The 533,918-nt window shown below is 44.7% G+C and overlaps 5 protein-coding genes, 5 long non-coding RNA genes and 3 other non-coding genes across 31 annotated transcripts; 11 read left to right on the top strand and 2 right to left on the bottom strand.

Annotated features, from left to right (window-relative positions):
• Positions 1-20,760: 20,760 nt before the first annotated feature.
• RPL17 (ribosomal protein L17) lies at positions 20,761-24,781 on the top strand. Its single transcript, XM_025429627.3, has 7 exons — positions 20,761-20,842; positions 21,383-21,435; positions 21,555-21,595; positions 22,478-22,612; positions 22,824-22,922; positions 23,770-23,961; positions 24,694-24,781. The coding sequence occupies exons 2-7, from the start codon at positions 21,396-21,398 to the stop codon at positions 24,739-24,741; spliced, it is 555 nt and encodes a 184-aa protein (XP_025285412.1). The 5' UTR covers positions 20,761-20,842; positions 21,383-21,395; the 3' UTR covers positions 24,742-24,781.
• Positions 21,238-21,303, top strand: LOC112648975 (small nucleolar RNA SNORD58). The gene has a single exon (XR_003129410.1). It is a non-coding gene; the product is annotated as a small nucleolar RNA SNORD58 (small nucleolar RNA).
• Positions 21,670-21,735, top strand: LOC112648974 (small nucleolar RNA SNORD58). The gene has a single exon (XR_003129409.1). It is a non-coding gene; the product is annotated as a small nucleolar RNA SNORD58 (small nucleolar RNA).
• LOC112648973 (small nucleolar RNA SNORD58) lies at positions 22,685-22,750 on the top strand. Its single transcript, XR_003129408.1, has one exon. It is a non-coding gene; the product is annotated as a small nucleolar RNA SNORD58 (small nucleolar RNA).
• A 1,009-nt stretch (positions 24,782-25,790) lies between the features above and the next one.
• C7H18orf32 (chromosome 7 C18orf32 homolog) lies at positions 25,791-30,846 on the top strand. Of its 5 annotated transcripts, none has more exons than XM_049112966.1 (4): positions 25,791-25,947; positions 28,992-29,179; positions 29,825-29,891; positions 30,648-30,846. In XM_049112966.1, the coding sequence occupies exons 2-3, from the start codon at positions 29,015-29,017 to the stop codon at positions 29,888-29,890; spliced, it is 231 nt and encodes a 76-aa protein (XP_048968923.1). In that variant the 5' UTR covers positions 25,791-25,947; positions 28,992-29,014; the 3' UTR covers position 29,891; positions 30,648-30,846. The 5 variants fall into 5 exon arrangements, with proteins under 5 accessions (XP_048968923.1, XP_025285413.1, XP_048968924.1 ...); XM_049112967.1 differs by lacking the exon at positions 30,648-30,846 and adding an exon at positions 27,590-27,743 and having other exon boundaries at positions 25,856-25,947; positions 29,825-30,518; XM_025429628.3 differs by lacking the exon at positions 30,648-30,846 and having other exon boundaries at positions 29,825-30,518.
• Positions 30,847-43,200: 12,354 nt separating this feature from the next.
• Positions 43,201-383,936, top strand: DYM (dymeclin). Of its 4 annotated transcripts, none has more exons than XM_025429635.3 (18): positions 43,201-43,508; positions 69,032-69,223; positions 95,378-95,430; positions 105,508-105,601; positions 106,577-106,710; positions 118,814-118,886; positions 148,500-148,625; positions 150,097-150,239; positions 181,546-181,728; positions 186,864-187,042; positions 189,015-189,140; positions 203,329-203,442; positions 204,414-204,508; positions 249,262-249,426; positions 285,823-285,925; positions 325,415-325,597; positions 337,736-337,849; positions 383,541-383,936. In XM_025429635.3, the coding sequence occupies exons 2-18, from the start codon at positions 69,084-69,086 to the stop codon at positions 383,688-383,690; spliced, it is 2,175 nt and encodes a 724-aa protein (XP_025285420.1). In that variant the 5' UTR covers positions 43,201-43,508; positions 69,032-69,083; the 3' UTR covers positions 383,691-383,936. The 4 variants fall into 4 exon arrangements, with proteins under 4 accessions (XP_025285420.1, XP_025285417.1, XP_048968922.1 ...); XM_049112964.1 differs by lacking the exon at positions 43,201-43,508 and adding an exon at positions 43,587-43,737; XM_025429632.3 differs by lacking the exon at positions 249,262-249,426.
• Positions 110,950-112,502, top strand: LOC112648130 (60S ribosomal protein L10a-like). The gene has a single exon (XM_035719263.1). It carries the CDS (start codon positions 111,026-111,028, stop codon positions 111,449-111,451), a length of 426 nt encoding a protein of 141 aa, XP_035575156.1. The 5' UTR covers positions 110,950-111,025; the 3' UTR covers positions 111,452-112,502.
• LOC112648132 (uncharacterized) lies at positions 208,791-248,347 on the bottom strand. Its single transcript, XR_003128788.3, has 6 exons — positions 248,289-248,347; positions 238,394-238,479; positions 229,887-229,974; positions 219,917-220,137; positions 215,475-215,546; positions 208,791-209,954 (listed from the first exon to the last, which is right to left on the bottom strand). It is a non-coding gene; the product is annotated as an uncharacterized LOC112648132 (long non-coding RNA).
• On the top strand, positions 262,247-264,956 carry LOC112648131 (uncharacterized). The gene is made up of 2 exons (XR_003128787.3): positions 262,247-263,392; positions 264,496-264,956. It is a non-coding gene; the product is annotated as an uncharacterized LOC112648131 (long non-coding RNA).
• Positions 383,937-386,162: 2,226 nt separating the features above from the next.
• On the top strand, positions 386,163-393,061 carry LOC125755490 (uncharacterized). The gene is made up of 2 exons (XR_007412205.1): positions 386,163-386,996; positions 392,516-393,061. It is a non-coding gene; the product is annotated as an uncharacterized LOC125755490 (long non-coding RNA).
• A 23,706-nt stretch (positions 393,062-416,767) lies between these two features.
• On the bottom strand, positions 416,768-423,023 carry LOC118355277 (uncharacterized). The gene is made up of 2 exons (XR_004817401.2): positions 422,875-423,023; positions 416,768-421,976 (listed from the first exon to the last, which is right to left on the bottom strand). It is a non-coding gene; the product is annotated as an uncharacterized LOC118355277 (long non-coding RNA).
• A 9,301-nt stretch (positions 423,024-432,324) lies between these two features.
• On the top strand, positions 432,325-444,296 carry LOC112648133 (uncharacterized). Of its 7 annotated transcripts, none has more exons than XR_004817674.2 (5): positions 432,325-432,567; positions 434,836-434,954; positions 437,811-437,928; positions 439,170-439,345; positions 441,637-442,441. It is a non-coding gene; the product is annotated as an uncharacterized LOC112648133 (long non-coding RNA). The 7 variants fall into 7 exon arrangements; XR_004817673.2 differs by lacking the exon at positions 441,637-442,441 and adding an exon at positions 439,505-439,851; XR_004817676.2 differs by lacking the exons at positions 439,170-439,345; positions 441,637-442,441 and adding an exon at positions 442,450-444,296 and having other exon boundaries at positions 432,330-432,567.
• An 18,352-nt stretch (positions 444,297-462,648) lies between these two features.
• On the top strand, positions 462,649-492,882 carry SMAD7 (SMAD family member 7). 6 transcript variants are annotated; one of them, XM_049112970.1, is made up of 6 exons: positions 462,649-464,434; positions 465,648-465,701; positions 471,515-471,589; positions 484,721-484,767; positions 490,855-490,894; positions 490,989-491,362. In XM_049112970.1, the coding sequence occupies exons 1-6, from the start codon at positions 463,807-463,809 to the stop codon at positions 491,219-491,221; spliced, it is 1,077 nt and encodes a 358-aa protein (XP_048968927.1). In that variant the 5' UTR covers positions 462,649-463,806; the 3' UTR covers positions 491,222-491,362. The 6 variants fall into 6 exon arrangements, with proteins under 6 accessions (XP_048968927.1, XP_048968926.1, XP_048968925.1 ...); XM_049112971.1 differs by having other exon boundaries at positions 463,377-464,434; positions 471,518-471,589; XM_049112969.1 differs by lacking the exon at positions 484,721-484,767 and adding an exon at positions 475,234-475,314 and having other exon boundaries at positions 462,654-464,434; positions 471,518-471,589; positions 490,855-492,882.
• Positions 492,883-533,918: the final 41,036 nt, after the last annotated feature.

Genomic DNA, 533,918 nt, shown 5'->3' on the forward strand with positions numbered 1-533,918 from the left:
GGCCCTTTCCTGCCTTGGGTCAGTTGGTCCCAGTTCTGTTGGATCGACCCTCAAGTGAACAGTGGGTGTCAGGTCTCAGTTTACAGTTCTCACGAGGGACAGAGTTTCCTGTCTCACGAGGGATGCGCGCCACCCGCTCATGTGAGGAGAATGAAGCTTACTTGGTAGCTACAGGAAGTATAAGCATGTCTACACTCACATTGGTATCTGGAAAACCCAGGCTCCTCTCAGAAAAGGTGGCTGGGGCAGCCCGGGTGGCTCAGTGGTTTAGTGCTGCCTTCAGCCCAGAGCGTGATCCTGGAGACCCGGGATTGAGTCCCACATCGGGTTCCCTGCATGGGGCCTGCTTCTCCCTCTGCCTCTGTGTGTGTGTGTCTCTCATGAATAAATAAATAAAATCTTTAAAAAAGAAAAGGTGGCTGGACTCATCCCTCACATTCCAACCAGCACCTTCCAGAAATGCACGGACTTAAAAAAAAAAAAAGATTGTATGTATTTATTTATGTGAGAGAGAGAAATCACAAGCCAAAGGTAGGGAAGAGGCAAGGGCAGGGGAAAAACAGAACCCCAGTGAGCAGGGGCCCAGTGTGAGGCTCATGTGGACCCCGAGATCACCACCTGAGCCAAAGGCAGACGCTTCACAGACGCCCCTGAAATGCAGTGATTTTAAAGTCAGTCCAGCCAAAATCAGGGATGCGGCGGGATGTTTTGGGCTGAGCATTCCTAGAGAAGGAAATCAAAACATCTGGCATTTGTTTGCCCAGCTTGCTGAGAAAGAAAGTTTCACAGGCATCATCCTAAGTGATCCTTAACCCAGAATACCTTCTTCCCGGCACCCAACCCAAACACGCAGTGTGTCCAATAGTGTGCGTCTTTGCATATGCTCTCAGAGCACAGGCCCCCTGGGGTGATGGGTGCCGCCCGGAGCTGGCTTTTCAGAGGCGGCTCCATGTCCTCATCTGTTACAAGCAGCGCTGGCGGCGTGATTTCTCCGAGTCTCTGGGCTCCTGCTGCCCCTCCGTGAGCACGCCATGCAGGCCCCGGGCTGCGGGAACTTATTTCAAGAGCCTGGAGGTAGCCCGACCTTCACCGCCTGCCGTGGCCCCCCACGACACCTGCCCGGAGCAACGAGGCCGTCTGCCTGCCTGGGGACAGGACGTGCGGCCGACAAAACCCTCTGCCAGGCAGCAGTATTGTGCAGCCCGTCCGGCTACAATTCATTCTCCTCCGTCACTTTGAAGCCAAGTGTCGGGAGAAATTTGAATCTGAATGCTCCTGCCTCTGAAACAAGCTTAGAAAAGTATGCAGGCTGTCTTCAGCAAAGAGCAGGCCCGGCGGAATCTGGAGAAGCCCGTTTGGGGGGAAGAAAGACACACAGGCGGACACCATCCGATTCAGTGGAGTCTCAGGAAACCGGAGGGAGATTAATTTCTTACTGGAGGGAGACGTGGAGCCTGGGAGAGAAACACTAGTTATGCAGAGAAAGGTTGAAAGAAGGCAATGGTGTGACTGTGAGGATTAGGGACTCTGTCAGAAAAACTTTATTGCAGTCACCTGAATGATGCATCGGGGACGTCAGGGGCCTTCGTAAGGAAAGGGCTGCTTCGGGACACCTGAGTGGCTCAGCGGTTGAGCGCCTGCCTTCCATCCAGGGCATGACGCAGAGGTCCCGGGATCGAGTCCCATGTCGGGCTCCCTGCGGGCAGCCTGCTTCTCCCTCTGCCTCTCTCTCTTTCTGTGTCTCTCATGAAAAAATAAATAAAATATTTTAAATAAATAAATATCTTTAAAAGGAAAAGAAAAGGGGCACCTGAGTGGCTCAGTGGGTTAAATGCCTACCTTCAGCAGGAGTCATGGTCATGATCCCCTGCCTGGGGCTCCCTACTCAGCAGAGGGACCTGCTTCTGTCTCTCCCCTCTCTGTCAAATAAATAAATGAAATCTTTTAAAAGGAAAAGAAAAGAAAATATACATAAATTAATAATTACAAAGGAAGGAGGTGGGGAGAAGCTCCTCCACCACTCCCTTCCCTCGAGACTTGGTTCTGCCTTCCCTTCCCAGATATGATGGTTAGTTTTACACGTCAATCTATCTGGGCCAAGGTACCCAGACACTTGGTCAAACAGTATTCCAGGTGTTTCTACGAAGGTATTTTTTTACGTGAGATTAACATTTTTTTAAAGTTTTATTATTTATTCATGAGAGACACAGAGAGAGAGGCAGAGACACAGGCAGAGGGAGAGGCAGACTCCCTGCGGGGACCCCGATGTGGAACTCGATCCCAGGACCCTGGTGTCAACGCCCTGAGTCAAAGGCAGACAGTCAACCCCTGAGCTGCCCTGGTGCCCTGAGATTAACATTTAAATTAGTCGACTGGGCAAAGCCGATTATCCTCTGTAATTTGGGTGGGCCTCATCTAATCAAGTGAAGGCTCTAAGAGAAAAAAGACTGAGATCCCTTGAGGAAGAGCCAATTCGGCCAGCAAACAGCCTTTGGACTCGAACTGCAATTCTTCCCTGGGTCCCCAGCCGGCCAACCTAACCTGCAGATTTTTGGACTCACCAGCTTCCACATTGTGGAAACCAATTCCTTAAAACAAAATGAATAGCTTGCTCTCTCACACACTATATGTGTACCAAGTCAAGAAATAATCAAGAATCAAGAAATAATCCTGCTTCAGCTTCTATCATTTAATCCCCACAGCTACCGTATGTAAGTGCTGTTGGTTCTGGTTCTCTGGAATCTCTGAGCCCAGGCTCTGGCAAAGGCAGAGTGAGGGACTTTGCTGCCTGCTGAGCTCCCCTGGGGGCCCATCCGCAGGGGGCAGCCTCCTGCAGTCGTCCCACAGACGACTCCCTGAGCATTAGCCCATAGGTCCTCTACGTGCTCCTGGCCCTTCCTCTCCATCCGTCTTTCCTTTCTCCTCCCTCAATGTTCCAAGTCTTTTCCCTCCTGCACCTTCTCTATGAACAAGGCTATACCGACAAGACAAAAATGAGAATGCGGCCAGTTGCTGTTCCCTCCCCGGTGGGACCCCACTGGCCTCGGTCCAGTTCCCTGTCACTGCCTCGGAGGCCAGCATATTCTGTGAAGGGAGAGGAGAGTCAATGAGCCAGCTACTTTGTCTCCAAGAACCAAGTAATAAGTTTGAACATTTACCCCCGGCTGTTATTGTTTGACCAAGTCAGCCCAGGCAATGCAAGTCAAGACGATTGAAAACAACACGTATAGATACCCTGCTTTTTTCTCCCTTCCCAACTCATGACACACTGAATTATTCATTCAGATTGTGTTATTCATTCTTCATTCCACCATGAAAGTGAGCATAAAGTGATCACAAACCTAAGGTCCTTACATTGGGTGATCCCTTCAAGATAAATCTCCCTTCATGGATCCAGCTCCAATTAAGCACTCAACCCACAAAGACTAAACCCGGTTATGATTAAGGCATCACACTAGGCATTGAAAGAATTCAAAGGTGCAGAAAAAGAGCTTATGTACAAGAGGATTAGATAAAGCACACACATAAATAGGTCATAAATTAGTAAAATGGTATAAGGCTAAATAAGTGACAACGCAGAGAGGAGCATTAGCTGTGGGCTGGAGTGTCCCTGAAGGCCCTGGCTTGGGCACCAGTGATGGACAGGAGTCAAGAATAATCCTGCGTTAACTTTTATTATATCATTAATCCCTACAACTACCCAGCCAGGTGGGTAGTTCAGGCAGGTCTTCCCATTGTCCGGGTTGGGGTGGGGGGCGGTGGGTGAGTCAACAAATACTTCCTGCCACACATCAGGAATGAATATTCAAAGAGGCCAGGTGCTTGGGCCAGTGTTTACCCTGCACATCCACGCCAGAATTGGGGCTGGGAACCGGATTCCCCAACACCTTCGTTGGTGCTCTGTTCATTAAATGAGAGAAATGGACCAGGCTTTCCAGGCGAGGGCATCAGCAGGCACAAGGGCCCAGAGGCATAAGGAGAGATTGAACAAACCAGTCCACCTAGTACAGTGGGAGAAAGAGAGGGCTTGCTCCCTGTCCCCACAGGACACACACGTATGTGTGCATACACTCACTCCTTGCCTTCCTCAAATTACACTCTGCCTGAGGGAATTTGATCAGCAAGCCAGGCTTTAATCATGTAGCAGCTGAATCAGGATCTGAAGGGACAACTTTGACCTATAGGCCCTTGGCCCCCCCATAGGAATCTGGCTCCAACGGATTAATATGATGATGCAACAGCTTTCACTTAGGGCTAACTTTATGTGAGAAACTCCTAGAGGAAGTAACAGTAATTCTATTCAGCAAAATAAATTAATTAATTAAAGAAGCTCTATTATTTATGCAAAGTGATGCACATTGTTCCAGAACTGGTAACATTTGGCACAATTGCAGCTACACACAAAGAATTATCAGCGAGACAAGGAATTTGTTCTAGGAGCAGTAAATAGTGAGGTGAGGTATTCACTTCAGCTCATTGGCCTGGGGCTTCCAACTGGACAGGATCCTGCCATGGGGTGACCAGCTCGGATACAGTGTAACCTGGAGCTGTTGCAACCCCAGCTGATGTGAGCAGGGAAGAATTGAGTGTGACCTGCCAAGAGATACTGGACGGTGGCCTCTGCTTTCTCTTCCTGGTTGGTCAATATCCTTATCTGCACAGTCAGAATAATAAAGTCTAAAAAAAGTGTCTCTGGAGGCCTCTGAGGGTACATCCAATGGGAACAACTGCTGTCATCATCTTGACCTTTACTCCTGGGCAGACATCAGTAGGGACAAGGAGAAGCATTCTGGGGGCCTCTTGGAGGGGTCCTGGGCAGATTCACAAGCAGAGGGTTGTTCAGCTTCACCTGGGACCTTCCCTCCACCTGGCTGCGGGGTTCTGCAATGTCCACTGTTAATGTCCTCAAGGAGCTACAGAGTCTCCACTGCTGAGCTCTCGATTCCTACCCCACAGATTCCCGTCCCATGATGGACTTCCCTCTGGTGTCCGGGACAGGGTTCATGCTGCCATTGGATGCCAGCTGAACTCAAGTCATGAAAGGAACAGGCCACTTCCTCTGCTGAGGTCATTGTAAGTGGTAGGAATCCTTTATGTGAGGTTAAATCTATTCCTGATAATTCCCAGTATTGATTTTAGTTCTGTCTGCACCCTCGTCCATGTGGTAGCCAAAGTTCCAGAAGACTGTCAGCATGAGAACCACCTCTGACCTGAGTCAAACACCCACAAGTCACCTTTGTAAGGTAGTAGCCATGAGCTTCAAGTCAGACAGGCCATGTTTGGAACCCCTCGTCTAGCACTTTCTGTCCAAGCACACTCAGGCATGTTACTTAATATGCTCATCTTCTTTTCCTGCACATGTATAGTGAGAATAGATTTAAATGCCCGATCCCAAGATGCTAGGGCATCCAGACCCTAAGATGTCACCTGTGACACCCCATCCCCCGGTCTCATGCCCTATACAATCTCCTCACCTTGAGTATGAAGCAGGACGTGTGACGTGCTTCCCAAGTATACAATACAGCAAAGGTGAAAGGGTATCACTCCCATAACTATGTTACATAAGGGTCTAATATCTGTCTTGCTAACTGACACTACCTTTGTTGGCTTTGATGAAGCAAAGCCACCATGTGGTTGAGGCCCATGAGGCAAAGGACTGAGGACAGCCTCTGGCCAACAACGAACTAGGAACTGTCAATGGCCTCCAGGGGACAGCCAGCAAGAAGCTGGGGCCCTCGGTGCGACAGCCAGCCAAGACCTGAATCTTGCCAACAACCAGGTGAACTTGGCAGATCCTCTCCCAGTCAGGCCTTTGGATGAGAACCTCGACCTTGGTCGCAGCATTAAAGACAATCCAAGCTTGCCTGGACTCCTGACACACGCAACCTGTGTGTGGTTTTAAACCACGAGGTTTGTGGTATTATTGTGCATCACCAGGAAGTGATACTCTGACACACTCTGGGATAACATAAGCAAAATTCTCAGTCAGTGCTTGACAGACGATAACTGTTATTGGTTGTTGTTTTTTCCCATTTTACTGCTTCCCATATAACATTCCACCAGCACCCAATCCCCGCCCAATGTTCTACCCTCCTCAGAGTTTTTCTAGTTTTTCTAGTTTTTCTAGTTTGTCACTAATCTTCAAAACATACTTGGGACCTAGAATCCTTCGTGTTAAACAAATGCCTCTCCAGGGCTCTGAAAATGCGCCTGTGTTACTAGCTGCGAGGGACCCTTCAGGGAAATCTCCCCGCCCACCCATCCCATGCCTGATGTCACCAACTGAGGTCTGGGCTCGAGTGTTACATGCGGGGACCACTTCTTTATCTTTGAATTTTCCCCATCCAGGCGTTACCCACGCATCCTAGGTGCCAACTAACCCGTGGCAAACTGCACCAAGGGCTGAAGAAGTCTCAGGAGATAGTCTTTGGGGAATGTTCATGGCAGAAGGGGAAAAAAGGGACAGCAAAGCATTGAGGGAAGAGAAAGAGGAACTGAGTATGTCTACAGGCAGAGTGGGGGCCCTGGGGGCTCAGTCGCTGAGCACCTGCCTTCGGCCCAGGGAGTGACCCTGGGGTCCCAGGATCGAGTCCTGCATCGGGCTCCTTGCGTGGAGCCTGCTTCTCCCTCTGCCTGTGTCTCTGCCTCTCTGTTGTCTCTCATGAATAAATAAATAAAATCTTAAAAAAAATAAAAAAGAAAAGCAGAATGGGAACCCAAAGGATGCTGAATGGAGGGGGGCGGGGCTGGAAGGAGCAAGCCCTGGGAAGGATGGGACAGGTCAAGAAGCTCTGAAGTGAGGAGGCTACACAGGCACAGGATCTCTTGCAGGGCTCATGAAGTGGGGGACAAAGCCCTCCTCCAGGAGTGAAGGGGGTGCCCCAGGATCTGGGACAGATAAGGAGCTCTGGACTAGAGGCAGTGACAACGGCTTCCACCGTTTCCAGGACAGGCGCACCATCCAGGCAGTTTTCTGGTACTTATCACACCTTAGGGCTCAACCTTTTCTTTCAAAAACATGGGCCACTACAGAAACCATCGCTGAGAGCAAGGGAAAATGGGAATTTGGCACCTGTGGGAAACAACAATGCAGAACAATTTCCTGAAAAAAAAATTTTTTTAATTTATATATATATATATATATTTATTTATTTCTGTATTTACATTTGGTTGTATTTGCCTACAGAACACTCAGGAAGTAGTAACAATGGTGGTTACCTATGGGTTGAGGAGCGGGGTGAAGGAGTCAGATGGGGAAAGAGATGACAGTGACTTTTTATTTGATGTTTTTTATATTGTTTTGATTCTTCAAACCAGATGAATGTGCTCCCTATTTTTAACATTTAAATCACAAATTTAAAGAAAAAAAAAACCTGAAAGTTTTGTCTAGAGAATGTCACATGGGCAAAAAGAAATCTCCTTCAAAAACAAAGAGAGAGGAGCAAAAGCTGCACACTTTATCTAGGCGCCTTACAAAAGGCCCCTGCCACCAGGAAGGCCACCAGGCAAGAGATGTTAGGACAGTGTTTTTTATTTGCCCAATTGGGTAAGTTGGGGATCACTTTCTGTTACATAGCAACAGAAGAAAGTTTGGGTAATGAGAGGGTTGGGCTGGAAGACCTCATTGGACCATTCCAGCTCTAACTGTCTCACCGTCTTGAGTGAGTTTTGCTTGTTTGGGTATCAGGTCAGTAGTTTCCCTATAGGCTGCTTTGTTGACTGTTTCCCTCTAGGCCCCTGGGTTCCCCTGGAGTGAGGCTTTATCATTCTGTCTCCTCGCTTTCCCACCCTCCTCTCCGCCCACTTAGAGCCTCAACTACGGGGGCGGTGGTGGGGGGGGTTAAAAAGTCAGCCCAGTCTGGAGGAAATACGGAGTTCATTAGATCAAAGTCACCTTGACACATCAAGGTAAACAGAACCAGCCACCCTCATGCTTTGCCCACAAAAAATGATGGAGAAGAGCTTTACTGGATGCCAAACTGGTGCCATCTAGTGGCCCGTGGTGTCACTCAGCCACCCCGCAGCAGAACGTACTCCGCACAAATTTTTATGAACAATATTAAGGGTTTTCCTTTCCAGTCTAGCCTTAGGTAAAATTGTGAAAACGAAGGCAAATTTCCCCATTTTTCTAGTTTCCCCTTTCTGGCATTCTCCTCCAGGACAGTCAGGTGTAATGGAGAGTGCATCCTGTGCCCCCTATTAGCCGCAGGATCCAAGGCAACTTGCAGAACTTCCCTGAGTCTTAAGTCCATCGTCCATGAAACGTGGGCAGTACAACCTCTCTTACAAAGCCATCGTGGGGAAGAGGTGTGATGAAGTGTGCATAGCATTCAGCATGCATTAGATGCAGCCTAAATATACATCTTTATTTTTGAAATGACAGTGAAAAAAGACAAATATTGAGCTCTAGAAGTATTCAAATAGCAAGTGGACACCCTCCATTTATATGCCAACAGGACATGATTACGTACGGAAAGTTCACTAGAAGAAGCTTTAAGAAACTCAAGAGATGTGGGCAAACTAACAAAGGACATGGAAACGCCCAGAAACCTCACAACAGAGAGATGTTTACACACCCAGGACTGATGGGACAAGGAAAGGAGACACTGTAATAGATCCCAGGGAAATCTGAGCCTGGCAGGAGGGGTACCTGGCAGGGAGCTGTGGCCTGGGAGGGATGGAGCCTCTCCGGAGCCGCAAGCCAAGGCAGCAGGGAGCTGGGGAGAAATAGCCTGACTTCTCTCCCCCTCACATCCAGACTCCTGCCCCTGCTCACCACTGGCCACAGCCAACCAGAAGTGAGCTGAGGAGGACTGGGTGGTTGTGGGGAGGCTCAGCTTCACGGGGCACAGAGCAGGTGCAGACACCAGAGGAGGGATCTGGAGGACACTCAGAAGATAACTACTGCAGAATGTCATAGAGGAAATCCCTGCTTTGGGAAAAGTTTCTGATCAGGTGACGTCCAAGAATAAATTGTAAGGAGAAAGACAGAATGAGCCAACATCAACCGAATATCTCGTTTGTGCTATTCACAATGTTTTTTTAACTTTCTCTTCTAATTTTCTTAGCAACCCAGTGCAATTGGCTTTGTTATCTTCCTTTTTACAGAGGAAGGAGCAAAGCTCAGCAAAGCTAAACAACTTGCCCTGAGACATCCAGCAGGGAAGTGCTGGGAATTCCATGCCCAGGTCCTAGATGCCAGTACCCCCGAGGTGATCCCCTCCACCCCATGTTAGCTCTGGGAGGTACAGGAGAGATAGACCAGGCGGACCAGGCAGCAGGGAGGAGGGGGCAGCAGCAGCCCACCATCCTGAGAGGCCAGGAAAAGGCCTCCAATCCCCTGAATGAGAGATTACATTTTCCTTATTGTCATGAAAAGAATTCCCCTTTCTTGACAAATAAAGCCCATTTCTAAGTGAAGCTCAAATGGCACCGTAGGAGGTTTAGACTGGAGGGAGCAGAGTAAATCTCTGCCAAAGGATTAAGACTCCCCTCCCTCGGCTCCCCTAGGGGCCCAGGAGCCCCCCCCTCCAAGAGTATTAGACAAAGGGCCAGGGAGACGGAAGATGATGCTAAACAACAGAACATGGAGTATTCACGCGTGTGAAAATCCCCCAAAGACATTCTTTTCTGAGAAGATGGTCAGACTAATCCATGTTGACCAATGGAATGACCAAGCGGACAGATTTTTCCCCCCCAGAGGTGGATGGCCTCAACTAGAAACAATTGTTTGGCCAAACTGTCAAACTCCCGCAGGGTCCACTTGATGTCTTGACTCGTCAGGTCAGAGGGGAGGATGGCCTCCACTGTGAAAGGCTGAGAGTTTGTTGTTTCCTGCTGCTTCCTGGAGATCGACATAGTAAATGAAGTTCCAGAGGTCACCATGACGGTGGGGAAGCCAGTAGGAGTGTCAGGGCAGTGTGTTTCCATCACGTTTGAGGAGCCCAAAGGCATCTGCTGTTGTTTTTTTTTTTTTTTAAATTTTTTTTTATTTATTTATGATAGTCACAGAGAGAGAGAGAGGCAGAGACACAGGCAGAGGGAGAAGCAGGCTCCATGCACCGGGAGCCCGACGTGGGACTCGACCCCGGGTCCCCAGGATCGCGCCCTGGGCCAAAGGAAGGCGCCAAACCGCTGCGCCACCCAGGGATCCCGCATTTGCTGTTTTACTTCCCCCTTCTTCACCTTTGCCAAACACATGACCTCACGTCTGAATATCTGCTCATTTTTCTGGGGGCCCTGCCACAATCCGGTCTGGGGTTCCCGGTCTTCCCAGTCTACCTGGCACCTCAGAGCCAAAATAATCCTCCTCAACTGCCTTTTTTTAGTTTCCTCCTGATGAATGCCGGCACCAGCAGACAGAGAAGGTGGGAGTGTGGGCCAGGCCCTGGGGAGCCTTGCAAAAGCTAGAAAGTGGCTTCACGCTAGTCATGAAGCGGACCGCCCTGAGGCAGGAGGGGGAAGTGAGGATAGCCACAGTGAGCCCAGGGTGCCCAGGAAATCTGGAGGTCACCGCAGAGCAGTCAGGAAGGCAGGACTGTGCAGAACGCCCTCCAAGCAGCAAGGAGGGCGACAAAGAACACAGGCTTTGAGGTAGATCCGGGTTCGAATCCCCATCACGCCCCGCTGAGCCTTGCTTTTCTTTTCTGTAAAATGAAACAATACTGCTCACTGTGGTGAACACTGAGATGGGCCTCCCTAGTCTCTCTTCAAGGATGAAAGACTTATTCTCCATCTGGCAGTCCTCTCTGAGGATTCGCTGAAGAAAACCGCCTCACCCAAGGTCACGTCTCTTTCCTGGGGAAGCCCACATCCAGAGATGGATCCATGGGCAGTATGAAGGTCCAGCTCCCACCCAGAATTGGGACAATTCTGAAGGAACATCTGTTCCAGAGGTCCCCCAGGGAGGGATTGGAGTGCTGGCTGAAGCTTTCACGGGGACCACATCACAGCCTAATGTTGTCCTCTGATCAGCCCTGTCTCCCTTCCATAGTAGTGTATCCATGAGCACGACTTAATCTCTGCCTCAGACTCGGCTTTCTGGGAAGAACAATCTAGGACACCCACCTCATCCATTCAGGAAGTTCCAGAAAGTAGCAAATGGAAAAAGTATATGGTCACAATCCCCAGTATCACAAATGCCAATCTCTTTCCCTTCTCCAAATTTTTTTTCAATTTTTTATTTAAATTCTAGTTAATTACCATACAGCGCAATATTGCTTTCAAGAGTAAGAACACTTCTCCCAATTTAACCCAGTTTGACCCAGTACATGGTGGGCCAAACCCTTAAAGGCTATTTATTGTCATATTAATTCAACCAGTATTGGCATGTTGTCCCTTCTGCCCTAAAACTTTCATTGTGCCCTAGGACACAGTCTGCAACACCACTTGAGATCTGCACAACCCTTTGGGGCGTGAATTCGGGTTGTTTTATAACCTGGTTTGCATTGTGTTTACTCCTTTACAGAATGTTTCCGTGTCTTGCTATCTTCCTACTTAAACAGTAGACCACTCTGGGGCATCTACGATACACAGTGCATGGCCCACCCTGTATGCACAGCAGCTTCTTGGTCAAATGGATTCAGGAGCAACAGAAAGAAAAATTGTTAACATTCTGTGCTTTAGGCCACTCAGTCGGTAGCACTTTGTTATGGCAGCCATAGAAGACTAATGCCCACAGTTATTTAAAGTATTAAAAGTTTAGGGATCCCTGGGTGGCGCAGCGGTTTGGCGCCTGCCTTTGGCCCAGGGCGCGATCCTCGAGACCCAGGATCAAATCCCACATCGGGCTCCCGGTGCATGGAGCTTGCTTCTCCCTCTGCCTGTGTCTCTGCCTCTCTCTCTCTCTGTATGACTATCATAAGTAAACAAAATAAAAAAAAAAAGAAAATTTTCATTAAAAAAATTAAAATAAAGTATTAAAAGTTTATATGAATGAAGACTGAAAAATCATGAATATATGAAAAAAGACACCTATCATATGTGTACAATTCTATCAGCTTTTATAAACTGGATTAGTATGCAGGCTAAGAAACTGTGTAACCAGCACCCAGATCAAGAAATAGAACTTCATCAGCACCCACCTTCAGAAGCCACCTTGTTCCTCCTTTGGTGCATCCTGCTCCCTCCAGAGGCAACCAGTATACTGATTTCTTACAGAAAAGATCAGTTGAAGGGCACCTGGGGAGCTGCAGTCTGCCTTCAGCCCAGAGCATGATCCCAGGGTCCTGGGATCGAGTCCCGCATCACAATCCCTGAAGGGAGCCTGATTCTCCCTCTGCCCATGTCTCTGCCTCTCTCTGTGTGTCTCTCATAAATAAATAAATAAAATCTAAAAAAAAAAGAAAAAGAAAATATCAGTTTATGTCTTTTATATCAATGAAGTCTTATGATATAAATACAATCAAAACTCTTTTTTTTTTAAGATTTTTTTTTACTTATTTGAGAGAAAGAGAGTGTGTGTGTGAGGTGGAGGGAGAAGCAGAGACAATATAAAGTCGACTCTGTGCAGAATGCAGAGCCCGATGTGGGGCTAGATCCCACCACCACAGGATCCACAAGATCATGACCTGAGCTGAAACAAAGAGGTAGCCACGTAACCAACTGAGCCACCCAGGTACCCTACAATGGTGCTCTTTTCTCTGTGACTGCTTTCCCTCAACACTGTGAGCACATACATGCTTTAGTGACCATTGTGATGTTCACTGCTATAACTTAGAAAGTATTTCCTATACCCTGAAACAATGCCCTCCAAGAAGATGGGGGTACAAAACTACCACTAAAAAGTATTCCAAAATATCCATAACTTTGCAGCATAACTTAAAAATGCTATGAAAAACCTTTTTTTAAAAAAAAAGAAATCCATAATGTCATGCTATTCATCTAAGAAATCCTTCTCTGACACACTAACTTTGCGTGTGATGACTCCTTATGCAGCACTTTCTATGTACCAGGCACTGTTCTAAGTGCTCCACAAATATTAACTTATTTAATCCTCATAACAACCCCACAGGGGAGGGTCTATTATCATCATTCCTATTGTACGCATAGGAAAAATAAAGGCAAGGAAACTGAGACACAGGAAACTTGAATAACTGTCTCCAGGTCAGACAGCTAGTGAACAGCAGCCCCTGACAAGGAGGAAGAAGAAACTAGGGAGTCTGGCTCCAGTGTCCATGCCATTAACCCCATGCTGTGAACTATTAGAGATAATGCTGGAAAAAAGGAAGGGGCATGTTATGGCAGTTGCATATTTAGGTCTATCGGGAATACGTTCCTTCTTATGTTCATCGCTATGAGAAATCAGTCTTGCACTTTGTGATGCCTTCAGATCCAACTGCTGCAAAAACATCTACAACCTTCTACTGCCAGATTCTTTTCATAGAGGATCTACTCACTTGCCCTCTTACCACCAGGGCCATATCTCTCCCGATTTTATTATCATCCACTTCTTAGGCTAATCCTAGACTCCTCAGAGTCTCTGACTCCAAAACCCACACTAAATGGGGCATATGCTCCCTGGAAGAGTCAGTAAGCAGCCCATCTCCCAAATCCCTCTATTGCTTTCAGAGAACATGAACTGTAAGGACACCTGCCTCATTGGGCCTTTGAGAAGACCCTTAACGTTTTCTCAGTGACAAAACCCACATGAAATGCTTGAAACCATGCCCGGCTTGGAGTAAGCACTGTCCCGCGTCAACCACCCATCTTCCTATTACCCTCCTACCACCAGACCCTACCACACTCCCTGCACCCAGGCCGCAGTCTGCAGGTCCTCTCCTGTTACGTCGGACAAAGGGTTTCCACCTCTCCCCCGGGTCGCTTGGGCCCCAGATCCACCCCTGCTCTCCTTTTCAAGAACTCGGCTCTAATTATTATACCTTCTTTTCTGCAGAGTCAGTTTCTCTCTCGGAATTGGAGGATGCACAGCTGTGCGACCATTCTTCCAGGTCTCCCAGCTTTTAAACTCTTCCCTTAAATTAACATATGATAAAGATAGCATTGCCAGTCTATAGGGAAAGCAAAGATTATTGAACGAAGAGAAAAAGCTATTTCAAGCTTTACCACAGATGGATATGAGATTCAAACGTGAGAAATAGAGCCGTAAAGTATCCCCCACAGACAAGAGAATTTCTTAAAATTATCGAGTAGAGAAGCCTTTTTTTTTTTTAAGATTTTATTTATTTATTAATGAGAGACACAGAGAGAGAAGCAGAGACACAGGCAGAGGGAGAAGCAGGCTTCCTGCCAGGAGCCCGATGTTGGACTTGATCCCAGGACCCCAGGATCACACCCTGGGCTAAAGGCAGGGCCTAAATCGCTGAGCCACCCAGGGATCAGGGATCCCCGAGAAGCCTTTTCTAATGCACAACCATAAATGAAAAAAGAGTGAGAGATTTAAAAACATAGAAATAAAACATTTTGGGCAAAGCAAAAAGTCAGAACACAAATTACAAACAGGGTTGGGATGGATGGATATTTGAAACTCTTTTTGTGGTTGTTATACACCTGTAATTTTATTTCTTCTTTGGGGTTAGGGCTGAAGGGAAACAGGTTTTGGCTGAGAAATTTTGTTGCTGAAATTGTATCCTGAAAGTTTTAAACAAGTAGCAGAAGGGGAAGATAGGTAACCCGGTAAAATGGGGCCTCCAGTCACTACCCCATTTCCATCTCTGCCTCTATAACTTCCTATCCCAAACCAACTTACAATAGGGAAGGGAACTATTCTACTCTGTATTTTGCTGGTTAATGGTCTAGACAGGAGATGGAGAATGGGTGCCACGCCAGGTTCCTAAGAACAACAGGGGAACACACAGTTTATTCTGCTGGCTCTGTCTGAGGTATAATCCTTAAGACCCCTATCGGAGGGCAGAAGGTCAATATTCGGCCTCTATTTGTTTCCGGACCTCTTCCACAGCATTAACGCTGTCACTGACAAGGCAAGACAGGACAGGCTACGACCAAGGCCACACCCATCGTGGCCCCTTGGAACTTCCAGAGTTAAGGGCTGAGCGCAGCTTTTTTTTTTTTTTTTTTTAAGATTGTATTTATTTAGTCGTGAGAGACACAGAGAGAGAGAGGCAGAGACACAGGCAGGTGGAGAAGCAGGCTCCATGCACCGGGAGCCCGACGTGGGATTCGATCCCGGGTCTCCAGGATCGCGCCCTGGGCCAAAGGCAGGCGCCAAACCGCTTCGCCACCCAGGGATCCCTGAGCACGGCTTTTGAATCCATTCCTCTTCGATGAGATGCATAGGGTTTTCTCCTCATGCCCCGTGGAAGCCCACTTGGGTGGGTTTTGCCTGGGAATTAGAACATGGAGCACCTTCTTCTGCCATTACAAAGCCCTCCCCCAGGCAGGAGGGCAAATCCGAGGTGCCCCCTGACCCCTTCTCAGCCCACACAGGAGCCTCTGCTCGGCAGAGGCAGAGTGGAGGCGAAAAGTGTGGAGAATCAGCAGAGGTGGCTGCCCTGAGGGAGGCCGGCCTGCCTGCACCTGCAGGCCTGGGGTGCCCCGTGTTGCGCCTGTTGGGACAGAGGGACCTGCTTGAGTGGCCTCATGACTCTCTTGGGCACTTACACTGCAGCACTCCGGGAGCCTCCAGGTTAGGGCAGAGGCTCTATTGAGACGTCCCCATGGCCTCGGGGAGAAAAGCCAACAAGCATTCATTGCTTTGGGTGATGAGCTCACTTCTTTGGGCCCTTGGGGGGCCTTCAGGAAAGGCCGTGGGGCATAGGGTCTAGCACCTCTAGCACCCCATCAGCCCTGGCCATACCTGTCTCGTGCATCCTGCCCCCCAATGTTGGAAACTCGAACAAATGGTTAATCCCCTAGTGCATAGAGTTTCCACAAATTAAGAAGAAAAAGATCAACAACATAATAGGAAGACAGACAAAGAGTATGAACAATTTGCAGAAAAGTAACACAAATGGCTTTTAAACACTTTTTATTTATTTTTACAGCTTTTTAATGGCTTTTCATTCACTTTTTAAAAAATTCTCAACCTCTCTTGTAAAAAAAATGTATTTTGAAACTTCAATGAAATGCTATTTTCCACAGATCAGATTGGCAAAGATAGGAGGGTTGACAATCCACTATGTTGTAAGGGTGTAGACAACATGTACTCTCATACATTGCTGTTTAGAATAAAATTTTTTCTAAATTCTACAAGTGCAATTTTTAATAGTTTTTTAAAATTTATTTATTCATGAGAGACACAGAGAGAGGGGCAGAGACACAGGCAGAGGGAGAAGCAGGCTCCATGTAGGGAGCCCAATGTGGGACTTGATCCTGGGTCTTGAGGATCACGCCCTGGGCTGAAGGCAGCGCTAAATCGCTGAGCCACCCGGGCTGCCCAACTCTATTTAAAAAAAAAAAAAAAAACCTTATATACACTGACGTGGAAGATTTTCCCAAAGTTTATCATTAAGATGAACAAAAAGCAAGATGCAGAAGATTGTATACAGTATACTATTCAGGGAGCAACTGTAATTCATAGAATTCTTCTAAAAGGTTATGATGCTGGTATCGGAACTGGAGAGAGAAGATGTATCGATGTGCCTGGTCTTCCATAACAAAGTACCACAAACTGGCAGGCTTGAACAGAAATTTATTTCCTTATAGTTCCTGAGACCAGAAGTCCAAGATCAAGTTGTCAGCAGGGTTGGTTTCTTCTGAGGCCTTTCTCCTTGACTTTGCAGATGTCTGCTCCTCTGTGTGTGTGGGGGATATTCTATTCTCTTCTTATAAGGACACTACTCATATTGGATTCGTAATCAGATTGGTCATCCATATAAACTCATTTTACTTTAATTACCTCTTTAACGGTCCTTTCCCCTAATAAATCACATTCGAAGGCCCCAGAGTTAGGACTTCAACATATAAATTCTGGGGGACACAGTTTATAGTCCATAACAGAAGAGAACTTCATTTTCTCATATAACCTTTTGATTCTTTTCAATTAATTACCATATGCATGTCTTACAAAATATTTTTAAAACACCCTTTTTTTAAAAAAGATTTTATTTATTTATTCATGAAAGACAGAGAGAGAGGCAGAGACACAGGCAGAGGGAGAAGCAGGCTCCTCACAGGGACCCCAATGTGGGACTAGATCCCAGGATCCCAAGATCATGACACCCTGAGCCCAAGGCAGGCTCTCAACTGCTGAACCACCCAGGTGTCCCAAAAGACCCTCTTATTCTTACATTTCCCTCCAGCTACTGCCACTTTTCTCTGTTCTCTTTCACAGTATAACTTCCCTTCTGTTTATTGTGTCCTCTGGCTCCAATCTGGCTTTCCATCGCACTGTTCCATAGAGAGTTCTCTTGTGAAGACCACCACTGACCTCCCCTTTACAGAACTTAATGGTCACTTTCTTGTCTTCATCCTACTTAACACTTCAGCACTGAAAAAAGCTTCTCATGGCCTCTGTGATACCAAACTTCTCTGGTTTCCTCTTCCCTCATTACTCTCTCTGAGTCCTTCCTTGCTGGTCTGTTCCCTTTCTCTGACACCTGGCAGAGCATGTGTTCTCAACTGTAGACCCTATATTCTTCTCTACTCACACTCTTGCCCTAGGGCAGAGGATCCTAAACTTTCTTGGTTCACAGCACCCTTGGCATCTCACTAACTTTTCAATATTTATAGGACAAAAGAAATACCCAACAGTTCCATTTCCTAAAAAGTTAGTTCCCAACAAGTTAAGAAATATTTATATCCTATTATAATATTGTGTATTATATTTGTTAACTTATAGATATTTATATCGCTAGTAGCCATTTGAAAAAATAATATGCATAAAACGAAAAAAAAAAGATTGTTATTTCTTAAACTTGCTTTATTCTTAAATAACAATTCATTTACTTCTTAAATAACACTGATGAGATACATGTATCTTCTGGGCATTGCGCAAGTTTGCAGACTTTGGGATCACATTGGACACCATCATCCTCATTTCCTGTTCCATGATGATTTTTACATGCTACTTTCTTTTCATCACGCTGTAACCATAGGAACCCTACTTTTGCAAAGATGTAATGGTATCAAAAGGAATGTAGCAAATAGCTAATGTTGAAATTATGAACTAAGTCTACCAAGTCATTTGTAAGATGACAGATTCATATCAAGTATTGTTGTTTCCCTCAAAAATTTATGGGGGATCCCGGGGTGGCCCAGTAATTTAGCGCTGCCTTCCACCTAGGGCATGATCCTGGAGTCCCGGGATCGAGTCCCACATCAGGTTCCCTGCATGGAGCCTGCTTCTCCCTCTGCCTGTGTCTCTACCTCTCTCTCTCTGTGTCTGTCATTAATAAATAAAATCTTTTTAAAAAAATTTAAAATATCCCACATATAGTAGAGTCTATGAAATGTGTAAAGAAGAAATAATACCAACCATTCACACACTCTTTCATGAAACAGAGGAGGAAAGATTTCCTGACTCATTCTATAAAACCAATGTTACCCTAATACCAAAGCCAAAGACATCACAAAAACTACAGTATCCCTGTGACCAGAATATTCAGTAAGACTGGAAAAGGTGGAAGACTGGAAAAAAAAGTATGCCATGGCCAAGCAGGGTTTATCCCAGGAATGCAAGGTTAGTTAACAATTAAAAATCAGTTAACATAATATACCACATTGATAGAATAAAGGACAACAACCACATGATCAACTCAACAGATGCAGAAAAAACACATGACAAAATTCAACGCCCACTCATAAAAAAAACTTCCACAGTCTGATAAAGGTCTATGAGAAAACTATTGCTAACATCACATTTACTGGTAAAAGGAGATTTTCTCCACAGGACTGGGAAAAAGAGAGTGATGCCCATTTTCATTACTTCTATTTATTATTGTGCAGGACATACTGGGCTCCTGTAAGAAGGCAAATAGAAAGGGGGACTAGGAAGGAAGGAACAAGAAAGGAAGGACTCCTCAGGAAGATGGCAAGGTGAAGGAAACAAGTTGAAAATGTAGAAATCAATTCTATTTCTACCTACTAGTGATGAAAAAATCCGAAAATGAAATTAAAAAATAATGTCACCTGGGACACCTGCGTAGCTCAATTGGTTAAGCATCTGACTATTGGTTTTGGTTCAGGTCATGATCTCAGGGTCAAGAGATGGAGCCCCCTCTCCCCACCACCCAAGCAGGCTCCATGCTCAGCAGGGACTCTACTCTCCCTCTGCCCATCTCTCCTCCCCCTCTTGCCTGCATGCTCTCTGCCTCAAATAAATACATAAATCTTAAAAAAATAATCTTGCTCAAAATACCATTAAAACACCAAAAACCTGAAGAACAAAATTTGGTCCCTGAAAACTACAAACCATTGGTAAGAGAAATAATAAAAGATTTAAACAGACTTTTTTTTTTATAAGACTTACTATTCTTCAAATGGCAATTCTCTTCAAAATGACCTGTAGATTCAATGCAAACCCTATCAAAATCCCAGCAGCATTTTTGTAGAAATTAATAAGCTGGTCCTAAAATTTATATGGAAATATAGAGGACCCAGAAGAGCCAAAACAATTTCAAAAAAAGAACAAAGTTGGATGGGATCCCTGGGTGGCGCAGCGGTTTGGCGCCTGCCTTTGGCCCAGGGTGCAATCCTGGAGACCAGGGATTGAATCCCACGTCGGGCTCCCGGTGCATGGAGCCTGCTTCTCCCTCTGCCTGTGTCTCTGCCTCTCTCTCTGTCTCGTGAATAAATACATAAAATCTTAAAAAAAAAAAAAAAAAAAAAGGAACCAAGAATGCTTAGAACGTCGTGCAGAGTTCTTTCACTTAGAGTTTGAATTTGCCTGGATGGTGGCGCCTTGAAGTGGAAGACCCAAAGCCAAGCGCTTAAGTAACACTACCAAGGGCTGCGAGGGAATAACCGGATAGAAGACTTGAGCGAGTAGACTGGGGAGATAGTGCCAGGGTTTTTTTTCTGCACCAGAAGACCTAGAAATGTCATTCTTCAACCACTGAACTACCATTGACTTGGTGATCGTCCCCCCCTGAGACTTTCCTGAGGATCATGATCACATCCCATCCTTTGCATCTTCTTAGTTGTCCATTTGCCGACCACTCTTAGGGGTACATGATCACATAATCCAATCTAACAAATGTTGAGAAATAAACGCCTCGTCTATATCTCATACATAATACGTGGTCCTGTCCTAGAGCTGTAACCCTGTTTTTAATTGATTGGTATTTCAATTTTTCTTTTTTTTTAATTTATGATAGTCACAGAGAGAGAGAGAGAGAGAGGCAGAGACGCAGGCAGAGGGAGAAGCAGGCTCCATGCACCGGGAGCCCGACGTGGGATTCGATCCCGGGTCTCCAGGATCGCGCCCTGGGCCAAAGGCAGGCGCCAAACCGCTGCGCCACCCAGGGATCCCCTTGATTGGTATTTCAAATCCATAACTGCGTTTCTGGATACGAAAAAAGGAGAATATTGAGATATTTTTTATTTTTTAAAAGATTTGACTTATTTATTCATGAGAGACATGAACACAAATTACTCATTTATTGACAGAGGGAGAAGCAGGCTCCACGCAGGGAGCCCGACGTGGGACTCGATCACGGGTCTCCAAGATCACACCCTGGGCCGAAGGCGGCGCTAACCGCTGAGCCACCCAGACTTCCACGTTTTTTTTTTTTTTTTTCGTTTTTTTCTTTCTAAAGGAGTGATGCTCTTACAGACCCTCTAAAACGTATTCCACATTCCCTTTCTCGCAGCGCCCCGCCTCCCGTCAGATCACGTTCTTTCGGGAGGAAATCTCGCGAGAGGCCGAGTTCTCATGAATTCTCCCAGGAGCCACCGCTCTTCCTCTTCCCCCGAGCGGCCTGAGGTGAGTGTCGCGGGGCGGTGCGTGTCCGGCTGCTGAATCCCCCGCCATCGCCGCCGCCCTGACTCCGGCGGCCTCGATGTCCAGCCCCCGGGAGGAAGGCTCCTGCGGCTACTGATTCCCGGCCGAAGGGGATGTCCCTCTTGGCGGGGGGACGTGTCGGAGCCGAAGGCCGCGATGGGCGAGAAGGGGGGTGGCGGGGGTCCCGGCGGCCTGTGGTCAGGGCCGCTTCCGAGTACCGGGCCCAGAAGTAGCGGGAAGACGGCCGCATCCTCCCTGGGGGGCGCCCTGCCGCGCCGAGGCCCCCGCTTCGGAGGGGGTCGGGGGCGCCGCTGAGGTCCCTGTCCCCACGCTGTCAGCCCCGCCGCAGTCCGGGGGACGCCAGGAGGAAGGCCCGGCCGCGATGATGGCATTTCTTAGGACACCTTTGGATTAACCGTGAGAACAGCTATCAGCTGAGCGGCCGTCGCTCGTAGTCGATGTAAACTGCATCGGCGACCGTGAGCTCAGGGTTGACGGCATCCCTTCCTGCTCCCTCCCCAGGTGACCTCCGGAGATGGTTCGCTACTCGCTGGACCCAGAAAACCCTACAAAATGTAAGTGAGCCACGAGTTCCTTATTTGGGGGGGGAGGTGGGTGAGAGGAACAGCGAGGCACCCCAAATTAACCAAGACTTACTGGTTTTTTGTTTTTTTGTTTTTTTGTTTTTTTTTAGCATGCAAGTCGAGAGGTTCAAATCTTCGTGTTCACTTTAAGGTATGGGAATCTTTAATGTTTTAAGAGTCGTGCACGTGTTCCTGCAAGGATTTGCTGCTGCTTTGAAAAGGTGGCTGCGGTGATGCGTCTCTTAGGACACCTTTGGATTTTACTATGAAAATGAAACTGTTCTGAGCGGTCACCTTTGGGATAGTGATTAAAATCATGAGCCCTGTAACAAGCACGTTAATTTTTTTTTTTTAATTTTTATTTATTTATGATAGTCACAGAGAGAGAGAGAGAGGCAGAGACACAGGCAGAGGGAGAAGCAGGCTCCATGCACCGGGAGCCCGATGTGGGATTCGATCCCGGGTCTCCAGGATCGCGCCCTGGGCCAAAGGCAGGCGCCAAACCGCTGCGCCACCCAGGGATCCCAACAAGCACGTTAATTAAGGATTATGGAATTGGGTAAAACTGCAAGAGAACTGCCTGAGAAACCAGCACAGAGATAAAGACAGAGGGACACAGAATTACAAGATCCTGGGATTAAAACTATACAGTCAGGAACACCTGGGTGGCTCGGTGGTTGGACGTCTGCCTTCCGCACAGGGCATGACCCCCCCCAGGGTCTTAGGATGAATTCCACATTGGGATCCCCGCAGGGAACCTGCTTCTCCCTCTGCCTGTGTCTCTCATGAATAAATAAAATCCTTTTTAAAAAAATCATAATACAGTTAATAGAGGTTTGGGATTTATTTTTCCCTAACTTCAATCCTCTATGGCTTTTAATCAGATTTTCTTTTTCTCTCATTTTACCTCACCCTTCAAGAATGGGAAACCTTTATGTGTTGACATTTGGAGAAGCAGAGAATTGAATGCTTGCCTGAAGAATTGTTAATCCCTGAGCATGGTTAACTCGCAATTTTTACTGTTTATGCTTAGAACACCCGTGAAACTGCCCAGGCCATCAAGGGTATGCATATTCGAAAAGCCACCAAGTATCTGAAAGATGTCACTTTGCAGAAGCAGTGTGTGCCATTCCGTCGCTACAATGGTGGAGTTGGTAGGTGTGCGCAGGTGAGAGTTCATAGTTGCTATCTGAAGTCTTTAGGTGGGGTAAGAACCCACCTTTAATCAGGTGCTTTCTGGTTGCTGTGATGACCATCTTAGGACACCTTTGGATTAACCATGAAAAGAAACTGTGTTCTGAGCAACCTTGATAGTCTTGCTTGTAACACTGATTTAAATTGGGGAAAATAACTGATTGCCTCTCTTGAATTTCTTTCAGGCCAAACAGTGGGGCTGGACACAGGGTCGGTGGCCCAAGAAGAGTGCTGAATTTTTACTGCACATGCTTAAAAATGCGGAGAGTAATGCTGAACTTAAGGTACCCAAACCATTAACATCTTGATATGTCACAGTTTGGATGATTGTTCAATTGTTGTTGATGTTATACAGATTTATGTCTTTTTCTTTCTCCGTAATTAAGTCCCCCCCCCCTTTTTTTTAATATGAATCTCTACCTCCAATTTCCAGAAGACCAAAATTTTGCCTGTGAAGGTCTTCAAAAGCATGGTCTTTTTCCCTTATAACCCCGGTGCAAGCAAAAGAAACATTTTTACTCAAGGGTCTATGACTTTTCTGGTACCATAGACCCTTTTGGTTGTATGACTTGTGAACTTCACAAAATACTTGTCAATACAAATAGAAATCATAGGATTACAAAGAACAAGTAAAGGTAACAGTGATTGCCTTAGTGGTTAATGTGGTTTGTTGCCGATGTTCATAACGCAGAGGCATTAAATTTCAGATTTTAAAACAATGCAGTCAACAAAGTGGGGTTTATCTATCTTGTGTATTATCCATTACCCTTTGCATTTGGGAATCTAGACCAGAGCTGGAGTTAAAATAGGTCTGGCTGTAACCCTTCTAGCTGTTAAGGTGTGCTGCCAAAATCCTGTTTTTCATCAAGGCTTAGAAATTGACACTATCACATCCACTCCCCTTAATGACTGTTAGTCCACTTACAAACTGCCTACAGCATTGGGTTTTGATGGTTCCTTAGATTTAAGAAAGGATGCTTAGAATAAAGGTGGAAGCAAATGACTAAACGGATAGGCTATTTTTAAAGTCTTAGGGATTGCCTTGTAAAGGTGGGGACTAGACTTTGCAGTGATTGGGTTTGTGGAGTTGAGATAAAGATGCTGATTTGATTTCATTCTCCCTCTTCCCAGGGTTTAGATGTAGATTCTCTGGTCATTGAGCACATCCAGGTGAATAAAGCCCCCAAGATGCGACGTAGAACCTACAGGGCTCATGGCCGGATTAATCCATACATGAGCTCTCCCTGCCACATTGAGATGATTCTTACTGAAAAAGAGCAGATTGTTCCTAAACCAGAAGAGGAGGTTGCACAGAAGAAAAAGGTAGATTACTTAGTTGTTGGTCAGTTTTATTTGTGTATGATATTGGCTTTTTTGTATTTTCATTATATCAGAACTATATAATTATTATCTGCTGATGGCCCTACCCACATGTCCATAGCCACTCGAAATGCAACATGTGTGAAAAATGGGCCCTTCCCTTCTTCCCCCCTCCAAATTAATAGCTTGTTTTCAGTAGATGATCTTACTCAGCTCTTCAAGCTGGGAATCTGGGAGTAAGTCTAGACCCCCTCCCTTCATGCCTAATGAACTTCTCTTGATTTTATTGCTTAAATATATCTCCCCACCCCCCTATATAAAGATTTAAGAGAGTGAGATGAGCAGAGGGAGAAAATCTCAAGCTGACTCTGCACTGAGCTCAGCCCTCCTCCAGGTTCAATCCTCCTGACCCTGAGTTCATGACATGAGCTGAAACCGAGAGTCAGACACTTGAAGTTTGCCATTCTTTTTTCTGAGCTACAACCTACTGTGCTGAGATCTGGGAGTTTAGGGCCCCTGATTGGCTCCATGTGTTAAGCTTTTGCTTTGGCTCAGGTCATGATTCCAGGGTTTTGGGATCAAGTCCCACATCAGGCTCTATTCAGTGGGAAGTCTTTCCCTCTACCCTGCTTGTGCATTCTCAAACTTTTTTTTTTTATTTTTTTAAAGATATGGTGCTAGTTTCTCTAGGAAACTTACTAACAGCTGACCTTTTATTCCCTCCTCCACCCCCAGATATCCCAGAAGAAACTGAAGAAACAAAAACTTATGGCCCGGGAGTAAATTCTGCATAGAATAAATGCAAATAAAAATAAAAACAGTGTTGGTTGTCTTTTATTATTAAACATACTTTGGGGTACGTGGGTGGCTCTGTGGCTCAGCATCTATCTGCCTTTGGCTCAGGGTGTGATCCTGGGAGTCTTGGGATCGAGTCCTGCATCAGGCTTCTCACAGGGAGCCTGCTTTTCTCTCTCTACCTGTGTCTGTCTTTCTCTGTCTCGTGGATCAAATGAGTTCTTAGGAATAAAATTGTCCCGTGGGATCCCTGGGTGGCGCAGCGGTTTGGCGCCTGCCTTTGGCCCAGGCCGCGATCCTGGAGACCCGGGATCGAATCCCACGTCGGGCTCCCGGTGCATGGAGCCTGCTTCTCCCTCTGCCTGTGTTTTTTTTTTTTTTTTTGCATCAAATGGAATTTGAGCATGGGGATATTTCTTAATTTTTTTCCAACCACGTTGAGATTTAACATTGTATGATGTACCCAACTACAATTAAATCAATAGCTTCTATTTGATTATGCATGTCGCCTGGTAAATTTTTGTACATTTTCGTTATCCCAGAGGAACCCTGGCAGTAGTTTGGGGTCACTCCTTACCAAACCCTATACAGCCCCGAGCAACCCTTAGGGAGGTTCACCTAGATTTGCCTTTACTTGGCGATTACATGTAAACCAGGTCACAATGTGTGTCCCTGTGGCCCTGTCTTTTTAACTTTGCGCGGTATCTTGAGGGCAGATCGGTCCTGCGTGTTCTCCTTTCTCTTGGGTCCATACTAAGCAGAACTGAGTAAAGCCGCCGCCGCCGCCAAACCCAGCAGTGCGCTCAGCCGCCCGGGGTGGACGAGCGCTTAGGACGATTCCCTGCCCTCGAACTTCCAACCAGCAGAGTGAGCAGCTGAGCACAGCGGCCCCTACGGCGGCGGCCCCTACGGCGGCGGGCCCCCTGCACCGGCGCTGTCCGTCCCTCCTCGTCCCGGGTTCGTGGTCCGCGCAGGACAGCCAAGCTCTGCCTCGCCGGCCGCGGGCTCTGAGCTCACGGCGGCCGCGCCGGAAGCCAGCCCGCGCCTCCGCCTGGGCGTCAGCGTTACGTCCCGCGCGCCCCCGGTGACGCAAGCGCGCCTTTGTCAGCATCTCTTGCGGTGCCCATTGGCTTGGCGGCAGCACGTCCCTCCTCCGAAAGCGCAGACGCTGCCGCTTGGACCCGGTGGTCGCGGGTGAGTGGGGCCTGGCGGGCGCTGGCTGGCGGCCGGGGGCTCGGGCGGCGGCGGGCGGCGGCGGGCGGCGGCGGGCGGGGGCCCGGCCTCCGCGGGGCCGCTTCGCAGGTTCCGGCCGGGCGGCGGCGAGCGAGCCGAGCCGAGCCCCTCGCGGTGGGCCTGCCCCCGCGGCCCGCCTGCGCCCCCGGCTCCCTGCGCCCGCCTCTCCCTTTGTGCTGCTTCTCCGCGGCCTGTGCCGTCGGCTCCCCGTCGCTGTCGCTGCCGCTGCCGCCGCCCGCCCCGCCCCGCCTCCCTGTGCGTCCGGTCGAGGACCCCGGCGCGGCCTGCCCGGCGAAGTGAGGTCCCGAGCCGGCTCCCCGGAGGGACCTGCCTGGTTTCTAAGACGGCCTCAGCCTCTCGCTGTGGCCGCCCTGTATTCGCCGAGATCTTGGACTGAGCCGAATGAAAGAAAATTCCTCTCCTCCCGCGCTTTACATCCATGGTTGCTCGCTTGGTCGTACTATCTATCTGAGAATCAGCTTGGCGAGAGCAAAGGAGTAATCATCCTCTCAGGCTCTCACAGCCACCTTCTAGCCCTTTCCACAGTTTGCACGGGTATGAGGTAGGCTCTCACCCCGAAGAGTCGCACAAGGACCGAGGAGGAGACGGAGCACAGCGGCTTCGCTGTGAAGAGAGCCAACACGTCCCATAGAAGCCCTGCTTATGACATAAGTGATTGGTAGCACTTGTTCCCCAGAGTTCATTTGAAACACAGTAACTAGTCGTAGGTGAACATGAACCTGTGATGGGCTGCCAGCTGTTAACGACCTAGTCCTGGGAACACCATCAGCTGGTTTCCAAGACGGGTCGGGGGCGAATAACGTAATCATTGTATTGTTGTTGGGGGAAAAGCCAGGAGCATTGAGCTAGGAACCCAGAATTGGGCACTCTGGTCTTAGCCGCCTCTAACTACTGCTGAGCTCACAGGTGGCACCTTAGGATCCGTTGTTGTTGCCGTGGTAACCCTTGCATGGAACCTCAGACATGCACGTGCTTTTCTGAGCTTGCATTTGTTATTAACATCTAATCCGCATCTACGACCCTATGAGACAGGCTGTTGTCTTCATTTTCCTCAGGAGGGCATCAAGGCACAGACTCCTTAAATGACTTCCTGAGAACACCATCTCCAGGTGGTAAAAGCAGGTCTCAAAATCGGCAGCTGCCAGCCAGTCTGCTCTGATTCTAAGACTCTGGTGCCTGTAAGCGCCGCAGACCTAAACCAGACCACCTCTTGAGTCTCTTCAGATCAAATTATAAATGTCTGTGGTCAGAAATAATGATTCCTTGAAAATTGCTGAAAAAGACTCACTACTCAGTTTGATTTATTTTAATCAGAAAATATGTCCTTTAAAATTTTGGAACAAAATATGTTGGTAAATTCTTAAATTGTTACTTTAGTTTGACCTGGGGACAATTTTTAAAGAATCCGGTTATGAATCCTTTATAAAATAGTTGATCGGTCCGTAATGTACATTCGTATGCTTGCTTGTCTATAGCCCTTGCGATTCATTTCAAACCTACATTCAGAACGGATTACCGTAACGCTGCTCACCTGTATTGTGAATAACTTATTTTTTAAAAGATTTTATTATTTATTTGACAGAGGGAGAGGGAGAGAGCACACAAGCAGGCAGAGGGAAAGGGAGAAGCAAGCTGCCTGCCGAGCAGGGAGCTGGACATGGGGCTTCAGTCGCAGAACCCTGGGATCATGACCTGAGCCGAAGGCAGACAACTGACTGAGCCACCCAGGCGCCCCTGTGAATAATTTTAAGTTGCCTTAATGTAGCCAGTGCTAATTCCTTTGCCAGCAAGTACTACTTAATTTATAATATTTTGAAAATAAGAAATTTTAACATCTTGAATTACTAGCTTCAGACACTATTCTGAAACATCTTAGTTTTTCAGGTCTACTCTAAGGGATTAAAAATTCTTGTAAATTTAAGAGGTCTTTGGTTCAATAGTAGGAAAGTAGTATTGGTTCTTTTTCAAGAAATTGCTGACTTGGGGAAATTCCAAGATAATTCAAAATCATCAAGGAAGAGGTGTTAACTTTAGCATGCACGTACCTGTATGGGGGAGGGCCAGAGAGAATCTCAAGCAGAGTCCCCGCTGACCACTGACACACCCCACACACACACACACAACTCGGAGCGTGATCCCAGGAGCTTGATCCCACAAGCTGAAACCAAGAGTCAGACTCTTCACTGACTGAGCTCCCCAAAGGGTGTTAATTTCTTGAAGTGGACAATGGTACTTATAACAGTAATACCAAGTAAAATGTTTTTATTACTCAGTTTACCTTAACTGCTATTTTTTGAAAAGATTTTATTTGACAGAGCACAAGCAGGGGGAGCTGCAGGCAGAGGGAGAGGGAGAAGCAGGCTCCCCACTGAGCATAGAGCCTGGCGTGGGGCTCCATCCCAGGACCCTGAGATCATGACCTGAGCCAAAGGCAGACATTTGACCCACTGAGCCCCCCAGATGCCCCCCCTTCTTGATTGCTATTAAAAAGGAGAAAAGTATATCAAAGGATTTTGGGGGGAAAGTCCAGCTGGTTTGTAGCCTGTAGGTCTTCCAAAGTGATACCTTAGTGAATTCCTTATTACAAGATGGACCCTTAGCCTTGGAGGTTTAGCCAATCAATACTGTCAGTCTCTGAAGATGAGTGGGCTGGAGGTTTTGAGGATTACATGAATTGATAATGCAAAGGGCCTAACTGCCTAGTACCCAGCAAAAGCTAGGGTCTTTTCCTTTATCCTTAAATTTATGGTTGGGAAGCAGTGATTGGAGGCGTTTGGAGGCAGGTACCTCACTTATTTCCATGTCTACCATGTCTTATTCCTTTACAGAAAGCAGCACTTTAATAGACTCGTGCTTTCAGCTAATGAATGATTTAGGTTTTTCCTTTAATGCAGAAGTAGTCCTTTCAAATATCTTAATCTAGATAAATTCCTTCAGTCATTAATCCATGATGAACTCATTTGTTTTTTCACGCATGTCTGCAGTTCAGGAACTCCAGCCTGGGAGGATGGTGTGCATTCCTTGCATCGTCATTCCAATTCTGCTCTGGGTCTACAAAAAATTCCTGGAGCCATACATATACCCTCTGATTTCCCCCTTTGTTAGCCGTATGTGGCCTAGAAAAGCTCTTCGAGAAACAAATGATAAAAACAAAGGGAAAGTAGACTGTAAGGTAAGAACATTAAAGTACCTTGAATAAGGGTAGGTTAGGAGGGTGGTACTTACAGTCAGGGTGAAATACTTGGGGCTCTATCCCACGGTCCCGAGACCATGGCCCAAATTGAAATCAAGAGTTGGACTGAGCTAACCAGGCACTAAGGCTTAATTTCTTTTTTTAAAATAAGGGGATGAGGATGTTTTCTAAGTAATTAACATTTGGTTTAAACTAAGGTTTTAAACTAGACTTCTGATTAGTGTGTTTGTTCCTTGTCTTATAGTCAAGATAATAACCAGTGTCTCTTGGCTGGTAAGAATAATAGTAAATAGCTAATGGATAAGAAGAGATGATACTTAAAATATGCCTGTTTCACTGATACCTTTGGTAAGAGAGTTAGTCGGAAGGATCGTAGAGATTTACAAAAAAAAAAAAAACAAAAAACGAAATGGAGTTATTTTTTAAAATGAGTATTTGGACAGCTCTGTTTTTAGCATTGGTTCTTATTAAGTTCAACTTCACCTGTGTTCTGTATTAATTTAGCCACTGTGTTCATTTCTAGAAGCAGAGTTCTTTCATTCTGAAATTTGTTGTCTGTTTTTTAAAGAGATTTCTTATAATGAGTTGTAATAATATCTAAAAATAGGTTTTCTTTAATTTTAGGGTACAGACATAAATGGATTACCAACGAAAGGATCAACGGAAATCTCCGATAAAAAGAAAGACTAAAGTAATTGTTCCAAAGGATTTCATTGTTTTAAAAATGGACCTGATAATATGAAGCACCTTGCTTGTAATTGTCTCTTACCTTTTTTCTCTGAGACCAGAAATCGAGATAGCTTAGATACTTACCTGATATTAATCAGGAAATACATAATTATATTTAAAATGTGTTGTTCTATTTAAAGATCTCATTCTGAGTTCCTATTTCATTAAAGTAGCTTTCATTTCTGTTACTGCAGTTATGAATAAATAGAAGGTTTATGCCAGTAGACACTGCTACTAAATCCGTACTAGAAGGTCCTTGGGCCTCTAGCTCTTGTTCAGGCTCCGTGAATTTGAGCAGAGTGTGATGTTACTGTGAAACTGTGGAATGAGACCGCGCTGTGAAAGGAAAGGGAGTTTGGGGAGATGATGAGGACTCGAAATATGAAGATGTAATTCCTGTCCAACACAACGGAGCAGCCTGCTTAGGCGCGTAGTAATTACTCTTACTGCTCTGAGGAGGGTAGACATGACAGGGAGATCAGGGAAACACCTTTGAATTTTTTACAGAATATACCTAATGTATATTATAAAATCCTAATCTTTGTTGCATTCCTTCTGTTCTTACAAATTAAATTAAATATTCAGTTTACTTGTTCTTTTTTCTTTCACAGTTTAAATATTTTAAATGGATAGTTTTTGCCACATCAGAAAGCAGAATTACAGTGTAATAACATCTGGATAGTTGTGAAGCAACAATCTTTTTTTTCTTTTTTTAAAGAATAGATTGGGGCAGCCGGAGTGGCTCAGCGGTTTAGCACCGCCTTCAGCCCAGGGCGTGATCCTAGAGTCCCAGGATTGAGTCCCACATTGGGCTCCCTGCGTGGAGCCTGCTTCTCCCTCTGCCTGTGTCTCTACCTCTCTGTCTCATGAATAAATAGATAAAATCTTTAAAAAATAAAAATAAAGAGCAGATCGTATCCAGTGTTGTTACATAACAAGACACTCCAGAATTATTGGTTTCTAACACAGGACTGGGGAGTTCTTTGCTACTTTGGGTCTTGACATGGTCTTTCATTCCTGGGCCTCTTACATTAGTGGAGGGATATATAAATATTCAAAGATGCTGAGCCTTATCTTTACATGGAATAAGGAATGTATTTATTCCTTATGGGGTTAGAAGGGACTCCTGCCCTTGAAGTCCTCGGTTCTAACTGAGGCTCTGGTAAGCTTTATGTATGGTCAAATCATTCATTCACCCTGGATTTCATTTACAAATCAGTAGCTTTTGGGGGATCCCTGGGTGGCTCAGCGGTTTAGTGCCTGCCTTCAGATGGGCGTGATCCTGGAGTCCCGGGATTGAGTCCCGCATCAGGCTCCCTGCATGGGGCCTGCTTCTCCCTATGCCTGTGTCTCTGCCTCTCTCTGTGTGTCTGTTGTGAATAAATAAAATCTTTAAAAAAAAAACAAAAACAAATCAGTAGCTTTCAGTTTTTCTGCTCCAATCCACCCGAAGAATAAGGTAAATCCCCTTTAGCGACTATACCTAGTTGATGGGGTGGTGGGTTTTTTTTTTTTTTTTTTGCACAGGACAGCCCCTGATTAGGTTTTGTTTGTTTGTTTGTTTAAGGTATAAAAGCTATATTATAAAAATTGCAGATGTTGAGGCACTTGGCTGGCTCAGTGGAGCTTGCAATTCTTGATCTCCAGGTTGTGGGTTCAAGCCCCACGTTGGGTGTAGAGATTAAATTCTTTTTTTAAAAAAAGCTGTTTATGGTAAAAATGCAAGAGCAAGTTAAATGAACAGTTGATGTTCTACCCTTATTCCAGCTCCACAGGTGTAACCACTGTTGGTTTTTGTGTAGCTTTTTTAAAAAATTTTTTTAAAGATTCTATTTATTTATTCATGAGAGAGAGGCAGAGGGAGAAGCAGGCTGCATACAGGGAGCCCGACGTGGGACTTGATCCTGGGACTCCAGGATCATGTCCTGGACCGAAGGTGGCGCTAAACTGCTGAGCCACTGGGTCTGCCCCAGCTTTTCTTTTTAGTAGGCTCCACACTGGGTGTGAGTTTGCAACCCTGAGGTTTAAGACCTGAGCTGAAATCAAGAATCCGACACTTGACCGACTGAGCCCCCCAGGCACCCCTCTAGCAACTTTCTTGTTTTTATTAAATACATTTTTCTTTTTTTTTTTTTTTTAAGATTTTATTTATTCATGAGAGAGGCAGAGACAGGCAGAGGGAGAAGCAGGCTCCGTGCAGGGAGCCTGATGTGGGACTTGATCCCAAGACCCCAGGATCACAACCTGAGCCAAAGACAGCTGGACCACCCAGGTGCCTCTAAATACATCATTTAAAGAAAATCATAATATTGCAAGGATTATAATGTCCCTACTCCCTTAGTCTCCAAAGGCATCACTCATTTGGCTGGTGCTGTATCTTGTTCTATCTCTGTATTTCTAAATAGTACAGATACACTGCTGTTTTTGGAGTTGTCAGCTCTTACTTGCTGTCATGTTCAGATGTAGCTGTCCTACACTGTTTAAGTCCCTCTACCACACATCCTCCCAATAGGTTTTTGTACTGTTGGGTTGTCCTTAGTATCTCGTTCCGAGTGCACCAGGTGCCTTCCATTTGCCCCTCCAGATCTATTGCCTCTATCCTTCCTTGCTGCCCGAGAAACCTCCAGGAACTACACCACAGACCTCCTCTGGCCTCTAGGTTCTGTTGGGTTTAGCCCGCGGGGATCTGTAGCAGGGGGAAGGGAAGGAAGGTGGGAGGTCAGGGTATATACTTCCCTTCGCCACGTCCCCTCAGGGCATCCTCAGTTCAATCAAGATCCTCAGCCAGACGTCCCTGCACCTCAGGTTGGCCACCTGCACATGACCCTTCAGTTTCCCCTGACCTCCCTTTCACCTTGTCCGTTGGACCGATCAGGGTGACAGCCTCTCTTGCTGTGGGCTCTACTTACCGCATCATCTCAAGGGTGCCATCCGCTTGCCAGGACACGGACAGCGTGGCCGGCCTGCAAGAGCTCCTTGCGGTGCAGCACGTGCGCACCTGGTCCCTGCCTTGTCTCCAGCTTCCGCGGTCCCTGCTCCGTGTCAACCTGGGCAAGAAACTGTAGGGAACCTGCAGGACCAGTGTGTGGTAGAGTAGTCACAAAATACACTACACACGGGGGGCCTGGGGGGCTCTGGGTGAAGCATCTGCCTTGGGCTCTGGTCAGGTCCCAGGGTCCTGGTATCCAGCCCCATGTTGGGTTCCCTGTTCGGCGGGGTGCCTGCTTCTCCCCCTCCCTCTGCTACTCGGGTACATCTAATCCAACATTCTCATGTCTGCTACGGTTAAGGCAGGTAGCGGAGATGCTGGCACAGGGCAAGAGTGGGGCATCCTGCAGGATTGCTATGTACAGATTGCAGAGGGCGCTGTTCACATGGACAGCAAGATCAGTGACGCCGCCCCTCCTCTGTATTGCACACCCACAGCCGTGGACAGAAGCCCTGCCCCTGACTTGGAATTCAGCAGGGGAGGCTTCATACTTCCGTGGCACGTTCCTACTGCGGCATAACAAATCACCACAAATTGAGTGGCTTCAAACAGCACAGATTCATCACCTCACGGTTTCTGCAGGGCCAGAAATAGATGTGGATATGGCTGGATTCTCTGCTCAGGGTTTCACCAGGCTCAAAACAGGATGTTAGCCATGTCTGCAGTTCTCATCGGGGCTTCCAGGTCCGTGGTTGTCAGCAGAATCCGTTTTCTCGCTGTTAGTTTGTAGGACTGAGGTCCTGCTCTTCCCCCTGGTCAGCTGGGGTCGGTCCTTAGCTCCTGGAGGCTGCTCGCAGCCTTGCCCTGTGGCCCCAGAGATGGCTTACAGCAAGGGCGGCCACAGCACGCCTCTCTGACTTCTAATCTTTTTGGGATTAAATTAGACCTGCCCAAATCATCTGATTTAAGGTCAACTAATTTGGGATCTTAATTACATCTGCAAAATCCCTTCAATGTCAGTACCTAGGTGGGTATTTGGTATTTGGGAGAAAGTGCGTGTCGCTCAGGGGTCAGGAATCCAGGGCACCATCTTAGCAGTCGGCCTGCTACACTCGTCCCCTTCCCTGACTAATGACTAGTCCTTCAGTTACTTGGGGATCCATTTTGGATCTGGATACCATGGGCTCCACCGATCAGCGCCCCTGGACTTCACTGGTTTTAACCTCTGAAGAGTTTATGATCCTGAAATTTAAGGAGCTACTCAGCCTTTTCTGACTCCAAATTGGATCGCTAGAAATAATTTCAGATGGGGGCAGGGGAGAAGAAGAAAGGAATTAATAGTGTATTTCATAGAAGGGCCATAAATATATAGAAACACATGTGTCAGCGGGAAATGCAAATTAAAACTACAATGAGAAACCACCAGAATGGTTAAAATTAAAGATCAAGTGTTGGGAGGATAAACAGAAGGGGTTCCTACACGCTGCTGGTGGGAGCATAAATTGGTACAAGGACTCTTGGAAAGGAGCCGGCATTATCTGGGAAAGCTGAACATGCATATACACTTATTTCTAGAGTCCATATTCCTACAGTCTAGAGTCCAGAGAAAACTGTGTACCTGTGTATCAGTAGGCATACAAGAACATTCTTAAAATCACTGATTATGGCAATAGCCCAAACAAAACAAAACAACCCACAAAAGTCTATTTAAAATAGGAAGGAGGGACTCCTGGGTGGCGCAGCGGTTTAGCGCCTCCCTTTGGCTCAGGGCGCGATCCTGGAGACCTGGGATCGAATCCCACGTCAGGCTCCCGGTGCATGGAGCCTGCCTCTCTCTCTCTGTGTGTGTGTGTGACTATCACTAAAATAGGAAGGAAAGGGGACACCTGGGTGGCTCAGTGGTTGAGCATCTGCCTTTGGCTCAGGGCATGACCCTGGGGTCCTGGGATCGAGTCCCACATCGGGCTCACCGCAGGGAATCTGCTTCTCCCTCTGCCTGTGTCTCTGCCTCTCTTTGTGTCTCTCATGATTAAATAAAATATATTTTTTTAATTTTATGTTAAAGATTATATCAATGTATTATTTGTAGAATAACATTAAATATAGGAAAGATGCACTAATAAGTGAAGAGTTTTGGAGAGCTGATCCATACTGCTGCTGTTGTTTTTTTTTTAATTTTTTTTTTAATTTTTATTTATTTATGATAGTCAGAGAGAGAGAGAGGCAGAGACACAGGCAGAGGGAGAAGCAGGCTCCATGCACCGGGAGCCTGATGTGGGATTCGATCCTGGGTCTCCAGGATCGCGCCCTGGGCCAAAGGCAGGCGCCAAACCGCTGCGCCACCCAGGGATCCCTGTTGTTTTTTTTTTTAATTGTGGAACGTGTGATACATAAAAAGAAATACATAACTGACAGCTTTTTTTTTTTTTAAGATTTTATTCCATATTGATAGTGTTTGCTAGAGGACTGTGTGCCATTTGGGGTCCATTGCCACCTGTTTGAGGCGGTGGAACCTGTGATGTGTTGCCTCCTGTGACAGTGTGATTTAAAATTAATATATGTGCAGTCTTCAAGTTCTGGCCCAGAGCTCCTAAAACTCTTGGAATTTCCTACGTGAACAGAGTGACAAAGGGGTCTTTTAATATGTTAATGAGTAATTTGAACCACACCGTAGGATGTGGGCTGGTTGCTGGGAGACCCTACCAACTCCACGGGAGTCCCAGGAGGGGAGGAGGGTGGAGTCAATCGCTAAAGACCAATGATTCCATCAATCCTGGCTATTTAATGAAACTCCATAAAAACCCCAAAAGACAGGGTTCACAGAGCTTTTGGATGGTGAACGTATGTGTGTGGAGGTGTGGAATATGACGCTCGTAGAGATCATGGGAGCTCCTCTCCCTTTCCCTATAGCTGGTCCTATGCATCTCTTCCATCTGGATGTTCCTGTATCCTTTTATAATAAACCAGCGATCACTTTACTAGTGAGTAAAACATTTCTCTGCGTTCTCTGAGCCACTCTAACAACTTAGACCCAAGGGGAGGTCATGGGAACATTGGCTTTATGGCCAGTCAGAAGCACAACCTAGACTTGGGATTGGCATCTGAAGGAGGATTGTGAGGGAGTCCTGTGGGACTGAGCCCTTGACCTGTGAGAACTGATGCTCTCTCCAGGTAGGTAGCATCAGATGGAGTTGAATTATAGGATGCCGGGCCAGTGCTGGAGAATTGCTTGGTGCTATGGGGAAACCTCCCACCCCAACCCTGGAAATTGGTACTAGAATCCTTTTAGTCCCATTTAAATACCACAACCTCTGGGAAGCCTTTCCGTCCCTTCCTTTCAGAGGGTCTCTTGTCCTTGTGCTCTGCAAGCTCCATACAGGGCTTCTCCTTCAGGGAACCTTGTGCCACAATGGATAGCTGGGCACCTGCTGAGTCTTGCACAGGATGGTGAGCTCCTTGCAGGTAGCCACCTCCCAGAAGACCCTGGGGAAGACATTTTCTAAATGTTGTGGAACTAAACAAGAAAAAACTAAGCACGGTTAGAAATTGCCATATGCTACACCAGCAAATTAACTTAGATTTCTCCTCCTGGTCTTTTTTCTTTTTTTAAGATTTTTTATTTATTCATGAGAGACACAGAGACACAGGCAGAGGGAGAAGCAGGTTCCATGCAGGGAACCTGACACAGGACTCGATCCTGGGTCCCTAGGATCACACCCTGGGCTGAAGGCAGTGCTAATCCGCTGAGCCACCTGGGGCCCCTCTACCCCTGGTCTTTAGTAGCACATGAAAGGGTCAAACAGTTTACCTGGTGACCCGTGGAGGGCTGGGAGGTTTGGGTCCCTGCTCTCCTGTGCTCTTCCTCTAGATTCCCCCACCCGCATTCTGCACCCCACGGCAGGATAGCGCAGGTGAGGCCCCAAGTCCAGGCTCCTGCTGCTGGCTTCTGGGGGGCTTTGCCTGGTGAGGCCGGCAGCCGCATCATGGTCCAACCACATCCTTCCACAAACAGAGCTGTGCCCGTATTAAAGCGTTTGACCTGATTTGGTTCATTGGCACTGATATGTCTATGTCCTCTGAGACCAGGTACATTTCTCCACATCTTTTTTGTATCGTTTGTACCCAGTGTTACGGAACAAATTGTGTCATGCACCCCTGCACACACTGCACACACACACACACACACACACACACACACTTTCTGTGTTGAAGTCCTGACTCCCGGCACCTCCCGGCACCTCCGAACCTCACCCTATTTGCAGGGAGGAGCACTGCAGGTGAGATTAGTTGAAATGAGGTCATAAGGATGGATCCTAATCCCACATGACTGGCACTCTTACCAAAAGGAAATCTGGCCCCAGAGACATGCGAGAAGGCAGGGATTGGTGACCCCTCTACCAGCCACGGAGCTGCAAAGGTCGCGGGGTGAAGCCCTGGCTGCAGCCCGGAGGCCCCGGACAGCTTCTCCGTTGCAGCCTCTGGGACAACCAACCTTACCGACCCCTTGATTTCGGGCTTCCGGCCTCCAGAGCTGTGAGACCACGCACGTGTGTTTAAATCGCTCAGCTTGTGGGGCTTTGTCACAGCAGCCCTGACGAGCACGCGCGGGAGCCGCAGTCCATTTTGCTTGGCAGGAGCAAGCGACTGCGAGGAGGTCGGTGTGAACCTCCGGCTCCGCCGGGCGCCGAGGGAGCCCTGAGGCGGCCTCTCCTGGGGTAAGCCTGGGCTCGGCGGCCCGACGGCTGCCTTTGGGCTCCAGGTGCCACTTGCTAGTCTCGTGACGTCGGGAAGCCTATTTAGCTTTGGACTGGAACATGGGGACGAGCACACACCTACCTTGGAGGGCGTGTGACCAGCAGGTCAGCACAGTCCACACTTCCCAACCGCGCCTGGCCCTGGCTGTTTTCTGGACGAATTCATGAACTAATATTAGTTTGTGACTCATGCCGATTTGTCCCCAGCAGGACAAAGACGGTGACACTTGCAGAGTGGGCTTCTCCTCCTCTAGCTGTTTGTGCGGCCACCAGGCTGGCCCGGGCCCCTGTCCCCAGGCTCCGCCTCGGAGCTCAGGACATGGGGAGACACGAGGAGACGCGGGACGGCAGGTGGGGGTCGCAGGGATTGGAGGTTCGCTGCGGCCTCTCGGTGGCCACGCCACGCCGTGGAGCCGGCTGTGGCCACGCCTGATGACCCCCAACAGCCCCCGTGAGCCCACAGGGCGCTCCCCTCTGTCACCAGCTTACTGGCTGCACGTCCCTGGCACTTGGCTCCTCATCTGTCCAGGGGAGGGACTTGGTCTGGTTGCCGACGTGCCCTCCCCGCCGTGATCCCCACGACCTGCCGGTGGGACCCAGCCTGAACACAAGTGGGGACGAGACTCTTCACGGCTCTTGCAGGCAGACCATTTCGCTTTCACTTGACTATTGTCAAGAGTTTCCCGGGTCGCCGGGGTTCTCAGCTCCCCTTTCTCACAGGGCTGTTTGGAGACTCAACTAAGAGCGCGGCGCATGGCTCGTCGCGAGCAGCCCACGATGCGGATCGTCATTTGTCAGCACTGACCTCCTCGTCAGTGAGTTCTCATACGGAGCTGAACCTTGTGGCCTATAGCTTCAAACCTTCAGTCCTAGTCTGCTTCTCTGGGGTGACAAGTCAGGCTGGTCATGCCTCCTGACAACGGTTCCTTATCGCAAGTCTTGGGCCAGTTGCTCGTGCTCAGCTCAGTCGGCCGTTCATCTGACAGGGCTTCCAGACCTCTCGCCAAGCTGACTGCCCTGCCCGGATGATCCCACCCTGGTTAACCTATATCCCTCTTCGGAGGACTGCCCAGGGACCGGCAGTGACAGCGTGTGACTTGACTACCTCTAGACTATGCAGGTGAAATAACATTTGTTAAAGAAAGGCATGTGGGGCTGCCTGGGGGGCTCAGTCATTTAAGCGTCCAGCTCCATTTCAGCTCAGGTCATGATCTCAGAGACGTGAGACCAAGCCCCATGCTTAGTGTGGAATCTACTTGGGATTCTCTCTCCTTCTCCTTCCTCCCCTCCCTCTGCTTGCACGCTCTCTCTCCCTCTCTCTCTGAAATAAAATCTTCAAAAAAAGGCATGCTGCATGCATCACTGAATTCTCATAGCAACTGTGAGATGTGAGTGGGGTATTACTGTCTCTTCTTTGTAGAGAAGAAAGCTGGGCTCAGAGAAGTCAGGTGGCTGTCCCGGACTGTGTCTTTGTGTTCCCCTAGAAGACATGTACGTAAACTCAACTTACATCGGGTGACAGTAGCAGGGGGGCCTTTTGGAGGTAATTAGGTTTAGATTGTGTCATAAGGGTGGAGACTCTATGATGAGATAAATATATTTTTTAAAGATTTTATTTGAGAGAGAGAGAGAACATGAGTAGGAGGACGGGCAGAAGGAGAGGGAGAAGCAGACCCCCCACTGAGTGTGGAGCCCAAAGCAGGGCTCCATCCCAGGACCCGAGATCATGACCTGAGCCGAAGGCAGACCCTTACCCGACTGAACCCCCCAGGTGCCCCGAGATAGGTGCTTTTATGAGAAGCAACTGGAGCTCTCTTTCTCCTCGTGTGAGGATACAATGAAAAGATGCTTACCTGTAAGCCAGGAGGAGGGCCCTCACCCAGCCATGGCTCTGCCAGCGTCCTAATCTGGGGCTTCCCGCCGCCAAAACTGTGAGAAACACACGTCTGTTGTTTAAGCTCCCCACTCAACAGTATTCTGTTAGAGCAGCCTCAACTGGTCAAGACGGTCGCTTTCCAAAGTCATTCAGCTCATAAATTATGGAACCAGAATGTAAACGGAGATCTGACTCCAAAATCTGCTCTTCTTTCTCAGGCATTGAAAATCTGAGCATTGTTCTTGGAACAGGTTTGAAACAATAATTTCTAGGCAGTCTTGGTCCTGCTTGGGGAGTGGCCTTCTGTTAGGCATTGCCCTTTTTTTTTTTTTTGCTTTCTCTTTATTTATTCATGAAAGACACAGAGAGAGGCAGAGACACAGGCAGAGGGAAAAGCAGGTTTTCGGGGAGCCCGATGTGGGACTCCATCCGGGGACACCGAGGTCACACCGTGAGCCCAAGGCAGATGCTCAACCACTGAGTCACCCAGGTGCTCCTAGACCTTAAACTTCTTGAGGTCAGGTTCAGGTCTGAAGCACAGTGCACCCAGAGTCACTAAGTAAATATGTGTTGAATGATTGAGCCAAATGAACATCCTCAGTCAGAAACACCAGTCTTCATTTTAAGTATCTCTCTGGGGGACACCTGGGTGGCTCAGTGGTTGAGTGTCTGCCTTTGGCCCAGGGGGTGATCCCTGGCTTCTGGGATAGTGTCCCGCATCGGGCTCCCTGCATGGAGCCTGCTTCTCCCTCTGCCTGTGTCTCTGCCTCTGTGTGTCCCTCATGAAGAAATTTAAAAAAAAAAAAAAAATCTTAAAAAAAAAAAGGTATCTCTCTGGAAAGTCCCTGAGTAACAAGGGGCATGCAGAGGTAATGCAGGGCTGCAATTTCAGACACCATAATCTTTCCAGTGCCTCACTTTTTATATTTCCCTGCCTGACTGGCTTTCCTGGGTAACAACATATTTCTAGATATAGTTGATTTTCATAATGGTCTAACCAAAATGTGCTGGGAATGTATAAGTCTGCTGCTGCAAAATATAAAAATTGAATGCCTTCTAAAGTGAAGTATCATTTTTTTTGTATGTTTTCTGTTTTATAGTTACTTTCTAAGTAGGGCAAATATTGCTACAGTCAGATTGAAAATGTGTTGGGAAGACAGGCAGCCATTTGGAGATTTTCTATCTTAATTAAACTATATTTTTGAATGTATTCATTTTTCTCTTCCTGCTGTAATAAGTCACCACAGATTTAAGGCTTAAAACAACACAAATTTATGATCTCATAGTTCTGTAGGTCACAGGTCTGACGCAATTCTCACTGCACTAAAACCAAGGTGTCGGCAAGACTGGGTTCCCTTCTGGAGGCTCTGGGGGATAATATTTCCTTTTCTCTTCCAGCTGCGAGAGGCCACTGAATACATTCCCAGTCTCTTGCCATCCTCAAAGCCAGCAATGTCTGGTCCTCACATTGCATCGCATGATCTTGCAGAGCCATATTTATTTATTTTAGAGAGAGTGAGAGACAGTGCATGGTGGGGGAGGGACAGATGGAGAGGGAGAGACAGATTCTCCAGCAGATTTCCTGCTGAGCACGGAGCCTGATGCAATCGCAAGCCATACTTCTGACTGCTTTGTCTTCCCCTCGCTTTTCACTTTCATGATTACATTGGGCCCACTCTGATAATCCTGGATAGTGTCCTCATCTGGAAGTCATCTGATTAACAACCTAATGCTGTCTGCACCCCTTTGCATGTAACCTAACATATTCATAGGTTGTGGGCATTAGGATGTGGGTATCTTCAGATTGTTGTTCTACCTGCCACATGAAATAATTTCAGATTCACAGAAGAGCTGCAAAGTACAGACAGTTCCTGTATATCCTTCACCCAGTTTCTTTTAATGTTAATATCTTATGTTACCATAACACCTTGTCAAAACTAGGGAATTAACGTTGGTACAATACCCTTAACTAAACTCCAGACTTCATTTGAATTTCACAACTTTTGCCTTGTTGGGTTCTAGGAACCAACCAGGATGCCCTGTTGCATTTAATGGGAGGGTTTTCACTACTTTCCTGCTCCTGTTTCTGTACCAACCAGACACTGATGTAAGCAGGTCAAAGTTCATCATGACAGTGGTTCTGGCAGTGTGGAGAGTGGGTGACCAAAGATAAGACTTAGCACATTACATGTACAATAAATAGTTTGTGAAGGATTGCGACTCCAACTCATGCTTCATATATTGGGAAAACCATTCCTAAACTAACACTCTGATTTATGATGTTTGCCTAGCAGCATCATGACATTTATCGAGGAATATTAGTAAGACTCTTTTTATTACAAGCCATCCAAAAAATATAAGAAAGGGGAGGACATTAAATTTTAATAACTGGTTCACCTCGAAGTAGAATGAGTTGTTTCTTGGTCTGTAAAGTTCGTTCCGAAGAGAGGCTCACATTTATTTCATCATTTTGGGGTTAGGTAGAGGGTGTAATTTTTGGTGCGGGCAAAAGTATAAAGTACTTTGAATTTGGTTTTGGTGCCTCTGTTTTTCCCTGAAATTTATTTATTTTTATTATTTTATTCTTTAAAGTTTTTTTTTTTTTTTTAAGATTTTATTTATTCGTGAGAGACACACAGAGAGAGAAAGAGGCAGAGACACCGGCAGAGGGAGAAGCAGGCCCCATGCAGGGAGCCTGATGTGGGACTTGATCCCAGGTCCCCAGGGTCATGCCCTGGGCTGAAGGCGGTGCTAAACCGCTGAGCCACCGGGGCTGCCCTATTTTTTAAAGTTTTAATTTGGGAGACAGTGAGTGTGTGTGAGAGAGAGAATGAGGGCGCAGAAGCAGGGGGAGGGGCAGAGGAAGGAGGCAGGAACAGACTCCTGGCTGAGCTGGGGAGCCAGAAGGCCGCCTGGATCCAAGGAGGCTGGGGTCACGATGGGAGCTGAAGGCAGATGTGTAACCGGACTGAACCACCCAGGTACCCCTCTTTTGCTAAAATTTTTTTTTTTTTAATTTTTTATTTATTTATGATAGTCACAGAGAGAGAGAGAGAGAGAGGCAGAGACATAGGCAGAGGGAGAAGCAGGCTCCATGCACCGGGAGCCCGACGTGGGACTCGATCCCGGGTCTCCAGGATCGCGCCCTGGGCCAAGGGCAGGCGCCAAACCGCTGCGCCACGCAGGGATCCCCCTCTTTTGCTAAAATTCTAAACTAAATATCATAAAACTACATATGATATTATGCGACTCATATTAATTGCAGAAAAAAATATGAAATGTGTGAATTTAGTCACAGATGATCTCATTTCCCGAAGTCACTAATTGTTAATAATCTTTCGGCCTTTTTCTCCCTGTGCGTGTACACACCTAGGAAACATAAACATTATTCGCAAAGATTGCATATTATACATACTGTTTCCGCTGGATGGATCATGAACATGTATCCCTAGTATTCTTCTCAACGGCTGCATCCTAATGCCCGCCTGTTCTTAGCGAGGCTCCCAGGTACCTTGTGTTTTAGTATGTTTTCATGAAATAATCCTGCAGGCTCAGGGGGTTCAGTGGCAACAGATGCTCGAAGTGTATCGAAGATCTGCTTAGTACTTTTCAGAGGCCACGTGGCCTCGCGGTTGCCCCGGACGCGACCCGAGGGTGGGGAGACGCCTAACGTCCGAAGGACTACATTTCCCAGAAGGCCGCGCGCCGCGCGCCGCGCGCCACGTGACCGCGGTGGGGCGCGCGCCCGGCCGTTCGGTCTCCAGCCGCGGTCCCGGCCGCTTTCCTCCCTTCTCCCCGCCTCCCGGCCTCCGCACGGACGCTGCCGGGGCGGGAGCCGAGCCGGAGCCGGAGCCGGAGCCGGAGCCGCAGCCGCAGCCGCGGAGACGTGGAAACATGGAGGCCTGAGCGGGCGTGCGCCACCCGGATTGCGGCGGCGGCGGCGACGGCGGCTTCTTCCGATCCCGCCCCCCGCTCGCGCGTCGGTGGAGCTGGAAGCGGATCTGCCCGCGGCTGAGACAGGTGGGCTGTGGCGCCGCCGCCCGCCGAGCGGCCCTGGGAGCCCCGCGCGGCCCCCAGCCCCGGCCCGAGCCGGTTTGCGGACACGCTCCCCCTCCCGCCGCCGGGACCGGGGGAGACGGGCCGGGCCACCCCGGAGGGGCCGTGCCTGGGCCCCGAGAGCTGCCCCCGGGGCGCAGCGGCCTCCGTCCAGCCCAGCGTTAGGAGTTGGGGGGACCCCGAGGAGCCGTAGGTAGGTGCGCCGCGAGGGGGGCCGTGTTGGCCCGACACAGGGGCGTGTCATGGGCAGCGTGAGCCACAGGGTCGGCCTTGCTGACATAGACGTCGTTCCGGAGAAGTAATTCACATCCCATGAAATTCACCGTTTAGAAGTCCCGTTAAAGTACAACTCGGTGGTTTTTGTGTTTTGTTTTTTTTGGGGGGGGGGGAGCATATTCACAGGCTGGTGCAACTATTCGAATGCCGGGACATTTGCATCACCCCAAAAAGAAACTCCCCTTACGCTCTGTATTTCCCCCTTTCCCGCTCCCTGACATCCAGCAATTGTGTTTCAACCGAAAGGGTGGGAAGTTAGCCCAGGTGGTTTGTGAGCTGGCGGCAGCAGTGGCGGTGATAAAGCTGATAGCAGAAAGTCCAGGGCTGGGGTACTGGAGGGATGGGTGGCTGCGATAGGGCCGGCCCTGGGGTACGCACAATGTGCACCAGGCGTGCAGACGGAGTGGGACCCCTGGAAGGAGAAAGGGGAGGCTGCGGGCAGAGGTGTGTGCAGAAGCTGTCGGGGAGGCCGTGGAGGGGAGTGTGATCCTACAGAGGAGCCCAGGCCTTTGGTCTGATGGGCTGAGGGTGCAAGAAAGGAGCTGGAGATGGAAGGGAAGGGATCTATAGGAAAAGGTGGATGGTTTCTGCTGATCACGAAATTTGTAAATATATAGGTATCTAGAATTATTTTTCCGCTTTGTAATTTTTTATCTTCCATGATTCTCTTGGCAGCTCAGAGTGGCCAAGTATAAATATTCTCACTCTGCAGATGAAGAACGGGGCTCTTAGAGGTTAAGTGATTTACTGAAACTCTTTTAAGGTTTTAAATAGGGTAAAAATAAGTTGGGGATTGACGAGGAATTGATTAGACTATAGATTGCAAGTGGTTTGAACGGAAGAGAATTTGGAGGGGGGGGGTTATGTCACAGGAAGGAGATTCAACTGTTAAATATATTGAGTCCGTGTTATTATGATGGAGTCCAAGGACTTTGTTTACATGACTTTTATTACTTTTTTATTTTTAAAGATTTTATTTATTTACTCACGAGAGAGGCAGAGGGAGAAGCAAGGCTCCATGCAGGGAGCCCGATGCGGGACTCGATCCTGGGACTCCAGGATCACGCCCTGGGCCCAAGGCAGGCACTAAACCGCTGAGCCACCCAGGGATCCCTGTTTTTGTAGCTTTTAAGTACGGAAAAGTTTAGACATTGAAATAATTTAATATAGCCCCATGCACTCGTTACCCAGCCTTAGCAGTTAATAACTCAGGCTAATTTACTTTGATCTATACTCCAATCCATGCCTATCCCACTCCCAACTATTTTAAAGCAAATCATAGGCCATTTCATTTGTAAATATTTGAGTGTATATCTGTAGAAGGTTGAGTCACTCTCTTTTTATATGCCTACGTTACCATTATCACATCTAAAAAAATTAATAGTAAGCTCTTAGTATTAGAAGGACTTATTTTTTTAAATGTGGCATCCATTTGATACAAAAGAATTACACAGTGCAAATGCTTTGATGTTTGACTCTCTATAAAAAAAGCATGGAATAATTGTTTCCTGATTTTTTCCAGTTGCTCCTGTTACCCTGTTTCATTTCCTCGGTTGCTGGTTCATCCTTCTATAGAAAGTTCAAAGAACTGTCACTTTGGCTGGCATTTTAATTGATGGAGTTTTCATGAGAGCAGGAGAAAAACAAGTGAAATACAATGCAAGCAAATTTTTAAAAAGTGAAATAGACATGCAGAAATAATTTATGTCTCATTGCTCTAAATATTTGAGCAATTTGATTACATTTTTGTATATACTTTCACATGTTGTTAGTTGTTTACTGTGTATTAGTTTTCTTTTTTTTTTTTTTTTAAGGATTTTATTTTAGAGAGGGAGAGCAGGAGGTGGGGGGAGGAACAGAAGAGGAGGGAGAGGGACAAGCTGACTTTGCACTGAGCGCAGAGTCCAAAGCGGGGCTCAAACCCAGGACCCTGAAATCATGAGCTGAAACCAAGAATCCGACGCATCACCAACTGAACCACTTGGGCACCTCATGTGTATTAGTTTTCTATGACTCCTGTAACAAGTTACCACAAATTTAGTGTCTTAAAACAACACAAATTATTTTAAAGTTCTGTATTTTAGAAGTCCAAAATAGGTCTTACCAGGCTGAAATCAGTGTGTCAGCAAGGCTGTGTTCTTTTCTGGAGGTTTCTAGGGGTGAACCTGTTTCCTTATCTCTTCCAGCTTTTAGAGGCCACCCCTATTCCTTGGCTTGCAGCTCTGTTGCTCCATCTTCGAGGTCAGCAATATTGTATCTTTCCATGCTGTATAGGTCTCCGATCACACCTGGGAAAGGTTAAGGACCTGTATGATTAGATCAGGCCCAGCTGGATAACTCAGGCGAATCTCCCCCTCCAGAGTCCTTAGCTTAATTATAGCTGCAGAGCCCCCTCTGCCAGGTGACAAGCACAAATTCCATAGATGAGGATATGGTTATCTTTGGGGGCTATTATTCTCCTGCCTTAGTGTGTTTTGGGACATTTTGCTGAGACTAGGTGAGGTGACTACCTTTGATGTTACAAATTCCACATGTCATCTTAAATGGGAATGGTTAATGACAGAGAGGACCACTCCATTTTCCTTTTTAACAAGCATATCGGAAGTACCTGTGTGCTTGCAGCATAGTTTTTAGTAAAATAAGACCTTTAAAAGTGATTAAGCATAAAAGCATTGCGGCAACATGTAAAGTCTTTCTGTATTTCATTTTGGTCTCTTTGTTTTCATGTTTTTAAAGTATTGTCTACTTGTAATCAGTGTATATAATGCTCAGCGGCTACTCTTGAAGTCATAGGATAGTCTGGGCAGTGATGGTTCCTGTCCCCCAAGTGAGAAGGCTCTCTGTCCCAGTGGGTGATTGAGGCGCCCCCAATTCAACAGGAAGACTCTTTTAAAAATTTTTTTTGGAGGGCACCTGGGTGGCTCAGTGGCAGGTTGTGATCCTGGGGTCCTGGGATCGGGTCTCACATCAGGCTCCCTGCAGGGAGCCTGCTTCTCCTCTGCCTGTATCTCTGCCTCTCTCATGAATAAATAAATTAATTTAAAATAAGAAAAATAATTTTTTTTTTTTTTTTTGGAGAGAGGGAGTTGGAGGGGAGGGGCAGTGGGACGGGGGGGGGGGGGTGGAGAGAGAGAGAAAATCTCATGCAGTCGGCACCCCCAGTGGGGAGCCTGACTTGGAGCTCAATCTCATGACTCTGAGATCACGACCTGAACAAAATCAAGAGTTGGATGCACTTAACCGACTGAACCCCCAGGCATCCCAGGAAAACTCTTAAAGTGGAAAAATGTGCAGGAAGAATGAACTGACAGACTTGGGCTTGAGGCCCCTTCTCAACTTTTCTTTCTGTGACCTGGATGGTTGGAAAGGGTTGTGAGTCTGAACAGGTGAGGCTGTGGCTGCTCTTCCTTTCCCGGGACCAGGAGAAGACGGAGTCTGGGAGATAGAACGTTAGAAGGCCTCTAGTTTGGTACCCTGCTTCCCAAGGGGGTTCCGCATTCCACCTTAGCTCTCAAGGTCTTGACTGTGTCCTGGTCTGAAGGTCCTGGCTCTGATGGTGCTGTGCTTCAGTGGAGGGCTTCTCAGTTAAGCATAAGGGGAGGTGAACACACTCTCTGGTCCCACATTTCAGCTTGTTTCCCCTCGGAAGGTTCTTAGTGGAGCTAATGCTCTGAATTTCTACTTAAAAAGTGCATGTACACAGTGTGTAAATTATCTACCTGTTACTTATTTCTTGTCAAAATAAACTAGTAGGGTTGAGAACAACTTTACAAATAGGTCTTATTTACTAAAAGTCTTTTTTTCATTCCTTTAAGGAAGTTTGGTTGGTACTTTTTGATCTTCTTTAATTTTTATCACATTCTTTAAATATGCAGGCACCAGGCTGGGGTTGCGGGTCAGGGTACGGCCAGGTGTATGGACAAAATAGGTAAAGTGGTCAAAAGGTACAGACTTTTAGTTATAAGTCACCATGGTGTAATGTGCCACATGGTGATTATAGTTAGTAATTATTGTATATTTGAAAGTTGCTAACAGTAGATCTTTTAAGTTCTCATAAGAAAAAAATTGTAATTATGTATGAGGATGGATGTTAACTAGCCTTTTTTTTTTTTTTTTTTAGAATTTATTTGAGAGAGTGAGGGAGTGTGCACTAGTAGGGGGAGGGACAGAGGGAGAAACAGACTCCTCACTGAGGAGGGAGCCCTGTGTGGGACTCGATCCCAGGACTCCAGGATCATCATCTAAGCTGAAGGAAGATGCTTGGATGGTAACTAGACTTAATTGCGGGGATCAGTTTGCAATATACACATAAGGACTGTTATGTCCTACACCAGAAACTAACTTAATGCTACATGTTGGTTATATCTCAACTTAAAAATAATGCAGGGTCATCTGGGTGGCTCAGTTAGTTGAGCACCTGGCTCTTGGTTTGGCTTAGGCCATGATTTCAGGGTTGTGAGATTGAACCCCACGTCAAGCTCTGGGCTCAGTGTGCGGTCTGCTTGGGATTCTTTCCCTCTTCTCTCCCTCTGCCCCTCCCCCAGTTGGCATGCACTGCATTCTCTCTAAAATAATGAAAAATAAAATAAAATAAAAATGCAGACACTAAAAGTGGCTGTTAATTCTCTAGTAAGGACACTGGAAGAATGAAACAATATAGATTTTGTATGTCCTGTGACTGATAATTTCTTTTTTAGGTTGAGTCACTGAATCTTAATTCCTTCAGGATATTTCTTGTAGCTCTTCACCCTAGAACACTTTTTTGTTGTTATTGTTGAAGATTTATTCATTTATTTTAGAGAGCATGTGAGTGAGAGCAGAGGGAGGGGCAAAGGGGGAGAGAGAATCTAAAGCAGACTCCCTGCTAAGTATGGAGTCTGACTCAGGGGCTCCATATCATGACCCTGAGATCATGTCCTGAGCTGATACCAAGAGTCGGATACTGAACTGACTGAGCCACCGGGGTGCCCCACCTTAAAATATTTTTAAATCCTCCTGCATCAGTTAAGATTAGGTTCTGCTGTGGCTAACAGACCTGATTGAATAATAGCTTAAACCTGTTTGTTCTCGTGTAAAAGTCCAGAGGCAGATGCTTCAGAGCTGGCATGGTGGCTGCATTGCCATTAGGGACCTGGTTTCTTACTCTGCCCTCCCTAGGGTGTGGTCCTTGATTTCTTTTCTTTTCTTTTCTTTTCTTTTCTTTTCTTTTCTTTTCTTTTCTTTTCTTTTCTTTTCTTTTCTTTTCTTTTCTTTTCTTTTCTTTTCTTTTCTTTTTCTTTTCTTTTCTTTTCTTTCCTTTTTCCTTTTTCCTTTTTCCTTTTTCCTTTTTCCAGATTTTATTTATTTATTCATGAGAGAGAGAGAGGCAGAGACACAAGCGGGCTCCATGCAGGGAGCTCGACGTGGGACTCCAGGTCTCCAGGATCATGCCCTGGGCCAAAGGCGGTGCTAAACCGCTGAGCCACCCGGGCTGCCCTGGTCCTTGATTTCTGGGTCCAGGTGGTGATGCATGGCATACAGTCAGGTAAATGGTCTGGCTCCCGCGAGAGTGTTCTGGACTGGACATAGATACTTTGAAATCATTAGCATATAGGGGAAGATTGCACGGATCTGCAAGCCTCAGGGCTGTGTGTGATCTGTGGTTGCAGTGGGTGGATAGAAGCCCGTTAGTAAGTCCATCAGCTTGCTTTCTGGCCTTTTTTGCTTCCACTCTGATTGCCTCCCTACTCCAGCCATGTCGAGCTTCTTTCAGTTCCTTGAATGGGCCCTTACCTGTTTTTGTCTTCACTCTAGGCCTTTATACATGGTGTTCTCTTTGCTTGGATAATTTTCTGAACCCCACAACCAAGTAGGCCAATCCTTTGTATCCTTTAGGTCTTAGATTTTGTGGTATGACTTCTGGAAAGCTTTCACTGAGTCTTAAATAGTTGCTGTACTATAGTTTCATGTTGATTTATCTGTGTCTCCTATTCGACTGTAAATTCCATTCACAGTTGCTGTCTTGGCACTTAGCATCATGCTGGCCACATACTGGGCACTCAGGAAGTAATGACGGACCCCCTGTGCTTACATAACTGTAATGTGATGGAGCTTGGGTATTGCCAGTTTGTGTTTTCACCAATGCACTATCTTTGGTATGGGCACATTGAGTTGTTTATATGAGTCAGTGATTGTGATAGTGAGTAGTGAAGCACATTCTATGAGTTAATTTTTCTACTTAAAGTAATGCTTGTGTTTTAGAAAAGATAAATGATATTAGAGGGTATATTATAACAAACGAGCCTTCCTTATCCTGTGTAGTGTGGTTCCCAGAGACAACTACCCCAACCATGTTTATGAATAATATGGCTAAATGGCTATTTTTTGATTTATCAATGTGGATGACACCTTTTGCCTCCTTGTGGTAAGTGAGGTGCTCTTCCTCCTCCTCCCCTCTCCCAGTCCTTCTAGTTGAGATGCATGAGAATTCTTGGCTAATTTAGTGTCCACTGTTTATATTGCTAGGAGTATATAAATATTTGCTCACTGCCGAGCTGGGTGATGTGCCTGGTTTCCCTGCTCCCTCCCCCATTTGCTTATTTTTTCATGAACATATTACTAATTTTTACAAAATGCTTTGAAAGGCCTGTGGGGATTGGGGCCCAGGAAACTGATGCAAGATGTTGCTGCGGCTACTGCTGTTGCTGTGGGCACTGAATTGTTTTGGTCTGTGCCCCAGAGGCTTCATGTCTTTGTTAGGGTGCATGTAAGATAGAATATCAGACACTCCACACCCAACTCCACAGTGTCTTGACTTAACACCTATCTGGTTTGGTCGTGTTTACTTACTGTTACTAATGTTTTAAGACCTATCTCAGTGGGTCTTCTAAGTTTCTATTTCCTGTTTTCCATCTGTTTGTCTTGTTCTTTATAATGGGAATTTCTTTGACCTTATCCTCTCTCTGCCCAGTTTTCTAAACAACTTTTCATTTCAAGTATCTTTTCTTGCTCTTTGACCATTTCCTTTTTTATGGCCTCTTGTTCTTGGTTCATGGAAGCAACGTGGTGTAGTGGTTTCTGCACACAGCCTGCCTCTCTGAAACCTGCCCTGCCACTTTCTAACTCCAGGGTCTTGAGCAAGTTACTTAATCTTTCTTTGCCTCAGTTTAATCTTCTAGGCCAAGAGTTGGCAGATATTTGTGTAAAGGGCCAGATTGTAAATATTTTAGGCTTTGTGGGCCAAGAGACAAAAAGAGGGATATTATACAGATACTTACGTAACAAGAGAGAAAAAATTTCCACAATTTTTTACTGATGAAATTCAAAATACAATACAACAATACGAATAATAGTTGAGGATAGGGTGGTTTTTTTTGTTTTGTTTTTTTTTTTTTTGTAATAAAGGTTTGCTTATGAGGATGAAATCTCTTTTTGGAGGAGAGGGGATAACGTTTTATCTAACATGGCATCCTAACATTAAACCTCAGTCATCAAAATTGATTACAAATGTTCGTATTTAACATTGGTTTGTAATGAGATTTTGGTATTGTTTCTTTGGAAGTATCTGTTTACATGATACCTCCAGATAATGATGTTAGTCCATGAACATATGGTTTTGGTGGAGCACATTTATTGCTTGGAAAGCATCTATAGAATTCTTAGATTCTTTTCTTAATAATTACCTTTTTAGCAAATCCTCACATTGCCCACTAATCACTTCTGATTGAGGGTTAGGTAGAAGCTTCTGTTGCACAATTAAATGGTCTTTGAAAGGTGGGACTTGTATTGAGGTCTGAAAAATGCTGAAACTGTATTTTGGAAAATATATTTATCGCATATTTGTGTGCCATTGGAGATCTCACATCTCGTTTTAATTTTTCACAGCATTGCAAGTGTGTAAAGCACTGAATGATTCAGTGTCAGTTGTCCTTGAAATAACTACCTCCGTGTAGGTTTTGCATGGAAGTGCTGTTGGCCTTCTAATTTTAGATTGAATTCATTGGGAAATATTAGCAAATCTGCAGCAAAAATGAATTTTCAAAGCCTTTCAGTGTTCAATAATAGTGGCTGAGGAAGGTTCTTCTTCAGAAAAATTCCATTCTCACCTCTGAGCTAGAGCAATTTCCATAAAATTATACCCCAGCTAAGCCATGGTATCGGGAGGTAGGACACATCAGGATATTCGGCTTCTCTTTCTGATAGAATTTTCATGGAACTGATGGATGGTTAAGTTGATGAAAGTAATGAAGTCAACTGTTGTAACTGGATCAATAGCATGTGATGGATTCAGATCTTTTATGCAGCCTACCTGCTAATTGATCATGCAGTGAAAAATGAGCAGGTTTTAAACACCTTGCATTTTCACAAGGTTTGTAAATTTGTCCACCAAAGTTTCTTCTGCCTCACATATATTTTTACCATCATCAGTTATTATGCATCTAAGCAGGTTCCACTTTAGGTTGGACCGAATTAGTATTTTCTCTACTTTTTTGGGAAAATATTCATAGCCATAATTATTCCATACAGACCATTCTCTGAACAACTATTTTCACTGAAAGATATTTCTTTTTTCTAGACATATTTCTTCAGCTACTGTAATCAAACACTATTTAGTTTAACTCATGATTGATCAGTGACTTTTCTTGTGGGTTTAACACATGAGCTATTTGGAACCTTGCTTTGGTTGCAGTCTCATTTTTATTCTTTGCTTTTGGGAAGATACTCTGCTGTGTTGAAATGTGTTTTAAATTTACTAACTTCCTTGCTTGTTGCTCTCATGAACTGGGAGTGCTCTTATGTTGGGGCCCGTCAGGCTGTTGTGATGAGTGCTTAGTTGGTAGTGTCTTCCTATAGGGTATTCTGGTACAAGTACGATGCTGTTACATAATAGACATAACCCTGTGACATCAGATTTTAAAAAATGATCTACACTCTACTAAAAGTGTGACATCAAAGTCTGCTTCTTTTCTTGTTTCTGCATGATAGATATCCACTGGTAATAAGTGTCGCAATGTGCAAGACACTTGAAATGTTGACTTCTGTCTACGTCATTGAGATTTGTAGTGTGAGCAGCGGCATCAAAGGATGAGAGCATCACATCTGGTCTCTGTAGGAACTACTCAGCTGTGCTATTATATCAAAAGCAGCAAAGGCAATATATGAACAATTGAGCAGAGCTGTGTTCCATTAAAACTTTAATTATGAACACTGACATTTTAATTTCATGTGATTTCCACATGTTACAACACATTCTTTTTTTTTTTTTTTTCAATTGTTTAAAAATGTAAAAATAGATTTGGCCCCTTGGGTCAAATTATGATTTGCTAACCCATGATCTACACAATGAAAAGATCTACTACCTCAGGTTGTGGTGAAGAATAGATGAATTAATATGTGTAAAGGATTGAATAGTGTCTGGGGAATAGTGGGTGCTAAATAAATGTTTGCATTTTTTTATTGTTACTGCTTTATCTCTTTGAGGTTGTCTTAGTTTTTAATTTTTTCTAAGAATCCTCGGTGGTACGATTCCTTCCTTAAGTTTATTTTGGTGTCTTTAGTTTGTGTTGGAGGCTTTCCTCACAAGTCTATTCACTTTTGATTGTTCTCTTATACTTAAGATTGGAAGTGGTTTGTGTGAGTGGATTGTGTTGAGTGGTGGGCATTGCTGAGGGTGGTAGGACAGCTTTTGAAATGAGGGATCCCACGTGTCTGTTAACTTTTCCCCCTTCAGTTTCTCTTGAGAAGAGTCCTCCAGTCCCCTGCCTTGGAGGTGGGGAAGCCCACCATTGTGTGCCTTCAGCACGCGCACTTCAATTTCATTCTCCTGTTTTCATCCTCCTCCTCCTCAACACCCTCAGCCTGGGCTTTGGAGTCCAGAGTGTCTCCAGGCACAATTCTCCAGAGAGCACACACATGGTCTCCATGGGGTGCGAGGTTGGTGAGGGGACCACTTACTTTAGCCCTGCACTGTGTTCCTGTAGTCTTGGTGCTCTTCTCCAGCTCTTTGGTCTTCCGGGGGTTCCATGGGTTGCTTCTTGGTCGGGTCCCTTTTAGCAGGCCCTTAAACTGGGCTTCCTCAGCTCTGCTGATTCAGTTACCACCCCCCTGTCACCTTTCTATCTTCCACACCTCTTCTGATCTTTGTGAGCTTAATCTCTTTTTTTCTCATTACTCCCATTTCTAGAGTGGAATGCTCCAGGGTACTTAATATAGCACTTGGAACGTAGTAACCATTTAGAGAATGTTCCATTACTTGGTGGACTGATGGTATCTGTGCGTTTAAATGTCCTTTGACTAGAGATGTTGCCTACTATTTCTGTAATCTCCCATTTCAACTGTGAGGTTTTGCCTTAAAGTCTCAAGTACGAACAAGGGGTGTGTTTATTTTTTTTCTCCTCTTTCTCAGGAAGCAGGTGATTCTGGAATATAGCTTATGATGAATGGATTCTCTGCCTAAGTTGGGACAGAGTACACAAGGGTGTCATTTGCATATTTTGAGAGGATTAGGACAGAATTTGATTATGGATATTTCAGATCCACTAATGTTTACCTTCCATTTAAAGGCACATTGAATCAGGAGACAGCACACAAAAAGGAGGAGATTTAATTTTTTTATATATCAAATATTTCATAAATATAAAATATTGAGCATATCATTTCCTGTTCAAAGTATTGTTTTTGTCCATGATGGTATAATTGACTCGGGGGAATAACTGATGGGAAAAGTTTTTTTTTTTTTTTTTTTTTTTTGGGAAAAGTTAAATAGCAGTCTGAGAGTCCCGACAACAAACCAGGTATTACTGGAAGGATCACACAAGTCCAAATGAGTGGTGAAGATAGAGTGCTGCTTTAGGATTACAGAGGAAAGCTCTTTCTGTGCTTAGTGAATGGGGCCGAGGGGGCTGCAGGTCAGGTGGGGATGGCAGGAGCAGAGGTGTGGATGAGCATGCTAGGTGTTGAGAAGACTGCTTGCTTCCTTATTTTTTTTTAAGATTTTATTTATTCATAGAGACACAGGCAGAGGGAGAAGCAGGCTCCATACAGGAAGCCTGACATGGGATTCGATCCCGGGTCTCCAGGATCACACCCCAGGCTGCATTAAACTGCTATGCCACCGGGGCTGCCCTGCTTCCTTTGTTATGACACTTATTTGCAAACTGAGGTTACAGACCACCTGTATCCAAATCAGTATGAATGCTTTTTAAGAAAATGCAGATGCCTGGGCCATACCCTGATATTCTGAATCTTTGGGGCCGAGGCATTCATTTTTTTTTTTTTTTTTTTTTTTTTAAGATGTATTTATTTGAGACAGAAGGTGCATGTGGGAGATGTGAGAGCATGAGAGTGTGGGTTGGGGCAGGGTGTAGTGAGAGGGAGAGAGAATCTTAAGCCAACTCTCTGCTGAGTGCAGCACCCAGACACGGGACTCAGTCCCACAACCCTGAGATCATGACCTGAGCTGAAATCAAGAGGCGGAGGCTCAACTGACTGAGCCACGCAGGGGCCCCCAGGTATTTACATTTTTTAACCAGGTGTTTTTATGTATGTTTAAGTTTGAGAACCACTGGTTTGGAGGGTAGTTGGATAGTACAGTAAGTACTGTTCTCCAGGTGGTGAGGAATCATTGAAGGTTTTTGAGCTGGTTAGTGAAGTAATGGATGTGGTGATTTTATTAACATTAAAGATCTATTATATTCGACCTTTATTTGTCTAGATGTACTCTGCTAGGCCCCTTCCTGATGCTTCTTTTGCTGTGCCTCATCCTGCTTCATCCTCAGAAAATCTTAGAAGTTTGTTTGTTTGTTTGTTTTTAAGATTTTATTTATTTATTCCTGAGAGACACAGAGAGAGGCAGAGACACAGGCAGAGGGAGAAGTAGGCTCCCCACTGAGCGGGAAGCCCGATGTGGGACTCAATCCCAGGCGTCCCTGGAGGCAGACTCGTCAGCTGGAGGTAGACACTCAACCACTGAGCCACCCAGGCGCCCCAAAATCTTAGATGTTTTAAGTGCTGTTTTTCCCATTGTACAGTAGGGTTTTTAAGTCGTGAAACAGAGATTCATCCTCACTCTACACAGACCTGTTGGGGTCTGTTTCACACTAAATCTTTGGCCTTTATCACAGTGTTGGACAGAATGTCCTGCTAAGGATTAATGCAGTAGCTGAGTGTGCAGAGTGAATCCAGGCGAGGAGGTGGGAGGCAAAGAAACCCGAATACTGTTGCACTGGGTCATATGGGATTACAGGATCCTGGCCTGGCATGGAGACACGGGAATCGGGAATCGAAAGGAAGAGGTGGATTTAAAAGATGATATGTAGAAATGTGCATGCTGTGGAAGAACCCACAGGACTTTTTAAAATTGTAATTTTGTATTGAAGTTATGGTTAACACACAATACATGAGTTTCCAGTGTACAGCATAGTAATTTGACAGTTATGTGTTATGAAATGCTCACCATGCTAAGTGTGGTCATCATCTGTTGCCATACAAAGTCCTTAAAATACTATGGATTGCACTGCTGTACTTTTCATCCCCCCATGGGATTTGATGTCAGGGTAAACACCGGAGGTTGGATTTGGAATAGGTGAATTCGATTTATGGGCACATTAGGGAATTAGATTACCTGGGTACGGATCCTAGCTTTGTCACTTGTTCTCTGGGATGTTGGGCAAGTTCTTTAACTTGTCTTTGCCTTCGTTCCCTCGTTTCATTCTTTTCCACAGCTACATAGTACTCCCTTGGATGCTTACCCCATCCTGTAGTCATGACCGTCACATAGGTTATTTCATGTCTTTGGTGTCCCAAACAATGAGATGATGAACATCTGTATGCATAGAACCCATCGGCTGGTACAGGTTCACCTGTGACATATATTTCTAAATATGAAGTCCTTGGCACAAAGAGGCAACACAATTAAAATTTTGATAGATCTTGTCAAATGTCTACACAGTAATGGGGTTGCTTGTTTCCTTATTGCCCTCATGCTGCTTTTAAGGTTTTTTTCTTCTAACCTTTGCTAATATGATGGGTAAAAATAATACCTTATTGTTTTAGTGTTATTTTATTCCTAATTTGTATTGAAGATGTCTTATATTTATCAACTGTGGGACCTTGCCTGTTTCAACAAGTTGGTTTTTGTTTTTGTTTTTGTTTTTGTTTTTTGAGTCCTTTCTCTTTAGCAGTGTTCTGGAAGTTAAAGTTAATTAGGGATAGGGAAGACATACAAAGTCTGATTCATGCCTCTCAGGAGTACTGTACTGCAGGAGGCAGGTCATGTAGGTAGTTTTTACATAGTGGGAACTTTAGGGCGGGTAGCCACATAGTGGCTAGTTGAGAGGGGAAAGTGGTTTTGGGAGGGAGGATGGTATCAGTATCAGTTTTTTATGTGTCAAGATTAAGTTCTTGACTACACCACATTAAAGATCGGTCCTTTGAAAGATTGACTACTGAAAGCATCAACGATGACACCTTTCTCATTTCTAGTGTAGACTTATATAAGCGCGTTGTTATCCACAGAATTACTGATTGTATATGTAATTACGTAATTATATATTCTCCTTGAGTTAAACAACAATCTTAAGTGTTTTAGGGATGTAGACAGAACTGGCATTCTGGTGGGAGGTTGGGACCAGGCCAGATTTGAAAGCCCCATCATGGGAGCCACTAGTGAAACCAGGAGACAGGCTCAGTTACAGATTGAGAGAGAAAGAAGAGCTGAAAGCCCGGTGCACAGCCAGGGCTCTCAGGCTCTCAACAGGTAAGGTGATTGGACAGTGGTTTTTTCAAGTTCCATTTTATTCTGGGTTTCATAGATGAATGTCTTGGGAGTTCCAAATAAATTGTGTTCAGGTGGAGAGAGAGAGAGAGTGTGTGTGTGTGTGTGTATATGTGGAATCCTTGAGATGAATCGATGCAGTGAAGATGCCATGAGGCCTCTGCTTTCTACTTTGCTTTCCGTGAGTGTAGGGAGCAGGTGGAACTTTCTGGCAACGGTACCTTGGGGGCTAGTTGCATGGCTACGCGTGTCCCTCTGGGGCATCCAGCTGCCGGAGGCCCTGCCATCACAGGTCTCAGCACATAGTGCTTCACTGTTCTGCTTGGGGACTGAGGGCTCAGGCCAGGGTGACAGGCAGGGTGTCCCCATCATACCTGTCCATGGCCCCTGGGCGCTGGCTTTTTCCAGCCCTCCACTTCTGGCCTGGAGTGGCTGTGTGTACTCTTGCTGCCCTGGGTGAAGGCTCCTGTGCCCGCCTTGGGATGCCCTTTCCCTTCTCAGGGAATTTTGTATTGAAGTTATGGTTAACACACAATAACCCAGTTTACAGGGTTCCCCTCAACTTCTGGTCTCCTGTGAATTTTTGAGCATGGCTGTGGAATTACTGGCAGTTAAGCACATGTGTTTGCATTATTTCTAGGGCTTGGTGAGGAAAAGCAGGGAGAGGCGCTGCACCTTGGGCTCAGTTGGCTGTCTTGGTTTATTCTGTTCTGTCTTTCCCCATGAGTTCACAGGCTTTCTTCATATTGTTGTTTTAGATGGGTTTCCTAGTGGTTCTGAATTGAACTTATTTTAATACTTTGTGGTCTATCCTAGCAGTTTTGAAAATCAGATTTATTTCCGCCCCCCCCCTCCCTTTTTAAAAGGTTTTATTTATTTATTCATGAGAGACAGAGGGGAAGAGGGAGAAGCAAGCTCCATGCAGGGAGCCTGATGTGGGACTCGATCCCGGGACCCCAGGATCACACCCTGGGCTGAAGGCAGGCACCAGACCGCTGAGCCACCCAGGGATCCCCTCAAATTTATTTCCAATAAATTAATAGAAAATAGGCAAAGGGTAATGGCTCTTTTACTCTGCAAGAAATGGAAACTAAAACTGTGCTGAAAAACTATTTTGTCTCATCAGTTAGCAGGGACCAGAAAGTTTGATGAAAGGGAGGTGGCTGTGGTGTGAAGAAACAGGCCTTGCTGCGAGGAGTACAGGCTGGCTGCCTCTAACGAGGGCAGCTAGGCGGTGTAGGGGTTGAAAAATAATCCCCCTCCACCCTTCTGAGTTTTTAGCTGAGACCCTTGTAAAAGAAGACAGATTAATAGGAGAAAACAAAGTTTATTTCCATATACCTCATGTGCACATGGGAGACACCCAGGGAGGTGGCATAGAATTCAGATTTATTTATTTATTTATTTTTTATTTTTTTTTAATTTTTATTTATTTATGATAGGCACACAGTGAGAGAGAGAGGCAGAGACACAGGCAGAGGGAGAAGCAGGCTCCATGCACCGGGAGCCCGACGTGGGATTCGATCCCGGGTCTCCAGGATCGCGCCCCGGGCCAAAGGCAGGCGCTAAACCGCTGCGCCACCCAGGGATCCCTAGAATTCAGATTTAACTACTATCCTCATGGGGATCCGGGAGGGGACATGTAGGCCTCCTAGGGATGAACACATGGTTTTTAGGAAAGAGGAATGAGCCCTTAGGAGAACAGATGGGAGTGTGATAGTTTGTGTGTCAGGGGTGTGGTGTCCACTTCTTGTCTTCCTTCCTGTGATGAGTCACCTGGTTGGTGAAACTCTCCAGGGAGGGGATCTACGATAATGAAGTTCCTTTTGGAGGAGCTCTCTTTAGGCAGCTAAAGGGAGTTCAGGGAAAGCCTCACCCTGTGTTTGTTGTTTTTCGAATGCCTATGGCTCAAAAGAATCAAAATGCCAAAGTGGCATATTTTGAGGTGACACATTGTGCTACCCTTCAGCACTATCTACCAAAATTGGAAATGCCCATACTCTTTCACCCAGCAATTCTCATTCCCTGGATTTATTATACCTTTAGTCTCATATATGTGTGAAATATCTTACATTCCAGGTACTTATTGGGGAATGATTTATAATTGCAAAAGACCATAAATGCACATCAGTGTAAGATTTATTAAAAAATAGGGTTTATTAAATTAAAAACTGGAATGTTATAGAATTGTAAAAATGAAGTCCTTTATACAGATATATACTGATTTCTAATATTCGGTAACTAGAAAAAGCAAAGAGGCATAACTTGTGTGTTGTAGTCTGTGTAAAAAGGGGAAAATAAATATGTGTTTGTATAGACACAGGATATCTGATACCCAAGAAACTGGTAACATTTTTTCTAAGTTGAGAAACTAGGTTGATTAGGAAATGAGATGGGAAACTTCTACTACATGCCCTGTGAATTCTTTGTTTATTGTACCATGTGTATTACTTTTTCAAAAAATAAAATACAAATAAAAAATAAAGTCTGACTTAAATTTTCATTGGTAGACTATAATAATAAGGTTTCTCGTTGTCTGACTTATCTAGGAGAAGTGGGATAGAATTTTGTTCTTTTGAAAATTCAGCATTCATATACCTAATTAAATTTACAAAGTGAATTATTTTAATTGATTGCTTTTAAGGTACCACAAGTAAAGTAAAATACTGGCCTGTTGAATTGAGAACATGAATTGTTGTGATTCTCTTTTTCCTTTTATTGGGTGTCATTTTTATCCTTTTAATTGTAATGAAGCCCAGAGAAGGGAAATTGAGTTCATAGCAGAGCCAAAGAACCCATAACTAAGTTGTTAATGCCAGTAAACCAATGGTTCCTTAGCTAACCCTTGTGATCCACACACTTGGGTATTTATACAGTAAACTATTAGGTTGACAGTGCTGTTAATTAGCATGAATTCCAAGATAAATAGGAAACTGTAAGTAAAATGTCAAGGTCTTTTTTGTTTTATAAAAAATATTTCATTGAGGGGTGTGGTGTAAGGAATTATTAGACAAAAACGATTGGAAAGTTTTGAGTGAAAGGAAATAGAGGTGCTTTTCTGTAGGTGGCTGAGGACAAAAATCTGTGTATTCCCTAGAGTTCTTTTTTTTTAAAGATTTATTATTATTTTTTAAAGATTTATTTATTTATGAGAGATACAGAGAGAGAGAGAGAGAGAGGCAGAGAGACACAGGCAGAGGGAGAAGCAGGCTCCATGCAGGGAGCCCGACGTGGGACTCGATCCTGGGTCTCCAGGACCAGGCCCTGTGCTGAAGGCAGCGCTAAACCGCTGAGCCCCCCCCCCCCCCCCCAGTTCTGAAGTTAATGGGGGAATCCCTGAAGAAGCCAAATACATGATTTCTCTTGCTTTTCTTGAAAAAGTTTGCTTTGAATGACTTGAAAGAACTTATTTGGGGAAAGTAGTCTAAGTAAAAGAGTGTTCCAAGCCAAGTAAAATAAATGTGAGATCCCTGTTTCTCATCATGTGATATATTATAGGTGATGAAGCATCTTAATGTATAAAAATAAACCTAGTGGTTGTGACAAAGTACCTGTTAGTATGATTTGTTGGCATCTTTCTTGCACATGTAGATCACACTTGAGGTTGGACTTTTTTAGCTGATTTTTGAAAACTTTTTATATTGCAATGATTTTAGACACAGAAATTACACACATCATACAGAGAAATCCCATGTACCTTCCCATCTTCCCCCAGTGTTACTATACGGATTGTACATTATCTACATCAGGAAGTTAATATTGATACAACAGAAAAGACTGCAGACCATACTTGGGTTTTTCCAGTTTTTATATGTATTCTTTTTCCCTTGTGTGTGTGGTAGCTCTCTGAAATTTTATCACGTGTAGAGAGATTCTTGCAAACACCACTACCACCACCACCACAGTCAAGACACAGAATTTTTCCATTCCCATAAATGGACTTCTTCAGGTTTCCTTTGTATGGTCACCTTTTGCCCCCTGGCCCTCTGTGCCCTGCCTGGCAGCCACAGATCTGTGCTTCACCACTAGTTTTGTCATCTTGAGTGTTATAGAAATGGACTCATAGTGTCTAAGCTTTTTTGTTTGCCAAAACTCTTTTTTAATAAAAAGTTTCAAATTTACAGAAAAGTAGAGAAAATGGTATAATGAACACCCATTCTGGGGCACCTGGGTGGCTCAGTGGTTGAGCATCTGCCTTTGGATCAGGGTATGATCCTGGAGTCCCGGCATCGAGTCCCACATCGGGCTTCCTGCATGGAGCCTCCTTCTTCCTCTGCCTGTGTCTCTCTCTTTCTGTGTCTCTCATGAATAAATAACATCTTAAAAAAAACAAAACAAAAACACCCATTCCCTCCATCCATATTTATATATATTAATAGTTTGCCAGTTTTGCTTTGTGTCTGTTTTGTTCTGAACCATTTGAAAGGAAGTTGCAGATATGATGACTCTCTACCCCAAGATATTTAAGCACACATCTGGTAAGAATTAGTGTTGTGCCCAACATTGCAAATCCGAGAAACCATCGAGGAGCCGACACCGATGCAAGCGCACGAGGGTTTATTAGCAAGCTCGAGCCTGGGTCCAAGTATACCCGACACAGCGGAGCAGGGACTTGGACCCTGAAGTGGGTTACAGCTGGGTTTTTTATAGGCTGGTCTAGGGGATTTTCAGAAGGGATGGAAGAATTTCTCAAGTTCTGTTTACAGTTTGATATGGGGCTTTCTTTTTTTTTTTTTTTTTTTTTTTTAAAGATTTTATTTATTTATTCATAGAGACACAGAGAGAGAGAGGCAGAGACACAGGCAGAGGGAGAAGCAGGCTCCATGCAGAGAACCTGATGTGGGACTCGATCCCGGGTCTCCAGGATCACGCCCGGGGCTGCAGGCGGCGCTAAACCGCTGCGCCACCGGGGCTGCCCTGATATGGGGCTTTCAAGGGCATTGAGCTCTGTTCTCTCTTTTTTTATTTTTTTATTTTTTTATTTTTTTGTTCTCATTCTAATATGGGACTTTCTACCACAGGTGTGGGCTCTGTTTTTCTGATACGGGATTCTCTGCCTAGGGCAATTCTGAGCTCGGTTGTCTTTCTGATATGGTATTACCTGCCGAGGACATTGAGGACATTCTGCAGTTTTTCCTATAAAGTTCAGCTCTTATTCACAGGGGCCTAAGATGGCTGTACTTGTGCTAATGCTAAACTTGAGGTGGAATGGCCTTGATTTTTCTCGGCCTCCACAATTAGATCATTTTCTACTCAGTTACACTATCATTAGCTCACTTATGTCCATTTAATATCTTCTATTCAGTCCATATCGGGTTTGGTCTCGAGATTGTCTTTTATAATGTTTTTTTTTTTTTTTTCCTCTTCTTCCAAACCTGAGTTCATTGAAGAGTCACATATACATTTGGCTGTTACAATATCCCTTTAGTCTCCTTCAGTGTAGAAAAGCCCCCCAACCCCACGCACACTTTATTTACTATGATACTGACTTTTTGGCAAACCCAGGATGGTGGTGCTTTACAATGTCCTGTATTCTGCATTTGTCAGAATATTTCCTCATGCAGTCATCTAAATAGTTTCTTGATTCTCTAGCTTATTGGTTTTGGGCACTCAAAGCATTTTATGATTTCTTTTTTTTTAAATTGGTTAGGATGTGTTTTACGGCCCACAATGTAGTCCTTTCTGGTGAATATTCAAGGTGAGCTGGAAGAGATTGTGTATTCTGCTGTTGTTGGACGAAGTCCACAGATGTCAGATCCAGTTTTGATTGATGGTGGTGTTGCGATCAGCTAGGTCCTTGCTGACTTTATACCTGCTGGATCTGACCATTTCCGAGAGAGGGGTCCTCAGGTCTTCTGCTATAATATAGTGCACTCATCTCTTCTTGCAGTTGTGTTAGTTTTAGCCTCATACGTTTTGACGCTGTTATGTTAGGTGGTACACATTAAGGATGAGGTCTTCTTGGAGCAGTTAACTCCTTTATCAGTATGGAATACCCCCCTCTTTTTTTTTTTTTTTAAGTCCCTGATAAGTTTCCTTGCTCTGACGTCAGCTGTGTCTAATATTAAAATAGCTATCTCCTACTTTCTTTTGATTACTGTTAGCATGGCATATCTCTCTCCATCTCTTTTAATCTGTGTATGTCTTTTATATTTAAAGTGGTTTTCTCGTAGACAGCATATAGTTGGGTCTTGTTTTTGGATCTACTTTGACAATCTCTTAATTGGTGTGTTTAGAGCATTGATGTTCAAATGATACATGATAAAGTTGGATTAATGGCTACCAATATATGTTACTGTTTTCTATTCGTTCCCCTTATTTTTGTTCCTATTTTTGTCTTCTCCTTTTTCTGTCTTTTGTGGTTCTAACGGAGCGCTGAAATGAATCCATTTTCTCTCCTTTCTTTAGCATATCGCTTACACTTTTAAAAGGTTTTTGCGGCACCTGGGTGGCACAGTCAGTTGAGTGTCTGACTTTTGGTTTCGGCTCAGGTCATGATCTCAGGGTCCTGGGATCGAGCCCTGAATCCCTTTTCATGGTCAGCACAGAATCCACTTGAGATTCTTTCTCCCTCTGCCTCTGCTCCTCCTGCTTATGCTGTCTCTCTCTCTTCCCCAAATAAATAAGTAAATCTTTTTAAGAAACTGAAATAAAGGGGATCCCTGGGTGGCTCAGCGGTTTGGCGCCTGCCTTTGGCCCAGGGCGCGATCCTGGAGTCCCGGGATCGAGTCCCGCGTCGGGCTCCCGGCATGGAGCCTGCTTCTCCTTCCTCCTGTGTCTCTGCCTCTCTCTTTATCTCTTTATATCTATCATGAATGAATTAATGAATGAATGAATAAATAAATAAATAAATAAATCCTAAAAAAAAGAAAGTTAAATAAAATAAAAATAGACGTTTTAGAGGTTGCCCTTGTGTTTGCAATATACATTTACAACTAATCCAAGTCCGCTTTCAATTAACACTCTACCACAGGTAGTTGAAGCACCTTGTAATAACAAAGTACATATTCCTGATTCCTCCCTTCTGTCCCTTTTATCATCTCTGTTGTACATTCACTTATATATAAACTATAATCATCAAACACAGTGTTGCTATTATTTTGAGTGTGTAACCTTTTGGGATTGGTTTTCTCACTCATCACAATGCCCTCAAGATCTATCCAAGTTACTGGGTATATCAAATAGTTTCTTCTTCTTATTCCATTGCGTGGATATACCTCGGTTTGCTTACTCATTCATGTGTTGAAAAAACATTTGGGTATAGTTTTTTTGTGTGAGTCTAAGTTTTCATTTCTCTGGGATCACAGTCTAAAAGTGCAGTCGCTAGGTTGAATGGTATGTATATGTTTAACTTTATAAGAAACTGCTGAACCGTTTTCCAGAGGAGCTGTTCTGTACATTTCCAATAGCAACATATAAGCCACTTTCAGTACTTCTTGGCAGCATTTGGTACCTTCAGGGTTTTTTTTTTATTTTAGCCATTCCAGTAGATGCGTAGCATACATGATCGTGGTCTTAATACGTGGTTCCTTAATGGTTAGTAATGATGGAATATCTTTTCATGTGTTTGTCATTTGTGTGTCTTCTTTGGTGTTGTGTTAAAATCTTTTGAATATTTTCTAATTAGAGTGTTTTCTTAGTTCTGAGTTCAGAGAGTTTCTTATATGATCTGGATACAAGTCCTTTGTTGGGTATGTGACTTACAAATATTTTCTCTAAGTCTGTAGCTTTTCTTTTCATCCTCTTCCACCACCAAAAAGTTTCAATTTTGGTGAGGTTTAACTTACCAACTGTTTCTTTTATGGGCTGTGCTTTTGTGTAATGCCCGAGCACTTTTAACCCCAGGTCACAAAGATTTTTCTCCTATGTTCTCTTTTGTAAAGGGTTTTAGAGTTTTATGTCTTATGCTTAGATCTATGATTATTTTGAGTTAACTTTTAAGATACAGTGTCTTTTTTTTTTTTTTTGCTATGGATGTTCAATTGTTACAGCACTGTTGAAATAACTGTCCTTCCTCCATTGAATTGCTTTTGCATTGTGGACAAAAATCAGCTGGTTGTACTGTAGTGAGTCTGTTTCTAGATTTTCTGTTTTGTTTTATTGATCTCTGTGTTTATCACTACTGTAGGTTTGAATTTAATTCCTCTTTTCTGGTCAAGTTATGACTATTGCTTGTCACTAAACACATAAATGGTGGAAATTTGAAATTTTGATTTTGGGATTTAACTCTGACACTAACATTGCACTATATCAGGCAAATAGATTTATTTTTAAATGGATATAACTCTTTTAAAGATTTTATTTATTCATGAGACACACACACACAGAGGCAGAGACACAGGCAGAATAAATAAATAAATAAATAAATAAATAAATAAATAAATTCTTTAAAAAATAATTCTACCTTCATACTTAACTAACTAACTAATTCTAACTTCATACTTAACTACTTCTATAGCTTGGGTAGCTATAGAAATCTAATTAAAATTATTTTTTATTACTATTTTAAAGTCGTTGTTTCACTGTTCTCCAGCTTCCAGTATTGCTGCTCAGAGATTGAGAAACCATTCTTTTTAAAAAAAAGTGTGTGTGTGTGTATATATATAAATGTGTGTGTGTGTGTATATATATATATATATTTATATATTTTTATTTATTTATTTCAGGAATAAAGGGTAATAAGCCAAAACCCATGTATGTACTGTCCATTTTCATTTTTAAAAATTTATTACTTTTTTTTTTTTTTTTAAGTAATCTCTACACCCACCATGGGGCTCAGACTCACGACCCTGAGATTCAGTGTCATGTGCTCTTCCAAGTGAACCAGCCAGGTGCCCACATATTGTTCATTTTTAGCAAATCTAAATATTTGTCACACGTGCTTCTTTCTTTCCTTCTATTCCTTTCCTGTTTTCTCTTTGAGAAAGTATTTATTGATAACACACTAAAGCTCCTCTGTTCCTTTGCTGATAACATTATGTAAAAGCATTCTTCTGAATTTCCTGTGTATGTTTTAATACTTGTAGTAGCTATGAATATATCCATAATATTTGCATGTTTTAGAAATCGTATAAATGAAATCATATCATGTCTATTATTCTGTAGCACTTTAGAAAATGATTTATTCATGAGAGACACAGAGAAAGGCAGAGACACAGGCAGAGGGAGAAGCAGGCTCCCTGTGGGGAGACTGATCTGGGACTCGATCCCAGGACCCCGGGATCACGACCTGAGCCAAAGGCAGTCAACTGCTGAGCCATCTAGGTGCCCTTCTGTAGCACTTTTTGAATGTATATTTTTAGATATGTCCATGTTGGTAATTGTAGCTCTAGTTAATTCACTTTCATTAGTTGTAAAGTACCCTGTTATAAGATTATATTAAAATGCTTAATTTTAAATGGCTTAAAAATGTATAAAATAGCTCTGGAATAAGTTATAACAAGTAAGACATTTATATATCTTAAGATATTTTTATAGCATTTTCTAATTGGACTTAGTAATTCCTTATTTAAGAAATTAAACCAAAATCAAGACTTATGGTTAGCTGGCTTGATATGGAGGATCAGTTGGAGCCAGCTGGTTTTGGGGGTCCCTGTTCCCTGAGAAGGGAGGAGGAAAGTAGTAGTGGTCTTGAGTTCAGGGCCAGGTGACAAGAAGCCAGATCAGTATTCTCCCTCATACTCAGAAGACCGGCTGTCCATGTGTACTGGGGAAACCTCATGTCTTTAGATAATTTAGCTTAAGCCAGTCCCAGAGTTCGAAAAAGAACATGGAAAGCATGTGTCCAGATTCTGATGTTGGCTTCAGTGTCTCTGTGGAGTGAGGAGGTACAGACATAAGAAAGTAAGTCACTAATAGGATGCCTGGGTGACTCAGGGGTTGAGTGTCTGCCTTTGGTCAGGGTGTGATCCCGGGGTCCTGGGATCGAGTCCCATATTGGGTTCCTCGCAGGGAGCCTGCTTCTCTCTCTGCCTATGTCTCTGCCTTTCTCTGTCTGCGTCTCTCGTGAATAAATAAATAAATAAATATTTATTTATTTATTTATTTTAAATAAATCTTAAAAAAAAAAAAAGAAAGTAAGTCACTACTAATAGAAGTTCTCCTCCAACCTGAGTTTCCTTTGGACATCATTTGCTTCAGTGAGATGGTAATTTTAGCATAGTGTAATTTATTATTCATCTCACTGCCATTTTATTATTGTCAATGAGAGACTTTTCCTGAACAAAATGAGATAGAACATGATCCAGAACTCGGTTAAGTGTGATTTGAGGAAGACAGTGATTCATATTTTAACTGAACTATAAGTTTTCTCCTTAGTGACCAACCAGAATATTGAAGATGCTAGGCACTTATTCACCTACTCTTTCCTTCAGCATACTATTTAGGGGATGCCTGTTACATGTTATGTAGACATTGGGGATAGAAGGATGAATAAGAGGGGCACCTGGGTGGCTCAGTCCATTAGTGTCCGGCTTTCGGTTTTGGTTCAGGTCATGATCTCAGGGTCATGAGATTGAGGCCCATTCCAGCTCTGCACTGGGTGTATAGCCTGCTTAAGATTCTCTTTCTCCCTCTCTTTCTGTCCTTCCCCCTCTCCATCTCCAGAAAAAAAAAGGTAGTTCTTATTGTTAGAAAAATGCAGATTCTTCATTGTTTAGAAGAAGAAGCATGCCAACAAATACTGATGTGCATGACAGCAGAAGAAGAAGAAGGATGCTAAGTAAGTGGGACTGCTTTGGAATGGGGAGCCCATTCTTGTGCAGCATGTAATTCAGTTTGGGCATCATTCTCCCTTGAGTGTAGGTAGCACATGGTCATCACTTCAGCTACTTGCCCGCCTCCTGAGCACCTTTAAGACATCTAGTCTTTTTTTTTTTGTTTGTTTAAGATTTTATTTATTTATTTAACAGAGCACATGTGAGAGTGAGCATGTGCACCAGTGGTGGGGGCGGCAAAGGGAGAGGAAGAAGCAGACTCCCTGCTGAGCAGAGAGTCTGATGCTGGACTTGATCCCAGGACCCCAGGATCACGAGGACCCCCTGAGCTGAAGGCAGATGCCTAACTGACTGAGCCACCCAGGTGCCCCGAGACATCTAGTCTTTATTTATCACCTTTGTTCATTGTAAGGGAGCCTCATTTTTCAGACAACTTGTAATAAGTTGTCATTGTTAGGAATTTGCTTTGAGATGTATTCTTAGGCAGAGATATGCTCATTCGACATTCTATAAGCATAGACTTGGATTTTTGTGTGTGTGTTGGCTAAGACAGATTTTAGCCCCATTTCCCTCCTCTGTAACTTTGTATCTGCTGTCTAATGTATTTAAAAATAAAGAGAAGTGTGATTTCCTTAAGTGAGTTTACAGGATTTTTGTGTTTTGCTTTTACATCTAGGCCAAGGACAGGAAAAATATAATGATGAATTTTGAACAAGTTTGAAATTTCTTTTCATTCTTTATAGGTTGTCTTGTGGAAATGAAGGCTTAAGGGCAAGTTATCTACCAGATTAGAAGATGGGATCGAACAGCAGCAGAATTGGTGATCTTCCTAAAAATGAGTACTTAAAAAAGTTATCGGGCACAGAATCTGTCTCTGAGAACGACCCGTTCTGGAATCAGCTTCTCTCATTTTCTTTCCCTGCACCAACCAGCAGGTAAAAGGTTACCTGGAGATTGAAAATTTGTGTAGATGGCCACATGAACTTGCGTGGTATGCTGATTAAGAAAAAAAAAAGTTTTTAATGTCCTGTCTGTCCATTGATTCATCCTCTGTTGTACATGTACCAGTAGAAAATACAAAAGGGAGATCTCTGGGTGGCGCAGCGGTTTGGCGCCTGCCTTTGGCCCAGGGTGCGATCCTGGAGACCCGGGATCGAGTCCCACATCGGGCTTCCGGTTCATGGAGCCTGCTTCTCCCTCTGCCTGTGTCTCTGCCTCTCTCTCTCTCTCTCTCTATCATAAATAAATAAAAATGAAAAAAATTAAAAAAAATACAAAAGGTATGAAAGTAGGAAATAATTTTTTCTCTCTTCTTTCTACCATCCAGCCACCTTCCTTCCCCCAGAGATGGTTCCTCATAGCAGTTTTTGAATCATCTAGAATAGTAAATGTTATTTAAGCATATATCTCATGTCATTTTACAGAATTGTTTGAACACAAGTGCTAGCATCCTACACATACCTTGGTTTTTGTTCTTTTTTTTTCTTCTGTTTCTTGCTTCCCTGCCCTCCCCAGTTAAATAAAATGTGTCTTGTATATATATGCTTATATGCAACTCTCTTATATTCTTTTTTTTTTTTTTTGTCTTATTTTAAATGGCTGCAGAGTATCTGTAGAATATACTTAATCAGTTTTCTGTTTGTGGATGTTCTTTTAAGGCTTTTGTTAACAACAAATAATGCTGCATACATCATTTCCCATGTGTACAAATACATCTCTAGTATAAAAACCCCAAAGTAGAATTGCTGGGTTCAGTCTGTGTGTTTATAATTTTAGTAGATATTGCTAAACTGCTCCATGGAAGTAATGCCAATTTATGCTCCTACAAGCGGGGTATAATAAGAAGGTCAGTTTCCCACATTTTTGTTAAGTTGCTGCATTTTTAGGCACTTTGACCTATGCCAATTTGATACATAAAAACCAGTATCTCATTTTTAACTTTCTTATAAAAACTGATATATAGTAGAGTGACTAGAGTATCAAATTCCCATTTTTTTTTTTAAGATTCATTTATTTATTCATGAGAGACAGAGAGGCAGAGACACAGGCAGAGGGAGAAACATGATGTGGGACTTGATCCTAGGACCCCGGGGATCACGCCCTGAGCCAAAGGTAGATGCTCAACCCTGAGCCACCCAGGTGCCCCGAGTTTTTATTTTTTTTTACAGGTTTAGTGTGATGGGCAGAATATGGCCCCCTAAAGATGTTCTAGTCCCTGAAATCTCTGAATCGGTTATGTTATAGCAGGTATCAGTACTTCATTCCTTTTTATTTCTGAAAGGTAGTCCATTGTATGAACATACGGTATTTTATTTATCCATTCATAATTAATAACCATTTGGATTATTGCCATATTTGCTTTATCTATTTTTCTTTCTTAAGTGTTTTATTTTTATTTTTATTTTTTTATTTTATTTTTTTAAAGATTTTATTTATTCATGAGAGAGAATGAGAGAGAGGCAGAGACACAGGCAGAGGGAGAAGCAGGCTCCATGCCGGGAGCCTGATGTGGGACTCGATCCTGGGTCTCCAGGATCACGCCCTGGGCTGAAGGCAGTGTTAAACCGCTGAGCCACCAGGGCTGCCCTTCTTAAGTGTTTTAAAGTAAAATAAGGACTTTTCTTCTGTAACCATAATATCATTGTCGACCTAACAAAATTAACAATAATTCCTCTTACCCAGTCCATATTGACATTTCCCCAGTTTTATAAGTTGCTAGAATAAGGAACGAAATAAGGTATATACATTGCATTTGGTAGTTATATTTCTTAAATATCTTTAGAAGAGAGGTTTTCTTTCACTCTCCAACCCCTTCCACAGTTTTTTTCCCCCCAAGCTATGAATTTTTTGAATAAATTGGCTCTGTTTTTCTGTGGAACGTTCCACCTTCCTGGATTGACCTGATTGCTTCTCATATTTCTCAACTTTTTAAATTCTTTGTGTTTTCTGTAAACTGGAAGTCAGATTTAAAGACTTAATAAAATTTAAACAGCTTTGGTAAGGGTATTGTGTAAGTGATGCTATATACTTCATGCTGTATTACATCAGGATACAGAAAATACATGGTTTTATAATCAGTTCTGCTAAGATTGCTCAGAGGTTTTAGTATATTTTAGCATCCATTGATGATTTTTGTCTCAATCAGCTATTTCATAAGAGATTACAAAATGATGCTATTTTTAATTTGGTCATTTCTTCTACACTTATTAACTGCAATTTTTTCTGTAAAGAAGAGCTTTTCTTCATCATTTAGGTTATATAAAATGCAGTTTTTAATATATTAAATAAGGATAAACACTTAAGTCTCTTCCCTTATCAGTTTTCAATAATGAAAATAGTATAATGGTGACAAGTATTTCCCTCCTACCTCAACCTCAGGCTTGGAAGGACTCTCTTTTGATGGTGAATTAAAAAAAAAAAAAATTCTATGTATGTGTGTGTGTTGTGTGGTCCTTATGGTTTCAATTTACCATTCTTTAATGATCAAGGTTATGTTTATTTTTATGTATATAAGGACCAAGGCTTATTGGTATTTCCTTTTTGTGAAGTATTTATATATTTTGGCAATAAAGATTAATTTCTAACTTCTGCATACAGTTGGATTGGACCTTGGAAGTTTCGCTTAGTTTGCAGTTCATGTGATAGCATGGATTTGTCGCACATTATATGAAGTGGCTACTTATTATTAGTACTGCTTCTGAGATCCTTGGAAAATTAAAGATGCTGTGGATTGGCAGGAGAGGGCAAACAGAGCCAGCTGTAGCATCAGCAAATTTTGAAACCACTTCCTTAATCCTTGAGGAGTTGTCACTGAGGACCACAGCTCCTGTGGAAATAATACTTTGAGAAGAAAGGGCATATAAGAGACTTAATTATTTGTTTCCAAAACAAATTCTCTTTTCACCTATGTACACTACAGTACAGTGTATTTCTCTGTCTTCTGAAAGACATTGAAGACGACTTAACTAAATAGAGAAACCATGTTTAAAGGATTAGGAGGACTATCATAAGAATGTCTATTCTTCCCGTTGACCTATAGAGAAGACAATCCCAGTTAAATTCCCAACAGCTTTTTTTGGGGGGGTCCGGGGGGGTGAGGTGGAGAGATCTTGATAAGCTCATTCTAAAACTTAAGTAGCAAAGGAGAAAATGTAATAGCCAAGTACTTTTTTTTTTTTAAGGTTTATTTATTTATTTATACATGAGAGGGAAGGAGAGAGAGAGACACTGGCAGAGGGAGAAGCAGGCTCCATGCAGGGAGCCTGACATGGGACTCGATCCCAGGTCTCTGGGATCATACCCCGGGCTGAAGGTGGCGCTAAACCGCCGAGCCACCGGGGCTGCCCTAGCCAAGTACTTTTGAAGAATTATGTGCATGTGCCTGTTTTCTTGATTTATGCTGAACTGGCACTCTGGAGCCCCGGGGGCAGAATGGGCGTCTTAAGAAACAGTGATGGGAATAATTTGTTAGCCATTTATGTCTATTTCTTACTCCTCTGGAGTTTGCCACACTCAGGGTTTGAATTACTGGTGGCTCTGTCGTTGGCTATGTCAATTACTCTTCGTCTTTGCTGCTCTCATGTATTTATTCTTTTGGATGGCCTTTTCCTTAATTTGCCCTAGTGAAATCTCAGGAAGTCTGAAAAGCTAAAAGTGTGAATAACATGCATCTTGTGGGTGTGTCGGGGAATAGTCTCAGAGGCTTTGCTTATGGTGGTGTACCTCTGTAGCCTTGTGTGAGAGATGCCCTGTCCCCCTCAGTGCTGGCGTTCCATGTATGACCTGTGGGATCTTGACGTTGAGCTAGCAGGTGCAGCTTCCAGGACATTGTCAGGGATGGGATTACCTAGTTTGTGAATTACTCAGAACTAAGATGAATCTGTGTAGGGGAGACTCTGAATCTAGACATTTTTCAGATTGCTCACTCCTGGAATTGCTTGGGTACATATGTGCTGTTTTCAAGTGCGGCCCATTATTGCAGCCAAAAGTTGGTGTCTGCCAATTTTTTTTTTTTTTTTTTGAAATTGTAAGGCCAAAAAAAAAGAAACAAAGAAATTGTAAGGCCTTTAGGACTAATGTCATCCTTCCTTAATATAAATTATTTTTGGCAGTAATCAGATTTTGTTAGAGTTTCCACGCGTGATTGCAACATCTTTTTAGATTCTTCAATAGTTTTTAATTTTTTACTTTATTAAAATTACTAGTCAAGCAAAAGTCTGAAATGAAATCCAGACTAATTTAAGAGTAAAGTTTAAGTAATATGCTGTTTCTTTTTCCTTCTTAAATTTCAATTCAATTAATTAACATAGTTTATTACCCATATCAGAGGTAGAGTTCAGTGATTCATCCAGTCTTATATAACACCCAGTGCTCATTACATCACATGATACCTCCTTAATATCTATCACCCACTTAACCCATCCCCTACCCCCTCCCGCTGTTTATTTTTCTTAATGAAATATTTTTAAATTACTTGCATGGTTGATTTTACACATTTCTAAATTAATAATAGCAGAAACAAGAAACAAAACTGTGCTTATTATTATTATTATTAATTATTATTATTATTTTTGGTTCGTGGGCATCTGGGTACCCCCACATGAGCATATGGTATGTATGAACACATTTATGATATGTGTCATGCTTGTCACTGAGAACGACTGAACCAAATGACTTTTAACTGTTTATAAACTATTATTTATTCACCTGCTTCTCAAAGATATAATGAACTAGACACTGTCTCTTTCCCTCAAAGGACTTATAATCCATCTGTAAACCAACACATGAGTACAGTGAAGTATGACAAAAGCTGTGATAGAAGTTACAGTAGCAGCATCTCAGTGTCTGAGTTAGAATGGGTCACAGATCTCCAGGAGGAAGTGGCATAGGTTTGTTTTTTCACTTCTGGTTCACATTCCAGAAGGTACCACAGGATATTTAATGAAAGTCTCCTTCCCTCCTCTGTAGCCCTCAGTCAGTACTCCTTTCTGGAGGCAGCTGAAGCAGGAGTGATGCTCGGAGTGCTGAGCCAGACATGGGGTGGGAGCAGCAGAGGACTGGTCGCAGTAGCTGAGTGGCAGAGGGAAAGCCCTGTGGTGAGAAAGAACATGTCACATGTGCACCACTGAAGAGGTGAGGGGTGGGGTCTGGCAGATTTGAGAGGCCTTGTTTAAAAAAAAAAAAAAAAAAAGCAGTTTTGATTTTGTCCTAGTATCAGTGGGAACCGCTGAAAGGTTTTCAGCAGAAAGGCCAAGATCAGGCTTTCATTTTATTTAGATACTCTAACTGCATCACCTGTGTCCTTCAGCAGAAATTATTATTGACCCTTGAACAACACAGACTTGAACTCTGCAGATTATATGTGAATTTTCCACTCTGCAGATTATATGTTAGAAGTACTAACCCCTGCATTGTTTAAGGTCCACTGTATTACCTCTTTGGTGTTTTTTATTTATTTTTTTGAAATCAGTTTTAGGATCAGTTATCTTGTTCTAAACAGAACGTTAGAAGGTACATGGATAGTCAGGATTTTAGGATCCTGGAAAGTATTTTTGAGGGGTTATGAATGATTGACCAAGAGAGGTGAATGGTTTAGAAAGGGAGAGAGCAGGAAAGAGAATTCAGCCACCTCTGAAAAGAGCATGGAGATAGGCACTGAGGCAAGACACAGTTCTGTGTGTGGGTATGGACCAGGAGGACACTCATTTGCCTGAGGGAAATGTCAATCACAGGGGCCTGATCAGAGGCTTGAGCCCTCCTTGGTATTGGCAGATGATGTGAAGAAATGGAAGAACAATGGTGTCTGTAGATGGAATTTTTATTTTATTTTATTATTTTATTTTATTTTATTGTCTTTATTTTCTAAAGATTCTATTTATTTATTCATGAGAGATACAGAGAGAGAGGCAGAGACACAGAGGGAGAAGCAGGCTCCATGCAGGGAGCCCGATGTGGGACTCGATCCTGGGGCTCCAAAATCATGCCCCGGGTGGAAGGCAGGCGCTAAACCTTTGAGCCACCCAGGGATCCCCAATGTAGATGGAATTTTAGCAATTATAATTTATTTTTGTCTGAAAAGTTAATACATTCTTTTTTAAAAGATTTATTTATTTATTTGAGGCAGGGAGGGGCAGAGGGAGAGCATCTCAAGCAGATTTCCCACTGAGCATGGAGCCTGACCCAGAGCTCCATCTCATGACACTAAGGTCATGACCTGAGCTGAAATCAAGAGTTAGTTGCTTAACCCACTGAGCCACCCGGGTGCACTGATGATACATTCTTGTGGTCCAAAATTAAAAAAACACAGGTTAAAAAGTGGCAAGTCTCTCTTCCTCTGTCTTCCCATATGTCTAGTTCTCTTCCCTAGAGGCAGGCAACCAAGGTTACCAGTCTTAGATGTACTTTCAAGGAATGTTTCATGTTGTCTTAGTCTGTTTAGGCCACTGTAACAAAATATAAGCGATTGGGTAGCTTATAAATAAATGGAGTTTATTGTTCACAGTTCTGGAGACTAGAGATCTGAGGTTATGGTACCAGCACAGTTGGGTAAGGGCCCTCCTCTTGCTGCATAGCCAGTACCTTCTCTGTTCCTCACATGGTGGAAGGAGTGAGCAAGCTCTCTGGGGGCCTTTCTTCTTTTTTTAAATTCAATTCAATTTATTTTTTATCTTTTTAATTTTAAAAATATTTTATTAAATCAATTTATTTGACAGAGAGAGAGTACGTGTGCATGCACAAGCAGGGGGAGCAGCAGAGGGAGAGGGAGAAGCAGGCTTCCTGCTGAGTAGGGAGGCCAAAATGGGGCTTGATCCCAGGACCTGAGCTAAAATCAGACACTTGACTGAGCCACCCAGGGGTCCCTGGGGCCTAATAATGGTACTAATCCCATACCCAAAAGGTTTCATCCTCATGACTTAATCACCCCCAAAGGCCCACCTCCTAATACGATCACCTTTGGGGGTTAGAATTTCAGCATACACATTGTGGGAGGGAGGACGCAAACACTTAGACCATAGTACGTGACTCTTGATCTTATCTCAGGTCTTGATCTCAGGGTTGTTGTGAGTTGAAGCCCTGCATTGGGCCCATGCTGGGTGTGGAATCTACTTAAAAAAGCAAAACAACACTGATTCTTGTGCTGTGAGTAAAGTATGATCAAATGACTTCCATTAATTCTTCTAGTTTGTGTTGGCAGGGATGAGAAACAAGTGTAATGGGCTGGGAACGGATTTTATGGATCACTGAAAGCACTTCCCAAAATGATTCATGGTGTTGCAGGATAAAGTGATAAGCTGCCTGGGTCTGGTGGCTGGAGAAGGGTGCTTACTTTTGGCAGCCTCATCTGTTAGAAAGCTGAGGATTAGAGTTGTAGATTCTTATTGAGTGGATTTGGTGAAAGTATTGTTTTAGGAACATTACTTTTTGGGTAGGCTGAATGATAGTTTGGAAGGAGCAGAAGAGTAGGGCAGGAGAACCAAATGTGAGGCTTATGTCCTTATGGTACCGACACAGCCAGCTAACAGAACAGCTTATAGCATAATATATTTTAAAAGTGGGCAGCCCCGGTGGCGCAGCGGTTTAGCACTGCCTGCAGCCCAGGGCGTGATCCTCGAGACCCTGGATCGAGTCCCACATCAGGCTCTCTGTATGATGCCTGCTTCTCCCTCTGCCTGTGTCTCTGCCTCTCTCTCTCTCTGTCTCTATGAGTAAATAAATAAAATCTTAAAAAAAATATTTTAAAAATTATTTTTATCTTAAATTGATGCTTGATTTGAACATACTTAATGAATTTACAGTTCTAGATTTGAGAGCAGTACTCAGCAATAGTGTGACAGTGTGTATACTTAATTTTTATTGAAGCATAGTTGACATACAATGTTACATTAGTTTTAGATGTACAACATAGTGATTCAGTAATTCTGTGCATTGCACAGTGCTCTCCACAATGTGTAGTCACCATCTGTCACCAAACGTCATTACAATATTCTTGATTATATTCTCTGCTGTACTTTTCATTCCATGACTTACTTATTTTATAACTAGAAGTTTAAACCTCTTAATCTCATTCGCTTATTTCATTCATCTCTATACCTCCCTCCCCTCTGACAACCGCCAGTTCTCTGTATTTATGATTGTTTTTGATCTGTTTGTTTTTTTTTGTTTGTTTTTGGTTTTTTGTTTTTTTTGGGTTTTGTTTTTTAGAGGCCTACATGCTTGTATACTTACTAAGAATGAGAATCATTTTTCCAAAAAATGTGTTGATTTTTTTGGGGTGACCTGTAAAGTATAGAGACAGTGAGGCGTGGTCGTGGGGGAGCATAGATTTTAGAGCCAGACCAACTTTGTCTTGCATCTCAGTCCCACTGCCTATCAGCTTTGTGAATCTAGGCAAGCTGCTTAATCTCACTGGGCCTATTGGTGCTTCTGTAAAATGGAAATTATACCTACTGTCTAGATTTTGGGGGAGGATAAAACAACATAAGACATGTACAGTGTCTGACTTTCCACTTCTTCAGGGAGTAAATATCCATTTGTTTGTTTATTTAAAAAGATTGTAATTTATTCATGAGAAACACAGAGAGAGGCAGAGACACAGGCAGAGGGAGAAGCTCCCCCATGGGGAACCTGATGCAGGACTCCATCCGAGGACCCTGGGATCATGACCTGAGCCAAAGGCAGACAGACGCTCAGCCACTGAGCCACTCAGGCATCCCAAATATCCATTAGTTGAGAAAAGAGCACAGGCTCGGTCTTGAGAGTCTAAAATACTTGAGGGATGAAAAACAGAAATTTTAACAGATTTTTCTGATGACTGCTTTATCCTAAAGATGGGAAATCCTCCGACTCTTTTGAATTAGTTGTTTTAGAAGTCAGGTCAGACATGGACTCTACTGTTGTCTCTGCTTACATAAGGTCCTCTTTGAAGCTTACGTGAGGACAGTGTACTGAGCACTAGATGGCGCTCAAACAAGGCAAGAAGGAGGCCCTTGGCACAGTCGTCCTTCCCTAAGCTCCCGGGGATTTTTTTTTTTTTTTAAAGATTTTATTTATTTATTCATGAGAGACACAGAGGGAGGGGCAGAGGGAAAAGCAGGCTCCATGCAGGGAGCCCGATGTGGGACTCGATCCCGGGACTCCAGGATCACGCCCTGAGCCAAAGGCAGACGCTCAACCACTGAGCCACCCAGTGTCCCATCCTGTTTTTGATACTACAGTAATGAGTGTTGGCTTTTGGTGTCTTTGCATACAGCAAAGTACAAAGAAGACAAAAAGGGTAAAAATCATAGCAATCAGATGTAACCTTTATTGGGGCACTTGGGTGGCTCAGTGGGTTCAGTGTCCTACCCTTGAGCCCAGCCCAGGTCTTGATCTCAGAGTCCTCAGAGCTGGGCATGGAGCCTACTTAAAAGAAGATAAAGGAAAGACAAAAGAAGTAACCATTATTAACATTCTGGTGTATATGCTGTGAATTCTCTCATTTAAAAATGTTTGCGTCATATTCTTCCACATGTTCTTTCTGTAACTTACATTTACCTCATGTCAGTGTTTCACTACAGCATAGCTTTTAGACAGCTGTACAATATTCTATCTTATGGAAATCAGTAATTTATTTAATGTTGGACAGTTTGGTTTATTTTTTGGGGTTTATTTTTATTTTTTTTTAAACATTTTATTTATTCATGAGAGACACAGGCAGAGGGAGAAGCAGGCTCCATGCAGGGATCCCCATGTGGGACTCAATCCCAGGACTCTGGGATCACTCCCTGAGCTGAAGGCAGACTCCTAACCCGTTGAGCCACTCAGGCGTCCCCTTTTTTGGGTTTATATGTAAAACTCGAACTTCCTTATAGCCAAGTCTTTATGCATATCTCTAATTACGTAAGTGGAGTGAGTTCTTAGCAGTGGCTTTGCCGGTAGATTCGTCTTTTTTTTAAATCATACAAATCTTTTATTGTAGAGAAGTTACAAAATATGAAAACAGGGGCAATTGGGTGGGTCAGTGGTTGAGCGACTCCCTTCGACCCAGGACATGATCTGGGGTCCTGGAATCGAGTCCCACATTGGGCTCCCTGCATGGAGCCTGCTTCTCCCTCTGCCTGTGTCTCTGCCTCTCTCTGTGTGTGTCTCATGAATACATAAATAAAATCTTTAAGAAAATAGTCTTTTTTTTTTTTTTAAGATTTTACTTTTTTAATTTATTTGACAAATGGGAGAGAAAGCATAAGTAGGCAGAGTGGCAGGGAGAGGGAGAAGCAGGTTCCCCACTGAGCAGGAGTCTGATGTGGGGCTCCATCCCAGGACCACAACGGGATCTGAAGGCGGATGCCCAACTGAGCCACCAAATGGAGGGAAAGAGTAGTCCAGGTAGAGGGAACAGCAAGTGTAAGTGTGGACTTGCAGCAGGAATAAGTCCTGCAGAACAGTGAGCAAGGAAACAAATTACATAGGGACTTTTGGCCATGGGTTGGTTTGTTTGTTTTTTTTTTTTCTATGTTGCATGATAGTCCAAAAATGAGCTTTTTTAAAAAAAGATTTTATTTATTTAATCATGAGAGCTTAAAGGTTCCATTTCCTAGTCTGATTTTTTTTTCAGAGATCCCTCTTACCTTATTAAAAAATATGTACATTCAGCCCAGAGACTTGGCTAACGGAAACATCATTGTGAATTGAGCGGTTGTTAATTGAGCATTTACTGTGTGGCCAGGTGCTGGGCTCCTTGCCCTCCGGGCCTGTCCTTGTTAGATCTCCCGACAGGCCTGCTGGCGGGGAAAACAGCCCCGGGGCAGGGGGTGGTGTCCAAGGTCACACAGCCCGTGGCCCACGTGGACCAGACTTAAACCCAGTTTCTGTAGCTCCAGAGGCGGGTCCGCGGGCTCTCGTGCTGCACAATCTCCACTTGGGAGCATTATCGGGCCTGAGCTTCAAATAACGGCTGCAGAGCTGCCACATCAAATTACGTGCCGACCTTTGAGTAAAGATTAGCCAGATTCCGTTCAGGTGTTCACTTGCAGGGCGCAGTGGGTCCCTGTCAGCAGTACTCGGTGTCCGAGAGCCGAGAGCCGAGAGCCGTGAGCCGTGGTTCACGCCGCCGAGGGAGCCAAGACGTTCTTCACGGCTGACGCGCCTGTGTCCGCGCTCGCCTCCAGTGGAGTGTGTCCTCTGTTCTCGGGCGCTGCCTGCGTGATCCTTTCCCGCGGGTTCTTGATCCGTTTCCTCAGCTGAGAACCAGGAGAAGGGGCTTCTGTGAAATTCGGTCACAAGTTTTTAATGGACAGAGACAAATCAGTGATCGTAAAATTATTGTTTTCTTTGAGTTCTTGATGCCCGTGCGCTCTGCGTGTTACCCCTTCGGCGTGCCCGCCGTGCGTGCTTGTTCTCGCTCCTCAGGGCGGCCTGGGCACCGCGCCCGCCCCAGCTCCGCTCCTGGCATCAGACGCCTGCTCCGCCGTCCTCACCATGGGAATAAAGGAATAAAGAATATCCGAGTTTCTTTTGAGCATCTTATTTTCTCCAAGTGAGGGACCAAAAGAAGTTCAGATTTTACATCTTGAGTCAGAACCTTTATTTCCCGTTCTTGCATTATACCTTTCTGTGCAGGATCCCTTTAGAATATGTGTGAGTTTTGGGGGGTTGACTACGCCCTCAAACTAACACTTTATTTTATTTTATTTTTTTTATTTTTATTTTTTTTAAACTAACACTTTAGATGGGGGCCATAGCCTTGCTTAAAACATTAAAGTTAAGGGGCAGGTGCATTTTATTGCAAGTACTCCCTTCTTTCCTTTTCTCGCCGTGTTGGTTGGAGTCTGGATTTTTAAGTCTTTTTTTTTTTTTTCTATTACTTTTCTTGAGAAAATAAAGACAATATTACATTGCATGGTGGCTGCTGAAACTTTGACACTTTAATAGTTACAGTTCTTTCATTTTGGCAGTTGAATGACAACATATAGGATTGTCTGTGAATCACATGAATATGAACACCTTTTTGGTTCTGCTTGGTGCATTAAAAATTGCTATAATAAATTTATACGCAGTTTTTCTCCTTTCTTTTTCCCATGAGTAGGCCCTTTTAAAACATTAGTATTCCCACAGTTTAACCACTGAATGGGCTGATTCTAGTTAGTTTTGTGAATGATTTCTCTAATTTTCTCTCTGCTAAGGGGGGAAAAAAAGGCCTTCAGAAATGCTTCCATACTTCACTGAATGGTTACTTGTTTGTTTACTCAGTTTGTGTGTTAAACTGATGAAATATCATATCTTTGTCAGAGTTTATGTGTTGTGGGCTGAACGTGACACTATTAACATAATGTCGACTTTGAAATCATTTTATGGCAAAACTTTCAGTGTTTCTTTTTTGAACCTCATAATTGTTAGGTTGTCAGCAAATCTGTATTCAGAAATCTGCATATAATTCATCCCCAACAGCTCTCTCCTCATTAGCTTTCCATTAAATAAGATTTAAACTGTCAATTATCGAGATCCCTGGGTGGCTAAGCGGTTTAGTGCCACCTTCAGCCCAGAACGTGATCCTGGAGACCCAGGATCAAGTCCTACGTCGGGCTCCCTGCATGGAGCCTGCTTCTCCCTCTGCCTGTGTCTCTGCCTCTTTCTGTCTCTCTCATGAATAAATAAATAAAATCTTAAAAAAAAAACAACTGAACTATCATCTGTCCTTATTGAGATTCACATATGAGACGCTTGTGCTTAAAGTAAGTACAATAAAACCAGTCTAAATTGCTGAAAGCTGTGAATTAGGGCATATATAATTAAAAAATTCAGCTTCCTGACCCAACTATAGTTTATGATTCCACAACAGTTACAAAAAAGTCCATCTATCCTCCTGCCACTTACTTATTAGGCTTAACATTTTCTCTTTCCTTTAATTCTTTATCATTCACATAAGCTTCACATGATTTTAATTATAACACAGATAAAATTTTTATTGTGGATTAATGCATGTATGACATAACTTCTTTTAGATATGTATAGAAATAGAGCATATAATTGTATGTATATAAATAGAGCATATAATTCCAAGTAGTAAAGAAAGAAAGAAAGAAAGAAATAAAAAGAAAGAAATTCCAAGTAGTAGTAGTGTTTTAGATTGATGTTATGTGGGTTTTCTTTAATAAAAAAAAGAAGCTAATGGGTGCCTGGGTGGCTCAGTTGGTGAAGCATCTGACTCTTGATTTTGGCTCAGGTCATGATCTCATGGTTGTGGGATGGAGCCCTGCCTTGGGCTCTGTGCTCTGCAGGGAGTCTGCTTCTCCCTCCCTCCCTCCGGCTCATAAACTCTTTTTTTTTCTGTCTCTCAAATAAATACATCAATCTTAATTTGTAGAAGGGAGCTAAATACTGTTCATATGGAAAGAGTATTAGATATTAGATGTGTTTATTCTTACATTGTGACCTTGGACAGGTTGCTTGGCTCTTCTCTGTCAGCTATAAAATGAGAATGCTCCTGTTTCCTCTGTCAGCTTCTCAGGGTTTTGGAAAGCAGTGAAGTGAAATAACCATGTTGAGAGCACTTTGAATAGTTTATAGGTCTAGATAAATTGCAAATTCTACCTAATCAAATGTATTTCCATATCAACAATTAATATGCCAAAGTCCTTAAACACATTTCTCTCGTGGAGTTCAACATGGGGCTGGAACTCATGACCCTGAGATCAAACCTGAGCTGAGATCATGATTCGGACACTCATTTGATGAGCCACCCAGGTTGCCCCTTTTTCACTTAAAAAAAAAAAATATATATATATATATATTTTTTTTTTTTTTAATAGAAAGTCCCCCCCCCCCCCCCCGTCCCCCGCCGGCTTTAAGCTGTATACCTAACATGGGGCTTGAACTCACAACTCCCCTGAGGTAAAGAGTAGCATGCTCTGCTGACTGAGCCAGCCAGGTGCCCCTTTAAACCCATTTTTTTGGTAGAAGTTAAATAACACTTTTCCTAAACCTTCTCCTCCCTTGTTGAAATACTTTTTAAAAAATATAACGTGAAAGTTTAAACTCCATTTTAGACAAACAGCTGAAATTCTAAACTAGTGGAGTTCAAATTAATGAAGTGTATACTTAGTCACATTTTTAGTTTTTAAAAATATTTTTCTCTGTAGCCTAAAAACTTTTTTTAAAAAAATCTGCTTTTATGTGGGAACCCACATACTTCTGTATTGAGAGTATGGTAAGACTGTTATTTAGGTTGCAGTGTTGTTTTACAACCAATTGGTAAGCCTCTTTTCTAAGATTATGTGTTATTCAACTTCTGTTTTCTTTCTCTAATCCCTGAGGGCCAGCCCCACGGCCTGGCAGTATCCATTGGTACCTCTTGTGTTACTCAAAAATCCAAAGTGAGGACAGATGAAGAATGAGACAGATGGGTTGGTAGAAAACAGAAGGAAGAGTTGGGGGTGGGGGGGAACCAGTGGTGGACTGTGGAAACTGCTAAAGGGCCACAAGCAGTCCTTCTGGTGGGTGTTGTTGGCTCGATGGTACCGGTCACGGGTCAGTTCAGTTATCAGCCTAACAGCAGTGGTGAGTGTTTGGCTTGGCAGCCGTAGCCTGGCTGACCTCTTACACCAGCTGACTAAAATACTGTAAATAACTCTTCCATATTTTCATGTGTGACAATTAACAGGAATAGGTATTTAGTTTATTAGATGACCCTTTTTATATATTTATTTTGGTTGCAGAAACCTGAATTCTTGAACTACAGGCTTCATGTGAAATTACCTTTTTTTTCCCTACCAACAAATGTTCTTTCTTGTTTATTGGTCAGTTTTGGAAACTGCTTGCCGTCTCACAGTGGTACTGTGTTGAAGAATGGAGGGGCGTGTGCTCCAAACAGAGCTCCGGTCTTTTCGTTCTTCCATTAACAAACTGATGTCTGGGTATCTGCGGTTGTGGAGAGCAGATCTAACTAGCAGGGATAAGGTTGTTCCTCTTCTGTTACTTTGTACATTGAGGCTGAAGACATTTGGAGACTTTTTCTGCATAAGTGGCTGATATAGCTGATCATCTATTTCTATAATGAAAAAGTATCCACAATTTTTTACTTAATATTTGCTAATTTTTTCCCTTTTCTATCAAAACTGAACATTTCTGTGTCTTCTTCACTTACCATTTTTTAAAATTTGAATTCAGTTAACATATAGATTGTTATTAGTTCAGCAATTCATCAGTTTTATATACACTCAGTGCTCATTACATCACATGCCCCCCTTACTGCCCATCGCCCAGTTATGCCACCCCCTACCCCAACGCCTCCAGCAACCCTCAGTTTGTTTTCTATGGTTAAGAGTCTCTTATGGTTTGTCTCCCTCTTTGATTACATCTTGTTTTATTTTTCCCTCCCTTCCTCTATGCTCCTCTGTTTTGTTTCTTAAATTACACATATGAGTGAAATCCTATAATTGTCTTTCTCTGATTAACTTATTTCTTTTTTTTTTTTTTAAGATTTTATTTATTTATTCAGAGAGAGCGAGAGAGAGAGAGGCAGAGACACAGGCAGAGGGAGAAGCAGGCTCCATGCAGGAAGCCCAATGTGGGACTCGATCCCGGGTCTCCAGGATCACACCCCGGGCTGCAGGCGGCGCTAAACCTCTGTGCCACCAGGGCTGCCTGATTAACTTATTTCACTTAGCATAATACCTTCTAGTTCCATCCATGTTGTTGCAGATGGCAAGATTTCATTTGTTTTGATGGCTGAGTAGTATTCCGTTCCATTCTTTGTAATTGTCATTCTGTTGATGGACATCTGGGCTCTTTTCATAAATTGTTGTGGACGTTGCTATAAACATTGGGGTGCAGGTGCCCCTTTGGATCACTACATTTGTATCTTTGGGGTATATACCTAGTAGGGCAATTGCTAGGTCATAGGGTAGCTCTATTTTCACTTTTTTTTTTTTTTTTTTTCCCCAGCCCGGCCCTATTTTCACTTTTTTAGGAACCTCCAGGGACACCTGGGTAGCTTCAGCTCAGGTTGTAATCCCGGGATCTGGGATCCAGTCCCACATCAGGCTCTCTGCATGGAGCCTGCTTCTTCCTCTGCCTGTGTCTCTGCTTCTCTCTCTTTCAGTCTGTGTCTCATGAATAAATAAATCTTTAAAAAAAATAAAAAGAAAGGAACTTCCATATACTTTTTCAGAGTGGCTGCGCCAGCTTGCAATCCCACTAGCAGTGCAAGAGGGTTCCCCTTTCTCTGCATCCTCTCCAACATTTGTTGTTTCCTGACTTGTTAATGGTATCATTTTTTAAGTTAAGGCCAGAGTTCTTGGTCAGAGGACTGTGACATGTAGTTTAAATCCAAAGGAGCTGTAACACTCTCTGTAATAGTTCTTGATGTGCCTCTATGTTATTTCATACAAAAATGGACTGCCTGGTGCGATGAAAGAGTTTAGGTGGTGTTAAATAGAATTTATTCTGAATTTACAGTGACATGATAATATGTCAGACATCACATCCTTTATGAATCCCTTTGAATAGGCCATTTCAAAGGGGAAAGAAATTCTGTGTCATATGGGTGCTTATGCTTGCTTTCTGTCAATATATGCTTATCTGAGTATTGAGATCACAGGATTTGGTGTCAAAAGACCTGGGCTCGTAATTTTGCAAATTTAGGAATATGTGTGGGCTTATAGGCCACAGTTATGCACTTTTGGTGGGAATGGTAATTGGTTAAATCTTTTTGCAATGTAATTTGCAATATTCATCAGAACAGAAGTGTTCATTGACCTAGCAGTTGCATTTCTGAAGTTTATGTTGAGATAATTGGACAAGTTCAGAAATATACGTAGAAAGATACATGAGTAATGGCATTCATAGCAATGTTTGTGAAGGAAGATTGCTATCAACCTAAATGTTCATGAGTAAGGAGACTGCTAAAAAAATTAAAATGATGCATCTGTACACTGTAACATTACACAGTCATAAAAATGATCATATGTTTATAGAAAGGGGGAAAGATCCACAGCATATTAAGGGGTTAAAGCCAGTTATAAAAACATTCATATAGTGTAATTTATTCAAGCAAAATTATGTATGTCTGTATTTTTAAAAATGTTATTTATTTATTTATTTATTTATTTATTTATTTATTTTTAAAATTTATTTACGGTAGTCACAGAGAGAGAGAGAAGAGGCAGGGACATAGGCAGAGGGAGAAGCAGGCTCAATGCACCGGGAGCCTGACGTGGGAGTTGATCCCGGGTCTCCAGGATCACGCCCTGAGCCAAAGGCAGGTGCCAAACGGCTGCGCCACCCAGGGATCCCAAAAATGTGTTTATTTATAGAATTCTTGTATAGGTTTGTGTTGCTTTATTTTTATGATTTACTTTTTAAAATTTGTTCAATATAATTACAGATTCACAGTAGGTTGCCAGAAAGGTACAGGGAGGTCCTGGCATCCTTCACTCATCTCCCCCAGTGATGACAACTGACATAACTATTGTTCAGTATCAAGGCCAGGAAACTGACATTGGTATAATCCACAAAGGTTACTGGGATTTCAGCAGGTAGTTACACATGGACACATTTGTGTGTATATGCATAAGTCTACACAGTTTTATCACATGTATAGACTCCTGTAGCCACTACCAAAATCAAGATACTTACCTGTTTTATCCCAACACGGCTCTCTTGTGCTTTCCCTATTATAGCCGCACACATCCCCCACCCCCTCATCTCCAATCCCTGGCAGCCATTGATCAATTTTTAATCTCTATCATTTTGTTATTTCAAGAAAGTTATATAAATGGAATAATACGGTATGTAAACATTTTGAGATTGGCTCTTTTCACTATGCACAGTGTCCTTGAGATCTATTCAAGTTGTATATATCAGTAGGTCATTCCTTTTTTCTTGCTGAGTAGTAGTCTGTTGTGTATGTACCATAGTTTAGACAGTGACCCATTGAAAGATGTTTGGATTGTTTCCAGTTTTTGACTATTACGAGTAAAGCTGCTATGAACGTTTGTGTACAGGTTTTCTGGTGAGCATAAGTTTTTTTTTTTCTTTGAGACAAATGGTCAACAGTGCAGTTTCTGGGTTGTATGGTCAGTGCAGGTTGAAGTTTCTCTTATTTTTTTCAATTTATTTTTAATTGAAGTATAGTTGACATGTTAGTTTCAGGTACACAGCCTAGTGAGATGATAATTATATAAATTAACAAAATTCTCACCATGAAAAGCATAGTTACCAAGTGCATGTTTGGTTTTATACAAAACTGCCAAACTGTTTTCCAACAGCTGTATCATTTATTATTCCCACCAGTAATATATGTGAGATCCAGTTTCTCTACCCCCTTGCCAGCATTTGATGTTGTCACCCTTTTTTTTTTTTTAAATTTAGCAGTTCTGATAGCTGTGTAGTATTACCTCATGCCTTTTGTATGGTTTGTTTTTACAATAATAAAAATAAAAACCATTTTTCAAAAGATTTCTTATTTATTTGAGAGAGAGCACGAGCAGCAGGGAGAAGCAGAGAGGAAAGGGAGAAGCAAACTCCTTGCCAATCAGGGAGCCTGACGTGGGGCTTGATCCCAGGACCCTGAGATCATGACCTGAGTTGAAGGCAGACACTTAACTGATGGAGCCTCCCAGGTGCTCCCCCCCAAATTGTCTTTTAAAAAAGAAAAATTACCAAATGTGAGTCTCTGTTCTGCCATTTATTAAAAGTTACTTAATATTGAGCAATTTCACTTGGTGAATAAGGACTTTTGATTACCTTGATAATCCACTAGGGTTGTTTTTCTATAGTAAAACATGAATATAAGTAAAACCCAAACATATCATTGTACAGTTGTTTGACACAAAACATGTAAAACTGCTTCAAAAATTACTGACTTTTGTTTTATCCTTCCCTGTGTCGTGGGGGTGGGGGGAAGACAAAGGAAGCTGGCAAATTACTTGTAAGGTGTGTTAAGGAATAAATATATGTAAATTTGATAGTTTATTACATATGGTTTTGTGTTATTGCCATGGTGGGTTGGGAACTCACGTTTATTGAGCTATGTGCTGAGCACTTTCCATACCTTGTCATATACTGCTTACCCCTGTCCTATAGAAGGTGGTATCCTTACCTCTGCTTCACAGATGAGAAACTGGGACTCTCAGACTAAGTAACTTGGCTTGGTTATACCATTAGGAAACGAAGAAGCTGGAACTTAAACACATGGCTTCAAAATATGTACTCTTTCCATTATGCCAGGGGTATACATCATTTTCGTTAACAGGCCACGTGACTGGAAATTCATGTGCCAGTTGCCTCAGTCTGTTAATTGATGGGAACTGTTGAGATACACTTGGAGTGGAAGTATGAAAGTGACTGGCTTCTGTGGTTGCAGAGATATTCTGTATTCTTGTGTTGATATTTCTTCCTAGTGTTCCAATTTGGTATATAATTTTAGTGGAATTCAACTAGAATTTTTAAACATTAAACATTTAAACTTGACTGTGTTCTGCTTTAATAATAGTTAAGTTAGTGGTTTATCTAAGTTTGCTGGCCCAACGTTTGGCTGCAGCAGTTAATTATAGTGTTGTTGTGAGTACATGGTTAGGCTTTATTATATGCATCACTAGAGGCATTAGTGCTATTCATTTCTTTTTTTCCTGAAAATCTTCAGATGGTTGTAGTCAGGATCAGACATTTAACTATTGTATACTTTAAATACCTTGCTGCTGCTTTGAGAGTTGTTTTCTTTGTGTTTTTGATTCTGTGCTCAGTGGCTTCCCCTTTGCAGCAGGATGAAATCCAAATTCAGTGTGACATTGAGGTTCTTCATTCTTTGGCTGTACTTTTTCATACCACTCTTCTCTGCTGCCTACACTTCCTGGTTATTTTACTTGGTTTTGCTATATGTTAGCACATTCAACGGAGGTGGCATGGATTTATTGATTATTTGAGACAACTCAGAAATCCTTGAGCTGTAGTACTGGTATTCCCTGGAGACTTTTCTTAGAGGCTCTCATAGAAGCATGTGGAGAGTGTGAGGGAGATTCTCTTCATAAAATCAAAGGAAGGAAGGGAACAGAAGTGGCAGTGGTAATGTTTAAGAATTTGCCTGTGGTTGTGCAAATTTTAGTAACTACTTCATTGCTGAATTATTTTAAGGGAAGTCCATGAAGGTTCTTAAAACTGAAAAATCCCTAGACCAGTTTCATGTTTTCTTGGATATGTATGTGAGACTCTGGGATTCTTGGGAAAATATCTCTAGTCGCATAGGTCTCCCTTTCATCTGGGTGTCACAGCAAAACTGTGACTCTTGTGACTTCATTTGACTTCTTGTTGCTGCCAGAATAGTGGCCAAACTGAGAAGGAGGAGCCTGATATACCTTATCACATGTAAGGATTGCTTCAGAAAGAGATACCTAGTCATTGGATCAGTATGGTGGTTTATCTAGAGTTTAGTTCTTTTTTATTTTTATTTATTTTTTTTTATAGGATTCAACAGTACTTTTTTAAAATTATTTATTTATTTATTTATGATAGTCACACAGGGAGAGAGAGAGAGAGACATAGGCAGAGGGAGAAGCAGGCTCCATACACTGGGAGCCCGACGTGGGATTCGACCCTGGTTCTCCAGGATCGCGCCCTGGGCCAAAGGCAGGCGCTAAACCGCTGCGCCACCCAGGGATCCCCGAGTTTAGTTCTTTTAGCAAAAGTTTGAGAGATGACTAGTTTTGCATAATTTATCCCTACTCTCCCGTTATCCACATTTAAAAAATTGACCTGGAGTTGTATGGTGTACATGTAACAATGAGTTTGAAGTACTCTGTGTGGTACTAATTTATTGAATCTGTATTGGTATAAATATTTGCTGCCCTTTTGCCCCCTTTTTGTATGTTCTCAGTGCCCCAAATCTGCCTTCAGAAACATTTGGTTTCTAATTGTAATTGTCTTGGAAACACTGGCATATTTGCAGCTCCATTTTACTTTTATTTACTGCATATGATGATTTGTTAGTTGCCTGCTGCCAGAACATCTGAGCTCATTTGTTTAAACTAAAACAGTACTGCGCATGGATGCCTATAATACGCAGCGACAGTTACCAACCATCCCAGTTGCTTACCACCTCATTTTAGCTCTAAATCAAGCAAACGAGAAAGAAGATTATTCTTAAAATGTTCCAGGAAGTTTAGAAAATTGGAGGATGGAGGGATGAGAGGAAGGGGAATTTTATTATAACGATCAGTGTGTTACTTTTGGCAGGGGTGGTGTGCCTCGCTGATTTCCTTTGTAGAAACAAGTAAGGCGTCAGGGTGTGAGAGTTCCAGTGGTACTGCCACAAACAGAGCTCTGTGAATCTTTGATTTAATAGGTCATTACCAAGTGTTTTTCTTTTGGCCGAGCCACTGTACTAGGCACAGTGGGGATGTCGGCGTTAACGAGATATTTTCCCTGGTCTCATGGTGCTTATAATCTGGGCACTGGGGATGCTTCTGACCCTAAGTGGTGGTTGTTGAGGAGGCGGTGGCAGTGATGCTGTTTCAGATCACAGCTGTGTGTAGGGGACCTGGGCCTGATGGGCCTAATCGCAGACTGGTAGGTGCTGGCTGGTGTACAAGAGGGAGCTTTCCAAGAGAGGTGTGGTAACTCCCGGTCTTTCCCTGTCTCTTCATCCTTGAGTGACAAAGAAATCAGACTGCTTCAGACAGAAATAGTATTTCATGTTTGGAATTAAATAAGTGTATTTAAAAATATTTTAATAAAAAATTAAACTTCAGGGCACACCTTGCCTTGAGGGCTGGAGAATATGAAGTCTTTCTTGAGGAACGGGGGAAATAGTTTTGTCCTCAAAGTGTCTGACAACGGCATTTATTCAGTCAGTACATTTTTGTCATGCACGTGCTTTGTCGCAGGCTGTGAATGCCAAGATGAGCGAGGAGCCCACGATCTCGAAGTTGAGGGAGTCAAGGACAAGAAGTTGGGCGGTGTTGCTACCAACTACTGTTTTATTTTTTATTTTTTTAAAGATTTTATTTATTTATTTATTCATAGAGACAGAGAGAGAGAGAGAGGCAGAGACACAGGCAGAGGGAGAAGCAGGCTCCATACAAGGAGCCTGATGTGGGACTTGATTCGGGATCTCTGGGATCATGCCCTGGAACTGAAGGTGGCGCTAAACCGCTGAGCCACCCAGGCTGCCCCAACTACTGTTTTTTTTTTTTTTTTTTTAAAAGATTTTATTTATTTATTCATGAGAGACACACAGATTGAGGCAGAGACACAGGCAGAGGGAGAAGCAGGCTCCATGCAGGGAGCCTGATGTGGGACTTGATCCCAGGACTCCAGGATCACACCCTGGGCCGAAGGCAGGTGCTAAACCGCTGAGCCACCCAGGGATTCCCCCCCCCCCGCCCCAACTACTGTTTTATAATTGGGTGTTTGGATGACCTGGTCTTAGATGATCAGAGAAGATTTCCTGGAGGAAGTGATGGCCATACCAGCCTCACTAAAGATGTTGGAATTAATTGTTTTTGTTTTTTGTTGTTTTTTTTTGTTTTGTTTTTGTTTTTTTGTTTTTTTTGGTAAATATTGTATGAAAAATAAATCTGAACCGTGTTCTGGGAACATCCAGTGGCTTTCTGTTGAGAACAAGTTGAGAGACTGAACTCCAGACTTGAGCTGTCTAGTATACTTTTCTAGTCTTCTAATCTGCTGTCCTCTGGTGTAGATTAACATTTCCAGAATGTGCTGGGCACTGTGATGCCGTGCTTTTTTGCGTGCGCTGTTACCATGTCTGGAAAGCCCTCCTCTTTTCCCTCCCCGTTGTTTGCCAGACTGACTTCTCTTGTGGTTATTTCCTCTGGGATGCCTGCCTTGACTGCTCCTAGGGTAGGTTGGGTACACCTCCCATGAGCTTACACAGGAGCTGGCCTTGATCTTGGTATTTCCCTTCCACCAGATAGTCTGTCTGCTTCTTTATTTCTCCATGTAACCTGGTGGCAGAGGCAGCATCTTTGGGAGAAACCAGCATGTCCTGAACATCCAGGCAGTGTTTGAGGGATGGACAGACTTAGAAGCTTCTGAAGGTTGTATCCATATGTGTATAATTGAAGCTCTTGGTTCCAGCCAAGTTCAAGAGAGTGTTATTGACCGAAGAAAGTAGAAGCACTAGTGGAACAGATTTTATGCATGTGGTCTACTTATTAACCTCATAAAGCTATTTACAATCCTTTGCATTTATACCTCTTTACTTTTATTTTTTGCCCGAGTAACCAATAAACTAATTCACAGTTTCTGCTTCTTGCCAACTACTAATATATATTATTAAATCTGACCACTGTGATTTATTAATTAGAAATCTTTTTGTTATTAACAGAAATCAATTTGATTTTGCATAGGCCAGAAAAAGGGGCATGTGTGATGAAGAGATGGGGATGTCTCAGGATCCTTGGATCCTGAATCCCAGCATCAAGAAGACAGGCTGTAGGAAGAACTGGCCCCAAGAATGGCAAGCACAACAAGAATTCTGAGGGTCCTTTCTGTTAGTCTCTGCTTCTCTCCTCAAAGCTTTTACTCATTTTTCTTACTAATCAGCTTTGTCTGCTTCTCTGTGGACAGAGGATGGTTTCCCTTGAGCCTCAGCTTTGCAGCCAAGTATGGAAAACCTGTCTTTTCTGTCTCCGTTCCAAATTCACCAAGACTGGCTTATCTTAGATTTCTATCCCTGATGGAGTCAGCAGTGGCCAGGGAGTGGGGTCATGCCGAACAAGCCTGTCTGGCTCCGCTCACCCTTGAGAAATAAGGTGGGAAGGTAAAAGAAAAGGATGGGGAGAGCAGCAGACTGACAAGACATTGTGCGGTGGGCAGACACCCAAAATGTTTTTGTAAAGAAAATAAAAATGCAGTGATAAAGACTAGAGACCCATACACGCTTTATTGTAGGATCATTTCTGGGTTATTTTGCCTAAAAAAAAAATCTTCCCTCTTGGGAGAAACTTACAGATTTAACTTTGAAAAGACATTTATCTTTTTGAATGTGAATATAACTTGAGATTCTTAAGGGAATGGCATGTTCACTGAAGTAATGAGTGGGTTTTAGCTTTGTGTGTATAACACTTAGACCTGATACTGTCTTCAGTTGTCAGGAGACAGTTTCTAGAGCAGCTATCATGCAAATTCAAGGGGAGGCACATGTAATTTAAGGTTTTCCAACAGCCACTTTAGAAAAGTGAAGCAGATGAAATTAATTTTAATAATACATTTCCTATGTATTTATGTGTAGATAAAAAGGGTTTATAACTGTTGTGTTTATTAGAAGAGATCGTCATGGGATTTAAATGTGCTAATAAATTTAAAAGTGCTGTGAAAAACATTTAAAGGATTATACAGGTGTAAAGCATTATTTTAATTAATTGGGGGCAAAGCCTACTACATTTTGGAATCAATACTAGCTCTCATTTCCTGAAGTTTTACTTTGTGCTGCACGTTGTTCTAAGCACTTCCTACATGTTATATAATTTAGTGATGACGATGCCTGTGGAATAGGCAGGCTCATTATCATCTCTGTTGTGTATATGAGGAAACTAAGACATAAAGAGTTAAGATACTAGCCCAAGGTCACATAGCTCATAACTTGAGCTGGAATTGGAATGTGCTTTTTTTTTTTATTGCGGCAAAATGTATACAACATAAAAGTGATCATTTTCACCATTTAAAAGAATATATATTTATTTATTAGAGGGAGAGGGAGAAGCAGATTCCTCCTTTATTTTTTAGTGACAGAGAGAGAGACAGAGACAGAGACACAGGCAGAGGGATAAGCAAGCTCCATGCAAGGAGCTTGAAGTGGGACTCAATCCTGGGACTCCAGGATCACACCCTGGGCAGGCGCTAAACCGCTGAGCCACCCAGGGATCCCCTGCATTCTCTTTCTTTCCCTTTTTTTTTAAATAGCCACTTTAATAGGTGTGAAAGTGGTATCTCATTGGGGTTTTGATTTACATTTTCCTAATGCCTAGTGTTGTTGCACATCTTTTCATATATACCTGTTAGCTTTTTGTATGTCTTCTTTGGAGAAATGTCTGTTTATTTTTATTTTTTATTTTTATTATTATTATTATTTTTTACAAACACATGAGGGTTTATTTACAAGCTCAAGCCTGGATGCAAGTGTACCCAACACAGCGGAGCAGGGACTTGGACCCCGAGACTAGGAGGTATAGCAGCTTTATAGGGGCCAGTGGGAAATGTCCGTTTAAATCCTTTGCTCATTTTTAAATTGTTTAAATTGGTTTGTTTTTGGTTGTTGAGTCAGATTTTTTTTTTGTTTTTTTTTTTGTGTGTATTCTGGATATCCGTCTCTTATCAGATACATGATTTGCAAATATTTTCTCCTGTTGGATTGACTTCTCACTCTGTGATAGTATCCTTTGATGTGCAAAAGCTTTTAATTTTGATAAAACCCAATTTAAATATTTTTTCTTTTAATGTCTTTGTTTTTGGTGTTACATCCAAGAAATCATTGCTGAATCCAGTGTCATAAGCTTTCACTTGTGTTTTTTTCCTGAGTTTTATGTCTGTCTCTGTCTGTACCTCTTGTCTTTGTATCTTTTTGTGTCTGTCTCTGTTTCTGTTTTTCTATATGGTTACAAATTATTGAAGCTTAATGTGTGTGTTCTCTCTCTTTTCTTGCCTTGTTCCTTTTTTTGTTGTTGATCTGTTTGAAGGTATTGCAGGTATCATGAGACTCCATGTATCTCCTAAAAATAATGGCATTTCCCCCAAATAACTATAACCCCATGATTGGTACAGCCGTTAGAATGGGGCAGATAGGGCCCCTGCTCTATGCTTGGTACTTTGGAGGGACTTTCTTGCATTTTTCTAAGTCTTTCCACTAATCTCTTCTCCCTGCCCCAATGCCTGAAAGGCAGGGCTTCTCGAGTGCTTTTCTTTTAGGAATCTCATATTGAGAATTGTAGTACATTTTCTAATTATGTTAAAAATAGAAGGTTTATTTTGTTGATTTTTATCATTTATCACTGTATACTATATTCTTCTAAGTTGTTTTTCTCTTTATATATTTCTTTAACTAAGGTTGTACATATGTAGTGTTGTAGTTATTAATTACCTTTCTTCTGTCTCTCCAGCACCGAGCTGAAGCTTTTGGAGGAAGCAACCATTTCAGTCTGCAGGTCTTTAGGTAAGGGGCAAAGTGAGCATGTGTGTATGTGTGTGTATGGCATGTATTTCAAAATTTCTGTTATACATTTCAGTAGTGTAATATGAATTGAACTGATGAAGTGACATGTTCCTGATGATAATATTTAATAATAATTACTTCTATTCATGGTGCTCAGTGATGCCACTGGAAGGGAACATTTAGTCAATAGCAATAAGACACCTGTTTAGCTTACTTGTAGGAGTGGTGGTGGACTCTGCTAAGCTGTACACTCTTTCAGCTTGTTCTTTTCTTTTAGTTGAAGAATAATTGACATACAATATTACATTAGGTTTAGGTGTGCAACAGTGATTTGATTTTGATTTGACATTTATATACATTATAGAATGTTCACCATAAGTCTAATTACTATCTGTCCTCATACACAGATATTACAATATTACTATATTTCCTGTGCTGTCCTTCACAATCCCTGTGACTTATTTTATAAATGGAAATTTATACCTCTTAATCCCCTCCGCCTGTATCACCCATTCCGCCCCCCGCTGCCCCCAGCAACTACCACTTTGTTTTCTATATGTATGAGTCTGTTTTTTTTTACTCTTTTCTTCTTTTTTCTTTTCTTTCTTTTCTTTTCTTTTCTTTCTTTTCTTTTCTTTTCTTTTCTCTTTTCTTTTTCTTTGTTTTCTTCCTTTATTTCTCTTCTTTCTTTTTCTTTCTTTTCTTTTCTTTATTTTCTTTCTTTTATTTTCTTCTTTTCTCTTTTCTTTTCTTTTCTTTTCTTTTTTCTTCTTTTTTCTTTTCCACATATAGGTGAAATCATCCAGTATTGGTTTTTCTCAGACTTTATTCACTTAGCACAGTACCCTCGAGGTCCATCCATGTTGGCATAAATGGCAAGTTTTCATTCTTATTTATGGCAGAGTAATATTCCATTGTGTATATACACCACATTCTCTTTATCCATTCATCTATCAGCAGACACATGGGCTGCTTCTGTATCTTGGCTACTGTAGATGCTGCAGTGAACCCAGGGGTACAGATATCTTTTGAAATTAGTATTTTCATTTTCTTCAGAAAATGAAAATTCCACTTCACCTGGAAGTGGAATTGCTGGGTCATATGTTCTATTTTTAATTTTTTGAGGAATCTTCATCCTGTTTTCCAAAGTAGCTACACTAGTTTACGTTTCCTACCAGTTTTGCACGAGGGTTCCCCTTTCTCCACTTCCCCTCCAGCACTTGCTATTTCTTGTCTTTTTTATTTGATTTGATTTGATTTTTTTTAAGGAATTTATTTTTTAAAGACTTTATTTATTAGAGACACAGAGAGAAAGAGAGGCAGAGACACAGGCAGAGGGAGAAGCAGGCTCCACACAGGGAGCCCAATGTGGGACTTGATCCTGGGTCTCCAGGATCAGGCCCTGGGCCAAAGGCAGTGCTAAACCGCTGAGCCACCTGGGCTGCCTGTCTTTTTGATTTTAGCCATGCTGATAGATGTGAAGTGATAACTCATTGTGATTTTGACTTACGTTTCCCTGATGACCAGTGATGTTGAGCATCTTTTCTTGTGTCTGTTGGCCATGAGTATGTCTTGTTTGGAAAAATATCTGTCAGGTCTTAAGCCTATTTTTTAAAAAATTTTATTTATTTATTCATGAAAGACACGGAGAGAGAGGCAGAGACACAGACAGAGGGAGAAGCAGGCTCCATGCAGGGAGCCCGAAGTGGGACTTGATCTGGGGTCTCCAGGATCAGGCCCTGGGCCTAAGGCAGGCGCCAAACTGCTGAGCCACCCAGGGATCCCCTTAAGCCTATTTTTTAATCAAGGTGTGTGTGTGTGTGTGTGTGTGTGTGTGTGTGTGTGTGTGTGTTGAGTTGTATGAGTTCTTTACAAATTTTGAATATTAACTTTTTAAAAAACTATTTTTAAGTAATCTCTACACTCAGCATGATGAGGCTGGAACTTACAATGCTGAGGCCAAGAGTCGCATGCTCCATTGACCGAGCCAGCCAGGTGCCCCTGGATATTAACTTCTTTTTTTTTTTTTTAAGATTTTATTTATTTATTCACGAAAGACCCAGAGAGACAGAGCGAGAGAGAGGCAGAGACATGGGCAGAGGGAGAAGCAGGCTCCTTGCAGGGAGCCCGATGTGGGACTCGATCCCGGGTCTCCAGAATCAGGCCCTGGGCTGAAGGCAGCACTAAACCGCTGAGCCACCCGGGCTGCCCTGGATATTAACTTCTTATTGGATTTATCATTTGCAAATATCTTCTGCCATTCACAAGATTGTCTTTTCATTTTGTTCATGGTTTCCTTCATTGTGCAGAAGCTTTTTAGTATTATGGAGTCCCACTTGTTTTTGTTGCTTTTGCCTGAGAAGACAGACCCCAAAAAATATTACTAAGACTGAACTACAAATTTACTGCCTGTGTGTTCATTTAGTAGTTTTATGGTTTCAGATCTTACATGTAGGTAGGTCTTTAATCCACTTCGAATTTATTTTTGTATATGGTGTAAGGAGGTACTTACCTGAGAGGGCCCTAAATTTTTTTTTTTTTTTTTTTTGGCTTCTTTTTTCATTAGACTTTTTCCTTTAATCATTACAATTAAGTGTTCCTCAATATACTTTTTTAAAATGATTTTTGCTTGTAATTTTGATGAATTTTGTTTTTTTTTGTGTTTGTTTTTTTTTTTTGGCTTCTTAAGGTCTTTTCAATTCTGGAGTTGCCTTTAGTTATGGTTTTGGTTTTACTTGTGTTTGAGTTTCTTCTCCCCCAACTTAGGATCACTCATTAACATTTAGGTTGGATCTCTGTTCTTTGCTTTCTGTATCTTCTTTTTCTTCGTCTTTCTTTTCTTGAATTTCCTCCTTTATGTCTTTGAATCAGTGTTTTATATATTACAATTCTGTCAAGATTCTAGTGCATCTTTTTTTTTTAAAGATTTTATTTATTTTTAATTTTTATTTATGATAGTCACAGAGAGAGAGAGAGAGAGAGAGAGAGAGAGAGGCAGAGACTAGGCAGAGGGAGAAGCAGACTCCATGCACCAGGAGCCCGATGTGGGATTCGATCCCGGGTCTTCAGGATCGCGCCCTGGGCCAAAGGCTGGCGCCAAACCGCTGCGCCACCTAGGCTCCCCCCCCCCTTTTTTTTTTTAAATCATTCTTTGTTTTTCCTGGATATCAGACTGCTCTCTTTTCATTATACTCATTTTTCCCAGTGGCTTTCTGTTGTTTTTTTAAATAGATGATTTTCTCATCTTCCACTGATGATGCTTGTGACTAAATTTGTTTGACAGTTCTAAAAAAATTATTTACTTTTTTCAATTTAGGGTCCACACCCAATGCGGGGCTTGAGCTCACGACCCCAAGATCAGGAGTCACATGCTGTGCTGATTCAGCCAGCCAGCCAGGCATACCCCCTACCCCCAATTTGACAGTTTTCATTCAGATCTTTGGCTAAAATTTTAGCATAGCCTATTCCTTATCCCAGTGTTACTATTACTGTTTTTATAAACCAGCATATATTTATTGAGCCACCTGCTGTATTATAGACTCTTTCCTATACCTATACCCTGTGCTATATATTCCATAATGTAGTCTATGTTCTGGCAAAGAAGACTCACCTAGATTCATGGATGTGTCTGAGTAGAGGAGTCAGATCATAAATAAATAAATACACCTACTTTCATGTGATACATCTCTTTGGAAAAATAAAGCAGGGTAAAGGCACAGGGAGTACCCACATAGGCACGTTGTTTGCTGTCATTTATTAACCTTGTCCCTCTTGTGGATCCGGTAGGTGCTTGTTGAATCTGCTGTTATTTTAGCCTGAAGGCAGCCAGTGGTGCTGCTTTCCAACCTAATTTCTGGAATCCAGGAAGGTTTTATTTTGTGTAGGTTTTGTTTGGTTTAAATGGGACCTTCCCTTGCCCTTACTCCTTGGCTTTGGAGTGTGAAGGGATTATAACATTCCTGGATTGAACATCTGGATCAACAATTTTTCTACCTGTGCCCTCTAGCATATGTTGCTCTGTGTCTGACATGTTTATTTCTTCCTAGTTGTTTTCTGGGGGTTGTAGCCTCAGTGTTGGTGTAGAAAGTGACTTGGTGGGATATAAGTTTTACTGACTGGAGTAGACAGTGAGGGGGAGATTTTCTCCTCAGAGGTACTTTCAAGCAGTTAGCCATGCTAACCACCCATTGATTACCGAATAAATACTTATATCAGTTCTTTAAACTCTGTAGTTGGTGAAAGTGTTCTCTGTTTTTTGGGGGAAGGACTATCTATCTGGAATTAGCATTTCTGTGAACTCGTATCTGTATGTTTTCATGAGTGATTTTTAAAAATTTCACACTTTTAGAATTGAGGGTCGAATAACATAATAAATGGCTGTAAGCTCATTTCCATCCTCACTCATTTTCACCTCATGGGTAGGTCTCATCTGTATCTTTCACCCATTACGTTCCCCTCATACATGGAAGTATGAAATATGTACAGAAGAGCTAACAAGGGGAAACGATACACGAAACAACAGAAAGCAGTATGTTCTCACATTTTAAATAAAAACCTCAGGAATCCTATCATTTCATCCATAAATATTTTAGGATATTTCATAAGAATTGTTTTAAAGGAAAGCAATACCATGATCTTACTAGAAGACTGTTTTTAGCATTATAAAATATCCACTGAGTGTTCAGATTTTTAATTGTCTTAGTTTCTGTGAATCAGGAACCAAATAAAGTCTATATGTTGTTATTGGTTGGTATGTCTTTATGATTTTTTAAAAAATATTTATTTATTAATTTGTTCATGATAGACACAGAGAGAGAGAGAGAGAGAGAGAGAGAGGCAGAGACACAGGAGGAGGGAGATGCAGGCTCTATGCCAAGAGCCCGACGCGGGACTTGATCCTGGAACTCCAGGATCGCGCCCTGGGCCAAAGGCAGGCGCTAAACCCCTGAGACACCCAGGGATCCCCTATGATTCTTTCCATAGCTAGTTTCTTCCTGCAATGGTTTCTCCTTTTTCTTCTCTCTACCTATGGAAGAAAATGGGTAGTAGAGTTTCCCACAATGTAAATGTTGTTGATTGCATCCTCTGTCCTCTGTATTTTCTGTGTATTTGGTATTGGATTTGGGGACGCATGGGCATATTAGTGAAATATTGTGAAAGGTCGTTTCAGGGCTGGAAGCAAGTCCACCCTCTCACCCAGATGGAAATTCTCTTTAAATACCCTTATCTGAGTGTTAGACTTTGCTTGAACTCCTGTAGAGATAAGGAAGCCCCTTTGTTACACAAAAGCTACTTAACAGATTGCTACAAGTTCAAGTTCTAGTGTCAAAAGAGTTAATTTTTAATTTAAGTACCATTTTTATTTGAATTTTACAGTTGAGGACACTGAGGCATGGAGAGGTCAAGTAAGTTGTTGGGTGTCACAGCTAGTCAGTGATGGAGCTGGGATTTGAACCTAGTCAGGTTCTGTAGTCTAGTTCCATTATGCTTCTCTGCCTTCCTGTCAGCTGTTCCATTCCTGATCTGTCTTTGGAAGCTTATTCAACTTCAACATAATATTTGATATTTCTTTTTTTTAAGATTTATGTATTTATTTCTTTATTTATTAGAGAGCACGCACACACGAGGGGATAGGGGCAGAGAGTGAGGGAGAGAATCCCAAGCAGATTCCCTGCCGAGCCCAGGGCTCCATGTGAGGCTTGAACTCATGATAATGACCTGAGCTGAAATCAAGACTTAGATGTTCAACAATTGGGCCACCCAGGTACCCCCATAAGATTTGATTTTTGCCAATTAACTTTGATCCTGTTAAATTCCATCCAGATGTTTTGGGATGTCGTGTGTCTACCTTTGGGTGGTGGTGTTTAAACATCAGGGAGTGTACTTTGTCTTAATAATTTATTTTCCCTTCTGCATCTTATGTAAGATACCTGTGAAAACTTAATTATGTTAGAATGTCAGCTCCATTAAGACCAGGTACTCTGGTACTCTCAGTATCCCCTTAGTACCCCGAACAGTGCTGGGTACATATAAATAGCTCAATGAACACATGCTGAATGAATGAACAAAAAAGATGTATGAAGCTTTAATTACATTAGTCTAGTAGCTGATTGCTCTTTCCAACAACATGGGGAATTTTTTTTTTAAAGCTAAACATTTATAAATTCAAACAGTTACTTATAGTCATTCAGTAATAAAGGAGCTGTTGAATGAACACAAGATTGTGAAGCTGGGATTCTGAATTATGTTTGTAGTCATATCATCCTCAGCTCATTGTTTCAATATTTTGTTTTGATTTACAGTAGCTCAATAATAATAATTTACACACTGGCAAACAATAACTTTTTTTAAAAAACCATTTATCCTGTAATATTAGGATATTCTTTCAGTAAACCCCAAAGCTTGAAAGAGAAGTAGGGAATACTTGTTTCAAAGTGAAACGGAGAAGAGTTAATATCTAATTATAAACCTATTCTTAATGATAAAAGCTGGACAAAACCTGCCCTAACTTAGAGCACATGATGCCCCTTGCTACTCGTAGGTACGGTTCTCTGTCCAGGAGTAAGAGGCATCGCCTGGGAGAGACTGTTGCAGAATCTCAGGTCACACTTGACACAAGCAAGATCAGAATTTAATAAGACTGCCTTGGGGCTGCTCAGTCAGTTAAGTGTCTGCTTTCCGCTCTGGGTCCTGGGACTGAACCCCATGTCAGGCTCTCTGCTCAGCAGGGAGCCTGCTTCTCCTTCTCCCCCTCCCCCTGCTTATGCTTGTATGCATTCTCTCTCTTTCTCTGTCAAATAAATAAACAAAATCTTTTTTTATTTTTAACTGCTTTGTGATTTAGAGGCACATTAAACTTTGAGAAGCATTGTTAACTTCAATAGGTTCAGGGTGGTGGAACTGGGGTTCTGCACATCTAGCAGGGTCCCAAGTAATGCTCTTGCCACTCATCCTTGAACCACAGTTGAATAACAAGGTGCTATAATGTTACATCACTGTGAGAAAGTTACATGGTAACTTGCATTGACTCAAGTTGTGACAAGCACACCTACTTAGCTGCTAGACCGGAGTTAATTTGACAGGTACCGAGCACAAAGCAGGTATTCTGTAATGGTGTACTTGTTCCCATGTATGATTTTTTAAAAGTATATATGCACGTTCCTGGGTTTTAAAATATTTAAAATATAATGAGGGGTTTGCACGTTTTTCCAAATCTCTGACACATTTTCAAGAAGTTCAGATATATGCATAGAGATAGCAAAAGCATAAACCTCAGGTCTGCATAAAAATGATTTTTTCTGGCAGCATAGGCCAATGTGTTTGAGTGTTTATATTTCCGTTTTTCAAAACAGTTAAAGAGATTTTAAAAAAGAAACAAATATTCAGAACTGGAATCTCAGTTTGAAAACCATTTGTAGGGATCCCTGGGTGGCGCAGCGGTTTAGCGCCTGCCTTTGGCCCAGGGCGCGATCCTGGAGTCCCGGGATTGAATCCCACGTGGGGCTCCCGGTGCATGGAGCCTGCTTCTCCCTCTGCCTGTGTCTCTGCCTCTCTCTCTCTCTCTGTGTAACTATCATAAATAAATTAAAACAAAATAAAATTTAATATTAAAAGAAAAAAAACCATTTGTAAAACAGAAAGACTTAGCATTTGTCACTAACATTGTTGATTTTGGGCTCAGTACTTAACCTTTCTGGGTCTCTTTTTCTTAGTAAAATGAAAGGTTCTGACTAATGGGTCTCTTCCTTCTGATGAGTTTTCTTTTTTAAGTTTTTATTTAAATTCCAGTTAGCTAACATACAGTGTAATATTAGTTTCAGGTGTACAGCATAGTGATCCAACACTTCCATACCACACCCAGTACTCATCACAAGTATGCTCCTTAATCTTCATCCCGTATTTCCTCCACCCCCCACCCATCTCCCCTCTGGTGACCATCAGTTTGTTCTCTATAGTTGAGAGTCTGTTTCTTGGTTTCTCTCTCTCTCTCTCTCTCTGTGTGTCACTGTCTCTTTTATTTCCTTTGCTCATTTGTTTACTTAAATTCCACATATGAGTGAAATCATATGGTCTTTCTCTCACTTATTTTGCTTAGCATAATAGTCTCTAGCTCTGATGGATTCTTAATTTTTGTGTTTCTGTGATGTGTCAGGGTTATCCAGAGACCTAGTAAAGCTAATGGTCTGCATTTCAGTCCAAGTCCAAAGACCTGGGAACATGAGAGCCAGTGTTGTAAGTCCCTGTCCAAGGGCAGAAGACCAGCATATTAGCTCAACAGGCAGAGATAAAGCGAAGAGGATTCAACTTTCCTCTGACTTTTGTTCTGTTCAGACCTTTCATGTGTTAGATGAGGCCCACCCACTTTGGAAAGGCCAATCTGCTTTGCTCAGTTGAAAATTAAAGTGCAGAAACACTTCACATGCACACCCAGAAATAATGTTTCACTAGATATCAGGGCGTCTTGTGGCCCAGTCAGCCTGCGCATAAAATTAACCATCACATACCTCGTTTGCTTTGCAGACAGGACTTTTATTGCCATTATGTCTGATTTGTTGGTAATAGGAGTTGGTATAGGACAGCATTTTGGAGCCAAGGATTGGAACCAGTAAACAAGGATGTATCCTTGAGCAGTAACAATTGTAGACAGGAGGATCTGTGAGATGGAGGTGATGTTGGTATTTATCCCAGAGTTGGTTTGAGGATTAAGTGAGATGATGTGTATAAAGCACTTATTGTATAAATTAGTCAGTGTCTGTTAACCTGTTGTTTCTTTTGATGAGAAAACTGACATTGGAGAAGAAAAGTAGGTTGGTCTGAGTTTTAATATTCTGTTAATTATAGACTTGGATCTAGAAATCAGATCTTCTCATTCTCTCTTTTTTTAAAGATGTATTTATTCATGAGAGACACACACAGAGAGAGGCAGAGACACAGGCAGAGGGAGAAACAGGCTCCCTGCAGGGGGAGCCTGATGTGGGACTCAATCCCAGAATTTAGGGATCACACCCTAAGCCAGAGGCAGACGTTCAACTGCTGAACCACCCAGGTGCTCCTGATCTTCTCATTCTCCTCACAGTACCTGTTCGGTTGTCTGGCTCGATTTGCTGAAATGGCCAAATGTAAACTTAAAATTTTTTTAAACAAATTCATGAAAATTTTATCTGATCAAATAGCTTCTCCTTGACCATATTGCTTTATATCTGTTTATTTTTCATTAGAATGATTTATGGTTATCTGAACAGAGTTTTACCATTGTAATTTATTGTATCTATATATTGGAGATCATTTTTAAAAAAATATTTCCTTCCCTTCCTCCTTCCCTTCCTTTTTTTAAAGTAGGTTCCACACTCAGTATGGAGGCCAACATGGGGCTTGAACTCTTGAGCCTGAGATCAAGACCTGAGTTGATTCTCCCTCTGCCTATGTCTCTGTCTCTCTCTGTATATTTCTCATGAATAAATATGTAAAATCTTTAAAAAATAAAAAATAAAAAGGGATGCCTGGGTGGCTCAGTGGTTGAGCGTCTGCCTTTGGCTCAGGGCATGATCCCAGAGTTCCAGGATTGAATCCCGCATTGGGCTTCCTGTATAGAGCCTGCTTCTCCCTCTGCCTGTGTCTCTGTGCCTCTCTCTCTCTCTCTCTCTGTCTCTCATGAATAAATAAAATCTTAAAAAAAAAAAAAAAAGACCCGAGTTGAGATCAAGAGTCAGACACTTAACCATTGAGATCAAGAGTCAGACACTTAACCAACTGAGCCACCTAGGCATCCCAACATTTGCTTTACTAAAGAGAAGTATATGTGTGTGTATTAATTGAATAAATATTAGCTATCTTTTTCTTTGTAGTTTTGAATTCTGAGTTGAATTGGCTATTTTCGCCTATTGTGTCTATATTTTCAGTTTGCAAATCATTTTTTGTTCAGAATTAAGACCAAGCAGCAATTTCTCTCATTATTTCCCTAATTAGATGTGAAATTGACAGTAAGGTTTGTCTGTGAAGGTTTTATAATGTTCTAATATGTTCACTTTGATTTCAGTTTTTAATTTTAACTTTTTAAAATTTTACCTTCTCTTGCAGTTATAAACAACCCTCGAACAGGAAACCTTGGTGCACTAATTAAAGTCTTCCTTTCTAGAACCAAAGAACTAAAACTTTCAGCAGAATGTCAGAAGTAAGTTGGATGATTAAATCATGTTCTCTTTATGTTTAGCAATATGAGTATTTTTCATTTTTTGGTAGAAATAGATTGTGGTCTTTTGAAAGCTAAAAAGGAATTCTCATTATTAAAAAGTTATAATTTACTGTCCAAGTCATTGTGGTGAGATTATGAATTCTGGAATCTGTTTGATTTCAGCATTTTAGACAATATTCAGAAATATATTCCTTAAGGTTCATAGTGATGTAATTATTATTAAAAAAAAAAAAAAGGTAGTTCCCTCCCCATTATCACTGTTGCTCATACCAAGTTTGAGTAGTAGTTCATTCCACATCTTTCTTTCTCCCTTTCCTAGTAGATGAATGAAAATTCAGATTAGATATATAATTTTATTTTATTTTTATTTTAATTCCGGTATAGCTAACATAGATATTATAATTTTATATTTGATACATTGGAAGGTTAATCTTTTATGCACTCAAGCATTTTTTAAAACCAGTTTTGGATGTCAGTCTCTTAAAAAATTATTCATTGCCCTGCTTCCAAACAAATTGTATTGAAGTCAGTTAAAATTTTTCTTGTTGAGTTTCATGGTTACTTAATACAAATTGTACTGGGCTGGTGGCAGTGCCCTGCTTAAAATTTTGGTTGTATGTTTGCATATATTCTCTTTATGTTACTATGCTTTTTAAAATTTTTTTTACTTTTCTTTGAACTGCCTGTGTGTGGGACATGTATGAAGTTAAGAACAAAGAGCAGTCATGCCTAAGGAAAACGTTTTTATTGGGTTAACTCATGAAGTAAAATACGCAGAATGAAATATGAAGTAGACTGGAATAGTGTAATAAATCACGAGACATGAAAAAATATGGACATTGTCTTTATATTATAAAACAGAATGGGCAAAATGCCTGAGAAATCATGAACTTGATAGTGCCTGTGCTCCAAATTAAATACCAATTCTGTGTAATTTTGGTATTTTCTTTCTAGCCACATCTTCATTTGGCAGACACACAATGCTTTGTTTATTATTTGCTGTTTGCTGAAAGTGTTCATCTGTGAGATGTCAGAGGAGGAACTGCAACTTCATTTTACTTATGAAGAAAAATCTCCTGGCAGTTACAGTAAGTGTTACATTTGAAGATGTTCTAGGGATAGCATGAGTGACATAGAAGGATAAAATTTGAGGAATAAAAGTATAATTTTGAAAATTCTGTTTTTCTTTTCATCATTTTCATTTTTGAAATGACCTGGCTCTGTCACTGTTTTTTCTCCTATATTAATTTCAGATGGCCAAGACTCTCAATTTCTTTTTTTTCTTTTTCTTTTTAAACAAGGAAGCCAGTAGGATTGAAGCTTTTATTTACTTTCAACTTCTGTGCATATGTAAAATAAAATTAAAAACCACAAATATACCTTTCAGAAAACAGAGATGTCAACTTCAGTATCTTTACCTGGGTGACATATTAAGGGAGACAACCAATCAGAATTACAGATTTTATAAATGTTAAAGATTACTTTCAAAGGACACAACAATCTCTGGATCTTTGGGACTACTTGATCAGAAATAACAGTTAAGGACAATTTTATGATACTGAAATATGTGGTCTTTTTCTAAAGACAAAGGGAAAGGTTACCATTATCTTCTGATATTGCCAAGGATTTGTTGTTGTTTTTTTTTTTTTTGCCGGTGGTTAGGAGGGTCTGTAGTTTTCAAGATGGTGTGTTTCATTTTGTAAAATTAAAACTTACAACCTAGAAAGTAGAAGGGCAGAATGAGATTCTTAATGAAATACGGGGAATATGGCTAACTTTGAGGGCAAAGACATTGTTGCTAAGGTTCCTGGGTTCATTTTTTAAAGCACATCTCTCTCATTAGGCTTTTTGTCTACCTAGAGCTTTATACATCGATTTTGAGTTTGACAAAATAAATGTCTTCAATTTACTATTGTGATAATCTATTTATTAAAAATATACTGATGTTTAAATGGAGCTTTTAATCAGAATTGTTTCTAGCATGTGTTAATTTTGTTAATGCTAGGCTTTGTTTTTTTGGTACCGAAAGTGCCAAAACAGCCCTCATCAGGGAGTTGAAAACCTTTCCACAGAAGGTCTAGTAACAAGAATGGAGCATGTTTACCTCATGGTGCCTGAAAGCTAAGCCAGCCAGGAACCTCCAAACCCAGCACTTTGTTTTGCTTTATGTCAAACTGTTATGCCTGTATTGTACTTTAAAATAAATGCAATAATACTGTGTTAACATAAAATTATTTGTCATTATGTACCATTGAGTGAGATAGACTGTATTTATTTTGAGGCCCAGAAGGACCCTCTTTGTACCTGCGCTCTCCACTCCTATCCAAGCTTGAGAGCACAGTTTTGTTATATATCCTATATAACTTAAAGTGAGGGCAGTGTAAAAATGACACTTTTCCAGCCATGGGCCACATGATCAAGATGGTTGTCTTACCAAAAGAGCCACCGATGAGGTCTAATATTGGTAATCTGTCCATGTACTGGCAGATTGTCCTTTTTTTTATATGGAGTTAGCAATTCAGAATTTTATATACAGTCTTTCATTTTATTCTTTCATTTACAGTTGAGTCTACTGTTGATCCACCAGTTTTAAGTAGTAAATATCCTTTTAAGGTTAAAGGCTTCCCATTTTTGGCATACATAATTTTCATTTTCATCTTTTAGTCTTACTTGTTGCTAGTTTGAGATTTCTACTTATCACTAGTGTGAGTTCTTTTTACATTTTATTTTAATGTCTTTTTACAATTTATAGAAGTAATAAAATGATTGCACAGATAGTTAAATGGTAAAAAACAAAAAAGAGTTCATTGCGCAATACCTAAAAACATCTGTTTGTCAGCTAGAATGTGGATCTCTGCATCAGGTGCAGGGATAGAGAATAGCAGTACAGGTTGTTTGGAGATTGAATTGAAAGCGGAGGACCGTCTTCAAACAGTTGAGCAAAGTCAGCTGAGGGATTTGAGGATTTTTTGTTTCTGATTCACTGTCATTCTGTGATGAGATGGTTGTTGCTGGCACTTTTGGTGAAGCCTGCTTTATGAGGGTCATATGACTCCCCCTACACTTCCCCGTTTGTAATAGAAATTTTGTGAACTTTTCTCCGCAGGCTATGTAGTAGTAGATTGCTTGCTAGAGGGAATTTGTATCATTTTGTAATTCTTCCCACTATTGCATGCCTCTGAGAGTGGTCAAAGGGGATAAAAGCTAGCCCTAGGCAAAACTCTCAAGTACTACAAACTTGTCTGTGTTTTCCCTTTGCCTTCAGAGTGAATAGGGTCCTCTATCTTGATGACATTGCTTGTTACCCCCAAGGTAATCACTGATACCTATTTTATATTTTTCTATCTCATAAATCCAGTATTTTAAGTCTGTAGAGGTATGAATTTGTAGTTCATTTCAGCAAGCACTTATGGTGGTTTGTTTATGTATTTGATAATGTTGATTGTGAGTTTTTGCTTGTTCAATCTTAATCTGATGCCCCAAATAAGGGAGGGATTTGCATTGGTTACTAGAGGGATCTAGACTGCACCACCCGAGGCCATTTAGCCTCCTTCAGAGGTTCTTGGCTTAATGTGACAGCTCAGGTTCAGCTTGTGAGTGGCAAGCTGGTGTCTAGGCTTTGTGGCTTGGAATTGGCATTCATCGGTAGGGTTACCCTACCCTTAGAGTTTGTTTACTGCTCAGTGTTTTACTCTAGATTCAAGCCACAGTTTGTTTGCCTATGGTTCTTTTTGGTTGTGGTGCAAGGGTCCCTGGAGATTTCCTTTACTTTCTGGAAGCTCATCAATGCACTAAAAAGTGTACTTTAGCCAAGAACTAGTTGTTTTCTACTAGAGGCCTCTTTGGAGTAACTACTCCACGAATAACTGTCGCCAGTGGAAGGCAATTATAGTTTCTTTACAAATATTTTTACTTTTTTTTTTTTTAATGATGGAAGAAGCCTTTGGAGATTGAGACTGATGACAGAAGCCAAAAAAAAAGGGGGGGGGGGGAGAGCTGGATGGAAAGCTCAGGGAAGTGGGGGGCGCTAGGATCCAGAGCACAGAGAAGGAGTGTCAATTTGCTTTGGAGGAGGCTCCCACCTGTGCCAGCAGTGGTATGTGTGGCACTGAGGCCTTGGAGGATCTGGGTCATCTGCCTAGAGCTGGGCACATGTAGCCAGTTATCACGGCTCTGTGGAGGGCAGAAAAGAGACTTGAGGCTTGTCATGCCCAGGTAAAATGGTTGTTTCACCATGTTTCCTCAGCATAAAATAATTTCATATAAATTGATTTGAAAAAATTGTTTATTTTGTGGGAATTGCTCTCATGCATGGTGGATTGAACCCACATGTTTATCTGTGCTTTCTTCTGAAACCCCAATAAAATATCAGTAAAGAGACTTACAAAGTCATCAATTTGTTACTAAGAGGAGGAAAGGGGAACACAATGTTAATAACATTTCGCAGATTGGAAAATTATCAGTGAAATGATGAACTTATCAGTGAAAGCTAAAGGCCAAGTGCCTTCAGGGTCACAGAACTCCAGGAAACAGCCAGTTCTTGCCATAGAACCCTCAAAAGGCTTAGGTTTGGAAGTACTAGGTGTCTCTGAAGGCAGACACCCAGGAGGAGTGATTGAAGGAAGCAGCTGAACGCTCAGCTCCTCTCCTTCACTGTGCGTGGTCAGAAAACCACCCCTTCCCTGGTTTAATACTAGAATGTCTTCTCACCGAGGCCGAACCAAGAGGGTCTTCCTGCGGGAACTCTGGGGCACAGTGGAGGGGTGGGGGTACTGAGAACAGGGCGAGGAGCAAAGTCTATGAACAGAGGAGTAAGGCATCTGGACTTGGCACTGGAGCTGTACCCACTATGTCCCCTTCCCTGCAGAAGGTTAATGTATACTGTTCTGGAGAAAATGAACCAAAACCAGGAAAAAGATGTAGAGATGCTAATGCTCAGGTGTCTCTCGATAAAACCGCTCTTACCTGCCCACTGGGAGCCATCACTTGGCAGGCTGCACCTGTGGGCGCACAGCTTCTATTAGCCTTGGCCTCCTTCTGGCAAGTAAATGGAGAACCAAGGATCCTGAACAGTTGAAAAAAACTTCCAACTTCTGAGAGATCCAAAGGAGAAAAAAAATGATAGAAGATGGGATATTTATGGAAATTAAAAAATAATCCAAAAAAATCCATAATCATACCTCTCTAATAACTACTTTCCTCTTCTTTGTCCTCTGGCTGAAACTCTTTGGAAGTACCTTCAAAATCTGTGATGTATTCATTTAACTAAATGCAGTAGAGATAAATCTCCCTCCTTTGAAACTAGTTTTGAATTTTTTCAGATGGCTGAGGTGCTGTGGCTCCCAAGGAGTCCATTCCCAGCCCCCAGTCTACATATGTGTTCTGGGGCATCAGCAACGCTTGATGAGGGCAAGGCTGTGGATCTTCCACATGGACATTGGGGCACTGAAGAAACTCAGTAAGAATGAAAAATTAGTCAATAAGCTGGCCAAGAAGTATGATGCCTTTTTGGCTTCAGAATCTGTGATCAAGCAGATGCCTCAAATCCTGGGCCCAGGCCCAAAGAAGACTGACAAATTCCCTTCCTTCCTGTCCCACAGTGAGAATGTGGTGGCCAAAGTGGATGAAGGGAAGTCCACAATCAAATTCCAGATGGAGAAGGTGCTGTGTCTGGTGGTGACTGTTGGCTACATGAAGATTATAGATGAGCTTCCATATAACATCCATTTAGCTGTTAGTTTTCTGTTGTCCTTGCTCAAGAAGAATTGGCAGAAAGTTTGGGCTTTATATATCATGAGCACGATGGGTGAGCCCCAACGCATGTACTGAAGCACAGCTTAATAAACCCTACTGCTAGCATAAATATATATACATATATAACTCCTACAACTCAGGGAAAAATAATCTGATTACAAATGGGCAGAAGATCTGAAATGATCTGAAATGATCTTTGGATCATTTCCAAAGAAGGCAGCTAGCCAAGAGGTATGTGAAAAGATGCTCAACATTACTAATTATCAGGGAAATGCGGATCAAAACCACAATGAGCTATCACTTCACACCTGTTGGAATTGCCTGTTACCAGAAAAGACTTGAAATAGCAAGTGTTGGCAAGGATGTGGAGCAGAGGTAACCCTTGTGCAACGTTGGTGGGGATGTAATGCACTGTTGGTACAGCTGCTACAGAAAACACTGTAGAGTTTCCTCAAAAAAAATTAAAAGTAGAACTACCATAATTATCCAGCAATTCCATTACTGGGTATTTGGAAAAAAAAGGAAAACACTAATTAAAAATATATATTACCCGCATGTTCATTTCAGTATTTTTACAATATCAAAGATATTGAAATAACGTACATGTCCATTGAATAAAGATGATGTGATATATATATATATACACTGGAATATTATTCGATCATAAAAAATGAAATCCTGCCATTTGCAACCATGTGATGAACCTCGAGAGCATTAGGCTAAGTGAAATAAGTCAGAGACAAATACCATATAATCTCTCTCATATGTGAAATCTAAAAACCTTTAAATATATAATCATATATCAAGCTCACAGATGCAGAGAAGAGGTTGAGGGGGTGTGAGAAGTGGGTAAATTTATTCTTTAGTTTACATAAATTGAATGTGAAAAATAATAAAACTGAAATTTAAGAGGAAAATAATTTGAATTGGCCTAGAATCTAAGTATGTATTATGCAGTGCAATACTCTGTTGCATATATATTCCATATGGTTAGTAGTTGCTCAGTAAAATCTATTTCCAACCTTTGTCCAACATACCATGAAATTGCTTTCTATCCCTTTCTGTTATCAACAGTTTTTATACTGTGCTCAACTTAGAAATAAAAATGGCATATTTTATAGTAAAACCTGGAAGACTGTATTGTCTAGACTGTGTTGTCCTTGAGTATAATTAGAAACATTTCCATTTGACTAATTAGAAACATTTCTTAATAGCAGACAGCCAGAATTACTGTGATTTTATTGGAATATGTGAGACACAGTCTTATATTGTAATGCATTAAAATGTAGATCAATTTTCATTTTAGGAAAGAGTCCATCTGCTTTTCCTTAATTTATGATTATTTTATAGATGCATATTCAGTTTTGCTCCTTAGAAGTTTAAATGATTTTTAATACTGTAGAATAATTCCAATACTAGTTTCACAATTGAACTGCTAATTACAGTCTCTACCATGGTTTCCGAATATAAATTTATAGTAAATACAATTGAGCCTATGTGTCTTCCATGTTAAGGAAGTCATTTTTTCTCTGAACTTTTTAGGCCCTAGGGGAACCTGTTTTTGGAATACAGCTCAGTCGTTACTTGATTATGTTTTTAGTACTTGTGTTTGGCATGGTGGAGCAGCATTTAGAAACCAACAGCTTGACTTTGTGCGTGAAAAGTAAACAATGAGCTCTCTGTGTTGTAATATTTCCATGTTACCTGATTTAAATGACCCATATGTTTCTTTTTTCTGGCTGCTTTGTTTTCCACCAATGCTATTTTTTCCCTCTTCCTTGAGTGAGTGCTTTTTTCATTATTCTTTTCTCCTTCTCTCCCCTTCCCTTCCTACTCTAGTGGAAGGTATTGGATGATAACAGTGTCTTGTTCTACTCTGGTTCCCTCCCTAGGGAGAATGTGGTGTTTTAGCGCATGGTGTCAATGGGTGCTGGACGGCTGTTTCATTGTGTAGATGACTGGAGTCGTAAGGGACCATGTATATCGTCTGGTCTTTCATCTGCTTCCCCTGGTGTTGCTCACAGGGACCAGAGAGGTGGGCTCAGGGCTTTAAAGCAGGGGAACCCCAGATAGAGGGGTGAGATTTCAGTGACCTCGTTGTACATAATACTCATAATAACAGTTTATATTTATTAATTGCTTCGAGGTTATTTCTAAATTGGATATTTAAATCCAAGACTTGCAGTATGTGTTGATGAATGCATAACATGTCACCTGGATGTGTAAACTAATACAGAGTATTTTGTATGTCTTCCCTCAGATGGTTTATAGTATTCATTTACCAGGGGCTCGTGTTTAGAGTCTTCAGTGAAACATGGGTTGACTGACTGGATTTTTTCAACTTTGTATAGAAATGAGTTTTTAAAAATAGTTTGAGGGTTTTTTTAAAAATATATTTTGGGGGGAGATTCATTTTTTTTTTTTAAGATTTTATTTATTTATTCCTGAGAGAGACAGAGAGAGAGGCAGAGACACAGGCAGAGGGAGAAGCAGGCTCCATGCAGGAAGCCCGATGTGTGACTCGATCCCTAGTCTCCAGGATCATGCCCTCGGCTGAAGGTGGCGCTAAACCGCTGAGCCACCTGGGATGCCTTGGTTTTTGTCTCTTTAATGAGTCTGGATTTGGATTCAGATCTAGTTTGTGCCACTTACTGTAAGTAAACTGACCTCTTTGAGCCTTGATTTCTTTATCTGTAATATGATGGTGATGATCATACCTACTCCTTAAGAGTTATTGTCAGGATTAATATGACATAAAGAGTGAAATGCTTGGCAACAGTGCCTCTCAAAGGGGAGAGTACTCAGTAAATGTTAGCTATGAATATTATCTCAGAGAAGCTAACATTGAAAATATAAGCATGTTTGGAGCTATAAGAGGCAATTTAAAACTCTTTGACTGGGACGTCTGGGTGGCTCAGTGTCTTGAGCATCTGCCTTGGGCTCAGGGCGTGATCTTGGAGTCCTGGGATCGAGTCCCGCATCGGGCTTCCCACAGGGAGCCTGCTTCTCCCTCTGTGTGTGTCTCTGCGTGTCTCTCTCTCTCTCTCTCTCTCTCTCGAATAAGTAAATAACACCTTAAAAAAAAAAAAAACTCTTTAAGAGAGAAAAACTCTGAGTTTAAAACTTCGTAATAAACATTCTGAATCTCTTCAAAGTCCTTTGCTCAAAGATCTTCAGTTTACTGTGTCACTGACCCAAAGATTGCAAGGACTTTTCAGATTCTCTTTCCTGTGAGAAATGCATGAGTGTTACTATAATTTTTGGCAGGTGAGTTTATGTTTACTTGTTTTTATTGGCACTAAAGAAGATATTTGGCCTCAAATGAAAGCTGAATGATACAAACATTGCTTGGAAAAGAATGCAGTATGAATGACTTGCTTAATGTCAGACCTGGTGAGCAATCAAATCTTGTCACTCTTCGATTGATACACACTACTTGCTTTTAGATTAGTCCCAGAAATAAGAATATGGTATTCTTATACTAAGGATGTTTTGTTTTAGTAAATAGAAGTTGTCTGAGATTTCAACTAGAAATTGCTTATTTTTGTCATTTGTTAGAATTTTGGCCTTGAGGGCAGCCCGGGTGGCTCAGTGGTTTGGCACTGCCTTCAGCCCAGGGCCTGATCCTGGAGACCCGGGATTGAGTCCCACATCAGGCTCCCTGCATGGAGCCTGCTTCTTCCTCTGCCTGCGTCTCTGCCTTTCTCTCTCTCTCTCTCTCTCTCTCTGTCTCTCATGAATAAATAAATAAAAATCTTTAAAAAAAATTTTTGGCCTTGAAATAGCACATTTCACTTCTATGAAATGTATTTATCATTTATTAAGTTGATAACAAAGTTGTGGACATACTCCTTGATTGACTTAAGCTGTAATCTTGGTGCAAGTCATGATTTAGATGTCACATGGAATAGAATCCAGAATCTTCTTCACTGCGCTAAGATTTGAGGGTGAGATGTGTTTACATCCCCTTAGAAAAATATCCAGCCATCTGTGGTTCCTTAGCATTTGTTCCCTCACTTAATTAAAAATCTTCTGATTTCTTGGCTGGACAGGGGTATACCTTAAAGTGGCTTGCTGATATGGTCTGGAATTTTCTTTAGGGAATCAAGGAATGTTTTTAAATGTCCTTACTTGGGTCTGGGTCACTGTGTTCTCTGGGATGAGCCAAGGGGTGACATTTCAGCAAGCTTGTATGAATTGTATATTATATGCCAACAGATCAGCTTGGAGTAGGTTATCGACTCACTTGGGTTATGTCGGATGGCTTTGGCAATGAGAAGGATTTTAGTTATATAGACTTTTTATTGTGCAGACTCAGAGACCAGTGTTACTTATTTCTAAATTTTACTTTCTTCATGGTTTGAGCTAAGCCTGGCATTTCTAGAGTGAGATTTAATATAGCTAATGAAGTTGGTTCTTGCCATGTTTTCTTTGTAGCATTGGTGGGCATTTTCAGTGTGATTCAGTATTCTCTTCAAGCACTGCACTCAACTCCCAGAGGGTTACTGTGCCAGTTCTGGCTATGGCAAGGCAGGAAGGAATTTTTCATAATTTCTGAATACCAGGTGATACTGTGGTGTAGGAAAAAAGAATTGCTAAACTTTGAAATTTCAAGTACTTTGATGCTTCGGAAATAACCACTAGATTCGTACTAGATCCTAGGTTTGGTTTGGCAAACCTGTTTTGAGTGTAGGTTATGTGTTAGTGTTAAGCTCTTTGTCAGTCATCATCCTCAAAGAGGACAGAGTTCAGGGGCACCTGGGTTAGCATCCGACTCTTTTTTTTTTTTTTAAAGTAAAGATTTTATTTATTCCTGAGAGAGAGAGAGAGAGAGAGAGAGAGAGGCAGAGACACAGGCAGAGGGAGAAGTAGGCTCCATGCAGGGAGCCCAATGTGGGACTCGATCCCGGGTCTCCAGGATCACGCCCTGAGCTGAAGGCGGCACTAAACTGCTGAGCCACCTGGGCTGCCCAGCATCCGACTCTTGATCTCAACTCAGGTCTTGATCTCAGGGTCATGAGTTCAAGCCCCGTGTTGGGCTCCACACTGGGCAAGCCTACTTTATTTTTATTATTTTTTTTTAATTTTTTAAAAAATTTTTTATTTATTTATGATAGTCACAGAGAGAGAGAGAGAGGCAGAGACATAGGCAGAGGGAGAAGCAGGCTCCATGCACTGGGAGCCCGATGTGGGATTTGATCCCGGGTCTCCAGGATCGCGCCCTGGGCCAAAGGCAGGTGCCAAACCGCTGCGCCACCCAGGGATCCCAAGCCTACTTTAAAAAAAGAAATATAGAGTCTCATAGAGGCCTGCCTACGTATAGACTGAAATTATGGTGTAATGTAACCAAGGTAACAGTGAAAGACATCTACAAGGCAAGATGTTTATAGATGATTATTTTTATTCAGAGTGAAGCAAGAGAGTTGGTTTTTTTTTTTTTAATTTTTATTTATTTATGATAGTCACAGAGAGAGAGAGAGAGAGAGAGAGAGAGAGAGGCAGAGACAGGCAGAGGGAGAAGCAGGCTCCATGCACCAGGAGCCCGACGTGGGATTCGATCCTGGGTCTCCAGGATCGTGCCCTGGGCCAAAGGCAGACGCTAAACCGCTGCGCCACCCAGGGATCCCGAGAGTTGGGTTTTATGGAGGAGAGGAATACTGAGGATAATTAGGTGGTTAAACATTAGCTTTTTAAAAAGTCAGGTTTTTGTTTTGGAGGGCATTCTCGGCAGAGGGAATGTCATTGAGGAGTCATGAGATGGCATGTAGCAGGTTGCCCGGGACTGTTGGAATAGAAATTGTGAGTGATGGGGGAGATTATGGTAGAACGGGGTATGGGGCCTGTGTTTTGGAGCGTCTAGCATGCTGAAATTTTTTTTTTTTTGGTACCTAGTTTTTTCTGATAACTAGTTTTCAGCTTAAAGTGGTTGCAGAGCTGTAAACCAGGAGAGGAAAGGAGGGAGTTTAGTTAGCTTCATTTGGCAGTGGTCTGGAGTTTGGGTTGGAGAGGAGTACGATTGGAGGTAGGAATACTAGTTAGGAAGGCTGAAAGAAGTTCAGGAGTGAGGAGTGAGTTATAATTTAGTAAGCTTAACTGAACTGACATGATGAAATAACAGAAGCCTGACGGGGAGTGTGGAAAAGTGGGAACATCAGAGAGGTAGGCTATGCAATCGAGTGGACCCAGGGCTTGGTTAAAAAAGCGTGGAAAGAGTAGTTGGGGCTTGGACCCTGGATTTTTTTTTTTTTAAAGATTTTATTTATTTTTTCATGAAAGACAGAGGGGGGGTGCGCAGAGACACAGGCAGAGGGAGAAGCAGGCTCCATGCAGGGATCCCGATGTGGGCCTTGATCCTGGGACTCCAGGCAGGCACTAAATCGCTGAGCCACCCAGGGATCCCCTGGGCCCTGGATTCTTGATGCAGTAAAGGAAGCAGAAAGAAGCAATAAGTGGCAAAGATGGGTTCTGTTTTGAACACGTGGAGTTTGTGGTGCTAGTGATGCATCTACATGGAGATGGCTAGTAGGCAATTGGATAGAAAGATAAGGAGTTCAGTGGAAAGGCCAAGAGGAAAACTGTCGCTGTAGGAATCACCAGTAGTGATTGATGAAGGACATAGGGAGTGGGAAGAGGAGAAAGGCAATGGTGGAATTCTAGGGAAAGCACCAACAGTTGAAAGCAATTCTGGGGAGGCAGATCCTGGGAATGAGCAGAACGAGTAGATTGGAGACAAGGTTTTGGAGAACCTGAGGGGAGAGTGAATTTTATGAAGGAATTGGTGTTAGTAGTGTTTAGAGCCATTAGTCACACAAGCTGTTGGTTGGCTTTGGAAATTAGACAGTCACTTAGAGCAGTTTGGGATAGGGGAGCATTTCCACTAGCATGGTAATTTTCATCCTGCCATTACCACTTAGTCTGTGATTTGGGAAAAGCCATTTTACCTTTGGCTCTTTATTTGCAAAGACGTGGAAACCCTCTTAGTGGGTTTCAGGCTGTGATCTGTAGGGCCCTACAAGTTCAGAAAAGGTGCTTTGAGGCTCATCAGGGAGACCCAGCATTTGATCGGGTATTTGCTGAGGGAAAGAGGTACAGGTGTTCTATTGATTCAAATAAAGAAGCAAGAACAACTTGATTTTTGGGGGTCTATTTTATATATTTCACTTCATTATAAAATTTCATTTGAAAAAACACAGTATAGAAGAGATTTGAAAACTTCTGGCCTACAAGAACCATAAAAGACTTTGACACATTAAAAGTTATGTAATAGCTAATGTTCAAAATTCCTTGGTTTGGATTTTATTTGAGGTCAACTTTAGTGTCTGAATTTGTGTAATAATAACTTGTTATTCTCATTAGGAATGAAGACTGAGCTTCTAATTCTAAAAAGCTCTATTCTATTTCATATTTTCTTAAAAAATTCTTAATGTGTCTTACCAGGTTCTGACTCTGAAGATCTTTTGGAAGAATTGCTCTGTTGTTTGATGCAGTTAATCACTGATATTCCGCTCCTGTAAGTTCTGGCCAAGCCAGGATTTATCTTCTTTGTATATTGAGTATGGTAATTGATCACATCGAAGGATTTGTGGCTCCTGGTGTAGTGTTTTTATGTGTATATTTCTGTGTCCATCCATGGAGTCATTCTGTATCTTTGGCCTAATAATATTTATACTCTATGTGTTATCAGAACAAGAATTTTATAAGGGGATATTAATCAAACTCTTTAGGAATATTGAACAAATGATAGCCACAGAATTAATCTCCATAGTGGTATCTTACAGATCTCTGTAAACAGGGTGCAAGAGAATCTAATCCTTTAATATGTGGTGGAGGCAACTCATTAACCACCCAGGATTCTCTCCTTCCTTCTTTCCTGATTTCCTTTTTTTTTTTTTTTTTTTTAAAGATTTTATTTATTCATGAGAGACTCAGAGAGAGAGAGAGAGGCAGAGATACAGGCAGAGGGAGAAGCAGGCTCCATGCAGGGAGCCTGATATGGGGCTTGATCCTGGGACTCTGGGTTGACGCCCTGGGCCAAAGGCAGCCGCTAAACCACTGAGCCACCCAGGCGTCCCATTCCTTCCTGATTTCTGACCACTTTTGGAGAGATGAGGTTTCCCTTTCTAGCCTTTTTTCAAGTTAGGTGTGGTTACCTGAGATGTAGGGGAACATCCTCCAGTAAAACTTGTGGGTAAACCTTCTCAAGAAAGGAGGTGTATCTTTCTGTTCTTGACAGCCTTCTTTCCTGCTGTCTGGAATGTGGACAAGATAGTGTCAGTTGTGTGTCTTTCTTGCACCATGAGCCCAGAGACCCACGGAAAATTCTGCTTTGATATCATTGAGCTGCTGGACCAAAGTCATTAACTGCCAGTGAGTGCCGCCTCGCCACTTTCACCCCACTTTCATTCGCCACCCCAGTGCCCCCTTGGCAGACTTCTCATGTAAGAAAAACATATCCTGTTTGTTTCCTGTAACTGGATTTCTGTCATTCCAGCTGAATGCAGTTCCTATATGGTATAAAATGTTCCTTTTAAAGATGTTACTCTTAACTTTTTTTTTTTAATTGTCTCTCTGGAGCCTTTTTAGACATGTTTGTAATTGCTTCTCCCCACTAATCAAATTTGAATGCCTCAGATAACACCTATGTCTCTTTGTGTACTTTGTGGCCCTTTGGAGGGACACAGAGCATTATAATATCTATGAAGGTTTTCGTCCCTGAAGAATCAATTTTCACTCTCTTGGGGGTGATATCACTCCAGTGAGAATGTATATTTTAAAGGACTTATTATTATTATTATTATTATTTTAAAAGATTGTATTTTTAAGTAACCTACACCCAACGTGGGGGTCACATTTAATAATCCCGAGATCGAGAGTCACATGCTCTACTGACCAAGCTAGTGAGGCACCTCTAAAGGAATTCTTTTTTGAATCAAGAAGAAAAGCTTAAGATTGATCCTTACAGAACCTCAGTTAACACAAGGATATCACTGCATGCGTGCTATTTGCCTGTGGCCCAAAAAGGAAGGACCAGGTATTCATGAGAAAACAGGCTCCTGGCCTCTGCTGTGCATAGCTGCAGCATCTGGGACTATAGTCTAGATTTAGAAACTCCCTCTGAGAAGGAGAAGCACTGAGCAGGGGACACCTCCCCCCCAACCCCCCAACATGTGGCTCGATCCCAGGACCCTTTGATCATGACCTGAGCTGAAGGCAGACGCTTAAACCAGCTGAGGCACTCAGGTGCTCCAACATCTCCAGTGTTGTCTGGGGACCAGTGTGTGCCCAGCTTAGTTTTCAGGCACCTCAGGAACTAGATGTGGCCCCACGACATGGTTTGGGCCAATGCAATGTAAGCAGAAGTCATGAGGTTGCAGAGTTTGTACCTTCGGTTTTTTTGCTTGTTGCCTTCTCTTCCTTCCTGGGATGTGGAGGCAGTGCTGGGGCCATCTTGAAACTATGATAATGAGTGCCACATGCAGGGAATAGTGTCCCAGGAGCAGGGACTATTAATGATACCGGGGAACCATTACCCAGCCCAAGATGGCGTATCTTTGGATTTCTTCTTAAGTGAAAAAAATAAACACTTATTTTGGTTAAGCCACCGTGGTCAGGTTTCTGTTACATGTGGCCAAATGTGGGAAGGGGAACACATAGATTGTTTACTATTTACTTGTCATTGTATGTGCAATACTTCATGTGTTCTTAATTTTAAAAATAGTTCCATCTCTATTATGTTTATGTTATTACTAAATACTAGCGATTTAGTGTATAGCCTTAGTGAGTACATTGCTTTTTTTCCACCTCCTTTGTTAATAAAATGTCTTGGTGAAGTTAAGGGGAATAGAAGTAGTGAATCTCGTTAGCTGGTAAATAAGGCTTGAATACAATGAATAGACCAGTCACTTAAACACTCTTGAGGAGCAAGCAGACAGTGTTGTAATATATCAAACATTTCAGTGTTTTAATGTGTTTATACTTTTTAAATGAACTGAAAATGCACAGACAACCAGATGTCTTGTATTATGTACACTCAGCTTTAACCAGCTGCTGAAACAATTTCTTATGATTTAATGTTCTTGGAACTCCATCCTACAAGAAGGTTTGTCTTGGTAACAGTTTCCATGTGAAACCAAACTACTACTTAAGTGTTTCATCTACTATAACCATAGTGCAGGTTTGTGGGTCAGCTTCTGACTTAAGGGGGAATATTAACTTGAAAAGTAGGGATGCTCTCATACCTCACCATCACCAGTCTCACTGTAGACTTGTCATATTTAACGTCGGCAGGTGTGCAGCGAGAGGAGTTTGGTGTTAGTGGCCATTGAGGGGTAGTCAAAACTCACTTAAACATTTCTTACGAGACTGTGAAATCATTCTATTAATATTGAAAGCAAGTGATTACCAAGAGCACAGATAGATATTTAGAGATCTATAAACTGTTTTTAAGTGATACTTTATTATTAAGAGAAAATGGTGAACTGCAGTAGTTTAGATAAACTCCCAGAAGTTGTAGGAATTCACTTGTAATAGAGCTTGACTTTTAAGTAGTTAGTTGATACTGCTTCTAAGACAGGTTGGGTGTTTTGATAAAATAATAATTCTGAGATACTTCAAAGTCTGATTAAAACGTACATCTTCCAGACATCCTTTCTTAACTCCATACCTCTCAGCATTTATATATTTGAAATAAAGATGAAGTCATTCACAGGCTCATGACGATGTTTTTCAGTGTATATTGGGCTGATCCCACTAGAACTGAAATAAGTCTGCCAAAAGTAAAAGCCTGTCTTTGTTATATACCTTGGCCTCAAGGAAGTGCATGGGAAGGAATAAAGTTTAAGATGAAGGTATTTTTCTCAAGACACTACTAGTGCAATATGAAGAACATGATTTGGCGTGCCAGAGTTCAAAATGCAACACTTAGAATTTGCAACAGTGGATCAGTTCTCACAGTGTTACGGTTGAATTGGATTTCTTGTCTTTTTATGTGTTTTTGGTGGTGTTTTTATGAAAGCTGTCACTCTTACCTTCATGTGATGATGCTTCTGTTAGCCTTAGATCCTAGCCCTTTCTCTGGTGCCACTGCTCCAGACAAGTCCTTGTGAGGTCTGCTCGGAGTGAGCCATTCCACTGGCCCCAGGCCAACATACAGTCTCTGAGATCCATTTATATGTTCTTCTTATCAACCTGTGAACTCAATCCTTTAGTTCTCAGCCTGGCCCTCATTTGCAGATTTTTTAGTTATAGTTTTTTTTGTTGTTGTTATAGTTTAATAAGAATGTTTTTCTTTATTTTTGGGGGGAGGGGAGAGAGAGAGAGAATATGAATGGGAGAGGGAGAGAAAATCTCAACCAGACTCTGCACTGAGCCTGACATGGGGCTTCATCTCATAACCCTGAGATCACCATTTGAGATGAAACCAAGAGTTGGATGCCCAACCACCTGAGCCACTTGGGTGCCTCAGAATGCTTATCTTTTTTTTTTTAATAAGTTATGTATTGATAAGGCTGAGATATTCTTAATTGATTGCCTTCACTGCCTTTTTCTGGATGTGTGTATTTGTGCAGTGTGACTTTGTCTACCTCTCTAGTACAGAGGACACAGGTGTCCCTGCTAATTTGGAACATACCAACCCACTCCTGTATCAAGGGCCTTTGCCCTCTCTTCTTCTTCTGCCTTGAATATCTCCCTTTAGATGTCTGCATGGCTCATGTCCTGACTTTCATGCTTCCTTCTGCTCAGAGGAGGTCTGCTTCTTAGAAGGTCCACCCTAACATAACACCCCTCTCATTCTCACACCTTTGTTTTTACATTTACCACTGCTTTCCGTATTATCTGTTATTTCTCTTGCTTGTGTTTCTCAAATAACATTAGAAGGCAAGCTCCATGAAAACAAGGACTGTTCTTGTGCCTGTGTTTGTTTTGCTCACTGCTGTCATCCGTAGTATTCGGGCTAGCCTGGCACATAGTAGACTCTCAACAAATATCTGTTGAGTGAGTAAGAGAATAGGGGCACAACTTGTTCAGTGTACTTAATGCATTTTGTCTGTCATCATCTGGTCTATATGACACATTCCATTGCAAATGTAGTGGCTCAAAGCCCTTTGCAGTCGTATATTGTATTATAAAATATTGTATTATAAAATATAGGTGTCTTATATATAGTCAAAGTAGAAAGGGGCTGTAGAAACAAACACTGAGAATGAACATCTGACAATATTTAAGGAATTGGTAGTTATAAATGCTGAGGGGTTTGGGACCATATAGTTTAGGGGCAGTCAGCTTTATATCTCATCAGTCCTCACATTATCCCTTCACAGTAAAGTAAATTCTCTTTCATTAGGTTCATTTTCAAAAATGAATATTGGGAATATACTATTGTCTCTAACATCCTAGGTCCTGGACAAAGAAAGGTGTGACTTCTGAAGAGCTTAGAGATGAACAGATACATAGAAAGATAGCCCAGGAGGAGGAACGGTTGCTAGGTGCTACAGTTGCTTGGAGCTAGGAGTGATTAGCAGTGGCTTGGTCATTGAAGAGCCAGAGAGGAGCCAGGTCTGGAACTTTTGGGTATAAATAACGTATCTGAAGAATCACAAGTGCATTGGTTTGATTAGAGTAGAGGGGTTGTGGGAGATTAGAGATAAGGGATGGACAAATTGTGTTGTTTGGTGGGGCAGAGATTTGAATTTTATTCTATTTATTTTTAAAGATTTTATTTATTCATGAGACACACGGAGAGAGGCAGAGTCACAGGCAGAGGGAGAAGCAGGCTGCATGTAGGGCGCCCCATGTGGGACTTAATCCCAGGACCCCGGGATCATGACCTGAGCTGAAGGCAGATGCTCAACCACTGAGCCACCCGGGCGTCCCAGAGATTTAAACTTTAGAAGGACTAACGGTTTATGTTTAGAGTTCTCTATTAAGCTGTAAAAGAAATATTTTTAGAACTTTTTTCTCTAAAAATCCATTCTAGAAGTATTTGGGTAGGAATGGAACCGATTAAGAATCTTATTTATGAGATATGCTTTGTCCATAGGGTTTCTGAAATGTAATAAAATGCTAGGAAATGCATATTTATTCAACCCATAAACTAATGATATTGGCTTCGATGTTATACTGTAGAATTTTTTTTTCTTTTTTTTTCTTTTTTTTTTTTACTGTAGAAAATTTGAACGTTGAAAACTTTTGGTGCTAACCGTGAGCAGGTGGCTGAAGAATGTGAAAAGCCCTGAGCAGTTGATGGAGGAGAGTGAGGGAATGGGAGGGACCCAGGTTGATAGTGAAGGGCTGAACTTTTGGGAAGGGGCCTTTCTGGAGCCCTGCGTTTGGAGACCTAAGCCCTCCTCTACACGCAGCTTCAGCAGTGTGGGCAGCCAAAGCAGGTCAGCACCTACGTAGGTGCTGTGATGGAAATATCTCTTGTAGGTTTCTTTTTTTTTTTTTTTAATTTATGATAGTCACAGAGAGAGAGAGAGAGGCAGAGACACAGGCAGAGGGAGAAGCAGGCTCCATGCACCGGGAGCCCGACGTGGGATTCGATCCAGGGTCTCCAGGATCGCGCCCTGGGCCAAAGGCAGGCGCCAAACCGCTGCACCACCCAGGGATCCCCTCTTGTAGGTTTCTGGTTGAATCAGTGTGCTATTTGAGGTGAATTAAAGGTAATAGTGTTTCCATATGCCAAGACTTAATAGAGAATAGATAGATCATTCTCTGTTAAGTTCACAGTAGCTTTTTAGTTTGAAAATTGATTCCTGGAAACTGGGGCAAGATGGCGGAAGAGTAGGGTCCCCAAATCACCTGTCCCCACCAAATTACCTAGATAACCTTCAAATCACCCTGAAAATCTATGAATTTGGCCTGAGATTTAAAGAGATTTAAAGAGAGAACAGCTGGAATGCTATAGTGAGAAGAGTTTATGCTTCTATCAAGGTAGGAAGACGGGGGGAAAAAGAAATAAAGAAACAAAAGGCCTCCAAGGAGTAGGGGACCCGTGAGGAGCCGGGCTGAGGCGGGGGCGAGTGTCCCCAGGACAGGACAGCCCCGTCCCGGAGGAGCAGGAGCTGCACCAACCTTCCCGGGCGGAAAGGGGCTCGCAGGGAGTTGGAGCAGGACCCAGGAGGGCGGGGATGCCCTCGGGCTCCCGGGGACACTAGCAGACACCTGCGCCCCGGGGAGAGCCCCACACCCCACGGCCGAGCTCCCTAAGGGCTGCGGTGCGCTCGGCGGGACCCGGAGCAGCTCGGAGGGGCTCGGGGGCGGCTCCACGGAGGGGGCTGTGGGGCGGGAGCGCGAATCCAACAGCGCAGGCCCTGGAGCACAGGGCGCCGGGGACACAGCCCAGGATCCGGCCTCCCCCGGGACAGGCAGAGGCCGGGAGGGCCCAGGACAAGGAGGACGCTCCTGCCCCGAGCTGAGCAGATCAGCGGCCCCGCCCCGGAGCCTCCAGGACCTGCAGACGGAGAGCTCCGGAGCTACTGCGGGAGCTGACTCCAGGGCTGCAGAGCTGGCCCCGCCACTGCGGTTGTTCCTCCTGCGGCCTCACGGGGTAAACAACCCCACTGAGCCCTACACCAGGCAGGGGGCAGAGCAGCTCCCCCAAGTGCTAACACCTGAAAATCAGCACGACAGGCCCCTCCCCCAGAAGACCAGCTAGACGGACAAGTTCCAGGGGAAGTCAAGGGACTTAAAGTATACAGAATCAGAAGATACTCCCCTGTGGTTTTTTGTGTTTTTTGTTTTGTTTTGTTTTGTTTTGTTTTGTTTTGTTTTGTTTTTTGCTTTTTGATTTCGGTTTGCTTCCCCGACCCTTTTTTTTCCTTTCTTTCTCTTTTTCTTCTCTGTTTTTCTTCCTTTTTTCTTTTTTCTTTTTCTCTTTTCTTTCCTTCTTTCTCTCCTCTTTTTTTCTCCTTTTCCCAATACAACTTGTTTTTGGCTACTCTGCACTGAGCAAAATGACTAGAAGGAAAACCTCACCTCAAAAGAAAGAATCAGAAACAGTCCTCTCTCCCACAGAGTTACAAAATCTGGATTACAATTCAATGTCAGAAAGCCAATTCAGAAGCACTATTATACAGCTACTGGTGGCTCTAGAAAAAAGCATAAAGGACTCGAGAGACTTCATGACTGCAGAATTTAGATCTAATCAGGCAGAAATTAAAAATCAATTGAATGAGATGCAATCCAAACTAGAAGTACTAACGACGAGGGTTAAGGAGGTGGAAGAACGAGTGAGTGACATAGAAGACAAGTTGTTGGCAAACAGGGAAACTGAGGAAAAAAGAGACAATTAAAAGGCCATGAAGATAGGTTAAGGGAAATAAACGACAGCCTGAGGAAGAAGAACTTACTTTTAATTGGGGTTCCCGAGGGCGCCGAAAGGGCCAGAATATGTATTTGAACAAATCCTAGCTGAAAACTTTCCTAATCTGGGAAGGGAAACAGGCATTCAGATCCAGGAAATAGATCCCCCCCTAAAATCAGTAAAAACCGTTCAACACCTCGACATCTAATAGTTAAGCTTGCAAATTCCAAAGATAAAGAAGATCCTTAAAGCAGCAAGAGATAAGAAATCCCTGACTTTTATGGGGAGGAGTATTAGGGTAACAGCAGACCTCTCCACAGAGACCTGGCAGGCCAGAAAGGGCTGGCAGGATATATTCAGGGTCCTAAATGAGAAGAACATGCAACCAAGAATACTTTATCCAGCAAGGCTCTCATTCAAAATGGAAGGAGAGATAAAGAGCTTCCAAGACAGGCAGGAACTGAAAGAATATGTGACCTCCAAACCAGCTCTGCAAGAAATTTTAAGGGGGACTCTTAAAATTCCCCTTTAAGAAGAAGTTCAGTGGAACAATCCACAAAAACAAGGACTGAATAGATATCATGATGACACTAAACTCATATCTCTCAATAGTAACTCTGAATGTGAACGGGCTTAATGACCCCATCAAAAGGCGCAGGGTTTCAGACTGGATAAAAAAGCAGGACCCATCTATTTGCTGTCTACAAGAGACTCATTTTAGACAGAAGGACACCTACAGCCTGAAAATAAAAGGTTGGAAAACCATTTACCATTCGAATGGTTCTCAAAAGAAGGCAGGGGTAGCCATCCTTATATCAGATAAACTAAAATTTACTCCGAAGACTGTAGTGAGAGATGAAGAGGGACACTATATCATACTTAAAGGACCTGTCCAACAAGAGGACTTAACAATCCTCACTATATATGCCCCGAATGTGGGAGCTGCCAAATATTTAAATCAATTATTAACCAAAGTGAAGAAATACTTAGATAATAGTATACTTATACTTGGTGACTTCAATCTAGCTCTTTCTATACTCAATAGATCTTCTAAGCACAACATCTCCAAAGAAACGAGAGCTTTAAATGATACACTGGACCAGATGGATTTCACAGATATCTACAGAACTTTACATCCAAACTCAACTGAATACACATTCTTCTCAAGTGCACATGGAGCTTTCTCCAGAATAGACCACATACTGGGTCACAAATCGGGTCTGAACCGATACCAAAAGATTGGGATCGTCCCCTGCGTATTCTCAGACCATAATGCCTTGAAATTAGAAATAAATCACAACAAGAAGTTTGGAAGGACTTCAAACACGTGGAGGTTAAGGACCATTCTGCGAAAAGATGAAACGGTCAACCAGGAAATTAAGGAAGAATTAAAAAGATTCATGGAAACTAATGAGAATGAAGATACAACTGTTCAAAATCTTTGGGATGCAGCAAAAGCAGTCCTAAGGGGGAAATACATCGCAATACAAGCATCCATTCAAAAACTGGAAAGAACTCAAATACAAAAGCTAACCTTATACATAAAGGAGCTAGAGAAAAAAACAGCAAATAGATCCTACACCCAGGAGAAGAAGAGAGTTAATAAAGATTCGAGCAGAACTCAACAAAATCAAGACCAGAAGAACTGTGGAACAGATCAACAAAACCAGGAGTTGGTTCTTTGAAAGAATTAATAAGATAGATAAACCATTAGCCAGCCTTATTAAAAAGAAGAAAGAGAAGACTCAAATTAATAAAATCATGAATGAGAAAGGAGAGATCACTACCAACACCAAGGAAATACAAACAATTTTAAAAACATATTATGAACATCTATACGCCAATAAATTAGGCAATCTAGAAGAAATGGACGCATTTCTGGAAAGCCACAAACTACCAGAACTGGAACAGGAAGAAATAGAAAACCTGAACAGGCCAATGACCAGGAAGGAAATTGAAGCAGTCATCAAAAACCTCCCAAGACACAAGAGTCCAGGGCCAGATGGCTTCCCAGGGGAATTCTATCAAACGTTTAAAGAAGAAACCATACCTCTTCTACTAAAGCTGTTTGGAAAGATAGAAAGAGATGGAGTACTTCCAAATTCGTTCTATGAGGCCAGCATCACCTTAATTCCAAAACCAGACAAAGACCCCACCAAAAAGGAGAATTACAGACCCATATCCCTGATGAACATGGATGCAAAAATTCTCAACAAGATACTAGCCAATAGGATCCAACAGTACATTAAGAAAATTATTCACCATGACCAGGCAGGATTTATTCCCGGGACACAAGGCTGGTTCAACACTCATAAAACAATCAATGTGATTCATCATATCAGCAAGAGAAAACCAAGAACCATATGATCCTCTCATTAGATGGAGAGAAAGCATTTGACAAAATACAGCATCCATTCCTGATCAAAACTCTTCAGAGTGTAGGGATAGAGGGAACATTCCTCGACATCTTAAAAGCCATCTATGAAAAGCCCACAGCAAATATCATTCTCAATGGGGAAGCACTGGGAGCCTTTCCCCTAAGATCAGGAACAAGACAGGGATGTCCACTCTCACCACTGCTATTCAACATAGTACTGGAAGTCCTAGCCTCAGCAATCAGACAACAAAAAGACATTAAAGGCATTCATATTGGCAAAGAAGAAGTTAAACTCTCCGTCTTCGCCGATGACATGATACTCTACATAGAAAACCCAAAAGCCTCCACCCCAAGATTGCTAGAACTCATACAGCCATTTGGTAGCGTGGCAGGATACAAAATCAGTGCCCAGAAATCAGTGGCATTTCTATACACTAACAATGAGACTGAAGAAAGAGAAATTAAGGAGTCAATCCCATTCATAATTGCACCCAAAAGCATAAGATACCTAGGAATAAACCTAACCAATGAGGTAAAGGATCTATACCCTAAAAACTATAGAATACTTCTGAAAGAAATTGAGGAAGACACAAAGAGATGGAAAAATATTCCATGCTCATGGATTGGCAGAATTAATATTGTGAAAATGTCAATGTTACCCAGGGCAACTTACATTTTCAATGAATTCCCTATCAAAATACCATGGACTTTCTTCAGAGAGTTAGAACAAATTATTTTAAGATTTGTGTGGAATCAGAAAAGATCCCGTATAGCCAGGGGGATTTTAAAAAAGAAAACCATAGCTGGGGGCATCACAATGCCAGATTTCAGGTTGTACTACAAAGCTGTGTCATCAAGACAGTGTGGTACTGGCACAAAAACAGACACATAGATCAATGGAACAGAATAGAGAACCCAGAAGTGGACCCTGAACTTTATGGTCAACTAATATTCGACAAAGGAGGAAAGACTATCCACTGGAAAAGAGACAGTCTCTTCAATAAATGGTGCTGGGAAAATTGGACATCCACATGCAGAAGAATGAAACTAGACCACTCTCTTGCACCAGACACAAAGATAAACTCAAAATGGATGAAAGATCTAAATGTGAGACAAGATTCCGTCAAAATCTAGAGGAGAACACAGGCAACACCCTTTTGAACTCAGCCACAGTAACTTCTTGCAAGATACATCCACGAAGGCAAAAGAAACAAAAGCAAAAATGAACTATTGGGACTTCATCAAGATAAGAAGCTTTTGCACAGCAAAGGATACAGTCAACAAAACTCAAAGACAACCTACAGAATGGGAGAAGATATTTGCAAATGACGTATCAGATAAAGGGCTAGTTTCCAAGATCTATAAAGAACTTATTAAACTCAACACCAAAAAAACAATCAATCCAATCATGAAATGGGCAAAAGACATGAACAGAAATCTCACAGAGGGAGACATAGACATGGCCAACATGCACATGAGAAAATGCTCTGCATCACTTGCCATCAGGGAAATACAAATCAAAACCACAATGAGATACCACCTCACACCAGTGAGAATGGGGAAAATTAACAAGGCAGGAAACCACAAATGTTGGAGAGGATGCGGAGAAATGGGAACCCTCTTACACTGTTGGTGGGAATGTGAACTGGTGCAGCCACTCTGGAAAACTGTGTGGAGGTTCCTCAAAGAGTTCAAAATAGATCTGCCCTACGACCCAGCAATTGCATTGTTGGGGATTTACCCCAAAGACTCAGATGCAATGAAACGCTGGGACACCTGCACCCCGATGTTTCTAGCAGCAATGTCCACAATAGCCACACTGTGGAAGGAGCCTCGGTGTCCATCGAAAGATGAATGGATAAAGAAGATGTGGTATATGTACACAATGGAATATTCCTCAGCCATTAGAAATGACAAATACCCACCATGTGCTTCGACGTGGATGGAACTGGAGGGTATTATTATAAGTGAAGTAAGTCAATCGGAGAAGGACAAACATTGTATGTTCTCATTCATTTGGGAAATATAAATAATAGTGAAAGGGAATATAAGGGAAGGGAGAAGAAGTGTGTGGGAAATATCAGAAAGGGAGACAGAACAAGAAGACTCCTAACTCTGGGAAACGAACTAGGGGTGGTGGAAGGGGAGGAGGTCGGGGGGTGGGGGTGAATGGGTGACGGGCACTGAGGGGGGCACTTGACGGGATGAGCCCTGGGTGTTATTCTGTATGTTGGTAAATTGAACACCAATAAAAAATAAATTTATTATAAAAAAAAATTCCAGAAGCTGAAGGAGAGGCAGAAGATAATATTTACTGTTGAATATGATACCTGGCTGTAAAATGGGAGTAATAAATAGGAATTACTTTTACAGAGTTTTGATAAAGATTAAATATAATTGTAAAGTGTTCACAAAAAAAAAAAAAATTGATTCCTGGTGTCGTGAAGAGGGGGCTCTTGGTTAAAATTTTTAAAATATATAAACCTTTACCATGTTTATTGAAGTCTGACCAAAATATATCCAGAAGCACAAGTAATGTTGATTTTATGTTACATGCTCTGATTGTTCATAATTGAGTAACTGATTATCGTTAAGAAATTAGAACATATCTGTAGAAGGACAAAAGCCCCTCTCTGGTTCTGAATCCAGAAGATAGAGCTTGGATCCTGGCTCTTCTACTAACTGGGAATGTCACTCACACCTCGGGTTTCCCATTTTAAAACTAGGGGTAATAGACCAGAAACCATTACTTGAAAAGGACATTTGAAATCATCTAGTTCAGCTGTTGAGTATTTTAGATGAGGAAATTCAAGTGCTTGAGTTTGGAGACCAACTCCTGTAGCAGTTAGGAACACCCAGGCCATACATCTTGTCCTGTGATGCAGTAGAGTGGCCAGCAGCGAGAGGGAGTACCTCATCCTGGGATGAGCCTGTCTGGTATTCTGTCTACTGTGTGGTTTAGCATTGTGTTGAGGACCAAAGCAATGCACTGGAACATGCTTTTGTAAATTGTAAAATGGTTTACGATTATAAAAGTGTATTGTCCTACACATATTAAGTACTCAAGAAAAATACTGAACAGATTTGTTTTGAGTTAATTTTCCTATTTTAAACTTATCAGTAAAAAGGAGATCACTAACAAGTATAGCAGGCATAGGATGTGGAATGTCTGCAATTCAAAAGAACAAGGCTGAATCATCTGGGAACTGAAGGAAGTTTCTGTAGCATCTGGCTGCCTAGGAGGACAGGTACTAGCCTGACGTTAGGTGTGCAAGATTGCAGCAGCAAAAGCAGAATCCTGAATCCTGGCTGTCATTTTACCTATGTTTGCGTATCTCCTTGCAAACTGTTTATGAGCTGTTTAGAGCCAGATGATCATTGGATTTTTAGAACTGGAATTCAGCTCTCCTTTATCCTAGCTCCATCATTTTATATATAATGTCACTGAAGTGGAGAAAAGGGAAGAGACTTTCCTGAGGTCAGTTTGCAGGATTCTTAGGTGGCCCTGAAAACACAGACTCTCTGCCTTCAAGGAATTTTTACTTTTATAAAACCACGACTGGTATAGAATACATTTGTTACTTTCTTTTGCTGTTATTAATACATGGATAGCAAAGTCTGCATGAGGTAAAAGTACACTAGTCGTTGCAAACTTTAATTCTACCAGCAAAGAGTTAATTTTTTCGTTTTAATATTTTGTCAGTTATATAAATTATGAGTAATTTCTTTTCACATATAATCCAGATTACATTACATATGGATAGTTAATACTAGCCTTTGATACTGATGCTGCAATTATTTTAAATGTTAATACATTTGTGTATTTGGTTTTGGAAAAAAGATCAGACAGAGGGCTTATGATGAGAACAAATACTCTTTGTCTTACCCTTTTTATCTCTTCCCTCCCCAGAAGCAGTCTTTTTTGATTCTTAGCTGTTTGGGAGCTTTATATAAATCTTTACCCTTATCCTACCTTTATGGATATTTTTCTAAACAATACAAATTTCTTTTTCTTTTAATTAGTAAGGTTTATATTTCAGAGCAGTTTTAGGTTCACAGCAAAATTGAGTGGAAGTGCAGGCAATTCCCATGTGACCCTGTTTGCACACTGGTATAGTACCCTCACCCCCCTTCAACACCCTGCCCCAGGGTGGTACGTTTGTTATAGTTGATGAACCCACACTGACACATCATTATGGCCCATAGTCATGTTTTACATTAGGGCTCACTCTTGTTGTGTTGTACATTGTATAGGTGTTAACAAACGAGTGATGATGTGTATCCACCATTGAAGTATCATACAAGTAGTTTCATTGCCCTAAAAGTCCTCTTTCCTCTGTTTTTCCCCTCCCCCCCACCCCAGTTACTATCTGTCCTCCTACTACCTCCTCAGCTCTGCCTTTTCTAAAATGTCATATAGTTGGAACCATACAGCATGTGGCCTTTTCAGATTGGCTTTGTTTAGTTAACAGTATACATTTAAGGTTCTTCTGTGTTTGTGGTTTTATAGCTCATTTCTTTGTAGCACTGAATAGTATTCCATTGTTGGGATAGACTACATATACATATTTAGATAATAACCATCATGTAAGTCTTAAGAATTGGTATTGAGTACCTTTTAAAATGAAAATATAAAGTTGATTAAAAAACAAAACCCTATCTCCTAAGAGATTACTATTATATTTTTCTTTCAAAATTTTATTTAAATTCAGGTTAGTTCACATATAGTGTCGTATTAGTTTCAGGGGTAGAATTTAGTGATTCATCAGTTGATGTTTATCCAGTGCTTGTTACATCAAGTACCGTCCTTAGTGCCCATCACCCAGTTACTTCCACACTTCCCCTCCAGCAGTCCTCAGTTTGTTCCTCATATTTAAGAGTCTCTTACGGTATGCTTCTCTCTCTCTGTCTTTATCTTATTTTATTTTTCCATCCCTTTCCCTGTGTTCATCTGTTTTGTTTCTTAAATTCTATATATGAGTGAAATCATATGATATTTCTCTTTCTCGGAGTGACTTATTTCACTCAGCATCCACATCATTGCAAATGTCAAGATTTCATTCTTTTTGATGAGTAATATTCCATTGTGTGTGTGTGTACTACATCTTTTTTATCCATCTGTTTTTTATTTTTTATTTTTTATTTATGATAGTCACAGAGAGAGAGAGAGGCAGAGACACAGGCAGAGGGAGAAGCAGGCTCCATGCGCCGGGAGCCCGACGTGGAATTCGATCCCGGGTCTGCAGGATCGCGCCCTGGGCCAAAGGCAGGCGCTAAACCGCTGCGCCACCCAGGGATCCCTCTTTTTTTTTTTTTTTTAAATTTTTTTATTTATCCATCTGTTTATGGACTTCTGGGCTCTTTCCATATTTTGGCTATTGTGAACATTGCTGCTAAAACATTGGGATGCATGTGCTCCTTCAAATCACTATTTTTGTATCCTTTAGATAAATACTTAGTAGTGGAATTGCTAAGTTCTATTTTTAACTTTTTAGGAACCCCCCACATACTGTTTTCCAGAGTGGCTACACCAGTTTGCATTTCCACCAACCCTAAAGACATTATACCAGTTATAGTCTCACCAAAATCCTTTAACAGAGCCTTGCCAGCATTGTATAATATTTTTTGTGAGTTAAATGGAAATCATAGTGTGATTCTTATGTGTATTTTCTCATTACAAATGAGATTGAACATCTCTTCATATATTCAAAAGCCATTTCTAACTTTTGATGAAGGTTTAATAAACATTCTTAATTCCTGAGAGCTCTTTTTCTCTGATTGTTTCTTGTTTTATGAATGCAACATTTTAAGCTAGCATGATTGCACAATGGATACTCATATAACCATTTTGGTAAATCTGTTTTATTATTATATCCATCTCTTTTTGAATATTATGTATCCATCTTATCAGCCCATCCTAATTTTTTATTTTTAAGAATTTATTTATTTTAATTTTTAATTAAAAAAGATTTTATTTATTCACGAGAGACACACACACAGAGGCAGAGACACAGGCAGAGGGAGAAGCAGGATCCATGCAGGGAGCCCGATATGGGGGACTAGATCCCAGGACTCCAGGATCATGACCTGGGCCAAAGGCTCAACCACTGAGCCACCCAGGTGTCCCAAGAATATTTTTTAAAACTTATTTTGTTTGTTGAACTTTATTTCAGGAAGATATATGGCTATATTTTATTCATGTGTTTGATGCATTGTTAGATATGGAGCACTAGTTCTTTGAGAAACCATGAGAGCATGGAGTGGATATTTGAGTTTACTTGATCCACCCCCTTGATTTTTACGTATGATGAAGTTGACAGATAAGGTAGCTGATGAAGGCAATGAGCGAAAGTTCTGAGACCAGAATCTAGATTTTTTGACTTCTAACCTCCAGATACTTTCTGTTCTGTTAATAAGACTTTAATAAATGAGAAGTATTCCCATGTCTTTGATTTTGTTACCTTTGAAAACTAGCCACCGCCACCATTGACAGTATCTGTAAATACACTCTACCACTTTTTAGTCTTTCCTTGTATTTTACTTTCACTCTCTGCAGTGGTTGACACTGATATTTCTAAATTTTGTTCTTAATCCTTTGAACTTGTCAGTTGTTTTTGTTAAACTTATGTTCCATTTACATACTGTCCAGTTTCTTATCCAATAGTAAGTCAGAGGAGGATGTTTTTTTTCCTCCATATTCGTTGACTTTGTACTTAGCCAACACTAACACCCATTTCATGAAGGCTTTTGTCTTTATCCAAGTGTTCCACTCTGCCCTAGCAGAGCAGTGCAAGGTCAAGACGCCGGTCTTTTTTTTTTTTTTCTTCACATGAAATTAATAACTTGCTCCAACAGTAGTTTGTTTTAGGACATTTCCAGCCCAGATGGTGGAAAGTTCTTGGGATAATATGGCAGCCAAAGCAACACTTTGGCTTTTTAAAGCTGACTTTGTTTTGGCGATTGTGTGATGAAAATCTTCTGAAGATCATACAAGGACATTAAAACAAGAAAGATCTGTTGGCTTGAAACATTTTTCATCTTTTAAAAACCACCACACTCAGCATGGTAGCATTTTGGTTTCTTTCAAGTATTGGCCTGTCTGTCTGGCTCTTTTCCCAGATAATTTGGAACTTAGGATAGGGATAGGCCAATTAATACATTTAAAATTTTGTTTTCACAGAAACCTAACATTGCCTTGAATTTCTTTTTTTTGAGCATTATAGAAAGTTACAGCAAGAAAGGTCATTAGAGATCATCTTTCCCAATGTACTTATTTGAAAGTAGGAAAACTGAGACTCAGAGGAGTTATTTGTTGAGATTAACAGGATGAGTTTAATGGAGAGTTGAGTAGCAGATTCTAGGTCCCCTAATTTTGGATCAGTGACTTCTATGGCACACCACAACATGATTTAATTTTGTTTGCTTTTATTTCAGTAGATCATCAGATTTGAATCAAGAAAAGTTTAATTTTAACATTGATGACAATCTTATATTTTTAGCTCTTGATTAATTTAATTTTAGAGCGTATTGTTTAAATATCCAAACACATAGGGATCCCTGGGTGGCGCAGCGGTTTGGCGCCTGCCTTTGGCCCAGGGCACGATCCTGGAGACCCGGGATCAAATTCCACGTCCGGCTCCCGGTGCATGGAGCCTGCTTCTCCCTCTGCCTGTGTCTCTGCTTCTCTCTCTCTCTCTCTGTGACTATCATAAATAAAAAAATAAAAAAAAAAATATCCAAACACATAAAAAAAAAGTACATGAATAGTCTCTTGCCTACTATGGTCCCTCATCTCTCCAAGCTGTCCCATTTGCTTCCATAAATAACCACTCTTCTTAGTCTCTGATATATCCTTCCTGAAAATGTTCATGCAATGTAGATGCAGTTATGAACACAGATTCTTATTTATCTCTTCATTCACACAAAAGGTGGGAGACCATAGACACTGTCTAGAACTTTCTTCTTTTCTCCATCGGCAGTCTATCCTGGCAGCCTCTGTACACAAGCATTTAAAGACCATTCTCATTTTTGTTATGAGGATATTCAAATATCCCAAAATTTACCCTTTCAAAGTGTATCATCAAGTGGTTTTTAGTATATTCACAAAAGTTGTGAAATTGTCATTCCAGTCGAATGCCAGAACTTCTTCACCCTGTGGGGAAGCCCTGTACCTATTAGCAGCCACTCTTCATTTCTTACTCTCCCCGGCCGGCCTGTAGTAACTGCTAATCTGTTTTCTGTCTCTCTGGGTTTATCCTTTTGGGGCATTTCATATGAATGGAATCTTAGGCTATGTGGTCTTTTAGGTCTGACTTCTTTCACTTAGCGTAATGAGTTTAAGGTTCACCTCATTTTAGCAAGTCCCCTACTTCATTCCTTTTCATGACAGAAGTATCCCGTCTTATGTGTACACCACATTTTGTTTATCCACTCAAAAGTTGATAAACATTTGGGTTGTTTCTGCTTTTTAGCCGTCATGAATAATGCTGCTCTGAGCATTCGTGTACAAGATTTTGGGTGGACATACGTTTGCAGTTCCCTTGGGCTTGTATCTTAAGAGTAAAATTGCTAGTCATATGATAATTGTGTGTTTAACTTTCCAAGTAACTGCCCATCTTTTCCTCGGCAGCTTCATCATTTTACATTTCTATGAGCCTTGTGTACGAGTTCTATCTGATTTTGTACATCCTTTCTCATTCTTCTAAAAAAGCCAAAAACTACATTATGATCTGTGATAGATCAGTATCAAATTATATGTAATCATTCCCCTCTTGTTGGACATTAGAGTTGTTAACATGTTTTTGCTCATATCCTTTCCTCATTTTCATATTGGAGCTTCTATTGTATCTGTTTCTAGGACCCATTTTGTATTAGATGAGCCCTTTGTGACGTGAATTTAAAGCATATATTTTTCCTAAATTTGCCTTTTTACTTATTTGCTTAGAATATGCTTTTGTTTTGCCATAAGAATTTTTAAACACTATTTTTAAGAATTTGTACTTACCTGTCATTTACAGCTTTTTAGGCCTTCTGGATGGACTTTTAGACTCATTGTTTATCTTTTTTGGCCTTTTCTCTCACTACTTGCCTCTGCACTTTTCATTCTAGCCCCACTGGCTTGTTTGGTGTTCCTTAAATATGTGAGGCATGTTCCTAGCTCAGGGCCTTTCGTGTGCTGATCCCTCTCCCTGGCAGACTCTTCAGTTGCCCGCTTACTTTTTTCAAGTCTTTGTTCAAATGTCAATTTTTTTTTTTTTAAAGATTTTATTTATTCATGAGAGACAGAGGGGGGCTGGGCGGCAGAGACACAGGCAGAGGGAGAAGCAGGCTCCATGCAGAGAGCACGACATAGGACTCGATCCTGGGTCTCCAGGATCACGCCCTGGGCTGAAGGCGGCGCTAAACCACTAAGCCACCTGGGCTGCCCTCAAATGTCAACTTTGTATTGAGTCTTCTTATTTAAAATTGTAACACACACACACACACACACACACAATTGTAACACAGGGGCACCTGGCTCAGTAGGTTAAGTCTGCCTTGGGCTCAGGTCATGATCCCTGGGTCCTGGGACTGAGTCCCGCATAGGACTTCCTGCTCAGTGGGGAGTGTGCTTCTCCGTCTCCTTCCCCGTGCTGTGCTCTCTCTCAAATAAGTAAAATCTTAAAAAAAAAATAAAATTGTAACACACCTATGATAGATTGTCAGTGGTCCCCCAAATTCATTTTCCTCCTCTTTATTAGAATTTAGCTAAGCAGAGACTGTTTAGGTAGAGATGATGTTTCTCAGATTTACTTGCCAGCTAGATCTAGATATGGGTGTACCAGAGGAAGTGATGTATACAACTTTTGTATTACTTAAAAAGAAATGACTTGCCTTCAAGTGATTTTCCTCCCTTCTCTCTGGTGGGAAATAGTAACTGGAACAAATTTGGAAACATGTGCAAAGGGTGACAGAGCTGCCTTTCCAGCATGGCCCTGCATGATCTTATTAAGTAGATCCTGCTTTATCTTATAGTTAGGTGGCAGAGAAATGAGCCTTGGTCTGGTTTGAAACATAATTTTGGGCTTCTTTCATAGCAGTGTAGCCTAACTACTCCTTACCCTAACACCTTAACTAGGTACTTCTTATCCAGCCTTTATGCATTGTTTTCTTCATAGCACTTAAAACCTTTAAAATTATTATACAGCATATTTATTTTTCTGCATCTCTAGAATATAAGCTCCAGGAGGCCTGGCATATAGTAGGTAAGTATTCAGTATTTGGAACAAATGGTTGGAAAGGCCTTTATGTCATGTTATAAGACAATTTTTCATCTTGTCTCATAGGATTTTTTTTTTCTTTAAGACTTAAACTTCTGATATATTTGGAATTTCTTTTAGTGTAAGGTGTGAGGTATAAATTAAAGTATTTTTTTTTCTTTGAGAAAGCTATACAGTTGTTCCAACAAGTGTGTATGAATATCACTATCTTTTTAGTATATTGATGAAGTCCATTTTTGTATAACAATGATTTACAAATAAGAAATGCCTGCTCATCTCCTCATAAGAGGAGATATTTCTCATAAGAGAGATCATATATTCTCAATCATTATCAAATCTCAGTGACTATAATAAACTGCTTTTTAGTCTGTGCTGACATAGAAAGATGCTAGATACTCTTCTTTTAGGCATTCTTTTTATTTCTCTAAGTCTTCTATTTTTATTCATATTAAATGGTATGTTGACATAGGGAATGGATATCTTGGTTTTTGCCTCATACTTATAAGCTATTTTGTAAATAAGAATAGCAAATACTGTGTGTGCCATGTCACTAAACTTTATATTGAGTAAAGAGTTTTTTACTGAAATGTGTATTTGCTTTTTATGGTTATTACAAATTAGAGGTGTCTGTGTTAGAATGCTGTTTATGTCTCATGTAGGAACATTTCTAGGTGTAAAATCTTTCAAATAGTGTTTAAATGCTTTTAATAACTAAATGCTTTTAATGAGATTGAATCTGTGAATTTGTGCACTCTGCCAATTTTCAAAAGTTTAACTTAACATCTTTGATTGGCAAATGTGATAGTTAATTTTGTGTGACAGCTTGACTGAGCTGAGGGGTGCCCAGAGGTCAAAATTATTTCATTATTTCTGGGTGTGTCCATGAGTGTGTTTCTGGAAGCAATTAGTATCTGAATTGGTAGACTTTGTCAATAAGATCATACCAGTGCTGGGATCATCCAATCTGTCGAGGGCATGAATAGAACACAAAGGTGGAGGAAGGGTGAATTTGCTCTCCTTCTTGACCTGAGACATCCACCTTCTTCTGTTTGTGTCCTTCCAAAATTCATATGTTGAAACCTAACCTCCAAGGTGATGACATTTGAGGGGATGGTTAGGTCATGAGGGCAAAGCTCTCATGAATGGAATTAGTGCCCTTGTAGGAGATACCCAAGAAAGGTCCTTTGCCCCTCTTCTACCATGTGATAACAGAAAAAAGATGCTATCTGTCTGTAAACCAGAAAGCCAGCTCTCATCAGGCACTGAATCTGCAGGAGCCTTAATCTTGGACTTTCTAGCCTTCAGAACTGTGAGAATAGATTTCTTTTGTTTATAAGCCATCCAGTCTCTGTTAGTTTGTTGTTGCAGTTCACAAGCACTGAGACTTTGTTAGATTGTTTTTCCCTAGTTGCAGTCTCTGTTACTTTGATTGTTCACAGTGATGTGAGAGAGAAGCAGCATTAAGAAGACTGTGGTCAAAATGTGGTTAGATATTATCCTCAGACTATCACTTATGATATTTTTTCCCCAGGAAATTTCCCAGTAGAGACAATCAGTTTGGAGCAAATGTTTCTCCCACTTATTTTCTTCATGCCCTTCCCATTTAAAAAATTTAAAGTAATAAAAATAGTCACCTGTAATCTCATCTCTCAGGATTGCTTTTTTGATTTTTTTTTTTGCCTGTTAGCGTCTGTATATTCATTCATATAGTACATAATGTTCCACTGTCTTTGTTCAGCATTGTGTTATGTACATTGTAATCAAATATGGCATACCTGAAGAATGTGATATGGTTAACACTTGGAAATCAATCATTTGGCATATTATAATCATTTGTAATATGCCACAGTGACAGAATAAATTAGAAAAGCCATATGAGTGTGTCAGTAAGTGTGGAAAAAGATTTTGACCAAATTCAATATCCATTCATGGGAAAAAGAAAAATTTCGAGAACTAGATAAAGAAGGGAACATCTTCAGTATGTATAAATACATGTAAAGTGATTGTACATCCCAGTGTTCTTTATTTAGGTTGCTATCACTGCCTTTGAGTTCTAAATCTAGAAACCTGTCTTTTTTCCATCAGTCTTAGTCTTTCTTCTCTCTCTCTCTCTCTTTGTAAGATTTTATTTATTTATTTGAGAAAGAATGAGAGAGAAAAAGCATCCAAGTAGGGGAAAGGGAAGAGGGAGAGGGAGAGGCAGACTACCTGCTAAGCAGGGAGCCAACACGGGGCTCAATCCCAGGACCCTGAAATCATGACCTGAGCTGAAAGCAGACTCTTGACTGAGCTACTCAGGCGCCCCAGTCTTAGTTTTTCTTGCCCACATTAAGCATCCAGTCTGTCCCTGAGTGCCATTAGTTTTATTTTGTTCCATGTTATTCAAGTCAGATTGCTGTTTTCCATTCCTGTTGTCATTGTTTTCATTGAGGTCCTCATAATGTTCTAGTGAGACAATTTATTGCATATACTTTGTTTCCTGGATTAGTCAAAGCATTTCCCCACTTCAGTACATCCTCCAGCTTCTGATGCCCCCCTTCATCCTACTGTCCCTGATTTTGAACACATCAAGCATAGGATCGAGTCGATCACATTCCTTAGTTCAAGGGTCATTATCATCACTGTTTCATGTAAGGCTCATTCTTCCCAGCATTTGGTGTTAATCCATTCACTTATCCCTATTTTCCCATTCCTTGGTCCCCTTCTTTCCCGTAAACAGTCATTTTAAGTGTGTTTATGCATTTAATTTAATGCTCAACTAAATGTTATATGAATATGCATTTAAAAAAAATTTTAAACAAGGTTCCCTCCCAGTTTGTTAGGATCAGGCATGCAGGTACAGCTGGCATGGTGCCTCTGACTTCAATATCTCTTAAGGTTGTAATTGAGCTTCTTGCTGGGGCTATGGTCTAATCCGCAGCCTCAGCTCGGAGGAGAGGACCTGCTTTCTAGATTTCTCACTTGCTATTGTCAGCATTCAGTTCCTCTAGGGATATTGGGACTGAAGCCCTCAGCTTTAGCTGTTGACTAGAGGCCTCCCTTAGTTCTTTGCCAGGTGGACTTCTCCATATGTCAGCTCACAACAAGGTAACTGGCTCCCCCAGAGAAAGCAAAAACAAAACAGAACAAAACAAACTAGAGAGGGGGTGCCTAACACAAGCCGTAGTCATTTTGTAAATTTACTTCCACTTGAGAGTGGCATCCTCTCACTTTTATTGTGTTAGAAGCGAGTTACTAGATTCAGCCTGCAGTTGAGGGGAGGCAGTATACAAAGCCATATGAGTAATATGAAGCCGGGATTATTGGGGGTCATTTTAGAGTTTGCCTACCACAGTCCTCAGACGGTTTCTGTGAATTTTTCTTTGGTATATATATATATGAATATATATATATATATATATATATATATATATATATATATATATATATATATTCATTCCTAGGGAGCTCTCTGAAGATGACTGCTGTGGTTAATAATCCCATCAGTAGTATGTAAGGGTTTATCTATCACCATATGCCTGGTAGTACTTTATATTTTCCAGGGCACAAAGGGTATCACAGTGTTTTAAACTCTTAATATATTTTGCTCTTTTTTTCTAGTGCAGTTCTTGCCTTTTTCTTGGCCATTTGTAGGAGTTGTTTGTAAAGTTCTAGATTAGAGTTTCTTGCTCTTCTAGTCTATCATCTGCCTGTTAATTTTGTCCAAGGCTTCATTTTTTGAGCAATAATTCTTAATTTTGATGTGATTAAGTGTATTTTTTGGCTTTATGGTTTGTACGCTTAGGCTTTTATTTAAGAAGTCCTTTCTTCTGCTTGGTTCCAAACTTATCAGAGTATGTTTTCTATGTTAACTTTAGTTTTACCATTCATATCCAGGTCTTTAACTCATCTGTAGTAGGTCTGTTGTGGGGCACCTGGATGGCTCAGTGGTTGAGCGTCTGCCTTTGGCTCGGGTTGTGGTCCCGGGGACTGAGTCGCACACAGGGAGCCCACTTCTACCTCTGCCTGTGTCTCTGCCTCTCTCTCTGTCTCATGAATAGATAAATAAATTCTTAAAAAAAAAAAAAAAGAATATGTTGTTAGATAGGGACCCATCACTATTTTCTTTGTAAAAGGAGCCAGTCCTAGCACCATCTTTGTACAGTCTCTTCTGTCCTCTTTGATTTGCAGATCCATCCATCTTTGTTGTATGTTGTTTGTCTACACCACAGGTGTTGGCCATACATTTGATTCTTAGGTGAGTTTCATTCATTTGCCTGTTTTCTGTGTGTGTGCAAATACCATGCTGTTTTTACTGTTAAAGCTGTATAGCATGGCTTGATACCTGGTAGTGAACATCCCTCTCTTCACTCTTTATTTTCAGGGTTGACTTGGCCATGTTTACTCTTCCATAAAAAGTGTAGACTGACTTTAGGACATTCCTGGAAAAGTTTCTGACTTGACTTTCAGAGTAATTTGTGTAGAATTATTATTTTCATGGTATTAAGTCATTCCATTCAGATCATGCTGTGTGTCCTTTGGTCATGTTTTACTGCTGATTGGATTTTGGTCAGTAAAATGAATAGAAGATGTCCTCTCAGTCAATTAGCAGCATTGTGGGTCCTTTATGAAATTCCCTTTATGCTTTTGTTGCAATGAGTATTATTTTATATTATGATCAGGTATTACATGACCTCAATACATCTCTTCCTTTTTTCTCCTCCAAGTTTACCTATGTTTTGTACACAATGCTGATGCAGGGAGCCCCAGGCAGTCAGTTCCAATAAAAATCAAAGATCCCTCTGTCTTGGGGCACCTGGGTGGCTGTCACTTAAGCATCCCACTCTTGATTTCAGCTCAGGTTATGATCTCAGGTTCATGAGATCAAGCCCTGTCTGGAGCTCCACACTCAGTGTGGAGTCTGCTTAAGATTCTCTCTCTCTCTTAAAAAAATAACTTACAAAAAAGAAAAGATCCCTCTACCTATCCATTTATCCATTGAGTTTCAGTGTCTGTTATGTACTTGAGTTGGGAATACAAATAACTAAAAAATGAAAGGATCCCTAGTTAGGATCTCATGTGTTCTAGTGAAAAAGAGATTCATCTTGGGACACATGAGTGGCTCAGTCAGTTAAGTGACTTTTGATTTTGGCTTGAGTCATGATTTCAGGTCAGATCATGATCTCATGGGTTGTAAGATTGAGCCCCGCTTGCATGCATGCATATACTCTCTGTCTCAAATAAACAAATCTTTAAAAAAAAAAAAAACTCACCTGCAAATAACTATTTGACAGTTATGCTTTAGGGCTTAACTTAATGTCACTTTTTTAGAAGAGCTTTACAATCAGAATCCCCTATAATCCTTTCATGGTATTAATTGCTCTTAATTGTTATTTTGGTGTAATTACTTCTTTTCTCTTTTCTCCACTAAATTGTAAGCTCCATAAAGGCAGGAGCCTTATCTGTTTGTTGATGGATGTGTCTCTGATATGGAGCATAATATCTGGCATATTATCACATGTCCTGGAGGTGGTCACCTATTTAGATAGGTTTTACCCTGCACCAAAATCTTTTGTTCTTCAGGATTTGGCTTTAAGCCCTGACCCAACTAAAAATCTAGCCAATTGATTATAGAATATAGATTCCTGAGACAGGCAAGGACTGTATGAATATATGTTAACTATGATGCAAAATCTTTCAGGTTCTAAGCAGCCAGATCATCATTAATGAATAATTAATGAATCATAACATGACATGTCAGGCTTGTCTTTCATTCAGTTCAAGGAATAAGAACAAATAGAAGAATTGCGTATTATGTGGTTAATATTTACAACACTAATTTTGGAAATTTTAGGAGAGAGAATTGTTCTGTAATACATTTAAAGGAGAGATTTCTGAGTAGAACTGAGATTTATTCATTACATAATAACATCAATTGCATGGACCTCTTGTGTTTTGTATACTTTGTTTTTTTATTTTTTTATTTTTTTTACTTTGTTTTTTTTATTTTTATTTTTAAATTTTTTAATTTTTTTTAATTGGGAGTTCAATTTGCCAACATATAGCATAACTCCCAGTGCTCATCCCACCAAGTGCCCCCCTCAGTGCCCATCACCCAGTCACCCCAATCCCCTGCCCACTTCCCCTTCCACTACCCCTTGTTCATTTCCCGGAGTTAGGGGTCTCTTATGTTTTGTCACCCTCGCTGATATTTTCACTCATTTTCTCTCCTTTCCCTTTATTCCCTTTCACTAATTTTTATATTCCCCAAATGAATGAGACCATATAATGTTTGTCCTTTTCCGATTGACTTATTTCACTCAGCATAATAGCCCTCCAGTTCCATCCACGTCGAAGCACATGATGGGTATTTGTTGTTTCTAATGGCTGAGTAATATTCCATTGTGTACATAGACCACATCTTCTTTATCCATTCATCTTTCGATGGACACCGAGGCTCCTTCCACAGTTTGGCTATTGTGGACATTGCTACTATAAACATCGGGGTGCAGGTGTCCCAACATTTCACTGCATCACTGCATTTGGGGTAAATCCCCAGCAGTGCAATTGCTGGGTCGTAGGGCAGGTCTATTTTGAACTCTTTGAGGAACCTCGACACAGTTTTCCAGAGTGGCAGCACCAGTTTACATTCCCACCAACAGTGCAAGAGGGTTCCCCTTTCTCCACATCTTCTCCAACATTTGTGGTTTCCTGCCTTGTTAATTTTCCTCATTCTCACTGGTGTGAGGTGGGATCTCATTGTGGTTTTGATTTGTATTTCCCTGATGGCAAGTGATGCGGAGCGTTTTCTCATGTGCTTGTTGTCCATGTCTGTGTCTTCTTTTTTTTTTTTTTTTTTTATTTATTTATGATAGTCACAGAGAGAGAGAGAGAGAGAGGCAGAGACACAGGCAGAGGGAGAAGCAGGCTCCATGCACCGGGAGCCTGATGTGGGATTCGATCCTGGGTCTCCAGGATCGCGCCCTGGGCCAAAGGCAGGCGCCAAACCGCTGCGCCACCCAGGGATCCCAATGTCTGTGTCTTCTTCCGTGAGATTTCTGTTCATGTCTTTTGCCCATTTCATGATTGGATTATTTGTTTCTTTGCTGTTGAGTTTAATAAGTTCTTTATAGATCTTGGATACTAGCCCTTTATCTGATCTGTCATTTGCAAATATCTTCTCCCATTCTGTAGGTTGTCTTTGAGTTTTGTTGACTGTATCCTTTGCTGTGCAAAAGCTTCTTATCTTGATGAAGTCCCAATAGTTCATTTTTGCTTTTGTTTCTCTTGCCTTCGTGGATGTATCTTGCAAGAAGTTACTGTGGCTGAGTTCAGAAAGGGTGTTGCCTGTGTTCTCCTCTAGGATTTTGATGGAATCTTGTCTCACATTTAGATCTTTCATCCATTTTGAGTTTCTCTTTGTGTCTGGTGCAAGAGAGTGGTCTAGTTTCATTCTTCTGCATGTGGATGTCCAATTTTCCCAGCACCATTTATTGAAGAAACTGTCTCTTTTCCAGTGGATAGTCTTTCCTGCTTTGTTGAATATTAGTTGACCATAATTGAGGGTCCACTTCTGGATCCTCTATTCTGTTCCATTAATCTACGTGTCTGTTTTTCTGCCAGAACCACACTGTCTTGATGACCACAGCTTTGTAGTACAACCTGAAATCTGGCATTGTGATGCCCCCAGCTATGGTGTTTTCAATATTTCCCTGGCTATTTGGGGCCTTTTCTGATTCCACACAAATCTTAAAATAATTTGTTCTAACTCTCTGAAGAAAGTCCATGGTATTTTGATAGGGATTGCATTAAATGTGTAAATTGCCCTGGGTAGCAGTGATATTTTCACAATATTAATTCTTCCAATCCATGAGCATGGAATATTTTTCCATCTCTTTGTGTCTTCCTCAATTTCTTCCAGAAGTGTTCTGTGGTTTTTAGGGTATAGATCCTTTACCTCTTTGGTTAGGTTTATTCCTAGGTATCTTATGCTTTTGGGTGCAATTGTAAATGGGATTGACTCCTTAATTTCTTTTTCTTCAGTCTCATTGTTAGTGTATAGAAATGCCACTGACTTCTGGGCATTGATTTTGTATCCTGCCACGCTACCAAATGGCTGTATGAGTTCTAGCAATCTTGGGGTGGAGACTTTTGGGTTTTCTAGGTACAGTATCATGTCATCGGCGAAGAGGGAGAGTTTGACTTCTTTGCCAATTTGACTGCCTTTTATTTCTTTTTGTTTGTATACTTTGTTTTTGAAAGAGATTCCTATCGGCAATAACTTCTTAAAATATCTGGTAGAATTTACGCTTGCCCAGTTCTAGAATCAAGTCATTTAATTTGTTTAATGAGCCTCATTTAAGTAGGTGTTAAGTGGTTTTTTTGTTTGTTTGTTTTGGCTTTCCATGACTATTTTGATTCTGTCAAAATATTTTGATATTCTCTTGGAATGGTTACTCTCTTTGCTGTGTTGCCGAGATTACCACTTTCGTGATCTGTTACTGTTTCCCGTGATAATAATTTTTAAACTTTTGTAGTAAACTGGAGATTTCTTCATGCGTTTATTCCTATTTGTGCTTTTGCTCAGCCAAAACTTTGTTTCCTTTTTATTTGATCTAAGATTTATTTCAGAAGGGGTTTAGAGACCTTTGGAGAAAAATGCTTATTAATAAAACAAGTATATGTATTCCCTGTCCATATTTTGCTGAACATGCAGACCTGGCCTAGAGGCAACAGACACTAGAGGTAGAGATGGAGGGTATACCATTGTCCTCGTTGTAAAGTGATTATCACCTTGGAAAGGCATTGTTTTCTCCCTTGCACTGGGACTTCAGTTTTGCAATCTGAATATTTGGTTCTGTGTTATAACTAAACAGGGATGAACATGGAGCTTTAGGGTGAATCTTCCAAAGCAGAACACTGCTGGTAACTATTTTCATTATACACTAACAGACTGGTCTTTCTGCAGGAGATGGGAACTGGAAAATAGGAAAGTAATGGGAAGCCTGACCCAAGTACAAGAACCAATGGCTGGGAAAGGGTTTCATATTTTTGCTCGATTTAATTTTTATGTTAAACACATTAGTATATGTAACCTAGAAACATGTTGAATATTTTGATTGAGTTTTTAAATGTACAGTTTATTTAGAAAACAATCCTGATTTTCAGAGGGATCATTATTCTGTTTATTTCCTGTTTCTCCAGAGATATTACATATGAAATCTCAGTTGAAGCTGTATCAACAATGGTGGTTTTTCTTTCTTGCCAACTCTTCCACAAGGAGGTTTTGCGACAGAGCATCAGTCACAAATATTTGATGCGAGGTCGATGGTATGTTCCTTTTTACATTTTTCTACTTACTTATTGTATAAATCTGTATTTCTTGTCTTGTCCCCTAACCTCACTGTTGTCCCAGCTGTCCTGCTAGATGTTTCCTTCTGTGACTCTGTCTGTACTCCAAACCCAATGCAGAAGGAGCCAAGTTCTGCTTTCCTCTTTAAACTGTCCCTCCTCTCTGCCCCTCTCATCCCCCTGGCTTTTTACCTTTTCCGGTGGTTTCTTTGTAGAACTGAAACTTTGAAGTCCTCCTCCTTCTTCTGCATCATTCTCTGCGTCTAAGCACTCATCCAGTCACGTCTGTCCACTGAACTTATTTTGACTCTTCCCCCTTCTTCCTGGTCCCGCTGAAACTACCACACCTCCACCCAGTTACCCTGCTTTTGGACGTGTCCAGCAGCCTCTTAGCTGACTGCTTCTGCTTTCATTTAGTCACAAATATGTATTGTGTGCTAGCATGTGCCAGGTGTGTGTGTGTGTGTGTGTGTGTGTGTGTGTGTGTATGGGGGCCTCTGCACTTGAGCAGAAGCTTACAGTCTCCTAACCGGGGGCTGTGAGTAGACACACACACACACACACACACACACACACTCTCTCTCTCTCTCTCTCTCTCTCTCTTCTGCTGACACACTCTTCACAGAACTTGAGAATATAAAACAAATACAAATAAAGTAGCTTTGATTAAAATTCTCCAGGACAGGGAGGAGCTTGTCTTCTTCACATCCTTCTTGCTGCCTTGGTTATCTGTGCTATGCCTTCCTGCCCCCTTGATGGTACCTGTGGCACAGTCACAGAATCCTGTAAGGCTGGTCGGCACATACTGGAAAATCACTGGTAATGGAGAAGGTGCCTGAGCTTTGGCTCAGGAGTCTATTTCAGAGTTTTCTCTAGATTGCAGGAACTGATTTATCACTTTACTTTGTGGATACATATCCCTTTCCAGCTGTATTCTCTCCCTTCTCTTCTCTCCATGGCTTAAAAGCAAAGAGCGTTAACATTAAAAAAAAATTATGTACATACATATATGTATACATATATATAGTATGCATGCATAAATTGAATAATTTCATATTTAAAATGTATAGTCCTTTATATTATTGCTTTTTAATTCTTGCTTTTCCCTACTGATTCTTTGTTACTATCTCCCCTTGAGTACCAAGTACTGTATAATAAACTGAATTTATAATATCTCACCTGTTATACAGATTATCAGTAAGGTAACCGGAGCTCAAGAGTTGAAGTGATTTGACCAACAACTATGGCATAGAAACAGGAAAGCCAGAATTAAGCCTCAAGTCTGATCTCAAAGCCCAGTCTCCACTCTTATGTGATAGTGCCACATTTCTTTGAATTGTGCTAATGCCTTTTAATATTGACAGATTATATAGTTGGTATTTATCATTATACAAAATCAGGGACTTCCAAAACTCTGGGTTTGATTTCCTTCTTTCTTCTTTTTATGTAGTCTTCCATACACCAGCAAACTGGTGAAAACCTTATTGTATAACTTTATCAGACAAGAAAAGCCACCCCCTCCAGGAGCACATGTACTCTCGCAGCAGTCGGATGGAGGAGGACTGCTCTATGGACTCGCATCGGGAGTAGCAAGTAAGTCTAATCAGATTTCGTCAGTTCTTTGATGTAGACAGAGCTTGTCTAATTAGTCATAAGAAATTCTGTCCACTTGGCCACCACTACTGGCTCTGTGCAACTGGCTAAATGTGAAATACTGGAAGCAGTTTAAAATATTTTTTCCATTTAGTGCAGTGATCGATGCTGTGAAATGTTTGCAAATAATAGTTTGTTTCCACATAAGACACCATTTTTCAAGAATAATGTTTGTAAATATGCATATTGCATGAATGTTAGCTGTACAGTATAAATACAGTTAAGCTCTTGGAAACTTTTTACTGCATGTGCTTTATGAGGAAATCATGCTATTTTAGAGGCTTTATTGATTAGGATTTTACGTGACTAATTAGGTCTAGTGTTCTTGTTACACTCAATGTTTCATTTGTTCAGCAACAAATTAGCACATCTTGAAGAGTTTTTTTTATTAAATTCTGAAGTGACACAAATGTACGTTTTATCAGATTGGAAGCAGATTTCATTAACTACACAAAATCCTTTCCCACCAGATAGTAAAGCCTCACTTCTTCCTCATGGTGTTGGACACGAAGACCCGAAGAGTGGTGAGGGTAGCTCTCACTTTCCCTGTGTCACATGACGTCATAGAAACTGGACTTTTGCTTTATTCTGAAAGAGAAGCAAAAACCAGAGTGGTGCTTTGGCAGTTAAGGTTTGCACAAGTCATCTCACTAGACTAGCAGTATATGCTGCACCATGTAGTGCAGTTGGGCTGGTTGCTACATGAAGCCAAGGCCCACAGCTAAATGAATGGTTGCGGCGTGCTTGCCACACTCATGGAGGAACATCAGTGTGACGTGAAAACGTAGTCCTGTTTGATAATGTACTAGGTAATGAGTCTTGGGAACATCTTTGGGTTAAGAGTCCTCTGTTGACTTTTGGAATTGATCTGTGGGCAAGGCTTTCTAGATTTGCCTTCCTCTGATTCTTTTAATATGATGGATTGAATTACATTTGTAATCCCCCATAGCTTTGTGTTTGGTGCTGAGCAGGTTCCCTAGAATGCCAGACCTGCATTCTGAAGAAATTTATTCTCTGATTTGCTCCTACCCACTGCCCTTGTTTCAGATGAGGAGGCTGTACCAGGCTTGCTCATTCATAGCCTCTGAAGGCAGCACAGCAATGGCTTCTTGTGTCTCATGGGAAGGCTTCATTAATTCATCAGCATTTTCTTTTTTTGATCATTAAACTGCTATAAGTATATAAAAGCTGAGTATTTTCCAATACTTTAGGATGGTTGAAGAGTTTTGGAAGGACATAGTATAAGTTCATTATTGCTTTCTTCAAAATAATGGCAATACTGTGCCCCCCCCCCTTTTTTTAAGGACATAGATTCGTATTTAGTGTTTAGTTTTTCTTGGAGTTACATGTCTTCAGAAGAATGTCCAAGTGTGGTAATGTGGTGTCATCAGTACCAGGTACCAAAGAACTTTTAAACTTTAGATCTGTCCTACTTGGTTAGCAATGTATCAGAAGGAAGTCCCTTAATTTTTGTAGCTTCTAGTTTTGTCTATTGAATGAGAAGGTCAGGATAGATAATTGGTGAGAATATTTCCATATAACTTTCAATGATCCTATGGCCTTTTCCCTTACCATTAAAAAATTTAATATTCAAAATCTGGGGGAGATGGCAGTGAAAAAAATTTAGTATTAGTTAAGGACATTAAAGTAGACTTATGGGGGCACCTGGGTGGCTCAGTTAAGCATTTGACTTTGGCTCAGGTCATCGTCTTCCACCAAAAGATCTTCAAAAGTGATCACATAACTGTGCTCTCTCTGTCTCTCTCTAAAATAAAAATCTTTAAAAATTGAAAAAAGTAAAATGGACTTACGATTTTGAGTGTACTGTAGTCGCAAGACATTTTACTTAGCTTCTTATATCTTCATAAAAATGATCACAGGTATGAATCATGATAGAGTGATTATTCATTATTTCACAGTATGCGACTGAAAGGATTATGAAAAATAGCAAAAGGATATTCTCTTCCTAAAAAGCATAGCTATGTATTATGAGGGGAAAAGGGAAAAGTGGTCGTGTAATTTTGAATTAAGTTATTTTCTGTGAAAGTTAATCAGGTTGATAAGGAAATTTGACTTCAGTTGTGTGATCACTTTTGAAGATCTTTTGGTTGGTAGTTAAGGAATTTTCTTGCTTCAATATTGGCTTAATAAAAATATGATTTGGAAACTCCTTACTGAAAAAAAATATTCCAAAGCCAAATGTAGATTATAAACTCTTGGACTATATTTGCTTTCATTGGGACTGATTTTTTTCCAGAAACTCAATAGAAAACATTTCTTTTGATAAGCAGTATACGTATGGTACATTTTGTTTGAATAATTTTCTTTGAAACAGAGTGCCTTATTTTGGAAAACTTTATAGTTTTGGATAGTGAAGTCTTATTGGCACTTGCAGGGGAAGAGGAGCTTCCTTGTTCTAGGCAAGGAGTGAATCACACATCTCAACCCTCCTAGGAGTTAGGCAAGGCCTTCTCCACTTCATTCTCATTTTTTCAGATATGTTTCTGGTTATTCTACTCGTTGTTTCCTAGACTATAGCAAAAGCTCTGTTACTCTTTACATACCTGATGCTCTCCCCCTTTCATGTCTTTCCTTGGATTTTCTCTTTTACTTAGAATCCTATTTCTTCCTCTCTGACTTTTTTCTGCCTGTTCGTCCGTTAAGGGCCATCTCAAATACCACCTTCTCCATGAAGACTTTCTTTTCTCTCCTAGCCAGATGTGTTTTTTTTTTTTTTTTCCTGTGGCATACTTAACTCTACTTTGCATTCTGATTAGTCTGTGCAAACATCATTCTCCATACCTGGGCTCTATATACAACACAACAAAAACTAATATGTATATAACGCTTGAGAGTTTAGAGAGCACTTTCTGTTTATTTCACTTTATTCTCGTGGCAACCTTGTGTCAGATACATGATTTTACCTTTTTTATAATATGATCAATGAAGATAAGTTCCTAGTTGTTATTTTCTGATACGCCTTATGAAAGAGGTGATGTTGGTTTTTAAGCTCAGCTCCTTTGACTCTTACCCTTTGTTGTTTTCAGTGTGTCAGCTTGTGCTTGACTTATGTGAGCATGTCTGCTGCAGTTTCCAGCAGAGCACCTTACATCTGTGGACTGTCAGTAAATGCCTGGTGTATGTACTTTAATACCAAATGCTAATTTGTCTACACTCAAGATCTCAGTTTATAATATGTCTGTCATTTATTGAATGCCTGCTGTTTTCCATTCACTTTAATAGCTAACTTACATGGTTTAACCTACTCTTTATTTTTTTTTAACATTTTATTGTGGAAAATTTCAAAGATGGATAAAGGTAGAGAGATTGGTAGAATGACCATCTATATATAACCTGTTCTTAAGAATTATCAGCATTTTGCTAATTTTTTCTCATTTATCCATTTCTTGATCTTTTAAAAAAACCTTACTTGGAAATAAGTTCATACATGTATGAAAGTTCCAAAAATAAAAGTATTACAAAAAATTACATACTTTTATCCAGATTGATTTATTATTAACATTTTATCTTATTAGTTATGTGTCTGTACTGTATTCCTTCCCTTCTCTTTCATTCTACACACACACACACACACACACACACACATACACACAATTTTTTTAACCATTTGAGGATAAGTTACACGCATCACTGTGCATCATGGCTCCTTATCTCTAAATACTCGATTGTGTATTTCCTGAAAGGGCACATCTCTTATACAACCACAATACACCAGCACACTTACCAACTTCACTAAATTTAATATTCAACTACCTTTACAAACAAATGTTTATTTCTTTGTCAGTAAAGAAATGGGGATTTCCTTGGTATTTTAAAAACTACTTTATAGCATCATTTGTGTTGCACCAACATTGACTTTTTACGATTAGATGTTCTTGCAACTATGCTGCTATCAGTTTATCTATCTTAGACCAGCTGCTCCACCATGCAACACATTTACTTCCCCTTTCTGCTTATCATTGGTCCTGCAGCATGCAGGAGTGCTCAAATGATGTTTGAATAGAAGGTAGTAAATGAATTATTTATATATTTTAATAACCACTAGTAAGGTTTTTTTTTTGGTTTTGGGTTTTTTTTTTTTTTTTTTACAGTTAATGAGAGAAAGGAAAATTACTTGTATGGATTTTGTTCTTTTTAAAAAAATATTGTTATCAGATGTGTCAGGTGTGATTTATGTCTTTCACTGGAAATGGTTAGAATAAATTATACATTAATATATTACTTTACTGGGAATATCTGTAATACATGCCAGCAAGCCTCTTCATAATTTTGCAGTACAAGAAAAAATGGTTTCCTTCCTCGTCATAGCTTTTTAGTTAGATATTTCTCTAAAATGCTGGCAAAATGGAAAAAAACCTTCATGGTTTAGGAAAAAGTGCTATAGTTTTAATTAATATGATACTTTTTAATGAATTGTAGAATACCAAGATCAGGAGAAACAAGGATAAAGGTCATGCAGTGCTTTCCAAACATTAGTGGTCTACCTGGCATATTTTTTTTTTAAAATGCATATGCATATACTTACACCTTGAATTTCTGAGTCATTACACCTGTGCTTTGGCCAGGTCATGTACATTTTCAGTAAGCATACTGGTTGATTTGAGTATAGCTGGTGCATTTGAGGACCACTCACTCAGTCCGGGTCCCTCTCCAGTGCTTGGATCTGGTTTGCTGTGGGCCCATCATTACAGACAGTTGAGCCAGTTCTCTTACATACTGAGGAGTATATTGTGAGGCAGCTTTGATGGTTTCAACTGACTTCCTCTTGCATTCTCTTGTTTTTCTTTTTGTTACTGTCTTTATTGATTTCTGTTGCTCTATCAGTTTACCCAGTCTATCCTGAAGTCTGGCCATCTCTAATAGCACTCCAGCACGTAATGGATGGGAGCCCTAAACTCCTTGATTCTGGATACTGCATTAAAAAAAATTAACCTACACTAAAACCTCACTGACTCTTTTGACAGATAACATTCAGTTATTAGTTTTTGTTAGCTTGATCGTCTTGGTCTTTCCTATGCCTGTGGTTTAAGCCCTGTCTTCCCCTTTCAGGTGTTAACATACAACATTCAGTGTATCTCAAATATAGTTTTGTTAGGTGTGGCATGGTCCATAATTTCAGCTAATGATAAGATTTGTGCTTATTTTCAGCCCTGGATCATCATCAAACAAATATTTGGGGGCTTCCTCCTCTTTTCAGGGTGATGTCCTTGTCACCATATATATTTTTTTAATATTTTATTTATTTATTCATGAGAGACACAGACAAAGAGAGAGAGGCAGAGACACAGGCAGAGGGAGAAGCAGGCTCCATGCAGGGAGCCCGATGCGGGACTTGATCCAGGGACTCCAGGATCACACCCTGGACCGAAGGCAGGCGCTAAACCGCTGAGCCACCCAGGGATCCCCTTCCTTGTCACCATATTGAGACCGGATGGACACTGGTAATTCCTTTGTGGAAGGCAGGGTGTCTCTGTAGGTGGCACATGTCAAATAACAAAATTAATGTATCTAGGGGTTTTGTGACTTTTCTGCATAGACTGGATTTCTTTTCCTGGAGTCCCAGTGACGATTAGTTGTGAGGAGCAGTAGCCTGTTTTTCTAGGCAGCAGGCTTGAGAGTTAATGAGGATTCCCACAGTTTCCCAGGACTTTTAGGGCTTACCCCCAAGGATCTTCATGAAGCTGGAGCTCGTAGTCACCCAGTGGGAGGAGGTGCTGGCTAGGCCTCTAGTGAGTTCACACCAGGGCCCTTGGATTACACCACAAAGGACCTCTCAGCTGCCTTTTCTCTCATTCGTGGAAGACCTTGTGGATAAGGGTAGATTTCCAGAGCTTGATACTGAGAATCAGATGATTTGGGATGGAGTCCCAGCTTAGCATGGATCTTAGACAAATTTGATTAACTCTTTGAATCTCATTATTCCTACTTTATAAAGCTGATGAATAAGACTTTTTTGGTACCAGGTTATTGTGAAGAATAAGATGTATATAAAATCACTTGTCAAATGATACATCTATCCTCATGTAAATAACTTTTTCTTTAATCTGCATTGAAGCCCTGCTGCTTCTTGTTAAAATCAAAATAATTTTTAAAAGAAAATAAATTTAATTAGATGAAGTGAGTGATCAGAGAATCTCTGATAAACTTACATAAGACAGTGTAAAAATTTAAGAGAATATCTTTTTGGTCTGTTTAAACTTTAAAATTTATGTAAAAAATGTTTTGAAACACCAGCCATGTTTTTGCTGTTTGTCCAATTGGCTTTTCGTTTTATGTGGTGCAAAATTTGGCCAATGACAGTCAGAAAGGAAAATTTGATTGTTAGATAGATACTGCCCACAAGGGATTTCTCCTTGCTTCCTAAATGAATTTGCCTTAACAATAATTGCTATGATAATATTTCTTTTTCACTAATTTAACTGAAAGGATTATACTTTTTTTTTTATAGTTTATGAAATTAGCCGAAGATTTTAGTACAAAAAGACTTGATGCTGACCTAACTTGAATTATTATAATAAATATTCCAAACGTTCAACTAATCAAAGATATCAGTAGTATTGGTAGTCTTAGTTACAGTTTGTAAAGCAATTGATACTTAATTCTTTAATCTGTGAGCATATCGCCTCCCCTGTTAAAGATGTTCTGCAAAGCAAATGACTGACCCTTACCTCTCTGATTGTGATGGGATGGAGCAGGGTGTCTAGTGGTGACAAATAGATCACCTTGCTGTAACAAAATACCGTAGCCTGGATGGCTTGGACAACAGATATTTATTTGTTTCAGCACCAGAGGCTTGAAAAATCTAAGAGCAAGGTGCTGGCATATTTAGTTCTTGGTGAGGGCCCTCTGTCAGGCTTGCAGATGGTCAAGTTGTATTTTCACGAGGTGGAGAGAGAAAGCTCTAATGTCTCTTCCTCTTCTTATTAGGGCATTAATCCTAACATGAGGGTTCCACCCTCATAACCTAATCAGACCTAATCTGGACCTAATCACCTCCCAAAGGCTTCACCTTCTGTTACCATCACACTGGGGGTTAGGGCCTTGATACATGAATTTTAGGATACCTTCAGTTCATAATAGGTATTAAGTAGGTCATGCTGCAATTTACCTCATTGAAATTCTGTGTGGGAGGCCACTGGTCTCTGGTAGGACGATAGCTAAGGAATCTTTCAGTGCTAGTCATTCGTTTTTTTAAACCACAATCCTGCTTATGGTGTGGCCAAAGTAGATCACTCACAGCCTATTCCTGCCTCACCAGTGTGTGTGTGTGTGTGAGAGAAAGGGCATTCCAGAATGTATAAGGAGCCCTTCCAAAAATAATTCCGTGATAGAAACATTATTTTTGGATGCCTGGCTAGCTCAGTCAGTAGAGCATGTGACTCTTGATCTTGGGATTATAAATTCAAGCTCCACATTGCAGGTAGAGATTACCTAAAAATAAAATTTTAACAACAACCACCACCACCCAGAAAGAGATTGTTTCCTTTTCTGATTGTGGAGGCTTCCATTTACATTGACCTTTGAGGGACTGGCTCTAGATTTTGATAATTGAAATTATGGAAGAGGAGCAAGTGTGAGACTGGTTCTTGGTATCAGGCAGCCCCAGAACAAATGGCAGCTCCGTAGTCTTTCAACTAGGTGTTCTTGGGCTGCTTAACCTCTTAGTGACTAGGATTGGTCATAGTAAAATGAGGATAATGCATGCCTTCCTTTGTAGGACTGTGAGGTGATCAAATGAGCAGAAGTGTAGGAGAGAGCCAGGCACCTAGCAGGTACACAAGAACAGTCACCGTTAGTAACAGATATTGCAAAGGAATATTTAAAAGATGACTTTTGTTTAAAAAATTGTTTTGAGAAAAGCCAATGATTTTATAGTGATTTAGAAGTTTACTCCGATTTCTAATGTAAATAAATTACGAAAATATCTGCTATTTGGTTTATAGCAGAGACTTCAGATAGTCACAAAGAATTATTGATTATGTTGAATAATATTATGAGAAAGAAAAGCATAACATTTATTTAGGTTTTTTTTTTTGATACTATCCTTCTTTGACCTTGTCTTTTCTTACATTTTCAAGCTTTTTAATTGCCCCTGATGTCTAAAAAAAGAGTGAAGCAAGGAAGGGTTGACCTTGAACTTTCTTGTGTTTTTTTTTTTTCTTTATAAGACAAAGCTGTAATGTGATTATAACTGAGTATTTAATGATTTTTAAAGAGCCAACCCTAATTAAATGTGTTCTGCCAAACTGCACTTTCCATCACAAGTACGAGGTTTTACACAATAACTTCTGATATATGGCTTTTCCATTTGAATGAGCCATCAAAAATGTTTTTTTTCCTTTGCTTGCGGTGGTGGGTGTCCCAGCCAAATTATAAGGCCAAAGTCGTGATTATTTGTTTAGGCAAATGCTTTAGTAGAGAAATTAATAAAGTAGAATTTGAAGATTAAAACTCCTATCTCTTACCAGTTACTTTTATTGATAAAGTTACTGAATTCATTATGAAAGGTATGCTGTGCGGTAGTTGTAATTTATTTTATGTGATGGTTATTTTTCTGTTCAGTTTTGACTTTTTCTGGGCTGACTCACTAAGAAAAACTGCAGTAAGAGAAAAAGTATGTGGCACTCAGAAACAGGCATAGATGTGAAAACATTTCTAATTAAAGCACTTTGAACTTTCAGAAAAAGAAAGTGCTTTATAAACAATAATTATATTCTCAGTTCATTTTTACTTGGAATGATTTGGTAGATTTATATACCAGGTGAAAGAATGGCTTTTTCCTCCTCCTTTATTTTCAGGGCTGAACTAATTTTGTGACTTATAAAATAGAGTTAATTTCAATTTGCTGGTTCCTTGGAGAGGTTCCTTGCAGGGATACATGGAGCATTTAGATTAGTATCAGCAACCTCAAATGCCCGTATTTAGTTGTAGAGTAGTAACACAAGCTATTTCACTTTTAATTGCTCCCTGAAAAAAGTATTATTTCAGATTTTAGACCTACCGAAAGGTGTTTACCAAATGATACTCATAAGAAGTAATATAGTGTCAAAATAACAGTTTTGACATCTCTTTTATCCTCATAATTTGCTGACAGCTCTTCCTCAGGCAGTTTCCAGAAATGGCTTTGAAAGTCAGTATGCCAGCCCTCTCCACTCATTTCCTTCTCAACAGATTGGAAGGGAAGATTGAGGCCTCTTTTATGCTACATATAGTTGGGAAACAAATTCATTCATATTCACCAGGAAGATTGTAGAATAAAGCAGTCAACTTCAGATGAACTCTTAGGAATACATTTCTAAGGCTTGCTATAAGTGTTGTTTATTTGGCACTGATTTAATCTGTTTTTGAGACTTTTATGACATAATTTATTGTATTGTGGAATTCTAAAGTATTAAAGATTTTTACAATAAAAATAAAATTGTGGAATTCCAGTTTTTTGAGAGGGTAAATCTTAATGTGAAAAGTGTAGCATTTAAAATGGTTTGCTTTAAAATGGTTAAATTTTATCACAGTCAAGTGAGCGTAACTTTTATGAAGCAACTGTTTTAATTTACATTAATTTCAAGATGAATGTTGGAATAAAATTAGAGGCTGATCTATTCAAGGTTACTTGCTGATAGAATTTGTGAATGGTATTATACCAATTATATTTGAGACCACCTTTTACATGAATAAATAATATTTTAAAGTTTAGCATATGCGTGATTTAGAAACTCCTTTTAAAATGTTTCTGCAGCTTCGAAATGCATTAATAAAATAAGCTACAGTGATGGGTGAATGAATATAGGGATGCATAGATGGATAGAGATGTTATCACAAATGTAGCAAATGTTCACATAATATCTAGGTGCTTAGTGTATGGATATTCATTATATAATTCTTGAATTTCCTGTATGTTTGACAGTTTTTATAATAAAATGTTGGGGAAAGAATAGAATCACTAGGAGGATGAATTAGTGTTGTACATTTCAGCTTGCACAGTAACAAACTGTCTCTTCGCTCCTGAGCCTTCTAGGATTGCTAGGTAAGATTCTGAGGAATCTGGGGTAGGCCAGAGACCTGTATTCAAACTCTTACTGTAAGTTAATTATCCCTATAACCTTGTGAAAGTTTTGTATCTCTCTGAGCCTTTCCCTGTTTATAAAAATGGAATGATGGTTCCTTGCAGAATTATGGTATCTCTTCCTTTTTCCTTCTCTTATACTTGTTTATAGTCTTTGTGAGCCAGACCCTGGTCCTAGAAGACTCACTGAATCCAGTCGGATGAATAGTGGGGAGCCAAGGGAAGATACCATTCATTGTGGTGCCTAGGAGTCTCCAGACTCACTTCTGTAAGCCATCGGGGTCCTGTGCTTGACAGAGGCCAGGCAAAAGAAAGAGACAGAGAAAAGCTAGGCATCTTCCTCTGTAGGATAGCGAGTTGGAAGCTTTTGGCATCAGGAAGATGGAAGCTGGAAACCGGGCCTTGCTTTCTACCAGTTGTGTCACTTTGATTAAGTTACTTAACTTCATTGAACCCTAATTTCCTCAGTTTAAGAATGGAACTTAGAATATCTTTACCCTGTGGGCTTTTGTTATATTTAAATAACATATATATGACAAATAGTGAATAAGTGTCCAGAACATGATAAATGCTGAACATACCATTTACCATTTATCTTTCTCATCTTTCCTCCCCTCTGACCTCTGTCAATTTCTTTAGTTTTCCTAACACCTTATGTATTTTTGTCTTACATGTTTCTTATTCCCCCAGCCTTTCTGCTTAAAAATTAAGATAATTTTCTCCCTTTGCCTAGATGATTGAAAAGAATGATAAACACATCTAGCAGCATCCTCCTTAACATCCTTAACCATCCTCAAATTGGAAGCCTAGCTAACCAGCAGTCCCATTTTTTGGGCAATTTGGTGCAAAAGCAAGGCAAGTTGAGATAATTTTGCAATTAAAAATTTTGTAAGTCGCTGGATCACCTATGGATTGAGGGTAGATGTTGGCACATTTTTAACTTGTCTTTTAAAAAGTCTTTCCAGGGGATCCCTGGGTGGCTCAGCAGTTGAGTGTCTGCCTTCAGCTCAGGGCATGATCCTTGGGGTCCTGGGATCGAGTCCTGCATCGGGCTTCCTGCAGGGAGCCTGCTTCTCCCTCTGCCTGTGTCTCTGCCTCTCTCTCTCTCAGTATCTTTCATGAACAAATAAATAAAATCTTAAAAAAAAAGTCTTTCCAATAATACTTCCTCTGCCTTTTTGATGTTAGTCAATTCTTAGCCCTCAGTTTGTTTATGTTAGAAAGTAGAGGGAGACTGACAGATACCAGCTTTAAGAAAGGAGGTCTTTTTTTTTTTTTTAAGATTTTATTTACTCATGAGAGACACAGAGAGAGAGGCAGAGACATAGGCAGAGAGAAAAGCAGGATCCATGCAGGGAGCCCGATGTGGGACTCCATCCCAGGACTCCAGGATCATGCCCTGGGCTAAGGGCAGGCACTCAACTGCTGAGCCACCCAGGTATCCCAAGAGAGGAGGTCTTTTCAGCAGTAATTATTATAAAGTATAAAGCTTTCCAGGAATATTTCTAAAAGTGAAAATAATTTTGCCTACGTACATATTTATATTGCTCACGGGATGGTGCTGTTTGAGTAAACAACAGTTTGTGGGGTTTAATCTATTGTTTACTTTTCGAGATGATTTCTAGACTGTCCCGGTGTGCTCTGCTACCACAGGAGCCTTCCTACCCAAGCAAGAAGCCATTGGAACCATGGTTGTATCTGCTAGCCAGCCATCCCACCAGAAGTAGAAAGAAAAATGGCTTTTCTCTTCTTTTCCCCTTCCCATCTCCTGCCAGTGTCTCCCACTGTCTGCTCTAATCTGAAGCCAGCAGGCAAAGGAGTTTGGAAAATAAGAGCTTGCAGACCTTGACCTCCTGCACTACAGATCATAGATGAGATGAGTGGAAATGAGAGCAAACAGATAGTAAGTGACTACCAGTGTGATCCTTATTTTACCGAGGTTATTTAATTTTCCTAAAGTCACACAGCCAGTAGTTGGTGAGACTGGGCTTCAAAACTATGTGTGGTTTCAGAGCCAATGATGTTTTCGTGATACCATCTATCTTTGTCCATATTGTGTGCCGTGTGTGTGTGAGATATATATGCCCGTGTGTGTTCATAAAAATCTTTAAGACATTACTGCACAGAGAGCATTAGAAGTAATGAATATTTAAACAGATAAGCAAAATTCTACTGTGTAACAAATCAACAGTTTCTGTTTTTTCTCATTCTTTATCAGTCCATATCCCTTTGTATGTATATATATTCTCATACAGAAAATTAAATGCTACAGTAGGAGATATCTAATATGTGCAAATAATACCAAATTTTATTTTGTCATTAGGGCACATTATGAAAATAAAATAGCATTTCTATATGCCTGAGAAGTTTGATTCCTTAAGGAGGAAAGGTACAATTTAAATCCAAGTGATGACTTTTGCTAATTTCATTCCTGACTTGGTCAGATCAGGAAGCAGGCAGATCCTTGCTCTACAACAGCCAAAGTTATTTACCTCCTCCTTTGCTGTATAATTAGTAAAACATGCTTTGAGGCATCCTGTTGCTTTTTTTTTTTTTTTTTTTTTTTAAAGGATGTCTAGGGTAAATAGCCTACTCTTAATTTCTGTTCAGGTCATGATCTCAGGGTCCTGGGATCAAGCCCTGCATTTGGCTCCACGTGAGAATCTGCTTGAGATTTTCTCTCCCTATTTCCCACTGCCTTGCCGCCATGTGTGTGCACGTTCTCTCTCTCTCTCTCTCAAATAAATTAATAAATCTTTATTTTTTTAAAGATTTTATTCATGAGAGACACAGAGAGAGAGGCAGAGACACAGGCAGAGGGAGAAGCAGGCTCCACGCAGGGAGCCTGATGCAGGACCTGATCCCGGGACCACGGGACCATGCTCTGAGCCGAAGGCAGACCCCCAACCACTGAGCCACCCAGGTGTCCCAGTAAATCTTTCAAAACAGCAAAAAAAAGGATGTCTTGGTGTCTTGGTAAGAGTACTGGTGTTTCTGCCAGTTCTTATGTTGTTTATAAAGCTCACTGGTTTTTCTGGACACAGTTGTATCCCCTGAGCTAAGTTATAGAAAGGGCTCAAAAAGGCAGGGTATGTCAGGCAAACTAGCTGTTCCCTCATCTCAAGTAGAAGGGGCATATTTAGGGGACATTGCAAAGGATTTATTCAAATACACTATGACACTGACTGCTAGTTGGTCTCCTTCCCTGTTGTAGCTGGCTACATGGATGCCAAAAGTAGATCACATTTCTCAGAACCTTTTGTTATCCATGTATGGTCTTTGTTTTGGCTAAGGTAATCAGAAGTGATATGGGCAGACTTGCAGGTAGAGTTCTTAAAGAGAATGCATGTACTTATCTCTGTCCTGGTGATTTGAATGAAAATGTGATGGCTGGAGCTGGTTTAGCCATGTTGGACCATGAGTAAACTTAGGAATGCAGACCATAGGTAGTGGGGCGACAAGAGAACATCATGGAGCCAAATGTAAGCTCTGCTGTACCTACTTTTATACTTTTATTGAAGCCAATTATTACATAGGTCTGTTACTTGTGACTTACCCTAATCCTAATTTACACTTGGGTGACAATGTACAGTGGATGAAGATAAGGCAGTAGTATCATAAACTAGCTTTCTGGGATGGGTTATTTGTAGGAGTTATCATCAAAACCCAACAGTAGGATCAACTAGAGCCATGTATTTCTCCCTCTCTGGATACCACTTTTTGTGCCCATTCCCCCAGAATTTTTGCTGTACCCTTCACAAACTATAGCATTTTTTTTTTTTTTTAGAAAGACTGAACTCTTTTTTTTTTTTTTTTTAAAGATTTTATTTATTTATTCATGATAGTCACAGAGAGAGAGAGAGAGGCTCAGAGACACAGGCAGAGGGAGAAGCAGGCTTCGTGCACCGGGAGCCCGATGTGGGATTCGATCCCGGGTCTCCAGGATCGCGCCCTGGGCCAAAGGCAGGCGCCAAACCGCTGCGCCACCCAGGGATCCCCAAACTATAGCATTTTTAAAAATATTTCTTCTCTTTTGAGAAGGGAGAGAGGCAGAAAGAGAGAAGGATAAAAGGAGAGGGAGAGAGAACTTTAAGCAGACTCTACACCCAGCATGGAGCTTAGCATGGAGCCTGAGATCACAACCTAGCCAAAATCAAGAGTTGGAGGCCTAACCGACAGAGCCACCCAGGTGCCCCACAGACCTAGCATTAAAGTTGAGAGTGTAAGAAAGAGCAAAACAAAAAGATTTTTGCTGTTAAACAGATTTGAATTCTGCCAATCATAGTAATTCATGCATTGTTGAGATACTAATAGGCTTTTAAGCCTAGTTATAATAGCTGAGGCAAATGAGTATATAACCTTAAGGATGTAGGAGTTTGTCAGAAGCCAGTTGGCACACACTCAGGTTTTATATTTTATCTTATAAATTAATGCATGTGTAAGTTATGCTTTAGTGAGCACATCCAGGTTTGTTTCATTTCTATAAGATGGAATTATATGCCAGTTCATTGACTTAACTTCCTTGAAATCTTTGTGTGAAATTAATAGTTCAGGAGAAAAAGAACACAACATGTCTATTTTCTGACTTTGCTTATTCCTAGCACATTGTGGACCATTCCAAGAGTTCATGCATCCCAGTTGGAAAAGTAGCAGATATGTGATTTGAGCCTCATGGCATTTCTTAGCACACTGGATTTTTCTTTCTGTCTGGAGTGGTGTGATATGTTGCAAAAGCCTGAAACCTGTATTTAACCCTGCTAGTTGTGTGACCTGGGAGTGTTTGTGGAGATCATTAAAACTTTGCTTTCTGGTAGCTTTTGTGATCAGCAGTTTTATCTTGTTGTGTTTATGTCTCTGCTGTTCTCTTTACTTCTGAAATTACTGTCACTCAGATACTAGACCTTCTCATTCTGTTCTTCGAATCTCTTTCTTTCCCTTAGAATGTTTCTTTGCATTCAGATAATTTCAGATTTATCTTTTAGTTCACTAATTTTCCTGTTTGATCTTCTGTGAGATCTGTTCATTGAAGCTTTCTAATGTTGGAATTATAATGTAGGTACAATGATGTGCAAAATTTTAAATGTTCAACTTCATGCAGATTTAAGTGCGAGATTGAATAAGGTGAGACCTGGTTAGTTGTTGTTTCAAGAATCATTTAGGTGGGGTGGTGTTTAGAAAGCTAATTACGGTGGGTTGAGGGGAACGTGAAAGTCAGAGCATAGGCAGATAAATAAGGCAGCGAAGGAGACATGGATTCTAGAGAGGATTTATTTATCTATTTATTTATGAATGAATGAAATGGCACAGTGTGTTTGCATACCATGATAGAAATTTTCATGGAGGTTACATTCTATCAGAGATGGAGAAATTGATACTCCCACAGATAAGAGAGGGGTTATTTCATTCCTTTTATAACAGGAGTGAAGGCAGAGTATGTCCATGTTGATGCAGATGGGTTTGTAGATCTTAAGGTGGAAACACAAGGGAATTCTCTGAATTAGTCTGTGGGAGCAAGCTGAGCTTGGAGATTGAGGATTGTTAGAGATGGCAAAGAGAGAGCTCTAAGGGAATGATTTCCCTTAGGGGACTGGAGTAATGTAGTAGGATTGCCGGGCAGAGCTTAGGGTTCACTGGAAATCTGTAGTAGTGAACTTAGAGCAATTGGAATGGTTGTGTGTTGGTCTTCAGCTATGTAGATCTGCTCGGGGACATGGAGTTGGTGGAAGGCTGGGTGGAAGTTGGTGTTTTGCTAGATGAATATGGTGGAGGAGGAGAGGAATGAGGGGGTTGGGAAGGAGAATGCAGGCGTGTAGGGGAGCGATCCTGGTGTTATCCTTGGAATCTTAGCTGGGCGAGGAGGGAAGCCAGGGCATGGGGGGTGGTGTTGGACATTGAAAAAGTGCTGGATGTGATAAAATCAAAAGTTGTTTGAGTCTCGTACTAGAGGAGATGAGATGACCTGGAAGGCTGGGAGGTGGTAGCCAGGGAGTGGAATGTCTGATTTCAGAGTTGTAGTAGTAGCACAATTAATGGTAAAGAGAACGCATGGCAGGAACGGCCATGGGAATGATGAGTTGAGGCGGGAGAGGGAAGTAACTCAGCAGATCAGGGCATTAGAACCGTATTATTGGGTGGCTTGACTGGGAGTAGGTTGAAGTTTTAAAAAATGAAAACTGGAGTAGTGCTGAGGGAGACACAGAGAGCCAGGTGCTCAGGTTGTTAGAGAATGAGCAGAAGTGACAGTGATGTCTGTAGATGACTGTGACAAGGACTGATGGGATGTTTGGAGGTCCCTGGAATGTCTGGAGAGATGTAGTTGGGAAGTAGGAATGATGAGTCGTCTCTGTGGTACCTGGGTTGTAGAGAGAGAAAAAGAAAAGCAAGTCACCACATGTTAAGTCTTCTGAGAAAGACCATCCTCAGCTTGTGACGCAGCTTTGCATCTCTTTGCTGATCCAGGTAACAGAGATGTAGGACATAGTAGTTAGTCCTGATTATCTTCTGGGAAATGTAAGTAGTCGGTTCTAATTATAGGTTTGGACACTTTGTCCTGGTGAGGCTTTTGGCCTCATGGCCCAGGAAGGAGGTGTCTCACCTGAGGAACCCAGAGCTCTGTGAGCCTCCCTTATATCCTACTGACTGGTTGTGTCCCAGCGGGGGAACAGTGTCTTGGTGGAGTGTGGTCTTACCAGTCATGCATCGCTGTGTTCTGGAGGGTTAACCAGTGAATCCACAACCCTCTTAATTGGCTGTTTTTGAAGCTAATTTAGCAAATTTATAACCTAAATCTAAAGTGCATCATTTCAGACCATGACCAATTCAGAACAAAAATAATGCAGGAATTCCAAACACCTGTTGTGCATGCATCTGTGTGCACACATATGTGCATACGGAGCTTTGTAGTAAAAAACAAGCATTGCTTAGCAGCCGGTCTTTGTTAGACTTCCTTAGGATTTCCTTAAGCTCTAGTAATTCTTTTTTCTGGTGTATGAAAACCAAATAATATCCTATTACTAATTGAGTACCTTAATAATAGGTCAGTATTAATCATAGGTAAACCTGAAAATGAATATTATATAATTAATGGTCATTCTTTTGTGTGACCATCAGAAAGGACTTTAATTCTTGGCCTGCTTGGAGCCCTTCAGAATTGGGCAGTGGAACGAGCATTCCTGGGGCAGCGCTGTCCTGCGGGCTCCTCACAGCCTGTCCTCTCTTTCCAGTCTTACCTCACTCCATGCCTCCAGCCAAAACTCTTAAGTACACAGAAGGGTCGTGCTTGACCAGCTTTGTGTGATGCCAGCCCATGTGCTGAAATGCCTTCCCCCTTTCCACCTGCAGATCTGTCATCACCTGCACCTGCCAGGTCACAGGCAGCAGTTGTGGGAAGTTCTCCTGGGAATGACCTAGCAGAGCTAGATCTTTTTTTTTTTCCCCACGAGACTGTGTAACGCTCTCCGTACATTGTGTTACAGCGACACTCCTGTCTCTCGTTTCCTAGGGTGGTGGGCCCCCTGAATGTAGTGCCAGCAGTATATTCGTTGGAGAATCTGAGCATGCTTGCCAAAGAGATGATTTAGTAAATGTTTATTCACTGTAAAAAAGGGGCAAATTGCCCGGGAGAGATGGTTCCTTAGGGGGAAGTCAAGAAAATGCAGATGCATTAACCGGATGAACAGAAGGTAGAAGAACCAAAAAAGCAATCCATGCAAAGATAACCCAAATATATAAGGTTTCGGTGGATGAGAAGTCTGGCACGATAATTTGGGGCTAGACTCATTTGTGAGCCACAGATTGCTACTCCTTGTAGCAAATGGATTGAATTTAGGCCTATTATATCCCAGGCGCTGAAGATCTGATCTGTGTTTAGGTTTAAGTTTGTAATTCACAGCCAAGGCTGGAGACTGCCTTCATTGTTTGGGAGGCAGAGAGGGCAATGGGTGAGAGTATTTGCCTTAGACTCAGAGCAACATGGGTACAGATCTGCTTAGCTCTATTACTGAGTAAGGGACTTAGCCTCTTCGAGTTTAATTTATCTGTAAAATTGGGTGAATTAATGATGATAATGCTTGGTGAGGTTGTAATGTGGTAATTAGTATAGATCATCATTAAAAGGCAGAAGCTGCTCTTTTTCTTCCTTCTTAGTTTCCTTCTCTTCTGTCCCCTCCGCCTCCCACAGTCCCTGGACTATGATGGTCTTTAAACATTATTGATCATCCATCCCATCAATAGAACCTTTTATAGCATCCCCCTGATATTAGTGAATTGATTTATAAATTATATAATGCATTGTTACATTACTGTATTATGTACATTATAAGACATCTAACATTGATGTTTTCTGAAGAATACAATTAAATAAAAGTTTTAAATTATTTAAAATTGGGCAGCCCCAGTGGCTCAGCGGTTTAGCGCCACCTTCAGCCCAGGGTGTGATCCTGGAGACCTAGGATCCAGTCCCACATCAGGTTCCGTGGAGTCTGCTTCTCCCTCTGCCTGTGTCTTTGCCTCTCTCTGTGTCTCTCATGAATAAATAAATAAATCTTAAAAAAAAAAAAGAATGGAAGAAAATAAGTTATTTAAAATTGTGTTTATTAACAATACAGAAAATCTTTTTGATATTACAGAAATTATTAATCATCTGGATGAATATTTAAAAGTCTTGCTAATCACAATGGTTTCGTAGTGTCATCATTTACTATCACAAGGAACAGTAGATATTTATAGTCATGCTCACTGTTAAGGGTGGATATAACTGTATTTCATAGTCTTGGTAGTGGATGAGGAGGCATTTTTCTTCAGAGATCTGATAAGTATTGTCTTTGTTTTTATCTTACAAAATGCCTCTCAGAGGGCCCACATAGGTAGAAGAGTTGGGTCTGCTGTCCTTTGTGGTATTGTTCATTTATAACTTGAATGTTTACTGTTTATTCTGTGTGATTTCTTTGCCAAAAGTCTAAAACGGTTTTATAACTCTCTTATTTTTAAAATAGATGATTATGAGAGTCAGTTTAGTTAAGCCTCGATAATTAATCATACTAAGTAAACCATGGAATGTGTCCTTATGCTGTAAGAACAGGAAGGAGTGAACCACCCCCACCTACGTTTTATGTTTGTTGGAAATGCCTCATCACCAGCATAAGGAAGGGGCCAGGGTGCTAAGGGGTTACAGATGAAGTATCATGGGCAGATGTTGAGGGGACAGAGTGTCTGGTTTGAAGAGGGGGGAGTACTATAGAGGTGTACCTGCCAGATGCTTAGAGATGTGATGTGTATTTCCGACTTCAACCACATTTATGCAACCACTGATTTTTGTGTTAGGTGAGTACAGCTTGAATTTTCATTTACTTAATTTCACTTTAAAATGATTCATTTTTTCAAAATCTTAAGCATATTTTTACTCCATCCTTATGCCAAATGGTAAAGTCTTTGAAAATTGAGATTGATATGCTAATTATTTATATTTATAACGTACATAACTGTTGAATATTTTTTTAATAAGTTTTATTTATTCATGAGAGACACATAGAGAGAGGCAGAGACATAGGCAGAGAGAGAAACAGGCTCCATGCAGGGAGCCAGATGTGGGACTCGATTCTGGGACTTCCAGGATCATGCCCTAGGCTGAAGGCAGACACTCAACCACTGAGCCACCAAGGCCTCCTGAAGATTTCTTTTTAAATGCCAGACTTAACCATCCCTCTGGTCATCAGTGCATTGTTTTGGGAAACACTGCTTTAGGGCAAACATTGGGACCAATGGAATGGAGTTACTGGGAACCACATAGGGACCTGTCGTGGAAGGAAGGGCTCTTGGCCCTTTGAGCTCACGGGGCCCCTTTCTTATTTCATGGATCACAATTAATTTGCCTAACGTCTTTGCATGAGATAGGATTTATCTCTGTGGAAACTAGATTTCATTTTATTTTTCTTTATGCTTAGTGCATTTTTAATATAGTGCCTGATGCATTGGTAGGATCCCATAAGTGTATATTTCAGGGATGTGTGATTGTGGAGTTTCACTAAGACACATCAATTCTATTACCTTTCATTTTTCCTTTTCAAAAACTGGTATCTTCATAAATATGGAATTATTTCAGTGGATTTTTTTATTATTTTAACAGTTCTATTTTCTTTTCTTTCTTTTTTTTTTTTTTAAAGATTTTATTTATTTATTCTTGAGAAACAGAGAGAGAGACAGAGACACAGGCAGAGGGAGAAGCAGGCTCCATGCAGGGAGCCCAACGTGGGACTCGATCCCGGGTCTCCAGGATCACGCCCTGGGCCTAAGGCGGCGCTAAACCGCTGAGCCATCTGGGCTGCCCCAGTTCTATTTTCTTAAAGGAATAAAAAATTTTAAAAGATTTTATTTATTTTAGAGAGAGAGAGAATTGTGGGGGGGCAAGGGGGAAGGAGAGAGAAAATCTCAAGCAGACTCTGTGCAGAATGAAGAGCCCAATGCAGGGCTCAGTCTCACAATCCTGAGATTATGACATGAGCCAAAATCAAGAGTCAGATACTCAACTGACTGGTCACCCAGGTGTCCCAGGAAAAAAAACTTTTTTTAAAAGTTCCATATGAAAAAAAAAGTTCCGGGATCCCTGGGTGGCGCAGCGGTTTGGCGCCTGCCTTTGGCCCAGGGCGCGATCCTGGAGACCCGGGATCGAATCCCACCTCGGGCTCCCGGTGCATGGAGCCTGCTTCTCCCTCTGCCTGTGTCTCTGCCTCTCTCTCTCTCTCCTCTGTGACTATCATGAATAAATAAATAAAATCTTTAAAAAAAAAAAAAAGTTCCATGTGGCTTATATTATGTATCAGAGATTCCAACAGATTTCAAACTACAAAGGTCAATAAGACGCTTTACTGACCTTTCAGTTTTTAAAACATTTTCCTCTGTTCCTTTATGGTATATTTATTTTCTTCTCTTTTTTGAAATGGTCAAAGCATTCCTCCTGGGAGACATGATGGAGTTAGTAATACCATGTTGTTTTGTGTTAAGAAAATTCAATTTGACTCAAAATTGTTTTAGGAACTAATAGTCATATTAAGAGGGCTTTGAATATAGACACATGTAAAAAACTGAAACTATTAGTGACCTTTCCCCCACCCCCAGTACTGTAGTATAACCAGCTGTAGTTCAAGATTGTATATCTTGCTGCTTTATGTTCATTTTAACATGAAATGAAATTGTTGCCAGAGATCACGTTTTCTTAACATAAAGTTGGTTACATAGAAAAAGAGTCACTGTTCCTCCCCCCACTTTTTAAAAAGAGAAGCGGGAGAGAGGAGGGAAAGGGCAGAGGGGAAAAGGAGAGCGAGAATCGTAAGCAGGCTCCATGCCCAACATGGAGCCCAGCATGGGGCTCAATCTTACAACACTGAAATCATGACCTGAACTGAAATCAAGAGTCAGATGCTTAATTGAGCCACCCAGGTGCCCGTGTCTGCATAGTTTTGATGCTTATGAGGTGCTTTGCTTAGGTTGTCCTTTATAAAGATTAAACCCATTTACAGTCCCACCACTAATGTCTTAAAAGTACCTCTCCTGGGGATCCCTGGGTGGGATCCTCCTGGGTGGCTCAGCCGTTTAGCGCCTGCCTTTGGCACAGGGCGCGATCCTGGAGTCCTGGGATCAAGTCCCACGTCAGGCTCCCGGCATGGAGCCTGCTTCTCTCTCCTCATGTGTCTCTGCCTCTCTCTCTATGTCTATCATAAATAAGTAAGTAAATCTTTAAAAAAAAAAAAAAAAAGTACCTCTCCTGTAGTACCATCATCAGCATTAATGTAACATAATTTAAAATATGAGATTAAAGTTGATTTTGACAGCGTTTAGACCTTTAAAAATAGTGAGCTTTTCCTTTAATAGCAAATATAAAATCTGTGTTTATAAACTTTTAAAAGACTCAAATATAAAAATCTGTGTTATTTATACACTTTTAAAATATCCTTTGGTAAGCAACTGAAGTAACAAAGTGAAAGGAAGTAAGTAAAGGAACAAAAGAAGTCAGAGCCTTGTAAGGAATATAAAATATGAAAACAAATCAGCCAGGGAGTCCACAGGAGGTGTTGCTTGTGGGTAACATAGTAGGTGCAGGGGGAGATGGGGAAAGATGTAACCATCTGTGAGAGTGGAGAGGACAGAAGAGTTTCATTCTGCTTTGTGTATTAGAGCAGACAGGTGTGCTTTGGACCTTGAAGGGTTTTCCAGGCTAGAAAGGAAGTAGAAGAAGAAATGAAAGAAAATTAAGAAATAGGAGAAAGTGGAATGGCATTTTTGGTTGAGTAGTAAATTCAGAAGGAGTCTATAAATCTATTATTGATAGATTGCTGGACTGTGTTTTTTCTTCAAGGATCAACCTTGACGTTTAGGTAGAATTCTTTTTGTCCCCCTACAAACTCATTACAGTTTATTTGCTTGTCTCTGTTTCTTTTCTTTTTTAAAAATTTATTTATTCATGAGAGACAGAGAGAGAGGCAGAGACATAGGCAGAGGGAGAAGCAGGCTCCCTGCAGGGAGCCTGATGTGGGACTCGATCCCAGGACCCCGGGATTGCACCCTGAGCCCAAGGCAGACGCTCCACTGCTGAGCCACCCGGGTGCACCATGCTGGTCTCTGTTTCACATTCGTTTCTCCTTTGGACCGTGAGTTCCATACATAGGGCATCAGTGTCATTGGGTTCATCATTGTCCAGTCCGGTTTCTTGCACTTTGCCCAGCCTGTAGCAGGCCCTACTAAGTGGTGACTTGAATGTATACAAGTGCATGGGCAGTTAGGACAGAGTTGGGCACAGCAATTAAGAATTATGTGCAAACAATTAAAAAAAAAACTACTGTTTGTTAAAAACAAAAATGTGTCTAACCAAGCAATGATATTCTGGAATGTTCTAACACATAATTATGTTAGGATATTGGTTTGACTTCAAATAGAGGTTAGATACCAATGGCTTGAACAAGACAGAAGGTGTACATTTCTGTCGCATAAAAGTCTAAGCTGGTCCAGGGGTGTAGGCAGCTTTGCTTCCTGAGGTCATCCAGGGTCCAGAGTTCCTTCTATCTATCTTGTTTTGCCAACCCTTTGGGTGGTGTTCTCATGGACAGAGTTGGATCTGTCTGTCTCCCATACGCTGTGGTTCCAGCCCAGGGGAAGGGTGAGGATGTGAAGAGTAAATAATTTCTTTTTGAGGATATGACCTAAAAACTGCATATGCTACTGCCAGTCATATCCCATGGGCTGAAATTTAGTCAAATGACCATAGTGTGCTGTAAGAAAGACCAGGAAATGTAGTCCTGCTCAGCCCAAGTCCAGGGCATTTTTTTAATAAAAAGGAGGAAAGGGAGCATGGTATTAGGATCAATTAGCTGACTTTGCCCCAGTGTTTGCCCTGGAATGTTTGTTCAATTTCTTTATGGGTAAATCATCTTTTCCTGCTATTTTACTACATATAACATAGGTAAAGCACAGATGTTTGAAGAGGTAGATATATTTATTAAACCACTATGGAAATTAAAAAATAAAATTGTATTGTAGTTGTTTGAGTGCTTGTCTACCCTTTTTGTTGTTGACTTCCTCAGAGGTCAAGTGGGATTTTTTTTTTATTCTTTGTACTTCTGGTACCTGGCACAGAGCCTCACCCTAATAGGTACTTGCTGAGTACTTATTGACTAATTATAGTCTTTTACCTGTGTTGATTGAAATGTTTCTAGCAGAACTTTCATACATATTTCTGATAGCTGACCTGCCTTCTCCTTAATTCTTAACTGATATCTGGTTTGTTATAATATTACAGGCCCAAATGTATGAATATGACCCTTTTAAGCATATTTTTATAACCACAGATGGTAGTATATAGTATCACTTTTTTATATAGTTCCAACTAAATAATTAATGTTATGTATTTGTTAGATATAAGAAATCAGTTTTACTTTGGTAAATAGTGTGTTTAGTAACATAAAAAACAGTAATTTACCTTAATTTCATTGTCTTAAAATAATAGTTAATCTTGAGTTTAACACTTTTTCAAATGAGAGATTCCCCCCGCCCCCGGATTATTTTGTTGATGTTTCAGTCTGTCATACTTTGTATTTTCCTCGCATTTTTATTGTTAAGGATAAATAATTTTGAGTCAGTACTTTTAAAAAATTGAATCAGCATATTTGTTCTTTTAGTTAATTTCAGTACTTTTTAGTTAGATCAATTTTAGAAGTTTATTTGGAAGACCTGAGGGATACAATTAAAGCACTTGGGAGACCATCCTTAATTTGCTTTTTTTTAGAACAGAAGGAAATATACTGTAACTTTCCCTTATTTTTCTGGTGGAGAGAAATTTTGTTTGCCAACAGGAAAATGCAATTCCACTAAGATTCTTGGGTCATAGATCAGAGGCTTGGATCAGCAAAAAGAAACGAACTTTTGGAAGAATTCTGGTCCAATGTTATGGGCCAGTTTAAACTACAATGTAGGCAATGGCAGGCTGCCTCCTTTCTCCCTATGAGGAAAGGCAACACTGCAGTAATATTTACCAGGGAAAGGGAGGAGGCTGTGTGTGCTGGGGGTGAGCTGGGCTGCGCAAGCTTCTTGGCAAAGAGTTTGTCTAGCATTATATGCAGCTTCTCAGTCTGCCTGGGGAGATCTGAGGTGTGTGTGGGAGGGGGGCAGGGGGACTGAAGTTGTGTTCTTAGAATTTTGTGAAATTTGTCTGGTAGTAGTCAGCTCTTAGTTCTAGTCCTGAAGATGCACAGCTGTGAAGAGACTCCAAAACACACAAAAAACCCCACTTATCTTTTACCTTGGAGAGCACTTAGTGATTATTATTTTTCTTGCAGATTGAACTTCCTAATTGTGTTTTTCTTTGCTTGCAATCCCGGAATGTACAAGTGGTGGATGTAGGGGTACACAGTCATGGGGCCTACTCTGAGTAGAAGGAAATTTTTTCTAATGTTAAGATAAACAACAAATCAGTCCCAAAGCAAATAATACTTGGCTGCTGGTGGTACTTTCTTAAATGATTGTGATTTTCTTATGAAATGTTTCAAGTCCCTCAACTGTATTGTGAACATTGTTTTGAATAATTTTAAATTTGTGATGTGTAGTGATCAGTTATTAGTTGATAATTTTTATTCAGATATCCAAGTTTTCCTAATGAAAAGCAGGGAGCACAGTGCTTAACAGAAATTTTTCTGTCGTTTTCAATCATTTTAAAAAGTTTTCTAAATTTTTTTTTTAATTTTTTTATTTATTTATGATAGTTACAGAGAGAGAGAGAGAGGCAGAGACACAGGCAGAGGGAGAAGCAGGCTCCATCAGGGAGCCTGATGTGGGATTCGATCCCGGGTCTCCAGGATCGCGCCCTGGGCCAAAGGCAGGCGCCAAACCGCTGCACCACCCAGGGATCCCTAAAAAGTTTTCTACATTAAAAAAAAAAAAAAAAATCCTTCAACTAACTTCTCCTCCGGGGCCTCTTTTGCTTGTACCAGTGCTCAAGGTGTATACCGGATGTGCTGTGCTTTTTGAGCTTCCCTGTATACTCCTTTAGGAAAAACTTGGGCAGGAAGGCCTGTTTACCTACCCCCCAATAACAGCTTCTTCAGAGTTAACAGTAAAGTCACTAGTAAATAGTGAGTCACAGAAATCCCAGCTCCTGCGATTTGCAGGACCACAATTATGTGAGAAATGATATAGTGATAGGTATCCATGGTGTGTTCAACAGAAAATGTAAAATATTAAAAATGAACAAATGTTCACATTGAATTGTTGGCAGTATAAAGAAGAAATGAAAAGTATCTGCTTATGTTAGTTGAGGAAAAATAACATTTCTTAGTTTTATTTTGCCATCTATTTAAAATTTCTTTACAAAAGCATTTAATTTCCTTAACAAAGGTGTTATTTACAAATGCCATCTGCCCAATGTAATAAGTAATAGAAACAACAATAACACTAGACGAGTACAAAGACTAGAATATTGTGCCCATTGCCACCATCAGAGGTCTGATCAGTATTAACGTGTTGTGTTTATCCCTCCAAAATTGTCAGGAGGTGCTTTTTTTTTTTTTTTTTAACAATAATGACCATATCCTAAGTGTGCACCACATCGCATTTTGTGGGGCTGATGACTGGGAATTTTCTTTCTTTTCCTCATTTCTTTTGTCAATGTTTTTAACTGAAAGTTGTGCTTGAATTTGTCCATGCTAGAAGAGTCAGAAGAATAAGGAACGAAGTAAGACTCCCTTCAGGCAACTTCACTGCTTTTGCCTATGATCAGAGCTGCCTGCCATCAAGAGCCAGGCACCTGTACCTGCATTTACCTGCAGAGGGATGTATATTTATGGTTTTTTAAAAACCAGTGTTTTTTAAAAAATTATTTTATTTTTACTTATTTATTATTTTTTAAATTATTTGTGTGTATATATTCTGTGATTTGCATTTTCACTTAATGATAGATTGATGAGGTTTTTCCATATTCTACATAATCACATACCTGTGGGATCTACCTTGTTCTATTTAGTTGTTATTTATTGGTTATTATTGGTTAAATTCTACTTACAGAAAATTTATACAAAGAAAGCAGAAATCTTTCTTGAATTCCATGCTGGAGGTGATTTCTGCAACCAGTACGGTGTATACTTTGTCCTTCCTGGGTTTTTTTAAGTTTTTAATTTTTATTCCAGCATGGTTAACATACAGTGTCTTATTAGTTTTAGGTGTGCAGTATAGTGATCCAGCCATTCTATACGTTGCTTAGTACCCATCTTGACAAGTGCACTCTTCAATCCCCATCTTCTGTTTCACCCATCCCCCCACACATCTCCCCTCTGGTGATCATCTGTTCTCTATAGTCAACAGTCTGTTTTGGGGAGTCCTTCCTGATTTCTGTTTTTGTTTTTAATATTTATAGACACACATGTGATTTAGGTGAGTAATTTTTAAGTTATTACCTCAGTTTTTCTGCAGCTTGCATTTTTTTTTAACTTAATAGTATATCTTAGAGATATTTCCTTGTTAATACACGGATATCTTAACTCCTATTGTATTCCATAGTATAGATAAACCATAACTACCGTAACCTCTTAGAGTTGGTGAGTACCTACATTGTTTCTGTTCTAACGTTTATAAACACTATTAAACATTACTGTACATGGTTCTTTATTTGCCTGCTCAAGTGGTCTCTGGTATAAGAAAAAAAAAACAACAATTCCTGGGTTGATGGGGGCATGAATGAGAACTGCCAAATATCCTACCAAAATCTGGTACCACTTGGGTTTCTTACTGTTGGTGATTTTCTATATACAATTATCAATATGCATGTTATAAATCTTTTAAAAATTTTGTTTTCTTGATGATGTTATTATCACATTAGTTTCTCTATATTGTTTTGAATTTTTAGTGCCCACTTTTATTTTGCATTGTTGGCTTTCTTTACTGGTTTACAGGAGGTCTTTTTTAAAAAAATAAATATCATCTGTTTTGTATGTTGCAGATATTTTCTCCTTCTCTCTTACTCATTTGGGATATACTTAATCACATCCAACTATTTAATATTTTAAGTAGTCCAATTATTATTCTTTGTAGCTTCTTGATTTTTGTTTCTTCTTTTTAATAATAAATTTTTTTTATTGGTGTTCAATTTGCGAACATACAGAATAACACCCAGTGCTCATCCCGTCAAGTGCCCCCCTCAGTGCCCGCCACCCAGTCAACCCCACCCCCCGCCCTCCTCCCCTTCCACCACCCCTAGTTCGTTTCCCAGAGTTAGGAGTCTTCCATGTTCTGTCTCCCTTTCTGATATTTCCTACCCATTTCTTCTCCCTTCCCCTATATTCCTTTTCACTATTATTTATATTCCCCAAACGAATGAGACCATATAATGTTTGTCCTTCTCCGATTGACTCTGCATCACTTGACATCAGGGAAATACAAATCAAAACCACAATGAGATACCACCTCACACCAGTGAGAATGGGGAAAATTAACAAGGCAGGAAACCACAAATGTTAGAGAGGATGTGGAGAAAAGGGAACCCTCTTGCACTGTTTGTGGGAATGTGAAATGGTGCAGCCACTCTGGAAAACTGTGTGGAGGTTCCTCAAAGAGTTGATTTTTGTTTCTTACATAAGAAAAAGGCTTTCTTACCCAAGGTTTATGCACATGCTTTTATAATTAAATACTGGGGAAATGGTTAAATTCTCTTGTCCCAAAGACATTTCCAGAATTTTGGTTTGTTTCTCACTGATTTGGAATACTACCTGTATCATAAGATTAATTCTTAAATATATGTAGTTCTTCTTTTTTTTTAAAGATGTTATTTATTTATTCATGAGACACAGACAGACAGACAGACAGACAGGCAGAGAGACACAGGCCAAGGGAGAAGCAGGCTCCAATACAGGGAGCCCGAAGTGGGACTCCATCCCAGGACCCCGGGGTCACGCCCTGGGCTGAAGGTGGTGCTAGACCGCTGAGCCACCCGGGCTGTGGTTCTTCTTCTGAACTTGAACTCATTTCTGGTCCATCAAACTAATTTGTCTACTGCCTCTCTCACTTTTAAATGATGTTAATTTTATAAAAATCTTGCTGTTTAATCAGGAACATTCCTCACCAGGTTACTCCTTCCTAAAAACTGTTTCTTACATGTTTTTACATCCAGCAACATTTTATTTGCTTTGTATTACAAAATATTACATAAATTCCTCTTGGCATTTTGATAGTGATTGTACTGAATTTTAGATTAACTTAGGGGAAGTTTTGCATTATTGCCTTTTGCTAAAGATTTATTTATTTATTTATTTATTTATTTATTTATTTATTTATTTGAGAGAGAAAGAGAGCAGGAGAGTGAGCCTGAGCAGGAGAGGCAGAGGGAGAGAGAAACTCAAGCAGACTCCACACTCAGCGTGGAGCCCAATATGGGACTCAGTCTTAAAACTCTGAACCCTGAGATCACAACCTGAGCTGAAACCGAGTCAGACGCTCAACCAACTGCACAACCCAGCACCCTTTGTGGTCTTGCCTTTTTGACCAGAGATACATTGTACCTCTATATTCAGATCTTAAATGGCCTTCAGTCTCAAGGTCTGTGGTTATCGGCCTCAACATTCTACACATTTCTTTTGTGTTGATCCTTGAAGATTTTATTAGACTGGTTGCTATAGTGATTGGATTTTGTAGTTATTTATTGCTCATGTGTAGGCAGGTTTTTTATTTTTTAGTCCTAGAACTGTACCAAAATCTATTAGTTCTAATAGTGTGTCAGTTGATTTTCTTGATGTCCTAGGAATCAAGATAGAAATGAGATAACTCTGTTTGATAGAAATGTGAGCCATAAATGCAAACCACACATGTAATTTAAAACTTCCTAGTAGTCATATTAAAAAAGTAAAAAGAAACAGTTGAAGTTTAACAGTACTCTTTAATGTAATATGTCCAAAGTGTTATAATTTCAACAAGTAATCAATATTTAAAAATTAGTGTGAAATTCTTACTTTTGTATTACGTCTTCAGAATTCAGTGTTTTATATTTACACACAATGCCTTTGGGATTAACCACATTTCAGGTGCTCAGTACCCACAGTGGCTAGTGGCTACTCTATTGGACAGTGCACAGATTGCTTGCAAATAATGAAATTTTTTTTCCGTTTTGGGGGGGGGGGGCGGGAGGGGAGGTATTTTTTTTTTTTTTCTCTTTGCCTTAAACACTTTTGCTTAGAGTACCAGTAGTACAGTAGTGATGTAGTGATGGTGGTGATATTGGTGGGAGTTCTTCCCGTGTGTGTAACCACTGTGGATTTTGGATTAGACTTTAGAATCTAAAGAGGTTACTTTTCTATCTTATAAGAATTCTTAATAGATCTTAAGTTTAATTTTAAAAATTGACCAGATTGTCTTTTCCTCCATCTTTTTAAACTGACTAGAAATACAGGCATACCTGTGCTTTGCAGATACTGCCTTTTTTTTTTTTTTTTTTTTTTTTAAGGTTTGTGACAACCCTGCATCTAGCAAGCCTGTTGATCTCATTTTTGTAACCACATTTGCTCACTTTGTGTCTCTGTGTCAGATTTTGGTAATTTTCACAATATTACAAATTTTTTCATTAATGTTATATTTGTCATGGTGGTCTGTGATTAGTTATTACAACTAGCAGAAAGTTCAGATGACGCTTAGCATTTTTTAGCAATAAAGTATTTTTTAAGTAAGGTATATACATTGGCTTTTTAGATATAATGCTATTGTACACTTAATACACTACACTATAGTATAAACATAACCTTCTGTGCAGTGGTAATAATTCATTTGACCCACTTTATCACAATGCTCTTTACTTTATTGCAGTGGTCTGGAACCAAACGTGCAGTATCTGAGGTATACCTGTAAATTAATAGATTTCTAAAATGATGAACAATTCTTGCATTTCAGAGACAAAACTTTCACGATCATCATGCATTTGTTCTTTTAACAAATTTTTCAATAGGATTTCATCTGCTTTTGTTTGAATCTATCTAAAAATCTGTTTTCATTTTTCCTTCTTGTTTTAAATGCAATCATTTTTCAGTTTCTGTATCAGGGAGATTTTTCAGGGCTTGTCAGATGAGTTGTGTAAATATACCTCTTGTATACTTCGGAGCTATTTATGTAATATGGGAATTGTCTGTCCTGGGAGGGCTTGGTAGACTAACTTATAAAACATCTGGATTCAATTTGATTTTTAGGGCTAGTTCTTTGACTCCATTTCCTACTCTTCGAAGGTTATTTGTCCATTTGGGTTTTTTGTCTTTGACCAGTTTTGTATCTTCTAGATATATTAGTATTCATTTATGTTTTCAGATATATTGGTATAAGCTTGTCCGTGAAATTTTCTTGTTGTTGTGAAATTTTATTATAATTATGTAGATGTTTTGATATGTAAAGCAAATCTAGAAAGATAGAGGAAACTTAATAGTGGTTGTTATCTATGGGAAGTGGAAGTGGAATTATGGGAGTAGGAAATGGTAGTCTTAAATTTTATATCCTTGGGCAGTTTGAGAATTTTCAAGTAACTTGTTTTACTTTAATAATTGAAAAAGTGTTCTTTCAAACTTTTAAATACTATAAAGTATATAGAATATCATACAGAAATAGGCATATCCATTTTACTGGTCCCAGCACGCCTTAACTGTTTGTTTTCTTCTCTAGCTGGCCTCTGGACTGTCTTCACACTGGGTGGCGTGGGCAGCAAAGCAGCTGCTACTCCAGAACTTTCTTCCCCTCTGGCCAACCAAAGCCTCCTGCTTCTGCTCGTGCTGGCCAACCTGACTGATGCTGCAGATGCACCAAACCCCTACAGACAAGCCATTATGTCCTTTAAAAATACGCAAGGTTTGTGGTACTTTGCTCCTTCCCTCTCTCCTTCCCTCCATCCCTTCGCCATGCTCATTGTGGAGCTTGACTCGGAGCTTGAACTCTCAACCCTGAGATCAAGACCTGAGCCGAAATCAAGAGTTGGATGCTCAACCGACTAAGCCACCCAGGTGCCCCTAAAAATTCTTTCTAATGAGGAAAGAGGATATTGCTTCCCCTGTTGTTTAATAGTTGTATATTTTCATATTGGTTAAAGATGAGAAAAACTTAGACTTTCCTGTCTGTATTCACAGGAAGGTCAAATGAATCTTAGATGAGCGCTCTGATTCTTTATATCCACTTAAGTTTACATTTTTATCCAGAGAAATCCAGGCCAGTGTTTGCCTTATTTAGATCTGCCTGTCCTATTAGGAGTAGGAATGAACCTGAAAACTCCAAGTGATAGGTTGTTTGAAGTTTTTCATTTAAAGCCTGTATTCCAATTAGAATTTTATAGTACTTAAAATTAGAACTCAGCAAGCGTTTTCTGCCAAAGGGCAGATGGCTTTGTGGGGTCATGTGTTATCTGTCACCACGTCTTAACTCTGCTGTCATAACACAAAAGCAGGCATAGATAATAAAGAAGTGAGCATCGCTGGTTTCCAGTAAAACTTTATTTCCAAAACAGATGATGGGCTTGCCCATGGACTGTAATTTGCCCTGAAGTAGCGCTTGAGTAGGTAGTTCCATGTTGAAAGAATAATCTCTAATCAAAAGATTATACTCCCTTTAAAAATAAAACAGGATTGTACTCTGTAGGCCAAATTAATATGGTAGCTAGATTTTCAAGATGTATCGAACACTAGTATAATTAAGATGCGTACGAAGTGAAGTTACTGGATAGGAACATTCTTAAGGCTTCTGAAGAATGTTGCCATGTTCCTTTCTAGAGTTCTAACATAATTAATAGACAGTGCATGATGTGCCAGTTGAATGTACCTTTGCCAACTCTGGTATTACTATTTGTAGAAGAAAACAATAATAGGGAGTCTCTAACAATTTGAGAAAAAAATGAAGACGCATGTATCTGATAGTACTTTCCTGTTCCCATTACTATTCCATTGTGGCTTACTGATTAAGAAAGCAAGTTTTAGAGTTGAGCAGACCTAAGCTTATGCCACACTTTAGTCACTTTGAAGCTGTGAGGCCTCCTACCGTTTGCTTAATGTCAAGCCTCCCTGGCTTTGTCTATAAAATGGGGATAACATCACCTAATAGGATTTATAGAAGTACCACACAAGGTAAGGTTTTAAAATGATTAACTCAGATTTTGCAACATAGCCAGATGTTCAGTATATGGTATTTATTGTTACTTTTGATGCTCAGGTAAGATGTTACTATTTAGGGTCGAACTCTTTTTGGATAGCCATCTTTTTTTTGGTGGATCATTTGGTGCAGTGATTCAGAACACTGACTTTAGGGTTAGACTGCCTTGGGCTCATATCCCAGTTTTTATTCTTTAAAGACCAGTGTCTTGATCTGTAAAGCAGGGGTTATAATCTCTTACCACACAGGGCTCTTATTAAATGAGTTTTTTATCATAGTACAGAGTCATTATATTATTGCTGTAATTATAAGAAGCAGTGTAATATAGTGATGACAACAGAGGCTGATCTGTATTTTATTTTGGGCTAATCGTGGAAAAGTTAATCTCTCCAAGCCTTTATTTCATCCTTTGTGAAACTGGTCAAAATAGTGACATGATCATTGTATGCATTAGATTTTTTTTAAAAAGATTTCATTTATTAAAAAAAAAAAGATTTTATTTATTCATTAGAGACAGAGAGGGAGAAGGAGAGAGAGAGAGGGAGGTGCAGAGACACCGGCAGAGGGAGAAGCAGGCTCCATGCAGGGAGCCTGACCTGGGACTCAATCCCAGGACTCTGGGGTTACACCCTGGACCGAAGACAGGTGCTAAACCGCTGAGGCACCCAGGGATCCCCTAAGATATTAGAGATATTAAAATATCAACTCATTGTGCTATCACGTTCCAGTGTTTTATCTGATAAGATTATACTTTTCTCCAACTCATTTGATCTATATTTCCTTTTTAACTTGCTAACTTTGCTGGCTTTAGTATCTAAGCGAGTCCAGTTAACGGTAGGAAAGGGGCTCTGTCAGTTTTGCAGTATCAGAAATTTTCCCAAGTGGGCTGTAATTTATGGTTTTCATCATTTAGTGACTCTATTTTAAAAAAGGTTTTTGGCAGGATGCAAAATCAATGCCCAGAAATCAGTGGCATTTCTATATACTGACAAGACTGAAGAAAGAGAAATTAAAGAGTCATTCCCATTTACAATTGCACCCAAAAGCATAAGGTACCTAGGAATAAACCTAACCAAAGTGGTGAAGGATCTATGCTCTAAAAACTATAAAACACTTCTGAAAAAAATTGAGGAAGACACAAAGAGATGGAAAAATATTCCATGCTCATGAATTGGAAGAATTAATATTGTGAAAATATCACTGCTACCCAGGGCAACTTACACGTTCAGTGCAATTCCTATCAAAATACCATGGACTTTCTTCATAGAGTTGGAACAAATCATCTTAAGATTTGTGTGGAACCAGAAAAAGACCCTGAATAGCCAGGGGAATATTGAAAAAGAAAACCAGAGCTGAGGGCATCACAGTGTTGGATTTCAAGTTGTACTACAAAGCTGTGATCGTCAATACAGTGTGGTACTGGCACAAAAAACAGACACATAGATCAATGGAACAGAATAGAGAACCCAGAAATGGGCCCTCAACTCTATGGTCAACTAATATTCGACAAAGCAGGAAAGACTATCCACTGGAAAAAGGACAGTCTCTTCAATAAATGGTGCTGGGAAAATTGGACATCCACATGCAGAAGAACGAAACTAGACCACTCTCTTACACCAGACACAGAGAAACTCAAAATGGGTGAAAGATCTAAATGTGAGACAAGAATCCATCAAAATCCTAGAGGAGAACACAGGCAACACCCTTTTTGAACTTGGCCACAGCAACTTCTTGCAAGATACAGCTATGAAGGCAAGGGAAACAAAAGCAAAAAGAACTATTGGGACTTAATCAAGATAAAAAGCTTCTGCACAGCAAAAGAAACAGTCAACAAAACTAAAAGACAACCTAGAGAATGGAAGAAGATATCTGCAAATGACCTCTCAGATAAAGGGCTGATATCCAAGACCTATAAAGAACTTCTTAAACTCAACAGCACAGAAACAATCATGAAACGGGCAGAAGACATGAACAGATATTTCACCAAAGAAGACATAGACACGGCCAACAAGTGCATGAGAAAATGCTCCGCATCACTGGCCGTTAGGGAAATACAAACCAAAACCACAATGAGATACCACCTCACACCAGTGAGAATGGGGAAAATTAAGACAGGAAACAACAAATGTGGGAGAGGATGTGGAGAAAGGGGAACCCTCCTGCACTGTTGGTGGGAATGTGAACTGGTGCAGCCACTCTGGAAAACTGTGTGGAGGTTCCTCAAAGAGTTAGAAATAGACCTGCCCTATGACCCAGCAATTGCACTGCTGGGGATTTACCCCAAAGATACAGATGCAATGAAACGCCGGGATACCTGCACCCCGATGTTTCTAGCAGCAATGGCCACTATAGCCAAACTGTGGAAGGAGCCTCGGTGTCCACCGAAAGATGAATGGTTAAAGAAGATGTGGTTTATGTATACAATGGAATATTCCTCAGCCATTAGAAATGACAAATACCCACCATTTGCTTCGACGTGGATGGAACTGCAGGGTATGATGCTGAGTGAAGTAAGTCAGTTGGAGAAGGACAAACATTTTATGGTTTCACTCATACAATATAAGAAAAAGTGAAAGGGATTAAAGGGGGAAAGGAGAGAAAATGAGTGGGAAGTATCAGAGAGGGAGACAGAACATGAGAGACTCCTAACTCTGGGAAGCGAACAAGGGGTAGTGGAAGAGGAGGTGGACGGGGGGATGGGGTGACTGGGTGATGGGTACTGAGGGGGGCACTTGATGGGATGATCACTGGGTGTTATACTATATGTTGGCAAATAGAACTCCAGTAAAAAATCCAAAAAATAAAAAAAATAAAAAAGGTTTTGCAAAAAATATTGTATACATTTTCCAGTAGTTTGAAATTTGGTGTATTTTACTATAGAAGCTAATGCTGAACATACTGATGCTGATAATACTTTAAAACTATTTAGGGGCGCCTGGCTGCTTCAATCAGTACAGTGTATGACTCTGAATCTCAGGATCGTGAGTTCAAGCCCCACGTTGGGGGTAGAGTTTACTTACTAAATATATGAGTAATAGGAATAAGAATTTTAAAAATAAAGCTAGCTAAATTATATGACGTTACCTAGTTATTTTCTTCATAACTAGATTCATGACATTGGTAGCTGAGCCATAATTATTCATTTGAAAAAAAAAATTGACTCAGCTTGAAGTCCTTTTTTCTTTTTAGCCCTTACAAGAGGATTTTTTGTTTTATGTAGAAACTTTTGTATTCTTTGTCTCAATATTTTTTATTTAGGGCTGGTGGTCATTTAGTTTTGGTAAATAGAACATCTCAGATGTCATGTTTGAATTGTATCTATTAGAGCAGCCTTTGGCCTGGGGTTGTAGCTGTTTATTTAACCTCATGTTCTTATAACCAGTTTAATTCAGCTATATTAATGCAAAAATAGTAATAAGCTCAAAGTATGTGACTTAGTTTAGTTGAATCTTTTTTATATTTGGCTTTTTTAAAGATAAAAAATCATTGTTATGTGGTATTTGCACATGTATTTATAATCATTGAAAGGCCTTGGTTTAGATAGTATAAAGAAATAAACTCCCAGATTTTTTTTTTTTTACATTGGCGAGAACATTTTAGTTTCACTATCTCCTCCAATTTCAGTTATACAGTAGTTTATCAACTATAGTCACCATGCTATACATTAGTTTAGTTCTCTAAGTAAAATTTAAAATTGAAATTGAAATTTTGAACCTAAAATGTAGTGACATATAAAATTAATGGGAATTGAATTGTACACGTTAATGGTGCTTTCATTATTTATATGAGGCACGGTCCTGAAAATACTGACATAATATTTTTAAAATTTTGTGGTTTCTGTGTTCCAGATAGCAGTCCTTTCCCCTCATCAATTCCACACGCTTTCCAGATTAACTTCAACAGTTTGTACACAGCTCTCTGTGAACAGCAGACATCTGACCAGGCAACTCTCCTCTTGTACACATTGCTCCATCAGAATAGTAATGTTAGAACGTACATGTTGGCTCGCACAGATATGGAAAATCTTGTAAGTATCACACTACACATTTCATGCTTTTTGTATTGTTTAATCTTTTGAAGAGCGGTTTCTTTTCCCAGGAGGGTAAGTATGTTTGCCTGGTTGCAAAGGTGAGGTTGAGAGATGGATGGGGAGCTGCCACCAGGCACAGGGGTACGTAGGACACAGCGCACATGGCAATGTTGTCACAGGGCAGGAGAACACAGCAGCATGACCAGCTTCCCTGTCCTTCAGGACTTTCTCTCCCCGTGATCCAGCCTGATTAAGTCCTTCAAGAAGCGCGGCCTGTTGTTCTCAGGATATTCATGTCGTCGTGGCTCTTTTCAGATGCTAAGTGTCCACCCACCAAGATCATATAGCTAGTCCCAGTTGCAGCAGGTTCCTGCTGAACATGGCTAAGAGGAAGGGTAATATTCCAGCTCAGTTTCCCACATGTCCGTCCCTTCAGCAGGCTTTGACTCGAGGCCTGCCCATGCCGGACAGCACTTACATGCTCTCACTATCCCTATTATGTGAGTGAAAAACTCCGATAGGGAATCTCAGATTTTTGTTTGTAACTAACATGTAAACAAAAATGTTTCTTTCTTTTTTTTTTTTTTTTTTTTTAAGAATTTATTTATTCATAAGAGACAGAGAGAGGCAGAGACACAGGCAGAGGGAAGCAGGCTCCATGCAGGGAGCCCAACGTGGGACTCAATCCCAGGTCCCCAGGATCAGGCCCTGGGCCAAAGGTGGCGCTAAACTGAGCTACCCAGGCTGCCCACAAAAGTGTTTCTGAGTGGAAAAGTAACCTTGTCTCACTAAGGTATTAATGTTATAATTTAAATATATGCTAGAGAGATACCTGTGGGCTGTGTATACCTGAATAGAATTGTAAACATCCCTGAAATAGCCAGCAGCTTGCTGGTGGCATTAGGAATGTTCCCCTGTACCAGTTTTTACAGATTGATAGCAGGATTCACCAGAGATTCGGTGGCCATTTTTTCAGTGTTAAAATATTGAGTTGACGTAGAATATTAGAATTCATCGAAAGACTATGTTCTATGTCAAGGCAACACAAAAGATAATATATATAAAGTGATGAATGAACCTGTCTGCACACCAGGTATATGTTGAAAACATTGGTTATTTTAAATAGTAAAATTGGATGTAATAGTGTAAAGCTCATATGAGCACAAACTTGGAGAGATGACTTTACTGATGGGAGAGTTGAGAATATGCAGAGGCAGTTCTGAGCATGTCGTATCCTAAGGGAAATGATGACAGTAAACAGATAGCCCATGACACTACTTGTTGTAGAAAGTTCCACCATGATAAGGACGTTGGTACACAGAATGTGCAGGAAACAGTCCTCTGTGTGTGATGACATACACCAGTAAAAGCTTAAAAGGTTTTCTTTTTGGGTTTTTTGGAGTAAGGGGTGGAGGGTTGTATATTTATTTTTGTTTTTAATTTCTGATATGATTATGTTGATAATGTCTCAGCTGATGTCCTTATCTATCTTTTTGCCTTTCTTCTGTAATATTTTTTAAGACTATGATTAGAAAATGGGATTTTGGTAGGATACTTACTAGGCTGATCTGATTTTATTAATAATTTTGTTCTATAATCTTTCCTATTAAGACACATTAGTGTTTGACACATTAGTGTTTGTAAGAATACCTGATGTGTAAGTTCCTGCTAGCCCGAGGCAGACCTGCCTCTCTTCAGTGTCCCATGTTGGCCTACGTGGTCTCTGCAGATCCTGTCTTTACGTGGTGGCAGACCGTCGTACGGGGTAATTGTTTCCTCTACTGGTATCAGAGCTACACACCGGAAAAGTACTTTCAGGCATAAGCTGGTCTGTGTGGTTTTCTTTTTCCTTTAAAGAAACTTATAACTATGAAATTAAAACAGAGTACATAATGAAAGCATAAAGGTTGAAAACATTGGTCTTATGATGAAGTAATTGAAATAGTAAATTAAAATTTCTATTTGATAGGTTTTACCAATTCTTGAGATTCTGTATCATGTCGAAGAAAGAAATTCACACCACGTGTATATGGCCCTTATAATATTATTGATCCTTACAGAAGACGATGGCTTTAATAGATCCATTCATGAAGTGGTAAGTTACCATTGCTTTGCTTAGAGTTTTAGAGTTTCTTAACAGGCAGGTCTTTCTGCCAAGCTTTACTGCAGCCTTAGCATTTCTTTCTTCTTTTCCTTCTTGTGGATGTTTCCGCAGGAACCTGGCTCAGGAATGGTGTGCCTTTCTTCAGATTTATGAAGTGCTTTTTTTCGAATATTAGCCACTGTTAAAAACTCAATCAAAACGGTTTCTTTAGTTATCAAGGCGAATGTTTTTGCTGCCACTGAGTTAATTTTTCTTCTCTGTTTTGTTTCCCCTTTTTAGTTTGAAAGAAACTGTCAAATAGGCTTGCCTCTTGTATACAGAGTAAGGGAAGCAATAGGGAACAGAGAGAAGGCAGCTGGGAAATGAATGGTCTTCTGTTTTTGGAAATCAGTAACATAATTTAACTCTTTCAATTTTAGTTCTGTGGGTGAGTTCCAACCCCAAACTGATTTTTATCTTCCTCTTTGTATTTTCTTTGTGTCAAAGTAACATATGTATATAGTTTTTTGGGGGAGGTTTTTAAAAAGATTTTATTTTTAAGTCATCTCTACCCTGGACGGTGGGGCTCAAAACTCACAACCCTGAGATTGAAGAGTCACACACTATTGACTGAGCCAGTCAGGGGCCCTAACACATGTACATAATTTTAGAACTTATACAGAAGTGTTGGGTTTTAATGCAACATGATACATCCTGTGTCTACCCTACACCTGATTCCCACACCCCAAAGATCGATGCTTTTGACTCTGGCCATGTTTCTAAATAACGTGCTTATCTTGTTATTTCATGATTTTTCAGATTTAGATATTCACTGTTCTCTTCCTAAAATGGAAAATAAGTCATTATTCACTCTCTTTCCTGCACATCATGCTTGTTCCCTCTGGGTTCCCAGCCCCCTCTCTGCACATAGACTTTTCCTCTCCTTCCATTTTATTATCATTTTTAGCTTGAGAACTCAGCATCTTCATGATTATAATTAACTAGTATTCTTAGTTCAGCTATGTAATGTATGATAATGGCATTTCCTTTCTTGTTCAAGTTTTGGTTTTTCCATAGCACACAATTACCCAGTTTTGTTTGTTTGTTTTAAAGATTTTATTTATTTATTCCTGAGAGACGCAGAGGGAGAAGCAGGCTCCCTGCGGGAAGCTGGATATGGGACTCGATCCCAGGACCCTGGGATCACGCCCTGAGCTGAAGGCAGATGGTTACCACTGAGCCACCCAGGCGTCCATTCAATTGCCCAGTTTTTTATTCACGAACCAATCACACTAAATCAGCTCCGGTACTTCAACAGAACTGAGGACTCCCTGTAAATGTATTAAAATGAGTTACATAGTTTCTTAGTTTCATTTTCTTCTTTGACTTCTGTCTTTAGCAGTGTTGGAGGCTTTACTCAAATGTTTGGTGACCAGTGTTTGTTTATATTTAGAAGTAAGGCACTGAAAAGTTGATTGTAAGTTTTGTTTGTGGGCAGGACTGACTTGCTTTAATTTACTCTAGGTGGTCTGTTTTTCTGGGCACTCTACTATCGACTTTTCTTTTGGAGGGATCAGTTTCTCTGGGGGCTCTTCCATTCATTCTGCTGTGGGGATCTAGTGGAAGAGGAGTTAGGGCTTTCACTCTTAATAGGGTACAAATACTCTTTTCTTTTCTTTTCTTTTCTTTTCTTTTCTTTTCTTTCTTTTCTTTTCTTTTTTCTTTTCTTTCTTTTTTCTTTTTTTTCCTTGTCTTCAGTAGGGTTTTTGTAGCATGTTTATTCTTCTCTGATGATGTTCCATTAAAACTTTTTTTTTTGTCTCTTACATGGTGTAACCATCGCTTCAATTAAGATTTAAGGAATCTTGACACTGTAAAAAGAGGATAAAACATAAAAATTTCTTGATTCTTGTGTTTAGTAAAATACCACCAGCAAGAAAGAATTTGTATGGGTTGTCTCATTTTTTATAGCATTTATCTTTAATAAGAAAAACCAATAAAATTTTTAAAAATATTTAAGTTGAAATATAAAATGTGCACAAATTTTGAAGGTACTTAGGAGTTTTACATATGTGTATACCTGTGTTGCTGCCACCCACATCAAGTTATTGAACACTTCTAGCATAACAGAAATGCCTTTTCCTGGCCAGTACCCCACAACCAATCAGTGAACTACTATTCTGACTTTCCTCCCAACAGATTAGTTTTTCTCTCTCCTTGAATTATGATGTGCTCTCTATTTTTTTGGCTTCTTTTACCCATCAGAGTGTTGCTGAGTTTTACCTGCGTTATTGCATCATTATTTGGTTCTTTTGTATTATTAGGTGCTATTCCAGTGTATGAATATGCCACAGTAAATTTATTCATTCTCTTGGTGGTAGATATTTTCTTTTTTTCCCACTTTAGGACTATTTTTGATAAAGTTGCTGTGTCCATTTTTGCATCTGTACATTGGCAGACATACACACTCATTCTCTTGAGTATACACCTAGGGTAGAATTGCTGAATCAAGGTCAGGTGTGTGTTTAGCTTGACAAGACAGTGATAAAACTGAAGTTGTGTCCAGCCCTGAGTTCACAGTTCCACTCCAGGGCTCTATAGGAAGGACATGCACAAAGAGGACATGCTTATTAATGGTCATCCAGCAACCTTGTTGATATTAAAAAATGTTTAGGGCATGCAGACTCTAACAGGGTGCTGGCTACATCTAGAGAGCAAGACGGGGGTGAAAATGGGGAAGGGTACACTGCGGCTTCACCTAGGTCTGTAGTGTTGTATTTGCTTCAACAGCATGGAAAGCAAAACAGGAAGTAACTACCAAAAAGAACTTTGAAGCAAATATGACATGTTAAGATTTGACAAAACTCAAAGATGGATACACTTTTTATTATATCATTTTCTATACTTCTTTGGTATCCTTATTATATTTATAATTAAAATTAGCAAAGGAGTTTGAATTAAAATTAAAATTTCTTGACTACCAAAACAGGGATGGTAAGATAAGGAAGGCAGTAAGTTCTATCCACATTCAGACTCAGTTTCTTTTTTTTTTTTTTTTTAATATTTTTTAAAATTTATTTATGATAGTCACAGAGAGAGAGAGAGAGAGAGAGAGAGGCAGAGACACAGGCAGAGGGAGAAGCAGGCTCCATGCACTGGGAGCCCGATGTGGGATTCGATCTTGAGTCTCCAGGATCGCACCCTGGGCCAAAGGCAGGCGCTAAACCGCTGCGCCACTCAGGGATCCCCCAGACTCAGTTTCATAAGGATTTCAGGGTATTCCAGATGACATTTCAAGTTCAGGTATTTAAACAGATTTTTTTTCCCTTCAGAATTTGGCTTTCTTGTTGATCTCTGCTTATTTTTATTTTTTTCCTTTGCATATGTAGTAGTAAAAATGAACAAGTAAATGTTTCTACCAAAGTTATCCACATGGAATTATTAGATGTGGATTTAATTGTCCACGAAATAGATTCTGATACTGATTTTTGGTTTGAATTAGCATTTCCTAATATCCAATGGTGATGAGCATTTTTCCATGTACTTTTCATATACTTATATATCTTTTGTGAAGTATCTTTCCAAATTTCTCCCATTTTTAAAAATTATACTTTAAAAAGTTAATTATAGTTTTAAGAAAAATAGAATTCATGTATCCTTCACCTGATTTCCCTTAATGGCAAGTGTAATTGCAAAACAGTAAGTAATACAGTATCACAACCAAGATATTGATATTGACATAGTCAAAATACAAGACATTTCCATGACCACAGGGATAGCCCTCTGTTACCTTCGATAGCCATACTTCCTTTTAAAAAATTGGGTTTTTGTCTTATTACTGAGTTATAAGGCTTCTTTATATATTCTAAATCACATGGATTTTTTTCCAGTCTGTCAGTATAGTGCATCATAATGAATAAGTTTTGAATATTCAGTCAATCTGACATTCCTGGGATAAGCTGCACTTGGCCATGATATATTCTCTTTTTATATATATTTGATTAAGTTTTGAGCTTTGATAGTTTTTTTGTCTATCGTGGAATTGGTACATTTCTTCTAGGGTCTTGAATTTATTCCTGTAAAGTTGTCCATAATTTTTTTTTACTTACTGTTTTTTCCCTGACCTTTTTTATATCTGTGCTAGCCATAGAGACATTATTGCTGTCATTCTTAACTTTGGAATATGTATTATTTCTGTCTTATTCTACCTCTGACTGACTAGGGGTCCATCCTTCCATCCTGTCTTCTTTCTTCCTTTTCTGTCCTGCGTCCTTTAAATCTTTTGAAAGGACCAAGTTTTAAAAAAGGTTATTTATTTTAGAGAGAAGGGAGTGCATGAGTGGGGGAGAGGCAGAGAGGGGGGTAAGCAGACTCCCTGCTGAGTGTGGAGCCTGATGTGGGGCTTAATCTCAGGATCCTGGGATCTTGACCTGAGCCAAAACCAAGAGATGACTGCTAACCGACTGAGCTACCCGGGGGCCCCTCAAAGGACCAACTTTTGATTGCATTGGCTTTTCTCTGTTTTCTTCTATTTCATTAATTTCTACTTTTAATTTACCTTCTTCTGCTTACTTGAAGCTTTAACTTGCTCTTTTTTTATAAGTAGAAACTTAGATCTTTGATTTTAAATCTTTCTACATTTTTACTATAAGTGAAATATATGAAAATTTCTAAGATATAAACCCCTAGAAAGATGACCAAGAAAAAGTTACACATGTCTATCACTGAGAATTTATAGGAAATCAGAACAGATCCCACAGATATTAAAAAAAGTTCAGAGGATACTATGAGTAATTTTATGCTATAAAATTTAAGTGTTAAATGGACAAATTTCCTCCACTCCCAGAAACAATTTAACCAAAGCTCATGAAAGGAAAAAGAAAAATCAAAATAGCCTGTTTAAAGGAACTGATTTTGTAATGTGAAGTCATTCTAAATAGAAGATTACTGTCCCAGCTGATTTTTACCTATGAATTCTTCTGAAAACTAAAGGAAGAAATAACACTGATTGTATATAAGCTCATCTAGAGAGTAGTAAAAAAGGGAAGTCTTTGCAATTCATTTTATGAGGCCAGTATACTCTTTATGCCAAAAATCCCGAAATTTGATAAAGGAAAATTACAGGTAGATTTTTAATTCAGAGGCAAAAATTTAGTAAGTGGCACAAATGTAATTATAAACCTTGTAAATCTAATATTGTAGAATGAAATAAAGCAAAGAGTAAAAAGAACATTTTTATGTAAATAACAATATTCCAGAAATGTGAGGATGGTTTAATATTAGAAAATATCTGGACGCCTGGGTGGCTCAGTGGTTGAGTGTCTGCCTTTGGCTCAAGTCATGATCTCAGAGTCCTGGAATTGAGTCCCATATCAGGCTCCCTGCAGGGAGCCTGCTTCTCCCTCTGCCTGTGTCTCTGCCTCTCTCTCTGTGTCTCTCGTGAATAAATAAAAACTTTTTTTTTTTAAAAGAAAGTTCCTTAAAACTATATTAGAAAATCTCTTAATGTGTAATTTATTAACTTAAGAGAGAAAAATCATACAGTCATCTCAATAGGTACAGAAAAAGGATTTGATAAAATTCAACACATATTCATGATAAACAAAATTCTCAACAAAATAAAGGTAGAAAAGAAACTCCTTGTCTTAACAATTTCTCCCAAAACCTACAGTTAAAAGCATTATACTTGATTGGAGAATTTTAGAACTATTTTCTTGAAAGCCAAAATGAAGAGGATGCTCTGTATTACTACTCCTCTTCAGCACTTTATCAGAAGTCTAAGCAGGTCATTTAAATTTGAAAAGAGAGGAAATCTAAATGTCCATATTTATAGATGTTTTGATTGACTACATAGGAAATTCAAAATAACTCTAATATTAGAACTCTTAGGAAAGTTGAACAAATCTTCTGAATCCAAGATCCATATACAAAACAAGTACAATTTCTACACACCAGTAACAAGACGTTTCAAAAATATGATCTAGAGGGATGCCTGGGTGGCTCAGTCAGTTAAGTGTCCTACTCTTTATTTTGGCTCAAGTTGTGATCTCAGGGTTGTGAGATCGAGCCCCTTGTCCAGGTCCATGCTAAGCAGGGAGTCTCCTTGAGATTCTCTCCCTGTGCGCTTCTTCCCTCCTGTCTCTCTCAAATAAATAAATAAATCTTCAAAAATGTGATCTAGAAATACTCTTTATAATGGCAGTAAAACTGCAATGAATTTGGGAATCAGTGTAAGAGAGGAAGTGTAAACATTTTATGACAAAAATTACTTAAGGATATTAAATGTGACTTAATAAATGGAAAGAGACACCATGTTCATGGATAGGAAGACTCTGTGACAGAGTTCTTAATTTTGCTTTCAAATTAATCACTATGTTCAGTGCATTCTTGATCAAAAATCTCAACAGTTTTCTTGTGAGAGTTGCAGTTGACCCTTGAGAAACATAGGTTTGAACTATGTGGGTTAACTGAAACATGGATGTTTTCAGTAAATACCAACTGTGATTGTATCTTCTCTTCCTTAGTGGGCTTATCATTAAGTATATTTTTCAGGAGTCAAAAGTTTGACTTTTGGATGGATTTTTGACTGTGTAGTGGGGGTGGGTACCCCTAACTTCCACATTGTTCAAGTCTCAACTGCAATCCCTGAAATCATACTGAATAAATATATAAACCATGACTTAAAATGTTAACAAATTTGACTACATTAAAATGAAAAATTTTCATGATTAATAAAGGTGGAAACAAGCCATAGGCAGGAAGATGAATTAGCAGAATCAGTTAGAAAAAGAAAGTATTCAAGAGAAAAATGCGCAAAGTAATAGAAAAAGAAAATACAAAACCTGAATGACCAGCAAGCATTTTTTTTTTAACATTTTATTTATTTATTCATGAGAGACACAGAGGCAGAGACACAGGCAGAGGGAGAAGCAGGCTCCCTGCAGGGAGCCCAATGTGGAACTCAATCACTGGACTCTAGGATCACACCCTGAGCTGGAGGCAGACACTCAACCACTGAGCCACCCAGGTGTACCACCAGCAAGCATTTTTAAAGGATGTTCAACCTGATGATTTGTCAGGTCATGCTAATTAAATTAACTGCAATATTTTGCACTCATCAGTTTGGCAGGAATTCTAAGCGCTGTAAAGAATTGGTAAGGATCCAGAGAAAGAGGGCTCTCGTATACTGTATAAATGAGCAGAACTACTTTTGAGGGGAATCTGGCCTTTTACATTCCTCAAATAACCTGCAGAAGTAAATATTCTGCCTCCCAGCAATTCCATTTCCTGCTTCGTATCCTAAGAACTTTTTCAAAGATTCACAAGAGCGTATTTGAAAGAATGTTCACTATAGCATTGTTGGTAGTATTAAAAATTGCAAATCGCTGATTCCATAAATGAACTACTGTAGAACAGCTAGAATGGATGAAAGAGCTGTGTGAATTGATAATGAATCTCAAAAATCTGCATGGTAATGAAGCATCAAATTCCGGCTGCCAGAGTTTAGAGAATAGGGTCAGCGAGGAGTGGCTAGAGGGCTTTAGGACTTCAGAAGCAAGATATTAACATTTGATAAAATGGTGATGGATACAGTGGTGTTCTTCATTCGAGGCTACTCAACTTCCATGAACTTCCTGTGATGACAGAGACCTCTGTGATAACTGTGCTGTCTGAGATGGTAGCACTTGTAATATAGCCAGTGTGACCGAGGAATTGAATTTATAATTTTATTAAAAATTAATTTTAACGTAAATACTGGCTTTGCGGCTTGTGCTACTGTGATGAACACTGTTGTTCTGTGCTTTTTAGTTTAATAGTGACCCAAACCTACACTTATTTTAAAAAAGAACTATTCAGTGACCTTGCAGTTTCGTTTTCTAGCAAACTCTTGGAGATTTGCTTATGACGTCATTAAGTATTAAAAACTGGATGGCTTTAGCAATCAGACAACAAAAAGAAATAAAAGGCACTCAAATTGGCAGAGAAGTCAAACTCTCCCTCTTTGCACATGACATGATACTGTACCTAGAAAACCCAAAAGACTCCTTCCCAAGATTGCTAGAACTCGTACAGCAATTCAGCAATGTGGCAGGATACAAAATCAGTGCCCAGAAATCAGTGGCATTTCTATACACTAACAAGGAGACTGAAGAAAGAGAAATTAAGGAGTCAATCCCATTTACAATTGCACCCAAAAGCATAAGATACCTAGGAATAAACCTATCCAAAGAGGTAAGGGATCTATACTGTAAAAGCTATAGCACACTTCTGAGAGAAATTGAGGAAGACACAGAGAGATGGAAAAATATTCCATGCTCATGAATTGGAAGAATTAATATTGTGAAAATATCACTGCTACCCAGGGCAACTTACACGTTCAGTGCAATTCCTATCAAAATACCATGGACTTTCTTCACAGAGTTGGAACAAATCATCTTAAGATTTGTGTGGAACCAGAAAAAGACCCTGAATAGCCAGGGGAATATTGAAAAAGAAAACCAGAGCTGAGGGCATCACAGTGTTGGATTTCAAGTTGTACTACAAAGCTGTGATCGTCAATACAGTGTGGTACTGGCACAAAAAACAGACACATAGATCAATGGAACAGAATAGAGAACCCAGAAATGGGCCCTCAACTCTATGGTCAACTAATATTCGACAAAGCAGGAAAGACTATCCACTGGAAAAAGGACAGTCTCTTCAATAAATGGTGCTGGGAAAATTGGACATCCACATGCAGAAGAACGAAACTAGACCACTCTCTTACACCAGACACAGAGAAACTCAAAATGGGTGAAAGATCTAAATGTGAGACAAGAATCCATCAAAATCCTAGAGGAGAACACAGGCAACACCCTTTTTGAACTTGGCCACAGCAACTTCTTGCAAGATACAGCTATGAAGGCAAGGGAAACAAAAGCAAAAAGAACTATTGGGACTTAATCAAGATAAAAAGCTTCTGCACAGCAAAAGAAACAGTCAACAAAACTAAAAGACAACCTAGAGAATGGAAGAAGATATCTGCAAATGACCTCTCAGATAAAGGGCTGATATCCAAGACCTATAAAGAACTTCTTAAACTCAACAGCACAGAAACAATCATGAAACGGGCAGAAGACATGAACAGATATTTCACCAAAGAAGACATAGACACGGCCAACAAGTGCATGAGAAAATGCTCCGCATCACTGGCCATTAGGGAAATACAAACCAAAACCACAATGAGATACCACCTCACACCAGTGAGAATGGGGAAAATTAAGACAGGAAACAACAAATGTGGGAGAGGATGTGGAGAAAGGGGAACCCTCCTGCACTGTTGGTGGGAATGTGAACTGGTGCAGCCGCTGCTGGGGATTTACCCCAAAGATACAGATGCAGTGAAAAGCCAAGACACCTGCACCCCAATGTTCATAGCAGCAATGTCCACAATAGCCAAACTGTGGAAGGAGCCGCGGTGTCCATCGAAAGATGAATGGATAAAGCAGATGTGGTCTATATGTATAATGGAACATTACTCAGCCATCAGAAAGGACGAATACCCACCATTTGCTTCGACATGGATAGAACTGGAGGGTACGGAGGACAAACATATGGTTTCACTCATACGGGGAATATAAGAAACAGTGAAAGGGATTAAAGGGAAAGGAGAGAAAATGAGAGGGAAATATCAGAGAGGGTGACAAAAGAAGAGAGACTCCTAACTCTGGGAAACGAACAAGGAGTAGTAGAAGGGGAGGTGGGTGGGCTGATGGGGTGACTGGGTGACCGGGCACTGAAGGGGGGCACTTGACGGAATGAGCACTGGGTATTATACTATATGTTAGCAATTAGAACTGCAATAAAAAATATACATATAAAAAAACTGGGTGGCTTAAAACGGATATTTTACAGATTATTTCTCTTTTTAAAATTTATATGATTTCCTTCCTGACTTTAGATAATTAATGTTCAGAGTATGAAAGTATGGAGAGTATGGAATCCCTGGTTTCTGAGTTTCATATAGTGAGATTTTGGGTAGTCAAGGTAAGAATCCATATTGTAACATTGTTCTTACTGGAGGAAAAACTGGAAATAATCCCAATTTCCGTTAGAAGAGTAGACCCAAGAAAACAGGCACTAGTTAGTGCTTAGATGGAATGAAGTAGAGGTGATATTCAGATATTTAACTAGTATAGTACCAAAATCAGCCAGTGAGAATGGGTATCAACCATGGTCCCTTTATTGTCTGCTGAACATTAATTGCTGAACCCCCAGGAGATTCTGGGGGAGTGGCTTGGGGCATCAGCTATTTATTAACTACCATAGAAGTATTCACTTTAGGAAATGATTAGTACTATCAGAATTTGGCAGATGTGATAAATATTAATTTTCTTATATGCGTCATCATAGTGGTGTTACAAGAATAAATTGAGTGGAAAAAAATAAGATGCAAATAAATACCTGTGGTGTACTAGTTTCTAGGGCTGCCGTAACTTTACTGCAAACTGGGTGGCTAAAAAACAGAAACTTATTATCACAGTTCTGGTGGTTAGAAGTTCAAAAGCAATGTATCAGTAGGGCCATTCTCTCTCTGAAAGACCTAGAGGATAGATCTCGCCTCTTCTTAGTTTCTGGTGGCCAGTCCTTGGGGTCCTTGGCTTGCAGCTTCTGTGTGTCTGTTGTGTCATGGTCTCTCATGTGAGTGCCTCTTTCTGTGTCCCTTCTCCTCCTCTTCTTGGGACACCAATCATTGGATTTAGGGTCCATCCTAACCCAGTATGATCTCATCTTGGTTATATTAAGACCCCGTTTTCAAATAAGAAACGCTCACAGGTTTTGGGTGACGTGAAGTTTGGGGGGATACTATTTAACCCCAGACACTATGGTACTCTTTATAAGTTAGCAAATACATAAAGGAATCCTGGGTTTTGAGGGAGTATGTATACATATAAAACATTTGAAAGAGACTGGAAAGATACATGCCAACCTCAAGATAGTGGTTGATTAGTGGTTGATATTATACTCTTTGGGGGAATAAAATAGTATTTATATGTTAAAATAAAATACTAACAGTTAATGTTAGTTGTAGGAGAATAGAGGTTAATTATTCATTGCCTTTCTATACATACTTGATTTTGTAAGGAATTGATTGCATGGTATCTTACTGTACTCTAGCATATAAACCTTTGTAAGAAATCTATTCAATAAAACCAAATCTATATAGTAGGAAAACGCTCAGGAAAAGACCTAGAACAAGTAATTCTCGTGTACTTTTTGAGAAGGAAGACATTTTTCAGATCCTTAAGGTATTTCCTTCTGCATATTATTTGAGTTAATTGACCATGAAATGATGAATATATGTATTGTATGATCAGGATACCAGTCTGTGACTGTTAAACTGTATGTCTGAATGTTGAATACAAGAGATGGGGAATTGTTTTTGTAAGAACCAGTTAAATAAGTCAACAGCTACAGCTATGTTACCAAGAAAATTTTTTGTATGTTGCCCATTATGCATTAATGGCCTATGGGAAGCTGTGTGCACTTTGTAACTAGTTATTTATAATTTTTCTTAAGTATACCCAGAATTTCTAAACAATGACACATTTTTCACAGGAGGAAAGTTTTATGTAAACACTAAATTGGATTTCTAATTTTTATAGTAACATTGTAAATTTACTCTGGATACTAAATATTTGTTGAATGTTAAATGAATAAGACTACTTTTATTCAAAATACTTCTTCCATCCAATTATATAATTGACACACAGAAGCAGACATTAAGAACTAATGACCTCTGTTTCAAATAAGGATGGCCTATGATAATTTATTTCTAAATAAAGGAACCGAGAGAGGAGAAATTGAACTATACTCAAATGTGTGACCTTTAAAAAGACAGACACCTCTCACTAGTAAAGTTACCTAATGACTATCCTGTGTCAGTGTTCACTTGGAGACTTAAGAGCATTAGTTCTAAAACTTTTTGGTCTTTTACACTAAAAATAATGAAGGACACCAGATAGCTTTTTTATATAGGTCATAATTCTATATATTTACCATATTAGAAATTAAAACTGAGATATTTGAAAAATAAATTTGGTCATTTGAAATAATAGTTACTATAATAAACCCAGTACATGTTAGCATCAGTAATATATATTTATGAAAAGTAACTTTTCCCAAACAAAAATTTAGCAAGAAGAATGGCATTTACAGTTTTTCAAATCTCTTTTAATTAATTGCCTTAACAGAAGACTGCTAGATTCTCGTGTCTGTATCTGTATTAAACTTGTTGCCCTATCAGCCATGTTATGTAGCACCTGACAAATGCAACTATATACTCAGGAGACAATGAGAGTGGAAAGTAATGTTTGGTATTATCGTGAAAATAGGTTTGACCATGAGAATTCTCCACAAGTGTGTCTGGGACCCCTAGAGGTCCTCAGGACCACATTTTGAGAACTGGTACCTTAGAGGGTAAGTCAGAGGGACTGAGCACTTTACTGTTCCTTTATAAAGGTTCAAGTGACAAAACTCATTTTTCGAAGTCTTTCAACTATTATTATACACATAGGTTATCTCTTCTACTTGATGATGGCCATCCTTAGTCATGATATAGGGGAATGCTCACACTTTGACATTTTTTACCTTACAAACAATATTCAGCTCCCATGTATTGGGCATTTGCAGTGTGCCAGCCTCCGAGTGCAGACTGCAGAATAGGTGAGGGTTGGGTGATTTGTAATGGGGGGTACTGGGTGACATGGTACTCTTGCCGGGGAGAGTTGAACTGAGTGAAAATCTGTTATGGGGGCACTCATCTGCACTTGCATGAAGTTGAACAAAGCATCCCTTTACTTTTTTATTCTTCTGGTCTGTTTCTGTACCCCCTTTCTCAATTCTATTATTTGGACTTTTTCCAGGGGCAGATTTACCAGAAAAATATTTATTTTAATGATTTTTGAGAAGAACTGCAGTACAACCATATTACTTAGACTTAATTTTATTTTTCTGATTTCATGGACTATAATTGCAGTTTGTTGTTGCTTTGGGGTTTTATTTGGTAGTCCTTATTGTCCTTCTCTTGAATTCCTTGAGCTGTCATTTTATGTCGTAATGGTGGAGAGGATGGGCAGCTAAGTACTAACGTGTGGTAGCTTGTTTTTTCTCTCAGAAATGGTGCATGAGTGGTTCATGTTAACTCTTTGGGTACTTAAAAGTCTCTGTTTGTATACTTAGGTGGTAGTTTCTCTAGGTATAGAATTCTAGAATCATAATCCATTCCTCAAAAATTTACAGATACTGTTCTGTTAAGCAGATGTGTAGTGTTTAAGATGAGAAATCTAATGTTTGCTTATCTTTCTTTTGGTGATAATCTGTTTCTTCTCTTTGGGAGGCAGTAAGATTTTATTGTATACTGTAAATTCAGAAGTCTTGCTAGAGTCAGTTTTACATTTTTTTCTATATTTCTCAGAATTTTGAAAGGTTTTCTTCTCAACAAAACTTTCTCCTGTTACTAATTTTTCTGTTTTTCTTCTAGTCTGTATCTTTTGAACCTTTTATTAAGTAGACATTAGGTCTCCACTTTGCTCTCAACTTTGTTTGGCTTTCACTGCTGTTGTCTGAGAGAACTTTTCAGTTTAGCCTTTCAAATCACAGATGTGCACTGCTCAGCTTCTCTCTTTGATGTCCCAGTTACCTGTCGACTGTGGAACTGCACCGCTTACGCTAGAAAACACTTCTTGCTTCCTGAGGCCTGGAGATGAGCGCCAAAGCTGCCTACAGTTAATAGCCATAGCAGAACGTGGCCCAGGTCTTCTGGATCTTGGCTTATTTGCATTCTAGGCTTTTCCTGAACACGAGTATGAAGGTTTTCTGTGGTTGTTGGGACAGCTCTACTTTTCAAGAAACTCCTCATTTTTTCTGTTTTCATATTTTCCTGTTTTTTCTCTTGCCTTTGTGCCATCTGTCTTTCCAAATATATCTCCTGTTTGTGTACTAATTTTCCAAATCTGTTTTCTTTTCTATTTAAGAAGGAAGAAGTGAACACCTCAGTACAGCTTTGCTCTCTTGAACTGAAAGTCTCACAATTCACTTTTATATAGTGTTTAACTCTCCTTCAGAGCAAAGCCATGGCTCATCAGAAATTATAGACGTGGATCATCCTTTTTTCCTATAAAGCAGTCATATTTACCTAAACTTTTCTTCCCCATTACAGATATTGAAAAATATTACTTGGTATTCAGAACGAGTTTTAACTGAAATTTCACTGGGGAGTCTTCTGATACTAGTTGTAATTAGAACCATTCAGTACAACATGACAAGGACAAGAGTAAGTATTCCATATAGCTATTTTTTTTTAATCTTAATGCATATAGTATAATTAGGCCTGTAGTTTAAAGCAATCTTGCTATTTAGAGTGCTAACATTTTTATGAAATATAATCCAAATATAACATTTCATAAAATCACTGAAATACATGATCCTAAAGTAATGTATAGAGTGTCTGTTTCTTAATATTTAGTAGATTGTATGGATTAGAAATATTTTATATGAGACAAAATGGATGGTGGGATGTTCTTTGATAAAAGATATCTGTCTTTGCTAGACCAATAAAACTGACTTACCCTTAAAATCAGTAACAACGAAGTATATGAAGAGATGAGCACAGGAAATATGAATTAAAATGGAAAAGAAAAGTAGAAAGAATACTTTAAAGGGTACAAGAAAAATTTCAGCTGGATTATGTTTGCAGTGTCTGGGAGCAAATTTCACTTCCACTGATAGAGAAAGCAATATAGAGAATTCATGGCTCAGGGAAATGGTCACGTTTACTACACTGTTTTTTAATTATTTCTCTCAGTGAGGCTAACATGGATACATTCCATAACCTTTTATCTGAAACTCTAGGAGTCAGATGTGTTTAAGAGTGGAGAATTTTTTTATTTTAGAAAGATAATTATAGTACACATGCTATATTCTCTGCAACCTTGAGGTTCTGGAGTAGCCTGCTGTAATTAAGCCATAATATTTCTGCAGTGAAATAGTTCAATATCCCCCAGGATGGGGATAATGAAGACCATAAAGAGCAGCAGAATCTTTTGTTATCAGATGTTGCTTTCAAATGTGTGGTGAAAAAACTGACCTTTCAATGCCTTGTGGATTTTAGAATTAGAAAAAAGGGCTTGTGGACCTGAACTTGCTAAAATCAGTGACTGTTGAGTTTACATTTGCTTCCTGTTAAGCCTGCTTCAGATGTAGAGAAGACTTGATGTCTGTTTTCAACCTTCTCTTTTCTTGCAGGACAAGTACCTTCACACCAACTGCCTGGCCGCTCTCGCAAACATGTCGGCACAGTTCCGTTCTCTCCACCAGTATGCCGCCCAGAGGATCATCAGGTAAATAGGAGCTTTAAGAGAAATCCTGCGTCCTGCCCTTTGGCTGACCCAGAGCAAGAGGCCCTGTGCTGGTCCCTTTATACTGTTAGCCGCAAAGGAATGTCAGATTTTCCTTCTTAATAGTTCTCCCCTTCTTGTTTAGTTGAAAATGCCTTGTCCTGCTTTGTTTTCCAACCCAACTTCTTGATCAGTGTTAATTGTATTCACTTTTCCGTCTTTTTATAACATTTAATTTCAAGCCTTGTGTGTTAGCTTCCTACAGAGAAGCAGATTTCTTAATGACACAAACTGAATTTTCACAGATTTGCAGAGCGTTTTGCAGAGCATCACATTACACTTTAAGGGAGGGTAGCAGTGCTTGTTTTAGAGAATTTTAATAGCAGTTTACTGTTAGTTATTTTCCGATTACTGTCGCGACAAACTACTCCAGATCAGTGGCTTAAAAGAATGCAGATTTATTGTACAATCTGTATATGAAAAGTTCAGCACGGGCTCCAGTCCAGACGCAGTGGGGCTGCATTCCTTTCCGGAGCCTCTAGAGGATCCTTTCCTTTCCTTTTCCAGTTGCTTGCAGCTGCAGCCTTTCTGGGCTCGTGGCCCCTTCCTTTCCCTGTCAGAGCCAGCTGTGGGAAGTTGTGGGTCGTCCTCACATCTCCGACCCCCTCTTCTGGTCCCTCTTCCACTTTGCGGGTCACTGTGATTGCCGTGACCCTCTCCAGGTAACCCAGGCTCATCTCCCCATCTCCAGGCTCACGGTCGAATCACAGCCGCAGAGTCCTTTTTTGCTGTGTAGGGCAAAACAGCCATGGGGTTGCGGGGTTGGGAGGTAGATCGCTTTGGGGGTAACCATTATTCTGCCTGCCAGAACATCACCAGAAGCTCCTTCCCATCTCTTCTCCACCGTTTGCCAAAGTACGCTCTTTAAGGGTAGGAAAGCTAATTAACAAATGTGAATGAATATCATTTGCAGATTGTTTTTTTTTTTTTTTTTTGTCTTTGTTCTAATACATGTGGATACTTTTGGGTCTTTAGATAGAATGCTCGAGATGATCACAGTGGTTCTCAAGCAGAACATCTGTTATGTAAGTCAGTGAAGTCAAATTGTTTCTTTTGGGTCTTGTTTTGGGGGCAGTGCAGTTCTGATATTCAGTCTTTTTTTAAATTTTTATTTATTTATGATAGTCACAGAGAGAGAGAGAGAGGCAGAGACACAGGCAGAGGGAGAAGCAGGCTCCATGCACCGGGAGCCCGATGTGGGATTCGATCCCGGGTCTCCAGGATCGTGCCCTGGGCCAAAGGCAGGCGCCAAACCGCTGCGCCACCCAGGGATCCCCTGATATTCGGTCTTATGTTGCAGTCATTGGTGGTGATTGCAAGTTCTCAGCACTTTAAAACTCTGATCTCACCTTCCATCCATTGGTTTTTGTTTTTGTTTTTAAGATTTATTTATTTACCCCTGAGAGACACAGAGACACAGGCAGAGGGAGAAGCAGGCTGCCTGCAGGGAGCCCGATGTGGGACTCTATCCCAGGACCTGTGATCACATCCTGAGCCGAAGGAAGGCAGATGCTCGCTCCACTGCTGAGCTACCTGGGCGTCCCCCCATCCATTGGTTAGAGATACTTATTGATCTGGCCTCATTTTTAACAGTCACCCGGCATTAAGTTATGTTCTTGGTCTCTATATTTATCCTCAGAATTTAATGGAGGATATTTCCAATGACTCACTGTTTAATTTAGGTCTGGTCTTAGTGCATTATGATGTATTATTTTTGAGAGTTGTACTTGAGTGATTGTCTGTTTGAATGACTGTACTAATACTAGCTTGGTGACTTAAAGCACACATAGCATCTCCTACCTCAGATTTTCCAGGTGTTCTAGTCTTTAGTTTCTGAAGATTAATTTTTGTTACTATGCTGCAGTTCAGAGATTTAGTGAGAGAGATTTAAGGGTACTGTGCTGCTCTGAGGTCTATCTTTGTGTGTATTGGAGCTTCATAATGGTTTGATGACGGTTGCAGCACAGGATTCATTTTCCTCAATGGATACACCAACACTTGGCCTGTTCAGTATGAAATGGCAAATGAACAGGTTTACAATTTAAGTTCTGATAACATGTGTCAAGCATGATGAAATAAACATTTTCTAGGTGTAAGAGTTGGAAAAGCAAATAAAGCAATTCCTAGTTTTCTATCTATGATGAGTAAAGCAGAAAATCAATTGTATTTGGAGAAATAAGAAACAGATTTTGGATTTTGGATTTGGGAATATTTAGATCAAGTTTATCATCAGGAATATTGCTTCACTTTATTTTAATGGAGTTTTATTTAGCATTGTATTAGTAAGGAAATGTGTGACACATGCAAGGTACATCCAAGTTGTAAAAATTCCTGCCCTCAAGTAGCTTCTGCTTCGGCAGCTGAGCTAAATAAGGGCAGACATGTATACAGCAGAATGTGGTATTAGAATGAGAGAAGAATTCCTTGGCTGAGGGTGGGTGGGTGGTTCAGAGAATTGATGAGATCACATCTTACTTGAGAAATCAGGCAAGGTGAGTAGAGAGAGATGGCTCTAGAGATTGGCTTCATGAGGAAAAGTACCAACCACAACAAAACAGAACAGGAGGTAGTGTGATAAAGGGCATTATATTTAGAAAACAACCAGTCCCATTCAACTGGCCTGTTGTGGACCCAAATATAAATTAGAGGAGAAAAGCCTGGAAGAATCAGCTGAGGAAGGAGATGGGGCCACCCTGTGGAATGTGCTTAACAATGAGATGCAGTTTAGAATAATGGAAAGAATTGAGAGAAAAGGTCTGATGTTCAGTAACATAAAAGAAACTATAAAGGGGTGCCTGAGTGGCTCAGCGGTTGGACGTCTACCTTTGGCTCAGAGAGTGACCCTGGGGTCCTGGGATTGAGTCCTGCATCGGGCTCCCTGTATGGAGCCTGCTTCTCCCTCTGCCTGTGTCTCTGCCTCTCTGTGTCTCTCAGGAATAAAGAAATAAAATCTTTTTTTTAAAAAAAGGAAAGAAACTGTATGAATGAGTTGTAAATGGATTTTATTTTTTAATTATGTATGTATGTATGTATGTATGTATTTAGTTATTTAGTTATTCATTCATTCATTCATCTTAACAAGATCCAAAGTCTCCATCTTAACAAGATCCCCAAATGATTTGTTTGCACGCTTAAAGTTTGGAAAGCATTTAAAGTTCAGACCTGGAAATCAAGATTTATTCCTGTAGAAAACACTTGCTTTGGGATCCCTGGGTGGCGCAGCGGTTTAGCGCCTGCCTTTGGCTCAGGGCGCGATCCTGGAGACCCGGGATCGAGTCCCACATCAGGCTCCCAGTGCATGGAGCCTGCTTCTCCCTCTGCCTATGTCTCTGCCTCTCTCTCTCTGTGTGTGTGTGTGTGTGACTATCGTAAATAAATTAAAAAAAAATTAAAAAAAAAAAGAAAAGAAAACACTTGCTTTGAATTGGAAATGGGGGCCAACTTTTTTTTTTTATCTTGAGGAAAGTCATTTTCCACTAAATGTTTGTGTTTAGGGTATAGAGTTGTAAAGTATGATAAGGAATGCCTAACAAAAACTGTTTAGATACACAGATTTATTATAGCAGTACAACTCAAGATTCACCAGATGCTCCAGTAACTGCTTCAAGTGAGAAGTAATCAGTTTCATGTACACATTTTCTAAATCCTGCTTTAGGAAGAGACCACACGGTTTTGTATCTGTCAGTTGCAAAACCTAGAAGAGCCAGTGATCTTCAACAAAATACAAAACAGAGTAACATGTTACACTGCTATGAAGTAGGGTGTGAATAAAGCTTCTAAAAGCCATTTTAGCTGGACATAAGTGTAAAGAGCGATTTCATATGGTGTCTGTGCTATTGTCTCGTATTTAATGACAGTGTATCTTCTGTAAACTCTTGGTATTCTAGAAGAATCTCCTAAGCATATATGATTTGAGTTTTGTTCATCTATAAAGTCTTCTGAATATTCTATGAGTATTTGAGATCATTATTTGGGATTATACTTAATTAACATTCACAAAAAGTAGATTACATGCAAGGAATTGTCCTGGTTACAAAGACATCATTACTCACTTCTGCCCTTATGACCTTCCCTCCTGCCTTTTCTGTCTCCCCAACTGGCTTCTTTCCCTGGCTTTGACTTCACCTTTGGCTTAATACATAACTTTTCTTCAGTATTTCATGCTATGTTGGTTTTTTTCTTCTCTTTTTGCTCATTTTCCCTAGTTCATATACATGCCTGTGACTTTACCTACTATGCACTTGTGAACAGAAAACCATCCAGATCTGCACTCACAGTCCTAATCTCTCTGCTTTCCCTGAGGCAGACAGTACAGCATAGTGGTTAAGAGCACAGACTCTGATCGGGGATCCTAGCTTCAAAACTTACCAACTCTGGGACCTTGGAGGAGTTACTGAACTTCTCCGTGCAGCAGCTTCCCTGTTGTAAGATGGGGTGATGGTGGGTGTTCTCTCCGTGGATGTGGTGACGGTTAAGTGAGTTAATATCTGTAAAGGGCCCGGCAGGTAGCATGGACCCTGTGTAAGCGTTGACTCACTCCACTCATGTCTCTACCTGGATATCCCCCACTTACCTCAGACTTTCATGAAGTTAAAAACAACTCATTTTCAAACCTGCTCTCCCTTTGAAGTTCCCTATCGTAGGTTGTAGTGTAATAGCCCTCACCCCAGCTCCCTAGACAGCCAGGCCAGAACCCTTCAAGTCATTCCCCATCCTTCCCCCCTGTCCTTTAAATGCCACATTCAGTCAGGCCCTGGAGTTCTGTCCAGCTGTGCTAGTGACACGCCCATTTGTTCGTCCCCCAACTCCCATCTCCACCACCGCAGCAGGTTCCCTTGCTCACCGGCTTCAGCCACGCAGTCATTAGCCTGCCAGACCCTTTGCCTCCCCACACGTCCTGCCGTGGTAGGCCCTGGCACTTGCTGCTGCTATTTGAGAGGCACGGCTGATATTATTCCCCCCTGTCCTTAAATATTAAGTATTACTCCCCTTGCCAGGAGGTTCCATTTCAGCCTACTGAGAGCAGTGGGCTGTCAACTGTGGGTGATTTTGTCCCTCGGGGACATTTGGCAATGTCTGGGATAGGGGTTTGTCTTTTTGTTGTTTTATGGGTTTTTTGGGTTTTTTTTGGGGGGGGGGGGTTGATTGCTCCTGACATCTAGTGGGTAGAGGCTATAATATGCAGAAGAACAAAGAATTACCCAGTGCCGAGACTGAGAAACCTTGCCTTATAGTGAGGAATCCAGGTCCTGCCACTTGTACTCAGGCTTCCATTACGACTTGTCATATGTTGGCAGGTGCCTGCTGCTCTCATCTCACTGAATCACTGCAGTGTGCTGCTCTTTCCCAGGTATTCTTATTCTGCGTCAGGATAAAATGTAGTCTGGACCTGGAAAAATAGTTGAGGAAATGTCTGGTGTCACCTCCTCCTCCTGTAAAGCTTCTTCCACCAGTTTCCCACCCCTCTGTTAGGTTTTACCTTAGACTGGTAATGGCCCACCTCCCACCGTGTCACACACGGCCCCCTCGTCCCCCATAGCTCCTGGGCCTTTTCACTTTAGACCTAGCTGCTGCTAACATTCACGTCATGTTTCCCTATTCACATTTCCAAAGAGGAAGAAGAACCTAGTTGGCCTGTTTACCGCTTCATAGAAGTCCTGGGCCACGGTCAGTTTTGGGGGCTAGGAGGGGGTTCAAGGGGCCAGGAAAGGAGAAAGCTACTTGTTGGAAGACGTGGCTTCTCCCAGAGGTGGATGTGGGAGAGAGCGGACTTAAGTGTCGTGACCTGACCAGTGTAGGTGTTTGTGGCACAGGTGCCTTGCCTGAGGTGGAAAGTCTTGTTGCTTGAGCAGAGTAGTTATTACTGGAAATAAAAGACTTGTGCTGTATTACTTTGCATTGCTCTATAGAGAGCATCTAGCATCTCTCAGTAAGCACACTGTGGACTCTTAAGTACTTAGTGACTGGTTCTTAGAAGGTGGGCTGGCAGCTGAGATTTTAAGCTTAGTTCTGACAGCCATTGTTCTGAGACTCCATGTAAGTTGATTCATGTCAGGCTGCATTTTGCACATACCTGCTGCTGCTTGGAGCTAGGGAAGTTGATGACAGTGCAGAGTGTCGAAGTTTTCTGGTCTTTCAGTCCTCTTGACAATAAAATAATTTAAAACATAGGTTGCATTTTTTTTTAAAGATTTTATTTATTTATTCATGAGACACACAGAGAGACACAGGCAGAGGGAGAAACAGGCACCATGCAGGGAGCCCGATGTGGGACTCGATCTCGGGGCCCCAGGATCAGGCCCTGGGCTGAAGGCAGGGCTAAACCACTGAGCTACCCGGGCTGCCCAGATTACATTTTTAATTAGGACTTTTTAATAGCAGTACAGAGGAATTTTTTCTTGTATAATTTGAGAATTTAAAAATTCTTTAACCCGTGATTTATGCTCCCCCCCCCCTTTTTTTTTTTACTATTTACAGCCAGCAGTAATGAATGTAGACTCTTGTAAATTCCCCTCCTTCTCTTCGTCTGACCAACCCCATGCTGTCAGGCTCTGTAAGCTTCCTTGTTCTGCTCTGCATCTGTAACAGTAGACATGGTAGTCACCCAGCATTTTTCTGAAGTCTGCAAAACGAGGTTGGTTATTTAACTCTGAATGGTTAGCTCTTCTATTTTGGACAAGTAAAGATCTTTCAGAATAGCCCATGGAATCAAAGATAAATAGACAATTTGTTTTTAATAATACTTGCTGGTATTACCTTACTGCATCAGGCCTCCTCATTTCTCTCCTCACTTCTGTCCCTCCTGAATTAAGTTTTCACGGGTTGATGTTTCCTTCTGAACCAAGTAATACATTGAACCAAAAACACACAAGAAAATATTAAGAAACAAAACAGTCGGGAATCCCTGGGTGGCTTAGCAGTTTGGCGCCTGCCGTCGGCCCAGGGCGTGATCCTGGAGTCCCGGGATCGAGTCTCACATCGGGCTCCCTGCATGGAGCCTGCTTCTCCCTCTGCCTGTGTCTCTGCCTCTCTCTGTGTCCTTCATGAATAAATAAATAAAATCTTTAAAAAAAAAAAAAAACACAGTCTATTGTTGGGATGAATTTTATATTACACAACATAAAATATTCAAATATATGGTAACATACTGTTATTTCTCTTGGTTATGAGATTTCGGGAATACTGTCTTACTTTTAAAATAAAGTCTATTTGGGGATCCCTGGGTGGCTCAGTGGTTTAGTGCTTGCCTTTGGCCCAGGGTGTAATCCTGGAGACCTGGGATCAAGTCCCCCATCAGGCTCCCTACATGGAGCCTGCTTCTCCCTCCCTCCCTCCCTCTCTCTCTCTCTCTTTCTCTGTGTGTGTGTGTGTGTGTGTGTGTGTGTGTCTCATGAATAAATAAATAAAATCTTAAAAAAAAAAAAAGAACTTTTAAAAATAAAATAAAGTCCTTTTGGGGACATCTGGGGGGCTCAGTCTTTTAAGCTTCTGCCTTCAGCTCAGGTCCTGATCCTGGGGTCCTGGGATTGAGCCACGAATTGGGCTCCCTGCTCAGTGGAGAGCCTGCTTCACCCTGTCCTTTTGCCCCTCCCCCTGCTCATGTTCTCTCTCTCTCTCTCTCTCTCTTGCTCACTCTCTTTCTCTCAATAAGATCTTAAAATAAGATCCATTTAATGATAAATTCATACCTATCACTTTCAGTATCTCACCATTTGTTTCTTTTTTTTGTTGTAATTAAGACTAGTAAAAGTCTGGAGGCTTATATGGTTTAGGGTATTGGTGCTACACAGCTGGTAAGTGTGTCCAGATCAGAGGCCAGTGTGCCTTCTACTGCACAGAGCAAGACCAGAGGAGCATTGCTTCTGAAGATAACTCACCTGCTGTGGGATCACGTATCCAAGCTACTGGGGATTTTCTTAGACAGGTGGTTCTCTGCCATCTAAGGTGACCAAGCCCTTGTTGATCATTCCATTTGCCACTTTCACCTTTCATTTCAACTTCCTTCCAGTAATACAGCTAAATAGAATTACAGGTACAATGACTGTAGGAGGTCTTTTTTCTTTTCTTTCCTTCTTAAATTAGCTAGTTGAGGAGGGTATGGCTCTGTTGACATACTGCGGTATATGGTGTGTGGATATTATCCAGGGAGATGAACATGGAAGAGAGGACAAGAACTGTATATCTTTCTGCTTGTAACTTTAATATTTTTCTTCCACCTAATCCTTGCCATTAGAATTTATTTTTAATTCAGTAAGTACTTACCAGGCCTTTGCTTTGTGTCTACCACTGCCAAAGTTCTCTGAGATATTTTATGTTTTAATTTCAGACTAATGCTGTTCTTTGAATATAGAAATTGTGTTAGTTACACTCATGTTGGTTTTATTTTTTTTAATTCTAATTCAGTTTCCATCCATATCATTATCTGATATCATTGTAGTTAGAAAATTATTTCTGTAGGGTAGGAATTGCATGATACTAGGGTTATAGGAAATAGTTTTGTTCTGAAATCCTGGTGAGTTCTGTTTTCCATCTCTAATGTATGTACGCTTTGTGTGAGTGTTGAGAGTTATCAGTGGCTTGCCACGTCTTTCAACAGCTCTCTTTTTTTCTATTGCAGTGTTAGAATATTCTTCGAAATCATTTTAACCTAAAAATAAATGTGGATAACATCTCTACAAAAACATTTCTTGCTCTCTGTTAATATTCCTGGATTCTGATTCTTTGCCCAAAGAATCATCACATCGCCTGTATTTCCCAAATATTTCACTAAACGAAAACTTCACTGAATATAGAGAGTTCTTAAGAATATGTTTTATTTTAGATTGGTAGGAGGTCTGAGCAATGGTTTTGTACTGTAAGTACTTCTATTAAACTTACATGATTTATTTTAAAAAGATAGAATTAACTAGTTCTTGCCTAATACCTAGGCAATAAAGAACTTCCAGCTTCTCCATTGCTTTAGACTTTTCCGATCCTTGTTTGATCTTGGCATGACAGTAGCCAAGAAAGGAAGGAAAAATGTTTTGCCTTGAAAATCTGGCTTCCTGCACTTCCTACAGTTAGTGGTACTTTGAAGGTAACTAATTTTTTGGGGAAAATCTGACATGGTTTGCTTTTTTAGTTTAGCCCTTTCTTAAGAAGTTACATTGAGAGCACTTGGCTCGCAGTTAAAAAGGTTTCCAATAGAAAATTTCTAACACTTCAGAGATTGCTAGTATTTTACAATAAGAGTGTCTCAGTAGACTTGATGGGACATGTGAAAACTTCATAATTGGTTTAATTTCAGTTTAGACTGCTGGCATATTCAAAATATCAGCCTTTAAAGTAGCAGACCATACCTTTATCTGATAAATTTTTATTATAAGTACATACTTTTATGAAAAGAATTGTCACATGGGAAATTAAATATTAAAATGCATAGAGTTTTATAGAATGCTGTGGCCATTTTGTAGAGGTAATAGGGAGGGTTCATACTTTGTCCTTTAGCCATGAATTGTTAAGCCCCTATTCCTATCAGCTATAAAAGATCTGAGATTTTTACCCAGTTTACAAGCTAACAAATTAGATTCCACAGTTTCATGGATCCTGGTAGAAACTCAGTATTCTTGGGTAAGAGATAGAGCACAGCCTACTAACCACAGCAGTAGGAGGAACCAGAATATCATTTTCTTCTGTGGCTCCCTAGGCCTACTGAGCAACCTGACAAAGGTCAGGTGACATCTACACATGAGTGTGTTGCATTACAGAGCAGGGACCCTGAGCTTGGGAAACCCCAATCTTTTATTATAGGCTTCAAGAAAACTTGCCCAGTGTTTGCATGGAGACATCTTTAATGTATTTGATAGCAAACAAACTGCCCTCTACTCTAGAGGCAGACACTTGCTCCACCTTCCATATCTGGTCATGCTGCAGACATCTGTGAAAAGATAGTCCAGAGCACAAGGCCATCAATGCCTCTGCTTTCAAGATGTGCAGAAACCTGAGAGACCCATGGGAAATTATGATCCTACAGTCTTTACCTAGTTATGCCTTTCTGTTACCAGTTGGAAAAACCACTGTGGCATTAAAGTAGCTAGTTGATACTACCTTGGGTCTCATGTGTCACTTGCTAATGCATTGGATTTATGTATCTTAGAAGAAGTACTAAAGGAGTGCCTGGCCTCACCCATCTCAACTTTGTCATGTGTCATAATGAATCCCTGGTCAGATGTCAGTGTTGTTAGCACAACCCTGAAAGCATTGTTTTCAAGTGGCTTTGACATCAGCAGGATATCTTGATATTAAACACAAATCACAAAATTTTAGGTTTGGAAAGATCTTTGAAGAACATCGAGACTAGTTTGCACATTTTACACATAGAAATACTGAATCCTAGGTTTCCTGTGTGAGGAGTCTAAGTGAACATTGTGGCAGAGGCGACTGTAGAAAGCATGTCTCCCAGCTCCTTGCCTGGTATTCTTCCCAGAACAAGAGAGAAAAGGCTTGCATGAAGGCTCACGTATTCTCTCTCCTTTTTTTTTTTTTTAATGATAGGCACACAGTGAGAGAGAGAGGCAGAGACACAGGCAGAGGGAGAAGCAGGCTCCATGCACCGGGAGCCCGACGTGGGACTCGATCCCAGGTCTCCATGATCGCGCCCTGGGCCAAAGGCAGGCGCTAAACCGCTGCGCCACCCAGGGATCCCTCTCCTTTTTTTTTTTTTAAGCCATAACTGTGATTGATACCTAATATGTTACAAAATGCTAAGGCCAGATAAGAGAGAGTGATTCAGAAAGAATTTTGCTTTTGATGAATTGCACAGGCTTCACCGACTTTTAGTAAAAAAAGAACCTTTTCCCAAAGAAATAAGGGTTGTGTTCAGAGGAGAAACAGGAGTAAACAAAAGTTTCAGAGATTGAGAATGACTCACATGTCCATTGGAAGTGCTTGCAGAATCCGATGGAACAGGGATGGGGCTGCATGAGGGAGGAGGGACTGCCTCCTGGAAGGGAGGAAAAGAGAGGTGAGCCAAGGTAGCCTCTGGGAAGGTAGAGAAATACTCCCTGTTGCCAACACTGACAAATACTTAGAGCAGTCACAGTTGTTCATTTGTTTGGTACACCTCGGTTTCCTCTTCTACAAGTGGGCATATCTTCCCAGAGCTGTCTGGAGGAATAAATGAATTATTGTATGTGAAGCACTTTATGAATAGCAGTCACCTCATGCTTCATCTTCCTGGTTAAAAGACAGCAGCAGATACTATTCCTGGTGGGGCTCAGTAGTAGGTATTTGATAAATTCTCATGCTTTAAAAATTGTATTAAAATGGTTAAAATCTCCTGGTGGTAAGTCAGGTAGAAACAGCATGCCATATGGACTACCACTTTTTGGTTTTTGTACAGTTGGTATCTGCCATATGGCACATACTGGGGCCTATACAGTGTTATTTTGCTATCTGATGGTATGGGTGTTGCTATTTCCATTTTACAGTGAAGAAACAATCTCAGAGAAGTAATTTATCTAAGATCACCTTACCGACAGTGACAATGTTGGGATTTAAACCTTCATGTGTCCTCCATCTATAATACTGTACTCCCTTCCACTGCCAAGTGCTGGTTATAAATGAAGTTTTAAACTAAAAGCATATGAATAATCTGTATACGAGACATTTATTATATCCTTCCTTGGGAGAGTTGCTTTCAACTTTTCTAAGCGTGTGATCTCCTTGTTGTTTTTAAGAAGCCATTGACAATCTTTTAGTAGCTGCTGAGAAGATTTGAGGGTGAACTGTGGGGTCTCAGACATCTCATGTCGTCTCGCAGGCTTCGTCATCTGGGGTTCTGTGAGAGTCTCCCTGTTGAGAGCTAGATAAGTGACAGTTTTCCCCAACGATGGCACATAGCCAAACCTATCTAAACACCTAGAGAGGAGTTAATTGATGAAAAATTATATTTTCTTAAGAACCCTGTTTGAAAGAGAGGTGACTGAGCTGGGTGGCTCAGCGGTTTAGCACTGCCTTCAGTCCAGGGCGTGATCCTGGAGACCCGGGATTGAGTCCCATGTCGGGCTCCCTGCATGGAGCCTGCTTCTCCCTCTGCCTGTGTCTCTGCCCTTCTCTCTCTCTCTCTCTCTTTCTCTCTCTCTCAAATAAAATTAAAATAAAATAAAATAAAATAAAATATTTTAAAAAAAGAAAGAAAGATCTGAGGGGTTTGAGGACCACAAAGTAGGACAAACATCTGTAGGAACCCGATATGACATTGCTGTTAGTGCAGTTTTTCCATCTAAAATGTGCCTATTTTCTTACCTCTATTAGTCAAACATGAAGATCATGTTGAAATATAAGAACATTGTACATTATTTACTTAACATAGTAATGGTACCTTAATATATCATTCCAAATTTCTCACTTAGAATCACTCAGTCACTGAGCTTTTAAACATACCCTGGTTCTGCACAGACTATTTTATAACACGATTATGATTGTTTTAATATAAGGGTGGGTATTTGGGGATCATTTAATCATTTATCAGATTTGTTCTATATGTCTGCCACGTGTCCAGTATTGCCGGTCACTGGCAACTCATGTGATGCACCACACTGTCCTGCCCAGTGTGATGGAGCTGAAATTGAAATCTACATATGACCTTAGCTCAGAAGTGTTCTATCATCTCTGTGGCAGACCTGGCATTGGCAAGTACTAGAAAGAAGAAACCGGTGTCAACCACATTAAACTCAGATTCTCTATTAAGAAAGAGTGCAGTGTCCACTGTGTAGAGCTTCCATCACCTTCTTTCTTGGATCACACCAATGCAGAGGTTCTCAAGGTGTGGTCCACAGACCACACAGGTTCCCTGGGGTCTAAGCTATTTCTACAATAAGGTGTCATTTGGCATTTCCACTGTGCTGACATTTTGAATGAGTATCGTCAAAGCAAAGTAGGGGTAAAACATAAGTCAGGACGATGGCACTGAATTGTTATCAGTACTCCTTGTATTTTCTACAACCACACACTTGTAGTGAAAAGGGGGAAAAGCCACTTTTACTGAATGTCCTTGATGACATAGTAAAAACGATTAGTTGTGATAAAGCTTGACCTTTGGATACAGGTCTTTGAGATATTTTGTGTGATAGATCTGGTTCAAATAAAGCACTTCTCCGAGATCGAATCCCACATCGGGCTCCTGGTGTGTGGAGCCTGCTTCTCCCTCTGCCTGTGTCTCTGCCTCTCTCTCTTTCTCTCTGTGTGACTATCATAAATAAATAAAAATTAAAAAAAAAAAAACAAATAAAGCACTTCTACATATTGAGCTGTAGTGATTGTCTTGGGAAAGCACACGTATGATTGTATTGTGAACTAAGCTAGTCACTTTTTTTTTTAAGATTTTATTTATTTATTCTTGGGAGAGGGAGAGGGAGTCAGAGACACAGGCAGAGGGAGAAGCAGGCTCCATGCAGGAAGCCCAACGTGGGACTCCATCCTGGGTCTCCAGGATCACGCCCTGGGCTGAAGGTGGCACTAAACCACTGAGCCACCTGGGCTGCCCAACTAGTCACTTCTTGGATGAGATTACCATTTTTATGTTAAAAGAATGAGTGACATCTGTGGTTATTTAGGGTTGGCAGACATTTTTGTAAAAATGAATAAAATGAGCCTGTCACTTCAGAGAAAACAACTGTTAGTGTTGGTTGCCAATGATAAAATTGGAACTTACAGGCAAAAATTAGAATTTTAAAAAACTCATATTGGCAACATAGGTTTGACAGCTTCCCAATTATTAAAGACTTTTTTTGATAAGATTGAAGATGATGATAAGTATGGGAATTTGGGTTGTTTTGTGATGAAATGTATCAACATTTGTAAGATCTGTATAACTCAGCAAATCAATATTTTTCAAATGACCAAAGCATGAAGTCGTAAAATGCAGCATGAGTGAAAAGATTCATTGAAAGTACAAAATAGACCAATGGATCTTGATGCAAAAGACTCAAAGTCATCTTTTACTGTTTATGCTCCTGTATTTTAACTAATCTTTGAGAAACTACCACTTGAATCCTATTGTTTCTAAGCAGAATATCTATAATTTTCTGGAAAGGACATTAAAATAGTCCTCCCTTTTCTAAGTACATGTATTATAAGGCTGCATTTTCTTAATATGCTTCAAATAAAACAAGATTGACTTAAGCAGGAATGAGGATCTGTTTTCTCTTAAGCCAGACAGAAAAAAAGATTTTGCAGAAGTAGAAAATAATGTTACTCTTCAGACATTTTGTTTTGTTTTCAAAAGGAGTTTTTTTTATTAAATTTTATGTTAACATGTAATAGGTTAATTACTAGATTTAAATTATTTTTTATATTTCTCATTTTTATTTTTACTGTGTTTATAGGTATAACCTTCACACAAAAAGTTTTTTTGGTCCTTGATAATTTTTTAGGAGTCTAAAGGGGCTCTGAGGTGTTGTGCCCAAGATCGCGAATCCGAGAAACCACCAAGGAGCCGACACCGATGCAAACACATGAGGGTTTATTTACAAGCTCGAGCTCGGGTCCAAGTGTCCCAAGCAGGGACTTGGACCCCAAGACTAAGAGGCTTAGCAACTTTATAGGGGCCAGTGGCCAATGGGATACGCAGAGAGTTGCACAGTCATGCTGGTCCGGACCCTCGCAGGTGGCCGATTGAGTTACATTTTACCCTAAAGTATCCATTTGAGCTGGCCTATCACTGAGCCGATTTTCGATTAGGGTGTGCCCTGGTCTTGACTAGGGTGGGGCAGTGCCCTAAGCAGGTCGGCACAAGGCGAGTACAGCACAAAATGGAGTCAGTCCTGCTCTGCTTGTCCAGGGGTAGGGGATTTTTGTTAAATTTCCTGGGTCTCACAGAGGTAAGGCTAATACCCTTTCAGAGGATGGGGCAGAGATAGTGAATATGAACACATCTGTATTACAGAGTTCATTGTATATACTTTTGAATATCTACTATTTCTGAATTAATTATACCCTTACTTCCTTCCATCAGTATAATCAATAGTTAGCTACATTTGTATTATTCATGCTTCCATTTAATAAATAATTATTGAGACCATAGTTATCAAGGGGTTAGAAGGGAAAGGGGATACACAGAATATATAAATCATGTTTATTCCCCGTAAGAGGGCAAGGTTTCTTTCTTTAAAAGTCATAACCTGGGAATGTTACTGTACTAAATTGTCCTAGAAGTTTGTTGCTCATCTTGTTTGGATGTGGCTATAAAATATGTTCTGGTTGTTTATGGCTGTGTAACAAACCCACCCCAAAACTTACTGCTTAAAACAATGATTTCTCATTATGTCTCACAGTGCTTGTGGATTGATTACTTAGCTGTGTGATACTCACTTGGAGTTTCTTACATGTTTGCAGTTAGCAGCTGGGTTGGATGTCCAGTGTAGCCCAGTCTCATGACTGGCAATTGATGCCAGCTGTTAGCTGGAAGGTCTATTGAGATGTTGACTAGAGCTTCTCATTCTTTTCCATGGGACCTGGCTGTGAAGCTTGGTCTTCTCACAAGTTTCCAAGAGGAAACATCCCATAGATATCAAATCACTGTTAACATATACCTAAAAGTAATAGAATATTTATGTCAACTATAATTAAATTAAAAAAAAAAAAAGAAAGAAAGAAAGGAAGGAAGGAAGGGTCCTAAGAATGACAAGAACCGACCTAGCTCACCTATCCCAGAAAATTACTTTGACTACATTTTGTCTGTCAAGAGCAGGTTGCAGGGCCAGCCCGGATTCAAAGGGAGGCGACCACCAAAGGACAGAAACACTGAGAGGCTTGGTTCTTTTGCAGCCAGCCGCTGTCTTTGGACACTGCCTGTCATGGGACTGTCATAAATTATTCCCCGGTGTAGCTGGGAAAATGAATGACTACTTTCATTCTTAAATTCTGGGCTTAAGATCAATGTCTGGATTTCTATTCATAATAGAAAATTTAGCTGAATGTATTCAGATGTTATCTTTGCATTTTTTGTTTGTTTGCTTAATCTACATTTGCCATAGAAGCTCTCTCCCTTGATTATTGCCTGTATTCAGTTTCTTTTGTTCAGACGGAAATGCCCACTTTCCAGTGACGGTGTCTTTACTTACAATGGGTGAACAGAGTTCCTGCCCTGTGAGCGCTGGAGTTGCTACACTTGTTGGTCACAGAGTGCTTGACACTGGCCTGATCTTGCCTTAGGGCTGAGGAAATGCAGAGCTGTGTTACCCTGTGGCAGTGTGACTGACTGCATGTTCACTCTGACAGTGGCAACCCCAGAAGTTCCAGAAAGGGAGGTTAAGGGGCAACGTTAAATCTGGGGGATGGAAATCAGAGGTTGTGTGGAAGTAGCATTTATACAGCAGTTATACCATCTGCAATTTGATTATGTGTTTGCTGTGGTCTGAGATCAGGCTGCAGGAAATTTCTTGGGGTCGGGGGGGATCCTTTAGCTAAAGCTCCCCTTGGTGGTGCTGTTGTGCTATAAACGTTGAAAGAATTTCTTTCTTTCTTTCTTTTTTTTTTTTTTGGTGCCCCCCCCCTTTTTTTTTCTTTTTTGGCAAATGTTTTATTGGACACCTGGGGTGCACCAGGCCTTGTGCTAGGCAGAGAGGAACTAAAAGGACACAGTTACTGTCCACATAGTCTAAACCTGGTTATTCACTTCCCTGACATTTTCTCAAAAGATGAAAAATACTACCTAATTGAATTTAAGCCAGGCCCATGGCTGCCTCTAGACTCCCTGTAGGTACTAATTAGTTTGCCTAATAAAGATCACATGCTCTCAAAACTTAGGGTTTTTAAAGTTATATGAAAGGGAGTCTGATGGTCCTTAAATATATTTTAAAATACTGTTTCACTCTAATAAGAAAACTGCAATTTAAAAGCTTCCCTGAGATGACACTTTCCACCTTTTGGTTTAGAAAAATCTGCCTGTGCAGTTATATCCAGACACTCTCCAACTGTGTCTGTACAACCATGTGGCAGTGTCTATCCAAATTCCAAATATGTTACTCCTTGACTCAACAGTCATAGCCTGTATTTGTGCAAAATGATAGCGTACAAGTTTATTTGGGCAGTATTTTTTTCATAATAGTGAGAGGTTAGAAGCAACTCAGGTATCCATCCATAGAGAATGTGACACAGTGGACAGTGTGCAGCTACAGAACAAAGTAAGGGGACCTATAGAAGGCTCTCTGAGACACGTGAAGAAAGTGTATGTGTAGTATGTGAATAGAAGTCAGGATAAATAATACATATTCTTATTTACATGGAAAACATCTGGAAGGATACACAAGAAACTGATTAAAATGTTATGGGGTGAGAGCAAAGCAAAACTTTTCACTGCCTGTGTTTCTCTTCTTTTACCACGTGAGTGCCAGTGGGACAGGAATCTTTGTCCTCACGAATGTATCTCAAGTACCTATTAACAATGCCTGGCACACAAGATGTGTAGAATAAAGGATTATGCAAAAATAATAAAGTTAAGAAACAAAAGCAGTACAGACTCAGGGAGCCTGGATGGCTGTGGCTAAGCCCTTTAAGTGTCCGACTCTTGACCTCAGCTGAGGTTTTGCTCTCAGAATCATGAGTTCAAGCCCCGTGTTGGGCATGGAGCCTCCCTCGCCTCTCCACTAAAAAAGGCAATACAGACTCATTACAAAAATACAGGCAAGCTTGAAGACAACCATGGTTTCTACTTCTGTGTAATCCTTAGACTAATGCCTTAGTCTAAAACACTCCAGATAATTTTCTATTCATACATATGTATATGTTTTAAAAAAACAGGCTATAGCGTGTATATATAGTTTTATAAGCATCTTTGTACTGTATCACCTGCGGTGGGAAAGAGTTTTATAACATGGCTTTGAACTATCATTGATTTATCCAACAAAATAAATAATGCCATGTATTTGGACATTTAAGTTTTGCACATACATACACAGACAGCTCTGGAAAGAAAATTCTTGTGCATGAGAGTATATGAAAGTGGGCAGTAGTATACACTAGAGTAAGACCCATCTCTGCCTCTTGCTAGCTGTGTGATCTTGGGCAAGTTAAATAAAATGTGCAAAATAATAGTTCCTATTTTGTAGCGTTATTATGAGTATTCAGTAAAAAGGAGGAAACCGTTAGAACAATGTTTAGCATATTTAAGTATTAGCGAACCCTCCTTTTCTCCAAACAGAGCTTGGGGAAAATGGTAGACTTGATTCTGAGTGAGCATTACCATTCCTTATTCCGGAGCCTCAGAAACCCCTCAGGAGCATTTGTTTGCAGTTTGTCCCTTTGGGTACTGCCCCCTGCAGTGATCCCTGGGCTCACAAGCAGAAGACTCTTTAGGGATAATTTGTGTGATGACATTTAGTAGGAGGATATCCTGAGTGAGCCCTGCAGGAGACTTCTCTGCAAGGAGGCAGATCTTGTGCTCCTGCTCTTGAATCTCAGGTGTGGCTTGTGTTTCATTAAGTAGCAGGGAAAATTGTTTGTGCTGCTTCTTAGGGAGAGCAAACAGGGTCAGACGGCTGACTGCTGATGCCTCCGTTCCCCCTTGCTATGTGATAAAACGAGGAGAAGACCTGATGGGACCCATCTGACACCACTGGGTGGGCGTGGTGGGTACAGCCGCTCATCCACTGTCTCAGAGGCCCGGCCTCTGTCCTTGTTTTTGGGGCAGTCAAGCCACCTTTTCCCACCTACTGACCCTATCATTTTTAAAAGGTTTTATTTTCACTTCTTATTCATTGTTAATTAGTTCTTAGAATCCATTTCTGTTTCCCTTCTTCAGTGTCACTATTTATAAAGCAATTTCATCCTTGCACATACTGGTTTTCTTAAAGTTGGGCATACTTGATCAAATTGAAGTAGTTCTAAAATACAACATGACTGAGAATGACTGTTTATTTCTTTTCATTTACGTATTAATAGATATTTCACAGGCACCTCCCCTCACAAAAAGGGAGAACTGAAGTCCTTTCTTATTTGATGTTAAAAGGCTTTAATTTTAAGGCTATCCAAAAGCAACACCTGAAATGTGAATAAAACATTTCCAGAACAAAACCAAAACTGTTTAAATTATCAAATACTTGACACAAGTGTTGCATTCCTTCTATGTCTAGAAATCAAATGTTTCATGTTAAAATGAAGATGGAATTAGCTTAAACAAATGTTATTTGCAGAAGTCTTTGCTTCCTTTGGAAGAAAAAAGGTGGTGTGAGGATTTTATAGTATTGTTTTTATATTGCAATCATGAAATGGAGTATTTTGTAATAATTGATAGATTTTAGGCATTTTTTAAGGCCTTACCAGTTTTTTTCTTTCACAGTGACATGTAGTGCTTGCTTGAAATTGTGCCTTTCATTCCTTCCAAACCATTTGCATCTATTTTGCTGATGTATACTGACCTTATTGTATCCAGTAAGTAATTACTAATCCTGACTGGTCTAGACACTGGTAGTGATGCAAACTTGTGCCATTTTTTTCAAGACTTTCTTAGAATTGGATCACATGCTAAGTGTTATGTAATACACAGTCTCCCTGTTGCAACTGAAAAAGTGAAAATGGTCTTTTAAAAAGCTGTTGTTATGACATATATATGTATATGAAGTATTCCCAGCTTGAAACAGCATTTCACTTTTGCCTCTGTTATTCTTCAGATGTGGGTAATGCTACTTCGCTATGTTAAAAGGGTTTCATCAAGTGTATCCGTCAAATTTAGGTTCAACTGTGAATCACTGAGAAAAACTGACAATACTAGTAGTTTAAAGAAAGCATTTTATTTTTCTCCCAGTAGAAGTCCAAGTTGATGGAGCCTCTGCTCCAGCAAGTACTGGTTTTCTTCAGCTGCTAAAACAAATCCTCACCAGCTAAACTACCTAAAGCAAAATACATGTATTATCCCGTAGTTCTGTAGGTCAGAAGTCTGATGTGGCTTAGCTCGTGTCTGCTGCAGGTTTCACAAGGCTGAAATCAAGTTGTTGGCCCTGCTGGGCTAGCATCAGAAGGCTCTGGGAAGAATCTCCTTCTAGATTCCAGGTTGTTGGCAGAATTCAGTTCCTTGTGATGGTAGAAAGCATCACAAGGTCCCCTTTACCTTTCTGGCACTCAGCTAGGGGCTTCTCTGAGCTTCTAGAAGCCGCTTTCTGGTCCTCACACACGGGTTCCTACATCAGTGGCACATCCAGTGATTCTCATGCTTGGAATCCCTCTGATTTATCCATTTGCCACCTCTGGCTCTGGCCAGAGAGAGTTCCTGTGCTGTAAAGGGTTCATATGATTAGATTGTCCACATATGGATAGTTCAAGATTATGTCTCTATTTTGAGATCTGTAGTCTTAATTACATCTGCCAATTCCCTTTTGCCTTGTATAGCTCCTTGTTTCCAGGGATTAGGGCATGGACATCTTTGGGGAAATCCCTTCCAATATGCCTCCACCATCCTTAGGGTCTGACCTTGGTTATTACTGTCCTGTTCAGCATCTGAGTTCAAGCCACAGGATAAGAGGAGGGGACAAAAAGTAAAAGAGCAAGACAAGGCACAAGCTGACTCTTCAGGAAGATGCCCAGAAGCTGCCATGAGAAATACTTATACCTGGTAAGCCCAAACTTCATCATGTGACCACAGTTAGCAGTGGAAGCTGAGAAATGTAGTTTTTTTTTTTTTTTTTTAAGATTTTATTTATTTATTCATGAGAGAGAGAGAGAAAGAGGCAGAGACACAGGCAGAGGGAGAAGCAGGCTCCATGCAGAGAGCCTGATGTGGGACTCGATCCCGGGTCTCCAGGATCACGACCTGGACTGAAGGTGGTGCTAAACCGCTGAGCCACCCGGGCTGCCCCGAAATGTAGTTTTTATTCATCCCAGCATGTGCTCGCTGAAAGTCTGTTAGTGGAGAAATGGATTATGGGAAGACAGACAGCAGCTCCTCCGCCACCATGTGCATTTTTTCTAGTCACTGGAAAACAAGAAAGTAGAGGGGATGACAGTAGTACAACCACCAGACTGCAGGGAGTGGGCCAGCATGGCTTTCTGGCAAGGTAGAAGACCCACAGGGGCAGGCTGCAGAGAAATCCCTGGAGATGCAGTATTGTTCAACCTGAAGAACATCTAGCCTTGGTTTATTTTTCTACTCTTGCATACCTGCACAGTGTTTTTACAGAGTGAATTTTAGTAAATATTTTTTGAATGAATAAAAACGTTGCTACTCATGTGACATTTGGAGTAGGATGAACAATTTTGTAAAGCTAAGTGTATTTTTTTTTTTTTAATCCAACCGTTTATGTTAAAGTCTGTTGTTGGGTGTTAAAGTTGAATTCCAGCTAGAAACACAATATATAACCAGTTCATCCATTTTTGCATTATACAGGTCCTTACTTCCTCCAACATCTAAGTATCTTTTCTACTGAAAGAAAAAGTGAAAATACAGTTTAGGAATAATTTCTGTTTTAATCCAGTAGAACTTCTGTGTGGCCAACTGTAGTATAAGGCAGAGAGTGAAGAGTTGTACAAAGTGCCGTAGGTACCTAGAAGGAAGGGGTAGTTCTAACCTAGGACAATTTTAATCAAGACCTTAAAGAATGAATAACATCTCAACAGGTAAAGGTGGGGGAAAGCAAAATCCCACATGTAACTAAATCATCTTTGGCTGGCAAGGGAGAAGAATTTGGGGAAGTATATGGAACTGCCTGTTACTAGAAAATTTTTTATTTTTTGTCAGTGAACGTTTGCTTCTGAAGTTTTCCGCTCTGCGCCCCCCATTACCTTTCCTGTTAGGATTCACATCAGGCACAGGTGCTGTCAGTTTCTGTTGCAGGCCACCCTCTTCAAGACGGACTTGTCAGTATTGCAGCCTGTAGACTTCGCATGAAGTTCTCTTGGTAACCTTTCAGTTCGTCCAGCTGTGTTAGGACAGTGTGGGGCATTTGAGCAGCTGCATGTGTCATTAGAATTGACTCGAGGAACCAGACATACTGGGTCTGCCCGCCCTGCTCGATGGTGCCAAGTGGGCATGCAACGCAGAGAACCAGAAGGGAGCGGTAGCTCACGTAGAACATGTAGCACTGGCCTGTGGTTTGGCTTCACTGGGGAGAGGGCTGAGATGGCCACGGCCAGTCAGCGCTGGCTACGCAGCCTTGGAGGTGTCAGAGGAGAGATGGATAGGAAATTAAGTAAGGTCCACCTACATCTATCATCATGCGGTGACAGTTTTGCACTTGGTGTTCCCTTGGTGGTAGCAACAGGAGCAGCCGGGGCTCCCAGGGCCCCTACTGCTCCCAGAGCACTTTCCTCTGCCAGGATCTCTTTTACATATTCCATTTTCACGTCCAATAGCATGTGAAGAAAGGGCGCCATTGCTTTAAACATGCGTGTACATCCTTATCAACATGCCTAAATACCTCGGGAAAATTAGAAGACACTTCTCTAAAAGTTGGAATAATGAGGTTGATCTTAAAGCTGTCAACTTCTCAAAAGGTGATGTATTATTCTTTTTTTTTTTTAAAGATTTATTTTATTTATTCATGAGAGACACAGAGAGAGAGAGGCAGAGAGACACAGGCAGAGGGAGAAGCAGGCTCCATGCAGTGAGACTGGGACTCGATCCCGGGTCTCCAGGATCACACCCTGGGCTGAAGGCAGCGCCAAACTGCTGAGCCACCCAGGCTGCCCTGATGTATTATTCTTAAGGTATTTTATCCAACTACAAGATGGACATTGTACAGGAGAATAATAGTATTCTAGTGTCATGAGTGAAGTCGTTTTTTTTTTTTTTTAAATCATAGTAGGTCCATTGGATTTCCTAAACACTGCATTTTCTTATAGATTTGTAATGTGGAAACATGTTACGTTTTATTGATTTTTACATATAGCTTGAGTTTTTTTTTAATTGGTTCTATTATTTATTCTCTCTTGTTCTCTGTCTTCTGTAGAGTTTTATCTGTTAACAGATAGAATGTAGATTCTTATAGAAAAAGTCTGTTTTATTAATTATAAGGCATATGTCTCAGGCTACCAACAAAGTATACTGAGTGTTTTGAATTAAATATTTAGTATTTCATTGACTATTTCCTCTGACTTCCATTAAGACCTCTAAAATAATTCTTCTCTAATAAGCCTTTTGTTTGTTTGGAGCCAATACACAGATTGATGTGGAGAGAACCATTGTTGTAGTGCATCGGGTATGGTAAGCTGTTCTCGATAACCTATCTAACTTGAGTGTAGTTCATTTTTGGTGAGATGTTAAGTTTCTTTTTTTTTTTTTTTTTTTAATTTTTTATTTATTTATGATAGTCACACAGAGAGGGAGAGAGGCAGAGACATAGGCAGAGGGAGAAGCAGGCTCCATGCACCGGGAGCCCGATGTGGGATTCGATCCCGGGTCTCCAGGATCACGCCCTGGGCCAAAGGCAGGCGCCAAACCGCTGCGCCACCCAGGGATCCCGAGATGTTAAGTTTCTGTCATTGCAGGAAACACTTGGTTTTGTTCCCAGATGTGTGATAGTGGTGCTGTTTTGAGACTAGAAAGAAACTTTTGATGATGACATGGAATAAGAAACTTTAAAAGTGTGCAGAGATAATAAAGGGCATGGTATTAAAGGTTTTTACTAAGACACATGGTCTGCTTGATCAGGGTGTATAGGGCTGAGCCTGGGAGATGTAATCTAATTTTCTTCTTCCCTTGAATGCAGTTGGTATGTTTGACTAGCACAGGCTAATGCTTCATCACAGGTGATCGTTGTTACTATTTCTTTAGGACAGTTAAATAATCTGTTCTGGACAGTTAAATCTGTTATGTCATACACAGTAAATTTCCCCTTGCGCACAGTTCTTTGAGTTGACAAATATCGTTGTGTATCTGCCGCCATGAGATGAAGAAAAGATTCTTCTCCCCAGAAACTCCCTGTGTAGTTGTGTGGTCACACTCTGCCAGCAACCTGAGCCCCATTCTGTTCCTGTAGTTCTTTCTTTTCCAGAGTGTCCTGTAAACGAAATCGTACAGAATGTAGTCTTTTGAGTGTAGAGGTTTATCCATGTTGTTGAATGGCTCCTTATTTATTTATTTTTTTTAAACTGAGGAGTAGTCCACTATAAGGATACCCCAGTTTATCTCTTTATCAGTTGAAAGATGTTTGGCCTGTTTTCTTTTTGAGACAGTTATGAGGAAGCTGCTATAAATATTTGTGTAGAAAATTTGGAGGAATATAAATTTTCATTTCTGTTGGATACATGCCTAGGAATAATGTTTTTGGGTGAATGGTACATGTATGGTTAAGTGTATAAGAAACTGCCAGTCTTTTCCAAAGTGACGGTGCTATTTTGTGTTCCTACTAGCAATGTGTGCAGGATCCAGTTACTTCACATCTTCACCAACAATTAGTATTATCTTTTTTTGTAAAAGCCATCCTAAAAGATATGTAATCATATCTCATTTGTTTGTTTGTTTGGTATCATTTAAATTTTTAATTTTAATTCCAGTATAGTTAACATACAGTGTCATACTAGTTTCAGGTTTGCAGTATAGTGATTGAACACTTCTATATGTCATCCAGTGCTCATCATGATAGGTACCCTCCTTGATCCCCATCACCTGTTGCCCCCTCCCCACACCGAGAATTCTTTATCTATTACAAGTCCTTTTACAAAAAAAAAAAAAAAAAGTCCTTTTACAGGTGTGTGTTTTGTAAAGCTGTGTCTATCATTCATGGCTTGTCTTGTCTTTTAACATCTTTCAAAGAGCAGGAATTTTTGATTTTGATAAAGTCCAAATATTCAGTTTTGTTTTGTTTTTTACAAATTATGCTTCTAGAATCTACTTAAGATCTCTTCTGCCTAACCAAGGGCCACAAAAGGTTTCTCCTTTGTTTTCTTCTAAGAAGTTTTATAGTTTCAGGTCTAAGCAATTAAGTCTGTAATTCACTTTGAGTTAATTTTTGTCTATGGTACACGGTATGAATCAATGTTCATATTTTTGCATTCAAATATATCATTAGTCCAGTAGCATTTATCAAAAAGACTGCCCTTTCTCCGTTGAATCTGGCAACGCACTAGCAGTTGATTTTCTTTTTTTAAGGAATTTATGGAGATGAATCTCACCAACAATGCCCTTCGTTTTTATTTTTTATTTTTATTTTTTTTAACAATACCCTTCTTATTTACCACCTGTAACAATTAATAACGGGTAAAAAGAGAAATTTAATTAAAAAATAATAAAATTATCAAACGTTTGAACTCTGTGCCCCCTTTTTTGAGAGGTTGACCTAATCATTATATGTACAGGGACGTCATGAAGCATTTCCCTCTTTTTGCACCTTTGAAGCTTCATTGTTCTAACCTGAAGGAGACATGAGCATCCTGTCCCTTCCCCTTGCCATTCTCCAGATTTCTGCTCTGGTGGTGGTCTGTCTTGAGATGATTACCATCTGAAACACAGAAGCCACAACTGCAAATTATTAGAGCCACATTTTTACCTTTATAAATCAATTTAATGTTGAAATGATAGATTATAAGCATCAAAGCATTTTTTAAGTGAAAAATTATGCTGAAAGCAGCCAGCATCACTCGGATTTAAAAGAAGTCAGCACCTATACACAGTTGACGTGTGAAGGAAAAATTGCTCTCCTTTCTGGAGGATGAAGTTTGTGCAGCAGATTTTGAACATACCTCATGTGTAATTCTGGCCACTTTTAGAAAAGATAAGGCCCTTTCTTCCTTTATTTATGTGGTTCTAAGTTACATTACATGTTCTTGGAATATATGGAAGGACTTTACAAAGACATCAACAAGACTTAGAATCTGTGGCTTGAATCTGAAGGTGAGAGTTTGAGAAATTTTTTTTTAAAGATTTTATTTATTTATTTATTCATGAAAGACAGAGAGAGAGAGAGGCAGAGACACAGGCAGAGAAACAGGCTCCATGCAGGGAGCCTGATGGTGGGACTTGATCCCGGGACTTCAGGGTCACGCCCCGGGCCGGAGGCAGGCACAAAACTGCTGAGCCACCGAGGGATCCCCTGGGAACCTTTTGTTGAAAAAACCTGCTTCCGTTTCTCCTCTGTTCTAATACTGATCCTCGTGAGTATCACCAGGTCAGAGATGATTTTGTTTCTTTGTCCTGTTCATCTCTCGGGTCTTAGCCTAGGTGTCATGTCCTCTGAGATCCTTTTTTTCCTAGCTCCCCACTGAGGTTTGGGTCTCCCATTCACCCCACCTGCTGCCATATCCCCGCGGCATCTAACACGATGTTGTGCTGTAATTAATGGACTCTCCTTCTCCTTCTCTGCTCTGTAGACTAGATGTTTATTGGGTTGCTGTGTAGGAACACAAATAATAGGCAGGTGAACAAACGCAGTAGGGGCTTTGAGATCAGTGAAAATGAAGACCGGATGGGTGAAGTGACAGTGGAGCCTCTTAAATTGGCAGGTCAGGAGGTCATCTTTAGGGTCTAAGGGAACTTGGAGTCAGTTTGTTTCTAATGATGAGGTCATTGTTTCTTTTGCAGTATAAATGAGAGTGGATTCAGAGTTAACCCTGAAACACCTGTTCAGTGCTCTCTCCTGCCCGTGTGCTTTCTGGAGTAGGGAGAAAGAAAGAGCCGGGAGGGCCTGCTCTTTGGAGGCCGAACGTAGGGGCGCTGCGAGGGGGTTGCAGCTCCTGGTATCCTGGTGGCAGGAAGTGCTTGGGAACTGCTGGATGACCTGTTCTTTTTCTTCCAAGACCTCCATTTTAAGCGATGATGACATTGAAGCGCTCACGCACGGAAGGCCTGCTGCTCCCACCTCCACTGCTAAGCCCGTGTCTCCTTGTCACCTAGTCCGCTCCCCTCGGCCCACAGGGAAGGGGTTGTGATGGCTGTACCTCGTTATCTCCATGTCATTTCCAACAGAATGGATATATCTTCCTCACTGTATTCGTTTCCTGGAGCTGCTGTAACAAATGGCTGCAAACCGGGAGCTCAAAATAACAGAAACTTATTGTCTCACAGTCCTGGGGGGTAGACGTCCCAAATCAGAATGTCAGCAGGACCATGCTTCCCCTGAGACCTCTAGGGATGAACACTTCCTTTCCTCACTAGCTTCCAGTGTTTGCTGGCAAACTTTGACATCCTTGGCATGCATTACTCAGTCTCTGCTTCCTTTGTCACATGGCCTTCTCCTTGCCTTGTGTTTCTGTTATTTCTAGTAAGGACGCCAGTCATATTGAATCAAGTGCCTACCCTGCTCCAGAATAACCTCTTAACTAAGTATGTCTAACAACCTCATCTCTAAATAAGGCGAGGCTCTGAGGTAGTGGGGGTTCGGACTCCCACATGTCTGTTGGCATGATACAGTTCAACCCATGATACCTACTTAACATTTTTATCCTCATACTTAATTCTTTAGAGTTCATTGTACTGTCTTCTGTTCCTGTTCTTCCACCTCTCATTGTTTGAGATTTATTATTTTGCCAATTAGTAAATATATGCAGTCGTGATGGGTCTTAGGTAGTTTCTTATCATTTAATTTTTATATGTTGACTATACAAAAATGTATGTATGAAGATATCTTGAATCTTCAGCTAGAGATAAACTGCCTGATGGGTGACACTGATTAATTTTCTTATAGATTACATATTAAGTAGAGATGAGAAGAGTCAAAGAACGAATTGTTAATTCAGATACTGGATAAACAACACTGATGTCCCTCCCACAATATACAGGTCTTCTTCGTACCCTCTCTTTTCCTTCTGTGAATAGTCACCAAAAAAGCACTTGGCCTGTTTTGTTTGTTCTACAATAAAATACCCCCCTTCTTTCTTGATTTCTTTTATCCCATCTTGCCCATTTCCTGTATCCAGCAGTTACAATTTCATCTTAAAAAAGATATGAAGCCTTTCTAAGGCATCTCATGCTCAAGGTTGGCAGATTTTTGCTAATTTTGATCCAAAATAATGTGATTCACATAATGAATAAAGTGATAGCTAATAAGGTCTTCAGAACTATTTCAGAATGGCTGTTCCAGTTCTCTGTTCCATGGAAAGAAAATAAGTTTCTGGTTGGTTAGGAGGTAGAGGTGATTAAGACAATTGGATCTTTTGCATTTCTGAAAAGTGGAAAAATCATTAATTTCTTTTAAGATTTAAAAACAAAAAATTAACATTGGCAGTTTAGAGAAACAGACCTTAGAGAAGCATTATTTTGTAAGTTCCTATTCCCAGTGATTTATAGGCCTTTATTCACTCCTAAGGAAGGATGTAATTTTACCTTTATGGTTATGACTCTCCTAGCCCAGCCTGAAGTGTGATTGTCAGTGTGACATAAATACATAAAAACTTCCCCAAACAAGGTAACTTGTGGACCATTGGATATGGAACATTAATTTTTGTCAGTTTTTCTCTAGTGAATTAATAAATACTGTGCTTTCTTAATACCAGCCACTGTGCTAGGTGCTAGGGAAAGAAAAATAAAAATCCAGATTTTCCCTCAAAGAGGTTATGGTTGAAAGGGGAGACAGATATAAAGACAGTTGTAAATGCATTTTGTTAAGCTGTATATTGGCAGTAAGTGCAAGGTACAATGGGAATCTAGGAGAGACAGCACTAGATGTGCCTGGGGCAATCCGGGAAAGCCTCAACAGGGTTGCACTTAAGAGAATGAAGGAGCAGGGGGTTGCTGGAAGGACAAAGAGATGGAGTGAGCATCTTCAGGTAGTGCAAAGACCTAGAGGCAAAAGAAGACATGACCTGTCCTCTGCCCCAGGAAGAGGTGTCCATCAGTAACTGTGGCAGTCAGGCTAGTACTGCTGTTGGGCTGACGAGCACTTGAGCTAGTGACACCAATACCAGGCTTTTCATCTCCACCCACGCACGCCAGTGAGCTTCAATTCCATGATTACCACATTCCTGTAACAGACGGCACCCGTAATCCTTGCTGCCAGCTCACAGATGTGGGTTTAGTGTGTGTCACCACACCCATGTGGGTGAAAGGGTGAGGAGTGTGGATATTTTAGTGTACATCTATGACCATAGCTGAAAAACAACTCTGAGATGGGCTCCTGATTTTGAGTTATTTAGTATAACTTCTATATAAGAAGACTTGTCCAGATTTTTAATGACCTTAATAGTTTTTCAACTCTTCTGATTGTAGAGCACTTTATCTTGTGTATATTTTTTTCTGCTCTGCTATAGAAAGGATGTGACATAAATATTTAATCAGTCTCAGCAGAATTGGGCTTTTTTTCATGGCTCCAGATATCTAACTCCACTGATCTAATACTTGCGGCATGTATACTGAAGAATCGAGACTCAGATTGTTCAGAATTTTACAAAGGCTATAAATCCTTTCCTGCCTTTTTGTCAAGAGGGAGTTTATAAAATATAATGACTTTAGAAGTGAGCAAGCTTTTTGATGGTCATAAAGCGTGCTAAATATGCAATTTTATAGCTATTTATTTGTGAACCCAGTCTTTCCATTACATTCTTAGTGTTTATACCCCAGATTATTCAGTGTAGACATGTGTGTGGACTGAGAAACACTTTTGAGTCTAGTACATAGTCATCATCAATATCCCCCAAAGTCCAGATTTTTAAAAACACGTCTCTTAATTTTTCCAAATGATGTATGAAGATAATTTTTAACTTTCAGGCTGAGTTCTGTGTCTCTTATAGCTAATTCTAAAATGAGCATGTGCTTCCCCCCACCTTCAATCAACTCCACCCCCAATGGAACCAGTTTGGCATCTGTGGGAGTCGTCATTTTAATGAGTGTCCTGTCAATCCCCGACTATCCTTGGCACAAGAAGGAGCATAATAACATACTGAAATGCTTCTTTTAAAATATAAACTGTAAACAAATCCAATTGAGAAATTCCTATCAGGTAAATTTTTCTTCCTTATAAAATGTCCATCCATGTTCCTCTCCTCCTAACTCTAAGGTCATGAAAAGAAGGTGTTACCAAGGAATGTAGAATGAATGTCTGTGTTTGTAGATTTTGAGACCTGCTTATTAAACCACAAGTAGAGCAGACAGCGGCATGCTATTAGCACAGTGAAATACAGTGTCAAGGCATGTAGGGTGAGCATTGCTGGGAACCCAGCCCGCTGTATGGTGGTGCCACATGGCCTTATTGGGTGTTTGCAGAGTACATGTCTGTAAGGGAGAGCCACACAGCATTCTTGTTAAATAGTTGCTTTGTCCAAAGTCAAAGACATTTTTTGTATGCCTATGCCATGTAGGCAGGAATGCTGGTAATGAGCTGATCCGTTCATCCCCACCTATAACTACAGGTTGTCACATCATCTTTAAAACAAGGGACAGTTGTATACTAATGAGTACCATGTAGCTGTCCATCTACTTAGTCTAACTAATATTTAAGATATCTGCCACGTAGGACCTGTTACTATTTACAAAACCTAAAATTTTCAAGTGCCTTGTTTCCTTTACTTTGGTAGTATATGAAGATCAATGCCTTTGATGCTGTTTCATTTTCTATAAAGACAAGAATGAGATTTTATTAAGTGAACTGTGATCAAGTCTTCAAAGACAAGTTGCAGTTTTCAAAAAACATTCTTGGAAATAAAGTTTGTCCCTAAAGGAAAATACGATTAATTCTGTGGATACTACCAAATTTATATCTGATTTTAACAAATATTTTAGAAACAGGAAACAAGTAATTTGACAAAAACTTGTGAAATTGCTATCTAAAGTATTTGGCTATCCTTCAAGCTCCTACACATGTTTACATTTTAGGTCTTTATTGATGCATGTATCGCAAGATAAGTAGCTAGTTTAGGATGAAAGATCTTACTGGAAGATTTTTATTTTTTTTATTTTTTTTTTTAAATTTTTTATTTATTTATGATAGTCACAGAGAGAGAGAGAGAGAGAGAGAGAGAGGCAGAGACACAGGCAGAGGGAGAAGCAGGCTCCATGCACCGGGAGCCCGACGTGGGATTCGATCCCGGGTCTCCAGGATCGCGCCCTGGGCCAAAGGCAGGCGCCAAACCGCTGCGCCACCCAGGGATCCCAAGATTTTTAAATCAGTAGAGAGTTTGATTAAATTTCAACTGTCAATAATAGTATATATACATTCTAATTGATTAAAATGTCACACAAATCTAGGAAATTTTCTTATTTTGATTTTTTTTTTTTTTTTTTTAGCAACTGAGATGATAAATCACGGAAAAGAAGTTTGTATTGCAAGGTTATATTGTTAAAGAGGTCCTTTATTATTATTATTATTACAATCTATTACTCTCTAGATCTGGCAGTGGGATATTAGGTCATTTCATCCCTTCTAAGCTAGCGCTAGATTGTTCCTTTCAATGTATTTTCCAGGGCTTGGGCCAGTCTATTAATCCTTCGTACTAGAGATTCCCAGGATCTTCATTGCTAGCAATAGATTTAGCTCCAGGAAAAATGGCTCTGCTGCCAAGGAGTTAAATGATTCAAGAGCTGTGCTTCCACCACTGTTGTGTACTTTCCTGACATTCGTCCCACATTTTCCTCTGCTTATTTTCTTGGATGTCGTTAGATAGCCACATCATATTGGAAGTCTTATACTGTGTAAAATTGTGTGTTAGTTTATAAATTTTTTGGTTTGCTAAAATCTCCCCTAGAAACTTAATGATATTTAATGCAAGTGCATGAGCTTATCAATGGGATCATAGATAAGTCTTAAACCCAAGATTGAGTTTTAACAAATGGTTTTCTTTGACGTTCCTAGCATCGGTCCCCATTGGTCATTAGTGACTGTATAGTGCTAAATCCAGTGGGCATTTTCTTTAAAGATTTATTATTTATTTATTTATTTATTTATTTATTTATTTATGAGAGAGAGAGAGAGAGAGAGAGGCAGAGACACAGGCAGAGGGAGAAGCAGGCTCCATGCCAGGAACCCAACGTGGGACTCGATCCCGGGACTCCAGGATTGCGCCCTGGGCCAAAGGCAGGCGCTAAACCGCTGAGCCACCCAGGGATCCCGCATTTTCTATCTTACTGGCCTTCTCGATTATGTTTGACACTGGTTAACTATTCTTGGCTGAGACAGTCTCTTCTTGGTTTCCTCTTTTTCTTTTCATTGTGTTTCTGTTTATTGTTTTTGTCACTCTTCAAAATTCTGTAAAGGTTCATTTTCCTCAATCTAGATTTTTATTTTTTATTTAAAGATTTTATTTACTTATTTGACAGAGAGAGAGAGAGAGGCAGGCAGAGAGAGAAGCAGGCTCCATGCAGGGAGCCTGACGTGGGACTCGATCCTGGGTCTCTGGGATCACGCCCCAGGCCAAAGGCAGGTGCTAAACCGCTGAGCCACCTGGGCTGCCCCTCAATCTAGATTTAAAGTGATTGTGTGACACCATCCATTAAATGTTGGCATTTCTCAAGGTCACTCCTGGACTCCTTGTCTTCTCTCTGCTCCTTACCTCGGTCATCTCAGCCACTCCTGCCTATACACAGATGGCTCCCAAACATGCATGTCCAGGCTAGACCTGTCCTTGGGCCACTGAGACCTTTTTGTTCACATACCTGATCACATCTTTCAAGTTTCTCAGAGTTACTGCAAACTTCAATGCGTTTATTTATTTATTTTTATTTATTTATGATAGTCATACACAGAGAGAGAGAGAGGCAGAGACACAGGCAGAGGGAGAAGCAGGCTCCATGCACCGGGAGCCTGACGTGGGATTCGATCCCAGGTCTCCAGGATCGCGCCCTGGGCCAAAGGCAGGCGCCAAACCACTGTGCTACCCAGGGATTCCCCCTTCAATGTGTTTAGAATGCAAATCTCACCCTGGGACGCCTGGGTAGCTCAGTGGTTGAGTGTCTCCCTTTGTCTCAGGTTGTGACTCTGGGGTCCTGGGATTGAGTCCCACATCAGGCTCCCTCCAGGGAGCCTGCTTCCCTCTGCCTGTGTCTCTGCCTCTCTCTGTGTGTCTCTCATGAATAATTTTTTTTTTTTTTAAATCTTAAAAGAAAGAAAAAGAAGTCTCGCCCTTTTCTTGCCCTTCCTGATCCTCTCTGCTGTTCCCTGTCTCAGTGAATGACATCACCTTTTATGTAAGCCAGAAGCCTACAAGCCAGTTCTTTCCCAGGTCTTGTGAATAACTTTGTCATATCTGCCCACTTTTCTCCTTCACCTCATTGCCTTAGTTCCCTCCTCTACTCCAGTAACTTTCGTGAGGTCTGTTCCACTTCTTAGCTCATCAGTCTGCAGCCAGACAGATCCTTCCAAAATGCAGTTCTTTTAAAGATTTTATTTATTTATTCATGAGAGACACACAGAGGCAGAGACACAGGCAGAAGGAGAAGCAGGCTCCATGCCGGGAGGCCAATTAGGGGCTCAATCCCAGGACCCTGGGATCATGACCTGAACCAAAGGCAGATGCTCAACCACTGAACCCCCCCCCCCCCCCCCCCCCCCCCGTGCCTCCCTATTTGTAGTTCTATGGAAAAAGAAGGCGCCCCTCAAAATGCAAATCTTATCCTGAAACTGCTCAATACCCTTCTGGTGCTTTCTCATTGTCCTTAGGATAAACACCAATTTTGCTGTAATCAGGCCCCTTTTACTCCCCCCTCCTCCACATCTACACAGATCTTTAGTCTGTGTCATTCCTTCTGCTTGTATTCTCTTCCTGCTTATCTTTATTCATCCTCTAAATCTTGGCTGAATCATTACTTTCATAGGGAAAACTTTCCTGACCTATCTGATCAGTTGAAGTTTCCCTATTTTTAGCACCTATTACCTATTTCCATCAGCACCTATTACCTATTTCCATTAGCTTGATTAGTTTGTCCACATAAAAAAATGAAGAGTTCCTTAATCTGATATCAAATCAATATTCATATTGTGCCTGATTTAAAAGTACCTGTTTATTTTGGTCATTTCAAATCCAGGTCCAGACAAGGTCTTCACACCACATTAAATAGTCATGTCACTTAGGATTATTTCAACCTAGAGCAGGATCAGGATTTTTAAAATAAAGTTTTATTAGAACACAGCAATGACTGTTTATTTGCATCTTGTCTATAGCTGCTTTTTTGCACTAATTACAGAGTTTAGTAGTTGTAAGAAAGACAGCATGGCCCACAAACCTAAAATGTTCACATCTGGCTCTTTAGAAAAGGCTACTAATCCCTGATCTAGAGGTGTATCTCCACTGTCCTTTTTCTTCTTCTTTTTTTTTTTTAACTCGAAACTTTGATTAGTTGATCAACAGCTGTTTTACAGAATATCACACATATCCCAGTTTATCTCTTTGCTTTTTCTTGTGTCCTTTAATTTGTTTTGGCTAACATTGATTTCTTCTGCAAACTGAAAGTTAACTCTGAGGAATAGATCATTGAGATTCAACTTCTTTGGCAAAAGTTCTTCATATAAGCGTTCCTGTATATTTCATATTGCAGAGTATTAGGAAACACATAATGTCTAATTATCCCAGAGATACTAAGATTAATCAGTAGGTTTAGTTGGTGATAGCCTAATCCTTTCCTTCTAAATTATATCATTGTTTTTTCATGTGTTGGTTTCATCCATTGATGATCTTTTACTGAATTAGTTGTTTCATTACAGGCTGCCAGAAGGAAAATTTATTTTTTTAAGATTTGATTTGTAAGTAATCTCTACACCCAGCATGAGGCTTGAACTCACGACCCTGAGATTGGGAGCATCATGCTCTTCTGACTGAGCCAGCCAGGCACCCCAGGAAATTTTTAAATATAATATCACATGCATATTTTTAGGTAGAATTCTTTGTTTCCAAGTAGGTTTGCTTGCAAAGACGGGATTTTTTTTTTTTTAATTAAGGTTTTGTTTTTTGTTTTGTTTTGTTTTGTTTTTTTAATTTATTTATGATAGTCACAGAGAGAGAGAGAGAGAGAGAGAGGCGCAGAGACACAGGCAGAGGGAGAAGCAGGCTCCATGCACCGGGAGCCCGATGTGGGATTCGATCCCGGGTCTCCAGGATCGCACCCTGGGCCAAAGGCAGGCGCCAAACCGCTGCGCCACCCAGGGATCCCCAAAGACGGGATTAATGGTTATTTCTTTTCCTTTAATATTTAATTTTCAGAAAGAGAAATTGATCTTGTTACCTTCAGTAGTAAACAAAACATTTTGTTTTTTGGTTTTTCAATTTTATTATGAACTCATTTTTTATATATGTACTATGTGTTTCAATCACTTGTAGATTAATCTTTTTGGTTTCTGAGCGTGCCATCTTTGGGCGATAGGAGACTCTTATGTTGTCTTTTGATAGGACGCTCTTCTTTGATAATTACTCTATTTCCCTGTTCCAAGGCCAATAGAATGTCTCAGGCTCATTTTGCACGCTTCCTGTCTCAGACCTAGAAACCATCATTCTTTCAAGGAGATCTGGCTTGTAGTGGGAATGATATTTAGAGACCACAATCTGGTGGTGGGTAATAGGGGTGCTATATGTACAAATAATTGTCTCAAAATAATAGTAATATTACTACTAAGTCTTAGTGAATGAAGTTTAGGATTTTTTAAAAATTAAAAAAAAATGTTTAAGATTTTATTTATTCATGAGTGACACAGAGAGAAAGACAGAGACACAGGCAGAGGGAGAAGCAGGCTCCCGGTAGGGACTTGATCCCAGGATTCTGGGGTCATGCCCAGAGCTGAAGTTAGACACTCAACCACCAAGCCACCCAGGTGCCCCTAGGATTTTTTTTATTCCTCTCTCCTTAGAATATATGCCACTAAACATATATAATCAATTCTATATTTTAAAATAATTTATTATAATTTTTAAATCTTTATGTAGTTTTATCACTCAATGTACAGTTAAATCAATTGTTTCAGTTTTCAATTTGAGGAAATTTTTTCCTTTTAAGTTTTTTTTTTTTTTTTAAGATTTTATTTGAGAAAGAGAGAGTGAGCTGTGGGGAGGAGGAACAAAGGGAGAAGGAGAAGCAGAGTCACCACTGAGCAGGGTGCCCATCGTGGGACTGATCCCAGGATCCTGAGATCATGACCTGAACCAAGGGCAGAGGCTTAATTGACTGAGCCTCCCAGGGACCCCCCCTTTTGATTTAACGTTTGAACATATATAATTTAAAGCTGTACTAATGGAATGTAAATTACTCATCACTGCCCAAAATACATCTAGAATAATATGTTCACTTATGTTGCCATATTTTAAGAATAATCAGTGGTAAACCAAGGGTGGGATGATACCAGTTTTTCTGCTAATGCATTGTCTTGTCTGTAAAGAATTTTTAAACTATAATAAACCAAGTTGGTCTGCTTCTTTATCATCACCATGTACCAGCAGTTCCAAATACTGTCAGTGAGACATTGCTTATTACATTGCTGAAAAGTTAATCAATGTGAATATCCAAAGGAGAGTAATAAGAGCGATGAAGAACCTAGAAATCATAGCCCATGGAAGAAAAGATGTGTAATGTCAATCAGAAAAGAGAAAATTAAGAGGTTTACTGTTTCTTCATGTATTTAAAGGCTGTCATGTAGACAGCCTTGTTTCTAATTCCAAATGTCATACGTGGGTAGAAATTTAACTTAACATGCCTGTGGGGATTTCAAGTCTGTGGAGGATCATGGCACACTATTTAATATTTTGTTTTCTTGTCCAGAAATAGACTGTTGTCTCTTCATTTAATCAAGGCTTCTTTTATCCCCAGTGGTAAGTTTTTGTAATTTTCTTCATGTAGGTTCTAAAGATGTATTATTAATTTAATTTAATTTCTTGGTATTTTATGTCTACTAACGAATTTATCAACAATTTTTTTCTAAAAAATATTTTTAAATAGACATTGGAAAAGGATACATGTAATAATCTAGATAGTGCATAAAGTTTAATCTCCTGGTGATCTCAATTTTTTTTGAAAGTTTGTTAAGCATATAAATAATTAATAAATTAATAAAAAGTTGCTATGAAAATATAATCTTATTGTCATAGGTACTGTAAAATACATTATTAGAAAGCCTGACTCAGAGATCTTTTTTTTTTTTTTTTTTTAAAGATCAGAGATCTTTTTAAAGCATCACACTTTCGCTTGTGGTTTTGGGGATCTTTTTCAGATTTAAGTGTTGTTCTAGGAGAGAACATTTTCATACTTTGGTGAAGCATAACCATGTCAAATAACATTTCAGTACTATACATTGCATAATCTTGGACATTTTCATATAAGAAGGCACTGCAGAGATTTCATTTTTTATGAAAATGCAACTCTTAAGTAACAGTGACTATTTTTTATGGGATAGCTCCAGACCACATTTGCTTACTTCCCACGCTCTAGTTTTTCTGATGTCCTAAGCTTTAAGTATAGAGGTCAGAATGACATTTTAGTGCTCTAGATTTGAATGTCATAATCTAAAAAATGGATATTATTCAATATATCAAAAAGACTAGTTCTGTTTTCTTTCTTATATTAAAAAGTAAATGACTTTTTATGTTTTAATACTGTATTCATTTTTAAAACTCTTTTATCTTTGGGGCACGTGGGTGCCTTAGTCAGCTAAGCATGCCTTCAGCTCAGGTCATGATTCCAGAATCCCAGAATCTCCCTACCCAGTGGAGAGCCTGCTTCTCCCTTTCCTTCTGCTCTTGCCCCAGGTCGTGCTTTCTCACTCACTCTCTCAAATAAATAAAATCTTAAAAAAAAAAAAAAAAAAAAGCCACCTTTTATCTTGAAATTGCAGATTTCAGAAAAACTAGTTTCCTCATTCACCTTTGATTTAGAGTCCTGAAATGGTAAAATTTTATCCCATTTGTATTGTCTCTCTTTTTTTTTTAAACATTTGAGAATTTATAGACATGATATACCTTTACTTTTATCACCAAATACTTCAGTGTCTGTTTCTTAAAAACATTTATCAAAACCAGGAAATTAATATTGTCTAATCTATAGACACTCAAATTTTGTTATTTACGTCACCAATTTCCTTTCTAGAGAAAAAAAAGATGCCTTATAACCCTCCCTCATCTGGGATCTAATCCCAGAATCACATTATATTTAGTTGCCCTCTTTTATTTCTTTAAGTGTGGAACAGCTCCCCTTGCCTTTCTTTGTCTTTCAAAATTTGAAGAATATGGAAACTTTTTTTTTTTTTTTTTTGGAAAATGCTCTTCAATTTAGATTCTTATGATTCCTCAGGATTAGATTTAAGCTCTTTTGTGATCCTATCAGGAGATATATGATGTCTCTTTACTGATAATATTAACTGTGATTGCTTGCTTAAAAATGTGAATCACCATCACCTTAACACAGTCCTTTCCAGGACTCAATAAAAATATCTAGTTATAAACCCACTTAAGAAAATTTCTTTAACTCTATTTTAGACATTATGAGGTTCTTGAGACTTTTGTTTGGGAGAAATGGGAGGTACAGACTTGCGGAGCTTCTAGAGAAGGCGGGTCCTGAGCTTGGATGTTGGTTTATCGAGTTACGAACCTCAGGCCCTGAGTATGACTCAATTGTTGGTGGATTCCACTGAGAGGAATTCTTCCGTGACTGATAGGATGGTCAGTGTGCCACTTACTGTCTTTATTCTGCAGTTTTATTATTTGTTAAATAAGGATTGTGATGCTTTTTAATTATCACAGTGGTTATATGGGGACAGAAAAATAAAGAGGTCAGAAATGTGAGAGTGTTTCTTTTTTCTGATTCCTCCTTCATATATTGATGAAAAACAGATCAAAAAGCTGTTGCCTGGTGTTTCTGTATGGCCTGGTGGCTGACACACAGATCTCTAGTGCATTTTTCTAGATCTGCCCTTGACCTATTTCTATTCAGTACTTCTATTAATAACTTTTTAGAAGAAATCATGAATGGTATTCCCAGTTTTATAGATGACAAAGTCAGAATCTATATTCAAAATGAGCTTCACATTTTAAAATGAAGTCAAGCTCTGCAAGATGACATTTCCTTACTTCAATTCCAAAAGATGAGTTGCAAAATAAAGGATTGATAAGATTGTTCTGTAATGCATTGCACTTGGTCACCAGTTTAACATGAGCAATTGATAAAAACTTAATGTGATCCTGTGTTTATCAAAAAGAATTATACTATTCAATTCATGGAAGATAATAGTAATATTACCACTGTGTTTTAAGAGTATTTAAAAATGAGAGTGTATCTAGAAAAAGATAACCAGGATGTTGATCTTTTTGTCAGAGCAAGATTTTAATCAGATACCATATAACTAAGAATGATTAGAAGAGATTCTTTTGTTGGGTATAGCTATGAAATGCTGAAATAAATGCAACATCCTATTTTTCAATCCATTTTCATATCTGTGCCTTTCTTTTGAATCATTTATGTTTTTAAGATAATTTCATAATAAAAATCTTGTTCAGCAACCAATAAACACTATCCATTGGATGCTCATAGTTAATAATGACAGCTTCATGTAATTAAAAGCCAGTTTTCTGTGCCTTGATTTATATTTAAGGAATACAGATTAATTGAGCGGAAGTTAAAGTAACAGTGTCAAAGTCTAGGGTTAGTTTTGAGTTCATTTTTTTCAATTATTAAAATTGCTATGAAAATATTAAGATAGGCTTCATGATAGAATTGTGATTAAAAAGCTAGCTGTATTTTTTTGTTTGTTCATTTCTTGGGTTTTTGTTGTTGGTTTTTTTTTGTTTTGTTTTGTTTTGTAAGTTAAAAGTGGTGGAACCAAAGAGTTTTTCTCATAATGAGGTTATATCTCTCATATGTCTGCTAATCACCAGGGCTATTTCCATTCAGTCTCTATTAAATAATATAATAATATTTCAAGATTATTAAGAGGAAGGAACTTTTCTAAATTGAACAGGAGCTCCTTTTCTAAGAATGTGTTAACTGTATCAGTCACACAATTTGAAAGTTTAAGATTTATATTTGCTTAGCATATACGGAAGTCATCTTAAAGGTATATCGTCACATGACCTTCCTGAAACACCTTGTGACAGCATTCTTAGATTTTCTCCTGACTTCTCTAGCTACGAGTGAGTATTCTCTACCAGCACCCCTCCCTGTGACTTGTGAATCCTGGAATTTCTTGGTCCAGGCCCTGTCTTTTCCCTCTGACATTAGGTAATCTCATATATGTTCTTGGAGCTTTGACCTCCATCTGTGTGTCTGTCTATATCCATCTCTGTCTCTGAGTTAATCCACACCTCTCTTGGCATCAAGCTTGTATGGGTACCAGCATTTGCTGACATCTCACAGCTGCAGTATCTGAAACTGAGCATGTCCAAAACTAAACTCATGATCTTCTCCATAAAACCTAGCCCTCCTCTGGTTTCTCCTATCTCAGAAAGTGTACTTTCATACAATTCCTAATACTAGAAATCAGGGAAGGATTCTTGGTATCTTTCTCCACTGACACCAACTCCATTCCAGTCAATTAGCAAGTCCCATTGTTTTGTTTTGTTTTGTTTTTAAGTATTTTATTTATTTATTTGAGATACACAGAAAGAGAGAACACGAGTGGGGGGAGAGGGGCAGAGGGAGAGGAAGCAGGAGAAGCAGACTTCCTCTGAGCCAGAAAGCCAGACATGGGGATTGATCCCAGGACCCTAGGATCATGACCTGAGCTGAAGGCAGACACTTAACCGACTGAGCCACTCAGGTGCCCCAGTCCCATTGGTTTTACCTCTAAAATAGTTTTGTATCAGCTGTCTCCTGCTCTAAGCCATCATCAGCAATACTTGCATGATCTATTGCAGTGGCTGCTTACTGGTCTTTGCTTTTCCACCCTTGGTGCTTCTGGTTGTATCTTTCAACTTTTGCCCCTCTCCAATTTTATCTTCATATTGCAGAAATGCATCTTTAAAAAAGTAAACCATATCTAGTTGCTCCACACTCAGACCCATCTTAGTTTTTCATAATGGGATAAAGCTTATAACTTGCAAGGCACTGCATGAGCCTACGTGACCTTTTACCATTTTTCCAATATACAGCAGCCATACTGAACTTCTTTTGGATCCTGGAACTTGTGTAAATCTCTGCTTTAGCATATTCCCTCCAAAATAATTGCTCCTTTCAATTTTAAAAAATTATTCAGTCATTAATTTATGTCTGATATGTGAAAATGGTGGAAAGCTCATACTATACAAAAGGCACAGTGAAAAAGTGATTGTGTTGTGTCTTCTATTTCTATTTTCCATTTTTATGTGGTCAAATTTGTGACTCGTTTTTTGTAAAGATTTTATTTATTCATGAGAGACACAGGTTAGGGGGGCAAAGACACAGGCAGAGAGAGAAGCAGGCTCCCTGCGAGGAGCCCGATGCAGGACTCGATCCTGGGACCCTAGGATCACGCCCTGAGCTGAAGGCATGCGCCAAACCTCTGAACCACCCAGGCAACCATTTTTTAATGGCTCTCAGGTATATGGTTTATTTTTTAACTTTTGTAGTTTTATTTTTACCTTCCAATCTTTGATCAACCTGGCATTTCTTTTGATTTAAGAGGTGAACAGTCAGCTGTGTTTTTTCCTAGTTATCTGCTAAGTTATCCCAATATCATTTATTGATTAATTCATCTGATCTTCTGTTTTATTTTATTTTATTTTTTTGATCTTCTGTTTTAAATGCCACCTTTATCTTTCTCTTCTTTCACTCTCTTCTTGTGTTCTTGTACTTGTGTGCCATACTGTTTCTGGTAATGTCACTCTACAGTATTTTTTAATATTTTTTAATGGTGGTAGAGCTAGTCGCATCTTATAACTATAGTTTTTCAGAGTTTTCTGGCTTTTCTTAAATGTTTAACTTTCTATATGGACTTCAGAATTAACATGTCTAGTTTCTTTTTTTTTTAACATCCTTTGATATTTTTGAGAATATGAATTTTTAGACTAGCACCTAAATATTTAGTGACTTTATAATCCTCGAGTTTCCCATATGAAATTATTTGTTTTTCTATTTTATCAATTCTTTTAAATCTTTTGTTACTATTTTAAAGATTTTTTTCATGGATATTTGTATGTTACTCTTAGATATTTCATCACATTTTGCTGTCATTGGAATAGAATCATTTTCTATATTTTTAAAAACTGATTGTTTTTTCAGGGCACACGGGTGGCTCAGTTGGTTAAGTGTCCAACTCTTGGTTTCAGATCAGGTCACGATCTCAAGGTCATGAGATCGAGCCTTGAGTCAGGCTACATGCTGGGCATGGAGCCTGCTTAGGATTCTCTTGCCCTCCCTCTCCCTCAGACTTTGTACTGTCTTTCTCTTAAATTTAAAAAAAAAAAATTGTTTTTCAAAACAAACAAAAAGCAGAAACCAAAAGAGAACAAACTGATGGTTGCCAGAGGCGGGGGGAAGTGAGGGAGTGAAAATACAGGCTTTCAGTTATATAATGAATAAGTCACGGGGATGAAAGATATAACATAGGAAATATAGTCAGTGGTCTTGTAATAGTGTTGTATGGTGACATGCTACTACACTGTGAGCACAGCATAAGGCATACACTTGTGTTATACACCTGAAACTAGTGTAACATTGTGTATCACTGCACTTCAATTAAAAAGAAACCTGATTGTTTTTTTTGAACAGAGAAAGGCTGTTAATTTATAACCCACTCTCCTTACAATATTCACATATTGTTTGTAATAGATTTTTAGTTTATTCACAACTCCTCTCCCTCAGTCCATACTCTATGTAGCTAACTTCCATTCCTTCTTAAGATGTCAGCTTAAAATTCACTTTGCAGGAGCCCTTTCTGAACTTCCAAATCTCAGAGCAAGAGCTCCATTTTACTACTCTTAGGGCACCCTATACCTGTCCTTGCATAGTGCACTCATTACAGTTAGAAATTATACTGTTTCAGGGGGATCTTGTTATTGCCTAATAAGTGCCTTTCCTTCTATCCTGTAAGCTCCTCAGGAGAGAGTTATGTGCATTTTCTTCCTCACTCTGTCTTCAGAGTCCTGAACAGTTCCACTGTGCCACCTATAGTAGATACTGCTTGGTGATGAGTAGATGGGCTGCTTGATAGGTCGAATAGGTGATTGGATTGCCCAAGTTTTGGAAATTTGCCTGTTTCTGATCTTTTAATCTATTAGTTTTATTAGTTTATTCCCAAAATAAAACTTGGGACTTGGTATATTTTTGGCATGGATATCTAGGTAAGGTTCTCAAAGACTCTAGTAGTTTATGCATATCTGTTGATGGTGATGTGCTTACGGTTTTATTGATTCACCTTGTCAGATTGATTTGGCATTTCCCTCTTTCAAACTTGTTATTTTCAAGTGGTCTGAAAAGTGGCACAATGGAAATACTCTGGCGATAATAATTTAAGTATCACTTCAAAAATTTGGAATAATTTGACGTTTTTCTCTGTTGCAATTTGTGGGATTGAGGTTTGGAGAGATCAAATCCCCACTGTCCCAAAACTTCCAGTGGCTGCGCTGGATCCAGATTTTGAAGTTTTCTAACTCCTAATTCTGTGTTCCTCTACCGTGGTATATTCCATACTGCTGTACTATTATTGTCTTTCTTCCAGGAATGTATTTGTAGTATTGTAGAGAGAAAAATCTCTCACACTGCTTTGCTCTGCCAAGGCAGATTTCACATGGTTAACTAATGACACCATCATATTTTGAAACTTTTCCCCTGTCAATATATCTTCCCCGCTTTGAAATAGCCTTTTTAAGAGCAGTTCTAAGTTCATAGCAAAATGGAGCAGAAAGTACAGAGATTTGCCATATGTACCCTGTCTCCCCACACGCAGCATCCCCTGCTATGGTTCTACACAAGAAGTGAGAAATTTATTGTAGTTGATGAACCTACCTTGACATATCGTTATCACTCAGAGACCATAGTTTATATTGGGGTGCACTCTTGGTGGGTTTGACGAATGTATAATGACCTGTATACACCATTATGGTATCATAAGGAATATTGCACTGCCCTAAAAGTCCTCTGTGCCCTGCCTATTCATTCCTCTCTCCCCATTAACCTCTGGCAGTCACTGATATTTTTTTGACCTTCTGCGGGGTTTTGCCTTTTTCTACAATGTCATGAAGTTGGAATCATACAGTATGTAGACTTTTTAGATTGTCTTCTTTCACTGAGTGATACGCATATAAGATTCCTCAGTGTCTTTTCATGGTTTGATAGTTCATTCCTTTTTAGTACTGAATATAATATTCCATCTTCTGGATATGACATCTTGACTGCTTCCAAGTTTTGGCAATTATGAAAACTGATATAAACATCCATGTGTAGGTGTTTATGTGGACAGAAATTTCCAGCTTATTTGAGTAAATACAACGGAGCATGATTGCTGGATCATATGGTAAGAATATGTTTAGTTTTATAAGAAAACTGAAACTGTCTTCCCAAATGGCCATGAGATTTGTACATTCCCACCAGCAGCACATGAGAGCTCCTGTCGCTCCACCTCCTCACCTGCTTTTGGTGTTGTCGTCAGTGTTCTGGGTTTGGGCCATTCTGATGGGTTTCTAGTGGTATTTCATTGTTTAAATTTGCATTTCCTTAACAATATGTGGTGGGGAGCATCTTCCCATGTGCTTATTTGCCATCAGTATATCTTCTTTGGTGAGGTATTTGTTTAGATCTTTTGCTCATTTTTAATTAGGTTGTTTTCCTTTTTATCTTTTTAATATTCTCTTTTAACAGTTGTTTTTTCTTGGGCACCATCTAGTGAAAATACACAGAGCTTTGAGGACAATTGAGAATGGTTTATGTTTTCAAAGGAAAACTCTCTTTCTGTTTTTCTCCTTTTACCTTTGTCTTTCAGTTATACCTGCCGCCACTTGCGGAGATATGTTTATGTGTTGGACAAACTGTATTTCCCCCACTCCCACTGTTCTACGCTTCAGCACTGCTTCTCGACCCTCAGTGACAATGGAGAGGAACTCTTGTCTTTAACTTGCTCTCACATTCTCAGATCATATGCTTCCAGGTTATTAACCTCTGCTGTCCACTTACTGCATGCCGCATGCTGTCTGTGACTGAGAATCGCATGTTTGAATGGGACACGGGTCGATGAAATGATCATAGACCAAATTTGTATTTGAAATGATGCTAATAATTCTTTAAAATAATGGCTGGGATTTGTTTCCTTACAAATATCTCCTTAAGTACTTTATGTTTCATAGGAGAGAAAAGCTTTCAACCACATAGTTGTCATGTAACCTTGACAGAACTTTTCTATAGTTTGCTCCATTTGGAAATCTTTTGATTTTCTATATAATAGTTGGGAGTGCTCTGTCTGAATTGTGTATGAGCAGACCTGCCGTTGCTGTTAATTACAGATGAGTTCTGAGTTCTCTTTCTTGCTCTGCAAGCACACGCGAGAGCTGGCTGCGGCAGTTCACCTGTGTTTTCATAGAAGCACGTTCAGCTGAGGAGGTTTGATTTTATAAGAAGGTAGAATTTATCCATTGGGGTTTTGTGTTTCTACATATTTTATTTACATACAGAGTCACTAGAAAATCAGCAAGTAGGAATGTGTCATGGATGAGTGTAGATCAAACCGAGCCATTGTGGGAGTAGTAAGAAAGAAACAAGGCGTCGATGTCAAGTCTCAGAGAAAATTCACACCTGCTGTTTAGTGTGTGTCATTGCCCAAAATAGAGGGATAGTTTGACATTACTGCTTTGTACTTGCAGTTGGCATTTTAAACACACATTTTCTGTAGGTCGGAGATGACATCTATGCCAGCACTATATTGTTAAGGTAGGTAGGATGTTTGAGGCCATGTGTTCACTCAGAATGACTTAGAAGAAGGGAAAAGCCCCCATGACCACCTTCTAGAAAATAGCAAACATTCTGAATTACAATAGATCTTTTCAGGTGAAGAAACATACAAAAGCTTTACAGTCTATCTAGTGAAAACACTTTAATTACGAGTAGAAGAAAGTGTGACATCTAAGTTGATGGCATTTATGGATTTGTAATGATGTTGAGCAGACTCTTATTGAGTCAGTAGAGATATTTCTAGAAAACCAAAAATCAGAGATAGAAAAGTAAGTGAAAATAAGAGACTAAAACTCTTAGGCATATAATAGGGAAGAATTTACTAAAATAAAGCTATTTCCTTTCAACGGACTTAGGTTAAGTGAGTATCGGGTAAGTGATACACTTAGGAATTGGGGACAGAACATGCCTGGTTGCAATGAACAGAGAGAGCTGCCAATCATGTCGGACAGGCAGCGTAACTGCTCTTGCCCTTACTTACTAGTGTGCCTCCCTGATGAAAGTTTCTCCAGAGAAACAGAACCAGTAGGATGTACACATGAGCATGTGTGTGTACATGGAAAATGGGAGATTGAGAATTATTTTAGGGAACTGGCTTTCGTGATTGTAGTGGCTGGCAAGTCTGAAATCCATTGGGGCAGGCTCAAAATGTGGGTCAGCGTTAATGCTGCAGTCTTAAATCTTAGATCCACAGTGCAGGGCGGGAGGCCAGAAACTCAGACAGGATTTTTGTGTAATAATTTTGAGAAAGAATTTCTTCTTTTACTTCAGAAAACCTCAGTCTCCACTCAGGGACTTCAGCTGATGTGATGAGATGCACCCACATACTAGAGAGTAATTTGCTGTTGTTAAAGTTGGCTGATTGTAAATATCAGTCACACCCGTGGCTACGTGATCACAGCAGCGTCTAGATGGATGTCCGAGCACACGACGGGTACCGTAGCCTGGCCAGGTGGGCACGTCAGGCTGCCGTCACACTGTACTTTGCACATGTCCCACCAGATCTTGAGCCTCGTGCGGCAGGCGCTCCGTCACAGCCCTCGTTGGGTGCCTGACAGCACCTCACGCCTGTGCGCCATTCACCTGTTAACACCAGTGGCAGCAACTAGGGCCATTTGCTGTTTGTGACAGAGGCCCAGCCCTACCAATGCAGTAACAGACAGGAGGGAGGGTATGGGGCGCCTGGGGAGGTGCAGGGCAGTGGAGGGGAGGGACCTGGAAGACCAGGTCGGAGGCAGGGCCAACGTAGAGACGAGGGGAAAGGCCGAAGCCCCGTGGCGGCTGGGATTCCCGAGCCCCCTCCGCCCAGTTCCTGGCAGGGCTGAGGCACACGGTTTCCACGCTGCAGCGGCATTTCTTTCGTGTTTTCGGTTTCGTCTTGGAGCGGTGTCTGGCCGCCCTGGTCCCTTCCCCTCCAAGGGGCACATTTAGGGCACAGAGCCCTCCTCTGGCCTGCCGAGCCCTCAGGATGCAACTAGAAGGAAATGGCAGTCCAGGTGGATGGGCTGAGCGAATGTTGCAAGGCCGGGAAGACCTGATGGCATTTTCGAAATGCTGTCCCCTTGCGGGCCTGGCCCGTCTGCCCTCTGCCGCCTTCTCTCGCCTCATTCTGAGGCTGCGCGGTCAGATGTGATCCAGTCTCTGCAGTTGACAGAGTTTTCTTTCAGTGGAACGACGTTACACAGGAGGACAAACCTGCCCAACGCCCGAAGGGAGCAGTCTCAGGCTCCCATCAAATCCCGGATAGCTTTGGGTTCCATGGTGGTTAGGGTGTAACAGAGTCTCTGGAGGGAAATATCAGCTCATCTCTAAAGAACTTTACCTTAGTCTGACATCAACTACTGCTGTAGACAGAGATCTCAGTCATTGTACCGTAGACTTCTTCCCAATATAAAGATTGTTTTGAGAGCATCACTGAGGATACTTCTGGGTGCTTCCCATCCCAGGAGGCAGTCCAGTTCTTGCTGTTTCCTTGTTGGATTGTTCTGTTGAGTCCACCTGCCAATAACTTTAAACCATTTTAAAATTTGTTTCCTAAAGATATGGTGTAATCTTGGATTATTTTTTTTTTAATTTTTATTTATTTATGATAGTCACAGAGAGAGAGAGAGAGAGGCGCAGAGACACAGGCAGAGGGAGAAGCAGGCTCCATGCACCGGGAGCCCGACGTGGGATTCGATCCCGGGTCCCCAGGATCGCGCCCTGGGCCAAAGGCAGGCGCCAAACCGCTGCGCCACCCAGGGATCCCTAATCTTGGATTATTTTGCAGTCGTGTAAATTGCATCTATAAGATAAAAAATAGTAGAAAATAGTGAGTTTCTATAAAGAAATATCCACCAAAAGTTATTAGAATGCTAATACCTTGGAATGTATCCTAGGGAAGTAACCAAAGGAAAGAATTATATTTAGGAACAAAATAAGGGATTGGGTCAAGTAAACTATATCCTCTTAACTCAATGTAATATTATGTAGCCGTTAAAAATATTATAAAGAAAACTAAAGAGAAATGTGGAAAACATTTGATATAACATTAGTAAGAAAAGAGTATAAAATAATGAACTGCTATAAACAACTATTTAACATATGCACATGGACAAGAAATAGATGATATATACAAATAGTTGTGGAACATTAGTGAAACATCCATGACATTTAAAAGAATTTTAAATTTTTTAAGCATTTAGAAATGATGCAAATTTAAATTAAAAGTTTCTCTTTTGTTTTATTCTCTGCCTTCCTTCCATTGCCCCAAGTTAAGTGTATATCTCTGGCCTCCCCTTCCCCCAAATAATGTAATATCATTTTGTTAATTGGCAAAGAACTATAGTGGTTTATGAGAATAGATAGTCCTTGATCTGTGATCACAGAAAGTTTCTCCCATAGCATATTCCAGAATTTTTATAGTTTTTTGGGAGAGGGGTGCTTTTCTTAACTGAATTGGTTTATTGTTCTAAGTAAGCACAACATTAAATCATGTCAAAACTGTAGCACTTTCAAATTTAGGAGTTTTTTCACCCATTTGGTATGTCTTTTATACTGTGGTTTAGAAAAAGGACATCTGGTGACATTTGATTGCTTTGAAAAAGGATTACATGTTAAGAGTAAATCTAGGACAATGTTCTAATGAGTTTCCTCAAAAGAGTTTTTGTTTTATTTTTTTAAATTACTAGAATAGTCTTGTCATAGTGAATACCACTCACTAAATCTGTCATGAATAAATATTTGAAGCCATAGTAATAATTTTCCATGCACATGATACTGTCTTAATAATTCTGTTGTGGCTATGTGTTTTATTGATTTCTGTGCCCCTTGTGTGGCATGAAATGAAATGCATTATTCCATTTAAACCATTATGGTTTCCTTTCGAATTACATATTCACTACTTGATCCTGTCATCAAGCGTATTCTGTTTTCTGTAATGTGGTGTTCGGTCTTCAGACTTACTTCCTTAGTACTTAGTGCCACATAAGGCAAAACAGAACAGGTAAATTCAGGTCGGAAAAGTTGGGAAGAATAAACAATACGTAGTTAAATTTTTTTGAAGTCACTCTTTTAATGTATGTTTTCTGGATGGGGATTTGGGATTTTCTTTTCTCTGAAGTATAAAAATGAATCATGGCTGTGCACTCTGGACAGGACAGGAGGGGAGGGCAAAGCTTGATGAACCAGCTACCATTTTTGTTTCATCTCAGAGCTGAGGTAGGTTGCTTTGCCCACCACTTTCTCTTGGCTTCTGTGACCATGTGCTCCTGGCTTTCTTCTCGTGGATTTTTCATTTCTTTTTAGGCCTTTGTTATAAATATTAGAATTCCTTAAGGCCTCTTCCTGAGGCCCTCCTCTCTTTTCACTTAAACTCTTACCTCAGGCATTTCCATCTCCTTTTATGATTTTATATGTCATCCATGTGGCAGTATGTTCCAAATGGATAACTCCAGCTGAAGTTCTGAGCTCCACTCCAGCCTCACACTGTCAGCATTACCACTCATACCTCTCCCACCCCATCTGCCAGCCCAACTTTAACCTTTCTCCACAAACCTTTTCTTTATGTCTCTTCGGTCTCGGGAGGTGATGTCTCTGGCCATCGCACTACTTACGCCCGGTATCCTGAGAATCATCAGGATTTTCTTTCCCTCACTGCCTGCATCCATCCTTTTTATGCATTTCAGCTCTCCAAAGTCTAAGTAGAATGTGTCCTCTTTCCTCTGTGCCCGCTGCCAGCCATGCCAGCTCACAGCGTCCTTGCCTCATGTGTAGTGGCGCAGACTCCCCCCCCCCCCCCCGACCCCCCTAGCCAGCATCTGAAGAGAATCGAAACTAGAGTCCATCTCTTCCTTGCTCAGCTCCCCTCTGCCCTTGAGAGGGCACATTGTCGGGCCATACCAACTGCCTTTCTTTTCCAGGATTTCCTGACCCCTCTTCCATCTAGGGCTTTTTTACATGTTCTTTCCTGTTCAGAATGTTTCTTTTCCTGTTCTGTATTTTCTACACTTGTTACTTCCTTACACAGGTTTTCCCTGATCACTAAATCCATTGTGATGCTTGATATTGTTACTTTTCACACACACATTCTTTCTTTTTCAGAGAAGATAGTAAGCTCTAGGAGGACAGAAAGTGTGTTTTTTTTAAACCACACGTCACTAGCATTTAATGTTACATGCAGCTCCACGAAATGGCTACTTCTTCAGAGATCACCAGGCCAGAAGCAGTAAGGTGGCAATCCTGTTAAAATGCTACTACAGGGGCACCTGAGTGGCTCAGTTAGTTGAGTGTCCAACTCTTGTTTTTGGCTCCAGTCATGATGGGATCGGGCTCTGCATGGGGTGTGTGTGGAGCCTGCTTGGGATCCTCTCTCTCTCTGCCCCTACCCTCACCCTCTCCCTCTCAATAAGTCAGTAAGTAAATAAAGCAACTATATCTTCAAAAAAGCATTCAAGATACCATCATTAGATAATGAAGTATTCTGGTTATAATTTCTGTAGTTATGTAGTAAAACTGTGTGGCATATGTGGGATTATATTGCTTTTTCTTCTTCTTAAATTTTTTTAAACTATTTTTTTACTTGAGATAGAGCAGAGGGAGGATGAGAGGGAGAAGCAGACACCCTGCTGAGCAGGGAGCACGATGCTCAATCCCAGGACCCTGAGATCGTGACCTGAGCTGAAGGCAGATATTTAACTGAGCTACTCAGGCACCCCTCTTTTTCTTAAATATTTTATCAACTTTCTACTTTTTGGATTTATATGGCAAACCATGACCATCAAAGGCAGTATCAGTATGCTTTGAAAGATGCCTTATAAAACGCAAAAATAGTATTTTCTCTAGTGGCTCTAGCTAAGCAGAAGAAACTCAGAGGGAAAAGTAAAATTATTTTATATTAAATTTTGCCTCTTGTAATTTAAACACAATACTATAAAATAACTTGAAAATAGAGTAGTTTTAACAAGCTTTATCACCAGCCTGCACCCCTGCAATTTTCCTTTGCCATAGATAAATTATGGAGGCTAGTGGCTGTAAGAGTAGTAACAGAATGAAGATTCAAAGATATGAATAAGAGAGTATATCACAGTATACATTAAAAATTCTACTTAATTCCTTTTTAATTCAAAATTATTTAGTAGAGAAGCAGACAAATTTGTTACACTATAGTAAGATTTATTGAAAACCAACAACAATTGTATTAAAACTTCACTCAAAACAAATACTACACTAGCCTGCTGTGCTCCTCTGCCCTGAACTATCACCCAGTTGTACAATTATCCAGAGGGAAGAAATTTAGATTAAATCAATAATTAAAACATAACAGAAGATACTTATTCTGGGAGAAGGATGTTATGAGAATTTGGGCATATGGAAACAAACTTAGAAATGATAGAATCTTAGGGAAAAGCAATATGCAATTCATATTTGATCCAAGAAAATGGTATTTTTTTCCCCTGCCACACGCTCTCAGGTATAGAGTGTTGATAAAGCAAACACTGAAATCATAGCGATGTACTTGTGAGCATATAGGTATAACCAGAGTTCCTGAAGATCAACAGGGTAGATAACAAATTAAAATTTCTAGTGCAGGTTAGACTGTGTCTGGAGGACTCCGAGAAGGTACAGAATTTCCCCAGTTGGATGCTGTTCCCCTGGGGCTCCCATTTGCAGGGAATTCCATGTGCGTATTCAGACATGCAGACTTGCATAACTTCTTATTATAGAAATATTCTTGGTCACTAAATGTCCAACAGACTTGAACTTACAGGTTTTCCCATATATGGAAGAAAAGCGATTCCACCCACTTTCCATGCCTTGGCAAATCATGATGCCAGCCCTTACATTGATTTGACTTCCAGAATTTAAATAGGCAATGATGTAAATCAGAAGTTAATGTTTGTGAAAGTAATGTACTGGCACTAAGTAACTCAGTCGTCATGCTTGGGATGAGGAAGGTAAATTCTTTTCAATGTGGCCACAGAGTGGGAGTGGCATTTATTCTAATCCCATCCCTCTAAGTTAGATTAACAACAAAATGATTTATTTCTTCTATCTTACAAAAGACGAGGAAGCAGAGGAGACGATAGAGAAATTAAATGGTTTGGCAGAGACCACACAACAAAGCAGAAGTAGAATCCAAGTCTCTAAGAATCTCTGCTCTGATCAGAGTTTCATTTTTACTGGATGTCACAGCATGAGAAACAGAGGAACACATCTCCCCATACATGTGTTGAATGAATTACTCTCCATAGATAGTTTCTTCTATTTTTCAAAAAGCTCAATTCATTCCTGTTACATTTTTTTGTCTCCACCCTACAGATTTGAGCTGGAATGGGAACTGAAGAGTTCCTAATTTTCTTAGGCATTTTTCCGCGTGCATTCTTACATTGATCTAAACTGGAATCAGATGTGTTCCAACAGGCCACTCATTTTGTACAATTCTGTGAACTAGCTGTCTATAAGAGGCAGTTCATTAAAAATTAATTTTTAAATGAACTTGAGATGTGCAGTATAGATTTTCCAAAGGCTGTATCTTGGATCATGCATACAAAATATTTTCTTTGCCCAGTAGTGCTAAAAGCAGCTAATATTTATTGAGTTCTTGATCAGTAAAAGACATGGTTCTAATTATTAACTATTTTTATTTTAATCCTCTAGGCAGCTCTCTGAGATACTGAATATTATTATCCCCATTTCACACATGAGGGAAGTGATGCACAGGATATCTTAATACCTTGCTAGTAGATGGTAAAGCCAGTATTGAAACCCAAGTATTCTGGCTCTGAAAGTCTCACTTTTAACCTTTTTCTGCCTCCCATCAAGCCTTGTAACAATGGTATGATTTTATTAAGTAACTTTATTTTTGAAATTATTTTGACCCATCTTAGAGCCCACTACAAATCTGTTATTATTTGATGATTAGGTATTTTCAACTAATTGTGTTAAGGTCTGCAACTTTTATTCTCTACACACTCACAATTTCACTTGGAGATAGTTTATAAAACTGATGAAAACTTAAAATTGGAATGTAGACTATAGACAGAAATTCAAAATTGTATTTCTCAGTCCTCTAAATTCTGTGTATGGACCATTCAGTGTGGCTGCTGCCGTCTAAACATGTTGTCTCCTGGTTTTCAAAGCTCCTAATCCTTATAAAAATCCTTACATAGACATTTCGAATGTCTAAGTTTGGTGTTAATTTTTGACATAGGTTTGATTTTTTTTTTTTTCTTCTTGAAGTAATAGATACAAGCTGTTCTCAAAAGATTTTTAACTAGATTTTACTAACCAAACATTTCTAGGCAGATTTTCAAGGTAGCCCAAAGGATAAATTGCACATTTTACTTGCCACTGGGAAAAGAAAAGAGCAATTTGCAACTGGATAGGATTTCTAATAGTGACTAAAAGTCTGAAGGCTTCCTTGCCATTCCTCTGTCTAATGACTACCACTTGTGCCACTCTTCTGATATTAAAAAATAATAATAAGCAGAAGCTTTCTTGGAGATTTAGAAGTATAGTTAACAGTCCACATATGTCTATAGGTGTGTTAATGCAGATAAGGTTTACATAGGGTTTTTAAATGTTTATATTTGTTGTATCTCATGTTGACACTAGGAATTTCTTATGTGCATTCATTTTCAAGTAGCACATAGTATAAGCCAGTAGGAAATTCAAGTCCCTGTTACTTCTGACAGTAGAAGTTTTGAGGATTTACTGTACAGCCTCCACATCCTCACCTCCAGGGCTTGTGGCAGCACTGGGAATCTGGCCGAGAGAGCAATTTGTGTCTTGTTCAGGTAGGCCCACCTTTTAGGATTTATGTCCTATCCCTTAGCCCTAAACTTACAAAATCACATTTAAAGGTAGCAGTGGAACTATGTACAATGATATTTTAGTATCTTTTCTATAAAATGTTACAAAGTAAAAGACATGCCATTAAGTCAGTCTAGAACCAGTGAATACATAGCTGTAGGTATATTTATTGCTACATATTCAGTAAGAAAAGCACATCTGGAATATTTTTTATAGGTTAGCTTGTTGTACAGTAGTCTCTGGAGAACCTTTTACTATCCTTAAATGGTCAGGTTGGAGAGCCTCATTGCAGATTAAATACTGGTCAATAAAACACAATGGGCGATCACCTGTGGTTTTTTTCCTTCTTGCTGTTTTCTCTTGTATAACGTGTTACTATAGCAGGCAAAATATTGGGGCAATGTGTTGTGGGAGTCTAGCTTAAAAGAAAGAAAAGAGATTTTCATCAGGTTTTTTGCTGTTGTTGTTTTGTTTTTTGTGTTTGTTTTTTTTGTTTGTTTGTTTTTTTAATATGCCTTTTGAAGTATCAGTCACTGTCTTTGGATTTCTATGCCCAGGCACTACGCTTGCAGATGCAAGAGGGATCCAGGCTACAAAATTTTGCATGACACTTGATGTGACTGTTGCAAAAGTCTGTGGCATTTCCTGTTACCATGGTTTAGAGACATTTTATTTTACTCTCGCTGTCTGGTTTTCTAGTCCCTCCCTTCCTCTTGTGGATATAATGATGACAATAGCAATCTATTTCTATATCGAATGTGTGTATAATAAGAACCTGTGGTTCCACTGAAAGATGATCCACATGAGCTAGAATCATGATAGAAAGAAAATAAGAGACGTTGATTACAGATTTGTAAATGCAACTCCTTTATGCACACAATTCTTGGGTTGTTTGTTCTTATTCTCCTGTTGCTCTGTTTGCCTACATTCTTGTTATTTGGTTAATTTCTGGGCTTAACTTCTTGTTTGGCGGATAGTACATATAGATTGCTTGTCTTTTAAACTACATTGGGGGCTATATACTGTGAAAGTATATGCGTGTTGCTTCCTGGGCACACTACATGCCATTTAGAAGTTTGACTAGAAGCATAAATGTGAAGGTTTTTTGCCCTGGAGAAGGCACACAACTGTACCCATACTCTTTTTTTTTTTTTTTTTTTAAGTTTTTATTCATTTAAGTAATCTCTGCACCCAGTGCGGGCTCGAACTCATGACCCCAAGATCAAGGGTCACATGCTCTTCCAACCGAGCCAACCAGGTGCCCCCGTACCCATAGTCTTGAGGGGAATTTCTCACTTACAAACAGCCACATCTTAAAGACTCCCTTATTTCTTTCAGTATCTGTCATTGTACCACAAAGTACCCACTGACAAAGAAGACGTATTATTCTTAATATGCCTTAAGAATGCTTATCTTAAAAAAAAAAAAAAAAAAGAATGCTTATCTTCTGGGGGCACCTGGGTGGCTCAGCGGTTGAGTGTCTGCCTTTGGCTCAGGTCAGGATCCCGGGTTCCTGGGATTGAGTTCTGCATTGGGCTCCCCACAGGCAGCCTGCTGCTCCCTATGCCTGTGTCTCTGCCTCTCTGTGTGTGTCTCTCATGGATAAATAAATAAAATCTTAAAAAAAAAAAAAAAAAAGGAATACTCATCTTCTGTGTACATGTCTGGGTTTTGTTGAAGAAGGTGTGGCAGACTTACTCAGGGGGACCGCTACAGTGGGGTTTTGCAGTAGGGAAGAGAGATCAGGCTCTCAACTCTGAACACAACAAAGGAAAGTGGGCTTATAGCCAAGGAGCAGATTTGGGGGAGGTGAGTGTTGGCAGATGGAGAATTACTAAGAAAGTAGGGTGATTCTTCACAAAACTGATGTAGCAGGATTCACACTGAAGGAAGGCTAGGGTGATCAGATATTACTTAGGGGATACTAGAGGATGAAATTTGATCAGATATTAAGGGTAGGGGGACTCTGGCCAAATCAGCTTGACAGGATTCTTATGAACACTGGGCTCCTAGAGGACATGTCCAAGGATGGAACCTGTTCATACCCAGGAACCCAACTAAAGTGTGGGCAAGGGAAGGGTCTTTTTTTAGATTGTGTCCTAGACCAGTGAGTATGGTCTTCCTTTCAACAATCAAATAAGCACATCTGACTATCTCTGGATGCTCTGAAGTCAGTAGTTGGATTTATCATTTTTAGTTAAGATCTCTCTAGAATACAAATTCTTTTCAGTTAGTGGCTGTAGGTATACCTGAAGGCCCTACTTTGATATTGTAAAGTTGGTCAGGAGTCACATTGTTTTTGATGTGAGTGAAGATGGTGAAAACCTCCTAATAATATAATAGCAAAAACATTTCAAGTTTGAGTCTCCAAGAGGTTCATCTGACAGATTTGATCCATAAATAGGACAGGTGGGTGTATGGGTGATCTCGGGTAGGCTTCTCTCACTAAAGTGACTTTTAAAAAGTGATTTGAGGATAGATCTTTGGTAGATTAGTAGGTTGTTCCAAGTGTGGGGAGTGACATGAAAGAAAATAGAGGCAAGAGTAGGCGAAGGAGACAAAGGGTTCACTTAGGAGGAAGGAGCAGGGACAGGACTGGGTGTGGGAGGAGAGGAGACCGAACATTCAGGTGTAACTACAGTCAAGCCATCTGGAGACAGTTGTGCTCTGATCGTTGAGAGAGCCCCGCTGATGAGGAGAGGTATGGGGAACTGGCATCCCCAGAAAAAAATGATGGTGGACCAACATGTTTCTGTACTGGATACGAAAGTGAATAGGCAAAGCAAAAAAATGAAGTGATTATCAAATGACGGACCATGCAATTTATTCTTCAAACCAGGACATTTAGGAGAATAAAAGGGAACTCTTTCCTTAGGTCTTTGCTTAAATATCACTCTTTGAAAGTGATACATCATACTATTCCTTAAAAAAAAAAAAAAAAAAAAAGTAGGGGTGCCAGGGTAGCTCAGTTGGTGAAGCATCTGCCTTCAGCTGAAGTCATGGGTCCCAGGGTCTTGGGATCAAGACCCACTTTGTGGGGGGGGGGGGGTCCCTGCTCAGCGGGGAGTCTACTTCTTCATTTGCCTCTCTCTGTCTCTCTCTCTCTCTCTCTGTCTCTGTCAAATCTTTAAAAAGGAAAAAGAAAAAGGGGCGCCTGGGTGGCTCAGCAGTTGAGCATCTGCTTTTGGCTCAGGTCATGATCCTGGGATCGAGTCGCACATCAGGTTCCCTGCATGGAGCCTGCTTCTCCCTCTGCCTGTGGCTCTGCCTCTCTCTGTGTCTCTCATGAATAAATAAATAAAATCTTTAAAAGAAAGAGAGAGAGAGAAACTGTAAATAATTAAGTATCAGATCCTGGCCAAGATTAGCAGACTTGTCACTGAGGTTGATTTCCAAGATGTTGACGTTTTCATGGTTATGTGGTGGCATGGTGCTTCGGTTTTGGGCCAGGCCGCCTAGGCTTCAGCTCATCCTGCCACTAAGTAGCTGGCAGTCTTTACCACGTAAGTTGGAGATAGTAGGGAAACCCGTCCCTCAGGGAAGGACTAGGTTGAAATGAGACTAGGTTGAGTACACAGGGCACTTAGCTGATGCTAATGCCACATCCTAAGCGCCCATGCTCTGCTGATACTATTACCCATGTTTCCCACAGCAACTACTGCCTCTATGTTTTGGTAGTTAGCCTGTTTTCCGTTTAGATTAATTTAAAGCAATAAGAACTTTAAGCTAGCTGGTGTTGCTGGTAGCTTTGTGCCTTTTATTTGTAATGCTAGTTCAGTAATGAAAGAAAAATAAGTTTAGAAAACTATTTTTCATTCCGGCTTTAATGTAGTACAGCTCACATTCTCACTGTTAGCTATGCCAATTCTCACTTTTCGAAAGTAAATGGATTTTTCAGTCCTCTTATTGAATTATTGAACATAGTAATTCTCATTTTGTATTCAAGTAAATCTTAAAGATATTTTCAGCAGCATCATGTTTTCAGATCCAGTTTCTGTTCTGCAGGGGATTGATGGCTAAAGAGTAGTCATTTACTTTTCTGCTTTAAGTAAGGAAGATGAAACTTACTTTTGCTAGGGGCGGGATGGGATGATCTTGGCAAATAAAAATACTGATGGAGTTTAGATTTTTTTTTAAGCTTCAGAAGATCATTTAAAGAGATCTATGAGATGTTTACCAATAATTCAACTTGAATGTGCCCTTCTTCAGTGCACTTACATTTATTTTTCCTTTTTCCTAGAATATTCTTTCCTCAGATAGCTGCATATCTCACACCTCCACTTTCTTTAGATCTGTGCTTAAATATCACCTCCTCAGTAAAGCCCTCTCTGGCTACACTATTCCAAAACCAGGACCCCTGTCCACAGTCCATGTTTCTTCAGCTTTTTTGTCATAAAGGACATAAAGGATGGTTCTTCCCATCATAATGCTCTAAGATGTATAGTGTTGGAGTAACTAGAACTCTGTGATGGAATAAAAATGTGAGCTTCTCTAATACCTCAGTAACCCAGTCCTTAGGGAGTTGAGCTTCCTTTTAGTGTTGAATTATGTGTAAACAGGGTGACAGCCAATCTGATCTTGGTTTGGAGTGAGTGGTGCTGGCAGTGGCTAAGGACGAACTAGCAGCACTGTTTCAAGTATAGCCGCCTGGAGAAAAGGCAGAAATATATGTTTTTTCAACTGAAGAGTTTGTACTACTGGCCCTGGAGACCCAGGAACCCTACTTGCCTTCTGGTTGGGCAAGAGGAATAGCCTCATCTTAACCACCTCTCTGTATATATGAGCTCAGCCTGCTATAGAAAAATACGAGGCTGGGTGGCTTCAACACCACACATTTATTTTCTCATGGTTCCGGAGGCTGGAAGTCCAAGATCAAGGTAGTAGCAGGATTGGTGTCTGGTGAGGGCTCTCCTTTGGGGTTGCAGGTGGCTGCCTCTTGCTGTATGCTCAAGGGATCCGTTCTTGGTATGTGCGAGGTCAGAGGGAGAGGGTCAGAGGTCACTCAGGAGTGTCCTCAGGACAGTAATCCTATTGGATCAGGGCCCCACCCTATGATCCTGACTAACCTTAATTACTTCCTTACTCCAAATAGAGTTACGTTGGGGAGTTAGGGCTTCAATATACGAATTTTGGAGGAACACATACATTCAGTCCATAACATGCTGCTGTTATCCCAAATTTTATCTATTTCTGAGTTTAGTTCAATTAAACATTTTTTGAGAACCTTTTAAATGTATATGTGTGTTGTAGTGGGCACCAAGGAGGCCAAAGTGAATTATCCCCATGCTCAAGAACTTAATATTTTAGTGAAGGAGATAAACATGGATAAACTAGAAAATGTGATCCATGTTTTTTGTAACTGTAAAGGTGAGTGGAATTTTGCCAGGCTGATTGATGTAGGAAAAGGAAATAGAGGCCAGGAGGTTAGTGTGAGTACAAAGGCATAGTATGTTCGGGAAGCAAATCAACATGGGTAGTGCGTGAAATGAAGTAGAGCATGGTGGGCTTGAACCAGAAGCGCAAAACTGCTCTGTGCTCTTCCTTCATCGTGCCGCAGTGTTATCTGAAAAAGTAGAGAATACTAGTATGTTGATTTCTACAGCGAAAAAAACAGGTTTTAAAAGACTACAGTGATTGGCATTTATAATCTACAACAGGAGACTAATGATGCAAATAAAAGATAGTGGTACAAAGCACGTAATTAGTGGGATTATTTTAAAGTAGTAAATTTTCCATACAAAGTGAAGTAAACATATATTTAGTGTCATATTTGAGAAATCAGGGTGAAATTTAAAATAGCGTGATGATGAGAGGTTGGGAAAAATTATACAGCACAAACTCAAGTAAAGAAAAAAATTAAAAATCTTTGGTTTTCTCCAGTGCTCGTTAAGTTTTCTATGTACAATTTCTAAATTTTTTTTCACATAAATGTTTAAAAATTGCTTTTTACTTACCCTTCACGAAACAACAACAAAAACAGATAAAACATAAGAAACAGTGGTTTTCGATGTACTGGGCATCAGGCAACGAAAGAAACTAATCCCAAGTGAATGGAAGAAGGTGGTGAGCCCTGTGAATATTGCAGCTTACTGTTGTGATAGAATTTCCAGACCACTGTTTAGCGTTACAGCTAATAAATCAACAAATCAAATCATACAAATACTCAATCTAAAGGAAGGCAGAAAAAAAGGGAAATAGGGAAGCAAGAATCAACAGGACCAAGAGAAAACTAATGGCAAAAGTGATGGGACATAATGTCATCAGTAGCAGTCGTCAAAAGAAAGTGGGAGTGACCTCAGAGCACAAGGTATTCCCAGGAATAAAGCAGCCCATTTCATAATGACAAGGGAGTCACTTTGTCAAGGGAACTATTAGAACCCTAAATGCACCAAATAAAGAACAGAGCTTCAAGATTAAAAAGCAAAAAAAAAAAAAAAAAAAGAGAGAGAGAGAGAAAAAGTTACAAGGAGAAATAGATACAATTCCACAAATACTTCTTTCTCATTAATTGTAGAACAAGTAGACAAAATGAGTTTGAACATCTGAAACTCAGACAACGCTATCAACCAATTTGAACTAAGTGATGTTTATAGGACACTCCGACCAATAACAGCCAAACATACTTTCTTCTCATTTGTACATGGGAACATTTATCAAGAAAGATCACATTCTGTGCCATCGAACAAACCTCAGTAAGTGTAAAAAGGATTCCAGTCATGGAAGGTGTATCTTCTGACCATGAGAGAATTGTAACAGAAATCAATAACAAAAAAGCTCTCTGGAAAATCTTCCAAATTTGGGAACCAAGCGACATACTTCTGAATAGCCCGTAGATCAAAGAAGAAATGAATAGACTTTAAAAAGTAATTTATTTCAGCTAAAGAAAATACAGCAGATCAAAATGCCACTAAAGCAGTATTTAGAGGGAAATTTGTAGCCTCTAATGCCTATAACATGTTGGAAAAGAACAAAAGTCTCAAATCAATGACCTCAGCTTTCACCTTAAGAAACTAGAAGAAGAGCACATTAAACCAAAAGGAGACAAGGGACAGAGAGTAGAACTCAGTGATATAGAAAACAAAAGCCATAGAGAAAATCAATAAAACCAGAAGTTCATTTCCTGAGATCAATAAAATAAATATACTTCTAGTCAACATTGTATGTTGAGTAAATTTGGATTTATATTACAGAGGTTTAGAGGACAGGGGATCACATTATCTTTATTAGATGGAGAATCAGAAATTAAGTTAAAATATGTTTATATAAAAATTTTTAATTGGAATGTAAATTTAGTTCCGAGTTACCTCAAAACCATGTTGTGCCAGGGAGACAAGCTTTTTTGCTTTGAGTTTCTCTCATAAAATCACCTTAACCGGGGCACCCGGGTGGCTCAGCGGTTGAGTGTCTTCCTTCGTCTCAGGGCATGACCCTGGAGTCCCGGGATTGAGTCCCGCATTGGGCTCCCCACAGGGAGCCTGCTTCTCTCTCTGCCTCTCTCTCTCTCTCTCTCTCTCTCTCTGTCTGTCTCTCATGGATAAATAAGTAAAATCTTAAAAAAAAAAAAAAATCATGTTAACCTTAACTCTTGACTTTTCCTGCCAGAGCACATCTCTTTGTTTTAGAATATCCATGTAACCCCAGAATACCCTTGAGTCCAGATGCTTTTCTCCTCTGGATGGCATGTAGCACATCCAGTAATTGTCCAAAACAGAAACTACATATTGATGGCTGGTGGTCCAGACTCAGCCTTGAGAGCTGGTGTATTTGGTTTGCACAGTATTTATAAAAAGTCAGAATTTGTTGCTAACATACAACAATTAAGAGTTGACATAGCTGGGGAGTGCCTGTGTGGCGCAGTCAGTTGGTTAAATGGCCAAATATTGGTTTCAACTCAGGTTGTGTTCTCAGGGTCCTGAGGTCCATCCAGCCCGATGTCAGACTCTGTGCTCAGTGTGGAGTCAGCTTCAGATTCTCTCTCCCTCTGCTCCTCCTGCTCATGTGTGTGCTCTCGCTCTCTAAGAAGTAAATAAATCTTGGGGAAAAAAAGTTGGCATAGCTGGTAACCCAGAACCCACATTTCTCCATGCTGCTCATCAGTTGGAACTGACTGGTAGCCTTTCGTCACGCTCCCTATAAGGGTGTTTCCCTTTCTCTTGGCCATTAATAGCAAGTCTTAGTAGCTGTTGCTGGCCTCCTTACTACATAGAAGGATATAGTCTCAAGAAAGTGAAGTGCCCAAGTTCACACAGCTAGTAGGTAGAGGACTGGTGTTTAAACACAAAATATGTTTTATGTTTATATTATAAGATATTATAAGATAAATATATAAATCTTATAAATATTATAAATATTATAAGATAATGTCTAAATTATCTTAAATTCCAAATAAATAAATAAATAAATAAATAAATAAATAAATAAATAAATAAATTTTAAAGATTCCTTTCTTCAGACATTGAGAGAGAGCAAGGCTATTTTTAATCTGTCATTTCAGTTGAAAAATTTGTATCCATCAGTATTATATGATGCTTCCTCAGGTAGTAAGTTTATCACATTGTTTAAATTATGGAAGTTAAAATTTACATTCATTTCATTTCCCCTGAGTTCCTGAAGTCTGAATTTATTCTAGGCTTTCTCATTTTTTGTTTTTTTTTTTGATCTTTTGAAAAGAGGGATTAACTTTTTTTTTTAATTTTTTAAAATTTTTTATTTTTTTAAAGTAATCTCCATGCCCACTGTGGGACTTGAATTTATGACCCCCGAGTTTCTACTACTTTCTCATTTCTAAAATGTTGACATCTGTCGTCTTGTCCAAATAGGTTACTGATAAGTTATCAAGAAATAAGTTCATTTTAACACTATTTTCCTGTTTGAATACTTTAGCATGATTCCCTTCTGTGAAAATAACTAACACTCCCAGGGAACAAGAATAGGCACCGTTGTCTTTAGTTTTCCGTTTGCAGGAGGAACACAATTTAAACTTTGCTTTGAATAAAAATTGCCCATGGTTTAGATAACAATTTATATCTTTCATCAAGAAACAAACGTCTCTTCCCTACAAAGATAGACTTGTATATTTTAGCTTAATAAATATTTACTTTTTGTCTGAACAGATTAAATTCTTTAATCCCAGACTGTTTGTGTCTGTGTAAATAGTACTGTTATCAGACTAGAGCTAGTGTTTTCAGTTTTCCCCACACTACTTGACAAAAAATTAAATACATCAATTATACAAAAGTCAATTGGCATTAAATACTAGTGTATGCTGAGTTAATGAACATTTGTGGTATGTACCATGTACTTTGCTAAAAATAGAGTATTAACCCTCCCTACTTCAGCTTAAATTTTAAAAGAAGTCACACAGCTTCATGTTTTTAATAAAGTATCTTTTGCTCAAAGCTTGCTTTTCTGCAGGAGGTGGGGGTGGTGGTGCTGGTGGTAGGGTATCTTTTACTGTTATGATCTCTGTTGACTGAAGAACAAAATATCAAGAGTTAGGTACAGAGGAAGTGGTAGAGACTGGCTATTGAACAGATCTTGGGCAAGTTACTTTCCCTCAGCTTCCTTCTCTGTAAAACAGGGACAGTCATGCCTTCCTTACAGATTGCCTATGGAAAAATTTGTATAAAGGCCCAACCCTGTCCTTGGACCGTAATAGGCACTCAATAGACAGTTGCTGTCCCTCCCCATCATCAGCAGAATGACTTGGTGGTTTTTCCTAACATGAAGACCTATAGTATGGTGCCCATGTATTCTAAGGCATATGTTGTGCCATGTGACTTATTGAAGCAAATGGTAGAAGCACACTGGAGAAATTTAAATATTCAATGTGTTAGGAACCTTTATGGTGAGTTACCTTAACTGGGCGCTGACCGAGAAAAACGAGGAAAAACTAGAATCGCGGGAGCTCTTTTTGCCTAGTGTGTCCGTACCGAATCTTCATTAACGCTGTGGTGAAAAGCCTGGGTACAGCTCAGAGGTAGCCCATTTTAGGTAACTCACAGCAAAGTGTAGTTCAGTAACAGTCTCGTACGTGAAGACATCGAGGTCATCGTGGGATAGAAGGAGCATCGGATGAAAAGTCAACAGTGTGTTTCTCAACACCCTGCGTGCCCTTTGGTTAAGTGGTTTCTCCTCCCTACTCAAAGGAAGGAGCAGGCTTACATCTTTGAGATCCCAAATATAACCTACTGGTGCCATCAGTGTTGTCATGGGAAATCTCTGGAGAATGGGATTAACTCTAGCTTTAGAACCAGCAGGGGGAGCACAGAGCATGAATTTATGTCCGGGTCTTAGGAAAATTGATTGGGGTGGGGGGGGCAGTTATACGATTAAATATTAACCACGGTCCTTAAAACCTGGTATTTCTTATCAGGTTCTGCTCAACTCCCTTTGAGCTCTAATTTTGTCTTGAAATGGTGATATTTTTACAAGTACATATAGAATTCTACCTCTGTAATTAGTAGTTGTAAGAAAGAGCTATGTTCTGAAAGAACATTTAATAATAATTTGTAAGGATCACTGATGGTTTATGTCCTGTATTGTTAAATATATTTTAACTGAAAGACATTATAACTTTATAACAGAAATACTCTGATTGATACTCTAATAACTCTGATGTTTGAACTTAACCCAAAACTAAAAGGGACTGTGCCTTCAAATATTACAGGCTTAAAAGTCCAATTTAAGTGATACCCCATTTATCTAGCATGCTTGGGAATTAGGAGTTCTACATACTCAAGATAACAAAAGTATGTTTCATGAAAGCACTACCTTAAAATGGTTTAAAGGTATTTTAGATAAGAGATCTTGCAGTTGCAGTCTTTCTGGAGTTTTTAAGTGCAAGACCTTGTGTACATTTGAGTCTTCTTGATACTGCAAAGTAGTCACTATAAACATGGACCATTGTGCTAAACGGCAGTAGAACTCTGAGTCTGCTCTTCCTTTAACATCAGAACTCTTCCATGTCTTTGGTTACACTACTCTTAATTTTTTCCTTTTTCTTTGTATTATTATTATTTTTTTTTTTTATTTAGAAGTTTTAGCTGAGGAAGCTAATAATAACTTACCTGGTTGAGAATTGTGTTAAGTCCGATTAATAAGACTTTGAGTTAAAGTTCATAGTTTTCCATTGGGCACTGATTCATACATGGAATCTTTCTCTCTGTATTTGTGGTTTGGGTTTATGCCTTTAGGGGCAGGGTGGGGGCTGCTCCTATATTTGAGAATGAGTCATGGTAGAGGTGGGTTTCCTATGCAGTTGCTATAAATAATATATTTGGTTTCTTGGTTTTTCTGAAAAGTATTTCTAAACTTGAACTTAAAAGTATATTTTTTTCCACCAATAATCAGCCATATTTTTTAAGAATTTGGTTGATCTGTATATATTTGTTTAAAAAGAACACGGAGAAGGAGGGTAACTAACCCCCTTTATGTATACAGTAGGCTTTGCAAAAAAATTGAAGGAACAGGAATGAACATCTGTGCCCTTGAAATTATGTTCAGAGAAGAAATGGGATAAATATTCAAGGGAAAGGGAAGGGAAGCTATCAAAAGCATATAGGTCAAGTATAAATTAGTCATTAAGTACTCTAAGGTTGAAAGGAAGTTGAAATAAAAAGATACTTTTCATAAATCCAAAGATTTTTAATAGTAATGAGTTTGGCAGAAGTTGAAAAAAGGCATTTACTAGTAAAGACCTATAATTCCAATTAAGACTTCCTGTTCCTATAGCCCTCCCAAAGACTAATTATACTTGCTGAATTAAGATTAAGAGCTAAGCAAAAGAAATCGTGGAGTCCTAGTTGGGATCCTCACATTAAGGATCCAGCTACCTGGAAAATATCTTCCTGATAAATTGTGTTATGATAGAAAAGTAGATGTTATGCAGTATTTTCTAAATACAGTGATTAGTGTCATGTTTCCTGTGACTGTCTTTGTAAAGTCGTACATACAGTAAACATAGTTTATTTGGTAGGCTTCCTCTGAGAGGAAATTTCTTTATACTTACTTAGGAAGTGCCTTCCAACCTGTGATAGTAACTTCTAAACTGTCTGTCCTGGCTCCCCTGGTGTTCACTGGGGGATAATCCCACTTTCCAGATGAATTTTGTCATTCAATATTATTTCAGTCCTACTTGTTGCCGTAAATTAGTGACATCGTGCTACAGAAGTTGTGGGTTTTTGTTTTTTTGTTTTTTTAAGAGTATGGGTTTGCTATCTGTTTGGCGCACAATTTTCTCTAGGGACTGAGAAGGAGTAACCGAGAAAGACAACTAAGTTCTTTCCAGTCAGGAAATCTGTTTCTGTTTGTTACGTTAATACACTTGAAAATACCATAAAACCTCTAATAAGTTTGGTATCTTTTGAATTGCCTACTAATTGGAACATACTTTGGGTCTTTCATTGTACCTGAGTTTATATAAGAATATCATTTCTAAGCATAATATCCATGAGAGATGTATAAAAGTAAGTTAAAATTAGGGATAAAGTTTTTCCTTTGAGATAAATCAAATTACAAAATCTTTAATTAGGTCATTCTTATTAAATAGCATTTCTGACCAAGTTTAGTCAAAATTGGAAAATATCTACTTAGGAAAACAAACCTTTTCCATTATGTCCACTTACTAGACATTTTTCCACTGAATGACTTTAGGGCTAAAAACACACAAATCTGCATGAACACATTTGTGCAAAATAAAATTTTCTTCAACCTAAACATGGGATCTCTTATTTCACTCATATTTTTCATAATGTAGGTACCAGATTGTGTATTGACAGATCATGTATTCTATTCGTTACTTTCAAAATATTTTTACTTGTAATAAATCTTGTAACATCATTTTTAAAGTTGTTAGTTACCTTTCAGTTTTCCTTTAATGACTTCTTATTTTGTCACCTAACCAGTGGAAATTCAATTCCCAAGTTTCAGAATTTTTTTTAACAAGATCCATCGTTTAGTCGATTACCTGGCTCTGTTGCATGACTAGTTATTTTTGGTTCTACATGTAATTTTTGGTTGTGCACTTGTACAGTGAAAATCATGCCAGACATCATAAACATAATTTCAAATTCTCGCTGAGATGTGTGGTTTTTTTTGGGCAACAACTCTGAATTGGTGGGAACCGTCCTCGCTAGGTTTTATAAATGCATATCCTTGTGTCTTTTGCTTTTACCTTCAGAGTTTTTCAAGAAGATGAGTTACTGAATTTTCTCAGAGTGTTAAAATATGGAGCAAAATAGATTCTAGCTGACCAAGTGTGAGGATGGACACACGTTTCTGTGCATTGCTATCCATACTGCTGAGCCCACTAAACATTTGCATTTTCACAAGCCTTACTCCATAGTCAGAAAGCTATTTATTGGTGCTGACATTTCCTATTTTGTACTCTGCCTTACGTGCCATGAAATCAATGTCATTGTAGCACTTGTACTGGATGGAAATGCATTTTAAGCTATTTATTATATATGTAAAGAAACACTTATGGTTATTAAGTCAATTAATTAAATGTGAATGGGCAGTTTATTCTCCTCCGACCTTGCTTCTTTGTATAAATGTCAGTGTTCTTAGTGAAGATAATTATGTAGTTATCCATCTCCTTCATTTTAATTTTAGATCCTTAAAAATAAGATTTCTTTCTTTTTCTTTCTTTCTTTTTTTTTTTTTTTTTTACTAAAAATAAAGATCTCATGTTTCCAGTTTTGTAAGGTAGGAATACTGATGTCTGCAGTTTCTTTTACTGGAATAAGAAAGGCAGAAGAGAAAAAGAAGAAAGACAAATCATTAGCAGCAAGCATATTTTTAGACCCTGTTGTATGCAGCACTGTAAAAAATATCTACAATCAAGGCTTAAGTGAACTTAGTATTTGGGGAGAAAACCCCATGCTCACAGTACACATAATGCTATGTTATATGTATTATAAAACACACGTATAGGTATACAGCAATTGAAGAGCATGAAGCAGCATATTAAAACAAATAATATGTGATTTGGATGAGAGGCAGTTGCTATTTCTATCATATTCTACAAGTACAAGGGGACATATTTCATGAGTAACAATCTTCATAGACTCTGATGAGTTTTTATTTTACCAAAGCTATTTAGATCTTTAGATTTCCCTCGTGTTTGTGTTTATTAGAGCCATCCAGGATATGTTCCTTCCTCCCGCACCTCCCATCTAATCTGTCATCAACAGAGGCTACCTGACTCTTGTTGGCAATCATTAACCTGCTCGACTTTCTCTGAATAGATAGAAAGATTCTTCATGAGAAGCAGAGAAGTGGAATGAAAAAGAAAAACATTTTATGATTTCAAAAGTAGTAGTCATCACCTTAGACTCCTCTGCAGCTGGGGACACACACACACACACACACACACACACACACACACACACACACACGGGCCTGGGCCTTATCCCCCCATTCTTCCAGTACAGATGCACTTTTAGGTTAAATCAGTCCCCACTGATCTCTAATGAGATACTGTTCACTGATGGTTCATATACTATAACATGATATTTACTTTCTTAGACAGTTTGAGAATATCTTTATTTTAACCTTTCGAATCAAAATTTGTCAGAATTCTACATTTTGAGTCATTTTGACTCTGTGTTTGGAAGGCATTGCTCATTGTTTTGTAGCTGTTGAGATGTCTGATGCCATAGTAATTCTTGACAGTTTGTATATGGCCCTACCTCTTTTTCTCTCTCTTGGTTTCTAGGACCTTCTTTTGTTTGCAGTGTTTTAAAATTCCTATCATATGCTATTATGTAGAGGAATTGTTTTTACCTATTTTCTGGATTCTTGGTGGGCTCTTCCAGGAAATGCATGTTTTCCAGTTTTGAGAATTTTTCCTTGAAATAATTCTTTAATAATGTCCACTTTTTCCCCCTTCTATTTTCTTTGTTCTCTTAAAACATTCTCTTTTACACTCTGGACCATCTCTTGGCCGTTTTTCTGTTGTTTGCTCTCTCTGTCTTTTCTGTCCCACTTTCTGGGAAAGTTCTTCACATTTATTTTCCTGCTCTTTTACTGAAGTTTTCCTTTCTGCTATCGTATTTGCACTTTCTTTGTTGTTGTCTGATATTCCTTTTTATACCACTGCCTTCTTGTTTCACAGCCAACATTTAATTCCCATCCTTAGCTTAGTAGTGGTAACATTTTGGGAGCTTTCAGCTTCTCCCTGCATATCTCTATTGTATTTGGGTTCCTTTTTTCTTTTTTGCTTGTCATTTTAGTGGCTCTCTCTGGTGATCTTTGACAGAGTTCATATTTAAAAGTGGGACATTGAAAAACTGGAAGTTCTGTGTGCTTGGGTTGGACTTTGTTGACTGGTGGCTTCCTGAAGACTGGTCCACCTGGACTGAGTTTCTTGAGGAGAACCCGCGTCCCCCCAGTATCAGTATCTTCAGATACTTTTTCTTGCACTTCTCAGTTTCTCCTGAGAGCAGTCCTCAGTAATTCCCTTGAATACAGACTTGGCTGACAGCATTCTCTGAGCCGATCGTGGGAGCTGAAGGCAGAGGTGTCAGCATTCAGCCTCTAGACTCTTACTTATTTGCCCGCTTTCAGGGCAGCACACTCATCCTTAGTTGTGTCTTGCATCTCACAGTCCACTTTCTGCTTTATCCTTCCGAGAGTGAACACTTTCGTTCTTCTGCCAATATAAAGAAAGAACTCGCTGGGCTGAGTGGGGGAGGGGAGGGGAGCAGAAAGCCTGACTTTTTTCATATAGATTTTCAGTCTCTCTTCATGTCTCTGGCCTCATCTGTGCCCTACTTTCTAATACCTGGTACTGGTATTTACCTGAACTGTGCTAGGGTTCCAGAGTATCTACACGTAGCATCTAATCTTACTTCACTTCTGGCTCAGGGCTGAGCCTTTCTTGGTCTCTCTTTTTTTCTTTTCGTACTAAATACTCCATTTTCTCATCCATTGCAATGGCTTTAAATTCCAGATACATGTTTCCGTTTCCAAATGCATATCTTTAACCAGAATTGCTTTCCTGAAGCCAGAATGTCCACCTGAAACTCTTCACTTGGATGACAAATAGGCATCACACACCTAGCATATCCAAGAGGGAACCTCTGATGATCTCCTTGGAACCTGTCCCCTGTGAAGTTTTTCCTGTCTCTGTAAATGATGTGCTCATCATTCCATTTGCTTAGGGTAAAAACTTTGATGATATCCTTGACTCTTTTCTTATATCCCAAATCCGGTCTGGCAGCAGCCCCTGTCAGCTTTGCCATCAACGAGTTTTGTATACACAGGAAAAATATTGGAGGATTACTCTCAGGAAAAACTAGAAGTGTGAGTCCATTGTATTTCTAAGTAAATGAGAGAGAATATTTGTTTTTCTAGTGTGGTAAAATAATGAAAAAAGATACTGCCCTGGCTATAAAAAGTCAGGTATTTGTCCAAAGAGTCAGAAACCAGATAAACTTTGACATTTTAAATTTAACAAAAGTACTTTCTTTTCAGGGAGTTTTTACTTTGTGTTTTTATTCAGTGAACCAGTTTTGGATACCTGCTGTGCACCAGGCATTGTTCTAGGCGCTAGGATTATAAGAACATATTTGAACATTCCTCCCATCATGGTGCTTCCATACTGGTGCAGGAGTTAGGAAACTTTCTTGAAAGGACTAGATAGTAAATATTTTAGGCTTTGGCTGCCAGATGATCTCTGTCACAACTACTCAGCTTTGCCATTGTATCATAAAAGCAGCCATAGGCCATATATGAATGAATAGATGTAGCTGTGTTCCAATAAAACTTTATTTGCAAAAACAAAAAACAAAAAAACTTTATTTGCAAAAACAAAAAACAAAAAAACTTTATTTGCAAAAACAGATGGTGGGCCAGATTTGGTCTGTAAGCTCTATTTTTGCCTACTTTTTTTCCAGTGGATAGAAACAATAAAAACATAAGAAAAGCATATAGTATTTCAGAAAATGGTAAAGTAGTCTGGGGAAAAAATAAAGTAATGGAAAGAAAATAGGGTGTGCCAAGGTTGGGTTGCAATTTTAACTAGAGTGGTTGTGGTAGTCCTCAAAGAAGAGATGACATTTGAACGAGACTTCGAGATGAAGGAGTGAGCCATACCAGGCCCTAGCATATGTTTAAAAAAAAAAAAAGGAGGCTTATCCTAAGGGATGCTTAGAGGAGAGTAGCTCACAAAAGAAATGCAGATGTTAGGGTTCCAAAGACAAGGTTCCAGAAACTTGAACTGGGGAGTCAGCAGCTCCGGAATATTTTCCAGCTTATTGATATCTGTGTCTTTCTCTTTCACCATTTCAGCATAGGTTCAATGTCTCTTCTTGTGTGTGGGTTTTCTTCATGAAGCTAAATCATGACCATAGACACCTCTAGTTTAACATCTCTACAGTCTTCTAACCCAGAAGAAAAGCAGTCTTTGTCACTGTTCCTAAGTAGAAAAATCTTGTGTCCAGGGGAAGTTTCCATCTGGCCCAACTGAGAGCATATATCCATTGTGATCCAGGGAAGGGGTATTATAATTGACTCAGCCTTGTGTCATGAAGTCACTTCTTTCAGTCACTTCTTTCTTTTCTGTTCCGAAAAGAGGGGAATGGAAGTGAATCTGAAGGACAGGAAAAAAAGAAAAAAAAAGTCACCATAATCAGTAAAACAGATCTCCTGATGAGAGAGAATAAGGTGGTTTTGAGTGCAGAATTGAAAGTCAGATTACCAGGGTATAAATTTTATCTCTTCCACTTATGTGAAGTATAATACTTGGCAAATTCATTTACTCCTCTAATGCCTTAGTTTTCTTTATATAATATAATGAAAGTGGTAGTACCCACTTAAGCATGTTGTATGTTAATTTAGTTAACAATTATAAAAGATTAGTAAGGTGCTTGGTGCAGAATATGTTCTCAGTAAGTGATAGCTGCCGTCATTCTTACTATTTCTCCTCAGCATATAAAAGGATAACCAGTGGGATCCATCCTAGGAATGTGAGGTTGCCTCAGCATTCCGTGATCTATCAGTACAATCCACTATATTTAATAGACTTAAAGCCATATGATCATCTGAGCAAGTACAGAAAAAGCGTTTGACAAAATTCAACACCTATTCATGATTTTTTTAAAAAAATCAGTTAATAGGGTATAGAGAGGACTTCCTCAAACTGATAAAGGGCATCTATGGATAATTTATAACTAAATATAGCTACTTAATAGTAAAATATTGAATGTATTCTTTCCTAGGATCAAGAAAATGGCAAGGATATTCATTTTCACATTTATTCAACATTGTACTAACGGTCCTAGGCAGTGCAGTGAGTCAAGAAAAAGAAATTTTATAATTCAGATTGGAAAAGAACTTAAAACTGGCTTAAATATTTATTTAAAACTTGGTTTAAAGATTCCTAATCTTCAAAAAAATGGGAAGAGATGAGCTTAGCAAGGTCACAGGATACAAAGGTCAGTATTTAACAATAATTGTATTTTAATATTCATGTGACAATCAGAAATTGAAATTTACTATTTTTAAAGATTTATTTATTTATTCATGAGAGACACAGGCAGAAGAAGAAGCAGGCTTCCTGCGGGGAACCTGATGCAGGACACAATCCCAAAATCCTGGGATCACACCTTGAGCCGAAAGTAGATGCTCAACTGCTGAGCCACCCAGGCATCCCCATAAGTTGAAATTTAAAAGCTGTACTGTTTATGGTAGCAGAAAAATATAAAATAAACCTAGAATAAGGATAACTAAAATACATGCCAAACTGAAACATTGCTGAAAGTAATTTTAAAATCACTATGTTATGCACCTGAAATTGATATTGAATGCTGTATGTCAACTGTACTTCAGTAATAAAATTTTTCAGTTTTTTAAAAAGAAATTAAAGATTTTTAAATAAGCCAGATGATCTCATATTCATGGATCAGACAGTATTGTTAAGATCCTGAAATTTTATCTATTCATTTAACACAATCCTAATCAAAATCCCACCAATCTTTTTGGTAGAAACCGACAAGTTGATTCTAAAATTTATGTGGCTGTACAAAGGACCCAGAATACCCAAAAGAATTTTGACAAAGAAAATTCAAGGAGGACTCAACACTACCTCATTTCGAGATGAACTGTCAATTATAGCTAACGCGATCAGAGCAGCGCAGTAGGTTTATAGACCAATGGAATGGAATGGAGTCCAGAAATAGACCCATGCATTTATGGTCAATGAAATTTTTGACAGGCCTGTCAGGGTGATTTAAGGGGGAAGAAACCGTCTTATCAACTAATGCACCAGAACAGTTAAATATTCATAATGCACAAAACCAACCCAAGAACATAAACCTTGACTGTTACTTCACACCTACATGCATCTGAGTGGAGCACGGACCTTAAATAGGGGGGTTAAAACTATAAGCCCTATCCACCGAATCACAAACATTTTTGTGATCTTAGGTTAGGCAAAAGTTTCTTAGAAGGCAAAAAACACAAACCTTTCTTTAAATTTTGATGAACTGGACTTCATCAGATTCTTCAATTTTGCTCTTCAAAAGGCAGTTAAGAAAATGAAAAAATACCCCTCCCCTCCTGGGAGAGAATATTTACCAAAAAATACCTGATAAAGTGCTTGTATCTAAAGAAGTCTTACTAAGGAGGGAGAAGGAAAACAGCCCATTGTTTTAAATGTGCAAAAGATCTGAATACGCACTTCGCAGAACAAAACTAGGGACATGGAAATTCATTAGGGGAACACAAGTTATGTTCACGCCTAGGGGAAGGGCTGACAACCAAAAGGACTGGCATAGCACTTACCAGCGGGAACATAGGACAAGCCCACCATTTCTTGTGTACAATTGAGCAATTCCACGTCTAGGTATTTATTCAAGAGAATTTTCAAATTCAAGAGAATTTGTATTTTCACAAAGAAACCTTTGTAAGAATGCTTACAGCAGGTTTATTCCTAATGGCTCAGAAGGGGAAACAGCCCAAGGATGCATCAGCTGATCCACAGATGAACACATTGCACTTTGCTCATGTGGCAGAAAGCTCAGCCATGAAGAAGAGCGTGGATGAAGCACTAGGTGATGGAGACCTGACCCAGAGGGTGCGGGAGGCATGATCCCCTGTCCCTGAAATCTAGCAAAGGTAGAAAGCAGGTGGGGGGGGGGGGGGTAGCAGGCCGCGCCCTGTGGTCACCGAGAGCTCCAGGGTTGTGGTGCTGAGTCCCAGGAAGGTTTCGGGTTTTCCGACCTCTCGGGTCATATGCTTCAGTTTGGTTCATCTGAGTCTGTGCTGATGGTTCCTCAACAAAACTGATTTAAAAAAACGAGGAAACTGGCCGTGTGAGCCCATGTTGAGGTGTGAGCGGAGGCGCAGTGGGCGCAGGCCTTAGCGCGGCAGGGGGCAGGGGGAAGAGAGGAGGCCCTGAGGGCCAGAGGGGCTGCTGCGGGGGAGGAGGCAGGAGCTCCGTGGAGCCGCTCTGCTCCTAGTGACTTCAGTGACGTTTTGTAATTCTGACAGCTCGTCAGGATTTGTCAGGAGCCTGTCGCCACTACAGTGAGTAACTTTAACCTCGGGGGTGGGGCTGCCAGCTCTGGCCTCAGTTTCCTCGCCCACTGCCATCTTCCTGTGGAGTTGGGGACTCCTCGTCGTCGTCGTCATGGTCAACATCCCCCACCCCCATGGCTGCTGTGAGGAGGGAAGGGCAGGAGGCCAGGGGACTGCGGGTTGCGAGGGGCCGGCCTGCCACCTCCTGGGAGGGCCCCCCGCCCCCCGTCAGGGTCCACTGTCTGCGCTACCCACTCCCCACATCTGGCCTCTCTCTACCACTGGGGCTCACTCCCCCTTCCTTACCTCCAGGAAGGATTTTTCATAAGGTCACCATTGTTTTCTTTACTTGGGCCAAATCCAGTGACTTTCATTCTTTCTTTTTTTCTCTCATCCTTCTTCACCTTTATGACAGTGAAGAGCACTCTCCCCTTGAGTTTATTCTCTTGGCTTCCAGAATGTCCTTCTCTTTTGTTGTTCCACATCTGTTCCTCTAAGGACCCTTTGCCATTTCCCCTTCTTAGTCTTGGTGTTTCCCAGAATTCCGACCTTGACTTTCCTTACTGGACACGTTACCTTTGGGTGACTGCCTGTCCTTGCGTGGTAGCCGCTGACGCCGAGACCCTAAGGGTTCTCCTGTCTCCTGAGCACTGCCTTCGTAGTCCTCACCTGCCCGCCAACATGGTCCTGACCATTGGCATCTGGATGTTCCCACACGTCTCTGGGTTTCATGGCAGAATCATCAAGAACATCGATTCCGGAGCTTGCCTGCCTGCATTTGCCTGCTGACCCCACTGTTGGTAGCCATGTGCCTCAAAAGAAGTACTTAACCCACTGCCCTGATTCCATCCTCCCTAAAAAACAGCACAGGGTGGGTGATGAGAACGAAGGCCTGGCGTGCTGATTGCTGAGCGGCGAGCCTGTGTGCGGCTGGGTAGCCTCTCCGGGCACACTGTGGGCGCCCCAGGCCTTCCCCTCCCCTCACACCTTCTCATTCCTAGGACGTTGAGTCAAATTCTCAGCCAGCCACTGTGTCCCAAGTTGGGAACCTTGGATTCGTCCCTCTCTGTTGTCTCTTTGCCTTCCTGGTGGCTCCTGCTGTCTTCACATGGCTACCTCCTCCCCTCTTATTTTGAGCAGTGAAGTTCCCTAAAGGAACTTTCTGCCTCTACACTTGTTCTCCTGTCAGCCTGGGTCCATCTTTACTTCTAGGGTTGGAGGAATCTTTCTAAAACAAATGCAGTAGTACTTGTGCCCCCCTGCTCGGGCTTGTTGTACCTTTCACACTTTGCTTCCTAGAGCCCTGGGGTCCCGTGGTGGGGCCTGGATGGCCACCGCAGTATGAGAGCGTGCTGCAGAGAGATCGAGGACACACACGAACAAGGGATAATCACTTCCTGTTCATCCCTTGTCCCATACTCCCCACTCGGACACCAAACATGGCAGCTTTGCTTTTGTGTCTCCTATTGTAGCCCTGCTGTCATAAGACACCTCCAGCTTTCCAGGGGCCCCCAGGGGGCTCAGTTAAGGTCTCATGGGCTCTGTACTCAGCAGGGACTCAGCTGGAGAGGCTCTTCCTCTGCTCCTCCCACCATGCTCACTCTCAAATAAATCTTAAAAACCCCTCTGGCTTTCAGGATGAAGTCCAAGGTCTAAAGGAGGCATGAGAGATGCTTCATGAACTGTCCCCACTACCAGCCCAACCTTCACACTGATGAATGTGTGCGCCACCCTGTCGCCTACACCAATGGTGCTCAGGTGACTGTGCCTTCCCTTGTGCTGTTTTCTCTGCCCAGGTGACCTTTACCTTTCCCTCATTTGCTGGGCTCCCTCCTAATTGTTCCTTCAGATTCAGCTTTGGCATCCCCTCCAGCAAAGACTTTCTGCTCCTGTGGTCAGGTGCAGCCTCATCCCAGTCCCTGTGCCCTCCCCACTGCTCCTTCTACGTAGTTCATCCTCCCTAACCCAGCCGCACCCTCTAGGAGCACAGGACTTTGGCTTTTGCTTGTCACCGTCTCCCTGGGCAACTTGCACACTCTGGGTTTGCAAGTTGCCCGGCACATTGTCGGTTCTTAGTAAATATTTGACTTACTACCTGCCTTGGTGACTTGACGAGATGAAATGCAAACCTCGTAGCACAGTGCTGTTAGTAGGCCCATCCTTGTGGTGCTGAGCCTCCTCCCTCGCCACCCTCACCCCATGCCTTGCTACTACTTCCTGTGGGTCTCTCCACCTCTTGGTACAGCCACCATTTCCCCGTCTGAGTTCTTTATCCTCCCTACCCCCCCCACCCCCGTACTTGTCCCCACTAGCAACCACTAACCTTCAAAGCCACGGGATAGATTTCCTCTGACACCTGCCTAGCCTTCCTCTGTGTTCTCCCATGGCATCCTCCAGTTTCAGAATTGCAGGTGCTTTTTCTTTCTTTTTTTTTTTTTTTTAAAGATTTTATTTATTTATTCATGATAGTCACAGAGAGAGAGAGAGGCAGAGACACAGGCAGAGGGAGAAGCAGGCTCCATGCACCGGGAGCCCGACGTGGGATTCGATCCCGGGTCTCCAGGATCGCGCCCTGGGCCAAAGGCAGGCGCCAAACCGCTGCGCCACCCAGGGATCCCTGCTTTTTCTTTCTTATCACCTTAGATTTGAGCTCCTTGGCAGCAGGGAACATGTTTCTCATCGTTTTGTAGGACTGATATTCCATTAGCTTCTCCGTGTTGAGTCAAGTCCAGGATTTCGATGTGCTGGAAGGGTCCTTCACAGTCTGTCCTCACATTGTCTCCATTCTGGTCTTGTCTCCAGCACTGACTGTGCATCCTGAACTCAGCGGCCATTCCCAGCAGCTGTTGGTTTTCTGAGCATATTTCATGTTGGACCGACCATACAGAGTCTGTCCGCATGCTGCTTGCTTTTTTGTAATGCTGGCTGTTGACAAGGGGCTCTGTTTTCTCCAGGGTAGTATGTGCTTTTTATTGCAGTTTTTAATATATATATAATATTTCAAGCGTACATCAGAGAGATAGAGGAATATAGCAATTCCTTATGTATGTATCCAGCATAATGAAAACATTTTACATATATATATACACATACAGAGACAGAACAAGAGAGATTCAGAGAGAGAAAACCAAATCCCTTCTTTTTTTCCTCTCTGATCCCTTTCCTTCCCTTCTTAGAGACTAATGGCTATCTTAAATGTAGTATTTGTCATTTCCATGTTTCATTATTTCATGTGTTTTATCTGTAGAAGACAGGTAATACCATGTTTGCATTTTTAATACACTATGTAAATACTATTTCCTTGGTCACATTCTTCTACAAGAATCCTTGCTGGTAAAAAATAATAATAATAATAAAATTAAAAAAGAAAAGAATCCTTGCTGGTAAAACAGCATTGTTTTGGAGGTATATCCGTATTGTCGCAGGCAGGGTTAGATCACTTGAAGTTGCTACATAGTCTTTTGTTATGGAACTATCCCACAGTTTATTTACCAGTGATTCATCAGTGTTTTGATTGTTTTCAGTTTTTCACTGGTAAACCAATTTGTAGTGGATATTCTTCTATAAAAAGAAAACTCTAGTCTTTTTCTGATTTTAAAAACAAGCACTCTGGCAGCCATATCCTGAACGAATGGTACACTTGAAAGCCAATTTCACTCAGGATTACCCTTTTACATGCACACGTCACATGTCTCTACCATTTACACTGCCTTGCATTGAGCAAGGGAGTGAGAACTTTGATCACAGAGCTTTCACCAGAAGTGACTTTTCTCGGCAGTTTACAAGCCATATCTCGTGTACGTGTAGGTCATTTTGCCTTAAAAATGTTAAATGCGAGCCAGAATTAGAATGTTAAAGTTGAAAGCTCTGTAGCTATAAGACCTGAGGGAAAAGCCTATTACATTGTAGGAGGAGGACAATCGTGAAGACCATGAGAATGCTGTTTGTCATTCGTGCTAGAAAACTGGAAGTGCATCAGCTGATGTCACAGCAGCTTTCCTAGGAACAGCTGGGCGCAGTCGCCACAGCTTCTGGAGGCGGACGTGGACCCACTTCAACATTCTGTGCCCTCGCAAGTCAGACTTTCCGTGATGCCACACTGAAAGCGCTTACCTGTGAATCGAAGCTCACTTCCTCATTTTGTTGTCTTCTAACAAGGAAAGTGGATTGCTTGTATTCTCTCTGAAAATAAACAGAACTAGCTTTTCTTCTCTGAAGGAAACAATTTCAGATCCTTTCTGCTTTGATTCCTACAACTTGCGTCGTCATTCTCTTCGGTTCTTTTTTTTTTTTTTTGCCTTTCTTTTTTTTTTTTTAATTTATTTTTTATTGATGTTCAATTTACTAACATACGGAACAGAATAATCCCCAGTGCCCGTCACCCATTCACTCCCACCCCCCGCCCTCCTCCCCTTCTACCACCCCTAGTTCGTTTCCCAGAGTTAGGAGTCTTTATGTTCTGTCTCCCTTTCTGATATTTCCCACACATTTCTTCTCCCTTCCCTTATATTCCCTTTCACTATTATTTATATTCCCCAAATGAATGAGAACATATAATGTTTGTCCTTCTCCGACTGACTTACTTCACTCAGCATAATACCCTCCAGTTCCATCCACGTTGAAGCAAATGGTAGGTATTTGTCATTTCTAATGGCTGAGGAATATTCCATTGTATACATAGACCACATCTTCTTTATCCATTCATCTTTCGTTGGACACCGAGGCTCCTTCCACAGTTTGGCTATCGTGGCCATTGCTGCTATAAACATTGGGGTGCAGGTGTCCCTCTCTTCGGTTCTGATGGAAGTTACCATAGATGAGCTCTGTTGTCCCCTGAAGGTACTCTGGGGACACGGGCAGAACCCTGGGGAACAGCTACTGGGTAAACTCGACAAAGGGCATTGTCTGTCTTCACTTGCCCCCTTCTGACGGATCCCCCAGGAAGCTCACTTCTCCAGGCATAGCGAGTGCTTTCCCTTTCTGTTTGAGCACCAGGTCATGCCTCTGAGTCCTGCCATGCCTGTGCTAGAACTGACTTCGGTCGCAGAAAACTCCTGCAGTTCCCGTCATTCCTGAAATTCTTTTAACAACTTAAAAGCATCTTACTAATTTTTCTTTTTAGGCATTTCCATGTGAATACACTTTTTATACTACCCCAACAAATTTTTTTTCTTTTTATTTTCATCGCTTACCAAATAATTTGTATATTTGAATCATGCACTGCTAATGCAGCTCACAGTGACATTCCATTATTCTTATACTCAGCAATTCTACTTCAAGGAATGTATCCTGCACATAGTCTCATCTCAGTATGCTAAAAATTATATACAGGGGTGTTTGTTCATTGCAGTACTATTTATGAAAAAATAAAACTGGAAACGTTGCAATGATTAATAATGGACTAAATATAAATAAAGTATGGTATATCCATGTGCTTAGATATCAAGTTACTGGCACTCAACATTTTTCGAATGGATTGAGGAACATACTGTTCAGCGAAAAAAAAGTGTGAAGTACGGAACAGTACATATTTGGTGGAATAAAAAGGGGAGATGTAGGGGATCCCTCAGTGGCTCAGCGGTTTAGCGCCTGCCTTTGGCCCAAGGCGTTATCCTGGAGTCCCGGGATCGAGTCCCACGTCAGGCTCCCTGCATGGAGCCTGCTTCTCCCTCTGCCTGTCTCTGTCTCTCTCTGTCTCTCTCTCTCTCTCTATGTCTATCTTGAGTAAATAAGTAAAATTTAAAAAGGGGGGGATGTATACATACAGTATTTGGTGGTACACATTGCCACATTTAATGTTTCTGGAATCCCAGACGCTAAACCACTGGTACGTATTAGCTACCTGTGCATCATTGCAGTGGGCATGAGCAGGAAGTGTGAGGTGTACATTTAACCTTAGGAGGAAAGACAAAACTGAACCTCAAATGGAGAAGACCCTTGGGCAGGTTTCTCAACCTCCCTCTTGCATTTCTCTCCAGTTGAAGAACCTGCCACCAGATTCCACCTGTCATGCAGCCCCAAGCCCTGACCCCTCTGTATTTTCAGCTCGGTATGGCAGTGCTGTGTATCGCTTGGGTCCCGGGGTTCTGCATTGCAGTCTGGAATGTTTCTCTAGGCAGATACCCCCTTCTTCTAGGGATCCCATTCCTATCCTGCAGGTGTTGTACACCATCTGGGAAAAATCATTTCATATGTTTTGTCCAGTTTTTAAGATGTTAATCGCAGGAAGGCAATATTTGGTACTCGTTAATCCATCACAGCCAGAAATGGAAATCTTAAATATATTTAAAGTCATTCTTTTTGAGAAGTAAGAAGATAAAGCTATGAGAAAAAGTGGTTGTATTATACTAGAGAAATAATCTAATCCAACACGCTTATTTGGAAGATGAGGAAATTGAGATACAAGTCCAAGTGACTAGTAACAGATGGCACTCTGGGTTACTTGTGAAGTCCGTACATATCCCAGGCTGTCTGAATCTCTGTCCACTGTTCTTTCCATGCTTGTGGAAAGTTCTTCTATGCTTGAAATAGAATTTTAAGCTGTCAAACTTTTTAAAAAAATTTTTTAGAATCCTTATAATTTGAACATTGTCCTCACTTCATTTGTTGTCCTATTGATAGTATTATTAATCCTGCTGTTAACACAGGCATGAAGAAAAAAAAATCGTTACACGTATATTTTAGAATAATTGACATTCTGCCAAACTCTATAATACTAATAAAACCTAGAAAAGGAGACACTTAGTTCTTTCTTTCTTTGTTTTGTTTTGTTTTGTTTTTTCAGTTTGTTTTCCTTGCTGTCTAAAAAACACAACAAAGTTCTGGAACAAGCCACACAGTCCTTGCGAGGTTCGCTGAGTTCCAATGACGTTCCTCTTCCAGATTACGTAAGTAGTCACCTTACTTTATCAGTCAAAAGTTTTCCTTTCATTGTTAGGTTTGTAAGTACCAATCTGGGTTTTCAAGATCTGATTATGATCTTGGTGACTCTTTTATGCAGATAACGGAATGCTATCCCAAAGCAAGGGGAGAACTTTTAAACGATTATTATTAACAACTGGTCAAAGAAAGTCAACCCTGAGCCAGTGATACTGTTAATAATTAGGACTCTTGGTGTGTTGGGTAAGAAATTCGCTCAAACTAATTACACGGAGGCAAAAGGAGCGGTCTTAGAATCAGCAGAAGTTTCTCGCTGAGCTCAAGGGGCCCTGGAGGTATACCCAGATTTCACAGAGAACCAGAACCTGACGTTGAAAAGCCTTTGGGTTCAAGAATATCTTGTGTCTCCGAGGCTATTTCGTTTCTAGGCTCTGCTTCCTTTTGCTTCAGTTTTACTCTTCAGTTCCCTCTCTTGGCTGGATGTCCCCATTTGTTGTTGGCTTGGACCTCAAGTGGCCACTCCAGCCTTCCTCTCTCCCACCCTGTGACATGGCCTGTGAGTATTGTGTCTTTAGCCACCAGACCAGAGTCTTGACGCCTTCATCCTCCATTCCTGGGGCAGGAAATCTAACTGGCCCCACTCAGCACAGTGCACTGCTCTGGTCTTGGGAGCCGTGGGCAGTGGAGGACGGCACTCGTGTGTTTCCTTGGTTTCATCCACTCCAGAGATAAAGAGCTTGTTCCCACCTAACCTCAGCGAGCAAGAGCAGAGGAGAGCAGGAGTGGCACGGAGATGGGTTGTTATATAACAACAGGAAGGAGACTGCATCAGGACTTTCCTTAGGGCCAGGCCATTGTCTGTGACCTGCCTTGTGTTCTAGAGCATGGCTTAGATGAGGATGCTAAAGATTATCTTGTCGCAGCCCATAGCAGCACTGCATCGGGTTCTAGTAAGGATAACAACTCCGTGGGTTGATATTTAGAAACTTCAGGAGACAGTTTTTAAGTTCTGAGTTTGAAGTGGTGATGCATACCAGACAGCTGAAGAGTTGTTGTGTTTCCTGTGGTTTGTTTCATTTCTAAATGGCTCTGCTGATATGGGACTGTGGGAACAGCCCCCGGTCCAGATAGCAGTCGCTGATAAACACAGATAGCAACGTGTGCAGCGGCAACCTGGCTTGTGCTGGTTTCCTTCTCTTTTATTTATTTTGTGTATGCATGTGTTTACCCCCCCCATACATCTTTTATGATTTTCTTGCTCATTGAATATTCTCAACTTTTAAGAAAAAATAGCATAATAGCCACTTCTATCTGAGCAATGACTTGTTATAAGAAAAATATTTCTTGGTAATCACTGCTTGGAACTTCAGTTGGGGCATCTGAGTGGCAATAGGGACTGCATTTGTTAAGAACTTGAGTTCAAGGGCGCCCTGGGGACTCAGTCAGTTAAGCATCTGATTCTTGATTTCGGCTCAGGTCATGATCTCAGGGTCGTGAGATCAAGCCCTGCATCAGGCTCCACACTGGGGCTGGAACCTGCTTAAGATTCTCTCTCCCTCTGCACTGCCTCCCCTTCCTCTCTAAAAAACAAAAACAAAAACAAAAAAACTTGAATTCAATTCCTCTATAAATGTTTCATTATTTTTATACAGTTACCATTTGCTTATGCAGCACTCCTGTGTCATTTCTTCCATAAAAATATGTTGAGTGTATTTAGTGTTAAGGTTGTGCTAGCAGCATTCTCCTGTAATCAGAGACCAGAAAATAACTATGTCTTTGAAAAAGTGGATCATATTTAGGGGTATTTGCCAGTTATGAAAGTGATTATATAATGAAAGGACAGGTTGAACTCCTAACAGACATATCAGTTCTATCAAACCTGACAATTTTTAGAGTCGCTGCCTTGTTCTTGCATACAATTGTCACTAAGTAAAAATGAATTTCTTAAATTATCTGCTCCATAGAAATACAGAGAAAATTCCATTTAGAATCTGTTATCCACAGTCCTTATTTTAACATCTGTGTGCATGAGACTTTACAATCACAACACACTCCAGATGGGTTTATGAAATTGGATTTTACCGCCTTTCCTCAGAGTTCATTGAGGAGGGTGGGTTGCCCCCTTCAGTAGTAGTGACAGTAAGGGATCCCTCCTGCCACTCACTCCTGCAAGGTGAGTCAGCCCTGTGGTGTGGTGTGTTCTTCTTTCATAGCAACTGAGTGTTTTCACTTGTCATTCCCATTGTGCAAAACACTACGAGTGATTTGCATATTTGAAACCATGTTCTCACTGTCATTCTCTTTTAAATTGGTCATTAAGTGGGAAAATAAAATGTTTCTCCTTTCACCTTCCCTAGAAATGTTATTTAAATGTCTCTGCCAACAGCCACATGAAATTCTGTGTCCTGGACTCCTTGTGTAGACCACATGTTTGTAAAAGATGGAAAAGGAAAGGGTCTCAGTGCAGCACTAGGTCCCTGAGAGCATAAGAGCTCACTTCTATCCGAGCCGTGGTTATCTTTTCACACCAGGATTGAATGAGTTTGAGTAAGTGCTTAAAAACAGGAATGTATTGTTCTTCTCACTGTAATACATAGAGTACTTTCAGCCTGCCTAGAGGTTTCTGAGTTGATTAAGAAAACATTTATTCTCATTATGGTGTATAATTCACAAGTCAGTTGAATAACAACCTAGAAATCAAATAGCAAGTCAGAAGAACATTAGTGTCAATACTTTAGTACAACCACATTTGTCAGAACAGCTCAGGGAAACCTGAAGCCTTCCACCAAGTTCTAAATAATGAGACCGCCCTGGCTGCTGAAGGGGAAATAAAACAAAAACAAAAATTGCACTCGAGTCCTCTTTGGGAAGAGAGAATGCTGAGTACAGAGAGTAATAGCCTCTTGTTTGCAGCCTCCACACATGGCAGTGGAGATGTCTAGGAAGGCACATGAAGTTCAGCTGGCCACGTGGTTGTGCTTTGCTATCATTAGGGCATCCTAAAAGTTAATTCAGTGACTAAGGGGACAGGAGAGAATTGTTAAAGAGAATCTTTCAACATTTTTTAAAAATAAGAATAAGCCTCTAAAACCACTTTGATCATGTACAACAGACCTGAATATGTAAAGTGAAACAGAAAATAACAAGTGACTTAGAGTTGCTTTTTGAACTATAACTGTGGTTTTTAAGTTATAAATATTGCTGCGGTGTCATATAAGCTTTACTTCTGTAACTCCTGACAGTCATTTTAGCAACTGCTTAGGATGAGAAGAGTCTAACTTTTATTCTAGGTGGAACCGTAGGAACCAAATTACATTGTCCTGTGATCATCAACAAACATGAGAACCTTTCTGTAGGACTGACCCTGTATCTGATTTTAAACAGTAATTTTAAGGATCTAAGCCAAAAAGACCCAGCCAAAAAGATTAAAGGAGACAGAATCAGAAAAATCAGCTGAAGTAAAAATAGCAGCTTAGAGTTTATCATTGAATGATTAGCAAGTGTAATGCTCCTAACATGTGTGTGCATGTGGAAATGCACACAGACATGCACACACATTCCAGTGGTTCTCAGAGTTCTCATCTTTACTTTCCTTTTCCCGTGACTGTGCAGTAGAGCTGTCCAGAGGCTACATGATGGGTGATCTTTTTATTGCTCTGACAGCTCATGGAATGTGTTATTGTGGATTCTTGTGTTTTAAATTGTTCTTAGTTTTAATTTGTTATAAATACCAATACATATAATCCACATAAAAATAGTTTCTTGAGAGCATCAGAGATTTTTAAGACTATAAAAGGGGCTTGAGATCAAAATATTTTAGAACCTTTGGAATATATGATCTGTTAACACATACACGTGCACACACACAGAAAGAACAAGTAATAGATGCTGTTTCATTTGTGATACTCCTCTCTCCCAGCAGGATTGAGTGCACTTTGAAGGCATGAGTTTCTGGATCTTAGGCTGAAAAAAGTAGGCTAAATATTAACCAATAATTGATGAGGATGAAGCTCCATCTCAGTACATCTATATGAGGTTGCAGGTATCCAGAATTGCAGAGGAGTCTCAGATCTAAATTATATCTGTATGACATTTGACATGTAGTGGACATGTGTAATTTTTAAGCTAAATTTTATATTTTATGTACATGATATTTATGTCAGAGTTGCCTTCTTCCTGGAGCACCTGGCTGGCTCAGTCAGTGAAGCACGTACCTGTTGATCTTGGGGTCAGAAATTTGAGCCCCATGGTGGGTGTAGAGATTATTTTAAAAAATGAAATGTTAAAATTGCCCCTTTGCTATTCAAAGGGTAGTTGTAATATTTTTCTTAGTTCAGTACACATAAAACAGGTTGTTTGACTTCTATTTGATCTAATAATTTGCTGTCTCACATTCTAACTTCCTAAAGAGCAAAAGACATGTATTTGAAATTTGTTTTGATCAAGTCTTGATTGCTTATCATTATCATTCCGGATGGAACCCTAAAATATTGCTAACCCTGGAGTAAGTCATTTGACTTACCTTTTGCACCAATAACTCTTAAGATTTATTTATTTATTTTGGAGAGAGACAGAGAGTGTGCACACCTGCCAGTGAACAGGAGTGAGGGGCAAAGGGAGAGGGAGAGAGAGAATCCCAAGCAGACTCTGCTGAGCACAGAGCCTGGCACAGGGCTCAATCCCACGACCCTGAGATCATGACCTGATCATGATCAGGAATCAAGAGTCCAATGCTTAACCGACAGAGCCACTCAGGTGCCCCTAAACCAGTCTTTGGTTCTTGTTTATATTTGCTTTTACACATTTCGTTTCTTCAGAATTGTGTTATGAGGCATTCTAAACTGATTACACATAACAAGAAAGCTTAGGGGCAGCCCAGGTGGCTCAGCGGTTTAGCACCGCCTTCAGCCCAGGATGTAATCCTGGAGACCTGGGATCGAGTCCCACGTCGGGCTCCCCACATGGAGCCTGTTTCTCCCTCTGCCTGTGTCTCTGCCTCTCTCTCTCTCTCTCTTTCATGAATAAATAAAATCTTAAAACAACAACAACAACAAGAAAGCTTAAGTTCAGGGATTTTTCCATTTTTCCCCAGTGTATTTTAGGTTGTTGTATCTTTAAGATTCCTTGTTAGTGTTTACTCTGTAACTCAAATCTCAAATTCATTTGACTGAAATAGTTGATGGATCAGTAATCTTGAAAAATATCTTCAGCTGTTTGTTTTGTACATTTGTGCCTTTATGGAGCTAGTGTTAAAATGCTTCATTTCACACACACAGTCATAAATATACATACATACTAACTACATAATACTTTTTGTATTTCATAGTGTTGATTCTGGATGAGACCATCGCTCACAGATTTCCTGTGGGATATAAAGACTAGGGTAGAGAATTTAACATTGAGAGAACATGGGAATGATTATCTGGCATGTGCTGCTGTATCCAAGGAGTTGGAAGTGGTGCAATTTGCCATTGTTAAAACTGTTCCTTTTAGATATTACTTTTGAAGGAATGACGTTTGGGTATTTATTCCAGTGATGGTGACCTTAATCAGGATGTTGCTAAAACTTCTCTTTGGGAATTACTGTAGCATGGTGGGAGGGGTAAAAGTAAAGAAGGCCTAGCAACTATACACGAGGATTTGTAGAAGCTAGTTAAAACAAGTGCACAACCATATTACTATTCCATATGACACATTTTCTAAGAAGGCTGTAACCAAACTCATGAATTGTCAAAAGAGGGAGAGAACAATTTGGGGAAAGTAGGGAAGGAATTGTGCCAGTTTTCATGGGAAGGAGTTGCAGTGTTAGGTAGTATTTTGAAAGGAGAGACTGAGGCAGGAAAACAGTCCAGCCTCCAGCCTCCATGCTTCCTGAATAAGAGCATAGAGGTGAAAACAGCTCATCATTACCTTTGGGTTTCTTGTGTCCAGCACAGTGTCTGGCATGTAACAGGTGCTGACACCATACACAAAAATTAACTCAGATTGGACCACAGCTCTTAAATGTAAGAGCGAAGACTGTGAAATCCTTAGAAGAAAATATAGGAGTAAATTTTAGGCTATAAAAGAAGAGCAGACAAATTGGACTTCATCACAGTTTAAAACTCTTGGACTTCAAAGACCACCATCAAGAAGGTGAAAAGACAGCCCAAAGGATAGAAGAAAATATTTGCAAATCTTATATCTGACAAGGGACTTTGGGCAGAGGGCAGTGCGGGGGTTGTTGTGGAGATGTCTCCATGCCCTTGGCGGGGGACAGGGACAACTTCCAGCAGGACACGTGTGACAGCATCAGATGGAGGGGGAGAGATGACGGGAGCCACCGTGAACTGACCACAGTTGAGCAGTGGCATCAGGAAGCGTCTTCAGTCTGCCTAGGGACACCTCAGTAGTTATTTGGCCTAAAGAGGAGGCCTCACTTTTCAGCCTGCTTTCCGAATATACCAGGGTTGAGTGTGTCCCAGAGCCCCTAAGATGAACCAAACCAGAGGGATACCATCAGGAGCAAAGGAGTGGTTCACATTGGCATTTTCTTTTCTTTGCTTTTTTTTTTTTTTAAGATTTTTTTAAATTCATTTATTCATGATAGAGAGAGAGGCAGAGACACAGGCAGAGGGAGAAGCAGGTCCGTGCAGGGGGCCCGACGTGGGACTTGATCCCGGGTCTCCAGGATCAGGCCCTGGGCTGATGGCAGCGCTAAACCGCTGAGCCACTGGGGCTGCCCACGTTGGCATTTTCTAGTCAGGCAGCCACTTCTTCTGAGTACCAGACATCCCACTAGGCCTTGGTTGGGGCACTGATTGGGATGCTCCCCAGTCCCATCTCCTCTCCATGATCACACAGCTAAGCACTATTTTCCGCCGTGCTTGCATCTGGTGGCATGGGGGACCTGACTAGCTCTAGCGAGTGGATACAGGTGGAAGTGATGTCACCACCCCCCTCCTGGCCATCTTCTGCACCTCTCTCACCATATACTAGCTGGACACAGGAAGTCTAGGGTGAGACTCTAGGGTCCCTCAGTATGGCAGTGCAGGGACCCCCGAGTCATCTTACTGAAAGTCAGTTGGATTCCCCATTGAACTGTGATGCAAGAGAGCAATGAAGTTTTTACTACATTAGAAAAGAAAATGGGCAAGGGATCTGAATGGGTATTTCTCCAAAGCAGACTTACAGGTGACCGGTAAGCACATCAGAAGATGTTCAATGTCAGGAAGTGCAAAATTTCAGCCACAGTGGGGTTTATACCACAAAGATGACTGTCCTCAAAAGGCAGAAGGTCACCAGTGCCAGTGAGGGTGTGGGAAAGTTAGTATCCTCGTTCAGCTTACGGCAAGAACGTAGAATTGTGCAGCTATTTCAGAAAACAACCTGCAGTTCCTCAAAAAGCTGAAGATGGAATAATTATGGCCCAGCATATGGTCATACTCCCAAAGAACTGAAAACAAGTGCATGCATGCGCAGGGAGGGGGCCCTGGGAGGGGGAGAACCCCAAGCTGACTCCCCGCTGAGCCCAGAGCTTGACATGAGGCTCAGTCTCACCACCCTGAGAATAGGACCTGAGCCACAATCAAGAGTCGGCCGCCGCTTAACCGCCTGAGCCACCCAGGCGCCCCTTTCCTACCATTCTCAGATGATTTTAGACTTACAGAAGAGGCCTGAGGAATTTCCATATACCCTTCACCGAGCTTTTGTCAGTATCTTATGTAACCACAGGCCATTTGTCAAAACAAGGACATTAACCATAGCACCATACTGACAAAAATACAAATCACTTGCACAGTTTAGCAATTTTTATCACTAATGCCTGTACTCTTTTGTAGGATTAAAGCCAGAATTGCACATTGCATTTTGCTATCATGTCTCCTAAATCTTTCCTTGTCTTTCATGACCTTAACATTTTGGAAGAGTACTGGTCAGTTGTTTTGTAGAATGTCCCTTGACTTGGGTTTGTCTGGCATTTTCTCCTGATTAGATGGACGTTATACACTGTGGATCAGGGCACCAGTGAACAGGTGCCATTCCCTTCTCAGTGCTTCATGTCAGGGGACACATGACATTAGTGTGTCTTAACAGTGGTATTTACCTGTGTTCTCCTTGACCACATCACCAGGGTGATGTCTGCTGAGATTCTTTGCTATAAACTTGTTTCCCTTTGTAATTACCATATATTTGGGGGGAGCTATTTTGAGACTATGCCAATATCCTATTTCTGCTTACAACATTTTCACAGAAATTTTAGCTCCCATTGATCTTATCCCACATTATATATTACTGATTTATTAGTGATTTTCTATTTGTCTCATTCCTCCTACATTCATTGAACACTTTTGTAAGGAAGATTTGTCACCTTTCCTCATTGTATTTATTTATTTTTTAACATTTCCAGTGATTGATTGATTATTTTTTTAATGATAAATTTATTTTTTATTGGTGTTCAATTTGCCAACATACAGAATAACACCCAGTGCTCATCCCGTCAAGTGCCCCCCTCAGTGCCTGTCCCTCGGTGTATTTATTTATGCAGTTACTTCTATCAGTATGGACTCCTAGATCATCATTTTATTCTTTGTCTTGTAATCCAGGGCTATTGTTATTTTGTTGTTCAGGTTATTCCAACTTTGGCCATTGGGAGCTCTTTCAGGTCCCTCCTCTGCCCTTTGAATATACTCCTACCCCCCCACCACCCTGCAAAGTTTCTCAAGATGTTCTAACTCATCAGGTGTTTCCCCTGCTCCAGCTCTAGGATCAACCAGATCTTCAAGGAGGATCATGAAATTTGAATCACGATCTTTATAGTAACTTTCATAATGTAGAAACTGCTGTTAAAAAAACCCCAAAAAGCCAAATCTTCTGAATAAAGTTGGTGAACATCTCTGAAAGAAACAACTGCTTTGATGTCAAATAGGTCTCAAGCCCCACGTTGATTAGGTCCCAGGAAGTTTCTTCCTTAGTACAATTGATTTAAAAATTCACATAAATAAAGCCTTTAGCAAGTGAGCAACCTCCCCTGCCACCACCACTCTAATTATAATCAGACCAGTTTTCTTGGTTGTATTATAACTTGGCTTTGGCTGTACTTCCGAACTACGAGTTTCAGAAATGTTCCTAGGATTCTAAGGACAATGTTTAGTTGGAGGACTCCATTCTTGTTTTTAAAAAAAAAAAAAAAAAATCTTCATTCCTAAAAAGCATATACCTCCATTAGGGGAAAGATGGTTGGCCTTTTTTATTCCTGGAGAGGACATTCGTCTGTCCATGAGCACTATGATCGAATATTCTTTTTTAAGGATCTGTAAAGAAAAATTACCCTGAAAAATACTTAAATAGCTCTTGTGTTCTTTACTCTGGCTTATAAAAGGAGCTGGGATGTGTTTGCATTGAAATCTGGCAATGATTAATTAACTTTCTAAATGAAGCTTAAAGAGCACAGAAAATCCATGCATATTAGATTCAGTAGCACTGTGTGATGCGTCCATAAAAACCAGTGATCACAGTGTTTTCCCTTCCTGTTGTACTGAAAAAATTCTGACCTGCTGCTGTGCAGAGCTATTATGAAAGCACCTTTTCCTAGCAGCCTCCAAATTTTCTTTTATTACAGAATCCTAATTTTGATTTTCTGTTCACTCAGATTTTTATTGTTTTTCTCTATTCCTCCCTTTCTGCTTCAGCTAGTAGTTCCGCGTTGGAAGAAGAGAAGTCTACTGTTTGGAATTTTCTTTGATATATCCTTGATTTACATGGCAAATAGAAAGCAGCTGTCTATTTAAGCATCTAATTCTTGAAACCTTAGTCCCCTCAAGCGTCATCTGGAAATAATGTAGCTTGTAAAACAAAGCTAAGAAGAAAAGGCAATGTTTGTTTTATGTGGGATGAATGATTTCTGTTGGGGTCCTTTAATTCGGCTATTATGAGGGTTATTAAAAAGCAGTATTACAAAAGAGGTTTAAATGAAAAGAATTTTTTTGAGCTGGTATCTTATTATTACAGTTGATTATAGTCAAAGCTGCAAATGTTTTATAAATGGCACTTTATTTTTGTTTCTCCAAATAAGACCCCAAAGAACCAATAATCCTTACTCATTGTATGAGTGGAAATTCAACTCTTTCCTTAGTTGATTTAATTTATGAAAACAAATTATATTTGAAAATTCAGCTCTGCTTGTTTTTCTGGAAATTTCATGGATTTCTGGAAAATTCTTAAGAATCCTCAAAAGAACATTTGAGGATCACCTTACAAATGTAGAGATGGACACGAAAACATCAAAGTTTATCTAGACTTCAGCTGTTAGAAGATTCCATTAACACCAGAGACAGTGGAGCCTAAATTGTTTATTAATTTATTCATAGATTATTTGAGTTTTTGAGGTGTGCATTTGGAGATCTCAGTCATGAGAAATAGTACGTGTAGGGAAGTAGAAAGGCTAGTTAATTTGTGCTTTGACAGTTGTTAGAGGCTTTTTCATAATTGGAGTTTATTGGTTTTCTTCATTTGTTAATACAACAAAGCAGTCATTTTTGGAAAGTTGATATATAAGAACTAAATTCAGTCCTTAAATGTACTTGGTACCAGGGAAATGAAGTTACTTAGTATGTGTATTTAATGATCAATAGGGCATGGTTAATTATTTTCATGCATGTGAGGCCCCTGTAATCTCTCACCTGTTATCTTCTGTGATCTCAAGTTTGTGTTTTCATTACACTCACAAGGAGAGTATTGCGTTGCTCTCAAACGTGTCTTTTTTCCTTGAATGTGCAGTGCCAGCTGACCATTTTAGTGATTGAATTAATGGCATTCGTTTTGGGTCACATTCTTTGTTTTTTAAGATTTATTCATTCATTCATTCATTTGAAAGAGAGAGAGACACAGAAAGAGAGAGAGCAGCCAAGATCAAGAGCATGAATAGAGGTCAGGATGCAGGGGGAAATCCATACTCCACTAAGCAGGGACCTGGGATCATGACCTGATCTGAAGGCATTTAACTGACTGAGCCACCCAGGTGCCCTTAGGGATATATTCTAAGCCTAAAAAGTACTGAGCCTTTAATAATTAGGGACTATCTCTCTTATGAAGTTGTTTCATACTAGTCATCGATTCAGATAAGAGTAAGAGTAACCTTTGTTACATCATAAGTAGTGCTTTATTTAGCTCATTAACCAGTTCTAAGTCCTAAATTTCCCATACCCATTGTGAATGCTCCATCATATCATTACTAATATTCTCCAGGTTAACAGTTAATAATAACAGTTACAAAAGAGTAATGCATGTACAAACACACTCCATATGGTTCTTGAAATTCCTTATTCTTCATCCCACATGTTGTTAGCTACTACTGTTTTTTCTCTGCCCTGTGAAAGGTATCAGTAAGATAAAAATCTCTGCCCTCATGAAGCCTACTTTCTAATGAAGAGTTGTATAATGAGCGGCAGCACAGATGAATGCGTGAAATGTTAGAGGGTCCAAGGGAAAAGTGAAGCAGGATGAAGGGATGGAGAACGCTGGCACTAAGAAGTTAGCAGTGTAAATGGGTGGACAGTGAAGTGCTTGCCTCATTGAGAAGGTAACATTTGAGCAGTCATGTGGCTATGCAGAAGACATGTTCTAGCAAGATGGAAGGGAGTGCGGGCGGCTTGAGGCAGGAGCCTTGTTGAACCTAACAGGGTATTGTGGCTGGGGAGATGATCTGGATTATGTTGATAATCATCTTGAACCACTGCTGAACGAGGAGTTATCCTCATTTTAGATAGAGCCACAGCCTGAGAATTAGAAGACCTGTGCTCTGTGTCTTTTTTTTTTTTACCTTTAATTTCCTATGAGCTTGGGCAACTTATTTTGCCATTCTGACCCTTGCTTTCCTTGCCTTTAAAATATATCTTGAAGTAGGAGAGCCTGAGTGGCTCAGTCAGTTGATTGTCCAACTCTTGGTTTTGGCTCAGGTCAAAATCTCAGGGTCCTAAGATTGAGCCCTATGTTGGGCTCTCTGCTCAGCTGGGAGTCTGCTTGAGATTCTCTCTCTCCTCTCCTTTCTGCCCCTCCCCTCCTGTGCTCTTGCACACACACAGGCTCTCAAATAAATAAATCTTTTTAAAAATAATAAACTCTATCTTGAAGTAGATCTTTTAGTGTGGTTTCCTTAACATTGGCATTCTCTGGTTCCATTATTTGCTTTGGGTACACTGGGTAGATAGAAAGGGATTTGCATTGTTGAAATGCACAATTAGAAGGGACTCCCCCCACATTGTGTTCTCTCTTTTTTTTTTAAGGTTTTATTTATTTATTCATGAGAGATAGAGAGGCAGAGACACAGGCAGAGGGAGAAGCAGGCTCCCTCTGGGGAGCCCAATGCGGGACTCGACCCCAGGATCAGGATCTGAGCTGAAGGCAGACGCTCAACCACTGAGCCACCCAGGCGCCCCCACATATTGTATTCTATGTGAATGATGTCCTGTAAAACACAGCCTGGAATAGTGTGAAAGTAACGTGCCCTAGAATTAAACAACAGTAGCGGGCCCAGGCGCTCAGGAAGAGGCTCAAATGGGAAATAGAGAATCATGGTGCGGATCCTTTCCTTAAATTTGAGACAGACATTTGTAGATTTCAGAGAGTGATGGACATATTTGTACATAAGATTAATACCAGCTTATGGTTGATAGAATGCTATAAATAGAATATTTCTCTAAGAAGACATTATAAAAATTTGGGGAGGTTTTCATTCGAGTCTCACATACTGGAAGGGCCTTTAACTAAGAGTCGGTATAGAGAATGGTTGAGAGTATCAGCTTTGTGAGGAGAATTCTTGGAAGAGGGACCCAGCTTTATAGTTTCTAAATTTCCTGAAATTTTCCTGTGGAAGCAACAAATAGAATGCATCACCACTCACAGTAACATCCACAGAAAACTTTAGAATGCAGGGTAGCCACAGGAAACGCACAATACAAGAGAGTGGGTACAGACAACCAAGAGCTACAAGATCCCTGTAGTATGTGGGGGAGGAGGACGCAAAGAGACCTCCGAAGGATCTGAGAGCAGGAGGGATCCCAAAGAAGCCAGAAGGGGCTCACTGGAAAGTATAAATAGGAAAGACCAGTTTGAGAAGAGCAGTGGAATTTTGCTTCTCTAATTCACAGTTAGACTACAAGGCGTCTATTAGTTTTAGTTATTCTGAAAAGTTATTTAAGAAAATGATAACAAGGTAAAACTGAGATGCCTAGCTGGCTCAGTCAGTGGGGCATGCGGCTCTGGATCTTGGGGTCATGAGTTCAAGTCCCATGTTGGGTATGGAGCTTACTTAAAAAAAAAAAAGATAAAACAGGAAAACATAACTCAGAATTATTAAAAATTGGGTAAGGTTTTTTTTTTCTAAATAAAAGAATCATTTTAGAAATGTCAGCCATACACAAGTATTTAGTAAGTAAATAAATAGAATGCCGTAAGAGTAATAGAACGTGAAAAGGATGAAAAACTTGAAGGCAAGATGGAATGAAAGAAAGAAAACGGCTTTGAGAGACAGTGATCAAGAAATATAGGCAGAGGTCCAACATCTACAAGATAGGAATCCCTAAAAAAAAGGAAAAATACTCAAAGCTATACTTTTAGAATTTCCTAAATTAAGAAGAAGAAAAAAGATTCAAAACTGCATGTGGAAACAGCATACTCTGTGACTTGAACAACCAATACCAACACAGAGATAAAGAAAAAACAGAAATACCAGAACAACTAATACCAACACAGAAAAAGAAGAAAAAGGGTTAGCTATGCAGAAGGACCAGGGTGCTTTTAAGGGAAGAAAATCAAACTGTCAACAGACTTTATGACAACAGTGTTTTATGCCAGAAGAAAATGGAATTACATATTGAAGATACTCAAAGCACATGTGAGCCAGGGATTTTATATCCCACCAAGCTGGTTTGCAAGTGTAACAGACACAGACAGTCTCACCAAATATTGTTTCCTTACTAAGGACCATGTCCTACTACTCTGAGTGGTGGTCAGCAAAGGTTTTTTTTTTTTTCTTTCTTTCTTTTTTTTTTTTTAGCAAAGGTTTTTGATAAACAGTCAGATAGTAAATATTTTTAGACTTTGCAGGACACATGCTAGTCTCTGTTGCCTATCTTTGTATAGGGTATTTAGTTTTTGTTTTGATTGGCTTATATATAACCCTTTAAAAATGTAAAAACCGGGCAGCCCCGGTGGCACAGCGGTTTGGCGCCGCCTGCAGCCTGGGCTGTGATCCTGGAGACCTGGGATCGAGTTCCACGTCAGGCTCCCTGCATGGAGCCTGCTTCTCCCTCTGCCTGTGTCTCTGCCTCTCTCTCTCTGTGTCTATGAATAAATAAATAAAATCTTTATAAAATAAAAATAAAAAATAAAAATGTAAAAACCATTCTTATCTCAAAAGGTCATATTAAAATAGGCCACAAACACGATTTGACCGTTGGTTCATAGTTTGCCAATCTCTGTACTAGAGAAGGAGCTTTAGACAACCACGGTGATTGGATGACACAAACATAAAGACTGATAGCATTATCTGTATTTTTATTAGATATTCATAAAGGAGCAAGTATAGTTAAGTAAAGACTGTATTTCTGACAATGCGGATACAACACAACTCTTACAGTATGGAGAGGAAAATGGGGAGAACATATGAAAAGCAGAATAAGTTTGCTGATTATAGTTAACTGGAATTTAAAGGATATTGCTTCAGGTCAGATTCTGAAAGAGAAGTAGGAAGTAAACAAAATTAATTAGCTAATTTCAGTATTGCTCATAGTAGTGAACCAATAGAAAATGACAAAAAAAAAATAGGGGATGAGAGAAATTATATAGAATTATTCACGTAAAGATTACCATTAGAATAAAAATGCGAACTTCCTAAATACCAAAAACCATACTAAAAAAAAATCCAAAATATTAAAGAAGGTAAATAAAATAGACCACTTACTAAAAGTCTACTTATTGAAAAAGACTTAGATATAACATAAACTTATATGAGAGCATTGAAACCAACCAAACTGATCTTTAAAGTTCCATCCGTAAGAACTGGTTGAATAACCTTTGGTGCATTCACACACTAACATACTATGTGACTGTACAAATGAATGAGAACTATTTCTGTATGTATGAAGCTCTGTGTACCACCACATAATCATCCTCAGGACAGGTTGGTGATATCCATTTGTACCTCTTAATATTTGAAAAAAACAGTGGGGGTATCTGGCTAGTTCAGTTGGTAGAGCGTATGACTCTTGATCTTGGGGCTGTGAGTTTGAGCCCCGCATTGGGGATAGAGTTTACTTTTTAAGAAAAATGGAAGGATAGAGTATAAAAAAAATTTTTTTTTTGGACAGCTACCTATAAAGGTGAAGGAAAGTGATGGAGAAGGATAAAGCAAGCCTCTAAATAACCCTTGTTCTTTACTACATACGTAGTTCTTAAGTTAACAAAAGTTCCTCCTGTAGAGTTGAATATTAGTGATTATACATATAACATGATTATAAAACAAAATTTAAAAGAGCAACCTGTAACACTGAAATACATTGGAATAAATAAACCTAAATATATATCCAGTTGGTGGCATACCTAAACCACCAAGCAACTCTTCATATCTAATAAGCTATACAATTGAAAAAAAATTTAACTGTTTTTACTAATCATATTTATGTAGAAACCTTGGTATTGTTATTTCAAGAAACGTGTGTAATGTGAGATAAAGCAAATGAATAATTGTGCAATATTCTAATTTTGCTTCCCCCATTGCCTTGGGAACCTGGATTCTTGGCAGGGGAGCAGTGTATGCAGATGTAAAATAAAAGAGATTGAGTAAAACCCCTTTGATCTTAGCTTGAATAGAAAGTATCTATATGGACTCATATTTTTGTTTAATGTTTCTAGCTATGTCTAGTCATTTTACTTCTGTCCTTTGAACTCATGGAAATAGTGACCAGCCCAGTTGCAGAACATTGAGCATCCTTAGCAACCAGATTTCCACTAAAAGGAACAAAGAAATTATCCTGCCCTGTATATAAGATGGTAAGAAAACAATAGATAAGGGAAAGTTCCTCTTTGGAGAATTATTTCAGCTAATAACTGAAAAAAGGACTGCATTAGAATATGACCATTTTGCAAACCTTAATAAATTAATGGATCCAAACATTGAGCATGAGTGGCTGCTAAACTTGCAGAAACAGACAACCAGACATCATGTACCTTCTGATGTAGAACACACCACCATTTATGAAGTAGCTTTGCTTTAAAAGAAAAAAAAAATCAAACCTAATATGATCAAGCCTTTAGATTCAGCTGCCAATTTACCGGAAATATGTCTTTTAAAAAAATTCTTTATTTTTTGAGTACCAGTCTAAAGAATTTTTTAAAAGACATTCATGGAAAAAAAAAAGAAAAAAGATTTGTCAAGACTCTGGCCTCAGACATACCTGGATTTGAATTCTATTTCTGTCTCTTAGTAGCTATGTGATAGTAAGGAAATTAGTTAATTTTTTTGAGTTTCAATTTCCCTGTCTAAAAATAAGCACAACAATCTTATTATCAATTACTTATTATTAGTTTTTAAATAGAATTAAATACAGTACATACAAAAGTGAAACAGAGCGTATATTTCAAGGACGGCATCATCCATCCAAAATATTTTATTTTATTTATGTCATGTATTGCTCCAGACATTGAGTATACAGTAATGAATGAACAGAAATGGACCTTGCCCCACCCCAGAAGCTGGTGGAAGGGGAAAAACCACAGTCATTTAGCAAGCAAATAAATACAACATTATAAATAGGGTTAAAGAAAATAACTGCAACATAATGCAAGAGAATTTTGAGAATCTTAATTTAAATTTGTGGAGAGGAGTATTTGCTCTGTGAGAATTTAACTGAGACCTGGTAGATGAGTAAGAGCCAGAGGAAAAGGGAGGCTAGAGTGTTTAAAAGGACATGTTCAAAGGCCCTGCAGGAGAACAGAGTTCTATTTATTCAGCAAAGTATAAGCAAGCCAGAATGTTTTTGAAGAGTAGCATTAAATAAGGCCGAGGCATAGATCATTGTCAGGCTATGCCAGGCCTGGTGAGCCATTCATTGTAAGGGGCTGGGAGTTTTCCATAGTTTGGCATAAAGTCATTGAAGGGTTTTGAAGTGTGGGGTAACTGGTCTGATATACATTTGAAAAAGTGTTTTAGACAAGTTGAGACTGAGGCCAGGTAAATCAGCCTGGTTAGAGATGACAGTGCAGTAGCTTGGAACTCAGAGAAGTCTCTACTGGAGGTGGAAATACGAATGTTGTCCACCTGAATGAAATATTCAAAGACATGGCAATTGCTGGGAACATAGTAAGAGAGAAGGTGGCATGAGAAGGAAAGAGGGATCAATCCAAAGCCCTGAAGAGCCTCCAATCTTCAGGAATTGGACAGAACAGGAAGTGCTTGACGGGAGTGGGGAACCCCATGTGCATGGTGTCAGGTAGCATGTCTTACAGAGGAAGAAGTGGTGAGCCAACTGTGTTGTGGGTTGAAGACTGAGGATAACATGAAGGTTAAAACATATCCACTGGATTTGGCAAAACAGAGATGCTATCTGGGCATGTAAAAATGGGGATTATTTTGAATAGTATAAGGTGACAGCTAGATTAATCATGAGAAGATTATTTTAGAGATTAGATTTTTAAATTGAAGTCTAGCATGGAAAGAAAATAATTAATTATTCTCCATCTCCTGTTCAGCCTTTTTAACCCTAGAATATGTCTATACCCATCTATTTCTTAACCTACCCAACTTTATGGCATTCTTATGTGGATGGATGATAAGAGTTAAGGTTGTTTAAAATGCAAGTTTTATATTAGTATGTTAATAATTTATAATAATTAACCTCATAGTAGCTAAATATCCTAATTTAAATCTATATGTCAGATTTTCAATTAGGTTATGCTTAGTAAACAAGGTGGAAGGAACTAAAATCAAAATGTGTTTACACCACTCAGGTTATAGGAAGCTCCAAAAAGTTCCCATCATAGCACTGAGATTACTTCCATGACATGGTCGGACATATTTAATTAAGCATATTTTACATTAAATAGTAAGCCTTCGCAGTCACCATCACATCCATGGTTCAAAGGAAATACTCCTTTACTCCGTAAAGCATTTTTGCTTTACAAATGTTTGCCATTTTCGTCTCTAAAAATAAAGAGGAAAAGATTTTTAAGAACTGAGTACAAAAAAAAAAAAAAGAACTGAGTACAAATGAGGAAAATGCGTGTGCTGTGTAACAAAGGATGATGGAGGGGGAGAGGGAGTGTGTGTGTGTGTGTGTCTGTGTGTGTGTGTTAGGCTTCCAAAAAAGCTTTAGATTGTTTTTTTCTTTTCACTCGTACATTCTCGTGTCATTATTATTATATTCCTTATGTAGAACCTTCTGTCCATTGAGTTCAAAGCACTTACAATCATCAAGTCATTTATTTCTTGGATTTATTGAATGGGTGCCCATTGTTCAAAAGTCCGTGGGCGTAAGTACAAAGTTGTAAAAGCACACAAATTAAATCTAATAGCACAGGAGCAAGAGAGAAAGCCAGCAGGATCACTTTTATGCCTGTTGGGAATGCCAGACTCTTAGAAAGAAAGGAGGAGAAAACAAAAGAGGGGAAAAAAGGAATAAAACAACTACCTAGGATTCGTCATATTCTGAGAGTTACAAAATAAATCTGTCAAAGGGGGTGACAATGGGGTACAGTTAGGAGAGGCCTAACTGAGTTTAGGAGGTTCTCTGGAAAATGCTCTGAGTCTCACAGTCTCAGATTCAACTCTAGTAACAAGCAGGAGAAATTACTGTTCCTGTCCCTCATTTTGCAGATAAGACATTCAGATACAAGGCCCTTTGGTTGACTGCTGTTGTCCCAAAACAGGGTCGTAACATCTGAGGCACCATCTTTTTCTCAGTATACAGTTAAATCTTGCTTTCAGTTCTTTCAGCATTTTAGAGAGACATCTATTTCTTTTTAGTTGTCTCCTTTTCATTATAGTGGTTTTAAAAATGGATATTTTCATAGTTTAGTAAACTAAAAAAATTTAAGCTGATTTTAAAATTAATTTAGAAGAGGAAAAACCTCAGTTTTCAAGGGTAAAAAGTCAATAATAATTTCAAGTTAAAAATTGAGAGATTAAAAAATATATCAGCACATACACTTTCAGAATTAAGAATACAGATGTCAGAGAAAACAGATAAAGTGGGGGTGGGGGGCAGAAGTAGGGGGGAGGCAGGTTAGAGGGAAGCAAAAGGTAGCTGGGGATTGCTCTCATTTCAAATTTAGTGGTAGTCTTGACTCTTCAACTAGGCTCATTTGTTACTTTGATAAAATTAAAACTAAAGTTTAGGGAAAAGGAAAATAAGAACAGGAAACCAAACCCTCCCATGTAATAAATGTTTGGGATCTTTTTCAAAACTGAGTTTAATGCATCATTCTCTGTCTTACCCCAGGAAGTAAGACTCATCAGCACCCACATGCTGTAAACCTTAACCTGATGGGTTCAAGAGAGATCAGCTAAAACTGCTAATAAATCACGCTTTCCAGAATTAGACTTTTCTCCTACTTCTGATATTCTTATTTAACCAGAAATCTCCAAGGACACTGGCTGAAACTCCCGAAAACATTATGACTAGAAGTCTTAAATGGGACCCCTCCTGTGCTGCTTTATTCGGGTCTCCATCTAGATTTGTTTGCACTCTTGTTTCTGCCTTTTCTTTGCCTCTGTCGCGTTTCCCACAACTCACAGCTCTCCCACCGGACTTGAAACCCTGTCCAGGCAGGGGTTACATGGTTGGTCACTGCTTCGGTGCTGCTCCTAGTTGGGCACCTTTTCATAACAGCTGTCAACTGGTATTTGTTAAATGAATGACAGCCTTCCCCTGGGAGTATTGTGCAGGCTAATGGGTAGCTACTGGGAGGATTGATTAAATTGTATCAATTAGCCCGGTAACCTGAAGGAGTTAATAAAACTTCCCAGGTGCCTCCAGTACATTGAACCAGACCTACCATGGTCAGTAAATTACAGGGAGCACAGAATCCTGGGCAGGCATTCAGTACCCTTTGCTGCTACCAAAACTTTAGGAGGTATAAGGAGTATTCAAACAGCGAGGTTTTGAGAGCTTTTATAAAAGGCAGTTTGGAACTGGCGTTTTGTGTTGTGTATGCAGCTAATTCGTTGCTAATACCTCCCTCCATGTCTTTCTTTATTTGTCCTGTCTTAAAATTTTTGTACTCTTTTTGTTCAACATGTTTAATTCCTCATCCAGCTTCCTCAAATTTTAATTGACATAAAGTCTAGGTCTTTAAGAAGTTTACCATCATTCATCTATTTGGCTTGTTGACACACCAAAGACTTGGAGTTAACAATGATTGTTGAATAAATAAAAACCAGTAAATTCGTTCAAAAAGTGTCATGTTTCCTCAATAGAAACCAGACACCTGGGATCCCTGGGTGGCGCAGCGGTTTGGCGCCTGCCTTTGGCCCAGGGCGCGGTCCTGGAGACCCGGGATCGAATCCCACGTCGGGCTCCCGGTGCATGGAGCCTGCTTCTCCCTCTGCCTGTGTCTCTGCCTCTCTCTCTCTCTCACTGTGTGCCTATCATAAATAAATAAAAGTTTAAAAAAATTTAAAAAAAAAAAAGAAACCAGACACCTATAGTGAGAAAAACTGCTGCCTCAAAAGTTTTCTTGGAGAGGCACTTCTATTAAAAAAGTATACCTAAAATGCTAAAATTGATTTTACATTTTGCAGGCCTTTAGATATTTGAGAGTTCTTGCTCACCCAGCTCCCGGTGTGATCTCTTGGTAAAATGATATTCAGGAAGATCTTGAATGTTGGCTTTAGTGATGAAAAGAGGTAGAGACTGTTCTGGAATTGCTGCCGTGCACATTCACGTCCTTGCCAAGGTGAAGCAAGTGGCATCCATTACAAAAGGTTTGGTGTTGCAGCCCAGGCCCATAGTGGGGCCTGGGTGGTGAGGCAGCATGCGCAGTCTGTCCTGCTTGTGCCAGTGCCTCCCTGATACCATCTCTGACTTTGAATAAAACTGCCTTTCTCCTACTTACAAACTGACAGGACAGTTGACTGGAGAGGGTTACATTAAATGGACACTTAATGGTCTACAACCTGTAGAAAACCTGCATCTTCTCTATAGTCCTGATACTGTCACTGTGCTTTTAAGAGAAATGCCAAGTGAATTTGAGTTTTGTTCACATTGATACTAACACTTGTACTCAAAATCGTCTTGTTACACTGTACTCATCACCCTACAATAAAATGTCTTTTGCTTGTATTTTGTACCTTCCTCCTAACAAAATCTTTTCCTTATTCCGACTGACAGTAGACTAAAGAAGTATATATAACAGAAGATAAGAAAAGGCAGAATCACCTTCCTGCTTGCCAAGTAGATTTTAACAGAAGAGACTCCTTTAATTCTCCTCTGTTTCTATGTGAGTGTCAACTTTTTCTTAGCCTCTAAAAAAGGATTTCCTTTATGCTACATTAGGGTTTTCCCATCCTATTTTGATTTTATCTTTTACATATTGGTAGTTGTTTCTACAAACTGTTTTCCAGGAAAAATATCCAGAAAATAAAATTAGGCATCTTTCTCTTGCAAAGAAGTCAGCACTATACAACAAAATGGCAAGCAGCCCCAGCTCATGGTTTCATTGATTGCTAGGCCTGATGCTGAGGTGAACCATCAAAGACAGGCGCCAAACCGCTGCGCCACCCAGGGATCCCCCATTGTTAAATCAGATCCATGTCTCTGTTATATGTTAGGTTCCATTCCCCCAAAAGTAGATTAAAATGAATGAACGATTTGTATTTTATGACCCTATATCACAAACAATAGTAAGATGAAACCTGACTTAATATATACTTTTTGGATGCCTTTAAGGCTTTTTGAAAATGTAAGTCTAATGACAGACTAAAGAGATCTCATTTTAGGAACTCTTCTTGTAGTAAGCATTCTTCATTACTCTAAGGACCTTCAAACCGCTTTTAAAATTTGTTTCTACCACAAGAAATAAATTGAAAATTTAATACGGAATTGCCTCCCAAAGTTTTTAAATGGTAACTGCTGAGCATATAGGCAGTTTCCATGGCAACTTTTTCAGTGATCCATTGCTCTGATTGTAGCAGAAGACCGAGTCACCTTCATTGCTATTGACCTTGACTGAATTGTGAGCATTGGCAGTTGAGGAAGATGTAGGCATTGATCCCATTCATTAGACAAGCATAAGTACAACTTAGGACATTATGTGGAATATAGTTATAATGCAATAGGTTCCAAATCAAACTATCTTCAATCAGGGGATCACCTATATTTCAGCATTAGAGTTGGAGTATTTTTGAAAACAACATTTCCTAAAGAAATTAGCCATTTAATATAACAGTAGCATTTAGGCTCTTAAAGATCTCAGATTCACAGCTCAGTGCATTCCACTGCAATGCTCTCAAATGTTCTAGAATTCAAATTTCAGCATTGTCGAGGCACTTCCCTTTAAAGAGACATGAAAGGGTAGGCTAGAAACATTACAGTTGTTTGTTCATATACCGTTGAAGTACATCTGTATCTGATAGGAAACTTTCATTCATTGTTATTACCACTTTTACTATAATCAGAAGTCACATCTAGTAACTGCTACTGCATGTTAGGTGTTGGGGTAGGTGTTTTATATTCATTATCTTGTTTCCACTCTACTGTAACAGTTTTGCTGATAAATCCAGGTTTAGAATCTTGCCCAAGGTCACATGAGCAGTAAATGGTAGAACAGGGATTCAGAGGTCAGTCAGGTTGACCCCAGGGCCTGGGCTATTAATAACTAAGTCTTTAGAATAAGACATTTTTAAAGACTTTTTTAGTACGTATTGATATGTTAAAACCTGGACAAGTCGTGTTAGATTACACTTCCATCAGGACTCTATTGAGAATCCTATTTCCTTTCTTCTTGACAACACTGGGAATTAGATTTGTTAATTTATGTCAATGTGAAATGTCAAAAATAAAAAAAAAGTTATAGCATTATTATTTTAATGAGTATTTTTAAACTAGCAAAAGGGAACAAACATATCCTAATGTTTTTATCTTTTGTGAATTATGTGTGTCCAGTGTGCATTTTTCAAATGAAGGCCCTTTTTCTCAATCTACCAAGCAATTTTTTAACTTTTCTCAAATTCCTTTTAAAACTCCACCAGGAGGGGCAGCCCGGGTGGCTCTTGCTCAACCACTGAGCCACCCACGGGCCCCCAAAACAATCTTTAAAAAATATAAAATGAGTAAAAGCTTTAAAGGGCATAATATGTATTCCCTGAAGATATAAAGGCGTTACTCATAAAGCTAGATGAGCATGGGAGCCCCCTTTTTCAACAGTCCCTGACAAGTCTTTTATTGTATTATTTTCTTCACATTTTTAATTTGATTATAGGTCAAGTCGAATGATTTGTATTTACCTAGACAAGTTTCCCTTTCATTCAGTTTGTCAAACTAAATATTTGTTATGAAAAAAAATTCAAACGACATGAAAGGTGTTTAACGAACCCTGATACACCAACTATGTAGATTCAACAATTAGATTTTGTCATGTATCTCTCATTTGAACCTTCTTTGCTATGGTATTTCAGAGTAAATATTGGAATTTTAGTCCTTCGTATTTTGGTATGTATCTCTAAAATAACATCTTCTTTCATAGTAATATATGATTATTACACCTAACAAAGATAGCAGTTTTTCTTAGGTGTGATCAAATACACAACACAAACAGATCTCTCCAGCAATCTCATAAAGCTGTCGACAGTGTTAACATCAGAGTCCTAAATAAAAATTCAGGGGCAGCCCGGGTGGCTCAGCGGTTTAGTGCCGCCTTTGGTCCAGGGCGTGATCCTGGAGACCGGGGATCAAGTCCCACATCGGACCCCTGCATGGAGCCTGCTTCTCCCTCTGCCTGTGTCTCTGACTCACTCTCTCTCTCTCTCTCTCTCTCTCTCTCTGTCTCTCATGAATAAATAAATTTAAAAATCTTTAAAAAATGAAAAATAAAAATTCATACTTTTGGCTGTTATATCTATTAAGTATCTTTTAATCTATTGTGACCTCCTTGTTTCTTCTCCTCATACCATTATTATGCTGCAGAAATGGCCATTTTCCTGTAGAATCTTCCATATCCTGAACATGTCCTTTAGTAGTGTTCAACTTGTTCTCTCATATTTACTATAAATGGAAGTTAGCTCTACAGGCTTGAATAAATTCGGATTCTTCTTTCTTGGCAAGGTTACTTCATAGGAGGTGACATTGTTTGCTCCACACGTTAGGAGGTATAGTTGTCTCACTCTTATTGAGGCTAAGAATCATCAGTGGTTTCAGGTGGGGACCGCCTGATTTCTCTACTGTGAGGTTCCACTTCATGCTTTCATCCCATTCCACTTCATGCTTTCATCCCATAGTTCTGTCCATTGACAAGTGTTGCCCAAATGAGTCCGTTAAGAATTGCAGCATTTTGTTCTCAACATTATTTTTACTTCTACATTTATTAGGATTTTTAATTCTAATATTTAATTACGTTATGTAATTTTTCTAGAACATTTCCTTATCAGACAGGGTTAATTGAAATACAGTTCATAGAGGAAAGTCAAAGGCTTAATTACTCCCTTTTAATCTCCAGTTTTTAGAGTAAGAAGCTGGTGGTCTGTTTACTTAACAGTGTTGTCCAATGAATTGGTGGGTTTGGGAGGTTAGAGTTCTCTTTCTCTCATTTTTTAAAGAATTACATTATTAAACTCAGGGAGTTTTATATATTAAATGTTTGAACTCATTACATTCTTTAAAAAAGAACTTTTTAGGGGATCTCTGGGTGGCTTAGTGGTTTGGTGCCTGCCTTTGGCCCAGGGCGCGATCCTGGAGTACCGGGATCAAGTCCCACGTCAGGCTCCTGGCATGGAGCCTGCTTCTCCTTCCTCCTGTGTCTCTGCCTCTTTCTCTCTTTATCATAAATGAATGAATGAATGAATGAATGAATCTTTAAAAAAATAAATAAAAATAAAAAAGAACTTTTTAGTAAAGTATTGTACTCTTACAGAAAAACCTGCATATCTTAAGTACATAGAGAGAAGGACTATTCACAGACTGTCCCTCTTTGGCCTCTTGTAAAATTACTCTGCCTTTGGTTTTCAATAGATTTACTGTTAGGTACTTAGAGTGGTTTTTGTCAGATTTATCCTGATGACAGAGTTCATAATGCTTCTTGAATTTGTTGCCTGATGTGTTTCTCAGCTAGTATCGATCTCTAAAATATTGTGCTCCTTTCTCTTTATTCTGGATGTTTTCTTATCAAATACTATTTTCTACTTTACTGATTTTCTCAGCAGTTGTGTCTCATCTGGTATTTAAGCCATCCATTAAGTTCTTCATTAGTTATTGTATTTTTAACTTCTAGATTTTTCCATGTAGCTCTTTTTTGTATTTTGCAGTTCCCTGCCAGAATCCTCAGTCTTGTCCTCAGACTCCTTAAGCACAATTACTTTAAAGCATGCATTTGATGGGTCCCAATGGGCCTGTTTGTATTGTCTGTTGTTTCGTCTTTTGGTTATATGGTCTTACCTTTTAATGTACCTGGTTATTTTTATTGAGTGCCCGACATTTTATCTGAAGAATCGTGGAGCTAATTGAGGCTCTGGATGGTGTTATCTTCCTCCAGAGGGGATTTCTGCTTGTGGCAACTGACTAGGCTAGAAATTATATTACAAATACAGATGGACTTAATCCAATCTGATTGAGATGCTTCACAGCTAGATGTGAGTCTCTCTGAGGGATAGTCTATTTCTTTCTCACTTGTACAACTCAGGCAGACCTCTTGGACTTCCACATAAAATCTGTAAGGAATTACTGGAGTCCCTTTTTTGGCAGATCCTGAATTCCAATATTTGCCCTTTTCACTTCTAACTCCTGTGAGCCTGTCAAACCTTTTGCTAAGTTTCCCTACCCACTCAGTTTCTAAGGCTCTCAGCTATACTTCAAACATCTTTAAGGGAAAAGTGGTCCTAAATGCTATACTTACCTGTTTTCCCAAATCTTGAACCCACAATTTTTTACTTTTTTGATAGTTTTCTGAGGCCATTAAACAGTGTATGCATGTGCATCTGTGTATATATACATGTCTAGCTTTTTTTAAAAGATATATTTATTTGAGAGAGAATGAGCATGTGCAGGGGGAGGGGCTAAGAGAGAGGAAGAGAAATCCTCAAGATGACTCCTCACTGAGCATGGAACCCAACATGGGGCCCAATCCCAGAACCCTAAAATCATGGCCCAAACCGAAATCAAGAGCTGGCCACTCAATTGACTGAGCCACCCAGATCCCCTACACATGTCTAGCTTTTATAACTGTTCTCAGGTGGGGAAGTTGGTCTAAAACATCTAATCCACCTACTAGAAATATCATTATGTTTGAAGTTCAGCTCTTTGAAGTTTCATCTTGGGTCACTGGATATCACATCACGTTGACTTATGTGTCCATTTAGCACAATCCACTAGTAATTACAAATTTTCTTGATTTCTAGTGCAGGATGTCCCAACTAATATTATATATATTCTGCCACAGCCCTGACACCAGTCATGCTTTCAAGGAGACTTGGGTTGTTGTTTTTTTTCTTTGTATGTTTGCTTGTTCTTTTGGTTGAATGGTGTTTAAAGAACATAATCTGACAGCTGGCACTCTCATTGCTGTTTAGTTGTCATTACTAGGCCTTTTCAGTGGACTATAGTAGAAAATACATATTTTTACAACAAAAATGTTTACGATTTCAAATTCACATTTATCATTATAAGTTTTTAGCTTTCTTTCTTTATTTGGTTTTAGGTTTCTATTTCCTCTTACACTGAAAACATTGATTCTTAAAAACCTTACTTTCGTTAGATAATCAGTGGCTTAAAAATACTGTCACCAAAATGACTACTAAAAATTAGACCATTGAATGAAGTTTGATATTTCATTTCTGTTTGTCCTTAGAATACATTCTGTGGTCTTCAGATGATTAATTATCATTGATAATAAATTTTTATACTAACTATAAAACTTCAAAAAAATACATTCTACCTAGTATTCTACTAAGAATGTATTTATGTGCAAATCAAAATAATACTGTGTTCCAAGGACACAGAAAGTAAGTACTTTGTCTATATCATTATGTCACAATTCTGATCATTTCAGTTTATTCTCATGTTTCAGAGAATTCTTTTAAATCCTCAATTCAATTTTATTTTGGAATATATAAAATGTTAATTTCTTTCCAAAGTCAAAACTATAACAGGATATACACAGAAAGAAAGCTCTTGCTTCCATCCATATTCCTTTTTCCTTGTTTCCTCCCTTCCTCTGTAGATAACTTATTTTCTTTATTATTTTCATTTTTTAAAGATTTATTCACCTCTTTTTACAGAGAGCAGGAGGGGGGGGAGAGAATCTCTCAAGCCAGACTCCCTGCTGAGCAAGGAGTCCAACTCAGAGCTTATCCCACAACCCATGAAATCATGACCTGAGCCAAGATCAAGAGTCAGGGGAACCCTGGGTGGCTTAGCGGTTTGGTGCCTGCCTTTGACTCAGGGCATGATCCCAGGATCCCTGGATCGAGTCCCACATCGGGCTCCCTGCATGGAGCCTGCTTCTCCCTCTGCCTGTGTCTCTGCCTCTCTCTCTCTCTCTCTCTCTCATGAATAAATAAAAATCTTTTTTCTTTAAATAAATAAAATCTTTCAAAAAAAAATCAAGAGTCAGAGGCTCAACCAACTGAGCCACCAGGCGCCCTTTCATTATTTTTAGTTTATCCTTCTAATTTCTTTTTTGCATGCATGTGCGCGTGCGCACACTCTCTCTCTCTCACACACACACACACACACACACACATTCTTACACTCTTCCTCAGGTCCTTTCTTACCCAAAAGATAACACAGTATGTACTGTTTGGCACCTTTCTGTATTCACGGTCTCTCCCAGACTCATTCTCTGTTAGTGTAGAGATATCTTCATTGCTTTTCCCGCCTGCATAGTATTATGTTATGTGGAGATACCATAGTTTATTGATGGACATTTTGTTTTCTTTCATTATTTGCAAATGCTAGAATGACCAACCTTGTGCATATGCTGTCTCACAGTTGCACAAGTCTGCCTTCGTATTTACCTCCTAAAGGTGAGATTCCTGAGTCTCAGTGCATATGCACCTATAGTTTTTTAAACGTTGCCAAATGTTCCTCCAATGAGGCCATACCATTCTGCATTCCCACTAACATTTCATGAGAGTTTTTGTTTTCCTATGACCTCACTAATATATCAGTATTTCAAATTTTGGCATTTTTATCACAGATTGTCAGTTTTCTTAGAGAATTATCCAGAGAATTTTCATTGAAATTTTTTCCATATCGATGGTTATATTCTTTTTCTCTTCCCTAGTGTTTTGTATGTGTGATTTTCCCCTTTTTCCTAATTAGGGTATTGTCTGCTTGTTGTTTGCTTTTAAAAGAAACAAAGGTGCTTATTTACCTATATCTTATGGTTTTCCTCTATTTTCTGATTGATTTATTTAGGGTTTTATTTTTTGTCATTTCTTCTGTCCTGCTTTCTTTGGACTTGGTTTGCTTTCTCGATTTTACCTGTGCACTTAGGAATGATTCTGAGGCCTTCGTTCTTCTGTAAGAGCAACTCTGTCACTGATCAGCACCCAGCCATTAGCTGTTTATATTTTTTCTTACTGATTTGTAGAATTTCTTCATGTGGTTTTGCTCTTCCTGAATGTGTTGCTAATATTTTTCTTAGTTGCTATTACTCTCTTCTCAATTTATGAGGTTCCACTTTTAACAAAAGACTTAAATTTTCATGCATTCGAAACTCTGCTTTTTCCTTTAGAGACTCTGGATTCTTTTCTTAAAACATTGAAAAGCCTCCTTGCCGCTCTTACCCCATCCCTGGGTCAAAATGATGAACATATTTAGCTATATTTTTTCTAACCCCTTAAAGTTTATTTCTTAACCTTTTAATCTTCTGGAATTCTTTTCGTTGAAGGAATTAATTAGAGATCTAGCCTTTGCATTTTCTCTATTTAATTATTACTCAGCCCAGTAGCTATAACTCCATGATTTGTCTCCTCAGGTATGAAATCCTATCTGTGTAATTGACTGAATTCCCATACACCCTTGGAATTGTTTCTGGCTTCTGGCTCTTCCACCACTGTTTTTTATCTTTCTGTGTATGGTGCCATTTCAAATACATTAGCTAGTATAGTTTTGTACCACGTATTGTTCTGTTAAAAAATGTCAGCCCATTGTTCTTTTTCAGAATTTTGGATGGCAGTTCCAGGGTTCACCCTCAAGTTCAGTTTCTGCTCCCTCTTTCTTGTATCTTGTGACTTTTGCACTGTGAGTAGCAAGTCCTCCGTCTGAATGTCTGCCTTTGTAGGCTTTCAGAATGCACTCCCTGGACCTCTCCAGAATGGTTTCATCTTCTCTCCTCCATCTCTTCTCCAGGGCCACATTTTAGCCGGCAGTGGTTTTTTTCCTTCTCTTCCTGGGTGTTTCTGAAGTAGCAGGAGCCCCACAGGTCCTCTTTGTGCTAAGGGAAGTCTGGCACTCATCTGACTGTTGGATCTGGTTCCACCTCTTGTCAGCCCGTTACGTTGACCTTCTAGCCAAACTGGATTTCCTCCCCATAGCATGGTCCACTTCACTGTGAGGCTTTCTGTGCATGCACTTTATTATTCACCCTTTTACCTCCCCACCAACTTGGACAGGTCTCTTCCCATTGATAGTAAGTAACTACCGTGTAATGAGCATTTAATATCTGCTAAGCAAGACAGCAGATTTTTTTAAAGTATATTATTATGTAATCATATCCTATAAAAGAGGTAATATTCTAATTTTTCAAATGAGAAACCTGAGGCCAAAGGACACATAGCTAATAAATGCTAAAACTGGGGCTCAGATCCAGGCCTGACTCCAGGGCTTGTGTGCCTGACCACCCTGCTGTCTTCCTTTTCCCTTTGTCCCCAAGACCCCCAAGTGCTTCCATAGACTTGGTACGTTCCAACGTGAATCTCCTCTAAATGATAATCTGTGTGAAGGTGTGGTCATGTGTGGATTACTGCTCTGTCCCCAGCACCTACCACATCTCTGTTATTTAGGGACCATATGATTTATTTTATGTGTCTCAATTTTCTTTTTTTTTTAAGATTATATTTATTTGTTTATTCACAAGAGACAGAGAGAGAGGCAGAGACACAGGCAGAGGGAGAAGGAGGCTCCATGAAGGGAGCCTGATGTGGGACTCGATCCGGGGACTCCAGGATCATGCCCTGGATTGAAGGCAGACTCTAAACCGCTGAGCCACCCGGGAATCCCCTTCTTTTTTTTTTTTTTAAGATTTTATTTATTTATCATGAGAGAGAAAGAGAGAGGCAGAGACAGGCAGAGGGAGAAGCAGGCCCCATGCAGGGAGCTGGATGTGGGACTCGATCCCGGGACTCCAGGATCATGCCCTGGGCTGAAGGCAGGTGCCAAACCACTGAGCCACTCAGGGATCCCCATGTCTCACTTTTCTATTAAATGCCAGACATTATGTATAGGACAGTAAGTCTGGAGTGAAAAATATGCCTATAAATGGGCACACCTCTGCTGATAGAAGTTGGCTCATTCTGGTTAGGACCTGAGCTGAGTTTGGGCTTCGTCTTTAGTGTACTGTTAGCTTGACATTCCCCAGTAGTTGTTGCTGTGCGTGAGGAGTGCGGCCTGGGTTCTGTTCAGTGTTGCTTTACCCACCTCTGCTTTCAGCAGCCCCTGCAGTAGAGTTAGAGATGGGTATTTCTATTGTCCTGGTCCAGCCTCCTTCTTGGGGAGTCCCTGTGTGTGTCTGGGTCATAGTCACAGGGCTTTCTCAGCATGTCTGTCTTTTCTCATCTTGGCAGCTCTGTGTCTGTGGTTGGCCCTGAGTGAGAGGTTCCTGCCCCTTCCCCAGTGGTAGCATAGGATCCAGATATAGGATTGTACACCCAGTATGGTTTGCTGCTCTAACCCCATGTTAGAGGGTTTTTTGCTCAGTCCCCCCACCAACAGGAACAGGCAGCTGTCTGTTGGTGTCCTGGAAGTGAGTTTCCTGCTTCTCATTCAGCGGCAGATGGGTTATGTTTCTACTTCTCCCCTGGAAGCAGTGGAAATTTCCTCGTGCTCTGGGCCAATAGTTTGCTGCCACAATAGGTTAAAGCTTTTGCCTCGCATGAGAAGGAAGGTCTGGGAAGCTGGGTCAGATAGAGGGCTCTTTCCCATCTCCTTCTCCACACCTTGTCTTTCTCGTGAGCACCTGGTGAAGGCTGGTGGGAATGAGCTTTCAAGTGAGTGCAAATTCCACTGTATCTGGAGCTCCAGCTTTCCAGACTGACACATTAGACCACATGTAGCCTTTAAGAATTTATTGAAATCTGGGCAGCCCCGGTGGCGCAGTGGTTTAGCGCCGCCTGCAGCCCGGGGTGTGATCCTGGAGTCCCGGGATCGAGTCCCACATCAGGCTTCCTGTATGGAGCCTGCTTCTCCCTCTGCCTGTGTCTCTGCCTCTCTCTCTCTCTCTCTCTCTCTCTCTCTGTCTCTCATGAACAAATAAATAAAATCTTAAAAAGAATTTATTGAAATCTTAATCTGATTTCTTTCTTTCCATTCTGTGGAGACCGTGTCCTCCCCCTGTGCTCTGCCAAAAATGAGAGTATGCGTTCTCCTTTTGTTCTCTCTTTAGAGGGACTTGCCCCTCTAGAGAATTCATTTTACTTGACTGCCTTCCAAAATCATTCTCTGATGGCCCTAAGAAGACTTATGATTTATTAAATTATCTGGCTTTTTCTCACTGGTAGAGTAAGAGAAGCAGTCTTTGCATATCCTAAGCAGAAGCCAGTCTGGGTCACCTATAATGCTTCTGTGCATCACCCCAGGGAGCCCATTTATTTTACATTTAAAGGAGCTGAGGCCCAGGCAGTGACTTGTCCAGTCTATGACAAACTGGGACTAGAATCCATTCCAGAGCTCCTCTCCCCTGGCTTGCAGCTACCTCTGTTTTGCCTTTTTCATTTTTTTTTAAAGCTGAACTGTAGCTCTTCTGGGTGTGATTCTTAGCACCACTGACTCTTCTTCCAGAGAAGGAATGAAAAAAAAAACAAAAACAAAACCCGGCATCCATGGGCAGCCTCGGTGGCTCAGCGGTTTAGCGCCGCCTTCAGTCCAGGGTGTGATCCTAGAGACCCAGGATCGAGTCCCACGTTGGGCTCCCTGCATGGAGCCTGCTTCTCCCTCTGCCTGTGTCTCTGCCTCTCTCTCTCTCTGTCTCTCATTAATAAATGAATAAAATCTTAAAAAAAATGGCATCCAAGTGTAGAGATTATTTCCCTTTTGTGCATTAACAATATCAAAGATAGGGATCCCTGGGTGGCGTAGCGGTTTGGCGCCTGCCTTTGGCCCAGGGCGCGATCCTGGAGACCTGGGATCGAATCCCACATCAGGCTCCCGGTGCATGGAGCCTGCTTTTCCCTCTGCCTGTGTCTCTGCCTCTCTCTCTCTCTCTCTCTGTGACTATCATAAATAAATAAAAAAATTTAAAAAAAAACAATATCAAAGATAATAAGCCTTGAAATTTAAGGCATTCTAGAAGAATCAGTAAGCTCTTTGGTTTCAGAAATGATTATTTTCGAACTTCACCTTCTACATTTTTCTTCTCAAAGGTTGTTGAGTGTTACAGTGACTTTCTTCAAGGTGCTGGGATAATCTAAAGTAAATTCTGGATTTTACTAAAGTTTGAGGTCATCCTAAAGCTTTTTCTACATTAATTACATGTTTGATTACTCTAATAAAATTTGCTTTCTAAATTCAGTATTTTCTACAATCTTCATTGGAGGTTGAGACTTAAGAATGGCAAAGGACTTTTTTTTAATCCCATATAAGCACTTGTTTTTGCAAATGAAAAACTTCCACTTAGGTGAAGTGACTTAGCAAAGGTCACACAGGTCATTATTGGCAGAACTGTAATGGGGAGCTCTCCTCTCTCTTTTGACAATGTCAAAGCTATTATAAGAAAAAAAAGATACATTTTCCTAGAGAGTTGTTTTACTCAGATATTACTTTTCGTAGGATGTGAAAGAGTAGTTCTTTTTATAATAAAACAGTATATTTTGAAGAAAGATGGAAATGAGCACTAATTCTTAAGGCAGAACATTAAATTTTTAAAAAAACAAAACAGAAAACTCAAGGCTCTGGGATGTATGCTCACTCTCTGCCAGTGGGAGGGCTGGGGGAGGAGGAGAAGCACTGCCCTGCACCCCACTTTGTGCTCAGTGTGGGCAGCCTGCTAAGATAATGTGATTGTTGGGAGCTGCAATTGAGTTGGATTTCCATCAGAACATTCCTTTTTTGTGAGTTCCGTGGCTATTTTCCAAGTATGGAAAATCATGTAAAGTTAGCCAGTGTCCCCTAGCAGCCACCTTTCTCCAGCCTTCCTGCCACCAGTAAGCATGTTTTCAATAATAGACTTCCCAAGGTTCTAGTTTAGGCTTGTGGGCCATGTTCAGACACTGTCCAAAGAACCAAGACAAAGACCACATCATCTTACATTCCCACGCAAGAACAGCGGTGCCATAACTCTGCCCTTCCCCCCTCCCTGCCCCCACATTATCAGAGTTACACATTGTCTCCTCTGGTCACAGGATTAATTCTTCAGCTGTGATTTTGCAGGTAATACAAAGCTAGTTCTTGCTATCAGAAGCTGGACATTTGGAGACAAATCCAGTTCTGGCTAGAAATAACGTGATCACAAAGCTTTTTAGTGTATGCGCCAATAAATTAACAACATAAAGATAACAGGAGTCTATCACCAAATGATTGGCTTTGAAGGCCATTTGCACATTAACTTTAAAAAGAGGCTTGCCTGTCCATTTCCTCCCCCTTCATCCCCACTCTGGCCAAGTCCCATTAATTTTGTTGAAGGTTTTATTTTCTGCTGAAAATGCAGGAAATTTAGACAACTCTCTTGGAATGCCCCCAAAACTAATACAAACAAGATACATATGCTTCTCTTAAGGAAACTAAAAATAAATGATTTGAAATTTTTAACTGTATCAATTCTCTCTTAAAAGGAAAAGGAAGTTTATATAATGAGGCAACCGTGAGTACTATGGACAGGGTAAGACCCTCTCATAATTGCCAGCTTGTCTGTTAGACATGAAATCAAACTTAGTACAGAACTTGTTCAGTGTTCATTACCAACAGGGACAAAAACCATCAGAAACGTCTGAAAATGGACCATTTTTTAAGGGTCTTTGTTTTAACATTTGAAATTTTCTACAACAAAATAAGTATGCTTTTGTATTGGGTGGGTTTTTTTGTTTTGTTTTGTTGGAGTAGAAAGTGTGATCTGGGATCCATTTCTGAAATGAAAGCTGTATGTACTAAAAAAAAAAAAGAGAGAGAGAATGAAAAAGACGTGATATTTTCCACGTATTTTGCTCTCTACCAGAGAGCCATCAGATTTTATCTCTGGAAAAGCTAATTTTGACACAATACAGGGGAAACATGGTTGGTTTTTAAAACATGTCTTTTTATAAAACCTTATGTTATTCCATAAATGTAAGTCAGTTTTTCTGTACATCTCCTCTTAAGGGACTAGTTTTATAAAAAAAAAAAAAAATTTTTTTTAAGCTTTATAAAGTAATGGGAATGGGATCTGGGGTACATATTTAACTCTAAGAAATGTGATTTCTAAGTTCTTTATAGTTACAGTAATTGAATTAATTTATCAACTTTGGAAAAGCATTTATCTTTTTATAGTGTCTAAGATTAAAATGATTTTTCTTCTTTCAAATACATTATTTTAAGAAAACACATGGTACTTACTGTGTTAAGCACTATTTTAAGGGCTTTATAAATGCTATCTCATTTAATCTTCATGCGAAAAAAATCAAATAGCAACCTTTCTATATACCGTTTGAAATTCTGACACCCACCCAGATGGTGATGTAATTAGATAACATTTAGGTGTGTTTAAATACTGAGATTTGGACGATTTTGTAATTGTAAAGAAACTAATCAAATTCATGCTAATTTTTCATCTTTTTACAAGTAGTGATTACTACCCAGTAATGCTTTTTAAAAATGAAACGTAGGGCAGCCCCAGTGGCCCAGCGGTTTAGTACCGCCTTCAGCCCAGGGTGTGATCATGGGGCTGAAGTCCCACTCCCACATCTGGCTTCCTGCATGGAGCCTGCTTCTCCCTCTGCCTGTATCTCTGTCTCTCTCTCTCTCTCTGTCTCTCATGAATAAATAAATCTTAGAAAAGAAAAGAAAAGAAAAGAAAAGAAAAGAAAGAAAAGAAAAGAAAAGAAGAAAAGAAACATAAAGGGTTTCATTTGCTTATTGCCATTCTTGGTAGGTACCTGCACCAGAATCTGATTCAATCATAGCAGCAACTTGAAGATTCAAATAACTTGTAAATTATAATTACAAGTTATTTGATAATTTTCCTTGGGAATTAAACAAAAGTTTAATAATAGATCATTAGATCTCTTGGAGCCTTCATGTTATGAAGAACTTTTTGCCACCCAGAAGAGACTCTGTGTAGAAGAATCAAAAACCCTGGTCCCCACCCCGAGCTCGACCCCCCTTCTTCATCACAAGCCAGCACCAACTTGCCAGCCATGCAAGCTATCATACCAAGAGATCCTCTAACCTCCAGTTGAGCATCCCCATGTGAAGCCACATGGAGCAGAGACCTGCTGTCCCCATCAAGCCTCACCCAAATTATTAGCAAAACAAATGATTGCTATTCTAAGCAGCTAAGCTTTGGAACAGTTTGTTAAACAGCAATAGGTAATGATTTAAAAGTCACAAAACAAAAAATTAAAAAAATAAAAAAAAAATAAAAGTCACAAAACGTGATGGTAGGAATATATTGAAAGGTACCAACAATAACAACAAATGTAAGTAAATTAAACTCACTTAAAATTTGGAAACTTATTAGATCTACAAATCGTAAAACCTAGCTATATAGTTGCTTTGAACTATATGTGTTTTCAGTAACACAGAAAGCTTGAAAATTAAAGGCTTGGAAGTTATAGATAACCTGGCAAATAAAAAAATGAAGCTGGCATAACAATATTAGTAAAACATACACTTTACTAAAATAAACAACATGAATTAAGAGAAACAGTACATAGTTATAAAAAAAATGTTTAAAAAAAAAAGATGGCAGTTGTGAACCTAGAGTCACTCAGAATATATGAATCACTTGGAAGAATTGATGAATCCTTTCTCATTTTGGGAAATTTTGACCTAACTATCCAGAAGTGATGACTCTTTCAGACAGTGAATGTTAAACGGAATAATTATACATGCGGGTGAGAATGAGGGCAAGAAGCTTCCTATATTGTCAGCATCCATGTATTGTCATTGCTCTTTAAGCAACGATCTAGCAACATCCATTAACAATACAAATACAGTTTTTTCACCAATCCCTCTCCTGGAATCTGTCCCAGAGAAAAAGAAGAACAGATTTAACAACATGCTTATTGCATCCTTGCTCATAGAAATGAGGAAGCAAATAAATTGGATGCCTGTTAGAAAGTTGTGTCTTACATATGCAGTAAACTAATAATACTGTTGCTACTGTTTTGCTTTGAAATCTGTTTTCTTGGGCAGCCCGGGTGGCTCAGCAGTTTAGCGCCGCCTTCAGCCCAGGGTATGATCCTGGAGTCCCAGGATCGAGTCCCACATTGGGCTCCCTGCATGGAGCCTGCTTCTCCCTCTGCCTGTGTCTCTGCCATTCTTTCTCTCTCTCTCTCTCTCTGTCTCATGAATAAATAAATTTTTTTTAAATCTTAAAAAAATAAAAATAAACTTTTCATTCAGAATGATTACAAATAAAAATGTCTATTTCCTTGTGTAGATCTACAGTCCAATCTGTTTTGTTTTAAGATTTTTTTTATTTATTTATTTATTTATTTATTTATTTATTTATTTATTTATGAACACAGAAGGAAAGGCAGAGGGCGAAGCATACTCCTTGCCAGCTGCAGAACTCGATCCCAGGACCCTAAGATCATGACCCGAACCAAAGGCAGATGCTTAAACTGTCTGAGCCACCCAGGCACCCCCAAACTGGTTTTATAATTCATTCTGCCTAAAGAAACATTGCTTAGAGTACAGGTGTCTCATACATTATCTCAGCTTATTTTACTATGAAAAAAAAATCTTTATTTCACCTTCACATTTGAAGGATATCTTTGCTAGTTATAGAATCCTCTGGCTGCCTTCAAGATTTTCTCTTTGTCTTTGGTTTTCAGAGTTTAAGATGATGTACTTACATGTGTGTTTTTTTGTTTTATTTTGGGTAGATTTGGGGGATATTCTCTGAGCTTCTTGGACCATCATTTGATTCTTTCATTATTTTACTGCTCAGCCATTACCTCTTCAAGACTCTGTTAAGTCCACTGTTGAACCCATTTATGTGTTCTTTCCTGCTAATAATATGTATTTTTTATCTTCTAGCATTTACATTTGTCAGTTTCTTATAGTTTTCAACTCCACTAAAATTCCCCATCAATCCAAACATATGTAGGTTCATAATAGATTTTATAAAGCATAGTTCCTTTAAATTTCTTGTTTGATATTTTTATCATCTTTGTATCTCTTTTTTTTTTTTTTAATTTTTATTTATTTATGATAGTCACAGAGAGAGAGAGGCAGAGACACACAGGCAGAGGGAGAAGCAGGCTCCATGCACCGGGAGCCTGATGTGGGATTCGATCCCAGGTCTCCAGGATCGCGCCCTGGGCCAAAGGCAGGCGCCAAACCGCTGCGCCACCCAGGGATCCCTCTTTGTATCTCTTGATTTGGTACTGCCTATTGCTTTGTCTCTTAAATGTGAGTTGTTTTAACTTGTTTTTGTCTTGTACATTTTGGTTGAATGCTAGACATTATACTTTGTATACACTGTACAGGCAGAGATATATTGTGTGGGGATAACCATAGCTTTTTATTTACTGCACCAGATAGTACCTATTTTTTACTTTGTAGGCCATATAGCGTTTTTTTTTTTTTTTTAAGATTGTATTTATTTATTCATGAGAGGCACAGAGAGAGAGAGAGGCAGAGACACAGGCAGAGGGAGAAGCAGGCTCCATGCAGGGAGCCTAATATGGGGCTCGATCCCGGGTCTCCAGGGTCACGCCCTGGGCTGAAGGTGGCGCTAAACCACTGAGCCACCCAGGCTGACTGCCATATAGCTTTTGAGGTATACTTTATCTGTCACTAATATGTCAAATTAATTTCTTTCAATTAATATTTACATGGTATATCATCTTCCATCCTTCTGTTTTAGACCTAACTATATTTGAAGTGAGTTCTATCTAAAATTTCTTGTGGGTAGCATATAGTTGTGTTTTTTATCCACTCTGCCAATCTTTGGTTTTAATTATTTAGACCATTTGCAACTAATGCAATTATTGATAGATATATTAGAGTTTAAGTCTGCCATTTTACTGTTTTCTGTTTGTTCCCTCTTTTTCATATGTGTCTTGTTTTTCTGACTTCCTACAGATACTGGAATAGTTTTTTAGAATTCCATTTTGATGTATGCATGGTATTTTTGTGTGGATCTCTGTGTAGATTTGCTGTGAACAGTATACATACATGACTTGTCACAGTCTAGTATTGTTGACATTTAACAGTTCAAGAGAAAAGTAGAAACCCTTTCTGGCTTTAAGTCTCTTGGCCCTCCCTGGTTTGTAATATAATTGTCTTAGCTGTTCCCTTATATACATTCACATCAGACAATGTTACGATTTTTTGCTACAACTTTGGAACATAATTTAGAAAACTCAAGAGGAAAAGGAAAGTCTATTGTATTTACCTCTATTTTTGTTCTTTCCCTGTTCTTTCTTCAAGAGATTTGTTCATTGTTTTTACTGTCTTGTAACTGTTTCGTGTTTAGATTCCCAAAGGCTGTTGACTGAGAAAAGAGACAAAACAATAGGCTATTTATCTGTAAGTAGAATGATTGAAATGACAATATAGAGAATTGAAGTCATGTTCCTGAATTAGGCACTTTTCTTGGACTTGGTAAGACCCAACCACCACTTAACACTGTGGGAGTCTAATGATTTAGGGCAATGCCATGATGGGAGTGCCAATAAGGATCTAGTAAGTGAGGGGCTGAGTAAGCCCCAAATTTCCTGTCAAGTTGACAAGTCTATAATTTATTATGTTTGATTCCTAATTGTGACCATCTGAATTCAAAAGACTTTCACTCAAATACTTAGAAAGTGATAAACCTAAAGATTCTTGACAAAAATCATCTGGAAGAGTTTGTGTTACCTTTTAAATGTTAAAATTTTAAAGCAGTTATTCTTGTTCTGATTAATTCTGTGTTAAGGAGAAAAACACTGTATCTGGCTTTTCTTTCTTTATCAGGCACAAGACCTGAATGTCATTGAAGAAGTCATTCGAATGATGTTGGAGATCATCAATTCCTGCCTGACAAATTCTCTTCACCACAATCCAAACTTAGTGTACGCACTGCTTTACAAACGAGATCTGTTTGAACAGTTTCGAACTCATCCTTCATTTCAGGATATAATGCAAAATATCGATCTGGTAAGTGTAAATGGAGATTTTGCGATTCTTAAATATCAAAGCAGCAAAAGTTGAACAAACACTACAAAAGTTAGAATCCCTTCTTTGAACATAAAGTATATTTGTGGTCGATTCTGCCATAATAGTTATTGTATTCCATGTGTGTATTTTATACACACATACATATATTTAATAGAATTGAAATCATACTTTATACAGTTCTGCATTGTGCATTTAGATCATCAGCATTTTTCTGTGGTATCATCAATTCATTGAAAATCTCACATTTTTAATATCTGTATAACCTGTAATGTGGATGTCCCAAAAGAATATTTAACCATGGGGCGCCTGGGTGGCTCAGTTAAGTGTCTGCCTTCAGTTGGGGTCATGATCCCGGGGTTCTGCTCAGCAAGGAGTCTGCTTTTCCCTCTCCCTCTGCTCCTGCTCTCTCTCAAATAAATAAATAAAATCTTAAAAAAAAAAAATTTAACCATTATCCCATTATTACTCATTTTGCATGTTTCACCTATTTTGTTATTTCATAATTCATGAAGAGTTTGTAAATAAATCTTGTCTCACCTTTCTTCAGTTATATTTTTGGTATATAGTCTTAGAAATGGAATTATAGTAGTTTTTACTGTCAGAGGATATCAATACGTGCTGCCAAATTGCTTTCCAGAAACATTGGGCAAGTATATGCACCTGTATATCATCTGTTTCCACATTTAATCCAAGAGGGTCCGTCTCACTACATACATTCTTGCAGCTTTGAGTATTATAATTATTTTAATATTTGTCTTTTTATATCAAAACTGGTTTTTCATTATCATTTTTATGTTAATTTTCCCTATCTGGCAGAACAGTTTTCACTGGTATATAAACTTTTACCCTCTGTCTTTCCTAAAAGTGTTTTTGCCCCATTTTCTATTGCTGTATTAGTGTTTTCCAATTCAGTTTGATTACACAACTATTTCTTCTTTTTTCCTCACAGACTAATCTCTTTAATTAACATACTAGGGAAAAGCTTGAAGAAAATAGCAACAAATATATTCAACAATTTTTTTTAAGATTTTTATTTATTCACTAGAGACACAGAGAGAGAGAGAGGCAGAGACACAAGCAGAGGGAGAAACAGGCTCCATGCAGGGAACCCGATGTGGGACACGATCCCAGGACCCCAGGGTCATGACCAGGGCTGAAGGCAGATGCTCAACTGCTGAGCCACCCAGGTACCCCCTATATTCAACAATTTATCAAGCAAACCAAATGCCATGAACAGGTAGCATTCAACCCTGGAAAGCAACTGACATTTCCTACTGGTAACTTACTCATTGTAGTAGAGCAAATGAGTAGGAAAAAAGTCATCCATGTATAATAGGATCATCTCATTAAATGCTAAAGATATTGTATGAAAACAGTTCTGAGGAAACTGTAAGTAGAATATTTCTCTTTTTTCCCCATTTATTTTTTTTATTTTAATTGCAGTATAACTGGTATACAGTTTTGTATTAGTTTGAGCTGTACAATATATAGTGATTCAGCAATTCGGGACATTACTCGGCACTCCTCAGGGTGAATGTCCTCGTAATCTCCTTTGCCAGTTCACCCATCCCCCACTCGTCTCTCCTCTAGGAACCATCTGTTCTCTATAGTTAAGAGTCTGTTTTTTGGTTTGTCTCTTTTTTCTTTGCTTGTTTGTTTCTTGAATTCCACGTCTGAGTGAAAATCATATGGTTTTTGTCTTTCTCTGACTTATTTCGTTAGCATTATGCCATCTAGATCCATCTATATTGTTATAAACAGTAAGATCTCATTCTTGTTTATGGCTAAATAATATCCCATTGTGTTTATCCACCACATCTTCTTTATCCATTCGTCTATCAGTGAACACTTAGGTCGCATCCATAGTTTGGCTATTGTATTTACAATGCTACAGTAAACATAGAGATGCATATGACTTTTCAAGTTAGTGCTTTCATGATTCCACAATCATTTCTTGAGTAACTAATCTGATTCACAGTACCAGGCACAAGAGTAAACTGAAGAGCCAACATCCCTGTCCTTGTGTTACTTACATTCAGGAAGACATTCAATAATTAAATTCACACATAAGTATATAAATCTGTGATTTCAGTCCTAATAAGCATATGTATATACCTTTTTCTGAGATGGACACCCAGAAGAGGAATTGCTGGGTAATGTGTATTATGCCAAACTGTTTTCCATGGGGTGCTACCATTTAACTCTCTGACCAGTGGTGTGTGAGAGGTTCTGTTACTTCCCATGAACACTTAGTTTTGTCAGTTTTGTGATGGCACCTCATTATGGTTTTAATTTGCAATTTCTTGATTACCATGGAGTATGAGAATCCACACACACACACAGTTGGATTTCCTCTTTTGTGAGTTTCTATTCAAGTCCTTTGCCAGTTTTTCTGTTGTTTATCTTTGTGCAGATACTTGATATGTTCTAGATTCTAGGCATTTCTTGATTATGTGTTACAGACATCCAGTCACTAACACAGCTAGAGACCTCCAGACATAACTCTAAAACTCTTCTCAAAGTGCTCAAGCAGAGTCAATAAAATTTTCATTTCCATTCTTTTCTTGGAGACTTGTTTCCTGCTTTCTGCTCCAGCGGTGTGCTCAGGTTCTCCTGCAACATCTTAGGAATTTCCTTCACCTGGCCCTTTGGTTGACCTTGGCTCCTGTGTCTTCCTTCCTCTTTCTTGGTTTACTGCTTCATGTTGGCAGGAGTGTGTACTGTGTAGTAGCTTTCTGGGGAAAGGGTATGAGTGAGGTATATTTCATTTTAATTTTCAATTTATAGATAAAGAAACCAGCTTAGAAAGATTTTTACTTGCTCACAGTCACACATTCAGAAAGTCCTATAGAGCCAGGACTCAGAACAGGCAGTTTGATGATAAAGCCCATGCCCATGTTTATAATCATAATGCTTAACTACTGGACCCCTTCACTAAATGTTCCCATGGTTTCTCACTCACTGCCTGAAAACTTCTAGCCATTCCCACAAACCTGGAGATTTTACCATTTACTTTCTCCCTGAGGATCACTTCTAATGATGCCAAATCAGGCTTCATTCCACCAGTGGTAGAACTGAGGATCCTTCTTAGTAACAAGGTGGTTGACAGTTGACATCCTTCAAAATATCTCAGAAAGACCACATTAGTTTCTGAAAAGACACATGAGTACCATGAAAAGGGTTTAAACTGCCCCTATTCAAAACTTACTCTCCTTTGAAAGAAGTAAAGAGGGTACAATTGAGGAAACAGAAGGGACCCCACTGTATATCACACAGTATGTGACCACATGGAACTGGAAGCAAGGTGTTAATTGGACTTACGTCCAGTGCTTACTTGCCTGTGGTTGACAGAAGAAGGGGCCACTTACAATTACCTGTGTTCAAGGGAGAGGACATCCTGTGGTAAATATTTGGCCATATGCTGTTACATGCGTCTTAAAACAAGATAAATAAGTGCCTAAATGTTGTTGAGCACCGGCTAAGTGCTAGGAATGAGACTGAGTACTTTCATAAACATTACCTCTTTTCTTCTTTTTTCAAATTCTTCTTAAACCAGTAATCTAGGTATGACTACACCATTTTACAAATAAGAAAGCCAAGATGTTGATAGATGGTTTCTCAGGTGATTTTCACACAAATCCCCACCTGAGAATCATCGTCTTAAATAATGATCACATATTGGCATAGGTCATGACTCTGGATAATTTGCATATACAGTGTCTCATTTGACCCTTAACCATCCCTGTGAGGGGGCAAAGCAGGGCTTGTGAGGAAAAATGGTTGGCCCAAGGTCACTTAGCCAGTAAGTCAATTCAGCCAGGCTTTGAACCCAGATCTTCTCATTAGAAACTCCATGCTTTCAGCATTCACTTGGATAAACCTAAAGTAAGATTTCAAATAAGCAGGTTTTCCAACAACTTTTTATCGAATACTGCCATCCAAAATAGTGTAGGGCACAATGGAAGTTCATTCAAAAAGCATTTTAAAATCTTTTACAGATTTTGAAAAGAATGCCATGATAGAGATATAAATAACGTCTCTACTTTTTGCTTCTTTTAGCACTTTGCCTTCCCCTTCCTGGCCCTAGCTGCCCCTGAAATTTGGCTCAAGATTTTGCTGTATCTTTTTTCATGGAGTTAACCTTGAAAAGTACTGGATAAAGGAGACTATGAATTACTGTTATTTTTAGCTGACAGGGAGTTCAGAGTTGATATTTTTCATAAGACATTCAGCAGTGTTGAATATCTGAGACAGAAGGGACTAACCTTGGAGTACTCTTAACTTCTGCGGAAGGAGTTTGACATGTTTTCCAAATGACCAAGTTTCCAGTAGCCACGGCTACATAGCCCTCCATCTAACCCATAGGTGATACGATATGGCGGAGTCAAGTAGCAGGACAGTAGAATTAACAACACCAAATGAGAAAAGATGTGAAAGAAATTTCATGGCTAAATATAAGTAAAGAACAGAAGCAATGAACAATATCGGTTGTGTAGTGTGTTAAAGGCAACAACTACTTTTATCTCTGGACAGTGTAAAATTCATGTTAGATTTTGTGTGCTTCCAAACCCGACCATCATTACTGAGCTCCACACTAGTGCATTCGGTTGCCTGCCTGACAATCCCACAAATGTTGAAGAAGGTTAAATGAGAATTCTTTGTTTTCTTCAAAAAATCAAACACAAAATGAATCAACTTTCTTCTGCAGCCCTCCTTATCTCAGCAAATAACATTAATATCTACTTAATTTCTTAAAGCCAAAAAAAGAAGAGGAGGAATGATGAATTCTGGTTGGAATAGGATGGGAAATTGCAAGTCCAAAGAGCTCAGTCCGAGAAAGCCTGTATGAGAGGGTGCCTCTGAGCTAAGACTTGAAGGAGATCAAGAGTGAGCCATGCAGCTATCTGGGGTCAGAGTGTTCCAGGCAAAGGAATAAAGGGCTGAGATGGAGGCATGTCTGTGTCTCACTCAGGAGTGAAAGGTAAACCTGCTTACTGACCAATATAAAAGATACAGATTCCCTAAGCTCAGAGTTCTCTTCCTATAATATAACCTACTACATGTATGGGAGTCATCCGGCCCTCATCACACCATCTTTGTGCAATGTGGGACTGGGGGAACCCATAAAAAAAAATGCTAATGCTCTGATTGCTGCTGTTGCTTGACTAACAACTGTCCTTTATCACTGACCCAGAAATCTCCATATCCTTCCAGGATTCACAAAACAGTTAACTTGCAAGTAGGGCTAAACTCTTCAATTCTTGACAATGTGTAATGGTATAATATTTGAAGGTAGACTGATAAGTGCAAGATGACTATTATAAACTCTAGGCCAACCACAAAATAAAGAAAGAAAGATAGGGTAGAGAGATAACTGGTAAGCCAAAGATGGAGATAAAATAGAATTATATGGGGCAGCCCCGATGGCCCAGCGGTTTAGCGCCACCTTCAGCCCAGGGTGTGATCCTGGAGACCCGGGATCAAGTCCCCTGTCGGGCTCCCTTCACGGAGCCTGCTCTCCCTCTGCCTGTGTCTCTAACCGCCCCCCCCCCCCCGCCCCCGTGTGTCTGTCATGAATAAATAAAATCTTTAAAAAAATAGAATTATAAATTATATTTAATCCAGAGGCAGGTGGGAAAAGCATACTAAATAATAGAAGAACAAAGAGAAAATGACAAGCAGTGTGGGAGATTCAAATCCAGTCATGTCAACAGTCACACTAATGCCTCAATTGAAAGAGATTTTCAGGTTGGATAAGAGGTAAAAACCTATGTACTATCTGTAAGAAACTCACTGTAAATAGAACTAGATAGGTTAAAAGTAAAAGGCTAAAGGAAGTTTTATCACGCAAGCACTAATTAAAAGAAAGCTGAAATGCCTATATTATCAGCAAAGTAGACTTCATTAAAAGAAGCATTACCAGAGATGAAGAGGGATACCATGTAATGATAAAGGGGTCAATTTAGAAGGAGACCTAACAGTCTCAGATGTGGATGCACCTAACAACAGAGCTTTCAAAATATAGAAAGTGAAAACTGATAGAATTGTAAGGAGAAATTGCAAATCCATAATTATAATTGGAGAAGTCAACATTTCTTTTTCAGTAACTGATACAATAAATAGAAAAATTAGTAACAATACAGAAGACCCAAACAATACTACCAACTTGATTTAATTGACATTTATAAAACATTGTACTCATCATCATCAGTGCACATGAGACAGACCATATATAGGACCATAAAACAAACCTCAACAAATTTAAAAATCTTAAAATCATCATAGAGTATGTCCTTTGACCACAATGAAATTAAACTAGAAATCAATAGGAAGGCTATCTGGAAAATACCCCCAAATATTTGGATAGTAAACAGTACTCCTATGCATCAGAGAGAGGTGGCCAAAGGTAAAGAGAACATATTTTAAAGTTAGCAAAAATGAAAGTGCGGTATATCAAAATTTGTGAGCTATAGCTAAAGAGAAATTTATAGTGTTAAATGCTTCTACTAGAAAAAAAGAGAAAGGTCTTAAATAAGATTGTACATTAAGAACCTAGAAAGAGATCCCTGGGTGGCTCAGCGGTTTAGCGCCTGCCTTTGGCCCAGGGTGTGATCCTGGAGACCCGGGATTGAGTCCCACATCAGGCTCCCTGCATGGAGCCTGCTTCTCTCTCTGCCTATGTCTCTGCCTCTCTCTGTGTGTCCCTTGTGAATAAATAAATAAAATCTTTAAAAAAAAAAAAAAAAAAAAAAGAAGAACCTAGAAAGAGTAAGTTAAACCCAAAGCAAGAAAAAGATAGGAAATAATAAAAATAAGAACAAAAAATCAATGAGATTGAAAAAAGAAAGAAAAGAAAATCAGTGGTACCAAAAGCTGGTCATTGGGGGGGAGGGGGTAGGGGGTAGGCAATAAAACTCAATACTATAAAACTGATAAATCCATAGCCAAACGAATCCAAGAAGAAGAAAGAAAACACAGATTACGAGTATCAGGAATGATAACAGGAACATTGAAAGCATAATAATTAATCTTATGAATTAAGTTTCTGGCAATAATTTAATGACTTCGATGAAATGGGCAGATTCCTTGAAAGGCACAAACTTTTAGAGTTTACTCATGAAGAAATACATAATCTGAATAGTTCTGTATCTTTAAGAGTTACTGAATTAGTACTTAAAGATTTTCCAACAAGGAAAACTTCAGGCCTGAATATCTTCACCCTCAAATTCTACCAAATTTTTAAGAAAGAAATATTAGTGTTTCAATATAAATTCCTCCAGATAATATAAGAAGAGAGCATACTTCCCAACTCATTTTATGAGAACATTATTACCCTAATGCCACTACTAGACAAAGACCTTACAAGAAAAGAAATTACAAGTCACTATCACTCATAGAGTCACAAAAAATCTTCAACAACAACAACAAAAAAATTTAAGATTTTATTTATTTATTCATGAGAGACAACAGGGAGAGAGAGAGGCAGAGACACAGGCAGAGGGAGAAGCAGGCTCCATGCCGGGAGCCCAACGTGGGACTCATCCTAGGTCTCCAGGATCGCACCCTGGGCTGAAGGCGGCGCTAAACCACTGAGCCACCCAGGCCCTCTTCAACAAAATATTAGCAAATCAAATCTAGCAAAGTACCAAAAGAATAATGCAGCATGCTCAGTTATCATGTATCCCAGTAATTCAAGGCTATTGTAATTCACAGCATTAAAAGACTGAAGAATAAAAACCATACAATCATCTCAATACACACAGAAAAAACATTTGTCAAAAAAAAAAAGAAAGAAAACATTTGTCAAATTCACAATTCTTTCATAATAAAAGGAAACTTTGCGGGGGATCCCTGGGTAGCTCAGCGGTTTAGCGCCTGCCTTTGGCCCAGGGCGCGATCCTGGAGTCCTGGGATCGAGTCCCACGTTGGGCTCCCAGCATGGAGCCTGCTTCTCCCTCTGCCTGTGTCTCTGTCTCTTTCTCTCTAGGTCTACCATAGATGGATGGATGGATGGATGGATGGATGGATGGATAGATAGATAGATAGATAGATAGATAGATAGATGATAAAAACTTTGCAAACTATGAAAACTTCAATATTGTACTGTTTAAATTTTCTGGGAATAATAAAATACAAAATTTTTTGGAAGAGGAAGGTTATATATACATTCATCAAATTAAAAAAATAGAAGAGGGTTTTTTTTAAATATTTTATTCATGAGCTACAGAGAGAGAGAGACAGAGACACAGGCAGAGGGAGAAGCAGGCTCCATGCAGGGCAGAGGGAGAAGCAGGCTCCATGCAGGGAGCCCGATACAGGACTTGATCCCGGGACTCTGGGATCACGCCCTGGGCCGAAGGCAGCTGCTCCACTGCTGATCCACCCAGGGATCCCAATAGAAGAGTTTTAAATTGACCCTCAGTAATGTATTAAACCGGTAATGATCATGTTGGTTTTAACCAACAGGCTTTCCTGGAATTTATTTTCCGTAGATCGTGCTTGAAACTCCTCTCTGGTTTGATTTATCCTTAAGATTCACACATATTATCACTGTTTCCTATGTGGTAGGTAGGGCAACTTTTTCATTTTATAAATGAAAATACAGAGATATACCTAATAGTAGTGCCAGAAGCTAACATTTCATGAGCACTTACCATGAGGCAGGCATTCCTCTTTGCACTGTGAAGGTGTTGACTTCTTTAATTCTAACAGCACCCCCATGAGGCAGGCACTCTATCTTTCCTCATTTATAGATCAGGAAATAGGCATAGAGAAGTTAAATAACCTGTCTACATTTTTAAGCAGAGCTGGCAATTAAACCCAAGCATCTGACACCTGGTAGGTGCTCTAAGCCACCACATGATGCTGCATGTGGAAGAGCCTGAGTCCTTCAAGTCAGGTAGCTAGTAAGTATCAGAGGGAGGACCCAGACTACACCTTCTGACTTTGAGCACCTCACAGTCTTTACTACCATGATGTCTAATCTGTTTAATTGTGCATGTTTCATCTGCTTCTTGTCCTCCAATTACATTGTATCTGTCTTGAAAATATCTGTCTTCTTTTTAAGTCTTCTGGAGATCTCTCCCACTGAACAGGTTGTTAACATATATATTGATTAAGACACAAAAACTTGAGGAAAAATCAAGGATCAGTGAGAAAATACATGTGTATTTTACTTTTCAAAACATGTTTATTGCCTTTTTAAAAAGAAAAGACTTAGCTCTCTAACTTCTTGGAAGAGTGACCATTTAGCAAGCAAGAATGCCTAATACCTACCCTCATCTACCCCACAAAGGCTTCTCATTTCTTTTTCTTTTTTTTTTTTTTAAGCTTCTCGTTTCTAAAAATCTCTGTTCTAGTGATCACTCACTGGTTTCATAATAAGTGGTTAAATGTGATTTTGACATTACTCAAAGGGTGCAGCTGATTAATCAGAACATGACCTTGGATAATTACTGTTCACAACTAATAGCATAATTGAAGGTAATGTGCTGTATTTAGATTTTAGGAATTGTGGCCAAATATGGTGGGTGGAGGGAAGCTATGCAACACCCACGGAGAAGAACCTTCCTCTGAAAGGTTGCCTTCGAATTGCACTAACATATCATTCATTCCCATTTCGCTTAAGGTTTCACTCTGATTTTTTTTTCTATTATTGACTGTGTCTTCTGTAAACACTTTCAGAGGGGAAAAGTTCATTAGTCTTAACCATTTTAATGGTTGCTATGAAAGTGGATAAAAGCCACCTAACTGTTAAAATCATCATCACGAAATATACTGCTGTCTGCAAAATTCTAACCAGGTGGTGGGAAATACAAGTAGTATCTGAATAAATGGTTTCACATTCTTTGCTAGTGTTGCAGCCTGACTCCAAATGAAGTTTGAGGCTACACAACTTAGACCTTTTGCCTCAGATACTTTAAAACTAAGCCTTTTGTTACCCAGGAACTAGTGGAGACAACATGGTGAAGTAGCAAGTAGCATCCAAGTACCAATCCTACTCTGGACAGTTGCCTGGCTGACTTGGCTCAGATTTCTCTCTCCGTGATCCTGTAGAATCATCTGTAGGACAGAGCTTTTATCAGCTCATTGGATTGTGATGAGAATTAATTAATAATAGAGCACTTGATCCATCGTAAACATGCAGTACGTATCCATTCCCTTCGTTTGTGATACATAAATTATACTTCTTTTCTGGAAGTGGTAGTTTTATCATTTTTTACAGTAGTCTGCGTTCGAATGCAAGAACAGAGTATCAGCTTAAGACCTACAAAATAAGAGCCAGTTCGAAAAAAGGAACTTACTTAGAAACCACGTCTCCTGGCTCCTCCACAGCTCTCCCAGTGGGAGTGCAAGTGCCTTGAGGCCTAGAGGCAAGTCTGTGTAACTACAGAGTGACCCAAAGTAGATTACCATTGCCTTACTTCCTTCTTTAATGAGGTGACAAGTCAGTTAGTACTCTTTTGCATTGGTTTGCAGTATCCGTATTTGAACACCATACAGGCTACTTAGCTTTGATTATAGGCATTTTGTTATCTCCATCAGCAGTCTCCAAAGTGGATGGATACATGTACCCTAGAGGTTGCACCCACAGTCTGTGGAAGCATGAGAAGATAGTAGCAGAGCTTTTCTTTCTTCATCTAAAAAGAAGCAGATTGAGTTTTCCTAATTCTTAGTATTGGCAGGAACAACCTGCCAGGCTTTAGCTGTGTCAGCTGCGGTACTCCAGTTATCCCGAGGAGGACAGGGGAGTTTTCAACTTGGGAGGCTTGGCTGGCACTCTCACCTTTCATTCACTTATTGGTCCTTGCAGTGTATATTAGTCATGGTTGTAATATCTGGATATAACTAAGTAAACCCTCTAAAATGGAGGAGTGGTATGGTTCCAGCAAAAGAACATGGATCAAAGGCAATACACCAATACAAGTACACATGACAGAAAGGAAATGGCAGAGCCGATGCCCCCCTCATCCTAGAACAGGTGCTACATTACAGGGTGGAAGCAGTGATGAACCAGGCTCCTCTCACCAGAGCTGGATGCACAAAACTGATCAGCATGTTTGCATTATGGATCTGGATTTACTATGGTAAACGGCGTTCTTACTGTGACCAGTACTGTGTTTGCTGTGGATAATGTGACGCCTGGGGGATCAACAAGACATATAGCCAACCATCCAGATTAATTTTAATGATCATACTTTAATGAGTATAAAAAACTGTTTTGTGTTGACAGGTAATCTTTTTAAACTAGTTTCTCTTTTACATATAAAATAGAAAACCTATAAATCTAAATACTTAATTTTTTAACAAAACATTTTTATATTTCTGAATGTCTGACTGTAAATACTCAAGTGTTACTCTCTTGAATTAAAAAAAGACGTATAGTCTTCTTGATTTATTAACATCATGATCTTAAAATGATTTTGTCAAAAAATAATGACATTCTTTTAGTTTTGAGTGACAAATAGGAAAGGACAGTGTTATTTTCAGAATGCTCCTGTGTTATTATTAGCTTGCTACATAGTTCAGGCTGTGCTGGGACACGAAACAAAAGAAGTTCTAGCTTGCTGCTCATTATCCCTGTTGCTGAGGGATGAGAGTGTGGTGAATAAATTAAATTAATAAACGATCCCCCAAACATCATTTTAGCCATTAGTTTTAGATTCCTGTAGAATGCTGACTACAACATTAAGCCTTTTTTTTTTTTTTTTTTTTGAGAATTACTAGTAAGCCTCACAATTGACAGGTTTAAGCTTTAGCTTTCTCTTCCCCACCTTCCGATGGGTGCTGCCATCTAACCAGAATCTAAATAAATTCGAGGTGCAGCCACACACTGGAAGAGCAGAAGTCAGAGGGCTCGCCAGAGCCATGGTGTGGGTGTGGGTGTGGTGTGAGTCGTCAGCCCGGAGCAGTCCAGAGGCTGGCTGCAACGCAGTCATCAGACCCCTTCAGAGAGGACCCCGTGGAGGAGAGGTCACAGAGTAGAGCCAGGTCACCCTGGGACAGGGGTCACCCAGGAACAGGGGGGGCGGGGGTCACCCTGAGATGGGGACCACTATGTGAGCAAGGCACCTCCTGAAAACACACTTGTTTACAGAAGAACACTTTGCATTGCAGGTGATCACCTTCTTCAGTTCCCGATTGCTGCAGGCTGGAGCTGAGCTGTCAGTGGAACGGGTCCTGGAAATCATTAAGCAGGGGGCTGTGGCACTGCCCAAAGACCGGCTAAAGGTAAGACCTGTGAAGGAAGCTGCCCTTGTGCATCACGTGGGCTCCATGTTCGTGTCTGAACAGGCCCTGCTCAGAGTCACTGTACCTACCAGTACTCGTGCTAGAAAAGGCCCTGTAAATACTGCCTCTCCCTCCATATGGGTACTCAGCGATGCAGAGGGTGTCTCAGAGGAGAACCAAACACCTTCAGAGCATAGCATATGCTATGAGTAACTCCTACACAGTGAATAAAGAAGCACCTTATTTGTTTGATCCAATGAAATAATTCTGTCTTCGAAGACCAAGGGTTGATGGGAAGGCACTGGTGGTGGTGCTGACTACAACACTGGCCCACACGTAGTGATTACTTGGCACTCTGTGGAGCTCTTCCGTTCACTCATTCTGTCCTCACAACCCTTTGAGGCAGGTAGCGTTTTGCTCTAACTTTTCAGATGAAGGAACTGAGGCAGAGAAAGGTTAATGACTAACCCAAAACCACACAGCTAGAAGACTGTGGCACTGGGCGATTCATTCTCGGGCAGTGTGGCTCCAGAGCCCAGGCTCTGAACACCCTCACCCTTCTCCACCGGCCTACAGGTGGCTCTGGAGAGGGAAGCATTTCTTGCATAGGTGGGGGAGCTATTGTATCTACAGTAGGCACTGCCATTTGCAAGTCGGTGTGTTTCCAAAGTGATCTCATGATGTAAAACTCCTACTCCGAGACTAATTTCCTCATAAGAAAGAGTGCAAAGGGAATGTTTCGTGGGGACACAAGAATGTACAGCACTGTAGCATATTTGCACTTTAATGCTTCTTATTAATGTTTGCCTTCACCACCTCTAATATTTTGAGAGTGCTCATTCCTAAATGAAAAACACAGGGCATCCTAGTGGACGCGTGGCCTTCTGCATCATCACCTTTGATCACAACGAACTTGTGTCCCAGAGTTACTGTTTTAAGGGCCATGTTTTCAGCACTATCAGAGAACACTGCTGCTTATGAATGCTCGAGAGAGATTGTGGTAGGACATGAAAATATTTTCAGTTATAAAAACAGAATTTGTAAAATAATAGCACGTGAGTCATGGTGACCACTTAGAGAACTCCACCGAAAGCAAACAGCAGTGGGGTTGGTATTTAGCAGCTGAAATGGCACCACCGTGTGGCGGTAACGTGAACGCTGACTGCCGCTCACCAGACCCTCCAGCTCGGGCCGGACTCGCTTCCTGACAAGAGTCTAAATGTAAGGAATTCATATCGTTTCCCCTCCTACATAAAGACTTCAATGGGTGTTTTTGGTTCAAGGGCATGTATGCACATGCATGCACACTTTTTCCAGTTTACTTGAACTACACCATGGGAACCAGTACAGAAATCCGTGAAGATTGGACTGGCTGCTCATGGAACGTGATGGGTCTTGGTCTTGGTGTCTGAGCTAAGTCAAGAAACAAGTGGAGCTATCAGGAGGCTGGAAGGAAAGGTCACAGGGGCATCAGGAAGGAGATTTGAATATAATCAGAGACTGGGTGAAGTGGAAGTAACAGAGATGGAGCCAAATAACAGTACATCTCGGTGATGACCTGGTCTGACTTTGGCCATGAGTGAGGGACAAAAGTGCTGTGCCTGTGGATGGAAGTCAGTGTGGTTGAGCCAGCTACTGAACGGGTAACCAAGGACGGATCATTCACATAGGCTTCTCGTATAGTCCCTTAGGACAGTAAGCCACAAGGTGGAGAGAAAAACTGTGAGCCAGGTGCTGGCATCTGCAGGACTGTAGTCTAGATGGCAGTAGGCATAAGCTATATAGACCAGAGGAAGCTGGTACCAGCCTCATGTGAGCTGAGCTTTCTGTTTTAGGGTAGAGGATTAGGGGGCACCTGGGTGGCTCAGCGGTTAGGCATCTGTCTTTGGCTCAGGGCGTGACCCCAGGGTCCTGGGATCAAATCCCGCATTGGGCTCCCTGCAAGGAACCTGCTTCTTCCTCTGCAGGCAGGCAGACAGACAGGAAAAGACAGTGTTATTTTCAGAGTGCCTGCCTCTCCCTGTGTCTCTTACGAATAAATAAATAAAATATTTAAAAAAAAAAAAAAAAGGATAGAGGAGTAATAGCCAAAAAACAGTAATGAAAGCAAAGTACCAACCCCACCTCCAGACCCTGAAGTCTGGAATGTGAAAGAATGAGCAGTGTCTAACTTCCAAAGGCTCCGAGGGACTCAGAGTCCCAAGAGAGCTGGGTTTCACTTGAAGAAGGAAGGAGGGAAGATTCCATGCAGGGACTGACAAAGTAGAGATACTTAACAGCCCTGAAATAGGTGTTCAGAAGGGCACTGTGAGCTAGGAGCTGTGTGACTGAGCATCACATTAGTAAAGCAGGCTGTGTGTAGAAGCAGCTGAAGTTACTCTAAAGAACCTAGAAATCACGGATGCTGAGGAATAGAGGGTATATTACCTAGAGAAGAGAGGACTTTGGGAAAATAGAAAAACTGTGTTCAACTACTTTAAGGACTATTCTGTAAAAGAAGAACTAAGCAGTTACTAAGCTCTAAGCCAGAGGACAGGGGGAGAAGTTGAACCAGGACAAGTATTAGTGCAACCTAAGGGAATGTTTTCTGAGGACCTAAGTCTCTCAGCAGTCCATACAAGGCTTCGTGAGACCACAAAATATTCACCCCAAAGTCTGGATGGTAAGTGTAAGAGGAGTACCCGATGGCAGGGGGACTCAAATCTATAACAGAGGGAAACAGGTTGAAAGGATTCCCATTTTAAAAAGTATAGAGGTTGATCCCAAAGACTTCTTACAATTCCTTAGAGTCTAGGCTTCCATCTCCTAAAATTCCGTGAAGAATTTTCATAGAGCAGAGCTCTGGTAACATCCCCCTTCCCTCGAGATCAGGCCCCTGTTGCTACCACGTACAGTCTGCAGTCCTTGGACTGGAGCACCAGACCTGCATGTCTAGCCCCCGCTGCCGTTCCCACCTTGGCTCTCTGTGCTCCCCTCTCTCCATCCCGTGCCCCAGCCAGTCGGCATGATGTCCATGCCTTTTCCTTCCTCCTGCACGTTTGGAGTTTGGATTTGCTTGTGCGGCCCTCTCTTTGCAGTATATCAGTCCCTCTCCCCTTTGCTTTTCGCTTGTCCAAACTCTAAGCACCCAGAGGCCTGGCTGAGTTTGAGAACCACTATTGAAACCTTTCCTTTTACTTCTCACCCTACTTATGCCTCCTTCTTCTAAATACCCACAGGGTTTGACAGACACATTTGGTGGGTCTTCTGTCCTTTTTCATCCTGTATGTAGTCGCTCAAATGTTTTCTCTCTCACTCAACTGTAACTTCTTAAGAAGAGGGGTCACATCTTGCTTATCTGCATCCCCTTGATGCCTAGTTCAGTGCCTCGTGCTCAGTACTCAGTAAATGTGATGAGAAGATCCATGAAATGCTCACTTTATCTGCTCTGAAGAGGAAATGGGGACTTGTTAGAAGGGCCACAGTAGATGGTAGCTACATGTAGCAATGGACAAAACAGATAAAAAATGCCTGTCTTCATATAGCTTATTTTCTGGGGGGAGATAGACAATCAGATTAATAAGTAAAATGTTTGCTGTTTTAGGTAGCAGTAAATGGGAGGAAAAATAGAGAGGAAGAGGAGGACAGTGAGTGTGAGGAAGAAAACAGTTTGGATGGGGTGGGCAGAAGATAGTTGAACCTGTACCACCTTTGTATTTTTTGTTCTACATTTTCTCTTGAAATAATTTTAGACTTACCAGAAAAGTTGCAGAAACAGCAGATAGAGGTCACTAAACCCTCCACCCAGGTTTCCTAGTGTCAACAACACATACAACCATAGGACAAACAGCAAAACCAGGGAGTTAACATGGGTGCAATACTATCCCCTGGATTACAGAACTTATCTTGTTGCAGGGTTTTCCTCCAAGTACTCTTCATTCTGCCCCGGTCCCACCCAGGATCCCACTTTGCACTTAGCTGCTCTGTCTCCTTATTCTGCAGCCTTTGGCCTGTTCCTCAGGCTGCCCCTGCCTTTCATGACTGTGACGGTGTGGACAGGGCTGCCCAGCTGTTTTGCAGAATGTCCCTCAGTTTGTCTTTTTTCTGATGTTTCCTCGTGGTTACATTGAAGTCACGCGTATCTGACAAAAGTACCCACAGACGTGGGCATCAACTGTGTCCTCAGTTCATAGAAGCAGGAGGTACATGGTGTCAGCGTGTCTCCTGCTGGTGATGGTTATCCTCAATCGTTTGGTCAACGTGGTGCCCACCAGCTCCCTCCTGTGAACACTCACGGCGTTTCCCTTCGTAATTGATTACAGTCTTGGGAGCAGAGACTTGGCTAACTTGCCCACTGATTTTATCATCCACCAGTGGATCTTAGCTGCACAATTATTGCTGTGGTGTTTGCCTAATGATAATTTTGTATTTTGTTATAGATGATGATTCAGTACTACCACTTATTTTATTGCTCAAATTGTTCTAGCTTTGGCCAGCAGGAGCTCCTCCAGGTTGGTTCCGGCATCCCTCAACATCCCCCATCTTGTTTGGAGCTCACCTTTACTTTTCTGGGACACAAGATGCTCCAGACTCATCTTGTATTTTTCCTGCCTACCCTTATTTATTTATTTATTTATTTGTTTGTTTGTTTGTTTTCTTTTCTTTCTCTTTTCTTTTCTTTTCTTTTCTTTTCTTTTCTTTTCTTTTCTTTTCTTTTCTTTTCTTTTCTTTTCGTCTTCTCTTTCTGTCTTTGTCTTTCTATCTCCCCTGTCTCTTCTTTCTTTCTTATAAATGGTATTTAGGAAACAAGACCTGGGCACTAGGCCACCTTCTTCTTAGAACTCACATACCCTTTCACTTGCTCAGCCAGTGCTTCCTCACTTGTGTTCTCATACCAGGTCCTTTCTTTCTTTTATATTTATTTGTCCCCTTGATAAACCTTAACTCCTTTCTTTTGGCTTATTGCTCACTACTTGTGCCTTTAGTCCATTTTTTTTTCTTCCTCTTTGCAATCCTGGATTTTCTTTTCTGATTCCTTTCGTGAATGCTCCTCACCCAAAGGCCCCTCCATGGACCATAACAGATAGTGAAAGTTAATTAGGTCCTTATAATACTTATCTTAAACTGAAACGAATTACAGTATACAGACTATGTGTTTGAACGTTAATCTGCTGTTCATTTGTTATACTATATTCAGAAGTGTTCTCTATATTTTGAGACAGTAACAGAGAAATGAAAATATAACTCTGTTTTTCGGGATTATGGCTAAAGAGAGAGATTTATTGATCTGTGGGAAGTCCCAGGCGAGTTAACTCTTACTTAGAGCAAGATCCTATGGAGACCAAGGTCATAGATAAATCCCTTAGGTCGGCCAGTTCATTTTGTTCTGAAATATAGCAAGAAAGCATACTCTTGACTCCAACTTACCATCTCACTCTGGTTGCAAGAGGGACAGATGATGGAAGAGGGTGATTTAGTCTAAAAAAGGGGGGGAGGGGGGCAGCCCAGGTGGCTCAGCGGTTTAGCGCCGCCTTTGGCCTAGGGTGTGATCCTGGAGACCCGGGATTGAGTCCCATGTCAGGCTCCCTGCATGGAGCCTGCTTTTCTCCCTCTGCCTGTGTCTGTGCCTCTCTCTCTCTCTCTCTCTCTCTCTCTCTCTGTCTCTCATGAATAAATAAATAAAATCTTTAAAAAAAAAAAAAAGAAAGAAAACCATCCCCTGTACTAGAAAAGAAACTAAAGTTATATTTATTCACAGATGGTGAGTCATCCTCAGTTGGTTTAAATGATAGCACATTATTACCACAGATGTTACCAGGAAAAAAGGCTGTTTATCTTTATAATCAAGTCTTATCTCAATTATTTTAATCATCTTTTTGGCTTGAGTATTTATGATAAAACGAATCACTTAAAACCTCTAGAGTTTAATTCATAGAATACTGCTGTATCTAGAGTTGATTGAAAATTCAAGCTGTGTGTTGAATAATATTTGTATTATACAACATGACAACACATTACTGCCTTTCGGTAGTTTACTAATGTATACTGATAAAATAATTGTCGGGTATGTAATAATAGCTTTGTGTGCAAGATTGATGTAAAAGAGGTTGTTTGAAATTGGAAGTGCTGTTTTAATAAGGACTTTATGAAAGTGTAGAATAGTGTGAAGTTACTGATTTGTTCTTTCTTAAAATATAAATTAAACATTAAGAAAATTCAGAGTTCTTTCCAACTACCCTTTGGGTTGTTCAAAGGAGCACAATGCTCCTCACTCATGAGAAATAGTCAGCTAATGTCAACTGAAGATGAGCCAAAAGTTTTTGAAGGTTCCCTTGCATTATAGAACTGAAGCCAAATTTGTAGAAGAATTATTCTTCCAATTTTGGGCAAGTAAACATGAAGATCTGGAAGCCCATGGCATAGTAATTGACTTTCAACCAAATAAAATATTTTTCAATCAAATGTTATTTGACATAGCCTTCTAAAATATTTGTGTAATATCCTGTGTGGGAACATATACTCTTTGGATAAATCTGTCTATATAGTTAAACAACTTGGCTGTTCAGAGTAAATAGTATTAATGTCATTCTAAACATCCTCTTCTTACTGGTATTCCGTGAAATCTGGGAAAGGCGATACCAGGTAATTAGTTTTTTCAGACTCTCCTGCATAAACAGAGACATAAAGAACAGGCTCTGAAATCCTAAGTTGCTTATTTCTCCTTTAGGGTTTGGAAGGAAATAAATACAGTTAGTGTGTCCCCCGGGAGTTCAGTTAGAAGCCACAGCTCAACGTTCTCACTGTCTGCGTCCACAGCAGGGCATGTTCATGGCTCCCATTTTGCTCTGCTCACGAGCAGTGTGCATGTCATGATGATGAGTCCAGGTCTCTGCAGGTTCTCAGGCCACTACACTCCTCGTATTCACTTACGTAAAGTCTCCAGGTTCCCTCTTTTGGGTTTAATGAATTATCTATCATTTGAGAATTAAGGGTTTTACTATATATCTAGAGTTTGAAAATTAGATCATGGAGGGGATTAACTAGAAGATAGCTTCTAGTTGGTGTAGGTAGGAAGCTATGGGATAATCAAGGTTACTGACATAAACTGAACTCATTTCATTCACCTGGTAAACCATAGGAATTAAAAGTGGAGAGGCAGTGTCACTAAATTATTTTGAAATCCTTTATTTTATATGCATCTTTTAGAGTACTTTCACTGTTGTTAGTTACATAAGGAGAAATACAGTTAACTGGAATTTCAAGAATTTTTTTATAACTTCTTAATACTGACTTGCCTAAAAACTGGCCCCCCCTTTTTCTGGGAGTCTCTCCCCATCTGCATCCCCATCCCAAGTGTCTGGCATTTCCCTCTCTCCAGAGCTGATTTCTAAGTGCCACCTGGGGTGCCCACCTGCTGTTGGGTGGCCCACTCCAGGTCCCACAGAGACCACCAAGGGCAGGTCCATAGCTGCACCATCTGTGTCTCCATGGATTTCTCCCCATGGAGTGCAGCCTCCTCTCTAACTCTAGAAGTGCCACTAGCCCCCAAGTTCTGTGAATTCCGATGATTTCCCAAATCCATCCCTCTTTCCCCCTCTGCGCTCCCACTGCCCCCTTTTGCCTCTGCACCTGTCATGCAGTCTGTTACCTTTGCCTCCTGACTGGCGTCCCCACCTCCCTGTTCTTCCTCCCACGGCACCCTTAGCCCTGTTGCTAGAGGTAAGCATCTCCTGTGAGCACGCACACACGGCTCTCCTGAGCCTCGTTCTTGACTTTGGTTCTTGTTCTCCCAGGGTTCCTGTGCTCTGGCCGGCTCACCTCCCCATGGGCGGTCTGGTGACACAGCTGTGCCTTACTCACGCCACTCCTGCGCCTCCCTCCTCTCCTCTCACTGTCTGCAGCTTCATGGCCTTTTGTCACATGAACTGCTTATGCTTCGGGTTCCAGTACGGTCTTTCCCTGTCCTGCGCAGCCCCCCCTGATTCGCCCAGGCGGCATAGACACTGTATAAAGTAACTCTCTCATCCCACCTCTTGGTTCCTTGTATCTTTCCTTCTTCTTGCCCAAAATATTGATTTCTCCTGTGGTCCTTCAGCTCTCCTTATCTATTTCACAGCTTCAGCGCAAAGCATCAAAAGGACTTGATCCGGCAGCCCCGGTGGCGCAGCGGTTTAGCGCCGCCTGCAGCCCAGGGTGTGATCCTGGAGACCCTGGATCGAGTCCTACGTCAGGCTCCCTGCATGAAGCCTGCTTCTCCCTCTGCCTGTGTCTCTGCCTCTCTCTCTCTCCTCTCTCTGTATTCTCATGAATAAATAAATAAAATCTTAAAAAAAAGAAAAAAAGACTTGATCCTCTACCCAATGAGAAGTATTTTCTCCATGGGATGCTATACGAAGGAGCCCTTAGCCCAGGCTGTGGGGTGGAGAGGGGGAGGCTTGGGGCCTGTGCCTACCCTTAGCACTAAGCTCCCCCAGCCAACTGTTACTCCTGTATTTTGCTGTTTCCACACCATGTACCTCTGTCCCCAGATTTACCTCTCAGACTATATTCATTCCCTTGTTCCTTTACTGACTTTTCATCATCATAACTTATAGTACACATAACATACAAGCTGCACAGTATAACCTTAAAATGTGGTTTGACTGTTTATTCCATCCTCAGCTAGTCCACTTTATTTATTTTTTAAGATTTTATTTATTTATTCTGTGTCTGTGAGAGACACAGAGAGAAAGAGAGGCAGAGACACAGGCAGACGGAGAAGTCAGGCTCCATCCAGGGAGCCCAACGCGGGGACTTCGTCCCAGGTCTCCAGGATCACGCCCTGGGCTGAAGGCGGCACTAAACCACTGAGCTACCCGGGCTGCCCTAGTCCACAAGACATTGCCTGGACATTTTGAGGGGAATTTCAGGTGTATAAGACACCAACCCTGCCCTTAAACAAGGTGTCACATTTCAGAAAAGAAAAGGAACCACTTGCAAAGGTCACTCACAAAGCAGGGCAATGTATGCTGCATGTGTGCAGCTCAAATGAATGGTATGGAAGTTAAGTTCTAGAAGAGGTCAGAGCGGGGAAAGGGGACATCGCTGGGAAGGTTGTAAGGAGAAACCTGGACTTGATTGTCTCTGTCTTAAAGGGTTGATGAGGTCTCTGTAGGCTGAGATGAAAAAGGAGAAATCCAGGCAGAGGAAATTTATGGGTGAATGAAAGAGAAAACCCAAGGCAAGTTCAGCTTCATGTCCCACTGAAAGAGTAGTAGTCTTGTAACTCCCGCCAGCAGATTAATGTGGCTGGTGTTACTTAATGACATACTAATGTCATTAGACTCATGGCTTTCAAACCTTTTTGACCGTCACCCACAACAACAACAAAAAAAATGCATCATACACATTTCTATAGAACTAAAACAAAAGTTTTATAGAAGATAAAAGTTTCATTTGCCCTTAGTAAATGTGATGAGCTCTGATATTTCCTATTTCTTTGGGTTTTTTTAATTGACTGGCAGACCTACTAAATCAATTTAATGGTGCACTATTATTTAGTGACTCAGTTTTTTAAATAATCATGAGATTATTGGTTTCCAGAGCATAGCCCTTAGTACAAGCAGTGTTAGCATCCAATAGGAACTTGTTAGAAATGCACATTCTCAGGCCCACCTCAGAATTCCTGAAGTTGGAGTTCTGGGGCTGGGACCCAGCTATGGGTGTTTGAACAAGCCCCAAAGGTGATTTCTGATGTGCGCTCAAGTTTGAAAAGCAAGGCAATAGATAATGACACACACACAAGCTACTGTCCACTCTTCGCTCCTCTCCACCGGTTTCTTTAACCTGCCTCGATGGCTCTCGCTTCCTTCACGTCCCCATTCACTGAGCAACTGAAGCCCGTCTCCCTGAGGCCTGCCCTGATGCCTGGTTTCAGTGTTCACACTTCTAGTCCCCCTAATTCTGCAGTATTTTTTTCTTTCTCCATGTTATTTATTACCTACCAAACTGTGTACCTATTATTCTTCTCCCAGATAATGGAAGCTCCAGGGGGAGCAGAGACCTTCAGGTTTTGTTAACTCGATGTATCCGAAGCTATGTTGGCACCCGTGGGCACTTTGATATTTACCCAGCGGAAGGGAGCCAGGCAGAGAAGGGGTCCTCCGATCACCAAGTGGTGGTCCAAGATGCTGCTCCAAGGAAACACCCTTCTTTGGGGAACGGCTCTCTGTAGGCTTTTTTTGCAAGGTCAACTTTCATGCCAAAATGCCAGAGCTGAGCAAAGTTCAAAGCTGAAGTCCGGTCACTTTGTTGGAATAGTTCGGCTTTCTCCACCTGTCATATTATTCCACACTTGTGCCTTCTGAGAGCTGCACAGCACCGATCCACCCTCCTCCCTGGCGCCCCATCAGGAGGGGCTGCCTGTGCAGCTTAGCCCTGCTGAATTTTTAATAATATCTCTTCTTGGCTGTTGTCCGCCCTGATTTCATTATAGTTCGAGCAGAGGAAACTATTCAGATAAGTGACCTCATTCTATTTCTGCATCTTTCTTGGAAAGGGAAGAGCGTGATGGAGCTACCAGGCTGTCAGGAAGACTGCGGAGCCACCGTGCTGCTCCCTGACCGGTTTGCCCTGCTCTCCTCAGGATACACAGAGCATGTGTGTTCTCAGGTCCAGACGCTGAGAAGAAGCCACTCATGTTCTGATGGGGAAATCAGAGCCCTGGTGCCCGGCGCCGCCCCACCAGCCTCCTCCTCAGATTCAGTCAGCTGTTGGCTTCTAACTACTTGAATTGTCACAATGGCCTTGTTTGACTTTGTCTCCTGTAATTTTTTATGACTTTAGACTTTAATTTTTTTCTTACAGTTTTCTCTCTTCTTTTTGGAATATTCTCAATTCCTTTTTACTTTTGGCTGGATTCTAGGAAGCCCGAAGTCTAAAAGATACAGGTCTGTGCTGGGCCTCCATCCTGAGGAAAGAAGTACTGGTTACATTCCTGTCAAAGTTTCCCCAAACCCAAAATGATCTCTGCAGAAGTCTGACGGTCAAAGTGGCTCCCCGTCCTGTGCTAAGCTCCTGGAGTTTCTTGTCCAGGAAAGACAAAAATCAAGTCTTCCTCATAAGGTACTTGTGTCTCTTACGGAACAGTAAACACCAGCCCATTAGTGGTTCAGGAGACCGCTGGAGTGATACTGGCAGCTGATCTTCAGGACCATTTGATCCCCCATTAGGACCATCTTGTGGAATACATGATCTCAAATGCCTGCACACACGTGTGCACACACCCCCAACACACACACACGTGCAGGATGTCGTTCTTGCTTTCCATGTTGCCAGTCTGCACGTCAGGGAGGAAGCAAATGGGGAATCTTCTGGGAGAGTCAGTCCCTCGATCAAATCTCTCAGAGCAATTTTTCAGGACAAGGACGGGAAGAAGCGTGATAGAACGTTGATAATGTGGATGTTGGAATCCTTTCTGTGTGGGTCTTACGTAAGAACAAATCTGCTCACACTTTTTTCTTTCTATCCAAGGCAAGAGTTCCCAGAGAATGAACAGTCATCTAGAGCACTGTTTTCAAATGCATATTTCTGAGTCTCGCCTCAGATTTTGACTCACCGTTTTGGTGATGAACTTGGTAATCATTCTTTTTATTTATTTTTATTTTTATTTTTCTAAGTAGGCTCCATGCTGAATGTGGAGCCCAACATGGGACTTGAACTCACAATCCTGAGATCATGACCAGAGTTGAGATCAAGAGTAGGACACTTAACCAACTGAGTCACTCAAGCACCCGATTTTTTTTTTCTGGGAATCTGTCTTTTTTAAGTAGTTTTCTGAATGATCCAGATGATATACCAGATTGGGGAATCACTGTTGTATGGCCTGGTTTTCTCCAAATCCCTACCCTCATAAAAGCTAAAGAGATGGGCAGGCCCGGTGGTGCAGCGGTTTAGCACCGCCTGTAGCCCAGGGTGTGATCCTGGAGACCCGGGATCGAGTCCCATATCAGGTTCCCTGCATGGAGCCTGCTTCTCCCTCTGCCTGTGTCTCTGCCTCTCTCTCTCTCTCTCTCTGTCTCTATGAATAAATAAATAAAATCTTTAAAAAAATAAAAATAAAAAACAAAAATAAAAAAATAAAAAAAATAAAGCTAAAGAGATGATGGCTGGGGTTACTAGTTAGCCGTGATAGAATCAGAGCAGTTTTATCATCCTTTACTAAGTAACACTGAGAACTTTTACCTGATGAACCTTAAAGTAGATTTCTTTTACATGTAACCCAAATATAAGATACCACAGTTACATCATAAATTCGACAAATAGCAAAAACTTAAAGTCTATGTCTCTTAAAACATTACATCTGCTCTTCAGTCTGACATAAATATCCCTCTTTTGGCTCTTCTTCCTTCGTTGTTTACCATCTAATTACATTTACTGAACACTTGCTCTGTGCCAGGTCCTCTGCTAGGTTTTGTTTTGTTTAAAGATTTTATTTATTTATTAGAGAGAGTATGCACAAGGTAAGGGGAGAGGGAGAGAGAATCTCAAGCAGATTCCACACTGAGTGCAGAGCCTGATGTGGGGCTCGATCTCATGACCCTGAGATCATGACCTGAGCCGAAACCAAGAGTCAGCCACCTAACCGACGGAGCCACCCAGGCACCCCTCTGTATAGGTGTTCTTATTTAGTCTTCTCAAAAACTGTAAGAAATATAAAGGTAATTTACATTTTGCAAGTGAGGAAACAGGCTAAGGAGAATATAATGGCTTGTCTAAGATTATTTCAGTCCATCCTATTTTCGAGCCATAAATTTTAGCTGTTCTTTCTTTTAAATCTTAAATTTTTGTCTCCTCTTAAACTAAAGCGTTTATAATACACCTGTTAAGTTCTTGGATTCGGCAGCATCATACTCAGCGTTATAGAGTAAACCTAAAATGTTTGAAATTAGACCCGTTCCTACTTTATAGAATACTCCAACATATAGCGAATATTTTCTCATACATAATATTGAAACTGCACTAAACATGCAGCAGCTTCATGTCATACTTAACTTTTAGAATAGCCTTTCCTAATAAATAGTCTTACACGTGGTACTTGCTATGATGTTTTGTGTTACTTTGTTTAGTGTAACTAGAGTAGATTTATAAGCAGTTGATAGGATTGTTTTCTTCCTTGCAATGAGTGAGAAGTAGATTAAACCTAGCTTTTACTTTGTGATCCCAGAGTATAAAAATTCAGTCTTTGTTATCATTACATCTCGAATATAGTCATGAAAACTAAAACACATAATTGAAAAGTGATAAAAATCTGATTGTTCTGTAGTCAAAGAATTTTTACCCAGTTTTCCAAACTATGGTTTCCAGTGACCGAGGGGCACACGTTTGCCATGCAAGGGCAGCTGTGGAAAATGTTGATTCTCTTCCACGGAAAAGGAAACCTTAAACTGTGTGGTTTTATCTTTAAATCTCTGCTGTTGGTTTTGATAGAATTATTTTCTTTGGTATGGGTAGAAATTTGTGATTCACAAACTAAAATTTCCTAAGGACAGATTCTACTATGGTGGTTAAAAAAAAAAAATCAAACCGTTATCCATCTGTCTCCATCTTGACTTTTCCATTAGGTTGACCAAAGGATAATTACTAAGATTGTTCCATTGCCTTTACAGCTACTGTTCCAGTCATTTTCTGTGATCCTTACAAAATATTGTGTAATGCAATTTATGACCCTAAAAGGCTCCCTGATAGTTACAAAATTACTTATTTTTAATGGGTAATAAGTGAAAAATGAATTATTTCTGAAAAAGATGACTGATAAATTATAATAATTTGTTCTGAGGGTTCTGCTTATTAATGCTCTCAAGTCAGAAAAAAAATTTTTTAAAGCAAAAGAATAAGAAAACTGTAATTGTGTTTGGTTCTAATGATTTTTTTTTTTTAATTTTTATTTATTTATGATAGTCACAGAGAGAGAGAGGCGCAGAGACAGGCAGAGGGAGAAGCAGGCTCCATGCACCGGGAGCCCGATGTGGGATTCGATCCCGGGTCTCCAGGATTGCGCCCTGGGCCAAAGGCAGGCGCCAAACCGCTGCGCCACCCAGGGATCCCTCTAGTGATTTTTTAAAGAGCTGTTCTCAATGGAGCATACACATCCCAAAAGCTTCTGAATATTTTAAGGTGTAAAAGACTAAAGCCCACTACTCTAATTCCTTACACATAGCAAAACTAGTTCCTTTGGAGGAACAAAACTACCTCATTTCTGGGGCAAGTTGGGAAGAGGAGTGATTGGCTCATAAATAATCATGCCGAGGATCTGGTGAGCATCTGGCCATACTCGTTAAGGTTTCTTTGTACTGCATTTGTTGGTGTTAGAAGACTTGAGGCCATGAAAGCCCGGTTCTGTGAAGAACATGGGTACTATTCATGCCTGTCAGTGAATTGAGGGTAATTAATAAACCTATGTAACAGTTTTTGTTTTCCTGCCAATTCAGCTCATCCAGGTTCCTTATAAGGTTCTTGCTTGAGAGCTCCAAGGGCAGCAGGAAGTACCTTAGGCACTGTATGATAATTGGAAGCAACCTAATCCATTTTGAAAACTTCTAAGTAAGGTCTTCAACACAAGCACAGCTAAATATATGAATGTGGACAAATACCTCAGGGGATTTCCTAATCTCTGACCACTGTAGTGCCGATTTCTAGACTATGAGGATCACTACCAGTATGCCCCTCTTTAAAAAAAATCAAATATACAAAAACCCCAGTATTAAAAAATGATCAATTATAGGCTAATTATTTGTGTCCAGAAAGGGTCTATGCTCATTTAAAGGTTTCTTCCATGCTCTTCCAAATAGAAATGACCTTGTTACATATAAAATAAGGAAACAGTTTTTAAAAAGCACTTCAAGTAAGTTTTTGTTTGGCATTGAGGAAGTTAAACCTGCCCTGTGTTTGGTATTGAATTTTATTATTGTTCACTAATCTTACAGTGAGATTGGAAGGAACATGTTTTATACCAATTTTCAGAAGTTGAGTCATGAGGATAAGTGGTTCATGGTCATGCATCATATGTATGATGTAGTCAAGGTTCCATTTGTTAATAAAGCCAACCGCCTTTTTTTTTTTTTTGCTTTTTAAACTGTGAGCAGTGTCATATGTAGATGACTATATGAACTATGGATGTGCACTTTAAAAGAATAATGACAAAGTGAGTATCTGTGCAGTCAGTAGTCAGATCAAGAAATGAAACATTATCAACAGCCCAGAAGTCCCTAGAAAGAAACACTGTCCTGATTTTGGAGGTGACTATCTTCCTCTTCATAATTTTACCATCCGTGTGTATATTCCCACAATATGGTTTCCTATTTTTTAACTTTTCATAAATGGAATCACGCAGTTTATTTTTCTTTGCACCTTTCTTCTTTCATTCAACATTATTTATGAGAGACGTTTTTGTTTTTATGTGAAATTTTGTCCATTCCACCAATGTGTTAGTATTAGGTTGTGTAAATAGCCCATGGTGTTAGATTGTGTAAAATCTCCATGGTTTATCCGTTCTACTTTGGTAGATATTCAGATTATTTTCAGTTTTAAGCACCTTAAGCATAAATTGCATTATACAACACTTTGTGTAAGGATCATAGCAAATGACTTAAACTGGAAAGGCAGTGGAGCAATCTCAGTAATTATCCTATGGTCAACCTAAAAGAGTTTCCATGCTATCTTGTATACAAATATGTGTATATATTTTAATCTCTCATTTCATTTTTTAGTTCTTTGCACTGCTTCCTTGGTTTATATCTGCCCCATAGCATCTAGCACAATACAGTGCCTTGCACATCAGATTCATCAGGTATTACTGAATGAATTAAGATGGTGTGGTTGAAAATTAGCTTGAGAACACCTGCGTCTGGGTATCATGGACTAAGACCCCACCATATGACAACCCCAGCAGAAACAACTATAAAGCATAGACAGATGATACAAAATACAGCTAATGTTTAAGGCACTGGGGAGTGAATAGATGCAAACAGACTCCCATAGGGAGTTCTTGCTCATTTAGAGGAAGGAGTTCGGAAGCTATATACAGAAGTTTCCATGTCATTGGCTTTTAGCCTAGGGCTAAGCACTGTCCATGTAGTTTACTCCATGGTGGTGAGGGGCTCATGTGTAAAAACTTAGTTTTTCTGGCCTGAAGAACCACAGAAGCAAAGCTGGGAAAGCATGAGCGCTGAGGAGAGTAGAGGAATCGCAGAAGAGAAAGAGCCCAAGGAGGAATCCCAAACAGTGTCTGTCCCCATTTTTGAGTGATCCCTGAACCATATGTGGAAAACAGAGCAACTCAGCCAAAAAAAAGTCTGAAAGAAGACCAGACTTACACCCTGAAGAGAAAGAAGAGTGAACAGATGTATGAAGACTCTAGTGGAGACTGTACTTTCACTTGGAGGATGGGAAATAACAAACTTACCTCCTATATCTGAGGCTTTTAGCCTGGGCTAGTTGCAGTCAGTCCATGGTACACACAGCAGAATTGGGGTGCATGAGGAAGGTTGTAACCTTTCTGGCCTGGAGAACCAGAAAAGAGAAGCAGAGCATCAGTAAAGTCTGAAAACAGTGGAAGAATCCCAGGAGAAAAGAAATCAGAAGGGGATCCTACTACCCACACCTCTGACTAAAGTTTGAACCGCACATCTATAGACCAGATTTTTTTTTTAATTTTTTGTTTATTTAGTCATAAGAGACACAGAGAGAGGCAGAGGGAGGAGAAGCAGGCTCCATGCAGGATCCCAATGCGGGACTCGATCCGAGAACTCCAGGATCACTTCCTGAGCCGAAGGCAGACACCCAACCGCTGAGCCACCCAGGTGTCCCTGTAGACCAGATTTTAAGCAGCTCAGCTAAAGACAAAGTTCTGAACGAGAGACCAGAGCTGCTACATAAAATACAGAGTTTGCTCAAGCCCAGACAAGAATCTCCACAACTTGATATTATTCAGGATGCAATCCAAAATTTGCCGACATCCAAGGAACCAAGAAAATGGAACACGTTCTCTACATAAAAGAAAATCAATTGAATTCAACCCCAAGATGAACCAGATGTTGGAACTAACAGACAAGTTACTATAACTCTCCTCAATGTTTTCATTGCATAAAACATGCCTTCAATGCATGAAAAATCTCAACAGAGAAATGAGAAGTCTCAGCAGAGAAATAGAAACGATAAAAAAGAACCAAGTGGAAAAAAGACAGAAATTTGCAAATATAAGATGCTAACACTAAGCACAGAGAATCCCACATCGAGGCACACAATCAGCAGAAAGCCAGTGATAAGGACCAAGAGAAAAAAGGTGCACTACATAGAGGAGCATAGCAATCCAACTAACAGATCACTTCTTATTAGGAACCATAGAGTCTTGAAGAAAATGGAACAAAATCTTTAAAGTATGAAAGAAAAACAATTGTCAACTCAGAATTCTATATCCAATGACAACATCATTCAAGAATGAAAATAAGACACCACCAAGTGTAAGAAAACCAAGAGAACTTGTTGCCAGCACACTTGTATAATACAAAATGCTAACGAAGTTCTTTAAGCTGAATAGAAATGTTCCCGGATGGAAACTCAGATTTTTGGAAAACAATGAATATGTACTGGAGTGGTAGGTGTCTGGGTAAATGCCAATTATAGCATAAAGGATAGGAGAGGATGGATATGGTCCTATATGATGAATTATGATCTGTAAGTTGGCTGTGAGAGGTTAAAGATGTGTATTGCAATCCCAAGGGCAGCCACTATACAAATAATACAAAAATGAATAACTAAAAAGCCAGCAGAACAGAAATCTAAAAAATATTCAAATGATTCTCCCTTCCCCCATAAGGCAGGGAAGGGGAGGAGCAAGGGAAGAAAAAGGATTAAAATAAACAGGAAATAAGGTGGTGGACCCTAACCCAGTCACATCAATAAATATATAAAATGTTCGTGCACTAAACACTCATTAAAAGGCAGGGAACATCAGAATGGATCAAATAAGGCCCAGTTCTATGCTGTCTGCAGAGGAAGTGCTTTAAGTTATAAAGATGTAGATAAATTGACAGCAAATGATGGAAGAAAGAAGAGGTGCCATGCAAACAGGAAGCATAAAAAGGTTAAAGTGCCTATTAATGTCAGATAATACAGATTTCATACCAAAACCTAGAACGAAGTGGGGGATATTTCATAATGTACAGTTCAGCAGGACATCAGTAATTGTAGATATATAGGGACCAGTAAGAGAACATCAAAATCCTGCAGCAGAAAACTGGCAGAATTAAAGACAGAAAGGGATGTCTCCATTGTTGTTGGAGATTTTAACACCCCTCTCAGCGCTTGGTAGAACAACTAGGCAAACAAGAATCAACGAAGACCTGGCAGGTCTGGAAAATACTATCTGACTTGATTAGTATTCGTAGAACATTTCCCCTAACAGTGGGAGAATTCACATTCTTTTTGAATGCACATGGCACATTAAGACCAAAATAGATCATATTCCGAGCCATGGAACAAGCCTCAATAATTGTAAAAATGTTAGAATTATCAAAGTTAAATGCAATGATGAGAGAAATTAATAAAACACGAGGTGGCTGAGTGGCGCACTCAATTAAGCGTCTGACTCTTGGTGTCAGCTCAGGTCATGATCTCAGGGTTGTGGGATTGAGCCCCATGTCTTGCTTAGTGCTTGCTCAGTGCGGAGTCTGCTTAGGCTTCTCTTCCTCTCTCTCTGCCCTTCCCTCCACACACACATACACACACAGGCTCATTCACAGGCTCACTCACACTCTGTCTCTCTCACATAAATCTTTTTATAAAATGCTAAAAAAGGCAAAACTGTGACCAAAAGAAAGTCATGGCTGCCTTGGGTGAAGGGTAAGTACAAAAGGGCAAGAGAGGGCTTCTTAGTGTGAGGGAACTACACTTTATCATTATTGTGGTGATGATTGCAGAAAAGCACCCAAATAGCAAAATTTATTGAACACTGAAATTATTGGATGTTGTTGCATGATAATCTCAATAAACAAACAAGAGGAGACAATTTGGTCATTTTCACCTAACAGATACCAGAGTTCAATTCAAAAATTTAATCAGAAGGGCGCCTGGCTGGCCCATCAGTAGAGCATGCCATTTCTTGATCTCTAGGTTGTAAGTTCAAGCCCCACGTTGGGTGTAAGGATTACTTAAAAATCAAACCTTCAAAAAACAAAAATTTAACTGAAGACCAAAAGGAAAAAGAAGAAAAAGTACTTTTGTGAAGCTCCCTGGCTGTGCAGGGTCCCATGCATTTTACCAGTTGAGAAAAGGGCTGATTTATGGTTGGATCCTTTAAAGAGTTCAGATTTTGGAAAAAGCTTTACAGGCAGCAGTCCTACAGAGGACTCGAGCATTCTTTCTCTGCATCCTTCTCACAGTCCAGAGCTTGTCCTTGTGCCAGAATAAAAGCTATTTAATACCTGCCCTCAAAAACCAAGCTTCTTTAGGTGGAACAAGAAAAAGATTTTCCATCCAAGCATATTGTCTGCCAAAAAGTTATCACGGCTGGCAGCAGTGGTGTGTTATGTGGCATCCGCAGCTGGTCTGTGGCGCTCCCAGGGAAGATTCTGGGATTCGGTACCTGCATAGATTGTTTGAAAGCAGAATGTACAACTCACTTCTTCCCAGGTGTCTTCAGGATGTGAAGGTTCTACACTTTACATTGTGCCTACTTTTTTATACAGGAGGTCTTCATATAAAAAGTAAAAAAGGGCTCCTGAAACATCATTTCGTGTGGTTTATAGTCTCAAAACCTAGACAGCACAGTGCTCGTTGTTACGTTGGAGTGGTAAATTACTTGCACAATTACAATCTGATGTTTTGCCAGAACATATTTCAGTAGTTTACTTCTGGCATAATCTCTGTAGCACGGAGAGTAAACCAAAAGTAGGAAAATAGTTTCTAGAGTCATCTACAACTAGAAAGGCATGGCAGTTTTTCTTAATGTGTCTTCCAGACTCAACATCGTAAGACTTGTCAGATGATCACAACTATATCCGTATTTATACGTACATGACTGTGTGTGTGTGTGTGTGTTCACCCACCCGACATAGCCCCATACACACACAGACAGGGAGATCATTCCCCAAAAGGAAAGCATTCACTTACTCTGAGCAGTAAGATTAAGGATGGGTTGGGTTTATCTGTTTGCTTGCTTAAAACTCATTTGGATGTTGTTCTGCTTCTGCGGTACCAGGGTGCTGCTGCTAACACATTTCTGACATTGCTCTATCGAAATGAAGGATAAACATTACCATAGCCTCAACATAGGAAAATGTGTGTTAGCAAGCTTTTAAATGTGTGGGGTTTCAGCTCTTCCCATGTTATATCAGATCCTTACTGTAAACTCGCCAGAATGTTTCCCAGCAGAAAATAATAATTATGTCTTCCACTGGAAAGAGCACTTCATAAAACTTTTTTTTTCTATAAAACAGAGTAAACATTCTTTTGATCCCTCTGCTTTCCCACCTCAGAACTTAAACTACCATTCCTTCTTTCCAAGACTCACAGTAGTAAATGTTTTGAATTCTCAGTGTTGGAAAAATCTTGACATTTTATAGCATTACCAGCCACCGCCATCATCAAGACGCAGATGAAATTTCGCATCTTTAGTTTAGCTCATCATACCCATTGCCAGTTTCCCAAGTAAGGCTCCAGAAATGTGTTTTCTTTTTGACCCTGTCGTCGGCTCCTTGTTTATCCCTCTCTGAACCTGCCTGTGCCTCTGAGTCCTCAGCTCTATATTGGCTATATTTGTTCACTTCAGCTATACTCACATTTCTGACTGACTCTGATCCTTGGGTGCAAGTCTGAGGAGATGGGAGCCCTGGTGGCTCAGGGGTTTGAGCGTCTGCCTTCGGCTTAGTGTATGACTCTGGGGTCCTGAGATCGAGTCCCACATCGGGCTCCCCACAAGGAGCCTGCTTCTCCGTCTGCCTGTATCTCTGCCTGCCTCTCTGTGTCTCTCATGAATAAATAAAATCTTGGAAGGGAGGAAGGGAGGGAAAAAAGAAAAATGTGAGGAGAGGCATACAGAATAGTGGGAGTGGAAGAGGACCCCATACTCAGGCTTGATCTGCCCCCCCCCCCCCCCCCCAGCACGCTCTGCTCTCAGAAGGGCAAGGACTGTGACTCGCGTCCACTGGGAAGCACCTGAAGGAAGGAAATGCACACTGAGAGAGAGGCAGTTTCCCTGGCCACTCCTCCTCCTCAGCCCCTCACGTTTTCAGCCGTCCAGACCCTGGGTCCTAGCTCTTCCCGCACCGTCTAGCGGATACAGATCACGCTGGCCACGCTTCGCCAGCAAGGAGGCAGAAGTTGAGGTGAGGTTCCTGACCCCCACACCCCCAGAGGATCTGAAAGCAGCCACATTCAGAAGAAAACAGAAAAAAAAACATTTTAGGTCTTCTGGAACTTACTGTGTAAGAAGCCCATGTGCTTTGCAGAATACTTAAAAGAAACAGCTCTTGAGATTAATTAAAGGCCTCAGATGTGCTTTTGGCTATTAAATACAGTCATTTGTAGCTCTGTTCTACAAAGCACTGACGATTAACCTTTAAATACTCTATTTTCATGTTATGAACCAGGCTAATGCTCCTACCACAGGTAATGAGCCCTATTTTTAAATTAAACCTTTCAGTTTTTCCAGTTTTGCTTATTTTCTGAATTTAGAAGTACCATGCACAGTTATTTTACGTGTAGATAATTAAAAATGTGAAGTATTCAGTTTATCATCCCAATATTTAGAAATTTGTTTTTTGCTCTTGACTTACAAGCTGCGGAGACCAAAAGAGCCCCAGTGTTGAAGTGGTCGTCTTTTTCGATGCATGTGACCCATGAGGGTCACAACTTAGATGGCTTTTAAATAACCTGGATAACTCCATTCCCTCCTTCATCCTCTCCTTTTTTGTTATCAAATTATTTGACCTGAATCAAGCTGACCTAGTACTAATTCCCCACAAGTGAATGCATAGACTTCTCTCTGTAGTCTGGGCCTGGAGGACAGCCCAGCTCAGTGTCACCAAGAATCTACAATTGAAGTCAAAGAAAGAATGTATCTTGTGGTCCCAAAACCATGGAAAAAGAAAAAAATGTGAATTAAATGGTTAAGGAAGAAGCTCAAGGGCCCATTGGCTTTCCCTCTTTCCTTATTTTATGCGTTATTCTTGGTGGATGGAATGAACATTCCCCCTCCCTGTAAACCCCCAGCATTTCCTCATCGTGGCTATGACGAGTATTTGCAAGGGTGGAGCTAATCAGCTCCAGGTTTCCCTGCTGCCCAGGCCAAGCCTGCAAGCCTCTTGAAAGCTCACTAGTCTCAGATTTTGTTTGCTTTATTTTTTATAATTAAGGGCCTGAAGGCATTATTCAGGAATCTTTCCCTTATCCTCCTGTCAGGTGTTCATTTGACTGTTTTATATAGGGTAATTTTGTGTGTTTACCAAGCAAGGCCAAATTAGATATTTTAAATATCAGGTTAACCTTTGACGAAAATTTACTTGAATTCAGCAAGGATATTTTAAAGTATATGCTGTAACCAAAATTCTGAATTAATGTGAAGAAGTGTTCTTTAAGTTGTGTTTTTTGTTTGTTTGTTTGTTTGTTTTTGTTTTTTTTTAAGGGACGCCTGGGTGGTTCAGTTTAGCACCTGCCTTTAGCCCAGGGAGTGATCCTGGTGTCCTGGGATCGAGCCCCACATCGGGCTCCCTGCCTGCTTCTCCCTCTGCCTGTGTCTCTGCCTCTCTCTCTCTCTCTCTCTCTCTCTCTCTCTCTGTCTCTCGAATAAATAAATAAAATCTTTTAAAAAAAGATTTTTTTAAAAATATTTTAAGTATAGGTAAAGCGTATATGGTTATATATATGAGAATTGCCCTTGGGTTTACTTGACCATATAGATAGTTATTTCATTTCAAGCTTAGAAGGTAAATGGTCCTGTGATTAATTAGGCTCCTTACATTTCAGATAAACTCGTTTCAGTATTTTGAAATACTCTTTCATAACTGCCCTCCAATTGACTTTCTACACGTGACTCCTATTTCTCTGAGCATTTGTCTGTCCCTAGACACTGCATTCCCCCAAATCCAAGTCAAAACTGGGTGCTGAGGCTACGTTGGTTTGGGTTGTGTGAGGGACGATACATTTAAGTGATGAAGACCATTAAACCTGCTGTTCTAAAATAAATTTTTTTAAATATTTTATTTATTTATTAATGAGAAACAGAGAGAGAAGCAGAGACACAGGCAGGCAGAAGGAGAAGCAGGCTCCATGCAGGGAACCCGACGTGGACCTCGATCCAGGGGCCTTCAGGATCACGCCCTGAGCCACCCAGGCATCCCTAAAATAATTTTAATAGGCATGTGTTTCCAGAGCTGCAGGTTAAAAAGGCTAGTCCTGGGGGGGGGGGGGGGGGGGGCGGGGGGGGTTGCATACAATCGCAGTGTCTGCCCTTAAAGGGCTGCCCCGTGTTCGTGCGGGACCCTCCGCGGAGCTCGGGTCGGCTGGGGGAGGAGCGTGGCCGGCCCCGCGTGCAGGGGGCTGCCTGGCCGGGTGGTCATAAGCCATAGACAGGCTGGCTCCTTCGAGGAGCCTTTCGGGCAAGGCTGAGCTCTCCACAGTGCCGAGACTCACTGGCTGACCCTCCCCTACGGACCATTCATTTATCAGGAAATGAAATTGGTTACAGGGTTTCTCACATTGCCAAACCTCACTGACGAAATCCGATTTCTTCCAGAGTTCGGGAGGAGCGTTAATTCTTTATGAGTGTCCGGCACTTCGTGGCTTGGGCCGGGGGGCCTCCCCTCAGCACGCGGGTCTGTGGGACCCCACAGGGCAGGGGTGCTGGAGGGGGAGCGCTTGTGTCTGTGGAAGCAGCCCCAGACCGTGGAATGGGCCAGGGCTATTTCATAGATCTGAAAAGATGACCTTTGAGGACAAGACTGGCGTACTTTGCACGTTACCTTCGTCTTTCAAACCGAAGTGTCAGTTTCACAGGACTGGTTTTTTCCATTTCCAAAAATGAAGGCCTTTACACATGACGTGAGTCACTTTATTGGCAGCCTAACCATGTAAACTTAGACCAGAGATCATTGTTTGAATTTTGTGAAACTCTAAGGAACCAAAATAAAGAGAAGCATGTGGTTCCGTGGCACCGAAGTGTTTGGGTAAGTGAAGGTTAAATTATTACAAAGTATATAATCTAGTTCATATGTTTAAGGAGCGGAACTAGGCTAAATTATCTAAAATATTCTGACGTCCTGAATCATTTCGTTTTGTACAACAAAATCTGACTAGCAGGGCATTCGGTCGCAGGCCGGTCTGCTGAGTGCAGTCTCGGCTGTGACCTCCTGTGTTTGGAATTAGCGGGCCCAGAGGTAATGCACAAAGTGCATGTGGCAGTTATTACGGCTGGGAAGTGGCTGCTGGCTAATTGATAGTGGGAGCAGCTAGAAACAGCCTTAATTTTCAGTAGTTCCTATGACAAGATACTGTAAATGAGACCCTTGCAGTCTTGCCATTATTATCTTTCTCTGTCTGTCACTAAATATGTGATATTTAACATACATACTTGATAATATTTGGGAGTGAACTCCTTAGACTCTTTTTGTGCCCCTCTTGGGAAATGCTCTTCATTTAACTTGAAGGCCCCCAAGTTAATAAAAACTCAATACCAGTGAGCACTTTTCCCCCTAACGGGCGTAGCTCCCATTTACTAAAAATATACTTGAAGTCACAAAGCCAACCCTTAACCTCTGCTGGCTGGTGGCTGTGCTCATAATCTGTACCCCAAAGAGAGACACCTGGTTCCATAAAGGATAAATGAATGATTGGTTTTCTGTCCTCATCATTGAGAGATAAGCTTTTGTGCATTTGAGTTGCTTTCCGGGTATCGTGGCCATGGTTTCAGTTGTATCCCAGAATGTTCCACATACTGGAATGGGTGGTTACTTTTGTCAAGGGTGATGTCCATTCAGTTTTAGTGTTTATAGCAAAAGACTGTATTTGGGAGAATGAAAACACCATCTATCTTGAAAAATGTGCAGTAGAGGAATTTCACCAAAAAGGGCATTCAAATGGTATGTCTAGTTCTTTTTTCGTTTCTAATGATTCCTGCCATTAAATATCAGTTTTATCAAATTTGTGCATTCACCATTCTTACTGTTGACACAGAGATGAGAAATCATGCCAGGCAGGCGCTATAAAAGAGGTGCCTTCATCTCAGGCCATCTGTCCCAGCCCTAAGCTATAGGATCTAAAAATGAAGAATCAGTGAGTATTTTCGTCATTTATACGTGTTCTCTCCATTCCCTCACATAGCCTCTCACTGGTAACAGTCCCTAGTGAAAACACCAAATTCGATATTGAGGGTTTTTCAGATCAGGATAGAGTGGGGTACAAGGAACCCTGTGGGCTCTTCTTGATCATTATATTTATTTATGGTTCTGACAGTCCTTGGGACTCTGAGTCCTTGAATAAATATCTCCTACGTCCAGTGGCTAGCATTCCTTTTACAAAGCTATTTGCAACAGGGATTTTCTTGCCTTTTGTGTATTGATTGAGCAACTCCTCTGCACTCTGCTAGCAGTTGTCCCTTAAAGAGGCTTCCTGAATAAGCAGGCACAGTATCTAAAGTAGCATTCAAAGAAACAGCTTCTTCTTTTCTGTTCCTTTTAATTTTTAAAAAAGATTGTATTTACTCATTCATTAGAGACACAGAGAGACATAGAGACACACACAGAGGGAGAAGCAGGCTCCCGGGATCATGTCCTGAGCCAGAGGCAGATGCTTAACCACTGAGCCACCCAGGCGTCCCTATTCTGTTCCTTTTTAAATGAGGAATCATGAGTAAAGTAGAGAGGTTGCAAATGACAAAGGAAGGAAACCACTCGAACCCTGCCGGATTCTGAGATACCTTGATTTCCCAGAGTATGGAAATGATAAAGTGGACCAAATACAGACCCCACAACCAGTGCCCTGAGGCACATAAATGGAGATGCAAGTAAGAGACTTTGGGCCTTCAGAGCCAGTCATGTCTCTGCCACCTGTGTAGCCTGGGGCAGGTTATTTACCCCTACTACGGTGCCTCTGTTTCTCACTGCAAGGATGTGTCTGTCTTACAACCTTGGCCTGATCTTGAGGAAGCTGGGGAAATTTAAGAGACGATGAATAGAGTGCCTGGCACAGAGGAGGCTCTCAGTGATTGTTCGCCAGGGTTATTTTCCCGCTTATCCATCAACCTCACTTCTCAAACAAAACCAAGAACTAGAGCAGTAAGGTCCAAACAACCAAAGTAGGTGGCTCAGAGTCCTGGTCAGGCACTCTGTCACTAGGAGGCCGCTGAGAGCGCCTTCCTCACAGCCCGAGGCGCCTCACTCCCTACGACTCACCAAGCTTGGCTCTCTGCTTCCCGCATTCCTCATGCATCCAAAGCCACAGCTCGGATGAACTGCCACCCACAGGGACGTTAGCAGGAGTGAAGCAGGAGTGAAGGCCAAGCACCACTTGTCCTGGCCCAGCCCAGGAGGAATGGAGAGGAACACGTGTGAATCTTCTTTGCGGTGTCTCAGAAGAGTCTGTATGTGCTACTCAGGAAAAGATAGCAGAAGAAGTTGCACATCACTGGAGGTTGTAGCCCTGAAGAGAAGCAGGGCCATCCTAGGACATGAGCTGGTGCAGGATCTTAAGGCCTTGTCTTTCCAAACAGCACATGAATGACCTCAGCCCAAGGCTCAGGTGACTAGTTTGAACTCAAAACAGATCAGTCCCTGAGTGATTTTAGTTAACTCATTGGTTGGTTTGATATTTTAGTTTGGAGGGAATTATAGGAAGATTCTTTTAAATAGTAACTTTAAAATATGACTTGATATATAGTTTATTCACTATTTTTTGTGATCACATCAGTAGCTCCAGCAGATCTAAGTTCTTTAATTCACCCATCATACCCAACTAGAAAGTTCTGTGGCGGAAAGTAAGGCTGAGCCGCGTTTTCCTGCTCTGAAGCTCTGGTCTTTGCATAATCAACCTCTTGTACTACTTTTTTTGTTGTGCCTGTGTCTACTCAGGATCCATGTAGTTCTCTGTATATGGAGACTGAAAACTCAGTGTTACAGATTTTCCCCTGATTTCAGGATTTTCAAAAGATACTTTTGGGCATGTACTTATGAAAAGACCTATCAGCTCCATGCAGATGTATTCATACTCACCATTAGAATTGACCTGACTCCATTTCACAAGAGTATACCACTTTCCAATCCAATAAAAAAAAAAGATGGTTCAGAATGCAATCACTCCTGGAGAGGAAATAGGAGAAGCCACTTCCTTGTTTTAAATTTCCACTCTTATCCTCAGCATAGGAGAGCACACGCGTTAAGTTCCAACAAACGCAGCCAAGTGCCAGGGCTTCCAGTTCATTTCTTTGCTTGTTTTGATCTGTCCTACACATCTTACCTCCAGGAGCCCTGGCTAACAAAAACTGTGTTTAAAAACAATGTTTCCTGGAGTTCATTCATTTCTCAGAAACAGCAGCAAACATTGAAGTCTTAGGGTTTATGGGAAATTTTGTTGTTCAAAGAAAGATACAGAGGAGCCAGACGTGAGCTTCTCTCATTCATATGGAAATGAGCCCAAAAAATGTTCCCCCTCTCAGCATCAATTGCTAGGATAGAGATAAGAGATATTTTAGAAAACGCTGTTTTTATTTTTTATCTTACAAATAGAGAAAAATGGAGAGAATCAACTTCCCGCCACTGGTCATAAAGCCAGCAGGGGCCGATGCGGGCCTGGATCCAGGTTTCCTGACTCCACATGTATCACCATTCACTCCTGCAGTCAGGGGGTGCCAGGACCTCCAGGATCAGGCCAAATCATCCAGCAGAGGAAGCCTCAAAACAGTTTGAAAGTCCAACTATTAGTAGTAATTGGCCCTTTCCTGTTGTTGGTGTGGAAAAATGATGCCGTGAGTTTTTGTTGGCTGTTGATAGTGCATTTGTGTTCATTTAAATTCTCTTTCCCTGACCTTCCCCTTTATGACCAGCAGAATGTGAGGGCCAGTCTTGGAGTCATGTGTGGCCTGGGACAGTAAACTTGCAGATCTTTCTAGGCCTTGGAAGGGTCACATTCTCAGTGTCTAGCGCCGTACGTATTTTTAGAAATGTGTTTTGGAGTTGTATCTGGATGCATGTTTGTGACCAAGCATAATGTTTTTAATTGGCAGACCTTAATTTTTTTGTTATATCCTATATCTTACTTGGCTGCAAGTTTCCTCTTCACCCAGCTGTTTGGGAGACGGATTCTGCCCCCCTGCACCCATAGGTGGCACAGATCACTGTTTCAGGGTAACACTCGTCCTTCTGTGTTCTCTAAACATAGCACGCACGCTCCCAGCCACGGCCTCTGCTCATCTGCTCAGCCTGTGTTTCCCTCGAGGCCGAGTCAAGATCAGCTCCCCTCCCCAAGGCACTCACATATCACCCTACCCCTTCCTCTCCTCTTCTTCCAGAATACTCATTATCTTCCCCTGTTCCTGGCTGCCTAGTGCATCCTGCCTCTGGTGAGACTCATTTTCTTTCCTATGTGCCCTTTTCCCAATTCATTTATAACACATGATGTCAAGGCCCTGCCATCTTTTTTTCATCCCTGACACTCAGCCTAGGTCCCTGTGTACAATAGGTACACATGGCACGTTCGATTCTTCATGCTGTGATGAGAAGGTACAAGTCTGACCAAAGTACAGGAGGCCACATTGGCCAGGATGCAAGTGTGACAGCCACCAATAGGCTTTCACAGTTTCCAGGGAGGGTTTGGCAGTGAGGGGCAGAATCAGTGGTAAGAAAAGCAACAGACCAGGGGTGGTGTGGTTGTTAGAAGTCCTTAAAAAAAGAAAGAAAGAAAAGACTACATTGTACAAACAGAAGAAGAGTGTTTGGCCTGCCTACTAAAGTTGAACATATGCACACTCTGCTCTCCTCCTCAGTGTACAGGTAACATGAGTGCATGCCCTGTGTGCCAGGAACGTCCATCGCATCATCTGTTTGTAAGAGGGAAACCCAGCCCATTAGCAATAGAACTGATTAATAAACTGTGGTATATTCAAACATTAGAGCCCTGTGCAGCAGTGCAAATGAGTGAAGGCCCACAAACCCAGTATGTATGAAACTCATGAACATAATGCTACATGAAAGAATCCAGGTACAATATAATAACCATATAATTCCGTTAATATTAAATTCAAGGAAAGGCAAAACTCAACTGTAGTGTTAAGGGATTCAAATATAGGTGGTAAAATTACAAGAAAGAACAAGGAAGTGATTACCATAAAAATCAGGCTAGTGCTAACCTAGGAGGCTGTGGGAGTGTTTGTGCAGACCCGAGTGGTTGCAACGTGAATGCTTGCCATATACTAATTTTGTCATCACATATTTATGTCCTTGAACTTTTCTGAATGTGTGTTGTACTTCACAATAGAAAAGGTTAAAAAAAAAAAAAAGTGAGAGAGTCCATGAAGATCCCTTTATTTAAAAAGTGATTGAAATATGTATGGTAAGCGATGAAGTGTTAAAGAGATTTCAGTAAGGGTAAAAATATTTTTATCAGTATGTAAGATTCTTTTCTGATTCTGTTTACACATGAAATTCAAATTATTCCACCCATTTCTCCTGTCCTAAAATATGATCTTTGTCCCCTTCCAAAAAAGGGCTACAGAAAATATTATCAAAATGTTTAATAGTTATTATATTTGGATTGTGAAACTAATGATAATTTTTATAAATTCCTGTTTTAAAATTTTTCTTCAGTGAATAGCATATTTAACTATGAGACACATCATAGAAATTTTTTAAAGAAATTTTTAAATTAGGGAACCCGGGTGATTTGGTTGGTTAAGTGTCTGCCTTCAGCTCAGGACATAATCCCAGAGTCCTGGGATCAAGCTCCACATCAGGCTCCCTGCTCAGTGGAGAACCTGCTTCTGCTGCTGCCCCTCCACCTGGCTCATTCCTTCTCTCTCTCTCTCTCAAATAAATAAAATATTTTTTTAAATATTTTTTAATTAAAATAGTGGTTCAGTTGGTTGAACGTCCATCTCTTGATTTTAGCTCAGGTCTTGGTCTCAGGGTTGTGAGTTCAGGCCCCACATTAGGCTCCACTTTGGGCATGGAACCTACTTTAAAAAGAATAATAATAATAGCACACACATTGTAATTGCTACTTTTTTTTTTTTTATGTTGGTGAGAACCTGAATTGGAACCCTTGTGTGCTATTGGTAGGATGGTAAGATGGTGCAACCACTATGGAAAACAGTTTGGAAATTCCTCAAAAAACTATGTGTATTTACAAAAGAATTGAAAGCAAGGTCTTGAAGAGATATTTGCACACCCTTGTTCCTAGCAGCACTATTCATAGTAGCCAAAAAGTAGGTGAATGGATAAGCAAAATGTGGTACATACATGCGGTGGAATATTACTCAGCCTTAAAAAGGAAGAAAATCCTGTCACATGGTACAACAGAGATGAACTTTGAGGTCACCATGCAAAGTGACCAGAAAAACAGATAATTTCATTTATGCGAGATATCTAAAATAGATTCACAGAAACAGAATGTTAGTTGCTAGGATCGGAGGAAGGCGAGATGTTAAATGGGTACTCAGTTCCAATTTTGCAGCATGAAGGAGTTCTTGAGATCTTTCACAACAGTGTGAATGAGTGTAGATAACACTGCTGGATTGTACATTTAAGATTGAGTAGGATGGTAAATGTTACAGTGTATTTTTTATGACTGGTCTAAAAAAGAGGAAGAAAGAGGTGATCAAGGCAGTGTGAGTTAGCGGAGGTTATGCTGATGAATGTCTGGACTTTGAGATTAATAGAGGTAATGGTTTTAATGCAAAAGGGAATGGAAAATTCAGTAATTCCTTGCTTTCTCTCAGATAAAGGCCCAAAAACCCACTGTGGCTGTTCTCAGTGATAATGCTACACAAAGAACCTGAGCCAGGGCTTTGAGATTCGAGTGAGTGTGCTCAGTGTGTGTTCTTGAGTTAATTCTCTCAGCTCTAGCAGTGGATTAGCTAAGCTAAACGAGTTGGTTTAAGTACATCTTTAAATAGTTCAGTACTCTCAAAAATAAGAATGTAGCTAATTTAAATTCTACAAGTAAGTTAAAATTTTGAGAAAATAATGCGTTTATAGCTTAACAACCCAGAGCAATTGAGAATGTGTGTTTGTTAAGACTCAATATTTGGTTATGACTGCAGATTAATACTAGATATATAATAAGCAACTAAGGAGTTGAGTTGCAAAACAGCATTTGAAAGTAAAGAAACCACAACTTTGAACATGGGAAAAATTAAAACTAGGTTTATTTCAATTACAGATTTAGAAATCTAAAAAAGAAAAATGTATATTTGGAACACAGTGTCCCAGAAGATTTATTAATAGAACTTAATACACTCTTGCTGGAAATCTCAAATACATGTTAGCCTCTCTATGCATAAGCACAAAGGCCAAAATTCCCTTGTTATCATTCTGGTAGAGATTTGTATTATTTTTAATTTTCAAGTAGGATTTAATCAAATAGCTCATAGCTGAAAATTCAGAGTAGCCTTCAGAAAGTGGATGTAAAATTTCTTACTCTTAACAGATTTTTTAGGGAATGTGAAATCCTAGAGTTTGCTATCGAGAACATCACAAAAGTTCATCTATTTTTGGAATTACGTATTTTATAGAAATTTTTGCATGTTTATTTTCAAAAGCACTTTCTTTATAAGCAGCAAATGATTTTGGGGAGAGTGAAATTTTAAAAAAGTAGTTTAAAGTAATTGAAATCTCAGAAGATAATTTTTATCAACCAGTGAATAGGTTTATGAAGCCCCTCATTTCAAAATCAGAGAATTTATATTTCCAAGCTGGAATCTGCCTAAAAATGCTGCTTTCCTGGACATTGCGGTTGTTCTGATAAAAATGTTTGTAGTGTATGTGGTTTTATGATAAGGTTCTGTGTAGGCTTGTAAATTATAAACTGTCAGTCTATAAGAGGTAAAATAGAAAAACATCTAGTCCTTTTGGGAGTGCCTGGTTCTACTATCTCCTTCCTAAAGATAAAGTCACCAGTGTTGCCTCTGCCTACGAGCCTCTATTCATAGTTTCCCCCAATGTCTAAAGTGCTTCCTCATTTGGAAGTTATCACTGCTCGGGCAAGGCCTCCCCTCCCACTGTGCTGGCCCAGCTCTGAGAGCGCTTCGCACTTGGAATCACCATCATGTCCTGCGGTCAGGCCTGTGCTCTGGCCTGGAAGCTGCTCTGGGGCACGGTGGTGGTCGTTGGCTTACCCATGTCCTTGCATGTCCTTGGTTCTGTGCATGTCCTTGGTTCTGTGCATATATCCGCTGACTTACAAACTACAGCGTCAGTGTAACTTAGCCCCTGAGCTTTTTATGGTAAGAGAAATTCTTCAGGCACAGATGAGGAACATCTCTGCTTTTTAATTTTTTGAATAATTTACAGTTTTGCTGTGTTCCTATCCTCTTTCTCGTGCGAGTTCTCCTAGTCCAGGCACGTGCAAGATGTGGAAAATCCTGCAGAGTGTACATGAATCCCTATGGGAGGGCTCCGTGGAAGCTTGTTGTGTTTCCCTGCACTGATTGGATTTGTGCTTGTGCTCTTAGTTGTCTCCAGATTGTTTAAAAATAAGTGTTCTTTAGTGAAAGTTCCAATAAGTAGGATTCGAGTTCAATCAAGACTTCACCACACCAGAGCAAGGGAAGTTGAGAAATGCATTAAAAAGAATGATGAGAGGGAGGCCTGGGGGGCTCAGCAGTTGAGCGTCTGCCTTTGACTCAGGCTGTGATCCCGGGGTCTGGAATCAAGTCCCACATTGGGCTCCCCACAGGGAGCCTACTTCTCCCTCTGCCTGTGTCTCTGCCTCTCTGTGTGTCTGTCTCTCATGAATAAATAACTAAAATCTTAAAAAAAAAAAAAAAAAGAATGATGACAATATTCCAGACACAGAAAGCTCCCACTTGGGTATATCGTTGCCCCCTACCCTTACATGAAGCCAGGTTACCTAAGTGCCTGTCCAAGTTTCTTGTAATCTCCTCCTTCCCATGACCCACCCCATCCCCATCTCTGATTCCCAGAAGTGAAAAGGGAATATGATGGAGAAGAATCCCAGGAATGAGGTTTATAAGCACGTTTCGGAAAAAGTCTGTTTTTCTAAGCTGGAGCCCTTACCCTAATGTGTCCCGAAGGCTCCTGTTTCCTCTCCAGCTCGTTCAGGAGCGGAGTTAGGGGGAGGCAGTTTCCTCGCTTCACACCTAGGCAGGAGGATTATGCAGCAGTCTGTGTGTTTGCAGGCCTGGGTGATCCGGGTCGAGGCCTGGGGAGTGCCCAGGGCCTTCAGCAGCACATCCTGAACGTGGACTAGAGAAGGACGCCCTTCCCAGACGCTGGTCAGAAGGTCCGCCAATGATGACCGGTCTTTCCTTACTCCCTGCCATCGTGAACTGCTGGTCCAGGGGGACACAGACAAAATCAAACAGAACATCCCCCTTCGGATATAGGTGTTGAGACAACCTCCCAGTCTCTCTTTCCCCCTTTTCTGACTTTGAAGAATGGAGGCAGAGGGGCCACGATGTTGACGGCCCGTCCAGGCCGCTCACCTGACCTGGGCTGTGGACGGGGGCCGTGTCAGCAGCTGCTGCTGAGCTAAACACAAAGGCACGGTGAAGTCCGCTGCCAAGGCCCTTCCCCAGAGGCGGGTAGGCTCCACGAAACGGTATCACAAGATAAAGACTCATTAGTGAAGAGCCAGACAGAGGATGGAGACCGAATTTTATTTGTCTGCTCCTTTGTTTCTAGTGAAAAACAAAAGTAACAAAGGTCACTGGACTCCAAGCATATGACCATCAAAAGAGGAGACTCTTGGATTGATTTCTGGACCTGTCACTTGCAAGCCCTGATTTCCCTTTCTTTTTTTAAGATTTTATCTATTTGAGAGGGAGACATGTGCACAAGTGGGGGGAGGAGCAGAGGGAACAGAGGGAAAGGGAGAAGAAGACTCCTGGCTGAGCAGAGAGCCCCAGGCAGAAGTCGATCCCAGGACCCTGACGTCATGACCTGAGCTGATCAAGAGTCAGATGATTAACTGAGCCACTCAGGCGCCCCTAGTGATCCTTTTTCCCATTTGCATTCATCTGAACTCTCCAAGTAATTAACGTGAGGGTAGCAGGAAGCATAGTTCATATTTTTTCAAAATACATTTATGGTACAAAAGATCACTCTGTGACTTCATTTATTCTCATACTGAGTATCTTAAAAGAAGAGCAAAAAGTTCTTGTCCATTTGATAATTTATAGGTTAATATCGAGGAATAAAATTACATGTCTGGGATTAGCACCAAAATAATTCAGAAGAGGGAAGTGTGAGGTAAATGAAACAAGAGTGACCTTGAGCCGATAACCTGTAGCTGGTTGATGGGCACAGTGTTGTGGTGACTTTGTGTATGTGGGTATTTGATGGAATATGGGGGACCTAGACCGTCAGTGGTCCTGAGCCAGCCTTCAGCTCGGGCTCCCAGCGTGTGGCCCTGCACCACAGCTCCATGTGGCCTCCACCATCACAGCCTCCTGTTGCACTGCCACAGCCTGGGCCTCCAAAACAGCCAGGAAAACAGCCGCAAGTCGGCCAGACTTTGGTTGGGGCCAGACTTTGGTTGGGGTCTCGGGATAGTCGCAACACACAATGAGACTCATCAGCCAGATGGCAAAGACCATCATTTTGTAGCCACCATTGTGTTAAAATAGTGCAACCATTAAAGCGTCAGCGGCTGTAATTAAGCAAATGATAATACGGAGGAAGGGAGGGTACATGGACGAATAGGTCACCTTGTAGGAGGGGTTGAATCAGAAGCTTGTCCTCAGCACAGCTTTCTTCACCAGACGTTTGTGCTCCCCAGGACGGGGAAGCCACGGAAAGACCCATCAGCAATGTCAGTTACTCTTGTTAAAAGCACTGTGTTCTCCCTTAATCTGCTGCTTTTAAAAGTAAAGCTCTATTCCACAAGCCCCAGATTTTAGATGTCATCCCTTTCATGCTGAGCACACAGTATCTCTCTTGAGGGGAAATTTATTTTTTTCACATTCATCCCAAATTGTGCTTCAAAAACAAAAAAAGACATACATCTGTATTCTCTTTTATAAATAAACCCCAAATATAAAAGAACATTTTATTATTTAGTGTTTGTTTCCTATACTCAAATCCTAAAGTACAATTTGTCAATTATTTAATTTTAAAGTTTCCCTTTGAAATATCCTTTAAAATGCTCATGTAACTCTTTTCCAGGTAAATTCCAGTCTGTTTAATTTTCATGCTTGCAGCATATAACAAATGGAGTTATCCATGGTTAGTCCCTGGAAGTAAACAGAGATAAGCAGTGTATCTTTCTTTATCCAAATCTGTAAATATGGAAAAATTAGAGCCTGTGTTATAAAGACACACGACTCCTTCCCATTAAGCCACTGTCACCTTTTGGAAATGACTATAGATCTGCGAATGGTCACCTACCGGACATTCTGCTTGCCTTCTGGGGCACTGATTTGAAAAGAAAGATAACGGTGGAGAAGGAATGGCGAAGGAAGGAGTCCCTCCATTTCCCAGTTTGCCCGTGGCCACGACCTTTGTCACTGGGCAGTGTTAGATGCTGGGCCCCCAGCCACTCGTGAGTCACGTGGACACTGCCGCCCACGCCTTGTCAGTGGTAATGCTTTACAGAAGAGGCACTAAGCGTCAGAGGGGGCCGTGATCTGTCCGTGCTGATTAGCGTCGGAGCCGGGTCTGAGGTCTCAGACGCCCCGAGTTTCCCCTGCATTACACCCTTCATGGCTTCGATGGCAGGGGTGCATTATGAATCTCAAAAGCTTTTGCTTCCTTATCACGGTGTTTATTTCCATTTCATGCGATGGGTAAGTGTGACCCTTGCCATGAGGAGCATTAAGGACCGACCGCTGGCCTTTTACAACTTCCAGTCTGTGTGGGCTGGAAAATCCAAAGGGACAGGGAACGAAGTGGGGGCCTGGCCTGGCCTCGACTCTCTGACCAGCTCCCCAGATGATAGGTGCACTCACGCCTTCCCCGCCCGCATTTGCAGCGCACAGAGCCACTGCCGCAGAGAAGAGAGCAACAGGTGTGCCTCCCAGCGCCCTGCCTGGGACTCTCCTGACCACTGTGGCCCAGGCTCGAGGGCCTGCATGACCCCGGATGTGAGCCGTGCAGGGAGGCCTGTGGTTCCAGGAGCAGCCCTCTGCCCTCTGGCCCGGCCTGGCCTTGGCGTTCGGGACCACTGCACTGGGCCCTCTGAACGTGCCTGTAACCTGCCCGTGGTGGGGGGGCTCGTTCAAAAAGTCCTCAGATGCTCCCTTCATAAGAAAACTATGGGGGGGAAAACTGAAATCACATGGACTTCTGGCAGTGCGTATAAATGTCTAGCCTGCCCCGAGGCCAGCACTTGAGATGTGATGGGCCCACACTGAGGAACGAAACAAAGCCTGTGCCTTTTTGAACAGGAAAGGGTGCACACAGGAGTCGTGAGTGACACGGCTAGGCTTCCATAAATGGAAGCTTCCGTCCTGTTCCAGCTCAGATAGTAACACCACCTCCTTTGTTAGCTTGCGGGGAGTATCTTCCTGGCTGGCATGCGCACTGGGATCCGGGTCATGTTTGATGTCACCTGTCTCTTGCTTGGTACCCTCTCTCTATGTTGGTTTTGGAAAGCTGAGCATCTGAAGTGTTTTTCTTTCCTGCCATAATACCGACAAGAAAAATACTCTGGGGGCCCCCCGGTGGCTCCGTGGTGGAGCGCCTGCCTTCGGCCTAGGGCGTGACCCCAGGATCCTGGGATCCAGTCCCACATCGGGCTCCCCGGAGGGAGCCTGCTTCTTCCTCTGCCTGTCTCTGCCTCTCTCTGTGTGTCTCTGCCTCTCTCTCTGTGTCTCTCATGAATAAATAAATAAAATCTTTTTTAAAAAAAAGTTAACAGGGGGCAGCCCCAGTGGCTCAGCGGTTTAGCGCCACCCTCCGCCCAGGGCCTGATCCTGGAGACCCAGGATCGAGTCCCAGTCCCATGTCGGCCTCCCTGCATGGAGCCTGCTTCTCCCTCTGCCTGTGTCTCTGCCCCCCCCCCCCCCTCTCTCTCTCTCTCTCTCTCTCATGAATAAATAAATAAATAATCTTAAAAAAGTAAACATATCCAATAGTCATTTAATATGAATTCCAGTTAACTTGGTATATCTTAGAACTATTAAAGATTTTTGTTGCTTTATTTGTACCTTCTTTTTAAAAAGGTAGGAGTAAACACATGGGAGTGGAGGTATTCAGCACTCCTAGTTCTGACATTCTGTGATTCCATGAATTCTTAGAATTCAGGAATGTAATACAGCTTTTTCTAATGGACCTCGACCTTTTTTTGAAGCTGGGGGATCCTATCTCTAGATTGCTTTACCTCACGTTTACATGATTTTGGAACTTCACAGACACAATAATCCCTGAATGGAATCTAAGACTCGCTTCATACCAAATTCTGCTCTTTGGCACAAAGTGGTATTGGGACTCATTTAGAACATTCTACTTCTGTTTCCTTTTCTCTAGATTTCCTGATACCCTTCGTTAGTCCTAATGACTGTGCAGAAGTAAACAAATCTCATTTTGTGTTTTTAATTCATAGACAGCATATGCTGGAATAATGACGGGACCAAGACACTTGCATTTGACAGGAAGTTGCAGATGTGGTCACCCCTTCGTGGGTCATGCTTGGACCCCTGGGAAGTACAGCCATAGGAAGTACTGAAACCAAACTTTAGGTGACAAAATGCTTATTACCATTAGGATCATGGCTTTTTTTTTTTTTTTTTTTTTAGATTTTATTTATTTATTTATTCATAAGAGACACAGGCAGAGGGAGAAGCAGATTCCACGCAAGGAACCCAACATGGGACTCGATCCCAGATCTCCAGGATCATGCCTTACGTTAAACTGCTGAGCCAGCCGGGCTGCCCCAGGATCTTGGCTTTTAAGTAGAATGTTCTCCAGCTAGATTAGGAAAACATCATTGGTTTTTAAGCAACCACAAGGCTTCGCATGTAGTACTCGGAATAGATTGTTCTTTCCATAAGCAGAGGGAGGAAAAATATCCTCCAATCTATGATGGGTTCGTGGGAATGTTGATTATCAAAGGCTAATTTTAGCTTCTTGCTAAGGAAGGCATGACTTTTCTAAGAATGGGTGATGCTCTTTGTAGTTTTGAAAAAAACTCACATTTGCTTATAACTTAAATCCTAAGAATGTTCAATGAAATTAGAGACAACTTTTCTATGTTAGTCTTAATTGGAATTGTCTTTCCAAGTATCTCTCCGACATACGGTGGCAAAGGCTGTGTTGTCACCTGATGTGATCACCTGAACTCCCCCCAGTCTGGGCTCGGGTATGCCAGTGAAGCCTCCTGCCTGCCCTTGTCCCCACATCCCATGTCCTCTACGCATCTTCCACATGTAACTCTCAGCATGACCATTTCAGACTCAACAAGGATCCTTATCTTGACAGAATTTGTCTCAACATGATTCAGAATCTTTCTCCAAATCTGTATCCTCTCTCTCACTCCCCTAGGTCACATATTATTCTGAAGAAAAGAAATAGTGTAAAGAAAGATTATCACTGATACATACGGCCCTTAGGACTTAAGTGTTAATTTGAGGGCATCTGGCCATATTGTGATCCTGACAAGAGTAGACAATAAAAGACTGAAACTAGAACTTGTCTCCATTATCATCTTATGCATCAGTCTGGTCCATGGCCGTGACTTATATGCACAGAGTTCATCATTTTCCACAGATATATTTTGAAATATAAAATATGCCATTGACTGTATCTATCAACATAATCTATGTAAGTCCATGAGTTGGATTGTTCGACCAGCAAGACTCCGACGTGGTGGAATGTGGTGGAATGGTGACCGGCAGGGAGCACGGCAATTTGAGAAGTAAATGAATCTATTAGATTTGAAGTTTGTCCCCCACCCTCACCCCAAATCCTGGTAAGTCAGCTCGTTTGCTTCTCAAAGTGACAGGGGCTTCTTTTGGCTCACTTGGTTCCACATAAATGTAGGCACTTACTCCAGTCACTCTCCACCACTCTATTTCCCCAAACTCCCCCCCCCCCCCAAAGAACTCTTCGTTTTTCTACAAACAACAATTCTTATGTGTTTTTCATTTACTCAACAAACTATTATTAAACCCCTGGCGTTATTCTAAGCACCAGAGGACACCTCAGTGGAAAAAGTAAAATCCCTGCCCTGGGGATTCAAGTTCAATCAAGACTTCACCACACCAGAGCAAGGGAAGTTGAGAAATGCATTAAAAAGAATGATGAGAGGGAGGCCTGGGGGGCTCAGCAGTTGAGCGTCTGCCTTTGACTCAGGCTGTGATCCAGCTCAGGCTGGAGCTTATATTCTACTTAGAATTGTACCTAATGATAGTTTACTTTCTGGGATCACACTCTGCTGGTCAGGTAGCTGAGGCCCATCCAAACCCATGAACGCCTGCAGAAGGACGAGCAGTTCCTGCCGCCGGCCCAACCACGGGCCTGCTTTCAGCTAAAGTGCTGCCAGTGAATGCTCTCCTCTGGCCCGTCAGCTCTCCAAACGCTACCCTCTGCCAGCAGTGATGGGTGCCTTGTCCCCAACTGTCACCTTTTGCTCCTCTGTTCAGGGGCTAAATGTAGGCTTTTTTTTTTTTCCTTAAAGATTTTATTTATTTATTCACAAGAGACACAGAGAGAGGCAGAGACACAGGCAGAGGGAGAAGCAGGGTCCCTGCAGGGAGCCCAATGCAGGACTTGATCCCAAGACCCCAGGATCACACCCTGGGCCCAAGGCAGACGCTCAACCACTGAGCCCCCCAGTTGCCTCTAAAAGTGGGCTTTTAAAGAATTCTTTCTAGTGTGCTATGTAGCTATTTGATTTTAAACTGCACTAAATTTCTGGAGCCATGCCGGGTGCTCATTGGAGTTTCTGGTGCTGCTATCTCTGTAATCTTTAGGTAGAAGGGGGAGCTCCATTGAACTTGCATGTTCATAAAAATGATTGCAGTTGAGCCCTACATCTGCTCACTGAACTTCCTGTGGGTTTTCACCCCATCGCATGACTGACAGCAGAAAGGCTTTTGGTCTCTAAAGCTTTCGGCCTGCTTGTTATCCCCAAGTCTCAATCACCAAGTCAGACCTTTGCTTTGTCTCTGGACTGGGCGCCCGGATGTCCCACTGTAGTGGGTTGATTCACTGAAGCTGATAAAAACATTCCGGCCAAACTTGAGAGTCTAGCATTACCTCTGGCTCCAAAAATCAAAACAACCGGATTGTTTTAAGTAGCTTTGGATTGAGACCAAGCTCCGAGCTGGAGAGATGGGTTTTCTCTCCTTATTGAGCTGAGTCACGGGACAACTGAGAAAGAAGGGGGCAAAAGCCTGGGCCGAAGGTGACCAGCACCCTGCCCTCTGCTAGCCCAGGCGTTCCAGAGAGTTCTTGCCGTAACCATCAAGTCAAAACCCCCATATCCCCAGAGTCGCCGCCCCCCCCCACCCCCCCCCCCCCCCCCCCCCCCCCCCCCGTGCTTTCCCAGAGCTTTAATGGGCCTTGAGCACATCCACCCGGCAGTCCCTGGCTAGAGCCCAAAGGGGGCCTGAGAACTCCAGGGAGGAGCAGTGGTTAGAGAGCATGTGGACGGATGTCAGGGCCAGGACGCCCAGGCAGCCCAGTCAGAGCAAACACACTCAAGTGAGGAAGTTGGACTTCTCTCAGCCATCACAGGATGGCATTATTGTTCTCCACAGGCTTGAAAAGGAACATGAAGGAAAGAGTGCCTTTTTCTAGGTTGTTGATCTGACATGCAGACGATGACATTTCTTGGACTGAATCCTGACAAAATGTGTCCCCAGTGTCGTTAATGCTAAATAAAACCTTTTGTCTTCCTTTTCCTTAGCTTTCAAGATTTCTAAGACATATTAGAGGAGGACATATTTTTAAGAATGTCTATTTAAATCTCCAACCATGTTGGCTCTTAACAGATGAGTGAGGCAGCCACGTAAATTTGGGAAGGGGTCAAATTAATGCAGCTTGAGCACCAGAGGGGCTGCATTCACTTTCAACCAGGCTGACTGAATGGTGTTTCCAAAACTCGTTTATAATTTCTATTATTTTACCCTTTTAAAATGTTCCCTGTATACGGTCTTAAAAACAACTCATGGCAGGAAAAAGGAAGCTCTTTTACCTTGTGCTTTCAGAACTTGTGTAGCCAGCTTTAGGGAACGTGCTCTTCTTTTTCCTGCTATTGATGGTTTATGTTCTGTTCTGAACCGTTTAAATGTTGGTGAAAAGTTCTGAGCCAAGAACCCACAAGATAAAGCCTCTCAGCTCTTGTGTTCCTTGGAGGGGAGCCGGTGCTGTAGCCTCAGGGGTGCGTTGCACAGCCTGCAGCATTCGGGTTCGGCCAGTAATGGAAGTGCACTCGTGCCACTCGGTCTGGACTTGCTCTTTTGCCTCCACCGTGTCCAGTGGCCCACACTGAGGTGATGCACCGCATGGTCGGGCCTTCACAAGCCAGCGCGGGCAGGTGACCGTGCCTGGACCTCAGCGGGCTGGCCTCGAGCCCTCGGCCCCGGTGCGGCTCAGCCACAGCCTCATGCTTGTCAGGATTTTAAACAGTCAGGAGACTCAGCCCTTAAAGCCATCCCTTGTCTCAACCCCCCGGGACAGCCCAGGGCCTTCACGTGTTCACCCTCTCCCCGAGACTGTCCTGGCTCATGTGATTTGTCCCAGCCCTGGGAAGGAGACAAGGATGGTTCAATTCAAAATCTCAGAGTAAACTTTTATGTTTTAAGAGTCCCAGGCCACCCAGCTACTAAGGCTCGGAGTTTCAGCTCTTAAATACTAGGAACGTGTGCGAGTCACTCAGCTAGATTTCTAGTACTGGGTTTGCTGGATGAATGAATGAGTGGGAAAAGATGGTGTTAAAACTCAAATTATCTGCTTGTCTTGCAAGTGCTTTTTCTAATTAGTTCAAAGATTAGATGAGTGACTAAATGTCGAGTGTTTGAACCTGCCCTGCCATACAGTAGGTGATCGTTCTGTTAGCTGCAGGTGTGACCCACGTGTCAGCATTGATTTTGTTTTTGTGGAGAGCTTCTATAGAAATAACCACTGACCAGCTTGAAGAAAACTTTATAATAAACCACAGGTCTGGTATTGACAGATAAACGGTTCCTACCATTTTATAAACCATCTTTCATCCACTGTTAAGTGCTATATACTGGGTGTTCTTGCCGTGCTGGATGTCATCCTCTGTTGAGATTCTGCTGACTACATTTACCCCAGAGCAAGATGGATGGTTGTTTTGACATAAACTCGAGCCACAGTGAACACAAAGCATTTTCAGCTCTATTTGATCAGGTGGTAGGAAGGGTAGTCGCAGGGATGCCGGGTGCTTTTCCGAGTGGCCTTTTCCTACATCTGCCCGTGCATGATCAAAGGGTAGGCTCGGGCTCATTACTCCTTCTCAGTGGAGAGTCATCAGAATTTCCCCAAAATCATGAGGGCAGGAAAACTTAGCGCCCGAGATTGAGCGACTCTAGCCTGAGTGTCTTTAATTACATTGGAAGGAGTCCTTACAATAGTAGCCGGTTCTGGTTGTCTTTCCCATTGTACCCTGAGTGATGCAGAGAACAGCCTGGTGCAGACTGTCTCTCACCCTTTCCTGAGGCCTTTGTAAGAAAACACCCATGTGTGTCACAGGACGGAGAAAAGGGTGCCCTCTTGGTCATTCCTCCCTTGGACAGCAAGAAGTGCATCATATTGGCGACAGCACCACTTAGAAATGTAGATGTTATTCCAGCCAAAAAAGGCAATGTGGGGGCTCTGACCTCATTGGGCCACCTCTGCCCCCTACCCCCAGCCCCTCACTTCTCTCTGCATCAGCAGGAGAGATTTTCTCAATTGTGAGGCCATGCGAAGAACTAGGATTTTCATCCTTGTCATTTGAGGGTCAGTTTCCTTGTCAAACAGTCCCTTGTCCTTGACTGGGACATCTCCGTGGCTCAGTTCTTTAAAGACCAGTAGGGTGCCGGGCCCATGCCATGTCACGAAGGAGCGCAGCACTGTGCCCGAAAGACAAAGCACGAGGGTGGCCGCAACTCTCTGTCGCTTTTCAGACATCCTTTCCCACCCAGGCAGACCCTACGCTTTAATCCCAGCTCCAGCCCGTGGCTGTGTGACCCGGAACTGGGTTGGCCACATCAGCCTCGGCGAGACGTGGTGGCTGACTGCAGCATGGTGCCCTGTATGCCCAGCTGCTGGGCACTGCTAGCTGCACCCTGGGGCTGCAAATGCAGGTTTTTCATGGGAAAGAGTATCACTGTGTTGCAACCTATAAGACAGCACAACTGATTCCATGAGAGGGATTTATTGCCACCTCCAAGGACTCTGTTCCCTCATACCTGAGACCCCTGGCCAGTCCATGAGCAGCTCGCCCGAATCCCAGTCAGGTCAGTGAGTGCCACAGCCATCTGTCCCCAAGCTGACCAACTTTGTCAGCCAGAAGGCCCGGAAGAGCCGGATGGGTGGGGTCGTCCTCTAAATCGCAGTCACTCCCCCTGCCGTCCGCACGCCCGACACGTTCAGCCTACAGCTGATGATAGTAAAGAACTGATTCGAAACGCTCATAGTCCAGACAGCCGGGGTTTTTATTAAACCTCATGTTCCTGCCTCTGGAACATGGGTACATAGAGTGTGAGGAGGATGTGGGAGTAGGTAAGGCAGGAGCGCAAGCCACTCAAATCCCGTGTGTGCTCTATGTTTACGTAAAGGCTTTGGAGCCATGGAAGGGAGCTGGTTTTCATTAAAGCTGTAATGGGGGACTGCACTCTGTGTGGCAAGTCAGTGTGACGTCCACGACCAGATTGACCCCCTCTCAGGAGCTCCTACACACATTCCAAGATTCAACTCAAAACTCACCTTGCCAGAAGCACTCCTGCTTATGCTGCCCTCCTCTGTCTTTCTGGAACTCTGGATCCAGTATGTAGGTGTCAAGTCTAAATTATTGTAAAATGCTGCTTTAAAATTCCTGTGAGGGGCACCCGGGGGGCTCAGTCAGTTAAGCAGCCGACTCTTGACTTTGGCTTGGGTCATGACCTCAGGGTCCTGGGCTTGAGCCTGGCATCAGGCTCACCACTCAGCGGGGAGTCTGCTTGAGGATTCTCTGTCCCTCTGCCCGTACCCCCTGCTCACATTCTCTCTCTCTCTAAAATAAATAAATCCTTAAAAATAAGTAAATAAAAATAAAATTCCTACAGTTCTGTGTGAGTGGGTGGCTTCCCTGTGCACGCCCCATCTCCATGTTAGCTGAGGCCTGTTTGTCCTTCCCGTGGACCAGGCCTGTCCTGCCCCTGCTCCTGCCCTCCACTCTCCACGCTGTGATTGGAGTGACCACTGACAGAGCCCTTCCTGCCAGGCCCCCTTCCCGGGGCCTTCACAGGCCTCAGGGACCCCTCATGGGGCTCCTGCGTCCCTCCATCCTCCTGGGTCTGGGCCCTGCTTGGTGGTGCTTCTCCTCACCGCCCCCCTCTGCTCTCCAGCCTGCTGTGCCCCATCTGGTCCTGAGGGAGGAACACTCCTCCCTTCTCACTGGCTGCCCCACCTCGCTCAGACCCCTGGAGCCACCTGTCCTCCCGGCTCAGTCCTCTGTTCTCTTTGCGGTGTTGTTGCCACTTCAGGACAGAGCCCCTCTGAGGAGAGGCGGGCACGCAGTGCCTCCTGGCGCCCCAGCCCCAAAGGAGTGAAAGGCCATGAGGCCCACAGTACAGAAAGCAGGTCCTTCAGCCCAGCACCCAGCAGGGCCTCTGTCCGCAGTTGGCCGTGCTTCCTTGGTTTCCTCCTCAGGTTACAGAGCCGCCCTCTCTGCAGGCAAACAGCAGCAGGTGACACGGACAAGCCCCCCCCCCATGCGCCCCCTTCCTTCTTCCAGGGCCCCCCCACTGTGACAGCTCCTGCCCTCCACCCTGGCCTGCGAGGGTGCCCAGGGGCCTGGAGGAGACCTGCAGGCTGCAGGGATGAGGTGGCGGCTTCTGCCCTGGCAGGAGGGAATCAGAAGCCCAGAGCCTGGGGACATTTACGGAGCCCCACGGAGCCTCGGGGGGCGGACATCTGGCCTCCCCGCAAGGACGCGGCCGGGCTACGCTGTGTGGGTCAAGGCCGAGGAGCTGTGAGGGGGAGCCATCACCTCCCAGGTGACTCGGCCCAAGAGCATGGCCCCTCCTGGATGGCCGGGCCGGCCCCCAGCTCGCGCTGTCAGTGGTCCTCCTCGAGCCCTCCCGTCTGCCACCCTTGCGGGCCCCTTTCTGGTCTGATATTTGTCCCCCTGCCTCCTGTCCTGAGCCCCTGCTCCGCTCAGCAGACAATGCTGACGGGCTCATCTGTCTCCACATGCCGCACGTGTTCACAGGAGCCCTGTGAAAACTGGCCCACGAAGCCCGGAGCATGAGGCCCGTGACAACAAGGGACATGGGCTCCCCACACCTCAGCCCCGCTTAGAGACTCTGCTGCTTCTTCGTGGAACTGTGAGATTGTAAAATCGTCTCGTCTTTTTGTTGCAGAAATTTCCAGAATTGAAATTCAAGTATGTGGAAGAGGAGCAGCCCGAGGAGTTTTTTATCCCGTACGTGTGGTCGCTGGTCTACAACTCAGCAGTAGGTCTCTACTGGAAGCCGCAGGACATCCAGCTCTTCACGATGGATTCCGACTGAGGGCAGGACAGCATCTCCCCTGCTCACCTCCCTCCAGCCGAGCAGCCCTTCCAGTGACTTTCTGGGAAACGGAAGTAGACGGATTGCCTGATACACCTTCTAGCAGAGAGGCTTGCACACGGCGTGTTTCCCTTACACACTTGGATTTGGAAAATTGGTGCCAGTTGGCAGTAGATCACTCCGCTTAGATTGTAGTGCAAAAAAGGGGGGCGGGGGGTACACAATAATAAATGTAAAAACCTGCTATTCCACACGCAATTTTATTTCTAAACCAAAAATCTAGAGCTTTTCCAGGAACCTGATGCCTTAGGCACATAACACTTCACCAGTACATACGATTTTTTTTTCTTTACATGTTCAAGATTTTTGCTTTGGTACAGTGTGTGTGCGTGTTTCTTTCAACATTGGGAAATGTCTGAAAAGATGACGAGACAGGAACTAATAAGGAAATGAAGTCATGTGTGTGAGGGGCTGCCTTCCAGAGGGCCCGTGATTTAATAAACACTGTGCCCAGGCAGTTGGATGGAAGCCTCTAGATCAGATCCTCTGCATCTTTCCCTCAAAGAAAGAAATGGCTCCTTCTCATGAAGCTCAGATTAGCTTTTCTATGGATTTGGCCTCTGAGCTGTAGCTGAATTAAATTGGAGTCTAGTGCAAATTAAGTTAATCTACTCTGTATTAATCACTGGGAAAAGAAAAGCTTCATTTTGAAAGCAATCTTTTTTTCTTCAACCAGACTAACAGAAAAGGAGACCAATTTGATTAATACAGTCTTCCACATGAGATGAGAAACCTGTTTTTCTCTTCATTTCTGACTGTTTAAACTCTCCTGGGCCCTGACGGAGGGGAAGCAGCTTCTGTGAGGGAGGGAGGCCAGGGCTGCCGCGAGCCGTGTGCCTGCTGAGAGCCGCGGGCCTTGAGGCCAAGCAGGGTGCTCCTTGGAGGTCACGGCCTGAGCCCGCACCTCCTCTCACAGGCTGCACCAGGGGCCCCCTTTCGCTCTCAAAGACACGAAAACCATTTGCGTTTCTCAGAGAAAACATAATCCCCGATGAGGCCGCAGCCCGTGTCAATCTGCTGTTACCGGGTCTCCGTGGGGAACCAGCCTCACTCCGGTCCCTGTATCCCGGGGCTGGAGGCCAGAGTCACTTGGGTCCGTGGGTCCTGGAGGGCCTGAGAGAGCGACCTCCCGTCACACCCAGACCGGGGAGGTCAGAGCCACGCCAGCGCGTGGCCCTGTGGTTCCCGCCCGTGGGGAGCCCCGGCGGCTCCATCCCGTCAGTGGGCTTTGAGGCCCGCGCAGCTCGCCCTCGGCCTCCTCCGGCCTGGCCCTCTTCGGGCCTCCTCCTGTTCCGCACGGACCTCGTACCTCACGGTCACAGACAGACCAGGGTGTCACCAGCTGCCGCCTGGTTGAGCCCAGGGCGCGAGGCAGGTGGAGGTGGAGGCCTCCGCCCTCGCGGTCTGCGCGAGAGGCATTTTAGGCAGCAGCTGTTTTGTTTTCCGCACGTGGGGAAATAAGAGCTTGAATCCGTTTCCGAAGCATCTTGATTCGCTCCCTCTAAACCACGACACAGTTTTCAAAGGGTTGCGCGCAGCAGCGGAACCTCTGTTGGGACGGGATGCGCCCTGGAGGTGGAGCGCTGGGCGGCGCCGCGGGATAGTCACCAGCCTGCAGGACCGGTCCCCGAGGATCAGGCCGGCAGCCGAGGAGCCCCATTCTGCGGCGGGCTCCCCGCACCCCCTACTAATTAACCATCCCGAAGTGCCCGCGGCCTGAAAGCTCCGCCAGGCCACAGCCTCCAGGCAGCACGTGGGCGCGCTCCCAGACACCCCCGCCCCGTCCCCCGCCGCCTCAGCGCCAGACACCCACCGGCTGCCTCTTCCTGGTTTTTGTGGAAGCCTTACTACCGACGACAAATTTAACCCATAACCTTGAATCACGTCTGCATTAATTTCCTTAGAAATGTGTTTCCCACAAAGTAAAAATGTGTAGAATAAGGCGGTTCGGGACCGTCTTGTGTCTGGACGAGGTTAACAGCTGACCTCGCCCAAGATCGGAACTGCCGGTGCCCGCGGCACCCACAGGTGACCGTGTCACACTTGCTTGGAAAGCACGGGCCCCGCTACGCATCGCTTTTCCTGCCATGAGTTCAAGACTGCGCAACAGCTTCACGGCAGCCTGGGCGACGGCCTCCCGGTGTCACTCCGGGGCCATGGCTCGGCCGTGCAGGCAGCAGCAGGGCTGTGGGCTCAAGGACAAAGACCGAGGAAGGAAAGACAGGAGGTCCCTGAAGTGAAGCACAGAAGCCATAACAGAGGACCCACGGGAGCCGGAAACGTGGAAGCTGGAGCAGGGAGGACGCGGGACCAGCACCAATCAGAACCACTTCCTCAAGCTTGCCAAGGTAAAGAGAAAGGAACGGGGCGAGGCGGGATGGGGTGGGGAGGGGGGACATGAGGATTTTTTAATAATCTTTTTTTTTTTAAGATTTTTATCTATTTATTCATGAGAGAGGCACAGGCACAGGCAGAGGGAGAAGCAGGCTCCATGCAGGGAGCCCAACGTGGGACTTGATCCCGGGACTCTGGGGTCACGCCCTGAGCCACAGGGAGACGCTCTAACTGCTGAGCCACTCAGGCATCTGGATACTCTTTAGGCAACATATTGTCCCTTTAGGTTCTGGGGAGCCAGTGTTTTGCCTTAGGCATTAAATCTTTTTGCAGAACTGAGTCATTCTACACTCCTTTCCAGAGCCATAAATTAGAGTTGTGGTACTTGCTGATACTTTATAGGCTTGAGTTTGCAAGGTCAACCCTTTGGGTCTCCTAATTCCCTCCTAGGCACTATGCCTGCAGTTGCAGTAGCTGCCATTTGATATTCGGGACTGATCCTTGGGCTTTCTGACGCCAGATCCGGGGTTATTCCAGTGTCCTACATTGCCTCCCAGAGTCAGGGAGGTCAGGGTTTCTATTCTCTGATGAAGAGCCAAGCTTCCTATGAATATGAAAAGCCAAGGAATGGATCATAGCACACAATTCACAGTAAATAATACAACTTTATTTTTTAAGAACTTTATTAAAGTCTAAAATTTAATGTTGTTAGGGTATATCCGTTTAAGGTTCTCTACACAAAGCAAGGGAGATTCATCAGGAACTACCTCCCCCCATCCCCTTGGTCAGGTCATACGGGGCAACCACTACTCTCCTGACTTTACAAGGCTACTGGAAGCGCCAGCTGCTCAGACAACAGCCTCTGGAATTACCAAAGACCCCCAGAACAAAAACCGATCTACGACTAACCAGGTAACTACTTCAACATCCTGTTGGCTCTAGCATGGCTTCAAGCAGAATTTTAAAATATTTTGACCAGATTTCTGAGTTCTTTGCTAGAGGGTTTGTTTAGATTACCTAGTCCTCCATTCTGATCAGTAGACTAATCCTTCATGGATGGTGTGGCCCAGCTTCTAAATCACCTCATTCCCTGAATGTGAATTGAGGTGAAACCAAATTACTAATGCACCAGCAAATGTATACTCTCTGGAGAAAGTGAACTCTATGGACTGAATGTATCTTCCCAAAATTTATAATGAGCCCTAACTCCCAATGTGATGATATTAGGAGGGACCTTTAGGAAGTCATTAAGTTTAGGTGGTCATGATAATGTAGCCATCATGATGAGATCAGTGCCCTTATAAAGAGACATGAAAGAGATCTCTCTTCATCTCTACCATGTGAAGACCAGTAAGAAGACCACCACCACTATGATCCAGGGAGAAAGCTTACAGTGTTACCATCAGAAATATCTATGGGGCACCTGGAGGACTCCGTGAAGTGTCTGCCGTCAGCTCAGGTCATGATCCCAGGGTCCTGCTAAGCAGGAAGCCTGCTTCTCCCTCTCCCTCTGCCCCTTCCCCACTCTCTTACTCACACTCTCTCTCAAATAAAATCTTAAAAAAAAAAAAAAAATCCAAGCATATGAGAAGACCAGATAATATGAATCACATGAATTAAAACCATCACAGAAAAAATAACAAGAATAGAGATACTTCTTCCACTGTCTCCAGTTATATCAGTTACAGAATTTGAAGCGACTGTGCTTTGTTGGCTTAAAACAGAAAAAAAGCGAGGCTAAGAATTTCAGAGAATTAGAAACTATAAAAAGGGACCAAATGGGAATCCTAGAACTGGAAAAAAAAATATTCACAAGAATTGATAGTTCAGTGGACGAATTTAAGAGCATATTAGTCACAACTAAGAATGAGTAAAGTGAAAAATCAGTCAAAAAGAAAAGAGAATAGAGGACAAAAGACCTGAGGTTATACTGTGGATGTCTGACATAAGTGTAACTGGATCTGAAAAGAGTAAATGGGATATTTAAATAATTAAGTCCTGACTAAAACCCTTTCCAAAATCCATGAGAGATATCAAGCCATAAATTTAAAAACACCTCAACAAATCTCAATAAAACAGTCCACACCTAGACACACCATAGTTAAGACTGCTGAAAACCAGAGAAAAAGAGAAATGTTAAAGCTGCTAGTGGTGGTAAGAGCAGGACTACCTCTCAGCAGAAACAGTGGAAGACTGAAACCATGCCTTTAATACTAAGAGAAAATGACTTGTCAACCAAGAATTTTCTACTTGGCAAAATATCCTACAAGAATGAAGAAGAAGAAAAGACACTTTTAGACAAACAACTGGAAGAATTCACAAACACACATCCTAAAGGAAAATTAAGAGTATTCTAAAGGCAGAAAGAAGATGATCCCAATTGTAAGGACGGTTTCAGGAAGGATTGAAGAGCAATGAAAAATGAGAAAAGTACAGGTCAACCTAAGTACCAATGATATAAAACAGTAATTGTGTCATGGAGTTTCAAATATATATCAAATTAAAATGCATGAAAATAAAGGTATGTAAGTGGAAAGGCCCTCAATAGAGTTTAAGTGTTCCAAGCCTCTTGCATTAACCAAGAAGAGAGTTTAAAAAAAAATCCAAAAAAAAAAAATCCCATTTAATATTAGACTTTGATAAATCAAGAATGCATATTAAAAGTAGTGAAATGTAACTTTGAAGCTAATTAGAGAGGATGCAATAACCAATTCAGCAGCAGGTTGATGATAAGGGAATAAGAAAGAGAAGAAAAACAGAACCAGTGGGACAAAAGAAAGCAAATTGCAAGGTACACATGATAAATCCATTATTACATTAAATGTAAATGGGCTAATGTTCCATTGTTGACAGATTGTCAGACTAGCTTTAAAAACAACAATCATAGGGGACCCTAGCTGGCAGCACATGCAACTCTTGATCTCAGGGTCTTGAGTTTGAGCCCCGTGTGTGGCACAGAATTTACTTAAAATAAGAAAAATTTTTAACGAATTTTTTAAATAAAATAAATCATATGCTGTTTACAAGAGATATTTTTTAAAACATGAATTTAGAAATTTTGAAAGGAAAGGATGGAGAAATATTATACCCAGCCAACAGTAACCATAGGAAACTGGTATAGATATATTAATATTAAACTTTAAGCAAAAGAAGCATTATTAGAAATAAAAAGGGTAAAAAAAAAAAAAGAAATAAAAAGGGTCAGTTCAATTATCAGAATGATAATTCTAAATTTTATCCACTAATGATATAATCTCAAAATACATAAAATTAAAGTTAATACGACTAGGAAACTTAGGCAAAATACAATGATGGTAAGATCTTAACACACCTACTTCAGTAATTGATTTTTTTAAAAAGCAGATAAAAATCAAGTCATACAAAATTTAAGCAGCATAATTAGCAAACTTGGCCAAATGGATACATGTAGAACATTACCCTCAGTGGTATACTTTTCAAACACAAGTGGCACATATGCCGAAATTTGACTGGAGGCTGAGCTATAAAACAAGTCTCAACAAACTTCAAAAGAATTAATTCAAATGAAATATGTTCTCTGACCACAATGCAATTAAACTGGAAATCAATTACAAAAAGACAATTTGATGATCCTCATATATCTGGAAGTTGAACAGATTTCTAAATAACCCATCTGTCAAGGAAGAAATCCTAAAGGAAATTTGAAATATTTTGAACTGAATAATAAAAATACAACATATGAAAACCTATGAAGAAAAAATCTGTGAGTTGCAACTAAAACTCTGCTTATAAATTTCTTATTTTTTTAAAGATTGCATTTTTATTAATTAATGAGAGACACAGAGAGATAGTGCGCAGCAGAGACACAGTCAGAGGGAGAAGCAGGCTCCACACAGGGAGCCTGACGTGGGACTCGATCCCAGGTCTTCAGGATCAGGCCCTGGGCTGAAGGCGGCGCTAAACCGCTGGGCCATCTGGGCTGCCCTGCTTATAAATTTCTATCTTTAAATGCATATATGGAAAGGAGAAAGGCAGAAAATCAAGCAACAACCTCAAAATTTTTTTTAAAAAAGTGAATGAAACCCAAAACAAAAGCCAAAATATATAACACAAATATACAATAAGCAGAATAAAAGAAATCAAGGAAATTCTAAAATAGCCTGCATGGCTCAGTTGGTTAAGCATCTGCTTTTGGCTCAGGTCATGATCTGAAGGTCCTGGAATTAGCCCCAGGTTGGGCCCCCTGCTCAGCAAGGAGTCTGCTTCTCCCTCTCCCTCTGCCCCTCCCACCTGCTCATGTGCATGCTTGCTCTTGCTCTTGCTGTCTCTCAAATAAATTAAATCTTTAAAAAATAATAAAATTAAAAAATAAAGGACTAAGAAGTTTGATAACTCTGTAATAAGACAGGTCAAGAAGGAAGGAGAAAAGGTGGTGTAACAGAGAAATAGCCAGTATCAGAAATGAAGATGGGCAAATTATTTCAAATCAGACATTAAAAATATTTAAGAGGACATTATGAATACTAATAAATTTTAAATTTAGATGGAACTGTACACCCAATGTAGGACTCAAACCCACAATCCTGAGAAAAAGAGTCATCTGCTCCACCAATTGAACCAGCCAGGCGCCCCATAGATGGAACAATCTTAATTGTAGTGATACTTCAAGAGTATATACACATATGTCAGAAGTAATCAAATTGTACATTTTACCTGCATGTAGTTTTCATATGTCAATTATGCCTCAATAAAACCACTTTTGAATTTTGGATAAAATGGACAAATTTCTTTTTTTTTTTTTTTTTAAGTGGCTTTTCTAAGCTAACCTTAGAAAATCTTGAAAATTGAGATCATCGGGCAGCCCAGATGGCTCAGCGGTTTAGTGCCTGCCTTCGGCCCTGGGCGTGATCCTGGAGTCCCGGGATCGAATCCCACGTCGGGCTTCCTGGATGGAGCCTGCTTCTCCCTCTGCCTGTGTCTCTGCCTCTTTCTCTGTGTCTCTCCTGAATAAATAAATATCAAAAAAAAAAAAAAAAGAAAGAAAGAAAGAAAAGAAAATTGAGATCATCTTACACTTCTTGCCTAAATTGAATCCATAATTTAAAATCTCACAAAGCAATCTACAGGCATCAGCAGTGAATTCAACTAACATCTTAGAGAAAAATAATGCCAATCTTACACAGACTCTTCTAGATAACAGAAAACCTCCAAATTCATTTTAAAAGACTAGTATATTCTGGGGGATCCCTGGGTGGCTCAGCGGTTTAGCGCTTGCCTTCAGCCCAGGGCGCAATCCTGGAGTCCCAGGATCGAGTTCCGCGTCAGGCTCCCGGCATGGAGCCTGCTTCTCCCTCCTCCTGTGTCTCTGCCTCTCTCTCTCTGTGTTTATCATGAATAAATAAATTAATAAATCTTACAAAAATAAAAAATAAAAGACTAGTATATTCTTAAAAATCTGACAAGAACAGTATAGGAAATGAAAACTGCATGCCAGTTTCTCTCACCATCATAGATGTAAAAGGTCTAGACAAGATGTTGGCAAACAGAAACCAGCAAAGTCTAAAAACCAATGTGCAAAAATACATCATGATTAATTTGGATTAGCATTCAAAAATCAGAGTCTTTGACATTAACAGACTGAAGGTGGAGAAGTAAATGATAATATAGGCAAAGAAAACTTTTTATAAAATTCTATCATTGGGTGATATAAAGTTTAGCAAACTAAGAAAATAAGGAAATGTCAAATCTGATAGTCACAAAAAACCTTGAGTGAGCCCATCCTACTTAAAATATCAAAAACGTCCCCCCTAAGATTGGGAGCAAGAAAAAGATGTCCAAGAACCCACTTTCTATTCAAAACAGAACTAGATAGGGGCACCTGGGTGTCTCAATCTGTTGAGTATCAGACTCTTGGTTTCAGATCAGGTCATGATCTCAGGGTTCTGAGATCGAGCCCTACATCATCAGTCTCCTTGCTCAGTGCAGACTCTACTTGAGATTCTCTCCCCCACCCCCACCCCTCCCCTCCACTTGTGCTCACGCACTCTCTCTCTAAAATAAATAAATCTTTAAAAAACAGTACTAGGTAATGATATGCACCCTGTAATATTTAGAGAGAAGTCCCAATGTCTACAACTATGTTGAAATGCATCACAAAAAGAAAATAAAGGATGGGTTGATGGGTGGATAGAGAGATGGATAGATGTACGATAGAGTACATCGGTGGTAAACTGGGTGAAATCCGGATTGTGGACAGATGTCCACTGTAAAATTCTTTCAATCTCATTGCATGTTGGGGAAAGATAGTACCTGAGGTTTAGATAGTAAATTGAGTTTTAGTGCAATAATGTGTAAAAAATAAAATAAAAAAAAAGATTGGATGGGAAGAAAATAAACTGTCATTGTTTGCAGATGACATGATTATGTAGATAATCTTTTTTTTTTTATGACAGTCACACAGAGAGAGAGAGAGGCAGAGACGCAGGCAGAGGGAGAAGCAGGCTCCATGCACCAGGAGCCCGACGTGGGATTCGATCCCAGGTCTCCAGGATCACGCCCTGGGCCAAAGGCAGGCGCCAAACCGCTGCACCACCCAGGGATCCCTTTATGTAGATAATCTAAAAGAATCTACCAATAAACCAGCAGACTTAAGCCAGGTTTCCAAATACCAGATCATATACAAAAATCACTTGCATCTCTATATGCCAACAACAAGTGGCCAGAAAATGAAATGTTAAAAATATACCATCTATGATTGAACTTTAAAAAATCCACTAGGAAAAAAATAAATAAAAATTAAAGAACAGAAATTCAGGGGTGCCTGGGTGGCTCAGTCCGTTAAGTGTCCAGCTCTTGATTTCAGCTCAGGTCATGAGGTTGAGCCCCGCTTCGGGCTGTGCAATGCATGGAGTCTGCTCCAGAGTCTCCCTCTCCCTCTGCTCCTCTTCCCATGTACACTCTCTCTCTCAGATAAATAAACCTTTATTATTTTTTAAGGATTTTATTTATTTATTCATGAGAGACACAGAGAGAGACAGAGACACAGGCAGAGGGAGAAGCAGGCTCCCTGCGGGGAGCCCGATGTGGGACTCGATCCTGGGACCCCAGGATCACACCCTGAGCCGAAGGCAGACGCTCAACCACTGAACCACCCAGGCGTCCCATATAAATAAATCTTTAAAACACACACACAGTGAAATCCATTAGGTACTCAGATCAATCTTTAAAAAAAAAAAAAAAAAGTGACTGAAATAAAAACCTAGGGTGTTAGATCCACGGAGGGGAAGGCTCAGCATCGCACCTGTGATGTGGGAGGATTTCACCTAATTCCTCCCTTTGTCTGTCCAACCTCCACACCCTTTCCCCAGGTGAACAGCTCCAGACACCCCCCTCGAAGGTGATACACCCAAAGCCGCGTCCTGTTCCCTGCACTCAGCCTAACATCTCATTGTGGTCCTACCACTCTGGCCCCATGTTTCCCCAGTGCTGAACAAGGGGCTCCGGCTTTTCATCCACCACGGGCAGATTCTCACCGCCTCCCACCAAGCACCTCCTCTAACATCAATGTCACATTTTGTGTGATGTTACTTGAACAATCACATAATCTACTTGAGCCAACGTAGGCAGAGAAGGACTTGTTTCTGGGTATTAGGTGACTACCAAACTCTGGGGTTGACCCAGAAACTAAGCTTGGCTACCACTCAGGGGAGGCTGAGCCTCACAGCGCTGCCCCCCGACCCCAGCGCTTGGCACCCCGCCACTAACTGCCCACGGCCACTCAGAGGAACCAAGTGCCACCACGTCGCCCTAACGCCTGTGTCCCTGCCACCGCCAGAGCTCAGGGCCCCCGACCGGCTTTGCTTGGGGAAAGCCAGTTGCACCCACACCCCTGGCTGCAGGAATCCCAGGAAGCCCTTAGCTTTCGGGGTGGGAGCGCACTGCATGAGCCCCCCTGCAGCCGCCGTTGTTTTACCTCATGCTATTGTTTGCATCTTAAGTGAGATAATACTTAAAGCACAGAGAATATAAATTCTCTGGGGACAGGGAGGTATGTCTGATTTCGGCATGTCTACATCCCACACGTGAAACAGCCCTGGACCTCAGGAAATACTTGATGAGATGAGCACTGAATGTTATACTCTATGCTGGCAAAATGAACTTAAACAAAGTATTTTGAAAAAGAGACTAAACTCAATAGTAAAAAATACATATACATGTTTGTCAAATGGGGTGCCTGGGTGGCTCAGTGGGTTAAACGTCCGACTCTTGATTTCAGTTCAGGTCACAATCTCAGGGTCGTGAGATCAGCCCTGCATCCAGCTCTGTGCTTGGCAACGAGTCTGCTTGAGATTCTCTCCCTCTGCCCCTCCCCCCCAATCACGAGCTCTCTCTCTCCCTCTAAAATAAAAAGATTTCTAAAGGAAATATTGGTTGAATAATGCCAGCATTTAGCAGTTTCTAAAATGCGATAGGCACTAATATATAATAGCCAGTGTTACTTCACATGGTAGGAAGGACCAGAGGGAGCTAGTCCAGCACCCCACCCCACCTTAGGGACCCCAGCCTGCCTATCTGTAGAGTGAACACCCTCTGGTTGCCCCCCCCCCCATAGTCACAAAGGGGCTTCCACATTCCTGATGTCGCATCTAGGCCTGGTCTTACCTAGGGCACAGTGTGAGAGTGGGGCTCCTGTCCCCGATGCCCCCTGACAGTTGCACGCCCAAGCCCGTTTCCCACACGGGTCCTAAAGCATCAGTGGAAAGGAGAGGGATCCACCATCACAGCCAACTGACACGTGTCCGCAGCCTGGTGGATCAGCTGCGAGCAGGAGCCTGGATCCCAGAAAATAAATGAGGCTCCTTGGGAAAGAAGGGGGCAGGAACAGGGTCCACAGAGCACCAACAGGTGAGCTAGGGCATGGGGGGGGCGGAGCCAGGTTTCCCCTGAGAACCCGCACCCAAGGCTCCTGAATACCGGCTCTCAGACCCCACAGGTGGGTGAGGCTGCTCAGGAGAGGGCGGCCTCGGGAGAACAGGGGACAGGCAGGGTGGGGCACCCACAGCCCCGCGGCCCTCTCCTCAGCGGGGACCCCACGCACGCGGCAGGGACCAGCGCCAGCCCTGGCTAATAGGAAACAGGACCTGGTGGGGATCACCACGTAGGACAGCCCGGCCCCCAAACTGGAACCATCTGTCCTCACCACAGCACAGCGGCAGGCCCAGCCCGGCTCTGGAGGGCCACCTGGCCTGGGGGAGGCTCAAGAACCTTCCAGGGATGATGTGAGGGAGACCCCGTCGCGGCCCCCAGAGCCTCACGGCCCCCCCAGCCTTGTAATGTCAGCCTCAGCACTGCCCCCATCCCCCTGTCCAGGCCACGGGGGTTAGGGCTGAGGCCCCAGGCGTCTGCGCTGCACCTGGTTTTATTTACATGGGGGGGGGGGTACTGGAGAGTGAGGTGCCCGGGTGGCTCCAGCTTCATTCCCTTCCTGCTCCAGTTGTGTCCCTCCCCCGGTAGGCCTGATACCCTGCCCTGCCCGCCCCCTGCCTGCCCCCACCTTGCCCCCGCCGCCCCCCCACCTGGCCCCCCCCCCGTTTTGCCCCCCTCTTGCCCCCACCTGCCCCACCTCCCCTGCCCCCACCTCACCCCGCCTGCCCCCTCGCCTGCCCCCACCTCACCCCTACCTTGCCCCCGCCTGCCCCACCCCCCCACCTCCCTGCTTTGCCCTGCCTGCCCCCCACCTTGCACCCCGCCTGCTCCCGCATCGCCCCCACCTGCCCCCCTGGCTTGCCGCCCGCCAGTCCCTGTCCCCCTTCCAGGCCAGGCCAAGCAGCCCAGACTGTCTACATGACCCCGGCCCCCCGGGGGCCCCAGAGTCACTGCCAGGGCCCCTGCTCCCCCAGACCCTGAAGCCCTTCCAGGCGACACCCGAGGAGCGTCCCTGGCCCTGGCTGCACCTGCAAGGCCCCAGGGAGCCCCGGGGCAGGAGGCTCGGCTCTACGACAGCGGGAGCAGGGCCCGTGGGCTCCACAAAGGCTGACACCCACACACGCAGCTCCCACGGGGGCCACTAGTTCCGAGGCAGCTATCGCTGGGGCCTCCGGGCTGCACACGGCCAGCCTGGCACCTCCCGCACCGGCTGCCACGCGGGCCTTGGCCACATGTCCCCAGGCCTGGTGCCTGGTCGGAGCCGGGCGGCGGGAACATGGCACACGGGAAACCAGCCCCAGGCCGCGGGGTCTCTCGGAGGGGAGGGGCTGAGGCACCGCTGCGGGATTCTCCGACGCAGCACCACAGGGGTGGGGGGGGCTCTGAGTGCTTGTTGAAGAGATGGGGGCCCAGGGCGCCCCTAAGCCCCAGCAAACTCTGCCCAGCCTTGTCGGGCAGGGGCTGTGCATCTGCTGGATGGGGGCACAGGGAGCAGAAGCACGTGTCCTGCCTGCCTCGGGGGCGGCCTCTCCCTGTTGACCAATCCAGCCTCCTCCAGGAAGCCGTCCCAGTCCAGCCCGGGTTCTCCCTTCCTGGGCTCTGGTGGCTCAACCACAGCCCCGCCCCCAGGAGGTCTTGGGCCTGGCAGGGGACCACAGGCCAGATGGTACCTTCCTCCAGCCCGGACGGGGGCGGAGGGATGGGGGGGAGCAACTGCTGTCTGGACTCCTCTGGGGCCCTTGGTCCCTCCTTGCAGCAGTGGCAGCTCATCCCCACCAAACACACAGGAGGACGAGCAGACCTGGCCTCCGACCCTGCTCCTGTGTCCCCGTCCCCCTCCACGACTCCCCCACCAGGGCCGGGCTCTGGAGGGGCTGCTGGCAGGGGGTGCTGGGCTGGGCTGGGCACCCTGAGGCGGGAGCTGGCCAAGCCTGAGGATGCGCTCTCCGCGGGGAAAAGGTGCTTCTCTGCCAAGGCCACCCCCGGGCTCCTGGGTGCGCAGGGGTGGGGCCCGGCCTGGGAGGAGACACACACTGGTTGTTGCCACCCCCCGCCCCCCATGCCAGCCCTGACCCCTCCAGGCCCCGGAGGACACGGCCCCGGGCCCATCTGCGTCCCTCTGCCCCACATCAGTGCACCCACGGCTGCAGCAGGTGCCGGCAGGGCGGGGGGCATGCAGGTGGGTGCAGATGCCTCGGAGCAGCCCCCCCAACGGGATGCCTATACTGCGCCTCCCCGAGCCTGAGCCCGGAGACCAGATGTCAGCGGAGGCAGCCCTTCCAGAAGGCTCACATCTTCAAAGCAGGGCTAGTTTCCATGTCCTTTGGGTAATTTTAAAACAAGTTTGTAAAACTGGAATTTTAATAGATGACATATTAGCGTGTGTGCGTGCACGGCTGTGTTCTCGCACGCACATCTGGACAGGTTGGGGGGGCTGCTGCTGTCCCGACCCCCCGGGGCATGGGGGTCCAAAGGGCCACCAGGTTCCCTTCCGGGTGCTCCATGTGCTGCAAATGAGCCGAGGCTTCAGGAACTGGGGGAGGGGGCCGTGGGGGAGGCAGCCGTCGAGGGCCAGTGGCCCTGGGGGTGGGGAGCGAGGCCTGCAGTGATGCCTATGCCCCCTCCTGCCGAGCGCCTGGGCCCGGCATCGCTGCGCCAGACGAGGGGCCGGCCCCCCACACGTTTGCCGCCCCACGGTTTGGAGGCTGGAAGTCCGAGGTGGTGGGGTCCCCCGGCTAGTCTCTCCGAAGGCCTCTCCCCGTGGCTCGCTCAGGGCGGCCTCCTCTGGGGTCCTCGTGCCGTCGTCCCCGTGGGCGCTCGTCGCTGTCGCAGTCCCTCTCGTAAGGACCCCGGTTACAGCAGCTGGGCCCTCACCTTACCTGGGTTGCCTCCCCCAGGACCCTACATCCCCTCACGCCGCGGCCCCAACAGCACGGGGCTGCGCCTCGGGGCGCCCCTGCAGGCCGCGTCTCCCTGACGATTTCCCTAACAGCTCTCTGCCGCAGCTTCTGTCCCCTGAGAGTGGCGTGCGGCCCCGCCTCAGCCTGTCCCTGTCCCCTGAGGGCCGCCTGAGGGACAGGGAGGCCACCCTGCAGGACTGGGGGAGTCCGGGGCCACGCGCCAGTCTTCGGGGTTCCCAGGGGCACCGCGCGTTGGGCGTCTGATGCTTGGTTTCGGCCCAGGTGGGGAGATGGAGCCTTGAGTGGGGCTCCGCACCTGGTGCAGAGTCCGCTTGGGACCCTCCCTCCCTTGCCTCGGCAGCGCCCGCGGTCCCTAAGATCAATCGGTCAACCAGGTCCTCAAGTGCGCGGGGGTGGGAGCCTCTGAGCCTCCATTGCTCGAGGGTCGGTGGAGTCACGCTGTGACGCCCAAGGTCGGGACCTTAACGGAGAGACACAGTTCAGTGCATGACACCCTGAGTCCCTTCCCGCTGTGGTCCCACCCCCATCCTTCACTTTCTTTTTTTTTTTTTTTTTAGCGAAGTTCAATTTGCCAACATATAGCATAACACCCAGTGCTCATCCCCCCAAGTGCCCCCCTCGGTTTCCATCATCCTTTACTTTCAACCCCACTTCCTTCTTCCCTCTTCACCAGGCACCCCAGGTGATGCCCCTGCCCTCGCACCCGCACCCACCCTAGAGCCCCGGCCCCTGCAGCTGGGGCCTGGGAAGCCAGGGCCACTCCCTGAACCCCGCCCCCTGCCACAGCACCAGCCACAGGGCCTCCTACTCCTGGCGCCAGGGTCAGCCCCTCACCAGGTCCCCTGCCAGGCCCAGTCCCCGTCCTGGTCCTGGGACAGCCTCCTCCTTCCTGGCCTGGCCCGTGGGCTCAGGGGTGCCCGGCCTCCCTGCCTAAACAGGCTCCTCCGACCAGATCCCCCTGCTGGTTAGTCACTCACTGGACAGCCCGTCCCTTCTCTCGCGACTCTTCCTCATCTGTGTGTTGACTGGGGACACCTGCTGTCCAGGGGACATTCCGCCGGGCAGCACCAGACCCCAGGGATACACTCCAGGCCCTTTACATCCCCTGTGCCCACAGCTGACAGCCACCGTCCCCACGCTCAGAGTCAGAGCTAATGTGGGTGCCAGGAGCACAGTGATGGAGGAGGAGCTGGGGCAAGAGTAGGACTGTCATCTGTTCTGGGGGGTGTGGCCATGACTCCTCCCAAGGCCCAGGGCAGTGGCCACCTGTGAGATCACAGTTCAGCAGGGCCCCAAAGCCTGGATGGGGGACACTACGAGCCCCAGCACAGAAACGACAGCCAAGCCCTGGGCGGGAGGAGGCCAGTGGCTGCAGCCTAGTGACGGTGACGGTCATTTTGACGGTTCCCATTTCTGGGAACACGAAGCCCAGAAAAGGGGCTTCAGAAGAAAAGCCGCTCAGCCCTTTGGCTCTGACCCTGCTCCTCCAGTCACGGTGCCCATACCTCGGTCACAGCCTCCCCCACGGCTGCCGTCCCAGAGCAGGGCAGAGGAGATGGTATGTAAGGATGTGGATGTGAAATCCCCCTCGATGCCATGTAAATGTGCGTGTGCATGTGCATGTGTGTAGAGACGATGAGAATGGAGCCACCATCACATCACAGTCTGGGGGGTGCCCCCTGAAGTTAAGCAGTGCACAACCCATGCACGCGCGTACGTGACTGCCCTGAGTGTTGCCTCCCATCGGCTAGGGAAGCACTGAGACCCAGGTCCGCTCCCTGCGCCCTGCCTCCCTGAGCTGCTCCCCAACTCCCCATCCTGCAGCCCCCAATCAAGTAGGAGCTTCCAATTCCCTCCCCCCCCCCCCCACCGACACACCCCAGCTCCCCTCGGCTTCCCCTGTGTGTGCTCCTGACAAGCTGCTCCCTAGGCCAGGTGGGGAAGGCAGTGCCCTCTGGTCCTGTTAGTGTGTCTGTGTGTCCTGTGGACACAGCAGAGATGTGGGGTGGGGGTGGGGGTGCCCTGGGCTCTGAGACTTTGGAAGGCCCCACCTCTCCTACGTGAATCACAGAATTCTCAGGATGGGCAGGGCCGCTGCCTTCAGCCAGAAGAGGTGAGCTCATGGGTCACGGCCAGCATGTCCTCTCCCTGTGCTGTGGCAGCTGAGCTCAGCTTCCGGGAGCTCCCGGGACAAGGGGGGGGGGCACAGGACCCCAGAGCAGGTGGGAGGGTCCCTGCCAATGCTGTGTCCCCTCTGAACTTTGCGTCCCTTCCTCTGTTCTGTGCCCTGCCCTTGACAGAGAAGCCAGGAACCTGGTGGCCCTGTGAAAGGAGGGGAGCAAGGGGCGGGGGGGGGCCGGAGCACCCCAGCAGAGTGGGGAGAGAGGGGCCAGGGCCTGATCCCCAGGTGGGGACCTCAGGGGAACTCTGGGGTCGGGGAAGGGATCCAGGGTCCCAGTGCTGGTGGCACCAGACCCCTGGAGGGTCTAAGCAGGGACATGGGGGGCACAGGTGGGGCGGGGGTGGCCGGGCCCGGTGAGGACAGGCAGACCCTGGCTGAGGCCTGACGAGCCCTGCTCAGGACACACGCAGGACGCCCAGGGCCGGCCAGCCCTGCCTGCCCAGCCGCCCGGAGCTGCTGGATGGTGGCCTGGAACTAAGGCGAGCAGGGGGCGCGTTTATGTGTCCCCCCGACAGGGCCGTGGGCAGGGGCGAGGCCGCAGCAGCCGGGGCCCAAAGGCCCTCCGCCCCACAGCCTGCCGGGCCCAGATCCAGGCCCCAGGGGCTTCCGCTCAGCCCACCCACCTGCGTCCCCTCGCTGGCCCCCGCTTCCACCGCCCCGGACCCCTGAGCATGAGGGCAACGCCTTGGCCCGGGCTCCGCGGATGGCACTGGCCGGGCAGCGCGGTGCGCAGGCCTCCACCAAGGCGTCCGAGGGCGCGGCGGGGACCAGGGGTCCCCAGGTTCGCCCTCAGGTGCCAGCCGAAACGGGCCTTCGTGTTCTGACCTCCATGGCTTTGGTGATGGGGAGGAGGGAGGCTTCTCTTGCCCCAGAACCCTCTGGCCCTCAGGGCAGCATCTTTGGGTGAACCCTCTCCCTCCCAGGCCTCAGTTTCCCCCTCTTGCGGGTTGGTACCCGCCTGGTGCACCCGAGCTGCTCCCGTGAGCACTGACTGACGTCCTGGCTGCGGAGCCATGAAGTTCCTCCGGGAAGACGCGCCGTAGATCCCTCCTGGGTCTCGTTGTCTCATTAGGCCCCGGGAGCCCAGGCAAGGCACGGGGTGGGGGGGTTGGGGGCGGTGCGCGGGAGTCACCCTGGAAAGTGGGGCCTCGGGCAGACTAGGCAGCCCGGGTGGCTCAGTGGTTTAGCACCGCCTTCAGTCCAGGGCCTGATCCTGGGGTCCCGGGATTGAGTCCACATCGGGCTCCCCGCATGGAGCCTGCTTCTCCCTCTGCCTGTGTGTGTGTGTGTGTCTCTCTCTCTCTCTGTGTCTCATGAATAAATAGAAATCTTAAAAAAAAAAAAAAAAAAGTCCCTCATGGTTTGTCTCCCTCTCTGATTTCTTAAAAAACAAAAAGTGGGGCCTCTCAGGAGTGGGGAGGTGGGAGATGGGGCTTCGGCAGACGACGGGTCACAGGGCAAGAGGAGGGGGCCCTGCCCTAGCTGGGGAAGCCCAGAGCTGGGACGTTCTGGGTCTGGGCCAGGGTCGTGCGGAGGCAGAGCCTACTCCTGAGGCTTAGTGGGAATCCGAGGACCGGACAGCATCCTCCCAGGGGAGGGTACAAAGGGGCTGCGGGGGCACGGGGCTCCCCAGGTCAGGAACGAACCCGCCGAGCAGGAGCTGGTCCTCTTGCCATTTCTTAAACATTCTTATACTTTATCTTAAAACTGCCTACGTAGTTGAGCCCCTGGGGGGCTCAACGGTTGAGCATCTGGCTCCGGCCCAGGGCGTGACCCTGGGGTCCTGGGATCGAGTCCCACATCGGGCTCTCTGCCTGGAGCCTGCTTCTCCCTCTGCCTGTGTCTCTGCCCTCTCTGTGTGTCTCTCATGAATAAATAAAATCTTTAAAAAGAAAATCCTAAAAAATCCATCAAAAAGCTCTTTGCGTTGATAAACAATTCAGCAAGTTTGCAAGATACAAAATCGATATGCAAAAATTCACTTTATTTCTATACACTAGCAATGAACAGTCCAAAATGAAATTAAAGGGGCGCCCGGGGGACTCAGTCAGTTAAGAGTCTGCCTTCAGCTCAGATCATGACCCTGGGTCCTGGGGTCGAGCTCCAGGTCAGGCTCCCTGCTCAGGGGACGGTCTGCTTCTCCCTCTGCCCCTCCTCCACTCATTCTCTCTTTCTCTTTCTCTCAAATAAACAAATAAAATCTCTTTTTAAAAATTTTTTTTTTTTTTTTATTTATGATAGTCACAGAGAGAGAGAGAGAGAGAGAGAGGCAGAGACACAGGCAGAGGGAGAAGCAGGCTCCATGCACCAGGAGCCTGACGTGGGACTCGATCCCAGGTCTCCAGGATCGCGCCCTGGGCCGAAGGCAGGCGCCAAACCGCTGCGCCACCCAGGGATCCCTAAAATTTTTTTTAAATGAAAGCAATTCCATTTACAATAGCATCGAAAAGAATAAAATATTTAGGAATAAATGTAATAGAAGAAATGTAGATCTTATACTCTGAAAACTACATTTTAAAGATTGGAAGAAGGGGGATCCCTGGGTGGCTCAGCGGTTTAGCGCCTGCCTTTGGCCCAGTGCATGATCCTGGAGATCTGGGATCCAGTCCCACGTCGGGCTCCCTGCATGGAGCCTGCTTCTCCCTCTGCCCGTGTCTCTGCCTCTCTCTCTGTGTTTGTCATGAATAAATAAATAAAATCTTTAAATAAAATAAAGATTAGAAGAAATAAAAAGACCTCCCATGCTCATGGACTGAAAGGCTTGGGGCGCCTGTCTGGCTCAGTTGATAGAACGTGTGACTTTTGATCTCAGGGTTGTGAGTTCGAGCCCCGCGTTGAGTGTAGAAATGACTTAAAAATTAAAAATCTGAAGAAAAAAAAAAAGGCTTACTATTGCTAAGATGACAGTAGTCCCCAAATTGACCTAGGGAATCAATGCAGTCCGCATCTCTGAAGTCTCCAGAATGTCTATTTCCATGAATCAGGGATGGGACCTTCTGTTTGGCAGAGGTCTTAACTTAGTCGTTCTCTCAGGACCATCCACAGCTGACCCCAGAAAAGTGCTCACTCCCTCGGGGCGACAAGTTAGTTGTAGAAGGAAAGCCCACACTCGGGCCAGAGGAACCTGGAATGAATGTCAATGCCGTGTGACCTCAGGTGTGTTACTTAACCTCTCTGAGCCTTTCCCGAAGATGGGGTTGATACCATCTATCTCCCAACACTGTGAAAAGAGGTAAAAGGAATGTTTGCTGAGCACCTCCCGGGGGTCCCACACAGACAAGGTGCTCAACCCTGGTTAGCTTCCTACACCTGCCCTCACTCCTCTGTTTATGCTCCTGGGTCAGGTGCCACTGCCTTGGGATGGGCCCCGGGCCCAAGGAGGGCTTGGGCCCCAGGGTGACCTCTACTCCCGGATATTGCCGGTGCCCAAGCTGCTGGAAGGGTGAGGGTGCACAGGAGCCTTCCAGAGCCCTGGGGACAGCGGCCTGTGGCCGGCAGCTGCACGGGTTTGGAGTGCTGCTGGATGCACCCTCCGTCCTTGATTTGACCCCCAGCCCCATCACTTCCCAACTCCACAACCTGGGGCAGGATTGCTTCCCGCTGGGAGCCTCAGCTCATCTCCCAGAGCTGCAGTCTCTTTCTGTCTGATGCCACAATGACCAGCCGGTGGGGAGTGATTGATTGCCAACTGGCGGTGGGGATTTGTTTGCCTTCTAGAATCTAGGAACACAGCATGGGAAAGGGGCTCGGAGGAGCACGTCATGGGACAGAGGGCGTCCTGGAAGCTGAGGCCTTTGCACTGGACCATGATGAGGGAGGGAGGGAGACGCGCCCGAGTGGAGGCCCCTGGAGCCCCAAGCATTGGATCACCTGCGTCAGGTAGTACTGAGGGCTGGGAGTGGAGGAGGAAGTTCCTCCCCTGGGTGATGAGCCAGTGACTCCAGGGAGCTCTCTCCGTGGGGTGAGGCATGGGCCCCAAAGCACCTGGTTGGGGGAGGGGGGCACGGCCAGGGGACTGTCCTTGGAGACACCAGGCCTGGACCTTGGCCAGCAAGCCTGGCCCAGGGAATAGAAGAGAGACGCAAACAGCCCAAACCAAACCACGGTGGGACAAATGTCCAGGGAGGCAGAGCCATCACTGTGTGGTCAGGATGGCCATCACCCTGGGGGCTGGAGGGAGGCTGTGGCTAGGTGGGCCCAGGGATGGGGGGCGCTTCCTGGGTGCTGGGAGCATCCCCACCATCTGAGTGGTGGTTGTGGGCCCTTATAACCCTTTATTCAGCTGCACACTTGTCTTTTCTTTTTAATTCAGCTTGCCAACATATAGTATAAAACCCCATGCTCGGGCACCTGGGTGACTTAGTGACCCCAGGCCTCAGGGTGTGACCCCAGGGTCCTGGGATCGAGTCCTGCATTGGGCTCCCCGCAGGGAGCCTGCTTCTCCTTCTGCTTGTGTCTCTGCCTCTCTCTGTGTCTCTCATGAATAAATAAATAAAATTAAATTTAAAAAACCCAACCTGGGCAGCCTGGGTGGCTCAGTGGTTTAGCGCCGCCTTCAGCCCAGGGCCTGATCCTGGAGGCCCGGGATCGAGTCCCACATCGGGGTCCCCACATGGAGCCTGCTTCTGCCTCTGCCTGTGTCTCTACTTCTCTCTCTGTGTGTGTATCTCTCATGAATAAATAAATAAAATCTTTGAGGAAAAAAAAAACCAACCCAACACCCAGTGCTCATCTCATCGTGTGCCCTCCTTAAGGCCCGTCACCCAGATACCCTACCCCCTCCACCCCCCTGTACATTTGTCCTAAACACACTTTTATCTATGCCTGTTTCATGACAAGGAAAGGGTTTTTTTAAAGATGCGGGGGTGGGGGTGGGGCGCCCAGAATAATAGGCCCAGGGAATGGGAGCCTGACCAGAGAAGCATAAGACTAGTAGGTTATTAGCAAGGGTTTCGTGTACTGGGATGCACAGCATCTGAAAATCAAGGTGGTGTGGATGCTGGTTCTGGATCGCCAAGAGCCTCAAGAAGAGACGGACTGTGCAGCTCCACGTAGACTGTGGGCCTGCGGTGGCCCTTCCCACGGGGCTCACTTCTGCGATGGTTTACACTAACGGTCCGTGTATAACAGGTTTGTAACAGGAGAGACCGCAAACGCTGAACACAGACAGGGCCGTGGTCGCTCCTACTGAGGGGTGCAGGGGGCTGGCCTCGAGTGGGGAGGCTGCGCTCCAGAGACCAACTCCGCTCGCCCATTTTCCAGCCGTGCCCTCCAGAGGCCCAGGAGGTAGTGCTGGCAGCCGCGGTCAGCTGGCCGGTCCACTGCAGCCAGAGCCCTACCCCTTCCAGAAGAATTCATTAATTCATCCCTGGGCGCCTTGGAGCCAGAACCACCTGCTCCCTCCTGACCCAGCAGGATGGCGGCTGGAGGGTGCGGAGCAAATCCTGCACCCAGGCCCCTGCCGGCTTCCTCTCCTGGGGCAGTGATGGGCCACGGCGCCCGCACCCCATCCGCGGCCCTGGCTAGGGCTCCTGCAGGCAGGGGGGTGTTCCAGGGGAGGCCTGGGTCCCCAGGCTCCCGCACACAAAATGCCGCAGTCACAGGAAAGCCCCTTCAGGCTGGGCTCTTAGGCCAAGGAGGTCTGAGTCGTGGTCACGTGTACCCGGAGGGGTACGACTGGGGAGGTGCGGGACACCCAGGAAGCAGAAAGGACGGCTTCGCACACTAAGAAACAGAGACGGCGGGGAAGAAGCATCATGAGTAAAGTTCAAAGACCAATTTAGCTACGGCCAAAGCTTACACTCGCCCAACGTCCAACCCGGGGACGCCACATCTGGGGAAGCTGTGTCCCAAAGCTCTTGCACCAGCTCCGAAGGAAGGTTTGGAAAGATGTCCATGGGCTTTGTCTGAATTAGCAAAACAAAACCAAAAAACCAGCAACAACCTGATCCCCTGTCAGTTGACCAATGACAGCTTCGCACTGCGGCCCCCAGGAATCCCGGCGTGCGCTCAACACCCCCCACCCCCACCCCGCAATTTCCTCGACCTTGTGCTTTGAAGCTTTGAATGAAAGAAGAGAGTTACAAGGGCAGATCTGTCGGTTGAGCCCAAATTTGTGGAAATGAGACTAAATCAGAACTGAACAATAATAAAGAATCAAACCCCATGAGAGAGGGCTGGGGTTGGAGCGGAGCTGGAACGGCGGGTAGCTGGGTGGGATAGACGCTTCTTATTTAGGTACTTTTGCATTGCTTTGCTATTGTTTGCCAACAGGTATTATCTGATATTCTAAAAATGCACAAAGAAAAATAAAAAATCAAAAGATCCGATTGTGGGAGAGCTGGCTGACTGGCAGCTGGTGGTCACTGTGCTGGGGCCTGGGATAGAGGGTGGGAGCCCAGTGGGGTGCTGGGTGAGGGCAGGAGCGAGGCAGGCCGCCAGCTGTCTGTCCCCCTGAGCCATGAGCCATTCATGGCCTCCTGTGCAGGACGGGACACGTGACCCCGGGCTGTGGTCCTGGTGGGGAGCAGCCCCCTGCTGCCTCGTGTCTTTCTGGGGTGCAGAGTCCCCAGGCCCTCTCCCAGAGTTGCAGGATAAAGCCCCTGAGCTCTCCAGCCCCAACTCCCTGCACCCCACCCTACCCCAGGCCTCACCCTCCAGGTCCCCAGGCCCAGAAGGGTGGCCAGTCCACCCTCTCTGCTGGGCGAACCCCACTCACCCTGGCCCTGTAGCTCTGTGCACGCCCCCTGCGTGCCACTTGGTCGTGGCCTTGGAAGGCTGGAAGCAGGCCTCCTGTACAAGGGAAGGAGGGGCCCGCAGGCGTGAGGGGTGGCCGTCTGTGTCTTGGCGATGGCAGGTCCCTCTGCGTCTCCAGCGGGGCCCTGGCGTCTACAGTTGGTGATGTGGGGGGTTCTCCCTCCACGGGGCAGAGAGCTCGGCTGTGAGTGACCCGGGGAGGGGGGGCAGCGATGGCAGGGACAGAAAGGGCCCTTGTCCTGGGTGGTGGGCCCCCTCAGGAGCCGCTGTCGAACACCCCAGCCCGCGGAAAAGCCAGCAGCTGCTCACCAGCCCCTGCCCGGCTGCCAGCCCCCTGCGGGAGTGCGGAGGGCACCCTCCTCTTCCTCCGCAACAACCTCACTGACCTCTCCTCCTTGCTCTCCTGCTCTGGCAGGTCCCAATTTTCTCACAATGTGTTGACTTAAAAAATAACTACAAATACACTCGTTATTTTAAGATTCAAACGATGGGGAGCACCTGGGTCGCTCAGCAGTTGAGCGTCTGCCTTCAGCTCAGGTTGTAACCCCGGGGTCCTGGGATCGAGTTCCACTTCGGGGCCCCCGCAGGGAGCCTGCTTCTCCTTCTGCCTGTGTCTCTGCCTCTCTCTGTGTCTTATGGATAAATAAATAAAATAAAATAAAATAAATTCAAACGATGGGAAATATATAAAGTAAAAGCTGAAACCCTCACTCTTCCTCCCACTTCTGCTCGCCCATGGTGACTAATATGCTCCCCGTTTCGTCAGCCCCCCGAGCCAGCACTCCCACCCCCCGGGCTGTGCTTCTGCCGGGTGGGTCTTGCCGGGCATCGCTCCTCTGTTTTCTTTCTTTGTTCAACAACCACCTCCGGAGCATCTGATGCAGGCAGGCTGCACGAGGACAGACCACCGGACAGACAGGCAGCAGCCCCAGGGAGCCTGAGGTCTGACGCGGGAGATGCCGAGTAGGCCAAGGAGAAGCAGCTGGCCATGGCTCAGCGTGTCCCTCCGCCTCCAGCCCCGAGCCCTCCAACCCCACAATACCCCCACCCGGGCGCCCGCCCTCCCTGCGTATGCCGGCCCATCTGGATGGGTCTCCTCTTCCTAATTTGTTGGCAACCACACTGTGCTCTGCGTGTTATTGTCTGCCAGGAAGCCACAGTCACCCTATGGCGCCTATGAGGTGCCTAGACTCGGGCGCCTACATGAGGCCTGCGACCCGCCTGGCTCCATCCTCCAGAATAAGACCCAAATGGCAGATAATGATGGAAACCCTGGAAAGTTGCAATGGCCATGCGACACAGGAGGAAACTGAGGCACACAGAGGTCAAATGACTGGCTCAAAGCCACAGGGACATGGGGCCCAGGCCTGCCTGATCCTGCCACAGGGATGGCGTGTTGTGTCCCGCAACCGCATGTGTCCTGGGTTCCCAAGGGCAGCCCTGATTTCCAGCCTTCTGGAGACACGGTGCCCGTCCTCTGAGCCCTGTGACAGCTAAGTAGTGCGGTTCATAAAAGAGAGGGGCTGTGATACTGCCCGGGGCGCCCGGCTGGCGCGGTTGATAGAGCATGAGGCTCTTGATTTTGAGGTCGTGAGTCTGAGCCCCACGTTGGGTGTAGAGATGACTGAAATAAACATACACATCAACTTGCAAAAAAGAGAGCTGGGATGTGGATTATGTTGATGCCCCCCCTGCCCATGTCTCTGAGAGGAGAGGAGAGGTCTGTGCGCAGAAGTGCCAGGCTGAGGAGAGAGGAGGGGGCCGGGGCCGCGCTGGCCTTTGGGCTCTGCCTCAACCGAGGATCCTCCAAGCGTGTTTTGACACGTTGCGCTCAGAGGAGGGTGTAATTATTTTCAGTAAGGGTTTCCTAGCGTATCATTAATGCATCGTTTCTCGCCTGCTGCATCAGGCGGTTGCTTAGAGACTGGGTGAAGGGGCACATCTTTGGCAGGGCTGCAGGGGGATCTGGGGGGCTGGGAGGACCCCCAGCCACCACAGCCCAGCTGGCTCCTCACGTGGCAGACCCAGAGGGGCCAGGCGCTCCCGGCTTCCCTCTCTTGCGCAGACGCCCTGGGTGGGGGTCTGTGTCACCTTCCCCATCTGCATGCCGCAGCATCATGAGGCTGGTGGCCACTGTGACATTGGGGGGGATGGGTGGAAAGCACTGGGGAGTAGCTGCCTGGCATTGGGGAAGGAGCAGAGGCTTCATAATCGGAAAGGAAAGACCTTAGGCACCAACCCCTCTAGCTGGGCCACGATTTACAAAACCCTCCACCTCTCTGATGTGGGCATCAGGGACATAGGCGGCCTGTGGCACGTTTGAGAGAACTGACCCCGCCACAGGGATGGCATGTTGGGTCCTGCAGCCACAAGTGTCCTGGGTTCCCAAGGGCAGCCCTGATTTCCAGCCTTCTGGAGACACGGTGCCCGTCCTCTGAGCCCTGTGACAGCTAAGTAGTGCGGTTCATAAAAGAGAGGGGCTGTGACACTGAGCTAACATTGGAAAAAAGGTCAGCACAAGGTACAGCCTCAATCAATGACAGTGTTTGCTCTTTGGGATTGTGTGGCTTTTCATACACTCATTCATGCACTCGCACGTTCATCCCACAAACATGAGCTGGGCCCAGCACTTTGGCTGGAGCTCAGGATGGTGGGTGAACACAAGAGGCAAGGCTCTCCCCACCACAGGAGCTCCCGATCCGTGGGAGGAGTCAGCCAACAGCCTGCAGCCCCAGGAGGAAGTGAGCTGCACAGAGCCCGAGGAGGTAACCGGGCTACCACAGAGAACTGAGTGGAGGTTTGAAATAGGGTGGGAAGGGGAGACCCAGCTGAGACACGGCACAGAGCCAAGGCTTGGGGCGGAGTGGGAGAGCGAGCAGAGGGGCAGCGGGGATGCTGGCCCTAGGTCAGGGCTGTGGGGGCAACGAGGAGCCCTTTGCACCAGAGCGGAGTCCTTGATGAGGTCAGGGAGGCAGTGGGACCAGACGGGGTAGGTCACTCGTAGACCAGTAGGCCGCAAACTCACGTGTGCATCCAAAGCACCTGGAGCGCTTCATCAACAAATGCTGCTCCCCCACCCCAGAGTCTGGGACTCAGTGGGTCTGCAGCAGGAACCGAGGACGTGCTTTTCTAGCAGATTCCCAGGTGTGGGTACAGCCGGTCTGAGGATCCTGCTTGAGAATCAGTGCAACAGACAGACGCTGGTCATGTCTTCAGATTTGGTCCCGTGGACGAGGAGGGGCTGAGAGGGTCTCAGGTTTGGGTCAGAGGTGTGATATGGCCTTTGCATTTTAAAAGGATCCTCTGGCTGCCCTGTTGAGCTCAGATGCAGAGGGACGTGGGCAGGCACGGGGACCTCAGTGAGTAATGGAAACTCTCAGATGTGATGACCCCGGTCGTGGAGGTGGTGAGACGTGCTTGGACTCTGGCTGTACTTCGACGGCAGAGGCAGTGGGATTTCCTGGCCAGTCACACGTGACATAAGAGAGAGAGATGAGGTCAAGGATGGCAGCAAGGCTCCCAGCCTGAGTCCCGGGAGGACCGAGTGGCCACTGCCCAGGCTGAGGAGCCCTCACCTGGAGGGGCCAGGGGGAGCTCAGGAGTTGAGATATGTCCTGCTGATTCGGGAAGGTCGTTGGACGTGGGTGGAGAGTCCCAGAAGCTAGTGGAGGTATGAGCCTGGACTTCAGGGGAGAAGGTGGGACAGGAGGATGTGCGTGGGGTCCTCAGGGACAGCCAAGACTGCTCAGGCCGCCGCAAGCACCTTCCTGTGGGGGCTGGGGGTGGGGGTGGGAAGCGCCCTAGACATCTGGGCACAGGGGCAGAGAAATAGATGGAGCTGGGGGAAGGGGGAGGAGGGGGAGGAGGGAGAGGAGGGAGGGGAGGCAGTGGGAGCAGAGAGTCAGGTTGCTGTGTCCGGCTGACCATCCTGGCAGCTGCTAATAGAGCAAACATGGTGGGTGGGGGTGTGAGGGGTGAGGGCAGGGCCTGGGGGTCTGGAGCATGGAGGTCACCTTGGCTGATACCCTCCTTCAGGTTCCAGTGTTGAGTGCAGGCTCTGGGCTAGGCCGCGCACCTGGCACCGGGCAGGGCCATGGAGAAAGGCAGCCCTCTTCCTCCCTGGAGGCAGGTTCAGGGCACCCTACCTCATAGAAAGCTCTTTGGCCCCTGCAAGGTATTTCTGCAGAAATTCTTCGTCCTCATTCTTCACAAATGCACGTTGGAGGAAGAGGAAAATTGTTAGCCTCATCCTACAGCCCAGAGCCCAGTCACTCCCATGTTTCTCATGTAACTTAATGACTAACAACCTATGATAAAATTGTTTCCCCCACTTCATAGACACTAACTCTGGGGGTATGAACCCAGGACTGCACTGGGTAGGGGACGCGGGCTCTTCCCCTAACTTCCCCACACACACTGCCTGATGACCCCCCCCCTTCCTTCTCCTTTCCTGCCTGTTTCTCAGGCCTGCCTCCACCCGCCCCCCACCTCCCTCTCACCCTCCATGCCCCCCACCAGCCAGGGAGCAGCTGCTCCAGAAGCCAGGGTTGGGGGACGGGATTCAGGTTCCAGTTGGGGCAGGCTCAGGTTCAAGAAAAACATGCACATTTCAGGCCCTTAAGGAAAAACAGCCAAGTTCATCTCCAACCTGGGGCTTAAGTCTCAAGAAAGCTCCTCCCTGAGCCCATTCTTTCATGCTCCCCCAGAAGGCCCATGCTCTGCCTACGAAGGGTGTAGTGTTCAGGTCTGGCCAAAGCCTCAGGTCGTGCCAAAGGGCATGACCCCACTGGGCTTGTTACAGGAGTCAAAACCTGTGGCTCAAGGGAGAAGGCCTCCAGGCTGGACCCTGGATCTGGAGGCCCTGAAGGCTAAGGAGGGCCTCGGCCACAAGGCAGCCCCTTTCCCACCCACCAGCCCAGGTCACTGGGCCTACTCAGGACATGGAGATCTAATTATTTGTGACAACAGCCCTCCTGCCCCACACATCCACGTTCCCTTCCCTTGCCCCCAGGATCCCTTATGTCTCCTGAGCTTTGGGAGGAAGGTACTTTTCCATCAAACAATGACTGGTGGAATAAGATGTTGTCCTCTCAAGCTCCGGAATAACACTTCACCACTGAAAAGCACAGGAGACCACTGTGAATTCCCACGGAAAGCCCTCCAGGATAGCCTATTAAGTTAAGAAAGAGGGAGGCCAGGGAGGCTCAGTCAGCTGGGCATCCAACTCTTAATTTCAGCTCGGGTCCTGACGTCAGCATTGTGGGATCGAGCCCCACGCTGGGCTTCACAATGGGCTCCACACCAAGCGCAGAGTCTGCTTCAGATACTCTCTCCCTCCCCCTCTCCCTCTGCTCCTCCCCCTGCTCACACACACTCTAAAACAAATAAATCTTAAAAAAATAATTCTCTTTCTCCCCCTCCCCCACCACCCACTTGCTCGCTCTCTCTCCCTCTCTCACTCTCTCTCTTTCAAAAAAAACAAAAGCTAGGAAAGTCACAGAACAGACTAAAAAAAAAAAAAAAAAAACCAATAGAACAGATACACATGAACAGGATGTGGGTACAATGATGCCGGCAAATGCAGGGAAGGGGTGCTTGCCGCCACTGCCAGCCCGGGACAGGGGAGAAGAGGGCTCACTGTGGTAGAGCCCTTGATAGCCAACATTGATCATATCATATGTGAGTCATTTTTAAAGAGACCAAAGAAATGTTTGTATTTAAGCGGTGAGAGGAAAGGTGTGTCGTCACTCCCACTTTACAGATGAGGAAAACAGACTCCGGGGAGCCAGCCAAGTGACTGACCAGGACCCAAAGGCAACTGAGTGATCAAGAAGGCCCTGGGCCTAGGAATCTGTGCCCCTTCCCACAGTGCCTGTCCAGGACGTGGCTCGGAGAGGCATCTGAGGGACATGCCTGGAGTTTGGCTCATCTGAGCCTTAAATTTAACAACTACAGGAGCAGATGTGAGCTGAGTGCTGACCAAGTGCTGGCCCAGGGCTCAGGCCCTTTGTCACCTGCAGCTCCAGGCACGGGCTGGATCTCATGACTCCGGTGCACATCTGCCTGTGGCACCTGGCAGGGCAGAGAGATCACTCCCACTCTATGGAGGTGGGAACAGGCCCAGAGAGTTTACGCGACTTGCCAGGATCTCAGACTCTGTCCGGTGCTCCTACCCTCACATTTCCACTCAGGAGAGACAGGCGACCCTGACGATCACTATGATCGATGGCCTCAGGACAATGTGAGGCTGTGAGGAGTCCAGGAGAGCTGGGGAGGACCTAAGGCAGGTGCATGGCTGCCAGTGTGATTTCAGGCAGGCTGAGGACTTAGGGGCTGGGCACAGATGGGGAAAAGAAGGTCCCCCTGGGTAGAGCCCTGTGGAAGGGCTGAGAGAGCCCAGGTCGCTATGTTAGCCCCACGCTGGCCGTGGAGCCCTGTGTGCTCTAAGGGCAGAGGGGCTGCCCTGAACAGCTTCCCCCACCCACCAGTGTTCACCAGCATTCTCTAGAGAAACAGGGCTGATCGTGTACGTCCAGAAGGCCAAGAATCAGGGTTGTGAATCTGAAGGCCGTAGAACCAGGAGCATGTATCCAAGGCCGGAGGTAGAGGTCTCAGCCAGCAAAGAGAGTAAATTCACCCTTCCTCCATCCTTTTGTTCTAGTCAGGCCCTCGGTGGATTGGATAATGACCCCACTCACACTGGGGAAGGCATCTTCTCTTCCAGTCTCCAGATTCAAATCTGGTCTCTTCCAGAAACATCCTCACAGATATACCCAGACATAATATTTTACCATAATATTATACTCAGATTAACATTTTATCTGGGCATCCCTTAGCCAAGTCACTCCACTTCAACTTTGAGGGGTGGGCCAGGCTCTCCCAGAACCCTGGGCCCCCTGTTGCTACTAATGGGGTTGTAGGTACCAGGATGGCTAGATGTAACCAAGAAGTCCTTGTACTTTCCTCCTCCCAGGACCCAAGATCTAGAGCCTTCTTCCCTGGAAGATGGACCCACAGCCAGGGGCTTGCTTCTCTTGATGGCAGGGAGTGCATGTGACTCCAGGTGAGGCCTAGGGGGACAATCTTGGAGTAGCTCCCCCGGCATCTAAGTCCTTTTCTAAAAAATTTACTACAAACTTATTACTGTCGACTTGTCACTAGAATTAATAGGTATAATGTTGATTTGATTTTTTTTTAAGATTTTATTTATTTATTCATGAGAATACACAGAGAGGAGAGAGAGAGAGGCAGAGACACAGGCAGAGGGAGAAGCAGGCTCCATGCAGGGACCCTGACGTGGGACTCGATCCCAGGTCTCCAGGATCAGGCCCTGGGCTGTAGGCCGCGCTAAACGGCTGAGCCACCAGGGCTGCCCTGTTGATTTGATTTTTACCTCAGTTTTGAGGTCTGAATTTTGTGACAGAAAGTACAATCAATGTATTCTTTAATGCTCTTTAATCATTTGGCCTGCTCTATATTATACTTCAAGACTTACCACAGGCGTCCTTGACTGGCTCAGTCAGTAGGGCATGAGACTCTTGATCTCGGGGTTGTGAGCTCAAGCCCCACGCTGGGTGTGGAACTTACTTAAAAAACAACACTGACCGATAGTTTGCACGTTAAAGGAAATAATCCACAGATTGAGAAGGCAACCAGAAAATGGGAGAAAGTAACTGCAAATCACATATCAGCAAAATGGTTAATAACCTGAATATATAAAGAACTCCTACAACTCAACAACAAAACACCAAGGACTCGATCATAAACATGAGGAAAGGAGCCACCTGGGTGGCTCAGGCAGTTGAGCAACTGACCCTTGGTTTCAAGATCCAGGTCATGATCTCAGGATTATGGGGTTGATCCCGGCATCAGGCTCCCTGCTCCTGGGATGGTCTGCTTCTCCCTCTGCCTCGCTCCCCTGTTCATGCTCTCTCTCTCTCTCTCTCTCTGTCTCTCTCTCTCACTCACTCTCTGTCTCTCTCAATAAATAAATAACAATCTTAAAAAAAAAAAAAAAAAAGAGGAAAGTGCTCCTCGGATCTGAGATGTAAGAACGCGAGCGTACGTAGCACGGTTGCCCTGTACGCTCACAGGCGGCTAAGAGGGCAAGGTCTATGTGTTTTGACCACATAAAAAAATAAAAACTAAACCGACCAATGAACAAACTCTGCAGCCTCATGGAGTGGACGCTCCGGTGTTGCCCAGACTCGCACCGCCGTGACTGTCTTCCAAGCCAGCAGCTGGCGCCGCCCTCCGCTCGTCACTCCCCACCCTGGGAAGGCCCACCTCCCGCTCCCGGCCCGGCACCCTAGGGGGCCAGGTGCACCCACGTGGGGCGAGGGCCGCGGGCCGTCAGAACCCAGGGGTGCCCAGGCACCCACACGCTGCTCAGGGAGGTGACACGGCCGGCTGTGCATGGGGAGCTCACCGTGACACTTCAAGCTCCCTAGGGGACGGTGGGCCGCGTGGGAGCTTGGTGACCCCCGCTGCCCTGGAGGGGGCGCAGACATGCGCTCCGGCCCAGCCTCGGCGGCCTGTCCCAGGTCCGGGCCCCTCCCCACCCCCTGGGGCTCAAGAGTCCAGCTCCTCGCTGCACCTGACCCTGGTCCAGAACCGGCCGGCGGCCCCAAGGGGTTCCAAGGCCGTCACACGTTCCCTGTCAGCCCGCCCGGGAGCCAAGGGTGTTGCGTCACGTTCAGGACCCTGAGTCACCGCGAGTGGTCCTGGCGATGGGCGCGGGGAGGCGGGCGGCCAGGGGGAGAGAGGCAGCCGCCAGCATAGCCCGGCTCCCGCGTCCCCTCTCACAACAGAGGCCCCATAAACAGGACCAGGCTATTTTAGGGGAATAAGATCAAATGTGGGTATCAGTTCCCCCAGCTACTTTTGACTCAGTGCTTCGGGTTATTTCTGTGAGGGTGCAGGCTGGTGACACCCCGTGTCACGGAGCACTCAGGGTCTGGAATTAAATGTGCGTCTGCCTGGAAGAACGAGTGTGAATTCCTATAGGATAGACGGTTGCCCGGCAACCGCAATGTCAAAGCCAAAACACGGGCCAGGACAGGAGCAGAGACACTCAGGTTTGCAAAGCGCCAACTCGAGCCCGTGACATTCTCAAGGGTCTCCAAGACGCTGGACCCTGACACTCGGCTGGGACGATGGCAGGCCTTTCAGCGCCCCCGTGGAAGGTATTCCGTGAAGCTAAGAAGTGTGGGCTTCGGGGCACCTCCTGGCCTGGGCCCCTGCCAGGGCCCTGCACTGAGTTTTGAGTAGTAATTCTTTTTTTTTTTTTTTTTAAGATTTTATTAATTTATTTGAGAGAGAGAGAGAGAGAGCACACATGGGCAGGGAGAAGGGGCAGAGGGAGAGGGAGAGGCAGGCTCCCCACTGAGCAGGGAGCCCAATGCGGGACTCAATCCCAGGACCTCGGGATCAAGACCTGAGCTGCAGGCAGATGCTTCACGGATGGAGCCCCCGGGTGCCCCTTGAATAGTGATCCTGTATTGCTTTTCTTAGAGAGACCCTGTTACAAACCGTTTAAGTTCAGGGCCCCCCAGGACATGGACAGCCTCTGACCACGCCCAAACAAAAGGAAAAAATCAACTTCTGTGTCTCTGGGTCAAATTCACCTACAGTAGACACCAGGCAGTACAGATCCCACTGGAAAAAGTCTTCCCTGTGGAAATCAGTTCTGTGTGTGTGATGGGAACAGGCCAAGACCTTAAAAACCACGCAGCTCAGCCCACTTTTACGAGAGGAAAACTGAGGCCCTGCAGGGAAGGCAGCTCCCTCCAAGCCCTCTGGAGGGCTGCTGCCAAGCCTCCTGCCTGTCAGAGGAACCCACTCCCCGCGTCCAGCCCAGGCCTAGGGACTGGTCACCAAGGGAATGGACCTGTGATTATTTGAAGAACATGCCTCAGAGGTGAAAGACACAGCGTGCAAAGTGGCAATTTTATTATCCTTGTGATGTCATCACATTGAGAAGCTTATCTGTACACACATCTCCCCACCCCAACAACAAAGTCAGCTTCAAAAAAGAAAGCCCTGAAGCAAACTGTTTGTTTCACAAGTTGCTTAGCGAGGAAAGCCATCTGCTCTCCAGATTCTAAAACCGTAGGTGTCGTGGGCAGCGAGGGCTCCCAGGTCTCTCTGGCCCGGGCCACGCCACGGCGGTGTCTGGGGGCCCGGGGGGAGCAGGCTGGCGCCCGCAAGGGAAGCTGCAGCCCAGCGGAGCTGGGGAGGCCGAGGGACGCTAGGGGCCTCCTCTTCCTCCGTGCCCAACCTCAGGGGTTTGCAGAACCTTGGGCCCCGGCCTGCCCACCCTCGCTCACAGCCCACGTCCTGAGACGCCCACCGTCCTCCCCTAGGCCGATGCTCCTGTTCCCCCCGCCCCCGCGCCCCCAGTTGGTGACTCCGGTGGCCTCTGATGAAATCTCAAGGCTCGGACTTGCTGAGAGTCCGCGGGCCACGTGCTGCCGGCTTCTCAGACAGCCTTTTGGTTTTTTTGAGATCACCAGATTTTTCGATGTGGAAACCACTGCCCTGGGCTCTGTTCCTCGGGGGATTTGCTAGACCAGTGGCTTTCAGAGTGTGGTTCCTAGACCTACGGCGGCATCAGCATCACCTGTGAACCTTCTAGACGAGCAAATTCCCAGGTCCCACCCCAGACACCTACTAAATCTGAAGCACTGGGAGGGACCAGCAGCCTCCCAGGTGACTCAGAGGTGTCCTGAATTGGCTGGACTGTGAACCCGCAGGAGCCGCCCCCGCCCCAGCTTCATGTCCAGCCATCCGGGCAGGGCTCTCAGAGCAGAGCAGAAGCTGGTGTGACTCACCCACGCGTGCACCCACAGAAAGGACGTTTCCAGAAGGGGCCCTTGATCAGCTGCACGCGTCCTTTGGCTCCAGCGCCGCTGCCTTAAGGCCACAAGCATGTGCTGTCCCGTCGATTCCACACAGGTTCCCACCCTGAGTGACTGGGTGACATGGGGACCCCACAAGGGCTCAAGGCGCAGGCTGTCCCACTCAGATGGCGACTGCAGTGCACAAAGCCATGGTCCCCGAGGGCTGCCCCGGGACACAGGGTCCCCTCAAGGACTGGCTGGCAGGAAACATCAAGAAGGGATGGGGAACGGGGCGTGCTGACGGGAAGCCGCCCCCCAGCAGCTCCTGCAGGGTTTGCGGTGTGCTGGTGCCCAGCGGGGGCTCGTGGGAAACAGGCAGGTGGGGCTGGGGGTGCTGCGGGGCGTGAGGACAGGCGCGACCATGTCCCCGGCGCCCGCGAGCTCCCAGACTCGCTGGGAATCACTGGGGAGCACGCGGTGCAATAGCTGCCCCCGGGCCCCCCAGTCGCCGCTGCCTCTGAGCCCGGCACATCTTGGCAGGTTTGTCCGCAGGATTCTCCCCGAAAGTTCTGTAAGATCACTGTGGGGCTGGGGCTGAAGGGGCCACAGGTGGGCGGCGGGCGGGAGAGGGCAGGGAAGCATCTTGGGAACACGTCTATATAAATAACCGACTATTTTAGTTTCCCTGCTAGACAAAAAGCCAAATATCAATTAAAATTTTTTGAGGGAAAAAAATAGAAGTATTAATCCCCACCTCACCCCCAGTGGCGCATGTGCCCTTCGCCATCTGTGAGGCTGTGCGCGGGTGTGGGTGCCTGTGGTCCACACACACAACACGCGACTCCTACTCCCATCCGGATAGTATGGGCGCCTCTCAGAAAGTATAACCGCTCTACTAATCCAACCTCTGAAATGACCAGATTTGGCATCTTTATAGGACGGGATGGGGAGGCATGTCCCCTCCGCGTGCCTTCTCCCCGAGGACAGAAAAGGACATCATACTTTATTTTATGACCAACAGGTCATTCGTCTATATCTGCTCTCGAAAGCCACCGAGGACATTTTGCCAATCGCTAGGAGAAACTAAATAAACAGAGCCAAACAATGTCAGCTCCGCGGCTGAGTAATTATGAGGAATTCCTCTTTAAATAGAAGTTTAAGTCAATGTAGAAAGATCACTTTACAGGAGGCAGCTCGGGAAGAGACGGGGAGCCACCAGCGTGAGACCCTGGGGGTCGGGTTGGGGGAGCTGGAGAGGAGGCTCCCGGGCAGGCGGCGACCTGGAGGGGACCAGGAGGCCAGGTGCCCACTCCTCTAGCCGAGGCCCACGGCCTTGCCTCCGTCCCCGCGTGGGCAAGTTCCGATTTCAGACGCTTCATTCATAAAATGGCTCCTGTTCTGGGCCTGGGACCGAGACCTTGGCTCCGAGGGCCAGCTCTGCCCGTCAGCCTGGCCGCCGGGGTGCCCGTCCCGCTCTGCCCAGTCCCCGTGCCTTGCCCTGGGGAGGGGCAGGGTGTGGCGAGCTGGGGGCGCGGGGAGCTGGGCCAGAGGAGACCCGGGCTGGGAGTGCCTGACGCCGAATTCACACGGCCCAGGCTAGACAGACGGACAGACCGACGGCCGCTGAGCCCCGCACAGGCCAGGGGCCAGGGCCGCGGCCAGGGAGGCAGAGGGCAGCGGAGGCCGGCGGACCTTGGGTGAGGCCGGGGAGCTGGAGAGGCCTTCCGGGAAGGGGACGCGGGGTGGGCAAAGGTGCAGAGGCTGCACGTGCCAGAGCGGCAGGCGGCGAGGCTGGAGCTGGGCCGTGGGGGGCACGATCGGCAGCGGGAAAGCGCTGGAATGGTCCCTCCCGACACAGGACAGAGGGGCTCCGAGCTCCCTCCACCCCGCTCGCCCACTCAGGGTGCGACGTGAGGGCGTCTCTACTGGCCAGACTCCCCTTCGACTGCAGGCACTGCGGGGCTTCCCAGGCCACCAACGGGGCAAAACCGCCCAGAGCAGCCCCTCACCCGGCAAAGTGTCCTGAGCCCCCCTGCCCCCCCCCCACGTGCCAGGCACCTGGCCCAGCACCCCGGGTGCGAGGAAAAGCCAGCTGCGGCCCCTGCCCTGGGAGTCCGCGCACAGGGGCAGCGTAGAGGACCACTGAGCCACCAGGTGCCCCTTGTTCTAGAATTTCATACATACCACAAAGTTGGACGACCTTGACGGGGATACGTGTGTAGCCACCGCCTCGACTCCTACTGTGAAGGAACGACTGAGCTGACTCTATCAACCCCTCTCTCTCTCTCTCTCTCTCTCTCACTCCTTCTCTCTCTCTCTCCGTCCCACACACTTGCAGGACACATTTCAAAATAAATTGCAGACCTCGGTCCACCTCCCCCGACATAGCCTGGCATGTGTGCCATTCCCCAGGATGCAAGATTTATTTAAGGTGTATTTTCTTTTGATGTAAACTACATATATAATGAAATGCAGAAATCGGGAAGCCCAGGTGGCCCAGCGGTTTAGCGCCTGCCTTCAGCCCAGGGCGTGATCCTGGAGTCCCCAGATCAAGTCCCACGTCGGGCATGGAGCCTTCTTCTCCCTCTGCCTGTGTCTCTGCCTCTCTCTCTCTCTCTCTCATAAATAAATAAAATAAAATCTTTTAAAAATAATAATTTCTTTAAAAAAAAACAAAAAACGCAGAAATCTTAGGTGTATATTTGCTGGGTTTGGACAAATGACTACAGCCCGTAGAAGCCAAATCCCAGCAAGACACAGCCCACGGGCTTCACCCCCAAAAGCTCCCTTGCGGTGGGTCTCCACTTCCGACTTGAGAAGGCTCCTTCTGAGATCGTCACCTGAGGTGTGTGGACAAGGCGTGTGCCACAGTCTCAGCCAGGTGCCCCCAACAAAGGCTGCTAAGTGCCCCCCCCATACACCCACCTAGTGCAGGGCTGTGTTCCGGTGTCTCTCCCCCTGAACACCCGGGGTCCCCTCTCAGGCTCCAAATCCCCCTCGGGCCATGGCAACCGAAAGAGCTGCCCCCTTGAAAGCCAGATGTGCTTCACGCTGTGAAACAGCAAACCACAGACCGAGTCATTCCACGTGCAGACCTGAGGTCCTGGAAGGCTTCTCAGGGGAAGTGGCACTCGAGTGGGGTTTTGAGGAATAAATAGGAGCTTGGCAGATGAAGCCAGAGAGGGCCTCCCAGAGCAGGTGCGCTACCTCAGGGGCGTCTACCCCGGTGTATGGGAGAACTCCGAGGATGCAGAATGGCTGGAATGCGGGCAGAGGAGGAGAGGAGGGCAGCCGGGCTCACAGGAGGAAGGGCCATGCTCCGTGAAGACGACTTCGTCCTATGAGGGGTGGGGAGCCCTGGGGAGGTGTCGGGCAGGAAAGTGGCATATCCAGGCTCCCGTGTTTCAAGCTTCCCAGTGGTCTTGCCTCGTGCAGGAAGATATGAAGGCGGACGAGAAGGGAAGGAGAACCAGTGCAGGGGGCATTCCAGAAGCCCAGTCAGGAGCCAGCAGAGATGGTCTGTGGCGTCAGCATCCCTGAGACTTCCCCGGTGGGGGTGAGGGGGAGAAATGGCAAGAGCATGACCACAAGATGTGGCTGGAGACCAGAGAGGCTGGTCAGTGGAAATGTGGACGCCCCAGGCTGACCCGTCCCGCAGCTGCCACCTGCTACCAGCCGCACTGCCTCCTGCCGGGGAGGTTGCTGTCTGCATGGTGCGGGGGTGGTGCTGGACAGGCTGACAGGCCCACGGCACCCAAATCCACTCAGGCCCCTTCCTCTCCTGGCCAACGGGGAAGACTCCAGGCAACCCTAGAGGTTCTAGAAAACCACCCTTTTTGGGGAGCCGGGGTGGCTCCGACTCTTGATTTTGGCTCAGGTTGTGATCTGAGGTCATGAGATCAAGCCCTGTCTTGGGCTCTGTGCTCAGTAGGGAGTCTGCTGGAGAGTCTCTCTCTTTTCTCTCTCTCTCTCTCAAAATAAATAAATGAATCTTTAGAAAAAAAGAAAATCAGCCTGTTTGGGCTCCTGTGCTGGCCGAGGTCCCCACCTGCGGGGAGCTTGAAACCCTGAAGTCAACCATGAACACCCCCTCCAGCATCAGGATGGTAGATGACCCCTTGAAGGTCCCTCCACCCATCCTGGTTACATCACAACACGGGTCCCGAGTTCAGTCAAGCTCTGCTCCGGGTGAAGGACAGGCAGGTGTGGCAGGCAGGTGCTCGGGAGAAAGGAGGAGTGGGTCCAGGTCCAGGTCCAGGTGGTGGCCCGCCTTCTGGGCACAGCGCTTCTAGGAGGTCAGGGGAGATACTCGTCTGCTGGGAATCAGGGAACTGCAGGCAATACTGAGAGGTGGCCTGGCCCCGAGGCAGGGTGGCCCCACCCCACCCCCCGCCAGGAACTTGGGAATGACTTGACCCCAGTGTGACTCATGACCCCTTCCTGGCCTCATTCCTCACAGTTTCCACGGATGGGTCATCCAAATCTCCCAGAGTAGGAAATGGGAACGTCCCAGAGAGGTTAGGTGACCTTCCCCAGATCCCACAGCAGCAGGCAGAAGAATCCGTTCCAGAGCTCCTTCCAGAGCTCCAGGCTCCTGACAGCTGCCAGAGGGGAATTTTAAATACACCCCACAAATCATTTCACAGTCAGATGAATACCCAGCATGGGCTCTGCGCCCACCCCACCCCCATGAAGTCCCCGGAGGGAGAGACTGGTGTGTGCACGCATGGCCCGGAAGCCAGCAGCTGGGTGGAAGGGACCTCTGTTCCACACACAAAACCCACCAAACGCCTTGAGGCAGGCCTGACCATGGTACCCAGGGTGCTTGCAGTATAGCCCTCGGCGAGCCCCTGGGGGCTGGGCATGGGGTGGAGGGGGAGGGGGGGAAACCTTTGCAAATTCAGTGACATCTCTGCTCAGACTCGACTTGGTGAAAGGCAGGTAGGGTCTGGGTGAGCAGCCAGGTGGCTGAGGCTGTCCGAGGGGTTCCCAAGGGTACCAGCCACAGGCATGTAGGGCGCAGAGGTGGCCAGTCTTGAGCCGGGGCAGCCTTTGTGAGGGGGGTGCAGGGAGCCAAGACGGGAACCGGGGTCTGGGGCAGGCAGGGCCTCTGGGGCTGTGGCCAGCCCTTGCTTCCCTGCCCCTTCTGCTGCCTGGCCCCTGCTCCCTGAGCGCCCAGCACTCACCCTCTCATAGGATCGTCCTGTGGGTGTTGACTCTGGGGTGTAGTAGGGGCCTGGAAGTGGGAACAGAACCAGAAGTCTCTGAAGTCACCTCGAGGATTTCCAAATCAAGCCATTTCTGAATGGGGGCTTCACCCATGCCCGGGCCCAGCCCTACTGGGGCCTTTGAGATCTCAGCCCCCAAGGAGGAGGAACCACTAATCTTATCAACTGGGCTCTGAGGAATTTGGCAGGGAGGGAGGCAGGGGCTCTGGGGAGGGACTGACCGGGCTGGCAGGCCCATCTCCCCCATTCCGGGCAGGCGGGAGTGTGCTCATTATTCATAGCCCTGCAATAAAGCCCAGTGATAAGCTGTCGCCTCCTCCACAACACAGACAGTCTTCAAGTTTGGAGCAAGGAACCAGATGAACAAACTGCCAGACCAGCCCCAGTGTGGCTGGGCCCGGTCCATATAACAAACAGTCCCTCGGCCTCCTGCCACAGCCTGTATCCCGGAGGGCTCCCTTTTCTTGGTCCCCCCAGCATGTCAGGAGTGTGTCTTCATTCTCCAGGTGCCATGCTCCTCCCGCCCCAGATCCCCCTCCAGGGATGGAGCCTGCTTCCTGCCCGCCCAAACCTAACCCTAGACCAGCTTGTTCCTTTTTTTTTTTCTTTAAAGATTGTATTTATTTATTCATGAGACACACACACAGAGAGAGAGGCAGAGACACAGGCAGAGAGAGAAGCAGGCTGCATGCAGGGAGTCCAATGTGGGACTCGATCCCAGGACCCCGGGATCACGCCCTGAGCTGAAGGCAAACGCTCAACCACTGAGCCACCCGGGGGGCCCCCAGCCTGCCAGTTCCAATCCCACCTCCCTGGGAGGCTCCCTGTGCCCCCTGGGCTGTGTTCCAGCCCAGGCAGAGGCAGAGCCATGCCTTAGGATGCTGGGCTCAGGTTTCCCCTCCCAGTGTCTCTTATCTCTAGTCTGGAAGCGCCAGATCACTCCCCTTTGAGGTCCCCAAACACCACCTATTTGATGTGTTTGCAGTTGTTCCTTGAGTAAATAAATGAATGCATAAGTCACAGAAAGAAGCCTACCTGGTTGCTGGAAGGAGCCTTCAGAGCAATCACACCGCAGCCAAGTTCACGAAAGCAGAGCAAATGGCAGGGGGCACAGCCAGCCAGAGGATGGGCTGCCCCCTGCCCTGGCACCTCAGTTCTTCCGTCAGGGCCTGGCATCCTCTACCGCCAGCAGGGCAACAGAGGTTCCTGGACAGGATCCACGCTCACAGAGCCCCAGAGTGGACCCCGTGGGCCACCAGGGGCCTCCTGGGGACAGTGGGCCAGGCCTTCAGAGCACAGACAGAGTGTGTTTTGGGCACCAGCTCGTGAGCGTCCTAAAGCGTTCAGTAGCCTGCTTTCCAGGGTCCAACGGGGACTGCCAGGACCCTGGCTGGGGAGCTCGGCTCTCCCTGCTTTGTCGGGCCTGCCAGGTGGGGCCTGTGACCATGGGAAAAATCTGCTACCCGCCAGAGCCGTGAGCAGGCCCCAGTAGCCATCTCCTCAAGGAGGCTGCACCTGCTGGGACCTGGGCTCCCTGGAGCCTGCAGCTGGCCCTGAGCTCTGAGCCGTAGGGGGCGGCCGGGAAATGACCCCATCCTGGGCAGGGCGCCATCAGGCCGGGCCTTCCTTCCTGGGGACCCTTCTCCCGGGATCCAGGCCGGGTAAGGCAGGGGCTGTAGCGACCGATGCCAAGCGCAGAGCCAGAGGAGCCACGCTGGGCTTCTCAGAAAAACATGACTCTCTTGCTCGGTACAAGCACATTTTGGAAAACGTTTAAACAAAGAAAGCATGTGGGGAGAGTGGGAAAGGGGGAAGACGGGAAGGGCAGGAGAGGGCAACTTTTTTCTTTTTTTTCTGGAGAACACTTATTTCTCTCTGAGTAGCCAAGCAAGGCCTAATCCCAGCAGTTTGGGGGCCAGATTCAATAAAAACTCTGTCTGCAGAGGCCTGAGCAAAGCCACAGAAAATAAATACTCGGTGGCTTGTCCGGTCTGCCGCCGCCTGGAGCCCCGAGGGCCGCGCTGCTGACTCGCCGCCCAGTGGGATGCGGCCCGCGTTGGACCGTCTCCGCGGCCGCTCGGCTTCCTCTCCCCAGTTAGGATCATTTAAAAATCCTAAGTAGAGTTTCCGGTGCGGAGGGGAGCACAGAAGAGAGCGTATTTGGTTGAAGGAAGGGAAAAAAGGAGGTCAGAGAAGCCAGTTTATTTTCAGTGAGAGCCCGAGGCTGGCGGACCGTCTCGCACGGGTCGTGTCCTGTTTGGGGTTCGGGCCTCCCCACCCCAGCCTCCCGCCTGCGTCTCCCTAGACGTGTCCTCACCCCCGCGGAAGGGAGGTCCGGTTCTCCCTCAGAGGGTGGCTCTCGTGGGTCCCCGGGGTGCCCCCTGCTCCGTGGGGCTCTGCTCCGGGGCCACCGAGGAACTCCAGACAAGGACATTCTGGGCTGCAGGCAGCGCCGCACTGCGCAGGGCCACGCCGGTCAAAATGGAACAGACTTCCTCAAACTGGGAAGAGCAGACTCTGACACTGAGTGGTGGGAGGGGGCAGTTACCAGGAGCCCAGAGGAAAAGAAGGGTAAGGGGCTTCCAGAACCTGGGAGAGTCTTTGCGATGCCAGCCCACCGCCTTCCCGGTGATGGTGTCACTAGAATAAATTCCTTTCTTGTCTTAAGCCACTCATTCCTCTGCCTTTGGATTCTCAGAGAGGGACCAAACCTGATGTGTTTGGGGCACCCAGAGCTAGGTCCTCTTGCACCCCTGCGCCCCGGCCAGTGGGCCCGGTGGTGCAATCAGAAACAGGAAGATGACAGGAGTGCACCCCTAAGCCCCACGGGGGCCTAGAGACCCAAATCCCCAATTCTTTGTGAGGTCACAGGTCAAAACACATGGACAGCCATCCTGGGGCACGAAAAAATCCTAACTAATCCCAAAACATGACTGCTTTCCTACTCATGGGCTAGATCCGCCCTCAGACTGAGTGCCTGGTGGGTCAGGTCTGGAGGGCGGATCTGTGGGGGTGAGTTTGTGCTCTGCCCCCTCCGCCACTCTCTCCGTGCCTGTCCGGTAAGGTAACAGGGTCTGTCTTGACTTCTAGGAAACAGCAAAGCAGAAGGCCAGACGGCTCCAGGCCTGGCTCTGCCCCGGGGCAGCCTGAGCCTGGGGAGCTAGGTCCCCCTCTTTTGTCCGCTGCTACTCCTCAGGGCCCAGCGGGGCTGCCAAGGGGCCACAGACTCCGCCTATAAATACATTCCCCAGACATGACATTTCACCCTCAGAGAGCAACTCTATTAAGTTAAACACTGTTCTCCCCAAGGTCTTATTTGAAAATGCAAATACTCTTGAAAGGGCTGATTCCCAGAATGTGTGCCTTTGACGAAACTCACACTCGGAACTGATGGATAGGAGTATCCTGACTCGACCCCAGGCCTGTGGGGGAGCTGTTCCCTTCCTCTGGCAGTGACCGCTGTTCCCCAAAACCTCTCCTCGTGGCCTCAAAGTCACGGTCGGGTGGCTCATCGTATAAAAACACTCAAAGCCCAGTATTTGGGACAGAAAAGATAAGAAGAAAAGGACAAGTAGAATGTTCAAGGCAATCCTAGGTCTTGTCCCCACTGTGTAACACAAGGCAGTCACAGGTAGCTTAAAGCAGGCCTCGGAAGCAGGAGTAACTTAATCTTTGAGCACAGGAGCTGTATTTATGAGTGGTGGCATGTGAACTAAAACTCCAAGCTCTAAAGCACTTCCCCAGGAGCAGGGCTGAAACAGAAAAGACTTCTTAGCAGCCAGAGAAGATGTCAAAACCCATGCTTCAAAACACAAGCTCTTAATTTGTGGGCGAACCTTAGTCAAAACCTTCAAACTTATACTTTACGCACAGTTGTAACTGCCTGCATGAGCTGACACCCAAATCCAAGGTCGAGTAAACGGAGACAGGAAGGGGTACAAAGATCCAAACTGGTCTGGTCAGTTTGGAACGGGATGAGGGGCTCACCTTCATAGTGCTCTGAGGCCACGACCCAAGAAAATAGCAAGCTTCACTTGCAAGACTGACCACAAGCCACCAGGAAAGCATTCTGTTCTGCTTCAAGGAGTATATGATAGATTCAAGGAAGATTTAGGGGCACCCGGGGGGCTCAGGCATCGAGCATCTGCCTTGGGCTCAGGGTGTGACCCCAAGGTCCTGGGATCGAGTTCCGCATCGGGCTCCCTGCAGGGCATCTGCTTCTCGCTCTGCCTGTGTCTCCGCCTTTCTCTGTGTCTCTCGTGAATAAATAAAATCTTAAAAAAAAAAAAAAAAGATTTAAGAAAGATTTATATTCAAAAGCAAGCAAAAAAAAAAAAAAAAAAAAAAAAAGCAAGCAATGAACATAGCTCTATCTTTTAATGGGATATACTCATGTATCAGAGCATCAGGTTTCTTCTCGGCTGAGCCAGGAGTGGAGGTTTTACTGCAGGAGGCTGATTCCAGCAAGCTCTCCAGCTGCCTTGAAGCTCCATAGGAGGCAGGAAGAGAACTGGGCCCCGGCCCTGGCGCCCACATCCGTGAGCCTGAGCCATCCAGGCCAGGGACCTGTCAGCACTCAGGCCCCTGGGCCCTGGACCTACTGGGCTCTCTAAAGGTGGCGAGTGCCCCTGAGGAAGTCAGCCTCTGAGTTTAATTTAAATACCCACAGGCCACTTCTGGACAGCACATGACCCTTAAGGGGTTCCCCAGAGCCCTCTGCGGCTCCACAGAGAAACAAACTGCCCTGTTGTCAGGCATTCATTCATTGTACCCGCAATAGGGTTTTTTGTTGCTGTTGTTTTTTGCAGGTTTTCTGTACCTGCAACAGTCATTAAGCACCAACCCCGTCAGAAAAGGATCATCACGTGAAAAAGTCTGATGGGCTATCTGTCCCTCACTTTTTCTCAGTTCTTCCCTCCTTTCATAAGCAGATCTTGAAGCTTCTGAAACCAAGAGCTCTGTCCTACAAGGCTTTTGTTCTTAAGCTACAGCGAGCAGCAGAACCACACAAGAGACACGTTACAGAGGCAGGACCGCCCTGCCCCGCCATTAGATCTGCTGAATCAGAATCTCCTGCACCCTGGGTCCTGCCTGTGAGGCTCCCCACAAAGAATACAAAACCAACGATTGCAGGTGCTTTTCTACCAAAGGTTTGTCATTTAGACCCATAAATAGTGAGCCCTTTTTACAAACTGCTTCTCCGCAAGAACTGTCTGCGAATCCCTCAGGGATCTGCAATACCATGAGCCTTTTCACAGGGACATCTCTAGGGAATTCTCTGGGCAGATGTTTTTCCTACCTTGGATGTGAATAGCTACAGGGGAAGATCTGGGCCCCAGCCCCACCTTTGTGACCCTCACAGAGGCCTGACCGGCTCCCATTCTGTTGGGATCATCGTCCGTAGCTTCAGTGTTGCCAAGCTTGAAGGAGGGCTGAGAACCTGGAGGTTCTTGGGCAGTGAGGGCTGGCTGGGCAGGGCTCTACTTGCAAGGAGGTGAGGAAGGGAGACACCCAAATCAAAGGACACACGGGCCTTTTTTCACCTTGGGAACTTCTCAACTTGGAAAACATGAGGTTCTCCTTGCACCCCTGGTTTGCCTTGAGTGCACTTTAGAAAACGCATAGATTTGGTTTCAACTCAAAGTGGTTCATTGGGTACTTTTCAAGTAAAAAAAAAAAAAGAGAGTTTGAAGGGGTGTTTGGGTGGCTCTGTCGCTTGAGCGACTGACTCTTGGTTTCGGCTCAGGTTGTGATCTCAGGGTGGTGAGGCTGAGCCATTCATCAGGCTCCACACTCAGCGAAGAGTCTGCTTGAGGGGCTCCCCACCCCCTGCCCTTCCCAGCAATCACCTGTGCATGGGTGCTCTCTCTCTTTCAAATAAATAAATCTTTTTAAAAAGTGAATTTAAGCAGTGAGTTAGTAAAAGAAAAATCTGAATTCAAGGTTGTACATTCCAGGTGGCAGGGGTTTTCTCTATTTTTTTAATTTTTAAAGATTTTATTTACTTACTTGAGAGAGCAAGTGAGAAGAGAGAGCATGAGCAGGGTCAAGGGAGAGGGGGAAGCAGACTCCCTACTGAGCAGGGAGCCCAACATAGGTCTCCAACTCAGGAGCCCCAGATCGTGACCTGAGCCCAAGGCAGACACTGAACCAACTGAGCCCCCTAGGCTCTTCAGGTGGAAGGTGTTGAATCTTGGTTCAGTTCAAGTCCCTGTGGTTCAAATAAACTCAACAAGCATTTATTTAGCACCTAGTTTTTTCCAGGGTTGGAGGTGGGACACTTTCTGTTCTTCGGGGAAAGGAGGTAACTAAACAAGCTTACTTCCTAGGAACAGGACCCCCCGGGAACAACGGCAGAGGGCATTGAGTTCTGGGTGAGCCTGGCCTTGGGGGGGGGGGATGTGTGTATTTGGCACAGAACAGTGAATGAGGAGGGGTTTCCTATGCCGCGGATGAGCAGAGAGGAAAACAGAAGGGTCAGGACAGCTGTGGGGTGCATAAAGCCATAGATGAAAGGGAAGGGGTTTGGCAGAGGGGTGCCCGTGGGCTTGGAGAGGAATTTGGGGGCCACACGAGGACCTCATCCTGGGCTTCTGTGACCAAGACTGTCCTCACTTATGGTGTGAATCTCCATCAGTCCAATAAATTCTCTGGGCAGGAAGGGCCTTGTACTCATACACATATTTGTTTAATAGCTTTCTTTAGATATAATTCACACACCATGCAATTCATTCATTCAATTGAATGGTTTTCTTTTTAACATTTTCATCAGCTTTATTAAAGTGTAATTTATACACAATAAAATTCATCACTAAAATTACTTAAAGGTGTGCTATTTGGGAGCGTCGGGGTGGCTCAGTGGTTGAGCACCTGCCTTTGGCTCAGGGCGTGACCGCGGGGTCCTTGGATTGAGTCCCGCATAGGGCTCCCCACAGGGAACCTACTTCTCCCTCTGCCTGTGTCTCTGGCTCTCTCTGTGTGTGTCTCTCACGAACAAATAAATAAAATCTAAAAAAAAAAAAAAAAAAGCGTGCTATTTGATGAGTTTTGACAAATATGCAGAGCTGCCAACCATCACTACAATCAAGATATAGAACATTTCTATCCCCTCAAAAAGTTCCTCATGCCCGTTTGCACTCTATCCCTCCTCCCACCTGTAGCTCCTGGCAACCATTGATTTGCTTTCTTTCACCATTAGGTTTGCCTTTTCTAGAAAGTCAGATAAATAGGATCACACAACATTCAGTCCTTCATGTCTGGCGTCCATCACTTAGGATAATACTCTTGAGATCCATCCACCTTGCATTAATAGTTCTGAATGGCTTTTTGAATATTCACAGGCATGTGTCTACATCACCACCATCAATTTTAGAACATTTTCCTCATCTCAAGAAGAAGCAGCTCGGGGGTGCCCCGGTGGCTCAGCTAGTTGAGCGTCTGACTCTTGATTTTCAGCTCAGGTTATGATCTCAGGGTCCTGAGATCAATTCGAGTTGGGCTCCATGCTGTGAGTGGAGCCTGCTTGAGATTCCCTGTCGCCCTCTCCCTCTGCCCTGCCCCCTCTCCTACCCCTCTCTGGTCCACCTGCCCCCACCAAGACTCCCCACTTCCACACCAACCCAACGTTCTGTGTCTCTGGGTTGCCCTATTCTGACATCTCAAATAAATGGAATCTGACAATATGTGGCTCTTCGCATCTGTCTTCTTTCACCTAGCATCACATTTGCAAGGCCCATCATGATGTTCTAGCATGTGTCAGCACTTCACTCCTTTTTCATTTTAAAAGATTTTATTTATTTATTCACGAGAGACAGAGCCACAGGCAGAGGGAGAAGCAGGCTCCCTGAGGGAGCCCTATGCGGGACTCAATCGATCCCAGGACCCCGGGATCACGCCCTGAGCTGAAGGCAGATGCTTAAGCACTGAGCAACCCAGGCATCCCCACTTCATTCCTTTTTATGGCCAAATAACATTCTGCTGTGTAAGTATACCTTTTTTTTTTTTTTTTTTTGCTTACCCATTGTCAGTTGATGGACATTTGGGCAGTTTCCCCCCTTTGACTATTGTGAATGGTGCTCTATGAACCTTCCTGCTAAGTCATCCCCATTTCAACCCCCATGTTACACATGAGGACACACATTTTCACGTCTCTCGGGCATGTACGTAGGAGTGGCATTGCTGGATCACAGGATAACTCTAACTGTTCGAGGAATGGCCGGATGGTGTGGTATTTATATATTTATTCCAAGAAGAAGATGAATGACAGGATACCAGTGCTAATGAAAATCTGCTGGAGGCCAAGGTGAGCCCATGTTCAGGGGAGGGGGAGGTTACAAAAGCAATCAGCTCACCGCAAGTGGCACTGCCATCTTCCCAATCACAAATGCCAACTAGGAGGAAACAAATAGGGGATCCCTGGGTGGCTCAGCGGTTTGGCGCCTGCCTTCAGCCCAGAGCATGATCCTGGAGTCCCGGGATCGAATCCCACGTTGAGCTCCCTGCATGGAGCCTGCTTCTCCCTCTGCCTGTGTCTCTGCCTCTTTCTCTCTTTGTCTCTCACGAATAAATAAATAAAATCTTAAAAAAAAAAAAAAAAAAAAAAAGGAGGAAACAAATACTGAGCCCGTACCTGCGACCACCCATCTAGAGACCCATGACATGTCCTTGTTGCTGCCACACTGCCCCACCAACCAGGGCCCGGGCTGGCTGTGAGTCTCAGGGGAGCACAACAAACACATCTGTGCCCCCAGCCCAGCATCGGAGGGGGACACTGAATCATGGATAAGCTCACTTTCCCAAGGTTGAATCGCTCATAATGATGAGGCTGGGATTCCAAAGCAGCCTATCTGGCCCCAGCGCCCACCTCTCTATGTTACCTCAATTATTCTTTCACAAGGACAAAGATGACATTCTTAATCACAGACAAGGACACTGAGGCTGAGTCAGATACCCTTTCCCAAGGTCCACACCAAGGCCTCCCTTTAGGACGGTGGGGGACAGAGCTCACATGCAGCGAGCTGCAGTGGTTGAGGTACAGGGGTGTACCTTCCTGTAATGCCGCCTCCTCCAAGAAGTTTTTCCTGACTGCTCCCCCAGGTGGGGTTACAGCTCCCCCTTCGGGGCTCCAGTAGCTCCCAGGGATGCTCCCACCATGGCCCTGCTCACTGTGCACGACCACGGACATGTAGGTGGCCAATGCCCACAGACTGAGCTGACCTCATGCCCTGTGCATCTCCAGCACCCAGCCTGGGTTCCTGGCCCAAGCAGGGGCCAAACAAGCACATGGGGGACAAGTGGGTGAACTGCGACAGTGAGGTCCGGGTAACAAGTGACCGAGGGGTGGGCGGAGGGAAGAGCTGAGCTAACCAGAGCAGGAGACGGTGGGGGGACCCCACGTGGCACAAGGACTTCCCGTGGGGAGCCCTGGAGGCAGCCTTGGGGCCCTGAGCTCTAACAGTCAGGAGAGGCCTCAGGTGGGGGTTCTTCTGTGCCTGGGGCCAGAGCCACGGCAAGGACAGCCAGGGCCTGTGTGAATGAGAAGAAGACGCCCTTCCTCCCTCAGGGACTCGGTCCTGGCCAGGCCCCGTGAGCCGCCACAGATGCCCTCAGCGGGGCCCTTGTGTGGGACACAACCTGTGCACCGTGTGTGAGGTTTTCTGGGGGTGGGGGTGGGGGTGGGGGTGGGGTGTGCATGCGGGGGTGTCCACGGGGAGGTGTGCACAGCCAGGGTAGATGCCATGTGTGCATCTGTGCTGCAGTGTGCAAATCCCCAGCCGGTTGGCCTCCGAGCGAGGAGGGTGGGAGGCAGAGGCACGAGGGTCCCACGTCCCACAACTAGAAACGGGGTGCCTTTCAGAGGAAGTGACATGGTTTCCTCCTGCCCCCGGGGACGGGCTGATGGCAGTCCCCGGCTCTGTCCCCAACCGGCGGATGGTGCGGGCTGGGCAGGCCACACGCTGGCCCCCCTGCGCCAGGCCTGCCCCCTCAGCGCCCAGGCCGCTTAGTGGGGGGAGAGGCGGGAGGGGCTGAGAAGAGGACTCTGGGAGGGGAAGTGTCGCTCAGGGGCTGGAGCTGCCTGGCCTGAGAAGGCCGAGGCCCAGCCGGACACCGGGGGCGGGCGGCTCTGGGGGTGCAGCAGGTCCTGGCCGGGAGCCCCATTCCCCCAGGAAGGGGCCGCAGGGACCCCAGGCGGACTCGACTGCCGACCCCAGGACGCTGCGGCCCCCACGATGGCACCGGCCGTGGGTCAGCGGCCTCCTGCCCCGAGAGCCCAGGGCCACGCAGGGCGCAGAGTCCGGGCCACCTGAGGTCTGGGGGAGGAAGCTGCGGCCCCTGGGCCTCGCGTGTCCCGGGACGCCTGGCCTCGGCGGGGGCAGGGCAGCTGCCGCTCCCAGGCTGTGACCCTCCGCGGCCACGGAGCCGGGCTCCCGGGGTCCCCGAGACTGTCTGCGCTCTGGGCGCCTGACCCGCGCCGGGGTCCTGAGCCACACCTCGCGGGGGAAGAGAAGAGCCCCCCAAGGGCCGCGCTCGACTGGGGGGCACAGGCAGCCGGCTGGCCTTTCCCCGCGGGAGCTCCCCGAACACTGGCTCCCCGGGAGCTCCTGTCCTGCGGGCCCTGCCCAAGGCGGCGGCGGGAGGGGGCGGGAGGGGGCCGTGGGCTGGGGGGCGCCCGGCCCGGGGCCGCTGTCCTCGCAGCGCCCACGCACCGTCTCGGGGGGCTGGACCCCGCGAGTGGGCGGCAGGGCCCGGCTCCGTGGACAGGAGGGCCGGCAGGTGTGCGGGAGTGGCCGAGGGGCCACACGGACCAGCCCCCCAGGAAGGTCCCGCGGGAGCTGCGCCCCCACAGCGCGGGGACAGCCCCCCCTTGTGCTGAGGGCAGAGCTCCCATCAGGGAACCCCGAGTCCCCTGCGGTCCGGTGCTGCGCGGAGCCACGGTCCTTCATCCCTCCTCAGTCCCCTCCTCCCTCCTGCGCCCCGCTGGGGATCGCCCCCCACCTTCCCATCTTACAGATGTGACACCGAGGCCCTGATGGGAAAGGTCCCAGGGTGGCAGCTACCGGGCACCGACTGAGGGCTTCCCGGCATCTCCCCGCAGCGCGGGGTGCTCTCTCCACTTCACAGAGGCTGGGAGCGGTCAGGGAGCCCCAGCTCCCCGGCCAGGAAGACGAGGGCATTCTGAGGGGGCCCTTGCTGGGAACCCCAAGCCCCAAACCTCACTGTCCCACACCCAGGCATCGAACCAGGTACGTCCACTGAGAAAGACAGCGTCTCCCAGTCACGTCTGCCAGGAGAAGCCTGGTGAGGCCGGCAAGTCATTCATCTGAGCTTGTTTCCTCCCCTGTTAAATGGGGGTGATAAGGTAACAGGGATATTCAGGGCTTGTAAGACTTCAGTAAACAGCGCAAATAGGGCCTTCTTTTTGAGGCTCTCATTACTTCTTCTTCAATCCCGTTCCCTCTCCAAAGTGACCTGGGTGTGATATTTTAAGTGATTTCTCTGAAAGCATTCTCAAAGGTTAAGAATGATACAGAGGCTGATTAGGCATCTGACCCTGACAAAGCTTCTGGGCTTCTAAGACAAGCGTCCTCAGTCATTTATTGAGGTGTAACCTACATACAATAAAATGCACCCATCTGAGAGGATGCTGAGTTTTGACAACTATATACACCCACACAGCCACTTCAATGGCCATGGGACAGTCCCATCATCCCGTAGAGTTCTCTGCCCCATCCCAGTCACCCCTTGCCCCCAGCCCTCCTCCCAGACAACCAAAGGTGGGCCTTCTATGGATTATGAAGTAGATTTGCCTCTTCTAGGGTTTACCCAAGGAAGTCATACACTATGTGTTCCTTTGTGCCTGGCTTCGATTCATACACTGTTGCTTATATCAGCAATTTGATCCTTTTCTTCCCACACTAGGACCTAACAAGTGAGTGGGTTGCTGCCAACACGGCTCCTGGGACAGGCTGGGCCTAGGAACCGGTGGGGTCCTGCTCTGATCCGTGACACCTCCAGCGTTGGAGATGGCCTGGCCCAGGGTAGGCGCTCAAGTTGGAAGCAAGTTAAATTGATCAACCATGCAATATTTGTGAAAGGCATAAACCACCAGATCTGGTGGTGAGTCATCTCGTTGCTTTGCGAGCAGCCCCACCAGCGTGGGGAGGAAGGGGGTAAAACCTAAATAGGACGGAGTAGAAAGGACGGTTTTAAGAAGAGGCGTTAAGCCACCGGGGCATAGTCCCCGTGCTCCTTACCCAGCCTAGCCGGCCGCCCCCGCCCCCGCCCCCGCCCCCGCCAGGGATAATTAGAAGCTCGACGCCTCGGTCCCTTCCCCGGGGAGTGAATGGGCTCCGAGGAATGAATGACCACACAGTGGCCTCATTGTTGGCGGCCGGAGAAACTGAGGCCAGAGGGCGGGCGGGAGGGCCGGGTGACTGGAGGCTGGGTCACCGCGTGAGTCAGCGGCGCAGACGGGCGAGATCGCGGTCCTTAAGGTTTACAGGGCGGCCGCCGCCACCGCCTGGCCCAGGTCTCCGCGCCCCGCTCGGCCACCACGGCTGGGCGCCCGGCAGGGACGTCCCCACCCCCCGCGGTGGCCGGGGCGGGGGGACCTGGGCGGTGGGGACGGGGAGGGAGGGAGGGGGCGGGGCGGGGGGACCTGGGCGGTGGGGATGGGGGGGGAGGGAGGGGGCGGGGCGGGGGGACCTGGGCGGTGGGGATGGGGGGGAGGGAGGGGGCGGGGCGGGGGGACCTGGGCGGTGGGGACCGGGGGGAGGGAGGGAGGGAAGGGGCGGGGCGGGGGGACCTGGGCGGTGGGGACGGGGAGGGAGGGAGGGAGGGGGCGGGGCGGGGGGACCTGGGCGGTGGGGACCGGGGGGAGGGAGGGAGGGGGCGGGGCGGGGGGACCTGGGCGGTGGGGACCGGGGGGAGGGAGGGGACGGGCGGGGGGACCTGGGCGGTGGGGACCGGGGGGAGGGAGGGGGCGGGCGGGGGGACCTGGGCGGTGGGGACGGGGAGGGAGGGGGCGGGGCAGGGGGACCTGGGCGGTGGGGACCGGGGGGAGGGAGGGAGGGGGCGGGGCGGGGGGACCTGGGCGGTGGGGACCGGGGGGAGCTGGGGGGAGGGAGGGAGGGGGCGGGGCGGGGGGACCTGGGCGGTGGGGACCGGGGGGGGCTGGGGGCGGGGCGGGGGGACCTGGGCGGTGGGGCTGGGGGGGGCTGGGGGCGGGGCGGGGGGACCTGGGCTGTGGGGACGGGGGTGCGGGGCGGGGGGACCTGGGCGGTGGGGATGGGGGGGCGGGGCGGGGGGACCTGGGCGGTGGGGACCGGGCGGAGGGACGGGGTACGGATAAGGGAGGGATGGGGGCGGGCGGCGGGGCGACAGGGACCGGGGAGGGGGGCTGGGGGCGGGGCGGGGGCCTGGGGGGACGGGGGAGCGGGGCCAGGGCCGCGCCGCAGCTCGGCCTCCTCGGCTCCCGGCCCGCCCGCTGGCGGCGGCAGCTCCGAGCCGGCCGGGCCGCTGGAACCTGAGCCCCGGGGTGGCCCCCACCCCGCCGCGCTCCTACCTGCGCCACCCGCGCGGCGCCCCGGGAGGCGGCGCGGGCCCTGGGAGCGCGGCGCCGGGTAGACGGCGCACGGCCGGGCACTGTCTCCTCCCGGCGCCGCGGCCGCGCCCCCCCCCGACCGCGGGCGCCCCCTCTCCCCGCGGGCACCTCCGAGCCGGGCCGGGGGCGCGCATAGCCCGGCCGGACCGGCGACCCGGCCCCGACCCCGTTCCCGGCTGCTCCCCCGCAGGAGCCGCGAGCGCCCCGCCCCCTGCAGCCGTAACCCTCCCCTCCCCAGCACCCGCACCCAGGGATGCTCCCCCTCCTCCCCCCTCCCCTCCTCCTGGCCCCCTCCCCGCCCAGTGGGACCGGGAAGGGGGGAAGGATGCAGTCACGGAGGGGACCCGGGCAGACGCCGCCTGGCACCCTGTGCCGTGGGGGTGGGGGTGGGGCGGGGGTGAGGTGGCGGCCCGGGGTCACCCGGAGGGGACGCGTCGAAGAGGGCCGGGCGGAACCAGCGCCCTGCGGGTCCCAGGGGGGTGGGGGTGTGCGCTGCGGGACTTGATGTGGCCCAGAATACGTCCTTAAATTTTTAAAAACAGTCTCGCTGTATAGAGAACACTGGAACCTTTAAGTTCCCATCCCCTTGCCTGAGTCCAGAGTGAAACTCCAAACATACTTATTAAGAAACTGTTGCTTTATTTTGACTCGTTTACATAAATTTTCCACTTTGGGGGGGATGGTGGTGGGCTTGTGGAATCCCTAAAATAACTTTTAATGGAGCGAAGCCTTCCATTATGGGAAGCGCCTAGACGCAGGAGGCGTCTGGAGGCCTAGGTTCCCGTCACAGCCCTGCCACCAACTGGCTGAGTGACTGAGGCACATCCCCGCCCCTCCCGGCCAGTGTTAGGAAAGCGGATGCCACCCCCCCCACACACACACACCTCCACCCCAAAGGAGAGACCAGAGAGCTGTCTGAACCATGAAGAGACTGGGGTTTCCTTCCTCAAAATGTTCTGGTACTATAGAGAGCCACCGTGGAGCTGAGAGTAAAAATAAAAGAAGTGAAGGCAGTTTGCTTTTGTCAACGGTGCCCTCGGTGCCTAACTCTGGTTATAGTAGTGGCTCGGTCAGGGTCACCTTCAGGATCTGTGCAGGTCCATTAATTATATACTGTCCTATCACCATGGGGGAACATCCCATCACTTCAGAACCTTCAGACCTTTGTACAGTTCTCCTGCAGCAGGACATGTGGGGAGGGGCACCAAGGGCCTGGCAGGAGGGACTTTTGCTAGAGGCAAAGAAGAATGAAGGTGGACAGGTGATGTCAGCTTGATGTGTCACATTTCAGGGAGCCATAACAGACCTGACCACGGAGGCCCTACCCACCCAACCACCAGGGCTCGGAGAGGCTGAGTAATGTGGAATGTGGACACCCGAGTGAAGCAGCCATGAAGCTTTACTACCTGGTCAGTCAGTGCTCTGGTAACCTGTCTGGCCCCTTTCCTCCTCTCCTCTGCTCTGCAGGTGTGGGGTTGGGGAGGCGCCAGTGAGAGAGAGCCCACAGTGATTCCATGTCCCCTTTGCCGCCGCCCCCCCCCCCCCCCAGTGACAAACACATGCATTTCTGTGATGGGCCAGATGTGGCAGTGGGAGAGAAGCAGAGTTTAATCTAAAATGGTGGAATGGAAAAAAAATAAAAATAAAATATAAATAAAATGGTGGAATGGTGGGAAGAATGAAGAGAAGGTGATTAGTGCTCAACTCAGAGAAGACAGGGGAACAATTACTTTAAAAGGTTTTAATTGGTCTTGTTCTGAAGAACTCACTTGTCCTGTGCTAAAATCCCAGGCCAGCTCAGACCTGCAGCTCCGGATTGCCCAAGTGCCTCCCTGTTTTCCCCTTTGAACACTAGCTCTCAGAGCAAATGCCTCTATCACCCGACCTCTGATGCTTTCTCCCTTTTGAGGTGTGTGTGTGTGTGTGTGTGTGTGCGTGTGTAGTTAGCAGGCTGCTTATCTATCTTTATATAGCAGGTCTCCAGGCTGGCAGGTCAGAGGCTTGGCCAGAGCAGGACCTCTCTAATTTACTCTCCCAGCCCTGCAGCCTGACTCACTTGGGGCGGGTCTACATCACAGTCTAAGTATACTGAATGAGGAAGGTGGCTTCAAGCAAACTGGAAACCATTTCGAAGACGAGAGTAGGCACACAAGTGAACACATAGCTACTCAAACCACAGCAGCCAACCAATGGGGGTTGGGGGGGGTCCTCCACCAAACCCCAAACTAGTTTTAAAGTTGTTTACAGATGATTGGTTTGCACTAGGTAATAAAGCTAGGCTACTTCCCACCACGCGGACTGCTTGCATCTCGAAGGGAGAAGATGGGTTAGATCGACTCTTTGAACAAATGGCCAATTCTAGGGCTGGGGCAGGAAATACTGGAGCCTAGAGCATTTTGTAGTGCCAGGAATTAGGGAAGTGCTCCAAGATCACAAGGATGGGGATGTGTTAGAGGAACCAACCTGAAACAGCTCCTGGTAGCCAAAGCTGCAACAGTGTGAGCAAAAGTAAATAAATAATATATTGGGTTTTCATCCAAAGTATAATAAAATAAGTATCCATGAAGGAATTCATACTGATACCAAGAAATGATTGAGGCATAAATAAGTAAGTGAGGGAGAAGAGTCAAATCTCCTGTATTCCCTCAAGGAAGTGGAGCTTCATTCTCCGCCCCCCTGGAGTGTGGGCTGCACTTAGTGACTTCCTTCCAGAGCATACAGCAGAGAAAGGGTGGTAGGAGAGAATACCTGTGCAGTGGGGAGACCTGGTAAACACTACCCCAGCGAGGCCGCCCAGCGAGGAGGCCAAGGTCAACATCGTTGCGGGTAAGTCATATTATTAGCATGCCTCCCTGATCTGATGTGATGAGACCAGCACGTCACCCCTCCCCGAACCCTACTCTAACCGTGAGGAAAATCATCAGACACACCCAACTGAGGGACATCCTATCATTCATCTGACCGGTACTTCACAAAACCTTTAAGATGATCAAAAACAAGGAGAATTTGAGAAGTCATCATAGCCCAGCAGAGCCTAAGGAGACATGAAGATTAAATAGAAGCTGGTACCCTTGGTGGATCCTGGAAGAGGGAAGGATGTTAGGGAAAACTAGTGGAATCGGAATGAAGTATCAAGTTTAGTGAAAGGTAGTATACTGTTGCAAGTCCTGAGTTCTGGTGACAAATGGCACCATAGTAATATAAAATGTTAACAATAGGGGAGGGTGGCCCGCGTGGCTCAGCGGTTTAGCGCCGCCTTCAGCCCAGGGCGTGATCCTGGAGGCCCAGGATGGAGTCCCACGTCTTCGGGCTCCCTGCACAGAGCCTGCTTCTCCCTCAGCCTGTGTCTCTGCCTCTCTCTCTCTCTTTCTCTCTCTCTCTCTGTGTCTCTCATGAATGAAAAAGTAAAATCTTAAAAAAAAAAATAGGGGAAATTGAGTGCAGGATATATATATATATATATATATATATATATATATATAAAATCTTTAAGAAAAAAATAAAAATTAAATTAAAAGAAAAATAAAAATTAAATTAAAAGAAAAAATAAAAAAATATTTTAAAAGAAAAAGTAAAACAAACAAATGGGTCTGGCATGGGTTTTGATACCACAGGACTTAGGGGTCCTAAGGAGAAGGAGATGGGCTGACAATGGAGCCCAGAGAACCTGAGGGAGACTTCGGAAACTCTGTGAGTTGACCAGGCAGGGTAAAATAACTTGGCTTTTAAATCATTTTGTGTGTTGTGTTTTTTTTATTTATTCATGAGAGACACAGAGAGAGAGAGAGGCAGAGACACAGGCAGAGGGAGAAGCAGGCTCCATGCAGGGAGCCAGATACAGGACTCGATCCTGGGACTCCAGGATCATGCCCTGGGCCGAAGGCAGGCACTAAACCACTAAGCCACCCAGGGATCCCCCATTTTGTGGTTTTAAAGCAGCTTGCTGCATGTTGCCGAAACCAAAACATAATGCCATCTTCAAATTCTTCTACATGTAAACTTAAATTTTTAGTTGCTTAAAAAGAAAGTACCTTAGGGGCACCTGGGAGGTGCAGTGGGTGGAGCTTGGGAATCGATCTCGGGGTTGTGGCTTATAGCTCCACGTTGGGTATAGAGGTTACTTGAAAATAAAATCTTGAAAAAATACATGCATATATATAAAGTTCAAAGGCAAGCAAAAGTAATCTCAGGCGTGAGGTGTCAGAAAAGTGGTTATTGGTATTGGGGGTGGCTGGCCAGAAATGAATGACGGAGCTTTGAGGTATTAGTGATATTATGGGTTTTGACCTGGGAGCTGGTTATATGGATGTATTTAGTTTGTGAAAATTCATGAAGATGTTTGCTTATGGTCCATGCACTTTTCTGTGTGCAAGTTAGATATCAATAAAAGGATCATAAATGATAAAATCAACTTCTTATCAAACATTAAACTTTAGAGCTGGGAAAGACCACCGTCCCTCTCCCCCCAGGAGGCAAAACCTAGAGTGGTCGCTAGTTGTGCCTGTCCCTGCTGACCGGGGTTTCCCACTGGACGCCTCTGTGGAGCAGTGGGAACCCTGCAGCCCGCCACCAGGTGGGGGAGAGGACCGTGGGGAGAGCAGCACCACCCCACCCCCGGGGGCGACCTTACACCATACTCCCACTCATCTCTGCCTCAGCTTGCCCCTGGTAAAGAGGATCCCCAACTACTGTGCTGTATCTGTAGATCCCCCAAAAATATCTCCCTGCCATTGATCAGACTAGTCTTTGTTTTTCGGACTCCTCAGGTTTTTTAAAAAAGATTTTATTCATTTATTCATGAGATACACAGACAGGCAGAGACACAGGCAGAGGGAAGAGCAGGCTCCCTGCAGGGAGCCCAATGTGGGACTCCATCCCAGGACTCCAGGATCACCCCTGAGCCGAGGCAGATGCTCAGCCGCTGAGCCCCCCAGGAGCCCCAGGAACTTCTCAGATTGTATTGTGTGCAATAGGTCCCTGGAAGTTTTACACCTGGAAAATCAGGGGTGAGAGAAATGTTGGTGACTCCAGCTCTACTACTGAGTGATGAAGGCTGACCTGGGGCTAGAAGGATGGAGTCTGACCCCAGCTCTGTCTTATCCAACTCTGACCTCCAGGGTCCTTCAGAGGACTGACTTGGGATCCAGCAAAGGGGACACAACTGACCCAGCATCACCAGGCTAATGCTCCCTCACTGTGCTTATCTCTGTAATGTCCTCTTAAGGGTCTGGCTAAACAGGCTGCTGCTGTGACCAGGAGTTTAATTGTTTCCTTAAATAAAGGTTTTTGTTTCCATAATTTCTTTTATTGAAGAAAAAAAAAATCTAGAAAAGTGAAGAGGCACGACACCCAGAATTTACTTGTCATTCCAGCACTCAAAAATGCAGCTACCTGAAAGTTTTCACATTTTGAAGGATCACCTATCATGGCACTACATTCTTGTGTTTTTTTTGTTTTGTTTTGTTTTTTTGTTTTTTTGTTCTTATATTTAATTTTTGTAGCTAAGTTAAGCAGGAGAATGGGAATTCTTGGTTTGCCATTGTTGGGAGTTGAATGGTTCTCCAGAGACTTCTCCGGAGGTCTGGAAGATGGGTGGAGTAGAGTCATGGGTAGGGTGGAGGAATGGGGGACAGGGCCTACACCCGGGACATCCCATGGAGGCTTTTAGAAGGGTTTTTCTCTCCCCGGATTATACTATCCAACTCACAAACCAATCCTTTGGGAACTGGGTTTGGCTGTAAGGTTGGGTTATCTTTTTTTTCTTTAAGTATTTTTATTCTTTTTTTTTTTTTTTAAGTAAACTCTACCCTCAACTTGGGGTTGAACTCACATCCCCAAGACCAAGAGTTGCACACGCTACCAAAGTCGCATGTTTTATAGACTTAGCCAGCCAGACACTCCCTAACTTTTTTTTTTTTTTTTTTTTTTAGAGCAATGTAGGTTCACCTGCAGCTGAAAGAAGCGCTGTGGAGAGATCCTGCAGACTCTTCACTCAGTTTCCCCCAATGAGAACATCTTCCATTAAGTTTGTCTTTTGGGGGCACGTGGCTGGCTCAGTTGGTATAGGGTGCAACTCTTGATCTCAGGGTTGTGAGTTCTAGCCCCCCATTTGATAGAGTTTATTTAAAAATACAATCTTGTTAAAAATATCTTCTTTTGTGATCTGATGGACTTAAGAAGCTTAGCCCAAGGTCATCGAGCTAAATCATTCCCCTTCTTTTACTGGTAAGAAAACTGAGGGCAGCCCGGGTTTTAGCGCTGCTTTCAGCCCAGGGTGTGATCCTGGATTTCCAGGATGGAGTCCCGCGTTGGGCTCCCTGCATGGGGTCTGATTCTCCCTCTCCCTGTGTCTCTGCCTCAGTCTCTCTCTCTGTGTGTCTCATGAATTAAAAAAAAAAAAAAAGAAAAGAAACAAAGAAACTGAGGCCCAGGGTAGGCAAGTGAGTTTCCTAGGCTCACAGCTGGGAATGGCAGGCTCTAGGCCCTCGCCCCTGGGCCTCTGGGGCTTTGTGCACAGGGGGTTTCATTTTCTGTTCTCCAGACTGCCTGAGCTGAGTCTGGCCTGGCAAGTAGAAGTTCTTCTTGCCCAGTGGTAAAGCTGTAAAGGTTTATTTTTCACCAGTACTCTGCATCCAGGATAGGCTGGCTGAAGCAGAGTGGGGGAGGAGGGCTCTGCTCTGCGAGGTCCCCACTAAGAGGGTTCCGTCTCTGTGTGTGCATGATTGCCCAAGTCCAGAAAGCGGGAGCACAGTGCCTGTAGGCTGGATCGGCCGCTCGCTTTGCACTCTCAGGTGGAGTGGCTGCACGTGCTTTAAGGGGGCAAGGAGGGGCAGCCCGGGTGGCTCAGCGGTTTAACGCTGCCTTCAGCCCAGGGCGTGATCCTGGAGACCCGGAATCGAGTCCCACGTCAGGCTCCCTACATGGAGCCTGCTTCTCCCTCTGCCTGTGTGTGTGTGTGTGTGTAAGTGTGTGTCTCCCTTTTTGTGTCTCTCATAAATAAATAAATAAAATTTTAAAAAGGGGGGGGCAAGGAAATGTGTTTCTTTCGCTTTTTTTTTAAGATTTTATTTATTTATTCATGAGAGATGCAGAGAGAGAGAGAGGCAGAGATACAAGCAGAGGGAGAGGCAGGTTCCCTGTGGGGAGCTGGATGCAGGACTCGATCCCAGGACCCCGGGATCACACCCTGGGCGAAAGGCAGACACTCAACCACTGAGACACCCAGGTGTCCCAAGGAAATGTGTTTCAATCTTTGTGAATGGAACCAGAAATATTTGTTGAGCACCACGAATGAATGGCCCAATAACCCTCCATCTATCAGGAGAGACAGGCTTTTTGAATTGGTCACTGGCAGGCTTCTTTGCGATTAGGATGCTTCTTTTCTTTTTTTTTAAATTTTTATTTATTTGTGATAGTCACAGAGAGAGAGAGAGAGAGAGGCAGAGACACAGGCAGAGGGAGAAGCAGGCTCCATGCACCGGGAGCCTGAAGTGGGATTTGATCCCGGGTCTCCAGGATCACGCCCTGGGCCAAAGGCAGGCGCCAAACTGCTGCACCACCCAGGGATCCCATAGAATGCTTATTTTCTGATTTCACGTTTTTTGATTGTTCTACTGCCTTCTGAGGCCATCTCCCACAGGCCTGGGCCACAGTCCGTTGGTCCTACAGCTGTATGTCTCCGGGGAGAGAAAGCCTGGGGAGACATGCCTGCATCCCCCAGCCAATGAACTCTGGAAGCTTCTCTCTAAAATGCTAATATAATCTGAGGCTGTGTTAATAAAAGGGAGATGACGGTTCTGGAATATCATGTTAATACTTGGACTACTTTCTTTCTTTATTCATTTGACACTCGGGCCTAGGATACTCCAGACCCAAATCACTGCGATCTGGGTACCTTCCAACTTGCAGCTGGAGTGCTGACTAGGTGAGGATCCCCAGAGCAGGGTGACCTTGACGATGAGGGACCTGGGACAATCACCTGACGGAGTGGGCGTGCTCAGTTCCTACTTGGGGACTTGGAGGACATCAGTAAAGTCTTCAAGAGCTGACAGGTGGAAGTACATTATTTTTGCTGTGTGGCTGCTGAAGGCAGAAGGTCGGTGAATGGACGCGAGTGGTAAGCAGGCAAACTTCAGCTCCCTGTGGGGTCCGCCTTTTGACTAGAAAGTCCACCAAGGGAAGAGCAGTTTTCCTTGAAATGCAGGGAATTCACAGTCCCTGAAAGTCTTCAAACAGGCTGGATGATCCCTCTTATGGATCATTTTGAAAGATCTTCCCGATTCTGAGTCCATAATTCCCAAGGAAAAAGTTCCTCCCAGCATCTCTTTCAGGATCTAAAATCTCATCTTTAACTACAAATGAAGTCATCTCCCTCTTAGCCTAGAGTTGGGATTTTTCAGATACAGTTCAATTTAAATAATAATCAGATAGATGAGCCTTACCCCACAGCTAACACTCACAGAGCACAGACTATGTGTCAGGCACTTCTAAGTACTTTACATATATTAGTAAAATTATTAACCTCTTAAATCTCAGAACAACCCTACGAGGAAGGAGCCAGTCTTGTCAACCCAGTTGACAGATGTGAGTATGAGGCATGTCGCTAGTAAGGAGCAGAGCCAATATTGGAATCCAGGTAGTCTGACTCCAGAGCTTGTGCTTCTAACCACTGCTTCTCATAACACCCCTTTTTGATGGCTGAGGAGTGGAGGCCCATGGGGATTTAGGGATGTGTCTGTGGTCATGGGCTGGTTAAGTGGTGGCACCTAAATCTGGATGGAACCCAACCTCCTAGCTACCTGAATATGCTCAGTCTTCCCCCACCTATGACCCACACATCCAGTTCCAGGCCTGGACAATTTACTGCATTAATTTTTTTTTCTAAAAGATTTTATTTATGTATTCATTAGAAACAGAGACAGAGAGAGAGGCAGAGACACAGGCAGAGGGAGAAGCAGGCCCCATGCAGGGACCCTGATGTGGGACTTGATTGGAAGACTCCAGGATCACACCTTGAGCCGAAGGCAGGCACCTAACCCGCTGAGCCACCCAGGCGCCCCTTACTGCATTAATTGAGATGTCTGTGTCGGGAAGACCAAAGCACATGCTCCAGATCTCCCAGCAAGCTGGGGACAGTTATGATGATCCATATGCTTTTCCTTTTTTGTTTTTGTTTTTGTTTTTCATATGTTTGTTTGTTTGTTTAAAGATTTTACTTGGGCAGCCTGGGTGGCTCAGCGGTTTAGCGCCGCCTTTAGCCCAGGGTGTGATCCTGGAGACCCGGGATCGAATCCCACATCGGGCTCCCTGCATGGAGCCCACTTCTCCCTCTGCCTGTGTCTCTGCCTCTCTCTCTCTCTCTGTCTCTCTCTCTGTATCACATGAATAAATAAATAAAATCTTAAAAAAAAAAAAAGAGAAAACTGTTAAAAAATATAAAGATTTTACTTATTTATTTGAGAGAGAGACAGAGAGAAAGAGAGAAAGAGCTCATGAGCAGGGGTGAGGGGCAGAGGGAGAAGCAGGCTCCCTGTAGCGAGCCCCATGCAGGACTCTATCCCGGGCCCCCAGGATCACGACCTGAGCCTAAGGCAGATGCTTAACCACTAAGGCACACAGGTGCCTCTAAAATTTTTTTCTTAATTAAATAGAATAACCTGCAGCCAAATGGAAAGTAGAAAATATTTTTAATGAAATGACAATGAAAACCTAAACTGTCAAAACTTGTGGCTACAGCTAATGTCATTCTGAAAGACATGCATAGTCTTATGTATATGCTACAAAAGAAGAACAATGAAAAAACAGTGATCAAAGTATCCATTTCAATTAGTAAGGGGGAAAAAGAGCATATTAAGCACAAAGGAAAAAAGGAAGAAAACACTAAAAAAGGGTGAAAATTAACAAAATAGAAAATAGATTATCAAAGATGTAAGGGTTTTTTTAAAAAAAACTACATAGTTTTTTCAAAAGTTTTGAGAAATAATTGACTAAAACCACATACATATATATATTTTAAATATTTTATTTATTTGTTCATGAGAGTCACAGTGAGAGAAGCAGAGACACAGGCAGAGGGAAAAGCAGGCTCCCTGCGGGAAGTCGACTGACCCGGAGGCAGACGCTCAACTGCTGAGCCACGCAGGCGTCCCTGAAACCACATATATTTAAACCAATTTCTGCCCTCTCAATTCTGTCTCATGGATCACTCTGTTCATGCTGGTGTCAATAAAACATTATTTTAATTACTAAAGCTTTATAGGGTTTAAAAAAGTTTTTTAATTTAAATTCAATTTTGTTAACATATAGTGTATTATTAGATTCAGGAGTAGAATTTAGTGATTCATCAGTTGCTTGCAATACTCAGGCTTGGGACACCTGAGTGGCTCAGTGGTTGAGCATCTGCCTTCACCTCAGCATGTGATCAGGGGTCCCGGGATCGAGTCCCACATCAGGCTCTCCGCAAGGAGCCTGCTTCTCCCTCTGCCTGTGGTTCTGCCTCTCTCTCTGTGTCTTTCATGAATAAATAAGTAAAATTAAAAAAAAATACTCTGCTCATTCCATCACGTGCCCTCCTTAATGCCCATCACCCAGTTACCCCATCCCCCCCACCAACCTCCCCTCCTACAACCCTCAGTTTGTTTCCTACAGTTAAGAGTCTCTTATGGTTTGCCTCCCTCTCTGTCTTTATCTCATTTTATTTTTCCTTCCCTTCCTCTATGTTCATCTTCTTGTTTCTTAAATTCCATATATGAGTGAGATCACAGGGTATTTGTCTTTCTCTGACTGACTTATTTCACTTAGCATGATACCCTCTAGTTCACGCACATCGTGGCAAATGGCAGCAATTGCACTACTAGGTATTTATCCAAAGGATACAAAAATAGTGATTTGAAGGGGCACCTGCATCCCCATGTTGAGAGCAGCAATGTGCACAATAGCCAAAATATGGAAAGAACCTAGATGTCCATGGATGGACGAAGAGATAAATGTGGTACACATATACAAGGGAATATTACTCAGCTTTATGTTTTTTTTTTAAAGATTTATTTATTTATTTTATGATAGACATAGAGAGAGAGAGAGAGGCAGAGACACAGGAGGAGAGAGAAGCAGGCTCCATGCCAGGAGCCTGACATGGGACTTGATCCCGGGACTCCAGGATCGTGCCCTGGGCCAAAGGCAGGCGCTAAACCGCTGAGCCACCCAGGGATCCCCAGCTTTATGTTTTGTAACATTTGATTGGACTCCTCCCTGTCCCTCACTCTGCTTTTTCAATTTCTTTTTTAAAGGTTTATTTATTTATTTGAGAGAGAGAGAGAAAGAAAGAGACAGCACGACAGTGTGTATGTAAGAGGGCAGAGGGAGAGAAATTCAAGCAGACTCCCTGCTCAGTGCAGAGCCCGAGGTTAGGGGTGGGGTGCTGGATCTCACACCCATGAGGTCATGACCTGAGTGAAAACCAGGAGTCAGACACTCAACCGACTGAGCCACCGAGGCGCCCCTGCCTTTTCAATGTTTCCCTGGCATTTGTGTCTTGTTTAAACACTACACTTAGTCTACCAGCCTGGTCTGCTTCCCTGCACATCCCTTGCTTAAATCCTCCTGCATTTCCATTGGGATCCACTTAAATTATACATTAATTTGAGAAGGATTCACAACTTTATACCACTGAATCTTCCTATCCAATAACAGGATGTGTCTTTTCATTTACTCAAGACTTCTTTCGTGGGCAGCCCCAGTGGCGCAGCGGTTTAGCGCTGCCTGCAGCCTGGGGTGTGATCCTGGAGGCCCAGGATCGAGTCCCACATCGGGCTCCTTGCATGGAACCTGCTTCTCCCTCTGCCTGTGTCTCTGCCTCTGTGTGTGTGTGTGTCTCTCATGAATAAATAAATAAAATATTTTAAAAAAAAGACTTTTTTCATGTTTGAACATTTTCTTCATATAGATCACACATATTTTTGGAATGGTTTCCCTAAGTATTTTATCTTTTTGGTTGCCATCGAAAATGGAAGCTTCTCTTCAAATATATTTTATAGTTTCAGTTGGTCAACTTCCAATACCTCTATTTAACATGTAACGAAGACTGTTTTGGACATTTTAGCTAAACCCGTATGAATCATACTTGTCAACCACATCCTCTTCAAGCATGAAATACACATCCGACCTTATGTTTCTTTCCTACTTCTGACAAATAATCTTTAGGCAATTGCTGATATAAATATCCCCAAGGCTGCAGCAAAACTGCCGCCGATGCCCCAAGGGCCAGTATGTAGGGCCACAGTTACCGAATCACAAATATTTATCACAAATACCCAACGTTGTGCCCTGGGTACTTTGCAGGCAGACAATGTACATCGTGGCTCTGATTCATCTGCAAGAGAGCTTGCTGGAATCATACCCTGTGCCTGCGCCAACCACTTCCTCAGCATATCCAGATCCAGCAGGGATCCAGAGACTCTGCCGTAGGCTCTCAAGTCTTTTTCATACTAATTTATCATTTTCCCCATGTAAAAGTAATTAACACATGCTCATCCCAGAACCTTAGGAAACATATAAAGAAGAACATAAAAATGCATCTCCACTCCCCACCACCCAGAGATAACCACTGGTTTGTTTTCTTATGATCTTTTTCCCATGCAAATATCCCAGTATGCGTAGTCCAAAATTGAGCTCACTCTGGGTAGATGGTTTTGAATCTTCTTTCTATGAATATTTTGCCATGTTGTCATACATTCTTCTAAAGCAAGCTTTTTAATGACTGCATGGTGTTTCCTAGCAGATATCCTATAATCTATTTACCCGTTCTACTATTATTTTGCTCTGAGGCTTCTAATTTTCCAAAAACAAGACTTAGATTGGTCTTGTACAATCATCTCTGCCGTCTTTTCTGATTATGTCCTTCAGATACATTCCTGGATGGATTACTGGGCCATAACTTAGGGAAATTTTTTAAAATTGTGGTGAAATATGGGAGGATTGGGTGGCTTAGTGGTTGAGCGTCTGCCTTGGGCTCAGGGCGTGACCCCAAGGTCCCGGGATCCAGTCCCTCATCGGGCTCCCTGCAGGGAGCCTGCCTCTCCCTCTGCCTGTGTCTCTGCCTCTCTGTGTGTCTCTCATAAATAAATAAAATCTTTTTAAAAATTGTGGTGAAATATATATAAAATAAAATTTACCATCTTGACCACGTTTAAGTGTATGGTTCAGTGACATCAAGTACATTCGCACTGTTGTGCAACCATCGCCACAGTCCACCTCCAGAACTTTTCTCATTTTGCAAAACTGAAACTCTGTACCCATTAAACACTAACTCCCCATATGCTTCTCTCCCCAGCCCCTGGTACTTCTGTTCGACTTTCCGTTTCTATGAATTTGACTACTCTGAGTACTTCAGATAAGTGAAGTCACAGAGTATTTGTACTTGTGTGACTGGCCGATTTCACATAGCGTATGTGTGCAAGGTTCATCAGCGTTGTAGCATGTGTCAGAAAATGTCCCCCCTTTTTATGGCTGAATAATATCTCATTGTGTGTATGGGCCACATTTTGTTTATTGATAGGAATATTTTTTTTAATTGTTAAAAGGATTTTACTTATTTATTTATTCATGAGAGACACACACACATAGAGGCAGAGACACAGGCAGGAGGGAGAAGCAGGCTCCATGCAGTGAGCCCAAAGTGGAACTCAATCCCAGGACCCCAGGGTCACGCCCTGACCCTGAGCCCAAGGCAGACAGTCAATCCTTGAGCCACCCAGGAGTCCTGATAGGAACATTTTTTTTTTTTAAGATTTTATTTATGTAGTTATTTATTTGAAGGGAGTGGGAGAGGGAGAATCCCAAGCTCCCCACGGAGCACAGAACCCGACGTGGGCCGATCACCCCGCCCCCCATCACCACCCAAGCCACCACCAAGAGTTGGATGCCCAACTGACTGAGCCACCCAGGCGCCCCTATTGATGGGAACATTTTTAAGGCTCTTGATTCGAATTATTTACTGCTGTCCAGAAAGATCATACCAATTTACAAGTCTGCCAGGATCATATGAAATTAAAATTCTGCAAAAAAAAAAAAAAAAAGAAATTAAAATTCTGAAGTTTGCACACCTAAGTCTGTACTATGGTAACTCATGGTATAATTTATTCATATTGTACCTACATGGAGTTTTCTGCATTTGCAGATATGTGGCATCCAGTTTTTGCAAAGGGACCTCCAAAGGACTCCCCTTCCTCCAAATGTGTGTGGTGGAGAGGGGGGTGTAATACACATATACATAAATATAACTGAAGATAAACATATTTAGTATTTTTCAAAGAATAAAGGAGTTCTTTCATACTTTGGATCAGAGCTTCAGCATCTAAGATGATGCCCAAACTGGCACTTGTGAGATTTTGATCCCTTTGGGTTCCATTCTTTTAAACCTGATTCAATCTTTGTGTCTACCCAGAAAGGCGCGAAGGATTTTATTGGGGAGAAAACATCTGGAACTCATACAGAGTATTAAACTTTTCAAAAGTCGTCACTTACATGATACCGCCTAGTTTCCACAAGATGCCTAGGATGGAGACAGGGTGATATGACCAATCACACTACCCGCTGAGTGTCCCATGGCTGGTTTGTGACCCGAGGACTTGAGCTCCTATCTCCTGACCTCTGTGCCCTGCTTCTGTCCCCTCGCTGACTCTCCACTCAGTTTCACTGTTGTTAGAGAGTGCCGCTCCTTTACTTGGCATGTCAACGTTCCTGGGTTGTCCCGGAATGTACTTTCTTGGAGAGGAAAGGAAATAGATATTTTAGTTACATACTGTGCTTGCCAGGCACCTAATAGGGACACTCAATAAATATTAATTAAAGAATGCGGCCACATTGGCTTATGTGCTGGCCAGATCCTTTAAAGTGTCAAGAATACTCCATGAGAGATTGAGTGTTGGGTTGGAAAGCTGTGTGGAGGCAGAGAGGACAGTGGAGTTCTGGAGTAATGGAGTGTATTCTCTTGAAAGATGAAAATACACCCCCCCCCCCGCCGGGGGGTCCCCATCCATCACTTGGAGAGAAGGAGAATGAGAATGCATATTTGTTGAATGCCTTCTGGGGCCTGGATTTTCCCAGCTGGGCTGGGGTTTAATCTGCTCTTCTACTTCTGCATTTCTCAAGCCAGTGGAGGATGTTGGGAGACAGCTGGCTAAGGGTTAAGGGTGAGTGGGATTCGTGGCAGGGTGGAGGGAGGTGGGTGGGAAATGGAATGGGTGTGCCCACCCTCCTCTGGCATCCTGGGGGATTTAGTGCTCAGAGAGTAGGTGCCTGTTCAGTGTCTCTGGCTTGACAGAGAACCAGCAGAAGACTGATGTGCCAGGAGGAGGTCTTCCTTGTCGGCCTGACAAGGGCCAGAAGAAGAGATGGGGGTCTCTAGCCCCACCCACTGCCCAAGACGTCCTCCCTTTGCATCAGGATCTGTTAGATGCAAAAGCACATGCAAGGAACATGGTGCTCCTCTGGAAAGGCCAAAACCCTGCCAACAGCTTAGGATCCTGGGGCTTTTACATGTGAGCCTGTGTCTCTTTTCCTAGGCCTCTTTGGTCAGTTTCTCTTTCTCTTTCCTTTTTTTTTTTTTTTTTTTTAAAGTAAGATTTGCGTGTTTGCTCAATTTTAAACACAGGATCCATTTCGGATTATTTTGGGGTCAGAAAGTTTCTTTACCATCTTCATCATGAGATTGTACTTAATATGCTCTTGTTAGTTCAAGGGGGAAAAGAGGAAGGGACCTGAGCTGTACATTTGTATATACAGCCATGAAATAATAACAAATTTACTATACTCATGCATCCAGTAGCGATTCCACAAATGGGGCATTAACTGGTCAAGCAGCTTGTATAAGCAGATGCTATTCAAAGCCGGCCTTGGAAACACCCAATTGGAGTCTCTTCCTGATGTCATGATTCTGCAGCTCTGTCTCTACCATCTCTACATGCACTCACTTCTTTTTTTTTAAAGATTGTATGTATGTATGTATGTATTTATTTTTAAATTTTTATTTTTTTATTCATGAGAGACACACAGAGAGAGAGAGGGAGAGAGAGAGAGAGGCAGAGACACAGGCAGAGGGAGAAGCAGAGGGAGAAGCAGGCTCCATGCAGGGAGCTCGACCTGGGACTCAATCCCAGGACTCTAGGATCATGCCCTGAGCTGAAGGCGGCACTAAACAGATGAGCCACCCTGGCTGCCCTACGTGCACTCATTTAATCTCAAGACAATTCTGTGTTGGTACTATTAACTCCATTTCATCTACGGGGAAATTGAGGTCTTAGGTGACACAGCCAACGGTGACAACTCTGTGTCCTTGAACACAGCATTTGCGGCTCCAGGCTTGGGGTGCTTTGTGCCTCCCCTGATAGCATAATTGTCTCCTTTATCTTGGCTTGGCCAGAACATTCCATTTAACAAGCCTGATGTCTACCTGGGTGGCTCAGCATGAACCAGCCCCTCAAGAGCTCTATTTTCTGCAATTCCAATCTCTCCCCATGCTGTCACCCCCTGAACCACGCTGGCCCCCTCCCTGCTCCTCTGACATGTTGGCTCACCTGTCTCAGGGTCTGGGCCCATGCTGTAATCCTGTCCTAGAAGCACCTTACCCGATCTTTAGTCCTGCCTGGACATAGGTCTGAAGCAGCCACTCCCAGCCCCACACTAGCCCTCCTCCCTCAGTCTGATTCACGTTTTCTAGAACTCTCGTAACTGAGATTATGTTTTTTTTATGCATTCGTTTACTTATTATCAGTCTCCCCCAAAATTCCCCGAGGAAGAGACTGTGTGCCTGGACCAATGTTTGGCAACAGCTGGGATCCAGGAGAAGGGGGAGCCGTCTCTGCTCGTGTGGCCCATAGTGTAGCCAAGGCAACGGGATCCTGGGGACTGTGAGGTGTGATCCCGTGAACTATGGGGTACAGATCGTGAGTACCATTATAGCCCCTGAAGGGAAGCCAGAATAGCAATCACTTATTCCTTCATTCATTCACTCATAGAGCACCTACTCTGTGCAAAACGGCCAGGCTCTGCCAGCCAGGGACAGCTGAGCTCTTGTTGTTTTTTTTTTTTTCCTGTTTCTTTTTACCTGTACATCAGGTATTGTAATTGCTACAAAATGGAGATGCCTGGGGCTCTGAAGGTGCATAGTGAGGGGGTGGGTGAGCTGATCTGAAAGCCTGGGAGAGAGGAAGAGCCTTAGGAGAGGAGAGCAGAGCATTTCAGGCTGAGAGACAGCATGTGCAGAGGCCCTGGGGTGGAAGGAAGGCACTGAAGTGAGGTGAGGGGAAGGAGGGCCACCGTGTCAAGGCTTGTAGGCCAAGGAAGAGAATTTTTCTTTGTTTCTAGGGTTGTAGGAAGACCGTTGCATGGTGGTGTGGTCAGGCCAGCACTGAGGCCCACCTCAGCAGTGGAGCTGAGGGAGGAGCGAAGTGAGGAGGTGCTGTGTGGGCCAGTCATTGGAGGATGTCGGTGGCCCGTGTTGGCACAGGTTGCTGTGGGAGGATCTGGGAAAGAGCCGGAGGGGTTAAGGGGCATCTCGAAGGTCAAATTGATGGGGGCGTTGAAGGCTGCTGTGGATATGAATTGAGGAAGATGGGCCCACTCCCTCTCCTGGATGGAGGCTCTGCGAGGCTGTCTTCAAGGCACAGGTGAGTCTTGTCACCTGACTCCATTTCCTGACGGCTGTAAGGAGGGCAGCCTCCCGAGCAAGGGGGCGTGTAGGAGGAGGCCTTACTCGTCTCTTTGTGCCCTTTGGAGCTCTCTGAATGGTGTCCATGCGGCCTACGCTGCCTACTCAGAGATCAATAAAATAGAAGAGAACTAAAAAATAGAGTAAGCATTTGAACAAACTGACTGCTTGATGCAAATTTGACTCCGGGCGACAAGAGCTGGTGTTCCGCCTGGGGACGAGGACTCTGGGCCTTGTCACCCTGAAGCCACTGCCAGCTCCCCCCTCACATTGCTGCAGCTTTCTGATCTTCATCATATCCCCCTCCCCTACACACACCTTGAAACCTTGGCAACAAACGTTCATGGGGTTCCTTGATGGATCAGGGACCCCCGCAGGGTGGCGTCCCTGCCCGCTGGGCGTCTCCTTGCCTGGGAAGGTGGCCCTTTTCTTATTTCCTCCTTGGCCGTCATGATCACCAGCAAAGTTATTTCGAGGACATAGGAAAATATTTCTGACTCACAGTCTTGCTAGAAAAGGAGAAACGCTTTTTATTGTGTTCTCTCTCTCATTCTAGGAAAATGATTTCCCAGGCTTCTTCGGTTGGTTGTTTTTAAGCTCCGAGGTTGGCCCTTCCTTCTTTGACACTGTCCCAGCCGGGCCCAGGGAAACCCACACAAAGTCCTGACACTAGGAAAATGGCTTCCTTCTTCATGACCCTATCCCTAGGACACTTATCTCCAGTAAAACCTCATTTCCTACCGGGAAGGTTAGGCCAAACGAGCTTACTGGGCGGCCCCGACCTCAGGATCCATGATAATCGTGGTCATTAGCATCTGTATACGACTCCATTTACACAGGGCCCTTGCAGGTGGAGCGGCCCAGCCTTTCCCCAGCCACCCCGCGGTGAGGGCTTTGTGCCTGGAGCCTCACACCAGGTCTGGCACACACAAGATGTTGTGAATTCGGTGTTTGTTGTATGGGGAAAGCAGACAGACTATGGAAACAGGCTTTCCTGAGGCCTCGAAGCTAGTCATGGCAGAAAAGTGTATTCAATCCTAGAACCAGACTGAGAATCCCAGTGGGCATGCCTTCACCATCACTCATGGGGCCGGGCTCCTTTGCTGGGTCCCACAACGTGCCAGGGCCAGCGTGTGTGGTCACCGTGACTCTTCTGCTTTACTACAGACATCATTCACCCCTCCTGCATGCTGCCGGTGCTGATTCACCATTACCAGATGTCTAGTTACTTGGCTCCTACCCACCACTTACGAGGCAGAAATGAGCATCAAATTCATCTCCTAGTGACTTCTGGAGTGGGAGAGATAAAAATGGGATGGGGGTGAGGGGGGAATCAGAGAACAGCTAAGGCTAATCTGGTAAAATCGCATTCGACCAGGATCTGAGAAATCTGGATTTTTTTTTTGTTCTTTGTTTCTGTGGGTTTTTTTTTTTTTTTTTTTTTTTTTTTGGTGAGAGAGGGCATTTGTTTCGAGTGTGGTTTTGTAGCCAGGGCACAGGGGTGCAAGAGGACCTGACTCTGGGGATCCCAGACGGATCATGTTCAGCTACTCCCCACAGTCAAAAACCCAAAGGCAGAGACACGAGGGGTGAAACCCAGAGGCCAAACCTTCAAAGACGGCAGATGAGTATCTCAAAGACTATCTCCAAGGGGCTGAAAATACTTCCAGGTTTCTTCAAGGACAAGGTGGGGCTGAGGTGGGTGGGCCTGCAGGTAGGCAGGGAAGGTCAAATCCATCAAGGTCTTGGAGCCAGGTCTTGCTGGCCCAGGGCAGTCCTTACTGCTTGAGGGGGTAGTTTTGGCTCCCATCTGGGGATTCTTTGCCCTCAGGCCTGCCTGAGAGGAGACAGCGGCTGGAAAGAAGAACCCAGCTGGAAAGAAGGACCTAGCTAGAAAGTCCAAGGTCAAAATGGAGGCCGGAATGAACACCCCCATCTGAGGCACAGCCTCGAGGAATAACTCCAGGGCTCATCAGGGTGTGTCTGAGTTGGGCCCAATGTTTATTTCTCTACTCCGCTGTCTTTAAACTCAATTTTTGGGGGCACCTAGGTGGCTCAGTCCGTTAGGCATCTGCCTTTGACTCAGGTCATCATCGCAGTGTCCCAGGTTCGAGTCCTGGGTCCGGGTCCCTGCTCAGGGGGGCACCTCTTCCCCCTCTGCCCCGACCGCACTCATGCTCTTGCTCTCTCTCTCAAATAAATACAATCTCTAAAAAAATAGAATAAACCAATTTTTTTAGTGCCTGTGGGAATCATCCAGATCGCAGGTCTGCCTATACTGCAGTAGGGAATAGTAATTCTTGGCTTTGGCATTTGGGGTGCTTATCTAAGTACTGCGGTCACTGAGCAGCCGGGGGGGGGGGGGGGGGGGGGGCGCTTCACTGCGGAAGTTCCCTTCCCCCTGCCATTGAAACCCTCATCGTTTCCTGACACCAGCAGCCCGACACACATGAGGCCTCACCATTGCTCTGAGGAGGGGGAATCAGGGATATTTTTCCAGTTATTTCAGGAGAAGCTCTTCTGTAACTACAGACCCCTCCGTGTCGGTCCTGCACTTTCTTTCTATGAAGAAAGCTTTATTCTGAGGGAACCGATCCCAGCACCCGAGGCAGAGGCCTGGGCCTCACCTCCATCACGGACTTCCCGAGGCTCAGGGGTGTTTTCCTTATTTTTATTGTTTTATTTTTTAGAGATCTTCTTTATTTATTTGAGAGAGAGAGTACAGGTGTGCATGCAAGAGAGCACAAGGGGGGCGGGCAGGCAGAGGGAGAAGCCGGCTCCCCGGTGAGCAGGGAGCCTGGCACAGGACTCGATCTGGGACCCTGGGCTCATGACCCCAGCTGAAGGCAGACGCCTAACCACTGAGCTCCCCAGGCGCCCCCAGATTATGCACCTCTTGAGGGCAGAGGCTCCTGGTGTCACCCTCCCGCTCCTGGTGCCGGCACTGCCTCCTGAATCCATGCTGCCTGAATGGACAGACAGGCCTGTGAACACATTCCTGTTCCAGAAGCAAAGCTCTCCTGTTCTCCATCGGGCAGGCTCCTTCCTGTGCCTCTGGTTGTCGCGACATCAGTATTTATGAGGCTGTCGTCCCGGGTTAGGACTTGCACCTGACTGATATCTAGAATGACTTTTGATTAGGACTGGCGTGCTTCCTGGCTGACTCTTGCCAGGGTCATGACGAGGCAGCCTCCACCCATGCCGTCTGGGATGACACATTGGCCTCTGTTGTCATCGGCCTTCCTGTAGTAACTGCCCCACAGAGAGAGAAGCTGTCTCCAGCCTCACTTCCACATGGGACCTTGCCAACTAGTCTTTTCTACAAGGACATCAGAACAGCAAATTTCAGGAAATGAGAAAAGCAGGCAGGGTTTTTTTTTTTTTTTAATCATGAAATCTGTATATATATATATATATATATATATTTTTTTTTTTTTTAAATAAGTAACACGTTCACAGGGTGTAACACTCATAAAGGCACAAAAAGTTCTATGCGATGGTCTCCCACACTGCTCTGTTCTTCGGCCATCCCGTGGCCCTCCCTGGAGGAGGCCGGATCCATATGTGACTGTGCATCTGGACATGGCTGGTGTCCCCCTCTGTCTTTACTTTTTCTGGACATCTCTCGGGTTCCTCCCTAACAATGTTCTTCTCACCCTGGGCCCTCCCCCCGGCACCCCACACTAAGTGGAGGGCCCTGGACAGCCACCTGGCACATGTTCTGAATCGGCTGACAGTGTGTCTGTGCTACCAGAATATTTGATGAGTCGGGCTTAATAGCATCTCTAGCCTCTCTATTCGATTGTGAATTAGATGCATTTTCATTCACTTGCATTCTCGTTCTTCTAAGATGAGCCAAGAAGTGCTGATTGTCGTGGCCTCGGCAGCACTCATGCGGTCTTCTGTTCCCGAACCACTGCTTCCATCTGTCCTGCTGCCAGCACAGGATGGTTTAGAGCTCACTCACACATTTTTCAGGGGACAGTTGTACAAGAAACATTGATATTTTCCAATATACATATATATTTTTGGCCTCTTCAATGGTTTCTTCTTTCGGCTTCTGCCAGAAGAGAATCCTCATCCCTGCCTCACCCCTGCCCTCCGCCCTACCGCCCTACCAGCACACACCCACCCACATGTGCTTTGGGGCCTCTCTGCCTCTCTCTTCCCAGAACCGCTGGAAAGGAGAAAAGAACTGGAAGGAAGAAGGTGGTCTTCCGCAGGCAGGAGTCTTCTGGCTTCATTTATTTATTTTTTACAAAAAGATTTATTTATTTATTTGAGAGAGACAGAGAGAGAGAGTGAGAGCACAAGCAGGAAGGAAGGGCAGAGGGAGAGGGAGAAGCAGGCTCCCCACCGGCACGGGGCTGCATCCTAGGACTCTGGGATCAGGACCCAAGCTGTAGGCAGACCCTTAACCGACTGAGCCCCCCAGGGGCCCCTGTCTGTCTTCTGGCTTTGGCGGAGGGTTGCTTGTAGGTGCGGAGTTCGCAGATCCTCTCTCGCTCTCTCTTTCCCTCCCTGACTGTTGCGGAAGGTTCACCTGTTTCTCCTCTGCGTCCTGGTGTCCTTGGTGGCGCTGGGCTGCTGTCCTGCACTGGGGAACCCCGGGGCGCTGGAGCAGTTTCCCCTCTGGCTTCTTCCCCTCGTGGAGATGCTTAGCCGGCTGTCAGGCAGGAGGCAGCCCCCACAGCCCTGGGGGTGGGGGGGCAGTAGCCAGTGATTAAGTAGCCAGGTCTTTAGCTGACTCCATCCTTGTTTGTCATAACTGTGCTGCAAGTTATTTTGGTCTCTGTGACTTGTGGCCGCACCATGATTAGGGTTTGATTACTATCACCAAAGTGACTAAAAGGCGAAAATAGAAGCCACAACAGGAAATAAACAACTGCAAATGAGAGCTTTTATTCCATATTCCCTGCCAGCAAATCATTAGAATCAAACTCATTCACAATACTTTGGTGAACTCCTAAAGTTTTTTTTTTTTTTAAGGATCAGGATAGTTTGAAACGGGGTGCTTGTCAGTCTCATTTGCGCCCGTGGAAGGGAAAGGAACTCCCTTTCTAGGCACATCAGCAGGCCAGGAGTTCTTCTGTCGCCTGCCTGGCTTCTTTCTTGGAAAGGAAAAGGAACAAGAATGCAGCAGGGTGGGGCTGGCTCTCAGGAAGGCTGGGGAGGTTAACTGATTCAGGGGATGCCAGGGAACCATAAAGCAGCACCAATCGTTGTAGCTACTTGCCCAGCATCCCACCCATCATCTACCTAGGGTAGTAAAATGGAGGAAAGCCGGGTACAGAGGGTAAGATAGAGGTGACGCCTGAATTAAAACACCCCAATTACACTATATGGGAACACAGCTCTGCAAGTATATGCATGTTCTCCTCAGACAAGCCGTGACGTCAGGTTCAGCTCCTGAAACACCCACTAACCTTACCTGCCATGTGTGTGCGCGTTCTGGCCTCTCATCACAGAGTATTAGCACCACTGGCCAGATTTCTAAAAGAGTTTTCAGATTCTCCATTTACCGGAGATGCTGAATTAGAATTATGAGATTTGTGTTCTCTGTTTATTTATGTCACTTTGCAGCTGTGTCTAACCTCTTGAAAAGCAAAGGTCTTCTAGCGAGGCCCAGAGCAGAGAGAGGGAATGGGACCCCAAGAGGGCAGGAGACTTGCCCAGAAAGCTTTCTCATCCCTGTCCAGTGAGCCTGCATCGGGTGAGGATCACCACTGGTGCAAGTTATTTAGCCAGCTTGTAGGTGGCTGTGGGAATCAGGTTTTCTGACTTCCAGTCTGGAATTCTTAAACAGCCTTTCTAAGGTGAGTATATTATCCATTTCCCAGAAATCCTATTTCCGTCTCCTTTGTCTTTCCCACCTGTGATGATGGGATCACCCACAGCCAAACCTCTCCTTCAACCATTTCCTCCTTCAGCCGTCTCCCTGTTGTCTTTGCAAGGTGCTTGGGTTACAAAGTTACTTACACACACACACACACACACACACACACACACACACACAGTCTCAATGCCATTTTCAATAGGCAACATATTTATTTACAATAAAATTATGACCTTGTACAATTGAAGGTACGTGGCCTTACAAAGTAAATGTTTAGAACTTCCGCCCTGTCTTACCCACATTTCCGCATCACTTGGCACCCCGGGTCTTACCATCAATAAGCTAATGGGCTCCCGAGCCGGATTTTCTCTCCGTTTTACCTCCAAAGGTGCATTTGTTAGATTTGGGGGGAAGCGATCCAAGCGCCCCTTTGCGTCCTTGGCTGTTGCTTCCTAAATGTTTATTCAGCACCTATGGGCAAGTCAGACACCTCTGAAGTTGCGGGAGGGAAGGAGGCTGTAAAGCTAAGATTCATCCGTCCCTTTTCCTTCAAAGAATGTGTAATTTAGCCGGGATGATGAAAATAGCACATTTCGCCGTCGTTCATCTCATCCCCCAATGAGCTTCATTATTGTCCTGAGATCACAGTTGTCAATCACTTTAAAAATTTTTGTGAGTAATTTGTGAGGTTAGATCGCCATGCCGACTAGTGGCCTCGTCAGGAGTGATGTGAATATATTTAAATCGTCTCGTTTCTTAGTACCACCAGCTTTCATGAAATAAACGCATTTTGGTCTTGTGCCCTGCGCAGGCCTGAGCCATTCCCTTGCAGGAGCCTGCCAGCTGGGTCTCCGCCTCTCTCGAACCCAGGGTCAGAGGATAAACTCCTCGACCCTACAAAGCACCTTGAAGCTACGGGCCGAGAGGGCGCCCAAACAGGCCGCGCGTGCATATGCATGCCCTGGGCTGGGCAGGTCTGCTCGGAAAGGTACGCTCCCCGCGCCGGGAGGCGGGGTGCCGAGGTCTTCCGGGCTCGGGGCCGGAGAGCGCCCCCCGTCGCCCCCGCCCCTCCTCCCGCGGGGATGCTGCCCTCGCGGCTCGTCCGCCGGCCACAGGCATTCCAGGGCTGTGCACAGGACGCGCTTCTCCAGGCAGCCCTGGAAACCCGAGCCCGGAGCGGGAGGGGAGCGGGAGGGGAGCGGGAGGGGAGCGGGAGGGGAGCGGGAGGGGAGCGGGAGGGGAGCGGGAGGGGAGCCGGAGGGGAGCCGGAGGGCGGGGGAGCGCGCGGCCGCCGCTGAGGTCACATTCGCGCCGCCCCCGCCCCGGCCCCGGCCCCCGCCCCCGCCCCCGCCCCGCGGCCCGGCTGTTCCTCCGGCGCACACTTCCCGGGCCCGGGTCCAGTCCGGTGTAAACGTCTTTCGGACGGAGACGGCGCTGTCCTCCCCCTTCCCTCCCGCGCCGCAGGGGATCCGCCGCCAGGGCCTGTAGGACAGAGCGAATGAATGAAGCGCCGGGCGAGCGCGCGGGCCGGGCCCCCCCCCGCTGCGGGCGGCGTCTGAACCGGGCCGGGGCCGCCGGCGGGGCCGCCCGGGGCCTGCGGGGCTTCCCGTTCCTCCCCCGGCGCGGCCGGTCTCCGCCCCGCATCTCTGCCGCGCCCCCGCCGGGGGACCCCCCTGCAGACCCGGGCGGGGGCGCGGGCGCGCGGGGGCGCGGGGGCGCGGGGGCGCGGGCGCGGGCGCGGGGGGAGAAATAGCTTTTAGAAACCCGATCTGTTGTTTGCGAAACACAATCGCTTTTTTTTTTTTTTAAAGCGACAGGGTGTCTAGACGGCCACGTGACGAGGCCGGAGCCGGGCGCGCCACTGCGCAGTGGAACCAGCCGAGCAGAGGGCCCGAGGGGGGAGCGGGGGGCGGGGAGGAGGCGGCGGCGGCGGCGGCGGCGGCGGCGGCGGCCGGGGCGGGGGAGCGGAGGGGAGCGGAGGGGAGGGGAGGGGAGGGGAGGGGAGGGGGCGGGGGCGGGAGGCCTTGCGGGAGGCGGCGAGCCGCGGGCACACTCGCTGCCCGGCTCGGCGCACGGAGCACCCTGCCCCCGAGCCGCGCCAGCCGCGCCAGCCGCGCCAGCCGGGCGCCCTGCTCGGTCCGCTCGCCCGCGGGAGAGAGCTGCGGACACCGAGCCAGCCCGCCGGCGCCGAGCTGCCGAGCTGCCGAGCGGCCGAGCTGCCGAGCGGCCGAGCTGCCGAGCGCCCGGCCCCGGAGACCCTGCGCGCGGCGCGGCGAGCCCCCGGCGGCGGCAGGAGGACCGAGCGCCAGGAGAGGGCGGCCGGGGGACAAGGAGGCTCCGGGCGCGACGAGGAGAGTCTCGAGGAGGAGGCGGCGCGAGGACACCGGGCCTGCTCGCGGCCGCAGCCGGGTGGCGGCGAGCAGCTCCTGGGGGGCGTCCCGGCGGCCAGCCGCGGCCGGGGGGGGGGCGCCGGCGGCCCCCGAGTTAGCGAGCAGCAGCCTGCGCCCAGGAGGGCGAGAGCGCGCGACCCGCCGGGGCCCGCCGCCGCCGCCGCCGCCGCGCCGCCCTCCCCCGCGCTGTCAGCCCCGCCGGGCGCAGCCGCCGCCGCCGCCGCCGCCGCCGCCGCAGCATCTTCTGCCCCTGCGCCCCCGCCAGCCCCGAGGAAGTCCCCGCCGAGGACCGGGGCCCCCGGGAGCGCGGGAGGAAAGACCAGACTCCCCTAAGACACCCAGATGCCGAGGATCGAAGCCGCCCAGCCGGAGCTCTCTGTGGATTAAAAAATATATACGATTTTTTTTTTTTTTTTCCCCCTTGGCAGAAGAAAAGGAGAGGAAGACCAGCGGGGCTCTGCGAGGAAAAAAAGGGGGATGTAACTCGTGGATACGTTTCTCTTCCCACCCCTCAAACGTCTTGTCCTACTTTGTAAACATTTTCTTTTTTTGAGCCCCAGCTCCAGCCGGACGCCCCCAGAGCTCCGGGGGCGCGAGGAGGTGGCGGCTTTTCCTTTCGGGCTTTGTACGTCTGGCTCGTAGACCTGGGAGAGCCGCCCCGTTCCGCCAGGCATCTCATGCGGGGTGAAGTCCGCGCGGCCCCCTCCCCCGAGTCTTCGTGTGCACGGAATTCGAGGAGATCCGGTTACTAAGGATATAGAGGAAAAAAATAAATCGCGTGCTTGCTCCTTTTTTTTTTTTTTTTTTTTTTTAATTGCCCGTTTCTCCCCACCCCCAAATTAAGTTGCTTAGCAAGGGGGAAAGCGGCTTTTTCCTCTCCCCAGCGGCCCGGGCGCACGCCTCTCGCGTCCTGCCCCCGCGGGTCTCCCATGTAGGAAGCCGAGGCTGGCGAGCCCGACACCCGGGAGCCGCCGCGGGGGGGCCCCTCTTCTGGGAGGCGCCGACCAGGGCAGGCCCCGCCGCCCGCAGGCAAGCGGCGGCCGCGCTCGTCCGGGGGGCGCCGGGGCCCGAGAGCCGCGCTCGGCGCGGGCCGCGCGGGGTGGGGCAGCCGGAGCGCGGGCCCCCGAGCCCCGGCGGGCGCCCCCGGGCCCCCGTGCGCGCCGCGGCCTCCGGGAGACTGGCGCATGCCACGGAGCGCCCCTCGGGCCGCCGCCGCTCCTGCCCGGGCCCCTGCTGCTGCTGCTGTCGCCTGCGCCTGCTGCCCCAACTCGGCGCCCGACTTCTTCATGGTGTGCGGAGGTCATGTTCGCTCCTTAGCCGCCAAACGACTTTTCTCCTCGCCTCCTCGCCCCGCATGTTCAGGACCAAACGATCTGCGCTCGTCCGGCGTCTCTGGAGGAGCCGTGCGCCCGGCGGCGAGGACGAGGAGGAGGGCGCGGGGGGCGGCGGAGGCGAGCTGCGGGGAGAGGGGGCGACGGACGGCCGGGCGCATGGGGCCGGCGGCGGCGGCGGGGGCGGCGGCGGCGGGGGCGCGGGCAGGGCTGGCTGCTGCCTGGGCAAGGCGGCCCGGGGCGCCAAAGGCCACCACCATCCCCGCCCCGCGGCCGCGGGCGCCGGCGGGGCCGGGGGCGCCGAGGCGGATCTGAAGGCGCTCACGCACTCGGTGCTCAAGAAACTGAAGGAGCGGCAGTTGGAGCTGCTGCTCCAGGCCGTGGAGTCCCGCGGCGGGACGCGCACCGCGTGCCTCCTGCTGCCCGGCCGCCTGGACTGCAGGCTGGGCCCGGGGGCGCCCGCCGGCTCGCAGCCCGCGCAGCCGCCCTCGGCCTACTCGCTCCCCCTCCTGCTGTGCAAAGTGTTCAGGTGGCCGGATCTCAGGCATTCCTCGGAAGTCAAGAGGCTGTGTTGCTGTGAATCTTACGGGAAGATCAACCCGGAGCTGGTGTGCTGCAACCCCCATCACCTTAGCCGACTCTGCGAACTAGGTAAGAAGTTGCTCTGCGCCCACACTCTCCCTTCCCCTTCCCCTGGCGCTGGGGAGCTGCGACAACCCCCTCTGCACCCCCTCCCACCCCAGGCCGTGTGCGCGGCCTCCTCGAGGTGGGGTGGGGTGGGGTGGGGTGGGGTGGGGTGGGGTGAGGTGGGGGGGCTGTACATCCCCTCCTGGGAAGACGCTCTGGTGGCAAAAGTAGAGAAAGGACGAGGGGAAACTGCAAGGGCATTCCCTGGGGGTTCCCTTCCAGCCTCTTCTCCTCTGCTGCCCCTAGGTGGGCTGTGGGCACTGCTCAGGCACACACGCAACGCAGACACGGGGCTGAAAGTGAGATGCATTCGTTTCCACATCAGCTGGGGGGGGGGGTGCGGAGAGAAGCGGGGGGTCACGCCTCCTCTGCACCCGGAAAAGCGTTGAGGTGTGTGGCCGAGCTGGATTCGGTCCAAGCCCGCCGAGGAAGGTTGGGAGGCACGAGTTGTGGAGGCTGGAAGTCTGTGTCTGGGTAAATAGGGAGAGCACGTCGGGATCCTCCCTGGCCCCGCGGCCCTGGGGTCTTGGGGCAGAGAGGGTTAGGATGGGGGGGGGGGTGTCCATCTGGCTGGCTGGGCCTCCTCAAGTCTGCAAGCCCGGGTGGGAGAAAGCCAGGGTCAGAGGCTGGGTGTCCCCAACGTAATTTCTTACAGTGCAGTGAAGCACACAGCTGACTCCTGGATGGTCTGTGCCCTTGCCCTCGGTGCCTTGGGGGACCCCCGTCTCCCTGGGTTTATCGCCCCCTCTCAGCCCGCTCCCCGTCTGGGCACAGGGCCGGGGCAGGGGCGCGGGTCTTCCCAAGTTCACCCGGCAGCTTGGGGCGCGTGTCCCGGGTGGGCTGGGGCAGGGGCTCCCTGGGGTGCTCGGCCGCGTGGCTCCCCGCCCCGTGAGCGGGTGCGCGGCCCGGGCCCAGCCGGTGCTTTCCAGCGGGGCTGGCGGAGCGCGGCGGCGGCGGCTGCAGACGTGGAGGAGCGCAGCGCCGAGCCTGGCGCCAGGCGGCCTCTTTTGTTTATCTGACAGCTAAATATCAAGGCAATCACCGCCTCGCGGCCCTGCCTCCAACCCCCACAGCTAAGACAAACAGTTGGGCTGAAAGAATGCCTCTGTTATCGTAAGTTTCTATCTCTCTTTCTCATGGCTCGGCCTTTATTTTGCTCTTACTTTTTTGATTCCAGAGTCTCCCCCTCCTCCTTACTCCAGATACCCGATGGATTTTCTCAAACCAACTGGTGAGTGGATGATTTTAAAAATATCCTTCCTATCTTGAAGTCAGAAATGGAGCCTCTAGAAGGAGGATCTTTTCCATCGAGGCAGCGAGCGGCCCCCTTCGGGCACCGGGCTTGCCTCGAGGTGCTTCCTCTGTGGGAAGTTTGGTGGATTTTTGTTGTTGTTGTGGCTGGAGACCGGGGTGTGTGTGCCTGCGTGGATCTACCTAGATTTTCTTTCTCTGCAGAGTTGTTTCCAGATACACTTTTCGTTTTGTTCCCTTGTGTGTGTGTGTGTGTGTGTGTGTTTCCACTCTGAACCCGAGTTGGCTCAGCTTTAACACGTGGAATTTGATCCACGCAGAGTGTCTCCAGCGCCAAATAGGACAGGTTGATGGGAAAATTCAAGAGACTTTGTGAGTGCCAGAAGAGTCAGTGAGGAGAATGGATAATTTGAGAGGGAAGGCAGTTCAGAAGGTGCAGAGAAGGCCTTGGTTTGAAGTTAAGAGGTCAGAAAGTTTTAACAAGTACAGGCCACAGGGCCCTGGCGAGGGTGGGAGGCCGAGGACACCTGCAGGTCTGCTCTGTCCTGGGTTTTCTCAGAATTCATGGTAGGGGCTATACAAGTTTTTAGCATAGCTGTGCCTGCCTGTTGCTTTGTCACTGGGTGGCATGGAGCCAGAGCAAAAGCCCATTTGAGACTGGCACCAGCCCTGTTGGCGGTTGTCTGCATTCAGCCTCTGGCTGGCAGTGCAAGGGCTCACCCTATGGAACAGACAGTGCCAGGGGGCAGAGGGTCAGCAGAACTGGGGCTTGGGAGTGCCAACAGGGATGGGCCCCGGTGTGCCAGAGCCCCTTCTCAAACGGTTGGGTTGGGATCCACCAGCTGCAAAGGACGGATTGCAACTTTGGTCTTCAGGCCTTTGGTCTTTCAGTACCTGAAAAATGCAACCCTTGTGACATTTTTGTTTTGCCAAGGTCCTGGGAGAAGTGAAGGGTTGGGCCCCATTTCTCTCCTGGAATTCCACAAGTCCTTCCGCCTCATGAGTTTTGGCTGTTGGGCCTTTCCCCCCACTAATTAAAAGTTTTGCTGGGGCGTTGTCATAAATTAAATACTTTAATGAACGGTGTAAACGAAGCCCATGCTCTGCAGCCAGCCCTCCCGGGACTCCACCGCTCCCTGAAGTCGGGAGGCGTTGCTGCCTGCCTGGTGCCTGTCTAATAAATGGCCTGCAAAGCATGTGATATTTTGCTTTCGATTTACAAAACACCAGATAAATGGTCATTAATGAGGAGATAACTGGCTCTCTGTATTTGTAACAAATACAGAACTGAAGTTACCAAGGTCTGTTTTCTCAAAGAATGTAACTTGACTGGGCTCTGGCATCGAAAACCAGAATTCTTTCAGGAGGTTCCTTCTACAAGGGGCCGTCTCTTGTCTGTCCTGTTCTTGTGTTTCCTTCTGTATCCTTTGCATTTGGAAGGATTCTGTAAAAGAAAGACCAGTCACCTTGGCCCCAGGAGCGAAAAGTGCTAGGAGTAAATAAATGCTCCCAGAAACCTCTTAAAAGCATAGAAAAGAAAGGGCCACGTTGTCTTGGGTTTCCTGCAGAGATACCAGGACAGATCTGTTCGCGGGAGTCAGGCAGTCTTTCTGCCAGGCCAGGACCTCATTTTCAGTGAGTGGAGTGATAGATTTATTCATTAGCAAGTGTTGACATTAGGTAGCAAAATGTGTGTAAACAGAGAAGCCACAAAGACAGGAATGTGCCATTTCCAAGGGGGAGAAAAGTTTTCCAGATCAGCCAATAGGAAGTGATTAACCTGCCAATCGGAAACTCAAACAGCTGGTTACTCACCCAAAACGTTTTGTTTAAAACAAAACAGAACAAAAAAAGGAATGAATAAAGTGCGCCACGGTGTCAGGACAGGAGGTGGTAACAGGCGAAGCCCCCTGTGGAGGGAGCTGTCCTGTGACGCCCTTGGAGGGCAGCCAGGTCTGGAAATGGTGGGGCTGGGGACCCGGCTGGGGGGGGGGGGGCGTTGAGGTCACACACACAGATGGGACGCTGCCCTGGGTTTTCATCTTCACCTCGCACGTGGGAGGAGAGGCCTTGGCTGGGGAACTTAGATCAGCTGCTCACATTCTTAAGTGTCTGAGCTGTAGGTTGGATTTTTGGTCTTGGGTGATTAGGTGAGAACCAGGAGTGAGGTTTTACAATGGGCAACTGTTAAAATCTTAACCAGTTGTACAACTAAGGGAATCCTTCCTTCCTTCCTTTCTTTCTCTTTCTTTTCTTTTCTTTTCTTTTCTTTTCTTTTCTTTTCTTTTCTTTTCTTTTCTTTTCTTTTCTTTTTTTTCTTTTTTTTCTTTTCCTTTTTGCGGAGTCTCCGGCTCCCGAAGGGGGTTGGGGGCCTGGTACCCCTGCAGCCTTTGGAGGAACTCCAGGGCTTGTTTTGCTGTGGGTCAAGCCGTCCCGCTGCTGTAGCCTCTCGTCCCAAACCAGCAGCATCTTCCCGGAAGGATTTGAGACATAATTCAGCCTAGGGGCAACGTGGCTGTGACCTGTAGCTATCTGAAGTCAAGGAGACTCTCCCTTCCCATAAGGGACAAGGATGTGCTGTTGGGAAGTAGAAGTGCGTGTATGGAGTGGGGATGCTGAGAGGATCGCTCTGTGGGCTCTGCTCCCTGTGTCCTCCAGATCTGAAGGTGTCAGTTGAAGAATGACTGACTGGTGGAGGGGCATTGCTGGAGACACTGCTTGATTAGGCTGGGGACCCAGGTGACCAGTACCTATTTGGTGGATCAAGCCTCCAAAGTGTAGTTGAGAAGTCTGGGATCTAGCCCTGTTTTTACATCTTAACGCAGCCTCTTAACTTTTCTGCACCTCTTTAAATCTAGATGATCAAAGGGTTAAGAATTAGATGATTCATTCATTTGCTCACTAATTGGTTCTTTCTTTTCTTTTCTTTTCTTTTCTTTTCTTTTCTTTTCTTTTCTTTTCTTTCTTTTCTTTTCTTTTCTTTCTTTCTTTCTTTCCTTTCTTTCCTTTCTCCGGGCCTGATGATGTGCCTCCCTAAAAATGTGTGAAGGATTCCAGTGCAGTGGATTGTGCTGTACCCAGGGTTCCGAGTTGTGGTTGGGGGCAGACCTGGGAGGTGGAGAGGGGATGGCTGTGGTTGGGGGAGTGGGGAATTGGGCTCCTTCCTCCAGCCCTGGTGGCACTTAGGGAGCTCAGAACTAAGTTGACAAGAATATCCGAGCTTTCCTGGAACCATCCTCTTGGTGAGAGAAGACAGCTCCGTCACCTTTTCCCCCTCTCAACAGCTCATTCCTTGGCTGGTCCCCAGACTTGTGTCTTCAAGGACTGTCTTTTCCTCCCAGAGAACCCAGAACTTACTGGGTGCTTGGTATTATCTAACAATGGATGGGAGCCAGGAATGGCCTAGAACTTGGGAGCGTGTGCAGCCCGGGCTCTGGAGACCAGAGGCTGAGACACTAAGTTTGGAGGTCTATCTTGCTGGAGCTTTTGAGTGGGTGAGGGATGGATGTGTGGCCTCTTTGACCTTTCCGAGGCTGGCGGTAGCCCGAGGCCAGTCTACTGCGATGATACTGCGATGACGGTCTGGGTCTGACTGCCTGTGGGGACGAGTGAGGACTGGGATGCCTGGGATGGGGCGGAGAGCTGTGGGGTGGGCAGGATGAGCGCCCAGTTCTTGGGCATGGCCCAGCTCACTGGGTGGCCCCTTGGGCTGTCAGTGACGCCTCAGTTTCCCCGGGTGCGGGTCGAACAGGTATACTTTGCTACTTCACAGGGGTGGTAGAGAGGCCTAATTAATGTTTGTAAATCCCTCCTGAGATCAAAGGCTCTGCAGAAGGGCAGAGCACCATTTCATAAAAACGCTTGTGGTTGCCGGTGCGGAGCTGGCTTACCTTTGATCTGAGCCGGGCTGACACCCTGAATGTGGTCCCAGCTCTGCCCTGAGATGCTGGGCTCTTCCTTTGAAACACACTCTGCCCCTGGGATGCAGCCAGCCAGAGCTGGAGGAAGGTGGGGGTGGGGGCGGGGGGCTGCGGCCGTGGGATCCGTCGTCGTGTTGGGTGTAGGGGTGTCTTCCGCTTGTGGGTAGGTAAGGCCTATCTCTAGAACATGGTGAAGGCCATCAAAGTAGTTTAGAAAGTGCAGGGTATACACCACTGAACAAGTGGCTCCACTTCCTGCCCCCCCCATTGTTTTGCATTTGATTAAGTGTATCCTGTAAAACTGTATATTCCTGTTAGGAGTTACACTTTATCCTGGTAAAATGAGATTACATACAGTTTTTTCTCTCTCCCCTGCCCACCCCTCCCTTGGCAAGAATCCTTGAAAAGTTGTTCTTCCAGGCTGAGAGGGAATGCGGGATGGGGACGGGTACAGGGACGGCGAGGAGGGGGTGTTCTGGGATTAGGGAGAGGCAGCAGAAACCCAGAGGTGGTTTTGGGGTTCTGCGTAGGCCACGCTCAGACCCCCATCTCCTTTGGGCATGGGGGGCGATGGAGACTGCTGGTGCACTCCTTGCCTCTGGATTGCTCCTGCTTTTGGTTTCCTTTTTGCCAAGTGTGGCCAAGTGGTTCTAGTGGGAAACTGGCAGGACACACCCCAGGGAACATCCTGCTGGTGACCTGGGGTGGTTGGGGGATTGGAATTGCACTATTTTAACCTAGTGTGCTTGTGGTGGAGCCAGGGAGCCCCTTTCTCGATGGCTCTCTGGAAGTTTGGCATTGGCAATGGTGCGTGACGAGCTTACAGGGTCTTGTGTATTTTCGTTTCGTGGGACTAATTAGTTGTGGTTCACAGGCATTATTTTTTGGTTTAGTTGCTTGGAGGGAGGTTGTCAAGCCATTTCTCAGCTAGAATTGCCATTCTCATACACATCTGGGTCACCGTGCTGAGCACCCGAGGGTGACAAAGCTGTGGAAGAGAAACTTCTAGTCTAGTTAGGGCAGACAGGATCTGAAGGTAAAAGATCAGCAAAGACAGCAGAAGGGAACCCCACTTGCTGGGTGCCAGAAAGATTTTATAGGAACCAAGGGCAGGGAGCCTGCAGGTCTGGGACTGCCCAGGAAGGTCTCCAGAGAGGAGTTTGGGCCAGGCCTGGAAGGAGGTAGAACATTTCCCCTCGGGCTGGGAGCCTTGCTGAGAATGTTCTCTGTCCTGGTCTGGTGGTGGCTTTACGCAGGTGTATACACGAGTAGGAGTCATTCTCGAGATTTGTGTGCTTTGCCATACTGAGTGGATGTCAGTTAAAAGGGAGAAGGAAGGCCTTTCAGCCCAAGGGCAGTCTTGAGAACAGCCTAAAGAACTGGGAAGTCCGTCTTTAACAAGATGGGGGAGACACTGGCGGGTGGGAGTGGCAGAGAGGGGCCACTGGATCTGAGCAAGGAGGCTTCACCCTTGATCAATCTCTGGGACGACAGTAGGGAGACAGCAGTGGGGGCTGAGAGCAGAACCCAGGCGTCCTTTGACCCTGTGAGCTACTTGGTTTCCTCAATGGGGGACTTGGTTGCAATAAAAGAAATTCCAGCCAGTCTGTGATCGAGCCTGACTTGACTAATGATTAACTGGCTGCCCAGAGCCCAGACGGGTGACAAGGTGCTGCGGTCTGTCTTACGGTGGGCAGCGAAGCCTGAGCAGACCATTAATAATCAGCATCGTGGTGGGAGTCAGTTGGCTGTTTGGAATGTGTGGTTTCTCTTAAATGCTCTTTAGTGTGTGCTTAAAAATTACTCTTGGTGGATGTATGTATGTATGTATTTATTTGTGTCTTTATTTTTCTCTCCCTTTTTAAATCCACAGCAGACTGTCCAGATGCTGTGCCTTCCTCCGCTGAAACAGGGGGAACGAATTTTCTGGCCCCTGGGGGGCTTTCAGGTGAGACATTTTATCTTATTTTCCTGGCAATTTCGAGACCTCTTGAAGTGGCTGGAGACTGGAGGAATGGGGGTGGCCTCCTGCCGCCCCAGCTGGTCTGGAATGAATTCTCACTTTTATGTACTTGCCCTGGATGCATCCACAGCAACTCAGGCTCATTCTGTGGTCCTGGAGGCATCAGGACCAGGGGCCTGCTCTGCGGATGAGGAAGTGGGGGCCAGCTGCGGACTGGGGGGGTGCTGTGTTTCCTGGTTATTTTGGAAGCCGCTCCCGGCTCGAGGGGCTTCCACTTGCCTACTTTGGTGTCACAGGTTTAAATTCTTTTTTTTTTTTTTTTCCCCATTTGTCCTTAGTGCATCAAGTGCCTTGAAAGGGGATGGATCCACCTTTTGGGAACTTGAAGAAAGATCTTGAGTGTAGGGTGGAAGTTCTGCATAGATGTTCTGGATGCTTCTGGGCAGGTTTTTTTTTTTTTTTTTTAAGATTTTATTTATTTATTCATAGAGATGCAGAGACACAGGCAGAGGGAGAAGCAGGCACCATGCAGAGAGCCCGACATGGGACTTGATCCAGGGTCTCCAGGATCACGCCCCGGGCTGCAGGCAGCGCTAAACCGCTGCGCCACCAGGGCTGCCCTGGGCAGGTTTTAATTCCCAGTCTAGCTTAGTGCAGGATTCTGTAGGGCACGTCTGGGGGCCCTACAGGATGGAGGTGGTGCTACCCCGGTGGGAAGGTTTGCCTGGGGGCGCACGGGCACTGGAAGGCCAGTGCTGGAGGGTTATGGGATTGAGGGAGGGGCATCGGGTAGCCTGAGCATCATTGTCCCTGGGGGGGGCAGGAGAAGAGAGGCAGAAACTTGGAGAAACTCTAGCAACGTAAGAGTGGGAAGCATTTCCCCCTTTTTCAAAAGATGCCCTAATTCCCCCTGACCTTCCCACCCCGTGTTGGCATCAGTAGATTTTCTGAGAGCTAGCTAAAGCAAGAGGGAAAGTGAACCGAGGGAGGGGGTGCGGGCGAAATTGCACAGAATTCCCTGCGTTCGTTGTTCTCGCTTTGCGACGCTGCCTAGGATCCTGGCTGCTCAGATGGAAGCAGTAAAGTTATCGCATCGGGGAGGGGGTGCGGACTGTGGTGTGCCCACTTTTGCGAGGTGACCTCTGATGGGTCAGGCCCTCCATGCCTGGTCCGTCGTGCTCAGCTCATCCTGGGCAGCCCCTCCCAGGCTCCCCCCTCCAGGAACTGAGCTCCCCGAGAACCTCTAGGAAGACCCCTGTTTGTTTTTATTTCAGTGCACTATACACTCTGTTGTCTGCGGGGAGGGTATTGTTTACACAAAGATCCTAATGAGGAGTGAGCAGGAAGAAGAGGACCTGGAGAGGGGTGGGGGCTTCTGCGGGGGAGACTCCCGCAGTGGGGGAGGAAGGGGAACCTGCAAGAACGGGATGGGGGAACACACACGGGACTGCGTTTTTTTCTGCTTTCTAAGGCTGCGAAAGTTCCTGAAAGAAGCAAGGCCCAGGAGAGAAGAGGGGTCTGGGCCGAGCAACGCACTCAGGATGTTGTTAGATGGGTTTATTTTTTAAATCCTGAACGTGTAGGGAGGAGGCCCAGCCCCTTCGAACCACATGAAATAAGCAAGGGAAGTGGTAGCTTTTGAAAGGGGGCTTTTCGGAAGGGTTGTCTTATTGTTATTGATAACATCTCATCTGTCTCCTCTGCTGGGGGAAACGATGACGACACCGGCCCCGAGCATCTCCTCCCTTGGCCTGAGGGTGGCCCGAGAGCCACCGCACGCCCCAGTCGCACGCCCCAGTCGACGCCTTTGGACTTGGAGATGGGTGGGCTTTGCGTTTCCCAAAGCTCTCCCGGTCCTAGAAAGACACCAGGTGGGGGGTGGTGGCGTCAAACAATGATTCACTGCTCCCCGTCATCCCCACCCCCTCAGGTAATTGCAACCATTTAGATTACGAAGGAGCTGCTAGGGAGGCGTGGTTGTCTCTGAAGGGATCGAATGCTTTAACAAAACTGCAAAAGGAAAAAGACCAGGGGGCCTCCACATGAAAGAGCATTTGTTTTGAATTTTAGCTCTTAATTTACTAATTCCCAAGGCTTCAAAGTTTGAGCTCTTTCTTCTTTCTGTTCAGAGTTGGAACAGTTTATTAATAATGTACTGTGGGGGGAAATTGAAGAAACTTAGATTTTTGGGTTGGTGCCCAGTGGCTTGGGGGTATCAGGAGGGGAGATGATGGGCGTGGACAAAATCCAGGGCTACACCCTTTGTAGCGAGAGTGCCCCCTAAAAGATGAGTTAGTGGCCCAGGGCCAGGACGGGGGTTTTTGCAAATGGAGTGAGTCCAAACCTCCTTCCCAAGTTGATCTTCCTGTGGGCAGGGGAGGGGGGTGGCCTGGGTGTGTCTGCCTCGGAGGATGAGGCCGGTGGGGGCTGCCCAGGGAAGGGGTCAGCAGAAGCTGGACGCTGGGAGCTGGCTTCAGGAAGTGGGAGGGCAAGTGGGCATCAAGGTGGGGAGTGGTGAAGGCGTCCTGGCCTGCAAGGATCTGTCCTCCTCCCCCTTGCAATAACCTCTCTGAGTATCTCTTTCACAGGCCCTGTGTTCTGTGTTCCTTCCTGTCCTGCCCTGGCTGAGAGCGGGCTTAATGAATGGGGCTCAGTTTAGGGTGGGAGGAAGGTCGGGAGTGGGAGCCAGGGCTTGATTCTCTTGGCAAAGGAAGAAGGGAAAGAAAAAACAGCCAAATGTGAAAATGTGGTGCCTCGGAGGTGGGGGTGGGGGTATGCTCAAAGGCATTCCCCTCCTGAACTGCCGGGGTGACTCCGTGACTCCGTGGCTGGCCCGTCCCTCCCCTGCAGGGAAGGGGAGTGGGCGGGTGGGAGTCCTGGGAGCAGGCCCTCCGGCTGCATTTGGAATCTAGCCTTGCAGCTTGGGTCTGGCCGGGAGGCAATGGCCCAGGCCTGCGGTACTTGCAGCGAAACATACCCCACCCCTGCAAGTTTCCTCAGTCTGGGAAGACGGCACATTTTTAGAAGGTTGGGACTCGGTTCCAGGAGATTGTACTTTCATTTCTGACAGCCGGCTCTCTGAGACAGATGGATTGCTTGGTGCATGGTGTGTGTGTGTGCGCGCGCGTGCGCATGTGCAGCGCGTGTGTGTTGCAGACGGACAGATAGACGATCCCGTGCACAGATGCACGAGCAGGCAGGTGCCCACAGGCAGGCTGTGAGACAAGCCTGGGGTAGGTGGGCAGAAAGGGTATGCACTTTGGGGGTGGGGGGGTTAGTGTATGAGTTCTGAACTCTGATTTAGGCGCCCCCCACTTAGGCTCTGTGTGTGTAGTGCCCTTCGAAAGGCATGCAACTCCAGGGTAGGCCCTTGCTCCTGGAATGTGTCCTGGCCCAGGAATACCCACATTGAAGGGGTCTGGTACAGGGGGGAAGCTTCTAGGCATGGCTAGCTGGTACAAGGTGGAAGGTTTTGCTCTCAGAGCCTTCACTGTATCACGGGTAATCAAAAGCATGTGCTAGAAGCTGCTATCTTTGCAGCCTCCACCTGGAGTTCTGGTGGGGCTTTCACTGAGTTCATCTGCTCTCCTTGTTTGGGCAGGCTGAGGGACACTGTCTTTCATCTGCAGGTTCTGGGGTGTTTGGCTACAGACCCCTCCTTCATCCTCCTCCTGTACACGTTAGCGTCTGGAGCTGGCTGGGCCTTAGCAGTAAGTGCCTCCCTGGGTTGAGGCAGGGATTGGAGGCCAGCAATTTGTAGTTATTTAAACTTCAAGAGCGATGCCACCATGAAATTCAAGGAAGGGTGGGAGGGAGTGGTGACATAGGTACGGACTGGACGTGTCCTGTGGGGTCGGGGGTGGGGGAGGGAGAGCCTCAACTCTGGCCGTGCAGTCCTGCTTACTGGAGAGACACCCGCCCAAGGGAGGGTCTTAAGATCCATGTATAGCTTCTGATTCCCACTTGTGGGTGATGGAAGTGTCCTTAGGTCAGCGGGCACTCCTGCAACTTGTCTCCTCCTTCTCTCTCTTTGGTCCCTGCTGGCATCTGTGATAGCCGCAGAGAAAGAAGAGTCTACAGAATTACCTAGTTAATCTGGAAATGTGCTCTGACTCAGTCCCATGGTCAATTTAGGCCCAAACCAAGTAGCTTAGGAAAGGTCGCTCCATCTTGTTAAGCAAAGTTCATGAGCTCCATGGGAACAATTACTTATTGTCTGGCTTGTAATGGTGATGGCACCCTGGGAATCTGGACCCGGGTGCCTGTTGCTATTTTTCATGTCTCCTTCTGCCTGGGAACACGCAGCGTGTGGGCTCCCTGAGGTCTCTAATGCCAGGGGTGGCCGTCGTGGTGGTGGTGAATTGAGCTCATCCAAGTGGCCGAGAGCACATGGGCTTTGGGGGGAGTCCGATGGACCAGCACGTGTGACCACGAGTGAGCTCCTTACCTACGCACTCCCTTCCCCCACCAGATCCAGACAGTCTGGATCTCTAGGGACCCAGCCCACATCTCACTAAATGCCAGGGTAATGACTCGGGCCTGGGCCAGCTCACCTGGTGCACACCCACCCCTGGTGAAGACCAGTCCTGGACTGGTGTCTGCTCAGGTGTCTGCGATGCTTGCGGCCATGCTCTCGGCCCCAGATGAGGGCTCACTCATGAAACCCCTTTTGTCCTTCCAAGAATGAAGTAGTCGGGCAGGGGTTAAGTACAGGGAGACCGCACTGAAAGTCTCTGCAGCAGATCCAGGCTGCTCTCCTGGCCCGACCAGAGGGGCTTCTGCCTCCTGCGTCCTGTCACAGAGACAGGCAGAACAGGGCCTCCCAGCAGAGGGGCGGGGGTGGGGGGCCAGGTGAAGGCCAGGTTCAGGCTCAGCTTCGGGCTAAGATCTAGCACCTTACGTCTCACTGCCCCCCTTGGGCCTCCTTAGCAGAGCCTGGCCGCAGCCGGGCGGACTCGTGGGCCTGTGGGGCGTCTGCGGCAAGCTCGAGCCAGTAGGGCAGTGGAAAGCGAAGAAATGCCAGAGTCGTGCTCAAGTTTGGCTTCCTTTGCATGTTTATTGTTGCTGTTACTGTATTGAAGTACTGCTCTTGCCAGTTTGCTGTGATTGCCCTGCTGCTGTTCACTTCGGTCTGGGCTTGGAACCTGGAGTGGCAACTTCAGAGCAGGTGGGGGAGACCAGCCTGGGGTGGTGGTCCCAGACTTGCCTGTGCATGTGAACCCCTGGGATCTCCCGAATCACGGTGTGCGGATGGGGGCCCAGCATCAGTATTTTTTGAACCTCCCCCCAGGTGACTGCAAGCGTGCTGACACATTGAGGAACCCCCGGTGGAATGTGTGGAGGGGTGTGTGTCCCTGCGGGGACTGTCTGGTGGCTTCTCTTGGTGGCCGGGCTGGTTTTCTGTGATCCTGTGTATTCTCTCTCGTAGCGAAGGATTTGACTATCTTGGCTTAAGGAGCCTCTTCTCAAATAAGATTTCTGCTTGATTGGAGAAACTTGACGAGGTGCATTGACTTTGCACCTTCCTCCTGTCGACTTAGCTGTTGTTAATGACATTGTAAAGGTGACGGCAGGACGGAGTTTCTCTGGCAGTGGTAGCAGTGTTCTGGAACTCTGTAGTGGTGGTGGTTACGCGGCTGTGTGAACGCACTCCACCTCACTGGTGCTCAGTGTTACGTGTATTTTACCTCAATTTTTAAAAGCAGTGACCTGCGCTGGCTTTTTGTAAATGCACGCAGATATTTGGATGATCAAGAATGGTGATTCCAGAGAATGTAAGTGGAGAGACTTGGGTTAGGTGCCTGGGATCTACTGTTGACAGACACTTCTTCCCAAAGTACCGCAGAAGTTTCCTAGGTTGGGGGGGGGCTCCCCTTGATAGTCCGGGAGCCTGTCTTCTCTGAGTCTTTAACTCCCTGAAGAAGCCGGCAGAAGCTGACCCTTCTCGGTGTGATTTTTTTTTTTTTTTTTTTTCCAACCTTCCCTTTTCCTTGTGGGTTGCAGAAACCAGAGGCAGGAAAGTTCCCTGTGGTTCTTTCCGAGCTTGACCTTTCTGCAGGGGAAGTGAGTGCACTTGTTCCTTCTCTGCCCCACATGCTGTTCCCCTCCTGGGCTCCCCGGCCTGGTTGCCTGCTGCCTGGTCAGCCCAGGGATGAGAAAGCAAGACCCATGCAGGAGCTGTCCTCTGAAGCCTGGGGCCCCTGGCCTTCTGGCCCCCCGCCCCCCCTCTTGGTCACCCAGACCCCTCCCCCACCTCTGCCGGGGCCCCTGGGCCGTGGGACAGCCCCACGGAGGTTTATAGGGCCGCTGAGGGAGGCGGGTGGCTTGCCCGGGAGCCCTCCCTCCGCAGGAGCGTCGTGAAAGGTTACTGTACAGCACGGCCACTGGGAGGTCACCACTGGTCCTACCATCTTCCTCCTCGGTGTTGAATGGCTAACCCAGAGTCTGGCCGGGTGCCTACTGTCACAGAGAGGCTTCCTCTCTGGGCTATTTTCAGCAGGAAGATATTATTAACTGCTGAGGCACAGTTCTCAATTTAGTGGCTAACACACCAAGAAAGCAACATTGACTTTGTCGGCCACGGCTCTACCCAAACACGCTGGGCTGCCCCCGGCCCCTTCCATGTCTCCCCGTGGGGTGTCCTTGGGGACCTGGGGTGGGGGACTTACCATCCGGGATACTGTCTGCCACACGGAGATGGAGGCTTTTTATACTCAAGCCGGTTCTTTAAAGAACACGATCGCAATCGCATTTATACGCTAAGGTGGGGAGATCTTATGCTGGGAATGGGGCGCTGGATGGAGAAAGGAACTTTCTGCGGAGTGGAGGACAGTTGTTTAAAACAGAGTGATAACTTTCACCTTGTAAGAGAACAGGAAATATTGGGATGAGACAGGAAATTGCATCATGCCTTTTATAAGAAGAACTCCAGAAAAAAGTTGTCCGTGAAAGGTAGCAGCTATGAGGACGCCAGCCCTGGCGGGGGAGTGGGGGGAAAGGGGGGGTTGGGGTTGTTTTGTTGGGTTTTCTCCCTCCTCCTTCCCTTCCACTCCCACGAGAACTTTTAGGCCATTTTCTTTAAGAAAGGGGCTGTTTGAGAACTTTATGTTATTTTTATTATTTAAAAAAATATTTGACCAGAAAGGTCACCTTCAGTTGAAATGTTAACTGCAGCCTTATTTCCTGGTTGACTAAAGAATCTTTCATGACTTTTTCGGCGTCCTTCCCCAAATGGTGAGGCCAAGCAGCCCTTGGCTGGAAGTGAATTTTGGTTTGGCTGCGTGAGGTCCTCCACACGGAGCCCCACCCAATGTCATTTGCTCACTTTTAACTTGCAAAAGGGGGAAAAAAAACCCTCTTATTATTTTTTTGGTCAGGGGGATGGATAAGAACTTGCTCGTGCCCTCAGTGTTCCACCCCAGCCTTGACTCCCCACCTGCCCATGCCGGGCACCCACGTTAGGAAACGTGGAAAACCCCACCTTTTCCGGTCTTGGAGCCGAGTCCTCCCCCGCCACCCCCAGAAATTCCTTACCTTCTGAGACTGTTTCTAGGGCGCTTTCATGAGGCGATGAAGGGAAGCAGGCTTCAGGGCTCCCCTGGTACAGCTGTGCTCTGCCCCGGGGCAAGGGGATAGATGGTGTGGCTCACACCCAGAAGCTTCCGCAGAAGGAGGGCTCGCCGCAGCCCCACGCGGCCCGGAGAAGTAGGTGTATATTGTCCTGAGTGTAAAAACACAAGTTTCCATTTACTTATCTCTGGGCTCCTGAGGCCTCTCTTCGATGATGTCACTGTTCTGGGGACATGGGCCAGTGCCCGGGCCCGTGCTGCCGAGGGCCCCTCGAGGATGGAGACCAGAAAGCCACGTCTGTGTGTGGCTCTCGCTTGCTCCCCCCTCACTCCTGCCCCCCGCCCGCCCTAGCTGTTTTTCCCCTTAGCGTGCATTGTTTTGTTTTCATAACCCAACAAGAGCCCTGGGGTGTGTAAGAGCATTGTTGAACACTCGGAGAGCGGAACTTGTCCAAACAGAGCAGGACGCCAAGCAGAATACTGTGGGCAGGTGGTGTGCCCACGGAGGTTGCCGGGCCGGCGCCGGGCTTGGAAACACCTCTTTGGGTCTGCCGCAGCTAGGCTAGCGGGGAAGGAGGTGCACCTCGGGGACCTGGGCTGCGGCCTGGGCTTTGCTGGACCCCTGCCTGGAAGCCATGGTCCCCTCCCAGCAGCCTTTCCTTGTTCCGCACCCCCCCGGGGGGGGGGGGCAGGTGCAAAGCTGGGTGGGCCGGCTGCTTGGGGAGAAGCCAGCATAGCATGTGTCTGTCTGGTTCATTGGTTCACCGATGATTTATTGAGCACCTACTGTGTGCCAGGCTCTGCAAGGTGTGGAGCATGCAGATTTGGCCCCCCCCACCTCCAGGGAAGGACGAATAGGTACATCTGGAGGTGTCACCGGGTCAGCGAGGTAGAGGGCTCTTGTGCAGGCCATGGCTCTGTGGGGAGTCCAGAAGGAGGGCAGCTTCTCAGGCAGTTTCTCTACAGGCCTGAAGGAGCCAGGGCCCCTGGGCTCGGAGCTGGGCCATGGGGTGAGGTGTTGTCAGACGCGCAGAGGTGTAGGGATGGGCCCCTGGGGTGATTGTCTGAGCACGCAGGGCAGGCAGGGCTTTCCTGTCATCGGCTTCTGCCTCTGCCTCTGCTTTGGTTGTGTGGTCTGTTGAGAGTGGAGATAAAACAAAGCTGTGGATATGCACAGGTCTGTCTCCTCCGGCTCCACCCCCACCCCGGGCCGCCTTGATAAGATAATAGCAGTGACATTACGAGGGAGACTTCAGAATCCAGGCCCTGGTTGTACCGGGAGCCCAGTACGGAGTGGAGGTGACCCGCCGGAGTGGAGGTGACCCGCCGTGCACTGGCTGTGCTGTGGGACGAGCGCCTAGGCCCGTGGAGGGTGCCTGCAGGTGGGGGGGGGGGGGCGGTGAGGTCAGCACAGACACAGGCTCTGGAAGGATGCTCTTAGGATGTCTTGGCAGCCACAGGGCAGGTGGGCCACCTTTGAAGCCCTGGATCTTGACTTTCCTTTAGAACCCCAGAGGGCTTGATTCTCACGAAGACCCATTCTTGCTTTTTAACTTCCAGTGTGCTGGACAGGCCCACGTCTGCGGTGCCAGTGAGATGAGGGAGGCCCCCGGCCCGTGGGCGGTTTTGGGCGAGGCCATCTAACCAGCAGCGACTGAAGTGTGTTCATTTCCACGCTCACCCTGCCCCCTGCACCGCCCCCCGTTCGTGGAGGTCACTGATTCAATGTGTCTTCTCGCCCTGCTGTGGTCCCCACCGGCCAGAACCACCAGGGAACTGGCCGGGCGTGGGGTTTGATCTGGGCAGAGAGGAGCGAACTCATGCCCGCTGCAGTTTCATCCTGTCAGGCCAGGAGTTTGTGTCGGAAGGCAGCTCGCATCGCTGGCTCCCTGGCCAGGGCCTGTGAGCGGCCCCCGGGTTTGTTCGTTTTCACTTTGAACTTGGGATGGTCGCTCAACAGGAACAGAAACCTTATGACGCGGGGCTGTACTGCCCTGTGGACTCTCGCCTCTCCGCGTTTGCCACTGCGGGGGGGAGCGGTGGTCCCTGGCACCCTGTCCCTCTGCTTCCATGGCTCTCAAGCACCTGGTGACCTGGAAGCATCTCCTTCCCTAGGAGGCTAAGTGACCTTGTGGGGTGGGGGCAGGGGAAGGGTCTTGAGAGGGCATGGGGGAGAGTCCCGGGCAGCCTCTCAGCCAGCACAGCTCCTCCCCCTCGTTAATCAGTAACCCAGAGCCGAGAGAACTGGGTCTTCCTGCAAGCTGGGTGCCCGGTACAGCCCTTCGAAGTAGATTGGCCCCATGGCCAGCTCCAGCTCAGGGGGACCACAGTTAAAACCCCATGGCGGGGGTGTTTCCTGGAGAAGAAGCCTGGGGTTGGGGGGCCTGCCTAGATTCAGAATCCAGTCCCTCCCCTCCCCAACTCCTGGGCTCTCTGGGGAGAGGACCTAGAGAATGACCGCCGAGGGGAGCACCCCCTACCAGCTGTCTCTCCCGAGGGGCTAGCCCACTTCTCTTGGGTGAAGGCCAGGCTTTTTGCCTTTCGCCGACCTGCTGGGCCTTACCTGCCCTAAAGCTCAGTTTCCTCATCCACAGAATAAGAGGTTGGACCTGGTCCCACCTCAGACCCCTTGCGGTAATCTTGCAAGGCATCCTGTGACCTGTGCTCTTTGGTTCTTGGATTTGAGGGCGGATAGAAATGAGACCCCCTGTTGCTGAGGTGGTGGGTAGCTGATGGCCTCTTGCATTCTCGAATAAAAAGATTATAGTTCTTTGCATTTTTGGCTCACAGACTCTCCCAAGAATGAGTGAAAGTCGTGGAATCTTTCCCCATAAAAATACATATGCATACCAAAAATTTGCATACATTTCCAGGGGGCCTTTATCCTTGTGATGGGCGGAAGCCTTCCGGGTGGGTCTCCTGTACTGAAGGCCAGTAGGTTCAGGGGAGCACAGGAAAACATGAGGGAGAGGCAGGGCCTTCTCTTTACTGTTTTGTCTCTTTTTCCTTTCTCCCTTTCCACCTCCTTTATTTTCCCTTCCAACTTCTTTCTGGGCAAAATATGCCCAACATTTCCCATCGGGTCCCATTTTGAGGCAGACAGCTCAGTGGCATAGGTCCATCACGTCGCCATGCAGCCTTCCTACCATCCCTCTCCAGGACCTCTTCGCTTTCCCAAAATGAGACTCTGTCCCCACAAAACCCTAACTGCCCCCCGCAGCCCGGGCTCCTGGCAGCCCCCGGTTTCCTTTCCATCTCTGAATTTGGCTGCTTTAGGTAGGTACCGCATAGGATGGTATGCGGTGGAATCATCCCGTATTTGACCTTCTGGGGCTGGCTTATTCACTCTGCGCAGTGGCCTCGCGGTTTATCCGTGTCATAGCCGCACCAGAGTGTCATTTCTTCCTGTGTGTGTGTCTGTCTTTATTCCTTCATCCTTCAGTGGACGCACTTGGGCTGCTTTCACTTTTTAGCTGTTGGTGAACGATGTTGCTGTGGCCATGGGTATGTAAATAATCTATTCCAGACTCTTCCTGGATATACATCCAGAAGTGGAATTTCTGGGTCACATGGTATCTCTAGGTTGAGTTTTTGAGGCCGCATCAGAGGGCAGAGCCATCTTGTCTTGTGTGTCTGTGGGCTGGTGGCCCAGGGCAGCACAGGGTGGGGGACTCAGACTGGCCATCCTACTTGTGGGTTGGAGGGGGAGCCCTGGCGGGGAGGGGTGTGGGGGCCGGGGTGCCCTGACTCTCTTACAAGCCCTACAAGCCAGATTGGAACCCAAATTGATGAGGCTCCCAGAGTCCTCTAAAATGTGGGGCACAGAGCAGCTGGCGATTTATGGTAGACTCCAGGGGCCTTCCCATGTAGTCCGGGGTGGGGGAGACTTCATTCTTCCTTCACAGGGAGGGCCCAGGGCGGGCCCGGGGCCTGGGAGGCCCTGGGTGCTTTGGGGGTGAAAGGGCTGAGATGGCTGAACAGCAAGTGTGTCAAAGCCAGAGAGATTAGATTACAGAGGTAGACAGAAGTAATGATTAACTTTTCCAGTCTGCACACTGTCTCCAGTCTGTCGTAGTGTTGTTTTTCCCTGAGTACAGTGTGGGCCTGGCCTGGCCAGGCCCTGGTGTTGGGTTGTAAAGAAAGAGAAGGAATGACGGGCTCTGGGAGCGAGCAGGGAGGGGGGTGGGGGAGCCAGGAGCTGGTCAGAGGAGGCTTTTCCATCAGATCCTGCACTGGAATGTATGGGCCCGGAATGCAGTAAATGTTCAAAATGCCATCCCATCCAACAGTTTTCATAATTGTTATGGAACAAGGGGAGCTGGGGGAGGGGAGGGATGAAAAGGACTTTTGTTTCTCCCTGTGTTTTTCCACGTCTTTGCCGGTTTTCCTACCCTCTAGAAAAGCTGGAGTGGAGCTGGAGCTGGGGGGGGGGGGGGCGGGGGGGCGGCAGGGGGGAAGGCAGGACTGGGCCTGTGTCTGGGTCCTGGAATATTGTCCTGCCAGTCAGGGCACTGGAGGTCAGTGTGCACAGGGTGTTATTAGAGCGGGGCCCACAGCCCGCTGCAGAGCCCCCAGACCGGCCCGACCAGGCGAGAACTGGTCTTTCTGTACCTCTGGGGGTCGCGTCCTTGACATTTGCATCCATTTTTATTAAGATTCTTACTGAGCTTGAACATGCAGTAGCCACATAACCCAGAGAGGGTCAACACAGGTGAAAATGAGGGACCTTTGGGTGGCTTAAGAGATTTTTTTGTTGAATTTGTGTGTGCATTCCCCCTTGGGAGTCCACATGTGGAATTTGCAGGAGGAGTGGGGGTCGGTGTCTCCCCAGAAGGGAGGTGAGTGGGGGAGTTTCAGGCTTGGTCTTGGACATCTTCCTGTGGTGCGGTGGTCCCACCTCTTGTTGGGTCTTCCTGGGAGTGGCTAGGATCCTACCCAGTGGGGCAGATGCCCCCATGCAGGTCTGGGGGGCTGTATACGTATGCAGGTGTGTGAACCCCCTTTCTGAAGAGAGTTGCTGAGTTATTTCGGCGGGGGGCGGGGAGGTAACGGTGGGAACTTTATGATGCGTAATGGAGGGGAAGTGTCTTGAAATTCAAACTTGAAAAGATGAGGCTGGGTGCACACCACCAACAGCCAGAGAGGCCCATTTACTGTAAATATTATGAATGGAGTTGGCCGGGCCGGGAGTCCCCACCCTTCCTCTGAGTCCTCTTGGAGCCGGGCAGAGCTGGCCTCCTCAGAAGGCAGGCAGCCGGGTACACGCTATAATTTGCATGGCGGAAGGCTGGGGCACAGGAAGCCGTGTCAGCCCGGCTGGCGAGACAGACGGGAGCTTTTGATTTGTGTGGCTTCCCTCCCCTGCCCGCCACTACCCTCAATTATATTCTCTGCTGGCCAAATACTGCTCTTAGGAGGGACCCCCTGGCGGGGAGCCATAGCCTTGGACATTTGAAGGGTCTTGGGAGCCGGGTGGGGCCCGTTTGGGGAGCAAGGGGGGTCCACTGTAGCTTTAGTAACCGATTACTCATCATAATTTGTCTGTAAGGCACAGTCACGAATCAGTCTTCTAGACCAGCAGGATCTGCCAAATCGGTAAGCTCCAGAGAGCTCGCGGGAGGCAGGGCGGTGATGGGGGAGAAGCTTGAGGGCGCCAGGCCTGGGTGGACTCTGGAAGCATGGTGGTGATGAGCAGACCGTCGCCTGGGGAATCCACCTTCTCCCCAGGGCTGGGAACGACGGGACAAAAAGAACACGGTTTTGGAACTCCCAAAGTTTAAAAAAGAAATCAATTGGTCTGTAGGTGGGTGCAGCAAAATCTGACTCAAATCTCTTTTCCCCTCTGGGTTTTTTTTTTTTTTTTTGCCTTATCGTTGCAAATCAAATGCAAAAATGTGCCCTGGCTCCCCAGAGCGATTTTCTTATTCTCCTGGAGGCAGTAAAAACAAATGGAACGAGTGTTAATACTGATTGGGCACTTCTGGGAATCCCAGAGGGTAACCTGAGAGTGTAGAGCTCAAAGGGCGCCTGTGGTGCCCCGGCCTCCTTCCTAATAGTTAGGGACAGGTCACACAGAGCCCCCAGGAGGGCAGGCCACTCGGCCAAGATAGTCCAGTGCTTGCTGGCAAAGAAACCAGTCCATTCCCCACTAGGCGCAGGGGATCTGGACCCTACGCTCAGCCCTAACGTAGGCATCACGTTTCCAAAGCGTGTTCTGAAGGACACTGATTTTTTCACCCTCTAGTATTCGGAGAGGGCCAGTAGCCTGAGAGGTCTGAGCTGGCTGCCCACTGTGGCTCAGACCGGCCCGTGTTCTGGCCTTGGGTTCCAGCTCTGGCTAGTGCTCTGTGCCCCTTTCCCCTTCCTTAGCATGAAGACAGTAGTAGGAAGCCACCTCATGGGGTTCTCAGGATGAACCCCTTCCACCTGGGCCTGTTACATAGTAAACGCTTCTTAGGTTTGGGCATGGGCCAGACTGTTCTCTTCCCTGTGGGGTTGGGGGCAGAGGGGGTGGGTAGCATTTTCTAAGCAGCCAGAGAACCTAAGACAAGATGTCTGAGAGATGAGACCAGCATGTACAGGCACAAGCCAGGTCCTGGCCCCTGGCCACTTTGGGTCAGGTTGTCCTAAGAGCCCTAGGCTGGCAGTGGGAGCTCTGTTTTAGGGAAAAGCCTAAGCCCCCACCAAGGCACCATGGAGTTTGGCCTGCATGGGGTGTCTGGCTCCATAGCTGGGGGGCAGTGGGTATTGCACAACACCAGAGTTCCCTGGGGGTGGGTCTGGGGGGAGCTCGGCTGGTTGGGCCACGGGGACCCAAGCAAGTACCCCGGCCTTTGAAGCAGGCCGTGTACGCCCCAGTCCGGCCACCTCCCTGGAGGTGATGTTGTTGCAGAGCCCTGAAAACAACCCCACTTTCTCAGTCCTGCCTTGGGCCAGCCGGAATCCACCACCTCCTGTCCTCGGTGGAGGCACTTGGGGGAGAGCTGATGGTTGTCTGAGTGTGTGCAGGGTAAACCGGAAAGGTCTCGGGTTTGTTTCAACCCTGCCGCCTGGTAACTGTCTCCAAACCCCAGGGTCGCCCCGGCTGCCCTCCGGGGGAATCGAGGGGACCTTGGCAGAATCTTTGGTGCTGCCGGGTGAGGTTGTAGATAGGGACTCACCCCAGACCGCGAATCGGGCCCAGACCCCTGAGCTGGTTTTGAGGCGTCTATTCTAGCGCTGGGTCATTGGCGTCCCAGACCAGGGGCGCGCGGGCTCCCCCGGGACTGGGGCTGAGAGCCGACGGGACAGATGGGCACTGGGTCGCCCTGTTATCTCGGTCCTTGTCCCAGGAGTGGGCCTGCGGCTGCCCGAGCAACCAGTTTCCTGAGCTGGGTGGGGAACAGGGCCGACGGGAGCTGTTAACCTTTGAGATGTCTGAGGTGGGGGGAGGATGAGGCAACCGCTGGTGGCGCCTGAGTCCTGCAGAGGGAGGACCCTGGACCCGCGGCGGGCGAGGCGGGGCCGTGTTTGCGTTCTGGGGTTGCCAGGCTCACCTTGTGCGTCTCCCACTCACTGATGCCCTTTGCTTGCCCTCACCCACCCACCTGCCTGCGGGCGGCCGGCCCTGCCCCGCGTCCCCGTGCCCTGCGTCCAGGTGTGGGGCCAGCGGGTGTGTGTGTGTGTGTGTGTGTGCAGGCCAAGTCCCATTGGCAGATTCCAGGGGAGACCCAGTGCCTCACAGAGGTCGGGATGGGTCAGAGCCCCCTTTGCACCCCTTTTACTCCCAGCCCTGGGGCACTTCTAACCCAGAGGCCCCAGCCCTGGGGCTGCCCGAAGTGGCCTGCTCCCCACTGTGTTCCCATCCCCAGAGGCCAGGATCGCGGGGATCCCTCTTTGGCCTCGCTCCCGTGCACGCCCTGCCCTCACAGTCCCCCTGGGTGCTTTGGCAGCAGGTCAGCCTCTCTGGCCCCCGTAATCAGCTCCGTAAGCTGGAGACCAGAAGTGGTATGACTGAGGCACTGAGCTGGGTCTCTCCTCGAGCCTCCTGCCGTTTTTCTCTTCATGCCCCCAGCACCTTCAAGTGAAAACGTAAAATCCCAAGGGCTGGTCACCCGGTGCCATTGAGAACCCTGGGCCACGAGAGTCCTTCATGAGCCTCCCGTCCTCGAAAAGGGTCAGGTCTGTTCATTCATGACCAGGGTAATTAAATAACTCTTTGTAAGAGGCAGGGAGCTCCTTGTTAAGTGGTCTTCCCTCGTGCAAGTGCAAACACAAGCAAAATCCGTTCCCTCTCGACACCCACCCCCCTTCCTTTTAAAGGGGAGGTTTTTATGCTTTAAGGGAAATGAGGAATGGGGGGGGGGGAACAACCTTTAAAGGAATTTTAGGCAGATTCAACATTTTTCTGGGGTTGCTCCAAAAATTCCCTCAACTGTAATAAAAAAGAAAAAGTTGTGAGCAGGCATCTGATTAGTTGGCTTTTTACAACACAGCTTTTCTTTTGGATGCTTTAAAATGCACAAATAGTTTTAAAACAAGCCCCTGTATAGTTTTCTGAGGAGGGAGAGAAGTTGCTGAAAATACCGGAAAAGGTTGTAAAGCTGGGGAGAGTTAACAAGGGCCTGTGAGTCTTGCCTTTGGAGGTTCTGTATCAGCAACCGGGAGGAGAAGCCAACGTCAGGCTCCTGAGCCGCTTCCTTAGTCTTTGGAGGGAAGGAGACTTCTGGGCAGGAGCCTCTCAGCCCCTCAGCTCCTCGCCCCAGGCCAGGGAAGCCCCCTGAGGAGCACAGCATGGACCTTTGTGGGGAGACACCTGTGAGCTGTGGCCCAGTTCAGGGAACTATGCTTCTCTGAAGGTGATGCTGAGTGTTTCCCAGAAAGGAGCCCAAATGGTGGGAAATTTGGGGGTGAGGCCCTGAGCCGGCCACATAGCAGCTGTCCCGGGCCCCCAGAAGTGTGGTGCTCAGAGGAGGCCCCCGCTGGTGCCATCGTCTTGCCGGGGAGCATGTTTTTGTGGCATAGATAGTCCAGGAGCAGTGAGGAGGAAGGGGTAGCGGGCGCCGGGGCACGGCCGGGGCGCGGGGGTGACGTGGGGGTGACAGCAGACAGGCCTGCAGGAGGAGGGAGCCCGGCAGGGTCCTGCGGTGGCAGCTCGTCTCCCTGTGGCCTTATGGGGGTCGCTGTCGCACACGGGGACACCCAGTACACCGCTGTTTATCTGGGCTGGGCCATTAAGCTCAACAGAAAAAGGCTTTTTCCAGGGATGTCTGGCAGGCTGCACAGATGAAAGAGAACCGCCAAGAACACTCCCCCTCCCCCCCCCAGGGCTCAGGCCAGTCCTCCAACCTCAGGTCCAGCCCCCCTGCACCCTGTCCCCCTCCCCTTCTCTTCCTGGGGCCTGCGGGGGGCCAGGTTTCAGGGGGACCGTGCCCCTGGCGAAGCTCCACCGAGGGTCTCCCGAACCTCCTGCCCCGCGACTCCCCCAGTCCTCTTTCCAGACCAGCTTTGTTGCCCTGTGAGGGGATCATGAGCCAGAGCTTCTTACGTTTCAAAACACCCTCCTCCCCAAAACAGCAGGGCGGTCTCCCCGGCCCTCCAGAAGAGGGCTTTCTCCGTTCAAGCAAACTCAAGCAAACTCGCCAGAGTATTATTTACATGGATATTATGGGTCTTTGGTGTAGCCTTCAGAGCTGAACTCCCTCGACAAGAGTTCAAAGATTGCCAGCACTCACGAGTTTATTAGCAGTTGATGGATACTTTGCAGAAACAAGTTAATGCCTGATGAGTCACCTCTGCTTGGAGCCCATGTCCTTCTCTTGTTTTTCCATATGTTCCAGAGTACGCACGCAAACACACACATGCTCACATAACACACACGTGTGTTCACGCTCGTTGGACACACTTGTGCTTTACAGAGACCCATGTGTTTTGGGGGTGATGGGCCAGGGTTCCGGGGTGGATTTTCAGAGGGAGGGGATGGAGGGAGAGCAGTGAGCCCTGGGCTTCCCCGTTTTGGGTGGCTGTCCCGGTAGGCCTTTGAGAAGGCCGGTGGCATCTGCCTCCGTGGTCACAGTGCATGCTTGTACTAACTCACAGAACAGACTTTACAGAACACCTCCGGAGGTGCGAGGCTGGCTGCTGCTCCCCTCTGCAAAAAAAAAAAAAAAAAAAAAAAAAAAAAATGGAGCTGCCTAGTTCCCAGGTCCTAACATGCCTGTAAAGGTTGGAAGCAGTTGTGTGCTGAGCTGCCCTGGCTCTACCCAGCCTCCTGGGGCAGCAGAAAATGGGTCCCTGAGGCCGCCTGCACCCCTCTGCTGCCAGGCTATACGGTGGAGCCACCAGCATCCACCCTCTGTTGTTCCAAAATCAGAGGCCAAACAAACCAAAAAAACCCCACCCCCTCTCGCGGCCAACCCCCACCTTTGGGCCCCGAACCCCCAGTGAGTGAGAAGCTAGGGCTGCAGGGGAAGGCAGGAGGCCTCTGCCGCCTGCCTTTCCCCATTTTTGTTAACAAATACAAGACTTCCGGTCCCCACCCTGCCACCACAAACCACAGCGTTCCTGCAGCCTGGCCCGGCTGGGGAGATTTATGGTTCCCAGTCTGAGGCCTGCCCTGCTGGCTCCAGCTTAAGGAGGAGTTGGAATGCCAGCCACTGGGGCTCCCTCTACCTCTGTATCCCCCCCCCCTTAAAGCTCCCAGCGCCTGTTTAGGAAAGTCACCTTCCCAGAATCACCCCAGCCTGCTGGCTGCCTGCGGGGAGAACCGAGTCTAGGGAGACTGGGAGGGGCCCCCGGTGTCGGGGGGATGTGGAGCAGGGCAAGGTGTCTCCTGGTTCTGGGTGGGGGGACGGGGCGGGGGGAGAGGAGGTACAGGCAGGGAAGGTCAGCCCCTTTCAGACACATAATCTGTCTGGGCTGGAGGAAGCTTCGTCAAAGTAGTCTGGGTTAACACCAGTCTGCGTGCTGTGATTTGGCGTTTCCAGTGAATTCACCCTTTGTGTCCAAGGCTGCTGCTCACAGACACACTGAGAGCTGATTTTCTTCTATTAGAAAGATAGACGCTTTTGCCCCAAACCACCTGCAGTTTCATTTTTACCAGATAGCGCTCCTTCACGGGCGAGGTGCTCATCTGAGAAGTTGGGGACGCATGCAGAGACCGCCCCGTAGGTGGCCCTGGAGACTCGGGTTCCGGGTCTGGCTGTGTCTGTCATCTGGGGACCCGCCCAACAGGCTTTCTGGACCCTGGTTTTCTCCTGAGGACAAGGACCAGGGACAAGAGCAGCGAGCCTTTCCCGTTGCGTTGACTTTTGAAGTCCGTGACTCTAGGCCATCTGGAAGGCCTTCTCTTGTCCCGGAACCAGGGCCAGTGAAGCTAGACTGAAGTTCCCTGGCTCCTGGGTTCTACAGGGATGGGCTTCCTTTGGCCCCACAGGCAAACGGGCTGGCTTCCTGGGTCCCTGACCCGATGAAGGCGGGGGTGGAGGGAGGTGGAGCCCCCAGTGAGCCCTGTGTTGAAGTGCGGGTTCTTCCGTCACTGGGCCCCGGTACCAGGGCTGGCAGCCCCACCACCCCCGCCCCTCAGGAGAGCCCGGGTGGTGTGGGGCTACGTGTGGGTGTCCCCGTGCCTTGATGGGTGGAGGAAGTGTCCCCCCAGCCAGTGCTGCCATCACCACCAACCGCGTCCACCATCGTGTCTTACAGATTCCCAACTTCTTCTGGAGCCTGGGGATCGGTCACACTGGTGCGTGGTGGCATACTGGGAGGAGAAGACGAGAGTGGGGAGGCTCTACTGCGTCCAGGAGCCCTCCCTGGATATCTTCTATGATCTACCTCAGGGGAATGGCTTTTGCCTCGGACAGCTCAACTCGGACAACAAGAGTCAGCTGGTGCAAAAGGTGCGGAGCAAGATCGGCTGCGGCATCCAGCTGACGCGGGAGGTGGACGGCGTGTGGGTATACAACCGCAGCAGTTACCCCATCTTCATCAAGTCGGCCACACTGGACAACCCGGACTCCAGGACGCTGTTGGTGCACAAAGTGTTCCCCGGTTTCTCCATCAAGGCTTTTGACTACGAGAAGGCGTACAGCCTGCGGCGGCCCAACGACCACGAGTTCACGCAGCAGCCGTGGACTGGCTTCACCGTGCAGATCAGCTTCGTGAAGGGCTGGGGCCAGTGCTACACGCGCCAGTTCATCAGCAGCTGCCCGTGCTGGCTGGAGGTCATCTTCAACAGCCGGTAGCCGTGGGCACAGCCGGCCCGGCCCAAACTACTTTGCTGCTAATACTTCCTCCCGAGTGCTTGCTTTTCATGCAAACTCTTTGGTCGGTCAGTGTGTTGTTTTTATGCCCGCCCCCGCCCCCCCGCCCCTCCTTGTCGTTCCTGTTTATGTTCTGTTTTGTTCTTTGAGAAATAGCTTATGAAAAGAATTGTCCGTGGAGGGAGGCTCTGGGGGGGGGGGGGCTTGGCTGGCAGGACACCCCGGGAAGAAAAGGGGAAGCAGCCATCCGCACCACCACACACAGCATCAGAACGGGCAGCAGGCCCTCACTTTGGGGGGCGGGGGTCCCTGGATTCCTGTGTCTGGGCGAGTATGCATGCGTCGGGCGTCTCCTTCAGGTGTCTGTGCCAGTAGCTTGTGGTCCCCCATGCTGTGTCCCTCCCTCCTGCCTCTGGACAGGCTCGGGGGACAGAGGCAGGACCCCGGGTAAGCTGGCGGCTGAGGTTCCAGACAGCCAGAAGCCGGGCTCCGTCCCCCACTCTCCAGGGAATCCCCGCTTCTCCCCTTCTAGGACATGGGTCTGTCTGCGGGCTTCTTAGAAGCAGCCCCACAAGAGGCTGAACCAGAACCAGTTGTTTCCTCCTTGTCCGACTCCCCTCCAGCCGCCCTGCTGTCCTTGTTGCGTCTCTCCTTTTTGGCCATCTGTTCCTGGGTATATCTGAGATGGGCTTCCTGAGGGCTGCCCGGCCGCCCCGCCGCACTGGTGCCCACCCAGGGCCCTCTGCAGCCCCTCAGCCTCTCCCCTGCTCTGGTCACATCAGATCCCCCCCCTCCCCCCCCCCCCCCCCCCCCCCCCCGCCCCCGAAAACCAGCTCAGCACTTTCCTCCCCTCTGCCGCCCACGTGTTGAGCTCTGCTGTTAGACCAGCCAGGGGAGCAGCCCTGGGAGGGGAGACTTCTCAGCAGCAACCCCTTCCCACCAAGAAGGATTCGGTCCATCATAACCCAAGGTACCGCCCTGGGCTGACACCTAACTCTTTCATTTCTCCTACAACTCATACACTCGTATGATACGTTGACACTGCTCTTAGCTCAATGAGCATGTTTAGACTTTAACATAAGCTATTTTTCTAACTACAAAGGTTTAAATGAACAAGAGAAGCATTCTCATTGGAAATTTAGCATTGTAGTGCTTTGAGAGAGAAAGGACTCCTGGAAAAAAAAAACCTGAGATTTATTAAAGAAAAAAATGTATTTTATGTTATATATAAATATATTATTACTTGTAAATATAAAGACGTTTTATAAGCATCATTATTTATGTATTGTGCAATGTGTATAAACAAGAAAAATAAAGAAAAGATGCACTTTGCTTTAATATAAATGCAAATAACAAATGCCAAATTAAAAAAGATAAACACGAGATTGGTGTTTTTTTCTATGGGTGTTATCACCTGGCTGAATGTTTTTCTAAAGGAGTTTATGTTCCATTAAACAATTTTTAAAATGTATCCTTGATTCCATGTCCTTCTGGTGGGAGGGGAGTCGGGAGGGGTGCATGGGAGTCCGGGACAGTGGGGTGGGTCTCCTCTCTTGGGGAGGAAGGGGAGGGGCCACAGAGGAGACACCCAGCGCAGCCTGCTGTCCCAGCCTCTGTTCTATAGCCACAGGGCCGCCTCCTGTTAGCACCAGCGACTCTAGGGTGCAGCTGGCAGGTGTCCTTAATTTGTTGACCTCAGGGACCCCTGACCAATAGGGTGGTTTTTCCTACTCATGAGAGAGACACAGGCAGAGGAAGAAGGCTCCATGCAGGGAGCCTGTTGCAGGATGTGATCCCAGGGCCCCAGGATCACATCCTGGACTAAAAGGAGACGCTCAATCACTGAGCCACCAGGTGCCCCAAGCAGGTAATCCTTCACCTCTCAGAGTTGGGAGGGAATGCCATCTCAGCTGATTGGGAAGGAGGTTGCACTGGGATATGGGGCGGGAGTGGGGTTATTGTGATCCCAGGAACCTGGGTCCATCCAGTTAAATCCTGAACCCCACTGCGCCTTTCACAGAGGGGGTCCCTGCCACCCTGCCACCCTGGATTTTGAAACCGCTTCCCCGAAGGCTGACGACCTGGAGGGAAGGTTGCTGGGGGTTGGGTGTTGGTGGTGGGCAGAGGGACCAGGCGGGTCCAGAAGGTGGAGCAGGCCTCTGGGAACAGTCCAGGTCCTACTCTATGACCTCTCCCCATTCTGCCTGAGCTCTTCGTGACCAGTCCCTGTCTGCTGGTGAATCCCTCCCAGCCCTGCCCCTGGGATTTCTGCTTGATCTGAACTAGGTTTTGGATTCAAGGCCTTTGGCGGAAGCAGTGGGCACCAAACAGGGTTGTGTGGGTGTCTGTGTTGGGGTCTTGAACCCAAGATCCAGGGAGGAGGTCTCAGAGGTGGGGGTTAAGATTTTGTACATCACAGGGGCGCCTGGGGGGCTCAGTCGGTGAAGCCTCTGCCTTCTGCTCAGGTTATGATCTCAGGGTCCTGGGATCCAGCCCTGCTCAACCACGAATGGGTTTCTCACTCTGCCCCTCCCTGTGCTCGTGCTCCCTCTGTCTCTCAAATAAAATACTAAAAAAGACTATGTATATCACAAACCGGTACAATTTCAAAAAACCTTTCTGGAGGGTCAAAGTAGGATTATCAATATTTTATTTTGCCAAGTAATGACACAAAGCCATGCGGCCTCCCGGCACCACCATCTCAGTCAAAAGGGCTACAAGAGAGTTGCGTAGTGAGAAATATTAGTACATGTTCATTTATGTGGGAGCGTTAGTGCCAAATGGTCTGGGCCAGCCTTATTCACATGAGGTGACGGGGAGCTCACTACCTCTCAGAGCAGCTTTTTGCTTTTTATCAGTTGAAGTGAAACCCGCCTCCATTCTAGTTCTGCAACCCAGAATAAGTGTAAAATCCCATGTCTGGAAAACACCCAAGGAGGGTTTTAATTAACTCCAGGGTGGTAGTGGTGGAGGAGGGGTGGGTGGGGGTGGGAGGTGTTACATTAGGGAGCCGGCAAAGCCATTTTAGTTTGCTCCAACCTGCATTGGCCTGCAGGAAGCACTTTAATAATAATAGTAACTGCTACTTACTGGATGCGTAACCGGGTGCCAGGCACTATGCTAAGCTAAGCGTCTGAGGGAGTTACTTAATCCTCACAAGGACCCTCTGCACACGTGTGGGGCTTTGAGAAGTTAAAAGACTTGCCCACCGTCACTCAGGGAGGAAGCCCTAGGAGAGACCAGGATCTGACTCCAGCGCTGAGTGGTCTTTGTCATTGGTCCCTACGGGGATGTTGATTTGATGGGATCCTGCGTGGTGATTGCCCTGGAACTCAAAATTGGGAAGGTGGCTACCCCACTGGCACCCGGTCCCACTGTTGGGCAGGGCCTCCGATTCCGGAAGCAGGAAGCTGCCCCTCTGTTCCAGCCCCAGGAGGCTGGAATTGGGGTGGGGGCACATGGCCCCCGGTGGTATGGCCGGCTGTGGGTGGGCAGGGAAGGAGGTACATTTGGGGGAAGCCAGGGGGTTCGCTAGTAGCCGACACTCCTCCCCTGGCTGCAGGTGAGTGTGGCCAGGACCCAGGACCAGCCGAGGGGAGGGAAGGTGCCCCCACTGGGAGGAAGCTTTCCCGCTGCCTGGCTCTTCTCCTGTGTCTCAGCTCACCTTCCAGCTTTGGGGTGGCTTGCTGGGTTCTGCACTCTCACTGGGCAGCCGCGTCACTGTCTCCACGCCTTGTGGATACCCCTTGGCCGCAACCAGAAGCCCCGGTTCCCTCATCTCCCTGGCCCTGTCTGCCATTGCCGAATAAACAATCAAGCCCTGCCCTCCCCACCTCATTCAATCTGTAATCATAAAATGAAAATATCTCTCACCCACGTTCCCTTCTTGGACTCCACTTGGATGATTCAATTCAGAGCTTTTGGCGCCTCCGTGGCCTTCTTTCATCTCCTCCGAGTGGCTGGGCCTTTCAGCATCTTCCCTGTAGACCTCACCTTTTAACCTCCTCACCCCAGACCCCAGGCGTTGAGGGCACTTGATATTCCTGCACTCTTCCAAGCAAGTGCTTTCCAGCTTCTTCAATGGGCTGTCTGACCCTTTTCCTTCAGGATGGAACCCAGGCCACACCTCCTCCAGGAAGCCTCCCTCCCTTTGAAAAATATCTGCCCTACATAGACATCTGAGGTGTAGGAATCTGTCTCCCCTACTGAACCATACACTCCTGGCACTTCGGAGCCTTGGTTGGGGCCCCACTTAGGATCTGCTATCCTGACAATTCCTGGCACGAGGCTCAGGCAGGGCTTGTCCCATGAACCAGGGAAGGGGAGGCAGACCCGTGGGATCAGCCTGGGCTGGGAATGGTCAGAACTGTCTGCATTGTGTCCTGGTGTCCTGATCATGCGCTGGGCAGCATTCGGCGCATTCCCGGCGCTTGGGGAAGATCCCAGGTAATCCTCACCACTGCCCTAAACACAGCTGCCAGTGTTAGGCCCATTCTGCAGATGAAGAAACCAAGGTTTGGAGAGCTGCCCAAGGCCCCTAGCTGGTAAGTGGCCAACTTGTGCCTCTCTCTACTATCTCATCTCTGGGTATCTCATGCCCTGGGTCATGGGGTGACTGCATGGGGCAGAGTGGTTTTTTCTTTTTCTTTTTCTTTTTCTTTTTTTTTTTTGAAGATTTTATTTATTCATGAGAGACAGAGACAGAGAGAGAGAGAGAGAGAGAGAGAGGCAGAGACACAGGCAGAGGGAGAAGCAGGCTCCATGCAGGGAGCCTGATGTGGGACTCAATCCCAGGACTCCAAGGTCATGCCCTGGGCCAAAGGCAGACGCTCAACCCCTGAGCCACCCAAGGGCCCCATGTTTTTCTTTTTCCTAAAACAAGTTCTGGTTTGAATGGACCAAGCTGATCTGATCGCCAAATAGTAGAAGCGACAAGGTGTGTGCGTCTTGGTCGTGCTCAGAGGGTCTTGGTCGTGCTCGGAGGACCTGCGGGTGTTGTGCTCCCTGGGCCCCTGCACGGCAGCCTTGCAGGCAGGCCCGAGAATAGCAGGAGCAAGGCTGGCATCACAGGCTCCCAAGGCCTGCACACGCGCACAGCCTGCGCAGGAGCTCCCCCGCAAGCTTGTGGGCAGGGTGAGGCCCGAAAGCATAGCTGGAGGCTGCATGAGGCTGGGGGCAAGTGGGGCAGGGGGGCTCGGGCTTGGGAGGCCAGGGTTGGAGGACTCACTGAGGCAAGTCACTTAACCTCTCTGAACCTCATTTTCTGAAACAAAATGGACATACTGCCTGCCTCAGGGGGCTGAGAGAGGGATTAGTGAGTAAATACGTCTGAGGAGCTGGCCGGAGGGTGCTGAGCTGAGCCACGCAGGCCTGCTCGTGTCTGACTCCGGGGACCTACCAGGATGGCAGTTTCGTACTGTTTAATCTGCTAGATGCTTGATTCGAGAAGCTGCAGGCAGGGGCCAGAGGGCCGCCGAGCCCGTCACTGAGGTCGGGGAGCAATACTGGGGTGACCCCCTTCTTGTGGCCAGGGCAAGAGGTCAAGGCCGGCATCAGGCAGGAGGCCTGGGGTGTCCCGGCTGCGGGGTGGGGGCCCGAGCCACAGGCCACCGGCAGAGTCGGGGTTCCCGGTGCTTAGGCTGCCAGCTCAGCACTCTCCCAACCCTAAGTGCCCCCCTCTCTTTCTGAAAGTAATGATTTTCTAAAAGTGGAGTCCCTCCCCTCCCCCAGCCGCAATTAATCTACTGAGCACCAAGTGGAGGTGCCCTGAGTACGTTTGGACCCACGCGAGCACCTTAATGAATTTGGGGACGACTTACTGGCGGTCGGGGTGGGCGGGGGGACGCAGGCTGCGGGAGGGCTGGGCCACCAGGCTGGACTCGCCATCCGGTGCCCGGAGCCATAGCAACGGGAGCGCGGAGGGCTTCCTCCTGGGGCGCCCACACAGTGGGCCTTCCCCAGGATTTTGAAGCTGCAGGACCTCAGTCCCCAGCCCCAGGTCACCCCAGGGACACGTGCTGCCCTGGGCCAGGCGAGGCTGGTGGATAAACCCGGGGCGCTTCCCTGGCCTTGCTGGTTAGCGGGGTCTTCAGGGAAGAAAGGCTGCGAGTGTGTTTTGTCCGGGACAAGCCCGCGCCGTGGAGCGCACACTGGACACGAGCTGCTGAAAGAAGAGCCAGACGCTTTGCTCCTCGTGCGGCTTCTCGTGCGGGCACCCGGGGGAAAGTAGCGCCTCGGGGTCTGGGGTCTGGGCCTCGGGCCTGCGGGCAGGACAGGTGCAGCGGTGCAGAGAGCCCCTTGTGTGCCCTGTCGGGGAGACAGGCTCCGACTGTGCCCATTAAGAAGGAGAAACTGAGGACCACAGGTGTCCGTGGCTTCGTGGTGTCCCAGCCAGGGGTGACCCAGCCCCTCCGGGTGGCTCCAAAGGCCCTCCCAGGGCTCTTTTCCCAAAGCACAGCACTTGCCTCCTCTGTGCGAGGACGCCCCTCTTGGCCGCCCTGAAGGAGGACGGGCCACTCAGGGAGCCCCGTGGCTCGCGTGGGCTGGGGGCTGAGGCCCCTTCTGGGCTGAAGCGCCCCGGGGCTGCTCAGCCGAGCCCCGCGTGCTCCCTCTGCCCTCCCTCTGCTGCAGGCACCTGGCAGGTGCACCGGACTGATGGAGGCCCCTGGTGGAGCCACTGCCCGGATTGGGAATACCACTGAAGAGTCTTGAGTGCCACACAGGAGCACCCCCACAGGTCTTTGGTTCACTGGCCCAATACCCCCAATGGCTCCAAGGTCAGACATTCTGCTAAGGTCCCTCCTGACAGCTGCTCTTGAGTCTGGGGTTGTGGGAGTCCCAGAGTTCCTTCCAAGAGGGCCACGCAGCCGCGGGGATGCTACCTGGCTGAGGGCCCCTGGCCCGCGCCGCACACTCAGGCACTTCCCCCCAGTCTGTGCTGCTTCCCTCTGTTCACCAAGTTTGGTCCTGTCACTGTGGCATGAAGGGGGCCTATGGAGGTCAGGCACCAGCTCTGTCTCTACTCGAATCTTTTGGAGCCCCAACCCAGCCGGAGCTTGCAGTAGGGGCATAGGAAACACCCACCAGCACCCACCGTAGTGGCCGTGGGCCCCAGGTCACCTCCAGGGCGGCCCCGGGACGGATGGCTGGGTGCCCTCCGAGGGCCCGCTCTGTACCTCCTGCAGGCACCCACAGCCCCTCTCCCCCTCAAGCCACCTGTCTCCCTGGGACAAGCCACTTACACCATTTGAGCCCAGGCCCGTGCCCACCTGGGCTTCCTCACTCAGCCAAAGAGAGAGAAAGTTCCAGAGCCGAGGCCTGGCTCAACGGAGCACACGAGGTGACTCACCAGGTAGCATTCCCAGGAGAGCCCCCACCCAGCCCCCTCCCTCGTTGGCCTGCACAGCGCTGTTGGGCGGCGAGGCGCGTCCTGTGTCTCCGCTGTCTAACCCTGTGGGAGGTCTCTGTTGGTCGGTTTGGCCGATTCCCCCACAGAGAGAGACGACGCTGGGGACGCAGGGGCTCCACGCTGCCGGCTGCTGGCCCCCGATCTCTGGACCAGTGCCTCGCGCACGCGGTGGGCGCTCCACGGATAGGCCCTGGGCAAGCCGTGTAGCGCGGAGGCGCACCTTCAACTAAAATGTGCCCGCGTAAGTTCCAGGCAGATTCCGTCTTCCCCAAGAAAAGGGAGTTTACTTGCTTTATGTTTGTAAAGAGAAAGAGTGCGTTCTTGTATTTTTCCCCAAAAAAGGTGAACACAAAAGTCTGCCTCCTGGAGTGACAGTGACATCCACTGCCCCTCCTAGCCGGCCCAGCGGGCTGCGGTTCCCCGGGCGCCCTCCAGGTAAGGGCTGTCAGCACCCCATTTTACAGGTGAAGAGATGGAGGCCAAAGGAGGGCCTCACAGTTAGCGAGTGGCCCAAGAGACGTCAGGTCTGCCCAACGCTACACCCCTGAGGCCCGAGCCCCGAGCCCCCACGGGAGGGCGAAAGCTTTGAAAGTGCAATTTTCATGGTTTCTTTGCCTTAAAATAAGGATACATCCTGAAGCCCACGTCCCACTCAGGCAGCTAAAGACTCCAGGGGTGTCTCTGGCAGGAGGCTTCTGCTCCGTGGCCAAGTAGTCCTGTCCCATCAGGGCCTGGAATCTTTCCTGCATCTGGGCTTTGTGTCATCAGCACCGGAGTTTTTAATGACACACTGCAGCCAGGGAAATTACAGTGCCCGGGAGACTCGTCCCAGAGGCCCTGCCCAGGGTAATTCCAGAGCGGGAGAGGATGCTTGGAATAACAAGAAAGACAGGGTCAGGCTGCCAGCCTTAGGTAATGGAACGGTGTGTACTGGTAATGGGGCATGGGGGTGTGGATAGTTTTATTTTATTTATACAGACTTTTGTTTTCAAATTTTAAAAAAACTAACCCCCCCCAATCAAAAGTAAAAGATATCTTCGATGTCATCATTTAAAATCATGCCTTCAGGAGCCACTCCCAGAGGTCATGGAGGCTTTAATACATCCCCTTTCTAAACTTGGCCTCTGCTTCTATAGACACACATACACAATTTTCATAAATGAAGCTATGTATACGTATTGGCCTGCAATCTGCTTATGTCACTTAATAACACATCCCAGACAAGTCTGTAGACCATTCATTTTCATGTCTAGTATTGGAGCTGAGTTTAAAGGATGCTGGTGTTCATTTAAAAGACGTACCACTTGATGCTGAATGGGAGTGAAGGTGTGGGGCGACTGGAACCTTCTGAGGATGGCACATAAAATGGTTTAATGATTTTTTAAAAAATATTTTATTTATTTATTCATAAGAGGGGCAGAGACACAGGCAGAGGGAGAAGCGGGTTCCTTGCCGGGACCCCAATGTGGGACTCGATCCTGGGACCCCAGGATCATGACCTGAGTCAAAGGCAGATGCTCAACCACTGAGCCACCCAGGTGCCCTCATTTTGACCCTTTTAATGCCTCTGTGGGTGGTTGTTAGCATCCCAGGTGCACACCAGAGGCTTGCACACAGAGAATAAGCCCCCTGCCTATAGTATCCCACCCACCCCTTAATTTTGATGGTTCAGTTTGTTAATTTGAGGCCCTCCTATGTGCTAGATCCTGTTGTGCACTGAGGTAAATGACTGGAGTGTCATACAGTCTTTAACAGGTTCATAATTGGGTGCTTAGCCAAACCGATATTCGTTGTTTTAAGTCTTATTTTGGGGGTGCTCAAAAATAGATGAATGTATAAATAAAATTCTGTTCGTTTTGCTGTTTATTTATTTATTATTGCCAAAAGCATTTTATTTACTTATTTACTTTGAGTGAGTTAAGGAAGGTTTTATTTCTATTTTTAAAAAATATTTTATTTAGGGATCCCTGGGTGGCTCAGTGGTGGAGTGTCTGCCTTCAGCTCAGGGCATGACCCTGGGGTCTAGGGATGGAGTCCCACATCAGGCTCCCTGCATGGCGCCTGCTTCTCCCTCTGCCTGTGTCTCAGCCTCTCTCTCTGTGTCTTTCATGAATAAAGTCTTAAAAAATTTTTTAAAGTTTACTCATTATTATTATTTTTTTTAGTATTCTCCACACACAAGGTGGGGCTTGAACCCATGACCCCGAGATCAGGAGTAGCATGTTCCTCCGACGGGGCCAGCCAGGTGCCCCTATGCCCCCATATTTTGCGATAATACTCTTATTCTGGTATTTCTCGATGCACCGATTTTGGATATTATCTATTAAGTTGCTAGTCCCTTTCTAGCTGGGGGTTGGCTCTTGTGAACCTTCACACTCTGCCCTTCTCATCAGTGCTCAGTCCCTGTGTCGGACCCTGCCAGTACTGTTCACCGTTGAACCTTGGAGTGTACTCCAATTGCATTTATTTTCTTACACGACTCCTTGATATCCCTGGAGTTAAGACATGCCAGGTTCTTCTCATGTTCTTAGAGTTCATTGTACTTTCTTTGCCAGTGCTTTCCATGGATCCCAGGCCCTCCTCCACACGGTTTTGTTCAAGGTCCAACCCATCAGACAGCGTGGTTCTCTCCTCAAGCCTTGATCCTTCTGCTCTTGCCACCCGGACTGGTTGCCCTGCTGGCCTAGCGCCCAGCATCCCCCTACTTCTCTGTTGTTTTCAGTTCCTTGTTCCTAGAGCTTGTGAGTTGACCCATCCTGGCTGAGTCTGCCATTTTGGTGCCCATCATTTTTAGTTATTGAAATTTTTTCTTAAAGATTTTATTTATTCATGAGAGACACACAGAGAGAGGCAGAGACACAGGCAGAGGGAGAAGCTGGATCCATGCAGGGAGCCTGATGTGGGACTAGATTCCAGGACCCCAGGATCATGCCCTGAGCCAAAGGCAGACGCTCAACCCCTGAGCCATCCAGAACCCCCAGTGCCCACCATTTTAAAATACTGTTTGGACTACGTCTTCCCTGCTCCATCCCGCTCCCTCTCACCTGCCTGAAGGCTGCGTGGTACAGGGGGAGAGGGAAGGAGCCACTGGCAGCCTCAGCCCCTGTTCCACCGTCTCTGGCGATTCTGTGGTAGCCCTGGGCTTGCAGAGCCCACGCAGCACAAGTGAAGCCCTGTTGACACCTAGGTCCTCCGTTGTCACTGGAGCTCCCCCTCTGGGAGTCACCCCTGACCCCATACAACTTGCATTCCTGACAAAACTGCACGGAGAGCCGGAGAGCCCTCGGCAGCGGAATGCCCTCTCCTGTTGCTTTCTCAGGGATTTTGGTGCCTGTCATATAAAGGGGCCTCCATCCAGCACTTCAGATCCATCGGCCCTGGAAAATGGAGTCACCTTCCTCCTTTACCCCTCACACCATGTGCTTTTCTCTTACCCTGGACTGGGAGTTTCTGAGTAGCACATCGTTTTTGTTTCCCTGCCACAGCCTGAGCTTAGGCACGCCTGGCCTCCGGCCTGAGCACCCCAGAGACCCCCTGGCCCTTCTCCTGGTGCCCATGCTGTCACCCTGCTGATCCACACCCCTGGCTATGGCAGAGGGCTTTTCCTAAAACCCAGCTGTGAGTTGTTTTGTTCCTAAAAGCGATGAACTTCCCCGGCCTGGAATGCATCCCTCTACCCTGTCCCATCTGACGCAACTCATTTCTTCTCTCAAGGTTCAGCCAAATATCCATCTATTCCTCGAAGAAGCCTTCTTGTCTGTCCGGGCCACATCCTGTCACCAGCGAGCTGGGCCACAGGTCGCCTTCCCCCTGCTCTTCCGTCTGCACGCACTCCTCACAGACAAGAACCGTTGTTCGACTGCCGTTGTGCGCCAAGCCCTAGGCTCAGAACTCGACCTATGTGATGCGGTTCCGGGCTGAACCCCAAAGCCCATCAGCGACAGCCTCCTGTGCGTGTGCACTTTTGGTAGCGTGGGCAGGGCATGGGAAACAGGTACCCGGGGGTGGGGGGAGCGCAGTCCAGAGGGTGTCTGTGACTGGTGACTTGCTGTATGTCCCCCGGCTCTCTACCTGGCTCGGGGGAGGATAAGGGGCAAGACGCCTGTTTTCCCAGCTTCCCTAGCGGCCAAGTACGGGCACATGAGCAGAATGGCCAATCGGGTGCCCCCGCTCCGGTCTTAGCAGCAGGATCTGGGAACATAGAAGCAGGGATGCTGCAGAGTCATTCAAGAGGTGGGAAACAGCCACATCCTGTTTCTGGGGAACAGCAGTGTCTGCAGGGCCAACCGCGCGGTCCAGGGCTTGGTGTCCAGCACTGATGTCAGTGGGGAGAGGAGTCATCTGGAGCTCCGTGGCGGGGCCAGTGGGTTCTCCAGAGGCTAGCTTGATGGTGTGGTTTTGGCAGCCACCCCTGCTATGGAGACGTTCTCCGGCCTCCTGTTGATTCTGTGACCTCCCTGGGATCCTGTCGTGACTTTTCCTTTGCGTTGAACTCAGCCAGGATAATCTTCTGCAGTTTGCAGCTCTGAAGACGGACCATGGATAAAAGCCTAGAGAGGCAGAGGGCATGGTTGGCCGCGGGTGTCCCACCGGAACCGGAGGGCTGGGAGGTTCTGCCCTCCTGGGGGTGATGCTGCTCATGGTCTCCTTCCCACCTGATGGTTTCTTGGGCCCTAAGCAGGCAGAGGCCACTCAGCCGGGGCAGAGTTGTAAAGTGAACAAAAGCCCTGGGGCGTGCTCTTAGGAGGACCCAGCCTCGAAACAGAGATGTCCTGGGCTGTGTCCCTCCATCATAAGAGCCATGCAGTTTTAAAACCAAGACCATCCTGGGACACCTGGCAGTCTCAGGGGTTGAGCGTCAGCCTTCAGCTCAGGCTGTGACCCCAGGGTCCCGGGATCAAGTCCCGCATCAGGCCCCCTTCAGGGAGCCTGCTTCTCCCTCTGCTGTGTCTCTGCCTCTCTCTGTGTGTGTCTCATGAATAAATAAATAAAATCTTAAAAAATGAAAATAAAATAAAGCCAAGGCCATCCTTCAGAGCAGCAGGGGCCGCCCCCTCTCTCCTCATGCTCAGGTGGCCTGGGTTCTTGTCTTGCTGCAGTTAATTCACTGTGTGGCTTGGGCAAGTCACTCTTTCCCTGGGTCTCAGAGTCCTCACTTGGAGCCCTGGGGCGCAGGCAGATAAACGTGAGGCCTCCTCTAGGACTAGTGCTTCCAGTGTGAGCACGGAGCCTCTACTCCTCTCCTGCCCTCTACCTAAGCCCTGAACTCCCAGGAAGCCTCTATCAGCACATAGTAGGTGCTCAAAAAGTGTGGATTGACAGTCCGGGCAGTGACAGGCTCTGTTAAGGGGTATGGGTGGGTGGCTGGCTCCTGGGCCGTGACTGAGGATTTTTTTCTGGAAACTCAAGATCTCTCCGTCCTCCTTGGTCTCTACAGAGGACAAGAAGGAGAAGGGGGCATGGCAAGCAGGGTGCTGGCCCTGAAGCAGCCACAGCAGGCACTTTCTGGGAAGCCGCCCCCAGAACCTAGCCCAGTGCAGGCCGAGGAGGCCCCATCTCCAGCCCGTTTCCCTTGAACTGGAGCCAGGCGGTCCTCACGCATTACTCACTGGCGGGGCGGCCCTGGCCCGTGGCCAAGGCAAACAGGCCTCCAGCCTGCCTGGGGCTGGTCGGCCCCAGCTCGGGAGGGGAGGGAGGCGCCCACGCCTGGCCCCTGCTGTGGCCAGCATGCCTGCGTCCCCCTGCCAGCCCAGCCCTTGCCTGGCTGAGGGGTCAGGTTTTGGCCCAGCCTCCACCAGGGTTGGGCCTAGCAGACTCCGTGGAGCTGGTACTGCTGAGGGCCTTGCTCCTACCAGTGCCTGGGTCCTCCCCCTCTGCCAAGAGAGAAGCCATGACTTCTACGCATGTGGCTGATGTGATGGTTTCACATCAGTGCCTGCCACTGACCAGCCCCTGGGACAGCAGAGGAGGAGGGAGCCAAGGCCTGTGCCCTCCCCAAGTTCCATATCTGAATCTCAGGACAGGATCATCTGTTAGAAGTAATGGATGATGATGTCCATCAAATATGGCACATTAGAAGAAGTACAGGGAAGGGACAGACGGCACAGCCTGGGCCGACCATGCAGGAAGTGAGGCCTGGTAGGATGGGGCAAGTTCGAATAGCCATCATGGAGGAAGGGAGGAGGGGCCATGCAGGGAGGGTGGGTCTCAGGGTGTGATGGGCCTGAAGGCCAGGACAGGAAGGAGGTAGGAGTAGGAGAGGGAAGGAAGCTAGGTGAGAAGGATGAGTACTGGACGGGCCCGGTCTGCCTTGGTCCAGAACCTACCTCTTCACCCTTCCATCCACCCATCCATCCACCCATCCATCCACCCACTCATCCAGCCACCCAGCCACCCACCTGCCCACTCACCCATCCATCTAGCCCTTCAAACTACAGATATCTACTGAGTACCCACTATGAGCCAGGATCTGCACTAGAGATTTTCATGGGCTCTTTTATTTTTTCAAAGCTATTTTTTTTTGTTAAGATGTAATTAATTAACTAATTAATTAATTAATTAGAGAGAGAGTATGGGAAGAGCAAAAGGAGAGACCCTCCAAGCAGAATCCCTGCTGAAGGAGAAGCCCGATGCAGGCCTTAATCCTACGATCCTTGAAATCATGACCTGAGTTGAAACCAAGTCAGACACTTAACCAACTGAGCCATCCAGGTGCCCCCATAATGTCATTTTCTTACCAGCTTTATTGTGATAGAGCTCATATACCATAGAATTTACCCATTTGAAGTGTATAATTAGATGGTTTTTAGTATATTCACGTATGTGTGACCATTGGCACCATGAATTTTAGAACATTTCAATCGCCCTCAAAAGAAATCCTATACTCTCCAGCTATGATCCATTTACTTTCCTCAGCCCCTTCTCCATCACCAACTCTAGGCAACCACTAACCTTTCTGTCTCCAAAGATTTCCCAGTTTGGGATCTTTCGTATAAATGGAATCAGATAGTATGTTGGCCTTTTGAGATTGGCTTCTTTCACTTAACATAATGTTTTCAAGTTTCACCCATGTGGTAGCATGTATCGGTACTTTTCCTTTTTAAAACAATTAATATATTTCTTAAGAGCAATTTCAATTTCCCAACAAATTGAGTGGAAAGTGCAGAGTTGCCACATACCCTGTCCCCCCACCCATGAACTCCCATAACATCCAACACAGTCCATACCAGGGTAGTACAGTGCAGCACCGGATAGTTATAGTCAATGAACCAATATTGACACATCATTATCAACCAAAGTCCGTAGTTTATATTAAGGTATAGTAATTTTGGCTGAACAACATTTCCTTGTATGGATATGCCACATGTTGTTTATTTTTCATCAGCTGATGGGCATTTCAGTTGTTTCCATCTTCTGCCTATTGTGGATTTGCTGCTGTAAACATCCATGTATGTTTCTGTAGGACAATATGTTTTCATTTCTCTTGGGTACATGCCTTGGAGTAGAATTGCAGGGTCATCTGGTAACTCTGTGTTTAATGTTTTGAGGAGCTGCCAAACTATTTTCCAAAGTGGCCGCACTATTTTGCATTCCCACCAACAATGAGAATGAGGGTTCTGATTTTCCCACGTTCTCATCATTATGTGACTTTTTAAGTCTCAATATCCAAGAAGGTATGAAGTGGTATCTCATTGTGGTTTTGATTTGCATTTCTTTGACGACTAATGACGTTGAGCATCATTAAAAGTATATCATTTCATATACTTTTGGCCATTTGTACATTTTCCTTGGAAAAATATCTATTTATCCCCTTGGCCCATTTATTTATTTATTTATTTATTTATTTATTTATTTATTTATTTATAAAACTTTAAATTTTTTTTTAAATTTATGATAGTCACACACACACACAGAGAGAGAGAGAGAGAGAGAGAGAGGCAGAGACACAGGCAGAGGGAGAAGCAGGCTCCATGCAGGGAGCCCGACGTGGGATTCGATCTCGGGTCTCCAGGATCGTGCCCTGGGCCAAAGGCAGGCACCAAACCGCTGCGCCACCCAGGGATCCCAAAACTTTTTTTATTCATGAGAGACACAGATAGAGGCAGAGACACAGGCAGAGGGAGAAGCAGGCTCCCTGTGGGGAGCCCGATCTGGGACTCGATCCCAGGACCCTGGGGTCACGCCCTGGGCCAAAGGCAGATGCTCAACCCCTGAGCCACCCAGGTGCCCTGCCTTTGATCCATTTTTAAAATTGGTTTATTTGTTCTTTTATCATTGAATTGTAAGAGTTCTCTATATGGTCTGGATACAAGTCCCTTATTAAATATATGATTTGCAGATATTTTCTGATTCTGTGGGTTGTTCTTTAACTTTCTTGATGGTGTCCATATCCTTTGAAGTACAAAAGTTCTTAATCCTGTGGAAGTCCAGTGTATCTATTCTTTCTTTTGTTGCTCAGGCTTTTGGTGGCATATCTAATAATCCTTTGCCAAATTCAAAGTCGTGAAGGTTTACCCTTATGCTTCTTCTAAGATTTTTACAACTTTAACTCTTTCATTTAGGTCCTTTATTCATTTCAGTTAATGTTTATATATGGTGTGGGGTAATGGTCAAACTTCATTTTTATGTGTGTGGATGTCCAGTTGTCCCAGCACCATTTGTTGAAAAACTATTGTTCCTCCCCCATTGGATGGTCTTAGACTACAGCTGGGTGGGTTTATGTCTGGGCTCTCAGTTATGTCCCATTGATCTACGGATCCATTCTCGTGGCAGGACCAAACTGTCTCGATTACTGTTGTTTTGAAGTTAAGTTTTGAAATCAACAAGTGTGAGTTCATCTACTTTGTTCTTCTTTTTGGGGATTATTTTGGCTATTCTGGGTCCCTTGCAATTCCATCTGAATTTTAGAATTAGCTTGTCAATCTCTACGAGGAGCTCAGCTGGGATTCTGATAGGGATTGCACTGAATCTGTCTATCAGTGTGGTGAGGATTTTCATTCTAGCATTGTTAAGTCTCCCGACCCAGAGCATGGGATATTCTTCCAATTATCTAGATCTTTTGAAATTTCTTTCAAAGTGTTGTAGTTTTCAGAGTATAAAGGTTGCCCTTATTTTGTTAAATTTATTGCTAAGTATTTCATTATTTTCGATGCCCTTAGAAATAGAATTGTTTAGGGCACCTGGCTGGCTCAGTTGGAAGAGCACACAACTCTTGATCTTGGGGTTGTGAGTTCGAGCTCCACGTTGGGTGTAGAGATTATTTGAATAAATAAGAAACTTAAAAAAAAAGAAAAAGGAAATAGAATTGTTTTCTTAATTTCATTCTTGGATTTCCCAGGGATTTGCAAACAAATGCTTATTATGTTCAGCACTGTGAAAGCATGTTATGAGGATGAATGAGATAACATATTATAGCATAATAATGTACTTTGTATTATTGTCTTTCCTGCCTCCCCCTTTTCTTTAAGCTCGTCATACGAGGACCTCCTGCAGAGGCAGGAGGGAGCTCTAGAGAAGACTTGTGAGTCAAAGCAGTTGGAGGACCTAGGGATTTACAAGGGGGGCAAACATGTCTCTGGTGGCTGTGAGACCAGAACCAGACTCTAGGGAGGCAGGGGGAGCTTGTCCTGGGAAATGGGTATCCTTGGGAGGCCTGGAGGAGGGGGCCAAGCTGAGGGGCCCAGAGCAGACCTGTGGTACCTGTAAGGGGTTCCTGCAGGAAGCAGCCCTACTCTTACCCCTGAGCTGTGCTTCCTCCTCCGCAGGTTTTCATTTCTCGTCTTATGGCTTCTTCTCAATTTCACATCCCCTTGGGGCGTTTTCTTGTTTTTGGCCAATGTCTCCTTCTGCCATTTCCCTCCTTCCTCCGCTGTGCCTCTCTAGCAGGACCTGTCAGGGACCCTCGGATTGCGCCAGGCCCTGTCCATCAGACTGGGTGGAGAGAAGGATGGGAGCCTCCTTCCCTGCTGCCCCCTCCCAGAAGCAGCAGGCCAGCAGTGGAGAGACTTCTCCCTGCACCAACTGGCTTTTTCTGCATCTAGTTTCAGGCTGGGTCCCTCACCCTGGCCAGCTGCATCCCAAGTGGCACTCTGCCACTCTGGAGGCCTGGCCAGGCCGGGGCCTGTGTTCTGAGACAGCCAGCGCCAGGCTGGGCATCTCTGTCCCTCTGTGAAGGACCTCTTCCTCCTGCCTGCAATCTGGAAGGTCCTAACAGATTCCTCATTTCAAGCTGCTTCTTCTCAGTTCAGGCCTCCTGGTGCCTGGAGGACAACTGCCCACCCTCAGCCTCACATCTGTCTACCGTTTACACCAGAACCTTCATTCCCACACCCTCATGTCATAGGCCAAACCACAGAAAGCTGACTGAGGCCCACCTGTGGGTAAATGGCCCTGGGGCTGGTGGGGATGAAGGAGGAGATGCGGTCCCAGCCTTGGCACCTGTCTCCTTTTCATGCAAGGCCCTGCACATGACATGACTGGACATCATGCATGGCACTGTGACCCATTCAGGAACGAGGGGTCGGTGTGGGTTACAGGGCTGGTGGGTGGGGGGCTTGATGCAGGATGCCTCAGGTTCTTGGGGCTGGTGGGATGTGGCTAAGTACTTTGGGACTCTCTGACTGGGAGATGGCCTCAGGGTTGTGGGTAGGCAGACAGAGCTGTCCACCAGGAAGGGGATCCTGGCCATAGGGATGACGTGAGATGCCACAAGGTGAGGCCAGATGTGTGAACTGTGGCCCCAGACTGCTTGGGTCAAAGCCACCTGTTGACCAGCTGTGTGACCTTCAGAGAATTATGAACTTCTCTGGGCTTCAGTTTACTCAGTGGTAAAACAGGATGAGGATTCGGGTCTTAGCTTGGATTCTAGGTCATAGAACAGGGTTTCTCAGGCTCAAGGCTATTGGCATTTGGGGTTGGGTGATTATTCGTTGTGAGGGGCTGTCCTGTGCTCTGTGGAATGGGATCTGCTCATAGATCCCAGGAGCATTCCCGGACCAAGTTGTGTCTGATACCTGATGACAAAATTGACCCTGACTAAGAAGTACCAGCTTAGCGGTGTTAGTGTAGTTAACTCAGAACAGAGCCCCTGGGATGCCTGGGGGGCTCAGTGGTTGAGCATCTGCCTTCAGCTCAGTGCGTGACCCTGGGGTCCCGGGATTGAGTCTTATGTCAGGCTCCCCACAGGGAACCTGCTTCTCCCTCAGCCTGTGTCTCTGCCTCTCTCTGCATCTCTCATGAATAAATAAGTAAAAATCTTAAAAAAAAAAAAAAAAAAAAAAAAGAACAGCCTGGAAGCAGCACTCAATAATCTTATCTGTTGTTATCATTATGTTACCATTATCAGGCGGCAGAGGCAAAAATAAAACAAAAAAACCCAAAATCAAAGTCAAAACAGAAGAATGTGTCTCATATTCTTAGTGATTGGAAGTGGGCTCTGGGATGAAGAGCAGAAACTGTATTTTTTAAAAATGTCATTATTGGCTAGATCAAGTCCTCCATTATTGGGTCTGTTAACCAAAGTGTGAATCTGGAGCCTCCTGTGGGTGTGGGGGTCGTGCCGGAGCCTCTGATGACACAGGGAGGGGGATACTTGGCCCCGCCTGGCTTCTGGGGCTTAGACTTTACTTGGACAAGCTCATGTACTTCACTTTCCAAAGGCTCAGAGGGCAGAGCCGTCGGCTAAGGGGGCCAACTGGCTGCACACTTGCTAGTCCTGGGAACGCTGGGAGCACACCAGCCCGGTGCTGGCCCTGCTGGGCAGGCAGGAGGAAGTGGAGGTGTGCACAGGGGCTGAAAGCTGGCTGAGGCAGAGGGGAGGAGGGATGGCACGGAGCAGGGAGGAGGCAGAGGGGCCAGGGCGCTCATCAGGCCAAGGCCGTAGGAAGGTGACTCCCTGGAAGGGCTGGAGAGTTCTAGCCAAGGGTTGGGGCCAGTTGCAGGGACATGGAGCAGCAGGTGAGGGTCCCGGACAGAGGTGTGGATGACCCCAGGTAGCCCCGGAGGACAAGGGGCTTGGTTCCATCTGGGGCACAGGCCTGCGGGACAGGGCTGCGAGGGGAGCCCGTCAGGCGGGGCTTGTACTCAGCTCCTCTTCTGGCCTGAGGGGCCCCATGGGGCCGCCCATGCAGTGCCCTGGCCTGATGCCCAAGTCTCCTCTTCGTGATGCTCCACCTCTGCCTCCCCTGCTGGGAAATGGAACCCTCCACCCCCTCCCCCAATGGCCGTCCCCCAAGCTTGGGTGTCGGTGCCCTTGCCCCGGTTGCCTCAAAGTACAGGGCAGTCAGGAGCTAAGCAAGAACAGCATGGTGGCCCCATTGCTCGTGGGCCAGACACCAGGCCTGACCTCCAGGCACGTACGGTGGCTGGGAGCCCATGGGGAGAGTGGGACCCCACGGGCCTGGAGTGGGGCCAGGGAGCCGGGAGCCAGTCTGTGTGGGCGCCTCCTCCTCCCCCTGTCCATCTTGGCCACCCCTCCGCTGGACGCCACGCTGTCACCAGGGCGGCGGGAGGACAGCACCCAGGCAGGGCCTCTCCCACGGGCGGCTAAGCCCACCTGGGCCAGGCTGGGCCACGGGCATGAGCTCCCAAGTCACTCCCGGGGGGACGCGGGGCCAGGCGCAGCCTGCTTGAGTGCGGCCGGTCCCCCTGGAGCGGGGTGTGGGGCCGGGCCTGAGAGCGAGGCCAAGGTGCTCCAGCCCTGGGACCTCCGGCTACAGGTTCATGCTGTCGCCCCTTCGTTCCAGAGCGATCCCCGGGAGTGCGAGGCGGGCTTCTGCGGTCTGCCCGGGCTGGGGGCCACCTGGGGCCACCTGTCACGGGGAGGGTGGCCGGTCTGGCAGAGGCCCCCAGCACGGGGCCAGGATTCTCGCCCGGTCTGTGGCAATGCCCGAGGCTCCCCGGCCAGCAGCGGGGTCCCCTTGCGCGGCCCCGCATCTCCTCGACCCCCTTCCCATGGGGCCCGCGGGAGCCACGGGGTTTGTGCACTTTCCCTCCGGGGTGGGTGTATGAGCAAAGGAGGTCATGAGAAGAAGAAAGCTCAGAAGGCACGTAAGTGGTTGCTATTGTCACCGTTGTTATTGTTAGTTAGCTTGTCGCCAACCCCACTCAGGGCAGAGCCGCCGGGCGGCTCTCAGCCCCGCTGGGAGCCCTGGGGGTGCCAGGCCGCCTGTACCCTGTGGGGACCCCTGCTGCACCCCAGCACTCTTCTCAGGGGCCCCTTGAGGGTCCAGACCTGCCTCGTTGCTCTCAGGCTCCCGACACAGCCCCGGGGTGAGGAGAGGCGTTGGCTGCTCCGGGGCGGGGCTCCCCTGGCACTGCTCACGTCGGATGGGAACACACGCGCGTGCTCACACGTGGACACATCGATACACACAAACCGGCACCTGCGGGCATCCCCCCCAGACCTTGACCGACGCGGGGGATCTCTCGCCTTCTCCAAAGCAAATTCCACCATGGTCCCCTTCCATCTGGAGCCCAGCGGGGCAGGCAGGGATATTATTACCTGGGTGGTTGTTGTTGTTACGATCCACCTTAGAAAAGTCTCAACTAGGAAAAAAAAAAAATCAAACGGCGGCCAGTGGCTTCAGATAGCAGAGGCGACAGGCCCTTTGGGGCCCTTTCCAGTGCAGACCTGCTTCCTTGTTTGCAAAAACGACTTATTATTAATCTGCGATCGAAACTATAATTATGCCATCACCATGTCAACAAGCTGGAACACGGTGAGGACTGGCAGCACCGTGCGGAGATGCCTTCTTCCTCCACCGCGACCCCGCTGGCGTCTGGCCCATCCCGGGCCGGGACGCGTGCACCTGCCAGGCCCGGCTGCGTGTGCGTCTGAGGTGTGGCCCGAGTGTGCTGCTGACACGAGAGCGGCCCTCAGAGGACTCCTGTGTTGCAGGCCCCCATCCATGTGCCCCTGCCTGACTCTACCCCCAGGACGGGGACTTGAACATCACACCGCGCTCCTGAGAGTTGGGGTCCACAGGCCGGATCCCCGACTCTGCCTCCCTCCGCCCTGCAGGCCGGGGCCCAGCACTCTGAGCAGGCCCAGCGCCTTGCTCCTGCCCCTGGGGGTCCGGGTGCGTGGCTGGCAACGTCCAGCTCCTCAGCTGTGTTCACCTGCCAACGGCTAACTTCACGGGCCACTTCCCACTCGCCAAGGCTGGGGAAACACTGTGTCATTGTCTCTTACTTTTTAGAGACCATAGAAATTCAAAATGAAGTGGGTTTTAATACCAGCTGCGTCGATGAGGAGAGTGCAGCCCGGCCGAGGTAGGTGGTCTGCTGGGGTTGGAAGCCCAAAGCCTGTGGCTGCCGGGCCCCTGCCCCGTCCTTGGGCGCAGCGCACCCCCTCCCGCGGGCCCGGGGGATTGGCTCTTCAGGACTGCCTGAGAGGCATGAGCTTTCCAGAACCGACAGTGACCCTGGGGCTACATGTTGGCCGTCCCTGGGGGCCCTCTACCTGTAGGCACCTCCGGGTGCCCCTGGGGGCCCCTGGGCTCTAAGGGCCACTTCTAAGGCACATGGCCAAGGCTGCTCTGGGCCACTCAGGAGACGACCCCAATGGGCCCAGATGACAAGGCCTGCGTGCGGGCGACCTGCAGCCTCCAGCCCGAGGTGTGATCTCAACAGAGAGCATCATGGGAGGCCCCGGAGCTTGCCAGCAGCCATGTGGAGAACCCCGAGTCTTGACTCCATGCAGAGAGCTTCTGCAGATCACACAGGGAAGGTCCCAGGTCCTGTGGCACGACCCTGACAGGCTTCTTGGGGGGCTTGGCCATGTTCCATCCAACCTGGGGAGGCCACAGGCCCTGTGGCCACATATGCCTGCTTCCTGCTGCCCTGCAGGATCAGGGGAAGGAGCGGGGCATCGAGGATTGCAGCGGAGACCAGGGGGCAGAGAGGTCCCGGGAAGGATGGAGAGCTTCAGAGTAAAATGAGAGCTGGGTTCGAGTTCTGCCTTAGCCACGTTCTAAGCAAGGCTCTTGGGGAGCATACACTTTCTGAGCCTCAGGTTCCTCATCTGCCATGTAGGGCTAGAAAGGCCCACCTCGAAGGCTTCTGCTGGGAGAAGATGAGATGCCGGCCTGGATCCTGCACAACCTGAGGACGGGCGTAGGGCCCTGGACGATTCCTAGAGCCCCGGGGCTTCCGGGGCAGGAGCCGGGTGCCCACTGCCAGGTGCCCGGAGGTCTGGAGGGGTACTACCTCTGCACCCTGCTCCTCCTCCCCGACAGCCGCCGCCCCTCACCTGGTGCCTCACAGATGCCCCGACCGCCTGCCCGCCTGCCCACCTGGCCCCCCAGCCCCCTGGGGTCTCCCGGCTTTGATGTAAGGCTTAAGGCAGCTCCCTGCCACGGGGGCCTGGGCAGCTGTGTGGGAGCAGGAGCCGATCGCAGGGTGCAGCAGGGGGGCCAGGCAGCTAAGGGGGGAGTCATGCAGGGATACGAAGGGCCCAGGGGAAGGGGCAGGGAGGAGGGAGAGGCTGCGCTGACACCTCCTGGGTTGGGTTTAGAGGCCCTACAGGAACCTGCTGGAGCATTATGAGTGGGTTTTGCAACGAGCAGTCCATGCGGGCATTTTTTTTACCATTGGGAGAGCCAAGGAGGATCCCACAGCTGACTACTGTGGCTGTTCGAGGCTGCATCTCCTGGGCGGGGTGGGGGCCCGGCTGTCCAGGAACAAGGTGCAGGCTAAGGCCCAAGAGGGTCGAGAGCCCCGATGCTCACTGGGCAGGGCAGGTGACAGGGTGAACCACCCCAGCGGGTAGACGGGCGGCCTGCCCTGGCTGCCCGGAGCCCCCGGTTACGGAGGCCAGCCTGCCTGCCTGGGAACCCACAGGCCTCAGGAGCCAGCAGCTTCCATGGGGGGAGGCCGGGGGTCAGGCGGCCGGGCCTCCCGGGGGAGGTGGAGAGGTCTGTTGGTCCCCTGACAGCAGGGCACACCCTGGGGCCTTGTTTCCTCTCCTTAGTGGAGAACCTCTCTTCCCCTCCTCCTGTTCCCCACCCCCCCTTCCTTCTCCTCTCCCCCTTCCCCCTGCCTCCCTCCCCCTCCTCCCTCTTCTCCCCCTCCTCCCCTCCCCTGGACGTCCAGTTCTCAGTTCCTTGACTGCCTCACCTCCAGCACCGTCATTCTCCCCGCAGCCCAGAGGCACAGCTTGACCTTCGTCTCCACCGGAGATCTGGTCTTGGGCCTCTCTGTCTCTGACCGCCTGCCCGGCCTCTGGGCCTCTAGCTCTACCCACTGGCCCTTAGGTGCACCCTCCACAGCACTTGCTTTTCCACCTTGCCGTTTCTGGGCTTTCACCCACCATTTCTGGCTTCTCTCTTTCTCTCTTGTGTCTCTTTGGAGAATCCCCTCCTTTCCCAAACAGTGGAATTTTGGCAGAGAGAATGCTGGAGCTGGGCTGGTTGGGCACGTTGCAGACTTTCAGGTATCATGGCCTGCAAGGTCTGCTCGTGCTTCTGGGGAACTGTGCCATCCTTCAGACTCAAACTTCCTCAGACCTCCCACCTCTGTCCACGCTCAGCAGTTGACCTAGCCTCATGCGTCAAGCAGAGCGTCCCTCCTGCCTGCATCACATCCTCAGAACCTCACTGTCCCTGTCATCCCACGGTCAGAGTGGAGGCCTGCTGGCACCTTTCCGCCCCTACAGCGACGCTCTTCCTGGCACTAAGCACAAGATGTGAATGCCTTAGTTGTGTTGCCGTTTGCTGTTCGTGAACACCAGGTTAGCTACTGGCACGAGGTAGGCCTCAGTACAGACCTCTTCAGTGTATAAACAAATATGCATGAGGGATGGTTACGTTTATTGAATAACATTTCCAAGTCGCAAAATTAATGTGGAACACGCTCAACGCAAGATGCTTGACACAACAGAACAGTAAAAAGAAGGAAAAGCGGGAGCCCACCATAATTCTATCATTCATGGATTTAACTACTGTCAACACTTTGGTATTTATGCCTTTGAACGGTTTCTACACATACAGTTTTTTCCTCACAAAATAGTGCGTAGCTTGATTTGGACTTAACAATTGGTTGTGAACATTTCCCTAAGTCATTAAATTCTTTTTCTACATATTTTTAATAATCACACTGTAGTCCATTGTGCAGGATGACCTTCATTCACTTGGCCACTCCCGTCGTGTTGAACATTTGGTACTATCTCCATGCTTTAAGTTTTTCTGATTTACTTAGTATCTTTATACACAAATAATATGTGTATACATTATTTTTCCTGCAGCTGGATTCCTAAGTGGACTTGTGGGTCAAAGGGTATGCATATTTTCAGGCTTTTGATTTATGTTATTAAATCACAAGAGACAATTTGCTTTGGAAACCAAAGAAACACAAACACAATCTCCTATTTTGCCAAGCATAACAAACCCTACTCTGAAGCTCTGGAAGGCTCGGCCCCCCTCTCTCTGTGCGTGGCCAGCACCAGCCTTCCCTGCAGGGTACTTGAGTATCGCCCCACCAGAGGGGTTGGTGTGTGCCCCCTCCTTATTCAATGGCACCTCTCCGCTTGGTGGCCCTTCTGTGTCTCCTTTTACAGATGAATTTTCCTCAATTGCACGTAGCACCTCCCACAGATTTTGTGTTTGTTTGTGTCTGTGTCTTTCCAGATCCCCAAGGGTAGGGACATGGTCTCTTTTGTTCACCCTACACCCCCAGTGCCTTTGCCATGCCGAGCAGAATCAATGCTCCAGAGACGTGTTGTGAATGGACAACCGGGGGTTGACACTCCTGGGCTCAAACTCAGAGGGAAGATAATATTCAGGGGCCCAGAGAAGCTGTCTTCAGCCATAGAGGGAATTTATAGACAAGCAATAACACAACATGACTTCTTAGTATGGTCAGGGTCAGGAAAAGGGATGCAATTCAGCTGGGATGGTCAGGGAAGGCCCCTGTCAGATGTGGGATGTGAGTTGAGACCTGAAGGATGAGCAGGAGTGGGGCGTGCTAAGGGCAGGGACAAGCACCTGCCAGGCACACGGAACGGCATGGGAAAGGCCGTGAGGCAGAAAGGAGAGCGGTCAGTTATGGAATTGAAAGAAGGCCAGTGATTTGATCAGGGTGGTCAGGCAGGTGAGAGGCACAGGTGGGGCCTGGGGAGGCCCCCCGCACACTGGGGGTCAAGGAACCTGAGGAAGAATCCCCTACCCAAAGCCCCTCTCCATTCCCTAGTCGCTAAGTGTTGTCCCAGTTTGTTTGTTAAGCAAACATTGCATTGAGGACTTTCCAGGTGTAAACGACTGTATCACATGCTTCCCCCAGGTGGGGTGGGGACCTGAAATGGAAACATTTTCCTGGAGTCACAGCTCTAGGGCTAGAGAGAGATCCAGGAGAAGTCAGCTCCTGGAGATGCAAACAAAGCCATCGCTTGTGAAGAGCCCACTGGGAATCAGGCACGTGTGTGGCCTCCGTTAATCCTCAGGAAGATGCTGCCTCGGCCCCACAGAGGATGAAGCAGCCTCTGAGAGGTTAGGCGACGTGGCCAAGGTCCACGGGACAGTAGGAGACCACAGGATTCAGGCAACAGGTTCCAGAGCCCACTCTCTGCCCCGGGCGGGTACTCCGCGGAGTCTCATCGAACTTCTATTTGATGCGTCAGGCTTCCAGCTTCTTAACTTTTTATGGAATTAAATGCTTTAATTAAATTTTACAGGTGTACTCTTTATTATATATTGTCCACAAGCACATGTGTTGTGTGCACACACACAGCACTGGGGAACGCTGAACATGCACACCATGTATACTGTGCTTTGTGGGGGGGAAGGTGCAAATTTAGAGATTTTTTTTTTTGAAAAGGTGCTTTTTTTCTTAGACCCTGATTCTGCATTCCATCAGATGTTCTCATTGTACTTCAGTGTTCAGTATTTTATGCTGCCTTGTTTTCCAGCTCACTAATCCTCTATCAGCTGCATCAAGCTGCTATTAAAACCCAACCATTACATTGTTAATTATGACTCTTATACTCTTCTTTTCCAGAATTTCCATTTGATATTGTAAAAAAAAAAATTCTAGTTCTTTGCTTTATTTTTTTAATCTCATCTGATTTTTAAATATATTAATCACAGTTATTTTAAAGTGTTATTGTATTTTATTTATTTATTTTTATTATTTTTATTTTTTATTTTAATTAATTAATTAATTAATTAATTAATTAATTTTTAAAAATAATTTATTTATTCGTGAGAGACACACACAGAGGCAGAGACACAGGCAGAGGGAGAATCCGGTTCCATGCTGGAAGTCCCAGGTGGGACTTGATCCTGGGTCTCCAGAGTCACATCCTGGGCCAAAGGCAGGCACCAAACCATTGAGCCAACTAGGCATCTCTAAAGTGTTATTTTAAATGTTAGTATCTGGATCTCCTGTACATCTGTTGCTATTATCTGTGATTTTTTTTTCCCCTCATGGTTTCCGTCATATGATCTTGTCTCCTGGTATGCCTGGTAAGCTTTGTTGACTGCCAGCCATGTGTATGGAAAGATTACAGAGATAGTGTGAGATGCTGGATGGCCCAGAGAGGATTTACCCTTGTTTCTGGAAGGGAGAGTACGTGCAGCTCATTTTAAGCCAATCTGGAATTAAGTTCAATTTTGTGAAGGCTGATCTATTTCTGATGCATTTTTCAAGGGTCCCAACTAAAAGATTTTTCTCTTCTTTCTTTCTTTCTTTCTTTTTTTTTTTTTTAAATAAGGACTGCTCCTCTTCCTTGAAGATATATGAACTCCATTCACCCCTTTTCCTAACCCCATGAAATTGCATATTCTCAGCTTCATGGCTACTTTGAGAGGGGTGGTGGGGAGAGGCCAAAATGTTGAGCTCATTTCTTTGGATTTCTCTTCTCTTTTGGATCATGGCCTCTATAATGGCCCCAAACAAATTTTAAAAATGTATTCTACTCATATTTTTTTCAGTTGTTTTTGGTGGGAAAGTTGATCCACAGAAGCCACAAGTAGAAATCTGCACTGCCCTTAGGACCCAGCCCTGCAAAAATGCAATTCTAGTCCACAGCTTTAACCTCACCTTCAAAGGGGCCAGTCTCACCCTGAGTGGAGTGCCCCCCCCCCCGCCCCCGCCCCCGGTCCTGGGCCCCTGCTTGCCCTCCATGCTGCCTAACGGTGCAGCCAGTTTGGACAGGCCAGGTTGCTGGTGGTCTGGTTTCTGCAGCACAGGGAGGGCGGGCCTACTTCTCTCCGCCACACCCCCTGCGGACGGAGCCCTCCTGCGCCAGGCTGGGTGCTGAGTGTTTCACAAAAGTGGTCTCATTTCTTCATCTTAGAAACATAGCAAATAGCTCCACTTACCTTCACTGTGTAGGTGAGGAACCGGAAGCCCCATAGCTTGGTCAAGAGTCCTACCCACCTCCTAAAAGCACATATTTATTTCTGTGCTTGCATGTTAATTTTCTGGATGATGGTTTGCAGACTATAGGCAACGCAAGGGTGGAGAACACGTCTAAAATCTCCATGTTTGATTCCTCGCCATATCCCTCTACTGGGCACAGAGTGGGTGGGCAAACTTTGAAGGAATAAATAAAAACTCAAGCCCCAAAGTTGTTTATGGTGGAGGCGGAGATGCCAGGTTGTTGACTCCTGGTCCACTGTTCTCACCTCCCACACCACGGCCAGGGAGGGAGTGTATTCATTCATCCAAGCTTATCCAGCACCTTCTGTGTGTTGTGATTCTAGCCCAGTTCCCTGCCACCTAAAACCATTCTGGGCTGCTTTGATGCCAAGGGCTCCAGTGCCATCAGCTGGGGTCTGAGGATACAAATGGTACTGATGGCTGTCCTTGAAAGGCTTCTGAAATTAGAGTAGAAGACTGCAAGTGTGTGATTGTTTTTCCAAAAAAAAATCCTTAGTATTCCTCAGATTCTCAGACAGCCCTGGGATCCCGAAAAGTCCAAAGAGCCTGGGCCTGGGGGTTGGTGCCTGGTCTGTCCCCAACATGCCTTCCCCTTGCCAGGGAGGAGCTTCCTGAAACCATCCATAGATTGTTGGGGGTGTGTGGCTGGAGAGGTGGCCAGGGATGAAGGGGACCCTCTTCCGCAGCCCGAGCAGGGTAGGTGGGAAGGGGCCACTTGCCAAAGGACTATGAAAAATGGAGCTCTCCTTCCGACAGGAATGCTATCCCAGCTGCTGAGTGGCATGTACATGCAGCTTTTGGTTCGGAGGCACCTACCCCATGAGGCTGGGGTAGCTGGGTGGGTGTGTGGGAATTCCGAGGCCCCATGTACCACCTCAAAGCCTTGGGGAGGAGGAGGAGGAGGAGCCCATGAGCCCCTGATGGAAAGAGGATGGGAGGAAGGCAAGGGGGCATCCTGGGGCACCTTTCTTGGCTCAGGCAGCTCTGGTTCTCCCTGCCCAGCCTGTGTCTGGGGGGCCTTCTGGGTCACTTGTCAGCACGTGTGCCTACAGGAACATTGTCTGTTAGGATAGGAATTTCTATAGGATTTTTAAAATGTCCCGAGCCAGTAGTTTTCAAGGATTTCTAAAGTAGCTTGTCACCAGCCCCCATATGTAAATCAGACTAAAACCAAAGGGTGCCCAGGACAAGGCAGGCCAGGCCCAGCTTGCCCTCCACCCTGGCTGCCCTGTGTCCCAGACTCCAGGTTCAAACCTCTGTTCTGGCCTGCCTCCTGGTATTTATGAAGGCACTGAGATAAGAGGGTGGAGATGGCCCGGATCATGCTGCAGGGCAAAGCCCGGCCCTCCCCTCGGTGCTGGGGAAGGCAGCTGCCCAGCAGGCAAAGGCAGGGTGGAAGGTCCCCTGTGGAGGAGGTGAGGGCGGGGGCTACAAGGCCTGCAGCCCCCTCTGGATGCAAAAAGACACAAGTGCTCTGTAGGCTCTGGGCTCCCAGGATCTCTCGCCGGGCCAGTGAACCGCCAGTGAATGCCTATGTCCTTTTGTCTCCTTCTTCTGTCCTTCACACTCCCTTGCTCCATAGCACACTCACGTAGCCCTAGAAGACAGCGAGGGCAGTGCTTCGTTTCCTGACCTGGGGCAGCATCCTATCCAAGCGCGACAGGTGTCCTTTGGGAAGGGCACGTATCAGGAGGACGCCAGTCCCCCTGTCTGGGGTACTGCCCCCTGCTCGTCCTTTTCCTCCCCCCCAAGCCCAGCCTCTGAAATAGAGTCAAAGTCTACACTCTCTTTGCCTCTCAGTTCAGCAAAAGTCCTTTGCTCAGAGTTTCGAGCAGTTTAAGGAAGAGGAAATGTTTACGAAAAGCCAAGAAAACCAAATAATAACCTATATGCAGATATGACATGACTCATTAGTCCCCGGGCCAGATAGTCTTTGAGAGTCTTTGATGTTCTCGGGGCTTCCTTTCCTCTGCTGTGGCGGGGTTCCCGGATGGTGGCACCGCAGGACACCTGGGTTTGGGAGGGGCCTGCGTGGCCACGGTATCCCAACTGTGTGGCCGGATCTTGAGTGAAGGTGCTCCAAGACCGGGTGATATTTAAAACATTGGTATCTGGTGGTAGTGAGTGATGAGGCTCGAGCTGGGACAGAGTCCCCGGGTTAGTAGATGCAGGCAGCTGAGGTGATGGTGGGAATTGAGGGGTGCTGGAAGGGGGAGCTGTTGAGCAATCGCCCTTGAAGAATTTCGGGAGTTGGATAGCAGGTACCCGCATGTTAGCAGACACAGGGTTGGCTGCCTAGAGCCTGTGGGGGCTTTGGGACACCCTGAAATGTTGATGAGGAAAAGACAAGGGGGAGCCCTGGCAGGGGTAGGGGTTGTTGGTGGCAGGGCCAGGAGAGGAGAACGCACAGCTCTCACCGGGCTGCACCCAGTGCTAATTCCATGGATTAGCTCAGGGGAGATTTTTACACAGCATTACTAAGGCAGAGTCGATAGATGATAAAAGATGTGTATTTAAAGTGTATCATTAGATAGATGTTTACACACATGCACAGTCTTGAAATCTTCACTGCAGTTCATGCACTGGATGAATCCATTGCCCCAAGAACTTCCTCAGAACCCTTCCTTTGGAATCTCTCCCTCCACACCCCTCCTCCCATGCCCAGGCAGCCACTGACAGAGATGCTTTCTGCCGCTATAGACTAGTTTTCATTTTTTAGAATTGCAAACAGGAGTAGCTCATTTAATATTTGCAACACCCTCTGAGGTGTTGTTATTGTCACCCCCCCCCCCCCTTTCAGAGATGAGACGACAAAGGCACAGAGGAGTTGGATGACTGGCCTGAAACACGGTGCAGTTACTGAGGGGCAGAGCCAGACAGGTAGTGAGGGGCGGAGCCAGGAGGTTGGTGAGGGGCGGGGCCAGCTACTGAGGGGTGAGGCCAGGTGGTCAGTGAGGGGCGGAGCCAGGCCTCGGACCTGGGAACCGGCTTCAGAGGCAGCCTCCTGACCGCACATCACACCTCCCTGGGGCAGCACTTCTGCTGTTGGCAATCAGGTTCACTTTCTGAGGGTCTCGCCCTGTCCTAGGTATGCGGGAAGCACAGGTGGGGTCCTTGCCTGTGAGGACCAGACCGGAGGAGAGGGGGACCTTCCCCCATGCACCTCTCTGAGCCTGTCTCCCCGCCTGTAAGATGGGAGTGCTCACCAAAGGATGAATGGATAAGCACTCTACCTCATAATGGAATATTCAGCTATAAAAAGGAATGGAGGCCTCCTGACGGATGCTTCAAGGTGGATGGACCTTGAAAACTTTATGCTGAGTGAATGGAGGTGACACAAAAGACCACATACGGCATGATTCCATTTATATGAAATATCCAGAATAGGTAAATCCACAGAGACAGAGAGCTGATTGCTGGTTGCCAAGGGCTTTGGGGAGGACGGAATGGAAAGAAAGTGCTTAATAGGTACTGGGCCTCCTTTTGGGATGATGAATAGGATTTGGAATTAGACAGAGGTGGTGATACATTGGACATGTATTAAGTGCCACTGAATTGTTCACTTTATTTTTGATTTTTTGATTTTTTTGTTTTAAATTTATTTATTCATGAGAGACACACAGAGAGAGAGAGAGAGAGAGAGACAGAGACACAGGCATGGGGGAGAAGCAGGCTCCACGCAGGGAGCCCGATGTGGGACTCGATTCCGGGTCTCCAGGATCAGGCCCTGGGCTGAAGGCGGCGCTAAACCGCTGAGCCACCCGGGCTGCCCTAGTTGTTCACTTTAAAACGATTCGCTGTATGCTAAGTGAAGTGGAGGGGATGGGCCCTCCCACACAGGTCACATTTCATAAAACTGAGTGAAAGGTAGAATGTGAAGGGGCCCACCCTGGTGCCGGGCATGCAGAAGGGCCCAGGAGAGGTTAGCCGGCTGTGCAGCCGGTTCCAACACTAAGGTGGGTGAAGAAGGTCTCAGAGTCCTCTCTGGACCTGTTGTCCATTTTCGCAGATGCTGGAGGGAAGCAAGGAGGACTTGGGAGAAGGGCTGGGGGATCCTAGGACCACGAGTCTGGTAAGGGAAGGGTGGGGCCCACCAGCCAGTCTGGGCCTCCGCTGCAGCAAGCGCTGGGCAAAGGTCAGTGACCTGACCCCGGGCCCATCAGGGTCTGAGCCAGAGCTTGACGAGGGCCTCAGAACCCTTTCCTGCCGCAAGAGAGGGGTGGCTGTGGGTTTGCATCTCTAGCAGGCTTTTCCACTGTGTCCTTGGAGGCTTTCTGAAGCCTTTCTTCTGAAGAGGCTTTCTGTTCTGTCATGGAGAAAAGCTTGGGGCCCACTCTCCTGGAGCAGCCTGGCTGCGTGCAGCTGAGGCCAAGAGGTGGGGAGGAAGAGGGTGGCCTCGAGGGCCCCTCTGGGATCCCTCTGCCTGGGCTGAGGGAACTTGACCCCTGGACTATGAGACAGGGGTCATCTGGAGCCCCGGAGCAGTTGGGTTATGGCTGGGCACAGGGCATGCCCTCTCTTTGGACACCGCGACACCAACTGAAGATCCTGAAGAACTTTCCAAGCATCTTTTCAGAGCAGAGCCTGGGGGGAGCACAGGAAGAGGAAAAAGTGTTTGGGTGTCTCTGGGGTGACCCGGGAGGCAGCTTTTGGAGAGGCTCTGAGGTGGAGGGCTTGGGGCTTGGGTGATGCAGGCCTGGGCCAGGACCACGAGAGCCATCTGCTTGCCAGCCCCTCAGCCAGGATGGCCAAGGGTAAACAGTAAAAACCGAAACAATAAACACTGACAAGAGGGCAGTAAGAATTATGGTTTTACGTTCAGCGAGCCCACGCAGCAGGCTGGGGACTGGATGGTAAATGACAAGCAACGACTGTCCGTTGCACTCAGAGACTGATGGCTAGAAACAGTGAGGAGCTTGACCCAAGTCCCTGTCCCAGGAAGTGTGGGGTGGAGGTGCCCATCCTGGGGGAGAGGGCTGGGACTCTTGAGGCTGTTCTGGGGCTGGAGAAGGACAGACAGTCAGCGGGGAGACTGGGGCCTGGGTTCTAGCCCCCGTTCTGCCAATGGCCTGCTGTGCCACCGGGGGCTGCCTGCCACCCCTCCCTGGGCTCCTTCTCCTTCAGCTGTGAAACAGCAGACTCTTGTGTTCTGTGATTCCCAGTCTTCTCTCTGCCTCACCCATTTTCTCAACACTCCTGGGCTTCGTGGACCCTCGAGGAAGGGGTCAGCCCCCTCCAGCCTCCTAGGAGGGCCCAGGCATTTGGAGGGAGTGGGGTGAACCGGGGTCCTGCCAAAGCCCCTGCCCAGCCAGTAACAGGAAGGCAGTCATCACGGCACAGGGAACGATTTTACTGGAAAGATGAAAGGAAATTGCATCTTTAATAATTCACCGGGCCGGTTTGGAGGGAGGCAGGTTGGCGGGGCCGTGGAGCCGCCGGGTGATCCCAGCATCTGTTCCTGGAAGTCCGCCGGCCCCAGAGCCTGCCTGCGGGCCTGGGGCCTCCATCTCCTCCTGGTCCAGCCTCAGCGGCAGCAGCCGACTCTACACCAGGGCAAGAGGTTAAAACACAGCCATCCCAGGAACCGCCCCGCTAAGAGCCCCCCGCAACTCAAGCCAAGGATCGATAAGGCAGCAGCCCAGGAACGCTGCCAGGCCCGGGCCACCGTCGCTGCGGGCGCAGAGGGCTGGGGGGGGGGGCGCGGGGCAGGGAGGGCTGGGGGTTGCCCATGGGGCAGGGAGAGCTGGGGGTGCTCATGGGGTAGGGAGGGCTAGGGGGTGCCCATGGGGCAGGGAGGGCTGGGGGGGCGCAGGGCAGGGAGGGCTGGGGGGGTGCCCATGGGGCAGGGAGGGCTGGGGGGTGCTCACGGGGTAGGGAGGGCTGGAGGGGCCCAAGGGGTAGGGAGGGCTGGGGGGGCAGCCCATGGTGGGGGTGTGGGAGCCACACTTCTGGTGCCTTCAGCTGCCCATTTCTGGGCCTTCCCTCCTGGCCCCTCTCAAGGGGCGATGCCTTGCATCGACTCACAAAACAGTGATAGGACCCACCTTGTGCCTCCTGTCACAAGGACCGTCCTGGGCCACCTGGGGCCTTAGCGTCAGCCAAGGAGAGTGGATGGAAGGGGAGGACTGGCCCAGGACACAGTGGAGGGTGCCAGAGACAAAAGTAGCTAAAGAATTGATTTGGGGGTCCAGGGACATTGGGTGATCCTCCCAGCCCAGCTCCAGGAACAAGCCCTGCTTCCCCATGACGGCGAGGCCCTGTGCATCTACTGGGTGTCGTTGTTACTGGGCTTTTCCCCTGAGGCCTGTGGAAGCTTGGCTGACTGATCTGAAATTTAAAAGCTCTCCTGGGTACAGACTAGATTGGGAGGGGTGCATCAGGAGGGAGGTTAAATCAAGGGGCTGAGGGAATCTGGGGGTCTGGGGGGGGTTCAGGCAAAAAATCTGTTAATCTCTCTCTCTCTCTCCTTCTCCTTCCCTCCTTCTTTCTCCCACTAATTAGCAAAAATAACTCAAGAATCACAGAAAGGATACTTTAATGAATATACTCATGCTTCGTTTACAGATGGGGAAACTGAGGCCCTAAGAGGCAGTGCCTCCACGGGCACCTAGCTGGCAGGTGTGGAACCAGAACTACCACTGGGGGCTACTCCAGGTCTTAGGACTGGAGGCCTGGTGCGGCCTTGGGGCAAGGTGCCCAAGCCAGTGGTCATGAGATTGGTCTTGACTCACCGGCTGATCTCGGCCATCCCAGTCTCGCCCTGCTTTCTTCCCTGGAAAACGAGGGTAAGACCCAGCCCAGCTGCCTCACAGACTGTGAGGAAGGCCCCAGGAACTCACTCACCTTTAATTCTTAGAGTCAGCAAAGCCTTACTTGGCTGGTGGGCTCAGCACTTTGGGAAGTCACCTCGGGACAGGATGCAGGCAAATGGTGTCTGAGTGGGTGAAACATCCGTCGATGCAGGAAAGCTCATATGCTTTGCTTATATAAATGCCCCTGGGGCCCCCACGCTGGGCCTGTGTGTTCTTACTTGACAAACAGTTGTGACAGGTTAGGTGGTCCAGTTTCCCAGGCCACAACAGGTGAACTGATAGTAGCAAGAAGAGCTTTGTGACAAGAGAGGACGCAGAGACATTGTAAGACGCAGATGCAGTAGTTACAAAAGCAAAGCAGGCTGGGTATGCCTTGATAATCCCCAAGGGGAATTCAGTATTACAGTCCAGTCTACTAATTAGCGTTGTCGAAATGACCCTGAATCATCAAGGAAGCGTGAAACACACGGCAGCCCTATCTGAGAAGCCAGGGGTGTCTGTGATCCCCTGCACGACGTTTTCTATCCAAAAAAAAAAAAAAAAAAAATTGTTGAGCACACTTTTCTGTTAAAAGAGGTGAGCTACGAGTAGCGACACCTCCATCCTGAACCCTGCCAGGCACCCCGGACAGGGAGGGCCGGCACCTGTGTGAAAATCAGAACCCAGGAAACCTGGCTTAGCCCTCCGGCCCAGTGAGGTGCCTGCCACCTGCACCATTGGCTGCTTTTCCATTTCTTTCCCTGTAATCCGCTCTGTAGGCTGAAGGCGGGAGCCTCCCTCAACCCTGTTTTGTCCTGCAGTGAACCCCGACTCTACTCACGGGTGGCTCAGCCTGGCTGCTCCTCCCACACATTGACCCTCACGGACCTGGCCTCTCGCTCCCTGGCACACCTGAGGCTTGTCCTACTTGCCTTCCCAGGTCCTCCGCCAGCATAGCTGCCACTGGCCGAGCGCGGCTTACCTGTCGTCCGCTGGCCACACCCCAGCCCCTGCACCCAGTGTCGGCAATTAAGCCGACAGGACAGCCCTCACCTAACATCCCATGTCCACCAGGTCCGTGCTGAGGATGAGGACACACTGGGGGACCCGGTTGTGGAAACCGGTTGTAAAGAGAGGACCATGACATGCGGTGGGTGAGTGCACAGAGCTGCGTGTTCTGGTGATGGCAGTGGGGGGCCCCACTGCAGCTGGGGGGCTGACCCCGCACATGACGTGGCCCTGGTTGTAGGAAAGGGACTTTTCTTGTCTCCTAGGGGGAGACGCCATTCTGTGTCTTGCACCCAACAGGCTTTCAGGGGCAGCTAACGGATGCTGGGGGGATTAGGTGTGGGTGACACATCCGCTCACCCTTCAGCGCCTCTGTGGAGGTGGCCAGGCCAATGCTCAAAGTTCCAATTTCAAAAGCTCTCCAGCTTCACCCATATCCCACCCAACGCCTATCCTGGATAAGCCTTAGTGCACCTCCCCTGCCTGAAAGGATGAAGACCACATGCAGCCCGTGAGGTGGGGAGCTTGGGGTCCAGAGGGAAGAGCGCTGTTACTCGTGCAGGGCTTGGAGGCCATGCATTGCTCCTCTACCCCTCCCAGAAAGAGGGAAGATAAACAATGGTATCCCCATTTCAGTAGAGGAAACTGAGGCTCAGAAACCCTGAATGACTTGCCGGCCTCACCAGGCTTCTCCTGGCAGACGTGACTGGGAGACGCTGTCTTTCTCAGTGGACGTACCTGGTTCGATGCCTGGGTGTGGGACAGTGAGGTTTGGGGCTTGGGGTTCCCAGCAAGGGCCCCCTCAGAATGCCCTCGTCTTCCTGGCCGGGGAGCTGGGGCTCCCTGACCGCTCCCAGCCTCTGTGAAATGGAGAGAGCACCCCGCGCTGCGGGGAGATGCCGGGAAGCCCTCAGTCGGTGCCCGGTAGCTGCCACCCTGGGACCTTTCCCATCAGGGCCTCGGTGTCACATCTGTAAGATGGGAAGGTGGGGGGCGATCCCCAGCGGGGCCCAGGAGGGAGGAGGGGACTGAGGAGGGATGAAGGACCGTGGCTCCGCGCAGCACCGGACCGCAGGGGACTCGGGGTTCCCTGATGGGAGCTCTGCCCTCAGCACAAGGGGGGGCTGTCCCCGCGCTGTGGGGGCGCAGCTCCCGCGGGACCTTCCTGGGGGGCTGGTCCGTGTGGCCCCTCGGCCACTCCCGCACACCTGCCGGCCCTCCTGTCCACAGAGCCGGGCCCTGCCGCCCACTCGCGGGGTCCAGCCCCCCGAGACGGTGCGTGGGCGCTGCGAGGACAGCGGCCCCGGGCCGGGCGCCCCCCAGCCCACGGCCCCCTCCCGCCCCCTCCCGCCGCCGCCTTGGGCAGGGCCCGCAGGACAGGAGCTCCCGGGGAGCCAGTGTTCGGGGAGCTCCCGCGGGGAAAGGCCAGCCGGCTGCCTGTGCCCCCCAGTCGAGCGCGGCCCTTGGGGGGCTCTTCTCTTCCCCCCGCGAGGTGTGGCTCAGGACCCCGGCGCGGGTCAGGCGCCCAGAGCGCAGACAGTCTCGGGGACCCCGGGAGCCCGGCTCCGTGGCCGCGGAGGGTCACAGCCTGGGAGCGGCAGCTGCCCTGCCCCCGCCGAGGCCAGGCGTCCCCGGGACACGCGAGGCCCAGGGGCCGCAGCTTCCTCCCCCAGACCTCAGGTGGCCCGGACTCTGCGCCCTGCGTGGCCCTGGGCTCCCGGGGCAGGAGGCCGCTGACCCACGGCCGGTGCCATCGTGGGGGCCGCAGCGTCCTGGGGTCGGCAGTCGAGTCCGCCTGGGGTCCCTGCGGCCCCTTCCTGGGGGAATGGGGCTCCCGGCCAGGACCTGCTGCACCCCCAGAGCCGCCCGCCCCCGGTGTCCGGCTGGGCCTCGGCCTTCTCAGGCCAGGCAGCTCCAGCCCCTGAGCGACACTTCCCCTCCCAGAGTCCTCTTCTCAGCCCCTCCCGCCTCTCCCCCCACTAAGCGGCCTGGGCGCTGAGGGGGCAGGCCTGGCGCAGGGGTGCCAGCGTGTGGCCTGCCCAGCCCGCACCATCCGCCGGTTGGGGACAGAGCCGGGGACTGCCATCAGCCCGTCCCCGGGGGCAGGAGGAAACCATGTCACTTCCTCTGAAAGGCACCCCGTTTCTAGTTGTGGGACGTGGGACCCTCGTGCCTCTGCCTCCCACCCTCCTCGCTCGGAGGCCAACCGGCTGGGGATTTGCACACTGCAGCACAGATGCACACATGGCATCTACCCTGGCTGTGCACACCTCCCCGTGGACACCCCCGCATGCACACCCCACCCCCACCCCCACCCCCACCCCCAGAAAACCTCACACACGGTGCACAGGTTGTGTCCCACACAGGGCCCCGCTGAGGGCATCTGTGGCGGCTCACGGGGCCTGGCCAGGACCGAGTCCCTGAGGGAGGAAGGGCGTCTTCTTCTCATTCACACAGGCCCTGGCTGTCCTTGCCGTGGCTCTGGCCCCAGGCACAGAAGAACCCCCACCTGAGGCCTCTCCGGACTGTTAGAGCTCAGGGCCCCAAGGCTGCCTCCAGGGCTCCCCACGGGAAGTCCTTGTGCCACGTGGGGTCCCCCCACCCTCTCCTGCTCTGGGTAGCTCAGCTCTTCCCTCCGCCCACCCCTCGGTCACTTGTTACCCGGACCTCACTGTCGCAGTTCACCCACTTGTCCCCCATGTGCTTGTTTGGCCCCTGCTTGGGCCAGGAACCCAGGCTGGGTGCTGGAGATGCACAGGGCATGAGGTCAGCTCAGTCTGTGGGCATTGGCCACCTACATGTCCGTGGTCGTGCACAGTGAGCAGGGCCATGGTGGGAGCATCCCTGGGAGCTGTGGGGCCCTACTGGGGAGGGTCCGTCAGGGAGAACTTCCTGGAGGCAGTAACACTAAGGGAAGGTGCACAAGGGTACCTCTAACCACTGCCCTTGGTCCAGAGCCTGGGCCTGATCCCGTGCCAGACAGCCAAGGTCATCCAAAGCCCGGTCCAGCCACAGGCCCATTGGAAGAGCAGTGAGCATGTGATTAGGAGCATGTGAGATTTCAAGCTTGCTGCTTATGTAGCTACACACAGGTGCACCCAACCTGAGCACCTTCTCCTGTCCTGACTTGCTTCAGGAGTTGCTTCCCCTCCTCAGGACCAGGATTTCCCCCTTTCCTCTGAGCCAAGCTCAAGGCATAATCTATGCCTGGCCCTGGTCAGATGGGAAAGCCCTGGTTACGGGCCAGGCCGTGAACCTCTCTCTGTGTACCTTGGAGGGCTGTGGCCCTCCTTGCCCTGCTGCACCCCCATGGCACCCAAGCACCCTGGCCTGAGCCCTTGCTCGTCCCTGGGAGCTGGGGGAGCGATTCGAGCCCAGGGGACACGGCAAGACAAGGGGACTTGGGCACAAAGGTGGCCGTGGGCCCTGGAGGTCAGGAATCTGGATCCCCAGCCCGGTCCCCAGGCATGCCCCCCCGGCAGTCTTGAGGACGAGGAAGGCAGCAAGGCAAGGCATGACCTCTGTGCCTATGGGTCACGTGACACGACCTGGTCATCTGCTTCGCTGAGCCTATTTCTCCTATCTTTAAAATAGAATCAAAAGTGTCTGTCACTTGGCCGGGCTGCTGTGAGTGTCCAAGCAGAGCACGTATCTGAAAACAAAAAGCGCCCTTCGACCACGATGTTTCTCTAAACCTCAGTTTTCCCTGGTGTGGAATGTGGAATGGGTGGGAGGGTTTTACTTCTCTCCCTCCCGGGTCTCTGGTGAGCCCATCACAAGGTAATGTGTGTGGATGTGGTGTGGACAGGATCAAGTGCTGGGTGCCACTTGGGCGTGCTGGGCCAGTGTCCCGGGCCAGGCAGACACAGCTGCTTGCCACGCGCTCTGGGCCGTCTGCCTGGCAGCTGGGCTGGGGCGGGAGAAGCACTCCTGTATCTGCTCCCAGAAGGGGCCGACGGCTTCCTTGGGAGACCTCGGATGCCCTGCTCTGCTGACCGCCGCTGTCCACCCTCTGCTTTGCTAAGCCTGATGCCAGCAGGTCTTCCTCACAGAGCTGAGGTACCCAGGGCACACGATACCTTCTGGAGCCTGCAAAATATTTTTGTTTTTTTTTAAGATCAGAATTAAGAGGGTGTCTGGGTGGCTTAGTCACTTGAGTGCCTGCCTTCTGCTTGGGTCATGATCCCGGGGTCCTGGGACCCCACATCGGGCTCCCTGCTCAGCGGGAGCTCTGCTTCTCCCTCTGCTCGCCGCCCCCTTACTCTTTCTCTGTCTCCCTCACTTGTCTCCCTCTCAAATAAATAAATAAATAAATAAATAAATAAATAAATAAAATCTTTAAAAAAATCACAATTAAGAAATGAATGTCTAGGCTGAAAAAAAAAGATTTTAATAAGTAACATGAATATATTCGTCTTCATACCCATGTAGTCATCAAATACATCTTTCTTGTATTTGAAGGAGGGTCTACAGAGCCCTATGTGCCTGGGGCCCTCAGAAGTCCTAACACGGCCCTGGGCCCGTGGAATACCTTCTGCTGCATGTACCCTCGAGCTGCTCCCTGGCCCCCTACCCCCCCGGTAAATGTGCTGGCCTTTCAGTTAGGATGGCAAATCCCCAAATGGGTTTCCCTTGCTCTTTGGAAGTAGAGCGTTCCTGTGAGAACTCGCATAAGCTGGCCTGGCATAGAGTGGAGAAGCGATTGGCATTAATTTATATGGAACATTCTGAACGTTCCCGGACCCTCCAGAATAACACCGCCTAAGCTTTTCAGATACCTCAGGACACATCTTGTTAAGGGATGCGTAAAATTGGTGGAGATTAAGGCACAGATGCTCACAGACACAGTTCACCGCTCTGGCGGCTGATGAAGAGTTTGCTGAGTGTGGTTCGGGGGAGGAAGCGGGCAGCTCCGCCCTCGCTACTCGGGCACCGGGTCTCTGCCAACAGACGCGGAGTGCCATTTCTTACCCCTCCTTTTTTTTTCCCCATCACATTGAAAATTCTGTTAGGATTTGGATTTCTTTAGGTTACAGGGAGAAGGAGCACCAAGGCGGGTGTTCCATGAAGTGGTGCGGTTCTCGCCAGCTCCGAGCTTGTCCTGGGGAAGGGGTGAGGCACCAGCATGGTCGCCTGCTGTCCTAGACATCAACCCTGCGTGATGGGAGCCGCCCGTCGTGGTTCCCTGTCTACTGCATCCCTGCCTAAATGGATGGCGACTGTAAGTCCCTTTTCTCCTACTGCCCACAGTGCGTGTGTCCCCACCCATTAGAAGAGGGGCCCCCCAGGCCGGAATTCTGACAATGTAGGTGTATGCGGGTGTCTTGCTGCCGTGGGTAGTTTGAGTGGTTCCCAGGCAGCTGGGACACCAAGTCCCCACTCATAAGCCTCCTTAAGAAGATATCCCTCACCTCCCATTCCCCTGAGAGCCAGCAGGTGCTGGAGATCCAGGTGGGGACAGTTGGCACCTATGACAGCGGGTTCTTTTACGTAACGGCACCAAACTCTGCGACATGCTCTTTCTCCCCACCCCACCCGGATCCCTGGATTTTGTCACAGCCTACATTGCCCTGACACACGGGGAGACCACGTCGGCCGCCCCCCGGTCCTGCTGGGCAGCTCGCCACTCCTTCTGTCTGGCTGGTGCCACCAGGGCCCCTTGGGGCTGTGCTCGGGGAGGGCCGCCCGCCTGTCCTGCTGCCCCTGGCTCGCCCGCCGAGGGGCCCCTCGCTTTGTGTCACTCATGTCACCTCCCTGGGCTTCCTCATCTGTGAAATGGGAATCAGAAATACCCACCTATGTGGCCGAACCACCTGACGGTTCATGGAAGGCTGTGACGCCCCGGGAGCCACGGGGCTGACAGACGCTAAGAGTGAGGAATTCCCTCTCAATTCCTTCTTTTCCTGCTCTTTCCCTTGGCACGTGAGGGGGCCGCACCAGTCCCACGTGCTGTGCATGCGTCCCAGCTTATTCGTCCCAGACTGTCCCTCCTAACATCCTGGGCTCCACGAGACCTTCCCTCAGGAGGACAGATCACACCTATTGGCAGAGATGGTGGCGACATGCAGGACTGAGACCTTTATTATTTGGATGATGCTTTTCGTGGCCTTTGATAACTTAGAAGCTTCTGGCATGGGGACTGAACCACCCAGGAAAAGCTCCGCTCTGCCTCTGTGTACAGCCGGGTGAGGTCAGCCCGCCTTGTCCCCCACTTCCAGACACTGATCCCGCTGACCTCCACTTCCCACTTGTGCACCTCGCACGTATGTAAGCCGTGTTGTTCTAGAAACTTTGATCTGACATGTGCCTCAACTGTTCAGGGAAGAGTTTATCTCCCTCGACCCATCTGTGCACCTGTGGCTGTCGCTGCCCGGTCTCACAGGACTCCGGAGCAGTCAGTGGCCAACCTCAACACGCCCCCACCAGGCCCCTGGGCTGGGCTGGCCGCCGTCTTGACCAGGTCAGGGATGCAGGAGGGGGCGGGGAGTCGTGGACGTGCTTGTTGCCGCCCCGAGGAGCTGAAAGACTGGCAAGTTCCAGTCAGAGAGAACCCCGCAGGGCATCTGTTACCAGGAGGCGGTGTCCCCAGTGTCTTGCCATGGGAGGCATAGTGCAAAACAAGGGACATGTCATCACAGGAAAATAAATCACTGGGCCCCTTTGGGTCCCTTTGATTAAAACACTGGTCTGACCCACTGGGACTGGACAGCCACTTGCTGCTGACTTTTAGAAGCTTCTGGGCTCAAGTCTCAGTCTTTCTAAATGAAGTCCTCGCCAAATGCCCCTGCCGGGTGTTCCTTAGGAAGGGGTCGGTTTGGGGGATGGGTCCGTTAAACGTGCGGCAAGGCAAATCCCGAGTGCGAGTGAGGATGCTGTTCTCTGCAGGTCTGGCCTGACCGTGCGCCTTGGGTGAGGCCGAGCTCC

The sequence above is a fragment of the Canis lupus genome, chromosome 7, assembly GCF_003254725.2.
Source record: "Canis lupus dingo isolate Sandy chromosome 7, ASM325472v2, whole genome shotgun sequence".
NCBI classification, from domain to species: Eukaryota; Metazoa; Chordata; class Mammalia; order Carnivora; family Canidae; genus Canis; species Canis lupus.

What these genes read in the sequence shown, in the direction of transcription:
- RPL17 (XM_025429627.3), top strand. Translation starts at nt 21,396, where the DNA reads ATGGTTCGCTACTCGCTGGACCCAGAAAACCCTACAAAAT. An exon ending in ATCTTCGTGTTCACTTTAAG is followed by an intron (nt 21,596 to 22,477) that starts GTATGGGAATCT and finishes GTTTATGCTTAG; the next exon opens with AACACCCGTGAAACTGCCCA. An exon ending in AGGTTGCACAGAAGAAAAAG is followed by an intron (nt 23,962 to 24,693) that starts GTAGATTACTTA and finishes CTCCACCCCCAG; the next exon opens with ATATCCCAGAAGAAACTGAA.
- C7H18orf32 (XM_049112966.1), top strand. Translation starts at nt 29,015, where the DNA reads ATGGTGTGCATTCCTTGCATCGTCATTCCAATTCTGCTCTGGGTCTAC. An exon ending in AAGGGAAAGTAGACTGTAAG is followed by an intron (nt 29,180 to 29,824) that starts GTAAGAACATTA and finishes CTTTAATTTTAG; the next exon opens with GGTACAGACATAAATGGATT.
- DYM (XM_025429635.3), top strand. Translation starts at nt 69,084, where the DNA reads ATGGGATCGAACAGCAGCAGAATTGGTGATCTTCCTAAAAATGAGTAC. An exon ending in CTTTCAGCAGAATGTCAGAA is followed by an intron (nt 105,602 to 106,576) that starts GTAAGTTGGATG and finishes TTTTCTTTCTAG; the next exon opens with CCACATCTTCATTTGGCAGA. An exon ending in TGCCCAAAGACCGGCTAAAG is followed by an intron (nt 337,850 to 383,540) that starts GTAAGACCTGTG and finishes TTTTTGTTGCAG; the next exon opens with AAATTTCCAGAATTGAAATT.
- LOC112648130 (XM_035719263.1), top strand. Translation starts at nt 111,026, where the DNA reads ATGAGGGCAAGGCTGTGGATCTTCCACATGGACATTGGGGCACTGAAG.
- SMAD7 (XM_049112968.1), top strand. Translation starts at nt 463,807, where the DNA reads ATGTTCAGGACCAAACGATCTGCGCTCGTCCGGCGTCTCTGGAGGAGC. An exon ending in GGCCCCTGGGGGGCTTTCAG is followed by an intron (nt 471,590 to 475,233) that starts GTGAGACATTTT and finishes TTTCATCTGCAG; the next exon opens with GTTCTGGGGTGTTTGGCTAC. An exon ending in GAGCTGGCTGGGCCTTAGCA is followed by an intron (nt 475,315 to 490,854) that starts GTAAGTGCCTCC and finishes CGTGTCTTACAG; the next exon opens with ATTCCCAACTTCTTCTGGAG.